This window comes from Neodiprion virginianus, chromosome 2 (assembly GCF_021901495.1).
Source record: "Neodiprion virginianus isolate iyNeoVirg1 chromosome 2, iyNeoVirg1.1, whole genome shotgun sequence".
Taxonomy (NCBI): Eukaryota; Metazoa; Arthropoda; class Insecta; order Hymenoptera; family Diprionidae; genus Neodiprion; species Neodiprion virginianus.
This window is the reverse complement of record NC_060878.1, coordinates 37,991,922-38,397,217: the sequence shown is the minus strand read 5'-3', so window position 1 is coordinate 38,397,217 and position 405,296 is coordinate 37,991,922. Positions and strand designations below refer to the sequence as shown.

At 40.0% G+C, this 405,296-nt stretch overlaps 19 protein-coding genes and 1 long non-coding RNA gene across 53 annotated transcripts; 8 read left to right on the top strand and 12 right to left on the bottom strand.

The window, feature by feature from the left end:
* The first annotated feature begins 3,754 nt into the window (after positions 1–3,754).
* Positions 3,755–15,096, top strand: LOC124298137 (LIM/homeobox protein Awh-like). 6 transcript variants are annotated; one of them, XM_046749782.1, is made up of 5 exons: positions 3,755–4,224; positions 9,316–9,641; positions 13,342–13,796; positions 14,084–14,278; positions 14,440–15,096. In XM_046749782.1, the coding sequence occupies exons 1-5, from the start codon at positions 4,219–4,221 to the stop codon at positions 14,466–14,468; spliced, it is 1,011 nt and encodes a 336-aa protein (XP_046605738.1). In that variant the 5' UTR covers positions 3,755–4,218; the 3' UTR covers positions 14,469–15,096. The 6 variants fall into 6 exon arrangements, with proteins under 6 accessions (XP_046605738.1, XP_046605735.1, XP_046605736.1 ...); XM_046749779.1 differs by having other exon boundaries at positions 14,419–15,096; XM_046749780.1 differs by having other exon boundaries at positions 14,414–15,096.
* A 483-nt stretch (positions 15,097–15,579) lies between these two features.
* Positions 15,580–43,871, bottom strand: LOC124297922 (LIM/homeobox protein Awh-like). 5 transcript variants are annotated; one of them, XM_046749334.1, is made up of 7 exons: positions 43,248–43,871; positions 42,782–42,913; positions 22,293–22,567; positions 17,719–17,936; positions 17,363–17,611; positions 17,130–17,300; positions 15,580–16,847 (listed from the first exon to the last, which is right to left on the bottom strand). In XM_046749334.1, exons 3-7 carry the CDS (start codon positions 22,463–22,465, stop codon positions 16,780–16,782), a joined length of 879 nt encoding a protein of 292 aa, XP_046605290.1. In that variant the 5' UTR covers positions 22,466–22,567; positions 42,782–42,913; positions 43,248–43,871; the 3' UTR covers positions 15,580–16,779. The 5 variants fall into 5 exon arrangements, with proteins under 5 accessions (XP_046605290.1, XP_046605289.1, XP_046605287.1 ...); XM_046749333.1 differs by lacking the exons at positions 42,782–42,913; positions 43,248–43,871 and adding an exon at positions 34,408–34,741; XM_046749331.1 differs by lacking the exons at positions 42,782–42,913; positions 43,248–43,871 and adding an exon at positions 26,962–27,234.
* Positions 43,872–54,283: 10,412 nt separating this feature from the next.
* Positions 54,284–171,295, bottom strand: LOC124298105 (serine/threonine-protein kinase tricornered). Of its 7 annotated transcripts, XM_046749713.1 has the most exons (11): positions 171,151–171,295; positions 166,205–166,347; positions 61,126–61,202; positions 60,606–60,839; positions 60,179–60,386; positions 59,945–60,062; positions 59,565–59,704; positions 59,185–59,385; positions 58,934–59,086; positions 58,656–58,814; positions 54,284–58,539 (listed from the first exon to the last, which is right to left on the bottom strand). In XM_046749713.1, coding segments are annotated over exons 1-11 (1,551 nt in total). In that variant the 5' UTR covers positions 171,153–171,295; the 3' UTR covers positions 54,284–58,423. The 7 variants fall into 7 exon arrangements, with proteins under 7 accessions (XP_046605669.1, XP_046605666.1, XP_046605668.1 ...); XM_046749710.1 differs by lacking the exons at positions 166,205–166,347; positions 171,151–171,295 and adding an exon at positions 146,333–149,975; XM_046749712.1 differs by lacking the exons at positions 166,205–166,347; positions 171,151–171,295 and adding an exon at positions 146,342–149,975.
* Positions 171,296–171,616: 321 nt separating this feature from the next.
* Positions 171,617–175,774, top strand: LOC124298109 (transcription initiation factor TFIID subunit 11). Of its 3 annotated transcripts, none has more exons than XM_046749726.1 (6): positions 171,617–172,005; positions 172,193–172,330; positions 172,551–172,804; positions 172,895–172,982; positions 173,269–173,365; positions 173,561–175,774. In XM_046749726.1, the coding sequence occupies exons 2-6, from the start codon at positions 172,196–172,198 to the stop codon at positions 173,692–173,694; spliced, it is 708 nt and encodes a 235-aa protein (XP_046605682.1). In that variant the 5' UTR covers positions 171,617–172,005; positions 172,193–172,195; the 3' UTR covers positions 173,695–175,774. The 3 variants fall into 3 exon arrangements, with proteins under 3 accessions (XP_046605682.1, XP_046605679.1, XP_046605680.1); XM_046749723.1 differs by having other exon boundaries at positions 172,193–172,339; XM_046749724.1 differs by having other exon boundaries at positions 171,617–172,009; positions 172,195–172,339.
* LOC124298102 (ER degradation-enhancing alpha-mannosidase-like protein 3) lies at positions 174,346–186,166 on the bottom strand. 2 transcript variants are annotated; one of them, XM_046749703.1, is made up of 18 exons: positions 185,150–186,166; positions 184,767–184,994; positions 184,140–184,185; positions 183,962–184,062; positions 183,804–183,843; positions 183,248–183,360; positions 183,011–183,164; positions 182,762–182,890; positions 182,508–182,679; positions 182,172–182,329; positions 181,854–181,958; positions 181,081–181,425; positions 180,803–180,964; positions 180,601–180,699; positions 179,947–180,264; positions 179,560–179,773; positions 179,320–179,432; positions 174,346–177,747 (listed from the first exon to the last, which is right to left on the bottom strand). In XM_046749703.1, exons 2-18 carry the CDS (start codon positions 184,886–184,888, stop codon positions 176,113–176,115), a joined length of 4,026 nt encoding a protein of 1,341 aa, XP_046605659.1. In that variant the 5' UTR covers positions 184,889–184,994; positions 185,150–186,166; the 3' UTR covers positions 174,346–176,112. The 2 variants fall into 2 exon arrangements, with proteins under 2 accessions (XP_046605659.1, XP_046605660.1); XM_046749704.1 differs by having other exon boundaries at positions 185,476–186,166.
* A 25-nt stretch (positions 186,167–186,191) lies between these two features.
* LOC124298110 (multifunctional methyltransferase subunit TRM112-like protein) lies at positions 186,192–187,602 on the top strand. Its single transcript, XM_046749727.1, has 3 exons — positions 186,192–186,425; positions 186,544–186,645; positions 186,934–187,602. The coding sequence occupies exons 1-3, from the start codon at positions 186,348–186,350 to the stop codon at positions 187,126–187,128; spliced, it is 375 nt and encodes a 124-aa protein (XP_046605683.1). The 5' UTR covers positions 186,192–186,347; the 3' UTR covers positions 187,129–187,602.
* Positions 187,603–188,265: 663 nt separating this feature from the next.
* Positions 188,266–199,479, bottom strand: LOC124298106 (uncharacterized). 4 transcript variants are annotated; one of them, XM_046749718.1, is made up of 11 exons: positions 199,017–199,479; positions 198,294–198,441; positions 197,157–197,282; positions 196,283–196,482; positions 194,823–195,032; positions 192,836–193,007; positions 192,667–192,733; positions 192,294–192,453; positions 191,704–191,838; positions 191,499–191,633; positions 188,266–191,366 (listed from the first exon to the last, which is right to left on the bottom strand). In XM_046749718.1, the coding sequence occupies exons 1-11, from the start codon at positions 199,088–199,090 to the stop codon at positions 191,147–191,149; spliced, it is 1,647 nt and encodes a 548-aa protein (XP_046605674.1). In that variant the 5' UTR covers positions 199,091–199,479; the 3' UTR covers positions 188,266–191,146. The 4 variants fall into 4 exon arrangements, with proteins under 4 accessions (XP_046605674.1, XP_046605675.1, XP_046605677.1 ...); XM_046749719.1 differs by having other exon boundaries at positions 191,499–191,612; XM_046749721.1 differs by lacking the exon at positions 194,823–195,032.
* A 169-nt stretch (positions 199,480–199,648) lies between these two features.
* Positions 199,649–202,924, bottom strand: LOC124298111 (HIG1 domain family member 1A, mitochondrial-like). Its single transcript, XM_046749728.1, has 3 exons — positions 202,491–202,924; positions 201,390–201,513; positions 199,649–200,859 (listed from the first exon to the last, which is right to left on the bottom strand). The coding sequence occupies exons 1-3, from the start codon at positions 202,491–202,493 to the stop codon at positions 200,672–200,674; spliced, it is 315 nt and encodes a 104-aa protein (XP_046605684.1). The 5' UTR covers positions 202,494–202,924; the 3' UTR covers positions 199,649–200,671.
* Positions 202,925–203,425: 501 nt separating this feature from the next.
* Positions 203,426–205,361, top strand: LOC124298108 (ubiquitin carboxyl-terminal hydrolase isozyme L5). Its single transcript, XM_046749722.1, has 6 exons — positions 203,426–203,584; positions 203,767–203,830; positions 203,927–204,032; positions 204,187–204,374; positions 204,463–204,660; positions 204,865–205,361. Exons 1-6 carry the CDS (start codon positions 203,509–203,511, stop codon positions 205,193–205,195), a joined length of 963 nt encoding a protein of 320 aa, XP_046605678.1. The 5' UTR covers positions 203,426–203,508; the 3' UTR covers positions 205,196–205,361.
* Positions 205,362–205,443: 82 nt separating this feature from the next.
* On the bottom strand, positions 205,444–210,156 carry LOC124298104 (uncharacterized). 2 transcript variants are annotated; one of them, XM_046749708.1, is made up of 9 exons: positions 209,912–210,156; positions 208,320–209,450; positions 207,992–208,183; positions 207,590–207,777; positions 207,224–207,390; positions 206,370–206,613; positions 206,062–206,207; positions 205,744–205,935; positions 205,444–205,655 (listed from the first exon to the last, which is right to left on the bottom strand). In XM_046749708.1, exons 2-9 carry the CDS (start codon positions 209,334–209,336, stop codon positions 205,600–205,602), a joined length of 2,202 nt encoding a protein of 733 aa, XP_046605664.1. In that variant the 5' UTR covers positions 209,337–209,450; positions 209,912–210,156; the 3' UTR covers positions 205,444–205,599. The 2 variants fall into 2 exon arrangements, with proteins under 2 accessions (XP_046605664.1, XP_046605665.1); XM_046749709.1 differs by lacking the exon at positions 209,912–210,156 and adding an exon at positions 209,667–209,863.
* Positions 210,157–210,457: 301 nt separating this feature from the next.
* Positions 210,458–216,071, bottom strand: LOC124298103 (protein zer-1 homolog). Of its 3 annotated transcripts, none has more exons than XM_046749705.1 (9): positions 215,231–216,070; positions 214,868–215,153; positions 214,159–214,447; positions 213,848–214,053; positions 213,606–213,777; positions 213,102–213,425; positions 212,797–212,946; positions 211,708–211,960; positions 210,458–211,563 (listed from the first exon to the last, which is right to left on the bottom strand). In XM_046749705.1, the coding sequence occupies exons 1-9, from the start codon at positions 215,691–215,693 to the stop codon at positions 211,364–211,366; spliced, it is 2,343 nt and encodes a 780-aa protein (XP_046605661.1). In that variant the 5' UTR covers positions 215,694–216,070; the 3' UTR covers positions 210,458–211,363. The 3 variants fall into 3 exon arrangements, with proteins under 3 accessions (XP_046605661.1, XP_046605662.1, XP_046605663.1); XM_046749706.1 differs by having other exon boundaries at positions 211,394–211,588; positions 215,231–216,071; XM_046749707.1 differs by lacking the exon at positions 210,458–211,563 and having other exon boundaries at positions 211,716–211,960; positions 212,786–212,946; positions 215,231–216,071.
* Positions 216,072–229,197: 13,126 nt separating this feature from the next.
* On the bottom strand, positions 229,198–233,729 carry LOC124297646 (ceramide glucosyltransferase). Its single transcript, XM_046748889.1, has one exon. It carries the CDS (start codon positions 232,982–232,984, stop codon positions 231,788–231,790), a length of 1,197 nt encoding a protein of 398 aa, XP_046604845.1. The 5' UTR covers positions 232,985–233,729; the 3' UTR covers positions 229,198–231,787.
* A 1,290-nt stretch (positions 233,730–235,019) lies between these two features.
* On the bottom strand, positions 235,020–240,599 carry LOC124297884 (general transcription and DNA repair factor IIH helicase subunit XPB). The gene is made up of 15 exons (XM_046749237.1): positions 240,341–240,599; positions 240,028–240,239; positions 239,843–239,953; positions 239,594–239,743; positions 239,291–239,464; positions 239,011–239,205; positions 238,825–238,922; positions 238,633–238,739; positions 238,198–238,494; positions 237,849–238,117; positions 237,544–237,708; positions 237,196–237,382; positions 236,949–237,097; positions 236,246–236,362; positions 235,020–235,820 (listed from the first exon to the last, which is right to left on the bottom strand). Exons 1-15 carry the CDS (start codon positions 240,372–240,374, stop codon positions 235,692–235,694), a joined length of 2,394 nt encoding a protein of 797 aa, XP_046605193.1. The 5' UTR covers positions 240,375–240,599; the 3' UTR covers positions 235,020–235,691.
* Positions 240,600–241,495: 896 nt separating this feature from the next.
* LOC124297134 (RISC-loading complex subunit tarbp2-like) lies at positions 241,496–254,181 on the top strand. Of its 4 annotated transcripts, none has more exons than XM_046747802.1 (7): positions 241,499–241,729; positions 242,956–243,280; positions 244,074–244,209; positions 244,322–244,625; positions 245,169–245,318; positions 245,827–245,938; positions 248,387–254,181. In XM_046747802.1, the coding sequence occupies exons 2-7, from the start codon at positions 242,965–242,967 to the stop codon at positions 248,521–248,523; spliced, it is 1,155 nt and encodes a 384-aa protein (XP_046603758.1). In that variant the 5' UTR covers positions 241,499–241,729; positions 242,956–242,964; the 3' UTR covers positions 248,524–254,181. The 4 variants fall into 4 exon arrangements, with proteins under 4 accessions (XP_046603760.1, XP_046603758.1, XP_046603761.1 ...); XM_046747803.1 differs by having other exon boundaries at positions 241,509–241,729; positions 244,089–244,209; XM_046747804.1 differs by lacking the exon at positions 245,169–245,318 and having other exon boundaries at positions 241,496–241,729.
* LOC124297136 (5-formyltetrahydrofolate cyclo-ligase) lies at positions 246,007–248,375 on the bottom strand. 3 transcript variants are annotated; one of them, XM_046747807.1, is made up of 6 exons: positions 248,246–248,375; positions 247,698–247,746; positions 247,473–247,597; positions 247,007–247,262; positions 246,807–246,854; positions 246,007–246,443 (listed from the first exon to the last, which is right to left on the bottom strand). In XM_046747807.1, the coding sequence occupies exons 3-6, from the start codon at positions 247,578–247,580 to the stop codon at positions 246,265–246,267; spliced, it is 591 nt and encodes a 196-aa protein (XP_046603763.1). In that variant the 5' UTR covers positions 247,581–247,597; positions 247,698–247,746; positions 248,246–248,375; the 3' UTR covers positions 246,007–246,264. The 3 variants fall into 3 exon arrangements, with proteins under 3 accessions (XP_046603763.1, XP_046603765.1, XP_046603762.1); XM_046747809.1 differs by lacking the exon at positions 247,698–247,746 and having other exon boundaries at positions 248,246–248,357; XM_046747806.1 differs by lacking the exons at positions 247,698–247,746; positions 248,246–248,375 and having other exon boundaries at positions 247,473–247,688.
* Positions 254,182–256,314: 2,133 nt separating the features above from the next.
* Positions 256,315–264,267, top strand: LOC124297656 (neprilysin-4-like). Of its 2 annotated transcripts, XM_046748910.1 has the most exons (18): positions 256,315–256,591; positions 257,794–258,035; positions 259,250–259,411; positions 259,501–259,584; positions 259,692–259,903; positions 260,082–260,279; positions 260,365–260,478; positions 260,565–260,706; positions 260,838–260,955; positions 261,120–261,210; positions 261,336–261,512; positions 261,627–261,727; positions 261,819–261,877; positions 261,966–262,017; positions 262,101–262,168; positions 262,290–262,435; positions 262,510–262,677; positions 263,929–264,267. In XM_046748910.1, exons 1-18 carry the CDS (start codon positions 256,572–256,574, stop codon positions 264,106–264,108), a joined length of 2,334 nt encoding a protein of 777 aa, XP_046604866.1. In that variant the 5' UTR covers positions 256,315–256,571; the 3' UTR covers positions 264,109–264,267. The 2 variants fall into 2 exon arrangements, with proteins under 2 accessions (XP_046604866.1, XP_046604867.1); XM_046748911.1 differs by lacking the exon at positions 257,794–258,035 and having other exon boundaries at positions 256,317–256,591.
* A 1,613-nt stretch (positions 264,268–265,880) lies between these two features.
* LOC124297657 (partner of Y14 and mago) lies at positions 265,881–267,851 on the bottom strand. Its single transcript, XM_046748912.1, has 3 exons — positions 267,689–267,851; positions 267,192–267,288; positions 265,881–267,099 (listed from the first exon to the last, which is right to left on the bottom strand). The coding sequence occupies exons 1-3, from the start codon at positions 267,717–267,719 to the stop codon at positions 266,589–266,591; spliced, it is 639 nt and encodes a 212-aa protein (XP_046604868.1). The 5' UTR covers positions 267,720–267,851; the 3' UTR covers positions 265,881–266,588.
* A 4,526-nt stretch (positions 267,852–272,377) lies between these two features.
* On the top strand, positions 272,378–294,700 carry LOC124298146 (uncharacterized). Its single transcript, XM_046749795.1, has 15 exons — positions 272,378–272,691; positions 274,842–275,016; positions 275,172–275,299; positions 275,451–275,688; positions 275,959–276,075; positions 278,154–278,383; positions 278,457–278,666; positions 280,078–280,291; positions 281,900–282,174; positions 282,626–282,944; positions 283,232–283,708; positions 285,284–285,414; positions 289,541–289,698; positions 293,250–293,509; positions 293,593–294,700. Exons 2-15 carry the CDS (start codon positions 274,878–274,880, stop codon positions 294,093–294,095), a joined length of 3,399 nt encoding a protein of 1,132 aa, XP_046605751.1. The 5' UTR covers positions 272,378–272,691; positions 274,842–274,877; the 3' UTR covers positions 294,096–294,700.
* A 2,839-nt stretch (positions 294,701–297,539) lies between these two features.
* LOC124296907 (uncharacterized) lies at positions 297,540–404,607 on the top strand. Of its 3 annotated transcripts, none has more exons than XM_046747333.1 (8): positions 297,540–297,902; positions 322,536–323,601; positions 334,303–334,402; positions 336,338–336,500; positions 397,841–398,023; positions 400,538–400,730; positions 400,831–401,141; positions 401,299–404,607. In XM_046747333.1, the coding sequence occupies exons 2-8, from the start codon at positions 323,349–323,351 to the stop codon at positions 401,851–401,853; spliced, it is 1,758 nt and encodes a 585-aa protein (XP_046603289.1). In that variant the 5' UTR covers positions 297,540–297,902; positions 322,536–323,348; the 3' UTR covers positions 401,854–404,607. The 3 variants fall into 3 exon arrangements, with proteins under 3 accessions (XP_046603289.1, XP_046603288.1, XP_046603290.1); XM_046747332.1 differs by having other exon boundaries at positions 401,293–404,607; XM_046747334.1 differs by lacking the exons at positions 297,540–297,902; positions 322,536–323,601 and adding an exon at positions 332,246–332,752 and having other exon boundaries at positions 401,293–404,607.
* Positions 383,609–385,975, bottom strand: LOC124296909 (uncharacterized). Of its 2 annotated transcripts, none has more exons than XR_006906476.1 (4): positions 385,894–385,975; positions 385,092–385,197; positions 384,730–384,928; positions 383,609–383,837 (listed from the first exon to the last, which is right to left on the bottom strand). It is a non-coding gene; the product is annotated as an uncharacterized LOC124296909 (long non-coding RNA). The 2 variants fall into 2 exon arrangements; XR_006906475.1 differs by lacking the exon at positions 385,894–385,975 and adding an exon at positions 385,292–385,460.
* Positions 404,608–405,296: the final 689 nt, after the last annotated feature.

The following is a 405,296-nucleotide window of genomic DNA, read 5'->3' as shown; positions in this document are numbered from 1 at the left end:
GTCAAATCCGTTGCCATTTCTTTGTCTCCTCTACACTTTGGAAGAAAAATAAGAATGCATTTGATAAGGGTTGCACGATCCGAGGGATTTCAATTATTTACAATGTCTTTTAAATTTTCTGCCATTCAAACGGGAATCGTTGCTGATCTCCCGGGTTCGAACAACGGGAGATAGTTTCCGGTGAAAATTGACAAGCGGTAAAATACTATACCTCGGTATAGATACAATTGACGGGTTATTGTTTTTTTTTTTTTTTTTTTTTTTTGGTTTTGCTTTTGTATTGTTGGTGTTTTTTTCCCTTTCACTCCTCTCACGCGAGGTCGAGGAACTCGAATCTGAGGAACGATATTCCTGAGAGTTAGGGGGCTGATCCTGCGCCAAGAATCAACCCTAGTCTCCGAACAAGAGTGTAATCTATCCGATGCACACAGGGGAAGGAAGGTGTGAAGCTCACGAACTTTCGTACCTCGGTCGCAAACTTCTCTCTGCAGCAAAGTCGGCCGTACCTCCTGCGGCGAACCGCGGCAGATGCTGTCTCGTAAGAAGTGCCTAACCATAAGTTTCGACGCCTCTCCCTTAGACCCGAAGTCCGGTACAACTTTCGGCTAAACGGCCTCTGGCCTCAGCTATTCGACTTACCCTGGTTGCGACTTGTTCGCACCCTTCCCATTTTTTGATCTCATCACTGGGATGAGATCGCCTTGGAATGGAAACTCTACAAAGATTTGTTTTTGGACAATTAGGAAAATGCGGATTTACGAGTCTCGCTGTAATTACTTATTTTCTGAAACACAGGATTATTCAAGAAAGAGAACATGAACTAAATCTCCAGGATTGGAATTTAGACCTTACGAATCTCACTTCAGTTCACCCTTCATTGGCTGTTGATCAAACCTGCGTAATTGATGCCATTAATTCGTCCGATCGTTTCTCCTCTTGTCAGACGTGAGAGAGAAATATTCCAGTCAACAAAACGTTTCAAAAACAGCTGAATTCCTTCGCGTGGAAAAATTTCTCTTATACGAATCCACGGACCTTTTATCTGCGAATCTTGAAAAGTCTCACTTCAACGAAATTTCGCATCTCGCGTGTGAGTAGACATTGGTTACCGTATCTTACGGCTTGGCGTTTGGATAAAAAAAATTTTTTTTTTAATGGAAAAATGCGGCCAACACCTCAAGGTGAAAAATCCATATTTATTGGAGCTGTGGATTACATTAGCGCAGGGTGGATCCCGGGTCTCTTTCTCATGGCTAAAAGTGGAAGGCTGCACGGTTCATTGAGCAGGGAGGCTGCGGTGGTGAAGTCGAGGGTGTTGCCGGTCTGAAATGGTATTCCCGAGCGGAGAACGCGGAGGGCCTAAGTCCGTTTTGGGGATGATTTATGAGTCGGCACAGTCGAAATACAAACAGGTGCCCGCCGACGCCCTCGCAACTGCGAGCCCAAACTCATCCAAACAGAAATAAAACACTATGGTATACTCGTGTGTCTGTAGGTATTGTGTGAGAAGATGAGCGTGGAGGCCGTGTGGATAGAGGGGCCTTTATTTCCTCCTCTTTGCTATTTTATCATAAAAATTCTCCACCCTTTGTCCGTCGCTGCCCTTTCTCTTATACCCGATCTAGACTTCAGCTACTCCGGTGCGGGGGATGCGGGATAAGAGTGGTAAAATGGATAAAATTGACACGCCTCCAAACAGCCGTTATGTGCAGAGCCGGTAACACCGGAGAAACTCCAGAGAGAGAAAGAGACAGAGAGAGGGAGAGAGGAAGCGAGTGGCGTTTTGTGGACTCGGGCCGGGGTTAATATATGCGTAGAAGACACGGACGTAAACTAAGTCTAACCTTTGTGACGGTCGGACAGAAAGTGGCCTTATGTCAGGGGATTTTCTCGCGGGGTACGAAGAAGTCGTTCATGGGATGCGCGTCCTCATCCTCCGCCGACGCCGATGCCGATGCCGCATCGAATCTTTTATTACCAAATGATATTCGGGACTCCGGGACACGTGGTGCGGGATATTACCTACAACCTCCGCTTCTGGGCCCCGGCTATTTCCTTAATTTATTTTATTTACTATCGCCTATAAAGTTCGAAATATTTATATCAGACTTCGGGTTATTGTCACGTGTTCGGGCAGGCTTTTGCCCCCTCCCGCGTATTGTACCTTGGGTATATTGGTAATCGCATATAAGAGCTCGTTCGTTATCGTTCAACGTTTCATTTTTCGTTTCATGCATGCATAGGGTCAAATTTTTATAGCGTTTCATTCACAGACTAAAGATTTTTTTAGGTATTATTCAAAATTCTTTGTACAATTATTTTATAACTTACTCACTCTTGTACCAAGATCCTTGTTGTATGTCATTGAAACTCCAAACGATAACGTGAAATAAGTATTTATACCTTACATTAATTTATTTTAAGAATAATTCTTAGACATTACGAAGCCTCGCGATATATACAATACACACTATCTGGATCACATCGATTTTTAATTAGCTCCGAAAGTTATGCTAAGTATCTACTAATTATGCGAAAAACCGGGCGACGCGGATCAATTAAAGGTACATGTGATGTGATAATATTGTGAAAATCGTGGAAGTAATGTTTTGGAAGAATCGAAAAACTTGTTCAATGTATGCATCATAGGTATCGGACTGCCAGCTGTATCTTTTACGTATAATCAAATACATACGCACATGTCTCTATAAATTGTACAAACATAACTGTGCAAAGTGTGACAGTACCGTATAATACACAAATATGCGTAAGGCTGATGAATCATTATATATATGCGTTATATGTAATCATTATACCTTCGCTAAATAGATTATAGTTTGAATAAATATAATAAAGTGACAATATTACGCGCGCATTATCATCAATACAAATTATGCATTGTACCAATTCATATCGGTAAATTAGTTACATTTCTATGTCTTTATAGATTCGACTTACACGCAAATTCCCAGGTGTTCTGAAATTTCACCTACTTTGTAAGAAACGTATAGGTATAATTTAGACAGTACCTCTGCTCTGAAAATTTTTAACTACATAACTACTCTCCTCCAAGTCCGGTTAATCAATGCGCTTTTCGTATCTATTACTATTGTTTTGAAATCATTGATAACACTAGATTCTTTGATTTCAAGTTCATAAAACTTAAAAAATTTCGATTCAAATTGAGCCCTATTATCACAAATAATTCCTGCTAACAAACCTTGGTCCAACCTTTTTTTCTGCTCACGCACTATCAAGACCTGCAGTCTGTGAAGCCCGTACGTAGTTAAATTGGCATCAGGTACGTAACGGAATTCCCAAAATATTTCCGTGTCAATCTCTCCGCGGCCCGCGCTAAGTGAGGGGGGTGAAAACGGGCCGTTGAACGTCGGTGTAAAAAACCGGGACTCCTTCCGGTGGCGAAAAGAAATTCTTGGGGTGACGGCTGCGGGCCGGAAAGACAAAACTTAAGCGCCGGGACGAGGGGCGTCGTTGTAACGAACGGCGTGTGTGAACAGGAGCTTACAGCTCGGAAGAGGACTGCCTCCGGGTGCCCGGAGAACGGAGGCGGTCAAGGAGGCGGGGCGTCAAAGAGCCCGATTTTCCCTTTTCAATCCCGTCCCCCGCCTTCCCCCGGGGGCGAGAGCGCCGCAGCGTTCCCTATGGTGGACCTGCATCTCGCCCGGGTTGGGTCCAGGAGTCGATGCTCGTGGTGGGGGACGAGGATACGGCCGGGGAATAATCCGGAATAGCAGTCTTAGCCGAGCCTCGCTCAGAGCAGCGTCGGAAAGCCGAGCGAAACGGCCGTCTTCCGGTACCGAGGGCCATCTTCTTCGCGTCCGCGCATCTTCGAGGATGAACGGACGGCTTCGCGGCATCCAGAATCGCGCAGCCTTGAGAGAATCGCGCTGATTCACGCGGAAAGTACGTGCGACTTTTACGGAAGCGAAACGCGCGCGGGCGAAACGAGATGATGACGTTACGTGATGCGAAGGAGGACTGAACACGTGTTCGATTATTGTCAATATGTATCGCGCATGAACGCAGCGTGATATATACGAGTGTTGTATGAAATTTGGTTTGTGACGAAGCGTTGATTCGGCTACGTGAGCCTGGTTTTAGGAGAAACTTATCTGGCCGAGACTGCACGCGCCATTTCGACCTTTCTATTCGTCACCTTGCTCCGAACCAGTCGGACGGAAATTGTTGGATTTCACGATGAAGGTAAGTTCGGTTAATTGATTTGTTAATTCGACAGCACGATGGTGGAGTGCTGATATTTTTCATCGAGAATTACCTCGAGCGCAACGCGAAGGTTCCGAATCATTGACTGTCCTTCGACTTGACGAATTTCTCTTTGGTTGAAAGTTTTTATTCTGTGAGGTCATTCGGATGCGGTTTACAGACACGTCGATTGTCCTGGAAGGTTGATCAGCTCACGATCGAAATTGGCGCAAGATTATCGAATTTCTCGGTGAACTGATCTGTGCTAAAATGCAATCGGACAATTCACGTTGAAAGTGGATTTCTGACCATTGATAGAATGAAAAATTCAGTCAAAAGCGGATCCAAAATTACGCGGTGATTTGTAAGCGATTTTTCATTAGTTTCACTAAATGCGCAGCTTCGTTCATCGGTCCCGGAAATCTTCAAAGTATTGAGAAATAATTTGTCGAATTTGAATAATTGAGAAATGAGAAATTCAGCAATCGCGCATCTCCATAATTATGGTAAAGGTATATTTAATTCGTTTCTATCGACGGAAATTCAATGAAACCGTCGCTACGTATCCAAGACGTAAAATTACAATCGAGTCTTGCTAAATACGGCAGCAAATCCCATTCAGTATTATAATTAACGCGTGCTGCCTTGATTTCTTGTTTTTATTGACCAAGACTCGATGAATCGCAGTCGGAATCAGTATATTATTAAAAATATTTACAATTACGAAAGTACCGAATTAATGGAACCACATTTATAAGCAACTCGCCGTTGCTTGAATCAATTCGAATACATAATACATGGATGTAACATTTCTGAAATCGCAGAAGCTCGTTTTCCATATTCATTGAAGACGAAAAATGAAATTGAAAAAGAAAAAAAAAGAAAAAAAAAAACATCGGTTATACTTGCGGTACGTACGCGGTCGTATTCGCTGTAGATTCGCATCAAGTTTCACATGTGTCTTCAACTGAAATAATAATCGGTATCGATTAATGAGACATGCAATAAAAGGCACCCTTCCAGAAATGGCGGTAGCTGCAACTCAGCCGAGACAGAGGTCACACACATATATTGCGAATTTAATTTATCGCATGCGATAATAGTTGCATGTGCAACGCTGCAGTGCAGCGTCGTATAATCGAGCGTCATTCCGGCACAGCTATTAGCATCAAACCTTGCGGGCATAAATATATCACGGCAGCTCCAATATGACTCGTAAATTCTAAACGGAATTCAGCGGCTAAACGTGTAACAGAGTTTTTTGAGCCCTGCAGGGCCCAAGTACGAGGAAGATACGCGGCTTTTCTCGGACGACAGAAACTCATCAACGGCTCGTTGCCGGCGAGATTAATCGGCCACTTTATCAAGGAAAGCGAACCTTATTCGAAGGCATATTTCGTCTTTTAAACACTGTAGAGGCGGTGGCTTGACAAGAAGCTCGTTGATCGGTGTGCGTGGTACGATTGGGACTTGTGTACGGACGGCGAGGTAACGGAACGTTGTTCCAGTAACCAGCGTTCGCCAGGAAGTCAATCACCACACCGCAGCCGGAATATGGATGGATCCTCGGGGCGGCTTCGCCCGTCTTCGAAAAGAGAGAGAGAAAAAAAAAAAATAAGAATAAAAACTAAAAATGGGAGGCATCCACGCCTTTCATTCATTATTTTTCACCCACTCCCGCGGCGGGTATCGTCTCTTTGGTTTTCACTGCGTTTCGATCGACGGTAGTCCCGAGATAGCTCTGCACTGATCGCTCTGCGCCTCGCTTGACCCCGACATTTCTCACTTTGTCAGTTCATCGCGTATGAGCAAAATAAATTATCGCATCTATTACTCTTATTTATTACCTGCTGATTGCTTTTTTCACACCACGGAACCGCTCCTCCGCAGCCGCGCCATGCGGATGACCTTCTTCGTCAGGCTATCGCCGCCGTGCCCTCTGGGAAAAACTGAGTTAACAAACCAACTTTCAATTCTAATGAGTGTACACCGAATTCTCGTTGTCCTCAGACTCGTCTGCGAGGAATCTTACATCGTCGAATATCTTGCCTCCGAATTGTTTGAATACTCGTCGTTTCACGGATAATTCGATACAGCGAAAATGGACAACAGTTGTCATCTAGAGTGGAATTTTTGTCTGGGAAATTGGCTAGTCATGCAAATAACATTGACGTGAAATCAGCGTCTGTTCGAAAAATCAACAATACGACAGTACGACGTTGACGCCGTTCAATTAACGTCGGAAAGAAAATTTAATCAGTTGAAGATTTTTGAAAAAAGTAAATCCTGACCAGGATTTATTGATGGTGAAGTAACGGTGCCGAATGCGCCTCTTCTGATATTGTGGTATGTACAATTCGGAGTACAATACACGCGATGAGACCCATACATCTTTCGAGCAATAATATATGAGCCCGATCTGCGTTGCCCAGCCGCATTGATCATCGTCGGCAGTTGTCAACGGAGTTTGGTAGAGATGAATGATAATTCTTGATTGCAAAACGTCGCGTCTCGTCACATCTACAGATCTCGCCGTAATAATTCTCACATCCAAGAGTCTGCGCCGTTGCTAATACCAGATGCGGGCAAATTTAAAACTTTTTCTGTTAAAATTATTAACCGGTTCGTGAAGTTTTTCTCCACTTTCTGGAAGGTGCTAAACGATGAAATTCATGTTTCAACTTGATTAAATATAGTGTTGACAGATATGTTTGTACGGATTGAAAACCGTCGGTATGGTTTATTTTCATTCCGAACAACACGTGCGTACCTGTCGAATTAGCATAAATTTTGTTTTTCGCTCGTACCAACTTATGAACCAGGACGTTGAAAAGGCGTGAAAAATTAGCATACTTTTTGCCAACTTCTCTGCGCGAAAGCCACCGTCGCGTAATCGAATGGCCGTTTGCATTCCAAACACGAATATAAACCGCGTAGAGACGCGTGCCGCGGGGATGGTCGAAAAAACACGAGGAGGGGGTGAAATCATGGAAGGCACAAATATGAGGTCGCATTCCAGGGTGCAGTAAATTACCCTTTCGGTTGGGACTCCCCGGCTGTCCGCGGTCGTAAAGTTGAAAAAGGGCATAAAAACGCTGCGGGTATTGGGCCCCAGAATCTATGGCATTCTATGCATGGGCGCGTAATAGTTTGTTGCCGAGACTAGCGTCGCGGCGCTGAACGGAATACGTATAAGCCGCAAAAGCCTGAATCATTCGTTGAATGCGCCCAGGATGGATTCAACTTTCGTCCCAGGATCGACGAATATCGAGAAAGAAGGTGCACAGCGAGATCGTTCACGAAAGGAAGACTACAAGGCTGCACGATATGCCGGGCGCATAAATCAACCCGAGTTCAACGCCTCCTTCGGATCATAAATCAATTGGTTGTCCTATTAGGGATATTATTATTGCCTTATGAGGCGAGTGAGTAATTATAACGTCAAAAATTACACACAGCGGACGTAAAGCCTGTTTCCTAAACGCTGCTAGAGGTGCATATCGAAAAAGCCTCGGTAATGGAAATTATTTCGGATCGAAGAACGATCCAAAGAATCTAAAGAAATTCCAATCCATGCATCACACGGCGATGTACTCGGAATACTTTCCAAACCGGTACTCTTTTGATCTGCACACAAGATAAAATCTCAATTCATCATCTTATCCTGCATGCAAGTTCTGCAAAGCTTTTATTCGGCAGTGTGAATTTCGCGACTTCCGGTATCGTTCACAACCATAAATACGAAATGGGAGATTCAATCCGCTACTGGAAAATGAAGAATGGTAATCGTGCTGGATGAAAATATGTCTGCCTACAACGCAACATCAACGAGACGTCATAAACTGGTAATAATTTACTTTTCACGATGCTGAACGATGTTGCAAATCTTGCGGACCTCAAACCGCGGCTGAATAACTTACCGCATATATAAGTATAATATGAGAAGTTTGTACGGAGGTATGGGTATCCGGTGTTATAGGACCGTAAAAGTTGATTATAAATCACCGTGGCTTCGAGGTAGGAGATTTAATTGGGTAATTAACTCATTGATTCCCCGCAGAGACGAACAATGCGGTCTATGCTCACGATGCGATATAGCAATTAATTAATCAAAGAACACGATCTACATTACAACGCTCGGGAGTCCAACTTTATGAAGAATATTATGATGAGAATTTTCCATCGGTCAATAAGATTATTTCAAACAATTTCCACGGTCAAATATCGAATTATCATAGTTATCGCAATCATTGCCACAAACTCTAATCCATTTCTTTGACACGAATTGGCACCAGATCGACGACCATTTGGTATCCACAATTTTTTCCACTTCGCGTTACTGGATGAAAAATTTCGTCCATTAGTTCTGAAGTGCGATAGAATTAATACCTGAACGAAATGTTGGACCTTGTAACATGCATTGTGTCTAACTATCACCTATGAATCTATTGTTCAATACGAGCATCACATCTTGGGCTTCGGATGGTGAAACGCGCGAGTCTCGGTGTTGAGAGTCGCGTGAAACTCGCAAGCATATGTATAAGATGCGTGTAACTCAGACGCTAACGATCATTTATCACCTTTTTAGTCATTGATTTTTTTCATGCTTGTGTTTTTTGTTTTCTTCTTCGTATATTCGTTTTCTCCATTTTATTTCCTATTATTAATTGAGATTTGAGCCTCTTGATAGCACCGGTGCCGCCGCTTAAACTGGTTTTCTATACTCCATGCTGACCGAGAGCGGAGCTAATTGTGAAAGATTTTTCATTATTATTAATACTACTTTTAGCCCGTTTTTTCACACGTTTTTAATTCAATTACATTAATTGGATCAACGTAATCGCAGGCGAGGTACCCCATTGTTTTCTTTGGACAGGCTATCGGCCGCTCCTGCATAATACACTGTATCGATACATGTACTACAATTAAGTCAAGGATCTAATCTCTTCCAGCCACGAAAACGATACACATCAGAGTTTCTTCATAATAATCCTCCCATTTCCAACGTCTTGTCCATGTTCGAGAAAGACTTTTCGCGGTCCGTGAAACAAGCCGTAACCACCGATTCCTCAATGTGTCTTATCGTTTCAGACGGAGATAGAAACGGACCCGGAATCAACGGACGCGACGTCCTGTCTGAGCGTGAAGAATACCACCAACAACAACAACAACAACAACAATACGACAACCACGAACAACAACAATAGCGACAATGACGCGATGGACATGGACATGGACAGGCTAATGGAGTGCGGAGGCTGCGGCGACCGGGTCCGGGAGCGAACGGTCCTCTGCGTGGGAGGGCGAACTTGGCACTCGCGTTGTCTCAGGTGCTGCGCCTGTGCCAGGCCTCTCCACGATCAGCACTCCTGTTTTTTGCGAGGCATGCGTCTCTACTGCAGGCACGACTACGCCATGTGAGTTCAGGAACTGTTTTCCCCCCTTAAATCTCCATGCCTAAGAGGCTGGTGGTGTTCAACCCCCGAACTTGAGAAGCTACTCCCCGCAGTCTTGGCCATCGGAATTGACTTAAGATCGACTTAAGAAGACAGTTGCCCGCTACCATGCGGGAGCCTCTTGCATCCGAACGGTGAACCGCCGCATGATCATTTGTCGAGCTTAGGCACCGCGACACGTGACACTTCCATAACCGATATCTGGCTCCCTGTTGCGGGCATCCTCTCCGCATATATTTATACATCGAGATATTCTCGCGCGGCAAGATTTTACTACGTGACTTGCCCTGTCTGTGGGATTAAGTCGCGCACGTGACGCGGCAGAAACAAAATACAGATGGTATGGGTACAACTTATACGTGCTCACCACCCTCTCGCACACGGCATTCCAGATCCACTCAACTCACCTCATCTCTCGACCCCATCTCTGCTGCAGGTCCCCTTTGGTCTTCTTTTACTGAATGAGAAGGTCCGCGTAACCAGTCAAAATTCAGAGTTTACACGGTGCTGTGCACGTACACTTCACTGTTGCCACCTTTAACCAGTACCTATACCATACACATCATTCACCGAATACAATGTTCAGAGTGGAATAAAAACGGGAATTTACTCCGTGCGCTCGGGCTCGGCCGTACCGATCAAATCATCCCTTCCGTATTCTGAAAATCAGGCTCGTAACTTCTGTCGAAAAGCCGGACCCTCCGCAACGATTTCTTCTCACGACCACGGCGAGCTGACCGTTCTGTGGCACGCAATGGACCCTGCAGGTCTATAACGGCAAGGTGTAAACTGGTATGCGTGATGCATCAAGTATAGGAGAGGAGCTGCGTTGTACGGACCGCGCGATCTTAGGAAGATCCAAAGTGGTCATCGCCAAGGGCCTCGGATTGATTAATGTATGTAGTACACTCCCGGCTGGCCATAAAGACTTCTTCTAGGTTGTGCCGTTGCGCGGTAATTACACTCGATATTGGCGAGCCTCCCAATATACTTCACATCTTCCCCTGATTCCCCCCCACGCGTGAAACCGGACAGCACGGAGTGATGTACACGCGACGAGACCTCGGGCATGACTGCAGAATCGCATGTAGCGCAAATTCATACACGACGTCCGATTCGAATCTCTCGAGCTCCGAGTCAAGGCGAATGGCACTTCTGCATACCGTTGGAAACGAGGGTAAGTCTTGAGGGAGGGAGAAAATCGCGATTCAGAAGTAATCGGGCAGCCGGATTTCTTTCTCTAATACCCGGATCGAATGTCACGCATTCCTGACATATCCATTCGTGGTCGAAGCAAGAGTTACTTCTGTTTCTTCGTCGTGGATTCTTGTGTTATAAAATTCCAGATGCAGCCATGATAGGAATCCGTACGAGTCCATTCAGAATTCTCACGGGTCAAGCCGATTCCAAGGTACATACATATTTGTGAACGGCGTAACTGCAGGGTATTGCCCAAGCCGTGTCGTCCACCATCGTTGATCAACCGCAGTTATTCTTATGGCCAACTTTTGTGGCGCGATCCAAACAAAGTTGCAGCAGTGTCGAACCGAAGAACTCAGAAATCATTTACTGACATATCTGATTGATCAAGGCGACTCTTCAACGAGTTCTCGTGACGTGTGTAGTCGTGTTTGCGAAGAAAACGTTTCTTTCGTTCACTTTCTTCCGGTCCGTGAGGAAAAAATGCACGAAGAAGTGATCAGTCTCATTTCCACGTAAGCTTGCTCTCTCACGGTACGCCAGGCTTTTATTGGAAGGGGTATATAACCAAAGCTAGGTGGTGCTGGATGAATTCTGTCTTTGTACTGCGTCAGCTGACTTTGGTATAATACGAACGACCGAGGAATCTGCCTCGTAACTGCGGTCGACAGTGACTTGCCCGTGTTCGCACTGCGCTCGTGTGCTCAGGGGGCGGGTTTCGAACCTTGAGACTTCTGGCACTGCCGTATACATACAATGCACAGCGTCTACAGCTATTCATGCATAATACGCATACCCATGCCTACGTTATGTGCAGACATCGCTGTGACCATGATCCTTCCACTCAATGTACGTATGTATGTATGTCCGTATGTATAGTGTGTGCATCCACTTTGCGGTTAACAAGGTATCTTTTTTCCAAATTTTTCATTCTCATCTGCTGAACTGGAAGTTTGCTTTTCTGGGGCACAGCATCAAGAGATAGTAAAAGTCAAGACAAAGTCAACTTTCGAGCTGATTTTTGAGCATAGTTGACCGAAAGCGTTTTGTTTCTTTTGTATTCAATATCGATACGAAATATCGTCGAAAGAAGAGAGACGCGTACGTGATCCACGGATACCTGTACTTTGCTCGATTGAGGTTGCCGGAACGAGATGTCGTTATGCAAAACAAATTGTCCTGAAGATCGTGTAAACAAGATAACGCTAAGAGTTATGGACATCGATAAAGGTAATCTCGAAGCATAGAAGAATCATGCACAGAACATGCACGTCCGCATGAGTTACCGAATGCGTCAAGTAAAGCGTTTTGTCGTACACCGGGCTTCTAATCCTGATCAATCTGACGTGTAAATTAGCTTCCTACCTTGGTACCCACAATAATTCACCAACTGACGTAATGAGTCATCACTCGCTGGTTCTCGTATAGTCCGTCGAGTGAGAAAAGGCAAGTTTTTACGCTACAAGCAGTCGGCGGTGCGCGAGTGGTTCGAAAATGAAAACCAACGAAAATCAAGGCTCTCGATGAGTTGTACGGAAAGGTACCGTACCGAGACGCGTATGACTGAATGATAAACTATGACTCGGTGATAATTAGACCGATGATACCGACGCCCAGTCACGAAAGGTGGCCCGGCCGAAGGCTTGGCATCAGCCCCAATGCTCGAGGTATTGGTTATGCTAATTTCGGGAGCAAGGCACGCCTAGGAGCCTTCGAGCATGCTGCCCTACCGAACGTTCTTAATCTGGCTTGTATCTTGGGAGTATTTGTGAATTTACATAAATAGTGGCGCCTGCAGCAGCCGTGTGCTTACCTATGCGGCGAGCAAAGGTGTTCACTTCGGGCTGTTTGGATACGGCACACGTACACCCGGGCACTGGGTACACAGGTACGGAACGCCGATGCAGAGCTGGCGCGTATCCATAAATCTCCGGGGGCCTCGGGTCCGGCTACCAAACAACCCCGCCCTAATTTATTCATTTGTTTTTTGGTAATGGGCATTATAACTCACGGGGGAATTAAATCCTGCTGCATGAGCCTTTACCCAGCCGAGGGAATTCTATTTCCTACCAAGACAGGCCAGCCCTATTATAGATGCCGCTCTTTCACTATTACACAGGTATAGTCCTTCCAACCCATGCCTATACCGACCCTCCGATATTGCTATTGAAATAGAAATTGAAACGGGGTGAAACGGGGTGGAGTCTCGGACGTTCAACTCGTCTGCAGAGAAATAATTGTCAATTTTTATAACGATGTACCTACCAAATGGCAATCACCGGAGAGCCAAGGATCCCTCGGAGCGACGATGTTCCAATTTTCATTTGTAAGATACGACAATTCGTGAATAATTTCCTCAAAACTATAGGATAAAATAGAGTACCGATTAGATCTTTGCAAACAATTTTCATTCATCCTTACCTAATTCTCACACATAAACACGTTGCAATTCATGTTTCAGGGCATTTGGAGCAAAGTGTGCAAAGTGCGGACGAAGCGTGGGGGCCGGTGATTGGGTGCGTAGAGCAAGAGAGCGAGTTTATCATTTGGCCTGTTTCGCATGTGATGCTTGTTCGCGGCAGCTTTCAACCGGGGAACAATTTGCGCTGTTGGATGCGCGGCTGCTCTGCAAGGCGCACTACCTGGACGTGGTCGAGGGCAACAACACCTCCTCGTCCGAAGACGGGGACTCGGAGGGCGGCAAAGCGAACAAGGCCAAGAGAGTGCGGACCACCTTCACCGAGGAACAGCTCTCCGTACTTCAGGCTAACTTTCAGCTGGACAGTAATCCTGACGGTCAGGACCTAGAGAGGATAGCTCACGTCACGGGACTCAGCAAAAGAGTCACGCAAGTCTGGTTCCAAAACTCGAGGGCACGGCAAAAGAAACACTGCAGTGGAAAGGTCAAAACACAAAGTTAGTGAATCAACTTCTTCCGCTTACTGTTTCTTCCATGACTTTTGGATTTTAACGTAGTCCGAGGTTCAGATGTCGTTCGGATTCATTTCGAGTCACTTGGTCACTGTAATTGCAGTTCAGATAAAATCACCAAGTCTTGAATAACTCGGTAGTACTGTTCATACTATAACCCTGAAACGAAGTCGCGTTTTATAAGCTTAGGATGACTTGTGGAACTTTTTGCCGGATGCGAATTCCCAGGCTATTTGTACTTCTGACATCTTCTTTACTTTTTTCAATCACAGTGCACCATTCACCGCCGCTTCAGCATCACCCCGGTGATCTCTACGGAGGCGTGAACGTAGTCCAGGGAGTACAAGGCGCTTACCTCCAAGGAACCTACCAGAGCAGCAGCGTCGGAAGCGAGAGTCCAGGTAGCCCGATGACGCCGATGACTCCGTCGACGCCGACCCTTATGCAGCCCCAGTTTTGCCATCAGAGTGGGTAATTTGACGTTTCCTATTCTATCCCCGATAAATCGTGCGAGTGTGACTGCTTTGGGTAGATCTAAATTCCTCTGACGACCAAAACCTGATCGTGAGTTCGTTTTTTTTTTTTTTGTTTATTTATATCAGAACAGGGCGGTTTATTTCTGTTTCAGGTAATTCCCATGGCGTGACGGGCGCCTAACGATCAAACTCAAAGTACGAGGATGGGATTCTTATGGTTGTGTAAATTGAAGAGTGTCCAGTGTCGGTAAACGTTATGCGAAGAGAAACCTGTAAATATATTATATACACCAGACGCGCTATGTTTAGGTAGATTTATATATATTCTATGATTATTGCTAACTATTTATTTGAATTTCGATGTAATCGATTCGACTTTATATACAATATCAATATATAGTGTAAAGAGAATTGTTCAAATTAATTTCTTCCCGATTGTTTTCTGTTTTTATATCATTTTTATATTTTTCCCCGAACTTGACAACGATCACAAAAACTCGACTCAACGTACTAGTTTTGTCGCATTAATTATCAGATATCCATGTAATTGTAAACATGAATATTAATTAACGTTTAATATCAAATTCACTGATCGATTGATGTTAATAGTCCTTACATGAAATGCAGTTATATACATATAATAATATATATAATGATGATTCGTGTATGATGTTGTATAACAATATTATAAGTATGTGTCTGTAGAAATTCTAGATGTTACGATGTATATATACACATATATGCACGGTGATTACATGCAGTGTAAATTTATTATTATATGAAAAATGAAGCAAAACAAAAAAAAACAAAAAAAAAAAACAAACGTCAACTAATCGTACTGTTAATAAAAAGACATTTATAACTGTTTACGAGCTTGTTAAACTGGTCATTTACCCTGTCAACCAACCCCTCTGATTACTGCGGACGACTTGATTTTCCGTGTCTGAATTTTCCTCGAAACTTTCACAGAGCTCCCCTCTACGGCCTCTTCACGTAGTACCCGAGCAAATTATAGTAATTAACTTCAAAGAACGTGCGGAGTTGTTCTTTGCTCAGAAAGTTATTTGCGCGCTGCGGTCCTTTCGAATTTATTTTCCGAGTAACGCGATTTCCCTATTCACTGTGCATAAAGTAATTGAACAAATGTATAAAATTGCTCACCTTTTGCAGATCGATATCGTTGCACGAATTCGTGCGTCGTTTTTGAACCACATAAAAGAAGTATAAAGTCCCACAAATCATTTATAAGTTACAGTCTGTTTAACATTTCAATGTATCATTTATTATATACCTATTATACATGATTATTAATAGTTTATATTTTCCTCAGTTGATTTATTTTACAATATTTACATAAAATTTTCAATCTTCTTATAATTGGGCTAGTCCGTATAATATGTATATATGTACTCGTATACGGCCTGCTATTTATGTATATACACCGAAAATTTACATATATAGATGAATTTCTACACAGGTATATACAATAACGGCAGGCGGAATAATTGGTACTTCAAATCTAATTCGCCGATTAATTTATTGTAATTTCCTATTTTTTTCTTAGTATATATGTACAGACCTTTTTCAGGCAAGGTGAGAGCCCGAGATTTTTAATGCAATTGCATCAGTGCCGCGTACCTAACTACGCCAGTTACGTACTCTAGAACGTATCGTAATAATGACGCAATTGTACATTTGAATACGTACAGCGGCGACCATAAATAAATACTTTATCGTGAGCAGTGCGACTGTGGCGCGAACACGGATTCAAAGTGTATTGTGATTATAATATTATTATTATTATTCTTATTATTATTCTTATTGTTGTTTTTGTTACTATTATCATTATTACTATTACTTTTATTAATACTACTTCTACATGTCGATCTTGGATCTTGTTCTCTCCTCGTATTACTTTCGAATTTGAATAATATACATATTATTATAGGTAGTAGTACGTACTTGTGTACCAGCGCGATATTTTCACGCGTATATTTCTATATCGTAATATACCGTATACAGGAGTGAATTGTTAGAGGCGTTAAAGCTACCCACCAACAGGAATAAAATTCCCCCAGGCTTGAGATTCGATCGAGTGAACCGTATTATACGATAGAGCAAGCTGCAGAACTTGCAACAATCCCTACGAAAGCTATGCTATTATAAATATTCGCAGTATTCGCGTATACAAAACTATTCTACTGTAACAGAATCAATATCTTCTCAATAAATAACGATTAAAAATCTTTCCAGATTTTTTTAATAATAATAATCGTCGTTATTATTATTACTATAATATATCGGCAGGATTCGATGTATGGGTAAAATTTATCGATATACCCATCGCGCGTATACGCACGTTATTATACACATTCACGCAACACATTTTACATACACGCGAGATTTCTTCTGAAACTGTTCTCAGTCATATTTACAGAAACTTTCTTACCAGTTGTCAAGATTTGCCATTATCAGCCTCTCGTGCCACCAGCTCAGACCTCGTTTGGCATCGAAAGCATCATCGAGTCTTGAGATAGCTCGTCCATTGACTGCTCCGAACCTGCGAAGTGAAATTAAAAACATTCACCAGGTAGAGATGGTCCCTTCCAACTGGCTAGCAAAGTCACTGGATTATTTCTCGATCATTTGGATTATCCAGCTCATCAAGATCTCTGATGAATTTTCAAAACTCCCAGAAACGGTGAAACCCTGATTAATTTCTCATTATCCTTTCCCGAAACTTGGCGATTTGCGATAAGAATGAATTTCGTTTGAAGAGAATGTGTCTAAGTAATTACGGAGTTGATAAGCTTCGTGAAACTGCTTTCCTAGAAACTCGTACCGTGATTGTGGTAAAGGGAAGGCGTCGGGCTTTTACAGGTAGCCGGGCTGAGCTGCGGCTGTTGACTGAGCTGATGCTGCTGATGCTGAAAGGAGTAGGTCAAGTGGAGGTTGATGTGTCTTCCGAAATCGCCAGTGGCTGGTGACACGGAATTCGGAGGTGACTGATGAACTGCAAGAAAGTAAAGGAACGAAGCAATCTAAAATATTTGAGTCAGGCGCGGGCCAACTCACCGTGCTGACCCTTCAGCTTCCCCGTGTGCAAATGCTTCTTCTGCCGTGCTCTGGAGTTCTGGAACCATACTTGGGTCACTCTCTTGCTGAGTCCAGTGACGTGGGCTATCCTCTCGAGGTCCTGACCGTCAGGGTTGCTGTCCAGCTGGAAATTGGCTTGAAGGACCGATAGCTGCTCCTCGGTGAAGGTTGTCCGCACCCTCTTGGCCTTGTTGCCACCCTTGTGTCCGCTCTCCGAGTCGCCACCCTCTGCAATAGCATCCACTGGATTCTAGGCCTCGAAATCGATTATGATAATGACTGCAGTCAGTCAATTGACACTGGAACACCTGCGATTCGAAGTCCTCATTGCTCACCGTCGGACGAGGTGTTGTTGCCTTCGACGACGTCCAGGTAGTGCGCCTTGCAGAGAAGCCTCGCGTCTAGGAGCGCAAATTGTTCACCAGTTGAAAGTTGTCTCGAACACGCGTCGCAGGCGAAACAAGCCAGGTGATAAACTCGTTCTCTAGCTCTCCGAACCCAGTCACCAGCACCGACACTACGCCCACACTTGGCACACTTGGCTCCAAAAGCCCTGGCAGAAAAATAAAGAGAGAAAGAAAATGTCACGATGCTAGAACCTGAGGTGAATAAATTTTCAGTTCCAAATCGCTACTCCCCGAATCGAGTCCGACCTGAAGCGGTTTCCAAATTCCCAAAATACCAAAACTATACATTCGGTATTTAAGGGAAATTATTTTCAAAGAGAAGAAACTATTATTGTTATGATTCATTTCTGTACAGGCTTTTTAAATTATTAGCGGAATCAACCATAGAAAAAAATAAATGTCTACGTAGTTGTATAACTGATCGATACTGACTGCGTGAATTCACAGTTCTTAACTTGAAGTTTTGTCGCAGGTTTTGAGTTGCGACCGGATACGTATTTATAATAACGACACTTTCCGCCTATGCAAAGTTCGATAGTCATTGTAACACGCACGTCGCGGAATATTTCTCCGATCGACTAAAATCCACCCTCGGCTCGGCAGCGAAGCTGCATCCGAGTCTAATGAATGTATCAATGCACTTCGAGTTGCGTTCCAACCTGCACTCACACCCGGTCGTTATATCGGGCAGCCTCGTCCCCGTGTACGGACACGGCTAAGGTGGAGTGTAGGGGAGTCTGGTACGGCGTGCGGCTATATCTCTCGGATAAGACTGTATAAAGAAAGCAGCGAAACGGACAGACAGACATACGAACGGATAAATAACGCTAAAGCGTAAGAGACGGTGTTTATTGCAGCAGCACCGTTTCCCAGTGGCGTCCTCCTCGGGATAATACATATTTACTCAGCTCCGGATGAGTCCGCGAAGTTAGCCAGCACCGAACTGACACCTTTGTTCTTCAAGACTCACGACCGTGCGTTAGTCATTGGTGATATTTTTTCAGTCGCCTCAAAGTCGGCGATGATTCAACAGCGTTTCAAAAGCGCGCTACGACGAGCAGACACGATCGTTATTTTTCTGCAAGACTGTTGATTCGCTTGACGCGTGAATCGCACCCGGTCCAATTTTCGTGCGATCCACATACCGCGGGTTCTTTCCGCGCTCGAGATTTCTCCGTTTCTGTATTCAATGGTCAGGTCACCACCGGTTACGCTTTTGTAAACGGTAGTCGTGTCCGGCGCTCGGGAACAAGACACACGCACGCAGCCCAGACTCTCCCGGGTCCAGATGAATGGGGTGCAGCCTGTCGCCAGCAGGGCCGAAGCTCGCCGGGGGCACCGCTGCCCGGAGGGTAATTAAACAACTAGCGACCATTAGCCGATTATCATATTCATGAACATGGAAAGTGCATCCCAGAGATCGGCGTTCATCCATCCTGAACCGCGGGTCTGCGGCTCCTGCGACGCGGAGCGCGGATCCGGCGACGGAAGGGCATATCCATAGGAAGCTCGACGGGACCGAGAAACCGAGAAGCCACGCGACTACTTTGGTGGCCAAGCCTAGCCCGCCCTGATCCAACTCAGCGATACGCGCCTCGCCGGTCCCAGTCCAAACCGAATTAAAAGACCGCTGCGACATCAGCTCCAAACGACGGAGTGACCTCTGCGTATTCATTCAGCATCCCGGCCGTGAGGATGGTGCGGTTACCTGCTCGAGCCTGGAATGCCGCTTTCCTGTTTCTCGCACGTGGTGAAAAGCCCCGAACGCGAATTCCGTCTGGTGAAGATTCAATCCAGACTCGCGGTCGGAGTGTGAGGGATAAACGGTTCCAAAATTGAGAGGTAAAAGTGAGTCACTTTCGGCGTATCGGGTCAGAAGAGTTTTTTCGATTGCTTAAAGGGAGGCTCGATTCAAGAACCGTACGCGCAAAGGGCTTAGCTAACTTTAGCCAGGATATTTACCCCGTCTGAGGAGTGTCCGAATGGCATTCTGCCTGATACATGACGCGAGCAAACCTGACCGCCGTCCACGGACTAATCCTCGAGGGTACCCTATTGTTTCTGTTATTTTACCGGAGCTTAGCCACGCCTATAATATCTCTAACTAGATAAAGCCGAACGGTTGACTGGCTTCGGAAGGGATTTGAATGTTGAATAAGATGTCTTGCCAAGGCGATTGTTCCCCAGCACAGTGAGCAGCACAAATCTCCCGAGCAGTATTACGGTCTCACTGACATGCAGCCGCGCTTCGTTGTGAATCCACTTACTCGTATACGCGGACAAGTCCCGGATTTGTGAAGTCACGAAAAATTCCATAATATGCGGAACTGCATCGATCGTATTTACTTGTTCGTTCCCATTTACATGTATCGAAATCGCGTATCCTGGTAAAACGGTCCTTTGCAGTCTATTCACAGAGCGTTAATCTCCCTGGGTATTTATTTTGATTCACGCACCAACTGGTGTAAGTAAGTTGTGGGTGAAAACCTGCAGCATCATCGTGATCATCATCATCGTCAAAACTACTGAAAGTACGAGATGGGTTTTAAAATTACGTAGCAGATGCCGTCGTCCTGTTTCTACGTACAGTTGTATGGACCTCCCGGGCGCATTTCCTGCTTCTAATCCTCCATAGTCTGTGCAGCTATGCAGTGGAGTCTACCTCCCTGCTTAACACCAGCACTATAAACGCACGTCCTGTAAACTCTTTGCTCTGGCACCGTTTGCAGGTTCAAAAGGTGCAAGAAACACTCATCCTCGACGTCGCGACGGGCCATGAATCACAATCCTCGTGACACTTTGGCATCGCTGAATGGCGAAGCTGGTGCTACGAATGCGCGAGGAAGGATTTCATCGTTAAAATTTACCGAGCGTTGAAAAGTTATTGACACGTCAGTCAAATCACACGCGTTCTTATGCTCAAAATGTTCGGTCGCGCGTAACACGAGTTTAGTCAGTACGGTTGCGGATTATAGTTAAAACGACAATGCTTCATAACAGTATATGAGCGTATCCCGCACAGTCGGTTTTATTCTCCTGGCAAGTTTTCCGTAAACCTCGGAGGTAATATGCAAAGCTGATTACATTTAATATTTACACACTTTAGCGCAAACGGCTAAGCAAAGTATGTAGGTATGCGATCTGCGCCTTTGTAATTTACAGCGTATTAATCCAGCGTAACCAGCTCTTGGTGGCCGAATGATTGATGGACCAGAGGCCTGCAGCGACTCACGCCTTGTGTATATTCCTGCGGCATATAAAGGTGTGCGTATACACATCTGACGTACGGATATTCACACCTGTTATACCGAACCATCACCTTTTATTTTTTTGTCCGAACGCACGCTGTCGAAGAGCTAGGCGCGTTTATATTCCTGGCCTTGTCTCTGCGCTATTATAATGAGAAGCTGGAACGATTATCCTTTATTTTTATTCCGTTTCAGTGGAGTCGGCGAATGAGACGCCTCACAGAGTTTACACAGGCTTCGAAGAATTCGTGACTAGAAAAATTCTATACCCTTCGTTACGTGTCGGTCGGTGGGGGTCGAACAACAGTGGAGACACTGTCGTAGATGAAGAATTACAAAACGATCGCGTACAAGTTCTTCGTCGAAAACGCTTTCCATGTTTTCTACACTCGCAAGGATCGTAGAAAGGACCCGAGGAAAGTTCGGCGCACCGTACGCGTATATCTATCTTCACGAACATTAATGACTTGCAGTTACACCGAGACCATCTTGACCCTTCAATCCCGCACGAGCCTTCCGACGTTTCACTCCGAAACATGTATCCTGCAACCTTGGTCGCTGATTCCGTGCTCAGCAATACGAGCTGCGCGATTAGATACAATAGAACGCAGTAACGTACCATCCGATATCTACCGATGTACCGTCCAAACTGATTGACAGTTGGATAAACACGCGTTAGGAGTCCGCATGCCAAGCCAAGTGACCGGCGTCCATGCGGCGCTGCGTCAAATTCATGCGTGGAAAGACGGCGTGCAGGGCAAACGTTACAACAATATCGTACATTATCTACTCCGCGCTCTCTCTTTCCTGTGAACGTGTCAGAGCGCAGGATATCTCTGTATACTTTTCTCCGCGTGCAACGTGAAACCCGTAAGTGCACGGTCACGGTAACAGATGCACCACGGCACTGGTTACGACCGAAAGTCACCCGAAGTTGCATTGTTGTGTTGTGATAGCCTGGCTCTGGCCCCAGCCGCTCTCTGGTACCAAAGTCGTGGCCTCGGAACGAACAACCACCCATTGTCCACCTCGAGCGACTCCGACACGCACTGCACTGGTGGACGCACTCTACTCGTGCATCCATCCCGCCCTCCGTACGCGCAGTGTTCAAAAGGATATTCCTAGACAAAATTCTTCCAAGCCAAATCCTGAGATTCCATTTAGCTGGTCTCAAAAATCTGTAATAGTTCTAGGACATCCCCAACACACCGAGACTCCCAATCGTATTATATATCAGCGCTCTTCGAAACTCACATGGCGTAGTCGTGCCTGCAGTAGAGCCGCATGCCTCGCAAAAAACAGGAGTGCTGATCGTGGAGAGGCCTGGCACAGGCGCAGCACCTGAGACAACGCGAGTGCCAGGTTCGCCCTCCCACGCAGAGGACCGTTCGCTCCCGGACCCGGTCGCCGCAGCCTCCGCACTCCATCGTCGCAGTCCCCGTAGGTATCTCGGTGCCAACCCCCGTCGGTGGTGCCGCATTCTGTCCAGCCCCCGTGCAGACTTCCGCGGCGACATCCTCCACCTCCGTCTGAAAGCAAAGAACATCCGTGTCATATCAGGGGAACTTTGTTGTTGCGGTCATTTCAGCAATTCTTACAATTTTTCGTTCCATGGTTTAGCTACAGAATACAATACACGAACGGAGTTGAAGCGACTTCATCAGACCGTGCACCGCTTTCCACTTCCCGGGGGAATTTCATTTTGATATTTGCAAAATAACGAGGAGCAAAACTGCAGCCACTCGAGGCTGTGGATGTAAATGTGGTTGGTCTCGCCTGTCGACAGGGTGCTGTGTCCTCGCAACTGAAACAACGTTTACGGGAACTTGGAACACGTGCCCGATATGCGTACACGAACGTACACCGTCCGCAAATACTGCTGGAATTGACCGCCACCTACGATTATACCTATATAACGTAGTCTCTTCACCATGTAGGGACTCCGCACTCTGAGGTGCTAATGAGGAGCCGATCACGCGTTACTGTGGGCGTTTCGACAACACTTATAGGTTCGCAAAGTATACCTTGCCTGCGGATTAGGGGGAGCTCTGCGCTACGCGGCGAGAATGGGAAAAAACGTGCTAAAAGTACCTACGTGTTAGGGTTTTCAAAGCAGAAACTTACCGGTGTTTCAGAAAGCGATAGATTCCGTATTCAGGATTATCTCGTATCAAATTTTCATGGACATGTATTAAAAACAAATATACACATGAATTTGACGATAAATCGAGTTTGGCGGAATTTTGCGAACAAGATCCGTCCAAATCGCGACACGCAATACTCAAAGTATTCGCCCGTATATTCTTAGAGCGATCCTGTCTCCCGGTGTGCAGAGTTAGGTGCAAAATTTGTTCTATCTTTAGCGTGTGCGCGCGCGCGCGCGAGTTCAAAAATAAAAGGAGTACGAAGAAAAAGTTGAGAAAAAAGGAACTCTTTTTCGCGTTGGAATGATTTAGGAAAGCGACCGTGGCCGCGTGTTCATAATGCCAGATCGGCTATTGCCATTAATTATCGCCGCAGCAGCGTTTCGTATAGACGGGAATTCTTACCGTAGGAGGATCCACCTCGCGCTACATATGCCACATACCTCGAGATAAAGAAAGAAATAACCGCCGCCAACAAAAGCAAAGCCTTCGCTAGTCGACCATCGTACCGCGTTGGAAAACGGCCACTAACGGTGACGTACGATCACCCCGCAAACGGAACAACCGCGGTCGGGTAATGGCGCGGAAACGACCCGCACACACGCCCCGCAGGAAGCATTGTGAACCGGGAGAAAACCTTTCGAATAACACTCGCCGGTTGATCGATTCCCGTTCCGGTCAATCTGTTCCAACAAATTCATCCCCTCATCAGCGGTCTTCACTACGATGGTGGTGAAAGGGTGCTGTTATAGGTAACACCGGTTCTCGAAGTGTCCATCGGCATGCCAAAAAATGGTAGCGGTCTCGGCTTCGGAATCCCGCAGTAGCCTCTTGGACCTGGGACCGATCTTCATCGGGGAAAACCCCGTAACTGATGGAAATGCGATTTGGCGTCTAACCCTGGCGCACCATTATTTTCGAGGCATCGCGTTGCGACGAGCAGCTGGTCGCTCGGTCGATCCATGGACCGGGAGGTTGTCGTTGTAAGTATACACGCGCGCCCATGTACCACCATACATAATGTACGTAGTTGGCACCCCGTGGCGAGCGACACTGTCGCTAACACAACCGCAGCCCGTCCACGGCAGCTCTCTTTTTCATCCCCCGGTTGCAGTTATAAGCTACCCCCTCCCTTACTTCCCTCACATCGTCCCCCACACCAAGGATTGGCGGTATGGAAGTGTTCGCCGCTTGTCGCGCACCCTGACATACTCGACTTATACGCGTCGGACCCGCACATCGCTTGACCATCCAGGCACTGCAGATTTTAGGATAACGCAGCCGTTGCTCTGTATTATTCGAGATTGACTCCCGTCTGCCGATCGCCGATCGGTTCTTAATGACTTTGGACTCGGACCGTACGTCGTGGATCCGCGAAATGCGGTTCATCGGGATCGACGCGTCAGATGTACTTCTGGTAGTGGATAAAAAATAATGGTACTGCCAGTGTTCCTTCGTGCGGCACTCCGACTCGGTAAGCGGTTCCACGCCCAAGTCAGACCCTGAGATGCGTGCACACAGCGCAGAGCCGTGAAGGTGTGAGTAATTGTGAGCGTGTCTGCTGCTCCAACACAGCGTTTCTTGTTCGAGTTGTTTGATCGTCCATGAGAGGGGCGTGTCGAATGTCACGCGCAAAAGCTCGGTAAGGCTGCAGGGCCCGAGGCCACCTCGAGACTGGAGTAATTGATCGTCCCAAGGGATTGACACGGTGTGTACAACGAAAACAAAATCGTCTGGAGGATCATTTCACGAGCGGGGAGTCAAGGGGAGAGGATGGGATGGGATGGGATTTTTCGTTTTTCATTTTCCCCAGGGTCAAGGGTCGCCGAGACCGCGTGGTAGAATGTTGCAACATTCAATATGGCGGACGTCCGGTTCGGTTAATGGATACTTACTATACAGTGGCAGCGGGGTCGATCAACGAGAGTTACGCAACGTTTTAATCGTTTTTTACAACCTTTAAAACGGTTCTCGGGTAAAACTCATTTCGTGGGAAATTAAAGAAGACTCGCTTAAATACATGAAAAATCCGAGTTCAAAGCCGCAAAGCGGAATTCTCAACCTATCTCTCCACTAGGTCCTTTCAATCGGTGGTATAAAAAATGATCCGACCGAAGAGGCATGATCGGTCCAGGATTAATCGTCCTTTGAAGGAGGACCAAACCCTGGAGGATGCATGCCTGATGCTCGCCACGGCAAACGGCGATAAACATTAAAAAAGAAAAAGAACAAATCACGGCCGACGAATGACTGAACATTTTTCCGAATCAATTTTTCAAGTTTTTCATTGGATGATCAGGCGGATTTCGACGTATGCGACGAGGCACGGGGTGATTCGACGACTTATCTGCAACCAGGCGACGCGCGAAACAAGCCACGATTAGAATGTCGGACAGTCACACCGAGCGGTGCAAAAAAAGAAAGTATACATAGATAAACAACTGAGTTCGAGTTTGCAGAACAAACCGCCTGCTCTACGGGGACTCGGGGCGCGAGGCCAATAAAAAATTTGAAAAATGACTCCGAGGTGCGAACCCGCAGCCTTCCATTGTGCTTGGCAGGTACGTTGAGCGCGTATTGCGTTCGTGTAAGCCGATGCGCACGGAAGCGCAGTCGAGAACACATGCGTGCGTGTGCTCCGACATGGAGAGGATATGCGGAATGGCGGATCTGACGTTCCGCGGTGTAACTTCACGCCCTTACCGTGTCACGACCACGAATGGTACGTGCAGGGGATGGATTCTGAACAAGGGGGGCTGGCACCGCCACTCGGATATATAATATTATAATGGTATTATGTTCCTAACTCTCGTGTAAGGCTATTGTGCCGATGGTTCCGCTGCAGGGTGACGTATGGTTAACCACCAAACCATAAGCGATCCGTGTACCAGCCAAATGTTCACACGTTCACCCGGTTCATTTACACTTCCTTCGCGCGTCATCGCGCAGAGAGCAACTTTCGGTATCGTGCCCCGCGTTATTGGCTGACGAGTAGGTGCGTTCACGCTAGACTCGGTCAACTTTTAGTTACAATTTTACAGCGATTATGCGATACGGAGTAATATGCGTTGCTCGCGGTTGCCGATGCGGTGAACACTGATCATTTATCTGTAATCGGCTTAAGCTCGCAAGCAGGAACCGGGATTTGCATTCGGTAATACAAAATTAGTTGAACCGGTTCAACCGATTTAAAATACCGGTTTTCTGTTTTCATTTTCAAAACCTGCGATTTATTTTCAAGCAAAACAAAAATTCGTATAATGATATTCGTAACTCGATTTTATTTAATTACTGTAATTATTATGTCATGAGATCAACGCACGCTATGATTTGACAACATTTCTTTTTAATAGTTTCGAATGAAAATCCAGTTTTGATACGACAGATCGAATTTCAACCACGTGCGTTTGTCGGTTAAATGTTTCTGGTAAATGTGCGTAATAAATATGTATTTTTTTGCGACGTAGAAAAAGCACTGAAACGCTATTCAGCTTCTGAAATTTGATTTAGATGACTACTTTGAAATATCGTAATTTATTCTACACGCTTGAAGATTTTGTTTACTTATTCATTTTAGATCGAATTCAAGATAAAAAGATACTGCCATACTAACAGCATCTATTGTCGTTAAATATCCCGCAACTATTTATCGACGACGGTGTAATCGATATAAAATGGTAAAATTACGGATCTGCAGCGGCAGCGAAATGAATGAATAAAACATTGAGAGACTGTGAAAACGTCGATTAAAAAATGATGTAAAAATATTTTCAACCCACCTGTGCGACATGTTGACGATACACGGAAAGTTGCATAACACGTTACGCGCTGCACACCGATACCGCTTAGAATCCATAATCCTGGTAATTGATCCTGGCGGACGCTGCAGTACGCTTACAAGGCTGCGGTGATTACACAGAATCGGATGGAAGTGGACAGAGGGAGAAGACGTAACCGTGTGTACGCGGGTAAAATTTTTCATAATAGTACACGGCTGCACAGAGCGTATAAAGAGAGCTAGACGGGGTTGAGCGCGAGGACGACGTCGGGGTCGTAAAGTGGAGGATTAGGCCCGTTTCGGCTATTAGTGTAAAATATGCTTTTTCATATCAGAGATCCATGATAAAATGTCCCATAGATCGGTATAACAGGTTTGTGCTCACACCTACCTAGGCAGAGCTCTCCGCCTCACCGGGTCGCCCGTAATGTATTACACCGTTCGCTATCGACTCGAATAAAAAGTAGAAAAAATAAGATAGGAAAAGAAGGAAAAAAATATTGTATTAAAATACGACTCCGGCTCCGTACGGACCGCTTGACCGCACCGAAGACCGACGACTTCCAAGCCCACTGACCACTGCTCGATGGCCACTGACCGGCAGCGCGCGGGCCGACAGACAGATGGGCCGAAAGATCCGTTCGTGGCTGCTGATGTTGGTGCCGGTGCCGGTGCCGCTAACTCGTCGTCAGCTCGCGACGAGGATTAAAATTTCGTCGATTACTCGAGCAGCTGTATACCCACTGTGTACAAGTGAAGACACTGCGTCGACTGTTTTACAATTCATATGTTATTATGTTGTCAACGTATTGAAATTTATATTTGGAAACGCCGTATATGGCCACTTAAACCCGTATTACCTTCGTGCTTATCCACTATTCGAAACGGGCGCCGCGTACGTAGCTCGATTCTCGTTTACCTTTACTGCTGCAATCAAGGAAAATCGACGACCTCTTCAAACTGTACGCACCTACACCAGACGTCACGTTACGAGCTTTCGGCACGGTGAATCCGACCGGCTGGATATTGTGCGCTCGAAGCGGTGTTTTCGGAAAATTTTCCAATTCGCCAATCTTGAAATCGCGAGCGATATTCACGAGGCGTAACCCAATTCAACGTTCGACATTGATCCGACTCGATAATGTCTTGTAGAAGAGAGAGCATTGCGCCATCGTTGCACTCGACGAGTCGTTCCAAGTTCAAGACACATCTCCGATTTCACTAAGTCGTCGTCGATCGTCGATGTGTACACAGTCTTGCAGAGCTGACGGAGTATTAGATCGTGCAGTAAGTTGTTGAACCTGAAATCGGATCATTACATTATTAGAAACCAATGGTTGTACAGTCGAAATCCCATTCTTCGTTTCAAGTGGTTACGGCTTCGGTTTTCAAAAGTCGGTATGAGTTTCAAGGCTGAAAGCCGCGCGCCGGGGGGTCCTTCAGGGGTCCTCGGAGGCCCGACCGGGGCCTCACGGCCCTGCCTCCTGGCTGCCGTACTCCCGTAGTGTCTGTGACACCGAGGCCCATCCATTGAAACCGATACCTATACTTTACAAGTTTCCCAGCGTAAGACCCCAGCCCCATTCCGACTCCGTCTGCCTATTGACGAAAGCAGACCGGGTACAAAATATCCATAAAGGTATCCTCCGGGTTCGCAGCGGTGAGTGACGGGGCCCCGAGTCAGGCCCTGCGGGGCCCGCCGTCCATTTCTTTCGCATCTTAGGCCCAGGTGACAACCTGACAAAGTGGGCCCCCTCCGGATCCTCGAAAGTCAATGCCCATCGGTCCATTCTCTCCGTAGGGCATGGAAAAATGCCCACAAAACAGTGGGCCAGTTTGTTGTCTCTGTGTGCAGAGAGAACGAGCGAATGATAGGTTGTGCACCGTGCGCGTTAAAACTTGGCCTCTTCGACGCCGTTTGCCCGGGTTTTTCACCATTGTCACGGGTGTCTATAAACTTGAAAAGCGAATAGACGGCACGAGCCTCTATCCGCCTCTTCACGCCTTCGCAGAAATCTTCAGCTGCGTGGTGAATTTCTCGCGTGGAACTTCGGGACTGGATATACATGCCGGAGAAGTAACGCCGCAGAACCCGAGGAGGACAATGCGAATGATGCAGTGGTTCGGCCGTTTCAAGAGCCGAGACTCCGGCCGACTGTTGCCACTTGAAATCCATTTAAATCGCTATCCGATTTTCGTTCTCTCCTTTGTCAGACGCGCGGGTTAACGCCATTGTCACGATTAATAGATACCTACGATGTAGGTACACGAGCATCGACCACAACCACCTCGCGACTTACGCCCGCCGACACTTTTCCAAGCCCCGGCATCATCGCCCCCCCACTGCACAATGGAACCCCGGGGGTACCGGGTTCTGCGGCTCTGCGGCTTTGCGGCTTTGCGGATTACTGCCACTTCACGGTTCACTCCGAATCTTGCGCGGAGTATCCCTCTACGGTACCCTCATAGCGCGAGTGCGCGTTGTCGTGCCCCGCACATGGAAGGACCCCTTTTTTTGGGGGTAGCTCAGGGGCCGCGATACTGCGGGATAATCCGCGAAGAAAGGAGACTCGTTATATAGTACCCGTGTGTCGTGTCAAACTTCCAATTCTCGCAAGTGGGTCACGCCTAAGAGCCCGAATTAGCCCGAGCTCGTTACAACGTCATCTCTCCGATCAAGCTGATCAAGCATCGATGCTATACTGTATTTGCTCGATCAGAGACAATTAAGAAACCAGGCGCGCCGATTATTATACGCCAAGAGTTTCAGCTGCATGGTTTATGGATATTGTCATTTCCATTTAAGTCGTTATATAGGTACCGCCATCTTTGTCGCCAAAACATGAGAGTCTTCGCGTATCGAAACTAAGGTTGATACTTGCAATTTCAAATGCTCGGCCATCTACGTCGATTAACAATTTCGTAGAACAATCGTCCGAATAGCGAAAAGAACGATTATTAATAGAAAGCGATTGCGGTATAAGGAGGGTCAGTTGGACCCCTCCTAGGTATTCTAGACAATTCTACAAATATCCGAGCAGCCGAGGCTCGACCAAGACTCCATCGTTGGTCTGACATATTTGCGGAGAACTTTCGTCGTGATATGTGTGAAGCGGAATCGAGTTGGGGGTAGAGATCACGGCGTACGCGCAAAATCGTGTTACATTGTTGGAGAAATTAGGAACATGCAGTTATACGATTCCGAGGATTTGCAGCGAGTAGTTTCGCGTTTAGCTAACGTCTCGGCGAAGGCGTTGGTACGATGTCGTAGAAGCTGTTAGTATATTAACCGCATGGAGATACCCGTATCCGTACATCGTAACTCAGGATGATCCCCGCTAACTCGAGCGCGAGTTATCTTACTAACTCAAATCCCTTGCCGCATACGTTGTATACTTCATAGGTATAGTACACGAGTATTATACGAATCTTAACGCGGTATAGTCTAAATTGAGATTCGGCTGATTCGTTTACGCAGAGATTTTCCCCTTCGGAAGTGAGGAGAGTTGTTATTCTTTTGTTTCTTCTGGTATTGCTTACCAAACCCGCGGAAAGACTTGGAAAGATGTATTTTCAATTTGAAAATATACACCGCAGGCGAGTTCTAGCGTGTGTCGAGGAATGGAAAAAGAATGAAGGAAAGAGAGAATACAAGAAAGGAAAGAAGGAGACGAGTCAACCTCTGCTTATTTATGATCGTTCTCCGGGGTTCCTAGATTCTCGTCTAGCCGCTTTGCAGCTATGGCCCACATTGGAAAGTTCTTACCGCAGTACGCGGCATCTGAAAGAGAACTGACGAGAGTTGGCGGCAGGCCTTGCGGCCGGAGCCTCAAGTGTGTGTAGTTTAAAAGATAAGCAAACCATCGGATGGCTCACTAAAAGATCCCGAGAACAGGGAAGCCCTTGGTGAACCGGCCGCACGGCAGTAACTTCGGTGGAAATATCGGAACGAAAGGTTACTCCTATACGATGTAGATTTATGCGTATAGGTGTACACGGGTGCGTACATGTCTATGTGTATATACATACACGTATGAGAAATGAAATGAAGTGAATTGAAGTGAAGTGAAGTGAAGTGAAAGGGTTCTCGAACAGACAAAGCTCGGTAGATAAATAAACACGTACTTTCAACCAAGGCGCTGAAGAGCTCCACCTGCTCAGAGCGATCTCTGATCCAGGAATGCTTATCATGCCTTCATCTCCGCCTCGCACCTCATCTCCAACTTTGGCTGGGTATAAAAACGTGCCGCCGTTACACACGGTCTACACTTCGCATTATTAATGCGCGTATCGGTCTCGCGCCAAAGAGCTGAGAAAAATGCTACGCGAGACGAGACGAACAGTGTTCGCCTCCTTCCAATGAAGTCCATTTAAAAATTATCTTTGCTCGGCTTGGACTTCAACTACCGCACGCATTCGGTACATGCAATTCCAATGTTTCCGATTAACGACGCAGGTTTTATAAGGATGCTTGGTTTGTGCAACGCAACGTGTGCACACGCGGCACATTATATACCCTTTATGCAGATATGTATAAAGAATTATCGAGAAGCTGGCATCGCCATAAATAAAGAAGTTGCAGCAAGTGAACGGGTCGTGTTAGATGTTACATGTATACCTACATACGTACAAACATGCATACATACGTATAACGTGCAGATGTATGTATGAAAGAGCTGGCTGCCTGCAGATATAATGCGTAGTCAACAATTTGTCCGAGTGTTACACGCCGCTGTTGTTTACAAATCACCGACTGTTAATCAGCGAGTTTACAGTTGATAGCTTCCGTGGCTGTCACACTTACCAGCTGCAGCAACAGCGTACGAAAGATTTTCGTTCCCATGTAAAAAGAATCGGATGGAAGATCAGGCGCCACCAATTACGAAGTATAAACTTTATAACCGAGTGTTTGGAACCGTTTTTTTCCACTCTTATATTCATTTTCTTTTTTCCTTTTTTATTTATTTTTTTTACAAGCAGCAGGTAGGAACATCAAAACACCAGCGAGATGTTTTTTACTTTCGTCCAAGATGTCGTCAGAGCTATTTGCAATCACCCTCCAACACCGTCTATTATAAACTCCAATTCGTATCACACGCGCATACGAATTCATCCAACAGGATATAGGAGTAGGCGTTAAATTCCGGTCAAGGTTTTGAAATTCTAATTGTAAGCTAACTTGCACGAGGTTCACAAATATCGCAGCCCGCGTGTAGGTATACCTAATTGATTTCGAAACACATAGATAAGCATAGACCATGATGTTACATATTTGCGTAACAACGGAAGCCCGGCATCGATCACAACAACGGCTTCGGTCCGGATGACGTCTTTGCTTCGATCAGATCGGCCCGCGTCGACCCGACCGTCACTTACCAAGGGATTTAAATCGCTCTTCGGGTACGAACTCCTCTTGATCCGGACCGAGGTACGATCGCATCTCGCCCACACCGTAAGTTCCTCCAGTCCTACCCGATTTAAGAACCCCGCGACAGCTGCGACGCGGTTCTGCAGTCCTGAACGACCCACGCGAAATCTGTTCTTTAGGGCGCCGGGCGGCCCTTCGGGTCGCGGCCACGGCGTTCCGCGGAATTAAGAATGATGTACAACGTGTGTGGTCCAGTAAATTCCTCGTACGAAGCGCAAAATGGCGCTCCCTGATCCAAAGTTATGGTTTTTCTCTCGCGAGTTGGCGCGTTGCGCCGCTGAAACGCAGCGACGGTTCTTGAAAATCTGAAACCGTGCCTCGTATTCCGCGATCGTGAACCGCAGACCAAGAAACCTTCAGCCCTTCGTACGACTCATTTGCGAGTGGGTAGAGAAGGTGACGTTGTGAATGGATTGTTCACAGGTTTAAATTCCTGGATATCCTGTCTCCCTGATTTTCTCTTTTTCTTCCCTCTCTCTTATTCACGCGGCAGGAAAGCTACTCTTCCAAATCCAATGCGGCCAGTTGTTATCTGTCACCTATAACGTGAACCTATAGCGATGAAACAGTTGCGCCGTGTCAGGATATCACGGGATTCAAACAAGAAAAATAATTCGTTATTCCTTGCACCGGAAATACTGACACCCCGGCTGTTCAAGTGTGCGTGGTAGGAAACGGGAGACTTTGTTGCGTGATGAGAGAATGACAGATACACTATACGTATAGTCGAGCACTTACAATAGCTACGATTACACTCAAGAAAATCTAGGGTACAAATCTCACTCTGCAACATAGGAGTCTCCAAAAGTGCGAATGATTTTTGAGCATTCTTTTGATCAGGTAAATTGATTCCAAAGATAATGCTTGCAAAAAGAAATGGGGTTGTATGGAGTTTTTGACTGGGCAGGTAGACCTTGATAAGTTACGGTCTGAATTCTTGGCATGCAAATAATGACAGAGTGAGAAATTATCGTGTTTTTTTATGAACATTATGAGGACGGGGCAACAACGAAATGTAAATAAAAATGATTCACTCGTCTGTATGAGCTCTAGTCTACTGTAAGTATTCCCTGTCCCATTCCTTTGAAGTAAAACGAAATGACATTTGTTTATTCTTCAACTCGCGAATCAAACAATCTGAACACTGTCTATAGCCGAATAAACATTTGAATCGAATGAGTATGCTGACGGTTAGAAAACCTCGCTTAGCACCGTTCTACGTAACTTATGCGCAACGCTGATATTCGCCTAACTTGCCCTACGGTGAGAGAAACATATTAGATGCGTCTATACTCATACTCATGTGCCGCATGTACATTGCATTATGTAAAGCTTGGATGATTCGCCGCGACGTTTGATTGACAGTTCGACGAGACAATCAAATGATCCGACGTGCCTATAATCCCCGGCATTATTGCCCCATAACAACACGCCTTGTAAACCTTCGGCTCTTTTATTTTCAATCAGTGTCTTGTGCTTCTGCAATTTTAATACATGTATATTGCACAGTCACTGTCGCAATATCATTATAATCGCATCGCAGAAGCTCCACTCGTTGTATAAACATTCCCGCGAAATATTTATGACTGATTTTACAGTCAGATCATAAGAATTCTCCACACCTTGCAACTTTCTGCAATTTCTCCACCAGCGCGCAAAGGTCTTTACAGGCGTTAGTTGTAATAATTAACAATTAAAATGGGTACCTGCGGCTACGCTCTAATAGCGTTGCCGTGTAAACAAACGATAACACTCGTCGTTATCATGACTCGGTGCATTAATTAGAGTCACAATATTTTTCCTCATCCCACGTATCCAGACCTTGGCATGCAAGTGGGTGAGACGATAATATTTGGCACGTGTATAGGTGTGAAGACATTTTCTTTCGCAATAAAAATGATGTTAAAATTCAGGCGCCAATTGGTCAGTTCGAACGATCTCGTCGCGATCGAGACGATCGTCAACGAGCTGGCCAATCGCGGAGGGAGGAGGATGATCCGGTGACTTTCGACAAATTACCTTCATGTCGGTCAATCCTGTTGCAGGCAGGAAGCCGGAAGCACGTCCCTTGTAAACTGGCCCAACTTGTGGTCCCAACCGGGACTTCGGATCGGCACTAACTATCACCGAACTCGTTGAGTTCGAATGGCGCTCCGCGATCGCGTAAACGTTGGCAAAAGATCCTCTCCGAGGCGAGGCGAGGTCCCGAGTATCCGGCGCGCACTAGGAGTCGGCTAGACCGAAGGAGATGTTATAAGCTTCACGAGGTCGGCGAAGCCCCCGGAGCCCCGAAGAGACGAGTTTTCACTGTTAAGCCCCGGCGCGGCGCTCCGACGATCTTGTTGCTCGGTTTTCAGAGTCCTGAATCGGGGATGCCGAATCTCTGATTCCGTCGGAAGGCCCCCTCGAGCATCGCGGCCAGGAGCGTATCGATTGCCTCCCGGTCACAACGAGGCCCCGCCCATCGGCACCGGATTGGCCGGCTGTGGCCCCGCCCAGTTTTCCGATTCCTGATCGCGATTGGCGCCGGCTTCGCCGCACGCAGCCTCCGCAACGAGCCAATACTTTTCCGTCCGAAGGTAAACCCGGCTGCAGTCGGGTTGGTCGACTTCGAACAGCGGCTACGACGAGCCGAGAATACGGACGATAAAAGAGGCAGTGAATCGTCGACGCCGATCTCCGTGGAGCTACGTCTCGATTTTACTCGGCGCTACTTATTTTTCGAACGGAGTAAACTTTTTACTCCGCGAAGGGGGGCGTGGCCGTTGGTGTCGGGGCGGGGCCGATGGGCGGAGCGTTTTCTTCGCACGATTTCCCTTTTTCGCTCGTTTTTAGATGCGCTCTGTATTTACGTATGTATACGTGCAGCGTTGTTTTTAGCCGGCTATAGCCGTGTAGGTATGTATACCCTCGGGCGCTGCCACACTTTCTATTGTTTATTCGCTGCTGATTTTACCAGCCCCTTCGGGGAGACTCGAATAAGGAGTTAGTTTCGTAGGTGATTCGAATACTTATCGAATGTTCTCTCGTGCTCTGCAAACAATCGAACCCCTCGAGGATAACTCCCGGTTTTCTCCGCTTCTCGATCTTTGATACACGGGTATGGGTATCATTTTACAGACGTAGATATACGTCGTCGCGAATCACCCGCGTCGCGATATCAACCGGACATGGAAAATGCGAGTTCAACAAAATTTCAGCAAATATGTGACGAGGGTAAATACACCCAGGAGTATGGACGGTAGGAAAGAAAATCGTTTTTAATGTAGGTACGGAAGCGACGGCGATAAGCCGGGAACCGAGTTGACGACCAATCGCAGAAGAAGAAGAAGGACCAGCGGCACGAGGTCGACCGAATCCACGGGTTATACCTGAGTCGCCAATGCGGCCCGTCATTAAAATTATTTATGGTGAAATAAGAATCTCTCCGGTCCTTAAGTTTCTTTCAGACGTCGCTGAGACTCGAGCCGTATAGCCGACAAGGTGATCGAGACAGTTGCGTTTCGCAGTTCTATGACGCGCTCCCTGCGTCTTCTGCAAGCGGTCATCGTGACATAAATTACTACATCGTGATAGATGACCTTGATTTGCGACATTGGGACATTCGCGAATATTTGATCCACGAGTAGCGCATCGTTGCAAATAGTAAGCTAACACGCAATATTTCTCAGCGATAGAAGATGCAACTCGCATATACATATATGTAACTGCAGGGAGTGATTAGCAAGCCTGAAAGTAAGAAATTAAAATTCGGTAAGTCGTTATTACCAGCCGCCATGCGCAACGAGATCGAGAGGATGTTGACACCGTGCTGATAAGTATAAAATCTTCGCGGCAGCGGATGAGCGGCGTCCGTTTAAAAGACGGTTCTACCCGGCACGAAGAAGAGATAGATGTCCTTGTTGTTGTTCCCGCTGACGTTGTTTGGGAGAAAGAACTCCGCCCTCTCTATCAAGCCTCAGAAGAGACAAGAATGCGGGCCTCCCACTTCATAGGAGTGATAAATGTTGCGTCGAGCTGTTGGTCGATGGTGCTATTATCTCCCCTGAGAGAAGAACCCTCGTACCTTGTGCAGGGTGCAACCCTTGCCGCCCGAGCACCGAACTCGGTCTTTCACTCCCTGCCCTCCAGATGCCGGAAAATCTGTAAACAGTCGATCCGAGCGCGGTCTGAAGAGTCGCGTTGCACAAACCTGACCAGATTTCTCACCTAGTGCGTTTCTTCATTGACTCGTTACGCGTGTGGTCTCTGCGCATTATCGCACGGGCTGTTGTCGATGGGAGATCACAACGTCGGACCATCGACTGGAGGTTTCGGAACGATGCGCGGAGATGGATGTGAAAATTTATGGCTGTCCGGTAGTCGGGCGGTGCGGTTAATAAACGCAATAGCGATACGTTTACGCGTATCCATCACGTAATTATCGTGGCCGAGGCGCAACCTGCTAGCGGTATCCGAAGTGGTCGTGAGGCCATGCGCGAGGCCAGCACGGGGCAAGATGAAGAGGTAACGCTCTAGGGGGTGTGTGTGAAAAAATAAGTAACCAAGAGGAAACGCAGCTGGGGGTCATGACGCCCGGGCCTTTCGTAATTCGTTGCCCAAACACCCGGCCGCGATCGTCGATGGGCCACCTAGCCCGGGCATCCTAGCTCCGGGGCCTCTTATTCCGATCCACGAAGCCTGCCTGCAGGATATCCATGTAGCTGATGTAGCATAACGCGTGTATGTCTGCGTATACATCCGAGAACCTTTAATAAGCGCACGTCGCATTACAACGGCTAAGATTAATCGATTCGAATTTGTCAAACGTCTTTTCGACTATCGGTCGGATATAGGTAACGTTTTCAACATTCAACTCCGAGGTGTCCAAACTTTTATTTTCAAAGAAACCGCATTTTTACATTGATGGGTTATAGACCGCAAAGTTCCTGGTATCGATTCCTTACGGGTTGTGAACACCATTCTCGTCTGCTGGAATCTCTGTCATTATTATTGTCCTTTGAACGTTAATATTTCATACCGTCGAATTTGATGAATAATTCGATTTGTTCTTTTTCTCATACGTATAACGTTCACTTTGCAAAAATTCTGCACGCTTTATGTTTTTCCGCCAATCGATTTCCGTACTATCTCTCCTCTTGCAAACAAAAAAAAAAAAAGAAACGCTTCAAGAAAGACTTTAACCGCCACGTGAAAAGGTTCCAATCAATTCCCTGCCGAGTTTCGAGCCCTCCTCAAGGTCTGACAATCACGCAGGGGTAGGTGCGGTGTAAAGTGGAGGATATTGTTCGCCCTCGATTGTCCCGCGTTTAAACTGAACCACCAAATTGGCAGTGACAAGTGCAGCCGCACGTCTAGTTCACCCCCCCCCCCCCCCCCCCCCCCAGCAGTAATATCGAGTACGATGCGTGCACGTCCGTCGGGGGTTGCTGCGGCTGAGACCTCCCATAGATTTAACGTTGTAATTTGTTTGATACGTCTATTCACCGTTCCCCGATCTCATCTGCGTTGTATCATCACGAGCCGAGATAAGATCTGTCCGTTCATCCAACGACGACACGTGATCCTCCGGCTGCAGCCTCAGGTCTGCGGTGACCGCGTGTCCGGTCAACCAGAACCAATTATAAAACGAACGGAAGACGTGTCACTCAAAATATTTTTAACGTCTCGGGTTGAGGTATCGTCAACCCGAAGTCCGAAGATTGTGTCAAAATCACTTCTCGACGATAAGAAATGCTCCTCCGCGGGTTCATTCTCCGGTCATCAAAATATGTCCGATTGAACAAAGAGAAAGACGATCTGCCGAATTCTTACCCTCCAAGAACCAGTGATGTCCTGAGAAAATATAATCGATTGCTCATTGTACTCTACATTACCTATACATTACTGGAGTACGCTCCACGTTGTGATCTTTGGGTGAAGAAGAATTAGCCAAAGATCGCGCTTGCCTTGCGTACAAACTGAAAATGTGAGAAGCAACCGAAAGACAAACAAAATACGAAAGGGCTACAGTGACTCTTTCGCCCGACAACGACGATACACATACGGCGATCGATGATCCACCGTGAGACTTTCGGTGATCAGTAACAAATCTCCAATACTTAATGCTCGTGCCTTGTTGAAACCTGGTACATACAAGGGTACACATTCACGCGTTACACGAAGTGTAAAAGATACATCCACCTGTATACACACAGACGGGTCGATATCACCCACACGTTTCATCACGACTCTACGCGCTATGCGTGTGCGCGTGCGGGAGAGAAGAGTAAAGAAATAAAAGATCAAAAATATAAAAAGAAAAAAAAGCGCAAGCGCTGAAGGATGTTTCGAACGTTCATTATTCACAGTCGCCGGCGAATAAATAATTGACCTAACCCAACCCAACCCAACCGGCGCGAGACGAGCGGCGAACACAATGCCTCGGGTAGATCTCATCCGCGGCTCTACTGACCAACCTTTTGCCTTTTTTGTGTCTTCGTACCTACTGCAGGACGACCCGTGCAGGACTCGCGAGAAGCCTCGGTCAACCGAGGCTATCCGACGACCTCCGCAGGTCCTCCTGCTCGCATGCGTAGAGTTCCAGGTTCGTAGCTGGCTCATTGGGTGTGTTGAGGTGTACCGGGATGAAGCGAGCGAGAGGACGCAACAATGTAACACGGAGATGCAAGGTGCTGCGAGCACGGGAAGGATCATTATTTCCAAGGATGATCGGTAGATTTGATTCACTGCCGTATGTCCAACTTTCGATACATCACCCGGCCGCGGTTAAAGGGAGCTCGTTTTCCTCCACCGCGAGACTTCGTTCCTCGGATCTTCTTCTTTCGCCGTTGCGTCCGTACGCATACCGGCACGGCCCACTGATAATAATTAGAGGCATTTGTGATGATGGCACGGCTCTGTGTACCCTCGATGCTGGCCCTACGTCTATAATATTGAGCCGGTAGTTCCATTGTGCGTCGTCCTCCTCCAGGACAAGATGAAATATTACGTGCTCATAGTTTCTTCGCCGTTGACGATCGCCGAGGTGCGGGCGAGATTTCAACTCCGTTTCACCGACGCCGAATTATTGTACTTTCATACGCGTGCGTTACTGTATTTATCCTAGTTACACTCGATTGTTTGTCAAACTTATACGACTGCGAACAAATTTGTGGTCTGTGGCCTGTTTTATCGAAAGTATAAATGTTTTCTGGAAGTAACCTTCGCGAGACTGAAAATTCTCGGCAACAAGTTCAAACATTGAAAACAGCACTGAATTACGTATACCAACAGTCCAACAGATCGACTATTTCCTAAAGTAATGATAACCATGCACCGCCTGGTATCTGTTGCGTACACATAAAATTTGTCAAAGATACCTGATGTCAGAAGCTAATATTTTTCAACGTTCCGTCGTCCGGCACGGGTATTCATTATAATTGAACTGTTTTTATTCTATTTTCTCATCGCGCAGCTCACCGACTACCGAGGTTGAACATCTTTTCGGATCTCTGATAGGTTGAGTTAAGCTCTTCGTAAATCTTGTCCGTACACGCATCGTACACCAATAAGACTGCATATATATATGACTATAGCTGGCACCGAAAATCTATAAAAGAGCCTCCATAAAACAGGCTCCGAGGTGGCCTTGTCCGATCCTAGATTTACGCGTATTAAAGGAAAATTAAAATATTAATAAGGCTCTTAATGGGGGCCTATCCTCACCTCTCCTTATCCATGCACGCCATACATACCCACCCGCGCTGGCTGCGGCACAAACGGTGTATGATGTACGTACCAATACACCTGCGGAGAGCTCCCAAAAAAGTGCTCCTCCTCCGATGCCGAAGAGACCTCGTTACCCCGTGGCCCACTGAAAAAGCCGCCACAGTCCGAAGCCGTAAATATCAAGCAAAATATATTCTCATTATTATTGCTGTTGTTATTATTATTATTCCGATATTATAGCTGATAATATATGATATTCTCTTCCCGTCAGTCCCAGACTTCGAAACGACCCGGTGCACATGCATGTTATACCGCAGTCACCCCCTTCCATACATGCTACCGATCTCTTGCCCCTACTTTCGCACGTAATTATTGAATGACGTTCATTTATCGCTTACGAAATTATTATTCTTTTTTAGTTTTATCATCCGACAGCGTTTTTCAGGTACCTACTCTGAATCTGACTATTGAAAAAAAAAACAAAAAATCTACTGGTGCAGAAAATGATGAGACAACCATTTCTAAACTTGAGAGTAATGGATGCTGAACAGTTCTCGGAGTGTTTCCCCCGTTTTCCTGTACAGACTTTTATGAAAGCTGTATACCTTGTGTCACTGCTTAACATAAATAGTTACTCTATAAGAACGTTACGTAAACTATGAATTCGTTTAAAAACTGTAGATAAGCCATTCGTTTTACAGTGTTCATCGATATTTCGCTGAGTCGTGAATCTGTGCAAGTATTATAATTGCCGAACAGCGAAGCCATGCACATTTCATACCCGAGTATATGGTAGTATATATAATGAATCAGGGAAGATTTATGCCCCATTTGTCACTTACGCAATCATATTTTATACGACCCTCACAGCGGTCGGTTGTGAATTTTGCCACGAAGTTTTTAAGCACCGCGTCAGCTCACGCACAAGTGGCAGCGTTTCGTTTGATCCATGCTGAGGTAAAAATCGAATTTAAATATAATAATTACCTACAAGCTGTCGCAACGCGAACCTGCGATCCATCCATCCGCGTACTCGATCTTCTCGAAGGTTCGTTTTAAAATCGATTCGATTAACCTAACATCACTAAGCCCATCAGGCGTTAATTATTTTAATTATTGAATATATAATACCGCGTCTATCGCCCCGCCCCACCCCAGAAATAAACGATAGGTGGGTACCTACTGGCTAAGCTAGATCGTGAAAGGGTGGCCTAGGCGTCGTTAATCTCGCGCATCGATAAACGGCCTCATCGGTGTCATGTTCCATCTAATACCTTATATTCCCAATTTCGTTCGTGTACGAGAGGATGGTTTCGCCACGCCATCGAGGATGAGACGATGAGATGCTCGGCCTCGCGGATCATTTGAATTTTAATGCGGCAATTAAAATATGTTAAACAGCTTCTTAATACCGACGTGACGCGGGCCCCGCAGTATTTTATATTTAACGTGAAACCGTAACTCGGTCCGTCGGCGGTGCTGCCGGTGGTGCAGTTATTATATCTCTTCGATTCGTAATTTATCGTCGACGTCCGCAGGTTACTGGCTGCGGGAATCCGGACAGCGTTCCTCTTCGACGGTTCGATACCGCTGCAGCATCTCTCTCGGACCTCATCGCCCGCTGCTTCGGCCGCGGTAGCCCCCGTTTCGAATAACACGCGAACGATATTCTCCAACTCCTCGGAGTTTCGGACCCCCGGGATCCTTCCCAGGGATGCGGGATTGGAGCAAAGACGCGACTCTTGGTGGGCAACGACGGAGTCTTCGCCCTGAGAAAAGCTACAGAGGTAACGCAGCCTGATCAAACCTCCCGATGTCACGCATGACTCAAAAGTTTTCTCCTTTCTAAGAGAGAAACTGCACCGCGTCCTCCGCCGCGTTGCGTGACAAAAAGATCCTTACGGACAAAGGATTAGTCACCACGCTTGCAGCCTCCGCGTCAGGGTTTGTTTGCGCGTCGTCTGGGTCCTCTTCCCTCGGGATTAGCATCCTCCGCGTCTTAGAGCCGTGAGAAGATTTATTCTCTTCTTTTTTTTTTGTATTTTATTAATTATAACATAACTTTGCCTCCGCCTCTGGAATAATAAACGTATATCCAGTATAGGAAACGATTTTTAATGAGAGCTCTGCTTTCGTATCTCGAATAGATCGTTCTCGCACGCGTGTCAATCTTTGCGGTGAGTTAGTCATCCGCGTTGAGAGATGTGAAGTACAAGAATTTCTTTGCGTCAGACGCTGTACTGAGAAAAATTTCATTTGTTACCGTAACTAGAAAAACTCAGTAAAACACGTATCGTTAAAAAAACTGTTTGAATATTGTTGGAATAACGAAATACGAGTTACGCGTAACCATTTCGCGCTACTGCCGATTCTTTTTTGGTTATTGCAACGCAAAATCAGTTTCTAAGATTTACTCTACTTTTTTAGTTAAACAAGACTTTGACGTCAATTTATCGTTGCACAAGCGTTAAACTTGCGCAACGGTTACAAGAAAAATATAGCAACAGTGATCGTAATGAGAAAGAATAGTAATGGGTACTAGACTTTCCGGTAACAGCTAGAAAACTAATTTTCATTTTCTACCTAGAACTATATTATTCGATTATGGTAAAAAATGAAAATAGTTAAGGACTGACCGGTAACAGGAACTAAAAATTTCTCTACGGTGTATTTTCATACTTACGATATTACGGGAAACGTTTTGATGGGATGCTATACAGTTTTAGTTGCGGCGAAACTCGTAATGTTCCTTCCGTATTCCTGATTTGTTTATTTACCGTAATCAATGACAGGTTGGAGTTGCGAGATGATGAGTCTGTAAAAGTGCAACGCAAGTAGTTAGTGTGGTTCTATGTGAAATTGACTCCTATAAAAGCCATAAGCCAATCAAGCTCAGGCCCTACAATTATCGTTAGTAGAAACAGCGATTGCCTGAAGGGTGTATATATAAAGGTAGGTTTAGAGGTTGAAAATTGCAGAAGCAATGGCCCCGAAGCACGGTATGCCACGTGCAAAAACACGACGTACGCGATCCGTAATATTCCTCCGAGATATCAAGTTTAATAGTGTTTAATAGTAGGTGGAGGCCTCTCTTCGGAGCACGCGGAACATTCTGAGGTGTTATTAGTGTATTTCACGTGAACATTTACGAGCAAAAAATTCTGCCGCTTTTTATAGATATTCTTGGTACAATTTTCTCTTTCGTTCTTTCTTTCGTTCCATCCTTCCTTCCTTCCTTCCTTCTTCTCCTTTTCTTCATTCTCTTCTGCACAGCTTGCAGTCGTTTGCATAGTTGATTGCAAATCACACACCGTGCAAAAACGCCCGAACCGTTCTACACGAAGGAGATTATTATACACCGCGTCGAGGTATGTACAACAAGTATTATATAACGTCACGAGTATGGGTGAAATTAAAATTACCCCAAAGTGAACGAAACATTTGTAACATATAATCGTTGGGCTTATTGATCTGGTTGCGTGATTGGACATTTTTCGCATCGTCTTGCCAGCCGATCCATTGGCATTCGACAGTTTCGTTAAAACTTGGAGAAATTCACGATCGCGGTTTTTTCAGCTTATATATGACAGCGGACTACGGGCGAAGAAATATTTGAGCATTCGAGAATGAAGATGCAGCGAGGGGCGAGGGATGAATCGAGGGTAGCTTGGGAGGGAAAGATATCGGGAGAACCAAGGCGTCGTCACAAGCGGCAATCACTGGGCTTAAGTGAGAAGCGGTAACCCAATCAACCCTTAACAACCAGATCCGCCTTGGGACATGCTCCGCGGAGCAACTAAACTCGTAAACTTGAAGAGTCGAGCTCAAAGGAAACTCAGTCGCTTACGCGCTTCTGATTTTTTAATTCTATTTTCTGGTATATATCGTTGATTGCGCATCCAACTGCGGGGATAGTCGACAATTTTTTCGAGGGTTCCCATTGCCACGGTAATTCCGATTTTAGGGTGTGCGGAGTCAGCGCGAACGGGGGAGAAAAATATATTTACAAAATCCGGGCTCGACGCAAAATTTTATACAATTCGATACCGTCTTCGGAAACTTTCTTTCGATGCGAAACCTCGGCGACGCGTTTCTTTTTTCTTGCGTGTAGTTTTTTTCCTCCGATAATATATCGTTTTTTGAACGAATCTTTAAAAACGAATGGACAAAACAGGGTTTTCGAGAGAAAAAAAGGAACGAAACGTGTCTCCGGTTGTATACCGTGACTTCGAGCGATATACTGCGCACCCTTTTAAATTCTCGCGAGACGCGATACAGGATTTAAAGTTGGAAATTTCGAAAGAGCATGGGTACCTCTATATGGTTGGACGCACGTAGGTGCGCGTACACAATCCCGTTGTACTTTTTCGATTCATAGTTCATATATCAACCGCTTAGGAGAGGCGGCGACACACAAATACCAGCGGTATATCAAAGCCACGCAGTGCGCAGTCCATAGATAAAATATATTAACCCCCTGCGCCCGGGCAGCCGCGCGTAGGTTTCAAGATTTTGGGGACACTTCGTGAAATGACTTATGGTCGGCGGCGTGCTTTAAGATGCCTCGCCTCGCCTCGGCTCGCTTCGCCGTAACTTTCCTCTCCTTTCCTTTCCATATACCTACCTTGCTTTTCCTTTACTTCCATATCGTTACCTTACACATCGAACCCTTCGGGATTAAACCCCTCAATGCCCCGTGCGAAGCTGATATCTTTCACCTGGATCGGAGGAAAGTTTGTTGTTTGTAGCTCGCACGCAAGCATATATACGTATATTATATAATAATACAAGTTCTGTTGTACATGTTTGAAAACTGTAAGTCAGGATCCGAGGTCGTATAGAATTTGTTCATTGTGCGAGAGCATCGCTGACATCCGTATGTTCGTCCAAATGCTTGAAGGATTCACGATTCCTTCACATTCAAATTAGGATGATATACCATTCAGGGATATCTATACCTACTCCGTTTCGGAACGTAACGACCGGATAATAACAGTAACAATTCGGAAAATTGGTATTACTAAGCTGTCATCTAATTCTCAAATGGCCGGAACGTTTTCATTTCCGTCCAAATATACCTGCGAAGGTCCGGAATACCTTTTCTACGAAAGTTTGAGGTTGACCGCATATATAAATGTCTCGGCTTTTCTTTCAATTTTACAGTACCTTCTACGGCACGAGCAGTTAAAACCGTAACAACTAACAATCCGATTCCGGCAATCCAGGTTCAGTCGAATGTATTCTTTTCAGAAATTCGTGTAGTAGAAAAATGAAAATTAATATGTATCAGATCTAGGGAAATTTGAAGTTTGTAAAATCTTTTGCGATTTATAAATGACTGTCATTTACGGGGAGTACAAACAGGATTAGCAGAGCCTGCCACTAACGATCAAGACTGCCTGAAACTGGAAAGAACGGCGAAGCACTCAATAAGGATCTAACAAGTGCAAACAATAGGATCGGTTCAGCCCGCACAAACATCTGTGCGAGTGTTGGTCGCCATTGCAGCTCATTTACGCGCTGCATTTCCGTCTCTACACTTATTATTAGACCCTGCAGTTTTTGGTTGAAGCTACAGATATATAAAAGTTGGGGTCATTGGTGGACAAGGTCCAGAGGGATGTTGGCAATTCGCAGGGTTTTCGTTGAGATTCGATCTGCGGAGCAGGGTGAAAGGACGCCTGCGAGATAATCCAATAACTGAGCTGACTACCGCCCTTGCTCCGTCTTGCCCTTTTCCCTTTTGGGCTTTGCTTTTCGCGGTGCGGCGTTCCCTTGAACCCCTCGTTACAATTCATTACATTATATTAGACTACATTATACTTCAGCCCTCCAAACAACGCCATGAACAACCTTCTTTTACACAGCCCGAAACGCCAGTTACGCCCAGTTTTCCGTTCTATTTTGCCATCCAATATTGTTTTGAGCGTGCGTCAAACTTTGTTCGCCTCTGTTATTGGGGACAAAAATAATTTTACATTACAGCTGCAGGGGTGCATATATCTCCGGTCTTCGGTTCCAACTATTTGAAACCTTATTAGAGATTCCGATCCCAATACTGAATTCGTAAAATTTCAATTTTTCGCAAAATCCAAAAAGAAAAGCTTTCGACCCTTAAGCATCCGTCAAGTATTCTTTCCCCGGCGCGGCCCCCACTGAAAATTCTTTTCTTCTCATCTGATCCCGAATGTCAGTCTGATATGTATTAACTGCGCACACGTTACACATGCCTCTACGACGCATTATACGCGCAGAGCATCGTGGATGATTTACACTCGCGTAGGAGCTAGCCTATAAATAATAGGACAGAGTATAAGTTTAATATTCAGTAGCTTCTAATTTACAAGAAGTTATTAAATAAGGGCCTCGGGCTATTGACGGATCGTAATACCGATTTTCTTGGTGAACATTTGTCTTTTTTCAAAGAACATTTGTCCGGGGGCCGTAGTATGTAGTTAATATTCATTCGAATGGTAATCCACTTGTCGTTTAATTAATCCTTTAATTTTCTACAATTATAATCAAATATTTCTATCGTCGTCAAATAACACTCGATCACCACCAACTATAAAATTACAACACCGATCTTATTGTTAATAAATTCTCAACCCGATTTCTAGACTCTCGCCACCCCGACGATTATCATTGCAGTTAAACCGCGCAGTGACGCGTAACGTGAGAAAGTGACGACGTATCGTTGACTCAGCTCACAATCAGTGAACATTGCTCTGCGAGCGGTGCGCCCGATCATGCCTGCGGCCATTCCGAACGATCTCCTCACTACGATAACTATACCTATGTATGCAAAGCACCGCGGAGAGGCACGTGGTTGCATTATTTCCTATTTTTTCATGTGTGCACAGATTGGTTCGCTCGAGAGAACAAATCGGAACGCGTGCCGCAGATTTGGGGTAAGCTTAACCGTCCATATATATGTATAGATGTTCAATACCGTACGTAAAGTCCGGCATGTATGGGGGTATTGGGTGCTGTACATGGTACAGAAAGTACATTGTGCCTATGCTGTGGTGAAGAAAATTGAGGAGAAAAAGATTTTAAGGAAACTTTTACGCCAATTGTTACATGCATGTCAAATTCAGTACACCCGTGGTGAAATCAAAAACAAAGAAGGAAAAAATCAAAGAACATCTTTAGTACTTAATCTATCAAAAATGTGTTAGCTGTAGGTATCATTTAGAATTTATGCACGATAGAAATGAACATAGCATACAGTGCTGACTGTACGGAGAAATTTCTTGATATAATTTTCAGTGAGTAATACTCAGAAATGGCCACTTCACACATTGCTGTAGCGTGCTTCGATTCATCACAGTATTACTCGAAGAAGTGTTAATCATTTTTACACATTCTTTAACAAGCACAAGTAATCAAAGATAAAAAAATAACATCAGAGTATAATTTCATTGGTACGTCTAGAATTTTTCCCTCTTATATTTCCCGAAGGGTTGAAAAATACTGCATACAAATATATATGTACCAAAATACATGAAAATATTCCAGACTTTTGAGCTAGTATGTAAATTTGACTTACCTACCCTTGTACAACATCGAAGGTATCGTATGCTCAGGATCCTTGGTGCACGTAGTGATCATTAATCAACGTTCCAAACACACCGAAACGTTGATCAGTTATCCTTAGAGACGTGTACGTATGTACAAACATAACGAGATTGCGTGTCAGTGGAAAGCCTAGCCTTTCGCGCCTTCCTACACCGTGCATCTATAATCTAGGAACCCGGCGTCCGAAACTGCGAGAAGTGGAAACGTGCGAGTAGACGAGCCAGGTACACTATACGTAACGTTAACTGATTGTGAGCTCCGCCTGTAAGGTGTGTCTATAGGCATATGATGGGTGTGTGTAAATAGAGATGTACACACGCACGCCTGTAACGTGTGTTCAGCCGAGTCCCTTCACCCCTAGTTGTTCCCGATGCTCTGAGGTGTTGAAGGAGGGCTCGCGACTAGCGTGAAAATCGCGCCCCTGATCACGCGTGACGAGCATCCCACACGCTAGTTTCCATTCCTCCATCCACCGAGACCATCCATCCCCACTCACTCATCTAGCCGGAGTAGTAAGATATCCCGTATACATACAAATTCAGGATAGAGATCGTACAATGTATCTACGATATTGTTGTGGTTTCACGATTTGAATAAATCAGCATCCGTATGCGGGGATGGGATAAAAGGGTCGTTCTACGCTCCGGTGGAAAAGAAAATATGCAGGGTATGAAGAAAAAAAAGGAAAAAATAAAAAAAAACACGAGAAAAATTACCGGCAATCGACAGTAAAGTGATCGAAAAACTGGGACCCTCTATCAACAGGATTATGCTCCGGTATGTAAAGATCGAATAGAAATAACGAGTGACTGTAGCCGGGCTTATACGTATAAGCAGATATCGCAAGTTGCATCGCACAGTGTTTCGCCACGTGTCGCACACGTCGTGAATAAAACGCTCGAGTATAGTCAATTTCTCGGGGACACGTGTCCGTCTCTATGGATCCTGTACAGACACAATATGGTGCGAGGCGACGTGTCGCTGTGGCGATGCCGCGGTTGGAGGGTGCAGGGTGTTGCACAGGGTGAAATAGGAACGTAACGCCCACGCGAAAATAACTGTTGCAGTTCCCCGCCCCAGCCTCGCACCGATATTGTAACAAGCAACCCTTACTGACTCGGTCCAGACTCACCCGGCTCCGGTTGGGGTTGCACAATCGCGGCCTGATTGATAATTTATACGGTGCGTACAGGTTATTTGATTATCTGTCCCCTACTCGCACCTCCATCCCCCCCGCGCTCTACACCCACGCTTCTCTTTTCTGCAGGTCTTTTGTTGACGGGGAGGATGAGAGAGAGAGCGAGAGAGAGAGAAAAAGGGAGGATAAAGTTGGCGGAACCGGACGACTCGCTAAAAACAATCGGGAACATCGCAACTCCCCTGGACACGTGTAACTGCGCGAATATCTTTCATCTACGAAGCTTCATTTGTGAATTGTAAATTGTTGAATTGGTTCAGTAAATGTCAACGCCTCGTTCAGTGGTCAAAGTTTGACCTAGGAAAAATTTGATCGCTTCTAAAAATGTCATAAGGCCTTATTCCAACAGAAGTTGATGTAAGCTTAAATAGAAAAATTGATCGAGAAAGCACAAGCAATCGATCGAATCAAAACATTGAACACAATATTGACCAAACGAGGAGACAAAATCATTTTTAACAATGTGAATGTCATTGAGAGAAATCTGTTCGTCGAATCCATCTACAACGTCTTGACAAGTAGGTACAATTTTTATCGAAACAATGATAAAACTAAGCAAAGGTGCCCACTGAAGCGTAACCAGGGATCATGGGGCGCCGGCGGGGATGAGGAAGAGAATGAGGAAATCGGGGTTGAATAGAGATGCGGGTTGGATCTATGCGGTGCAACGAGCAGCGATAAAATAGGGGCTGAACGCGTGATGACATAATTGGTATCATTCGAGATCTTCTTTTGAGGTCACCCTCCGGGCACGTATCCCTGGAACGCCCCGTTCTTTCCCCGTGCCTTTCACCCTTGCGGGACGCCTTTGCAACGCGGTGGTACATGCCCATAACGCATGTGCAACACGCGTGGTACAACCCACGCAATTCGCGACAGCTCGGACGCAGCTTGTCACAATGAAGACGAATCATTCGAATGAGCACAGGCGGGTTCGCTGCCGTAATGAATAATCGCACTAGCCACGGTAAATTCTGTTTGGGAGATACGAAAACAGAGCCGATTCAATCTAACGAGATGCTAGCCGTAACTAAAAAAGTAGCTTAAAGGATACAATTTGGATTGTAAGGCATCTCGAGTAAGTCGATACCATTTTTCACTGGACCACTCGTTAATTATGAAACGTAGTATCGAGCACTTGGGATCCGAGATCTCAATATTAAGGTTTAAATTGCAATATTGTGTTTTCGTTTTAATTATACCCGGCATTCTTCTTCTCTTTTATCCGGATATATTACAACTCCTTTGAACGTCATGTATTTTCAATTGAATAAACACAAAAGTGGTAGGAAGGAAGACCTACAGAATCCATTGCCTACTATTCCACTTGGGTTTCTTGTCAAAGTCGCGGTAACTTGTGGTTTGATCACCGAGTACCGAGGGCGAATGATTTCTGTTCTCCTTTTCTTCAAGAACTTTCTCGATGACCGACAATCCGATGTCGACGATCTCCTGCGACTTCTCCAACTCCGACATCGGCGGCTTCGCTTTGACGCCAGTCTTGATGAATTCGCACTTTGAACCCTCCTTGGCTGCTCGCGCCATGCTGGCAACTCTCAAGCCGATTGCTCGGCCCTTCATGTAAGCCTGCTCATGTCCGTCTATCCAGGATTCCGTCTTACCTTCGTTTTGCACCCTTTCCCGAGACAACGTGTTGTTCCGCTTGCGGCAACGAGTTGCGAATGCGTGGACGTTATACACGGCAGGGTCCATTATCGGTATCACATCATCTTTGTTGTACTTTTCATCGGAGACCAAAGACTCGGGAATTCCTTCACTGCTTTTGATAGCAGTAGGCTCCATTTGTTCCAACGTCGACGGTGTCGAGGAACTCCCTGCCGTCATGCCGACGTCCTTTTCCAATCTCTGCGACGTTCCTCCTTGACGAACAGATGATGGTACTTGTTTTTTGGCCCACGAACGATGCCCATATTTCGTCTCCCCAGAACGTGGGACTTGCGGTCCAACTGACGGAGAGATCGATGTATATCGAGTTAGCGGCCCTCTAACGAAACTTGCTGGTTTTGCTCTTTGCTCCTTGGTCTTGAGCACTCCCAAAGTACTCGACGATGATTCCGGTCTTGGTTTTGGGCTCAAGGTAACCGGCGAATCCCCGAATATCGTATTTAACTCTATTTCTTCATCCTCTTCCGCCACAACCTCGGATACGGGAAGAGTAGCCGATTCTTTTCCGGTCTTCGGTGCAGTAGGTTCGGGAATCTTGGAATTTAAAACCACTTGTACTCGGTTTGAAAACCTGCTCAGCCTTTCCGTGAGCTCGCTGCTCAACATTTCAGAGGAATTATCCGAGCGTCTGGTATCTTCATTATGCTTTTCCTCGTGCAGTTGGGATTCGTTCGTAAGCTTGGGCATGATCATGGGGGAACTGGGCTTGGGAAGTTTCGTTCTAAAACTGAAGGTTCTGTTCTTGGGGTCGCTTTCATGTGCTGTACTAGTATGAAATTTTGGTGAGGGTCGAGCCGATGGTTTTTCAGAACATTTATCAGACCGTTTACTCAGTGACTTGTCATCTGAAGCAGTGGCCGATATTTTCGAAACCGTTCTTTCCTTGGTTTTAGTAACCTGATCGTCAGGTTGCTTTTCCGGCTTAGTTTCAGCAGATCTTACTAACTGCGCTGCTTTTCCGGCGATAAATGAATTTCTGTTTATCCGAGGTAGCGGCGCTTTGCTTAGAGCACTGGACTTCGACTTCTCTGAAGACGCTGCAATTGTAACCGTTGTCTTTACAACTCCCGTGGTGTTGAACTTTGACCCACGATTACTACAAGATACTTTTGACCTCGCTTGACCTTTAGGGTTACAGTCTCTTTGGTTCCCAGACTGAGAGTCTTTCGATGTCTCTGGATCGTTATTTCGAAATTCCTGATCACTACCCGTCATGATTTCCGTCTTGGGTACTTCTTCGCCGGGATTAATCCTTTCCTTTGCATTCTGACCGTTGAGGAGAACTTTCACACCTCTGGAACACGTTGGAAGCCTCGACTTGTTAACACCTCGAGAATAAGACGAAAATTCTGAGATCTTGGAGATTTCTAGCTGCCTCGAGCAATTCGACAGACTGTCTTTATCGACAGCTCGATTAACGCACTTCTTCGTTCCATTGTGGAGCGATACCTCGGATGGCACTTTCAATTGCTTCGTCGGCGGGATGGTTTGAGATCTTGTTCCAGATTTCGTTAAGCTCGTTTTGGGTTTTCTTTCAATTGTGCTGGAAATCGTTGATCTAGTTTTTGGCTCCAGTGTAGAAGAAGTAATGTCCGAAGGTGATTTTATTGATGTCCTGTTACTTTCACTGTAGTTCACAGACATCCATGTTCGTGTAGAGCCTGATTTTGCCTTCTGTTGGTCTTTACAAACTTCCAGGGTTTTTCTTTCATAACTCGGGTTGCGTGAGTCCTTAGTGTCGCCATTTTTTAAAACACTTTCGTTCTTCTTCACCTTTGTTGAACTCCATGGAACCGGTTTACTTCGCTTTTGCGACTTGCATGCCGGGGTGATCTACAAGAAAATGTTTCGCATTATATGACTCAACTATGTCACGGTAGTACGAGTTATCGTTGAGATGATATTCGAGACATATGAACATTGTACTACTGACGTTTTCTCTTTGATTTTCCTGTCCGCCAGAAGGATTTGTAGTTTTTTCGACCTTAGTTTGACATCGAGGTAGCTGCGAAACGTTAGAAGGCTTTCGAGCATGCGGAATGATCTTTTGTGTCGAGTCACTACGTCCGGAGATCACATCTTGTTCTTTGGCAACTTTTAATCCAATTCCAGATGTGCGGGCGTCACAGCCGGTATCAAATAATTCAACGATTTTTCCACCGGTAGAATATTTCTCTGAACCATCACCCAGATCGTCAACGAAGAAGAACAAAGGATTCTGGCTGAACGCATTCATTTTGTAAGTCAATCACGATCAAACGCTTTTCTGTGAATTATTTCTTGACGTTAATACTGAGGAGGACTGATCAATATTTGCCGTTTAATCGTTCCAGGATTTTTCGAGACTTCTTTCACAGGCTGAGAAGGGTTAGGTGCGATGAAACAAGGGACTGCGATCTTGTTACACGCCTCGTATATTGCACGTTTTAATTTTCGCGTCATTGCAAATATTTCTGTGATTGTAATGGATGTATGATTTTGCATTAACAGGAATTTTGGGATAGAAAAATCTGTGCCAAAAGTTATCACATCGCTACGGCATCTTGCATGGGGTGCATTTGAATATATACGTACCTATATGTATGACATATGGTAATGTACTAGACTTTTGTTTTTGAAACTGCACCCCCTATAGTTCATCGTCGTAGTGCAACCTAAAACAGAATCATAATAATTTCGGTTATCGGAGATTACACAGATTGTAAAGTTGTTTTTTTTTTTGTTTTTTTTTTCAATAAAATCTGATCACGAAGTATAGGAAGCGCAGTTACCGTAGCCAGTATCAGCGCACACGTAATTATCAACTGTAGTCATTCCTACGCGATGAGTCGAGTTGCCAATGATACTCTTCAAGGGAAGTCGGTAGAGTAGAATATCAGAATGGTAAGGATCCATATGCCGTCTGTGCGTGGCTTGTTACCTGATGTTGTTACCAAACGGACTGAAAATTAGACAAGTATTAGAAGATGATGTCCTTTTGATAAATATAAATAATTGTGCACGACAGGTGTCTGGCAATTTTGATATTTAATTGGAAATAGATAAACTATTGACAGATGGTGACGTTTAAAGGCTTTCCATCAATGTATAACGCTGAACGCGTTTTGAGCGTTGTAACATTTATGGGACAGAAGAGATATTAAATGTATCGGATTCTATCTCAATGCAATTGAGGCTGGAAATGGGTAATCATTTGCGTAAACCCAGAATCAGTTCTTCGATCGAGATCTACTGTTGAAGATGATAGACAATGTCGTACAGTAAATTTTCGGTTAACAAATTTCATTATTTATTTACAATGCAGTATACACGGCTTCCGTGATACCAGAGTATTAGTCGCATACCTTCGAAACTTAGTTCTGAAAGCTGCTTGTTTAGCGTTGTAATTTTGTAGAGAGCGCTACAAAATTAGACATGAAAAACCTTACGTTGCTTATGGTCAAACGTTAAACCCTACGCAATAATTACCAATATTCTTTTGATTCGATACCAAAGTCTTGATGTATTCATACATGCACACTAATGGGTAATTGAATCGTTAAGAGATGCACAAACAGGATAGAAGGGTGAAATCCGTAATGGTTAATGAAATGAACAGTATCTGCAAGAGTGGTAAAACCCAACCAAAAGGGATGCACGATTAAAATAAAAAACAATTTATTAACGACATAATTACAATAGTATATTTTTGCATATGGAAAGCAATTTTTTTTTCTTCTCTTTATACATTGGTTTCTCATAATGTTTTTTTTTTATTTTTTTTACTTCTTTCCTTCTTCAATAATAATATTAACTCTTTAATTTAATCACAAGCCTACTATGAAATTGTTGCATTCACTTGTCATTTTGCGTGTATGTGTGTGTTTTTATTCTTTGTGTGTTAATAAACAACTATTAAGAGATATTGGTTTACGAATAATTAATTTAAACCGCCGTTAATTAGAGACATGGCAACACCCGATTATCAAGTTCTCTTTATGAAATCGTTTTTCAAAACATACCTACGCGAAAAATTCAGTTTGTAATTGAATTGATATTCAAGATACGCCACAACGCCGGTCACCATGTATAATAACAAATCATTACATTTTTAATACAATCGTTACAATTTCTACTTAAAACTATTCAAATCCAGCTAACAAAAATCAACTAAATTACTGTACAAAATAAGGACAAGAAAAAAATTGGGTTCCACTCGTGTATTTGGGTTTACATAGTATTGTTGTCGGGACTGTCGGATTCAAAATTCAGCAATATTTTTGTACCAGTTTCCATTTTCTTTAGTTTTGTTTTATATAAATAACGGGAATAAAATTTGATTCACTTCATTTTGCCCGTGCACAGATCATTATTCAAACTGCAAATAAATATTGAAAGGTTGATTAAAAATTGCTTAACTAGTTGAATAACTTTGTATCACATGTTAAGAAGTTCGTTTTACACTGCTTAAAAGCTTCACGTGCAAAATTAGTAACGAGAGCAACTTCAAATCTGTGTTCGATAATTTTTAAATCTGGAAACTTTTACAAAATAAAGTCAATAGAAAATCTATTGCAGTTAGAATTTAAAATTGCCATTTTCACGTTCTCGTACGTTAATTTAATATTGAATAGTGTTTCTCAAAATTGGACCGAAGCGATCTGAATTTTGAATCTCAACTTGACGAACGTCACAAAAGTTTCGAACTCAAACAAGATATTCTATTAGAGATATTGAAACTGGGGATCCTGTATTTATAAACATCGTATTAATCGTGTCCTCCGATTAAAGAGACGCCGAACGCCGTTAGGAATAATAATTAAAATGAAAACTGAATCTAACTATAACAATAATAGCCAGAGTCAGCAAAGAGAGATCTATCATGGTGTTAAATTTAATAGTAGTAAATTAGTAAACTAATTATTATTAATATAATAATAAAAGAATGCGGCGAGGAGCGCGATTTTAATTGTCACATTGATATTTGTATGCTTATATAAATATGTGGTTGTACATAAATATGTGTATATATACATACATATATACATGCACATATATATGCGTGTAATGTATATACACATGTGTGCATAATCATACCGTACGTTTATGAACACACCTGTAAGATGATTTACGTGAAGCATTGTTTAGGTATGTTACGATGAATAATAATTGAACGATTGGATTATTAAACTGCTTAATATTGTTAATACGTAACATTTAGTCGATTCGTTATTATGTACAGTGTACACCAAGAAGAGTCATTGTATGTAATCTAGTTCCTTTTTATCTTGATATTACGTGTTTACGTAAACGTCTGATATAAATACATAGATTGCCAGTAGTACCTATATATTCAATAAATAAATAATGTTCACTGATTATAACCTACATGTATGTATGTTCAAAATTTCATTCCGCCATCATTTACGCTGTAATTCTCTTTTCACCTTAATCTCGAAAGTATTCGTATTCGTAATCATAATATTTATTCGTTACACTGCTTCCAGGGCACCAAAATTTGCTGTATTAAAGGCATCTTGTGGCTATTGTATTTAATTAAGAGAAAATTTTTACTTTTTTTTTTTAAATTACGTTGCAGCTATCATTTTTATTTGTATTTATGTCAAGTAATCGTTTCGATTTTTGTTTAGTTTTAAATTAATGGCATGGACGTTAGCATCTGTAATCAACAGCGAAATATCATTATTATAAATATGTATATGTATATGTATTAAATAGTTTATCAGCCGTTCATTTAACACATTGGCATATTCACATGTTCTTTTTCCACCCGTTAATATGTTCGCAGTAACTAACATCAAGCTTGCTACAAGGAGATTCTCAGAAGCAGGTAAGCACATTGCAATTTTTGAAGGTGAATGTGTTGAACAACAACCGATGTTTTGCACTACATAGATTTGGATTATAATTTATTTTGTTCAATGCAGAAAATATGTAGCTCTCTCTCATTTTATTTAATGTCAGATATCCTTTTTTATACATTTAAAATATTTACTTTATTCTAAGTATCCATTTTTTTTTTTTTTTTCCCCAACCACGCATACGCCGGAACTCGATAGTTTATGATTTATTGGACACACTATGCAATTCGTAACAAACTGATTTCTCATCCTAGTATTCATACGATGGTTAGCTATACGCAAACACCTCGTAAACTTATGCAGTATTGTCGATCAAACACCATTATTGATTATTACTGCCTGCTGTAATATAATAAACTTATTATTATTTATTATAAATATCATCTACTACTATTATGAGGTGCCCTGGATAGCAACAGCATCTTTGTTACGGTTGTACCGACTCATAAATGATAACATTCCGTGTTCGTTTTAAAAATACGTTCGGTAAAGCATATGTAAATATGCTATGCCGATGTGCTTGTTAAATTTTTGCAACTGCTTTTCTCACATTTTTATCTTCACCGTTCTTTTATTATCCAAAAACGTCTGTTTTCATCATAACCATGAATATTAATATTATTATCTCTTACTGTTATTGTTAATATTTATTGTTTCTCATTTATTTGGCTCGTCTAAACGTACTGATGTTGCGCCCCGTGTCACGTGTGTTAGGAACCTTATTAAGGCAGCGAAGGAGCCCTGAATTTATCATTTCTTTTCATCTTAACTGCTCACTTGTAAAGTTACTCATCTCGTTCTAAACTTCCGTCTTTTTTGTTAATTGAGAGATTAATTTTGTTTTTTATTTTCAAAACGAACATTGCCAAGTTCAAAGAGTTTCTATTCAATGAACAGGAATAAGAACCAAAATCATAGTTGCCTGAGAAACAATACTACAAGTCATTTTTAGCTCTATCTTTTATTGTGACCAAATTGTTATTTCGAAAATTGCTCATCTTGCTGCTGCTTGATGTTCATTCGCAGGTGTCTTAATTCTTCAGACCATCAACTATCAGCGTCGTAAAAATTATTTGTCAATAGAATAGCAACGATATATCGCATAATATCGTCAACTGATTCAAAACGCATCATATATTAGCAACGTACTAACGCGAGTTATATACATTTCTCGTACTAATGCGCACGCGTAACTTGCACACGAAGATTATACCAAGCTTAGTAAAAGTTGCAAAATCGAACTTTTCATAATTCAAATTTAAACATTTATCCGTGCATGTCTTTCAAGATTTTTTATTCAATAGGGAAAAGAAATAAAAGAGCGAGAAAAGCCGTGTTTGATAACTAGCAAGAAATCCAACAATTTTTTTTTTTTTTTTTTTTCCATTTAGACAAAACTTTTTGCCGCGATTGATAAACTTCTATCAAAAGTCAGCCGCTTTCGCCCGCGCATACCAATTGGAATTTTTCTCAATATCTCGTTAGTACGGTTGCGATTTGTAAATACCTTCCTTACTTTTGACGATATCCTACCCTAAATCATTGGGTTTTTAAATTCTTAGTATCCAATCCAGAAGTAACCCCAACGCATGCTCATAATCAGATCTTTTGTACTTAACGTCGTTCCTCGATATCCGAACAACTGTTTCATGTCTTCATTCCGATTAAATGAATAGCCTCATATTTCACGCCGACATATTAACCAGAAATCATCATCGTCATCATCATCGTTCATCTCTGTATTCTGCAGAGTCTCTGAAAATTTTCATTGCAGACCTCAGTTACAACCAAAGTCTATTATCCAAAGTGACGACTTTCACTCCCCTGTGAGGTGATGATAACGGTTATGACGGTGGTGGTGATGGTGGTGGTGGTGGTGGTGGTGATGGTGGTGATGGTGCTGAGGTGAATTGTGATTATGGTGCACCAGTACCGGATCAATCGATCCACCGCTTTGTGTTTGGTGGTTGACAGTCGAGCACGGGTTAATCGAGGCTTGCTATTTCTTGGTCGGGGTACCTCTCTGAGTCAGACCCTCGAATCGTTTGAAAGTGTAATTGATAAATACCCAGTCCTTGTATATCACCTCCCCATCTTGCGGCAGCGGTGCTGACGCTAAACACATTAGAAAGGTAATCAGTGAAAAATTTCTTTTCTTTCAAAGAAAAGTATATTTTAAGGAAAAGAAATGCCGAGATTTCATATTGCCAATCATTTTATTTTCTACTCACGTATTTCAAGCTTGACGTCAGGGAACTCGTCAAAGTTGGATGTATCATCGATCGACCTCACTTCTACTGGGATTGCTGCTGGTCTTTCTCGTATGTGTTCCCAGTCAACGCCTCGGAAAAATGGCGCAAGCTTTAATTCTTCTATGCCTCTTTGAGAGCCTGGAAGTAATATGGGATTGCATTTTTTTTAATTTGTTCAGTGCAGTTACAACATTTATTATTTAACTACTCCAATTTCCGAAATGTTGTTATAAAAGGAAACAAGGATAAAGACGCACCCAATCTTCTATCTGCTTCACAGCAGAATCTAACAATAGTGTCCTTGGCCTCCTCGCTAATTGGTACTTCAGGAGGGAATATCAACGTTTCGCGCCAATTCATTACCTTCCTGTAAGTTTCTTGAGGATTTTCACTACAGAACGGAGGATAACCTATGTAAAATACAAAAACAGTAAAATAACAGATTTGTTAATAAGAATAAATAGTCGTTCAAAACAAATAATGGGTAATAAACATCAAGTGTACAAACCTATTAACATTTCATACATAATAACGCCTAGTGACCAGCAATCGCATGCCGGACCGTAACCGTTTTGCAGAAAAACTTCAGGGGCTATGTAATCTGGTGTACCGACTGTACTGTAGGCTAGAGCTCTTCGATTTCTTTTCCAACTCTCGGCTCTTCTCTTACTGTCCATTGCTCCTCCACTTCCGCATCCACACGACGTCACTGCAAAGAAGTTGAAAAACTTTGTGTAAACTAACAGTATCCGTTTTTAGGTGGAAAAGTCTGTGAGATGCTTCTCATTTTGTTTTAAAAATTCTAACTTTTATATAACATCAAAGGAAGCTGCATTAAACCGAGTTTCAATTGTGTCATGGCAATACTTTTTACAAACAACGACTTACTGAAGTCTGAGGGTTTCGCCTGACTGAGATCCCGGTAAAAGTCAGTTCGGTGCGACTTCTTAAGTCCGGTACACAAACCAAAGTCTGACAGTTTGATGTGACCCCGCGCATCAAGCAGAAGGTTGTCCGGTTTGATATCTCTGCAAACAAAAGTTGGATTCATGCAATTATTAACATACATATATTGATTACTACACTTGACAAGGGATTATTTGTGTAGAGTTATCCACCGCACACTTAGTTGAAGAGATGAAGAATGAAAATTATTTGAGTGATTGAGACTTGAATGAAAATTTTATCCATCTACTGTGATTGATATAATTTCGAAATCATACAAATTAAAATAAAATCAAATTGAACAATTCTTGTAAATTACTCACCGATGAATAAAACCCAGTTTGTGTATAGAATCTATAGCTAATGCGGTTTCGGATATATAAAATTGCGTGCATTCCTCAGAAAGTGTGTCTTTCTTCATCAGTAGGGTCATCATGTCACCTGAGAATTAAAAATAACATTATTACATAGATAAATAATTGTGAAATAATGTCATCAGAAAATTCTACTCATGTATTGCAAGAAGAAGCAAAACACCGCCAAATAATTGAACTCACCACCAGGTAAAAACTCCATAATCAAATAGAGATTAATAGGGTCTTGAAAACTGTAGTACATCTTAACAACCCATTGATGATCAGCCTCGACAAGGATGTCTCGCTCTGCTCTGACGTGTGCAACTTGTTCTTTTTCAAGCATGTCTGCTTTCCTCAGTATCTTCATAGCATAAACATGACCAGTGTCCTTCTTCTGGACCAATCTTACCTGAAAAACAATTCGATCACACCTTGGTAACACATTTTTTTTCTCAACATTTTCCTTTATCTATATTCAACTTTCTTTGAACTTTTCGGCAACGAAAAGATTCTTCCGAAGTGTATTATACGCACAAGATTGAGGAGGGAAAAAAATATCAATCGAATCCCCTGCATAAGACATACTTAGTCGAAAACCGAATGAAGATGAAGTTTGTCAATTCCTTACCTCTCCGAAAGCTCCTCTCCCGATTACTTTGAGCGGTTCAAAATCCTCGACGCCCAACCGCGAGCGTTTCAGACGTAGAAATTCAGTTTCTTTCTGGGCATGTTGCAGCCTCTTTTCCTGCTTTTGCTGCTCGGATAGACCTTCGTCTTTCAACGACTCCTCCAACTTCGCGAGCCTTTGCTTACGCTCGATGTGTTGAGCGATTAAATTACTGTAGTAATTCTCTAACGTCACCTGCAATCAACGCAAATTTCATCATTGCAGATCATCCAGGCGCTGCTGTTCGAAACGCTTGCAGCATTATTCAAAAGTATGGACTCTAAAAATCGACATGCAATTTAAGAAGTTTAAACTCACAAAAAAAGATTGATTCTTATTTTCATACTTGAGCCATTCTTCATTTTACACAATCAAGGGTACCGGAATATGTTAAATAAGTAAACCTAAATTTACTGCACTTTACACAGAAATCTGACTTTAATTATTTCACAGCTATAAGGAGAATCAAATAATTATTTACCTTGGCTTTCGTGGCTTTGTCCAGGGTATGACCGCTGAATCTGATCGTGCTTTCAGTGGCCGCCATCTCCAGCACACCTGTAACAAAAATTGACAAATTTTTTATTAGTATTTCCGCTGCATCATAATGCGTCTGTTAGATAGATGCTATAATTATATTACTAGTGACATGACTTTTCAATTCGGTAAGAACAACGAATCAAAAAAAACTGTGTCAACAATCAGTTTCAACTAATTTAATTCACACCCGAAAGTTGATCTATTTCGCAAATTCAGCATCACTCTCTAGGGGATTAATTCTGTATTTTAATAATTATATCCACAAGCAATTTAAAGTATTTTATTCTTATCTAACGAGATAAATCTTCATTAAACACGCACTTGATACGAATAAACAGATTATATGAGGAAAAATAATGCCCAACTCGGTAAATACACGAAATTCGCCGTTGCAATTTATACATCAACGAGAATGACGTTTGTAACCAACGTACACGTGCTAATTTAAAAATATTCCAAAAACTGTATGTGCGCATACAACTCATCCGACAATAATCAATCCGATGATAGTATGATGAAATCGTATGAATTCAAATGTTTCCAGTTTTTCCCCCCTCTCTGTTCCTTTTTTTGTTTTTGGAGTCTCGTTCTTATTACATATATATAATATAATATATACATGCACGAATAAGATTGGTTGATGTTTTTGCTTATTAATACGGTGCAGAAATCGTCGTTCATGTTATATTATACCATCTCCAACGCGATCGTTCCCACACATTTTGAAGTAACTCAGTATCTGTGCCATAATAATAGATTCACTTGACGTTTATAGTATTACATACAACGTGTATTATGACTACGATGATTATTATTATTTTTAATCGCGTTATTCGAACAGCTGACTACACGATAAAAAAAAAAAATAAGTTTAGAGCAAGGATGATGATTAAAACATCAAAACTGTCTCATTGTCAGTCGAGCTACGAGACACCCGATCGACTGACGTGGTGAGTTGTGACTCTGTGACACACAAGAATCATTGTCAAACACAGATTCTCACGAGTCAACGTGCACGTATGCGTATACATATAATATGTAAATACGTACAATAAGAAGGCGTCGAGAAACGGTACATGAGGTACAATTAGCCAGACTTGAACCTACATAGTAAATGATATTTAACTACGGCCAGCCAAAGTACGAAAAGTTTTACGGCAAGGGAGTAAAGTATGGGGTAAGAGGATTGGACTCATTCCCGTATCCTAATACCTTCGAGTGAAAGGACAAAGTGCATCGAGTTTCAAGAAAGTAACTGTCGAAATCTCGGCCGAAGTACACATTATACTGCACTTAGCAATACGATTTCACAACAATTGCTTTCAACTTGGTACCCATGTACCGCGGTAATATACATGTCACGGTTTGTATCGCTATTTTAGGAAGATAAAAAGAGTTGTTCTATAACATGCCGAATTTGTCCTTAGTCTGATTTATATTATTCCAGACTATCTCATTGTTCACAGAAAACTCTCCGATCTTAAGATGACAACAATGAATTGAATATACGTGGGTAAAGATAAAAATTTTCAGCAAAAGTATATATTTGTCACAGATTTGTCCTATTAAAAGACATTAAAATTTGGAAAAAAAAAAAAAAAAACAGAAATCTCGTTTCTTTAAAAACGACTTTGATGTTCGAATGACATCAGTCGTACGAATTTACATACAACTTCGCCGTCACGATGATCGTCGACCTTACTACATAGGTATAGTACATACCTATCTGCGGCATTTCGCGTATAAGTATAAACATATTGACGTGACATTAAAGAGCGTGAAAAACTCTGGACCTTGAAATTGTACACAGTGAGCAAAGTGTTTTATGGTAATGATTTTGAGGTCATCGTATAGTTTCATCCGATGAATCACTGTTGCGTAACATTACATATATAGAATGACGAATTTACCCGCCGTAATGGATTTGCTTCGTTCCCCTAACGTCTACCGCACGATTAAATACGAGGATATCAATTATTACACCTTGACCAAAACAATCGCTGGTGAAATATAAAATTTTGCCAAGCAAAAGGTTTAAGAACACGTTAAGTATTCTCACATTAAAATCCAAGTAAAAGAAAAATATCTCAACAGTTACAACTATATTATTATACTGAAACTAATGTCAATTCTTTTCATATTAATTGTATTATACTTTTAATTTCACCGTTCAGTTACAGCATCGACGAAACCTTTGAACACGACATGAAACTCGTGACAAATTTTATTCGAAAACGTTGGTAAAAAATTAAATTAATAAGTAATTTAAATTATGAAAAAAAAAAACAATCCGAAACTCGTTGCTCGTACTTGGAGATGCAAAAAAAAAAAAAATAAATAAAAATGGAAAGAACCAAAACCCGCGAATATAGAGCAACAAGTAAAAATCGCCTATAGCAGCTCGTTACTCGCATGTACACGTGTAGGTACGTTGCGTGTGATACGTCGTGTTGTAAAATGAATCAGAGCGTGGGCGTTTCGTTCGTACGACGACGTACAGGGTAGACTGTGAATTCAAATTACAACGAGACAGCCGTCGTATATACAAAATACACACGCTAATACCGCGCACGTGTGAGCGAGCGGGAAACGTGCGTAACAATTATGCCGTACATATATATATATGTGTGTGTGTGTGTGTGTGTGCGTACCTACAAGTTTTGTAAAAACGTATAATGCATACCGTATCATCATCATCATCACCGCGTGACGTTATCGATATAATGGTAACTGAAGTATCTACCAAGACACAGAGATATAAATATGTACAAGTTGTTACATCTATCCTTTTGTTCGTCTGCATTTTGTATTATTAACATAAAACAGCGATGAAAATCGATAAATCGCTTCCGGGCAAAATTTTCTATACCTACAACTACGTAACGCATACCTATCTATAGTGGGAATATATGTATAATCCGCGAATTCAAACGAGGTAGGTTATATGTCTGTTACGAGTACGAAACGGATGTGCTTGATATTTCTAAAGATATTTTGTACAATACGGTTCATGAGAAATTATTGTTCTGCACGCGGTAAGAAAAAAAAAAAAATTTCCAGCATGAATCACATTCAGGGATAATGGGGAATGGTCCCGTTATGACGTGAGTGCAAAACTACGTACGAATGTATATAAATATAACAAAGGGCTGGTATAAACGGTCATCTAGATTACGGAAAGACGTCATATGCGTCACAAATGTTGTACGTATGATATAATAATAACCTATAAACTCTTGGAATAAGACGAACAATCAATCATTTCTCCAGATTTCACTGGTAATTTGTTCGTATTGTTTTTAAATTTTTATCAAATAAATGAATCAAAATAAAAATGATTTAAAAAAATTTCGAAACATAAATCCACTCTCAGATTCGCAAGCTTTGCGGTATCGTTGGTTGAAACGCGAAACGGGACGCTCTGAATTGTGGAAAAAGAAGAAAAAAAACGACACGGAGCATGAACGGATGCGAGTAGATTTGTACGATACTGTATGTACAACGTACACGTGTGTATGATTCATGTGTCGGATGTTTTACGTAGGTATCGTTCCACTAAAACGTGATGGGAGAGCGAAAGGAGAGTGTCTTAGCTGCGGCTTACCTGCACGGCGTTATTAACTAACGGGTAAAATAACAGCAGCAGAACCAGCTAATTAGATTTCCCATTTATACCACACGTACAGTTATGTAAGTAATCTGAATTCTCCAGCTGCAGGGGTCAAAGTATGCATTCAGTAGTCCGTTTCCCCCCGAACATTATACATATATTATGTACTACAACGATAACGATACAGTACATACAATGACGCGATAACGAAGTGTCATGCTTTTGTCCTCTTCTCAAGAGCCTCAAATTGAAAATAATTGCAAACGACGTTATTACTCATTATTACAGATACGTGTGTATCCATAATTTTGAATTCATCGTCAGGCAAATCGTTCGACGTTTATAGCACAACAAACGTACCATGCTTGCTAAAATAATCAGTTACTTCGATACGCTGTGATAATAGAGTGAAAAGAAAGAAAAAAAAAAAAAAAAACAATGATATTCCAGAGTTGGCATGCCAATAGTAGTTGTAATGGTGGTGGTAGTAGTACAAATACTGTTAAGCAATGTTCAATATGGAATTTACGTAACGCAGACGGTACAGAATACATACATAATGAATTGTCTGCATGCAAGTCCGTCTCTTGAATTGTATTATACAGTTACGTGTCCATTGTTTTCCAATATTTTTTTGTACAATCAAATCGTTCGCTTCTCGAATTTGGAGCTGCGTCACGAGCAGAACGAAGTTGAGAGAAAAGTTCTGGCATCAAAGATCTTCAGATTTGATTATTTGAACTTTTCAAACATCATTCGCACGACAGTTCGAGTTTTTGAAAAATTTGCAAGGAAAAAAAATAAATACATTCCATTTCGTAAGATGAAAAAAGATAATTGAAAACAGAGACGTGCATCGCATCGCAACTTCAAACGGTACGAGTAAAGATGTAAATAAATAAACTTATCAAATCCCGTTCGTATATTTCAAATAGCATAAATCAATCTAACCTGATAGATTTACAAATGAAATTCACCGTTGAACCGCATCCATCGTCTACATATAAAATACGTTCATTATCATAATAATGATTCAAGCACTCCACGCACGTTGCGCTCTCCATTCCAACAGCAGCAGCAAGAACACAAACAGCTTTGCCTCCGAAAGTCTTGACTTATCGACACCACCCGACACACGCGTGTGTTGAAATGCACTTTGAAAATAAATAAGCTTATATCTAGCGTCCGAGAAAAAGCGAATTGTAATCAGTAATCGGGGCTCGAGTGATCCGAATACGTAAGAAAGACGACTCTTCGATATTGGATACCAACGTGTCTCGTCTCACAAATTTCACACATGGTATTATTCGAAGGTGTGGTAAAAATTCCTCAATAACAGTTTTCGAATCCACGATCAGAGAAATAACTATTTTCGACATTGAAAACATTCTTACCGGTCGGTCAACTTGTATACCAGATATACATTGGATTAAGAGCCCAATTGACTAACAATCTCTAGGTTATGTTATGCTGTGTTATTCTTAAGAATCAAATTTCCCACGATACACGTTCAAACATGTACAATATGTACGTAAACGAAAATTAATCAGAAACAAACCCCAGCGATATTTCTCAGGATGAACGACGCACGGTCAAGAGCATGGCAACGTTTGAACGACCCATGGATCATGCTCTCTCTCACTCTCCGACTCGGTCTCCAAAAAGGAGTCGCATTCCATCGCGCGATTCAAAACTGCTACGTGAAAAGGTCAAGAAGCGAAAGAGAGAGAGAAAGAGAAAGATAGATAAAAAAAAACCAGAGCCAGACAGTGAGCGAGAGAAGAAGAAAAAAGGTCCACAGGGTCGATTCGGGAGTTGAAACCCCTGCAAGACACAAGCCTCGATCTAACGTTGACAAGAGTACACAATATGTAACATGTAAGACGAACATTGATCAAATTGACTTACGTTCCCGCATTTGGCAGCAAGTTCACTCGGAACTCTTGGGGTACAAAGTAGAAGAAGCCTTCTGGGCATCTGATGATGGGGCCCGGGGTCCGGGCATCTCAGAGGCTAAGAAACCGGAATTCGAGCGCCACGGGAATCTCCTCAGTCTACCTCTTATTCCTTACGGTACCTTCTTCTCTCTACCTCTTCTCATCGACTACCAGTCTTAGGTATATACCGCACAAACCAAAGTCTCTCGGACCTTGTCCTACGCGAGGAACGAAAGCAACCAACCAACCAACCGACCGACCAACCAACCAAGAGGCCACCGGCTTGGGACGAGCGGGGCAAACGCTTACGGTAAACACTCAGACACGACACGACGACGACGACGACGAAGAATTGACTGTACATATTTCCGAGATGCGCGCGCATCTCGTTGACGCCACCAAACAGCTGATCCGTCGCCGACTGGCTAGCTGACGACGCTTTCCAACTCGACATGTACAAGCCGCGCGCACACACACACACACACACACACACACACATACACGAAACCTTTCCAACCGTTTCGATTCATAGCTCCGGGCACCGAGTGTTCTTCTTTTCATCCATCCGTTCCATCCGCCGATTTTTTATACGTCATTTTTAATCCAAAGATTGTTTTCCAAACATCTTACAAAGTCCCGAAGATTATGCCATATTCATGTTGGACTGTGTAACATTGACGAAAAAGTTTTCAACATTCTTAGATCACGTATAGGTTGTTCAAATTTTCTTCGAAGAACGATATAAACATTTCAGATGATATATTATTTAACAAGATTTCGCGATAAGCCGTGAGAGATATCTTCAGTTAGGTTATAACGAAAACTCGAGTTCCGCAAAGAAAGAAAAATAAAACCCAATAAAAGATACGAACAAAAGTTGACCGCAAATTTCTTAACGGTTTGAAAATATAAAAGCGAAGAACCGTACACGAAAGTTGGCGAAGTTGATGGCATCGATTTCATCACACGTGTATGTACGTGCTGCGTATACCTGTAGATATATCGCATCTCTGTAACGAAGAGATGCAAATGAATCGTGATTCAATAAATTTCATTCATCCTCTTACCGTACACCCTGCACAACATGCACACACACACGCGCACATATGTTGCTGCAATGAATTAGCTAAGCAGTGTAGATTTAGGGTTTGGTTTGGTTAAGTAACGTAGGGTTAGACAAGTCTGGTATACCATTATAAGCATTTGCCCCAGTTTAGAAGAGTAAAACGGTCCAGCATCAGCATCAGTAGTTGCTCCATGTTTTTCTACCCGACAAACACGCGTTAATGAAAAACTAACCTTGGAGCTTACGGCCCTTGCACGTTTCTCACTCACTCACTCACTCACTAAGCAACTAACTAACTAACCGACTACTCGCTCCCTCACTCACCGATCCGCGACTATAGCCGGTAGTAAGTTAAAACGAGCCCACAACCCAGTTTCGTTTAATACAGCAGCACAGACTGCAGTCTGGGCAAAGTTGTTGTGCTGCTCGCGTAACGCGTAATACGATGATGATGATCTTATATCGTCTCGCTTCTAGATATGAAAACTGCATTATTTCAAAACCAAATTCAGACGCCGCCGACGTCTCGCGAATAAATTACATTTCAAGGCAAGAAAAAAAAAATATATATATATATATGTAATGTATAAAATCAAAATCTACAGCCATACGATCAATAATATATATATGTAATAGCTGTATAAAACAGCGCACGTATTTTATTCTTATACCCGTACTTTTCCTCAAGACGTAATTTCAGCCATCGTTGCTGCTGCTGCTGAACGAAAGAGACGTAAAAAAACAGCGACATAAATCTGTGCGGTTATTTTAGATCTAAAATATTTAGATAGATACGTTATACGTATATATACCGAGCGGAATTTCACGCGATGATTATTCACGTGTAGGTATCTACGTGAACGTTTAATGTATGTATAGACGTTATGTAATCAGAGAAAATACTTATGCTTTTTAACTCGATTAACGTGGCGATGTGTTATACAATAATTATTTAACTTGCATAAATTGTAGGCTTATGACGCAAGATTATTATTTAATTCAATAAAATATCAAACAGTCGATACAATATCGATAGTATTCATCAAATTGATTCAGTTAAAAAGTAAAAATAAATCAAAATAGAAAATATTACATAAGTGGATATAACGTTTCTGCAAAAATACTTTCTAATTGTGTAACATATACACAATGTAATATCTTTGCCGACTGATATTATATTTCTACTGTAATTGTACCTACAACGATTTCAATTGTCTATAACAAAATTTCAACGCTTATAGAAAGAATAAAATGTTCTCATTGCGTAATATTTCAAATATGAAGTCATACCGTCGGATGTGACAAAATCCATATTTACTTATATCCCATACATAGAACGCGGTTAGGTGTGTACATAGAAATAATTAAAAGTAAAGAAAAACCCACGCCGTAAACACGTGTTACCATACCAATTTTTCATAAGTGTATAACATATGTCGAAAGAGAAGACGGCACAAAAAAAAAAAATAAATAAAAGAAAAAACATTAGTTTATTTGAAATATAAATCATCCACCTATACGTATAAACGACGTTATAGAGACGTAAAAATCTGACTAACCGGATAATAAATCATATTTACCGTTTAGTATATTATGGTATAACCCGTGATACACTATAATTATATACATATACTATGACATACACATGCATGTATATAAATATAATCGTGTGTGCTAATATTATGTATAATATCAGACAGGTCCTTTGTTGACCTTTGACCTTAAATAACTTTTTAAAGACTAAATTTATCATAAAATGATATCAGACCTTTATTGTAGAGGGTTCAATTCCCTACAAAAATACGTTCCAGTCCTAACATTACACTAATGCGTTGCCGAGTTATAAAATTCCAAAGCCTAAATCCAATTTTTTCCATGCTATTTAAACGGGAAATAGAAAATCGCGACGAGGCTCCTCTAAATATTAATATTAAAAACTAAAGCTTGGACAGCATCTTTCTTTCGCCATTTCGAACAATATTTTCGACTTGAAGTCTGAAGAAACAAATAGACAATTTTTTTGACACAATCCAATACGTACAATACATACACGCGATATGCCGCGTATAATTAATCAACCAACTCGTCTCCAGCGTCAAACTAGTCGCGTATAACGTAAATTAGCGTAAATACGAACACACTTTCATAGAGATGTGTGTGTGTGTGTGTGTGTGTGCGCGTGTATATGTATATAGATAATATGTAAATAGGTGTAAGGTAAGAGGTGAAATCTTTGAGGAGAATCACGAGATCGACGAGAACTCGTTTCTACGTGGACTTCGTACAAACAGATTCGGGTCTGTTTTATTGATAAAGATTTAGAGAGTTCAGATATCCGAATTTTTGAAAATCTAGGTACTATTTTGAAAAATTTGATTTTGAGTACCGAAGGACCGAAAATGTCGAGAGCCTTTTTAGCCGTACGGATAATACGAGCCAACCGGTACAAGTGTTTTAAACAATATACACATGTACATCATACATGCATATATATATATATATATATATATATATGTAATTACAACTGCATTACACATGTTATACACGTGTAGCGAGTAAATGCTGCACGTGATAATTTACATACATATGTAGAGGTACGTTATACGTTTTTACCGTATAACGCGACGAGATCGAAGGCTTCTGTAATCCCGGTGTCGACTTTACCTCAGAATGCCGTGTACTTACATGTATATTACATACATACCTATACACACTGTACGTATATCGAAACGTGTCGATAACTTCACCACCCAGAGTTTATTCAGTCTGATCGTCACCCTTTTCACTTTCCAGTTATACATGTATAAATAATATGCAACGTACAAGATAATCCGTAAGCATATTCTCTAAGATGAAAAGCTTCGCAGACAACGTTGTTCAGCGTTTTGCAATTATTACATGGACACGTGTGAAAGTAGGATGTAATACAATAATCAACGTAACTTCTCGCAGACGAACACCTTTCGTGCATATCGTTAAATCGACCGAATGACCGTTAAGAATTCACCACCGCCAACGTTGGCAGGAAACGTTCAAGCTTTTATGATCCGCTGCACCGATCAGCTGCAACCTCAAAATAACGGATTCGACTACAAGTACCTCGTACACTTCGTACACCTGACCAAGGGCATTTAGCTACATACAATACTCAAATATATGCCGTATCACAGGTACGTGTACGTTTTTAGAGAGCGTATAATGGAGAGAAGAAGAAGAAGAAGAAGAAGAGCTCTGCATCGTAGGTATGCATGGGTATACAAATCTATGCGACACGTAGGGCTTCCTTGCAGCGTTGCACGTTCTGCATATTATTCGTTGCGTAACGTTCTCGGACTCTTTAAGAGGGGTAAAACCCACCTACCTGCTGCTTCTGCTGCTGCATTCATCCAAGTTATTCTCGAGAGAATTACATGAGCAGAAAGACTTATAGCACGCCGGTTAAATTTAAACCAAAATTGAAACAGACGGCAAGAATTCAACTTCCGAAAGGCCGCATTAACGTGATTGTTGTTATTTTATGTTTTATTTTTATTTTCATCCTACGCGGATGGTATATTAAGAATAAAGCAGCAAGAGGGAACATGAAAATCGTGAGTTGATTTTGGGCAAGCTTGTTACATAGGATATTTAATGTAAGTATATTTACGATGGCGATTTTTTTTTTTTTGTTTTTTAATTCTCTTACTTAACTCACGTGCCCCGTATTGAAATTAATATGCATAATATTTGTACAATAGCAAAAACGCGACGATTTATTGTTATCATCTTCACTTTGTGGTGTGAAATTTTATCATAATAATTATGTATATATTATAATTACAAATGATAGGTAGTTAAGAAAAGAAATTCAATGGGGCAAAAATTGACACCAAAATTGCATATTTCGTAATTAATCACAATTTATAGAGTGGTTACGAGACATTACTTGACAAATAATTTTACTTTCTGTGATTTCTCATGATTTCCAAGATTTCATAAGATTTCTCAAGATTATAAAGAGATTCCTGTAATCCTAAATGATTTCTCACGACTACCGATGATTACCGATCAACAATTTTATTTTAATATTGATAATTTCAGTATGATTTCGTATACTACTCAAGTAAATCTTGTTGTCCGAATATATCTTTTGACGAGAATTGTTACTAATTTTAAAAAGTATGGAATAAGAGCGGATCTAGGAAAAAGGTATTGCAACAATACAAATTTTCAAGCCTTCTACGATAACAACGAGCAAATTTCAACTATATACACCGATAGCTGGTATAGTTTGATATTGCACAAATTATCGTACAAATCAATCATTAGTCAGTCTTACTATATTACAAAATTTTTATCGTTACGTAAGAAACTTGAAGAAGGCTTGCCTGTGCCATAAAAAGTCATCGGATTAAAGGAATATTCGTCAACGAGTGTATTACATACATATTACGCAGGCACGGAAAACTAGTCAAGGAAGTTAATGATTCCCATGCTTAATGAACACTAAACAATTAACCAAAATCGTGGGTCCCTTTACGCGCATATATCTGAACAGGATGTACCTTGTGTAACGGTTTAGAATTCGGACAACATATTACACGCTATAGGTATGTACTGCATGTTCTCGATTAAGGATAACTCCTGTAAATATATACATGTATAACGTATATACGTGTAGGTACAGTTTTACGTGCATGCGTATGCTATACTAAACACGTATAACAAATACAGCAAGAAGGGACGGACGCGGTCAACGAGAATTTAGAAATTTAACCAACAAGTGAGAGGTTGTAATACATAGACATTTACATTCGACTTTTAAATAATAACGTGTTCATAGATTTGGATATTACGTCATGTGATCGTTTGCACTGGCACGTGAGTAAAGATTCATCGAACTGTAAACTTCGGTGATAAAACACAACGTATTTATAAACGTTCATACGTGTACATATGTGTATATACATATATAGCGCGTAAGTGCAGCGGTGCATAAATTTTAATTAGGTGCTTGAAACGTCGAACGTTTGATATAAATGACAGCTGAAGAGATTATCCAGACATCGTTTGTGCTTATACGTGTATATACATCGTCGAGAGTAAATAACTCGTTCGTAGCTGCAGAATAACGATTGTAAAAGTTGACAAAACGCATGCTGCACGATGCATGACGATATGAAATGTCTGTACCGCGACACGTTTCCATATATATAAATCAACAATCATCAATCACAACTGTTTTTAACCTGTCGATGAAGTTTCAACTTTTCAAATTCTTAATTTGATAAACCTACAAGTCGCGCCTGCGATGATGCGTCGGAAAAATTTAAGAATAAGAAGAAAAAAAAAACAAACAACAACAAAAATAAAGTTACAACGAATATCAAAAAATACGACCCGAAATCGTGAGAATCAAGTTACCTCCGCGAGTTATCTTCGTCTGTCAATATAATAGTCGTGATAATTTTAAGGTTCGTGCGACTATCGCCCACCCATCGACCGAGAGAGATAATCACAAAGCAGCTACCGCGTGATTTGTAAAAGATACGGTATAATACGTACATTTACTGCAAATCGTCGAAATTTTATAGACCCTTCCAAGTTCAATATTTATATACGTAGGTAAACCTGGAATGAAGAAAGTGAAAAAACGGGAGTCTCGACGATCCCGTGCAAATATGCGCGTTGGTTAGAAACCGTGTGAAAGTGAAACCTAAACACCGATCCGATATTTGCATAAGTCAATTGTAAGCTGTCGAAGGCTGAACTAACGATAAGCTGCTTTGTGTCCGTACGTACATAACAAAGTCTGCAGCATCCGCGGGTTTTAATAAGACCATTTCATCGTAAATCGCAAACCATCGAACGATATATAATCAAACTCCGATCAGAAGTAGGTACTTTCGTTGGTATAATTAGGTTGGCACTGATTAAAAGGTGAAATGTGAATTAAAATCAGAAGACAAAGAACACGTCACAGCATTCGATCATCGTAATTGTTTTTCAAAACTGATCTATCTCCTCATCGCTAACGGCGATGATTCATTTCTCGTACATACATATATATATATACGTGCATATTTACACTCGATCAATCTAATTTTATCAATTTGAACCAAGGACAAATATAGCGAGCTATAATTACAATCATGGAGCTATATTTAGCGTTTCATGTACATTTCATCTGAGAAACTGTTTTACTCTGTAATATTTAACAATGAAAACGATATTACGTGTATTAGAATTCTTAAACCCTTTCATTTTCTTCACAATTTTCTATTGACTACACATTTATTAGCTCTATAAAAAATCGTAAGCTACAGTCGTCATTTCTGACGATTTCTGGGGCCCGGAATTTTTTTTTTTTTTTTTTTTATCTCAAAGTCAATTAGTAACCACATTTTCCGACTAACTGCAGGCACCTCAGAGACTCAAAAGAGAAAAAAAAGAAAAAAACTGAGAAAAACATCGTAGGATCAACAGCTGAGAGAATACGAATAAATTTACGTTAAAAAGAACGTCATCATGCTTATAAAGCATAGTTTATTGACACGGCTCTGCCAATATTATCAACATATGATGATTACGGTACATTCCGAGACTCATTAATCAGCACAGATGTTGAATTACATTACATTGTATGTGTGCCAACGCCAAGTATGTCAAGTAGGTATACCGGTAGAGTGATACAAAGATTGAGTAAATTGGTTGAAAATTAAATGAAAGAAAATTAAATGAAAGATTCGACATATGCGCGACATATTACGACTGCCTAAACGTGTGATAGATTATATTTATATATTATATTATATATATTATATATATTTATGGAGATTTTTAGATTTTTAGATTTATTTTGATTTTATGCCGTGGCCCGTAGGAGCCAATGGGCAAGTTGAACAGAGACAGAGAAAATAGAATATAAAATAAAATATAAAATAAAATAAAATAAAATAGAATATCTTAATAGTATAAACATAAACAGGAAGAGTAACAGCAAACTTATAATACTAAATAGATGTAATACTATACAGTTATAAATAGGAAAAGAAAATAGAGAAGTACATTTCTGAGAATTTTTAAGGGCATTGTAGCAAGATAACAAAATAACACTTACAATTACGATAATGAGGTAGGGAATAGACTTAACCTAAAAGGGGGTGAACGAAAACTAAGTAATCAAAGCCTCGGCGACGGTGCTAGGTTGACGGCTGCTAACTCCAATGCGAAAAGCCGATCGAAGAGTTTAGCCTTGAAGACCGCCAGAGAGGAGGATTGCCGGAGTGATAGAGGTAGGCTGTGCCAGAAATATATAGCCGACAGGAGAAATGAATTTCGGTAGCAAGTCGTGCGATGAGCAGGGATATGAAATGATGCTGGGTAGTCTGTAGTTGCAAGCCTCAAAGAGCGACGTACGTCGGGATCTGTTTCGACAAAAGAACTTCGTAAATAAGTCGGTATAGACGTCAATAGAAGCTGGTACAGAAAAGAGCCTAAAAAGTACAGGCGACGACTTGCTAACGACAGCCATTTCAACTGAAGACGGTAAGGTGTAATATGAGCGTCCCTACGACAGTTGTAGATAAATCGGATGCCACAGTTTACGAGCCTCATCAGTTTAAGATTTAAATAATCGGTAAGGTCGCAATAGACGAGGCTACAGTAGTCAAGATGCGGGAGAACTAGCGCATGAACGAGCAGCGTTTTGACTTCCGGTGATAGAATGTTTCTATGTTGTTTTAGCTTATGAAGAGTCCCATGGACTCTGCGAGAGATCTGAGCTACGTGGGCATTCCAAGATAAGTCGGCAGAAATAATGACGCCAAGATTTCGAACCGAGTTAACGTATGGGATACATTGTTCATTTATAGTGACTCGCGGAAGATTGTCGTGACATATTTGAGTGAGATAGGAGGAGCTACCAAGGATAATGGCCTTGGTTTTCGCAACATTGAGCTTCAAGCCGTTTTCAGTCGCCCAATCCGACACCGCCCCTGCATCGATACTGATCCGGCCGAGAGCCGAAGCAATGTCGGTCAAGGAGGTATGCAGATATATCTGCAGATCGTCGGCAAATACAATATGCTTCGTGTGGGTTAGTACGTGGCCAATGTCGTTAATGAAAATTAGAAAGAGAATCGGACCCAGTACCGAGCCCTGAGGAACTCCTGAATGGTTTGTTAGGAAACTAGAATGTGTGCCGAGGAGAGTTTGGACGGCCTGGGATCGGTTTGAAAGGTAAGAATGGAACCATCTAACTGCATCGGCAGTCAGCCCGTAACGAATGAGCTTAGCCAGTAGTAAACGATGATTTATACTATCAAACGCCTTTGAGAAATCGAAAAGAACTAAAATAGTAATGCATCTGTTATCAATCGCTTCTCTCGCATCGTCCAGTAACTTGAGCAGGGCCGACTGGGTACTATAGAATTTACGAAAACCCGATTGATACGGATCTAGTATGGCATTCTGCTCGAGGTAGGTCATAAGTTGAGTTGCTACTAGCTTCTCAAAAACTTTCGAAAGATGTGCTAGATTTGCCACAGGTCGAGTATCTGATTCGGAGGCAGGTGATTCGCATTTGTTTAACGGGACGACATAGGCCCGTTTCCAGATCTCGGGAAATGAAGTATGACGAAGGGAGCAATTGAAGAGGTTTGTAAGAAGAGGTGCGATCACGTTTAGGTGATCCCGGAGGTGCAATAGTTGGATATCGTCAGGGCTCTGACCGCGCGATTTAGTAAGACAGGATGAGAGTAGGCGCAGGACTTCGGATTCAGGAACAGGTGAAAACGAAAACTGAGATTTAACCGTAGGTAGAACGTCTTCTAGTAGCTGATCTAACTCCTGAGTTGAGCAAGGAGGATGGGCATTTGTAATGGAAGTATAAAAAGTGTTTAGTTGGTCAGCCCCGAAATGATGTAAGGGGGAGGCCCGCGGACCCTTTGATACAATAAGCCCAAGGCGGCCAAGTTCGCGCCAGACGCTCGATACATTGGGGAGATTCGATAAGCGATCATTAAAATATACGTTTTTTGCTCTTTTAATCTCGACTTTGATAGCGCGGCGTAGAGCGCGATATTGAGACATCAAATCAGCTGATTTCAGACGTTTCGCCGAGGTATATAAATAATTTCTAGCGCTTATACGCCGCTTAATTTCTGGCGTAAACCAGCCCGCTGGAGGTCCCCTAAATTCGCGCATGACCAGCGGTGCATGGGTATCTAGCACGTGAACAATAGATGAACATAAGAACTCTGCCTGTCTATTTATATCCGATGAGGAGTCAGAGGGTGGTATAGTGACGATAGAGCAAAGATCGTTTTTCAAGGCTATGGGGTCGCAGTTTCGAAAATTACGGCATTTTCTTAACCGAGTGGGCCGGTTCGGAGCTAAAAGTTTATACTGAAACTCAAGTAAGTCGTGCCCTGCAATAAAGGGTGCAGATGATTTCACAAATGAATGAATCTTTTGAGATGAGTTGACTATAACAACATCTAGCCAGGAGTCAGAGGAACCTGTATGATGGGTGTTCCCGTAAGGGATAAGATATAAGGAGTGACTAAAAATGAAATCTTGAAGGTACTTGGCCTCAAAATTGGAGGAACTTAAATTGCAATTTAAGTCTCCGGTAATGATTATTTCACTATAGGCATGAAGGAGATTTTCAAACTTGTCAATAAACACGTCTAGTAGTTGACCCTTCGGCCTCCTGTAAATGATAGAGAACAGAAGTTTTTTACCGTGCAGGCTGATTTCCAGGATAAGGAACTCAGGTGAATTTGAAAACTGGGGAGGGGAGGAAGCTAGAATCTTAGACTTAAGAGAGTTGTGAACAAAAACACCCACTCCGCCCCCCACTTTTCCAATTCTGTCATTTCTTATCAGATAATAACCATTTAATGAAACGCAATGGGAAGAAATATTTTCATGCAGCCATGTTTCGGAGACAGAAATCACATGAAATCGGCCATCGGCGAAGAATTCCCTAACAATATCGATATGCCCTAGGAGAGAATTTGCATTAAAATTGGCTACATTAAAGAAACTGCAGTCGAGAGTGGCATCAGGAATAGAAGAGGTGGAGCCGCAATCCAGTCCAACGAGGGTAGATTCAGATGGCTTCGACATTAGTCAAGTACGATGCGAGAGTAGTTGAAGATCGGCCTCAGATTTTATCAGGATGTGATCAGAGGACGCATCCCGCTTGACGTATACTAATCCATTTCGGGTCCAGATGAAGCGATAGCCTCTCTCCTTGGCATAGGCTCTCACCTTTCCTAGAAATTTGGAAAGAGTAGGGGGCAGATGCTCGTTGATGAAAATAGGAGTCCGGGGCTGATCGTGCGGCAAGCCAAGCTGATTTGCATAAATGGGGCCTTTAGCTCTTTTGGCGGCAAGTAGGCGATTCCGACATTGGACGGATCTGAGTTTGCATAGAATCAATCGAGGCTTGTTGGAATCCAATGTGCTTTTGATGCGCCCAATCTCCAGAACATCGGTAGGCGGCACGTCAACAGAGAGTTGGGTTGTAAGGGCGCCAAATGTAGCCAAGAGATCCTCGCCTTCTAGCTCGGGAACTGCAGAGATAATTAAGTCGCTGTTTAAAGAGTTTCGCTCCAGAGACGCCAGCCTGTCCGTCAGATTTGTGTTGCACAATTTTAACTCGGTATTTGATGTCACAAGACGGGTGATCTCAGCCGCCTGTGATTTACTGGTATCCTCGAGGTTGTCGATACGAGTACTGAGAAGTGCATTTTTGTTGGTGAGATCCTCTACTTTTGCCGTGAGGCTGCTGAACATCTCCGTTGTGGATATTGAGAGCTGATCAAACTTGGATGTCAACGATTCTAATTTAGCTGGCAGCAAGGTCAGACCATCGATTTTAGCCAAGAGCTCTGCGGACTCTCGAGCACGGGAGTGCGAATTTTCCTCTAAACCTTTCACTTTAGTAGAAAGTTCACCAACCTTATCAGGCAAGGTTACCAATTTGTCAAGTTTTGCATTGATAGCTAACGACTGCTTCGAAGAGGCTTCAATAGCTGCAAGGAGCGTTTCGAGCGAAGGCGAACCTGTGGGAGGAACTAGAAGCGATGCAGGTGTGCCAACCTCAGGCAGAGGAGTAACAGTTCCAGCGGTATCGACGGAGAAGGGAGCAGCCGGTGTTGAGTATGTGGCAGCAGCTTGGGCCGTGCAAAACTTGCATCTTGCAGCCGGTCTACCATTGGCCTTTGTAACTTTCGTCGCTTGGGCGCAACTGGGATGGAAATAACCAAGGCATTTGTAGCAACAGATAGGTGATTTGACATCCTTTTTGCATCCTTTGCATAATCTTGTTGCTGCCTGTGCAGAAGTCTCGGTATTGTCGTCGGACATGATAAGGCTGATGTGTATAGAGTGGAGAGAGTCAGGCGGATTTACACGTGACGACGTGAAGAACGGGTTAGAAAGAAAGTAAACAAATACGCTATGGCGATAATAGAGTGTGTTAATCCTCAGAGATCAAAGATCACAATAGCACAGACACAACCACGCACTGACACACTACGTTTGCACATGTACACCAGCTAGAATTTGAAAATTGTAAAAGTCGGCAATAAATGCAATGTATGCACACTAGAACTGGACACTGACAGTATTGAAGGGAACGGAGGCGATTTCACTACAACTTGTCCATTGGTGAATAATTGAAAATTTGATTTAAAGGTGACAAAGAGAGTTTGACTCAGGAGGCGAAATTTACGTGACAGTTGACGTTGACAGTTCCCAGAGAGAGGAAGAGAGAGAGAGAGAGAGAGAGAGAGAGAGAGAGAGAGAGAGAGAGAGAGAGAGAGATATTATATATAAGTTGTTTTTTTTTCTTCTCGGCCATTAGTGGCTAAAAGTACAGACGTTGCGATACCTCTATACATATTTCTGCATTACGAGGATATAAAGAAAAAGAAAAAGAGAGAGGGAAAAAAATGTATAAATAGATTAATAAATAAACCAGTTAGAATCGCTTCAAATCCGGCTAAAATAGAGGCTAATTAAAGCCGTGCAAAAGAGCGCTAGACCATTAAATACGTTACCATACAGACGAACTCAGAGGCGAGAGAATTAATTGTCTGGAAAGAATCTCCGTAAGACGTTAAGTATTAAGTATACGAATGCTCAATAGCGTGTCTGTAGAAATCTGGTGAAATGAAATGAAATGAAGTGAAGTGAAGTGAAGATAAGGCAAAGCAAGGTAGGTTTATGGCTTCGGAGAATCGAGGTTGAAGTAACAGTAATCTCGGCAACCTATACATAGAGTGTCCCTCTTGATTTTTAGTGTTATAAAGTTTTCTTTCACGCTTTGATAAATAAATCAATTGAACCCTGAATATGGAATCGCGTCGTCATTTTTCCCAGTCGTGTATGTAATATAAATTTGGGAAATAAAAAACTTAAGAAGCACAAGGCTTATGGTTGATCTACCTAAGCATATTGTGACTCTTGTTATCGGATTTGCAAATTTTACCACAATTGCCGTAAATTTAACTCCAAACAAATGCTGTCCGTACATTCACTACTCGAGATGTAAAATCTACGATATTTTTCTTTCCTCGGGTGCTATGCATATTTAATTTTGGTAGTGGTAAACGGTTCGTCAAGATTATAGGTAAAGACAAATAAAAAATAACGGTAGAAATACATGATCCACGTTCTCGATCATTAAAACCGCACCGCGCGACTCGTACCCGAAGCTGTAATATTTCGAGAGATATCGTTATAAGAGACGAAGAAGACGAAGAAGACGGCGAAGAAGAGGAAGACGAAGAAGTGGGAGGATGAGGATGAGGACAAGAAGATACGAAGAAGAGGCATGGATAGCAGGCCCGTCAAAGAGACACGATACTCTAGCCGTTGTGCTGCTGGTGATGCAAGAGCTGCAATTTGAGAGAGGCACTCGACTTTGTCTGCGGCATTAACATAAGTGGATCTCGGAGTCGCGGAATGTTTGCTAAACCGTTAGAAATGCAGTAAGCATATGCGGATAGCGATGAGTTTTATAAAGGTAGGTGGTGGTGTGTAAGTTGCGGCCGCGGTTAAATCGTCTGCGAGGTATGATATTTTATTCTCGTATTATAACGTCTCGAAACCGTTTGAAACAGAGACAGCGCCCGAGTGGCAAAAAAAACACACGCACACACACACGGAATTAAAGATTGGAATATTTCCACACGATGGTAAATAAAGAAAACGACTAAACAAAACCCCGTTGAAGGACGGAAAAATCGACAAAATAAAAATGCAGATACCTGCATTGCTTAGTGGATAAAAATTTTAACGATAACATATTCGTTTAAATACTTGTGCGCTCTGTTTAATCAACTTTTGGCATTGCTGGCCAAAGAATTGATTATATTACAGTACTTCTAACAAGCCTCAAGATTTCTGCACAATGTTCAAACCGATTCAGCGTCCGATCTTCTACAATCTTTTTCACTCTGTATAAGCATTTTTCGACCTGCGGTCTTTGAAACAGACACAGTATCGACGCAATTGCAAGATAGGTTCACCTTGCGACTGAAATGTCATAGAATATAATATATCTATAACCGGGATCGTTACACTTCCACTCGATTTGCTGTCTGAGAAGGGGGATAGTCGATACGTCAGCGTTGCATAGCATAGGAAAAAGCGTTGGTGGGGTTAAGCTGCGAGACACGTAACCCAGTAACCAGGGCATATTCAAATTCGAGATGGATGGATAAATTGGTAGATATGGTAGTCACATTGTACCGAAGCGTAGCCTCGGGTGAGCAGCGATTCGTTTTAGCTCGTTCAACTTTTAAACGTAGGTTATTAAGAATAACGTTTTACAATTAGGTAAGTATAAACGCTACTCGACAATGAGATGAAAGAAACGCGAATAAAAGTAACGAAAAAGATGTAATTGATGTTTTACCTGTGTTACAGTAAGCTCCCAATTGCGACGAATGTTATATGTATGCACATGTAAAATACGTATCGTAGTAATAGCCGTATTTCTTTTCAACGGCACGAGAAAAATGAGGAGGATAGTAAAGTTGGCGCTTAAAAATCGATCGATCTGTACCCTCTTTGCAAGCATTTTCGATCTAGTCTTGTAGATAAGAGAGAGAGAGAGGGAGTTTGCATTGATGCAGTTTCAGATTAGATATGTTTTATTCTTTGTTCGCTGCTGGTCTTTACGATATAAATTACAACAATACGACTGTACTGTTCTACTAAATCTGTTCCCGAATAAATGACTTTAAGCTTTCTTTTCTACTCGTGCACCACCGACAAATATTGAAAAATATACAGCGAAGAATAAAAAAAAAAACAAACAAACAAACAAAGGAGCTAACGCAGTTCATAAAATAATTTCCAAATGCCGTCTGACACTGTGATTAAATAGAAGCTGACAAATTCGGTTTATCTGCAAGTAATGTCTTGAAAAAAAAAAAAAAAATAATAACAACAACAACAATAATCGAATAGCAGAGATTATACAAGCTCGATGATGGATCGCTTGGGTCCGATCGTCGTTGTTCTCGAAGCGAATCGAAACAAAGGAAATCAAAGCAAAACGAGCGCCGCATCGAGACAGGCGGTAAGAAAAGGAAGATGGACGTCGTAAGCGCGATGGTCAATGAACTTGTAGTAGTAATTACGTTACACCGATCATCCTCCTTGTCTCCCAGCAGCCAGCTTTGGTCAGAGGCGTACCTTCCTACACGTACGATATAGAAATCGGGCATGTGTGTGTGTGTGTGTGTGTGTGTGAAAACTCGTATTAGAAGTACACAGCGTTACAGAGAAAACACGCGGCGGGCATGGAAGCAGTTCGAAAGAAGATTATCTGAACAGGTAGATATAGGATATATGTAATGACGACAGCCTTCTTTTTCGCATCCGTGCCACACACGTTATTTACTCCTTACATGTACAACGAATCTGCTTGCGTTATTTCTGATCTCATTGCATACGAAAGATTCAATTTCCGAAGGAACGACTTGCCGTGTCTCGGTCTTTGCAACAATTCACGCTAAAAGAAGATAATATCTATCCATCACACGCGTTTTCGCACACTTCAATCGTTCGCGGCACGTCAAGAGACTTTCATGGAAAGGATTGCGAATTTCGGAGGAGATTCTCGAATTCCAGCCTAGTCTCTTCGATGGTTTCAGCCGCGTGACTATCGAATGTTTGCGCAAAGCTGCGTGGTATAAGGTTGTACGAAGGTGAAAAAAAGGAGAGAAGAGAAGTGAATTTCGAGGAACGAAATCTGCCGATATTGGATTACAGATGAATGACAGCGAGTGGTGTTGATGCCAAAGAGGCATAGAGAGGGAGGTAAGAAAGCAAATATCTCGTTTCGAACTGAAAGATACGAGATTGAAGTTCCTAGCGTTGATGTGAATAAAAATTCCCTTATTTCACAACTACTTTATATTTAACTCTTACGCTACAAAATGATGATGATGCGAAATTATCCCACGGCAGGTTCACCGTAAATTGCATATAAAAAAACATCCAAAAAAAATCCGATTCGATCCAAGATCAAAATATTGAAATACCGTAGAAATCGTTAGTTCATTCTTTTTCCGAAAATTCAATTCACTCACTCAAATAAATACCTTCTGTTCATCGTGCTGTATCTCCAATTCAGTAAATTATGATTTTTTCGATTAGAACGATTCATTCACCGGTGTTTCGTTGTTTTACAAATTTATTTTTCACATTCGTAATTCCATTTTGTCAAATGTAACTAATTCACCTTGAACTATGAATAAAGTTAAAAAGTCATTTGAATCGATATCTCCGTTTCTATGAAATAACATTTTACATGGGGTCTCCAGCATTGCACCAATGCTATATTGAAAATTTAACTCCATCAAAATCATTAGTTGTATAACTCTAAAATTGCAGAGTAATAATTTTATTTTCAACGTTTCGTGACGTTAACGTTATTTATTATACGTCCTAAGTTCGAACCTCGTTGAAGATAAATACCATAGTTACGGGCTTTCCAAAAATGGCCAGCACGCATATCTCGGAACAAGCCATGATCACATCAGTGCGAACCGCATTATTGCGGTCAGTTACCGAAGAGTTGCGTTACAATTGACAACGATGCGTTGGGTTTTTCACAATCTTGACGTGGTCGGAAGTCGGAATCTTTTGCTGTCAATGCAATGAACGCAAGACACGAGACAGCGTAACGAAGTCAAGCACAAGTTTCCGCCCCTTTTTCCCAACTCTTTGCAACGTTAAAGTTAAAAACGTCAATGTAACTAAACATTAAGAGTAAAAAAAAAAAAAAAAAAAAAAAAACATCACTCTGCAACGTTAAGAAATAATTTTGAAGGATTTGATTTTCCGAAATATGAATACGTTTTCACTTAAATTACGATCTAGGTATGAAACTTTGGAAAATTCTCAATTTTCAAAATAACGATTTCCCCTAAAAATTTTACGTATCGTCACATCAATGTTACGCGAACTTCAGCCGAATTAGTCTTTTGGAGATGTTGAAAATTCGTCGTAAAAAAATCTTTAACCGAACACACAATTACTGAATTCCTCTCGTCGCGGGCAATTCTCTGTACGTATAAGTTATCGCAAGATTCGTTATATCCTCAAGAAAGTAGCGTCACGTATATTACATATAACGTAACGATAAATCCGCAGGTTCCGAGAACGCGTATCGCATATACCGTGCGATAACCGGTACAGACAAAACGAAAAGGTGACGTTAACCTTTCGATAAATCAAAAACCCCCCAACGTCCTATTTCTTGGCACAGTTCCACCACCACCCCAGCCCTAAAATGTCAGAACCTACCCCAAACGAGGGAGGTGACGTAACATCTCCACCTCTATCTCTACGCTACGATTAAACGCCGTGTTATATTCTTACGCCTATATGTAAATCACAGTGATTACCCCAAATTCAAATCCACATTACGTTATACTCGAAGGTGAAATGTTACACACTTATTGCATTTACATTACCGCCAATATATCCGCTTAATAATATATATAACCCTGCAGTAATGAAGTCGCACGTTCGTTTATTGACCCGTTATACACATATACATGCATACACACAGCCACGAGAAGCAGTGGGTCAAATGTATATACGTATAACATGACTGCATAATCTACGAAGGATAGGTAGCGGTGGTTATACCTGTACACATGCGGTATATGTGCGAGTTATACGCGCATCACAATTCCGCTTATAGCGAAATTCGATACAAGCCCTAGACACGTTCGAGTGGTAAATTTTCATTAACGTTCGTTCACCCTGGAATTTCAAGTTCTCCCACGTACGCGATTCATTTATTATTAGTTTGAAAATTGTACGTATAATACCGAGTTACCGTTAATAATAACAGAAATAACCGCAATCGCCGAGAATAATATCAATGACGATTAATGGAAAAAAGAAAAAAAAAAAAAACAATAAATCATACGATTCGTCTATCCAGCGTAGCGATGAGTAGGTACGATCGCAGTTATAGATTAAGATTTATAAAATAGTTTTGCAGAGAAATCCAGGGGAGGCAACGTCCAGAGAAAACCGGTGATCAATCATCACGAGCGGCGAATACCTGTAAGCACGTAGAGCTCTGACAGTTCCGAACGCATCAACGATTCAAAACTCGATTATACACGTTATCACAATCTATAAATGTATACATATACGTACGATTTATACGTATGTATATGTATACATAATAGATACAGGCAAAGGTGGTCGCGTCTACGGGTCGTAAAGACTGCGGAGAGCGCCGACGCGGCGTTTTCGACGCTCGATTGATGATCGGGAAAATCAATAACCAAAGCTCCTCCGGAAGCTAGTTTCAATCGCTCGTACATACGGATATTATATTTTTACAGCTCGCGCCTTCTGTCGAATGCAGGTGAATTTTTCGAACCGTATAATAATAATTAAAAAAAACGCGAACAAAAGTAAAAAATCTATCTATCCAGAGGTCGTAAAATAGAACGAGTGTGCGATATCGAATTTTAAAAACGCGCAAATCCAATTCATATGACACACGCACATCCGTAATGGAATTTTGAAACATGCGGAAAGTCTGATCAAAGAAACGTCTGAATAAAAAATTATAGGTATTATAGTCAAATCATATAGAATCGTCAGGATGAATGAGACAATTTTGCGACTATTGAAATATACTGCGTATAACTTTGGAAAATTCGATATTACGACCATTCTACTTTTTTACCCCCTGACCAAATAACTCAGGTCCAAGCTCGGCGCTTCTTTTCCACCAATCGACCCTCCTTTCGATTAGGATTGAGGCCAATCGATGATATTCTTTCCATATATGTACACGTACGGTATTTCATACGTACCTAAGTATAAACGTATAATAATAATTAACGAAATTAATGGTCGAAATCATCGTCGCAGCAACTTGCGATTCCGTCCAACTTTACTAAAAGAGATTTTATACCGATACGTGACCGACGAAGAATTTTAGGAAAGGAAATGCGTTCGCGGCCTGATTTCCATTAGCTATTTTGAGATCGTGGAAGCCGCAAATTGCTCCTAGATACAAGGAGCCGCAAGCTTGCAACGCTAGCAGCAGCAGAAACAAGCTGCCTGTTAATAGTTGTGTACCTGGGCAGGTACGTACATAATGCACTGTGTATACACGCGTGCGTTTACCGACGATGCCGATGGCGATGGTGGTGATGGTGGTGCGGTAGAAGCTGGTACCGTAATACGCGTTTCAACACAATTTCAAAATTGACCTTTAACACGAAACCGAACGCAATGTAGATACATGAAACACGCGGGATGAAAAGTTGCGCGGCTAGGGAATTTTCAGAAGCTGTTTCTTGAGCAAAGGTAAAGAAAGAAAAGAAAAGAAAAGAAAGAAGTGGCCAAAGATATTCCGCAGGGTTTTTTTATTCGTATTTCCTGACTTCTACCGTGCAATTATTGCTGCAGGAAGGAAAAAGAAATCAAAGACGTTACGACGAAACAAGAAGAGGAATGAAAAAAAAAGAAAAAAGAAAGAAAGAAAACGCCAACTGATTTCGTTTAAATTATACAAAAAGCGTCGAGGCATTAATCGAGACGGATTCCAGCTATGTCGTAAAGCTATAATGACATATAATAATACAACACGTGCCGGGAGGAATGGTAATTTATTAAATTTTTTTTTTTTTTCTCCCCTCTTTCGCGACAAGTGGAACGGAAAATAAATACGAAAGGATTACCGGGTAGCCATAATACCGGTAGACGACGAATGACGAACGAGGGTAGTTAAAGATTTTGGCTCTCGCCCAAAAGAGGAAGGATGGTGAAAATAAAGAATTTTACAAACTTGAAAATAAAAAATAAAACGTCAAACTGTTTCGATACACTCCTCGAGCGAAAGCGCCATTTTGCAATCGTCCATTGCTCGAAGCTATAGTCAAACATGCTTTTTTCCCCCGTGTCAATTATTTCAATTTTTTTTTTTTCCGCCTTAATTAAATCACATGCCGCGAACAAAACTGCCCTGTAAAATTGTTTCGAATAGCAAATTAAATTTATACTTCGAATGAAAATACCAATAAATAGACAGACTACAACGTACTGTACGTGTTCACTTTCCTTTGACAAATTCCATCCACACCGTTAAACGGCATACTTCAATTTAAACCGATTTTCCGCGTCATATCACTGATCTCCGTATCAAAAATCGTCTGCAGTAGACGAAAAAAAAAAAAAAAAAAAGAAAGAGAAAGAAAGAAAGAAAGAAATGAATACCTTGTAATACGGCCGGGCCAAGTATGAGGTAGGTAAGGGAAAAAGCACGTGCTTGTGCGTGACTTGCGAAGAGTTGCAACGAGGCGCAATCGCGATTGAGTCTAACGAAAGTTGAAAACAAGAATTCCTCCCCCCCCCCCCACCCTCTCCACCTCCCACCCAATATTCCATATCGAAGCTAATAACATGGAATTACAGGTTCGTGCGTCTTGAGGAAGAAAAGAGGTTCTCCTCCACTCGCTGTAGAGCGGGTTATTGACCCAAACGAAATATCTAGACGCGTTCTACTAAATCACACCGGGCGCTGCTGGTTGCCGGTTGCTCTCCGAGTATGATTATTTCGATGCTGATTTCAATGCAGCAATAAACGAAAGAGATAAATCGCGCAAGTGAATAAAGACTAAATATGTTAGTAAGGATTTGAACGGAGTTTCACAAAAATCTTGTACAAAACGCGTCGCATGTTACCTGTAATGTATGTACATACACGCGAGTCCTTGAAACGTCTAAACTTGTTGTTTGTTTCGTGAAAAGAAGAAATTTATGTTCGTCGATGATTTATCAATCTGTTCCGTTAGGTTAGGTTCAATTTACGTTATGTTAAAAGAAGAGCGAGCGAACAACGGTTGAGTTTAAACTTTAAAGCGAGCTTAGGATACACCAAGGTCGTTAATACAAAAGCGAACATTCGTCGTTTTGAGAATTTGTACCTGAGATGACTGTTAAGATCAAGCGTGACGAGCTGCTTGAATAAAAGGATACGTGAATGGAATTGCAATACTTGCTACATACCTTTCCTGATTCCCAGTAAAAAGAGAGAAAAAAACAAAATTAAATAATAAAGAAAAAATCATTTAATGCAACTTGAATATCGAGAAAAAAGCATGTACACGTGTATCGTGATGGACCACATTTCGTATTGTGCACCGATGATATGTGCGTGATAAATTATTCAAACCGTAGGCCGGGAAATTAAACCTAAAAAAATAAAGGAGAGTTAAATTAAGGAAAAGTCCTTCGAGCAGGAAAACGAACAGCCTGACTATACAAAAATCGTTGCCATTTATACTCTATTCGACTCACGAAATTCTCCTCGACAGATGTATTATTGCTCAAAATTTTCCAATTTTCTGATCACGATAAAAGAATAAATTATAAATATCATACAGAGAGTAAAAACTGATCGTCCATTACTGGAAGTACGATTGGGATTTCAGATATTTCACCAATTTGATTCATTTTTCAACTCAGCTCACCAGGTCAATTTTTAATAATCGTTAAACTATAATAACGATCTACGAAAAGCTCGAGCTTTCGTTCGTGACGCTAGTTACCTTATTCGTTACAAATTGTAAAGGTCCAAAAAAAAAAAAGACATTCTGCATTATTTCGGTACACATAGCGTGCTTCCGCTATTCGTCAAATTCGACATTTACAATGACAACGCGGCTTTATAGAAAAACGACAACCGTAGTACGTCAATTAGTAATTAGCGTAAATTGTCTTCCATTCTGACCGTACGACAAGACGAGACTAAACGAATCTCTGACGTAATTGTCACGAGTTTTCGAAGGTGCGCGTATTATACGTATAATAAGTAAAGTATGCGTGAAATGAATAAAAAGCGAGAGACACGAGCGCGTGCGTGTTTGTACAACGATAAAAATTTATCGCCAATACGTATGCACGTCTTACGTATGTACATAATTCTATACACAACGGATAATATACGACAAGGTGATATTATGTACCTAAAGCTACATCGCAGGAAGTTGATTACGACATTTTCCGTGCCCCGGAAATAAGACAAATCCATCCTCTGTCTGTACCATACTACGAGTATAAGGTTAGAGATAAGAAAAGGCGTGCAGCTTTTCAAAGGCACATAAGGTAAGCATGTAATCTATGTATACACACAGCGCAGCTTAACCTTGGACCGAATTGATCTTTTCACGCCGAACGGCAATGGACTTGACCCTGATAAGACTGAAAAAAGGAGTTTTTCTCGAGCAGTCAAACTCTGTGCACGGATGCATGTGTTTGAGTATCCATATATAACCACACACGTGTGTCGTATGCACACGTTGTATACGTGTATACACGCACACAAGCGCGTAGATAATTGTACGTCAAGTTTCGAAAGAAGTTTATTTATTTGTGCACCAAGCAACAGCAGCGGTAGCAGCAGCTTATATAGCCTCGTGCCCCCCGGTGAAGATTAAACCAAAGTAGTGGGATGCTCTAAAAAGATGCCAAGAAGAGATACCTCCTAGCTTGCACAGTCTCGATATAATATGCACGGCCTGCAGCTCGGAAACAGTTTTAGCCTTCGAAAGTTGCTACCGCATCGCTTGCCAGCGCTCAAGTTCATCGTGCATGCAACGACTTCTTTTTGTTTCTACGTTCTTCTTAGCTTAGTTTTTTTTATTTTTTATTTTTTTTTTCTCACGCACGGAAGGAATTGAACGAATCCAACGGCGACACGACGAACTATCGTCGATTAAAAAAAGAGCAACTCCGCGACTCAATCTGCGACAATCGCCGGCGGTTAATAAAGTTTATCGACTATACGACCGAATCTTGTTATCTGAACGAAGAAGAAGGTATATCGTATATTATTAGATATGACAGCAACAACGTACGAAACGACATAGCATCATCGAATGTTAATAGAATTAGAAGGAATCGACGTTGTTGTTGACGCTGCAGTTATTTTCAACGTATTTTGTTTTATTCTTTGCTTCTATCATTTTTATAATTATATTATCGCGGCTATGCGCTAATGCCATTATACCATAGCGAAGAGAACGAATGAAACAAAGAAACCAAAAAAAAAAGAAAAGAAAAGAAAGCCCATGTCGCGAAATTCGATTAATCGCGAACGAACGAAAACCCACAGACGTAGGTAATCCTTGTGTAGCGTAATCACGAAACAAATGCAACGAATTGTGAATAAGTTCTCTGAACTATAATTTTGTTTAAAAGATAAAAACCATCAAAGAATGAATGTCATCAAGTAACAAGGTAGATAGTTTTTTCAGATATGCTTAAAAACTGATTTCCTCGTATAAGAAGTTTGATACAAAATTGAAAATATTACATAGCAAAAGAGGAAAATTACCGAAAAAGTTAGTGCTAGAAGATGGCAAAATAGCGAACAACCGTTCATACACTTATTCAGAATACCAAACCATAATTACACCATAATATCTGATAATTTTTTCCATATTATTATACGTATACGTATTTGTTATAATACAGAGTAAAAAATATGTACGAGAACAACACATGGGTATCATAATTATGAATTAATGTATATGCTAAAGGAGATATTTAGCCAGAGATAATCACGACCGTCGTCACCGGCCGAGGTCAAAGGTGTCTCGAAAGCTTCCGTGACGACGACAAACAGCATCGCTGTTTTCCTCACAACATATGTACACCGCTGATCTAGCAATATGTGTAGTATTTGCGTCTTATTAGAAACGCAATAACAACAAGAACGGCGTTTAGTCGTTATTTAAGTCTTACCTGTCGCGGGATGATAAAACAACCAATGCGTGCGTTACAACAAATACCGCACGTACGTAAATAACATGTCTGGTCTGCTGCTTTGATTCAAAGAAAATTGGCTTGTCTAGTCTAGTTTATCATAATGCCGAGATATCGATTGCGGCTTTTCTTATTGATCATTTTTATTTTTCTCACGCGTCGTCTTAAATATTTTCATCGTTAAAGAAAAGCCGAGTCGCGTGAATGAAAGTTGAAACTTACCGAGATTAGATTAGAAGTGGTTTGGCCGCCACATACGAAGCTTTGCGCCAATTTGCATGCCCACATGTATATTATACACAATAAACATGGCAGTGACTTGATTACGTTAACGAAATATAAAACAAGCTTACAGAAATGGCTGACAAATGACTGAAATCACGGAACATAATTACCATACGAGGTGCGAATAAGAAGAAAACTCTCGATTTTCTCCAACTCAACGTATAATAATAGAAGCAGGTAAATGAAAATAAAAACGAGTTTTACACTGACTAGAGACATCGATGACGATACATAAAATTCTGCTATCAGCGGTAGAAAAGCGGCTCAAGTTTCTTTTTTCCTTCTCAGTTAATGCGGTCAATAGCAGCTCGTGGATTAAAATGGAAATACTTAAAGACAGGCATCGAAAAGCTTCGGTAAAAGGCTGCTATCCTGACAGAGTGTCCAGACGTTGGGTGTGGTTTTGGATGATTAAGAAGTCGTGGTGAACGGATTTTTGCGATGAACTTTATATACGTAGCAGAAAGAAAGAAAGAAAAAAAAAAACCCCGAGCCGCGTATTTTCCACAGCTGATAACAGCGCCGCAAGCTTTGGTCTATCCGTAGCCGTGCTGTTTTTCCGCACAATATCGTATTGTCGTATACTTGAACGATTCCGATATACTCCTCGAAGAAGCTGAATCAAGAACGAACGACACGCTATCCGCCAGACTTTCTGGATTCGATACGTGTGTCGGATGATCCCTCTTTGCGTGTACCAGTTGACTCACCGATGTTATAATAATCATCGACGATATTTGTTTAGCTGCATTCGAGTCTCTTATCAGGCATCATACCGTGCCATTAAACTCGTTTCCAGCCAACCTGCACCACCTGCTTCTATTCACCGATCATCCATCCCGCTACTCAATCGAGTACCTAAATCGCAAATTTGCTCCATTCAATTCGTCGCAACAATCTCAATCGCTCGTTTGATCAATGTAATTTGTTAATCGACAAAGTTTCCATTCGGTTTCACACTTCTTTCCCAAACGTCGTATCATTCAATTAAAAAATTGAATTTCTATACAATCTCAACAATAAATTTCAATCTCAAACCGGTAATGGATCGTAGAAAAATGGCGCAGCAATGAGGAAAAATTGAACAATAATTTACTGTTGGTTTTTGTCCATAAAAAAAACTCACGTGTTAATCAAGATTTCTCGACTGATAGATAAGATGACAAAGTCGGTACAAGGAAAAGGTGTAAATTAAAAGTGAATAAAACAAAGATTTTGAAATTCCGTGAGTAATCTTTTTTTTCTTCTTCCTTCTACACGTCCACCTGTTTGTGTTTGTGCAACTCTGCTAAACACACACACACACACGATACAGATGTTTATATATTTTCATAGGAATTTGTAAGGCATGATTGGCGAAACCGCAATATTGTATGGAGAGGGGAAAAAAGCGATCAATAACAATTAAAGAAACCGATGAGCAGTCGAGGTCGAGCCTGTGGTAGAAGTTTATTCTGGCTAAGGGTAGGTGTGCATATTGGCTAAAAGAAACCCTGACAAAGGCAATCCAGTCAGTTAGTCACACATATGCTGAACGCGGTGTTTCGTAGTGCCTCTCTGTCTCTCTCTCTCTCTTTCTTTCTTTCTTTCTTTCCCTCTCTCTTTCTTTCTCTAAAATACTCGAGCTCTGACTCACTCGTCGCAGTGATCCACGCTGTTGCTGCTGCTGCTGCTGCTGCTACGAGAAAGAGAAAAAGAGCCGGAACCGCAGATAGAGAAGGATAGAATGAGAAAAAAAGAAGGAAACAATGGGGAAAAGGTAACGACCAAAGAGAGAGAGAGAGAGACGGACAAATGTACCTAAAAAAAGCACGACTATATATTACGTATGGGGAATTCCGTACTGATTTGACCCCGCGTTTCGTCACCTGTACCTACGTTCGATTCTTGATGCTGCAGGTATAAAATTCGACTATCATTATTGCCGGCAAAGCAGATTATTGTTTGCAAGTTTTGCGTTTCGATTAAAGTTTGATGAATTCGCAGGTGCTTAAGATCTAATTGTACCTAATTCGCGATCTCTGAATATACCAGAAATATGGTATTCTTTTCGCGGGTATAAATTTCAGAGTCAAATGTATCTTTACGGTGAACGACAGGCGAAAAAAAAGCTTTTGGAGGAAAATGAATATCCCATTTCCAAAGCCACCTAAATCAAAGCAAGAAATTACTCATACATTATACATATCCGTAGATACCGAGGGCTCGAGAAGTTCAAGGTAGGATTTTCTCATTCTCGATTGGACGATGGCGTTCTTCACACGACGCCATATTGATATCTGGGTAAATACGTGTATACACAGTGAAGTGTCGATCATTTTATAAACCGCGCATTGTTCTGTGACACGAATTACAATTAATTCCTAGACATTACAATACATGATATAACGTAAGTCAAAGCTCGTTAAATGAATTGCGTCGATACATATATATATACATTCGACTGGAATTTAGAGGAGGTTACAGACCGTATAAGTTCGAAAAGATCCAATGTAAAATTTTTCCTATAAACCAAACGGCGAAGAAACACCGAGTCGCATAATATATAAAGAGCAGAAGAATCCTTAAGACTAAAAAACGTACCTTGTTTATCAGAGATGGAAAAGCTTGAGGAGCAGGAAGCAAGGATGCATAGCGAACTCGAAGAGACGGAAGAAGAACAAGAAGCAGAACGGTACAGAACTGATCGCGTGACGAAGTCGCAGGCAATTAAGAGCAAGCTGGACGTTAAGTTTGTCGGTCCATGAAGCTGAACGTCAACGGAATCAGCGGTTCCCGATGCAGCAGCAGCGACTATTCATCGAGTCACTCTACTTGCGAGATACTTTCGAATCCCAGGGACTAGACGGAGACCGAGTATCGCTTCAGGCGTCCTCTGATCCACGTAGCTATATATATATATATATATATATATATAATGTATATATATTCACGTGGTAAAACAGGCACGGTGTTGCCTGTGAGTGTACCGTACACCAACTCCTCCGAGAGTACAGAATCACCGAGCCAACAAACCCACAAACTAACTCACTCACTCACTCACTCACTCACTCACTCGCTTACTCGGAATAGTAGGTACTAAATAATCATTGTACATAGCGGCGCACTGATTCGCCGAAGAGACACTGTGCAGAAGAAGAATTCGAAGTGAAGCGAAACGAGAGACGAAGCGAACACCGCGACGAATGCCGGCCTGCCTGGGTCGGAGACACCGCTTTTAACCAGTTTGTCAATACGGTTTGATATTATTATACACAATCGCTGGTCGCGATTAAGTCGTCGTTGCGCGAGCGAAACTCAAGGAAGGGGGGGGGGGAGGGGATGTTTCGGAGGAAAATAAGCGGTTTGAGAAAATTGAAAATTGAAAGATAACGGTCCTCGTCGTCGTCGATAGGCAACCAAACAATACGTACGTACATTCGCTATCTCGGTCAAGTTTGATAAATACCTTATATATATATATATATATGCATATACTCCAATAAAATTCGTTCCTCAAACCGTCCCTGAATGAATTGTTATCATATAATCAGCACCAGGTACGTATTAATTCACCCACCGCAGTATTCGATTTCAAAGATTAGCAAAATTATTCGCGCTTACTGCAACATATATCGTCGGTAGGTGATTGATGATGATTTCATCGAAAAGATGTCTATTTATTGTATAAACATAGGTGAATACTTATCAATCGATCGATAATTGACGACGATTAAAAACTGACTGTTAAATCAATGTCACAAATCGATGCAAGCGAAACAAGGGTTAAGGAAAAAAAAAAAACAAAAAGAACATGAACAAAACCAAGAAAAACAATCCCGATATCTTCGATAAACCTCAAGATAAAAGAAGGGAGCTGAGGGACGAGAATAAGCACGCGTCGACCGTGTTTAAACGACCCTTACAATTATTAGCCGCGTCCGAGAGACGGACGCGCGGTAGTGATAAAAGCAGCGAGACAACCGGACGACGCGACTCTGAACGCTGGCCGAAACCGTCTGAGTCGAACGCGTCGCTACTACTGAAGCTACGCCGTCCCCACTCCTCGTCCTCTCGAGGTAACTTCGGTGTGTTTCGTTGGTCGTTTCGTTACGTTGCCGACCGGGCGACCGTCCCGCCGTTTCCCGCCGACCGCCGACCGCCGACCGCCGACCGTCAAAGCAGCATCGGACCTCGAGTAAAATGGCATTTACAACAACGAGAGAGCTCGCTCGCTCGGTTCAAACGCTGCTCTGTGCGTGCGCTATGAGCCGAGACTTTTGTTTCAGTCAGTCAGTCAGCCTCGTGACAACGACGACTTTCTTTTCCCGACTGGCCGCGTGTACGGAGGTCGTCTTGTCGTGAATCATCATTTTTTTTTTTTTTTTTTCATTTTCTTTTTCTTTCTTCTTTTCGATTTTCTAATCACTGTGTATTTAACATTTTTTTAGTTCTACTCATCTTGAGCGAGGTGTGATACCTAACATCGAGAAAAATTTTCTCGGGCAATTTTAGAAGTATTAATATTATATACCGTCGCGGTTGTCAAATATGATGCTTTTTATACTTCTTCGGGTTATTTCCACCTTTTTACTTCAGGTTCAGACGGCGTCGCGCAAAGCCTACTCACAATCAGCTTAATTGAACAACTCTACTCTCTGACCGGACACCGACTGGCGTAAAAACAACATTTACCTAATCTTTGCTAATTAAAACATAAATTATACAAAACAATGAATTATAATTTCGTGATTTTTTTTTTCGTTGTTTTCCTGAGAAGAAATAAAATACAAATATTTGCGTGTTTTACCTGCTAATTATACATACAATTATAAACTCATCTTTCTACAGCTCGTATGTATTTCTTTTTACTGTTTGTATGCGGTGTAATAATTTAACGATTGCGATGCGCGCTCCACGTTTTTGATTGTTTTCAAACATTAGATTCTAATCTTCAGACTCTGTAGCGATAAAAATATGTAGCAAGGATTAGAAAATAGCAGAATCACCGCATCGAATTTCAAATAATATTATCAATCTGAAGATTCTATATTTTAATTTTCCTTTCCACACTTTTACATTCTATCAAACAGATTATAGCTATTTTAAAAATTCAATACCGTGACCCGTTAGTTAACTAATCTTTCTACATTTTTTTCCTTCAATCCCTCCGATTTAAATTTCCCAACATCATTGGAAACGTATAATCCTAAACTGATTAATACGTGATCGAAGCGAAGAATTTTTGTCAGTTGAAGAGCGCGTGCAGACGAAGAAGAATAGCAAGGCGAGGTCGCAGCTGAATCTAGACGTTCCCGAACCCGTTCGCGCGTTCTAATTTTAGCGAGGTACCGAAGTGTGTTCAAATCTGTAACCTGCACTAGCGAAATTTTCTATTACGTCAAAATCCGGTCGCGCATGATTGTACTGGGTGTGAAATATTTAACGATCAATCCTCTGCCGTCGGAGCTTGCGTCGATCATCCCGCCTATCCGTAATATGTATCCGTGGTAAAATGATAATTCCGGTGCTACGGCAGAGCGGATTCACTCGATCACGTTCCCAAGAATTTGCTTCCGCGGTATGCAGACAGGTATGTATATATATGTATAAGGTAATAAAGGTATATTTATATCAAAGGCTCCACGCAGATCCGGATGACGTAACTTATCGGCGGGTAATTCTACGAGAGATATTTTTACCAGAGATTTGAAAAGATTCATACCTACGTATTAGTGAGGGTGGTCCTTAAAAAGTAATTTTTAAATTACGACTATCTCACCCCCCAAATCGGTTCCAGATCATTCAAAAATAATTCCCTAATTTTTTGCCACACCTTCATCTCAACTCTAATCCGTGTGGTCAAAGGGTTGATTTCTCCATTTAAACAGTTTCAAGTGAACAGTAAATCTACCCAACGGATTTAAATGGAATTTGATGCAGGGGGGTTTTTCGGAACGCTGATTACGAATCTGGGCTAGAAATTTTGAAATTCAAAATGGCGGATCCAATACGGCGGACAAACATCCCGAAAGTCACTTGCTATTGGATCCGCTATTTTGAATTTCAAAATTTCTCGTCCAGACTCGTATTCGGCGACTCAAGAAACCCTCTTGTATCAAATTTCATCTAAATCCGTTAGGTAGATTTACTGTTCCCTTGAAAAGGGTTAAATGGGAAAATCAACCCTCTGACGGCTTGGGGTTTTATTTTTGATTTATCTGGTACTAGTTTGAGGTACGCGACGGTCGAAATTCAAAAATAACCTTTTTGAAGACTGCCCTAATACGTATGCAATGAAGAAAGAAAATTTTTTCAAAGAAATATCTCACCTCGACTGATATAGTATAATATATTAATCTGCTTCTAAATTCTTTTTTTTTTTTTTTAGTACTGAAACCGCTTCCAAGTTAAACTCTCAATGATTTAAAATCGTTTTACATATGTACACTTACATACGTATAACACGATCGAAATATATACCGCCACGCAGTCGCGAGCAACTTTTAATAAGGATTTGTTGCCCTGACGTAATTATCCCCCACCTTCCGTCCGTCTTACTCGGTACTGATCGCATTATTGTGTTTCGATAATTTAATTTGCTACATCGTCTGTCTGTGTCTGTCTGTCTGTCTGTCTGCCGTCTGGCTGCTGCTGCTGCTGCTGCTGACGATAAGAGGTATGTGTATAACTGTATATGTACAGCTGATAGGCATAGTACACAATGTAATATAACATGACACGGTCTAACGGAACTTAACGTTCCACGAGATCAGACATGAGTGCAAATAAAAGTGGCCCAAGGAAGAGAAAGAAGGTACGGATCACCCGTCGAGATGATGATGATTATTACATTTACCAAAATTGATAAACAAGTTTTACTCGCATTTTTTACTACCGTCCCCGCGTCGTATACGTGATGAACGATTCTGCTCATAGCGGCTCATCAATTTCATTTATGATTAATGAATGTAGGATCGATCGTTAACAATAACACGGTATTTTCGAATTTTCGTGAAATAATCTGGAACAATATTCTGTCTCTTTTCAACAGCCGTGCCTAAATAAAAATTTGGCAAATTTACCGAAAATTACGAAGACAAAAAATGTTTCACAAATTCGAACAAATTTACTTATAACGTAGTTTCAATGATTATGACAATTTGTTGTTCCACAGGTCACTACTTTTATTTTTAAAGAGAAAACATTTTTCTCAAGAGAGAGAAAATGCAAACATTTCACTTAGTTGTGTTTCACCGACATACTCGGTAAAATCTGTTGCGTCGTATTCTCAAGTAAACCGCGTTATATCGTAAGAATAAAAATCCCCGCGTATACGCTATTATTCGCTTAAAGTACATAACGTAGATACTTAGGTATGTACCTACAATCTCTCGGTTTCCCCTTATATCGTCGTTGCCTGTATATGCTGATTCTTGCAAATGCGTAGATGCACCTTGTAACAATATCACTGCGTATACACACACACACACACACACATATATATATATATATATATATATATGGTATATATTCTTGCGGTGATGCCGCCGCCTTATCTTTTTCACCGTTCTTTTTGATCGCGTGCTGTGCTAACAATGAGATACATACACATACCTCTGTGTACCTACCCTGTACCTTGTGTACACAATTTTGTTCTAGAGATCAGATAGATCACGATTCTACCGTATGTAATAAAAAAAAAAAAAAAAAATGTGTCCAAATTAGATTATCAGTATAACGAAGACTCGTTTGAATAATAACATTGAATTACCGAGAAGAAACTCTTTTCCGGTACAATCACGAAGATTTCTCAGTATTGTAAATGCAATTATTCGGATTCTTAACGATTGCAAATTTTCAACCTGATTCTCCTTATTCTTTACTATTTCAACTAATTTGAAATAGAACTAAGGAAACGCGTTAAAAGTGGCAATAAAAGTGCGCATTACAAGAAAAGTGCGCATTACAAGGTGATAAAAATTTCAACTAATTAGAGGCTTATTGCATATCGCACGCAGCACCGTGCGTGGTATTAGCTTATAATTAAGCGGCATCTCTAATGCATAAACATGCCAACTTTCCCGACAGCATCAACAGCCAGACGTTATTCCTAATCGTCGTCCGACGACCACATCCTGAAAACTTGAACCACGATAGAATTGCGACAAGTAGGCCAGATTAGCTGATCAGTCTCTGCGGTGCAACGTTGTAATACGCGTTGCTTATGGGTAGCTAAGTGTCAGAATATTGCGTTTCAAAATTAGAAATTTCTCTAATAATCACGCAAAACCATTCTCTCTGTATCTATTATACCGTAATATTACATAATCGATAAATAGAACACGAAATTATATCAGTCATGTATCGTTCTCAATTCATTTTGTCTCCAATAATAATATATCGATATTTTTATTTTTATTTTTTATATTGTTTTTGTTAATCATACCACACCTTCTCTTCTAATATTAAACAATTGACCAGAAAATCGATTGTTACAGGGAACGAAAAAATTTACACATGCAATATGTATATATTTGTTTGTTGACCAACTTGTAGTTATATACGTACTACAACGTTTGTTTGCTTACTAGAAGTAAAACGTGTACGTCAACAAAGATACATCGCACGATGTTTTCTAAAACGTGACACGATTTATCGATCAGCGCTTCGAGTACTTACATACGCACGAACATACGTGATTCTAGATCACCGACCGGCGACTAAACGGACAAAATGCGCATCACGATTTTATAAGTAATTTAACGGGTGGTTCCCTTTTCACCGTATATCACGTTCGATTCGTGCGTTGTTAGTTTGATAAAGTGTAAGAGAGAATATTGATTGCGCGGCGTCAGCTGGTGGTAAACGTGCAAGCAGCCTGCTGCTGGCATCAACCCTACCGCATTCTAACCTACATTACATAGACGCACAAACACAAACCCACCTTCGAACACCTTCAAACACCCCCGCCTCCGTTTTCTCCTCATTCTCCCTCCTCCTCCTTTGTACGTACAAGTCCCACGACAAGCCTCTGTATGTATCAATATGTATCACGAACACACCTTTGCGCAACGTTATAGGTATTATACTGTAAGGATACGAAAATAATAGTATCACTTATAGTTAACCCGCGCATACTGCCGCCGAGCAACGAATAAACGAACGAACGATCAATTCCTTTCAAATCCTTTCCCTTTGCAAATAAATTACATATCCGTATATAATGCATAGTCCATAAATACGAGACTTGCGTACCTATAATTTTACTTACAGCGGAAGATCAATTTTCACGGATAATTGTTCAACAGCAGGATCAATTGTAAATCTGTGCGTTCGGATTTTTCTTTCTTGTTTCCATAATTTTTAATCGACTTTCCGAATTCAAACCCCGTGATTTTTCAGTACAAATGAAACGATGAAGAGAAAAAAAAAAATGTACGATTCGTGACATTTTTTTTTTTTTTCTTCATCCCTTTTCTCAAACGATTTCAGCACTTTTTAGAATTAAAGCAGAGGTTTAATTAGGTCAGTGGGCTGTTCAAATGAGAAGGATAGGGAGGAGGAGGAGCCCGACAACAAGGTTATATGTATACATATGATACATAGATCCTATACGTATAGACACATATATGTGTATCAAAGAAAGTCTACGCGAGAAGCATCTCATTAATTCCATCGCATGCGTGCCGGAGGGACCTTATATTAATATATGAAGAGCGGTATGGCATGCCCAACTTGGCAAGCCAAAAAGAGAAGATCCAAAAATAAAAAATAATCCACACCTATTCGTCAGCGAATAACAAGGAAATTAAAGCAGAACATCCTCGTTCCCTGTAATCTCAGCAGGTATGTCTATAAAAATAATTCGACTAATTAATTAGTCTGCAAAAATTGTACACCGACACGTGTAAGTTAACGGCGTCTGTTCTATTCGAGTAATTGTGAAATTTCAAGGAACGTGGAAAACGTGCAGTCGTAATATTTCGGACGTTGTCGGTGCTTGAAAAGTGATTGAGAAAAAAAAATAAAAAATAAAGAAAGATATAATACGCATATAAAGAAAAACGACCCAGTGAACCGATGACGAATCACCCGAGAGAGAAGAGAAGAGGATCGCTAGATGTTATTATTATTATTATCGTTATGATCGGGATAACGTACGGAGTGAAAAATACGGAGGAGTAAGAGAGAGAGAGAACAAAAAATGAAAGAGGTATTCGTTAAATAATATTTACCTTGTCAACTTTCTACCCGTTCGGGTCAAGTACGTTGTTTCTCTTTTCCTTTTATTAATTGTGTTTTTTTTTTCAACTCTTTTTCTCTCCTTATCGTAGATGGAACAGATATTATATACCTGTACAACTATTTTGTACCAACACTTGTAACGCAGCCCCACTTACAATTAGTCAAAATTATACCGAGGCTATGAATAACGAAGGCGCGCCATGACGAATTAGCAGTTAATTACCAAAATTAAGATATCGCGTCGTATGTTACATATAAAATCGTGATTTACGTCTCAACGATAATTCTCAGGATCCTCGATTAATCCGGTAAATTGTAAGTACGAAAACGCAAAATCAATCGACTCGAACAATTTCATCTTCAAAGATTCTTCGTTCAAGAATTTCGGTAATAATTTTGATTTTCAACAAATAAACGAAACAAACCCGTACCCGCGGATTTATGGCGTCAAAGAAATTCACGCAAGTTCGGAAAATTGACGTCGACTGGAGTAAAGTAATAACGAAGCAAAGTAGAGAAATAAAGTTGACGAAATTAAGGGATCTCGACACGTAATATAGGTACAGTACGGCAAATAAGGCGGCGTTCAATGAGCCAACGCGAAAGCGACGCAACCGCGTTGAATTCAAACACCTTGGTTTCGAACAGCTCTCACCGTCGAAGTTAGGTAAGAGAATAAGGAAGGCAAGTTTTCTTGCTTGAACAGCTGTACTTATTCTAAACTACGGGATAAATTACTGTACCCGCAGCACGTATACATAACGCGAAAGAGTGTATATATATATAATATATATATACATGAAGAAAGTGGTTTTTTTATTTCGTTGCAAAAACAATTACGTCGATAACACGGAAATTGAATACATCAAAAATGATTTATTATAGAAAGTTTGCAGACGTTCGGAAGTAGCGTTTTTGTAACAATTGTAATAATAATTATTATTATTTTTTTAGGATATAATTACCTCAGAATTTTCACAGCACGCAACAAAGTGTAAACCGTATCATCGAACTTCCATTGTTGATTTAAAAAATGACCGATATACTGACCTGTAACAGAGAGGTAGAAAAAAATACGGATTAGACTAGATGCGATTCGATATTCAAAAATTGCGTGTACCACAAACGGAATTAAAATATTACGTACTATAATGAAGAAATAGAGGAAAAAAAACATAAATTATGTGTAAAAAAAAATTGTAATCGTAAACCTGTAGAAAGAAAGGTCGGAGGGGGGCGTGAAGTAATTAAAAGTTGACAAAAATTCGTTTAAACAGCTGACTAGGACGATATATCTAGACGAGCGTGAGTGTTCGTCTTCTCGGTAAGAACAAGGGAAAAACATGACGGACAAGTGTGTAGCGTATCAGGAAGAGAGCACGGAGGTGTATCACGGTTCGCGTACCACGCGGTACTTTGGCTTATAAACGGGGTGAGAAAAGAAAGAGTTTAGAGAACCGAGGGTCAATTACAGTTATCCTCGATATAAGGAGATCCTCCTGGTGCATGTAGTCAACGGACCAAGAAGAGGAAGAAGAAGAAGAAGAAGAGGAAGAAGAAAGAAAGAGAGAGAGAGAGAGAGAGAGAGAGAGAGAGTGAGAGATAAAAAAAAGAGGCACAGGTGTAACACTTACACACGTAGAGTTGTACCTCGCGTCACTGACCCGCTTACATCACGTGCGTGTGTATGTAAGTCACCTACAACCAATCGGGTTTTAGAATCAAAGCATGGAATTCCGTCGCGAACGAATTACCTTACAGTAGGTAGACATACCTACGTTATACACGCATCGTAAACTCATTGTTTTGCCTTATTTCCCACCGTTAATGATGAGGAATACCTGGTAGCATGGCAACGGTTTACACCATGCCTTAATGTTCAACGTATCGCTAACGGCATTATTTGACGCCTTCAAACCACGTGCACACCTGCAACTTTGACGGGAAGTTTAAATATCTCATCGTTAATTGTCTAGTGTAGCAAGGAACGAGCGCTAGGCATGAGAATTGGTTGTTTTTTTTTTTTTTTGTTGGGTAATATATTACACCAGCACAGCTATTGGTCGAAAGATCCAAAGGGGAAATAACACGCTAAATTGATCTGTCGACAGGGTTTGCGAATTAATTATAATTCAGCTGAATTATTGGGAATTGACGGAATTAATGCAAGATAAGTGTATTAACGAGAGAACTAAGTGAATTATTGAAAATTAATTGAAATAATGAGAATTAACTGAAAAATAACTAAATTGTGGTAAATTAAATCAAGTTGATTTGAGTTTACTTTAGATTCGTGCGAGAATTATTTGTTTACAGATAAAAGAGAATTAAATTGAACTAATGAAAATTAATTTGAACTAACAGGAAATGCAAAAGAATGAATTGAAATTTTTTTAAACTCACTTCAATTTGGGAGTGAATTATTGAAAATTAGAGAAAAAAACTGAAATTCACGAATTGTAGTGAATTACGTTGAATTAAATAAATTTGTCTGATTTAATATAAAATCAATTTCTAATAAAAAAAATTACGTTGAATGACATAAATTATTTATGAAATAAAATTATTATTGTGTCTCTCAAATATCGAATTATTCCTCCCTCGGAAAAATCGAACCATGATAGTTATTTAACATAATTAAGTGCTCTTTGAACACTATTCAAGTGACCCATTGGAAATAATTGAGCTCAAAGTTTTACGAAGAGGAAAAAAAAAAATTCAATTTATGTTACGCCTAGCTCCAGCTTTTGCGCGTCAGAAAAAACTGTCGTCAGATGATGTATAAAAGTCAACACGATTCTTTTTAGGGCAAGACAAAAAGTGTTTGTTGCAAAAATTGAAAATTTAAAAAAAAAAAAAAAAAAAACAACAACAACAGAAACTGAGACTGATTGTGTGAAGAATAAACGAGTATCTGGATCATTACACAGCGAGGTCAGCGAGTATAAAAAAGGGAGAAAAAAAAACAGTGCAAAAAAAAATCACACTTATACAATAACTTTGTGCACGTGTAATAAACGATTATCGTAAATTATACGCGTAGGTATTCTACAGTAGAATAATTGTGCGATATTCTCATCATACTGATGCATAATACATATGCAATAACTTTTGCTCGTATTATATAGTTCATTTGTTTTTCCCACTCGATTTAATAATGTATTCCATGATACTTGTCAGTTACATGTATATGTATACATAATACCTCCAGTATAATGCATCAATGGATCTTTTTGCCTTACGCAAATCGTTTCGAAGACAATTATTAACTGACAGCGCTATTGTCGCAAGTTTGCTTTCAAACGATCATAAACAAAAACATGGAAGATCTAACCAATTGAGAGCAGTGCTCAGACAAAGCCGATTTATCGAAACCGGATGCAACACGTAATCCTATAAATTAGTCCAAATTTTAGGCCTCGAGATCACGTTTGAGCACCTAGCACGTGATGTATACCAATAACAATAATAATAATAATAATAGAAACTGTCACAGGTAGAACAAATTGTTATAAAGAATGTAAAAATATTGAAAGCAGAATATAAACTTTAATGGGCCGGTGGTATTGAAAAAGCTTTTATATTTTTGGCACTGAAATTTCTGTATAACAAGACTTATTTTTAAACCGGTAGCCGGTGGGTAATTTTTTCAAGCATAATGAGGCAGGATAAGTGAATAGAGATGTGTAACCTAACGCATATTTACCCATACTTTCAAAGCTCGATTATTATTTCTTTTTCCAGATGAGTTTTAAAAATTGTGGTTCACGCGATTAATCGATGAGACTGAAGTCAGTAACGTTAACGTAACGAAACATTAGGGGAAAAAATACTGTTTTGCAATTTTATAGTGACTGAAATAGTTGAGTTTGCAAAATGTGCGTAAGTTTTGCTTCTTTTATAATTTACCGCATCGTCAGACATTCTTAAAATTGCGATACAACAATTTTTTCCGAGACGCGAATCATTACGATAACGTTACTAACTTCGGTCTCGTATTAATTGTCTACGAGTCTTCACTGCTGAAAAGACCCTGTCGAATTTTCGTAATTTTTTATCAACCTCGAATTCACGACCCAACAACGTACACCTTTATTACCAAAGGGTTACGTTATGACGCATCTAACAAGGGTGACTCTGGTACCTTTTACCACGTGTGCACAGGCACATTACACACAAGCCTACGTGTGTATGACAAACTGCCGTCCCGTCGAAGCGACTTAAGCATCGGCAAAGCTGTCCGAGCAAAACTATTCCCGAGGTGAGGAAACCAGCGGACGCGCCAAAAATCGTAATTCTAAGAAAAGAGAGAGAGAGAGAAAACTGTTCGCAGTACGAAATATAGAAGCTTGCCTTGCCCCCCTTGGTCAGATTTAGAATCTTACGAGTGGAATTATTTAAACAACGGATACCGTATTTTTCCCGCATCTAAAATCACGCCTCTCGATTCAGGATTTGGGATAATTTATTACGTTTACATCATTGGATGGTGTGATAATTAAAGACATACGTATGGAATATAACAGGAGACACTCCGAGTTAGGGTAGGATAACATTTGTTTTAAAATCTTAAACTTTGTATTTGTAACTTGAGTATTTATTATCATCGCACATTACGATAGAAGAATTAGTGGAACAGAATTTTATCGTACTTGTCGGTATACGTATATCGAAAAAGATATATAACCGTTAAATTTTGCAAATATACTTGAAACCATCACCTCTCGTGCAACTATGTGAAACTGTACCGAAGTCCGTAGGCTTCAAAACTCGAAAATAGAAACAGGAATACCTTGTATCTGCGCGCTAAACTCACTCGAGGAAGATCATTTTCCCACCTTCCAAGAAATAATGTCAGTAAAAGAGACGAAACACTGATTTCTTTCATTTTTCCTTCTTTCTCTTATTTTTGAGTCGGAAAAAATAAATCACGATTTATGCCATACCAGGCTTCGACTATTCTCATTCTTTACACCGTAACTGAAAAACCTGCTTCTTCATACAAAATGAAAATGATCTGTGCGCAACAAAATTGTAAGTCTTATTTAATTGTAAAAATGTAGCAAACTAAATGAGTAAATTAAACGCGTCAATTACCAGAAAATACATCAACGATAACTGAACTATATTATCCAAATATACTAAATGGTGAGTATGATAATACATTTTTGTATAATTGCAATAATATTAAAACCTTGCTTGTATCATATATTACGATACCAACTAATTTTTCTACACCTAAAATTTCGTATTAACTCTTTAATAAAATGAAGTTCTTGTCCATGAAGCCCATTCACCAACAGGACCATGTGGTGATATAATAATCGATTCGATGATATGAAATTTGGCACTTGGACCGAGTAAAAATACCCAACCACATAACATATATGCAGCTGCCGCATTTTGTCTGAGAAGTATCGTGCCGAAAAGATGATTCAAGGACTGTTCAACGGATGCTGAAAATATGACCGAGAATATCTGAAACAAAGGAAACGAGGCCTGCTGCTTCTTCTTCTCTCGACTCTCGGCTCTATCGCTTCTCCTGGTCACGACGAAATCTAGGCTGTCTCCGTGGTAACAGGGACGAACGAATTTTGGACGAAGAGGATGAAAATGCTTTCCCTCTTCCTTCTATCCTCTTCTCTGCCATTCAGCCCTTCAGCCAGCAGCTGGTACGGGAGAAATCAAGGAGAGAGAGAGAGAGAGGGAGAGAAAGAGAGAAAAAGAGGCTGTGTCTGCTACTGGTTCCTCGCTCATCGCACCCTCTCTCATACAAAATCAGATGTTCACCGAAAAATCAATAACCCTCTCTTACTTCGTTTGCCCGATGAAAGAGGGAGACATAGAGAATAAGCGATAAAGAGTGAGAGGAGAGAGAAGGAGAGAAGGAGAGAAGGAGAGAACCTCTCGGCTGACGTCGAGAACTCGCGATCCAATTGTCGGCATTGGATCACTGATTGTTTGCATAATATTTATTATACCTAGGTATTAATGTATCTAAAAATAAAAAAATCTAAAAACAATATTTAAGAAATTTTTATATTTGCCACCAGTGTTTGTTATTTATTTTGTCCATATACAATTCAAAGGCTGTAACGACGTTAAAATCTACAGAAAAAAAAATATATTTTTCAACCGTATGTCACCTTGACGTTATATGTACATAACGCATATACGTATGTAAATATAGCGTATTTGCCGTAATGAAGTACACCGTCGAAATAAGAAAAAAAAGAAGATTTCGGAACGTATTTAATGCACGAAAGTTCAAAGGGAGTCGCAGGCGGGGAGACAAGATAAGCATTACGAAACAAACTGCAAAATATAACGCGAATCAGGTGTAAGTAAATTGAAAATTTCGCACAAAATATGTATTATTTATATGTACTATGTATAAAGTTTGGTAATCTGCGCCGAAGCTTGGAGACTCGTTTTTCTCTCGTTAAGACGAAGCAAAAAAAAAGAAAAGAAAAAAGTAAGTCGAGTAAGAACGTAAAAAAGACAAATTTTGTCGCTACGCATGAAAAAAAAAATCGTTATAAAACATCAAATTAAATGGGTTTAAAATATTGTTTTGTATATACATCAGGCATTAATAATAACAAGTGAAAACAAAAAGGTAAAATAAATCGGCGAATTTTGTACAAAGGAAAAAGAATCTTTCGGTTAAGTTAATGTGAGAAAAAAAATTAACTTAAATCAAGCGTGTGAATCGGAAAGAAAAATTTAATCGAGCATAAAAATTCCTCTTCATCTTGCACAAAATTTACGAACCAACGATAAGAACGTAATATAATCTCGGGAAAAAATTTTTAATTCTATTTTCGTCCCTCCTTAGCTGTCCCGAATTCGCATATTTGAAAGGGGTTGCCGACGATCGCGAAATATCCATTTCGGCGAGCCTCTACGACTGCATATTTAATATCTACCTTGGTATACGTTTTTGTCCCATTTCCGAGATTCAGCGCAATTCGTTTTCGCCTCTTAATTGACAAAGAATTCAACTCCGTGCGAAAGAATACTTGAATCGCTTAGAATCTTCGACGAATTGATCGATAGTTTAATTTCATTGTTCATAATAGAGTTGAAGAAAAGACAAAGTAGTTAAGAATCCCATCGATTAAAGGTGAAAATAATTGCTAGTGTTTTAAATACTATGATCCTCAATTTATTGCTTTCGTTCTTTCTTTCTTTGATTCTCTCTTTATAAAACTTTCTGCAACTTGTTTAAACAGCGAGAAATCACCAGCAAAAAACAAATTCTTATTTCTTTTCGACAAGTGTCTCCTCCGGTACGTAAATGAAATTAATTCCAGGTGCAGCCAAGATATTGATTAGACTTTTATTTTTAAACTAAAGTTAGTATTCGTTGTAAATTGGTATAAATTATATATTGTATACTGATTCGAGAAACAAAATAATATCTGCGTCCGAACAGAAACGAATTCAACCGAACGCTTTAATTATTTGTGACTAATGGAAATAATAGGCGTAGTATTAATAACCCACTTAGATACAACGAAGAAATGTGATATTATTTTCAACATGTATAATCTATAAATCAATCGATTACATACGAAAAATTACGAACAAAAGTATCTACACAAAATCGCAATTGTGTTAAATTTTGTTAAAACCAAAGTGTAAAAAAAAAAAAACAAATTTCAAATTTCCCTGCTTATTACCGATGAAAAAGTATTTCCATTCAATTCGGTAAAAATATACCGACTTGCTGAACAACGTGGGCGAAAATTTACCAACAGCTGATAAGAACGCCATAGCGTAGAGGGGAAAAAAAAAATTCAAAGAACCTTTTTCACTTAGATTGAGACAATTTATCCCCGGGGGTTCAATTTTCCGCAATTTAATACCAACGATCCGTCAATCTCTTTTACGATTATCATTACATACGCATATACCTGTGTAAGTGTAGCCGAAACTGGCGTGGTAAAAATATAATAAAACATCTCCGCACGTGGATTATGATGTAATTTGAAAATCAAAAAGTTCTATAATCATCAGCGAAGACAAACAAAGAAACGGAGAGATTATTGCGATACTAGATAAAACAAAGCAAAAAAAGAAAATGAAAATAAAATAAAAAAACCTTGGCAAAATTTTTTGTGTCCTGGCGAATGAATGAATTTAAGCTTTTGATCTGATATAAATATTAATATTAAGAGCTGAAACTTGGACAGCATCTTGTTTTCGTTATTTCGAACCATACTTTCGACTTGAAGTTTGAAAAAAAAAATTGTCTTTTTTAAGTCACCAACGAACTTTGGGCTCGTGGCATTCACGAGCGAGTTGAATTACAAGAGCGGGTGGTAATTAAGAATGAATATACATAATGGTAATGAATGGACGGAGTTCAGAGGTTCGGTTGGTTTGACCTAGGTAAATGCGGTGGAGAATTTCCACCTTGACCCTGTTTCCCGTAAGCTTTACTCACAAGCCCAACCCCCCCGATGCTGACATTGCTGCACCCCTAACCGCGAAATGCGGCAGGATGGCAGGCAGAGTGCCAACAAACTACCCCAGATAGGAAGCTCGATAAAAATTCACATCAGAAAAACCAGCTGGATGCTTGCTGCGACGGTGTTATAAAACTGGAGAAATCCAACCGTACTATATGCATAATAAATCGGAGCAACAAGGCGACATAAATGTATAATCGTTGAAAATTTATCAGGAAAATTACAATCATACAAATCGTTATACATAATATAATATAACTAAGCGACGGTGACCGTTTCGCGAGATTTTCAAAACTTGTATAATGGTATTGAAATAAACAATATTTACTACATGTATATTAAAACGGTATAACTCGTTGAAAGTATATCGGTACGTAACATAACATCGTAACATACGATACATGCATTATTAACAATTGTTTAAATTCGTTACTCGCGATGTGATTGGATTTTCATCCCACGCGCGTGCGCGAATCTAATCTTATAACGCGGATTATGCCACTCGGTGTATCCATTTATATGCATAAATAACCGCTTATAAAACGATGTGTAAATCTAACCAACGTTAAAAGGCTCAAGCGCTGTACTATACGTGTGTTTAAACATATGTGGGTAATATGTGTGTCAAGCGATCGCTCGCAACGCCTTTCCGCATTCAACACTTGCGAACCCCAGCCGCCCACAAAGAGATTCCCGTGTTATAAAATCGATGAATGTTATTACGTAACCGTGATGTTTTTACCCCGCATTTCGAAAATTAGTCGCAAGTCACTCGACTTCCTGTACAATTATTTAAACCGTATTAACGCATATTGTGCATAAATATTACCAAACGCGTAGAGAGCAACTCAATCGTAATGATTAAAATTATTTCATCACTCATTTATCTCGTGTACCTTTAAGGCGTGATAATAAAAAAAACGCTCGCGAAACGCCTTCAATCTTTCAGAGACCCTTGAATAATCTCGTTATGCATAATTACTTCAAGGGAGTAATAATTTTACCGCAGTGAGACAACGCGGACGACGATTTTGATAAATCGAAGAAATATTTCCCTCTTTTTTTTATATAATAATTAATGATGATATTGTTCAAGTTTCTCTGTTTTGAAACACCGTTTTAGTTTATTCGTCGTCGTCGATAACCGTGATCGAAAACTCAACTTCCTTCCTTAGAATAGGTGAAAAAAATAAATATTTATTCGCTTCTACTACACAAAATCCACTACATAATTTATGTTATACTGAAAAAAAAAACAACAATTGTAAATCAATCCACAGTGAAAAAATCAGTTAACACAATTTGAATAATTCTTAAACGAGTTCCTCGACGTCTTGGAGATGGCGATAAATTATCGCCTAAAAATATGAGCAATAATAATATTGAAGGATAATCGTTTGCATATCGTGAATCGGAATAATAATGATAATAACAATAACAATAATAATGATAATAGCAACAACGACAACAACAATAATAATAATAATAATGAAAAAGAAAAAATGAAGCTACGATAAAGTGAAAAAATGTCGAACACCGCGTTGCGGGAGACCGTGAAAAATGCGGGTGGGTTGTGGAACGGAGTTGATGGAATGATTAGTCACTCACGTACACGCTAACTGCTCCTACAGTGACTGAGATTCCTGACACGTAGGTGTGCCCATTCCGGCCGAAACTCGATTTCAGAAGCCGGAACTAGAAACGGTAAGAGTGGCAAAAAAATCAAAAAAAAATCAGGCCATTCCGATCAATTTCAACGTTTTATCACACCAAGGACAAGCCGTTTTCCCACTTTTTAAAAAAAAAAAAGGTACTCGCCTGAAACCAACAAGTCAAGGCATGTGTAATGAAATTTGATGAGTAAAAAAATGTCCTCACAGATTCTTAAAGAATATGACGAAACGGTTTGACGTGAGAAAAAAAAAGCAGTGATACGTTATTTCTCAAGAATTTTCAGTGTGTTACATAACTTGTCCCATTAACTTTATTATTTCATATGTAGGTGTACAATCACGCGCAATACCTTGTTTATTAATGAAATAAATAAATTACGACCTTAATCCACATTTCGTGTATTTGTATATTTGTATAATTATACAACATAAAATGAAGAAAAAAAAAAGAAATACGCTTATCTCGGTTACATCGTAATAAGGGTATATACCTGTATATAACCGGTATCAACGAACACAATTTCCGCCAGCGGTTTAAAAAATACTGTAATGTGTACAGGATAATGTGAGAAACTGCACGCAGACGTTGGCGCAAATTAAAATAGTTTAATCCACATGGCTGTCCGATGCAAATTAAGCCCAATTCACACGAACGGCAGCCGGTGGCTTTATCCATACAGGAATGGAAAAAGTAACGGTAGCAATTGAAACGTGCGAATTCGGCGTTTGAATTTTAATTATTCCTACAGCGAAACGGGAGGATACGAATTGCCAGTTAGCTATCACCTCGCGTGCCCGAATTCAATCCTGACTCGAATCGCTATTTGAGTCTCCTCGCAATCAAGACGAAATCAAATAAAATTAACGAGTAAACTGAGAAGAAAAAACGAATGATAGCCATGAATTTGCGCATTCGCAATTATAGATGAAAAGACAAAAAAAAAAAAAAAAAAACTAGTTATTTCACGTATCTATAAATAGCAGTCTATCAAATTTCTACAATCAAGATACAGAAGAATTTTTCAAATCATGAAGCGCGTGCACAAAATGCTCACGATTTTTTTAACCCAAAAACTGAAACATTTTATGAGAGGATTATACAAATAATATATCGATCTCAGAGATGACCGGTAAAAAAATGTTTTGCATAAGATGGCATAAAAATTGGCGAAAGAAATTTTTTATAAAACAGCTCGTACTATTACTGTATCTTGACTTTTTCTCTCGATCGATTGTTTTTAAATGGAAAACAATCTCGATTTCTTGTAACGGTGATATCTGAAGAGCTTTCGGTAACTCGATCGGCTTTCAAATTTTTTTCAAGCATTCGCGAACGTTTCGATATGAGTGTAAGTTACATCTTGAAATTTTGTCGTAAAAATCGTTAACGTCGCGTAGCGAATATCAAAAAAGAAAAAAGGACCAACAAAGAATAAAAAAAAAAAAGAAACGAACTTTAAAAGTTTTATGCAAAAGACCTCAATCACAATTATAATTAAACTCTCCTCGCTGTTTTAACAGCTGTCACTCGTCAGCGGTCTATACGTGTATATAATATATATGTGTACACTGTAAGGCGGGGACTCTCAAATGAGAAATGATTGAGAGGGCTTTCTACGTCACTTGATTCGTTTTTCAAGAGAGTTTCAAAGTCACGCACAATATTCAAAGATTAAAAGCAAGAAACGCCGGTACAAGGAAACTAAAAAAATAATCAACCATTTGCAATGAAGATTAGTTGAAAATAAATTGCTGGCATAGAGAGTGAAGAATTTTGTAAAATTCCTCGAAAGAATTTCGTCAATTTCAAGTATCTTGCATACACGCAGCTCTTTACCGATGTCAGAAGACCTTGAAAAAAAAATTTCAACAAAATTGTTAACAAGATTAGCGTTCCTTTGGCATCGTCGTGAAACGTTTGCAGCAATAATGTGGAAGCTATAAGTCAGGCATAAAAGTGCCAAATCCATCTGTGAAGCTATGACAATAGATATAGTCGCGTTGACAGTTTTAGCTGCAAGTTTCTCTCTCTCTCTCTCTCTCTCTCTCTCTCTTGCGGTACGGCAGCGTGGAAATTTTCCACAAAATAAAATAAAACAAGACGCGAAGAAAAAGGAAGGATAAAAGTAAAAAAAAAAAAAAAAAGAAACAAGAACATTTAGGCCCTTGCGTAAGCTTAGTAAAAATAATATACCGCCGAACTACGCGGCCGCAAAAGCGTTATGCTACGGTAGCTCAACGACGAAGACGAAGACGACTGTACACAAAATCAGGAGAAACCTCAGCGTCCCCCAAAGTCGCATGTTATTTTATACCGTGATCCATAAAAAATATAACACTGGGTTATTTTGACAAAAATAAATATGCGATACAGATACATAATATACACATATGTTAATAAAATATTATTCCCGTACGCACAGAGAACCGGAAGTTGCAATAGAATCGAACAAACGCGTCAAAAATCTGCAACCGTAACGTCAGTTGAGAATTCAAGTGTTAATTGAATGGAAAAAGAATAAGAAGAGACGTACGTGTAACGAGTACATTAGCAATCTCAAGAAAAGAACGTCTTTTACGTTAATAATTAAACTGACCATGTTTTTCTTGCGAATAATTTCTCTGAATACCTACGTATTTTTTTCCCATTCTTTACCGTTAATTTTTTCAGTCGACAATTTCGCGTCACGATCCGCAAATAGATCGCATATTCGATTTGAATCAGGCTGTACAAATACAGTCACGGGTGAAAGTAGTAAATGTATAATAATGTCCTGCAAGGTGTGCGTCAGGAAATATATCGGTGAGACGATTACGGCGCTATTTCCGGTAAAATTTCCAAACGTTCAGTCGTCACGGTGACGAAAATCCGAATCGCTTGCTCAGCCGTTGATGGATTTTTATTGACTATTTCAAACGATCCCAGAAAAAAAATCGCTCCTTCTTTTAATCGTCATCTTGAATGAATATTATTACTATTTTTGTTATTATTATAACAATGTTCAGCGACGCGAAGAAAAGCGTAAAAATCACAAACCTTGTAAAAATTATTTCAGACTTGCAAATCGTCGTAACGAGTAAGAAACATGTATTCCGGAGGCCTCGCAAAATTCACGGTAAAACCTGTTAAACTAAAAGAGGCCTTCTGAAATACAATATTTAGGTATTCGCTGTTTCAACTCTCGAGGCGATTAAACGTGTCCAAGAGGAGGTAGGTGTACATCGGCACCGTGTATCAATGGCTGGTTGATTTATTTAAACTTGTAATAACGTAGAAAAACAGGTCCTTGTCATTTAGATAAACGTGAAGAGGCGGAGATATATATCGAATGAATATAAACACCCAAGGATAAACGTGTACAGGCATAGAAAAACCGAAGTAGAAGCCAAGTTATGCGGGGTATTTTGTATACGCGTATATCATGTGTATACACATATAAATATGTACGCATAATAATATAATACGTAAAAAACAACTCGCCTGAGAGATAGGACTTTGCGCACATCATGTATCCACACATTTGTCCGATCTTCGTCCAGACGGTCTTCAGTAATTCCGGATTATACATTTGCTCGGTTCCCTTTTTTGCACGCGCACTACTATCAAATAAACAGCGTCAAACCCACCGACACTGTGGGATGAAACACCACCAGCACTACCACCAACACTACAACCTGCACATCTGGTTATCCACTCGCCAGTTGGCACAATTCGTTGTCGAAGAAATCGAAAAGTATGCAGAAAGTTGGCACACAGGGAGCAGCTGTCATCTATCTCTACAATTACTTTGATATTCCTTCTCAATGACCAATCGGCTTTGACCCGTTCTTCAATTGCCTCGGTATTTAAAAAATAAAGAGCGAACGTCCGCAAGGCAAACTATGTTGCGTAAAAGATTCAGCAACGCCCAAGCCGATAGCCAGAGTTCAGAATTTAGACGTTCCTTGCTCTCCTTCTTCTCTTAAATTCCAATGAACGCAGACTTCCGAGCTAACGAAGTAAACCAATCGCGTAGAAATGGTATCAAGAATAAGGAAGATCCGATCGACGTGATTATCCGATGCCGACGACGAGTAGGTCAATCCCACCGAGCACGATTCACTTCCGATTCCTTTTTCACCACAAGACACTATCTCACCCTGACATTATTGTCGAATACCATTATGGCCGGTGTGTGTGTGTGCACGTGAATACCGATTTTGTCCAAAGCACGTTCATCAGTCAAAGTAGAAAGAAAGAAAGAAAGAAAGAAGGAAATAAAAGAACGACTAGCAGGTATACATAGTAAAAGACTCCCGAGTATCACCTGAGCAAAACGAATTCCCGTATCGTTCAACGACCGTTTAAACATTAACTAGAAACCCCGAGTACAAGTCTCGAAGTCTAGTGAAGTAAGTGAGGAGGTGGCCAGTCATTATTGTACGGTCGACTACGGCCGGTTCGCGGATGAATGTAACCGACTTACTGACTGCTGTCAAACACACAGAGAGACAGTCGGTCGTTCGTTCGTTCGTTCGTTCGTTCGTTCGTTCCCGGTTACCGTAGTGGTACACGGATGGGGGCTTCGTGCCCGTGCCCCATGCCCACGCTTCTATCTCCGACGGGCGAACAACGAGACGTTTTTCACGCGTGTGTGTGCGTGAGGCGTCGAAAGTGTGAGAGGATGGAATGGAATGGAATGGAATGGAATGGAATGGAAAGGAATGGAAGCGACGGAGTGGGTACGACACGAGTGCGCGAAGGTGTCCGAGGATGGTTGGGTGTACGGGTAGTTTCACCATGCCGGACCCTGGCGTTCTCCTTTACACCTATGCAACCGGAGGAAGCGTTGCGATGGTCTTGAGGAACGTGACCAGAGAGCCAAGACGGTCCTTTCCAAGGGGCTACTGCACTCTTGACACGCGGTGAAAATCATTAATATTTGACACCTCGGTCGGCCGAGACGTCGCCGCCCACTTCCTCCGTCACAATTCCGACACGAACCGGTCTTTTTTGTTTCCTCATTTTTTAACCCCTAATTGTACGCTTATCCTCGTTGTTTGTCCGAAGGTCTCCGACGTTGGTGGAATATTTTTCGATTCGATATGTCGAAAGGGGTCGGTTTTTCTTTTATCGTTACCTTTGAAATTTCAGCGTAACGTTAAACAATCGACGAAAGGGATCGCGAGTATTGTGGCGAAATATACGATGCACGTGAACGTGATTACGAATTCAATCGATTATTTCCACTCTTTGAGCAACGTTCCACGCTCCGACGTATAACTTGTGCTTGCGTAAGAATACTCGCTGGCTTACGGAGCTAATCGTCCCGACCCACACCGTCGGAAAGTAGCAATTAGTTCGTTAACTAGTTAAAGTTATACTCCGATCCGAGTTGCGAGTAATTCCTAGAATATCTCCGTATACGTGTTTGCGAATACCGCATCACTCGCTAGGTCAGGGTCGAAATTCGAAGACTAGTTAGAAAACACTATGACCGATAATCATCTCGAAAATAAACGTACCTTCGACCGAACGTCATTTTCTACCCTCGAGGTGTTTCCGCGAGAAACAAAACGTCAGAAATTAATAGTATAAAGTAATAAGAGTAAAACTAATTCGCGATCGGTTATTTTTATTCTACGGAAAGCACGTATCGTCGTTCCAAAGCGTGGATGCTTTTGGTTGTTCCGAGAGATCCGAACCGGCATATTCTCCTTGAGCATCAACGTGTGCAACAACGTATCCACTGATTAATGCTGATGAATCACGAGCACCGATAATGAAACATAGAGGCGCGAATGGATGGGCCGACCGAAGAACAGGGCACGAGACCAGCGAGTGATTCGTAAAACGGTCGGGGTTCAAGCCGTTTGGCCCCAATCGCCGGTCCTGCGATGACGTCACCGATATAATCTTGAACGCGTGTGTTAACTAACTGTACTCTCTGTACGAGGAAGACGGGGCACGAATACCGTACGGCAGGGTGTGGAGCGAAAATGGAAAATTCATCAAAATCGATACGACCGAGTGAAATTTGTTTTGCATCCGCATCCCAAAAGTCGAGTTGATCCTCGGTTACGGAAAATACGGTATTTTATATAAATTTGGATATTTTGGAAATAAACTGAAATTCATGTAATTCTCGTTCATCGTATGTTGTTGAAAAACTTGCAGAAAAACGCAAAGTTATAATTGATGATAACTTAGAAATGAAATCTTCATTTTTCGCATCCAGGCTATAAATCGTCACAGTCAAAGTTGCTGTTACATTCCTTTTCTTTTAATTTTTATTCATCTTTGGTTGGTTCAACATACAATATAGAGCTCAAAAATGTACAGGGTGTCACCCAAAAAACGCTTCGTCCAAGAAGCAAAGGAGAATAAACGTTGAACATTTGATCCGAACATCCGATCCAGCGATTATTACTGATCTATTACCCAATCGATCATTCATTTCGAGGTGAAGATGAAGCCTGCGAGCTTCTTTTTAGTTTTTCACTTTGCACGATACCGCGTTATATTAAGATCCTTTATCCGCATGTTTGTGAGCAGCAAAAACGACGTTGAGAGGAAAAAGAAAATAGAAAAACAACACTTTCTGCTCTTCTGGCTCTTTGACTGAACAATTTCAATTTCATTTCAAGCTTTCTATACGTCGCTTTCTATTCACATCATCGTGTGGTACGTAATTGCAGGTGGAGCTTACATTTCTCACTCGTTTTGTAGACTCGATACATTCGTTCGCCGCGTTTTTTCCCTTTTCCAATTGATACATATATGTATATATGTTATACGAGCTGCAATTTGAAGCTTCAGTTCCTTTCTTTCACGATATCTATTTTTCGTCCCCGACTCTATTTCGTCTAACCAGGGCAAAGTGTCGAAAGCTTCCTCTATTTCAATTTCTGTAACTTCTTTTCATTGAGCCTATTCCAACGTAAGTTCCAAGAGAGAGAGAGGTAGAAAACTGCATCAAATTTTGCAGATACGCTACACGATACGGCTAATCAATAAGCCTATAAATTTTATAAAAATAAAAATCAAGTCAGGCGCGATACCGCGTTGAATTTAATTATGATCGCAATTAACCAATCGAAAGTTGAAACTCGTTGAGGCGTTATATCTTATTATTATAGGTAAGTATATGCACACCTCGTGCACACACGTAATCACACATATACGTGCAACAGAAAACGATACAAGTAAGCATATAATCACACGAGAGTAAAAGTAAGAGCGAGAAGGAAATCAGATTGGCATTCGGTTGAGAAATACGGTTGAAACTATATACATATATACATGTGCATGTAGCGATTATTTTCAAAGGATCAAGTTCCCGCAACGCGTTACGCATTTAATCCCCACCAACGTTTATAAACTGTATTAAGAATTTGCCGTACATTAAAGTTACACAATATTGTTCAGCAAAACTCAGTGCCTCGAGTCAACAAAAATACGTAACTAAATTAATCATATTACAAAAAAAAAATCATCATTTGCTTAATTCTATAACTTTCTTATACACACAACGACCATTTTTTACGATAAATCGTACACAGAACAGACGAGGACTGGACGGATTCACGGGACATGCGTGATACCCATAAATAGGCAGGTGTGGATAGATTAAAACGCGGATTGTAGAAAGAAAATACGCGATCGCAACGTGAGCGTTGCTACATCGTTTCCCCCTCGTCGAGACACACCTGTGCAAACAAAACTACCTGGCATATGTAGCTAAACGCGTGATTATAGGTGTGTATATTACACACGCACACCTTTACACAATTCTGCAAACAATTATTTAATTATAACAGCAAAGAAAGGGTGTGTATTCGTACATATATACATATATATATATGTGTGTGTGTGTGTGTGTGTGTGTGTGTTTTTATATACATATATATATATTGTACCCTGTACTTCCAAGCGCGGATACAATAATAGCCGTTCAACAATAGACGGAAGCAGAAACTACATTTTCCAATTACAATGCAAAGCAGAACTAAACAAACCGACTGCTGTTTTAAACTTCTATCTTTACTTTACATTATACGTTATACGTTGTTTATATATAAATTACAACCATGACGCAGTTTCGACAAATCATTTTCCCCGTTCAAACCGCAAAAGTAATTAACTCTTCAAAGAGTAGGTGAAAAGAAAAAAAAAAAAAAAGCACAATTTCTCCACCTGTTTTTCTCTAATGAAGAAGACGCGTATAACGTACGAATAAACTTGGAAATGTTCCACCACGCGTCGAATTCGTCAACCGTGTAGACGACGGTGATTCAATTTTCAATTCCTCTCGCAAGCATGCGGGAATTCTTTTTTCTTTCATATTTTTAATTTTTTTCATCGACGCTCAAGTTATACCTATATGTACATCTTCCGACACGCACCCTGCAGAGAAATATATATAATATTGCATAGATAACGAGCCACGAGCCTAAATGGCGTTACAACGGGACTTTGCCTCGTTATGAAACAGCTCCGAATGTGTACGAGGTGGAAAACTATTTTGAAATTCTTGTCTCAATGCTGCGGAAGGAGCGCTGAAATAATGCTGTTTTCAATACCGTTTTTGTAGTAACGTCAAGATAATTGAAAAACTCGCGCGACAACAATCTTGAAACTATAACGAGAAAATATTGCATCGAAAGTGTCCATGTTTGATCTCTCGTCTCATTGCCAGAGATTTTCTTCCCAAGAATACACGTAATTTTGAGGGTGGAAAAAAAAAGAATATACATACATATAAATATACACATATTCAAGTTGACTAAAAAGGTGGAAAAGTAAATTCAGAATATCGAACAGAACGTGACCTCGGAAGGAATGTTATACGGATAAGCATGTACATATACATGTATACATCTTCCCCGGAAAAACTCACGTGACCGACGGAAGCGTTCGTATCGAAACGTCCGTCAAGCGGATATCAAGGGAATGATCGATGGACCGCATAGCATTATCGGATGCTAGATGGGGACACATTTCGCTGGCGCCAGCTCAAAAGAAGAATCGCCTGTTTCTCCTCTCCTCTCCTCTTCTCCGAGGTCGGATTATTATAACAGATGAGGTAATATTTTGATTTTTGCTTTTGAAAAGCCAGTAATAAATATTAGAAATGCAAGATTCCAAAAATTAAAGCGCACACACACAGCGAAGTAGGTGTAAAAAGTCAGAAAAACCGAATATCCGAATGAACAAGATTCCAAGCGTAAAAATATCGAAAATCCAAAACAAAGAAAGATTGAAGCTGTGAAATTTCACCAAGCCGTAAATTCACAGAACTCAAAATTTTCGATCATTCGTAATTTCGATGCTTCAGTTTTTAGTAATTTTCTCACTTTCGGAACATCGCACTTTCGGACCATTCGAAACTTTGACGATTCGTCAAAGTTCGATATCTTTACATCAACTTTCGCCACGAAAGAAATTCAAAATTCGCCGTTCTCGGAACTTTTCAAATTCGGAATATCAACCCCGGGCCAGCTCGTTGCCTGGGTATAAGAATAAGATACAAGAAAAGTACAAGATGAATCATCGTCTGTCGTTTACTCCTTCCATTTGTCGTCTTTACGAGTCGAGTGCATAGATGGCCAAGTTCGCCGCCGCTGCAGGTTGCTCCACATGCACCGATTTACAGAGAGGGAATTATACGATATTCGAATTCGCATCCTAGGCGATAAAAGCTAACAATAAAAACCAGACGAAGGTTAACGGCGATTCCCTCTCACGAATAGGAAGTTTTGCGAGAGTTGCCGCTATCGCTGCTTCTGCTGCTGGGCGATTAAGTCTGGGGTTCAAGTACCTCGGTGCGAGTGCCGTTCCTTCTTGGTTCTTTTACATACGCGTACCAACATACGTGACAATGAGTACATACCCCTCGATCACGGGGTACTCGTCTTTCTGCACTTCGCGGTGACAATCTCTCTCTGTCTCTCTCTCACAGACAAACCGGAAGTAAGCAAGCACAGAGAGGAACGACGAACGGACAACCGGTAATTATTCTCATTTTCAACGCTACCTCTTCACACCGCGCTGCGGAACATGTCGCGAATCAAATCTCATTGTCGCTTATAATATATATGTTGGTTGAAAGAACCCGTTGAAGAATTACAAAATAATAATAATAAAAATGAAACGTAGTGTTATTTTGCTGTTTTACGATGCAAGAATGTGAAAAAAAGAAGGAGGATGCCTAGATTATTTAGGTAAGTGAGTGTACCTGCAACGTGTAAAGAGAAAGTGCAACAAAATAAATATTAAAGGTGTGTTAATAGTCATCCGACGGTCAAATTATTCTTGTTTTCTTTTCTTTTTCATCTTGTTATTACTTCCGTACGAGGTAGGAGAGAATTCACAAGTCTCAAGATCACGGCCGTGATGCGATTTCGACGCCAACGTATTTCGTTGAAGGAGACAACGAAACTGGACGGTCTCTGCCAAAATTGTTTTCGATCCAACCAATTGGCATGACGAATTGCGCCACGCCATTACAAGAACCGTATTAATTTTAGTCAACGACGAGTTTGTATATTTACTACAATCGAGGTCAGGCTAAAATCAAACGCTTTTCGCTATCTGCTAAATCGTGCTGCTGCTGCCGTAAGAATAAAGTTTATGCTAGAATGATGAATAATTGTGTAGCGCGATGATTTGATATTTCAGGATATTACTAATTGTCAAAACTCAATTACGGTACTCTTCGTTCTTTAAATTTAAAAAATATATAGCACATAAATATTGACATTATGAAAACTGTAGTTGAGGGTGGAAATGTTTTTATTTTTTCGTCCAATTGCGAACCGCGACACACGCAATAAAACTTCGCTTACCCGTGTAAACATAAAATGTTCAGTTATAAAAAATTGTTCATATTGTCCTGTCAGCGTGTGTATATATATACATACATATATACATTATTTACCCACAGAGATAGAAAATGTCCTACGACAACAATAACGCGTCCGTCCAGGAAGTCCGCAAGTTACGCTCCGGTGACTAGATATATCTAGGTATGTTATACACATATACCAACCAACAACAGTAACAAAACAATACCAAGATGTAAAAACTAATTACTCTGCAGGCATTGTTAATTTCCCCCACCTCTAGCCGCATCAGTTGTCACCGGGGAAACTCGTTGGCCTCGGTATTAAATAGTTTATACATAGTAAGAAAAAGGAGAGGAGGATTTAGAATGAGATTAACAACATGGTATGGAATCCAATTAAACTTTAAAGCCATTTGATCATCCCACCCCCCCCCTTCCCTTTTCAACATTATTTTACCCGAGTATTTCATACACAGCGAGCGATTGTAAAAACCGTAAGGAAAATCACGGACAATGAACAAACGAACAATGAAATATAATTTCGTGGTAACGAAGTAAATAAATGACGAAATCGGATTTCTGCTTTCACCTGCAGGTTGAAAAAGGATAAGAATAGAAAAAAATCAAGTACCTGAATCGAAAAATGTAGGGCAGAATAAAAAAAAAAAAAAAAAATTACATTTCGCCTGAAGTAGTTAACTATTTTACACAACGTGAAAACTTATCACCAGCGTGCCTTTTTCCAATATTATACACCAGAGATAGGTATACCTACAAGATATCGCAAATATTTCTTACAACGAGGCTGAAAAACATCATTTGAATAACCGGAACAATATTTGAAGTATTCTAACCAGCGCGGATATACGTAACCGGATTATCCGCATCCAGCAGCAGAGTACATAATAAAACCGCGGGTGAAATTTGTCGAACAAACAAAACGGATGACGAAAAAACATCGCCACGGTATACCGCCGGAGAGACAGATGATTAGGCCTTCGTGAGAGCGTGACAAAAATTGCGAGTAAGACGGAGAGAGGAGAGGAGACGAGATCCGGATAAACAATAAACCCGGTCTACGCGAACGAACGCAAACAATCAATTCGTACACATGCAGCCACTCGAAAAACGAGCGCTGTGCTTACGGTGCGTATTTCCATGTGAGTTGTCGGATGATTTGGATCCCGGAATCGATACGTTTTCCAATAATTTCACTGGTAAGTGAGTCAGGTCAGTTTCCAGATGCAGGATATAATAATAATAATAATAATAATAATAATAATAATAATAATAATAATAATAATAATAGTGTAATAATAATAAATAGTATAATTGCGATAGTGATGGTGATAATGATAATAATGATAGTAATGACAATAACAACAGTAATAAATATCTTTAGATCTCGAAAGATCAGCTTCTCGACTCCTTGAAGCGACCCGAGTAGAGTCTTCTCTTCGCTTATAAATTTACATGTATAATAGTAACAATATTTATTCGAGAAAGAAAAGAGATGCATCTGAAATAGGTATGAGAGGAGGGACGACCTTGTCGATCCAATCATTCGTTCCGTACGTAAGATCTAAACAACGACAATCCCGCACCGCTAATGGTATTAAACGGCGTTCGCACATATCATTGAAAGAAATAAAGGACAAATTATTTATCGTCGTCTGATTAAATACAGCTGCGACAATTAATCAAGGGGAATCGTGAGGCCTTTGTCGATAATTCCAACTTCCCTCCGTCGATCCGTAAGTCTACTTCCCCCCCCCCCCCCCCCCCCCCCCTCCCCCGTGTCAATTAGTTTCAACCGATTCTTTCCGTTCACAGTTTTTCCTATTACAATAAATACCTTGGATCCAGTCGGAAGAATCAGTCGTTTCGCAAACACGTTGGCCTTGGAAAAACCGAACGACTGCAAAGACTAATATATTTATATTATATTATACAGACGGAAATTGGTGTGGTAAAACCGGATTTTTGCAATAAATTTTGCACAAGTCTGACAGTTAGAATTCCGGCGAAACTGACAACTGTGAGAAAATATTTGACGTTATTCTTCTATTTCAATGTTAATATATAGGTACGTATCGGATATCGGACGCGGATTTCCGCGAGTTTATCGGAGGACAATCGATTAATGAATAATACGGCGGGGAACCTTCAACGCAAGCCAATTACCGATGGATGACGTCAATTTTCATCCAGCTGCAGTCCGCGATAGAATTTCTTCAATTTTCGTAGCGCTCCAGCGTTCCTTCGTTTTATCGTATTTCCATTCGCGGTAAGAATCGTTTAAATATTCAAATTATACACAAGACATGAAAAACGAGAGAAAGGTAAATTTAATTTTCTACGGAACAGTTCAACTGCAAAGATCCCGGATAGACGACATCGGCTCGGCGGTGACACACGAAAATACTTACAAAACAGCACGAACGGTAGTTTTTGGGTCAAGGTGTAAAGAGGAGCTCATAACGACATGATACGAGCAACGTGCGTACATACATGTAAATATATACATATATATATATGCACATACACATGTATGCATGCAAGCAAAAATCCGCTTCACTAATCATCGAACGTACAAAAAAATGGCGAAAAGAAATCTTCACACCCGCCAACACTCAAACACGACTAACTACGCGTCGTCACCTTGTGAGTTTCATCCGCACACCACTTACAATCAATCCTTCACGACCCCGACGATCCTTCGAAACGATGAAGTTTCGACACAACACGAGTCTCTGGAATTCATTATGCTTTGACTGAATAGATTTCACAGATAGACGGCAATACGACAAGGTCAGACTTGGCGTTGCAGTGAATGAATTTCGTTACACATCGAATATATCGCAACGATGAATAGGAGAAGAGGGTGAAACGAAGAAAAAAGAAAAATAAAAATTTGAGAAACAACGTAGAACGTTTCGGTTGAACGAACGGAATTCATTCGGCATAAGTTTGTATACATTGAATAGGAAGAGGAGAGACGCATGTTGTCTCATCAGAGCCTGAAGCGTGATGATTTGCGCGATTTGCAAATCGTCAAGTTGTAAATTGCACGTTCGGTGACGTCGATTAAATCCGCAATCATTGTAACTGCATGCGGTGATGAAAACTGGCCGTTGAACCGAAGAGCGTATAATGCATTCCCGCAAGACCGGCGGCAGTTGGTTCACAGATATGTGGATATTGGTTATAATAGTAGTTATAATGCAAAAACAACAAAAGCAGAGATCGGATGCAGCGTGGAATTATTGCCTCTGCTGGAAAAATTCGTCGCAGTTCGGTGATATCGTGAAACGATATTGAAACAACGTTCGTCACAAATGCACTCGATGAATTTCAAAGCATCGTCGTTTTCCATTAACGTCGATCGATGGTTTTCCTCGTCTCATTTTTTTAATTTTTTTTTTTTTCTTATTACACACAATTACGTACTCATAGGTAAGTTAATCAAGTACGAAACTCTCGAGTAGCATTACCTAAACGCCGAAGGCCAAAAGTGAACCGAAAGGAACGAAGCAGCGATCGGTCGACCGGTGTTTTTCCCTTCGTTCTTCAATATTATTCCACAAAGATAAGTTGAGTCGTTAAAAGAAGTGTCGAGTCAAAGTTTGAGGTGTAAGGAAAATTTTCACAAATTTTTCATTCCCTTATACAATTGTCCGCATTATATCTAATTATAATTTTCTTTCGTCACAAGTCGTTTGTTCGAGTATAAAAACACATGTAATGTATAAACTATAACGTGTATATATAATATACTTATTTGTCGAAATTTGAAACTTTCTTTTAATTATTTACCACGCAACCGTTTCAATTCGTCTTCATTACCCTAATTTCATTTCTTTCCTTCCCTTTTTTTTTTTCATTTTCAAACAACTCTCGCGTCTTTTTAGCACACGTCAAACGTAATAACGGATGTTTCCGGTGCTGAATGATAAACAAACTTTACTCAATGATAGATCCCCTCCCAACTTTCTCTGTATACACCTGTATCGTACTAGAATATTCAGGTATGAGTTACTACGGGCACGTACATTACGAAGCGAAAGAAACGAACAAATCGCAGGGTTTGGCATATGGCGAATAATTGAGGACACGTGTGTCTTGAAGAGGAGAAAAGAAAAAAAAAAAGAACTCCTCATACGTCAAGAGACGTTATACTTACAAGGAAATACTTGTTTTTAACTACGATTATCCTCAATTTCGGGACGAACAAACGAAGCAAGAAATAAAAACAGAGCATAAAAAATAAAAAAAAAACGTAAAACGCATGTCATGAGGAGATAGAGAGAGGAAAAAAAAGTGCGCGGTTATTTGATTCGTTTTTTTTTTCTTTCTTCGTTTCTTTCTTTTGTTTGGTGAACACCCAAAACGCCTCTAGCCTAGGTAACTTGACTCGAAAGTTTTCTCCGGTGAAAGGAATCAGTCTTTGATTGACGCGTGAATTTTTTCATCACCTTTTCTTCTTTCTTCTTCCTTCTTTTTTCATTCATTCCTTTACGCCCCCTCATCAACGTCACAGTTATTATACATGTATATAATTTTCAGGCGTCGGAACGTCTTCAGAAAATCGGAAAACAAAATTATTCTAGCTCGTTAAATATGTATATAATTGTTTTCGATTTTCTGAAGACGTTCCGACGCCTGAAAATCGTAACCCGCCTAAACTTCAAATAACACGAAGAAAAACGTTTTTTCTCGGTATACATTTTACTGTAAAAATAACAATGTTCTACAAAATCTCTGACTGCGAGATTTTAGTAGTCATTAGTGCTAGCGTGTGAAAAAAATCACCAGTCAATCTGGACGAATTGCACTTCCTCTAAATAATAAAAAAGAAAAAAAATGTCAGATTTCGAGGGTGTGCGATTCGTTTATATTGACTGGTGACGAGGATGTGATTTTTTTCAGATGATAGCACCAATGCTCACTGAAATCTCGCACCTGAAAATTTTTTCGATCATTATTACCTTTACAATAAAATACATATACTGGGAAAAAAAATTCCTCACATTTTATTTCAATAAGAAACTTGTATCACACTGCGGACTATCTTAGAGTTGGGGTAAAAATCTGAAAAAATTAGGCAATTGTTTCTAAATTATTTCAAGTTAATTTGAGGGGTGGGGCGGCAAAAATTCGTCAACAACCTAAAAACAAGGACGATACATTTCCACGATTTCAGCGGTGTCAAAGCTTCTGCAAACCTGCATAGCGACGGTTGGTCGAAGCGAAGAGCAAAGGATATTACGCCAACTTCCGGTTTGCCATGCTTTCTTACCACGCATGCGCGTCAGCCAACACTAGCAGCCGGAGACTCAATCCGAAACACGCGATTCCAGTTTAACTACGGTTAGTTAGGTGTGCATAGATGCATAGATACATACATACATATATATACATATATATATACACGGAGGATTTTCTATTATGGAAATTAGAACCTTGACTGGTAATTAGTGAGGTAACCAACTTGAGAGGTTTTACGAATATAAACGCTCACCGCCTAACTTTCAACAATAATCTCACGCAAGGCGAAGAGTTACGCGATGACAAAAACAAAAACAACAGCAATAATGTACACAGATATATCGTAAAATTCAAAAAAAAAAAAAAAAAAATATGTTTCGTCACATTTTTCACGACGTGCGTGTAAAGTTGGCGATATTTACATCATTTCTATTCGCGATTCGCAACATTTCTTTTGCCGTATAATTGTTCGCAACATATTTTTTTGTTTACCGTTCCTCTGGCAATAACAGGTATAATATGATTTCATTATTTGAACTTTCAGTCTTGTTCACGTCGGTGTAGTGTATTACTGAAAAAATTCAATTTTCTTTCTCCGCATTAACATCTTTACGTGAGAAATGAGAGAGATTGTGTACGAGTAGCTGATACGATGTCGTCCTCGCATACGCTCAACGTGGGTCACATGAACTTTGACCGAAACTTGTGAAATTAGGTCAATTTAAAAAGTTGACCTCTAACGATACGAACGGACTTCTGCCTTGTTGATCCATCTGCAAGATACCTATCATATTTCACGTATATCGTGAAACTCGTCGTGCGTTACACGACGACACTACATATACGTAAATGTATGTGTGGAAGGAAAGGAGATTTGTCAGCTCCGTACGGAAATTCTAGATTCATTCAAGACAAGTAATTTATATAACCGACGATAAGCCCAAATTATTTTCAAACTCATTTAAAGAAGCTAACTTTTTCTTATAGGATAATATTGTATACATGTATATGTATATATATCAGACTATCAAAAAATTCGACTATTTGTTTTTTTTTTTTTTCAAAATTTAAGACGAAAATATTTTTCGAAATGACGAAAAAAAGATGCTGTCCAAGTTTCAGCTGTTAATATTAATATTTAGAGGTGCCTCGTCGCTATTTTCTATTTCCCATTGAAGTAAAATGGGGGAAAAAATTTGTTTTCAACTTTGGAATTTTATAACTCGTCGACGTATTAGTGTACCGAGTAGACGATAACGTATTTTAGTAGGGAATTCAACGTTCTACAAAAAAGGTCTCTTATCACTTTATGATAAGTCTAGTCTTTCAAAAATTCTTTAAGGTCAAAAGGTACTTAAGGATCTCAAATAACTTTTGAAAGATTAGATTTATTATAAAATAACAAGAGACTATTTTTAGCGAGCCTTCGGTAGCCTAAAAAACTAACTTCTGGTCTTATAAATTTTTTTCTTTTTTACAATCCGATACATAGTATAATAACTAATTAATCCCAACCTCGGTTATTTTCTGTTTTGTTAAAAATATGCATAGCAGTTTTGATAGAGCACGCGTGCCGCATATGCGCAGATAAATCGCTCGAAACCCGATAGAGTTACAGGTATGCGTATACATTTTGAAGATGTTTCTTCCGGCCAAAGTGAAGCGAAAGTGAAATTTATCCCGGTTCATTGTCTTCCAAGCCTACAGTCTAGAATTCGACCCTAACGCGTCCCAGCGATAAAGAATAAAAGCGCACTTCCTCGCTTCCCCGGATACATCGACAGCGATCTCTTCGCACTTCCGGTTCATCGATTCGGTATCACGTTCGACGTACACGAATCCACGATACACGAAATTATTCTACGAAACTACAGATATAACCAGAAAATTTCGGTGATGATTGTGGAATCGCTTACGTACCTGTCGAAAGTGTGTCGGAATTTGTAAAGAATATTTTTCAACGCAGAAAACGAATATTGTCCAAGCTCACCTGAAACATAAAAGATAAAGGGTGGAATTAATGCTTTGCATCTTCGCTCCGCGAGCCTATATATGTAAAATTGTTACTATATTAATATAATAATAATAATAGTATTACGGAAGTGTATCATTCTTGCAATTAAAAGATTCAGACTTCGAGAATGGGCGACAAAATTCGCCAATGGGATTAAGATTAAGGTGTTTTAATTTAAATAATAAAACGCGAAAGGTACGAATATCCAAAATTTCCCAGGCAAACGAAGAGACGACCCTTCATTTTGCAACTTGAATCTTGTTATCGCTGTTGCAGAGTTAAACCTCTGATCGTAAAACGTATGTAACGTACGTTATAACGAAAGCGAAAAAAGATGATCCGCACCTGGGGTGGTTTCTACAAGAAGATAGTAAACGCGATCGTATCTTCTTTTCGATTCGTTGGCATAATTTTCGGACACAGCCTCGGAAATTATATTCCAATTATCAGGCGATAAATGATAATTGAAAATTCCACAATGCGTAAGGAAGAGAAGAGAAACGAAAAGAAGAAATTACTCTAAGTATAACGATTTGCGAGTTAAACGACGCGTGGAGATATCTGACAATGAGTTTGAAATAAAATTGAAAGTATCGCGGTGTATAAGATAACTTTTAAGATATTACACACTTATATATATATGTATGTGTGTAATTAGGCTAATTGTTAATTATCTCGAGACCGTCGGTACGTACGATTGCGTCGTAGTGTTTCGTGCTTGAATTTTTCAAAACTTTTCCTCATTTCTCCGCCGTCTGCTGAATAATATGGAAAGAAAGAAAGAGGGTGACGTGACAGGAGCTGGATTAACTCAGTGTCTATACATATATACGTATATAACACCTAAACCTACGCGAATTGCAATAAAAAAATTAAAGACAAAGGTTTCGTGGGCATATATATATATTATAATGCAACACGAGCCACAATTTACTTTAGAAACAAATTCAGCCGACCGAAACGTGCGGCAATAATTATTCTGTTATATTCATACGTCGCAATGTATCACATCGACGACAATACGAAAAATAAAATTGAAGAAAAAAAAAAATACTTCCATCCCAAGATTCGAACAGCAAAATTGTTTTTTTTTCCCCCCCCCTTTCTACCATCATGACCAATTAGTAAAAATTAATTAGAGTGAGTTCGGTATATGTGTAAGTTCACGAGCGATGTGAAATATTGTCAACTTTTCATCTATTTCATGGAACTTTCAAGAATGAAATTCATTCCCAAATGTAACTTGCATCGGTTTAGGATGCGTGAATTATTTTCCAACGATTTATCTTTACCGTAAATAAAGGATTGAGAACGTATTTTTACCACATTTTTATCTCAGTGTACAAAACCGAGACAACGTTCAATTAATCGTAATCCGTTTAATAGAGAATAATGGCGGTAAACTTTAGAGAATGAATATCAACCTCCCATAGGCGAATATATCATTTACAAAGAAAACTGCACGAAGGCAGACGTAGGCAAGCTTAAAGCCTCCGAGCAAACATTCGATGCAATTAACGCTTGCCTCTGTAAGCTTTTTCGGCACACCAGCTTACGTACCCATGTAATATACGTGTGTATAACTAAACACACACAAGTATGTAAAACGTGTGAATGAATTTGTTTGAAACGTGCAGCGTATACGTTCAAGGATAGGATCTATTTTTGGAGAGGAGACATTAGTTACGTTAATCCCTCTTCTAGCAGCTGACCTAATAGCTAATTTCCACCAAAAATTAATAATTTATTTATTCCTATACGTTAATTACACATCCTCGAGACTTGACCCTCACGTTTCATCGCCGTAGACGTTACGGACCTGCAAAGCACAACTTTACGTCGCGTTAAGTCACTATATATACGTATGTGTATGAAAATATCTGGGAGAGATCACGAACAAACATTGTTATAATTATCGCAGCGTGTTATTTACATAAATTATACACGCAGACACTCGACTAGACAAAAATTTATTGCCTACAATTACGAGATGATACACTTTCCTTCGCGAAAATTTCTACTCGCATTACTTGTGATGAAAAAGATTTTTACGAATCAAATTAAAAACACAACAAAGTGTAATTATACAGCATAAACAAAAAAAAAAATATTTACATATTCAAGAATCAAATTTTTAAAACGTTTTTCTTCAGAACAAGAATACTCTATATTTTGCTTAAAAAAAAACTGCAAAAATTACACGTGCTGTTCCAATTTATTTGTTAATTTCATTTATTTATTTTTGTCATTTTTCGATGGTGTCCCAATAATCAGCGACATGATTCGTATTTCACGAATGTTATAGATCTTTGTTCCTTAAGCGGATACGTGTTGATAATCGCACACGCCTCCACCTCGTGAGTCACAAAAGATCTTTATCGATAAAATTTATCTACCGCTGCACGTGATTTCAGATTGTATACTTCAACGGTGGAATAGTTAGATGCGAAGATACGAATTCCGCATCCGGTCTTGATTGATTAAGAATAAATTTCATGGAAGGTGAATAATATCGTCTCAATCCACGATGAATTGTGTTCGCGAATTAATGGCTGCACGTAAGGCGGATTACTGTTGCAATAAATGCTGACATTTGCCTCTGGAGGTCAATGATTCTTTGCGCTTTCGCACCATTTACATTGTTATAATATTATACGAGAACATGCAGAGTGTGAAACGAGCGTCACCCGATTGGATTTCAATATCGCATTTCGCAGACGCGATTTATCGAACATAAAAATTGCCAAGAGCAGCCGCCCCGCCTATACCTGTGTATATATATATATATATATATATATATATATATATGGGGCATTCCACGTAAAATTAACAGCCCATGAACCTCATTCTCTACGATTTTAATCATTTTTTAGCGTCACGTTCGTATCGACCCATAAAGTTGTAGGAATTTGTTTCAGATTTTTTTACAGCCACCGGTGAAATCTGAAAAAAATCACACAGAGTCTATGATTTAAAATATGATTTTTGAGCAACGCGCGATAATGAGATTTCCATATTTACCATATTTTATTCCCAAGCTTTCAGTTTTTCCACGTCGGAATTGGAGATTTATTTTCATGTGTTATCGTTCTTTTCTATTCCCCGATATAAATAGATGATGGAATCATGAAAATAATGCGATTCTGCAACCTATTTAGATCCAGGTGTATAATAAATAGAAAAAAAAAAGAAAAGCAATAAAAATTCCGACATGGAAGAACTAAAAACTTGCGCATAAAAATAGTAAATATTGAGATCCCATTATCGTGTGTTGTTCAAAAATCACATTTTGAATCATAGAATCAGTTTGTAGTTTTTAAGATTACTAATCTGAAAAAAATCTGATTAAATTCCCGTGACCCTCTCGGGTTGGTAAGAACGTCACAATAAAAAGCTGATCAGAATCGAAAGGTGCGAGGTACATGGACTGTTAATCTGACGTGGAATGCCCCATATATATAATTAATTGCGAGTATTAGAAATGAATATTCATCGATGCGTGAAAAGTGAATGCAAACTTCACTAAATGTGCCTACACGTATATCAGGGATTGTACGGATCGACACACGCGCTTTGATTAAACGAATCCGGGATAAGCAAACAACGCGTTAAGGTGCTCGTGAAGAAAATTAACGATACGAAGCTGTAGCATCAACGCAACTACGCACAAAACAGGGAATACGTGAAAGAAAAGAAAACGTCTAAAATTCAAACACGGATCCAACTGAAAATAGCAATGATTGTTACGAGGTACGAAAATAACATTTTTTTGAAATATCTAAACCAATCATAAATTAAACCGGCTCTGACATCAATTTGCAGGTAAACAGGAAACATTATAGTTTCGAGAGGAAAGCGGAACGATGACAAATAAATTACGGCAGCTCAGCTGCAGGTTTGTATTTTTAACGTGGTTAATTGCAAAATGCATAAATATATATATATATTTTTTTTTTTGTTATTTCGTTCTTTGTTCAGTTTTTTTCTTTCTTCTTCTCTTTCATAAGCAAGGAATTTCCGTGCGTAGGGCGGACGAATGTTTTAAAGATACGACGATGATAAAAAAAAAAGCATGTTTTCGTACGAAACGTCAAAGTTTCAAACCGATCGTTCCTTCGTACGGTATAATGACTGTATAAATATATAATCATTTTCAATTAAATTTTTACAGTAAAATATTCACAGGTAGCCTTGATAATTATCAGTATACATTATATACCCACGTGTTCGTGATGTAAGTAACGATTAGTACGCGCCAAAAAAAAAAAAAAAATACCGCGATAAAACAATATAGGCCTAATTGAGCTGCAACCGCATTTACGTTGCGATAAGGGTGAAAATAAAAAAAAAGAACAAAGTTGAAAGAAAAAAAAAATGTATCCAATGAAAGAAAATCAAGTTTAGATCGTGTAATACAGGAATCTTTAACAGTCTCATAGCTGTTGTCTTCCCGATTATAACGTCTGAGCAGAAAAACGCGATAGTGAAATTCGAAAGTAGCAAAAATTGGAGATATGGGATAACGAAATAGTTTTTGGCGAGAATCCGTGACATTGCCTTTTACATATATACATATGCACAGGGTAAAAATAATACCGTAACGCAAAGCGTTCCGTTTATTCAGAGTACGTGAATTGTTTTGGAACTTCACAACGACTTTAAACAAGTTTAATTACCAAAATCTGAATACATTGTCCATTTTATAAATAGATTTTTCAATTCGAGACGATCCCAAATTTTCGAAATACTGATTTTTTCCGAAATGAATCGTTATACATTAAAGTTTCCAAAGTTCACTCTTTTGAAATCGACCAGGGCACTCCCTTACAACCGAAATGGGCGATGGGTAATCCTGACAACATTATCGAAGCGAGGATCGGAAGAAAGGAACGGGTCTGAAAATTAGTTTCTTCAATTGAAAAGCGAAATTCACGTTATTAACGAATTATGTCGACAGTTGTGAGGTACAACTTGGGCTTCAAGTCATGCCCGTAATATCTTGCGAAACGGTGTTTATTACGCAACAACTTTCGATCCTCGCGGTCAGTAGGCGAGTCGCTTAAAACCGAACGGTCATCGGTGGATTTTCGGTTCCCGTTTATTCCGCTATTGCGGTGTCTTTGGTAAACATTACGCACAAAATACCGAGTAAATACTACGCGTCTTTCGTCACGGTGAAACGGCAGTTTCTTATCGCAAAGATTTTTTCATTTCTCCCAATTATTCCATCATTCACCGCTGTATGTATTTCATACGTCCGAAGAAATTTAATAATTTCCTCGACGTTTTTCCATCTTCGAATCGATTCCGATAAAGAGAAAAAAAAAAAAAAATGTCTTCCTTCAAATACGAATGAGAAAAATTAGGTGTATAACAAGGAGTTTTTTTATTCTTCTTTTCTTCTTTCTATCTTTGTTTCTTTTTCTTGTTTTTTTGCCTCTTGTTACACCAACTCTTGACGCGCATGGCGTACGATCAGCCAACGTTCTTTTCCCTGCAATGTGTTGCAAATCCGGCTACCTTGTATAAACTGCAACAACTATGCCGTCAGGTGTGCAACGTGCGTAATTCAGACGCTGCGAACAGCAGATGCCGATGACGCTTCTCCTGGCACACTGGATACTTATACCGCAGCAGCAGCGGAGAAAGACCAGATGCGGTTGGTTTACATTTGTTTGTTACAATAATTCTCGACGATGTTAAGCATAAAGAGATGGAAGACACGCGGTAAATACGAACCCGAGGGGTAGAAAAGAAAAAGAAGAATCTACACCGTTGTTCATCGTCGCCGTGCTGTTATTCGTGAATTAACGGATATTACGCGAAGAATAAAAGAATTTCTTCGCTTTGACGGATAAAAAGAATCAATAATTTAGAATCCACGGAGATGGGTAATTTTTTACTCATTTATTTGCAACGTTTCGATCACCGTCTTTAAGAAAATATACTAACGACCTTTTAGCGTTACATTTTATTAATCCGGAATTTTTGAAGAAAGTGACGAGTAAAGTAAATTTAAAAAAGAATCGCTGAGATAAGAAAAGAACGGGAAACTGTAGCGTCGAATCAAATCAGTTTCGTTGATGTAATAAATACACAAGTAAGTTAAAATCATTTAAAATAGGAAAAAGTGAATCCACGATTGGTTCTTCGTACATAAATCTATCCGTAGAGCCGGTTTATAACATCTCCACTTTCCACGACGTTCCAAAGCGCGGCAATTAAGAACATCGAGAGATTCGCATCGATATCGAAGTAATTGTTTTTATTCCATCCTCGCCGCGAGAATATCGCGAATAAATCGATCTGTTTTTCCAAAAAAACTATCGTTACACCTGCGAACAGCGAAACAGTTTCTTCAGGCAAATTTAAACATCAAGCAGTGTCGAATATGAGAATCACGTGTTACACGATGACGTAACACACTTCGCAGGTTACTTATAGTTTGTATCAGTTATTAGATCGTTTTGCAAAATAATTAATATGTGAGAAAATGAGAAAAACAGATTGAAACATGTGATGTGCATACCGACAAGAAGTGCATATAGATCCTAGATGCGATTAGCTTAAGATAAAAAACGATTAAGGAGAGTTAAGCGTAGGTATTGCAGGGTTAATTTTCGGCCCGATCGGTATTTCACATTGTGAAATTTATTCGGACAATGCAAGGCTAGCACGGTTATCACTTGGAGATACCGCGGAATTAAGAAGGGAAAACACGTGACCAATGAGTGAGATACATGTATTTATGACCCAAGTCATAACGGGTCGCTCGATCCGTTACAACAAATACGTAATACATACGATAGTAATTTCGGTATGTTAGTATCGTGCATCATCTCATATGTAAAGTACCTTACCCTATACTCGCTCATCTCCGCAAGCAGGTATTATATGCATATTATATATTATATATATATATATATATTTATAATATACATGTACACAGATGCAGCATCTTCATTTACGAACTTCAACTATATCGGTATCATGGAACCGTACTTAAAATTTTCACCCCATTCATGTTATACTGTTGCTAAATTTTTTTTTTTTTTTTTTGTAATATTCGTTAAAAAGATGAAAAACACAAACAATCACTGGAACAAAACAACTTATCCATATCTAAATCTCAATCACGAAATTCCCCGACTTTTCCCTAACTAATTTGGATAAATTGGTTATAACAAATTCATAAAAATATACGTATTTTTCATGATTTATTAATTTTTTTTTTTTTTTTTTTTTCACGAAAGTCGTTTGTAAGGTAATATTTAGAAATATTCAAAGTTTGAAGAGAACTTTACGGCGATGGTAAACAAACTTGCATTTCATCTGTCTCGTCTGAAGCTTAATAAAACATTGTGGGACGTATTTAGGTAAAAAAAAATAAATAAAACAAAACAGTGGACAATTCCTGACATTTCTCTGACTATTCCAGAATTGCGGAATTCCCTGACCAGTGGCCACCCTGAATTTTATCTACATACATATATTTTTAATCTATGCGTATAAATGAATTTAGTTTTCATCGTACATACGCGTGCGTGTATTTTAAAACCTATCATAGGTGGCTGCAAATGTATTTCGGATTCCGTATAATAAATCAAAATGATACGTACGTCGATATTTCAGTGCGTATTTGTATCGCGAAGACAGTTTCGTGACCCGATTCTTGCTGCACGGAATCCGATGTTTATTCAGCAGCTAATCGTGAGAGTGTGTGTATGTGTAAAAATAAGAGGTATGATAGTGGCGGTGAGGTGAGGTGTCTTCATTTCCGGACAGAATATTACCTACGGCTTGAGTAAGTGCAAACACAACTTACATTTCTCCGCGTTATTAAAATCGTAAAACTACACAAATGCGTTAAATACATACACGTTTAACTATTTGCCTGTCGGAGTTACTAATTTCTTTTCAAAACAACAATTTTGTGTTTATATATATATATATAAATATATATCTGTATACTAGAAATATTAAAATTCAAGTCAAGGTTGGCCTGATTTGAATTCATCGCGACCGAATCACTCGTGGAAAAAAGATAAGGAACCAGCTGGCGATAACGGCGATTGCTTTTTAAACATTTTTCGAATGACCCGTAGATACGACCCGTGACGAAATTTCCCCCCCCCCCCCCCCCCACTCCCCCCCATCCTCCTCCTCGCCCAAGCAACATTTTTTCCCCAATCTTTACACACGTCACGCCGGGGTAACAGAAAAACACAATTACGTTATTAACATCGTGGCCTAGAAATCGTTCGCTATGATAAAAACTTTTATTTTCAATTCGACTATAATGAATTTATAATAGACGGAGTGATTGCACCGGGTAAATGTCGAGGAGCGCCTCTGCCACCGAACTGCAGGGACGCGGTTATCGGTAATTAAACGGTCAAAATTAAACCGTAAACACTAAATACAGTATAGGTGAAAATTTTCGATTACCCTGTGTAAAGCGAGAAATTTACACCGAGAGAAGAAAAAGTCATTGAATCGATTGAATGTACAATCACGGGCTGCGAAACGAATATTTATTCGTATCAATTCGAGATCTGTTGTTGCAACAAAATGTTAAATTCGGACTATTTGAATCAACTAAATATTTTCTCACACCAAAAGATCTTTAATTGACACGAATAAATATTCATGTCGTCGCCCGCAACCGCATATTTAATTGATTCATAAATTACACGCATTAAATGCCAATGAAATTGTCTTTTTGCGGTCGGGCAAAAAAAAAATAAAATAAATAAATAAAAAATAAAAAACAAATAAACAAAAATATTGCTTTTACTAGTACCGGGTGCCCAAAAGTTAAATATACACCACTGAGTTCGCGCCATGTCCGCAGAGCAAAGCGATAGTTTTACATACATATATATTTATATACGGGGGGTCAACGGAGGTCTGCACAAAAGGTGTTGTGTGTTACATACACATGTGTACACCCACGCATGCATACATACGTATGTTAATATGTACGTACGTGCAACACGTGTATCTAAAGGTACATTGTCCCAGATTCCAGGTAAGCGAGTTCACATAATACATCGGGTTATGTACTGTTATACATAAATAACGATACGACAGGGAGAGACACGGACAGGCGTATGTGATTCCACGTGGTGCGGGTGTGTTGCGTGTAATATATGCGTTGTATATTTTGCATGCAGGATATCGCAAAGAAATAAAACATGGCGCCGACAATTTTTCCTCAAATAAAATTCCCCGACTCTTTTCCCGATAGACGAAATTCCTCGACTATTCTCGGTTTTCTCGGTCTGTCGTCGCCCTGCTAAAAATCGATGCAACAAAACTTCATCACACTTTCTATCATAAAAATCTTTCCTAATACGTACGAGACTCGATTTTTTCACTCAAGTTCTTACATATATATATATATATATATTATATTCGTCAAATTATTTTCTCCGCCGGATGAGAGGATGTAGGAAAAAAAAAAAAACATCTCGTTCATTAAAAAACGTGAATCTTTTAACGTCCTCGTTATTTATTAATTTTTTTGATAAAAAATTTACGCGAATAATCTGCACTCGGAGGAAAAATTTCAATCTCGTCAGAATATTTTTCTTTTTCTCAGAATGAAAAAATAAAAATGAAAATTGGAATGAAACGAGCAAAAGTTTTCAGAAATTTCAGAACATCGTCCACTATGATCATACATTCTGTCCACATATCCTATTACATTATACGTATCATACATAGATACGAGTGAAACGCTGTGAATAAAAAAAAAGTGCAGCTCACTGTCTGCACGCGTAACTATACTGTATAACAAGGAAGGTTGAAACGATCCTCATTATTCATTTTCAACGGTATTTACCTATTGAGAAAATTGTTGCATGCACGTGTAGGTTCGTGCGTATTTTAAATGCGTTGGTATATAACGTGTGCGTGTGTGTGTACATTGTAAACAGTTTCGACACAAGCGGAGTTGTCGCTAAGGAAAACAGCGAACCAAACCAACGAATCAACGAACGAACGAAATCAAATGCCTAATTCACGTTTCGTCACTAGACTGACCTACTTGTGCACTGTGCGCCAAGTCAAACACACACAAACACACACGGGCGCAAATACGCGCGAACTGTTCGCCGCGATCTTGCATTTTGTTTTTACTTTTCTCTCTTCTTTCTTGTACCATGTATACCAAATATATGTATAATGTTAAAACAGGCGCCATGCGCCGTCGGCTCGAAGTTTAGTGCGTGGCGATGGGATGATGTTTGAAACAAAGAGAGGCCGTAAAAATGTCAAAACCGCTATTTCGCGGTTACGATTGCCCCGCATGATTTACCGTATACGTATGATTTTTCTTTTTAATGAAAATATATTATACTGTTACACGTATGTTTCGTTGATAATTGGTTTTAACCACAAGACTCTTTTCTCATACTTTCATATGAACTCGTTACTGTAATAATTATCGACTGATATCAATATTTATCAATTACGTATTACGATCGAATGATCAACTCATATATCGTACAGAGGGAAGAGAGAAAAAATAAAAACAGTCGCAATACAGAAAAAAAAAAAAAAAAAAAGAAATGCAAGACTGATTATACCTGCAAGGAATTAAAAAAATTCGATCATCAATTATTGCGATATTATTATTGTTATTGTTATTATTATTGTAGACGAATATCGCACGTTTATTTGTAAATTTTCTTTGTGACCTGCCCGGACACAGGAAGGAAAATGTGCAATAAGGAAAAGCAGAAATTTGTGGTGATATTAATACCTGTTTAGGTATAACGAGAAAAAGAAACATGAAAACGTTTATTATATGTATAATAACAAATCGAGATGCGATTACGATTGTAAAAGCGAGCGCGGTAGCGTTTCTGCATTGCGCAGAGAGCCGTTCGTAAAAACCGGAGGACCATCAAGCCTGCATGGCGGGTATGAATGTAAGTAAGTACGTACGCCCATGCCGAGGAAAGATTAAGAGCGGTCTAAAAGTAGTTTAAAAGCCAAAAATGGCGTCGACCCGACCCCTCGACCTATATAAATCCGCCTGCTTGTCTGCCAACCTACTTGCTCGTATTTACGAGACGCGTGTGGTGGTGCTGTTATCCCGAATGCAGCCGAGATTACACCGGCTTGAATCGAAACTAGACGACGCCGATCGGCGATTACCTAAGCGGGTGATTCGATGAAATAATATCGAGAGTACTTTCGATTTATTGATGAAAAATATATCGACATATGTGTGTTAGGGTGGTTCGGAAGAAAATGATAACGATTTTCCGCCGTGGCATCCACTAAAAAGTTTCTACAGGTCAAAAGAAAGATTCTGTTGAAAGACGAGCGTTCTATGTTACGTGGAAAACCACGCTCGTTGAATTTTTCACGTTTTCTTGTCAACATTTTTTTTTTAATTTCTGAAGCAACACGTTGTAGCAGTTCAATAATTATTTCATTCCTGAGATTTATACCGAACCCGAAGATCACGATTCATAACCTAACGATACATCAACCGGGAATCTTTTTCTCCTAAATTGAAAGTTCACATTAAATTATAACTATTTCATGAGATTGAATCAATAATGAAAAGATCGTCAGATACAATTCTCAAACATTAACTGGAGACTTGATACAACAAGTTTGGGTCTTCTTAGCGATGAAAATTGATAATATGATTGATGTAAGCAGTAAAACAGAAACTTTGATTCACGATTCTGTACAAATTAAAAAAAAAAAATGTACAAAAGTGAAAAATCAACTGAGCGTGATCTTTCACGTAACCTATAATGCTCGTCTTTCGCCGGAACCTTTCTTTCAACCAAAAACAAACTTTTTAGGGGATGCCATCGTGGAAAATCGCGAAATCCTTTTTAATTCTTTTAAATAAAAAGCGAATAGTCCGGACTTAAGAACTAAGAGGAAAGGATAAAGAGAGAATAGAATAGTTTGTTATAGTACATAACAGAACAGAACTAAAAGAAAGAGAGAGAGAAGAAGAGCGAGAATTGTAAAACGTAAAAAGAGTCGAGAAATGGAAGAGAGCTTCCTGCGGTAATCTCTGCAGCTTCTAGATAACTTCTACACCTATACCAGGCATTATTGTGGGTCGAGCGGAGGATGCTAAGAGATAAGAAACTGGTCGTGGTAGTGTAACGATATATGGCAGATACTACAATCCTGGCTGGTGCACCACGTGCAACAAGATAACGGAGTCTTGGTGCGAGCACACAAATGTTAAATACGCCCATGTAACGTGCCAGATTACAAGCAATTTTCCTTACTTCTCAAACGCGGTTCGAAAGTATTTCGCAGTCCTCGGATCGTCGACGTCTCACGTTCGGATACTTTCAAAGTTTGCACCGTTATTCTAACGATGCATTTTTTGAGAAAAAAAGTCGTTATTTACCGAACTTTAGGTAAGATTATCTGAAATTTAGCAAAAACCGTTGATACAGTGTAAACAAAAAAAACTCAGATTTTGTAAATTCAACTTCTTCAGGTATTCTAAAAGTGGAAATTAGTAATTTTTTTTTTACAACGTTTCGATGCGTTAACTTCAACCTCGTGAATTCATCCATCATCACCATTCACTCGCATACCGGAGTATCTGTATATTTACAATTCTTTATCGATAATTCTATTCAAAGTAACCGCCACGAAAAATCACCGATGATCACGAAACCGTTCACGAGAATGAAGTCAACAGCAAACAACCGTAACGATTCATGTTTAGGAATAATCGTTGCTTCGCTCCTCTACGAATATAAAAAATTTAGTAAATCAAGATAACAAGACATCCTCTTATTTAAAAAAATCCAACTCCTTGAAATTCATTCTAAAACAGCGTAATAATAATTTTTTACTTTTTTCCCCGAAATTTCCTCAAGCTAACCTTACAAACATCAGCCTCGTAAATCACGAGCGTTCCAGCTTCTTCTCGACAAAATTTTCCGTAGATACGGAAAAAGTTTCCCGGTTTTCGGAAACGTCGCAATAACGTCGGGGCATGCGAGAAAAAGAGAGACGGGGTAAGGGAGAGGGGGGAGGGGAAAGTTTAAAGGACCGGGACCGGGAGGCGAAGTGTAAAGAAGAGGGAAGCCGAGGGTCTGCGATAAAAGAAGGCGCCAGGTAAGCGTTTCCGAGAACCCTGGAACAACGAACAGCTGATCCCGCAGGAGCGACGGATTCGGATTTCCGCGATACGACGAGAAGAGCCCTTTTCCCGAATAGGTTCGTTCCCGGTTTCGTATCGTGGCCGAGAGTGAGGGAGAAGAAATGGCGAAACGTTGGAAAACACTTGGCCGAGACTCTCTCGTTGTCAGGCGAGTGGGTGGTCCACTCTTACGGTTTCTCAGTCTTCTCTTCCCTCCTTGTTTCTCCGCCGTTTGTTCTTTTCTTCCTCGTCAGCCGTTTGAACGTCTCTTAAGCGGCCGACGGAAAGTATATTATAATATTGGAAGTTGACGACGTTATTATCGTAATAAACGATTCGTGCTGAGGAAAAATCGTTATTTCGCGACGTTGCAATTGCATGAAATTCGGTAGTAACCGGTACAACGATACAGAACGTATTCATATTTTTTGCAATCTTGGTTCTTTAAATATCGTTGTAAAATTAAGAATATAGTCATGCCCCCCCCCCCACGATATTTCGTTACGATAAACGTTACTAACTTCAACCTCGCAAAAAATATCGCGTTTATCGCTAATAATGCACGATTAAACGGTCGACGAAGGAACCAAACGATGCGGTAAAGAGTTTTTTCTCTTGCGTTATACATTACCGCGAAGAAAAAAAAAAAAAAAGAAGAAATTTCCTGAAAATAATTTTTCTTATTGTGCGTAATTGGATACACAAACTATTGAGATAGAAATTTATTAAAAATTTGTAGACAACACATTAAGGAACAAGACAAAAAAGAAAACGTTACCCGGAAACGTGTCTCCGTGTGAGAATTACGTTAAACGGTTCGATCGAACGAAGGAGAAAAAATTTAGAAAAAAAAAAAAAAACGATTCACTGAAAGAATAAAATTACCATCCGGCATTTGTAAAGAACCGGGCTATCTGAGTTGCTACTTCAACATCACCGGGATAAGCTATCTCATGTAATACATGTATAGTAAGTTTGATTGACAGAGAGTCAGATATATGTGTAGAAGAATTTGATATCGTCTCCAGATTTGACCAAACCGATTCTCAAACATTGTCCCTTACGATAGTGAATTAATTTTCTCACAACGATATTATTACACGGAAAGTAAATTCACGTCCTACTTTTTCTCTTTCTTTATTATTCGTTCTTTTCAAATATCAACAACGTGCACACTTACGATGATAAATTTCGCGTAAGAAAATTAAATAAATAAATAAATAAAAAATAAACAATAACTATACAGCTTTAATCGTAGATTAAATCAATGAATATATTTATAACGCACAGTTGTAATAGAATAAATCGGGTATAAAATACCAAATACGTACCCAGAAGTTATTGCGAGATATAAAATATAAACAAGAGCACAAAAAAAAAATAAATAAAAAAAATAAAAACAAAAAATGTTGCATGTACTTGTAATAATAATATTAACAACAATATCGCTGTCGCGAGGGACGTTGTAACACCTGACCACACGTCAAGACTCACGTGATTCCCGCAGAAGCAGCAACGTAGGTACGTACGAATCGCGAAGCGTATTTTCGCGATGAATAATCTTCGGCCCCACCGAAGAACAAACTAACGAATGATACGTCGCTTCGTTCGGTCGGTCGATCGACCTTGGTTATATTAATACACCGGCTATCGTTCACTCGTTGTATACTTTCTTCGGTAATTACTGCGCACACCCGTTAATTTTTTAATTTTTTAATTTTAATTTTTTTTTTTTATGTGTGTGTGTATATTTACGAGAGAGCTCCGCGCCTATTTATACTGTACCTGCATAGATATACGATGTAAAGTTGTGTAGAGTTTAGATATTGAGTATGTATGAATTGTTGGCGACGCGCAGTAATAATTGCTGTGCAAGGAAAATAAAAAATAGTACTTTGAACGAAACGGAAAAGAAGACAGAAACGAAAGCCGACAACGAGTCGTATGCGGGTGTGTAATAAACTTCACTGCAGATTCTTCAAAGTCTCATCGATCAAAGAATTAATCAGATTTGCAAATATTGAGAACGTAACGATGATTATTTAAAGTTGCGATGTCCGTACGCGGCGCAAGAAGATATCACGCAACTTGGTCAAGTAAAATTGTCAAAAGAACGATTGCCAACGAAAAATCTAAATCAGGGTGAAAAGTGGAAAAATTCGTCATTTTGTTAGCTTTAGGATTACTTGAATTTTAGTAAACTGTAAATACGGCAGCAACAAACTCAGATAGTCTAAATTCAACTTGTTCGGGTAATCTAAAAGTGCGAAATGGTGATTTTTTTTTCTCTTCAACGTTTCGATACATTAACGTGACTTACTTCAGCTTTGTAAATCTAAGGTATGTAAAAGTTTGTTTCTACAAGATCTGGGGGAGAAGGAGAGGAAAAATGCAGAGCGAAATGAAAAATAAAGTTAACCAGATATTGTATAAACAAAACGGATCAACTCTTACGCAACTTATAAGACAAGGTGAGGAGGAGGACGGGGAAGGAAGTAAGGAATTACATTGAAAATGTATACCGTCAAATATTCTCGCTTCGCGATAAAACATCCCTTGTGCATTTTTAGGTTCACGTCGTTGTTTTGAACTTTTTCAAAATTTCTCCGAGTCTTGACAATAAATAAACAAAAATCTCCTCAAAAGCAGAGTTTCCCGTTTAGAATATACACATTTTTGCTCAACTTTCGGTAACATAATTCTCACCGATTTCTCCGAGCAAGAGACTTTTTCGCAAAAAATTAGTCCTGCGACGAAATATATACACTAAAAACTGTAGTTAAGACGTGTGTATTTTAAAACGGTAAACTTCACAGGCACTTCGAGAGAGTTTAGCCGTTTTTTGCTATTTCTCACAGTACACCAATAGATTTTCAATACTCGAGAGTAATTATTCCGATAAAATGTAAATTATTATTGTTAGAAACAAACTGATTGAAAAAAATCGTAAGAATCGAAGGAATAATTAATTTCCGAGAGAGCCACCTCACTACGCATACACATGCTTTAGATAAATGATAAATTAGCATTTCGACCGCATTCGATCAAATTTCAAAATATTGCCCACCGTATTGTATCCGTCACCTTTAATTTTTGAAACTTGACTTCGGATTCTCAATCGCAGAATGCTGTGTTGCTGTAAAAGTTGTCTCGGCACAATAACGCGCGACTTTCCAAGCAGATATTTACCTATTTATTAATTTATTTGGAACGAATCGGTCGAGTCGATACTTTGTAAATTTCCAAAGTAAAAAGAGATTAGATATATCGCAGGCAGGCGGGCGTAAGGCGATTTGTACCTGATTTACCGTTGGGCGGTTGTCCGAGGCGACTGAACCACTTGAGAAATCGTCTCGCGGTTGTTGCTGCCGGCGGTCTGCATCCCTCAAGAATCATAACGCCGTTGTTGTTGTTGCCCGTAGGTTTGTCGTTGTCGTTGTGCGAATCGTTGTTCCTGCAGGCGGCGTAAGGCGACATCCAGGCGGTGGTTGTGCTCTGTATGGTTCCACCCTTGACCGTTGTGATGGAGCTGCTGATCTTAGGAGGGTGCAAAACCCAGTCGTCTTCCGACGCGACTGGCATTTGATTTTTTTCCCTATCTTTCCTCGCCCGCAAAGACGACGAAGAAGACGAAGAAGATGAGGAGTTGAAGACGAAACCGCAGAGTAGAAAGGTCATTCAAAATTACCTTTTCCCGAGCCTTGAGATCAACGGTTACCGTACGTAAGAAACACTTGCCGACGTCGATCGTACGATAAATATTTATCTACGTTTTAGTTTATCTTTTCACTCCTTTACGAAACGTACGACACTTTTATTACAATTTAAGTTGTTTATCACTGGTTTTGTCCGTTCTTTACGTTTCTTTTTTCTCCACCAACGACTCTTCTACACACACGTTTATTGCTTACTTTACCTATACGATGAATAGAATCGAAGAGTTCGACTTCGGTTGTATAATGTATTACGTAATGCAATTGAACAAACTATTATTTACACTACCGAACGCGTCCAGCGCGTCTTCTCAATCAATTATTATTATTATACAGCGCGTATCATAGACACCATAAATGTGCGTGTTTATATATTTACCTTTGTTTCTCACTCTTGAAAAACTCACGTTCGCAGCAGCACTCTGCACGATTGTAATGTGTAATAATTATTAATAAAACTCGCAAGTTTTATACGACAAGTCAGTGTATCTCAAACAGTGATCGCGGGAGAAGCGACGTTTCGTGAGTAAAGGCTTGTAAAACTCTGCGACGCGCGTTCAACTACCAACTATAAAAACATCATCTAGGCAACGTATACTAGAGCTGGCTTGTAGTCGTTTAAGAATTTCAATTAACAGCTTCTCTCTCTCTCACTCTCCCCTCGGTCTCGATGTAATATCACACATATAACGTATCAATTATACGTATCGTACGACTTTCGAGCCGCTTATCTATCTATCCATCCATCTCGCAACTCCGAATCAACAACAACAACAAAATGTATCATCGTCATCATAGATTCGCACAATTGTATACAATAATAACACGAAACCACAATCTGACGCAATTTCTTCCTTTCTTTCTTTCTTTCTTTCTTTCTTGCTTTTTTTTTCCTTTCCTTCGTGTTAATATATTCAATTATTTACACATATATATCCGGATTGAAAAATAGGCCGTGCCACGATCACTAAGGCTGTACCTACAGCGGAACTGTGACAAGTCACGTGCGGTGTTTTGCGCCTTCGATATACGCACAATCCACAATGTCGCTAATTATCTCTTATACGTATATTTATACACACGCAAGCCACGGCAAAGAGTCGATGAATGTGCGTATGAATAACTTGTTGCTGTTGGACGACGCAACTTATTCAGTCGGCGCCGGGCTTCGAATCACAAACGTGGATTTTCGTTATTCTTGTTTGCTTGTTGTTTTTTTTTTCTTCAGTTTCTTCGCACCGCTCGATCTATAAGTCTGTAAATTTTTAACTCTCGTTTAAATTAAGTTTACACACTTGATTAATTTTCAAAGTCGACACAGAGTCTTGCATACGCATGTATGTTATTATTATACACACATAGGTGTGTATACATGTGTAAACAAATGTCGCAGATATTATATTTTCGTATTATATCCTTCTATTCGTTTACATATACAATAAAATATATATATATTTATATATATTTAATTTTGGTAGTTTTAAGGTACTTGTTTCGCAGTTTCGTTTTTCTTTCTTGTTCACTCGTCTTCGTGCGTATATTTATAAACGTATAGTATGGTTTAAATTTTTCTCCTCAATCTATATATATATATATATATATCACATTTTCGTATTTCGATACAGGTATAATCATCTTCGTTCGCACGGCTTTTACTCGCTATTCAAGCATCGTAATTATTAAAGAAAATGAAATCGATGAGATCTTCATATTAATCGAACCGAGTTATAAACGACAGATTTCTTTCAACGATCGATTCGCTACGTTTAAGTACAATTATATTATTACCGCTGGAGGTATAATTTTTCCAGTATTTGCTCGTTCCTCGTTCTCCGCCCTTCCTTCGTTTATATCCCGTTTGCTCCAGGGTATAAGATTTATACAATTTCGAAATTGTATAATTATACGCCGATTCTTGCCGCAATGTTGGCAATTATTATTTTTTTTTTTTTTTGTTTTCACATTATAAAATCCTCCGTTGAATCAAGAAAAGGTCGACTGCTGCTGGCAGATTTTCATTTCCTGGACGATATCCCGATCCTCGATTTTCATTGTGCGATAAAACAAACAGCTGGTTTTCTCCCTTTTTAATGTCCTCCCTATCTCACGGAACACGATATGATTTTCCCTCTCCCCTTTTCATTCCTCGGAATCGAATTTTGATCTAGTTCTTGTCGATTTTTTACGATTTTTTTTGTTCTATACTTCTTACGCATTCCGAGACAAAAATTCAACACAACACTTTGACAACAGGATTAAAAACTTGTCTTTCAGTCTCTCCTCAAAGTCTCGAACGCGTGTCGGAGCGAAACTGACTCAACCTATTCGTCCGCAATGTTACTCCGTTTGCGAAATCCTTCACGATCCTTGAATCACAATCGCCGGGTTTCTTCGTTCACAACGTGCAGCACATAACTGTACTTTGGTTCCTCGATATAAATTACCGGAAGCTTCCCGATACCAAATCCTGTATATTTCCGTCGACGCGAAAACTCCCGCACAATATTAAAGGTATCGAAGGTTACCCTCACTCGACAATATCGCAATTCACGTCGCTCAAAGATTGGAACTTGAATACGCGGCAAAAAAGAAGAACGATATAGGAAAAAGTGTGTGGTACACGTATACGTACGCAACTACGTACAAACGGAATAGTAAAACTTCACAATATATATCCGCACAATATTACGATTACAACTAAAACAAAACTGCTATAAACAACCGCACAACTTTGCAGCGATGAAAATTGTATTATAAAAAGAAGACTAATATTTAGTACAACCGGGTACGACGAGTGTTCTCTGATACATCTAAAGCAGTAATAATTCTCACGATATATCAATCACACACCGTAAACAATAATCGTAATAAATTTGACTAATCGCGTGCACATTTCGCTACGACGAGCGCGGAAAGTTTGCGTCGGGGGTGGATTTGAGTGATGGTTGGAAAGGGTGGGGGAAGGGAGGAGGATGAGGAGGAGGAGGAGGAGAGGGAGGGAGAAAAACTTCACGTACGACAGTAAGAAAAACGTGATGAAAAAAGGTAAGCAAAGTTCTTCGCGTCCACGTCGTAGCGTGGCCTGGTGTCAAAGGTGGGGCTTCGACGTTTAAAATCACAACGCGCGATTTAACCCATCGCGATTGTTAAAAATTGTAATTTCTTGCGCAACCGTACGTAAGAGAGCTGCCCGCGAGACGATAATGCCGACCGCTCGCTACCTCGGCCTGCGACAGACTCTCGCTAGGCACTCGAAAGCCGAGCTTCTGCCGCTGCCGCTGCCGCAGCCGCAGCCGCTGCTACAGGTATCCGTGCATGTATTCAGGGATGTGTGTGCGGCGCGACGACGCGACGGTAAAATGTCTTTCCTCGGGCACCGCGCGCGGGAGCGAGAGAGAGAGGGAGAGAGAGAGGGGGGGGGGGAGAGAAACCGCTCCGTCGATGTGCCAGCCTCTCTCACTTCTCCCACCACGCGATGGACGCACGGCGTTCTAACTCTTGCGAACACATTTTTCCATGTAGACCTCGTTGTATTTACCTTTAAGGGTTAGAGCTATCGATGCCCCTCCTCTCTTCGCATACGCGCGTGTGACGATGTGCGTGTGTGTGTATGAGGCATTCCGCCCCGAACCGACCCACGTCCGAACCTAACCATCGGCGATTTTTTATGTACGGGGTACGAAAAAGAAAATCATCTTTTACCGAGTTTTAGATTTTTTGGATCGCGGGATTGATTTTTACCGCTAGCAAAAATACGAAAATCCAATATTCGAGTGGTTAACCCCGGTCGATTGGCTATGAATCCTTTTTTAAGATGCGAAAACTTTTAGAACGGCGGATGGGAGTGGGCGGGCTTTTGGTTCGGAAGCTACAGGCGAAGCGACTAAAAATTTAGAAAAATTGTATTAATAAAATGAATTTAAAAAATACAAATATATATTTTAATCGTTTTGTTCTCACTTTTCGATCACTTTTTACGCCTTCAAATTCTAAACCAAAAGCTTACCCACTTCCATCTTGGTCTCGAAATTATTGTTTTCCGACAAAGGATACATTGAAAAATTGTTACAATCCAATCGATCAGGGTTATTTAATCTAAAATTGAATTTTTGGATTTTCGGGAGCAGTAAAAATCCAACCCCCAGTCAAAAAATTCTAATACTCCGTGAAAGATGATTTTTTTGTACACTCTACACGATACTTAAAAATAAATAAAATCGCCGGTGGTGAGTAAATAAACAAATGAGAACAAAAAACAAAAATGAAATTGAAGAAAAGGGATTAAAATTTTTAATAACCGCGGGACATTTCGTGCGATAGTTTTCAAAAACTCGCAATAACGTGGCAATTTTCTTTTTTTGTTCCTTACGCATGCAATAGATGTATGTACGTGTAGGTTATATTACCGAAATGTTTTCACCTGCGGTTGAGTTGTTTTTTACATGTATATTCAATGCAACCCGTGATAAAATTCTTCGACAACCTTCTAATCGCAAAACAAAAATGGCTGAAACGAAACTAATCACTCTCTACCTACGTTGAATAAAAATTTTTACCCACGCATCAGGATTATCGTTGATCAAGAAATTATTGAACTTATTTCCTGAGATTAATTTGCGTCCGTTCCTTATAAAAATACCAAAAAAAAAAAAACAAAATAAAAAATTCTTGTAGCGTCTAAGCCCTCTAGCAATTGGATTTAGTAATCGTGAAATTCTCAACTCCTGCCGTCAATTTATAATTTTGCAAAATAAAAGGTTAAATAATTGGGTCTAAGCGTGTCAATAACTGGTAGACTTGCCTTTTATCAGGGATGTTTGATAGCGGACCGCCACCTTCTGTATAATACCTGCATACGTATGTATAGGTATACGTACATCCGTACATGCTTTTCTCCATACCACACGTGTACGGTACATACATAGTTATATCTATACCATACTATATATATATATATACACACACTAGACACGGTATAAACACTCGTCGAGCCGTGGAACTCGCCTGCCCGAAACAACTCTACACGATGAAGTAGGTATGCCGACACCCAACTTGTTTACGGTTTTTACAACCAATTTAGTACATGGTGCCTAAGTAACTCCAAGGTTTTTTCAATCCCGTCCAGCCACGTTATAAGCGTAAATACCTGTGTAGATAGATACATTTGACACCGTCTTCACTGCTTCAATTATGCGCATAAGAAAAAGCATACGCATATGTTAGGGTGGTTCTTTTTTAATTATCTTCTTTTTTTTCCCCTCCTTACGTACCCTTAGAAAAGTTTGTTTTTAGCCGCAAACGCAGCCACGTGAAACCGGAACTCGGTGGCAAAATTCTAGAGAGTAACTCGTACGGTTTTGAATTCTTCAAGTAATCTAACCCAAATATCTTGGAAAACTATACAAGTTGAAAAGCTATATTTGGAATAATATAATAATTTCCGAGATATTTCGGTTAGAGTGTTTGAAAAATACAAACCGGATGGGTTACGTTTTAAAATTTTGCTACAGAGTTTCGCTTTCGCGAAGCTTCGTATCAGGCTAAAAACTAATTTTTCGAAGGATACGTAAGAAGAGGAAAAAAAAAAAAGAAGTTACAAACAAACAAAAAACACCCTAATATATGTGTATAAATATATATTGACATTGCCAAAAAACATGCAACAGCATTTCGATTCGCGGAATTAAAATAAAAGCGCGAAATAAATTCGCGTACGTTGTGTGTATATATATATATATGTGTGTGTATATTCAGTTTCACGTGTAACATAAATCGTACGAAATTCATGCAAAAAAAATCTCGGAACGCTCCTCAATTTCAAACTTGCCAAAGTAACACACACCTTTGATATTTGTCATACCGCACAATAATGAGCGTCGGGAAACTGGAGATCCTTCCCAGCTTCGCACAATAGTATAACACACATCGCACCTTTCGGATATATTCTTATTTTGAATTTTGTTTATCTCCCGTTGTTCGCGACAATCAAGGTTGCCGGCAACAAAACCGGACTCCGTCTGGTTAATTGAATCGCATTAAGCTATAAAGGTATTTCAATCTGTAACGCGGACTCGTTCCAACAACTTTCGCACAGATCTATCGGTGGTCTAATTTTATGTACCTATATTCTGTGTCACGGGAATTACAGCAGTAGCCGTTCGATTTATCCTTTTCTATATCGTACAAAAGCGTTTTCAACTATTTAATTTCGTACCGTGTCAAACCGTCCCGATAACTTTTCTTTACTATGATTTAATTATTATTTACGAACATGGTCCGTCAAAGCTATCATCGTTATTTTAAACTGACAAATTGTATAGAAACTATTTGCTGTGTAATTTTCCTCGTACAATTCCACGTTTATATTATCAAACAATCAAATATACAAACTTTGAATGGTGAATAAATTGTTAACAAAGCAGAGTTTTGTAAATCCTATTTATGTATAAGTCGATATGCAGATTATCGATGCACAGTGCGTAAGAAATCCTGTACGTAATAGCGTGGAAAAAAAAACGGATTTTTGCCGCAGACTCGAACGAATACGCAGATAATTTGCGCAACTGGTTTCGCAAAGAAATAACGAACATCTCGATACGCGCATGTACATTATATATATCGAATACGTACGAAGCAAAAAATCGATAGCGTGAAAATCGCCTTTGAAAAGATATTCCGCGATGCACCGCTGCAGCAAATTTTTTCTACTGTCGCAGAAGCATCGGTGAACATAACGTGTATAATTGCACACAAAGATCTCGTACCGACCGCAGAAGCGGCACAAGCTGATAACCGTATAATATTATACGAATCACGGACAATAAGTTAATCATTGATATGTACGACGACATGCCAACAGCGACGAGAAGCGGAGGGCATCAAACTGCAGGCACGTTGCATTCCTCTCCTGGAAACTCTCTCGACACGTGTGAAACGCAGTCGCCAATTATTACACGCGTGCATGCAACGACACGCGTGTGCGAAATTCGCGATTCGGGATAAGTTATAATACGTCAGGCGTATCATGTATGCGATACATTGTGCGAAAACGTCTCAGAGGACATTATAGAATTAGTTACGCATATTCAACGATGAAAAATTTAATGTAGACAAATTCGTCCAGTATTATCGGCACGTATGTACGTAGATACGTAATATTCATGATAACGACTTGACCTTTCAGCCAACTTGTTTACGGTCCGAAACAAAATTCGAGTTCGATTCTACGCGAGTTATGTGAAAATTACTCCCAACCTCGATCACGTATCGAACTCGAATTTTACTTTTTATCGAAAACAAGTTAGCCGAAAGTTCAAGTCATTATCATGATTATCACTTCGCGATGTTTATTAATGGTTCTCAGTGGCTCGCTATTTTTATTGGAATCAAAACAGGAACGAGTTTCCTTTCTGAGCAAATTTTATGTGCCAATGACTATAGTTATTAGTAGCGAAGCAAGTGACTCGCGGAGAAACAAACGACACGTTGATCATAGACGCGTGAAAATTTTCATAGAAAGAAACCTTATTTCAAGTTTTGATTCCAAAAGAACAGCGAGCCACTGGGAACCAATTAATGATCGTCACCGTCGTCACTCTACATACATAATATATTATCGATGGGGTTCGTGTCTGTAACAACGATGCAAATTTTGTAAAAATGTTGTACAGTCCGCCAGCATTTAGGCAATTTGAGATTACATCGATACCGATCGACGTACGTTACTTTTCGTCGACAATTTACCACAGAATTGCATAAACGCGGGCGTATTTATCGCGCTTGTACCTAAAATAAGTTGAATTACCCCCGAGGATAAACAATTTCCGGGAGTAGCCCGCATTATCGTTCAGCATACAAAAAACGGATGTTTTGTATACTTACGTTTCACCAACGAAGCTACGGACGTACATCTTTATCATCTCGTACGTACCTTACCGTGGTGTAAAATTATCGCGTTTGCGATGTACATACATATTATAACGCGTATGTCGTGATATACATATAATATATAACACAGGGAGAGACGTTGATAACGTAAGGAAAAATATCAGATATTTACAATTCTCCGTAACTTGTGTGCGTGCATATAACTCACAATGTACAGCATACCGTGTATCGCACGGAGCCCATGACAACACCTGTTGTCTTAGTAACAACTGTCCGATGGTGTGTGTAAAGTTGACGTCCGGTTTTTGAGCCGATTGCGAGCTACTTAAGATAGATACGGCGGTGAATATGATACCGACACTGTATGTACCTAAACCGCATCCGCTACCAGCCAAAGCCGCTGTCTTGATCGCAACTATCGTGCAGCGTAAATAATATGCGCTGTTACATACATCATGAGGATTATACAATAGCAAATCCCGAGATCGTTCCAGTCTAAATCCCTCTCGAAGTACAAGTACCGAGACTGATAATTGTAAGTTGTAAACGGAAGAGAAAAATGGAAGAAGAAACGTTAAACTTGACGACTGGATTGAAGTGGAGGACAAAGCTGTGATCTATTTGTCCGGAGTCTTGGGGGTTGAATATTTTCATGCAACATGTGCAGAGTACAAGATAATACGATTATAAGTGTGCGAAGTGTACAAAAGTTTCGAGCATCACAGACGCGTTGAATGCGAAGTTTCCGAAAACGGGGTAAAGAAGCGTTGCGACCACCAAAGTGAAGATGCAGACTTCTCGTGCGGAAAGAGAAGCCGGGTGAATCGCGCACTTGGGAACTCAAAAGCCGATGCAGGTGACAGGATGTCGCCTCGGTAAACATGATACATGCACACATGTACGCATTGCTATGCGCATGCGTGCAGCGGCAAAGCCATGTGCTCATATTCACTTCCCCAAACCTGATTTTCTTCATTTCATATTCATTTTTTGTATATTTAGAGAACTTTTTAACATATTTCTTTGTTGTTTTTTGCTATTTCTGATAGTATATTAATGGGTTTTCAATACTCCGGAGCAACTATTGCGATATAATGTAAATTATCATTGTCAGAAACAAATTGATTGACAATAATTCTGAAAATTGAAGGAATAATGCATTTCCGAGAAAGTTACCTACTCTACACGTTTTACATAAATCATAAGTTTTTGGGGTCGTTGATTACGAGCCTGAAATCGGATTTAAAAAATTCAAGACGACGGATCCAGTATGGCGGACGAAAAGTTCAAATTCGATAGAATCCGGAGAAAAAACTGTGTCCACGAGTTTTTGGGGTCACCAATTACGATTTTGAAATCGGATTGTGAAAATTCAGTGTGGCGAATCCAATCAGCGACCCCAAAAACCCCTGAATAGTGTTTTTTTTTTTAAACAAATTTGATTAAATTCAACTTTTCGTCCGCCATACTGGATCCGTTATCTCGAATTTTTTTAAATCTAATTTCGGATTCGTAATTAGCGAGCCCAAAAAGCACAAAATACTATCTCGTTATAAAAGTTGACTCGGCACAATAATGTGTGACTCAAAGGGTTAAATACCACCTGCACCTGAATTAGCACCGTGACATATACGTATATAAATAATTGGCGGTTCGCGTGATTCTGCACGAATATACATACTATACTTACATACCATATATATATATTCAATACCACGACCGGCCAAAGCTTTAATATAAATGTGTGACCGCTTCTTTTCATCGCTCATATTACAGCGGTTGACTTCTTGACCTAAAAACTAAGCCGCACTGCTATATTTATAGGTATATTTATATAAATATAGGTGTATATATATATATATATACACATATATACACACGCACACACACACACACACAAAAAACTATTATATTCATGCATTCGCGTCACTAAATTACGGCCATTGTTATGCCACAAATTATATCGATGTACGTCCACAGAAATAATTAATATTTGAATTGAACCCAGCGTCGACGGTGTAAAATAATAACGTACGATGATAACACACGAATTGTTGTTATGTGCGCGAAACAAAGTAAGGAAAGAAATTAAAAAAAAAAAAAAAAAAATCTACCAATAACAAAACAATTCTAGGACTAACGAATGTATGTGTACGGACATGTTCAAAGGATCGATAATGACGCACGGGATACGTGCTTTATAGGTCGTACATCCTGCACCGATTCTGGAATTGATTGAAACTACGCCGAGGGTTGGGTTCAAACTTGACCTAGAAATAACCCCTGCAGTGTACATATAGGCATACAAGGTTTGATATATTACGGCCTAATTCTAGGACGAGGTGTTCGCAGTACCGACGTATTATGTCCCCGTTGTTAGAAAAAGGGGGGCGAACCTGGCACGGCGTCAAGTCGCAATCCGTCTCACACGTAGCTGAAATACTGCAGTACTTTTCTGTATTTCATACTTATAACAAGACACCCTCCGTACTGCAGACTTACTTGTAACAATGCCTCGAGGTTTGATTGAAACGAGTAAAAAGAGAAAAAGAGAAAAAGAGAAAAAGAGCACAAGGCTGAAGTTGGTAACGTTAACGCAACGAAACAGCCTGGAATAAATCGTTGTAAGATTTTAGAACTACTTTCACTGAGTTGGATTTTAAAAATATGTATCAATAATAATAAAAAAATATAATAAAGAAACATTCCTCTGTTATGATTTACTAGCTGAATTTTAGTCGCAAACTGATCGAAAGTTTTTTCTCGTCAATAAATATTTTCCATTTTACAAACAAATTGAGGCGAAAATTTTTATTGTTTTCGAGAAGCCGTCGTTTTGTTGAAAATTAATATTTTGCTTATTCCTTCGATTAAACACCGGATAATACCTTGTATTAACTAAATCTTTTCTGTCTTTTTTTCATTTCAGACGATCCGGTCCAGAGATATCTCGCTCACCGCAAAACGCCTTTAAAAATCATTATTTTTACAGATAACAAACATCGGAACGATGTTCAATGTTACCCTAATCTGTATGTAAGTTTTTATATTAACAAACTGATTCATCTCTTGATGAAAAATCCTTGTAAAATTGCTTTTTTCGGCCTCCTGCGACTTGGTATAACCCCTTAAAGTAACGTTACCATTAACTTCGACCTCGTAAATGAACGATGCACTGCATCGTGCCCGAACTTGCGCAGTTTCTTTCCACACCCTTATCACTCAACGACGTCGTATTACAGGTACGGTAAGATTCGGTCCTTAGGAAGACTAACCAACGACAGGTTATTTACAGTTTTTACAGGTACCAGAAATTATTTCAAGCGTTCATTAAAGCAGCGTAAAATTATCTTACACGTGGTATAACTTCTTTATACGCGATGAAAATTGACTTCTTTAATCTCGAACGCATTATCCGAATGGCCAATTAATCCTTACGTTCGTTCGAAGCGAGTTGCGTACGTACAATGTACATTGAAATTCGAGTTCTTAGCAATTTTTACATAATCGAAAAAGTCTCACGGTCATAATTGTAACGTGGAGACGGTGCGAGAAATAGACCGTTGTAATCATGGCGAAATTATCGCAAAGACCCGTTGCACTGTTCCGCTTGTCAGAATGGAGAAGCAACGAACGTGATACCAACGCACAAGTCGTAGAAAAACAAAACGTGACGCGTGCAAGTAAAAATCGCGCTGGTATATTCCGAGGGATTGAAACTGGTTACAGAGAAAGTCACGGTTCCGTACAGAATGCATACGATCAACAAAAGATCCCGTGGTTGTGAACGGTGACCTCAAACCGCGAGTCTATAAGGCTCAACTTAACCCAGCCTAGCAGAGGTCAGTGTGATCAAAGTGAAGGCTGGTCCGTTCGCCTTTCAGGACAGAATAACTCAGAGAGTGGTAGAGATAATGAGAGGAAAAAAAAATAGAAAGTCGAGTTTTTATCTTCGTTTAACGAAAGTTGTCTTCGGGCTGGTTTTCGCACACGTGCGTTACTCGAGGCCTAAGTCGAGTCCTCGAGTTGATCACGAGAGGCGTGGGTGGATGGATAGTCGGTAAGAACGTGAGACGTTAGACTTATGTTTTTTAACCCCCTCCCCCCGTACGATTGGCGAGAGATGAGAAGAGTGAGGAAAAATTTAGTTTCATAATTGTAACAGGGTTGACAAGTGCTCTCTCCGCGCGTCGTTAAACGATGAAGATAATTCTGAAGCTACTTACGTAGTACGGCAATGGTTCAAAAAATTTTGTATACGTATGTGTATGTACGCAAGCATTCGACCCGACGTAATATCCGTTGGTAGAATTCCACGCGATAAAAATGTCTTCGCTAATTTTATGTTCCCCAGGTAGGCGAGTTTCGCGTTCGTCTCGTCTTAACCTACCGCCGCATGTGCAGTAATCGATCAACACGGTTTTACTTTGTGTTATAGGAACGACTGGCACGGTTGGACTAGTTCCTAACTCCAATAAGAAGGATAAAGTCACGCGATGGATAGATTAGAGAAACGGAAGAGATTAAAACTGCAGTGCAAAAAAAATTCAAGACAAATTCGAGCGAATGAGTAGCTGTACAGTTAACGAAGAAACGCAAAGTGGTTTGATGGACGGACGGATGGATGGATGGATGGATTTCTATCGGATGAACACAAAGTAAATGCAACGTCGGGACGAGCTGGACGGTCGGCAATTAACATTGCCGAGACATCGTGTCATCTACTCCTTCAGATGCCGCTTATAGACTCAATTAGCATTAGCCACGCAATGGATGCACAGACCATAATGGTGCGGTACGAATTTCACGTACTCGGCATCGCGGGAGGATCATCGAACCGCCGCAACACCATCGTTCATGGCGCCAATGTCGCGTAACGTGGTGCATGAGCTTTGAGCTTACGAGCTTTGGTTCACTAATTGACGTCGTCTTGCTAGAGAGATTTCAATTTTGTCAAACGACATTCCGCGTTATAGATCTTGATATAATTCATGGGTTTGTACAAGAAAAGAAAAGATCATCGTTTTGTATCGAGTGTGATTATGAAAATGCAGCAAAAGACATTGTGCTTGAATAAATTTGATAAACAATATCAATCCGGTGATGTAAAATCCCACGGAATTTTCCGCAGTCGCGTGAAACAGACTCGATTTTGGAGCTGTTTAAATCCCGTAGGAGTGCAGGAATTGCTCTACTGCAATAACATGATAAGTAAATTTTTTGGTAGGTATCGCGTAAATGATAAAGGGGATGTCTGAGATGTTTTGGAAGCCGTTATCCTGCTCTACCGCATATATTTATATACTCGATACTTATCCTCTAGTACACTTATGTGTGTAGGACAAACATAGGTGTATAATATGTATAAACTATCTAAACCACACGAGTAAACACAAATATATGTATATATATATGCACTGTATGCAACCCGAGTTACGCGATTTCTCTGTTATAAAGTATAGAAAGAGTATCGTTTTTTAATATACGTTCGTCTTTTACCGTAAAAGTTATTATATCTCTCATAGATGTGCCATTAACACGTGTCTAACATGTATAATAGCATACTAATTTCAAAAGAAGATACTTCAAACACCCTTTACTTTATAAATAATTGGTGGTTACGATTGCAAAATCGAATTTGACGTACATTTTGGGAACGACGTTTTTGATATTACACACACACGCACGCATAATATTGCTTTGGGTGAATCATCGATTCAGCGATGAAATTCATTGGAGTATAATTTTGATGTCTTCAAGCTGTGTAAACTCGTTCCCAAGAATTTTACTGACAATTTTACTCTTTGGGATCATCATCATTATTATTATTATTATTATTATTATTATTATTATTATTATTATTATTATTATTATTATTATATTTATACAGATAACGAATTCCGTACAGATAGCTCAACTGCGAAAGTATTTGTAACTAGAATATATGTATCTTACATACTTTGCCTTAAAAAGAAAATTCCTCGACATTGTAAGGCTATACGTTACAAAAATTTCCCCAACATTACTCGAAGAGTTTCACTGAGCGAGTATAAGATATATAAATTTCTCTGCGAAACTTTGACGAGAGACCTGAGCACGTACATATTTCAAAATTCTCTACAACGCTACGGTATAAAGTAAAACTTGCGAAGCTTGAAATATTTGCTTATGCTCTCACCGTTCAAATATTAACAATAGTAATTATTTGCTGCAAAATTGATTACAATGGTCATCTAACAAAGGAAAATTTTGAAAAGGTTTATAAATAGACGAAAATAACGATGGAAAGTGTTTACACTGAGTTTCTAAGCGCGCTGTTACACAGAAAATGAATAATCGCCGATGAGAAACCGGCGGTGTTTAAAAATCTAAACTCTGAAACGTTACACGGTTACGTTAGGCGTATCTTAAAAACGATAGCCTAATTTCGTTTAAAATTTACGCATGCCGACAACGCACGATTCATTCATATTATAATTAAACAGTATATTTTCAAAGCGATAAATCACGTTCGTTATCCGCACGACGATATTCCAAGGCTATCAACACCGTTTACATCCGGGTCACGCTTCATTTTCGAGGGCCTGCACGAGCACCTATACCTATTACTATAATGTATAAAAATTCGTCAAACATTTGATTGGCGTTCGTCGATTGCATCAAATACGCACGGCTCGCCAGCCCGACAGTTTCAAGCTGCGCGTATTATACACACATCATAGTGTTTTGAATTTGACGGCGAGTACGTAGCTTCTACATTACATATGTATGTATAATGTGTGTGTGTGTAAAATAACGACGTATGCTTCGCGTGTAACAAGGACGGCTACAGTGGATGTATACGTGTATAGCTGTATTTTACGTCTTATGTACACTCGACGAAATAAAAGAGTAAAAATAAAAAATATATCGTAAAAAATGAATAGAAAGAGAATATACGATACGGGTAGGTACCGAAAAAAAATAACCAACGACGTCGTTAAAAATAATTATTTGCGCATAGGACACGCGCGACAGGGAAAAAAATCTGCTGCTGCCAGCCTTTTAAAATCGCCCAAAAGCGTCGTCTACTTCCATTCCTAACTTATGTGGTACGTGTAGGTATAATATGTATGGACGTGCGTAATGTACACTAAAAACGGCGGGACACTGTGCGAATCAGCTATAAATGTATAGTACGGAATATAGATAGATGTTGATAATTGTTTATGCTGGGTAATCGATTCTTTCCCGTTTTTAATATTCCGCGGTATCTCTTCTCTATGTTTCTGATTTATAAACCGTATAATGCACCGTCCGTGCAAGTAATGTAAAATTTTTAAAAAATCACTGAAAGTCTCAGCGGTGCCCGTATAATACGTTATATGTGTACGTGTATATAGCCAGCTGCGCTAGCTGTGTGATAACACTTTGAAGAAAATATTGGCAAGATGCGGTCTGATTGATTAATGATTTTATCTAATAAACCGCTATCGCGGCTCCGGCTGAACGGTGAAATTTATTTACCCTATAAACCGATGACTGAACTCTCGGGATTCTCAGGGTGGTTGAAAACTCGGTTATCGGCAGCACAGAACCAATATTCGATATCGTTCGCTCGCTACTTTTACTGCGGAGCGAGCTTGATTTATCGGGAAATAAAAATATAAAAGTTTTACCTTATTATTATACCTATAATACAAGTATAATAAAATGAATTTCATTTGAAACTACTGAGTACCGGTATTTTTATTATTTTTTTTTTTTTGTGTTTACGGAAATAACGGTAGTTCAACCTCATTTCAAAATCTACCACCTCCCACTTGATATAACTCAAAATGCATGTCACAAACATGAGTCATGCAACAATCATCACACGAATTTTTTACTCTCCACATTTATGAAATATCGTCGATGGGAAAATAATAAGTTTATTTATAATTTAGCGAGATATAATTAATCAGCCGTGAAGAACACGTTATTATTCTATAACTCGTAGTTTGATGTTCGCACATCAATGGCTCTGCCAATGTTACATCTACGTGTTAAACCCACCTTACTTATACGTCATGCAAGATATTTTTTTTTTCTCATCAACGGTCATCAATTTTTTTTAAATCAAAAAGGAAAAGAAGAAAGAAATAATTGAAAAAAATGACTCAAATACGAGAATCAATGTAAGATCAGCAAAAATTAGAAGTAAAATAACTCCGATACGGTTAAGACAATTGTTTTCAAATTTCACACTGACGTTAAAAATGAAATTGAGAACAATTTGTACAATTTTCATTGACCCACTAGGATTTTTACCCACACGTATATAATATATAAACGCACTGCGTCTCCTTTATTTTAGCGCTATTTGGCAATCAACGCCGTATTCCGGCAGCCCTGACTTGGCGTAAGTATAGAACTTTTTTCCTCATTCTTATTTTTTTCCTCTGATCTCCATCGCACGACCGGCAATCATTTATTCAAGCAAAAGGAAACATTCGATTCGTTACAAAAGTATAACGAAAGAAACTATCAAAATTGCAGAGCAGGTTATTATCGTCGTTTTTTATTATTTTTAATACACACACACACAAACAATATGTAACCGCGATTTCGTCTTTCCTCGTCTTTCTTCTCTTCTATTTTTTTCGTTTCTATACACCTTTCTCTCAATTTTACAGGCATCTCCTGCACCGGGCACACATGCAAAAAAATCCAGAGAGTGCAAACGTTAACGCGGAGTCACACGAATGACGGGCCAACGTGTGTGATATCATACAGAGTTGAGAATATCGAAGGTGTAACCCTCGTATATAATACCAGGATGTACAAATGAGCGGTCATATTATAATAAGCGAACGTTTTGACCCAGATCTAAATCGATATGCAAATCGTGGATACAGTTGGAAGACCTTTCCGCGAGATGAGTTTTCTTTTTTAATTTCTCGTGTCTTTCTTTCTTTATTTCTTTTTTAATATCCGTCGAGCACGACGATCTGCCGCGTAAAGGCGGAAGATAGTGCCGGGTCAGGAAGTCGAAAATGCTGCGTGACGATGAGAAAGAGATACGGATTTAACCCGGCTTCTGAAAGTTATAATACCCGACCAGCCGCCGATCTCGACGTTATATATCCTGTCTTTCAAAGTTTCAACGAACCTTATTGCGGTAGGTATAAGGTACATATATACCTTACTACTTACTTTACAAGTTCAATTTTCTCCCTCTCTTTACGCTCTATTTAAAAGTCGAACGGTTTCGTGTCTCAAATACGCGACACGGACTCTGTCATTGAACCTATCTAGAATATTACCCGTAAGAACTTTTATCGCCGTTTTTCGTTTAGAAAACATTTCTGAAACACCGGTTGCCAGATCACTCGTCTCGTGCGTGTATGTACGATTTTTCAATTTATTTTCAACTTTCGAGATTTTTTACAGGTATTTAATTAACACTGATTGTAAAACATGTCTTCGTCAATAGAGACTTACCCAATTAATGAAGAAAGAAAGTAGAGTGAGTGTATACATATATAAAGATAAATAAATAAATAAATAGACACATAAATCAATTTATCTGATACGGAACAGCGCTTTCTTGTGTAATTGGAAAAAAGGATCAAGACATGCGCGAGCGACTTCAGGTACAATGGAAATAAAAAGAACGACAATTTATATATGTAACTAATTTCAAACCCGAACGCATATGTAGTTCAGTCAGTTGAAAAAGTGCAAAGTACATACCTATACTGATGTATTATACACCCATATGTACGTAGGAACAATTCTCGTATGTATGGATGTAAAAATCGATGAAGATTATTATACCAGAGGAAGAAGAAAGTCGCGCGATGCGGACAAAAACAAAAAAAAAAACAAAAAGAACGTAATGTAATTTCGAAGTTTTTTTTTTTTTTTTATATAATTATAATACGGTTGTCCTCGCACGATATTGTTGCACGCTGTATACTGTGCGTAAAGAAAGTGAGCGAAGAAGAGAATTTATCTGAAAAATATCGTCAAACGTAACGCATTCATATTATACCTTTCGAGGTTATCTAAAATCACATTTCTTCGTAGCATATCTACCCATTATACTTGAGAGCATTAGCGGCCCGTCAGAAAACTAGCTTAAGCATATATACGTATACCTAATATATAATACAAGATATTCGATCTGTGTACAAGAAGCACGCAATCAACCCCTCGCACACTAAAAATTCCCGGGGCATGACTCTCTTGACAAACTTGTGATTAACATAATAATAATAATAATAAATATAACAACAACAACAACAACACAGAGAATACAGAGAACACTCGAGAGAAAAATGCAGCCACTGATTTCGTGACTAATCGTACCTCTGCTTATTTATAAAAATATCGGTCCCTTTTTGAATCGGAAAATAGAATGCTTGACACTTTTTTGCGATAAAAGAAGCATTCGCATTGTGCAAAAGTGCATCACGCATTAAATGAGTTGGCAAAAAAATTAAGCAAAAACAGAAGGAAAAGAAAAAAAAAAAACTAAAAGTATAGGAACCCCCTTTCTTTCCTGTTTTATAGGTATTAGAATAAAGTTTCGAGATTCGATAAAAAAAATCCGAATAACGGTGCAGTTTTTCGGATCAAAACGAATGGAAGAAAAAATAGATGGAGATACACGAGAAGATGGCGAAAAATTCGTCGAATTTCAGGCTGTCTGGTTAAATCTTCTTCTTATTTTTCGTCTAGCTATGTATCTACGAAAGTTCATCTTCGTTGAACCTGGGCAGTCAGAGTCTGATCTTCGGCTTTAGGAGGAACGAAACGAAACCAGTTTCCCACGATAAAAATCAGTGGTAATCCCGTACAACAACACGGAACGAGGTGTACAAAGCGACGATAGTAAATCGGTATAGTAATTGCAATGGTATGATTGTCTAAGCCACAAACAAGAAGAAAGAATTTTTGGTTTGACAAAAGATTTTTTTGGAGGTGGTGAGAAAAGTAATCATTTGTCAAGATATTTAAAGATTTTACGAAATATACATTACAATTACAATATGAATTTAGAATTTTATTTAGAAGTCAAGGAAAAGTCAAAATTCAATTTCATCTTTCGTATTATTATCTTGAAAAATAAAAAATGTTACATGCGACATTCACGCATCGGCAACAGCTGGTATTTCTCGACTTTCAAACAAAACATAATGTATAGTTTCATCTTTGCGCAATGATCATCGTTTCGAAAAACTTTAAAAAGAAAAGTTAGCTAGGTGTTGAATCAACAAAATTTATATCGCAGTTTACATACAGAGTGAATTTCTAACGACTGCATGGTCCGTGGTCTGCTAAAATTCAGCGGAATCAAGTCAACGTATTACAAATAAAATGTCGCAGTTTTTAACAAAAATTGTATTACGTCAACTTTTCCAGTTGATGTATAAAAATATTCCAAAAATTTTCCAGGACTTGATCAGCAATTTTTCTTCCCCAGGATAATTACAGGATTTAAGAACGTTTAAGGAACAATAGACGCCGCGTACATTGTACACGATGCACACGTATCGTAGCATCATAATTTACGCGAATCGCAGGCGAGTATTATGATATCCTTACCTTCTTGATTGGAGTTCGGATTGGGATGCGAGGTCGCACTAGGAGGCGTCGGAGCATCGTCTTCGGCGACGCCCATCGTCGTTGTCAATCCCGCGGTCTGCTTTGGCTGATGAAACGACTCCACGTCCGTCGCCTCTTCGCACCTTGTTGCGGCGAAAAGCAGAAAGAAAACCAAACAATGAATACAAATATACGGTATAAAATTAGCGAAGAACGGTATAATTGGGACGGTAAACAAATCACCGCTATATGGATACAGTACGTATAAAGCACGTATAAACCGGAAGAGTTCATCATAAAATGTGTATAATCGGGGAAATCGAAATACCTATAATACACGAATTTCATTTATATTTTGAATTTTCTTATTGTCTATTACGCCGTTACACAAGTGTGGCAGATTTTTCGAAATATCACAAGCTGCATGGAACGGGCTACGATTATAATCTTAAAAACTTCTTATCTTAATGAGACTGAAACTAGCAGCCAAAATTAGCAGCGAAACGTTTTAATGTCCGAAAGTCAAAATTTTGTGAAACACCTCGAACTCCTAATACGTTTACAGAATTACTAGGATCAAACTGAACTGCATTTTTCTATTTCCAAAAAGTTAACGCTGGCTGCCAGTTTCAGCTTCATCTTATCTTATATGTAACGTCTTATACGGCTATGTAGTTTTTCAGTTTTTGTTTTCTTCATTCTTTATACAGAGGCCCCTCTTATGCCGCAGAACGCGCCAGCGGTGTGTGTGCGTTGTATGTAAGGTGTTCATTTTAGCAGATATGTATGCATACAGTCACCGCACACGTAAAAAGAAGGAAGGAAGGACGGAAAGCGGGGTTCCTGCACACACACACACACACACTGAAATTGCAGGCGTCACGTTATAGCGTAGGTCGGTCGCCGTCGCTGTGCGAGAGCAAAAGATTATTTCTTTTGATCATTTTCATGCTTCCTTGAACAGAATGAGCTCGCCACCAAAGCCCCTATACGTAGGTATACCTATCCTCTTTCTCTCTCTCTCTCTCTCTCTCTCTTTCTCTTTTGTACTTCCTTGTGTGGGTGTTGGTCTGAACGCATGAAAATGCGTGTACATTAGGGTGTTTGAGGAAAAAATAATTCGCGACTTTCCACCATGGCACCCCCTAAAAGTTTGTTCAAGTTAAAAGAAAGGTTCCAGAAAAATATGAGCATTCTACGTTATGTGGAACATCACGTTCAGTTCGTTTTACACTTTTACAAATCTTTTTAACTTCGTGAAGAATCATCAATTTACGTCCCTAAGAAGACCCAAACTTGTAATATTAAATCTCCAGTTAATGTATGAAAATTGCAGCTGACGATATTTTCATTACTAAGTCAATCTCATAAAATATTTATAATTTAATATGAACTTTTAATATAGGAGAAGAAGATTCCCGGTTGATATATTGTTGTGTTATGGATCGTGATTTTCGGGTTGAATATAAATGTCAGGAAAAAAATAATAATTGAGGTGCTACAACGTGTTTCAAAAACATAAAAAATTACAAGGAGCGCGATCTTCCACATAACGTAAAACGCTCATCTTTTTACAGAATCTTTCTTTTGACCTGAAATAACATTGGAGGGGGTGCCACGGTGGAAAATTATTTTTTTCTGAAACACCCTGGTGTACATTATACACGCGTTTCCACATCATGGACATAATTTAGGCACAGTTAGGCGGCAAGAATCTCTTTCTCCCCTGCATCAGCTCAGCGACCGTAATGATCGGGCCTAAATGTACTCTCTCTCACTCTCTCTCTTGGAACCCGCATATTCGCACGTTGTATCATGTTTTTACGTGACAAAGCGCACCCCTAGTTTTGACGATTTGCAGAAAAAAATAAATACCAAAAAGTCAAGTTATGCCGACGTGGATAAACCACTCCGTTCATTATTCGACGAGACATCATATCTGATACGTGCAAATAATGTAGAAGCAGAATATTATATGACTGTAATCGTGCGTTTTATTACTCTCAAATTAATCTCGCGAATAACATTAAAAACCTGCCGCAATAACAATCAATTATGTGTAGAAAATAATAACTCTCTATCGATCCGTGTAATATTCATAACAAAGAGGTAATATTCATTAGTTATTCACTGACCATGATGAACAGACTAATTAGTAAACCGGTCACCGAAGCCCGCAAAACGTACGTTACGCCGTGTGGAATGTTTTGCGGAATTTTCCAAAGGCTATAGGAGTGGGTCAATCCATAACGAAGGCGGCCGGAAACCGATCTGATCGATTTTTATGCAATTAGTGACGTTACATATATAGCTACAGCTGCGTATAGAATGTTCGAATCAAATTTCAAACGATACGAAGAAAATGTATATTTTTCCGTCAAAAATATGTTCGACAGTTTTAGTATGTTAATTAATAATCGCATGTGCCTGTATACATGTAACTAAATTAACTGCAACTTGTGAATTAAATTAAATTTTGCCGCATCTTGTAAGGAGTGGTATAAAACATAGATCGAATTTTTGTGGAAATTAGTAGAAATTATTAGTTATTAATGAAGCTGGGTCTGGAATTTCCCTAATTGCAACTGCAATTACATATCGAGTTAGCTTTAGCCAATATTCGCCAAACCACTGAGAATTAATTCAATAGATGGTACCTTAATGACTCAATGAGCGTTAGACAGGCGGAATAGAATATTGAACATCGAATATCCTCCCGCTGCCTCTACTGTGAGAGTTTTATTTGAACATATTTGAAAGCTGAAGTAGACGGGAAAAATATCACAATCGCGGATTATTATAAGAGTGGAAGAGAAAAGCTGCAACAACGATTCTATAATCACGTCACGAGGCGCGTAAAATACAATCACGTGATTTACCAGCAGTAGCAAACAATCTTGACAATACGTTTGATAAACGGCAAATTTTACTTACGAGAGCTTGAAGTTTACGCTACGAATTCTGGATAATACCGGCCGACGATGAACCAGAATTACGAGTATCCGGCACTTTGTGTTTATATACGCCGGTACAGAAGCAGCCGCAAAATAAGCTGAACGAGCTGCTCCTCTGAGAGTCAGAAGATTCCGATGGATACTTTTTTTTACCTTCTGCGAGATCGATAATTTTTTATTAAGAAATATTGAAATTAATGTTGCTGCAAATATTGATATTACGGGACTGCAATTACTACGCAAAATAAATGTTATTTGATCGTTTAATTAGAAAATCACTTTCAATTTGAGAACTAGAAATAAAAAAAAAAAAAACAACTAGACAATAAATACACCATGCTTTGCTTCGTATCTTCGCAAATAATGTTTTACAGGAAAACTATCCCACAAGTTCTGTCCGTCGGACAATGCGAGGAGTGCAGGGACGAGTTTTTGCACGAGCTTCAAGGGCATTGACCCGTATACATATACTGCGGCGCCTACGACTCTAATGCACTGGTCTAAACGTACGTACACAAATAAAATTACCTTAAATGGAAGAGGAGTCGAAGAGTTTTTGGTCGTAAATTATATGAACCGTATTGTAGCAGTAACGATACACCGATGATGATAGTAATGATGATGACTATGATGACGATGCGTGGAGTTGTTATGAAACTGGTAAACCGAGGTTTCGTTTTTAATTTCGATGCAGCTAGCTTTTTATTATCGGCGCTGAAACGCGTCGCTGAAAATCGCAATTTTTTTTCAATTGGGAATTTCGGTACAACGACTGTGTGATGATTAGATTAACAAAACGAATTAGTGTAAACCGAGCGTATATTTTCTCCGAGCGGGAAGATTCTTCAATCGGAAAATTTAACGAACTTGAGTCTCTATTCACTCTCGGAAAGTTAGAGAAGCTTTGAAACGGGAGGCATCGATATTCGTTTAGCAGATGTTAGGGAAAGAATTAAGGAAAGTGTATCGGATGTGGTAAGATAAAACTTACGTGTCTGATATTTCGACCGCATAGGCGGAAAGGAAAAAGGTCGAAAACTCGATCTCGTATACAATAATAACTTCACCTTCTCTCTTTTATTTCCAAGATATCAAAAACAGGGATATTGTATACTGAAAATTGACAGGCCAAGACAGAATTTTCGACGTCGTTTGAAAAAATTGTGAATGTAATTACATTCACAGGATACAGACTTGTGTACGTATCTACGTACGTACGTCAAACCCGCATTTACATTCGACTCCTCATTCGTGCAGGCGTCTAGTTTGACTTACCTACGTATGCATAGGTACTTTAAATTCTAGTCTTCGTGTACCTGAGCGTCTACGATCAGAATAAAGACCCGAGTTTCGAAAATGGTATAGGTGGGTATTACATGTGTGCATTGTATACAGTAACAGGCGAAAAATGACAGCGTACATACGTGTTTACCTAAAAACACGCCTATAAATTGCCTCATTATTTTTTGCGACAATGGTATCTATCTGGCCATGTGCGAAAAAACGACAATCAAGTTTTGTACGCGCGTCTGTCTGTATAAAAAATGACGTATACGTAACGCTATTATTGCAGAGATTGCGGAGTCGCGATTGAGAATAACGAGATGAATCGCAACGCGGTAAATGGCAAACAATTAACCGTGCTGAGTAATAAAACGCGAAACAACCAAGCTGCTAATCAAAATGCGTTGTCGAATTCTCGGTACGCGATCTGTTACATTTTCGATGGCAGAAAAGGAATGAGAATAAGAATAAAAAGAAAAGATTGGTAAACCGGTTTTTACGCACAAACATCAAAGAACAAAACCCGCTGCAGGCTCTCTCCGACTTTTCAGCAATATAACATGACCAGTTTGACGGTTCCAATATGGAACTGTGCCATTTTTAAAGCGCGTTGGTTATTATACAGAAGATGTTTTTTTTTCCAACTAGTGTAAACGTGAGTCCATAAATATTATATTACGTATCGATGAGGAGGAAAGAGATACTCACATTTTAACACATCAACACGAAGAGTTGGCCGACATTAACGAGGGTTGAATGCTTGGTTGGCGAAGAACGAAGATTTCCGTTCGATTTCCTCGTTAATACGAAATCCAAATAAATATGCAAGAGGGAGAGGTAACTGAAACACTGTACTGTGTTTGTATTGTGTATATCCACCTGCACCTTTTCCTCCTCCTTCCTCCTCCTTCTCAAAGCCGCAACACTTGGCAAATGTCCGAGAGCCGTCTAAAATTCAACTTTGCCGATGTGTGCACGAGCGGTAGGTGGGTATATTTACCCCGTTTACGCGGCGATGTACTCGACCCCTTTCGCCGTTAAATCACTCGGCTGTTAATAACCCCGATTGGGTAACTACGGCGTAGAAATTTTTACGCGAAACGCGACCGAAAGTACGAGAAAATTGTTAAAACAATCGAGTATTGACAAATGCGGCGTCGCGACACCGCCGCAACATTTCTCTCGCGATTGTTTCGACGGTTTGTGCTGCCGCCGCGCGGGCAACTTCGGAACTAACGAGGCGAACCTTACCCAGCGTATTTACGTTTCATCATTGTCGCCAATTTACGGTCCCAACGATTACGATCGTGACGACGATTTATTGATGGGGATTCTCCGTCGTCGGTTGCCGATATTTGCCGCTACTTTTGATAACCTCGGTGTAGTAATTTTGAAAAAGATAAATCGTCGCAAAGGCAGGTCACGCAGGTCGTGACGTCATTCGTGCAGTAAACACTCGTTCTGTCAAATCAGTCAATATCGCGCTACAAAAGCGGTTCAAATCAAATTATCTTCAGGGTTTAGGACGCGTCAGCTGACCGGACTGTTGCTGTTAAAAACATCGTGAGTTTCGTTACTTCTTCAGCCCTCCTTCGGACAAATTTTATTTCATAATTACACCGATTATGGTGTTCGGCTGTTTCTAACCTATATGCATGTGTACAAAATTTCACCGATTTTCAAAATTTATGCAATTTTGTATTTCATAGAACATTTTGGCTTTTTATTTTTATGAACTTTATTGCTTCAGAGAATGGATAATATTTTTGGTAAAGATGATTCTGGGAACGAAAGCGAGCTTGTCGATATTGAAGATAAGGACAGTCCGTCTAGACCCTCCGGAACCAGAGACAGCGATGGCATGGATATTGACGACGTTCCTTTGAAGGTGAAAGGAGTAAATATATTGAAATTTTCAGCATCGTACTTTTGCAGTCGATATCGCTAATACGCGGAGAATTTAGAACATTTTTATACTTATATTGCAATTATGAAAATCGAGAACTCGAATTTGCACAAAAATATGAGCAAAGCTGATGATCTCCTCATCTCTTCTCATGCGGTTCTCGTCAAATTGTTTTGAATAATTTGGTGTTTTAATTTTAAAGAATGAACCTGACACTTCAAGTCAGAATTCTCAATCAGACACAGAAGAGTCAAGTCCCCAACAAACTAGTAGCGGAATGCTATCAAGTGACCATATGGACTTGAAGAATGATCCAGAGAGTCAAGACGAGCATGAAGACATTTTTGGAAATGATATAATGCTCCCACATTCGGTACCGACAAAAATAGATGGAAGAAGAGAAAGTAGAGAAAAGAGTAAAAAGGAACTGGAGGAAGAAGAGCGGGAGAAAATGCAGTACGTTAAATATTCACCTTTTTGGTTTCTATTTGTGAGGCGACGCATTTGACAATACGTACAAAATAACTTTCACCATTTTTATTCTAGAGTTTTGGTATCTAATTTCACGGAAGATCAATTGGACAGATACGAGATGTACAGAAGAGCTGCCTTTCCCAAAGCAGCAATCAAAAGAGTAATCAGATTTTATCAAAGCTTTTAGTTAGTTCTGCATTCTCAAAATTATTTCTAGGTGTAAATTCCTTGAACAAACTCCTTGTTAAATAAAAATGCATGTAAGCTTCTTGAAAGATTACCTTAATGAACTAATATTTTACTCGCGTTTTTCTTTCAAATATCTACTCAATGTTGATTGCATAAATTTATTCCGACCAACAATCACAAGGTCAATACCTAATATCTTATTGCCAAAGAAAATGATCAGACGGCTCTTCCATTTTGTTGTTTTCGATTCTTTGCAGATTATGCAGACAATTACGGGCTGCTCGGTATCTCAAAATGTCGTGATAGCCATGTCAGGTATAGCTAAGGTGTTTGTCGGCGAAATTGTTGAGGAAGGTACGATATGAAAAACTATATCTCTTGCACAAAATAATTACAAACTCCGATGTATGCAAATTTCGATGGCTCAAAAAATTGACGAATATTTTTATTGGAGAAAAAGATATTGTAAAATCCATAGTAACTCTTTCACTGTAAAGAATATAGAGAGCAGAAGCTGAAATAATGTAACAAATATGCACCTGTTTAAAGCTTTGGATGTCATGGAAACTCACGAAGAAACGGGCCCATTGCAACCAAAACATTTGAGGGAAGCGGTACGCAGGTTACGACTTCAGGGACAAATACCAAACGGTAGAGCACATAAGGCATTTTTCAGACTTTGAGGAAAGCATGAGCTTTTTTGCAAATGGTCAAGAAAAATGTTATTAAAGTGCAGCACGTAGTACAAACGCTTTTGTTATAACAAAAAAGGCTAATAGCTGGAAAAACGTCCAGAAGACTTCCAAAAGCTACAGCCAATGTTAGAAAATGCGAAATGCCAATCAATATCTTATTGTAATAACATTATGTTTATGCATTAGCGTCTAATTTTGAACCTGTAAAAGGTCATTAGAGTTAATTTATTAAATCATAACAGAAGCAATAAATGAAATTCTGTTATGATTTTAGATCTACCTATACAATATAATTTTAACGTTACTTGTAAAATACATTTGAAATCTCTTCTCTTCTCTGGCAATATAAATTTTTTCATCCGAGAGTTATACTCTAATCTGAAACTTTTCAATGTATGTTTCCCAAAGAGAATTCTATTCTTGTAACATTGTTCTCTTGACCGACAAATGTAGAAAGAATTATATTTTCTCTTATTGTTACATATAATGAATAAAAAGATATATCACTAAAATCCTGATACCTGTTGTATTTCAACTATGAGAAATACCAAAAAACCATGACTAAATGAATTCGTACTAGGGTATTTTTCGAAAGATAAAATTTTTTCAAAAGTATATCTCGACACGTGCACAAAAAAGCATGATTTATAACGATTTTATTTCCAATAGTCAATAATAGTCATGCGTCACCCCCGTTACCAAAAACCTCATTCCGTAAATATCTTTACTGAAATTGATTTATAGTATACTATGATACAATGTTCTGTATTTTGTTATTCTAATATGTACAAAGAGTTAATCATACTATAAAAATTTGTAGTAACTTTACTTCTCTTAAAATCTTAAATATCCTTATGTTATTTTTGGCAGATAATTACTAGTTATACGGTACTATAATTATCTTATTTTCACTTAACAGTATTTAAGAAAGAGTCATTTAGAATTACAATATATTTATAAATAAAAAGCTGATATTCATCATAGGATCTTATTTACACTTATAAGTTATATGCATTCTCTGATAGCAGTAAGCACGTAAGTATATAACAACTAAAAATTACAACTTAATATTCTTAATTGTTCATCGTACGCTTGCAGATGTTCACTACATTTCAGAAACCATTGCTCATTGAAATGATGAAATATATTTTTATACCACGATATAATATTAAAGAGTAGTTGATAGATCTACTCGCTCGATTACAAATATTATACATTATCATTGTAAAATAGCTAACATAAAGCATTATGTTAGTATTCCTCTGGTAATTAGAAAATTTACTTTACAAATACATACAACAGATATTATACATCTTGCATCGTCTATATCACGAATTAAGAAATATTTTACACAGTTCTATTATTATACTTCATTTCTTTACAACTGGTTAACACACATATTTCAATATCTGTACACTAATCCGCCATATATTATCTATTTAAATTATATCTCAGTTTTCTGTACACGAAATCTGATTAGTTTGTTAAAATTGAAATAAAAAAATCAAACATTCAAGTAGAAATTATAGTTCTCCGATAATTGGTATCATTAAAGTTGCATTACAGATATGTGATTTTTGCAAATAAAAAATGAAATTTCAAGTTTCTTTCTCATCTTTTACCTTTAATGGTTCGTTTTTTTCTGGTTTTTCTTAAGCTAAATAATTATACGATACAAAGCGTAATTATAAAATACTATCCAAATTGTGAATAATAAACACCTTCCGATGCGATAGGAAACTTAGGATAAAATTAAAAGCTTCCAATTATGGATAGTAATAAGTGAATGATATTCACCAGATTTTTTTTCGCTGCCGAAAGTTTCATATTTTCATCAACTGTTGAACTTAGTAAAGCAAAGTATGCATATCTTTAGGTTAAATTCACTGTTTCCTGCAGTTTTATACCTTTGACAGTCTACGTACGTATATTCACAACCACATCAATGTGTATTGAACTATCGAAAATATATATACATTATGTAGTTAACAAAACCTCATGCATTGTCTCCAAATTATACACGGCATTATTCGTGATTTCATTATTATTGCAAGTTTTCAACATAGAGTCCATTTTCGAAAAAAGCACCATTAGTTGATGATTTACAAAAAAGATATAGTTTCGCGCTACTCTTCATGAGTGATTTCAAGTAATAAGTAATCATTGTCATATTTCCCATCTCATGACATACATTGTTAGATTAACTTAATTCTTATTTCTATATGCATAGAAATTTTAGGTATAAAAATGTTAAAGCTCGCATCACTTGAGTCTTGAGCTAATCTTAATTTGTCAATGATTTTTTTTTTCACGGTTTATATTTTACTACCAAGTATCAACTAGTGTAATTGGACTTTTCTTTATTTCAATACATTTATTATCAAACCTATAATCAAAATACCATCATTATAATTCGTCGTCGATATGTTTTTTACCTTCTCTGGTATCGGCATTAATTTTTATTTGCGAGCCAGCATGTTCTTCACTTACGGCTTTCCCGTTTTTCCGTTCTTGATTTCTTCCTTTCTCTTCTTCTTGTTCTTCTTCTCCTTTGCCTCGATACTCATAATTACTCCTTTCTGGGTTAGCATATCCCGTCGATTGTATTTCTTTTTTTTGTTGAAATTCAGAAAATCCTTTCAATATTTTACCTTCATCAGATGCCCACAAAGGTTTTTTAAAATCTTCCAAAGGGTCATTCGAGCGAAGTTGCTCATCGGGTATGTGCTGGGTTTCTAAATTTATTTTTGTATTCAATTTAATTTCATTATTATTACGCATATTACTGTTATCTTTATTATTATTATCATCATTATTATTATTTTGAGAATCACTAATCTCTCTTCGGATGTCTTGTAAAAGCCTCTTTCTCTCGTCATATCTTGCTTCCTTTTTATCGAATTGTTCATCTCGATGTTTGTCGACAATTTCTTTGTCATTTTCAGTGTCCCAATCAGCGCCACGATTAATTATGTCAGATTTTACTTCAGACTTGTCATAGTCCAGATTTTTTAGCGATGAAGAACTAGATTCAGTTGGATTCTCTGCCGCTTTTTCAATCTCGATTAAAATGAAATTCTCAAAATCATCCAAATTCCGTGAGTCTATTACGTTAATCTTGCTATATTCCTGAAGACTTTTGGTTTTCTTGGATTCTTTACTTTCAGTATCATCTGTTCGAGACTCTCCAACGAGAAAATCACCTTCTGATTCTGAAAAGTTAGTCAATTCCAACGAATCACCAAATTCCTTTCTTAGTTGATCGATCAAAATCTCGGACGGATTGTTGATTTGTATAGCTTTGTGAAGATGATCCAAAAGCACTATGTGTTGACTCATATCCTCGTCTTCTCCTTCGAATATTTCTCTGAGTAATTTACCAAAGAGAGCGTAATTTTCTACTTCAACTTTTCCCGATTCTAACTGCTCGAATAACTGTTCCATTTCTGGGTTTGTTGATTTTAGACTCTTGAGCTTCATTGCAACATTCTTCAGGAACGCCATATCATCCATTTTTGATAATAAATGCTGCTTCAGTAACTCTAATCGCCGTTTATTTATGTTAGTTACTTCATTCGTTTTATCTGCAACTGATAACTCGGGCCCCAATTCACCGAGCTCTTTCAGAAACCAAAGGACTTTGCGTGACAAGTTCATGTTGTTTATGACATCATTGGAGAGTCCTCGTTCGGTCTGAACCCACTTGTAATAGCCCTTCATTACAGAGCCTTTAATATACAAACTGGAATCTTTTTTAGTGTTTGCAAATATTTGATTAACAAACATTTTACGCAGGAATCTCCATTTCTTTTCAAAATCTGAGAAATCGGCATGCTCCTGAGGTGTTGACAATGTTTTATCAAGGTTCACTGTTATTCTTATTTCTTCTTCAGTTAGCGTATGTGTTATCTCTGCTTTTAAATGCTGAAATTCTACGATTATCTTCTGGTCCTCCTCTCGTATGATCTCAGTGTGTTTCCCTATCGGAGTAGCAGTGTTGCCCGTTGCAGAATTTTGTTTCAACAAAAACTGTCCCGATTCCTGCCATTATCATACGACAAATTTGAATATATTCAATCCAGGGTTTAAAAACAATAAAAACTGCTGAATATTAGTATAGAGAAGAGTTGTTCAGAATTTACTTAAAAAGCTATTATGTGCTCTTAATAATTATAACTAAAATCTTGAATTTCACGATGCATATCAACTAAATGTTTTGAATAATGAATGTGCTGTATATCCTTTGCATGTACTTAAAATGTATTTTCTATAACTTTCTAGCGTAATATGTTTGTTTCATTGCCAAATTGAAATTCGTATCCATTTCTTACAGGAGTAAAATATGTGTGAAAGTCAAGTATACGGTAAAGAATTAAAATAAAAACACGATACCGTAGAATTTATTATCATCTCATGCTCAACTTAAAAAAATGAGCGATGGTATGATGAAGAATGTTTTTAAAAAAAAGTATTAGGTACCAATAACATGTGGTGTGGCAACAGTAATGACAGAATGTAGCTAATTATTACTTTTACTCTATTTATTAATCATAACTTTGAGCTTAAAATGCAACACAATTTTTTCCTTTGCCACACTTTACTCATCGATATAATGTCAGTATGATGAAATAATCGTGTGGTACATAACTTGTATGTCCTAGGTATGTGTACGTAAGTAATTTACAAAAATATATAAAACATATTTATATTCCAATGATACGCATAATCTCTAGCAAAGTCTTGCGTATTGGTAAATCCATCAATATTTAGGAACTTGTACAGGAAAAACATTTCAATTTGCCTACAATTTCAATCTTTTATGAAAACCTGCACGGACTCAACAATTACGTGACTAGAATTTGATTGCGCAAAGTTGAAACACACAATCAGCAAATTTAATTGGGCGAATAAGTAGAAAAAAAAAAATCTAAGGAATGATATAAAGCTGATTACAGCATATAATTTTTTACAGCACAAATTCTCATACAAATCTCAACCTGTCCGAGTTAATATGATCAACTGAAGTATATCAGAGAAACGACACACCCTACAGTTTCAAAACTTTCCAGATTACCGGGTTTTAATGCAGAATACAAATTATCGAAATTGAAGGCAAAGTTAAATTTTATTGTCCTATTTCATTTGCAGGAAATCCAGAATGATTCAGCCTGTATACGTAGTATCGAAGTACGTAATATACCAACAGTATACAGGGCATGCCATGAAATTGTTACCCGAATTGATATCTGGTAACTTTCGTAGGTGGAAGAATGTAGGTATCATAAGAAACGGGAACAACATGCGAATAACATTGTATAATAACACAGTTCCTCAATTGCATTCTTCAACATTCTCAGCCACCCTCAGTTTTTGGAAACAAAAATTGGTTGAAGCACCCTGTATTTTTGTGACTTACTTCTGAAAGAGCCAAAGTCAATTTCCGTTAATATTGAGAGAATCAACTCTGACTTTGACTCCATAGAAGTACTGGATCCCATAGAAGAATGTAGTGTAAGTTATAAAGAAGAGTGTATAGTGCTACTTGAATCGCGCTATGAGCCAAATTGCAAAGTATTCGACAAATATAAAGGCTAAAAACCCAGGAATACAAACCTGTGGAGCCATTTGTCGGACAATAAATTCTTTGAACGAGCCTTTAAGTCGCTCAAACATAGACAAGTCGTTGGGAGCTTTGAGCTGGACTTCATCTTTGATTATATATTCTCCTGTAGTGATAAAAATTAATTTTTATTATCTCATATTTTTACGTTCACCACGTATTTCATTATCGAACAATACGATTAAAGTGAAATACTTGAACGTGTAAGGTACAGTTTGAAATTGTTTAATTACCAATAGTGACCACAAGTTGCCCACGACTAGCAACTATAGCCTCTAACAATCGTGTAGCTTCTGCATTGAAAAGGAAGACAATAGGTATAACCACATAATCAACCTCATTTCCATCGCCAGACATAGCAAACATTGGAAATGTTGCCGCACTCGAACCAACCACATTGTCCAAAACTACACCTGCCAGTGCACCCGCTTTCTGGATCCGACGGGCCTGTAACAAGAGCACAGATATACACATACTTTAGACGCCTTTAATGAAAAAAGTTTGCAATATCGTACAGCACATTTAATAATAGTTACTGATCTCTTTGAAGGTTGCTGTGTATTAGACACATATGTTCAACAGAACTTACAAAACGCCATCAGGATTCCGAAGTACATTACCTTTTCCACAAACATGCAGTCACCGCGATCCACTATAACAATTTTTCCAACCAGCTTATCTGCGTTTTGAAGTTCTGTACAAGCTGTCGGTGGCTCTGCGTATATGACTTTGCCAGTAACTTTACTGTTTGGGCCTCGCAGCTTGCGTCCAAAGTGAGCAGGACCAGCCAACAATGTCGTTTCTTGTTTAGGATGTGTTGGGAGTGTGAACGTAACAGCTTGAGGCTTTGTTTCCGCTTGCTGGGTCTGCATCTTACTTAGCTCGATCATTTCTTGCATAAATAGAAGCCCTTCCTCTGCATCTTGTGCAGTATTTGCCTGAAATATATTAGCAAACTATATTTAATATATATTGGAGAATTAGATAGGAGAGCATGTTCGCCTCAAAAGATTAGAATCGTATATCCATTCTCAAGGTGAATTCGATTTACAAAAGAAGCGAGCACTAAGTGCGATTCTTCTTATTTTCCTATCTTGCTGTTGGTAAAAAACTGGGAAATCTGTACTTAATGCACATTTTTGGATGATTTTTTTGTTAAAGATCTCAGCATTGAAAACACCAATACTATACATTTTCTATACATCTATGTGCAGTGCACTGTTATTCAACAATTGGATTGCTAGAATAGAGTTAGCTGATTATAATTTACGAACGTTTGCAAATGTGTGTAAAAGCTGAACACGCCCATCAGCCCGCGTTATAATAGTGATACCCATGTCACTAAGTAGTGATAAGTGTTCCAAATTGTTTGCCTGAACAGAAAATGTTAAGTAATTATAGATCAACTTGTGAATATTAAACCTTTAGCACAATATCGAGGAATTGGTTATCATTGCAACTATGAAAATCGCTTACTTGAAATTGCGAAGCACTTATTTTTCGCTTTAATGTTCGCCTTGGACATACATCTTCCACCATATTTCGTAACGGTTGGCGTACAGAGGCTGGGAACAAATGTAGACTGTTTGGACACGTCCTGTCAAACTCATCTACATCTATTATATCCTTTTCAAAACCCTGTGTTACATACAAAGAAATGCGAGTAAGAAAATTTTGTGATAAATAATATCATAAAAATAAGCACGGCAATTATTTTAACAGTAAAACAAACATCGTGATGGTGAATAACTCACCGAAGACGTATTTGAACCAATGGAAGCTAAGGTCAATGGTAACAAGTGACCTTCTGTAGTGAAAACAAATTCGTCTGGATCAATCACTAATTCGCTAGGCTCAGCAAATAATAAAAATAAATATTTGAATGTTTCAGATAGTACAAAGCTGTCCATGGTATCATCATTTTTATTAGTACGGACGTCAGAAACGGCTGCGTAACCGCAAGAAACTCTAGCATAGGTTTGCAGACTTCTGAGCACTTTACGACCCACGCCCAAGTAGTAATGATCACCAGTTGCTCGGTACAAAAAATACGTAGACTCTAAAAACTCTGGTCTCAATGGGTGATGACCCCAATGTACCTGTAAAGTGAATTTTCATGTAATAACAGTCGCGTAATTAAATCTAACACACACACAAAAAAAAAAGGTGTGCTGATATGTCAGGGATGTAAAAGTAAGAAAAGTTTAAATGAACAAATTAATATGCTACATTACATAGGTTTCTTAAAAGTTTTGTAACTTATTCTATATAATGTGAAGGAGCCTTGTAGCTTGGCCATCGTCATCAGTCAATGTGAGCTCTACTAAAATGACCCAAGTCTTAATTATACTCGTTTGAATTTATGTTTCTAGACTGAACAAGATTCGATTTTTTCAAGAATTTCGTAGGAATATTCCCAACAGAACAAAATTGGCGATAATATTTGATTTGTGGAATCTAGGGCTTTTAAAACTTTGAATCATGTAACTGTTTACGACTAAGAGACGGTAATAAATAAAATTTTTACTTGGAAATCTGTTGTAAATGCTTCTGGAATGAAATTGTGCCTCTGCATAACTTGATACAGCATTTCGTGAGTTTCAACAGCTGGTTTTATGTCTCCTTTCAATACCTGTAATAATAAACGGATATACTAATCGTTAGGTTACAGAAAACGATTTTATAGTAAACGTGATATTATTCTATCACAATGATAAGTTTTTATTCTTAACTATGGAGCTTTGTGTTCAGAGAATGACATTTAAAAAAAGTGGTAAGTAATCGGTAGCTGATATTATATTATTCAGATTGTACATAAATTCAAATTTTCAAAAGAATTGCACACCTGCAAACCTGGCCAGAAAGCTAACAATGCGTCCATAAAATTTTTCGAGTTCGTATTAGGCCTATGCATGTGGACATCCAACAACATCGGCCCTTGACTTATATATTTCATCACAGCTTGGTAATGCTTGTTGAATCTCCCCAAGTACTTTTCGTCACCTAAGAAAAATGTGAAAATTAATTATTGGTAATTGAATACTCAGAATGACGAAAAGCTATGTTTGAGACTGCTAAATAAATGATTCTACTAGACATTTATTAGTAGTTCACCAATTCTACGCATCAATGGTAGGTGAATTAACATTTCATAGAATATTGTTCAGCCAGTGATACGTGCCTAGTAGAATATATGCTTTGAGACAATATTCGTAGTATGAGTCTATCCCAGCACCAACACCAGAGTCTCGACGCACCCAATCTCCAGAGTTAACGTTCAATACAGAACCCATCAAGTCTGTACCTCGATGGCGCATTCGCCAAAGACTGTCCATTGCCCGCTGCGCCTTTTCCTTTATGAAACAAATAAGCATGGAAGATCATATTTGATATCTAAGAAAACTCAGATGTTATAGCCGAGTGGGAGAAACATACCTCAAAAATCGGCTCTCCAGTTAGTCTGGATAATGCAGCCATCTCTAAAATCATGCTTCCAGCACAAGCAGTACAGGTTTCTCTGGTTGCTTCAAGAGGTATACCCTTCATCCCATTCTTCAGATTTATCTATCAACAATAAGGATTGAATGAGAAAAAATACGTTAAGATCAAAATGGATAAGAAAAAATGTATTCAAAACAATGAGATCTTGATACTTGCAAAGAATTGGTTCGTAATTATATTTACCCTGCCATATGGAATACCAGTTGTTGTGTTAAATGCAGGCAAAAATCTGTATCCCAAATCCTTAGCAAGGTCCAAAAGCTCGCCTCTGTACCAAGGCATGATGTCCGCTCGTTGCTGCATGTATTCAGCTAGTATATGACTGCTCAGCAGTCCTCTGTTATCAAAAATATAAAATATAAGTTAAGCACGTTGTTATTATAAATACAGTATATTTGGAAGTTCATTGATTCTATTTACCCAAGTACTCTTATGTTGGTTTCAAAAAGGGAGACAATCACGTCTGTCTCAAAAGATACGTCTCTGATTACCAACTTGACGGCATTTTGAAATTCTTCCAAGTCACCCAATAGCTAAAAAGTTTTTAAATTTATTTAATAGAGTCGATGTGAAAATGTGCAGACTACCAAATAAATACTCAGATTTACAGAAATATAGTGATGAGCAAAAATAAATTAATAATATTCCAAGACGTTGTTTATTCCAATCAGATTACTTGATGTAAATCGCAATCATAAGCTAAGCGAATTATTTATGCGTGCGATAATCAATCCAAACGCTAAAAACGTGAGAAACATTTTATAACAAATACAAAACTCTCAATATTCACGTTGAATTGTGAGGTTTGACTGCATTTGGCGCATAATGCAATGTCTTTAACTGCAATTTAAAATCAAATTTCATGGTATGTAGAATTGTTAGAATACTGTAATTGAAACATTAGAATTTTCCAATTGCAAATAATTGAAGAACATAAACTTCAATTGTCAGTTCTACATAATATTCAATCACTCACCACAAGAGTGTCCATTGCATCCACCAGTGTTAATGAGAAGCTGAAATTCAATAAACAATTACTTTAGACTTTATCGATTCTTAGAATTTTATACAACTGACGAATGATTTGAATTTTGGAATCATTGCTTGTGATAAATATCTCCAAATATTGCTTACTTGCCAAGCGTAGTATCAATATCACCTCTATCTGGCTCTGATCCTCGATATCTCCCTTTACAGCTCAATGGCATCAGCTCATCAGCCGGATATGCATTGTCCTTTAAAAAATTGCAATTCAAGAAACGCTTATTCAGCACTTTACAAATCTAAGAACCTTAGAATTTCAAATACTTACCATGTAAGCATTGTATCCATGATAAAACATGTCCCGTGCTTCCTCCCTAAAAAGAAATCACCAGTTTTGTCAAACCTATCTACATTTTAAACGAAACATTTGGCCATACGTAAATAATTTGATTCTAGATATCGTTGGAAAACCTTGCAAGATACGGGCAAAGTGTTTGCTAACCGTGAGTATAATAAGTATTGACCGTTTACAGTTAAGAAAGTTGCTTGACCTTTATATCAATAAAAAATCAACCACCAAAAAAGTGACAGTAAGGCTGGAATAACCTTGAAAAATCCAACGCTTTCAATTATTGTAATATCCTTCCAAATACAGCAAAAATATTTATTTTTTTCTGTCCAGAAATTTAATAGGCCTAGTTAATAAATAGAAAATATTTCACTGTTACCCAAAGTTTGGAATATAAATTTTCCCAGTAGTTAAAAGAAACTTCAAGTACAGTTTCCTATGTGAATAGATAACTGCTATCAATATTTTACTACTCCTCCAAAATCATGCCTTCCTCTCAGTAACGGTGAAAGAAATTTTTCGTTAAAACGCCCATAGATAAAATATTACATAAATCTGTTTGGATAGTGACACGAGTAATAATTCATGCCAAATATAAATACTCACTTTAACGCTTCTCGTTCTTCCTTGCTCATGTACTCAATGGGGTCATCCTCAGAAGCTCTTACTATCGATATGAAAGCGCATCCAAAGAGTAGGATCCCACATATCGATGCAGCATAAGCCATTTTAATTGATCACTTTCTATTTTCTGTTGTCAAGATATCAACACTTTCAGAAAATGATAGGGCATAGTTTTGCGATGATTTGGATCCGAACGTAGTCAAGTTCAAACTGTAATTAATCGATATATATTACTTTCTACATTAAAAGTTTTTAACTTCATATGCAAATTTCAATTTCTTAGTACGTGTCTGTTTATCGTCATCTGAAGCCTGTTGATCTTATTATTATGATTACTATTATTATTATATACAGTAAGTATTTACCTAATTTGATGGTTTATCCAATTCTTATTATTGTTAGTTTTATTGTTTTTGTATTTCAATTTTTACTTATCACACTTCTATTTGTTACAGATAGTTCCAAACTGGTGAAAAACTATTTTTACGTATCTCACTGATGTCTATTATTGTTTTTGGGCGGTAATATTTACTAGTACTTGTGTGTAGGAGAATGTTTTCCCTCAGTGAAGGAACTAATAATTTCTCGGAGAACAATAATAATGGTATAATGAGACAGCATAAGGTTTCAAAATAATGTTAAATATATAATTCTTGTGACGAATTACCGAGGTATTTACGTAAAAATTTACCAGTTCGTAACTTGCCAGATGGTGCAGAAGCACGATAAGAAATAAACTCAACACACCTCACAACTGATTACACATTTTTATCAAGGCCAGATGATGTGGCTGTCAGTCGAACATCAAACACTTCACAAACCCAGTTGAGAAAGTCCGTCGATTTGTAGAACGAGTATTAGGTATACGTATGTTTACTTATATTACCTTACATAGCCGAAATACATTTATACACCTTTTCGAGGTGTTTGATTTTTAACGTTCCAATTTTATTCACACTGTTCATAGAATTTAACAATAACGTTGAACCAATTTAACAGTTTGTGATCCGCAACCTAACCTCAGTGATAAAAACTAGAGTAAAGTAAAGCCGCTCAAAGAATAAGAGCAATCCATTATTCACTCCCACTGTTGCGCGGATGTGGAACTCGGATTCTACAGTCTGAGTCACAAACAATCAAACTTGCATCGAAACTTGTAAGTCTTGTACAGCCTTGACGAAAATGTGATGAAATATTTTATTTGAAAGACTAGTGATATAACTTCAGATTTTAAGAACCGAGACTCTGGCAATTCATGGTTTCGCAAACGTGGTACTTTTAGGGATTTTTAAACATACATCATACTTGTTTCAAAAACCAGAGTCTCGCGGTCTTGGAAAAGCCAACTTTTACCGTTATTCATGAATAAACGCTGTCTGGTTTTGATCCACATGCAGAATGAGAATGGGACACTTTGGTTACTTAAATGACCGTCAGAGGATCTCAAAGTAAAACCTTTCGATTTTATCGACAGACGACACATGTCAAAATAGCGGTGCGACCGTTTGCAGTGCATATAAATAATTTTTTCAGCGTGTTAGTTATAAGTAAGCCTGAACAAAAATGAAGCTTTTAACCCATAACATGTTGACGTCAAAATGTTTGAAAGGCGTTACAGTAGGATACCCTTTAGCGATTGTGGTAAGAAAACCGCTTCGATAATCTTGAAACGAGTGCGGTACATTTTTGAGGTTATGAAGTTCATAAGCACCACATTAACCCTCATTTCAAAACCTTCACACGATTTATTTATTTCCAGGCCAAGGATATCAAGGTTTCAGAAGTTGATTTCAATTCCGAATTCATCGCCAGAATTATTCCCAAATTAGATTGGGCCACCCTGTGGAAAGCAGCTGAGAGCGTAGGTCACCAATTCTTTAATAAATTAAAGCAAGATTAGCTCAAAACTTGCTATTGAATAACTTCTTACATGCATAGACAACGCAACGATCTATACATTTAGACGCAGGCGATAATCACTTCCTTATCTTTAATCGTGTTGAATTGTTTATGGTGAAACAACAATACTATACATGTAACGACTAACTCTCCAGATGCAAATTTGACTTGGGAGCTTTTTTCACTGAATTATCATAGTTAAAAAATTAATAGCTTCTGGAATTAAATTAACAACTACCTAAATTTACAGATTGGTCATGTTGGTGAGCTACCACAGACACTTGTGGAAGATTTTGAAGAAAATGAAGATTTCCTTAAAAAAGTCCATCACATTTTGTTAGAAGTTGAAGTGATAAATGGCGACTTGCTGTGCCCTGAGTCAGGAAGAAAGTTTCCAATAAATGACGGGATCCCAAATATGTTACTCAATGAAGATGAAGTGTAGAAATAAGCTGTAGTCATATATATTCCTACCAAAAATCTTGACAAGATCGTACATTGATGGAATATCGATAACTTTTTCATTAAAAAATCCTTGTACATTGCCACTTTATTCAATATTACTATTAGTTTAGAAAAACAAGTCGATATTACATTTCAACCGTTTAATGATGAATAGTCTTCTCTGTCTATAGAAAATTCTATATAGAATATAGAATATGCGATTTAAAGAGATACCTATTACTATAACTAATGCCTCAGTCATTTATAGATGCATCTAAAGGAATTCGCATTTAAAAGTGTTCAAAAGATCAGCATTTATTTATATTTCAGTAGAATATATGTATATTCTTGCAAGAATTTTTGTTCAAACTATTTTGGCGCTATTGTCAATTTACACGTGTCTCTTATAATAATTCTACGTACTTCACGTAATTATCTTTAATTGCAGTCATTGTAAATTTTGTAGTAAATAGATGCATCATTAACTTTAGGAAAAAAGTTCGTGACCAGGAGGTAGATTGAAGATGAAGGATTCGTCGAAATTCCGGTCAGGAAGAAGAAGAATTTAATATTCAAGTGATTATATTTAATATAATCACTTCCGTCCGAAATGCTGTACTACTAACAACACCTAAGCATGTACTGGTCGTCATTTTTTATTTTATTCCTGAGGATGGTCGGCAGGGCCCGGCCGAAACGTCGACTTTTTATATTCAAGTCTTTCAAATATTAAATTCTTCTTCTTCCTGACCGGAATTTCGACGAATCCTTCATCTGCATCATTAACGTTATTTATTTATAATCTTTTGTCTTGAATAATGATGACTGTCTTTTAGAGTTAAAACTAGTAACTTAACTACATGTTATTAGATTTCATATCTTCGCATTAAGTCTTCAAAAGTAAATGGCAAAATTAATTGTTTGTAATGAAGAATCAGTAAGCATTGCAACAATATGCCAAATCAATAAAAAAGTTACAAATCACCTTCAGATAAATTAATTGTTCGATCCTATCCATCATCTTATTTTCTATAGTAAAGAGTGGTTTTTATAATTGTAAACAATATCAGGCAATTTCTAAAAGATAAAAAATAAAAATGTATCATAATTTTGTAGTAGAAGATGAGAGGATTGTGCATGTGTGATTAAATAGTTTTTTTATTGCACAGATATGTATAGGTATACAACGAAATACAATTTTCTTTGACCATTGATAACTGTGGTACAAATGCAGATGTTTAAATGTCTGCGTTTTATTGCTACAGAATTAGTGACTTGTTCAATTATGCTTATCAATAAAATTGTAAATTATACTAGAATACAACATTTTGGTACTAGTACTTTCTTGCTTCTTATACTTGATAAACGTTTACGGTTTGTAGTTTGTCTCTTTTGGCTTTTATATTTTTTAAGGAGTATTAAATCATCTAGCTGACTGCTAAAATGTTTAAAAGATCCACCGTGGATCGTCACAATGGCAACTGAGAGTAATCTTCTCACGCATTTCTTGTCTATATAAGTAAATATTTAAAAGATTATTCAGAAAAATTAAATATACGAATTAAGTAAAATGAGTAATGTTGACAAAATTCCAACTTTACAAGTCAACAAACATTTATACTTATGATACAAGACGAATTATTACAAGTTTCACACAATTTTGACATTAAGCATGCTACTGTATTTCAAATGATGTTATTATTGCACCAGTTTATAGTTGTGTATTTCAACTAACAAGATTTAAAACACAAGAGTCAATAATATTTAAAATCATATTTTTTTCCATACGATCACAATGTTCTTCATATTGAATTTTACGGAAATACAACTACATGAGACTATAAGGTATTTATATTCTAATTATTAATTCTTTAAGGAGCTTGGCGTAGGTACATAAGATGTGGGGCATTTGCAAATTAATGTGATCATCACGACCTATTCGTTTGCTGTAAATAAAATGTTTTGAAGTTTTTCAAAGCAAACTGATCCCGGTAATATGTGAATCGCTTTAACAAAATGGAACTACGTATTACAACATTCACCCGTTGAATTATCTGAATATGTAGTGACATAATAATTTTGAATAGAGAAGGACAGTTACATCCTTGCAGACACTTATCAAGAATTATGTTAAAGTCAAGAATCATCCCACACCTTTATATACTTAGCCATATGCGATAGTACGTAAATACATAGTCAAAATATATTATTTCACCCATCTTAGTTTCGTCAAAAAAGAATAAGCTATAAAAATAGCTCTGACCTACTAACATTTCAGCCACAGCCCTCCCTTATTTATCATATTTAGTATTCACATACAAATATTGTATATTAAGTTTTCTGAAGGCAGGATTATATTTGGATCAAGATAAGAAAAATACCTCTTCATCATTTCAACTATGGCACAATTTGTTTCACACGTAGTATTACACATGTCTTTCCTCCTCATAAATAACAAGACATTTTTTTATCTATATAACAATCAGATTTATGCATGTATTGGCAAAATAGAGAATTTTCAATTCATAATTAATATTCAACATTGGATGGGAATGTATCATCTAGAATGTAAACTGCTATGCATTACACATAACTGGACGTCTTATTCTACCTATATTTTAATTCTGTAGGCAAAATTTTGTGTAACAATCAGATAAAAGTTACTAGAAGTCATACAAATGCGACCATAGCAAGTTTACAAGATTCATCCAATATTATTGGAATTAAGTGCCATTCCAATGACTTCGACTAATTTTTTTATTTCAGTTAACTATTTGCAACTTAGGGAAGTATTACTGATGCAGCAAAAATGACATTGTAAAGAACACACTGTTTCTTAACGAAATTTTCATACAATTTAAAGGAGGGATTTTATTCTCACTTGATTACGAATTATAACTAATGTCTTCCAACAGTCTCATTCAATAGTCTCTGCAAACCTCATTGATCTATAATTGGCAATATCGTCAAAATTATGCACACGAAAAATGTTCCGAGTGCAGATTTACAATGCCGACGATTATCTTTACAATTTTTTTACCGAATATTGTAGATATGTATGCATGTACGTATATGTCTAAAAGCTGTGTTTTATATTTGTAACAAGTAGCAAGACTTGGTAAGAGGCTTGGAATATTAGAAAATATTATTTTCTGACACTGGTTGGAAGATTCTATTTCTCCTACACCCATAAATTATTTCAACTTACGCTTTGGCTCGAAACTGAGATTCTCAAGTTGGGTTTCAGGCTTTAGAAATGTGCAGACGTGACAAATTCTATGCTCAAATTACTTAAATCCATTGAATAAGTAAGTCTTCAAAAGTGATACATTTCTTACTGACTAGTCCTTTTTTAACATTAGTACACTAAGCATGTACATTCGAACTACATAATGCTATGTAAGATGTTTATACATTTTTATAATTAGAATAACGTAAGATTTATTGGTTGTTATTCTCTACGATCACAAATACATTTAAAACGATACTATACAGAATAATAACGCATATAACAACCTGTAAATAAATCATTTAATAAGTTTCAACATAAGTAATAACAATGACGTAACAAAGTGGAAATCTGAAAAATATGAAACTATGGTATACAAAATTTGAACATCTGTATTATAACGGAAAGACCTATGCAAAGTTTCATATGCTGGCATGAGATTACTGTTATCATTATTAATATCAGAAAATAATTAATAAGCTAAAATAAAAATATTATATAATTATAAAGAAAAATAAAATTTCTTCTCTAAAAAATTAATCGACATCAAAATATAATTCTTATGGCAAACATGGAGCAACAGATCTTGTTCAAAATAATACACGATTTCATTCTTTGGTGTGAAGATATTGATGGAATTTCAGTTAGAAGTAAGTAATACCAGTAACTGAATTTATCTGTTAATGTTACCAGTATGGCTTATACCCATTGAGTATTTACTACAACGCATTATAAGAGCGTTTTCATGTTTCGGTACTGTACTAATTCAAAAAAAGCAATTAAACATGTTTCATTTGCCTCGACTCTCGATATTAGCAGCATTTCGTTGAGAATATATAGAACCTTGAGCTAGTCCTCGTATTGGACCTTTGCTAAAAGCAGAATTTGGCCCAACTACTTTCGCGCAACTTCCTGTTACCAATGCACGGTTAGGACCAACTGCCAATGACCTACTAGTCTCAGATATTAAGAGCGCTGCATCCGGACCTGCCCATGGCATATAATCAGCTCTGGAGTAAGTAAATTTATAATAATTAATACTTGGTGTAACCTGAAGAATTTATCATAAGGCATGATGAACCACTGAAGATGCGTATTTAAGATGTATTACTTAAAAAAAAAAAAAAACGTAGTGTACTCACAATAAGAAATTGTCATTGGGCCCCTTTCTGAAATCTGGATTGGGTCCAGTAGGTCTAGTCAAGTAAGGAGACTTGTACTCTTTATCCTCTGTTGTGCTAGTTCCACGAGATATCCTGCAAGAATTTTTTAGCATCCTACATAATGTTCTTTCACATAATAGTTCAGAGACTACTCAAAGATTTAAACTGCATAAATATTACTCACTTTGGTGTATCAATTCTATTCTTAGAACGTTTAGTCTTCTCTACGTTTGGATACTTCATTTGTTTAATTGGCGATGCCGTCAATTTTATAGCCTCAGTTATTGGCGCACTGCTTTTTTGTTCGTCACTGCGATTGCTGTCAAGTATTCATACGTATAGTGAACAATTTATATTCAGCACCAAATGTGCTTTATTAACCCTTTAACGGTTAAGCCTTTTTCCCCATTGAAAATACTCGTTTTTCTCGACCGTTTGAAATTTTTCTCAAACAAAGTGTTTGAAAAATTACACTTTTTAAGAATAGAGTTTTCTAATTTTTATGCCTAAATAAAACGTTTTTCAAATGAAATTATTCAGTGAAAACTTTCTTTAGAGAGCGTTATTATTTGTTAAATTATTTCAGAACTTTCAGATCGAAATTGAAGTGGATATTTTGAAAAATAGCTGTTTTGCCCATGTAAATAATATGCTACAATGCCAGTAAAAGGGTTAATACAAGACACAGAACTTAAAGTAGTGCTTTTCTTGTGACTACTGGAAAAAACTGCTATGTATTTTTATAACACGTAGATCAGATGATATTTCAAATACCTGTGTCCACTTGATGTTCTAGGTGTTTGTGTAGCTTCTTCGGCCACCATTATGTCCAGGATATGGATTGCCCTCTCTTCGTCGTAATCAACGCTGTCCATTGCCAACATTATGACTTTGTCCGGAACAGCTTTATATTTATCCATCAAACGCGTTTTCACTACATTGACAAAAGTATATATTTTTATATGTAGACAAGCATTAGCAATTGCTCTGTTACTTTATATCATCTATCCTAAACGCAGGTGACATATTTAGAAAAAAAAAAAACATTTTGTTACACAAAAATCGTTTAATAACGATAGTTGAATCTCAATTAAGTAGAAATAATTTTCCAGAGAAGTGATTGAGGTCATTACAGAAAGCTACCTACTCTTATTCTTTTCCTCAAGGCTCCTCATTCGTGGAGGCGGAGTCGGCACTGGTTGTTCAGTACGATTCTGAAAACGAAATTTTGTCATACATTTGATGGCACCTTAGTGAAAATTTTTCCATTAATAAGCTCCAACTTTATTCTTATAATAAATTGAATTCAAAATTACTTGTTCATCTGTTTGCTTCTTCAATGATGGTTTGGAGGGGCCAGTGGGGCTGCGCTTCTCGTATCCGAGCTCGATCAGTTTTTCTGATGCCTTTTGTACATTGTTATCACTTTGTTCCAAAATATCGAGCAGAATCGTTTCATCAGCTTTTGGAAATACATTTTTCAGGTACCTGTTTTCAATTGCGAAATGAAAAAAAAATGCATTAATTGAGATGTGATCCATATCCTTTTCTAATGCAACAGTACCATACAATACAATATGTCGTGTCAGCTAGATCACATACAATAAACTATTTTTAGGACATTAATATTAGTCTACTCTACGTCGTAATCAAGGTCCGATGTAGTAATTGTTTTGTTCGATTGATTTTAATGCACAGACTATGATATTAAATTGAAAAGTATTAATGATTTTATGTCAATTGAATTATCATTCATATAAAATAGATGTCACTTGGCATGTGAAAAATTCCAACAGCATGAAGGGAAACGTTATTTTGATGTTTCCATTTTAGGACTTTGATCAGAAAGATTTTGGACTTCATCTAACATGGTATGCACATGTGATTGCACACAGCAATAATACAACCAACATTCACAAGACACTATTACAGCAGGCATTTCAAATATTAATTGCATTCCATTAGAATTGTTAAATGGTTAGTTTGTATACAATATTATGAGTAGAATAATTAACTGTGATTTTATAGAAATACAATGCACATGCTCATACAGTCATGCTGTGTCAATGATTAATTATTTTATCGTTATTTATACAATTAAATGAATTTCACAGATTCATAATTTGACTGTGCGACTTATTTCTTTACATAACTTGTCACACAATTTATGTCTCACACGCATTATTCGAGTTTTAAACGTTAAGCTGTAAAATTCATTGATTCGTATCATTCTCCAGCTAATATCGAGACATAAAAATCAGGTCATCAAACTCCAATTACCACCACCAATATAAAACAAAAATGATCTTTCAAAATTAGGTGAACTCATTACGAAAATTGAACCAACCTATGACCAGGCTCTGATCTTCAATTAAATACTAATGACTCAATGCCTAAGATACCATTAATGACGCAGAAACTGGAATTGAGAAAAACAAAAGAATATGAATTCAAAATAAGAACTAAAAACGAATAAGAAGGTCAATCGTCCGTGCAATATAAATATAAAAAATTGTATTTTACATATTCAATGAAGTAGACTAAATAATAATTGACATTTGGCGGCCAATCATACAAGTAACGCAATATATCTTGGTATGTGTTTTTGAAACAGTAAGTGTTGCATTGGTCGAAATAAATTATAATGAACCCAAAGTACTTAAAAAGTATTTACTATGCAATATATTGCATCACTCAATGTATACCAACTACCTGCTTTACGTAAAATAAAAATTAAAAATGATCTTATATTATTATTTCAAATTATGGGAAATTATATGTATCTCAATCTACCAAGAAAATTATTTAAATAAATAATAACCTAGTGCGGGTGGTGTGAACTAATATCTTATTAGCTCTTTCAAATAAATGGTAAGAAATGTTTTCTCGGCAAGTATTTATATATTTTCAGATTCATTGGAATTATTTTATAATAAACCACTTAATTGCAAGTTTATCAAGCTCGTAAGATATTTCACAACATCCTGCGTAACAAAATGTAGAGCAGGGACTCTGGACTCATGCTACATGGCTACACTGCGCTGAAACAGATTGTACATCCACGGGATTTATATTTGTTACAGATTTTTTGTATTGAACTGATATTGGCATTTTCACAGTTTTATGGGCCTAGCTTGAGAAATTATGGATAATGAATAATGATGAATTCTCGCAACTATAATGGCGGAATTATTTTTGAAAGAAAAGCAAAAAATCCACGAATATAGATCCCACTTTAACAGCAAAATACGATATTAACATCGAGCATCCAGATTTGGTGAGACTGAAAATATGTATAGGAACCTAAGTTTCATTTTTGGGGAATGAGGGGGTTGCCTGCCCCCTCGAGGCGGACTTAAAGTCAGCGCAGCATGTATGGCGTGAGCTGGAAGGCGCCATCGTGGTATAGCATTGGGCGCATGTACCGCCACAGGTGTACAAGGTCCCGGTGCGCATAGAGGATGCTTTTCAACTTGAAGAGCACTCACCACTACCGCTGCTCTGTTGTGGTATCTGAAATACATTTGCTGCCAACTTAGAACTAGAAACATTCGAAATACAAAGTAAGACAGAGTTTATATCTCATTAACGACTCGTATAGAGAATAATAAATGAATAAACTGTGTGACAGATGTGAAACAAATTTACAAAGTACATTACAGACGCATTATTTTAGGAACATTTTGACGTTGTTTTGTATATCATAAAATCTAGAATGTTTGAAAAATGTTTACAAAAGATATTCCTTTTTTCAAGATATGAGAACATGCCAAACGAAGCTGTGGTGCAAACATTGCAAGGAAGGGTACAAAAAAAACCCATCATTTCTGGAAACTTTATTTTAACTCTGAAAGAGTGATATTTAGCAGAAATGAAGTTTAATATGGTCCACTGAAATTTTAAGTGTCTTATAAAATCTCGAATCATGTATAAGTTGACATTTTTTTATTTTTTTTGTATGTACTCATTTTGGCAAAATTCTAAACTCACATTTTGTGGATTCGGAGTTGGACAAAAACGATATATTGTTAGCTGTAGGTCTCTGTGAACCTTGGTGCACCATTCATGAATGACCAGGGAAGATTTCCGTTTTAGGATTAACAGAATAATAAATATATGCCATAAACTTCAGATAGAGATTTCGCTTCTGCCTGTATTCTGTATGATTACCTATTACACATGATATCGCATATTCAGCTGTAGTCTGATGACATTGTACGTTGGATTCATATCATTGAAATACCTATCAGTTCGAATTTATATTCAGATAAGAAATCAGTAAATTAACGAGGAAAAAATATGAACAAGTGCGTTTACGTGTTTGTACCTGCTTCAACATATACTGGGGTTATAATCTGTAACTAAAAATTTTCAATCATACGAGAGCCGTAGAAATTTACCCAGTTGTCAAGTAATCAACCTTGTATAGCTGAAAATTATTTTCTCATTAATTTGATACACGGTAAAACCATTGCATGAAAATATATTGAAGCCCACCTACGTTAAAAGTTTATTGTTATTAAGAATGTTAATTAATTAGTAAAGTTGTTACTAAGTATACACAACATTGCCAAACTAAAATCAGTGTAAAAATAATATCGCCAGTGATGGAACAGTATAGACATGTTGTTGGCAAAAGCTCAACGATTAACTTTGCACAAGAGACGAGTAACAAAAATTTTGTCAAATCGCAAAGTATAAATGGTGTTCCTAGAAATATTTATAAGAGAAAATCAGTAGGTACACATAAATGAAATACTTACTTTTTTAATAACAGTCGAATGTGAGTATCTGAGACAGTAGGGAACATAGCGTTGATCCTAGCTACTTGAACCTCTGTGTCCACATTTTGGTTCAAGTTAGTCTCCATATTTCTAACAGGTGTTGTCGAGTTAATTGTCAATTCACCTAATCTGTTCGTCATCGCGCTGATTGGTCTTGATGACATTGGAGTCTTGAATTCCTGTTCAAATTACATAAATATGTTTAGTCATCTGCATAAGTGGCTTGTATACCTATATGTATTCTATATACGTACACGCAACTCATATATTAAACAATTACAATACGCCTAATATTTGATTGGGGTTGTTCACATGTAAATAAGTTGTTCAACTTTTGCTTCTTACGAGCAAACATCTATTCTGGCATTGAAAATAAAAATCACGACAATTTTTCAAGAACTTCAAAAAATAAAATACAAGTATTAAGGTTAACTAAAGAAATTCGTTTCAAGTCAAATCAAAGATTTAATTCACAAACTCAGTTTCGCGGCAAAAGTTTTGGATTGTAGCTTTACTAGATACCAATGCCTTTATTTAAATTCTAGTACAAAATCACACGGATTGCAAATTGGAAAGAAGAAAAATATGAATATTGATTGAATATGGAACATATTAAATTCCGATTGTAAGATCTGAATATAAGTAGGATTCAGGAATAAAACTTCTGCCTCAAATCTAAGTACTCTTGGCAGGATAGAATTTTTTCTTTTCTTTACACACACCGTCAGCAGTAAAATAGATATTTGTGTACAAAGATAAAAATGTGGTACTTTGTATGGGAAATAATTCACAGAAAATTTTCTGCAAAGCATTAGCACGTCTATACAGCGATTCTCTCCAATACTTAACCCACCTGCACACCTGGTGATAAAAACGCAGGTTGTGGATTACGATAAGGTGACGGTGTTGGATACACCTGTGGCACCCTATGAGTTCCTGCATATCCCAGATAACTACCAGCTCCACCACTTCCACCACTCTGTTGTCGCATCAATTTTATTTGCCAAATCCCAAAGCAGCATGCGTATAGTATTGTAAATAACAATAGTCAATTTTTGATCTACAACATTATATTTTTATCCGAAGATTTTCATATTTTTTATGCACACCAATACATAGAAAGCTTGCAATATGAAGAGTGCAACAAAGAGCTTTAGTGTAGTCTAATTTACTGCTGCCAGGAGGGCGCAAAGATTTTGATATCCTGTAATGATAATTTTGTTACGAATTGAGAGTTCAAACTGATGGCAAAGTTGGCAAACTGATGGCGACAAAAATACTGTCGGAGGACGTACGTATTGAGACTGATGTTTTTGAAAAAAGTTTTCCAGTAAAGCAGTTTCATCGCAGCAGTATAATTGTTTTTAAGAATTTTACCATCGGTGTTTAATTACATCAATTTTTATTATTGCTACTAGCTTTGGTCCCCTGAAACGCTGTCTTTCTACAGCTAAGTTAAATATGTTTTAGGCAGGTTTAGTGTTAGTGTAAATATTGCATCACATGGATCAATAAAAAAACGCCACAATGTAAGAAACTGTATTGTATGATCATTTTTGGCCACATATGCATTCGAATTTTTGAAATTTCAACGAATGTAAAAAACTAGGTAATTACCAAATCCAAATAAACAATACCATAGTGGTTGCTTCAAATTCTGAATATTATTTATTACATTGTTAGAGAACATGTTCACTTGATGTCATATTACATGTCGCTATACATATGTAAATGGATGCTGTATTGTATCAACTTGTGTACAATAGAGTTTCCACATTATATCCGTATTCCATATTAGCGATATTTGATGCGTTGTTAGTGGGATAATAAATTGAAATATGCATTAGTTTACAGATCTGTACAAGATGAAGGCTGGCCATAAAAGCTGGGACTGAATCCTCACATTCTTACAGCTTTTCCAAGCTCTCAGATATTATAGCTTCCTTATAAATGCCAAACAAATCAGCATCCGACAAATAATGATACTGACCTGCATGGGTATAGACTCTGGCAATGTTGTCGAAGTTGCTGGACTGGGTGACGCGGAATTCTGCGCCTGCGAGTATTGAGCATATTGCCAATACCGCACGCGAGGATCTTCCCATGATGTTGTTTTGTTGAAATGATTTATGTAATACCTATATGCCAATAACAGAAATAGATTCAGATACAGTACTCACTTGTCGGAGCAAAACAAATCATCAAAATTAAAGTGTACTAAAAAGAATACAGTATTTTGATCGATTTGTTCAGTCAGAATTCAAAGTTGGTAATAAGATTTTAGACAAATAAACCATAACGGATAAATTTTCGCAAACAAAGAGTCAAGTATAATTACGGATCACAAATAATAATGGTACTAGTAATAACAACAATAAATTTATTATACCTAAAGAATTGATTGATAACAATTCAAAAGGTTGGGAATTTGTAATTCGTATACCGAAGATTGTGTTTTAGATTTTAACACAACATATGTAGAGATATTTTTCTGCCTTACTTTCTACCCTTAATTTTAGCAACGACATTTCAATTTGATATTTGGCAATTGGTCGTGATGATGTAATACACTTCCATGAAAATACACAGCAAGGTCAATGTTGCGTAAGAGACAAACGCGCAAACCGTTCGACTAGACGCTTTTCTAAAAGAAATTTATGTCGAAGGGTGAAGATAGTACGAATAGGAAATAGTTGTCGATGATAATACGTACGCTTTGCCACTTCGAACATCGTATCTGCACTCCCAGCCAGGTGGCAATTGACTTCTGTCGTTCCGTTCCGCCATGTTTGGTGTTGGCGTATATCGCGTATTTTGACATTTACGTTTATGGTTTCTTGACGACTCGAACAGAAGCGTGAGATCCTGCGCACTTCCCTAATTTACGCGGTTTATAATCTCGGATGAAAGTCGAAGTACGTATCAAATAGAGATGCGGTAATTAATATTACCGATTCTGATCTCACTTCTTTTGTCTGAACCGTAAAGATGTCTAGTGCCAATTTAGGCAATTAAGATGATAAAATTTGAAATGTTATAAAATCCAGAGTCGAAAGCAGCACGGTAATGAAAAACCAAACGCGATTCACATATTTGTAGACTTTTTCACTTAGTACGAACTTTGTACCTTACCACAAGAATTCCATTTTCTATGAATTTCGTGATAATCCTAACTTATAAATTTCGAGTAATAGGATAAGAAGTATAACTAATTACATATGAATTTTTCCTTGATTTTTGATACCTTATACGTCTCATTTTATACTTAATCACAATTGAGCTTTGAACCTTCAAAGTACAAGACAGTGCATTGAAAAAGGTAATAATGCTGTTATTTTTTGCATGTAAATAAACAGTTAGGTATGTATTATTGTACACGAAATATATATACAACAATAAATATAATGAGATGCTATAATAATATACAATTCATACCCTGCGTCAAGAAATTTGTACAATACGTAATTAACGTACAAATTGCGAGGCGTACATTTGAAAATATCACGCTACTACATTATGTATGTATGTACAAATTTTTTCACAGTCGACACGTTGACAATAAATGATCACAGCTTATGGTACTAATGAAAAATATTTTCTTTCTTTTTTCATTTGCCATACATTAGAACTAACATATTTAATCTGCCGAAAAAAAGGTCCAGTCTTTACAATTTTTCATTTTCATACATCAACTGAGATACACATTATTATTCGAACATAATACAAATCCAAAGTATTTGATAAAACGTTATTGGTATGACGATTAACGTACGAGGTGTCCAGATGCAGTATTAGGTAAAATGGAGTATTGAAAATTCTTTCCAATCACAAATTACTGTGCAAATCGTAAATTGTTAAGGGAAATTTGTTATTTTTACTGATAAAAATCAGTATTCAATTGCCACAAATAGAAAGAGAATCAACTCAAAGTACTTATTTTGAAATGTATAATCTCATTCAGTATTACAAAATTGGGTGCATTGTATGTGCTTATGCAAAAAAATAAAAATAAACAAAGAACCTCATCTGTCATGTACCTGCACTAGGTAAGGATTATGAATTCGAAAAGTTCTCTGATGTAATGTTGTGAACATTCCCTACATTTTCATCTGAACGACTCGTACGTATGTATATATGCAAATCTAGCGATGAAAATAAATAGTGTTACTATAGAATATATCTAAATAGAATATCGAAATGATAGAATTTGAAATGTGCCAAATATCTGGCTAACAAAGAAAATTAAAATTTATTGACATTATTTTTTTCATTATTCCAGGAGTAATTGTCATAAGTTCTATTGCTGGAGTATATTAATTTTTATTAATTTCTCTAATTATTTCTTTATCATTGAGGACCTATGCATTATCATTCCTTCTTCCTGTGTAAAACGTAGTCATTGATCATTGAGTATGTCATTCCAATCGTGAGACTTCCTATAGCTACTCCTTGTGCAGCGACTCTGAGTTGCATCAGAAAGACAGAGGTCGACATTGCCCCTCTGTGTTTGTACTTGTAAGCTCCAATCGCACAAGTGGCTACCAAACCCACTAGACCTGAATATGGAAGAAGTAAATTCATTAGCAATTCACTTTGTACCCAGTAGTAGTGATTAACTGAACGTTTTTGTTACAAGCTTGAAACTCAGAGTTACTATCTGAATTTTATGTTACAGTACATGAATTTATGAATATCACAGAGAAGTGATACAGCGTAACCAATTATTGCATTTAAATTTTGATTTTATGTGTCGATAGGTGTCGTCGAAGAGTACAAATAGGAAATTTCCCACATAACTGAAGTTTTGACTATTTCTTGAATTGTATTTTAGTCAATTGATTATTAGATGATCATTACATAAAACAATATACAAGTATGATAATTTTGTGAGAAGGCGACTTTCATCGCAGGGATTATTTTCCGTTCTGTAAAGAACCAGCATCACTTTTAAAAGCAAAACTTGTGGCCATGGTATTCAGATTTCATTAACGAAGTTACAATATTAAGTGTTAAATCTAAAGCAGAGAGTGTCAGAGATAACTATGATCAAATAACAAAGTATGTGTTATACACCACAGATTCTTACCGATGATCAAAGCTGGTGATTGTTGTGCCTTTTTAGCGAGATTGGATCCCAATGATTCTTCGTACATATCGATGCGAGAGTCTGCCATTTTAACTGCAGAAAATCTTATGTCCTTTTCACTACTCTGTAACAAAATATTAATGACAATGCTTGTGAAATCTTGCAATATGAATATTATGTATTGGTTTGACAGTGCACTCTAATCACAGTCTAGTAGAACATCATTCGCTACATGTGTTAATCCGAAGTGACTGATTGATCGTTTTAAATGCTAGCAAGTGGCACTTAGATATGTAATTACCCAAATCTGTAAGATATCGATAGATAGCTGTTTGTTACTAAACTCAAACCAGACTATGATGTAATACATTTTCAATAACTGATAAGTGGTCAAATTTTGTGAATTTCAAAGTGTATCCAAGCTTATTTTGATAACAAATTAATAGTCGCCAACATGTCACGTGCCAAGCATTGAAAATTAAAGTTTTTCGAAGAGCATGCGGATACAAATTCTTTTGTAAATATGCTTCCGAAGCTTGGCTGTATCGAGCAATGGTAACATATTCGAATTATCATACGTGTTTCAACTATGACAGCCTTGAGCACGAACAGTTGTTGTATATACCTCTAAATTTATATTTTGGCACTTAGAGTGTAAGATATCTTGCAGAGATTATTCAATTGCTCAATACATTCATTGTTCATCTCTACAAGTCAGCAACAAAAATGTTGTGACAATGGTACATAATTCAAGTGAGACGTTCGAATAAAAGTTTCACGATAATCCGTCGTGTTACATCACTCCCCAGCCGACTCTGATTCATGGAAAGTTTAATTCATGTTTTTTCGGCGGCTAAAAATGTTCAATGTATAAAAATTAACGTTACTAACACTGGCACAGTTTAAAGTTTAAAGTTACATCCTTGATCTGAAATTTACAACCGTTTTGACGGAAATTTTCCCGATAAGATGTAGTCATCACTTGACGGAAAATTGTGAGGTTTTCCTTCTCAGCAATGTGGAAAAATCGGAGGAAGTATTGGACATAAATTATTAATTGAACAGAGCTAATGTCGCTGGACTATTATGTTAATATCTTACCATTTTGTCTGTAGCAAATAAAAGATGCAAACTGTTGCCCTGGATCGTATTCCCTCGGGTTTGAATATGGATCTGTCAACGCACAGAACTTGACCTTGCAACTATTCGCATGCCCAACGATTGGCTATCCAACTGACGGTGACGATTCGCGCACAATTAAAATGGACGACGTATGTTTGACACAAGTTACATAAAATTATGAGAACTACCGTAGTACGCGATCACCGACTGAAGGCGTGCGCGAATTTAGCAATACAACTGAAAGACGTATGCCCGCGACACGCACGGAACAACGAATCTGAATGAATCACGTAATGAGAAGTCAGATACCTGATCACCGCTTATATACCGACCTGCTGGTCCAGGAGCGTACCGATCGGTTTCAGCATTCCACGATCCGACAATTCCACTTTCACCCCAAACCGCGTGACCACGCGCACGGAGATGCACGGAGAGCAACGGAGGGATGCGTACGTGATGCGTTCGCTGTAAGCAAAGAATCTTCTTTGGCTTTAGAAACTACGGACATGGGCGACATGGGTAAACCAGGAATTTACATACGTGCGAGTCGTCACTAACGTATGATGCGTTTATGATATGAAAAATCAAAGTCGAATTTGAAAAGGAAAAAATAACAGAATAGAATAAAATAATAGAGGCGAAACGGTATTATTTGTACATCGAAACTAATTCATAATCCGGATACGAAATTTTTTACTTCGGCAATTATCGAATCGTCCCTGCAGATTATATACCTAGAATAAGCTCGATCAATGCCAGAGTGTAGATCACTCAAATCATATATTATTATTTTGCAACTACAGTGTAAATTTCCGTGAACACGGCGGGTACAAATGTAATTGCCACATTTATAAATGTATCTGCAAAAATTGAGTTGTCTGTAGAAGCTGTGGGATAAACGAAAGCCCCAGTGGCCCCAGGAGCATGCCTACTAGACTCTCGTGGCGGTCGAGTTGTCTATTCCCACTTCTTAATTCTTATCCGATCGATAAAAAACATGGCGGAATCTGCTGGAAACTGGTGTCTCATTGAGAGTGATCCTGGTGTATTTACCGAATTAATCAAAGAATTTGGTAAATAATATGTAAAAATTATCGACAATCATTACTTTTTGGTGTTTCCTCTTCGATCCGTTGTTTCTAGTTTTTAATATCGAAATACCACAACGGCGCGATGAGTGTTCAGAATTGTGTTTGACATTTTGGAAAATTTCTTCATTTCCTAGTAACAAAAGTATTGTTTTTTGATTTTACAGGCGTTAAAGGCGCACAAGTTGAAGAGTTATGGAGTCTTGATGACGAGCAATTTGAAAACCTGAAGTAAGCCTGATATTTCATTGTCACTTTACTCTGTACGAAAGTTAACCTCAAAATTATATTAACTTTGCTATTTCTTCACACGTTATTACTTTGCAGGCCGATACATGGACTGATTTTCCTATTCAAATGGGTTCAAGACGACGAACCATCTGGCAATATTGTGCAGGACAGCCGTCTTGAGAAAATATTCTTTGCCAAACAGGTAACATAATACTGAATAATTAATGAATAAATGTCAACTGTACCAAAATAACAATTTCCTTCTGTACAAAGTGAAGACTTTTGAATCGGAAGTAATAGAACTTGCAGTCATGCTGCCACAGTACTTTTTTCCTTATATATCATTAATTTTACAGGTAATAAACAATGCTTGTGCAACACAAGCCATTCTAAGCATTTTACTGAACTGTAAGCATCCAGATGTATCACTGGGCACAACGCTCGAAGATTTAAAAAATTTTTGCCAAAGTTTTGACGCCAATATGCGAGGTTTAGCTCTGAGTAATTGTGATGTTATCAGAGAAGTGCACAACTCATTTTCCAGGTATATAAATACATTCGTTAGTTGCATCTCAACACATTGTGCGGCTAAGGAAATCATGAAAGAATTATACAACCTTCATATATTTTAGGCAAACCCTGTTCGAATACGATTCCAGGCAGTCATCTAAAGACGAAGACGTTTTCCATTTTGTTGGCTATTTACCAATTGAAGGTCGTTTGTATGAGCTAGACGGGCTTAAGGAGGGCCCTGTTGATCTCGGACCTTGCCCCATTGGTGACCAATGGGTTCAGGCTGCTAAGCCAATCATTCAGAAGCGAATTAACAAGTACTGACAACGTTCACTTCGTTTTTACTGATACTGATATTTATTCTAAATCAAGGCAATTAAGACAAATCACAGCGAAATTTTTTTTACATAAATCCATGATTCGAATTGTGAAGCTTTCTTTTTAACATACTTAATACTTTTATGAGGTACTTCATAATCCAATCATGAAATGTACTGAAATTTTTTATATTATTGCATCAGGTACAATGAAGGGGAAATCCATTTTAATTTGATGGCATTGGTATCGGATCGAAAACTGTTGTACGAGCGACAGAAGATGGCTGTGGGACCAGGAAATCCTGCTGAAATAGCTCGCTTGCAGTCACTCATAGAGGAGGAACTTGGAAAATCTAAAAGATATCAAATAGAAAACATCAGGCGAAAGCATAACTATTTGCCACTCATAATGGAGTTGCTTAAACTATTGGCTAAAGAGGGAAAACTGGTGCCTTTGTATCAAAAAGCGAAAGAGAGAGCGATTGAAAAGGAGACTAAACGCACTCGAGACCTTGACAATCAAAAAAGACTCTAAGGTTGGCTAAAACTGTGTACCAATATGTGGAGTGATTGGCCAATACCTTCAGTTAAATTAATATTCTAAGCAAAATTTGGAAAAACTCTTTTTATTACAAACTTAATTGAATTCGTGTTGTAGATTTATTTAAAAAGAAAGTAATAAAATTCATTTGAATAACAAATACATAGTAACGTGTGATTTCTCAACTCTTATCTCAATTACACACCTTGTATAATAAAGGTGGGCTATTAAAAACCAAGTAATTATCCTGCGAAAGAAGATATTTATTTTTAGTAAAAAAGTTCTTGAGTTGGAACGGAATATACAGCTACATGTTGAATGCGAGAAAACAGTTTTGTATCTATTAAACGAAGTCCCGATTTATCCTTGTTCCGCATACATCTCATCAGGAAGAATCGTCATTCAGAGTTTAAGTCATCGCTCTCATTTGTTTTGTCAGATACGTTTGTTATTTCTGTAAATAAATAATATACTATGCGGTAGTGTTGATTAGATATTTTATTTCTAATAGATTCCATTCAGACACAGTCAACTGAAATTACCAGTATTGTCAAAGTCCGCCGAGTTTTCAACAGAATTTTCCATGAGTAATTTCTTTAATTTGAGTTGATCATCCAATTCTGTGTCTAACAGTTTGACGGTATCTTTTGTAAAAACAATTCTAGGCAGACATCTGTCCATGGTAGCTTCTTGTAATTGTGGTTTTTTAACGTGATACAAATATTCCACAATTTCTGAAAAAGATTCCACGGAATTGATTCATAGATCGTGTAGGCTATAATTTGGATACAGTAATAAATTTTTCGTTATCCTTAATTATGGATACATATTATAATGTGATAATTGGAGTGTACACTCACCACTCAATTGCTTGCCTTGAAAAATTTCTTCATGAACCATACTGTTAAATATTGTCGACAGAAATGTCGAAGTCATGCCATCAAATTTTTTCGATATACCTGACCATTCAAGCTCCCACCATTCGGATATTCCCATTGCATAGATGCTAGTTACAAAAAGAAGTTAATAGAGTTCATGAAAAATTGACATCGGTTCTTAGATTATTTTATATAAAAATACCATAATGAATAATATGTATAAATTTAATTGACAATATCGTAACTAGAATAAAAGCTAATGAAAAAATTCATCATACTTGGTAACTTACTATTCAATTATTTTTATCTTAACATCATTTAGGTAAACTCGCTCTTTGCAAAATAATTGCATATGCAACTTCACAAGCCAGAAATACTTCAAATCTTTCTCATTTATTTTCAACTTCTTTGATAGCTTTTTCCACACAACAAGTGGTATGGATAGATCTTTTAACTGACGGATATCGTCACTCAATGTAATCAGCATTAAATTTCGTATAAACTTTTTCAATAAATAAGAATCCCACTCTATACCTGAAAAAACATAAATTGTCTAATTTTTGGTATTCAAAATATTTGTTATGTATCTACTTAAATTGCCCTGTATGTTCTGGGAATATTGAACAGCAGACACTGATGATATTTCCCAGTTATCTTCTTTACTCGATATATGATATCAATCGAGTATATTTCTATACAATATGCCAAATCTGAACCTAATAAAATCTAATTTAATTTAAATAAAACAGCATTTAGGCAACATATTTCATCTTTCACAACTATTTTATTCACTGAAATGCAATATTTAAGTACTATATTTGGAAAGATATGATTATATTTACAGTGGTTGCTCATTATGAAACGAACGTGTATGCACGTGTACACATGTAGTAACCAGCTGTTATTTTTATTACTAAAATTAATGAAAATTATCCAACATTATTGACTAAGTTGAATTAAAACTTAATATAAAAGAATATTTTGAAAAGGAAAAATACACCTCTATTAGAATGTGAAAAATGTATATTATGTATTATATTCTGTGAAAATATTTGAATGACGACATATTTTATAATTCTAATTACATGGGACATGCGTAAACGATGGGTAATACATTTTTTTAGAACAATTTTGCATTACTGACTTTTAGGTTTCTTCTTTTTTTTCAGCAATCTATAACGCCGCCAAACAGAAGCTCTCGTTCTATTTAAAATTTTACCCAGTTCAGAAAATTTTCGAATATTTTTTGAATGAATAGCCGAATCGTTTTCCATATGAGCTATTATTAGCTTGTCTTCCTTGTCAGTGTACCTGAAATTGATCATTTTTGTCTCAATGTATCTAATATAATTATATGGATTAGTTTAAATTTATAAATTATAATCTGCCACCAACTATAAAGGTCTAAATTACCACTGATATGAAGACGAATTAGATACACACTATTCCAAATATCTGATAAGGTAATGCGCCAAGAAAAACACGATTAATTGAAGAAATAAAAACATACCTAGATTGAACATGTGGCTGATACAAATTTCGGAATCTCCAGTAAACACTATACAATGTTCTCCATGGTAATCCGGCTGCTAAATACTGGACAAATTTCTGTCTTTCTTCGAATTTTGCTACCGTACCAATTTGATGATGCCTCATGTACATAAAAGGCTTCACATTTCTTGAATCCCAATTGTGTGTCTATACGTATGTGAAAATCATGTGATATTCAATTTCATTGTAAATATTGATTCTTAAGATAATCGGTAACTGATTGTTTTCAATATATATTGCATGGACTGTATAATGGCAACAATAGATTAGTTAATTTAAATCCACAAGGAACAAAGAACTTTAACAATTAATTTTAAACACAATTTGATGTCTCCAAGGAATGCATTTCTAGGAGAATTACTTTGCAAAACGATTTCCAGTTCGCAACAATGATGTCATCTTCTTCAGGAGTGAATTTCCCATATTTGATAGGACCTAGTTTTTCAATAGCTTCCCTTTGGATTTTGGTAGGACCTCGAGATCCAGCACATGATTCAATCATGTGCTGTGGCGGTACGGTGTGTTTTAACTTTACGCATAAGTTTCGCAATTTCTGTAATAATAATAAAGAACCATTAGCAATGCAACATATGTATTAATTCTACATTTTTCGTATTACTCTCAGTTGATCATACATCTTTAAATTTAAATACATTACATAGAAGATCAAATTGTTCCTGTTTACTTACTTTTACAGTTTCTCTAGGAAGTTGCTCTTCCTCTTCCAAGGCACTAATCATTTCCTCGACATCTTTAGCTTCTTCTGCTAATTCAAAATTGCGATGTCTAGAGATTTTTATGGATTCCTGGTCCGAAGATTCTATTTCTTTTTCGTCATCACTAGTCGTAAATATCTCGCTAACTGTCGATTTACTGGTTTTTCTCAAACTTTCTTCACGCGGTGGCTTCTCTCGGCCATCATTGGTGGTTTTAATTTCATCATCTGAATCTGAACTACTTGCGTCGCCATGTATCATTGCTAAAAGGGTATTATGACACTTTTCTTCAGCATCATAGTTTATTTCAGATGCAACTTCTTCTTTCGATACGAGAATCTTTGGTTTCAAATCTCCTGTGTCTAGTTTAGACTTTTTTACTGAAATGTTAGAAGAATCACAGCTCATCACTGGATTAATCGTTGAATTGTTAGATAGTATTGCATGCTCACTTTTACGACGTTTTCGATTGCTCTTCGATTCATATTTCATATCATCTGAGTTTTCAACGTCTTTCACACATTTCCTTACCTTGGGGGTAAAGAAGTCTGTCAAAGTTATGTTGGGACTAATTTTATGCTTCGTTTTGGAATTGGATTTTTTAATGGTAGGCTTCTCCAAGCCTATTTGACTTGATTCAGCACTACTTTGGTGATTAGGATTTTTGTTTTCAATAATTTCCGCTGACTGTTTAAAACCAGATCTATCATCAGTCTCAACTTTCTGTTTACTTTTTTTTGACTTCTTATGCTTTTTAGTGGTTTTGTCTTCTGAATCTTTTTTATGTAGACTGAACAAAAAGTTTTTTGTACTAGGTTCGCTTTCACTAACTTCCGTTGAAGACTGTTGCGCTTCAGCAAGTACCTGAGCCTTTCTACGTTTACGTCTACTTGGCCTCTTATTCTTTTTGAACGCTCCAGGCGATTTCGACAATTGTACACAATCTCCTTCAGAGTTTTCGGCGGATGATTTATTTCCGTATTTCTGCATGTCGTTTGCTGCTTAACAATCTGCCTCGGATATTTCACGATGAGAGTTACCTAACTATTGACTTAGCAAGATCTTACTCTTTACCGCAAGTTTGTCATCGGTGTTCATCAAATTCTATGGAATTACAAAAATAAAGCATTATTAATACTCCTCCTATAACATTTTTTTGTTCATTAATAGAGTATCATTTTCCGCCTTGTAGGTTTTGTTACTACAATCAAATCATAAGCATCAATAATCGGCAAATCTGGGAAAAATATGAGTAAAAACGGCTGTCATTGAAAAACTTGGTCAAATGGGAAAACGAATGAAAGGATAAATAAATATAACCAGATTTCCGTTATCGATCCAAATCAACGACAATTACTGTCGTTGAAGCGTCCTCGTACGTATGTACGTACTTGTAGGTTATGTTGACTTAAGATTGAAGTTCTATGTAAAAAAAACTGTTTATCACTATTTTTATAAGCCATCGTTGCAGATATGATATCGTACGAATTATTAGACATTGATTTTAGTTGCATGCTATCAGAGATGAATATACAACTGTATCACATAAAATAATCTTTGCTAACCTTTAAAAGGGAAAAATCCATTCCACTTCTTTTTTTCACTTTTCTGAAAATCTTCTGCAACTAGTTTATCAACTTACATACCGGAATGAATAAATCCCGCGATAAGCATTATGAATAATATGACTGAACACGAAAGATGGTAAATAAAGGTTAAACGAAAGAGAACTTAAACAACACATCCTTCATTGGTTGGATGTTTATACGGGGTTAAAGATCCTGCCAAGTCTTGACCAATGCACACCATCGATTTCCCCACTATGGATCTACACAAGCATTACCAACACAAGTACACGTGCGGTTGCACGAATTGACGAATTTAATTAATGGTATTAGTGTCTTGCGTTAATTGCCATATGACAAACTGATAATGCGCCATAAGTAATCAACACTCTTTGTTCTTAGATTAGGTTTATAGATTTCTAATTTACAACTAATAAGTTGAGCCTGGATAAAATAGCGATCCATATCAAATGAATGTTGAGTTCATGTTTGATATTTAAATTTAAAGATATTGTTAAAATTAGATATGGTAAGAGAACATTCTCCTTTCATAATTTCATTTATTTTAAGGAACTTGCTATTTACATCGAAGGAAGTTCGTTATTTAAGGGCTGTATACATACACCTATATCATAGTATTAACTGGATAAATTATATATCACTGTTTTAATAAACCTATGCATAATAATCCATACTCAAGTCTTATACAATGTTACACCTTGCGCAAAAATTTAGAGTTGCTTCATCTTCTTGGCAATTAAATTTTTGCAAAGTATGTGAGGGTAAAAATAATATAAGGACAAACCAATGTATCGATAGTTATGATTTATATCATAAGGGTACTGTGTTCCGCTGTAAATAACATGATCGAATAACATTTTGTACTCAAATGGGTTACTATAGAGATTATGTGTAAAAATAGATCAACTTTGGTAGGTATTGAGGTAAATCATGGAGTCAAATGAGAGAAAACTTTATAATAATTCCTATAACACCACAGTTTCGGTCAAGAAAAATGACAAGGTGTACAAAGTCGAAAGGTTCGAGAATGATAAGAAAGTAATATATAATCTATTAAAATACTTAATATCAACAATCGAAAATATCGCTTCTATAAATTCCTTTTAGCCTTAGCTGATTTTACATTTGCAAGTGTATGTATACACGTAACATGGATAAATCTATAACATCTGTTACAAAGTTCAAGAATTCCGAAAGAAAGGAATAAAAAACAACTCATCAGCAATGGAGAGGAATAATCATGTCCAATTTTTTATGCTTAAATTATCGGTCAATGCGTTACTGTTGCTGGATTTTCTCCATAGAATAGAAGGCATTGGATACAAACTGAGAATACAAAATACAAGAATTTTAACGTCTTTCAGTATTTTACACATCGTCCATCAGTTTTCATTGGTTAACCAGGCAGTTGTATAAAACTTTAACCGAGTACTAAAGAGCCTCAGCATTACAAGCGTCATCAGAAGATAATTTTGAAGGTTGTAATTGTTCTGGGTGGCATGCTAACTGGCAATGCATCAACACTGAGTGAGCAAGTTCCTTCATACGAAGATTGGGCCGGGAATCTTTTAGCAATTTCTCGAGCTTTGTCAGACCACCCTCCTTTTCAACCAGAATGCAATACTTGTCCGCTGTGATGTGAAATAAAATGTAAAGCTGTCAGTATATAAAAAAAAAATATATATATATATTTTCAAACTCATTTTGATCTGAGTTTTGTTGAAATTTCATACTTTACTAATTTCATTAAGCCATAAAAATTGGTATATACTTACGGTAGACCTTGGTAAGATTTGCTAATGCCCAAATGGCCCAATACTGGCATTGCGGTGTATGAAATATGTCGAGTAGCCGCAACAGCGGAAGAAATGATCTATAGTTGATGTTACGGGCCGCAGACAGGTCCCAGCGATCAATGGCTGTAGACATCCGACTTAGTACATAGTCTCTATCAGGATTTTTGACGACCCAGGCTTCTCGTCCGTCAGCTGCCATATGCGCCAAAATACCCGCAGCATTGTAAGACACCTGACATGATTTAGATTAAAAAATATAAAGAAAACCGGTGCAATAACAATCGTAAGAACATACCATCAACTTTAGTATCCACGTATCTGCAAAAATTATATTGAAATATCTAAGGAGTCTTATTAAGGAGGAGGCCAAACTCGTCTCTCTATCGACGATCAAATATGATATTTAATTTTCGTAAGTTAATGTCAAAAGCACCACTGACGTACCGTTCAGAGTTTATGAATTATCAATAAGCAATTCGTTTATAATAATGTATGCAAAGCTTATAGTTTATTCATCCTCTACAAAATTATAGTGCCATTGTTTTCAAATCTTCACAATGAACTACACTATAAATTGTTTCGTATAATGAAGATGGGTCTCCTCTCTAATATTACCTCTTGGAAATATCAACAAAGCGCAATTCGTACATCATGAAGGGTGCTGGATACCTAGAAACTATGGGACAGGTGAAGTCTGCCATCAATACGCTGCCATTTTTTTAGCACACACTAACCAGCTCTTTTTCATCACAGGGAATTATTTTCCATGTACGAATATTTATGATCATGGGCTTGAAATTCCATAAGCAACATTTATAATGCTTTGATTCATGATCCAATACTTTTTGAGAGAGACTGAACGGCTTAATTATATATACGTAAATTTTATAAACCAATAAATGATTGACCTGAGCGTATGGGTATGTCGACGTCACTGGCGTTCTATGGAAGACAACTCAATCCCACCGCTTACACTGGTATCCAGCACTCTTTCTCTATGCTTTTAGAGTGAGATCAGGAACGTTGTTAATTCAAAAAAGGAATACGAAATTCATACTGCATGGATACCTCGATGCCGTCGCTATCGGAATTCAATAATCTTGCAAAAACAGCTACGAATCTTTCTTCCATGAGCTGAGGCCGGAGATTTTCCACTTCTGCGACATTACCCAGTAGGCCCATCATATTTCTTAGTAGCTCCTCTTTATTTGGATATGCCTAACAGATTTCAAAACAATACATTAATCTCAGAGGAACTTCCAAGAATATTTCAAGTATAGAACATTACTTCTTTGTGTGATAAAGTTGTTAGAATACTTTTCTTTTTAATAGAGTTTGAATGCAAAATTTTTACTACGTAACGGGAAACGTACATCGACGCATCCAAGAAAGAGACGCATGCCTTGTGCTACCAAAAATCGTTGACAATTGATTGGAGTTTCGTCTGTCATGTTCCACATTGTAGACCAAGCAACTTCTAGAACGTCATCAAATAATCCACCTTCAAGTCTGTATTCGATCAATCGCAACATTGTTGGCACGCAACCCAATTCTCCTAATAAACGTTTGTGCCTTCCATCAACTTGACAGGCTAACGAGTTAAGTAAATAAAGTCCAATGCGCTGTACAAAGCCTTCCTGTTCAGCATTCTCAGCAGAGTGTAACAATACTCTTACCAGTTCTTCGTAATTCCACATCTATAGACATGTTTTAACTTAATAAGGTACTTAATCTGGAGCTAATGATCGAAGCAATATGATTTGCAAAATCAGATGAGAATAATCATTAAAATGCACAATTTTGATCGCCAAGTCTTTTCATATTAAGGCTGTACACTGAATACATGTAATAAGTGCTGCGATTAAAGAGATACATACTACATCGTGTGGAATACGAAACTGGCACAAAGCTAAACAGCCATTTCGCATCATAGTCTCTTCGTCTCGGTGGGCACTCATTCCTGCGAGTAAGGTTCCAATTATTCTACGTTTCGTTTCAACTGGCAATCCATTTTCTTCTTGTATTTTCACTATGTAAAATAACGTAGCACTGAAAAATATATTTCGTTTGTCATTCAGTCCCAGTTACACGAGTTTGTTATAAAAATAAATATACCCACCTTCCAGATATTTGTATATGTTTTTCAGTAGGATGTTTTTCCATAGCTTCAAGAACTGTGTGCAAGGCCTGATCCATTCGCTCACAATTTTCATACCTAAAAATATGGTAGAGGTCATTCAAAACTTTCCGCAAGAGATCCCGTTTGTTGTCCATGCAAACTCTAGCGGCAACTAATATTTGCTCTTCATTGCCTTCTCCTGCTATCTGCAAAATCAATTATTTAGTTATTAATTTTCATTACAGGAGAAATTTTCTTAGTTGTGGCCACTTGAATAAATATTGGCTTTTATGCTTGAGGTATGATTGTACCACTTGGGCAGGAATATCATGCCTTCTGCAGGCGCCATGAGCAGTTCCATAGAGACCTAAGAATTGAAGAGGCGTATGGACTCGGAAGGAGAGGCCAGGAATGTCACATAGCTCGCTGCAATATTGTATCGACCTATCCGGCCGCTCCGCGACTCCTCTTCCTGCTAGATTAGTTCCACCAATATCCAATGAAACAAGCTTTGGCAAGCCACAGACGAGATCTCCCAGGATTTTATTAGGGTTTTCAAATTCCCCATGTTTACTGTGCGATTGTGAAATGTCCAAATCCCTTTAAAATACATCAATATTTTTATTACATTTGTGACCGCGATCAACATGAGAAGATTTATTTAAATCAAAGCAGAGTGGCTCAAAGTCTGTTCACCTACTTTTTGCTGATTAAATGTTTCGTGAACAGAATTAAAGTTTGGAATAGTATTTACTAGAAGCGGATTCTAAAATAGATTTCATTATCAGTTTGGATTTGTTACAAGTTGTGTTAAAAAAATCATTTTCTCGTGCATTCTAATAAACAAAAATGAATTGTTCAATGAGTTTATGACAGATTTCGGATTTAACTGCATTAATGATAATTCATTCCAATGGTAAGTGAGTCTTTTTATTATATGATTCAGTTAAAATATTAGAAGAGTGGGATCGATCAATTCATTTTGTTCTACTGGAATTTTGTGACTTTGCGATAAACTACCTTAAATTTTTCAAATAGCTAATATTTGTGACGAATGCTTCAGGATGCGAGTTGATTTTGACATTGTAGAGCGAAAGGGAAACCAAGTTTGGTACCAAATTATGATAGTAAACATGTCCTATGTGGGAAGCATTCGATAAATCCAAATGCGTCAAGTTGGTTAATCCTGCCAATAGAAGTTCGTATTTGTAGGCAGCTATGTCGACATTCCAAAGTGCCAATTTCTTCAAGTTCGGAGTGCGCAAGACATACCCTCGCTTGTTATAATTGAGCGCAGAATCATCTTCTGAAATAATAAAAAACGTATGTTACATTGCAATCATCAGAGATCGTGATCAATGCTTTTGTCTGCTGAATTATTACCAGATTTGAGCTGAGAAGGAACGATCATAGAACCTCCTCGGAAAGCCAAGCTTATTAGATTGTCCGAATTGGCATTAATGTGCTCTATAGTAAGTTCGGTGAGGTTTTTACATTCGCTTAATTCCAGTTCTGTTAGCTTATGCTTAGTTATCGTCAGGACGGATTCGTCCGACAGGCTGCTGTTCGCAATCTTGACTCGCTTAAGCCTGGTCGGTGAGTCTTTAAACATTGATAAAAAGTAATCATCGATATCTCTCGTGCCATTTCTGTGGGCGAATTCAATGATCTTGTCACAAATCTCGCTGGGAAGTGCGACACCCTTTCTAAGGATTCGGTAGCCACGTTCATCCTTGGAGGAAATAATGTCCAAGTTGGAGCAAATCAACCTGAAACATATATCCGCGAGGGACTCTGGGCCGATATATTGTTTTCGATTGAATAAGGCATCGGGATGCGCCATCATAAACGCAGTTGCGTGATAATGTCCGAAGATCACGTGAAGACGGTCATATGAAGTCTGGTGAATCCGTTATATCCGTACGAAATTACGCAATTTTCAACTGTCAGATGTGTCAGGATCGTCAGCTGGTAGCTGTTTAAACATTTTTTCACTGTACTATCTCCAATCCCTCACCACTAAACACGATTTAAATCAAACCTCTGTCACTCTCGATATTTAATTTAAACCAATCCATCGCAAGTCCATGCAAGGGCATTTCCCTTCACCGAACTTGTTATCACTTTAATGCTAGAATATTCTGTATACCTGGATATTTTCGATAAATCTTAATACACAGCTCATGATGACTGATGACAACGATGTGAAGTGTCACACTCTCGACTAACGTAGTCATTCCCGTGTTATCCGCACGGTCACAACACGTAGTCGCTGGGTAACTTACCGGCTCATTCATTGGACTTGTCGAATAATGCCTGGAAATTCTTTATCGATGACAAGCTTCGATATTACGGGCAGAAGTGTGCGTTGAGTTGCCTAATTCAAGGCGCGCAGCTTCGTAATTGATCGGATGCAGATGACCCGAAGAACTTCCGTCGCAATTGCACATGAATTTAATTCACAAAAAATGAATAGGTTATCTGTAAAAATAGGTGAAATTTGACCGATCGATGTCGATCTGTTGATATTATCAACTTAAGACTGAGATTGAATTTGCACGAGAACTGAAACGCGGAAGTCTAGTCGTATTCATACTGGGACCGATTTATACACGTCAGTTGAAAACGCATTTTCGAATTCTTTTATCGGTAGAATTTATAGAACGATAGGCAATCGCAATATTTGAATGCAGCTATCCACTAATATTGTAATGAATAGGAAAAAAAAACACCTGTAAATTTATCCAACCAAATCTTATTTTCCTAATTTCACAATTACAAAAAATATTAGAAAATCCAGAATCATCTATAAATGGCCTTTTGCCATTTGCTGTCATTCGAAACCAGGAAACTGATATCAAGTTTGTATTAAATTCGATGATTCGACATTTTTATTTGTTTATACAACCAACTTTTTTCTCGCAGAATCATTTTGACGAACTATTTGTTGAATAATAACTACCATTGTCAATGAGGAAAGAATTTTACAATTAACATTTAACAAATGAAAGTAAATGTTTTTAGCCTAATCCCTGCAGACAATAATTTCCCAGGTCTTCCAAGCTCGCGAAAAACATTTGTGTAGTCAAATTACAAACATCTAATTTTATCTGAGCGAGAATCACTATGATGGTGCTTCATATTGCCTGTAAAGGTATTAAATCATAACTTATCATGCGAGTATAATTATTTACGTATAAATAACGTTATGAAACTAGACTCGATAAATCGTGGATGAGTTTAAAGGTCAAAGCGTACATGTAGCGCTGCAAATAGGGGACTTCTGCTTGACAAAGGCCGCCATCTTTCAGTAAAATTCAAAAACCAGATTTAGCGCTCTGCCAGCTATGGAATAATACAAAAGGAATGTTCAAGTGAACGTATAATTTGAAAGATAACCTTAGAAAACTATATCTATTGGAGCAAAAAAATTTCAGTACATCATCGGTTTCAGAAATTCGCAAGGATGACAGTTTCGCCAAATTTTTCCAGCACGGTATTGAATCCGATAAAACGTTGCGGATGGAATTTTTTGAGGAAAAGGCAATTTCGAGAAACATGATAAGAGAAAACTACTGAAAGATTTTTCAAAAAAATCAACCATTAAGAGGAAAAAAGCGAAAAATCCTTTTGTCCAATTATCCGATATTCATATTGCAGTAGTGTGATAAATTTTTTCACGCGAAAGAGTTGCTACAACTTTATAACGTTGCTCTCATCTTGCAGGCTGAGATGATCTAGATGATAATTACTCGATAACCATGAGCGAACGATGGAGGAATCTAAAAAACATTAACTGATATCGGCCGTTGCGAGCTAAAAATGGATGATTTAAAATTCGGCATTACATAAGTTAGGATCAATTTGCCTACTCATTTTATATATCGATACACGAAGGTCTAGACTAGGATGCTCCCTTCGAGTACAGAATTTTTTAAATTCCTTTTCATCTGAGATGGAACGGACTTGATGAGATATCGTATTTCAAATATAACAAGTATAATAGTAACGCGACACGCTGCAATTTGAACCGGCAGATTATTCATGCTCGACTAAAGCACTGCTCTATAACGCTTTACTTGTATAAATAGCGATTTCGTGCGGTTTTTTAACGATGTAGCTGTTGTAAAAGAAAATGATAAAACTTGAGAATCCCTGCGATAAAAAGTCAAGCAAGTTTTAATTTTTCGAAAATTACCGCAGTGATAAGGGGAATCCGGTGAATCCATTCGCTTAAAGTATTCACAAAGCCATGGAAATTTTATCCAGCAATGAAACGTTGCGGGGATTACTGAGTCGGCAATCAACAATTTCTCGTTAATTTGATGACGAGATTATTATACATTCGTGAGTTATGATGATTTTCCGAATAATTTAAGGCAAAGAAATGACGAAGTTACATATATTTTTTAATTCAAATCATTAAAAAAAATTTTTTTAATTTAGAATATTCCTTCGATTTCATCCTACGATGGCTTATTTTGCTAGGAAAATCATTTTTTCTCACCCAATTGACTGGACGGATTTTTTTTCAACATTAAACTTGATATTGCTGTGTTTTTTTTTTTTAAATCAACATTAGTGCGACGCTAATAAATTGCATATCGAATGAAACTTTTATATTTTTAACAATCTTAAAGCGATCTTAAATGAGAAATTGACGATTACAAATTTTCATATTTTTCTTTGTTGAAGTGATTTTCAGTAAAATCATCACAGCTTGCAACACACAAACCGCAGTACTTGAATTTTAATTCCATACTCGACGTACTTAATATCGAATTTCTTGCTGAAACGTATCTTGAACAACTTGTACATAGATTATTCAAGCACACGGTCCTTGCTCTAGTTTCGATGGTACAACTGAAACGTCGAGTGAATATGTAAGCCTCGTAAATATCATCTCGGAAAACCTTAACCAAACGTTCCTAATCACACCTGATAAGAGCTAAGCCAAGCAGCATCTAATTTACCGCAGAAAAGTAGAAAACAACCGTAACGTAAGCGAATGTCAGACCAAGGCAATGCGAAATTCTAATTCTAACGTGGTTAACGAGAGTCTATCGACCGGAAACACGTGCAGTATTCATCGCGAGTCGGCCGAGCTTACTTCCAGCTCTCTTGGCTCTTTTCGAATAGACTCACATAATACAACGCGTGGTAAAGCTCTTAGAAATCCGTAATCACTCGATTGAATTCCAGGCGATGCCTTTACCCAGATCAACGGATATTCATTTACCTCTCCCGTGTACGTTACGTTGACTTAGACCTATTCGTGCCAACGAATTCGAAATCTACCGACCGAGTGAAGCGATACGAGTGGAGCAAAGTTTATACGCAACCGTGAAATTGGAGATATTTTTACGATTTTGTTTTTACCCTTTTTAGAGGATCCTTACCGAATCCCCTGTTTGTCGCAACTCTACGGTGATATCATTCCCCCTATCTCTCGCATATAAGGATGCAGGTCGATACTCTCCGAGGTGAAATCCGAATAACAGGTTCGGCTTACGGAAGTTTGCCGAACGGAACATACACGCAGATATAGGTATAATCCGTCTAAACGATAAAGAGGTCGATAAATATGACCTAAAATTGATGAGTATATTATTACGAATGTCCGTAGGCATACACATGTCGAAAGTAGAACCAATCGAACCGATGACCTATTATCGTCTGTGCCCCGGTGATGAAAAATATTGGCCCAACAATATACAGCGGAGTTCTTTGTGATATTGGATGTCAATTTATCGCGTTGAATTACGCAAACGTGCCGATAAAACACGACGATAGGAAACGGAAATGAAAGGGATTCAAAATTTAGCTGCTGCAATCATCACTTTGTCCATACAGTTACGTATACACACATATGTCGTGCATGTGTGTATATACGAACAGATATATCCGTATTTTCTTATTTCATTTTGATATCAATGTATAGGTATAGCATAATAACGCGTATACTTATAACTTACGTATCCTAACAACGTTCACGTGAACTTGTATACACGAACCTTGGTTTACATCGATTATCGGCATTGCGGGAATCGCCTGATCGCCTGGCAATTACTGCACCGCCAATGTTACAGGCATTACACGCAGAGGGTTGTTTTTACACACGAAGAGGTACGATAGGTATGCACCAATCGGCGATGAATTTTAGGCGGTGTATAATTGTTTAATTAGTTACATTGAATTAGCGTAAATTCGATTGGCGCTTCGTAGCTGGAATGAAATATTCTTTCATCGCACTAAGGCGATGAGTTTATCGAACGCGTGTGATATGATCGTCGTTATGTTACGCAACGGTGTGAATAATTCGTCACGTATACGGTTAGCATAAATTCATTATTTAATTAACGATTTTTCTGTACATTCGTCCTTCGACCAAATGATTATTAATACCTGTATTCAATCGTTGTTCATACGCTGTGCGTATGTATCAATAGTCAGTCTGACTTTACGAATATACGATACATTCGTTCATCTTTCAAAATCTGTACCAAAGTATGTATGCCAACTTGTGAATATACCTACGCTCAAATATATTACAACATCGAACAGACACGCAGTACATTGGTAATACCGTTTTTTAGAAATTTTTCATTCGCTATTACGCAGGCTCGAGGCTATACAATGTTCGAAATTTTGACTTTGGTAATTTGCTTTGAAGTCGGATCGGGTATAACCTTGTGGAAAGATATTCTTTCGTCTAATATAACGATGGATCGCACTTGCCCGTTGCCTGCAGATTAACTTTTATAGGAGAATCAATTTTATCGTTGAACAACCGGTATGGATAATAGCGTTACAATACACAAATGCATCTGTATGATAAATAGTATGTGTCTTTACGTACGAATCGAAAGACGTGATTAGCGTTCGTGATACCGACAAAATATGTAAGCGTATGTATAGCATCGTAATAAAACGTTAAATCTATGTACTCGCGATTGTATTTATAAAAAAGAAATTATTCTCAATTTTTGTAGATGTAATGAATTTTATTGTATTTTGATGAATTTTAAACGTAGAATACATTATATGCATACATGTATTAGCGTTTTGCAAAGACTCCGGTTACTGGAATTTGTTTGTTTGTTATGACTCACTGATTCTCGGCATCTTGAATTACCATTAGCAGATATAACGTGTACGCTTGTACGAGTATATAAGATAAGGAATATACATAGAAAACAATTTACTGAATCAGAAATATTCTGCTTTTACGTACGAGACGAGAAGAATTCTTCAATGAAAGGGAGAACGTTAACCGCAGTGATAAAGCTTTTCCAAGTGTATAATTACGTAAGTTTAACAAGTAAAATATAATAAGCGCCGTCCAAGTAAAACCGCAACAATTTCGAATCAAACGAGCTTCCTGATTTATTGGATTTGCAAAATTCTATAAACTGTTCGAAAATTTGTTTTTTTTTTTATTTCGCCCTATCTATACATTGCAGCTACATAAAACTAGATGGTACAGCAAATTATTTTTAGCGAATCATTAGGTATTAATATCCTATTGCAGATTGTGAATGTCGGGGAACAGCATGACGGTCCGTAGGCGGGAAAAAATTTGACCATACAAATTTGATCCCCACGAATGAACAAAAATTAAAACTCATATTACCACAGATAATGTGAGTGAAGTTTAATATTGGTTCAATTATTCCGAGGAATAACGGTGAATGAAAGTTCGTTCGGATTTCTCTCCGATTTCCAATATACCGTATTCTAACATATATTACAGGTATGATAGTACGGGTATTGCGATTGGTACAGTAACATTGCTGTTATTATTTATACTATAATTATTATTGAGAAAATGTAAATTTGAACAACTGGTGAATTTGAAAAATTAACGACGGAGCCAGGAATCGAACCTGGAATCTAGCGATGCTTAACCGGAGACTTACTCCACTAGACCACCTAGCCGCCCTGACTCTGTTGTCTTTAATTTCTCTCATAACCAGTGAGTTCAAATTTGTTTTCATGTGCCCGATTTGTATGAGTAAGAATTTCTTCTCTGCATGCACGATGTAAGGAGAAATTTTCTCCTTACATCGTGCATGCAGAGAAGAAATTCTTACTCATACAAATCGGGCACATGAAAACAAATTTGAACTCACTGGTTATGAGAGAAATTAAAGACAACAGAGTCAGGGCGGCTAGGTGGTCTAGTGGAGTAAGTCTCCGGTTAAGCATCGCTAGATTCCAGGTTCGATTCCTGGCTCCGTCGTTAATTTTTCAAATTCACCAGTTGTTCAAATTTACATTTTCTCAACAAATATTCTCTCGTAGATTAATGATTTGCACACCCGCATCTCATTTATTAGACAGCATTCTGTCTTACGGGCTTCTCATCGGAAGCGAAGGATTGAAAGGGGTAAACATAAACATCTACACACTACAGTCTCCTTACATCGTGCATGCAGAGAAGAAATTCTTACTCATATAATTATTATTACACGATATGATACATGTCATTCGCGTTTACATATGTATATCACCGTGACTATAATATTGTTAACAAAGTGTGCAGACCGCAGCCACTTTCAGTCGAACTCTGCAATTATTGTGTATTAATATTGTATGTATAATTTATGTAACGTTGAGAAAATTGACCAATCAAAATTGTTGCCGTGGAAACACGCGATGGTGTTACCTTAAACCTGAGATGTATACATTGCGCTTATCTGTACTTACTGATACCCACGCAGAGCTCAGGGCATAATCAGAGCTTTCTATACGTATTACGTGTAAATAGGCAACTGCGGTGTTTTTATCCTTGGAAAGTTGTAATCCGATGGTCGAAATAATTCTAGTTGCAGCTAGGTAAACTAGCTCGTGTTCGCACTGCTGCACAATTAATCGCTTTACTTGTGTCAGCTGCGCCAGTTATCTAGATTTTATTAAATTGCAGAGGTTTTTTTTTTATTTAAACGAACAATTTTTTAATCTGTACATCGAACAATAACCAAAACCTTCGTTTTTCACGTGTAGAGTTTGTTTTTTTCTTTTTTACGTTGATAAACAAGTCTTGAAGTTTTCGCTAGATAATATAATCGGCAATTAGCACCATGTTGAAATAAAAAGCAAACCTTATCTATGATAAAATTATTTTTTTCTCTCATTAGTTACGGAGAAGAAACAAAAATTTTACAATTAGCATACAATTCTGTTAAGATCTTGCATGTGGAAAAACTAACTTTACGTGAATATATAGCTTTCCCGATTTGTCCAATTTCTTTTTTCAACTGCCAGCTTTAAAAAGTGTTTTGTGCTACGAGAGTAATCGAACGTAACGTACCGCGTAAATTTCGTGACGTGACACAAGTTTGGTACAATTTTCAAATGGTTCGACTGTGTAAGCGTACAGATGACGTGTACAGTCGTCTTAAGTAATTGTTACGTAGGTATACGTACAATACTTTTTATGCAAACCGCGTGCGCGAATTATCCGAGAAATATTGGACGGAAATTTTATCCGATTAGAAAAACGGTCTGTGTATAATTGAGATAAGATGAGAAAAAAAAAGAAAGGAAAAAAATTATCAAGTCTAGCGTCCGAGATGTTCATCGCATTTCGTGAAATAATTGTAATTGTCATAAAAACGCGATAATTAAACAACACACGCCTCTTATCGTTACACCCCTTTCCTAATCGTTATCAAACGGCACGTTTCGTTCTCCGCTCCATCCTTATCCACACTCTGCACCTACATACCATTCCTACGAACCGACTAACCACACTCTCGCCTCTAAGTATATAACTCGGTATATGACCATGTGTAATACCGTAATGTGCGTGTAACACCGGCCTCAATACGTACAATGTTTACTCGGTGTGTAACCGGCGTTAACACTTGTCATTAGGGATTCGTACCTACGGAAATTAGCGGAAATAACAAAATTTAATTATTTAAAAGCCGCACCCAATTCCATGCTCTATTTTGTAAACGTATTTTCACAGCCGCGATGACTGTTTGTTATTTGATTCTATCGTATCGCGGACTGCAGGGTGAATTTATACACGATGCTGCACATGTGTGTGCGTGTGGTTATAACGCAAGTTTTGATAAGTATACATTGTGCGTTATCACGTGTGCGTTACGTGTAATTTCCGATACATTGACCTTCGTCACTTGAGGAATTAAGCTGCAAACCTTGCTGTAATGTATATTCTACACCATAACGGGTCTCATTATCGCGTTTGACTCCGCGACGCCGAAACTCTTGGGCATTGATCAATTTACCGCATGAACGAAAGTGGCTAGGTTTAATTACTTTCGAATCGAACCACACATGTCAGACAGCTGCCATGCAATGTGTATCATGCGTTTTCACGCTGTTCCAAGATTAAGCGCGTCCTGCGTATAATGTGGAACAATGAGTTTGACCGCGTTATCAAATGGAGAAGCTTCTCCGAGAACTCGATTTATTGGTATTTGCAGTCTGCGAACGAAAATTGCAGAAAGGAAAGAGAGAAGATTTTGTATCCAGGCATATAGCGAAGTTCAGTGAGAAAAGAGCTTTTGTAGAAATTAAATATCGAAACACAATATGCAACTAATTGGGCAAACTGATTATTTTTACAAGAATCAGTGAACATTTTCGTTCCGTGTAAATTTCTGCAAACGAAAGAGAAAATTAAATTGGTCCTTAGGAAATCGTTCAACGTGAATAATAGCGTATTGTTATGCGCAATAGAGCCTTGCTAAAGCTGTGTGTATATATATATATACACATAATGTAAAACTAAAGCGTCACCTTGTGCAAATTATGTCGTTAGCGGGTTGTATGGATATAATTATTATACTCTACGTGCAAAATTCCTCTTTGAATTTCATTGGGAATGTAAAAAAGAGGGTAATCACTCGTGCCGAATGCAGAAACTGTACAACAACAGACTCGTACCTAGATAAAATGTAATTATCTACTTCTGGAAACCTCGATCATATCCAGAAATACGTACGTATGTATGTGCAGTAAAACTGTTAACTCGTCGGAATTGACGTTTGTTTTTGAAGTCGTCGGACGCATTACGTGTTAATTTATAGCAACGTCGTGGCATACGGAGGTTGTATAAAAAGCGACTGAATTTTCGTTATCATTATCAATTTAAGCTCGGCAAAAGCCGTGTATCTGTGTAATACATACGTAAGTTTTAGAGGGCGAGGCGCGAACGCGGGAATTCTGCGTCGGCATAATTTCAATGGAAACCCAAAGTAATGATCGCGCCTAAACGTCGGGCGACGTGCTTTATCTTACTTTAGGCTTACAGACAGCGATGAGTGATTATAGCGGTCTCCTCATCATCGACTAGTTTTACAATTTTACAATTAGTAACGTAGATCGGCCCGGTTTCGAGTGTCTGGCTTACGCTGGAATTAACAAGAGGCAATATAATTGAAAGGAAGGGTGATCAATTATTAATACGATAATTGATGATCGACGTTTGTATGCGAACTAATCCGCTTTTCCATTTTCCTATCTCGGCCAAAGATGCGAAACGAAATCTTTTTTTTTTTTTTTTTCTAAATACCGAAACGCTGCGCTTGTTTTCTAATATATAGTGTGACTGACGTTAAAAGAGCGTGTATCGACATGATTACATAGAAAGTCGTGTAAAATTACGCGTTTCTCATTTTGGACAAATAGATAAGAAATGGTTCGTAAGCTCTCTTGGTTTTCAATTACCAAAACAACGAAAAACGATTGATACACGCTTCTGTTATTGAAATGCAATAAAAGTATAATTATAATCTTTTTATTTTAGTCACGGTATATATGACCGGCTTTTTCGATCGTCGGAGATAAAAGCTTTCCGCTATCTAATCTACAAGCTCGTTCAACTCGAAGATCCAAGCCGACGATATCGCGCGATTTTTTCTTTGCTTTATTTTTGCATCGAGATAAGTTTCAGCGGGACAACGGAAAGCGTTTCGACCAGATAAATTCGACATCACACATCAGGGCGTTCAAATTTAAGCGAAATATCGAATTTCGCTGAATCCCGATAACGGCTTACGCTGCTGCTGCTGATGATGATGATGATAACGACGATGACTTGTCAGCGGTTACCAACTTTCACGAGTAGGCGTAACGCAGTCATTTAACGTATAAAAACGATAAAGTTCGTCACTTCCAAAATGTCAAAGGTCTGATAAAATTCCAAGCGTCATTTGAGGCGTGTCAGGATTTCAACGCAGGCGTTATCGCCAGTAAATTATAGACATCACGGGCACGTATAATCGTTCGATGACCCTTTCATCGAATAATTTCACTCTCCAGCTCATCGCGGTTACATTTTATTTTATATTATACGTATCGAATAGCTGATTTTACATCGTAATCCAAGAGAGCGCGCTAATGTGAGACTATTTTTAAAAAGCACTCGACGCATGCATCACGGATAGCCATGTTTTCATTCAGTCATACCTATCGCGTATCGCCGTGCAAAACACTTCGTTTCATTCGGAATATAACGAGACGTTTACGGCGCTTATTTTGCGGTTTAAATCATTACACGTCTCGACGAACGATAAATCGTAGGTGCAAGTTGAAACTTTGTTGAAAAAGTTGAAAACAAGCGGTAACGCACTTTGTATATACCTGTAAGTTCGAAGTGAAGGAAACACAACGAAATTCCGATCGACGTATATATTTTCATGTTCTATGTTATTATTCGATATTTTGGGTATACGATTTGCATACTGTTCGAACCGGTTCTCCGCTCAGAATCCCGGAAAAAATACACGTTTAAGTTTTGCGATTACGTTCGTGCAATCCGCAGACCGAACTGTGGTAAATTCTTTCGACCTGCCTTCCGCTCATTATTTACTTCCTCTAATTCGGTTTCTGAGACTAAAAAGTTATCCTTCTATTCGTTGATCATTTTGTTTTTCACACTGTTCTTTTTTTTTCATTGGACATTACTTTTCGTTCAAAAAATCCGGATCAATTCGATTTCCGTCTTCTATGATATATTTCCGACGTTTTGGTATACTTGTCAGAATGACACAGACGTATCGACATACTGGCATCGTTTAACAATTTCAATTATGACTAATTGGCTATGTGAAATTTGGAACCTACACATATATCATGCTTATAATCCCTAACAACAAGTGATTGACAAGTTGATGATAATTATGGATCGATCAATTAATATTCGCGCAACACTTCGATGATTTATATCGCAATGAGTGTGTACAGACTAATGAAATTCTATTTGAAAATGGCAGTCTATTTGTGAGCAAAAATCAGAGCCAACCGTTTATCAGTGATAAGGAAATTAGAATTAAATGCATTCGGCAAACAGACGGTACGTTTAAATACGCTCTAGAAGAAAAAATAATGCCGACAATAAATTAATTTAATGAACTTTGAAACGTTGTAGCTCTGCTTGTATTGTGATCAGGAAATCGAACTTGTTGCTCGAGAAATGAAGTATGTATAGTGCATATAACGTTACATGGGAGTCATCAATTAGTCATTTTCTGCGTGGTCACTTTATATCTACGTGGCTTTTGACGCATCACAGATTATATGAGAGAAGTTATATGTTTAGATATTCACGCGTAAATCTTCACGTCTTTTTGGGATGAAAAAGTACATAATACTTTTGCGTACGCATCACTTCTCGGAAAAGCTTGTCTTCGACCAATGGGGGATAATAGAAGAAGAATGTAAACATTTGCAATACATATATATATATATATATATATATATATATATATATATATATAGATACGAGTAAAGAAGTTGTGACGGAAGTTTTTGCTCGAATAGTAGGTATACGTATAATAATAGAAAAACAACTCTTTTATTACATCTAAATATACGATATTATTGACGTTATTAGAGATTCTATCATAAATTTTATTATTACGTTATGTTATATTATATTATAGGTATATACGCGCGGAGCATCTCACATCGTTTATTAGGATATTATAATAATAATAATAGTAACAATAATATTACCTCATTACAGGATCGGCCTTTGAATATTAGATTTAGAAACTTTCGTTTATCGAAAGTTCGTTGTAGTCGTCGGGAAGTGCAGCTCTTCGTATATTCCCACAATCCAAGGACTGTTTTTTAAACTTTTTTGGAGACAACTTTTCTCGAACGTTGCATTCTTATAATCTTGTACTTAGATCCGGATGCTTAGTCAGTTTCGCGAATTGCTTCGGTGAAATTTTTTCCAGCGAAATAGTAGAGATCTGGGTTTCCCCCAGATATGAGAATTATTTTATTTCAAGAACATCGTTGACTCGCTACGGAACTTCCTTGATCACTATCTCGCGAAGAAAATATGAAGTAATTTCTCAATTTATTTTCATACTGATAATTCGACACGTATACATGTCTCTTGTCAGTAAAAACATTCGTGTAAACGCCCTGAATTTAGTTTAAATTCGCAAGCATGAGCAAATCAAAATGGTAAAGAAATCCTTACACTACAATATAACATTTACGTATAATGCAATTAAGCGGATCACAGGTGCCGTAGATTGGCCACGGTGTTTAAAACAATTTAGAAAAAAAATGTGTAATACTTTTACTGCACGTCGCAGCGAACCACTTCACAGAGTGTAAAATTAAATTAAAGTTAATGTTAATGAGAGCAAGTTGTCGAGACGAAAGAATATAATTACAATGAAGAAAAAGGAATTAAAGTATTAAATTAGGAAAAAAAAACAGAGCAATAATAATCGGGCAATATTTATCATAATTATTTTAGAATATTGTATAGTTTAATAATTTCCATACGTGCACGACGTGTGATAATAATGTTGTATTATGCGTACCTGATATCATACTAATCGTAAAATGAATCCGTAGGAAATTATATACATTCTTTGATAATGTATACAATAGACTTGAGATAATGTAATATTTATATTCTTTAATTTCGTTTGATTTTTTTAAATATATATATATATATATATATATATATATATGGGTGAAGTGTAAGATACATGTATAAATAAAACTATAATTATTACTGAATTATTCGAATCACCTATGAAACTAGGTGATATTTCTTTATTTGTTCAGCTTTTTTTTTTCTTAATTAAATTATTTGAGTTTGCTAGACGAAAAGATACAGTATACATGATTATGTACAGTGAGATGAGAGAAAATATATACTTCTTATAACAGTTTGAAAGTTATATATGTATACATATATAGGTACATGTTTTTAGTCCCTTATTATTGATGATCTTATACGTATAATAAGAAACTGATCGATCTCGAGCAAGTCGCGGTATATATAATAATATAACATAATAATATATCTGCAAGCTTATAAAAGGCATTAAATATTACAGATGTAACGTAAAAATTGATTCAATTTAGTCGGCATAGAAACTTGATTAGTTGTTGGTTTTCTTCTTCTTCTTTTTTTTCGTGTTAGCTTTTTTATATTTCTCTACGAGTATACACGCAATAATACCTCCATGCGTCGTAATATACCGAACGATAACTATCAGTTAGTTGGCTCATCTTGAATACGTAGGATAAATTTTTTTCTTATTGTTACATTTCAAGTCTATGTGTATATGTTGCGGCACATATTTCAAGGTATTTCAACAATTTTTTAACGCTTGCAATACTGATAATACCCGAATACACGGTGCCTGTTGTAATAAAGCCTATTTAAACAAGTGCATACGATAATAGTATAAATACATTGACGATAAGTTTGAAAAGTGTGAATTGTTTGTCGTAGAAAATTATACCGCGTCAAAAGGGCAAGACTTCTTTACATGCATTTTTCCGATTAATTTCATAATAATTAATGTATGAAGCCGTTTATGAATTAAAACAAAATTACTAATAATAATGAAACACAATATGTATAATGAAACGTGTTACTATATATATTAATTGTAAGTGATGACTATTCACTGTTACACAGAGCAATCTCCTGTATAATGATTTGCTACTGATAAAATGTAAATTACGTATTACATGCGTATAGTTGACGATTGTAATTTAATTTGATAAGCGTTGTAAAGTATCTATACAATATTGGGCGTGTGTGACCGCATTCGCATTGTCTTTATCTGTGTGTGTGTGTGTGTGTGTGAGTGTGCGCGCGCGCGCGTCATGTACAGTATGGATGGAGGTAGGAATTGAATTATGTGAAACTATTGATAACGCTCTATTTTCTACTTCAAATTACACATTTTTATTTCCCTGATCGGTCCGTGCTTATCTTTTTTTATGCGCTTCCTTGGATAAATTTTTCTTCATATTGTTTGGCATTTGCATATAATGCGATTGAAAATAATTAATCTGAACTTAGGAGTGTATGCAGGAAATCTGCTTGAGTGAAGATTATCCAACATTTTAAACTGAAGGGGAAAAAAAAATTTCATCATGTAAGCTCATAATGCCTAGATAGAGTATAAGACAAATTGCTCTTACTCACCACACTGCCTTCCTTAGGCAAGTACAGTATATGATATAAAATATGATTAAAAAAAACAGACTAAAAAAAAAAGGCAACAAAAATAAAAGTAACAACAAAAAACATGATCGACACCATCAACAATTGTACAAATGAATACCAAAAAAAAAAACATTATTGAACCTCAATCATCGCGAAAAAATACACAAATATCTTATCACAACATAACGATTATAAATACAAGATTGAGCATGTGAGAAAGGACAGAGACTTCGCTTGAAAAGTAAAAGACGAAAAAAAGATACGAGTAAGAAACGGAAGTCAGTGAAAACTGGTAAGAAACGTGTTACGTATTATGGATTGAGCGTTATGAAGCCAAGACATGATTGTAAGCTTATAATATTACAGGAGAATAAAATTTTCCGTTACCATCGAATTAACCATGATTATCAAGAATTATTTCAAATAGACGACTTGTTCTAGTGTTACACAAATCAATCAATTTTCGTGGCTTCCTTCTATTCTCCTGTTTCCATAGTAGTTATCAAGGTACTAATGGATTCTCTAACACTTAACACCCATTCATGGGAGTAATGTAGCACAGTTTAAAAGGTCTTCTTTTTTCAACAACTAGTGTATCTCATTTGAATTCGTTGTTAAGGATTTTACGATCGCAAATTTGTTGCCTTACTTTGATGACGATGAGTTTCACCATTCCATCCAAATTCAAAATTTTAAACTGGATGCAATAATTTAGTCAAGGAAAGGAACTTTCCCAATTACTATTAATACATTACTGTAAGACTGATTCGAAATGGCTTCTTCACAGAATATTCTGTGTAGTCATAATAAGATTATAAGTTATAACACGAAAAGACAATTAGACGATGACTACGATAATACGGCGCGGCGTAATAAAAAAATTGTATCGAGATAAACTAGTCGTCTTAATTATTCCCTCTAAAATGTAAAGGGTTAGTAGTCTCGGCGAGCAACCGGTATAACAATAAATTTGTGCATTAAATCAATTACTCGTACGAATATTACAACACAACCAGTAGTTAAATGGGATTTTGTAGCGTGATTTTGTCGTAAAGCAGTACTTCCTGATGTTAGTGCGATCGTATATCTTTTCAAGTTTAGGAATATGCCGACGACTGCAAACCGCAGTTGTTGCATAAAACAAATTAAGTCACTAACCACATTCGAGAAAACCTTCAGTCTAGACAACCATAGTGATAAAACGATAGCGCAAACATGAGACAAGTACTGTCAAACGTACAGACTTAATTAAAACTACAATACCGATGTACTTATTACATACTAATATACCTATTATAGGTAAATACAGTTTTAGATTATTGCACCGTATTGAGCATATACCACATGAGCATGGAAATAATGTACATTATATGCAATATTGGCAATATGTGATAAAAGCTATCCATTCAATTCAATTCATACATAAATGTAAAATACTCCTCTACATCGTCTCGCCTTAACCAGTACTAATATTTTACTTTCGCCTTAACTTCCTCAGCTATGCCGCCCCACTTCAGTTTATACACCCTGGACCTCCACTGTATCAGAGGGTCGAGTACAGCCTGAGCAAATAAGTATGGTCTGGTGATTTCGCTGAGTAGCCAGCCGCACACAAATTCGAGTTTGTCGAAAGGAAGAGGTCCGTTTTGCACGACACGAAGTAACGTCCAGTCGAGCATAAACCACAAAAGTATATGAACCAAATAGAACACAAAGGAGTCCCATTCGAACAACAAACTGGCTGCCCACGAAGCACAAGCGCCTAGTAGCAGGCACTCGCTAAGCGGTTCGAACACAATAACCAGCGGTATCATGGCCACCCTCAACTTGGCCCACCGCTGTAGCCTAGCCTGAAAAGACCTGAGCTCGCAGTGTCCGCTGTTCTGCATGGCGGGTTGGGACGAAACGGTTATTCTCCAGCCTCTGTCCGTCAGTGATTTGGCGTAGAAGAAATCCTCGGCCAAGTATATGCCGAACGCTTTGAGCCCGCCGACCTCGTCCAGCGGTGCCTTTCTCAGGAGCGCGGACATGCCGGTGTGGCAATTGATTCGTAATAGATCCGCAGCGAGGTATATCCTGGACTGAACAGTGCCGAAGAATATCTTCTCGTACGCAGCGGCGAATCCCTCCCTGTCGGCGGTGAAGGGCATCTGATGAACAAGGGCGACCCTGTCACTCATGTAGTTTGTCATGTCGAGGAGGGTGTCCTCCTTCATTTTTATCCCGCTGTCGCTGATCATGATCAGCTCGTGCTTGGCAGACTCGTAAGCCAGGTGCATGTTGTTTATCTTGGGGTTGACGCCGACCGCGCAGCCCCCAACAAACAGCCTCGCATCCACATGGGGATACTTCTCCATGAGCTTGTGAACGAGCATCAAAACCGGGTCCGAGTCGTCCTCGACGCAGAAGAGCAGCTCGTAAACGGGATAGTTCATGGTGAAGAAGGTCTCCAGGTTCCCGAAGAGGTTCGGGTCGACCCCCATCAGCGGCTTGAGTATCGATACTCCTGGCAGAGGCGCCTCGTAGATCGGTACCTGCACGATTTTCCTGTGCAACTTCCAGCGGCCGGCGACCAAGGCCAGAACGTGAACGACCCACATCGCGCACCAAAACACCATGAAAAATATCGCAAACCCGTACAGGGTGTAAACCACCGAGCTCATCTTGTTCGCCCTGACGATCGGGCGGCAGGCTCGGTGTCCTCGGGTTTCAAGTCTGATTTTCCTACCTAGGTATCCGTCAGCAAGTATAGCTTTAACCGCCCCGGCGGGGTGTGTAGCCTTGGCATCCCTGACGCCTTTGCGACCGCTGTTTCTTCTCCCTCGTATCAACGCTCGCACAACGAAGGCACCTCGCCCACCGATTCACGTTCCAACTTTTAACTACCTAAACACGCTGTGACATCGCGCATCTGCATGTATACCTGTTTGAATTCCTCGCTATTCGACAGGCACGACGCAATCATTGAGTTCGACTACGCCGTCTCACCCTCGTGTCCCCCCCTGCAGATCCCCTAAGTCGCAACTGCACGACGCCGGCACTCGTCCGCACTCCCCAAACAACATTTATACTCTGTTTCAACACCCTCCGACGCGACACTCGCACCGCTGTCTTATTGTTGGATTCGTTCTGCTTCCTGTTCTTTTTATCCTTCGCCCCCCCCCCCCCCCCCCCAGCCGGCCAGTCGCTCGGCGTTTCGCGGTTCTTTGACGAAGCTCTCGGTCGGCCTAGCTTAAACGAATGCCTACGCAATGACTGGGTCGACTTGTACGCGATAACTGATCATCCGCCAACCACGAGTGGTGTCGACTCCAAGTATTCGGCGATAGGAATTACTGTCATATAGACGAAGAACTAACGGCTGTTAGCGACGCATAAACCTGCGGCTTCGCCGTCGTACTAACTCGTCGAAATACGTAGATCGTCCTCCATCCCCCCTCTCGGTCCGACTACCGCGAACCCGACGACAAAAGTGACGTATAACGGTTTAAGTTATGCGCGCTGCCTCACCGCGCAGCCCGCGAATTAAGAAAGTGAAAGTGCAGGGCAGGTACTTGGCCAGATGAAAATCTTTTCAGCATTGTCGTTAATAATACTACGCTAGCCACTAAAACTTTTCTCCTGTATTACTCTATGGACGTCACTTCGTTTTCAGCTCATTATCATCGAAGACGCAACGTTTCGTCGCAACTTTGTCGCTTGATTAAACCACAAGCACGCAGCGTTGCGGTTCGAACTTTCGATCCTTTCTAGGTTTATTATTATGACAACTGATAAGAACCTCATCGTCACGCTCACTTCAACGAATGATGCATTGAACGGGTTATCAAAACGGAAACCTGCGGTTTCATTTTAAAATAATAACACTATCGTCAATTGCCTAGTGAATCTGTATACTTGCCTGTATGTTAAGGGGGTGCCCTAGACGATTTAGACGCTTTACGTATATACATATATCTCAAAATACCGAAGTACACGTGTCTCAAACGAGAAAAAGGGCTTAACAGCCCCATTCTACACACAATTTTGAACAAAAACACTCCAATACATTTTCATTTTACGCAGAAAAAAAGAAATAGCACAAATTCTACAAAATCGTAATAGTAAATTCGTAGAATTCATGGAATTCTTTATTTTTGTATCAAATGAAAATGTATTGGAGTGTTTTTGTTCAGAATTGCATTTAAAATGCGGCTGTTAAGCTGTTTTTCGCGTTTCGAACATGTGGACTTCGATATTTGGATATATCTACTTCAACGTCGAAATCGACCACGGCACCCCCTTAATTAGCGATTGTACTACTTCATTTCATACGCATTTACAGACTTTTGTTTCGAGAGTTTTTGAAAATGCAGAACAAAGCACGTCCGATATTCGAAACATTGTATTCGTGTTCGTGCATTGACAATAACAACCAATTGCTTAACATATTCCTGACAATGGTGTGTCAGTAATATTTTTTTTATCAATGAATTGATTTTGACTTCAGGATAATCTGGAACTGCGTTGTATTTTCGTAGAAATTAGTTCGTTTGGTTCGGAGTTCGTAATATTTCTGGATAAGACTTATGAGTAATCAACCGAGCGTTTTTTATTCATGCTGAATAAGAATTTTATCTCCGACCGTAAAATTAGCGTCGTCTTATCTTATCAATGCGATATATTACTTAGGTGAATCAGCTTAGGTTACGAATCATGGCTAATTCTACTTTATTACTGGCTCGTTATATTACACAGGCACGACACGTATCTAAGATAAAATTGCTTACAAAAAAACTCGTCACGTTTAATCTCGTGACAAGGCGCAGTTAAATCAGATTGTATTGAAGGATACAATTACGAAAGATAATAATGAATCAATGTTAATTTGTGTAAGCTGCATCGACATAACCTAAGACATGAATGCATGTATAAAAAATTAGATAACAAAGTATTTATCACAGATAATATAGTTCCGAATGTTCGCCTTTGAATGTTTCAAGTAATATTTATTTCGACATAGCTGCTTGTCAAAAGATTCGTATTGAATCAATAATTTGATCAGATTAAAAATAATGTAAAAACGATCACTTGAACTGGATTAGGAGTTGATGTGCTATTAAAAGTCCATATTCTTTCTTTAAAATCGGTACAGCAGTTTGCTCTAAGATTTTATCCATGCAGGCAAAGGAGAAATCTATCGATGTCGAATCTGCGATATTCAACCGATATTATATGCGCGACGAATTTTTGCATTTACATTCACCTTTGAAGAGATTTAACTTATAACAACGGGGTGTGTGACCGAGAAAAGCTCAACGAGTACGAAATAATTGGTGGAAGACCCCACTGTATAATTTGCGTAAACATATCTGAAATATAAATACAAATTTAGGTTCGGAATTTTTTAAATAACGGATGCTTGTTGGCTGTCGATGATGCGGCGGACTTTTTGTATTCGTAATATACTGTGTCGTCAGCACCTGACATGGATGCCATATTTCCAGGCCTCCTCATTGCCTGTAATGAAAAATAGCGTCGATTGAAAGTGTTGCGATATATATTTATTGATTAAAAACGCAAGCAAGAAACAACTTCGAACTATACGATAATACGTATTTTTTATAGCTGAGATTCATTATTGACGTGCAGTAAATAGTAGACCACCATATCAATAAACAACTGCATAATTATCGAGTGTTTTGGAAATATGCTCAACAGTGTATTGAGCGCTTTAGCACCTGATCTACATTGTGATTGATTACATTTTACAATTTAATGTACAAGGCGTAATTAAAATTTCTTTAAAAAATGTCGATGTTAAATCGTAATAATCATGCGGAATGTCATTCGACAATTTTCCATTTTTTACTAGTGAATAAAATTGTCGGCTCTGCTTACCAATCACTGAAGTAATAATTATAACTATACTATTTTATACTCACAGGTCTTGGCCCTTCTCCCGGAATTCTTTCCTCATCCGCATCCATGTCACTTGCTGACAATACCTGTTGTAATAGTTGACCTTGTTCCTCGCGTGTTTTATACATTAAGTCTGGTTCCTACAAGAAGACCGCATAGAATTATTTCCATCGATTGCGTAAGAAAATTACACGCATTTCATACAATACCAGCGTGCACTCTAGTATCAGTTGTGATTTAAAGTGTTTATAGAACTCGCGGAATTATAGATTATAGAAATACGGTACAGCAAAAAAATATTATACTGCTTACATGTTTCAATCTTTGCAACAATACAAGAATTCAATGAATGATTCATTCTTTATCATACTATTAGTGGCACGGGCACTGACAAGTTACTTTAAGAAGTTAAATAGTATTACGTAAGATGTTAATTTCATTTAAAATGATTTCCTCCGTTTAAAGAAGAGGACGTACAATCCTAATTATAGTATGACGGCCCACACAAGAATATATCTAGTACAGCGGCTATTTTGCATGCCACCTATTTTATGTACGGTATTAATGTAACTATGAATGCTTACAGAACAAAAGCGAAAGCTGTGCATAATAACTTTGGTGTACAGGGAAGTAAATTATTCTATTTTTTGTAACAGCAAACGAATGTACATTGGTTGCCGATGCTACACTTTAAGGATAAAGAAATCATAAAGGAACGTAATCTACCTCATCCATTCCAGCGAGTTTGGTGATGACTTTATAGGCATATCCTTGGTTGACAAGAAACCTTTGCCTCTTTCTTGAATAGTTCATTTCCATTGTATCCTGTGATACCAAGGTGTAAAAGAAAGCATTGTACTCTTCAGCAATTGCGCCTGAAATAGAAAATTATGAAGTTTAAGGTAGATTACGTAATTGTTAATTTAATGCTGACGAAATTTGTATCCAGAAGCAACTGGTGCAGTGTGTCTACCTTTTTTAGCTCGTAAAATTCTACCCAGTCTTTGAGCTTCTTGTCTCCTAGAACCTCCGTGAGAAGATATTTGTATCAAAACATTTGCTTCTGGCAAGTCGAATGATGTGTCTGCTACTTTGCTCACAAATATTGTATTCACTTTTGTATTGAATTTGAAGTTTTGGAGGATTTGTATACGCTCACTCTGTAAAACACACAACACATTACCGATTACAAATGAAATTGACGACAAATATTTTGGGAAATCAGGTTCTTTCTTTTCTGTTCTCAAGATAAAATATAACATTCTCTGTTATTGCATAAGTCCCACGTAAATATTGCGGCAGCATTATAAAGCAACTCTACCTGACTGGTAGGACCATAAATATAGGGTTTATTCATCTTGATTGCATAATGTTTCAGTGCGAAAACATTGTCGGAGAAAACAATTGTCTTATCACCCCTCCTTTCATGATATCGAATCAAATACTGACAGCAACGAAATTTGCTCGGATTCATAACGTAAAGCAACTGAAAGAAACAACGAGTATTACAGTTAAATACGATAATCAATCATTTGAAAAGATAGCAAAAAAATAAACGACAAAAAGGCGAGTAAAAAAATGTTTACATCCTGGTTAAATGGACCTTTTTTGGAGTTATTCACATACCAGTTTCTTGCTTGTTTTACAACTCAGGTATTCTCTATAAAACTCCGGAGTCATGGGACACCAGACCTCAGCACACTGTACTCTGGCAATAAATCCTCTTTTCTGAAGCTCAAGCCAATTAGCTTCATAGAGTTTTGGACCAATTAAAAAATTCAGATCTGCAATTTTATCATCCTCTCTCAACAAGGTTGCGGTTAGTCCGAGTTTGCAGTGGGATTGAACAATGGTCAAAACTCGACGAAACATTTTCGCAGGTATTGTATGTACTTCTGCATGGTTGAAATATGTATGTAAATCAGTTGTATCAGTCATTTAAGTCAAATTTATGGGCAAAAGATATAAAAGTTACCATCTAAAACCATAATACCCCATTCTTGTTCTTGCAACCATTTCATGGTCTGTTCAGCTTCCCACGACCGTTTTTGCGTATGTGTTATCATCGAGTAAGTTGTTACCAGAATACCACAACCCATTGGCTTATCCTTAGCTTCGCTTGTAAATCGACAAATCATGGAATCGTCGGCCGTCGACCACATTTTAAACTGCTGTTTCCATTGCTCAACCGATACTCCTGAATTACAAAGCACCAATGCGCGTTTCCGAACTGTACAGCAAGCCGTTACGCCAACTAAACTCTTACCAGCACCTGAATTTTAAAGTCGATTAAGACGAATATTAAAGTCGAATTGTTAGCGAGATCAGGGAATACTTTATTTTATAAAGTGCATGTTGTAGATCGTAAAAACACAATGTAAATATGATGTTTAAAGAAATTTTTATGTACCACAAGGTAGTACGATAACACCCGACCTGGCTCGTCCGTTACCAAACATCTTTCTTAAGCTCTTTTCTTGATATGGTCGCAGCACGGCTGATGGTTTCAGGTCAAAACTGAAAAACAGCAAAATCATTTGGATAAAGGGATAAATGATACCATGTCACAAGACCAAATTCTGACAATATTGAAAGTACATACTTTATGTCAGGATTAACTGTATCGTTTCTGAAATCATATTCTGCAAGTAAAGGATGCTCCAATTCGATACATCTTTTTTGAATGACTTCAATTTTTTCCTGCAGATAACAATCATTGATCATTGATAGAAACAAATGTGAAATTAAATAACCAGCTGTTTGTTCAATGCAAAGGTAGAATTTTCACCTGGTTGACTTCAAAGCTAACAGTTTTCAGCTGTGCTTCTTCCTCCTCATCTTCATCCTCTTTATCAATTTTATCATAAAATGTTGAGATATCTTCAGGCACTGCAACTGGTTCTGCTGACGGTTGCTCTCCATTTCCTTCAGCCGGGGCTGGTGCTGTTGTTGGGGTAGCAGTAGCTGATGTTTTTGTACCAAACTGTGGATTAAAAATAATAATATTCGCAATTGGGTGCACATTATAACAGACTAGATAAGCATTATGTAACAGGAGTGAATTCTACCTGAGGAGCTTTTGTTTTATCTTGAACATTGGTAATGAAACCATCTTTGTCAGTCTCATCCAAGTTCCTTCTCAACCTGCATTCTTGAATGACTGGATCTTTAAGCAGTTTCTGCAACACTTCTGGAAATGGAGATTCCACAAAGTATTTGTTGTGTTTCAAGACCAATTTCACCTGTAAAGTTTCACGAAAATAGTCTGTAACAGTATGATGTACAAACAAAGGAAAACAAAATTATAAAAGATAAGAAAAAAAATGTTGTAGTTGATCAAAGTTCTTATTATTTTCTACATTTATGCTTACCTTTCCATAAGATAACGTGCACAGTTGTATGAATTCAATGATTCCATCTGGGATGCTAGTTTTGCTCAACCGTTTTAGATATTCGATAATATCGTGGGTTTGGAGACCCACACTCACGGCTGCATATAAGGAATAAGCAGTCAGTTTGTACTGTAAGGAAGGGTACGTAATTATTCAATTGCAGCGAGCTTGGTTTGACGAAATGTTTGGTAGTCATGAATAAAATAAAGAATCAAATTTGATATTCACCTCGTGAATATGCTCTGGTCGACAAACGGGCTCGGAAATGGCAATTAAAAAATCGTGAGCATGTTTGTATACCGGTGAAAATGATTCCAAGAATATGTGTCCATTTGGAGCCTGTAAAATTGGGATATTATTATTATTCTTCTATTATTTGCAGAGAACAGTTTAATTGACTAATAATAACGTACCACCCATAGTGGCCTCGACGAGTTGTCTGGCTTCAAGATCATTTGCGAGCGATAGTCTTTAGCTCCAAATTCGTCTTCAACAGCCCCTTCGTCTTGTTTTTCAATATCATTTTTAGCCGCATCAGGAATGCCTTCAGTATCACCACCATCACCGTGGTCGTCGTCGAAATATTCATCGTGATCTTCCTTACGTTTTTTCCATTTGCCCTTGTCTATATGATAAATAAATTGAGAACCGTATGAGTATGAGAAATTAAAAAATTCGAAGTGTATCTCTAAACGAACAGTGAAAAAGTGTTCAAGGGTTATGTACCATTATCTTTTTTGAATCGCTTTGGCGGGCCCATGATAGCCCCGCTTAAAAATTAGTCACAGGCAAAATGATTTGTACACTGATTCAACGCCGTCACACCTTGACACTGAAAAATCAGTCGATGTAAATCCCGGTAAATAATCTTATAACCACTACACAACTCTCACATTGCGCACTGGCAACGGTCAGCACTGTATCTGGTTTGACATAACCTCACAACCCTCACAGGCAACCTGAAGCTTGGCTGAAGTATGACTTGAAGTGCGTTTCATGTTAAGTTAGGTCAGCTATCTCGATCAGAGCTGTCAGTTTTCTGCGCAAAACCGAGAAAAAAGACGATCTGCGCAGCATGTTGTAACCGTGGTTGTAACTTGAAAAAGCGAATTGCAATAGTCGTTATATGCATTATTATAAGGGACGAGCGATTGAATGATCACTAAACACGTTACAATTGACAACTAATGAAACTTGATCTTACTAAGAAAGTAAAATTAAAAGCCAGATAATTATAATTACATATTTATACTTCGGTTTAAAATTCTCTCCGACACGCGATCAATGAATGATGAGAACCAGGTGTTACAGCACGATTATCGAAAGTGTAAGTCAAAATTCGGTGTTATATTCGCCAAGAGAACAGGATTGTTGTTCAAGTCGGTTTTAAAGTATACCTTGAATATCAAAATATTTACTAATTCAAAGGAAAAAATCGCGCGTTATTTGTTGATCGTACATGGCCTGCCGTAATCCTGTTGCGTCCGTGTGGACATCCATTAAAGTCGGCCTGTTTACACCACGGACAATCCACGTGGTCGAGTTTTTGCTGAAACGATCTAGATACACTGTTTATTCGGCTCTCCTGTAATCAATCAACGGTTTTGGTAACCAAAACTTGGCACCCGGGCAAGTTTAAGGCTTGCGCATCGAGTCGGCGCATAGATTGCGCTCATCGCTAAGAACGTACGAATTACGTTATTCGCGCGAATAATTTTACGCATGATTATTGGCAACCGGCAATGACAGAAAAAAATAAAATACCGTGGTTCACCTGTTTTGGAATTGAATGACATCCGCAGCTTGCTTCAGTGCGAATATCGTGACAGTTACAATCTTATAATCGTATAACATAATCATACGGTGCCTGGGCGAAGCGCGCATGCCGGCGGCGCAAAAGTTCACAGCGCAGGTCTGATGTAGCAGAGAGCATATTGCTGCAGAGCCGCAAACAAGGAAGGATTCTCCGGTAGTCCATAAACCATTTTTCTGTCGTCAAACGGATCAAGCTTTTTGTGAGACTTGGATCGGTCACAAAAAGCGGGATTCGCTTTTCGCATAGGAATTGGCGAGCCGCAGAAGTCAGGATATCTGTACTTTGCTGGGTGGTTAATTGTGAGTATAAGCCTCATAACACCGTCGAACCTCTTCGCGATCCACGCATATCTACGAGTGGCAGCCTCGAGCTAGCTTCGCTCGATGTCACGATGCGTGTCTGTGGGCGTTAGATCTTTATTTCATTCCTTCTACAACTTTTACTACCCTCAAGATCTAACCTTTCTTCATCCATCCATCCTCCAATCGTCCCTCATTGTCGCACCGGTCTGTCCTTACTTACCAATTTAAGATTCAATCGATGAAAATTTTATAACAAACATGGCCGTCCGCCGGTGTCTTATTACCTGCTTACACCTCTGAATAACAAAGGTCTACGGACGTATTTTTGTCCCGCGTTTCATTCGGATCAAGGACCGGCAAGTGCCTGATGGACTCAACGCGTCATCGTAGAACCCAGCGTACTTTCTGTCCTTCACCTCACCGCGTGTTTGTTTCGGACGAACCAGTCTAGTTATGTGACGACGATCTCCTATTTTCGCAATACAATAAGCGTGCTCTTCGACGACTTGTCACTTCACAAAAATACAGCATGATATCTACGGCTATTCGCCGCAGGATTTTTCATCCACAATTTGTGTCAAATTTACAAAAGTATTTGTGGAACTCCTTTCGGGACGTGTAAATTTTTTACAACGAAAGTGTCAAAGGATTGATCTTAAGGTTGATAAGTATTCAGATACGGCAGGTTTTAGAGTTCGGTAAACCGCAATATTTGAACCGGTATGTGGAGCGATTATTTCTAAACTCTAATCTTATCGGTAAGTCGGATGCTAAAGGATATCATTGAAGCATGTGACTTACCCCTGAAATTACTTTCAGGATTAGCTGTATGGTTAGGCATTAGATAACCATGTCGATTCTGATATTTTAATATGACAAATCTGGGTCAGAATGCAAAAGTAGATGTAGAGTTGTGCATTTGAGAGTCTGTTTGTAGCTCATTTTCAAAAATAGAAAATCCACTTCCGTCAGTATCTAAAAAATATGCATCGAATAAGTGAACGGTAACAATTCAATCTCACAGAAATATTGATTACTCTCTAAAAATTTTTGTATAAGCTTCAAATTTTTAAGGTGATATTTAATTTTCCTCAGTCGAGCAATAAGCTGCTCACTTGATTTCACAGAAATAGATATGCACATATGTCTAAATATTGGCTCAGTTGTTGCGCAAAATATTTTCCTTCTCAACAAAACGATAATTATTAATTCTTGTTTTACAGAATAATAACATGGACGAGATGCGTCATTCTCAACAAGTCGTGCCCAATATTATGAGTGGAATTGGGGTTCAAACTATTCATCCTAACAGCGTACATCGTCATGGCAGGAATCGTGTGACGATGCACACTCTTATGTCCGAGGCATTACCGTTGGACGAGGCAGCACGTTTAGAAATGAAGGCAATGCCTGCTAAAACTCCTGTTTCCGTTTTGCAAGAGCTTCTGTCTCGCAGAGGCACTACCCCAAAATATGAACTTGTACAAATAGAGGGTGCCATACATGAACCTACCTTCCGTTATCGTGTCACTGTCTCTGATGTTGTTGGTAAGTATGTCCTATAAATTTTTTCACCTAAGAGTTTGTGTAAATGTTGAAGTAAATAGTTGGCCGTATTAAATGTTAAGTAATTAATTGAGAGTTCAATTCTTTTGTGTAAAACAAGGGTCTGACAAATGGTTTTCTTTTACTCAGTTTGTTTGTTGATGGAATCCAGTAAATAAGGATAATTGATGAAAATTAATTTTGCAAGCATGATAGCGTAGGTTCTACACTTTTATGCAAAATATTTTTAACTGTCACTACAAATAATTGTCTAAGTTCTTCACTAATTGTTCGCATTCTTGTAATACAACAAAGCTGAAATATGATTTTCAATTACCTCATACTAGTGTCAACCAATATGAATGAGTGAGAGTGTTATTTTGATGTAATAAATGATTGAACATCAATTTCCTAAGCATGGTAGCTTATATTGAAATATCTGTTCACCCTTTCAATTTCAATGGAAATTATAAGTAGCACTGATTTTTTTCAATCATATAATATTCTATTCCAATCCAGTCCATTACTAAATCATTCAACATTGAAATTGATACTTATTTGATGTTTGTCATACTCCTAAATATTTTCTCGTATAAAAGACAAAATTATTTGGCATTCAGCCTTCATTTTTGAGTATTATTGTGCGCTGATTTATTCTGAAGCTTTGTCATAATTTTTTAGAATTTTCAAATGCTTCTGTAGAATCAGCTGTGTAGTCTAGCATTAGTCTTTGCACCGTGTCACTTTTGGAATGAATCCATAAGATCACTCGAAAAGAATTGCACGAATGAAGCAGATTTAACTATTTCAGCTATGGGGACTGGGAGATCTAAGAAGGAGGCAAAACACGCCGCAGCTAAAGCAGTCCTCGACAAACTGATTGGAGTAAATACTGAAACATCAGAGGGTCCACTGCCTAACAGCATATCTGAGTAAGTACACTGTATTTTTTCATTTCTCCGATGTTTGTTCATTTTGTAAGATGTTGTTTTCGTGAGTTAAGAAAAGATTGAGAAAATAAGACAATTGCTGACGTTATAACAGGGGTCAGAATCTTCAGGAACTGCAAAATTATGGGGAGGACAAGGTCGTTGGAAATCCAATTGGTTCGTTGCAAGAAATGTGCATGTCTAATCACTGGCCTCCACCAAAATACACCATGGAAGGCGAGGAAGGGCTACCTCACGAGCGACAATTCACCATTGTCTGCTCTATACTGAAGTACAGGCAAGTTGGAATTGGGAAAAGCAAGAAACTTGCTAAACGACAAGCTGCTGACAAGATGTGGCGCACTTTGCGTGATACGCCGATTGAGAACAATCAGAGTCCAGGAATTGACGATGACGAGGTAGGCAAAATACATTCTGTTAACAAATTTTCTAGAAATAGTGAGAGTATTAAAATTTTTGCATCAGCTATTGCAGAAGGCAAATGTGTACACAGCATAGTTCCTGAGGTAATAATGACATGTGAGTTGAGTTGTGTCTGTTTTATAATGAAATCATTTGGATACCAATCGGAAATAAATGAGCTGGTTTTTTAATCATTGCATAGTGTGAGATGAAAAATGAATTTCAAGTGTGTGTGTGGGGCTAGCGAAGTGGAAGTGACATAGCCAGTTGGTATATTTCTATCTTTCTTGTTGTAAGAATCTATAACGGACAAATTATCTTCGCCTTCTGTGATAATATTGGAGGTAATTTTTTGATGTGCACTAACTAACTATGCTTGGATCATTTCCACTTCATTTTATATTACGTTACTAATATTATTGCTACGTAAATTTAGGACAGAGAGAAGAACACAAAAAAAAGAAACAACCGAGTCTGATCAAACCTTTACCTGTGTGAATATATTATTCATCTCTGTATAATTTTGTTGTCCGTTATAGATTGTGCAAAGAAACGCGAATATGAGTGCTCGTTATGCTGATTTGAAAGATAGCAAAATATCAACACTGACACCTCCCCACAGCCTCAAGGTTTCCCAATTCCACAAGAACCTCAAGTCTTCCACAGGCGTTAAACTTTGTCAACTACAGGTTCGTATTTTTACCGTTTAGATACAATTCGTCTAGCAAATTTCGGTTTTTCTGCCTAAATAATTCCCACGTGCATAACACAGTTCAAAATCCTGTATGTTAATACCGTATTAGCCAGAGTATAAGACTATCCTAAGTACAAGTCGACCCCCATTTTTTTGAGTTCTTTCCACGAAATTTTCTTAGAAACCGAATATAAGTTACTATGACAGAAGTAAGTATAGGTATTTATTTTTTGTAATAGTTGAGTTGAGAATGAAGTTTTTTCTATCGGTAAACAAAATTTCCAAACATGTTCCAACAATATATCGGCGTCAAAAAACCTCAACTCATATTCGGGCTAGTACGGTATGTAGGACAAATAGGTATATATTACGTCCAACCTTTTACCTAGTCCCAAAATCTATTCCGACATATAATTGTGTATATCCGCAAGTCATTGGATTCTCAGTACATTGCAAGCCTCGATAGTTCTTGTATTACTATTATAGAGTTTTATTTGCTTTAGAATACATGTTTGAATGATGGAGACATCAATCTGGTGCAGTTCCTGCAAGAGATTGCCTCTGAGCAGATATTCGAAGTTACATACGTTGATATCGAAGAAAAGTCCATTAGCGGTAAGTTGATTCAAAATGAATTTTTCCAGTTTCTATCACGCATTACCCATTGAATCATCAACCCTTAGTAGACTTATTTGACATCAATTTTATTGTTCTGATCAAGATTCGTTACAGATATACTGTGTGATTATTTTAACCTATGTGAATTCGGTATTGTGTGTAAAATTAATCTCTAATCACATTGCATGAAATTTTATTAAACTGGTATTTGCTTCGCAAAATGGACGGATTCGATAAAAAATTCCTTATCTCAAAAACATCAATATTTATTTTTTAAACTGATGTGCATGGAAATTGTGTAAAACTTGTACATTATTTTTCTTTCAATTGTAATGTTCTGTAAGTACTAAGTTTAGATTAACGTCCTCTTCTGTCGTTGGTATATCTTCCTTAATTTGCTCGTTGAATGCGAGTCCTATCAAGTATGGCATCCGATGTGATTTCTCCATACAGGAGTGGAGAAATTTATCATAGTATCCCATACCATGACCGAGGCGTTTCCCTTAACATTCCAAAGTTTGAAATGAGATCATGATGCTTCGTATGTATCAAAGTATTGAAAATTCAACATTATTATTGTCAATAGTCTTCCACTTTACAAATTTCTAGCATTAGTTCTAAGATCAAAGATATCCGAATCCTGTAATCGGCAAAGAGATTTGAAAAAAGTAAAAATGTTTTTGTTCGATGATTTACAAACATACAACAAAGTTTTTCAATTTAAAATCCTGTGACCTTAAAAAAGAGTAATTAAATTTCATACCAGAAAGCACAAATTTGGGAAGTACGAAGACAGACAAATAATACCATTTTGATCTTTAAGAAAAAGTATCGATGTGTATGGTTACGCATAATGGGAACTTACCATCTAGGGAGAAAGCTACACCTGGTAGTATCACCAAATCGAGCCCCCCTGAAAATGAAATTACCTGATTAAATATCTGCACAAATGATGTTAATGTTGCTTGTTTTTTGAATATCACAAATTTGATGATTTAAACAGCAAGAATTTATATGAATCGTAATTGTTCTCCTTTTCTTCTCTAATATTATATCGATATTTACCAGTTTCAAGAGCATTTTCTCTCACATCGTTATCAGTGGGCTGTTTGATATTCCACTTTGTTAATGGTAAGCTCTCGTAATCCTCCATCGACGAGACTCTGACCATTTCCATTGTTTTTCCATTATATCTTGGTACAAATGCTAATTTTTTCAATTCAAAAATATTCTTCAATATTTTCGTAGTGTCTATTTCATCTGATGTACTTAGATATAGCGAGATTCTCGTGCTTTTTTTATATTCTGCCAAATTGAATAACTGAAATCGAACAATTTGAAGTGTAAAAACTTCTTCCTCAAATGTCTCATCAACTGACAACAATGTTAATAATCAAACTCATCTTTCAAGCACAATTTGAAGTGAACATAAATAAAAATATCTTTGGACTCTGTGATCCTAAAATTCTAACCTCTAAATGGAAACTACAGTTATAAGCGAGTACAGTATTTTACTAATGATATTGCTTACCCGTTCGTGAACTTTCTTAGATTGTTTTAATTTCTCTTCTGTGGTTATCTTCTTTAACGCATTGCTGATATCTTGACGGAGCTTTTTTTTAGCTGCAGTAACGGCCATCTCAGTAAATTTTTTAGCTGGAACACGTGCTGCTTTTGTTAGGAATGTGAACTTGAGACTGACACTTGAGAATGCACGGAAGACAGACATGCTCTTTGCAAACTCACACATACTCACTATTAGTAAGCAGTATGGATCTGCCAGTTATCGATGTGTTTATTTCACTCTACAAACAATTCAAAAAATAAACAATAAAATAAAAAACAAGACGCCACTGCGTAGAAAGTTAACTCCTGCACCAGCAGTCACAATCACATTTTCCTACATCGTATAGGAGAAATTACTTTAATTGTAGGGTCAATGGTTAAATTGTCTGGGCTGCTGCATTGCATAATAATCTTGATAATTATGCTTATAGTTATAAACTCTTATACATTTTATCTTTGTCTTCAGATACTATTACGTTACACATATGATTCAGAAAGCTGAAAAATTTTTCAAACTCGTACTTTCAAACATTCTAAATTCGTGTCTACATTTCTTTATTTTGCATGGACTTTATTCAATTCAATAAAAACTTCCATATTTCGTACCCAGACAATAGAAATTGGTAAAAATAAGGTAATATCTGTTCTCTAGTTCTGATATAATGCATGCAGAATGTAAAATATGCTATTTCGATAAGTATGACTGTGACAATTCAAAATCCTGAGCTCTTCTTCTACCTTGTTTAAATGGAAATGGCCGTTTTGAAATTCTAAAAGCCTCAGCCTGGAAGATTCTGCTTACTTATGGAGTTGACCCAGCGAATCAAAAGGTAGTATGTGGAAACGTTTGATATGGCTTCAATATTGATTTTGTTACAGGAAAGTGTCAATGCTTGGTCCAGCTTTCGACATTACCGGTTGCGGTATGTTACGGATGCGGTGTTACCAGCAAAGATGCTCAGGCTAGTGCGGCTCAGAATGCTCTTGAATATTTGAAAATCATGACTAAGAAGTGAGCCAGCGCTCTGCTCCTGCCAGCCGTCACTATCGACCGTATTGTCGATAGCAAACTACCACAACGTTCGTCACTAAACGCAATCGAAAATAGTAATGCAGACTTTAAACAGAAATTGACAGTCGGTCAAGTTTTAGACAAGAACAAAATTGGACACAAGTCATCGTTGTCATCCGATCATGGAGGTACTAAAAACAAAGTTGTCAGAACGCAATCCACGAACGAATACACACCGTTCAATTCTGTGGCATCAAAGAACCAGCAAGTGCTAAAACGAAATGTCAGAACTTCTGATAATTTAAACTCAAGTGATCAATCAATGGGAAAAAATATTAGAACGAATCAACCAGCATTGAACTCAAATCATGCAAATGTTCGGTCATTGAAAAATCAAATTGACAATTGTTCGAAAGATTATCACGGTGTTAATAAATTATACGGAGAGTTTCAGGCAAAGAATAAGAATTATTCTACCCATACAGACGGGTACAGTAAAGGAAGCACTGCTAATCATCAAGAGTACAAGCAAAGGAATAATAACAACACTGGCAACGCAAACCTCCCTCAATCGAGATATACACATCGATCAATGACAAATGTACAACAACAACAAGTATTGCAAAGAGATTGCAAAAATTTAACATCTAGTGGTAACGTATCGTCACGCAATGATACCACGGGTACAGCAACAACAACAACGGCAGTTACGACGGTCCACAACAAGGCATTGGAGCAGCACAACGTGGTCCCTAAAATGGGTCAGATTAATTTTCCACCATTGCGAGCCCCGCAGAGCATCGTTAACGTCAGGCATCCCTTTTTGACGGAAGCCAGAATGAAGCAGCAAAACGCAGATATCGGAGCGGTTAATATTAACAAGCAAAAATCGAGCGTCGCAAGTTCGTTGCAGAACAGTGTTAAGGAATTAGAACATAGTAGGCAGACTTACCACGGCTACAGTGGCTCGCCGATCGCTAATATACCAAATGTTCAAAGTTTGGCCAACATTACTAGCATCGCTCAGTACCCAAGGCCAGATTCTTTCCCTCAGCAGACACTGGCCAGTGTACTTTTTCCAGAATCATCACAGTTTCCTCAATCTCCTCCCTACGCCACGCCGCAACTCGGTCAAATCAATCAATTCCAAGCTTACGACCCGGCCAGCTTTACACCCACGCCTGTAAACGTGAATTCAGTCATACCACAATTTTCTGCGGAAAGCCCGCTTCCATATCCCCAATTCGACAGCACTCACCAATTTGTACAACCCAATCATTACCCTACTGCTGATATGGCCAATGGTCAATACCAGTATCAGGCCGCTAGCGTTGGCCAAATAACGGACTCGCCTTTATTCATACAAAGTCTTCAGAGCCCGCTTACTCTCGCTGATCAGTATGCGGCTCCGAATTATGCGCAAGCTCTTAGAACTGAATTAATACCGAGATTAAGGAGGCCACCACGGTTTAACAAGTAGTTGAAAAGAAAATTTACCAGAACAATTGTCATCCTATCTATTCTTCTATCACAACGCTGTTTAAGTATTCGCGATTGATTGGAAGGCGGCATGTACGAATTTCTCACATACGTAAAAATACTGTTTTTCAAAAGCTGCGACGCCGACACAAAGCAAGTTGTTACAAAGATTAAAAAAACACAAATTTGCACGGTTTACGATTTCTTACTGACTTTAGTGACAAAAAATTGAAATTGTCCAACAATATTACTTGACTGAGATTCTTAACGCGTTCTTATTATAATCTGAACAATACTGCATAGTAACATGTATTGTAAAACAAGGTAATAATAGTTTCACGTTGAATCACATAAGGAATAGTAAAGATTGAATGAATTCAAACTTTCGTCAATAAACATTATGTAAAAAATCTCAATCCGCTCACAGAACTGTAACCTGTCCACTTACTGTTCTCGGTATTAGTGTTGGTTTATAGCTATGTGTCCAAATCCTAGTTCTTGATAAATATGCAAATTTTTTACAACTATCAGAGATGCCCGTGAAACAAATCAGCATTTGCGTAATATTCTTGACGACGCTGTGAAAACACCGTAAAGAGATTTTTTGCAACGGAATTTCAGGATGTATTGGAGTAACGCACCTGTATTCTAACAAACGCTACCTGATTTCACGTTTATTTTTCATTTGTACTTGCATTTCAAGTTATACACGATGTGTATCGCTATTTTTTATTGGACGGTCAACAGTTTTTGTTTTCTTTTATTTTTCTTCTTGTTTTTACCCCTGTATACAAATCTACACTGTATTATAAGGTGCGGTGAAAATTATTTCAATTTCAGATCCATTTTGAAATAAATTTTAACCAATCCTTTGTACACCGAAAATCGTAGAGAAGAAGAGGAGACTACTGTGAAATATAATTTTTTACATACTACCAAAGCACAGTACCCCCCTCCACCTCCAATTCAATGATTAAAGAAAAAGAAAGAAAAAGAAAAAAAACGAAAGAAAATGAACAAAAACACGTGTTTTGTATTAGGTTTTTTGTCCAAATTACGTGACGCGGCAGGGCTTGAATTAAGCTCTGGTGTATATGACCTGTGACTCAACCTGAAAACAAATAATCTTTAATGTGAATATATGTCACCACATTTAGATGTGCTAAATTGTACATACGTTATGCGACTTTCTTTTTAGTCATCGTTTTGTTATATATATATATATATTTTTTTTTTCAATTTCTTCTTCTGTTAGCCAATATAACCGCTTAAAATTTGCTGATTGATAATACAAGGCACGAAAAGAAGTCTATATTATCACATTAGCAAGTTAGGCTTTGCGTTACTGAAGAAGCAAAATTCTAAATTTTGTGTCTTCTTGAAGGTTTAATATATAAACAGACCAATTATCCGTTTTGGTAACAATTATAATTGACGAAAGGTCATCTTGGAAGCAAACTCGTGAGGTATATAATGCTTCGACGGACAACGGATATACATATATATATATACGGATAAAGCATACCTTATGGATATATAAAAGTAAAAAAAAAAAATGAAGAAAAGAAAGAAATTCATTGTGAGATAATAAATATGATACAACGCTTAAATAATTTGTTATAATTATGTACTGAAACAATTATTGATCGACAACGCTGTATACTTTGCATAATATTGGTGGAGATTTTTTCAAAATTCTCATAGCTGTATTACCTATAGTAAAATTCAATTGATGATTATCTACTGCTATACGTAAATGTATAAAGATGATATGCTTCTAAATCAACATGTATGAATACATCATATGTACTCGGGTATTATTTTATGAAATACCTATTCGTAATGTATACTTGAATAATGCATGTTATATCTGTCTGCAAGAACCCTGCGGCCAAATTTATACACGCGAAGAGATACAGAGCTGCCCGGCAGTAAAAGGCATAGTTATAACCTTGGGGTTTATATTTATATAATAATAATATAATATTCTATAATTTATCCAACTTAATACGACTTGTCTCATTTTCGGACTTGAAGTCACTGCGCCAAAATGAAAACAAAAATTTGATATCGTTCAACGATGATTTTCTTGTTCTAGTTGAATCCCCCCCCCAACATTTATTCTTTTCCGTGCATCTGATGACATGCCTGGCATCTCTACTTTGTCTAACAAATAAGTGCACAATGTAAATGTTGCGTTTCGCGATTCTTATATAGGTATATAAGTATAATTGCTGCGTAGTAACATAGAGGTAGAATAATTACTTGTAAACTCATAAGCATCGCGTATTACTATATTCGTATTATTAATAGTTAAGGATTCTTCATTAAGTACACAACGGTTATCCACAGGAAATTTTGTGTGTATTAAATTTTGAATAACTTGTATGCATGATGCACAATACAGATATTGTGTACACCTACAGTATCAATGTTGATGCGTGAGTATTTATGCCGAAATAAGATGAAGATTAGAACAAAAATCTGCAGAAAATTGTAACAGCAACATGCATTGTCCATATTTGTGCGAAGCTTTGGAAATCTATCCCAATCCAAGATGCGCTTTAACTATACATACTTGGCCAAATTGTGCCTGTCTCTTTGTAAACAAATGTCTAGTCCGAAAAATTTAAAGTCTGTTCGGGGCATGTTACACGATTGACCCCGTTAGCTCAAAAATTATTTACATTTATATTTATTTATTTTTTTCTTTTTTTTTTTGCATCGGACTTATCAATGGCGTTGTTATTGAATTGGCGAAAAAATTCCTCTTGCGATTCTCATGTATTGTTTATGTAATGGTTATAAAATACAAACTTCGAAGTTGATGTACAAAAAACAAATTATACATGCATTATAAAAGTGTCGAAAATTATCTCCAAGCGATATAGTTCTGTGCTCGATATTTATAACAATCAAATTTGCCGTAACAGCAAATGACGCGTTAATGGCCGCCATGACTAAATTTCGTGGTCCACTTCGCGACTTGAGAGTTGAGACCACGCGTTCTATGAATTAATATATCAAGTTGTAGGATATTAAAGTTCGAATCACTTTTTTATCGAATGCAGAGAAATATTTTTTTATACTAACGTCACGACGCCATGTTTTCAAAAAGTATAGACGATCAGGTTTGAACGATTTCAATTTTCGGAAGTAACTTCTATTTGAACTGAGATATTAGTAATTATTAACTTCATGTTGCAATTTCTTCATCGGCTGCAAATAACTGCAATTCAATAAATTTATATTTTCCAACTGAATTTAACTTATACGGTATTGCATATATAGTAATAAATTATAATACTTTTCCGTTGGTGAATACGAGTTATTTAGATGCAAAGTATAGAGTGTGACGATTACATTATCGAAGTTGTGCTCAAAGCAGCTTCCACGTTGAAATTTAAAGTTGAGAGTTAATTCACAAGAATCAATCATTGTTATACGTATTTGGCTAGTACATATAATTTCGGTTAGTGATCTTAACGATAAATGCTTATCGCTAGATGTGAAATTTTCTTACATCGGCGTGTAGTTCATTCAGTTTTCATTTTGTTACTTTTCAAAAAACAAAAAAGAAGTTTTTTTTTTTCCTTTACTTTCTTCTAATTGCTATTGCCATTATTTTTCTCGTAATTTATAATTACGCGTACGATGTGGGCATCGCGACTGTACTTGTCTCATCATGCCTTTATGTGTAAACAAATTATATTAATTTGGCAGGCGTTTTTGTCGGCAATCGCGATAGCGTGTAAGAATTGTAGGCGACTGAAAATGTCGTGATTATATAATGAGTACTTTACCGAATCATTGGAAGAATTACTGGCCATGCCCCCCCCCCCCCCCCACCCTCCCCCATTCCCAGTTATAAATAGTTTACCCTTATTTATGTAAAATTAGTTGCCCTAATGAAAATTTAAAGTATATAGAATTCAATCAACTATAATGATCATTTTGCTTTCTTAATTTAATGTTTGAAACACTAAAAATATTAATAACGATAATGATAATAAATAATAATGATAATGTATCGAACATTTCGATTTTCAAACCAGTTTTGTATAAGATTTGAAATCTGATTCTAAATAAAAAAAAAAAAAAAACATAATTATAACGATGAAATGGAACACTGGATCCGGTTTTCCTATGATATGGCTTTAATATTGAACCGCTAATATTAAATCACATGTTTCACGAAAAAATTGAAATGGCGTCACATTGATATAATAGGTAAATATTAGAATAAATTAAATTATATGAAAAGAAAATACACACAACAAAAAGAGAAGGAGAGAATAGTGCAGGTGATAATGGATATTCAAACATAACGAAACTGCGATTCATTGGAAATCACAAACATAGATCTCAAGTATTTATACAGTTGTAAAAAGTACATGAAAAAAAAAAAAAATATTTATGGATTCTGATTGCAATAGTGAAAGCAAGCGCTGTAGAATATATTGCAAAAACTTTCTACCTAAATGATTGTCAAATGTTGTCAACTACTTGCCGAGTTGTGTAAATCGATATGAAATTTTTTACACTAGACGAGACATGTAGTGAACAATTAACGATTTATTATTCATCGTGTATAATAGGACGTATTATTTCTTGTGTATTATGGCACTGGATTCATTATTAGTTATTTCTTTGTGTAACGACTGATTTTTTTTTTTTTTCACTCTTGTGTTTCATTATAGTTTACTTCCGCAAAACAAAGTGGCGTAAAAATTTTGACATTCAAGTCAAGCAGCATTTGAGCACACAACACGGACATAACATACAGATAACGACGGGCTTGTTTACCGTTATATACTCTAAATTGTACGTCTATATCTGACCGTTTCCATTTTAGAGTCGAAACACACGAAAAGTCAAAGAGAATAGGAAACCTGTAACCGATCGACGTTGTTCTATGTATGATTGTGCGTGTAACACTGTTAATAAACTATAACTGATGATGCTTATGAAGTACACGAGGATTACGTGTTATAGATATATTATGCATAAAAATGCGTACGATTGATGTTAACCTGTTATAATTATCCTTACGTAAAAATCCTCGAACTTAAACGGTCCTTCGCTACTGGTTAAGCTTGCAGCCTTATTTTTTATTTGAAAAAATGTCTATTTGTTTCCGAATTTTTCTTCCCTCTCTTTATCCTGATGTATATATTAGACATTCACTTCCGTACCGTATATTAATTATTTCAATTCAAATTCTCTTGCAAATAAATTCGTTCGATATACCAAACGAGTCAAGCTTTTATGTTTAACTTATCTTCTTATATTTCATTCAAAGAAATTGCGACGCGATTCTAGGTAGTAGTTCGTTACAATTCCCACAATCTCCGCCTGGTTTTCGTAACACGGCACATTGTTAAGGGGGAGAGGAGACGAAACTGCGTGGGATAAACCGGAAGTCCGTATCGTCGATGATAAGGATAGCCGTCCGTTTCACACGCTGCGCCATCACCGGTTCCCAGTCCTGGTCTTCAAAACTAGCCTTGATAATATTTATCGTTTCCTGGAGTAAAATCTACGTTTTACTGCTCCTGCAAATTGTTCGTAAACCTATTCGCGTTTAATTATGTCATAATTATGGTCCGCGCAAATTCGGCCGGATGCGGTAATTACGTTTCAACTTTAAATACCTTAACTGTAGAATTATTCGCACAATCTTATTTCAAATTCGGTTGATAACTGCAATATATATATATATAGCGTTGTCGATTAAATCGTATTCAGTTAAAAACAAAAATTCTTTCATTCAGTTTGTATTTTCGTACTTCTTTTGCATTATACATCTCTCACCGAACCGCAATTATTGTGACGATTAAAAGTAGTTTCGTCAAAGAATCATATTCGTTTTGCAAAAAATGCAAATAACAATTTTTCAGTACAATACCGAAACTTTATTTTCTTGCATTGTTCGATCACAGAATCGAGACGATACTTCATAGTACAATTTGGTAACGTTGACGTTACTTGTATTTGGTATCGTCGCCAAAAAATTAATAAAAAAAAGTGGAATTACAGGTTGTAGATTTTGATATAAAAATATCGTATATAAATTACGATAAGCCGGTTTAGTATATGAAAGGTTATAAAATTAAAAACTTGGCAAAAACTGAGTGCGAAACGAATTCGGGTAGTTTTGTTTTTCGAAAAACGTCCAGCAGCCGGACATCGGGGGCATTGCCGCGTTGAAATATCTTCTCATCATCCTTGGTTACGCGGCGTTAAGTTTGAATACTGCATGTAGACTGCTTGCGAGCGACAGTGTATCATGTGAATGTACCGATACACGTTGCTCTCGACTTTTGCACGAAATCTTGCCGTCATTGTGCGAGCCGAGTGTGAATCGTAGGAGGAGGGCAGCCGCAGATTGCCGAGTTGGCGAACCATAAAATTACTGTATATAATAAGGTATCAAACGCTGATTAGTTCCACTGCAATCCGGAGAGTGGAGACGTCCGTTGCCGGTGATAAATTTATTTCTTGCTCCCGGTTGAATCCCGCTTACCTGTAATAATCAGAATTTGAAATCGTCACGTTAGCGCGAGGATCGTCATGCTGCTCGATAACTTTACGTAAGTCTGTATAAAAAAAAAATATCTTCGAAATATTTTCATTGACGTATGCTTTCACGGGAATTCTACAGTTTAATTTATGGATGTTTTCATAATTTTGTACCGAAGCTTCACGCGATGTCTCACTTGTATCGTATAAGTTTAATCGGATAATTGGCTTGACAATTTTTTCCAGGCATTCAGAGGCATTGTAACTGCAAGTTTGTGTTACTATATTATTTTAGTTTTAACGTGATTTAGCGTAAATCGAAGATTTTATTTTTTTTTATTTTGACGAACGATTTGCTAATTGCTATCCGAAAATTTCATTTAACTTAGTTGCTGTTCGTTGCTAAATACAATTACGCTATTGTAGAGTCAATTTTTTTATTCGCATCTAACGATCAGCGATCAAGCAATTTCACACTTGTCAAATAAGTAGTGCATCGAAAGTTTATTATTTAGAGCTTGCTACTGTGCACTCCGGATTAAACTTGAAATTCTCAAGTAATCTTCCTGGTGAAAATATTCCTTCGAAAAACTCTGGCAACAAAGTATTCATATTCGCTAACATTCTCGGACCGATTCTACATTCGCTTTATAGTTTCTGATCTGTCTCACAATATTAAAATGTTCAATTTCGATCATATATGATATCATTCTTGCAGTAGAATTAACTTGTTTCGAGAGAGATGTCCAGTTTAGCCTAGCTTCCCCAATTCTAACGCGCCCTGGTTTGAATCAGGCACTGTAAGCGTCGTACGATTTTAAACTTGATGATAAAAATCTTAGGTACGACTTGAAGGGCACCTTATTTGGGCAATTTATTTACACAATTCAAATCATTTTCCGAAATTGCATTCACCGATTGAAACTGAACCGAATTTTTTTCAATACCGTGCCAATACAAATAACAGGTGAATTTGTACACGTACATTATGGTCCAAATAAAAAAATTTTCAACACGTATCATCTAAACGACAAAAACCAAGTTTTCGTTTGAAATTCGGTTCTCAAGTCATTCCACGCATGCCTCTCAAGAAAAAGGTTCGACGAGGCAAAATGTTCACGTGGCCGAAATCGAAGATTGCGATGATATTCTCGGAACGTAATTTATTTATAAATATTTAAAATCAAATATTACGAGCCTTTATGTTTATTTTCGATCAGAATTAAATGTCCTGCACGTGTTTATTTCCCAATCTTTTCTCTCCACTGTACAGCATCGGTATCTGCATCTGTCTTGCGCTGCCTTCGACGATCTTGTCAACACGAATACATCCGCGTGAGGCATTTCTGGAGTCGGTGCCGTGGTTTATAGTCGAAAAATACAAGGATGAAATTTCGAATTTGACGGGCAAAAATTGGCCCGCGGAATCCAATGCTAACGGGGTCACAAAGTCTGCGTCAGAAAGTGATCGGCAATCGATTAAGATCTGCCAAACTGAAGATTGCAGAGCCGCGGGTATGTAAATCTGGGATTATTATTAAATGCGAATGGACTTTTCGTCCGGTTCTATTTACGCTCAGAGTTTGCACTACGTAACGTATATTCCGAGGTACATTCGTATACCGCCTTTTGAAATGAGTTTTCTCCGTCTTATATTTACTCCGTTGGTTTAACGATGCGATAATTAAGCTAATTCCTCAAAATTTATTTTCCCCCAAGCGGTCTAAGTGCTGGTGTAAACCGCCAATTCATAAATGGGTATAATACATTATAGTGTTATTTATTTCGACGCTTTCATGTTCCCGCCTTTTTGAGATGGGATGTTTATACTATAATCACACAATCACCTTGACAGTGAAAAGTTAAAGTTTCTCCAGTCACGCACGGTTTGAGGGCACGATAATCATCTTTGATTAATTTCAGACAGACAGGTTAATTTTTCCTCTGGCTGTATATCGAGAATCCATCAACGGATTTTCACGACCTTTGTTTCAATCGCTGGGATTCTTTCCGACTTGGAACTGATTAGGTTTCGAATAAACTCGGTCGTGCCATTCCTGATTTCCTTGTCTCACGGTATTTTGAAAACCGGAGGACCATTTCAAGTGAAATTGGATCAATTGCTTTGCTCTCTTTCAACCGACGATAGGTCAAGTTTTAACCAAAATCAGCTTATTTTTAGCCGTACCTGAGTTAGTTGGGAAAACGAATATTTGATCTGCAAGATATTTTACTCGCGCAAGTAACGCGAATGGCGGGAAGTTTTCGGATCAATCGTTGATTCAGGCTGGTCGACTTACCCTGATGCTCGTTGTTGTCTTTCAGTATATATTAGGGTGATTTTCTTCAGGTATCTGATTTTTTTGACCCACCCTAGTATATATACTATGAGAATAATTGAAATATCAATGAAAAGTCACTGAATCTGTCAGTGTATATGTCCTGATTTTTTCTAGCAGTATACTTATAACTGGGAATCAGTGTATTTTCACTGATTTAAATTTAGAGAGTAACTACGATTAAAACATGCACCCGTGAAATCGCGAGAATAATCAGCTAAACAATTATCAGCAATCGCAGCTAGTAATTTGTTTACCGAGAATCAGTGGCATTATCATAAATCGGTAATTAAAAATTTCATTGTCGCTATTATACATCATACCTGTATAACTGCTTCACCGCAATGTTATTCAAATCTTGATGTTATTATACAATGTGATATTTCCCAGCCGAGAACTTCATAACGAACATGGATTCGACGGTTGATCCTTGCGAAGATTTCTTTGGTTTCGTTTGCGGTGGATGGCCATCCGCCCACCCTTTGCCACCCACCGAATCGAGTTGGGACCAATTCGCCGTCAGAACTGATATTTTAAATCAGCGTATTCGAGGTGGGTATTGAAATCAATGATTTCGAACATCGTATCGCAGTTTATCGTTTTTCCGTCGCCTCTGATCGAATCTCACTTCGTCCCTACAGAAATCCTTGAGGAAGATATTGACGTATCTGATTTAGAGCCTGTCAAGAGCGCCAAATCGGCCTACAGAGCTTGCATGAACACAGGTGGGTTGAATTCAAATACGCACATTAGAACGTCGGCAATGTTTCGAGGAAAAAAAGGCATCCGAATTAATTGAAATTGTCAATGACGCGTAAAATTGGACCCGCAGATGCGATCGAGCGAAAGGGGATCGATCGGATTTTGGCTATTCTTGACGAAAACGGTGGATGGCCAATAATGCTGGACGCTTCGAGGCGGCGGAGCAGCAGATTGAGTTGGCAGCAGATAGAAGAAAATTACAGCCGTGAATACGACACGGACTCGATATACGGGATAGTTGTTGACGTGGACTTGAAGAATGCCAGTGTTTATTCAATTTACGTGAGTTGCCTTGCCTCGCCTAGAGTAAGTCGATCCTCGTGCATCGGCATCGGGTATCGAACGCACGACGAGTGACGCGTCGCACGATCGAATTAGCGTAAGCAAATGAAAATATAGACGTGATAAGTTGCACCGCATGCGATACAATAGTTTACGAGAAGATTTACCGCTGTTCCAGATGGACCAAGCCTCGACCATTCTGCCCCGATCGATGATCACCGACAACGAAAGGTTTTCCACGATAATTGACGACTACGTTAAGTACGTCGAGAACGTGGCGTTCGCCTTCGCCAAATCCAGAAACTCTCGCGTGCCTCGCGAACGTGTTTCGAGGGACGCCATGGCCATTGTCAAGTTCGAAACGGAACTGGCCAAGGCACGGAACAGCCGAATTAATTAGAACGAAAATCGATCATTCGTCGCTCCCCGATTTATTTTCAACGTTTAAATATTGCCGACAGATTTCCTCGCCGGATGAAATGAGGAGGGACTTGGATCGCCTCTACAATCCCATGTCCATTCAGCATTTGCAGAATTGGTACAACAACGCCCAGCCGAAGACCTTCGCTTCTAAGGTGAGGACGGAGCAACCGACTCGATTAGATCTTTACTCGACCTTTGTTATCGGTTCTTTTTTCTTCATCCTGATCGATCTGCGTAGGTGAATTGGTTGAAGACCGTACAGAACCAGTTTAACGATGTGAAAATCAACGTCGAATCTACCGAGAGAATTATCGTCATGGAGGTGGACTATTACTTCAAGCTTGCCACGCTGCTGGACAAGACACCCTCGCGTACAATTGGTAAAGTTAATACGGTCAACAATTACTTCATGCGTGTAAAATTGAGGGGAAAGGAAGAGGATCGGTCTTTTTTATTCTCTACTGCGGTAAATAGTTATGGCTTGTTATCATCGTGGCTTGAATTCTTTCAGTCAATTATCTTCACTGGCGAATGGTAAACTCACTTCTGCCAACCACCACTGAGCAGATGAGGAACATCACTTTCGAGATTGAGAAAAAAGTCTTTGGTATCAAAGAGCAGCGGAAAAGGTTTGCGGCTTTGCTATTTGCGCTTCCTCGTTACATGTTCGTTTGTTTTTTACCTCTGAATCGAAGTTACGAATGAAATAACGCAACTTTCGAATTTTATTAGTTTCAAGTAGTCGCGTAATCGATTAATTTTTAATGATTCAATAATTATGGAAATTACATAGGTGGATGACGTGCGTTACCGACAACAATATGAAGCATGCAATTTCGTATCAGTACGTGAAAAAATTCGTCACCGGCGATGCTAAGAAAACCGTAAGAGCTCCTTATTTATGTATACATGTAAAAACTCTTGAACTATCATATATGATCGGTGTAATCGATACGTTTTACATGCGATTACTTATACTTGTTTTCTTTCTCTCGACATCCGTTGAAAGGCATCAGACATTGTGTCAGAGATGCAAGAAGAGTTTAAAGAGCAAATTTCGCGCTCAACTTGGATGGATGAGAAGACGAAACTCGCTGCCAAAGGAAAACTTCGCACAATGAAGCAATTCATCAGTCACCCTGATTGGTATCATAATGAAACTGCCATGATACATTATTACAAAGGGGTAGGAATATGCAGAAAGTTTTCTCGATAGTTGCGATTGTTCCTTTTTTTTTTTTTTTGCTCTACGCGAGCTTCTCAAAAATGCTTCTTTTCAATATTCTCCATTATTCTACAGCTGGTAGTCACTCAGGATCATTTTGAGAATACGGTGACGTTTAAACAATACGAACGGAAGAAAAAGTTCCGCAAGTACGGAACACCCGTTGATGAGAAAGCGTGAGTATGGTGAACTGCTTATTGTCGCTGAACTACAAGCTGTTAAATTTCATGTGCGTCACAACTTTTTCATCACAATTTTCGTGTCTAGGTGGTTGACTGAAGCCATAACGATAAATGCTTACTACGATCCCAACATGAATTCGTTGAGTAAGTGCAGAATCACTGTTTTAATACCTCGAATGATATTTACCTTGTGCTTTTTACGGTTTTTACACGTATATATTTTATATTTCAGCTTTTCCAGCTGGGATATTACAGGTACCATTCTTCAGCGCAGAAGTACCAGAGTAAGCTTTTTATTTCAAAATAAACCGATCGTGTCTTCTCGTTGTATGATTTGTTTTTTTCAAATCGTTGTATTATTTCCTAGTTCTCTGAATTACGGGTCCATCGGAACTGTTATTGGCCATGAGATATCCCACGGATTTGACGATGTCGGTGAGTTTTCTTTCCAAAATCCTTTCGCCGATCAATATTCTACTATAAATTAGCGTATCATCAAATGATTCGGTCGCAATGACGCTTTATTCATTTTCCTTTCCATTTTCTTTAAATCCAGGCCGGCAATTTGACAAGGCAGGAAATGCCAATCAGTGGTGGTCGGACGGTACGATTAAGGCTTTCAAAGAAAAAGCTAAATGTTTCGTCGATCAGTACAACAATTATACAATCGATGAAATATCAACGGCGTCTGAAGTGTTTCGGGTGAGTTAGAAAATCGCAAGCGATAATTATGATCGGTGGATATTTGTTTGCTTGAATGATTTGTTTGTACACAGGCAAACGGTGAGCTTACTCAGGGAGAAAATATCGCCGATTCCACTGGTCTCGAGGCATCTTACGAAATTTTTAAGAAAAAATTGGAACAGAAAAATGGAGACATACCCCGACTCTTGGGACTTGAATCTTTCACACACGATCAGCTTTTTTTCATATCCTTTGGAAACGTGAGTATAAATATATGCGTGAAAGTTGATGAGCTTTTCTTATTTTCAAAAGTTTATTCAACTTTTTTTTCTATATTTGTTCGCGATTATTGCACGATACAGTTTAACAACTTTTAACATCAACATAAAGTTCAATTGTACAACGTCCAACGCTCGACGAACTTCGATGTGTCTATTTAATGTTCATGAACAATTTATAAGTCTGCTTTGAACAACTAATTCATAATACACACAATAATGGTCGTAATAATTCCGGTGTACTTGCACATCGGTAAAGTAAATATTACACTTCGATATGGGCTTATGTAACGATACGAGTGTTAACGAGCATATGGTTATTATGATAATAGTTTAAAGTTCGTGATTAACTGTGAATTAATCGTATAAGTTGAAACATTTAATTGTGATTTAAATTACTCAGTAAGTGAGTAAGTCAACGTGAAGTTGAACGAAAAGTATTGCGATGATGACGAGTCAATGCTTATCTGAATTAGGATATATAAATTACATGACCACACGCAACCTGCGTTTTCGAGATAACGCTAAAAGTCCGGTTCGCAATAATCAACGTACGCTTCGTAGGAAAAAATGACCAAGCCCATAATCAAGGTTACTATTAGAATACGCATGACGCACTCGTAAAGTCCTGTGTTCCAGTAAGTGATTACAGTGTACAAAGTGTTCAGAAACACAAAAAGGGCAAAAAGTTTCCCTGCCATTTCCTATTACGTAAACCCGCAAACCCTTTGATTGAAACCGTTAAACATGCGCCCGAGAAATCGCATTAGCGATTATAAATCGAACGTAGAATCGAATTGAAACTGAGGGAACATTGGAGCCATTTTTCGTTATCCCAATTCACCGGATATCGCCTCATTTTCGTCAACTGCTCGCCGGCTCTTTTCCCTCCTTACTTGACGTTGAAAAGTGGATTATGAGATACAAGACCAAAGGCACGACGATTACTAAACACACTATCGTCACGATGGTCATAACAATATGTTGTAAACACAGGAAACACATGATTGCGGCCTAGTACGGAACTTGCGTTTATGGGACTTTTAACTTCTTGGCAATAATATAATCCGAATGCGATTTTTCACCCTGTAGTTCTGCGAACAAAAAGATGAGGAAATATTGATTGGATTAGGGAGAGCGTGGATTTTGGCTAGATCTTCGCCGTTTCACGAGGCTTTTGTGAATAACGTAAGAAAGTAAGAGGGCTGCAAAGTTAATTTATCGATTTTGCAGACATGGTGCGAAACGGTGACTAAGGAATATTTGGCATTCGTTGTGGCTTCGGATGCGCATCCTACTAACCGTCTGCGAGTCATCGGCACGTTGGGAAATTCGGAGGGATTTAACAAGGCTTTTAATTGCTCAGCAGATAGCAGAATGAACCGACTGGAAAAGTGTAATCTTTGGAAGTAAACAGTGCTTTGTGAATTATTGTGTACTTAAGTGGACGGGGCTGGTGGACGAGTAGCGGAAAAGGCCGCGAGTCTCTTTGAAGGGTTGAAATGGTTGTTCGGCCCCTCGGCAAAGAGGATTCGATCAATTTGGTGAAAATAATACATCCGGAAATTGAAGGAAAACGTAAAATAATGCAGCATCTAGTCTCAAATATTCATAATAAAAACTATGGGAAGAGTCGTGCAATCATTGAATTATTCATGTCTGGGAATTTTATCCAAAATAGAACGGAGATTTCTCAATATGATCAACGTTGCGAAAAATTTGCTCAAATCTTTGTGGAAATTCTATGTATTATTTCACTTTTAATTACCGATTTAGTTGACCGCGATAGGTATTCAAGTATTGCTTCCGTAGCCTTTTTTACACGTTATTTCAAGTTTCGCAAAGTATATAATAACATATACTCTATACCCTGAACATTATGATTGAGCAGTGAATTGACGATAATTTTCATGATTCATTACTTACTTTAAAGAGATTTATAGATTCAGGCTTCTAATCTTCTTTCCCAGCTTTGCAGAGAAATTGCGATACCTGCGTACCAGTTTAAATTTTCTCTGCGACAGGCCAGTTTCCGAGGTCGATCATCAATCAAGAACCCTACGGTTCATTTTTATCTTGAGGTTGAGTTCGCTTCCGTAAACGAACGATACGTGCCTGTAGACAAAATATCAATGAGCGATCATCTCATGACGAATAACTTAGGTGATACGAATATTTGAGATATGGATCGTTAAGAAGAATTCAAACGTTTTACAATTTTTGGGGAAACGGTTTTGAATCTTTTTACGTCGTATCTGGTAGACATTTCTTTACATCACAAAATGACAGTCTGCAATTAAGGGCGAAAAAAACACAAACATTGTTTTGCTCGTAATGGAGATCCGGCTTATAGCTTTAGCAATACTCGTTATTAGAGTGTATCAAAAAAACCGACTATTTTTTTTTTTTGGAGAACATTGAAAAATCTTCCGAGTGTCCCTCAAAAATGACCTCGGTAAAATATGAGCTCTTAATATTGATATTTAGAGGTGGCGATTCTCAATTTTCTATTTCCCGTTTAAATAACATGGGAAATTTTTTTTTTAAAATTTAGAATTTTATTGCTCGAAAACGAATCAGTGTAAAGATATAAACAAAACATATTCTTGTAGGAAATTTTACGCTCTACAAAAAAGATCTGAATAAAGATTTGCGTAAGGTAAGTCGTTTCGGAGTTATCAGGCCTCAAACATCGAACCGTTTGAAATAATGATGTTATTAATTTATAAATGCTACAAAACTGACTCATATCGTTGATTAATGAAATTTGCTAATTAACATTTCATTGGAAGTCTATAGTTTTAATTTTAAAATCAATAATATTGTGTATTTAAGTGATATGAGTCAGTTTTGTAGCATTTATAAATTAATAACATCATTATTTCAAACGGTTCGATGTTTGAGGCCTGATGACTCCGAAACGACTTACCTTATGCAAATCTTTATTCAGATCTTTTTTGTAGAGTGTCAAATTTCCTACAAGAATATGTTTTGTTTATATCTTCACACTGATTCGTTTTCGAGCAATAAAATTCTAAATATCAATATTAAGAGCTCATATTTTACCGAGGTCATTTTTGAGGGAAACTCGGAAGATTTTTCAATGTTCTCCAAAAAAAAAAATAGTCGGTTTTTTTGATACACTCTACTCGTTATGTTCGAATGGGAAAAGTTGTATTATAAGGTGCTCATCTTCGAGGAAGTTACAGAGTGTAGCAGAGGTGATAAGGATAAAAGAACATACTTGGTTATGTTTAAATCATCTCTGTTTTATTAAACATTTGGTCAATGATGATGAATTTATTTTATTCGCTAATAAAATTTTGGAGTATTCTAATCTAATCTATTGTTACACTAGCTTGAACATTACGGGGAATTTTTTAAATGATAATTTTTATTCTATATTTCCTTCAACATTTCGTATCATCGATATTTCATAATAAATTTATGAATTTCAGGTCTTCGGTTAATACAGTTAAAGTTATGCGCATCAAGTACTTGTACTTGTTGATTGTTACAATAATTCGTTAAAATGCTCATGTAAGCATTTAGCAAAAAATGTATACATATACATTAAATAAAAATCATATAACATACTAATTTAGATTATACATCGTTATTTTTCAAATAATTATCACGTGCATTTGAAGGATAGAGAATTTACTGTACAGTACGAATAATTTTGAAAACTATGTTACAACAATAATTATTATTCCTACTATTATCATAATTATTTCTAAATTCCACTCAATATTAATATAATAAAACAGCAAACATCAATAATTATCCTAAATGGCACAATTACATTTTGTACCGATAAAGGGTGACAAGTGTAAAAAGCGGAAAAACTCAAAATAACAATAATAATAATAAAATAGTAGTTTGGTAGCCGTTTAGTGGTTTGCTTCCAGCTGTTCAATATCTTTTAGAACCTCTGTTTTCCTCATGACTTTGTCGTACAATTCTCTCTCAAGAATTTTCAATTCTCCTGATTTTATCTTCTGCTCTATGGTTTCAATCTCTCTTAACTTTTTTTTCAAGTTTTTGAGCCTTTTCGCTGGATCTGTGTTTTGAGTGGGCAAGCTATTGCTTGGGGTCGGAATAACATTTGTGTTGTTGGTCACCGGCTTTTTCTGGCATTTCGGGTTCGCCGATTTGCCATTCTCTACAACGGGTGGTGATATTGTTGTTTTAGCGAGACCTTCCGTCACTGCGTCGACTGCTTTACTCTTACTCTTCTTTTTCTTCTTTTTGCCGTCGTTCGCTTTTATCAGACCTGGTATCTGCGCCGACTTTGCTGCTTCAGCTTCTCTCCTTGCTTTGTGGGCTGCCACAAACTCAGCGGTCATTCCAACAGGATAACTAGGCCGATTTCTACTGAATTGCCTGCCCTTACTCTCGTAGCTGAAGTACAACAAACATGAATTATTGACATTGAATGAAAAATTTTCCGTCATTTTTTCTTTGACTATCTATTCAAATGTATTTATACTTACAGTGGAACCTCTTCTTGAGGTATGTAGCCGTCCCTTACTCTTCGCTGTTTGCGCCAAGTGCCATCCGGACGCTGACTTGCCGGAATAAACGATCCACCTGTGTCAAAGAAACCTTTCTCTATAGTTGGCATGTAAATAAAAATATAAGGTCAACGGCTATTTATTTAACAAAGTAAGCAATCGATTCATTAGATTCAAAATTCAAACTGCTAAGCTTAGTTGCCAAATTTAACGTGAACAATAATAAACAATGAATGATGCCAACAATAACAGTAACGAAAAGAATCAAATTTAATATGTAACAAGAAATATGGTGCTATCATTTCGATGGTTGAGGTGAAACAGGTGAAAACCGAGCTTAGCACGTCGATTAATGTTGTAAACATTGTTGTTCGGAATGATTCTATATATAATTGTTTATAATGTTTGAGGTTAGAAAAAGAAAGATATGATTCAAGGTGATTTATCATGGATAAACAGGATAGAATTCAGTATACCTTGATCGTTTTTCGTGTCCGTTGACGCCATTATCACTTATAAATACTAATTAAGTCACAAATTTACGTATATTCGAGAAAATGTTCTATAATTCTCGATTCGCTATGTTTCCACTTTTCTTCCCTACGATCACAAACGCTTTGATTTCACAAGCGTTGCTGCGTCTGGTTTTCAACCACAGATGGCGTTCGCGTATTACCAGCCGGAAAACAAGCGCGAACAAATTTCAAACAATCACAAGCGAGGTAACATTCGTTTACGCATATGCAACTTAAATGCAACGAAATTGTCCGTAAACAAGCTAGTTGTTCGTTCACCTTTCGCCAGTTATCAAATAATCCAACTTTTATCAGTTATCAGTTGGGGCTTTGCGATCACTTTGCCAACTTGAATCCAACACCGCACACGTCGCGATTCACAGGACACTCGCAAGTTATCGAATCGATGAAATTATCAATGACTAACTCACTGTTAGAGTTTGCAGAGGAAATTCAACCGAGGAACCAGCAAGATGCGAACTCCGTGGTGGTTCTCTGCTATTTGATTTTTGCATACGACGAACTGCACTTTTATACCACAGGCTGCACACATCGCGAGTGTAAGGGAGGGGCAGGTACGTCCGAAGTGGGAAATAGAACAATAAAGGACCCTTGCGATTTCCTTCGACCCCGCCCTCTCCCGAAGGGTTGCTGCACGTAGCACATGTGGCGCCTACCTGCGTGTCGTAAATGCGGATACACCTGCGCCAGCGTTGATTGGGGGTAAGCTTCGACGATTGGACAATTGCTAGAAGGTGTCATTATGGTCTTCAGGTACGTCGTCTCGAAACGCGGTTATTGACTCGCCAAATGCGATTTCCTTTCCAGGAATGCAGCGTCAGAGTGACGTGGCCTGGGTCGTTACTCCCTTCCAGAATAGTCATTATTTTGGATACAATTTTGAGGGGAGGATTCGGTGCGCTTCATAGCTGTGAGAAATACCGGTCCTAGAGGGTTAACGATTTTTTGTCCAACTTGATTTGCAAAAAATAAAAAAATAAATCTATGATCATTTCACAAATTCTATCTTTTGACTCAATGAAGATATCATAAAATCGACGCGTAACATTTCATATTACAAGTTCTCGTATGCATGGTATAACTAAATCGGTAGCGCTGCGCAATAATCGTGCAAAATTTCGTTTTTGACGGTGAAAAAATCTTTTTCGTCGTCGCATCGGTTTGTGAATCTTTTTTCATACGCAATTTTGTATAAAAAAAAGTACTCCAGGGATGGAAAAAAATACGCGAAGGCCCGGATCGGCACGGAGTCAGGGTCAATGTCGCGTGGAAGGCAATGATATTTTCTGAGAATATGAGACCTCGCAGGACTCTTCTAAAATACTTATCGCAATATCTTGTGTGAATTAAAAAAAAAATCTTTGTTCCATTCACGAGAAACGCGATAATTTTTGCTGTCCCTTGAACAGTGATTTTCGATGAAACATATGTATAAAGTAAATGAATTATAAATAATTGACAAAAAATGTCGCATTTTTTTTCATTCTTGAAGTACTTTCTTTACGCGAAATTGTGCAGGAAAAAAGATTCACAACTCGGTACGAAGACGAAAAAGATTTTTTTACCGTCAAAAACGAAATTTTGCACCGTAAATTCGAAACGTCGTAGCCGGTGATTATTCCTTAGAGCTCCCTTTTTTTATGCATATGAGAACTTATAATCTAAAAAATGATGCATGAATTTGATGATATGTTCATTGAGTCAAAAGATAGAATTTGTAAAATGGTAATAGGTTTTTTTTTTCGGCCATCCTAGAGGGTCCTTCGCGAATGCAAATCAAGCTGCACAAAAAATCATGAACCCTCTAGGACATGTATTTCTCATAGCTAGCAATTGTACCGAACCTTCACCTTAAACTTACGATAAAACTATAAAACAGATCGATCGGGTATGCAGGACCGAACAATTGTAATGTTAGATTGCTAGGCAGTTTTCAATGCACAGAAGATTAGTGTGCAATTCGCTGTATCTGTAAGAAAAAAAAAACACACACACATCTATGATAATTGATACGCTGAAACATGTATATTAGATGATTTCAAGGCTCGATCTATTTTGAGAAATTTCGCTCTCTCAATTAAAATTACTTTTCCGATGGTGCCATTTGTCGTACACTGAGTAAAAATTTCATTTGTTACAGTAACTAGAGAAATTCAGTAAAACTGGTATCGTTAAAAAAAACTGTTTGAATGACGTTGGGATGACGAAAAACGAGGTACGCGTAACCATTTTGCGCTATTGTCGATCCTTTTTTGGTAATTGCAACACAAAATCAATTTGTTAGGCTTACTCCAATTTTTTAGTTAAACAAGGCATTAACAGCAATTTATTGTTGCACAAGCATTAAATTTTCGCAACAGCTGCAAGAAAATATAGCAACGGTGATCGTAATGAGAATGAATAGTAACGAATACTAGACTTTCCGGTAACAGCTGTAAAACTAATTTTCATTTTCTACCTAGAACTATATTTTTCGATTGTGGTAAAAAATGAAAATAGTTAAGGACTGAGCGGTAACCGGAACTAAAAATTTCTCTCAGTGTATTGATGTTAGGAATATCTCTCAGTCGTTCGGCTGCCTTATATAATTATCTCGTAATTACATGTACAGGACATTACACACGGCGACAATATATTTTCTTCTCGAAGAATGATTACGTGCAAGATTGTGAAAAATAGCCGAGTTTGAAAATCCGTTATAACGTCTACGGTTATCACCTGGGCATTAATACAGGTTTCATACCTCAAGTTGCAATTATAAAATGCATGATCAATTACATTTACCCCGAATTGGAGACTCATCCCTTTGCTCTATGGTTATTAAAATCATTCCTGTGAATTTCAATTGCTCACGGTCTTGTAATGCTTATTTTTTTTCATTGCGACGGGTTATATTCTATAATGATAGTTAGATACTTAATTGAGAAAAATAATATAGAATGCGTTATAGATTAGAGCTCTCCGGGATGCAGTAATCAACAAAAACTTATTTTCATGGGATCAAGATATTCATATATGCGCGAGCAGTACATTAATATTCCATTAATACGGACCAGGTGGACAATTATTTTGCGAAACAGTTCGGTATATAACTTGGTCAAAAGAAAAGAGTGTATATTTGAAATTGTATACAGACGAAAGAATAAGGATAAGTGACAATTAACCCGCACCGAAAAGAATTTCAATAGGTTGCAATAAACGAAGGGTACAGTGACTCACTTCATAGACTGTCTATACAATATTGTGCGACAATACCGTTAAAGCATGCGGAAATATGCTGGCTGCAATAAACGTTCTGCCCCGTGGTCAGAGTGCGGTATGTAAATCCTCATCCCCAAAGTTCCCGATGAAAAGAAGGCGAAGTGAGTTAAACGAGCCGAACGCCCTTTCGGGCTAGATAATTGGCGTCAAGCAATAAATATGAAGTGCGGATTAGAACGACGCAGGTACAAAGTGTAGGCCTATAAAAATGACCAATTCTGACTCATTGTGCGTCTCGCCTAAATTTCTCGGCTAATGACGAGCACGCCAACCGCCTACGTGCACGTCGACGAAGAGGTCATGGCGTTCAACCGGATATCGATAGATCGAAACTTTTGATTTAAGGGATCGGTTGATCAGCTACGGTCTTATAACGCGCGTATCGATGAACGAGATAATTTTCGGAAGGCGCAAATTCCGCAGCAGGATTGTAGCGACGCGATGCATCTTTATTAGCCGTTCCAGAGCTGCAGCACGGCGCGAAAGCTCCCTGATTAATTCGCGTCAATCACTCAACGCGGCAATAGCCCTTCGTCGTTTCCACTACCTACCGAGGTAGCTGGATTTAACATCAAATTACAGAACAGTTAGGTAGGTACTCCGCGTGACATAAAGCCGACTCTGCAAAGCTGCCGTGCACGTATATGTATATATATAAGCGTAATATACGTCTGGTGCAGAAATGTAAGTAGACACGTCTATATCGCGTCCAATTTACACTACGATTAATCGTTGTTTGCATATCCGAGAGCTCTCGGATTTTACGCAGGATCATTAAAATAGTCTATTTTATATCCGTTTGACGTAGCAGCCGTCGTTAAGCTCTCGTGCGCAGAGGTGCATATAATTGATGCTGGCGAAATTCCGGCTCGTCGGCGCGTATGAAATATATGAGATGAATATGTTTTTTTTTTTTTCTTTTTATTACTCAAATAAATTAGTTCCGTCAACAGCGGAGTTTTTCTGAAATCTATCCGAAGACGATGTTTTCTTCGCGTATACCGAAGAAGTAAAGCATTGGATATGGAACATGGTACTAATTTTGAAGAAAATCGGAGTATATTTACGACCGTAATAACGTGACGTCACGTAGAAGCTGAAATCCAGGTACAACTAACGAAGTGTGAATGTGTGCGTGAGTGTTTACGGCTTATATCTCTCGGTGCGAAGTATGCGGCTGCAGGCGCACCCGTGCAACCGGAAGTAGACGTAGGAACAATCGGAATCGGAAGTGATTCCGGCGCGGTGACCGAGAACCGTGGACGCCGCATTGTCACGGAACCAGTGAACGAAGCTGGGAATATATTGTCCGTTTTTGTGGCAGCATCAGGCCCAATTCCTCGGGGTCAGTAGAACCGCGACGGTGAAGCGATGCCGGCATAGATTCAACCCCCACATAATACCGTTCCTCCTGTAATAATCCAACTACTGTTTTCCTACGCAACGTCGGCACACGTATCGCGGAATTCGGTGGACAACGAGCCCGCGTCCACGCGTGTTTTCCAAAACTTTAGCAAAGCAAGAGAATCGCGTTTTCGTCTACGTCGCGTCAGCCTCGCGTTTATTTCAATCGTCAAAATGGTCCGACGCGACTGACGTAACGAAGTTTCGTTGTACACACGCACACGAAATGAAAGAGCAACACCGGTAATTCAGTTTTGCGTCGAGAGGTTCGACAGCTGGTGAGTTTTTTTTCTCGCAATATACCCTGAAATTATTCTACGTCAAGGTTTGATTCTAATTTTTAATCCAGCATTCTCGGGACTGAGATTTAACACGTTCGGTACACCCGCGTTGTGACAAAATTTATCTTGCCGAAATAGAAAATTTAACCATTACTTTCTGAAATTCATTCAATTGCGCAGTTAAGTCTGCGTCTTGGCGAAAGCCGGTAACACGTAACTTGTATATTCTGGGATGAAATTGGAGAGATTTATTCCAGCGATCGGCTGAAGCTGTTGAGGCGACGGGACGGCTTTCGAATTGATCAACTTTATTGGCTCAGTCACTCGGTTACTTCCGATCAATTAGTCATTTCGAATTTGATAGCTGTAGACGCCGATGGCATACGGCCAACTTCCACTTGCGAGACGCAAATCCGAACGGCGTTTAATTGTAAGTCGAGAATATGTATTTGCCACGGCCGTTTTCAAACACGAGGCTAGAGTCGCGATGCTTGAAAAGAGATGAATTCGGAACAGCTTGTCCTACAAACGTAGGTATTTTTTTAACCTGCATGTGGTGGATTTATAGATTCACAGTTTGCAAGTTTTGCAACATATCATCCTTCCTTGATTCTTCATCGTCTTTCATATCAAAGTGTTGCACGTTGTAGGTGAATGCGTGGAACATTCGTAAAAGTAGCAATAATTTTACGTCGCGAAAATGACTTCGTATCTTTGTACGTGTTTTGATTTACGGGTCAGTGCAGACAAACCGAATGTGGGTAGTGCGGGAAGTTCAATGAAGGTTGTAACTCATATGCGCGAGCGCGGAGACGATAAATCTATTGGTAACGCAATATATATGTAACTCGGATTTATTTTTCCACGAATGTCCAACATAGGAAAGAAATAGGTCGAGTAATTTTTCAAGTTGGCACGCCCTGGAAGAATTTGAAAAGTTTTTTCTTCGTCATAAACTAAAATATTACAGCAAGTAGCCGAATGTCGTAATATATGAATTTCGATTTCGATAAATGCAGCTATAATATCGTGACGCGTATATAGGTACGTACAAAAAGTGTCGGGAGGATAAATAATGTAAAAAATACGGTGTACTTCGGCAGCATTTATCACTATTATGAAGTTTATCATAGCAAAATCATCAATAATAATACTTCCGCGAAGAAGTTGAACAACCGAGCTGCAGAACCCGATCGATAAATCGTACGGCCCGAGGTCTATCTACGCCAAAGTCTAAATCGCGCGGGAGGTGAAAAACGACGCTTGAAAAATATAGCTGACTGTGAAAAACGCTTAGCCAAAATCCCGAATTCCCGCAAGAATTTCACGGCTTCGCCGTTGCGCGGAGCCTTCGATGTTCGCGGATCGCGGGACATGAAAGCTTCGGTTCTATCCAAGTCGCCTTTCTCCGAGCTTATCGGTTATCAGCGCAGTCTGGGGCCCGAAAAACGCTGCTCGCAATGCACGAGCGATAACGAAGAGAATATCTGGAGTGAGATATTGCCGAAGTGGTGACGTCGAGAATGAAGAGGAGGAGGAGGAGGAGAACCGCGATTTGAGTCGTCGCGTCGGTCTATCTCGGCATCCCCCGAGGAGCATGTCTGAAACGATTTCTTATCTCCTTCTCGGCGTAATATGTCTTAGCCCACTCAGACGTTTCTACCAAATTGACATATTTTCCAACCCCCGAGTTATACATATATACGTGTAATATAAGTGTATAAAAAGGCTTAGGACTCGGGCGCAAACGGCTCAACCGGAGGATCACGTACCTCGAATATACAACGCTGAGAGCTTTCAACCCTGTTTGTCACACGACACCGCCTGACCTTCAAACGGAGGAAAATACAGCTTGCGTCATATTTGCGACATTTTTTTCATCGCATTTTCCGCTGCTTTTTATTCTTCCTTCATGCAGAAGCTCCTCGGTGTACCCGCGTATTATCGCAGCGGAATTAAATTCGCGTCAGTTCTTCAAAATTTTCCCCTTTTTCGTTTCCCTCGCATTTATCTTTTCCGGTAAAAATTTTCTCGCGTTTTACCGCGTGTCGAGAAGCCATCGCATCGAGGCCACCTTTCGACGCGTTTAATGTCAAATCGCACGAGGTCCTTGACCAATTCACTTCCCTCGTTTATATGCTTCGCAGGAGATAAGCAAGTAACTACGGCCGCTGAGGCAGAGGATGGGGTGTGCACCGAGTGGAATTTCCGGCAAAGGCGGCCTTCGACTAATGGCAACGAAAATCACATTTTCCAAGGACGAGTTGGACAATCTCAATGATTACTTCACCAAGTCTGTTGCTGATTCGATGGGGGAAAACGGTGAGCCTTTTCACCTTATAATTGCGTCGCGCTCCGAACCGTATTTCGTTAGCACATTTTTCCCATCAATTTATAGTCACGAGCAGTTTGTTTTTTAAATGAGGAAAAAAATTGAAAAAAAAAAACAACAAAAAATAATGGTATCGTATCCACAGCTGATACCTCAACGATTGAGGCTACGGTTGAAAGATTGTTGCAGCGTCTGTTAGTCGGGGTTGGAAATATCGACGGTAGATTTTCATCGATGTTTCTTATCTCTCTGAATGATCGCAGCCGGATCAAGGTAATGTGAAACTACCACAGTTATACATCTGGACCACGAGTTGTTTGAATATTTCAGAAGTCTCTTCTCAAAATACTTCTCGTCAAATAATGTTGAACCTTTGTTCTCGATATTGCCTGTTAATTTCTTTGATTTTCACCTCGATTTTCAGCAACTGAAGTTCGAGTACCTCGTCAGACTCGACGCTCTCTCGTCGCCAGGACTCACCTCGGACCAGGAGGCGCCTGTCAGCGTCGAAGAAGATGCGGCCATGCCAGGATTCGCGCGCGTCAGGATTCGGGGAACGGGTGCTGAGTCCTGGGGAGAGTTTCTCGGACCTGGAGGTCGTCTCAGGAGAGACTTAATCAAAGCAAAGCTGGCGAATCTTCTCGCCGCAGCGACGAAGCCGGGTAGGTGAAGTCTTTTTTAACTTATTATCTCTTAAAAGAGCCGGAAGGGTGAGTATCGAATAGTAAATTCCTCATACATAAAATACATTTAAAAAAAAACCTCGTGGTTTACTATTCATTTATTCATTTTCTAACACTTGTTTTGAATTTCTGCGAGAAGAAATACGGACGAGAACGAAATGAGAGAGAATTCCACGCTCTGCGCACCCTCGCGCGAGTAAAGAATACGGCCAAGAAGAAAATTTCTGAGAGAAAAAAATGTTTTTTCAGGATCAACAAACGGTGCTGATGAGAGGCTGTGCTGGACCCCGGGACAAGTGGTCGACGCAGAGGTCCTTGAAAAAATCTTAAAGCAGCCGGATCACTGCAGGATATTCTACGGGCCAGGTACGAACACCGCCTCTCAATTTTCATTCCGTATTTCCGTCCACTGATACGATACATAGGCTGTATTTCGGCGAGGAAGATACGATACGTAAGATTATCGATTCGGCTTCATCGTCCGACCTCAACTTTGTCCACGAGTCCAATAGCGTGATAATAATCTTTAACAAGATGCTATAAATAAGACGTAACGAGTACAAACGCCCACTTTGTATCTCGTTAATGCAACTCCTTATCCTTAACATCGCGTAAATGTCTGCACACGGGGTGGCGCGTTTGTTTCGATCAATTCGTACTTGTGGGTCACATACGAGAGTTAAAAGGTTTTTTTTTTTTTAATAAAAAAAAGCACAGGCAGCGTTAAAAGCTGTACAAGAGCTGGCGTCAGACTTTGATTGACCTGACGCTAGGAAGGCTCAATAATAATGACAACGTGTTGCACCGGAAAGAGTTAAGAACATCGAGTAAGAAAAGTTGTAAACGGAATTTCACAGGTGATTTCGTTCGCTTGAAATTGAACCGTCTTCACTGCTCTCTTGGGTTGGTTCCCGATGTCAGCTGATTTTCAACATCTCATTCTGTGCGTATAATCATAAGGCAAGGACGGCAAATGCCTGCATCAATTTTATAAACAGATGGGGTGTATTACATTGCTTGTTATAAGGAAAAGCGAGACAATATCCTGGCTGCCGCGTGCAGACAGTGTCGATTATTTATCCTTTTTTTAATAATTATTTTCTGTTTTCCTTCACCGGTTTGCCCCGACACTGCTCGGCTATGCGTCGTCGAGTTAGCTAACCGGCCCCGGTGAATTTTTCAGATCGTATATTACGTTGAAGAAGGGACAGCCAAGAAGCGAGGAAACGATGAAGAGCTAGTAATTCGATATAGCCAACACCCGTTAGACGCATACGGTAAATCATGCCGACGTTACGGCTACGGAGTTGGTTAATTGTAGCTGACGGAGATTTAGAATTATGATCCTGGCGTAATAATTCGCCTCAACGCTATATACCTAAGAGGGGAAAATTTTTTATAAACCTCCTTTACGAGCTGCGAAAGAATAATCTTCGCCTGTGTTTTTATAAGTAAATTCTACGCTCTCAGAAAAGTTACTCGCAGAGTCGGCACGGATGTCTACCTACCTCGCATTTTCATTCTTCTCGTCAATTAACTTAACAATGTGCCTAGATTCGTTCGTTTAAAAGCTCAGAATTGTCCCGCTACGACCGATTGGCGATTAGTCGAAAATTTATATTAGAGAAATTGTACGATGTACCGATAAAGTCAAACTATTTGTTTATTCATTCATCCAGAATAGATTCAGGTATAAAGGGTGGCAGGTTGCACACAGATGCGGCATCGAAATAGATGTAATTTTACGAATTTCCAAATTCCGCAAATTTCCCACTCTCAAAGTGAAGAATTCCGCGCGATAGAATAGAGAAGAGTGGTTTAAATTCATTTTGTATACAGAGCCTTGTTCCGCGGGGAAACTTTCCTTAATTTATGGTCACCCGACCAGCGCACCCTTTTCCAGTGGCCCTTTTCTCTGGGTTTGCTTCTCTCCTAGGGTGCTACCGCAGAAACAGTCGAGATAAAAGTATCAGACGAGATCGTATATCACCGTTGACCGTAGGAATTGTTATTTATCTACCCACGTGGCAAAGTTATTATGACACTTCGGGTGACGCCGGAGGTAATTGAACGGATCAACGCGCAGACTTGGATCGACTTCGACGAAGACGAAAGAAAAGCTGAACTTTCAATTCTTGAACAGTTTTACAGGTTTTTTGATAGATTGGGTTTGATTTTCGGTTAATTGTACAACTCAACTCCGACTATATCCTTACTTTTTCATTGAAAAAGCCGGATTGCGAGAAAGAGGAAACGATATTTTTTTTATCGTTACCTGTCTACATATAGTACGAGTTACACGTTTCTTTTGAGAATATATAGGTGATCCTCCGGACGCATATTATACGGTTCGCGGAAAGTTTGCGGAAAAGTTTCGTCGGCACCGAAAATGAAATTCATGAATTTAAAGACCCTCGCAAACCTCGTTTTCCCTCTTCTTTCAGCCCACGAAGAAGCCGTTTTACCGGAGCCGAGGGATCATCGAGTTGCTCTCGTTGAAGACGCGGCGGGAATCCTGCTGAGGATCGGTATCGGCGGTTCGAAAAATCGCGAGGCGGAAGTCCGGCTTTCGATAGGAGTCGGTGTATCCTCGTGGTCCTCTTTGGCCGATTACCCTCGTCGGGTTCCCCTTCATCACTGCGACGCTCTCCTGCATCTGACCGCCGCTCAAACCGTCAGTTACTCAAAAATGACGGAAAAAACGATCCGCCAAACGAGTTTACCAACAGTTTTAACCACTTTTCCAGGGTATGTACGTCGTGGCCGTCGGTCCGTACCCCGGTGCTCGTTGCGAGGATCGGGCGACCCTGTGGAGGGTGCGATTTCCAGGGGCGGAAACGGCAATGAAGCATCACTATCACGAGGACAGCGTTCCGGGCCTTACCGAAACGGTACTTGGCGGTATTCTAGATCAGTTGCGAGGAAGAGGCGAGTTGAATCTCCCGATGAAAAACAAGGTCAGTTTATTCGGAAGCGAAAATACAACCGCGGTTCGTGCTAATTAAATCGTGTTTATTTTTTTCCTTCCACTCTCTTCCGCTGTTTTCTTTTTTTTCTTTCCCTTTTCACCCGTTTTCTCTCCACGCCGGAGCTTTTAGAGTGAAAATTTCTCCGCCTTCGCTGGGCAGTTCGAACTTGCAGGCGCGGAGGAATTTTGACGCGAGAAACGCAGGGTCGTTTTGATATCCAGGTGGCCCAGGGTGCTGCCGCTCTGCGCAGTCGCTTTGTTTTCGCGATCTTTTTAATAATTTATCACTCACCCCTGCAGGGCGAGGCTCGAGGGACTGCCGGGGTAAATCTCTGACCCCTGTGCGATGAATCGACGCACTTAATGAGAAAAGTTATATCCACCTGGTGGTTTTAAAACTTGCAATTTTTATGGATCTCGCGATTTTTGCTGCAGCGCGACGTGTAATTGGCGCAGAATTGCTTAATCCAAGTGAACGCGGAACCCTCGTTGATGCGGGAACGAGGTGTTGCCCAATCATTAAACTTGTATCCCAATTGCGGAGTTGAGCTGGACGAGTAGGCTCGCATTTCTCTCGACGAGCACGGACTCGCCGCGTGCATTTTCGCCAAGAATATTAAAGGGCCGGCACGAATGATGGCTTATTCATTTAATCCTTCCACTTATTCATCGCGCGGTGTGTAGCAACCCCCTTCGAACAGCAAACCGGGTCATTTTGCGAGGTTGGCCGAGAAACACCCCCGCAGACAATATGCAAGCACTTTCGTCTCCTCGAAACTTGCATAGTGTTCGGAGTTGCATCGGCGCTGGAGTTCAGAACACAGGGGGAACAATTGGGTCGATATATTCCGATGATATTACAGGATTAAATTGAATGTCAAAATACTGAAACAGTTATTCTAACTTGGATTTCCATTTCTAACCGTCGAACGACAAGTGTAACCGTGCGATAAATGATGGTGTCGTGTATTTTCAGAACTTTCTGCCGAGTGGCGAAAAGTTTTCAGTACCTACTTGCTGTTTTTTTCATCCCTGTATCAGTAATAGACTCATGAATTTTGTTTGTTCACAAGAGAGATAGAAAGAGAAAGAAACGGCAGTCGTCGAGTTGGATGTCAGCGTGCTGTTGAAAATTTACGAAACTTTTATTCTTTACAAGCTTTCCTTCTTCCTATGTAGGTTAAACATGTTTTGTTATATTTGAAACTGTTTCTCCCTTACGATTATTCGTTCACTCACATTTGTTCTAGCAATGCCTTGGTCTTATAAAAGTTAAGATTCTCTCATCAACCTGCGATTTTTTTAGGTGTAAAATTCATTCGCCAAGTTTGAACGTTGCGATACGAACGATGCAAAGTGAGTGAAATTTTCATATTCAACCGTGTACAAAATCGCTTCAGGACACACTGAGAGTCGTCTCGCGCCACGTTCTGAAAACAATCCATTGGTGGTCTCTGGAACGAGCAGGACCTGATCCTTTGCGAAGCTGGGCCCCTGGAACACTGTCGCGACACGTGTTGACGGCCCTGGACGAGATGGTCACAGCCTTGAAGTGTCAGAGTTTAAGATGCTATTTCTACCCGAGATGCAACGTGATGCTGCAGTGTGCAAAAGGTATGTAATAACTTTCATCTCTCGGGAATGATCTTCGCTGTTATAATTAAACCAGCGCGGTGCGTTGTAGGTATTCCATGGCTGTAGAGGTTGACAGGGTGACCTTGTTAAACGGAAGTGAAATAATTTCGCACGCTTATGTAGGTAAGCACTTCTGTGCAAATGAAATTTCAGGAAATTGTCAGAACGAATCCGAGCTTAAACTGCAAGTTGAATAATTTTTGAGTTGTCTGCAAGGGCTGGTGAATAGTTGAGACGAAGCGTCTATGTATTCCTGTAGTTACTGCTAACTTAACTCTAAGCAAGTTTTCCCTCGACGTGATAAGCCTCGAAAACTTTGCCATAGAAATAAATTTCGTTCTTACGCTTTTCCGTTCAGAAACTGTAACAGTAGATCAATACACACAAAACATGGTTTTTTATTCGTGAAATGCGTAACGCGGAGCAAATTGAGGTTAAAAAAAAATAACGAAATTATATACATCAGAGAATTGTTTTTTCGTCTGCGATGTTCTCGCGATTGTTTAAATCAATTTGCATGACCTAATCACTTTACAACTCTTGAAGAAAGAAGCTTGGAAGATGTTGTACTGAAACCTATTTAATTTTCATGAGATTTCATTGACTAAATCTTGCGATGGATATTAAATCCAGGATTCGAGTGGGATGAAAACACGTTATCGCGATGCGAGATGTTCCGGGGGAGGAAACGCATCTCGTCGTAGAGCGGAAGACAAATTGACTCCGCCTCTTCCGCGACGCGAGGCTCGTGCACTTCTTAACATACTTTTAATATCATAAATTATAATTGGAGAATTTTCTATTCAATTTCACCGAGGATGAAGTGACGAATCTGTAATACGATTTAACGAGAGTTGATGTTCGAACGAGACGTCATTATCTGCCTGTTACTTTTGCTCCCTCTTCACATTATCCGTATTATTACCGTAAGGATAAATTGTCCTTCAATAAATTGTCCGCGGAGAAACGCGATGGAATAATTCGATCGCCGAAGGTTAGGCAATGATGTAATGTGACATCCTTTGAACAGTATGTAATTGACCGTTTCATTTGCCAACGTTAAATTCCTTTGATCTTTTCAGGTTGAAAGAAGAAAAAAAATAAATGCGAACCAGCACCGACGCTAGTTTCCGTTCATGTATAACGTACTTGATGCACTGCAAACACCGCAGCAGGGTAAAATAAATTTCGAAATTGTTGACAGCCGCCGGTTTATTCGGTCATTAAACATTTCACTGAAGCGTCATTCGATCAACTTTGCTATTCCATCAAACGTAGTTATAGGAACTCACCGAATTTAGGCGAGTGCTGCTGACGCGATATCAGACATCAAACGTGCGGGTTGTGAGCGTTAATCCGAAACGCAGCTTCGCCGCGGAAACTTAGATTGGTTCGGGGTATCGATCAAACGCGATATATGCCAGAATATGCTCATCGCCACCGTGAACACGCGAAACCGAAGTCACGGACACTTGTTCCTCGTTTAATTCAAATCTCTCGCGAAATTGGAACAAATGTAGGTACACGCCATTTTTGTTCATTGTTGATCATTTTCACCGTCGTGATCGGATCGATTACCATTTCCAGGAGGAATTCTTCACCACGAGGACTCGTATCTGTCCGACTCCCGGCTCCTGGAATCATACCTGACGGCCCTGCATCAGCATTCGACGAGCAGTATTCCAGCGGATCTCGAGCCGTCCGACATCCTGGAGAACGAGCTGATAACCCGATGGCGTCGCGTGATCGCTTCGCTTCCTAGAGGAACGATGGGCAGGCACTGTGGGTACAGCGGGAAGCAGCTGGAATACCTGGCTCTGGTGATCAGGGAAGTTCTGAAGGTCAAGAAGGCCGTCCTGCAAGTAAGACTCCCCGCTGTAGAAGCGCGAAATACGATTCTAATCGTAAGCTCGGAGCATTGAATTGCGGCGCTGCGTCCGAGGGACCTGCATCTGTTTCTACAACTGTAAAACTGCAGGGGAAAGCAAGTTTAACTTGTACTAAGAGTTGAGCGGATGCGCATAAATCAGGAGTTTCCAGTTGAAGCGATTCGCTTCTCTGCCTCCGTCCGCAGACATCCACGTTGTTATTGTTCTTCTTCTTCCACCTCTGGTTTCGTTATTGTTGTGTTTGGATTTACCGTTGTCCGTTCCGCGATCTCGTGTTTCGATGGTCGATTCAAAATCGGACGCACATACCTTACTGAATGTAAATTGATTTCCTTCGTAACATCGGTTATTTCCCGTTACCCTTGCTTTCAGTTCCGTAGAAGAATTTCACTCTTTTTTCTCTTACCCGATATTTTTTTTACAGAGCGGAGACAACGTCTCGTTCCTCAATTTTCCCACTCCTGGTCTGCACAGCTCGGAACCAACAGAGAATCTAGTTTACCTCTTGACTTTGGTCCTGAGACAAGCCAGGGATCAAATCTACGCCGTGACAGACCGTCGGAACCGGAAGCAAGCTCGTCGCAAGAGGCTGAGACGCAGAACCAACAACAGCGCCACGGCTTACTTCGAGAGGTCCGTCGACGTCCTCGTCGATATCGTCAGGAGGGATCGAGAGACGGCCTACGTCGACCTTGAGAACAACGTTGTGCTCGCCAAGACTCTGGTCAAGTGGCTGTATTTTGGTGAGAAGCATGATTTTACCCGATACGTTTAAAGGACGATATCTGCTCACGGGGGATTTCGCGTCGAGTTTTCTGAGGTTAATTTAGCTGGCGTTCAGTTAATTTCAATGTGGCAAAGAAGAAGGAGAGAAAGTGGGGGGTAATTAAAGTTGGCTGAATAACTTTTGATGTCAGAAAAAAAAAAGAAAAAACATACAGAAACACGCCCAAAGAGTTAATAGCACGGTTACGTACCACTGGGTAAAGTTTCAATGTCGAGTTAGAACTGAGCGAACGTTTACCTGCAGGCATGGAACACGACAGGAAAACCCTCGGGCCAATCCTGCACCCCTACCTCGGGAATCTGTTCAACTCATCCCACGAGAATGCCTGGCACGTAGAGTCGTGGAGGAAACGGGAGGAGATATTTAATACGGAGATGCGTTCGTTGTCCCTCTTTTGCAAGTTGGTTACGACCCAGGAAGTGTCGCCGGCTAACGGGGTGGTCGATTCACTCTCGAAGGGTTGGACCTGGGCTGAGAATGTAACCAAAATGATCGAGCGATCGGAGAACGGTTTGAAACTTGTTTTCCTCGCTGACAAAGTCGCCAGGTATAATCTCACTTTTGCCAACAACAAGGGCCTCAACATGTACTCGACGTGGAGCAAGGCCAGGAATGTCAGCAACGCGGTCAAGCGCACCACCATCGCCAGGACCAACATGATTACCATCTCAAATCTCTTGCCTGGCACGAATACCGCAGACAGTTACGGTACGAGCAAAGGTCAGTACCAATTTGGGAGTCAGATTAGCTCAGGACGAAATTTGACCACCTCGCTTTGATAGAATAGCAAGAAATTTAATCATTCCGCGGCGGACGGGGAGGGAGCTTTCGTTCTGCCTTAAAAGTCTGCTCAGATCTTTTTTGTTTACTTATTCTTTAACATTAGCTTCTGGCAAGATGTTGGTATGTGGAAAAATAGTATTTTATCTGATTTTTTTTCTAACCTTGTAAATACAGGATGAAAAAAGAAAATCAGCTGTCGGAAGAAAACAGTAATTTACACTTTTTCACGAGCGAGTCTTCCGACCCCATCACACGCTCCTATGCCCGCTAATTACCCGCTATTCAGCTATACGTCGAATATAATATTGATAGTAAAAAAGAAATAAAACTTCAGAAATTTCGCAGGCATCTGAGGTTTAATAATTTGTTAGGGCGTTACGGGATGAATCAGCGACGTATTGCATAATTTTCGAGAAAATACTGGAAAGACTTTGCAGATGCTGCTACTCGTTAACTGGATTAAAGTAAAATCGAGGTCCCTGAAACGTTGAATTTTGTGGTTACATGAACAGAATCAAATCGATAAATATCTAAACTTGTGCTACGCGTAAAGTTTAATTGAAATGCGAAAATACCGGGCTGACTGTTCTTTCTGTTGTGAGATACTCGGGAGATAAGCACGTCGAATTTGAAGTGGGAAATTTCGAGGCTACGAGGATGTCGTGTGATACCTGAGCCTCAATCGCGACGTAATACCCCCACGTACGTTGGTGGTAATAAAATGACCCTTGACCATTATCCTTGGTGCGCTGACTCGTTATTCGCTTCGTGCCTCTCTCTCTCTCTCTTTCTCTTCACAGCGTGGGCCACGTATTTCCACCCTCTATCAACCCCCTCCTTTTTGGCCATCGCACGCTGTTTTCCCTCGCTAAGGTCTCCAATCCATGCGATGAAGATTTATGTTCCACTATTACGGTACGGTCGTAGCAGCCATTCGAACTGAATTCAATTCAGTAACGAACGTGACGTGTTTCGGACGAAAGATTTATAATGAAATTAACGAGAGGTTGACACGTATTTTTCTCCTCCTTCTCGTCTGAAACAAATTATCACTCACCCGCTAAAATTCTTACGCACGAATAAGCAAACAACGGAGATACCTTCTTGGATATCTTACTGCCGATCTCAAACATCCTTCTTTGCGCGAATCTTTACGGTAAAAATATGAAGCCCTGATTGGCACTGAAAATACGGTATAACAATTAGTGAGTCACACGACGAAGAGCATTTTGAAGGATCATTCCGTGAACATTGCAAGAGAGTTCAAGGAGATTGATGCCACTTTACTCCAACGAGAGTAAAAGCATCTTGAACGACGAAAGAATCCATACCTTGACCGCATTATTCTGTTCGATCGAACGCGAATCCGCGCACGCGAAGCTAAATTGCAGCAGCAGCAGCCCCATTCTTCCGTGTCGATTAACAATAACCGACTCCCGAAGTAACAGGAGAAATTCCCTGGCTCGTTTCGCCGCCTCCTCTAATCCAGTTATGTCATTTATTGGATGGTAGAATCGGCGAGGCACGTCGTTCTGCGGGAGGCAAGTCCTTTGACGAGTGTGGTATCCATGGGGCGAAGACGCGGTCGTCAGAGGGGCCCGGGGGGCCTGGTTCCAGCGCTGGTGGCGCTCAACAAGTTCAGGGTAAGTCCTCTCGAACAGTTATTGGATATTCGATCGATGCGCGCCGCCCACGTCCCTCTGTTCTCGACCTCCCTGATATCTGCCTTCTATTTCCTTCGACAACATATTACGGCGCGCCTCGAACTGCTTCGTACACTTCAGGGTCTGGAATTATAAACACTTGTATCCGCGGTCTCGATTTCGACTTATTGTTTTATCGCTTAACGTCTCTCACAACGGCGTATGTTCTTCTTATTTTTCACAGTATTGATGGCAATTTATTTTCCAACTCAAAGCTGACGTGAAAATGGGAGTATATACCTCTGGCTTTCAATTATCGGAGTGGAGTCGCGTTCTTGAGACACTCGAAAAATGCTCCGCGGCTTCTCGGTCCCCGCGTATATACGGATAATTGGATACTCGTGAGCCAGATTTTGTTAGAAACACAAATCCGTGTCAGCAGTTAGGTGACAGTAATTTGCGGCCGGGTGTAATCGCGCGATCTCCGAGCTTCGCTAACTATCGCATCGCGGTTTTGAACAGCAAACAACGCAGGGAACAACAGCTGGTCGCAACTGTTGCGGTAAAACTCGCGTTATCAATCCTTTTCCGAGGACAGCGATGGCTGACTGATGCGAGGAGTTCGTTCGTCACTCCGCCAAACAGTGAAATTAATCAAAGAACCTCGATTTAGGTCAAATCGAAAAGCCTCTCAAGAGTGCTCGACGAATGTTTTTCGAACTTGTATCATCTACAGCGACGTTTGGTCGCGTAGCTGGATGGGTTTTCATTGCCTGCTCGGGTAATTAATTATCGTTATAGCGTTGGGACGCGGTCAGATATCAAGGATCATCAAGCCCAGAAGTTCAAGGCTTAGCCAAACCGTGGTGGTTAATTGCTACAAACTATCAAACTACCTCGAGAGCCTCAGCGGTTAGGTACACTGACCCAAATACTGTCGGATGTTGATTCCCGCACACAGCAGTATTATCGTCGCATCTTATTGTCCCTTATGGTAGCTACGTGTACCTGTGTTTATTCGTCATCGCGTTGTAGCCGTAACTGCAAAATGAACTCATTATACTCCTCCGAATCAATGCTTGGTCGACGAAATCAAATTTGTATCATTAATTGAGGAGTTGTAACTGTTTGCTCGGATGGTACGCGCGTTTTCGGTGAATATCGAAAGCTTCAGAGAACGGAAATGAAATAATAGTATCAATCTTTGATCTTCACTTCGTCACTTGAAGATTCCTCGAAAGCTCGTCGAGTTTCAAACTTGCCAGCTATACACTTTACGACTGTCTATAAATAAAAGTGCACTCGAAATTCCAGCGTTTTCATTAACAACAATGCCAATTTGTATCGTTTCACAATTAACTCCGTGCGGGGGCAACGCCTTAAGGCCGTAGCTAACGAGGGTTTAGTAAAAGCCACTGACGATGTGGCACCTAGCAATGGTGTTGAGCTCAGGGTAAAAAGAGACGTGTAACGTACGTAGTCGGCGTTTCCTTGCTTCCTTTTACAGCCCTCGTTAAAAGTCGCTTCACGGTAAGTGGCGGGTAATTGTTCCCAGAGAAATCGAGAAATGTAACTCGGCGCTTATTCATGACTGTTGCAACAAAGTGCTGAGCACTCAGAGAATCGCACCGTTAAACACCGACTGGACAATCGGTGTCCTTTGTGCCGATACGCTTTGAGGAAGAATTTTAATACGGGCTTGCCGCAGGCCAGCAGCCGACTTCCAGAGTTGTTGAACTTTCGTAATCCAACATTAAGGGCTGAGTCCTGTACGATAGTTCACAGAGACTCCGGAGAGATCGAAGTTGTTCTTTCGGGTTAACGGGCATTCGGGATACGGAACCAAAGTCGCGTTGTCTTCGATTCGACAAGTCTGCGAATTCAGCTCCGGGCTGAATAATCCGCCACGAAGACGAGGCACGAGAAGCTGCCGAAGGGCATGGCGAGGTGGTAACAACCCTAAGTTTGGGCTTCGGTCCCGCGTGGAGCGTGACAAAGGAACCTGAACATCTCCGGGGATTAGCGGGTTTCGCGGGTGTCTTTCTTATCTCTAACACCGTTCCATCAGTTCCGTAAAAGTAAACAAGACGCCATTAGCGCCTCGACGATTTTCGCCTCTTCGTCCGTCTCCCAGGGGCTGCCGGCTCCGCTATAATTAAGGTAGATACCGATATCCGTATTCGCCGAGAAGATTATTTGCATCCCTCCATGGTAACCGCACTCAGAAATATCGCCCGTCTCTTCGGCTCTCTCTCGTTTTGTTTGGCCTCAAATTTGGTTAGTAAACTAACTGCTCGACTTGTTTGGTTAAGTCCTCAAGAAGCTTCTCTTAATTAAGAATTTGTTGATAATTGTTCCATTTTCAGAGTGACACGCGATCCGAGTAGTCTCAGCTAGAAACAGCATTTAAAATTACCTTCTTATTTTGCAAAATTGTTTCACTCTGTTTCCTAATAAAATATCTTACCGGTCGTAACTCGCGGTCGCTTTCCGGACGGCAGATTTTACTCTGCTGGGAGCCGGTCAAATAATGGCGTAAATTTAGCAGCTAGCACCGTCTCGAAGGTATAATCAAGTCTGATTTTCTAGACAAATCCAGCGTGCTCCACCTTATTTAGCTCAAGCCTCGAAATCGCGCTCCCAAGCGGCTTCACCACTTCTATTTGCTCAATTTCCGGCTTTGCCATTCTCCTGGCGAGAAGAGAGTCGGAGCCCTCGGAGAGATACCCGGGTCTCTGTGGGACCTGGCCTCAATTATTCGTCCTACGAGTCGGGGAAACCACAGAGGTTTAAATTGTCCGAAGACGATGACATGACGCGGGTGTAAGAGATTCGATGAATTCTGCCTTGTCGGGAAACCCTGTTCGATGTTAAGTCGGCCGGTATCTTGCATTATTCAATATTGCCTCGCCAAATACTCCCGGGAAATTGATGTTAGGCAAAAAAATATTTTCCCATACTTTCAGCCTGATATATATCATTCGAAAACTTTTGGTAACAATAACTTAGCTGCCGGTTGAATTTCCTCGCGTCACTTCTTTTCAATCTTGTATAAAGTTACCGCTGAAAACCCCGAATGGTCGTTATTAACAATTTATCTGTAGGGTATAATTCCGCCAACCCGAATGGCCGTTTGCATTTTTCGCACTTCCAGCGAATGCGAAATTTTTTGTACTTTTTACAGACTCGTTTTATTGGTCGTTTTATCAGTTTCAATCGTTTTCTGATTGAAAGCTTAAAGTTTAATATTGTGTTTATAGTTGAACGCTTTACCGCACGGTTTAATAATCGGAGAATATTTTCCTGGGACAATTCAATATCTAAGGTTAATATGTACGCAAATTTTACCACCGACACATTGTTTTTCAAGGTATGGGTGTGACTCATCATAAATACGGCGGTTGTTTGCTGGATCAGGAAAAAACTTAGAACCATCTCGTCTCGAGGAATCTGAAATACCAATATTTTCAATTTCAGACTCTGCTTTCATATTATACCGTTCGTATTTATTTGTGCACGAATCCATGATGAAAAATATGCCCGATAATTCTGGTTGCAATGCGATGTTTCTATCACGGTATCACGTTCAATTATTGTTTATTCTGAACTGGTTTCAACCAGACGAGACACGGACGTTTGCAAAAATGTCCGCTGCTGTATATAAATATAACAATAAAGCTTCGGGAGTTAATTGCCTTAGGGGGTTGAAACCTGGCTGACAATTTCTCTGGGAAACCTCGAAATTAAGCATTTCCGGCTAAAATTCTTTGATTGACTATAAAAATTACGCTGACTGAAGAAAAAAAATAAATAAAATATAGCAAAATCAAAAAAATTTGACAGATTTTCAGAGAAATGATCAGTTCTTCTGCAGCTTCCGATCTACTTTATTATCTGTACCTACTTGTTTTAAAATATCTGCAAAGTTATGTGGAACGATACAGAGTTTTGGCGAAACTTGAATTTCTCTGAATAACTAAGAAACGCCCAAATTCTCGCAATTCTCCGTATATCCACTTCAATCCATTCATCGTAATCCTGGTAACTCAGGGATGGGTGAAACAAAAAATCCAGTATCGAGGCGAACGCGAAAAAACTTGCAATGATCCCGGTTTAAAATTTTCAGATACTCCAAGAGGTGGCAGCAGTTTTGCCCCACGAAGAACGAATAGCGATGCTGGACGCGGTTCAACGGGTCGCCCGGGAGGCGTCCCGACGTTCGCGTCGTTCGAGTTGCCCGGACCCAAGAACCTCTGGGTCTCCCCGCCAAACTTATACCCCCAGGTGAATAAGCGTGGTAGATTTCCCGTGGAGTTACAGCATCGGCATCCTGAGAGAGTGAAAATAGAGAGAGAGAGAGTGAGAGAGAGAGAAGGAGAGAATTTTCTTTGTTTAGAATAGATAGTTATTTATTATGCCGTGGCCTAGAAATAGGCTAAAGGACAAACTAGCGGTATTACAATCGCAGATATGTAAAAACTAACAAAAAGAACGAGCATTAAAATAGTGCAATACAATAAATAAGTTATAATGAGTTTTACAAAAAAATACTTAATAGAGAGATAGACAGATAGATAGATAGATACATAGATAAACGTTTATTATATGTCCATAGGGATATTGGTCAAGTACATAATTCACATAATGACAGAAAGTTAATACAAGATGTAGCAAAAATAGAAACAGGAAAAGCAACTAAGCAGAGAGAGAGAGAGAGAGAGAGAGAGAGAGAGAGAGAAAACGATCATCCCTCGCGGTAAAAACCCTCAACTTGGGTGTAAATTCCTACCCTCAACTTTTTTCTTATGGGAATTTAGCATTATCTATGAGTTGGGGGGTAAGAATTTACACCCAAGCTGGGAGTTTTTTTCCATGAGGAAATTGGAACCGGGAAGGCGGGTGCATTCGGGGGTTTAAAACTCGGAGGATATATTCCGCGGTTCGAGCATTCGCCTAACGGTTCGCCGAGCGTCGGAACGGCGACAAAATAATTAATCGACTACTTCAACGGGGGGGTGGAAAATTGAAATCGGGTAAAATTCTGGCGCAGCAATTAAAACGGTGGCAGCCAGCGATGCTGCCGCCCGAATCTGACTCCTCGCAGCTCTAATAGTGCGGCCTGGCCGCTACTGCTGCACTCGACGTGTCTAGTTTGACTAGGAATCGGCCCTGGGTGCAGGGTACTCAACGTGATTGCGTCGCGTCGCGTCGCTTCGTGTGTGCAGTCGAGTGAAGCCCATCAATACTCGGTCCTCGAAACTTTTCCCCTTTTGTTAACGTTGGATTATCAAAGTTACGATGCGGAGCTGCTCTACTCCGGTTTTGATTTTCACTAATCTTTCACTTCGAGCTCGCAGAATCGATCGCCTCGAACTCACGAGGATCCAACTCTTCGTTCAGATCCGATCGATTCTCTCCAGGCTATCGATTCTTCACCCTTTCTTTGACATCCGGTCCACTGCAGCTCGAATGGAGTGGATTCGTACTGTATCGGGGATTACAGGCTAACCAAAAACACGTCGAAACAAGGAGCGGAAATGTGACAAAGGTCAACAAAGTTTCAAGAGCTTTTTTCGCGACGTTGATTAACGGTAGCTTATCGATTGTAGCAAAGTTTAGCTCGGTTAACTTCTATTATCACTCGATGAAACCTTGATCATGTTTATTTTTCTCCGTTTTGTCAAAGCTTTTACGCCGACTGCAAGCAGCTGATACATCCTTAATTCGTGTTCATCGCCGATTCTTGACCGTGAAAATGAAACCGGATCAACAATATGATCACAGTGGTTAATTTCTCGATGGGCTTTGGGCTCGTTTCGGATAAAAGGGTCGGAGGGCGATCGAGCTGGTAAAGGGAGGACCTGGACTCTTGTCACATGTGTTATCGGGAGAGAAGTATCCGGTATTTTCGCAGTTTCGTGAGTGGTCCGAGGATTATTCGGGCTTGGGGATTCCGGCCGGATGGTAGGGCTCTTCATCCATCACCTTTAACCTCGCCGCGCAACGAGTCTTCAAATTTCACGTTCTACCAGCCACCGGCATTCCCATGATTCAACTTCCAGCTTCCAGCTTCCGCTTTTCGCCCTTCTCTACACCTCGCTCTTCGACACCTTGCCTAACAGATGAAGGGGGCCTGAATTACTGGCCATTTGTAAAGTTCTCGGGAAAGCTCCGAGGAACTTTAACGGCTTCTAACAAACGCACGAGCTGGTTCACTTCTTGCGCTGCGTAACAATGCTCGGCGAATATTTCACGGACGAGATCTGGGCCGCCTCGAGTACAGTTCCTCGATTCCTAATTTCGCGAGGCACGTAATTCCCTTTCGAACTGTTCGGCTACGTCCCATCGAGCATCGCGAGCATAAATTCTGTGAAAAACGGAACCCCAAAAGTCCGGACTTCCGTATGTTTCGTCGACAATTTTTGTAACCGGAATAATGAAGTCAGTTTGCAAAAAGTACGTCTGTACTTTTAGCTTATGAAATCAAGCACTTTGCACCTTTGCTTTTTCGATTGTAAAAAAGGTTTAAATTACGCAAGGTACGGTATGTATGATGGGGAAAATGTGAACAATGGAAGTGTGGGATTCAACACGGAAGGTTCGTGCACGAATTCATGCGATACAAAAGGATAATGGAATGGCTCGAGAGAAAAAGTGTAAGGAAACATTGTGCGTTGGTTTAATTTATGTGGCGTCTCAAATTGCGTAGCTTTTTTTGGGTAAATGTCAAGATTCAAGAACGAGCTAGAAATTGTTTGATGAAAATTCTCCCTTCGTATTTTTTTTTTTATGTATTAATTGTTTATTCCGGAAACACTAGTTGGAATGAAAGAGTTTTCTCATTCTCTGCACGAAAAATAAACTGATTTTCAAACAAAACTTGTATTCAGTCAAAACAAAAGTCTCTTTAAATATATTTGAAGAAAATATCCAAGCAAGCGTGAGAATGGAAGCGCCATTGACTTTTGGGAGCTTAACTCACCCTCTCGAGTCGAGGCGATCTATCACTTGATGGTATAAATCCCAATCCAATCAAGCCAGTCCTGAAAAGATAGCTCAACTTGTCAAATTATATAGCGTCAACGTGCCGCAACGTTGCTCGGCATAATTAAGTATAAATTTCCAGTAAAAAACAGAAATAAAACAAACGAAAAAGAAAAAAAAAAAAAAAAACCAGCAGGCCTCGGTAATCACAGCGTAAGGAGTAAAAAATCGATGGACGCTTCCGGCACGGGAAAGTGATAATTATTCTACTTCGGTAAAATCATCCCCCCCTATTCATTACGGCACACTCTATCGCTCCGTATTACCGTGAAATAACCCGGAGAATGGTAACCCATATGTCTTTGTCCGCGAGGCCATACATTGGGAGAGGTTAATCCAAAACTGTATCGAAGCAGCGTAGCACGGGGTTGGAAGCCAAATTGGTTTGTCTAGATCCAATTACAACGGTTCGATAGTTTCGCGGAGAATTCTGCAGTCAGATTTGTTGGACAGAGTTGTCCTTGTTACCGGTCAACTTCAACCGTGACAGCCGATCCGCCCTTTACGTCCTGTCAAGTTCCTGGAAAAATACCAGAATATATCCAAGCTCATTTGCCCGTCTGGCAAGGACAGCTGAAGGCGAACAAGAACGCCTGCAGCGAAGTAGACAGAGTTCGTTTGAATTAGCGTCATAGTCAGGACTTGGGGGTATAGTTTATCCTCGGAAACATACCGCTGCAGGAACCCCGTGACCTAGTCTGCTAATCGATAGCAGAAATTCTATCTAATCGTTCCAAATCCGCCCCACGGAGAGGCGAAACAATGATTTCAATCGATCTACGTTCCCACAGATCAGAGTCCAACCTGGAGCTTCCACCCAGTCCACCTTTGTCTCCGACAACGCGGCAGCACTGCATCATCGCCGAACATCAGAGGCAGCTGCATCGCGAAATGATCGAGATGCACGACACCATGACCCGCGGTCTTCGACCCAGAGGTCAACTGCCTGCCTGGGACTCGGCGTCCCTCGCATCCTGGACATCTTCCGTTGGATCCTTGGGAAGAACCAGGCTGAGAAAGCACCGAGAGTCCACGTGGGATGGTGTCAGAGGTGGGAGTGTCATCGGATCCGCGTCCGAACTTGATCATTTTAAAACTGACTCGCGGATAATGGTCGGGATTGTGTTGTTGCAGGACCATCGCCGATGTGGGACAGCGTGAGCACCGACGGTGGCATGGGAAAATCCCGATCGGAGGAGATGATAAGTAGAGAAGATTCGCCGAAATGGAACACCTTGGAGCGTCGGCATCGCGGTAGCGACGTTCCAGATTTCGGTGAACTTGGCGGTCGCTTGCCGAGTTGGGATTGCTTGGAGGCGACCCTTGATCAAAAGTTGTCAAAGTTCGACGTCCCGACGGAGCCTGACTCTCTGGAGGTGAACAGAGACGTTGGCATAGATTATCTTCTCGCTGCTAATGCGAGCAGAGAATATACCAGGAAGGATGACGATGCCAACAAATGCCGGAAGGCTGGAACGCAGTGGAAAGCTCCCCTCCTGAGACAGACCGACGATATGGGACCGAAGCTCACTTTGCCCAAGGACAATTCCCTGCCGCCGGCGAGGAACAGGGGGGAGAAAACGGGCGGCAAAAAACAAATCGAGGAAAAAATAAAGCGGATGAATTCGGGACGGTAGCGGAGTGGTCGAAGTCCACATTTGCAGGTTTATAAAGTTTGAGGGACACATGTGTTTCGGAACGAGCGTCGAGTGCACGATGTAATAAACGTGGGAAAAAATTGTTGAAACACAAGCGAAGCGTCTCCAGCTATCGATGTCAGGCACTTAAGAGAACTCGAGGGTTTTCAATTCCAGGGATTACTTCTCTCCGCCTTTCTATATCCCGGAAGCGAAGGAGCTTGAACGAATTGCCGATAACCTGGTCTCGGAGACAGCAAAACTCGTCGGGCGGAGAAACGCTTCGACGTTTTGTAAACGACGTTCGAACGAGCTTGACGTAACGTTTACTTAGACGAATATCGTTTTCAGGAAGGAATGCAGCCATCGAAACTTGAGGAATCGATGCGCCAAGCCGCGTCAGCCTCTGGAGAACCACTCGAATAATAATTAGACACCAATCCGGCCGATCCCGATTACCAATGCTAATCCATCACAGCTCAAGTTCCTCTCATTCCTGTTTTACGCTTCATATCAGAATTTCCACTGCTCTCAACGATGCGATACTCTGCACATAAAAAGTGGAAGTATCGCGGGAATTTCATTCACCGGAAATAGTCGATATAAATAGCTCAGATGTATCGAGGATCGAACGAACTACCCCCTGATGCGGAGTGAAGTTTCATTTCAGATGTCGTCGGTCCGCCTGTGCGCGACGTCGGATTGACTCAGCAATCGTTAACGACGCGAATGTCAAGCTGATCAAAGTCGGGCAGGTAATCTTCATGCGTGATTACCGCAAGCCTCGTCAGTTCTCGACACCCGATCTTGAGCAACTACCGTAATATTCTACAGCTCAGGTACAGTAGTTATACATACCTGGTAAACATAGGTACGACCATATACAAAGCCGGAGTCGCGCGTGTAACGTACAATACGAACAAACATAAACACAGCTCGTGTGTGCGTTGTTCCTTGCCTGTACGACACTGTAATCTCCAAGTTCCGACAGCAATCAAAACCCGAATTAGGCAACTCGACTCTGTCTTCTTGATGGGGCGGCGTTATCGACGAGTGAAACGCAGTCTCGGATACATGTGAGGTACGTGACAATATATAATTATTAATTAGAAGCCTATAATCAATTAACTCAGTTTTCGGGTATCAGTATATGTATATCTATTCGAGACAGCGAAAATATTTCTATATAATGAATCGATAGCTCAATTTTATGCTGATTCATGTACGATCAAGCGTAAATTTTTTTGTTAAAATCCAAAAAGAACGGAGTCTCATTCAGCGCCAAAAGTAGTCAACCGCTTGTGTTTCGTCAACCCTTTCAACGAAAGCTCTTTTCTCTATTCAGCGATGCCACGATTCGAAACGAAGCGTGATTTTAAACTCAGCTGTACCGTAAACGGCATGACGATTACGGTGAAAGTTTTTATACCGAGTAACCACTAATGGATACTAACAATTTCCCAAACGATCCGGTCTTTTCTCGGAATAGATTGTTAATCACCCCAACAGTCGTTGCACCGTTTCGCGAACCGATGCATTAAAAAAAAAGAAAAATTCGAAAAAAGGTAAAAGAAAATTTGAAGAGCCATCGACTACACAGTTTTCCAAAAACCGCCACCGAGTATCCAGCGCTGGGTACCTAAAGTCCTCTTTTCACGCATGCTTCGTATCCGTGCGTTATCTCTAACCGAGATCCGAGTTTTGGTCCAGAGGACGAGTCTGAGCGCTCGATGACAGCGGTCTGATCCGGGGTGAAATGAACTGTTTCAAGGTGTCGGGGAATTAAGGCAAATGAGCCAAAAGCAGTGGCTGAGCTAACCGGCGGGTATGAAAGAGGAAGCGTCGCCGCGTCTCCTCTCGGCGAGATTAAAGTTGTTCCGCCTTTTCAAAGCTCTCTCGTTACTTCGCGCGCAACTGCTGATATTACCACCACTAGCGGTTCTTCTTTCGAATATACTCGTAACCTCTGCGGTTATTACGTCCTCGGTTATATCAGAAATATAATACTACGGTAATCGGGGGTCGGGGGTGCGCCACGTGCCCCTGTGTAAGGGCGGGATTAAGAAGGGCGGACAGAGCCGGCGAACTGCCCTCGGTAACTGTAATGAAAGACATTTGTTAGAACCTGGTAAAACGCGCTGCACAAATCCTGCAAGATTGCGAGCTAAGATAGTCCGGCTTCCAGTCGCGGTACAGCTTTACTGCATCACCGGAGCTTTAACGGCCATACGTGTTCTTTTTTCCTTTTAATCAACGCGCATTTACGAGGCCTGAATATTTTTCGTCGCTGGAACTGTGCGCCGGGTTTAAAGTTACGTGGTCTGCAGAATTATTCCGTGTAGGTTGGATACCAGACGCGAAACAAGCCTGTATACGTGTCCCAATTCCGCTCCGCCGATTTCAAATCGTCCCGAGTCGTGACCGCAGCTTTGTTTTTTCAACACAGTATGAATTTACGGAATTTGGAGTATAAAATTTTGTACAGAATTCGGCGAACAATCGCTATAGGCATTAAAATTATGCGGTTCAATTCCTAAATTGAGCAATTTATATTCCTTCCGGTTCATAAGCGCGCTTCTCGGGGTTGCAAGCTGCTGTATGCAGCATTCGACGATCGGTGCAAAATTTACAAAGGCTCTCTACTCGTCACGATATCAAATTTTCTTTATTCACCCAAAATTTCCTGTTTCCTCTTTCACTGTTTTTTTGTTGTTGTTGTTGTTTTTTTTTCTGTTCGATTCACACGTTTTCACGGTACAGTTTCACGAACGCTTTTCTGTAACATTCGTTTTACATTTCGAGATTGAATTTACAGCGCATAAACGAAAAACAGAAGTTGAATTCAAATCACGAGAGACTCACAAATAATCAGTGAGTAGATATACTCTGGGTGTCCGGCTTCTGATATTTTCAAATTGAAATTCACAACCCACGTCAGTGATAATGGGATGAATTAGTCAGCAGGACCGGAAGTCGGCAAAAAAAGCAGCCTCCGCTCCTCTCGACACCTGAACACCACGGTAACCCGGGTACAAGAATTCAAATTCGAACGCGCTTTGTTCAAAAGACACATCGAGTCGGATTAAACGAACAGCAAGCGGTTAAAAATCGGTTGAAAATTAGATGCGCGGTGATGGGGGGTGAAATGCAAGCGAGGGTTTACGATCGTCGAGGGCGCGAGTTGCACCGCAGGAAATAAATGCAGACGCGTCTATAAAGCCGGAGGAAAATAGTGAAAACAAAAGGAGCGTGGTGGTTTGGCGGATTGGGGAGGGGGGGGGGGGGGTGGAAGAGGAGGGGTATAAAGGATCGGAAACGTAAAAAATACAACGGTTTTTCGTTTTTCCCGGAGCGCCGTTGCCTAGCACCGAGGGAAAACTGCGCGCGCAGTGGCGCCGACGTCGAGACTCAGTCGCTCAGCCTCCCTTTCGTGGACCATATCCTCGCCTCGCGAGAGAGGCGTGTCATCCGGGTTTTCCTACGCTGCGTTACACATTTAACCCTGCCGTTCGGTTGCGGTGCGTTTTTGTGCGGGCTGTCGGGCGATAAGGGTGCGTTCTCGTTCAAAAGCCACCCCCGGTCGCGCGGAACTCGGAACTCGGTATTACGACTTCCGGTCACTCGGCCGTCTCCTCGCGTCGCATCCTCGTCCCTTATTCACTCACCGGCAGACGATCATGCGGAGAACAATTTGGTGGTCCAAATTTCATCCGGATCCACTGCAGGCCGCCGGAGAATTCCTGCGCTAAAGATGGATAATTAATCGTTTCTTCTTGTAAACTTGTCACTGAGATCACGTCCGCTTTGGTAAGATCATTTTTGGCATTGTACTAGAGCAAGATCGCTTTTCATGCGAGCAATAGCAAGCGCACTTTCGGCTTTGTTGTGACTTTTTAGAAGTAAACATTTGAATTTAAGATGTCAACAGGGACACGGTGATTCCGGAACAACTATTGCTTTCGTGACAGAAAATTCTTACCATGGAAATTTGATTGGGTTGAAAGTAAAACAGTCGATGTTACAACAGTCTGAACATTTGTGGAGGAAATTACAAGAAATTTAAACGTAACACCCTCAAAGAGCGTGTCGATATGAATGCTAATTGGCCAAGCTTGTGGCGTGAAATTAAACTCCGAGTGTTTCAGCCCCCCGATGGTGTATTACAACTTTTTCAAAGTTTGTCAGTTTGCTTGTTTTTTTTTTTATTTTCGCCACCCGGTACTTTCCCTATCAGTCAGTACATGCTCGACGAGCAATTAAATTAAGAATCTTTTCGATAATTGACGTAACTTATTAACGAGGCTTTGGCCCTTTGACGAAAAATTCCAAAGCATTTCATGAGGCTGGAAATTCGATCATACAAATTCGTCACTTTCAGCTTAGTTTCGAGGAAAAGCAGGCGAGCATATTAGGATAGAAAAAGGAAAAAAAAAAAAATAAGCCCGAAGCGAAAAAGGGAGCGTTATATTTTTCGTGAAATTCACTTGTCAGTATGGAATTGGAAAGCGCTACTCGGAGACAGAGAAAATTATGCCGGGGAGTCGGATCGTCGGCTTGTCCCCGATACGAGCAAAGTATCCCAGCAGATGTACGTGTATGTACACACGCTTTTGTCTTCTCGGTCCATTGTTGGGTTTGTTAAACGCCCAAATGTCACGGCATTAATTATTCATTCAGGAATGCGGACACTAATTGTAAGGTCGACGGAATTTTTCGACCTTTCCGACTCAACCGGCGGCGACCGCTTGCTGTGCGACAAACTGACTCAGGCTAAAAGCATTGATTTTCTCTGATATTAAACCGTCACCCGATGACACGGATCTCTTTCTCTTTCTCTCCGTGAAAAAACATCCGGCGCTAAGAAGTCCCGGATCCTTCTACAAACCGGGTAAGCCGTTGTAATCTAATCGTTTTCTTACGGAAGCTCGGCCTAACTTGACTCGCTCCCTTCGCGTTTACCCTCAGCTCGCAGGTCTCTGGGAAATTGGAAATTTTCATTCCGAGTACAAGATTCCTGCCTCCCGGCGTCACGGATGCTGTTTTTCCGCTGTCTCCAATTTCTGTTTTCCTGCCTGTATTTTCACGATTTTTTTCTTTCTCTTCGCAACTTCTCTCCATTACCACCTATAGGGAACATTTTCAACCGGTGTTTTCAGTTGCACGACTCGAGCCAACTCTAGCCATTTAATCAACCTGGCAATCAGTCAAGCGAAACCAAAGTTTCAGTCTCGCAGCTGCATGCAGACAAACCGGCGCGAGGTGGTTACTGTTAACGGAATAGTCAAACGGCGTAGAGTTGGATAATTATCTTGGATTTCGAGAATTGCCACGACTTTGCTCGTTCGCTTGTTAGAGGACGACGGATAGCCAACTTTTGCTTTTTACTGTGTAATTTTTATGCATAAATATACTTCCTCAGTTAGTTTCTACCATCAGTGTATGATACTTTTACTTTCACAGATTTTTCCCAATTCCATCGAGCAATATACCGGCGCTAAGATCACCCAGGCGGGTGTAATAGATCCGAAGAAAACAATGTGAGATAGTTCGGGATTAATTGAATCGAGAATTAAATGGGTGGAATCGACCGGAAAATCGATGGGGCCTGAAACCCGTCTTGTGGAATAGGATTGTCAGGTCTGAGAGACTAACTTTGTTCCCGAAGCCCAGATTACGTTACGGAATTAAAGCGATTCGTCCACACCTGCTGCAAGCTGTGTAGACCAAAAAAAAGCTCTCGATTTGCTCGAAATTTCAGCATTCATTTTTACTGTCGGATGTGCTAGTATTTTTTCTACTGATCGGTAAATCGCAATTCGTTAACGCGAAGAACAATTGCAACTCTTCAATCGACTGTGTATGTAAACGTTTTTTGAACCTGAAAGAAAACTTGTCATTGAATTTCAGAATCTCCGGCCAAAGACTCTGTTATTATTATTAACTTCCGTTTGGTCCATCGAGTAACGAGAGTTATGATACAGAGAGAATATTTTTGCTCCATTTTCCGCTACAGTCTCGTCGGTAATGTCGCCCTTAATACCGAGTATTATCGCCTTGCCGGTGTTTTAAGGATCTTGTGGTATTGCGTTTACTTCCACAGCCATTTGTCGTGGCTTTGTAAAATTATCACCCCGAGCGAAACCGATAAATAAAACTGCAATTGCAAAGCCGCGCTGACAGGGGCGGGTATTACATGTTCGTCGAGATGAATAATAGTCGTTTTGGTTCGGGAGAAAAAGTTCGTAACGCGCCGTCACACTGTCAAGCAATATTCATAAAAATCCGTGGGATCCGCGATGCCTGTGCGAGTTATATTGTCTTTGTTAGCCTATACTCTTGAAAAAATAAAAATGAAATTTCTATCGATATAGTAATTTCGAATTAGAGAGATACATCCGGCGTTTATTGACAAGCTGAAAGTTTTTATGCAACTTGACGTACGACTCTTATGGACGTGCTTCGATAGCTCGCCAACGGCTTGACGACGAGTGGAAACAGTCTCCGACCTGAAAAGCTGAAGACAAGTCGAATTGGCCAAGTTCTCTCAACGCCTGTCTCGAATTGTTTGCAGCTTTTTGTTCGGCAGCTTTACCACCGTTCGTGCTTATAGACCTGTTCCGTCGCCTTTATGAAGTCTCTCTTCATCAACGCGATGGGATAGACAGAAAGAGACTGGATATTTTTCTTTCCACCCAATTCTGCATCACAGAGAATAAAGCGTTTCTTTGTTGCGACACAGTTTCGGTACGTTCTGAGAGCTTTTTGTTTGCCGGAAAAAACAAGAGCCGACATTTTGTGCTTGCGAGAAAAAAACTTTTTTCCCCCGATAACCACGTTCTTCGTTATTTTTTTTTTTTATTCAAATCCCGTATGAAATTTTCCGACAGAGAAGAAAACTATAGCTCCTGATTGAGGCTGCGGGATTATATATATTAGATTGGCGGTGGAAATGAGTCGATCGGCTTAAATTTTATAACGCTTCTTTTTTATCGTCGTGTGAGCTTAACAGACACTTCCGTGTCGACTATTTTCTGAGGCGATAATTCGCGCGCTGTTCTACCACGAGGGGATATTTATTGCTTCCGAAGTATTTGAAAGGTGTTTGAAATTCCGGGTGGGTATAAATGCTTCGCGAACCGTGAAATCCGCGAATTTGAGAGTGTGAAAATTCTCGGTTACTGAGAATCCGTTCGTTCCGAGTCACGCCGAAACGTGGCAGAAATTATCTGTATTATTTGAACCCCCTTCGGGTTTCATCGTACAAATTGAAGCAGTCGATTCCCGTATTTATACCCCTTAGAAGCGAGTTTCAATCCGTAGATTTCGCGCTGCACTAATTCACAATAATATTTCCGCCTAATTGGATAATCCGAGGTAACAAGCGACTCAACTAGCGGAGCTTTCATCCTCAGCTATGCTTTTATGCGACTCTACACCGGGAGAATAATTGCATTACGTAAAAGCACTTTGGGCGGCAACAGCCTGCGACAATCGTCGACAATTGTCACACACTCGCTTTGGGTAGACGGCGACAGTGTGGCGGAAATTCACTCGTTAACAGCCTCTTAAATTTCCAAACTGTTCGGAATTTCGTTCCCCGTTTTGTCACGCTAATCCGAGCCGCGGAGCTTTCGTCCTTGTCGCCAAATTTACCACATCAATGATTCAAAACGCGGACCGCAGATCCGCGTGTCCATCCTCGAGGGCGTTGGCGTAACCACTCTCTTTCGCTTTTGGTAAAATCGTTCGTTAACTCCGGCATTGGGCCTTTTACATCGAGTTAATTTTGTCTACCGAAGCCGCACCCTCCAATCGCAACCCTTTTCACCCCCTAAAGTAGTTCTAATTGAAAGCCAACCACTGCGAGCTTAAATTCAAGCTTCGAGTCTAGTCCAGAGTCTCTATTAAATTCTCTATTACAACGGTTACTAGGGTGCGGATACAGGCAGAGTCTCAGTTTGATCTCTGCTCCAGAACACCGGCCGATATTTCACCGTATTACCACGCATGCCTCTAGATGCATTCCTCGTACCCACACATCTGGCCCAGCTGGCTGAGTTACGGCCAATTTATCGCACACGAGTTACAAGTCCGTCATTTTTCCTTTTTCTCAAATTCTATAGATCGACTTTTTTATTCGCGTTGTTTAAACCAGTCGTGTTTCCAAGATATTCGTTACGAATTCTTGATATTGTCGACCGCGGGTTGTCTCATCGATTGCGATTCGAAATCGCGTCGCTATTTGCACGGCTGCAGTCTCGTCTTTGATACATTCTTCGGATGCAAGTTCACGTTCATCGCTTTGCGTCGAAGCGACTTCACAGCGCGATGCGAGATGGATATCATCGCGTCGCATTGTCGCTCCCGAGGTGTCTGTAACGTATTCAGATTTTAAAACGAGTCAGTAACCACTCGTTCGCTATTCACGAGTCTCAACCTCGAGAGTCTCGATCCTCCGAGAAATAGAAGCTTCTCCCGCTATGCAGTTACGGGCTGTGCTCTGTAAGGTCGACGCAGCGTTTTGATTCCCTCGGGTTTTCACGTCCCGTTATACCCGCGTTATAGGTATGTTACACAGGTACTTCCCATCCTTCGCCGACAGCTTCGCACCATTTTTGCTTCAGGGATTTAGCGAGTCGAATACTCTCGGGCACGAAGCATGTACACCAAAGATTCCCGTGTTTCCTTTCAGCGATACATGCACCTTTGGACCTTTTTCCTTACTCGTATCCCGATCCCACCGACCCTCGAGCCAATCCGCTCATGGACTTCTCCCAGGGTTGCAAAGTCACGGATTGTTTCTCGCGAAACGAGCGGATAAGAATCTACGGAATCCTCGAATTCGTTTGTCTCGAGACTGGAGAAAAAAAATCTCGTTTCGTTTATGACTTTTTCAATTCGGCCGGAGAATTCGGTTGATTTGTTGCGCTATATTCGGCGGCATATCTCCGCTGACAAGATTTTCCTTCGAATCACTTCTCGAAATGTAAAACATTTCACTATTTCAACAGAAAAGCGTGTTACGCCAGCGTTAGTCATCCGCAGGAATGTTCGCGGCTCGAAAGTGAAGGACATAAAGTACAGAAATCAGAAACGGCGTCGAAACGCATCGGTATGGGTGTCGAATTCGCCTGCATTATAAATGCTTCAGCCTCGCAGCGCTCTACCCGAGGGAATCCGCGGCTTGTCGCAGGTTTCAGGTATAGCCAGCCATCACTACTCCCGCGGGATTACCCAGAGGCTACGTTAGAATAGATCAGTACGGTATAATTTACCGGCTCCGTCTACGCGAAGACCAAACAAATTGGCCCGCTTTACTCTCCGGAAGCGTTGAAAATCGAAAAAGCGTTTTTTTTCCCCCGTCAAATAACATACCGCGTGAGCAGCGCAGTTTCGACGATACTTCGACACTCCATACGCTGAAAAAGTTACGTTATCTTTTTTTCTTCTTATTCCAGCTTCGGAATAGTCCGGGGTCGCAGGTATCGCGGAATGGGGTGAAATTCTATCCACGGGTTGAACCCGCGTCCGCGTCCGTGTTGTGGATTACAATAAAATTTGATATATTGCGACACTTACCGACCATCCTCCTAGGGCAAGGTTTACAAGGTTTGACTTTAAAAGCCTTATATGAGAGAAATAAATTGGAAAAGTTTGTTTTCAGCAAAGAAGAAAAAAAAAAAAATGCAAAAAAAAGGTAAGAAAAAAAAAACTACGCGTATATAAAGCAGAGTCTAGTGGCTGCCTTGGCGCAAGGCGGCGGGGTCACGTAACTTTAGGTACCTAAGTACTTGTGCAGGATACACAGAGCGTGCAAGATATTATATACCTGTCTACAATGTACGTATATGTGAGGTGTGGGTCGTACACCGTGATATCCTGTATCGCGCCACGCCAGAACGCCCTGGAGGGAAACGTTTACTTGCGCTTGAGTGAAAAAGTTGACTAAGTAGGTATACGTGAATTCACAATGTTTTTTACACCCCTGGCTTTGAACGAACAGTTTCAACGTTCTTACCCGACGAGCGTACGAAAACAAGTGATATTCAGTTCTGCTCGAAGGTTTCTTAGCAGGAAATAATCGGGTAGAAGAAAAAAAATTCATTTCCGTTTTTGTAGCATTTGTATCTCGAGAAATAGTTTAAAGGTGTTATTATTTATTAATTTAATAGTTTAAATCGACCCTCGCATTTTCGTTACAAAATCTGTAAACGCATGTACCTGAAAATAGCATTACTACTGCTACTTGCAATACCATCGGTTAAATTATGGTCATTGTAATATTTAGAATGAAAATCTCGGAATTTGATAGAGCGAACTGAAAGTTGAGTAGTCGAGACACTACCTCGTTCTTTACATTGAATTTCACAGAAAATTGAATTAGGTTTTTTTCATAGCTTCGCCGAGTGAGCAATTACGCTGGGAGATTGCGATGTTGTGCAAAATACTAGACGCCTATCTTCAATAAAGCTTATTATACATTATAAAGTATAAAGAAGCGGCTTGGTAAATTTCCGAGTAGATGCTTATCAAGCTAGCCATCAACTCTTTTATTTTTCAAATCCCTCCAGCCGGGCTGTATAAATCTTTCCCTAATTATCTCGCCGAGTTAATTAACGTCCTTTGCCCGAGGCAGCCGGGTGTCGTCTGAAAGCTCCGCTACGTCTCTAGACCAAAGCCTTTGCATGCTGTTTTTTGCTCACCTATTATGCGTCGCGGTACCGTTTCTGTGACACAAAGCAGGTTGCGTCTTTTGGGGGGGCCGAAACCTTTCCCTTATAGACTTGAACCCACGCGGAAGATCCGTGAAAGCTCCGTACCTTGAAATTGGTGCGCTATTACCAATCGTGCCTGGTAAACCGACTGCAGTTTTTTCTCTACCTTTCTCTTTTGTATTTGTCCTTTTTACCTATCTCCTTTCCGAATTAGCGCTGCAGAAAATTTTGCAGGCAGTTCTAGGCGCGAGTAAAAGAACAAAATTCTTTGCTATCCGGGGCGTTAACAAAGAAAGCTCGTATCGCCGGGACGTTGAACGAACGAACGAGCGAGTCTATCGTATGAATTCAAATCAGATGTGGACAATGGAAATCGGGCAGACGGGATGTTGAACGATCGGACCGCCGCATTTGCGAGGGTTCCTTTTACCGGGGACATAATTGAAATGGAACGGGAGCGATTGCATTTTTATCGCAATATCATAGACAGCGCGCGAAGACAGTGGAATTCGAGACATTCCGTCGATCAGCCGTCAGACGGTGAGCACGAATTTAAGCGTCGTGGCCAAGGGTCGAAAATAATTAGCGGAACGATCGGCCGATATCGAAGATCAATTCGCAGCTCGGTCAGCACGCCGTTCCCGTGTTGCTGACACATTTCCATAATTCACTGGCCCTCCGAACGGCCCGGGCAGTGTTCGGGAATCCACTATGGAAGAGGGATCGGAGTCACGGTCGTTGGAGAGAGACGGAGTATCGCTCACCCCCGAGGGAAGCTTTCCGAACGTAGTCCGGGGTCAAACAACAATGCAAGATAGGGTGAGCGCTGTAATCCCGACATTGTCCATCCCGGTATTGTGCCTACGTTCAAGTTGTAACCACTAGAACCAACCACTCCGAACCCTTCAGCCTCTCCAGCGTCTCGAACATGTTCAACGTTTCGTACCTTTGACTCGAATTGCGGGTTCTCATCTTCGCGCCGCGTTCTTGGTCCTGCCAACCCAAATATCAGCTTCAATTTCTTTCAGGGTTATCGCATACAGGCGAAGAAGTGTCGGATTATCGGTTGCACAGTCTCTCGAAGATTCGAAACAAAAGAGTGTCGGATTACGAACGAGAAGTAACGATTCGTAAGCTGCTGGAACTAAAGGGAACCGAACGAAATTTCATTGAAACAATATCTCTTTAAGATGCGAGGAATAATTTTGTAATCCGTGAAAAAAATTTGACCGTTATCAGCAATATTTGAGCAATCACATTTTTCCGTTATTTTCATCAGCGCCAAATACGTAACTTTGTTAATCGATTCTCTAAAAATCGCGTAGTTGTAGGTATGCAAAATTATGGTTACGTCCAAATCATTGAAATCATGCTTCACCGGAAAACGTAAATTAACGTTGTTAAAATGTTAATAAACGCAACAATCGAACGCACCAGTATCCAAAGTTGACACGATAGCCGAACCGTCTTCAATGAAATTGTCAATATTTTATTTTTGGGCTCTCTGCGAGGAAAAGGTTCCTTGAACGTAATTACAAAAAGCACGCCAGTTTTGTTCGGTTGGCGGTTTTACCTGTCGAGCATTTTCACCTACTTTACGTGAAAATCAGGGCTGAAATCCGACGCGGGATATTCAACTGGGCCCACCCTGCAGGGTTGAGTGTCGTTTCAAGTCGGTACCTCGAGCCTATGGCGTAGCGGATGTCGAGTATGTCTCGGTACACGCATACCTTCACATCCAGTGATCCAGGGGAACCCCCTAAGTGTCCTAATTTAAAGCAAAGTACACCGTATTCCTTTATGAAGGCACTTCGTCTTTGCTTCTCTCGCACGGAAGCCGCCCTTTCAGCAAGATGACGTTGTAAAACGTTCCATACCGATGTAATTAAGCGAGGGCTCACAAGTTTGTCAAGTTTAACGCGTTTCTCCAACCTCTCCGGATGTCATCTTCAAAGGCTTTCCTTCCTTCCCGCCTATACCTTTTATATCTTCCGATATCTCCGATCGTTTCTTTCCCCCCGGCGGCACGCGAACTTCAACCAAGTATTTCGTTCTTCTGCCGATTGTTCTTTGAACTCGGTTTCTCTGTTATTTCGTCGTAAATAATGGTATGAAAAACGGCGGTTCGGCGAAATCGCTAAGTTTCTTAGTTGACGAACTATTCTTCCGTAGATTTTTCGGTAATTCGAGATGCCGAAGACATATTTGCGCACAGATAAAAAATTAAAAATCTAAAGCACGAAGTATCATGAAATTATTCAGAATTGGCATATCTGTATTGAATTCGAAAATTCGAATCGACGGATATCATTCCACTCTCACAACCGTACAACGTGCGGGCAATCGACGTGTGTAATCAACGTTGCAAAATAATAACTCGCGTTCGACTCGGATAAAAACTCTGGCGAACACCCAACACAGGGTGAAAATTCAACGAGTCGGTGTTCGAGTCCGAGGCACGTTATCCTGCCGAATTACGAGCTCCCGGGTTTTCCGCTGTAAAATGGGGATGGGATATTGAAGGGGTTTCAACGGCGTGGATGCCGCGATGGGATCGAAAGAAAGATCCTATTTGGGGAATATTATACGAGAAATCAGGAGCCCTCATCTCCGCCTCCGCGCCTCGCCAGCGAGTCCTTGGAGGAGCTTAGCGGGAGCAAAGGAAGGATCCTCCTCGTAGTGATTCAGGGGCGGTTTCCCCCGGATTCGTAACCCCTGCCTGATCGCCTCTCATCCCTTGATCGCCGTTTGCCTACCCGGGAATTCGCCAGCAGGGAAATTCCCGGCGCACGTTTTAATCTATGTGCAAAAAGTTTACGTACGCCAGGGCTCGATGCGTACGAAAATTATTAAATTTCCCTACTTTCTCGTCTGTTCACGTGCCAGAAGCGGCGTTGAATTTAAGCAGGCTCTACTTTTTCCGCTCGCGTTTCAGCCGTTACATTGAATTACAAGCAAAATATCGCGAACCTTCGCTGCGAACGCGAGATTGACTATTAAAAATTTTTCGATATCCCGCGAGTCGCGAAAAACCTGGAAAATTTTGATTTTATCGGTTACGGAATGTTTTTTACTCGTGAAAATAGAAACGAGCTCTCAACCCCATGACGGCCGAAACGCTACCGCACTGTTTTTCGCATCCGGATAAGACCGGTGCGAGGGGGAAAAAACGCATTTTTCCCGACTAAAAATGCCATCAGCGAGTATCATTTTCCCCGGTTTGCCCTTTTACCCTTTTAACCTTTTTCACGAATCGTTACTCACCCGTGTTTCACGTGTATCGACATCCGCAGCTGGGTAAGAGGGATTTTGTACCGGTACCTGTGGGATTTGAACTACCGTTTCAACCGCGCAATGAGGAATACCGAAGGGCCGTTACAGATATATTGTCGTTGATCAGGCATCGTTAGCCGTCGATTTGTGTTTGCGGAAGCGACGAGCTGTGACACGCGTCATCGTGTCGCGAATCCAAATCCCGCGATGGCGATTCAAGCGAAAATACACGCGAGGATTGACGAATCGCGCGACGAGTTTGGGTAATTTAATTCTGGAAAACAACGCGACAAGGCAGCATTTTGATATATGTATATTACTCTTTTTCCGTGGATTAAGGGATTACGTCCTCAGCGCCACGCAGAGACAGACAAACGGCTTGATGCAATTCTGCAACAGTAATTCGGGCCAAAGCTTTGTGCGATTTTGCTGGCGGGCTGAATTGCTCAAGTGCAGTGAGAACGGGGTTGGTTATAATTTAAACTCCGTTAAATCCGTTCGCTTTTATTTTCAATTTTTGTCTCGTTTCCGTTCGTAACGCGGGGCTAAGTCTCGTATTATTCCAAGTTTTATCCGACGGTGATTTGAGTCGATATTCGTTAAACTCTGCAGGGATTTTAATACACCCACGAACGGTCGAATTAAGGGATGAAAGAGAAAATGCCGTCATATACGTAGGCACGTAAAATCGTACGAATCACGAGCTTTCGTTACAAATGATAATTTTGCTTAATTATATTACTTCCTTTGTTCCACGAACCCTCGGATATCATTAGCCTTTACACCGGGCATTTAATCATTCCTCGATTCACGGTCTCGACTAATTTCATTTCGAGCTTACACTTCGCTCCGCCATTGCGATAAAAGCTTAAACACATTTATACCGGATTACGAGTTCCGATATCAAACAAACGTCATATTTGGCGTGAAATTATTGCCGGAAAAGGGAAGATGAGATTCAACGGTGAAAACGAAATACATTTTGCGATCCTATCTTCTCATTTATACCAACGGAATATTCGTGGGCTTCGCATAAATTCGTAATATAATAATTATGCATATTGCAATCCTCTTTGCGTTGTGGCACAGAAACTGCAGGTGCGTAACATCTCTGACGTCAAGTCAAGTGCGGCAAGATAGATGGCAAAGTGAACGCGGAATGGTGGTGGCCGTTGTAGCCAACATTAGCCGAGAGCGTAGCAGTCCGACATATTGCTCAGCGAAACGTAGTTAATTATGACAAACAGAAACCGCCGAAGGGATTCGGGAGGCGTTTGGTACGGTGCACAGGAGCCGTAGATGCACAGACGACTGGTTCCAATTATACTTGCACTTCGTACGAAATTCGTCTGTGCTTCGGTGCTCCGCTGTTGCTGTAAAAGGAAAAAAAGAAAAATATTCGTTGGCGGATGGCGTGAAAAAAGTTTTTTAAAAATTTACTCACGGCGATAAAATGTATGCATTGTTTTTCCGCCGCCCATCAAAGTGATACATCCGTTTGGCTGAACGAATGTACAATTATTTGTCGGTGAGTCGTGCGTACCGCCTAAACCGGAAGCCATAATGTTGTAATAATATGTTGGAAAGTTACGGAATCGTTTTAAACTTTAAAGTTACTGCAATACATTAAAACGTGACTTGCTGCCTGTTTCGTATTAAAACTTTCATAAGCTGTTGCAGTCTCGCCCCCTTTTGTGTACCCTAAATAAAAGGTGAAATAAAACAGGTTGAGGGGTGGGGAAAAAAAAAATTGTCACCGTCTTTGCAAATAATGTCTACCAATCGCGTTTCACCCTGTAACTCTCCGTGGAAATGCGAGGAGTTTAATCAAACCATATTTTTATCTCCTTTCACTTTCACTTTCGTTTTGTCTTACTCTTCTTTTCTTTCTACGTATATAAATCCTTTTTCTCCAGCTGACAATAAAGGGCCACAAAAATAACTTCTCTATTCTATCTTGGTCTAATCTTTAACCCATAAAAAAGACCCTATTATCACATACGTTTTTCGGCAATAGGGTTTGCGAATTTACGTGATATGCGAAATTATTTTCAGGCCCTGCAGTGTCGGATTCTCAAAGGAAACGTCGATTTTGTTCTTTTTTTTTTTTGTTTTCTAGAATTTAATTAACGTTTCACTTTCTACGCGCTTCCTAACAGTCGCTAGATAAAACGCGGGAACAAAAAATAGCACGAGTGCTGAGGGGGTGATAAAATACAGCTCTGGCCTTCAGTAGGCAGAGTTTTTAATATCGTATCACTGAGCTACTGTTGACTTTTAGCCTGCCGAAAATTTTTAATTCACTCGTTCTTTGAAGTAGGATTTTTAACTTCAGGTAACAGTTGTTACCCGGTAGAACAAAAAAAGCAGTCGGTATTATATTTTCGTGGGTGATAAAAAAACATCTGATCCCGAATGAATTTTGATGCAGAATTTTTTAATTTCACCTCAGAATGTCCTCAGACAATATTGGGCCACCCGTCTCTGCGACTTCATTATACGTACCTACCTACCTACCTACGGCTGAAATAAAAGCTCTTCGCGTTGAAAGCCCGCAGGATCTCGAGGACCCTCAATTACGCACTGTTCTGAAAAATTTTCATACCATTTCAAACGTTCTGCATGGGAATGCTTGATGGTCAGATTGACTTTTCAATCGCATTTCTTGTCTCATTGATTCGTCATTCCCTTTCATTTCGGCAAGGTGTTCTCAAATAAAACATTAACCCCTGTCAAGCTGCTGGTTAATAAGCTAGCAGAATCGCCTGAACGTACAAATTCCGTGGTTCGGAGAATTGGAATGGTCAGTCTGCGTCGTATTTACGGACCAATTACGGCTGTACGCGAGGAGGAAATTAATTAACTACACGTATTAATGGAAATTAGGTCCTCGTTTGCAAGCCGCGATCCCAAACACTTGGAGCAAACGTAATTCGTGCGTATCGAAATCACGCGAATACCGCGTTAAGGATACGGCTAAAACGCGTCTATTTTTCGTTTTCTTCTTTTTTTACTCCTCCAAGCGCATAGACGCCGGATCTTCCAGCAACGTCTTCTTCGCTCCCGTCTCTGATCCCGGCCCCTCGTCATTCCGGAGTGGAATTAATATCTCAAGGGTGCAGCGTACGCGGAAGCGCCCCTCAGGGGACGTGATTAAAACTTAACCCCAGCACCGAGGCCGGATGTCTTTTGGCTGGTGCCTCGGCCGTTACATTAGGGGGCGTATTTTCCGCATTGAACTAACTCGAGGATCATAATTAAGCACGTTTTAAAATATGCATTCGGTAGCCGCGATTCGGCAGAATTCGTAGTCCAGAAATCTCTATCGTTTTACCCGTACATTATTAAGTTATGTTTGTATAAACGAGAATAATCATTCGTGGCCTGAAATTTCATGCGTTGGCTAAAATTAACAGCTGTCTGATTGATGTACGCTGGAAAGCGGTAATTAACACTGAATTATAATAAGCGTGAAACATCGGGGAGAGGAGAGATTTCGTACACGGTATGTGTAAGTGTAAATTTAGATACGTAATAACTAAAACAGGACGATTTGATATTCAGGTTGACTAGAGCTGGAAAATTGAGCTGCCGAGTAAAATTATCGTTTAACCTAAAAATATCGCCGTATATATCCAGATTATATCTCAACCCTTTCCATAATCGAGTAAAAATTTCCTTTATCTCACCCTTCGTTAATCCGCCGCGCGACGTTGTCAATTAAAAACAAATTGCGACGATAAAGAAAACATTTCAATAAAATTTTAATATACTTATTCTCCGTTATTGGAAGCTCGATAATTTTCTTCCTCGAAGCGGAATTAAAATGATTAAATTGTGTAATTTAATGTCCGTGCTATTCAACAGCCTTGGGATAAAATTCTCTCATGGATATTTGTAGGATTCTATTTCTGTCTCCAGTAACGTTTTTTTGCACATTTTAATGGGATGCTGGGTAATAAAGAACTCGTGAATCCGGTGATCGAAACGGCAGTCGCGAATCGTATCGATTTTATGCATTATCCTGCAATCTTTGGCCTCAACGGAACGAAATACGCTCTTGTTCGCGATGGTATCTCGGCCGTTTTATAAGCTCGTGCCTCGCTTTCGAATAGAATCTAAACTAAAGCGAAACTCTTTGATCTCGCGGGTGGGAGAGAAGTTGCTACTGCCTTTTTTTTCCCCTTGGAATACATAATATACTTAGAAGACATACAAGGGGTGGTAGGACGTTGAAGAGAAATACGCGAAAATGAGACGAGGTAAAATTCCACGCGCATTAACAGCCTGCGAGAATTCTGCGAAATAAGAAGGACGAATATCGGCGGAAGCCGCACGGCAACGCTCGATGAAAATTATTCCTGCGAAACAATAGTGAAAATTTCATTGCAAGCTCACGTTTTCCGCCGGTTCGCGCCGGGCGAAGAAGCTCTACAATTAGGGCCGGTCTATTCAGAAACTGTTACTCTTCCGGCATTATTTTATCCAATGGATATCGCTTATGGCCGATCAATGCGCCCGGGCAGGCGGTTTTACTACTTGCCCAGGACTACTTCCGCTCGGTCGTGATGCAATTAGGCGTGACCTGGAATACCTACCAGCTCCTCTCGCGAACCTCAATATCCGGCTTATCGACGCCACGCTACCCCGCCGGCTATGAGAACTTGTTTTTCCAGACTTATTGCAAACATTTTCACCGGATATTGTTCATCCGACGTCGGCTGGTACCCGGTGTCTCTCCGTATTTGTCGAAAACTGGCTAAACTGCCCGAAGACTTCCGCCGGGAGCGTCCGTCGATTATTTTGCCCCGCCTTTCTGATGTTCGTGCGTCAAGGTGAGGTTAGGAAGCGCTCGAGACTGAAACATCTTCGCTAGTGAATTTGTTTGAACCAGCTTCGATGCGCGTACTTCTCACGTCAAAATCAACGTCCTGTCCAAATTTCAAGCGATTCGAAGCATTGCCCGCAGAGATACAGCCCGGAATGTCTCTAAATATGGAATAATGATAACAATTCAACATCGACGATCGAATTACAGAAACACTTTCTTGATATGCAATCGGCTGCGAAGAACACATTCAGTCTTTAAAATCACCTTCCACACTTTTTCCAATTTCTTAGACTAATATTTTGCTACCCCTTGCCTTTCCCTGAGTCATATCGGCGTCCGCTGCTCCTTTTCATTTTCATTCTTACATACGCGGTTCGTAAAATGAATTTTATTCGAGGCTATTGGTGAAGGTGGATATACGTCCGAAGCGTAGGTGGGTCTAGAGCGAAACGATCATATGGTTGAATTGAAAGTAAACGATATACCGCTGCCCGTAATCGACCCACGTTCCGTACACACACTTATTGTTATATCTCGTTCTCCTTCTTGCCTAGTGATACGCAGCAGCTTCGGTGTACGAAACCTTTTTACGTCTCGTCGCACGGGACTTTTTTCGCAATAACTTTAACGGACATTCGGAAAAATAGGAGAGTTTGAAACGGAAGTGAATAGAATGTGGTTATAGCCCTCGTATATCGATGCGAAGTACCGCAGTTTAACTTGATGGACAAGTTTTCTGTTTAAGGTATTTTTCAGCTCGTTGAAACGTTTGTTTTTCTCTTTGAAAATTTAGAATTTCTAGTCATCGAGTGCGTGACTCCACTTTTAACGTTCGTTTTTAGGAAATGTCCGTTCATTCGGTATTTATAGTGAATGTTAAATTCGTCGACGTTCGTAATTTCAATCTCGAATTTCAGCAACTTGTTTGGTCAACTTTAAAAGTCTGATCAAGAATCAGTGAATTAACTTGTTCGAACCATTCCACGCAGAATGAATCTTCAATATTTCTGTTTATAAACTGCACGAGCACGTCGACATTAATCAACTGGAAAGCGATTACAGATGATTGATCAAATTTGATACGATATAAAATTCAGTAAAGCGTATCTAATCAAAAGCTGAAAAGTAATAATATGGTTTCAATAAATTCGTGGAAGATTCTTTCGTCCGTTACAACTCAATTTCAGCCTATACACCCAATTCCTAAATTTTTTCTCGGTAAGTTTTCAAGCCTTAAACAAGGAGACACGATAAAACTCGAAGTACTCATTTCGCCCCACGGCTTCAAGTTATTGGAGTGTTAAAAAATCACTTTGCAATTGTCGTTGACACCGAGTATGGCGGCCGTTTGAACCGCGCCGTTTAAAACCGATTTCACCGATAAGAGGCCATTCGCAGGTCGCAAGACGCGTCATTTCCCTGCTCGATAATCGACAGCCGTAGAAATGAACGGTCAAAACAGTCATCTTTCCAGGATAAGTACGAGGCACGTTTGTAACCGTCCGTTCTGCTGCGGGTTCTTCACCGATATCCTTAACTCTCGAAGAATATGTGGCGTTGAAATATATTACGAACGCATCATATCGAGCACCGGTGTCACCCTTCGGCTCGTCTTACGGCGAGCCGCATAAAGTACGCCTCTTAGCGCAAATACATTCTCACGTTACGCTTTTCGCACGTGTCACATTCCTAACCGCGGTTGACGCGCGGAAAGAACTTGCAGATGCCGAAGATTCTTCTCAGCTTCGCTGTCACAGCTCGTCCCTTTCCTTCGTCTCTATATCTTCCTCCGTCAGGATATTACATACTGTTACGCCAACGAGTAAGGGTCCGTGCCATGGCGCACCTTGAGGAGATAATCTGACTTGGACGGCCTCTTCCTCTTCGGGAAATTGGGATGGACCAAGTGGACATGAGGTCCTGCACTAAGCTCGATCCGGTGAAACGAGCCCGTCGATGGTAAAAACGCGCTTTGGGATTCAGCTGAATATCGTCCCTCCCTATAATTAGGAAAGCCCCGAGGCGCCAGGATCGCGTTTTTCGAGAAGCACGGCCGCGCGGTCTTTTTTTCATTTTGTTTACCAGTTTTTGAGGGTAAAATCCGGCGGAACAACTTCGGGATTTTAGTGTGCTAATTTTCGGTTAAAAATACATGCAATGGATTTTCACGGAAGTAGACACGGGCGGATGAAAACCGCTTGAAAATTGAAGTCAGGAAAAATTTATCACACAGCCGAGGCGGTAGGTGGGAAATGATCGTTACTACGTTATTCGGTTGAAACGATTCCTGTTATATCCTCGTGAGTTTACGGGGTGAATTAACCCCAAGTAAATTTCAAAGTTCAATATGAGCCGAAACTCAAACTAACAAGTTGAACGAGCCACTTGGCTTTCAACGGGGAACTGTAACTGGATTACAGATATCGTGAGATACACTCACGATTCTTCCTTGCGAAAAGCTTCAAAGGCTCAGTGAGTCTGAGGAAAAGATCGCCGGCTAAAAACAATAGATAAACGAGTAATTCTTTCGCGAATATTTCCTCCACGTGCGGATTGTACTTCACTCGAAAACGTTTTCTGCGAGCGTGAGAAATCGGTTATAAAGTTCTTCCGTGAGAGGAGTTTTGCTATTTGATTATTGCACAGGTGCAGGAGGTACAGGTGTAGGTATGGGTGTAAACAGAGGGAGCTTGCTCGAGGCCTGAAACTGAAATAGATATTGGCACAGAGGGCTTGGATATATATGGATGAGCTTTATATAGCTGTTCGACCAAATCAGAGCTTATCGCAGAACGATTGTCGCGAAAATATTGATCCTTGTCTCGGCCCGGTGGCTCTTGCGGTAACAGGGACTCATAGAGCCGAGAAGTCGCGGCTCTTTTTCACCTTCACAGACATACATTCACATTCTCCGACGAATCCTTGTGTAGTCTCAGGCGCGTATCCAGCAGCCTGCCCGGAAAATTACTTCGGACAAAAATACGTTCGGTGAATAATTTTTCCCTAACTTCGACTTTCTTTATTTTCAATTTATAAAATATACTTGAAACGAGGGCGTCGCAATTCGATTTTCAGTTGCACACCGAGCTGCGTTCGCAGAGTTGGGACGGGTGAATTACACGTGGTTTGGTAGACGAGCACAGAGGGTGTTCAAATCATAGTCCAAATAATTGACGGGTATAATATGTATACTCGGCAGGAACGGTGCCCGATAATAATGCCGGGAATGAAGGAAGGTAGGAGCGAGCAGAATTGGCATAATTAGTAATTAGTTCCCTCGCACGTTCGACGGGATTAATTTGATAAATTAGCCGCATTGTCAGACGCTTTCTTCGTCTTAACGCTGTTTATCGTTAGTCCGCGCTGAAGTGGCTCATCAATTGAATGGCTGCTCCCATGGGCTCGAAAATTATATCCCTTTTGACAATGGAGAATTAAGCGCGTACTCCGGAAATTATTCGTTCAAGAAGAAATTTCAATTCTAGTTTCATTTTTCACTTTACGCTAAATCCGATCAGCTCGTCGCAGTTTTCCGCGTTTTCCGAACACTGCTACAAAAGACAAAAACAAACAAAAAAACAATTCAAGATCACTGTAGGTAAAAAATTCAGCTCAATTCCTCGATTCAACGTTAAACACCAGAGCGCGTCGCGTTGTTCCTATTAACTCTGCCTGATGTATAATTCACGGATAGGCTGTGTCACCGTCAAGGTACGTGAGTGACGTAACATAAAGGCCCGTCAGGTACCGAAAGGAATGGCGGAAGAAAAGGCGAGAAAAAACGAGCGGAGAGGTTTTTGCCCAGTGAGCAAGAAGCAAAAAGAAAAAAGAAAGCAATCACATGGAAAGAAGTAAAGAAAAAAGAAAATGCTGTATGATAATCCCACGGCACGTTTTATCACGCGGCAGCGCGAATGAATTTCTGTGTCGCACGTGTCAGTTCACCTTCTGAAATTTCAACGACTATCATACCTGTGTACGTATGTCGGCATGTACCGGTATGAGGCAATGCAGGAGGAACGACGATTGCCTGTACATGATGCATTCTGCAGACTGCAGATGAATGGACGAAATGCAAACGAAATGCTCGGGGCCTTATCGCTACTCGACGCGGGTTAAACCCTGCCGGGATAAAATTGGGCGTGCACCCCGAAACTCCCGATTTGCATAATCTAGGCTTTTAATTATTCCCCAAAATCCGGAGGTAAGCACGTACCTACGCAAAAAGCATTCGGCCGGGTCGCACCTGCTGCATTAATCAAGAGGTTTTTACAGTCATTGGAGGAATTAACGAATCCAGCCCTTAATGAAACTGAGATGTCATCTTCACGGAGCTTCTGCAGGCCGACGCCTTGTCGGTTGTTCAAAGTTTTGCGCGAAGGTTGACGAGCAAAGTAGAGGAGAAATAATACGTTCAACCTTCTTGTGTAAGGTTATAAAAATAACCCTGTCATATTTTTTCATTTGCAACTGCGAACGCTGAGCTCTGTCATCGTTTCGTTTGCATTTTTCTACTCGTTTCTTTCTCTTCTTTCACAACTTACTTTTCCGTTCCTCTCGTCAATTTGGTCCCGCACCCAAATTAAGTCGGTCGAAAATGAGGCCTCATTTTTCGGATACAATATTGAGCTTTTCCACTGCCTTTTTCTCTACGAGCCTTTTTCGCCTCGCTTCCCCCTCTTCCCGGTCCTACAAAAAAACAGAAAAGAAAAGAAACTAAAACCTCAGCCTTAACCTCCGACGTAATTTATCTCAAGACCCGAGTCGACCAACCGAAAGGTAGTTATTCACCATCCATATTCCGCCTCCGCATTCTCAAGCTTTTACTCATTCCTGCTCCTCTGATACACCTACTGCATATTTCACCAACTCCCTGTACTTTGACAAGAAGATTATTTTCTCCCGATAGCTGTTGTACGCACCGTGTGTTTCAGACGTGTGGCATTAGGAAAAAAATCAGTCATCAAACTCGAAAAGTAACGAACTCTACGCAGTAATCAGACCCGATTATTGTACACGGGGCGAAATTTTTCGGCGTGAATAAATCAGGAATTGAAAAAAGAAGCTCACCATTTTCTAAGAGTCACTGCACCTCGCTCGATTCTTGAAAAATGAACTAAAACGGAAAAACAAAATATCACGTGAAAAGTGGGGGGGATGAAAAATTGCTAAAGACAAAAAGCCCCGTATATGGATAGATCTGGGAAGTCACCTTGGGCGAAGGAGAGTAGAAGGAAGGTAGCTACAGGATGTCGAATGGAGTGATCGATAGCTCTAGAGTCTTGAGGAGCAAACCTCGAGTTTACCGAGTTGAAAAGTTACCCCGATGGCGGCAGGGGTTCAAAGGGGGAGAAAACAATGCTCTTCCACGGTCTGAAAGGCAAGCTTGCGGATACAAGAGGGTACGGACGTAGGGCCGGCCGTAAAGCGACATCTTTTGTTCCGACTTCCCGCGACGTTTTGGTTGTGGTCACAGACGGCTAGTTGAGAATAACAATAAGCCGCCTAGTTTCTTCCACGCTTACTTCCGACGAGATCTCGGTATTCCTATGCCTAATTTCCAGCCACGCTGGGCGGACATGAATAAAAGCTTTTGCAAATGCCGGCAATTCTCAGTCGTGCTCTCCACCGCGCCGGAGAGAGGATATTTTTCGCGAATCGTTGAGGCAACGTCCTTGGACCTGTTTCCAGGGTGGTTATATGCTGAAAATTCGACTTAGTCCAACAGAGACACCTGGAATTCCACTCGCCGATAAGATCTCGTTCATTGGAATCTGCGTATCTGTATCGGGGTAACGACTTGTCAAAGGGTGAAAGGTCGACGCGCCCTGCATGACGATACGAGGTAAGAGTGGACTGGTACTTACGCAATGCCTGTCTAATTCCAGAAAATTAGGGACAGTTCCAACAGCTCGCGTGTATGTTGCGCTGTGGAGAGAATTAGGGTTTGGGTGAATTAACCTCGCTCCCCCAGCTGTTGACTAATTTTCGCAATCTCTGCCTGTGGCATGTGACTCTAATGGAAGGTGAGAAATAATTATTCTAATTGCAAAACGACTCGTCAAAGAGGAATCTCAGGAAAACGGAGGTGCCGCTTCTCTGGAAATGACACATTCTGCAATCTGAATAATAATATGGTCGCTTGAAACGAGAGGGTGGAAAATTTCTAGGTTTTCACGGAGGAATTCGGTGGGTCTACAGCGAATGTGCGATTTTCAAATAATCGGAAACGAGCGAAAATGATTTCTTACGTGGTAAAGAAATATCTATGCAATTCTATCAGAGCCACGAAAAAAAAAAACACTCAACACATGAACGAGCTTGGGGTATTTTTCAATATAATAAATTCTTCAAAGGATAGCACAGCCGCTCTTTTTTAATCTCATAAACGTTTGTTCTTACAAAAAAGTTTACAACGCAGTAAACAATGTCTCGAAAAATGCAACTTATACGGACAACAGTTTAATTAAAATAAACAGCGTATTTAGGTGGCCGCATTATTCAAAATCCAGTAACGATCAGCCCAACCAAGTCGATATTGAAAAATATATAAACAAACGCCGTCTGGCTGCTACAATATCGCCGTGAGTTTTTCTTCTCAATTTCACAGAGCTGGCCGAGTGGCTTTGACGATACCGCGATAATCAATTCGATTATATTCAACGCTCTCCGAACCGGAAGCGAAATCTAATTTCCCTGAATCCCTCCCTCCCCCCCATATTGCTCCCCCTAAATAATCGTCGAGATTTTACTACACGCTCCTGAGAAACGGATACCTATTACCTAGCCAACTTTCCGCAACAATTCCGTTGCGTATAATTCGGTGTGACAGGTGCGCGGGACGCGTGGAACGTTTATACGATTGTTTATTCGACTGAGTAACGTGAACGCCAGAGACAATAAGTCGAGTTACCGACGGCAGATTTTTCTCCACGTTATCGGAACAAACGCGCACTTGATGGAAAGAGGGGACGCCATGGATACAGGAGAGATAATTACACTAGCGCTATAACGGATGTGTTTTTTACACAGCGATCATGCGTCCCCGGAGTTGCCGGCCGGAGGGTCGATGATCAATCAAAAGTTTAAGGCGGGAAGAAGGTAAATTTTACACGGGGTTAAATTGAAAATAAAAAATTCCAACAGGACGCGCTTGCAGGAGACGCGTTGAGGGATGGTGCAGGCATCTCGGCGATAAGATGCACCGTAAGTCGTTAAAGTAAAATTGCTTCACGCTCAAGCGCTCTTCACCACTTACCCTCTCTCACTCTCTCTCTCTCTCACTCTCACTCTCTCACTCTGTCTGTCCTAAGAGTTGAATAGATAAGTTCTTTTAGAAGGAGATGCAAACGCTAGCGATACAGGCTTGTCTGCTCGCGAATCTCGGGACTCGTCGCAATCGTTTTCTCTCGTAAAATTATACGCACCGGTACCTGCAGCGTGTGAAATAATTAAGTATGGCATTTTTCAAAATTGATGGAAAAATTTTTCCAAAATCAAAGAGGTCATTCAAAAAACTTTTTTTTAACAAATCGGTTTGTGTAATAATCAAGGCGCTGCCGACTGATCGACACTGTCGAAGGAACTGAAAATATACGATTACAGCACTTGTTGTATGAAATAATAATTTTCTCATCGACCTCGAGAATGATTCGACATTTTTCGAAGGGTATGCTCGACAGTTTCTGGAGATTTTATAATTTTCAACGAACGTCAATTCCACTCCCATCCACAAAACTTTCAGTAGCGTCGAATTATTTACGTACTCATTGTCGGATATTACGACTAAGAATCACCTTCAAGCCCTCCTGACCGAACACTTACCGAATCCTGGTAATTTCCCTTCCATGAAAAGTCTATTAGATTGCACCGTCGTATTTGTATTCCGCTACATGAATAAACCAATCCAGGAGCTAACCCGGGACACTTACAAGTATACATATACTCCGACGTAGCGGAGGTATTCATTTAGCTTGTAATGGAAATGCGTGGGGCTTTTTGCGGATGCCGAATCCACGGATTCTACCGAAATTGCGGCTGCCGAGAGACAGTGACGAATCACGTCTCACGAGTGACACGTGCAGCCCGGAAAAGCCGCGTAGTTTATACGCATTTGTTTGGCAAATATATGTCCGGAGAAGCTTTCAGGTCCGTTCTGCGCCACGGCGAAAGGGCGTAGCTCGACATTTTTCCCGCTTCTATGGAGAAGCCCCATCCATGTAAATATGATATTGTAAAGATGAAAATTGGCCATTTTGACAAATTCGCACAGCTGGAGGATTATCGCTGCAGCACTGATCGATGCAGCCGACGATATAACAGCGATTGACGTAAGTTTTCGTCGTATCAGTAAATTTTCTAACCACACATTTACGAATGCACGGTATCAGTGAATATCGCAGTCTCGTTTCGTTGGCACAACTGTTTCGATGAATTTTGCTGGCGCAGAATTCTAAGGCTACAGCATTATTATACACGCCGGGGGATTTCACTCGGAATTACAACCGCTAACTACAGTGGCAAAGTTTAATTATCGAATATGTCCTATCTGATGGTTTCGGGGACAGTTAAACTCAGTCCATTAGCGGGAGCGCAGTGACAGATATTGTCGAGATTTGGTAGAGTGGATTATATCAGTAATCAACCTGCAGAACTACCTACCGACAAGTTTCCGGTTTTCGCAGTTGCGAATTCTTGTTTTTTTAGTTTCTTTCTTCCGTTCTGGTAATTGAATTCGTTATGGATTTTGGCATTATTCAAAACATTCTTTTTTTATTTGCCTGTTTTTTATTTTCTGTTCTTTTTTCTTCTCATTTTGTATTCTAATGAGGGGTGACAAGAATTAAAAAATTTGCAATCAATGTTTGCTGATGTATCTGATTACTTCATATTACAGCTTCGGTTTGATTTTTCGCAGCATCAATTACCAACGTATATTTCGATATGATTGCAACATTTATTCTTAAGCCCGGAGCTAAGGTTTTTTTTTCACCTAGACTGTAATACGGCGAAGTGTTTCCTCTGGAACTGAAAATTTTCTTCCGTTCATACATTAACTACGATCGTTTTTCTCCATTTCATTGACCGGGCTTTCTGAAAACGTGCTGGAGCGAAATACATATAACCAGCTAGGCATATTAGACATATTATCTGCGAACTTCAAGAAAGCACGTATCGACCGTTAATGCAACATAAATAAAATCACGAGGCCATATATTAGCGGAAAGCGTAAGCGAATAACGAGACAAACGAAAGATTAACACTCGCGTAAAGAGAGTGCGAAAACTTACGAGACCTGCTCTTGCACCGAATCTCGCAAGTGAATGGGTGGTTAGATTACACACACACACACACCTAGTCGGTGCGAAATGATTAACCGGATTTTGCACGTAACTGATTTAAATCAAAACTCCATTTACCGCCGCCTTATCACACAACCGAGATCGGAGCGTTTCCCTTACGGGAAAATTTTACCCCATTGCATTCGAGATGCTACGAGCCTGATTTTCAAACTCTTGTTACAAGTTTCGATGGGATCTACGCTTGAATATATATTTATTAATCAAGATAATCTCTCATTTACGTTATATCTAAATATCTTTTTCTTTTTCTCTGTTTCAGAACAACGGCAGTTGATCAAGAGGAAGAGATACAGAGTAGTGAAAATATGAAACTTTATTATCATTAAATAAACGATCATTCGCCGTTAGCGTTGATTCGCTGTGATCAAATTATTCTACTGTTTAAGAATAGTGATTGATTGGCTGTGTTTTCGCGTAACCAAAGTTATGTGTATATGAGACAGGCAGTCGTGTAGCGATCGTATTTATTTACCGTAGGCGTCCTTCAATCGGATGAAGTAAACACTGGTATCGATTACTCAAAATTTGGGATTCGAAGGTCACGTGACATGAGCGAATTATTGTTGACGATTCCCGAGCTCGAGCCGATCGTCAGTTCGACGCGTCGCGTCGCGATCGACGGACCGGATCGTTGCTGATAAGCATAAATCGGCGTCTATTCTTCAAATAAATAATGACTGGTGTGAATTGATCAACCGATCTCCGACGGAAAGAATAAAAATAGGCACGGCATGATCGGTCCGCGCTCATTTCGCCTCGGAAGTTTTGTGCAAGGTGTTAAACAAATCAGTGAACGTGCGTTATGAAAGCGTGATGTGAAAGTGGATAGTCGTGACTTGGAACAAAATCGAGGATACGAAAAGCATCGGATTTTTGTGAATGTGTGATTAAAGTAAAAAAAAGAAGAATAAAAAGAAAATTTACCGCGGTAGTTCGCGAGAGGAGAAACTGCGTAATTTGATGCTCATGTCTCTCACCCGAGCTTCTGTTCGACGCTAACTGACTAACTACAACCACCAACAACACCAGTAACAACAACAAGAACCACAAGCTGATATCCGTCCTCTGAAACATGATGCTGCGACATCTTCTGAGCAATCTAACGTCGACGGAGGTCGTCATGCCGACGGAAAGCATGGCCTTTTCGTCCTCGGTGTCCCCCTTGTCCTCCTCCCTCTCGCCTCCGGCCAGTGACTCGAGTATGACCGGGGACCTGGAAACAGTGTCGAGCACGACGCCGGCTTCACCGACTACCAGACCCGACTTACACGTCGACAATGCAACTGGGTACGGATACGTTGCTGAACACGATGAGCTCGACTACAGTAAGTGAGACAAGCGCAATATAAGATAAGAAATAGTAAGTTGATCGAAAGCGAATTTGATGAAAAGAGTGGTTCGTTTTTCGCTTCTGTCTGTTGTACAAAAATCATTTTTAATGAAACGTTTTGCTTCGCGTAAATCGAGTCTCTGGATCAAGTGGAGACGATTCGAAGACTGATTCTATGTTCGGAAAAGCGTAATCATCGTGCTTAGTCAAGACGAAATACGATAAATAATTTTAATTGGAACTGCCTACTTTTGCGTAAATTGTGTCGATAAATTAAGTTGAAATAGTCTCAGGACTCAAAAACTATCCAGAACAGCGTAATCGATCGTTCTTGGGTCGAAAAAATTTCGTTGAATTGCCATTGAAATTTTGTGTACTTCTTTGATTGTCGTATCCTCGAAAAGTTTAGTAACCTTGAGAAGGGAAAGTACCTATATATTGTATTTAAGTAGAAAGATTGGAGACGTTGCTTTTTCAGCAAAATCGTACAAAAGCAGCCTGAACATCGTCGATGATTGAATAGAGGTAAAAAAAAGTTTATACCCCATGGTTATTAGCCACTTTTCTGTCGGTAGGTATACGTAAGATAGAAAACCCGTTAAAGCTAATAGAAGAGCAATGTCGGTTAGGTACATAAAGAGCTCGTAGCTAATACGGGAACCGGTGAACAGAAAGTGCCGACTGGGTTTATTTTTCTATAATATTCTCTGTAGAGATCAATTTTCTCACAGAGCTCGTATAATCGGCCGAAGAGAATAAAGAACCTCGCTGCAAAGCTGCAGTCGTCTCGATTGAACTCGCAACGAGTTGCACGTACGATGTGACTGATTAAAAAATCGGCCCGTATCGATCTTGGTTCGACTTGTTTTTCTCTCTCTTTCTCCTCGTCAGACGAGAGAGAAAAAAAAATATCCCACACACACGCCTGTAATTTCTTTTCCAGCCAGCAATTTGGGAGAAAAGAGAAAAGCAAACAATTTGACTGTATTGTTGCCGAGGCGGGTTCGTACTTTCAATCAGCCACTCATTGCCTTCGTTAGTCGATATTTGCGACGAGCTTTATAAAAGGCAGACTCGACCGGCGCCCACGAAATGTCTGAAGCTTTCGAACCACTCTCTTTCTCTCTCCCGAGTGAATCCTGCGAATATCATGATTAAATCTTAGCCGTCGATCCCTCCCGAATTCGGTTTTATTTTTGACTCTAGCAATTCGAAAGGTCTGGATCGACGTCGGCTAAGAACGAAAACAAAATCAAAAGTCAAACCGTGCCTACGTTGGTCGGATAAATTGAAGCGTATTCCTTCTTTTTCGAACCTAAAGCACACCGCTTCGTATCGATGCGTGACGCACCGCGAAGCGTTTGATGTGAAATTTTCAGAGTGGACTAAAATGCGATTGGCGGCGGAACGCCAACTTCTATATACCTGCGGTTTGATTCATAACGCAGGGGTATATTTTCAGAGCTCAAGTTCACAATTTGAGCCTGGGTGAAACGCTAACACGCTATTAGTCCCGCGTCTCCGATTCAAACCCCCGAAACCAGCAAGGGGAGTCTTTTAACATCTCTCCCTCCCGGATTTTCGCTCGACCAATCTTTGCCCGCGTGTTCTATTCTGCACGTTTGTCCATCGCTATCTCTCATTTTCTACTCCTCGATCACGGCCAGAGAACTTCAAAGAGAAAAGCTTAACCGATTTATCCACGCGCAGCCAGTGACCGAAACTTCCACTTGTGTCCCCGGTCGATCTGAAAGCAAACAGCTTGCTCTCTCTCTTCAAATTCTATTTATAGCTATTCGTTTATTTTTATCTTCCTTCGAGACTGGGACGCGATACAAGGGTCACGTTTTACGCTACTCAAAAGTTATCCTCCGAACATATAAAGCTACATTCGTTCCAATCGAAGGAATCAAGAATAAATCAACGATTCAAAAAGTAATCAGATTTCCTTACCTGCAACATTCCTATTCCGTTTGATATTCCAAAGTCAACTGTCAAAATAGAAAAAAAGTGCCACATTTTACGGCGCGGAAATAACAAAGATCTAGAAGAAAGTATACATCTAACGGTTCGTACATTTGTTTTTCACACGTGATTGCCAGTGCGGATCTTTTTTCCTCGAAGCTCGATTTTTCTTCTTTTTTTTTGTCGTAAGCGTTGAAAAAAACTCGCGCGACATAGTATTTCACGTACCTAAATACTAAGTAAAGGAAAGAAAATCTCCTCGCTGATATCGGTGTAGGTACACGTTACGTATCTCTGGGGGAGGAATTAAGTGGTCCCTCCTGGGCGCGTTTCTTTCTCTTTTCCTCTTCTTACATTCCGTCCGGCTTTATCGGCCTCTGAATATATAACGGATTTCTTTGTTTCCGATGGGATTCATTGCTCCTCGAGACCATTGACCGTGTCAAATTTATGCCGTTTTTACTCCCTCGCACTCTCGCGTCGGCCTAACTCTTCTCCAGACCGTCCTTGTCTGACCACTCGCAGTCCTACTCCACTGGCATACTAACGCCGCCGGTCCCCCAGGCCGGTCGATAGCACTGGCTCTACTACTGCGGCCAGGGTCGAGTCGAATGTCTCTCGCTGCTAGACCCGGTCGGCCGAAACTCTGGCTCTACGAAGTTATTGACGGCTGAGAAAGGACTGATCGTAGATTTTTGGGACAAATTTTCGCATCAAAGCTCAAAGCAATCTTCAGAACAGTCAGTCACCCGTCTCTACTCTTCGGTCGCCGTGATAATTTTCACGTCAATGTCGTTAAAAGAGTTGAACTCGTTTTAAAATCACTTCCGAATTCACACTTTACTGGCGCGGTTAAGCGGAATTATTAGAAATAAATTCTGGAGAATGTTTCTGAATTGGGGCTTGATTTCATTGAGTAACCTAGTTTGTTAGAGATGAAGAAGAACGGGAAGCAACAAAAAGCTCTCCGAGAGATTTTTCACGTGCGTATTGAGATGTTCCTAGCCATATTCTTTTTCTTTATCTCTTATTAATTCTTGCAGACGAAAAAAATGAAAGTAACCCTGTAAATGGAGAAATGTTATTCAATGGTAATTCCGATACTTTGACAGAGCTGAATTTCGCAGAATAATCGAATGTTAATTTTGGTGAGGTCGGTTTACAACCCTCTCGAATATTCGCATCTAGGCCGCAGTCGGGAATGTTGTCCGACAGTATCCTATACGACGTCCGTTGAACGTAGATCGGGACGGAGGTTCTGCGTGTCTTCTGTGCTTGTATTCTAAGGGCGAGAGAATATAACCGTAAAGAAAGAGAGAGAGAGAGAGAGAGCGCCATGCCTAGGGAAGATCCTGCGGACTGAAATAAAAGGAGGATTGAACGTTATCCAATATTTATGACCGCGAACCTGAATAGACAGCGCGCAGAACGACGTTGCGATAAAGATTGTTCCGAGAGAGTCGCGGATCCATACCTATGTATGTTGAACTTTCTTTCGTCTTTTTTTTCCTATCCAACACGAATAGGAAGCGAGTATCTATGCATGCGGTATTTGCTCCACCTGAACTCCGGACTGACCGTGCTAAGGGTTCTGAAATCTCCCCATAACCATGGAAAAATCCAACCTTTTATTTCGGTCAGCCTCTGCGATCCTCGGTGGTCGACGTGGTTACGCGCATGAATATATCAGTAATATTCGTACCGCAGTCGAAAAAGAGAGAGAAAAAAAAATACCGCGAGGATTTTCCCCTGACAAATAACTTCTCTTTACCCCACATAGCCGAGGACTTTGACTCTAACGAAGAGCTCTCTATATCCATAAAGCGAATTCCATTATTATCTTTTATATGATATTTACAATCAGATCGATTCGTGTTCGATCATGCACTCAACTAGCAAGTTTCGAACTATAAAACATGGTTATAAATTTTAAAAACTGGTCGCAATTCGTCCCGAATTTTTCAAGTTTTTGGCCGCTTCGTACGATGAATGAGCAAATTCTATCGAAATATCAGACCTCGCGAGTAATTTGTCGCAGATACGCCTGAAACTACTCGAGCGTCGGATATATCGGGTGACAATTAACAGGGTACTTACTTTTGCGAGTTGTGCAAATTTGCCGAGTGTTGTGAATTCGCGTAGAGTTACACCGGCACTTTTACATCGGTAGATCGTTTGTACGGCAATCTAACGCATTCTCGAAATAGCAGCTGGGAGGGCGCGCTAGGCAACAGTGGATATATTGCTGTGCTTTGTCGCTTCACTCTAAATTCCGCAACAATCCCTTTAGCAAGGGCAGCAGCGGTTCGACCCCTCAGAGCTAAAGGCTGACTTGAGAGTCCTCAGAATCTCAGGAACGGGCTTTACTAATATTCTCTCCCCGAAGTTTGAGGCTGTGTTGTTCAAGCTCTCGTTGTAATAATAGTAAGGGATACAGAGGCGAGCTTTCGCTTAAGGGACGAGCAAATTCCTTCGGGACCATGACCAATCTTTAACATCCCGACGATTAAACCTTCACGGATTAAGCGATTTGTAGATTGGTTGATCGTTATCAATTATTTCTCCGACCACATTTGACTTTCACAATATAGTATATACGTAGATCCTCAGGTATGAATTCCCGTCGAACCGTACCGAATAAGGATCATTCTTATATTTACACGAATCTGTTCCGTTTCTCGGGTTCAAATGTATATTTTAGAAACAATTTATTTATCATGAGATCGATCGTCTTCTTCTTTCTATACATGTCAAGATAAAAGTGGAGTGGCTGTTTTTATTCAAATTCGTGACGAAGCTGTGAAGACAGTCTGAAAGGTTTTTTTTTTTTCAAATTGGCGTATATAATTGGATTCGGAAAATGTTAATGTAAAAATGTAATTCCTCGTTGAACTGCAGTATGCTCTGTTTCAATTCCTTTGATAAATCACCTGACAAATTCACAGCGTCAATTCGAAAGAGCAACAAAGCAATTGTAGAGTGAAACTCAACAAACTCCCCAGGATGACGATGCTTATTTCAAATGTTGTCGTAATTTTTGTCGCAGTTACTTGTCAACTGGAAGAAAATGGTGTTACTTGAAGAGGAAAGTTACTGTAGCGGACTCAGTTAACTCTTTAGAAATATGTCCAGAGTTCAGACTTTGAAGTTTGTTTCATCTTCTCACTCAGAGATATTTCTGTTGTAACAAGAGAAACGAAACGAATAATACTGACTGGTATTTATCGGAAGTATCAGCGAGATCGGTGTTATGTATTTTGATTTATTGCGAATTGTTCATACGGCGATACAAATGTTTGAGAAAATTTTTCAACTTTTATCGCACAAGACTACAGATTCAATTATACATTTTTTGTTTTACGCTGCAACGCAGAATTTGGCAGAAGCGCTTGTTTCCCGATTATGCTTGACCCACGCATCCGCGGTTTTCCGATGATGAGGATTTCGGTTTTCCGGACATTCTAAACACGTGGAAGATCACCGTTTGGAATACATTGATTCTCCGTAAGGTGTTTCCGTTTTTAACCATTAGAATTCACTTAACGATCAGTTGTTATTGAATCGCCCAAGGTTTTTTTTTTTTTATTATTTAACTTACTGGTTTCGACGAGCCCAGACGGCGTTTGGACGACAATCCTGCCGGTCTGAATAACTTAGATTTCACTGGAGTAACAGACTGCTGGAATGTGGATAATTTTTTGTTTGACGTAAGATCCTCCATTTCCGATTCGTCCGGTTTGATGGATTGCTGTTGAATGACAAAAAATTCGGAGTATTCCGTGTGTCAGTAAGCGCTCTTGATTATTCAATTCTGAGATAAGATGTCGCAAAAAACAGAAGAAAAAAGTAAACTTAAAAGAAAAAAAAGAAGCCATAGATAGTTTTCGCACTGTGTCATCCGTTATCGTTACGCGAGATCGAGGGAAAAAAATTGCGTGCTGAAGTGAAGGGCGATGGCGTGAAAAGATCCCCTTCGAGAAAACTTGAGATAAATGCATTGTATGTAAAAGAAATTTTACGAATGAATAACGAACGAAATTGACTGCCTATAACGTACAGCTCTGTGAAGCCGCTGGTCAGTGAGAACGTTTTGAATTTGATTTTGGGCGATAACCGCCGACTCTATGTCCATTTTTCTCAGCTGACAGGCAACGCTCTTCGCAAACACGTCAAATTCATCCTGCGTCTTGTCCATCCACGCGTTTAACGATACGCTGCTTTCGATTCCGTTAACGATTTTGGGATCTGATTTTACACTTGGTTCCTTAAAAAAAAAAAAAAAAAACATACCAAAGCTGGAACTAAATTTTTCCGAGATTATTTTCGTTCGGTTACAAGAAATAAACAAAAAACCTTATCGACGGACGGAGATCGCTTGCATCGTTCGTCGAGGTCCGTTTCAGCCCTTGATTGTTGACGATCGGCGTTTTTGTTGCAAATAACTGTTATCGATGGTGATTTTCTGGACGTCTGCGCCTTTTGCCGACAAGTATTACAGCCGGAATTGGGAACAGCCGGTTCTTGGTGATTCTGACAGTGGGCAGATCTGTCTAAACAATACCTTGACTTCGGTTTGCACGAGTTCAAATTCGACGATCGAAAATGCTTCGGACTCGAGTGCGGGTGCCGGTGATTTGTCATCGATGAACCGGCCTGCGATGACAAATCGCTGGGAATAATTTGACCTCTTCCTCCGCAGCCCTCGTACCGCGAAGATTCACGACTCGAGTCGGCGGTGTAATCACTTTGCGGTGGCGTATCGGAGTCCGCGTAATCCGAATCGTCGTCTTCGTCGTGTTCGCGATAGCAGGAATCATCCGACTCCTCGGGACCCTGGAAATGAAATGAATACCGATATGAAATTTTTAGGAAGAACGAATGTACCGTGTAAAATACACTTACAGCGATCGTCTTCAACTCGGCAGTTTCGTCAAAGTCCAGATGATCGTAGAGAAATCTGTGCATGGTGAGAAACCACTTTTGGGGAGGTTCGTATTTTCGGCCCAATTTGTGCGCCTTCAGAATATTGACAAGCTCGTTCACGTAGAGACGTCTGATTTCCCGTATCTTTATCATAACCTCCGTAAAGGTCACATGGGCCGTATCCATACCTTGATGAATGCTGCTGTATGCCGAGTGACGCATGGAATTATCCATGTACGACGGATTGTCCTTTTTCCAAAGACAGGGAAATCTTTTGTACAGGCAAACTAGCCGGCAGATTTTACTCTCCGACCATTCATCTCTCTCGCAGACATGCACCGGCTGGTTCAACAATTTTCTACCATTACACCAGCTCATCTCATCCTACGATAAGGAGATTTTAAACGTCCCGAGCAACCGCCTATCGGTAAACTTGTTCATCGTTCGAAATTTACATTTTAGCCTTTTCATTTGTAACCTATAACCAAGCCAGTATTGAATACGATATTTCTGTCTAACCACTGTCGGAACTCGGCGCTCTTCGTTCACCTCGGAATCGCGATCATCGACTTGCGACAAGTTCAGACAGTACGTATGAATATCTCGTTACCCGAACAGGCTATACATCAGAAAAACTTTCTTCGCTTTTCATCCATGCGCATCGTCTCGGCGATGGCTTGTTTCAACTTCAACGCCCGATGTTTTCCCATGTTCTTAAGCGAGGATGCAACTTCCGCCCCAAACTTGTCGAACTCCGCAGACTCTTCGTCCTTCGAATCACTGTCGATAATTCCACGCGTTACGAACTTTCCACTGTTGTACAGTTTCTCAGCTTCCCACAGCTCCTTCTTGGCCTCGTGGATGAACGACTCTCGGCCGGACGAGGATCTGCCGTTAGCTGGTCAAAAGAGACACCGACGAAGATGAAAATCATCCAAATGCACATTTACACTCAACCAACCCGACTTGCCTAGCTCCACCTTGAGGTTGTAGTTCATCACTAAATTTTTCGGAACAGGATTCATCTCCTCTTCCACGTTTTCCTCAAGAGCAGATTCCGATTTACCAAAACTTTCTTGTTCATCGTCGCCGTTCTCTTTCTCTCTTGCAGGTTCTTCTTTCTTCGACGGTGCCTCTGCGTCGTCAGGATCACACTTTTTTATCGGCCTGGTGATCGTCGAGCAGGTGCCGCAGGGTGCCGAGTCTTGAGAATGGTCATCGTGCTTCGGTGCCGTCGAACAGGTTCCATCGCGACAGCCGACGTCGATGGGACAGATCTTGACGGACAAGTCCTCGAGGAGTTCGAGCACATTCTCGTCGAAGACTGTTCCGTCCCCGAGGCAGACGACCTTGGGGGTTTTTCGACAGGGTGTCGAAAGGTCTTCGTCATTTCTCTCTCGCAGGTCTTTGCCGGCGTCCAAGTCTTTGCAGCAATGTGAACGCCCTGATTTCAGTGACTCGGAGCTGCTGCTGCCGGTGGTGGTGCTGCTGCTGCTTTTCGGAGATGAGCTGGTCAGCAACTTGACCGATGGGCCTGGCAGCTCCAAATCGAGCATCGACATCATGTCCCAGAGCTCCGTATCCTTGTCTTTGATGTCGCAGCAACCGCTCGTTGACCCTACCCCGGAGTATCCAGACCGCGATATTACCATTTTGATGTTTTTAAAGCACGGTGATTTTCCGCTCGACCTCCTCGGTCCCTTGAATTTTTTTTTGTACAATTTCTCGTCCCCGTTCACGTTCTGTGAGCACGATATTAATTCGTCAATCATTCCGTCATCTAGAATAATCCGTTTGAGAATATCGTCGCCACTGTTTTTTTTTTTATACTCACCTCTGTTCTTCGGTATTTTATCAACACGTCCGATGACGTCATGTTGACGTCCAGCTCGGTGCACTGCTGCGTGTCTTCGGCATTGTCGCGGCAGCTCATGCCTTTGCTGACCGAGGAAGAATTCTTCGCCGACGAGGAAGAAGCGCCGCCAGTTTTTCTCGGAATTTCATACTTCGTGTTCATCCTTGTCGATCTGAGCATCGTCGGCGAACGGAGAAAGTACGCCTTGCTTTTTCTGCCCGGTTTAACAGAGGAGCTACTTTTTCTCTTTCCACCCGACTTGTGCTTCCCCGGGCAAATCGAACCGTCCGAATTCGACTCCGTGACGGAATCCGATTTCTCGCAGCAGTCTCGCTTCTCGCAAACATTCAGCGTTTCTTCCGAAGACGTCGCGTCATCTTCCGATGACTGATCAACGAAAAAGGTTTTTATTGTTTATGGTTTGTTTCCTTCTTTTAATATCCGTTCCCAGATCGAAGGGGAAAATAAAACCGAGTCACAAATACTCACCGAAAATTCAGCGAGCTTTTCATCGGCGTCCAAGTGGCAGTAAAGAAATTCGTTCATGGGTTCAAACCACGTATACCTCGGTCTGTAGATGGATCCGGCTTTGGAGGCGGCCTCGATTTTATGAAGTTCACATACGTAGACGGCGCGAAGATCTTTGAGCTTGCAGAGAACATCGCTGACGGATACGTGAGCAGGCATGGAGAGGGACTATGGGGAGAGAACGAGGGAAGGAAAATATACATATTTTCCGCAGGATTTGCATAATGAATTCATAGCGTGAAAATGTAAAGGTGTGTGGTGAGAAAGTTGTTGTTATTATTATTATTATTATTATTATTGTTGTTGTTGTTGTTGTTGTTTTTCTTTCTCTGCTGGTCTGTATTTTTTTTTTTTTCATTTCCTTCTTACCGCGAGAATTTTTTTGTAAGAATTATATCTGCCTCGCAGATTGTCGTGGCACGGATGGCTCCTGTCCCATAGGTTACTGTACTTCGAATAGAGCTGAACGAGCTTGCACAATTTTTCGTCTGTCCAACAGCAGCTCATCGTTTATAAACCTGCCGCAGACACTCGTCCTTCGGTATTTGTAATTTGGTAACATTTTCAGTGCGAATTAATTTCTCCTCTGTCTCTCTCCACATCGGCAATTTTGATAATAACAAGTTGGTTCGACATGACGTTTCTTTCACCTTTGCGTCAAACCATCTTCGGTCAAATCATCGGACAGTTGACGAACGGTATTCCTTCCATCAATCGGTATCGCGGAACAGAGCGACGAAACTGTTCCTATTCGCCTACTTTTTTTTTCCACCCCATTTCTTGCCCCGTTACGGGACCGCGTTTCCGGTCTCCAAAAAATTCAGCTATACTCGACTCACGTAAGGGCCTCAGTTTTTTTCTTTCGACTAGCGACGATTTCTCCCTCGAATGCCGAATCTCACGCCTCGCTCATTTCTCGAGATATTCACCACTCGACGACGCCATCGGCTAAGCACGCAAAATCTTTCGCTTGCCTTCGAGGTTCACGAGCCTCCTCTGGGGATTTGCTTCGTATCTACAGTGGCTGACTTTGCAACGTAGGTCAACTCCTTTGGGGACGTTTGACCGGAGGGTCGGTCGTAAAGTGCGTCGCTGTGACCGCCCCTTAGAGACACTTATTCTCTGCCTTAGAGCCACCCTCGCACACACTGCAGGGAATTAATTGAGGAAAAAACCGAAGAGTTTCCGTCTCAAAATGTCGAATGGCAATGTTTTTTTCTTTTTTTTTTTTATCCTTGTATACGTATTTTTTTACATGACTTAACTGCAGGACTCTTACAGAGATTTGAAAATTGGTTGGATTTCCAGACGCATGACGTCATATGTTCCCGTGAATTGTTTCTAACAAATTTCAAAATTAAATTCTACCCCCTCGACCTGCGCTGGGAACAATCTTACGTAACTTTTCTTCACTTCTTGTTACAGGTATATTAGCAGCCTTCTCCGACATGCAGACGGTGTTTCTAGCCTGCATATGCACGTTACTCCCGCTGATAGTGGCACTAGGAATTGCATTTGGAGTCAGGTAAGATCTTACAAGACTTTGCACTTTAATATGAAATCTTAAACACTGTACCAACGGTTCGGCACGCACCTCGTGTTAAATTTTCACCTTTCGGTAACAGGGTAGAAGGCAGAATTTTCTGTTATAAACATCAGACGCCAAGATTCTCCCCACGAAAAATTCATCACGCTTTAAAGTCGCTTAGAAATTACCATTATAGGAAAAATCTTTTCATCGTATCCAGCGCGTTCGTAATCATGAATTTCGTATCTGTTCCATTGCTTGAAATGATCCTTTGTGATTCTTTAATTTAAAACTACGTACTCAGGGTTCAATCGGCAAAAATTCAGGATTTAATAGATACCGATAAAAAAGCGGGTATTTGCTTCGGGAAAGAAATAAAGGAGATAAACTTTGATGGATGCTCGTTACGCTTTTGTCATAAAGATTTTAGAGAGGTGTAAAACTAGTGTGAAGAATGCTCGGGAGATAGGTTGAATATCCAGCTGATCGCGGTTTCGCGGAAGCGTGATATTTCCTCATCTCTGGTTCATCGATTTTTATTCCGAGCCTCACAGCTGGGGGTGTAATTAATTCATCATCCTGTACATTCTACGATATATTTTCGTTATAACGCGCGAAATCGCCCAAGGGAAAAAAGGCGGGAGTGAAAATGGAAAGATGTATGGAGTATTGTCAGCTGCTGACTTATCCCTCGCCTTTCTTCTCAGCCGTATATTACGTAATACGTATAAGCTGCAGGTACCGAAATCGAAATATTAATGCCACTCGAAGATGGAGACGGAGCGATACCCGCCGGCTACGATTGACATTGATAAATGTTGCAATTCAATGGGCAAAGCGCTCTCGAGGCTCGTCGCGAGTTCGTCCACAGCAGCCTTTAGTCTTCGGCGTCTCGAGTTTCTCGAGATACCGGAAACTCCTTCATCTTGAAGCACCTACTTCTCTCCTCCTCGGTAACACCTCGATCGCTCATCCAAAGATACCCCCCGTGATCGATTACATTCCTCCCCTCACCGCCTATCGTGTCATTCTATATCCATACACGTTTAATAGTTTCGACGATAGCGAAACGCGTCAGGAAACGAAGGATCATTTGATCCTGCAGTTAGCGAAAACAGTTAGGCGGAAATTTTCGTGATGTTAACGATTTGAAGGAAAATTCAAGTCAATTTATACGAGACGTAGTTTTTGGGTTTAATCTTAAGACAAATTATTAATAAAACATTGCGATTACAAAACGCGAAGAAATTCGAATTAGAACTTGACGTATAATCCATGTAACTGAACCACACTTTCAACCCTCTTTTTACTCCCCGTTTTCTGTGTTGTGTAATACAAGCGTTGAGAAAGTTTTCCCGGTTGTTCAAACGCTAATCGCAGTTATATTCAGGGTAGCTTTTTTCCTTCCAACCCTATCCTTGGGTGTGACAAAACAAGAGTATACTCGCGGTTATCTTAGAGAATGAATTTGCGTTGCGCGAGCTGTACGAAGACTCCTCCGTGAGCTTTTCCCACTCTGAATTTTACATGATTTTCACGGTAATTAAAGCAGCCTTGTTGCCGTTAAGTAACTGCTCCGGCGCTCCGGCACTTTGTTATCGTTAGCCAACCCCAAAACCTGGTTAACTTTTATACGAATTAACTACTTTCCCTACTTGCTCGGGCGCAACGTCATTAACGGCATTAAAAGAGCCAGCGGCAATATAGCCGGGCTACTTTATTCCCGTTGATGGCCAAATATTCTACCAGGCAGAAAAACGAGCACAACGGTGGCAACAATAACAACGACAACAACGGCGACGCAAACCTCTAATTCTGCAAATTTTCTTCAATCAGCTGATTAACCCTGCGTCTCTCTTTTTCTCTCTCTCTCTCTCTCAGCATACAAGTCCCTTTCAACGATTATCCTCCACGTGTTTCAAATACTTTCAGGCACGTTTGGAGGAAGTATCGCAACAGACGCCACTGTGCAGGCGGCCTACCCTGGTATAGCGGAGTTTGCTCGAGGGAAGACACCGTCGAGTCCTTGCATCACCGACCCCACTCAGGAAGCACCATTATCCAGCCTGCCACCAGAGTTCTGTCGGCCCAAGACGTGAGTTTCTGCCCAACTACGTTGTTATTAATTATAAGGAAACTGAGCTGCGACGTCGTAGATTCACCTCGAAATCGGAGTCGAGCATCTGGATCTCTCATATTGGAACGTCGGTCCAGCGTTCTTTCGAGTAAGCTCTGCTGTGATAAGGAAAGCTCGAAGTCATCCGATCATATCAGACAATTTCGAAGCTCCGCAGATTCTCGAACTCTTCGAAATTCCACAGGCAACATCCCGCGTTTCTGTATTCTGGTCAGACAAGGCTGAATAAATCGATGCAAACGAGTGTTGAATATGATTCCGGAGTTTGAAAATCCCGTTGACGGTGGTCGAAGTTACAGATAAAGAAGGTGCAAAAGTTGCAGGACGCCTCGCCCTGGCGAACGACGGGGGGGGAGGGGGTATATAAAGGAGTCTTGAAAATCCGTGGAATATTTTACTACGGCGAAATACACAGCGCGGTAGGGGGTAAAGTGGCAAGTTCGTTGGGTAGTTTTATAAATCCGTTGCAGGTAGTTTGACGCCCACGATAAAAGTTACCATTTCGATCGATTTCTACTTTTACTCCCCCGATATCCGAGTTCCGATAACCAGCGGAGCTTCTCCCAATCCTCGCGTCGCCTGCCAGGCGCTACATCGTTTCTCCATTACGACGGTGCTCGGGACTTGAGGCTGCTCTGCTTAATCCGATGAAAAACAATGGCAAAAAGAAGGACAACGGTGGTGGGGAATGAAGAAAATAAAAAGAAACGCGAACGAGAATAAAATACAAAAGGTTGCGAGCGAATCGGAACGAGGATTAGAACCGTGAGGTGAAAAAGCGAGACAGGGAGCAAAAAAAAGATTGGAATAATGAAAATAAATAAAGGAAAATAAACATTAAAAAATTAGGGGAAACCTGTCCAACGTGAAACTCTGGCGCGCGATAAACGCCGATGTTGTACATTTAGGTATAGGGTATTACGCTTTACGTTTTTACCCCGAGGCAAGGTCGTGCTATAACCGAATTCGCCCCGAACTCGCCCAGGAATAACCTTCGACGTAGAGGGGAAAGGAAAACGAAACAGCTAACGAAGCAGACTTAATTTGCTTTCCAATTCCACGAATCTCGCAAGTCAACTTAATCTACGTACCTTGACCTGCTTTTAAGAAAACTGCTTGACTACGTCCTGCTCTTGGAGTCGTATAAGTAATCGTTAAATTAAACATGTACCTACATTTGCGGTTTAATATAAACTAATACCTCGACATTTGGATGGGGTCGCTTCAGCACCTTGCGGTGTTCGTGGTGAGTTCAATATAGCCTGATCTTACCTTGTGGAAAGCTCTTGATTTGCGGAAGCGCTGTTAAGCTCGGAAATCCGCTTTCGGTACGTAACTCTCGATGGAAATTCAAATGAGCGCCATTTGCTTCCGGATCTCTGCGAGTCCGGTGCCGTACGCTAGGCATTTACTCTTGCATTGGTGGATTAACGGTTGCCGACGCACAGGCGGGAGTTAAAATTTTTTTGCTTTAGGAGGGAATGAAATCCTGGATAAAGAGCTAATTTGAAAAAAAAAATAACGGTATTAATTGAAATTATCTCTTTTTTTCTTTGTGGATAATAATTGTTGTTTCGTTATTACGTATTTTTTTATCGTACCATCGACGGTTAAAATTTTGCGGTAATTCTCGTGTAACTATAATAGAATGTGCGCATGCTTGAATCAGAATTAAAAATCCCCGTTAATAACCCAACTAAACTAAATTGATGGATCCTTTTGCTCCTTGGTTGATGGAACTACAGTAGAATCAACCTCCGGTGCAACCGACATACCTGTACTTACGAGTAAACAAAAAGTGGAAAATGTTGTCGCAGGGTGGAGGAGAGTAATTAGAAGCAAACTACGTACACGCGGGTAATTAGAAGTTAAAGCTGTTCAGTGGGGGGGAATAGAATTGAAATAGCGTAGAAGGGAATAGTAGTAAAAAGAGTGTAAAAAATAAACGCTTAAACGTAATTCAATGTTGCATTACGAGGAAAATCTGCTAATTAGTATTTGGTTAAAGCGGATGAATTCGCCGTAATTTTTCGTTACGTCAAGAACTTCCTCCGATCGGATACGGATCTATATTTCACAACTAGACGCGTATCTTTTTCGATAAAGAGAATCCAAATTCAAAAGCTGCAGATCGTTACCCGCATAAACGTCTGTCCGTAATCAATCACCCCGATCGGTTGTACGAAGCGGGAAGTTTTTTAAAGAGAGACGATCCGCTCCAAGGTATACTACAAGTACATATTCTCGTGGGTTTTACTGCTTTTGCGAGGCTTCGGTCGAGCGAATCATGTCGATTTCACAGCAGACAGCCACCCGTCTTTGGCGGTAAAAAATGACGAATAGGTATCGGCGTGACGGAAAATAGTAGGTATCGGTTCATATTTTCCTCTCGATCAATTTTCGGAGTATAAAATTATCTTCGGCTGTGATCCTTTATAGGTATAAAGTAAGGCGGGAAGTTCGTTTCAACATGCAGAATTCCGGGGTAGTAATAAATGTGACATAAGCTTAAAGGTATGGCGGAGGACTCAACAGGGAATTTTACACTTCTCTGGATATCGACGCGACTCATTTTTTTTCCCGCCCTATCTGCGTCTTTCCATTTTTCGCGACGGAGCTTACAAACGAATATGTACGATGTACACTTTACCCTATTTTCTTTCCCCTTCTCGCACACCGACCTTTTCGAATTCACTCGCTCCTCTATGTCATCCGGTAAATTCCAGTGTAGTAGGCGGACGGACTGCTTCTCGGGAAGCGAAGAAATTTTATTTCGCTTTTGAGTATGGACTCCTATATTCCGCCTACCAATACGCTGTGCGATTGGCTTTTCAAATAGTAATATCAACCTTCGGTGTATAAAATATATATTCCGCCAGGCGAACCTTTATGCTCTCCTCTAAAACCTTTCACCCTGGCCGATATAACGCCACTCGGCTCAAAAGAGTCGCTCACTGAAACTCGCAGCAGCGTTCCAGGCTGCAGACTTTGATCATCGAGGGAAAAATGTAAAAATAATTACCAAACACACATCTCGTTCAATTTTTGTAATAACCGAAAAATCTGTAAGAATGAAAGTAAAATAGTATCTCGGCGAACGAATCGATCTCGACAACCGTTCTGTTTCCAAAAATTCTAACAACCTAATGGAGCAAAGTGCATCTGCGTGCGTGCCATGCGTGCGTGCGTGCGTGCCACGATAGCATCGGACTGCAACTCATTACTTTTGGCCACACGCTACACTACACAACGTGAACTGCAGTACCGCGGTGAAAGACAATTGCATCGTTTCCCTTCGTTCGCGGTGGCAGAAAACCACGTGTCCACGAAACGAGCATGACAAATATGTTTTTGGCTCATGTGCGGGTACTGCTGTTGTCTCTACTGATTAAATAATTACTCCTCGCACACAGGCATGCTCGAATATCCGCACAGCGCAGCAGTGTGTTAACGTTCTAAAATCACGTTGCTTTTGCTGTTTTTTCTTCAACTGTAGACGTATTTTAATTTTATCTTACTGAATTTAAAAATTATCCTTCGCAGACGCCGAAATTCATTTATCGTTATTTTCATTCGGAACGTCGAACTTCGCTGCTGCAGAAAAATAATTTGCATTCGACGTAAATGGATGGCGAACACAAGGCTCCATATATTTTAAATAATTCTCAACTTTCGCTACTATTTATGTACCTCGCAATGGTTATACTTTCTGAATCGTTTGCGTTTTCTTCATAATTATATGCGCCAAATGTGGATACTACATATGATTGCTTCGGGCGTCGAATTTAAGGTTTCCTACAGCTGGACAATCGAGATCTTGCCTCGACTTCCTCCCTTGTTTTAGTTCGTCACACAAATTGGATACTTGAGGACAATATTCAACGATAAACGACATCGTGTAACTTCTACAGATCAAGGGAGTTGTCAGTAACGGGTTAGAGATAATTAGAAGAATATATTATATGTATAAAGTGTCCAAAAACTGGATGTATCGAATTAGAATAACGTAGAAATTATTTTTTTATGTGAGCCCGAATCATGAGTAAGATTTGAACTCTGCGATAAAAAAATAGTTACATACGTTTGGTAATTCCTTGAAATCGAATCGTCGAACCTGAGCCTTATAATTATATTTGCACGTCACATTAACAATAACAGCGGAGAAATATTCTAATAATAATATATAGATCTGAGAAATATTTTGCAATTTGAAATCTAAAATTTCCTACCGGTTCAGATTTTGACTAACGTGTTCGTTTTAGGCGAGCTTTCTTACCGTTACAATCTTGCTATAAAACAAAAATTCCTGGTACTTGTTCATTTCTGAAGTTTAATCAATCATTACCAAAACTTAGTGTCACTAGGACAGTTTAAAAATTGGCCTATTCATTTGATTTTTGTGTTCAGATGTTAATATAGGAATAAAAATGCATGACGTTAGAAGAATAAATGCTGCTTAATTCAAGCGGCAACTACGATGAATTTGCCCGCATGTTACCGCGTACCAGAGGAAGTCAGTAACCGAGCGTGAAAATACCATACGGTTGTTTTGTCGTCGGTAGCTGCCTAATTTTAATTTAACGTATATCTTAATAGTCGTTGGTTAGTTCACGTGCGTAGTTTGTGTCATGTCTATAATATTTACAACGGACTTAAAATTTCCAAGAAAACACTTTTACGGCCGGTTACTTTTTTATTATTAGAATACCGAAGTGACGAGTGCAATGCGACGCACGATGCAAGTTTCGCGGTTTTGCATATCGCAACCTCCGTCACTCGACCGCGCCAGCGATTATTCAAAATATCAATTCATTACTTATTCGCACTGCACGCTCGAATTACACGTTCCTGCTTTTTTCTTGTGGATAAATTTCAATAAATTGGTCAATTTTGCACGGCCAGATTTATTCTTGAAATGAAAATTCCAGCAAGATTTTGCAAATTTAAACCTTGGCGCAGCTCACGTATAAGTATAGTTTGTAAATACAACAAGTACATATATTTTGACATTGGCAAGGAGTCTGCAAATTTAATATTAACCATTGATCACTTTTCCCGATTTGTACACTCGCCGGCACTTGATTGGCCCATTGCTTCTGAGCGATGCGTTTTGTTTGCTTTGGTTTTCTCGTCTTTTTTTTTCACGGGATCAATTCTGTACAAGCTGTTAATTTGAGGTCACGCGCTGGCTTATCGTAGGTAATTGGGTCAGGCTGCCGGGTTCTAAGGACAGGATTAACTGTATAAACCTGCCGGTTTCGATCTTGTCTCCCGTGCTTTGAGGGTGCTATTTAATGTCGAAGAAGGAAAAATCGCGAAAAAGAATCAGTGCTGCTGACGCAAAATGAAGTTCGAGATTTGCTCCTTGATCGCCGTTCAAATGAAAAAAGAAACAGCTAAATATTCGATTGATGGGAACAGAAAAAGTAAATTGAGCTGATTCAATCAACAAGAAATGATGAAGACACATTTTTTACTTTTTTTCTTCACGGTAAGCTTTCGCCCACTATTGATTTCATTTCGTACGTACCAAAGTCTTCGAAGAAAAGAAGTCGCGGGGTCTCAAAATACGAGCAGCCTGAAAATGGTTGACAGCTTTTATATATTTCAGAATTTTAATGCAGCTGAGTACGCGAGGCTAAGAGAGTAAAAAATGAGACCTCTGGATAAATTTTTAAAGTACATTTCTAGGTGTGAATTTTTTGAAGTATTATATGTCTCTGAAGCACAAGAGTGGCAAAGAATCCATATACGTCAATCTAATTTCTGGAAATTATACAAACAGCATACTTGGAGGCAGTTTGATGGAAAATATAATCTTGAATGGTATGTAAAATGGTCTCATTCAACGGTTACAATTAGCCCATCGCTATAAAATCGGCGAGCTTAATACCAAGGGTAATTGGTAATTAAAACGCGTCGAGTAATCCCGCCGGAATATATCCGCGATCCTCGATATCCGCGTACGAGACTCACGATCAGCGTGTGCGGATCCCCCGGGAATATACGCCGGTACAAATCTAATTTCATGGAAATTCCACCCTTGGAGTGGTACAAAGAGCGTGTTTATCGATCTTCGGAATCGAAACCCCGTCCCGGCAGTCGTATCTCTTTCTCTTGGAATTCAGTGGCAATCTTATCCGAATCATGAAGCGAACCCCCCCCCCCCCCCCCCCCCCCCCCCCCTTCAACCCGCCCCTCGCCGTTCTGCTCATCTCCGTTACCCGTGACGGAGATTTAGGGTCAGGAACAAAGTAGCGAAAAAATGGGGGGAGGGGCGGACAGCCGTGGAGAACGCGGCGAAAGCGGAACAGCATCGAGCTGTGTTAAGCTCGCGATTATGGTAACCGGAAACCAGAGCAAAAGGATGGGGAGGGGGGAGGGTTGAGGGCCTGCGGGATGTATGATGTACGTTTGCAGGTGGATTCGCGAGTGCGTGAGGGACTCTTTCGCATGGAGGAAAGTACCTGACCCTTACCGAGGCGAGGCGAAGGGCGGAAAAAACAACCCGGGGAAAACCGTCAAAGAGATAAATTACTATCTGAGACCTAGATGCGGCGTCCTCTCTTTCCCCCGTCCCTTGTTTGATCACATACTGAATTTGTTGCAAGGGCACGATAACCAAGATCCGAGAAATGGCTTCGCTTTTGTTATTGTTTGTTCGCTGCTGGTGGGTTGTGGTTTTTTTTAACCCCGACAGCTGTTTGATACCGACGACGAGAGATCGTTCTCACCCCTCGCTTTCACATCCTGACACACTCACGCGAAGGAATAATTGGTCATCTTGTTTTTTCGATTTGAAATTGCTCTTTTCTGAACCTGGGTCGCGGTTGTTTTTAATCAATAACTGACCTCAGTCCCAAAATTTGCACAACGCTTTTTTTATTCTCGACATTGACAAGTATTTTCGGAGCTGGAAGAATAAACGCGGATTGGGAGTATTTAGCGCGAATTGCGATGCAACAACCGCAACCGCACACTGCTCGTGAAAGGAGGAAATTCGTCAAAGTCGGCTGATTTCTGTCCTCTCCAGACTAACCGACGATAAACATTCCGCAAGCCCTGTTGTTGCGACAAACTTTTCAATCGATAGTATAATATGGTGAAAAATTTACTGTGTATAATATAATGCCATTTGGCAGTGACGTAAGCCTGTCGCAGACATTTTCTTCCGGTAACTTCCGCCCCCCCCCCCCCCCCCCCTCGTGTTATATAATAAGCCGATGAAAAATTACCCTTCAAGTTGTACTTTTTTCTTTCGAATGATTCGAGTTTTCACCACCGGGATTAGGCGCATAATTACTTTGGACTTCGATGCAGGGCTTCGATAGCGGAGAGACCTCTTTGTTACATTCTGAGGAAAGTTCGCTATCCCAGCTAGACGGGATTAAGGTCAGGCATATAGTGGAAAACCCGGGATTATCAAAGCGGAATATATATTATATTATATTCTATACCATATACGTATATAAATGTTGCGCACGTAGAATCGTTATATCTATTCTCAGCTGATTACGACAATTGGATGTAACAATGTGAGTAACACGTATTATTATTATTATTATTATTGTTGTTGTTGTTGTTGTTGTTGTTCTTATTATTATAATGATTATTATTAACTCTATCAGTTCTGTACAGTCACTTCGGGTTTTCCGCGGGTTAACAATCCGAGAGAATTTTATTCACATCCTAATTGAAGAGCGAAAAATAAATTGTTCACAGTTCTGTTTATCCTTATTCCTTGCACGCAGGAAACTGCGGGTTGCCGTCAGAGACCGTTGGTTATTTTAAACATCTGTTTGCTATGTATACTCTTCTAGCGTGAACGTTATCCTATTCCGTATGTAACTGTCTCGGTCGGCGGGGAAAATCCATGCGATAAGAAAATAATAGAAGCTGAATATAATGGTTATAAAATAACTGTTGAATTATGTGAAGAGGGAAACAAGAAGATAGGATATTGCATGTATAATTCTGAGGACCGAGTACTTTCGTTACTAGTGTTTTAGTTTCTCCGTTAATAACGGACGAATGTCGTTGTCTTCTTCTTCGAATTCTTTCTTAAGCTCGTCCGTACCAAAATGTATAAAAACAAATTTGTTTGCAAAACAATCGTAGCTACGTAATCGCAATCGAAAGCCCGCAACAAAGTTTCGGTGAGATTATCGCTCGGTTTATGAAACTTTGAACGGGGATTGTACAAGAGCTTTTTCATAATCTTGCAGGTACCTTTTTAACATCACGGTTCACGTCAGTGAATCCCGAAAACTACACGAAAGAAGAGTCAAATATATAAAGATGATTTCCCAAAAAGTGGAAATTTCTTCTTGCCGACTTAATGTCGGCGATTTTTCACTTTCGCAGATCAATTCTTTACAAACTATCCACGAAGCGGAGCAGGGTGTATTTAAAGTTAACGGCGAAATATTCAAAAATGGTAAACCTTATCGGATCGTTTAATGTTTCCGTCCTTGAAGGAATCCTCGATAACTGACGGCATATGCGTGCAGTGAACTGATATTACGTGGAAACCCTAAACACATTTTGGTACAACGTTCATAAACGACTAATGGAGAACATGAACTTCGCGAGTAATCATTAGCACAACCCTCTTGGGGGTGCTGATCAACAACTAATGGCAGTCGTCGAAATTTAGGAGAGCCGTAACGACGACCTTCGGAATCCTTACAGAGCTTGTAGTCGATGATGAACGATAATCACCGATAACCAAGCGCGGCTACACGTATACAAGTAATCGCGTCGGTGGTCGGCAGGCCGCGTTACAGCTTCGAAAAACTTTTATTCTATTTTCGGGAGTTCATCCGAACTTCTAGATAAGGCTTTTCTGCGATCGGAGAGAAACCACCTTCTCAAAGCTGCTGTACCGATAGCCGAGGACGATTGTTTTACCACGATTCGGTGAAAGAAATCGTCGCACTTACTCGATGTGACAAGAGTCCGGAAAGGGAAAGAGGAAAGAAAGAAAGAAAGAAAGAAAGAAAGGAAAGAAGGGGGGGATGCCTGGCTGAGTTGGCTCGTTTGTGGCGAAACGGCCGACGGACATCCGGCTGAGTTGGCGAATTCGTTAGCAGGCGAGGAGCTGCTTTAGACTCATCATCGGTGACTTAACTACCCGGGGATTACGTGCCTTCGAGCTTTCGAACCTTGAGGCTGAGACCCGCCACCTTCAGCCTAATCGTAAGCCGCGGTTCTACCACCTGACACTTCGTTCCCAACGGGACTTAACCCTCCATGGAACCCCTTTCTTTTACTGCTTCCGCGAAAACCCTGTGTGCTTTATGTCCTGTTTTTCTTCATGTCGTAGGTGTTTTAAAAAGCTGAAAAAATTCATGGGTACTCCCCAGGGTCTCTACCGCATGCTCCGATCGTTTTTAGAATAAAATGTATCAAGACTTTTCCAATAGTAATCGGAATTCACACAACAATTTGAAAAATAACTGAAATTTGTTTCCGAAGTAAATAAGTATCGAGAAGTAATACTGTTGAAAAGATATATTTATTTAAACATTCTCCATCTTCTAACAGTGTCAAAAATTTTTCTTTCTTTCATATTTCACAAGGTTGGTTTTTTTGTTTTTCCACTTTTTGAATAACAGTTCAGATACGCTCGTTCAAAAAATTCTGAAAAAAATGCGACTGCATTTTTCGTCCTGCACTTTCGTGCAAAAACTTATAAAGCCAATCTGGGACATCGACTTATAAAAATTTATATAAGTAACCCAATGAGCCTTTATATTATCGATAAAGTAAATAAAATTTACCTACTGTTGCAAAACACTAACGCCGTCGAACTTCTGGGTCTTTCAGGCCACACAATCAATTTGCAAATTTTTTTTAACGTGTGGAGTCAGCTCCAGTCCTCATTGCATTTCGGAGATATTTAAAGAGAAAATTCTGGCTTTTGCCTCAAATGATCCCGAAGGTACCGTGAACGGTTAATCACGTAACTTATTGCTGCTTAAGCATCGCCTTCGCGTAGACCGCAGCTGGTTCGGGGGTGTTTATCATCCCTCGCCTACGCATCTTACCCACGTCCATCGCTGTATGCGTATTAATTGATCTCGAGGGATAATTTTGGAATTACATTAGAGTTGGAGCGACAGGTTTGTTCCCAGGCAGCGGTTCTAACCTCTCGTCATATCGTACACGAGACGAATCTCGAGTGGTTTCCATTGCATGTTTCGTGAGCCTTCCTTCCCGCGTCAATGTCACCTCAATTATTCAGGATAGTTACAACGTTTGAAATTTAGATTTGACCGAGTGGTCGAAACTCGGAACAGTAGAGGAATCAATGAATCGCGAAAAGAAGCCATACGTCGCTAGGAAGAAACCTCTTCCAACATTACAATCATTGCGAAATTTTACATTCATTCTTTTCTCACCGTTAGAAATTTTTCTCACTTTTAGAATCGAATCATTCGAGGCCTCGACTACTGTTCCATCGTTTCGACCCTTACCCTGCAAGGGCAGGAACTTGGTGGGACTCGTTTCACTTCCCGTGTCAGAAAGCGGTGTGTAACGTTTGCGAGGGAGGGTTCGATTGAGATGATTGGAATTTTTCACAGACCATTGCCTGCAGGGTTATGGGGAAAACGTCTCGATACACATCGCGGCAGTCGGTGCTTTACCAAAGTCAAACCACACCTACAACACGTTCGGTTATGAACCCTTGTAGGCTGGACCACCACCCTTTATCGCCGTGCTCTTTGTCCACAAGCCACCCTGAGCCGTTAGGTGGACAATACCAGGCAAGGACAATATTTCCTACATGCAGTGGAGCTTTTAGACTTTCAATTTTTCACTTTTTTCCTTCCGTCTCTCTCTTTGGCTCTTTTTCCTTCCTTTTCAAACTCGACCTTTTTATCCTCTCTTCTTCTCTTTATCGTCCGTGTGATTGATATGCTCGATGTACTGATCGCTTTCCCAGTAGGTTTTTCGGTGCTGATATTATGTACCTGACACGCTTACTATATCATCGAGATCTTTACTTTGGATAGCTGGGAAAAATCCTATAATCCCATTGTCACGTAACGTTGCTTTAGAATCGATTGAGATGGCTTTATAAGCCTCGGAAAATAATTGGGGTACCTAACCGATCTGTGATGTAATTTTTCCTGGCAAATTTAACGGACGACATACAGTCACGTTGAAATTAGAAATTATTATTCTTCAGATTGATCTCCAACAACATTGGAAGACAATTCGTTCGTCACCACTGGAAATAGAAAACAAATGTCAATTCAAACACTCATCGTAAATGAATGAACGAGTGTATACGATTCAATCGAATGATTTGCCATGTAATTATTACAGATTTAATCTAAAGTTTTATTCCCCTTTGAAATGATAATTTCCGAAGATTTTTAAGGACGCGCAGCAACGAATTAAACGAATGAAAATTGCAACCGATGCGAGATATCTTCTCCCCCTTGTAAATTGTTAGGAAGGTAGAAGGGTTGCAGCAGTGGTTTATTCAGGATCGTGCGGTTGGCTCGTAGATAACGGCCGAGTGTTTTTTGATGCGTGTTAAAGCACAGGTGCGTAAAATGGCGGGAGTGTTGGAGCGTGGGATGTATCACTCTTTGTTCCGTTGGCCCCATCGTAGCTTCCGCGGATCATGCGGCTATTTGTACGGCTCAACGACCCTTATTACTGCAGGCCATACACACCCCCGGGGCTCTATCCCCGTCATACAGAGAAAGCCGGAAGTGGGGCGGTTAGCGAAAAAGTTTGGCTGTTAAAGATGAGTGCCGACATGGCCGATGTGCAGCTCCCTCTCCGCCACTCGAGGCTAACCGGCAATTTCCTAAAATTTATAGTTCACTTGCCGCTCTTGCAACCTCCTGCATTCACCTCTCGATTCAGGTCGAGGGCGGAACTTCACCACCGGCTCATTTTTATGCATTTTTATCCGCGTCATTTTTTAACTGAAAAAAATGTATGGAAACGAAGCCTCGTCGTAACACCACCCGTGACTAAACTGGAGCAGCTTCGCCGTTAAAAATATGTGCAAATCTCCTTCGGGGATTTTAAAAGATATCGGATTTTTGGCCAGTCAGATTCAAACTCTTTTGTTATAATTTCTGATCATTTTTAATTATTTCCAACCGTTTGTGTTTTTTTTTTCGCAATGAGGCTGGATGGGCAATCGTTGTAGAAAACTTCACGAGATTCTTGTTTTCGACAAACTCTACAGAGAGACTTGCTTTGATCGCAATTTCAACGAACGATTGTAATCGTGCGAATTTCTTCGAGAAGAATCATGTCTAAAATTTCTGATGCAAATATTGGTCGGTAAAAATTTACTGAAAAAAAAAACAGTAAATCACGTGATCAGGAAATTCATAAAAGTAGCATATAATGGTCATAAAACACCTGATTCACTATTCCCTCTTGAAGTCTTGTACAGATGGAAGATCAGTGACGAAGAAGCGTGAGAAGTAATTTGACGCTGAATAAAGACGGTTGAAAAAAACTTGAAAACAAAAACCTATTCATCCAACGAAATGAGCAAATCTCTGAGTATATAATCCAATAGTAATTACACCGAGATGAGATAGCGATTATTAAAATTGAAACCGTTGCGTTGTAGCGGTAAATCTTTACGATTTAAACGGGCATTAAAATGTGATGTACAAGCTTATCTGAATTCTGGAATTTGTCAAGTTAATCGGGATCGGTTCGCGATGGGTGAAAATTTCGTTTTAATATCTTTTTTCTCCCCGACAAATTCGGTTTTCTCCATTCACACACAGACGTCGCCGCACGTTGTTGTTTCGTAAGCGTATGTAGATTCGTCGGGAACTCATTAGCCTACTTGAAACGGTGAACATTACTCGGTGAACCGTGCTGCAAGCACGTTCGCGAATCGGGCGCAACGAGGATCCGAAATTTGAGCGGCCTGCGTGCAGCCTCGCTGCCTTGTGTCGTCTAACCTTGCGGACCTCGGACGTTAATACTTACCCCGTATGCATTATCATACTTGTTTGGACGACGCTATTGTTGCACTTCTGCATGGCGCTGCTTTCGGTAGTCGAACAGGGTCGACGCCCTCAGCTGCCGTTCGGTATCCCGTATCTGCACCGACTCGGTGTTAATTACTGCTGCAACGAAGCGGTGCGTTGGCAAAATCCCGAAACAACGGTGGAAATACATACCTATATTCCTATATACATATTACAGGTATATAATACGTGACGTCCTACGGAGGAAATTAACCCGCGTGACGTTCATTTATTTATGCAATCATTCATCGTTACTCGCGTTTATTGTAATCGTATTCGCGAGCGCCGGTCAAATTTTGTGATATTTTACAGTATATTTATCCGGTATTGACAATTGCTTTGACGCATCAATTAGGACTGTGCGGAATAATGGATTATACACACTTGGCTTAATTTACTTTCGAACAATATTTAGCAGTCCAATTTCAAATCATTTATCCACGTATCGTTTGATGTTTAGTACGAGTTTCGGACGTTGCAGTCTCGGAATTCTAGTAATTTCGTTTCATTGCGGAGATATAATTGCTGTTTGTAACTCTTGTTATATCATTAAAACGTTTCGTCAAAGTTTTATCTTTCCGACCAAGTTTGGTGAGTAATTATTTTGTCATAATTCTATCGTTAAACTTTCGTGACGTTTCGTCGATTGGACGTTTCATCGAATCTTACGTTCAACTGCTTGATAATTAATCGTGGATACGCGCGTCGATTGCAAAGTTGTTGCTACAATTATCTAACACATGTGGTACGAAAATTGAAGAATTGATGAGGTACAATAATCACGTCGCTATTGCAAATACTTGTAATATAAAGAAAAATGAGATGGAGATAAGAAAAAAATACAAACTTCAATTCATAGATATAGTTTAACACGAAAATGACGCGTCGTTGTTATGCGCTTTCGGCGAGTGAATTAATTTCTTTTCTCTGTTTGCCAAACGGGAATTATAAATGACGGCGGAGTCATGCCCTCAAATGCAAGATGCAAATTGAGGCTGCCGCGTCCTTCAGATATCCGCCAAGAACTCGGCGACGTGTTTAACTTTCTCTAAGCAGATGAATATACTAAAACGAGTTGGCGCATACTGCATACATGAACGAACGGGGACAAAGACGCATTAGGATTTCTGCGCATAACCTCACCCTCTCTCAACAGATGTGCACACATGTACGTACGTGTGTACATACATGTATATAAGTATATTATAATTTTCGTCCATCGTTGAACTGCCGCCGGTGCAACGGAGGAGAATGAAAATGTATGACTCGCGAAATGTCAACAGAGTCAATGACGAGTCGTATGGATATAAGATGTACCCAAGTGTTAAGTGGCTGCGTCAACTGCAAGAATGACGAACAACATCTACAGGGAACTCCAGAAATGCTGGGCAAACACAAAAAACGCTTATAAACTTCACCGGACTAAATACAACCTGTCCTCCATCCGCTCTCTGGCAGGGCAGCCTATGTGTAGATTATACACAATGTCTTCCATTGTCGGGTCGACATCTCTGCAACCCACGCCTTTCCCACCGTCTCGCTACTCATCGCTTCTCCGTCTGTAACGTCGGCCTGACGTCGATTGAAAGACGGTTTTTTTTTTTTTTTAACCATTATTTAACCGAACAAGGCTTATTCATTTGTTGACGCATGCCGAGAGTTGTTGTTTGCTGTTTCATACTTACAATTAGATTTGAAATATCCACGGAATAGGGACGGAACAAGAAGCAGCTTCGTGCGAATGAAAGTTTTTGTGTTAATTGCGGGAAACAATTTATTAAACATTTTATTTAAGTTAACAGCACCGCAGCGTATTGTTAACTGTCAAAAATTAGGGACGTGTAGAATTTCACATTAAAATGAGTTGTGTTTGATTTTTTTTTTTACGAATATGAACAGGGGTTAAAAAATTACGGTCGTTTGTTTTTTATTTCAAGAACAATTCGAGGGTACCTGTAATAATTATATCGAGATCAACTTCTCGACTTGAAACGTTGTGGAAATTTCGTAATTTTCCTGAAAAATTATATAATTTTGTTAAGGGACTAGAATCTCGGGGTTTCTAGTCGTAACAAATAAAAACTGCGAGAAAAACGTGTAATGATCCTATCAATTTCGTTCAACTTCAAAGACGTTGACTTGTTCGAATAAATTTGGTACACCCGGTGCGTAAGGTTGTTCTATCGTACTTTTTTATCTGAATCGATTCAAGAACGTAACTCGACGTCGATCTCGGTCGTAATTTCTAGCGGTAATGGCCGTTGTCGCGTCGCGAAAGAGAGATTTGAATTCGAAACTGGCGATGTCGCAGCAGTTTTATAGTTATACGCATATTATTGAAAACAAAAAATAACAAATTCCACTATTTCTCGAGAATGATACCATTCGGTGCGAAGGTCGAGTTTGACATTGAAAGTCCGATGTTGTTGCCCCGTCCAAATTCCTAGGATCTTACGAATTCGTTACAAACTGAAAAATAAGAGAAAAAAGATTCTCCCTCCTTAGTTTCTTCTCTTTCTTATCGAAGCGTTGTATTTTTCTGTCATTGACGTCGCGGAGCTCGTTCAACTTAATACTTATTTTCGAGATCGCCGCTAGGTATTCCGTTTAGCGAAGCTTGTTATCCTGAAAAATGTGCGAAGAATAAGGTTTCTTCAACTTTGGTTGCGGGGTCAGGGTCAATGCAGGCGCATTATAGGATACAAACAGAACCGCGAAGATAATGGCAAACTCGATGCATGCTAATTTCATGCCGATAGGTGCAGCGCGTGCATACTAAAGCAGTAAACTGCAGCAGCAACGGTTAATGAACCAGCGAAAATTTTACTACAATTGAGCTATTTGCAATCGTTGTAATGCGGGCCGAACAACAACGCTGCGTCAAATTCCTTTGCCGCGTTCGCTTTTGACGAGGTTCGATGCTTCGGCAAAATTACCTACACAGCAGCCCATGGATTGGTATTTTGTCATTTTTTTTTTTTTTTCTTTCATTTTCGTGTTTTTCATTTGCATTTCTTTTTCTTTCAGTTCACTCCGATTGAATTGCAAAAAACTTGCCACTCGCGCCTAGCTGCAGAGTAATGCGCAATCGGCTCGTTTTATGTACCTTCTGAGTTCAGAGGAATGTAAGCCGGCTTCGTTGCAATTGTAATTTAACGTTCGTCCCCTGTTATTCAATCCCAAACTGTAACACAACGCGCTCGTTCATCTGGCATAGAATTTCAATTTTAACATTTCACGCTTGACGTTCTACTCCTGGCTGAAAACGCGTTTCAGCATCAACCGAAACGAATTATACGTGGAACCCTGCACGGAATAAACTAACCTCTTGCCACCGTTCAATTATTCTGTTATTTAACCAACAAACGTGTCCAAATATCTTATTTACGTCCAGGCTTATAGTGCCGCTTCCGTTTCAACTTTATGTAATGCAACAGTCGATAACCTCACTCGTATCCTGGAATGATTTTGGGCCCAATTAATTGTCGAACCACGAAAGCATTCGGATTTGTACACATCGTTACCCGTAAAAATGTTCACGTTTCTACGCATGGAATAAATTAATAACAGTGCAACGGGTAGCCGTAACAGTTCGTAACGAGGTAATATGCAGGCCACTTAACTTTAAAGCTACGACCCTTCGGAAGCTCCGAAATCTAATTAAACGATGTGTGCTCTAGCTATTTAAACGCAGTGTGAAAATTTCATTGCATACAATTTATATGCGGTTTACATCAACACGGGAACGCACTTATTTTTCCACGTTTTTCGTTTTTACGTTGGACAAAATTAACGCAGACTACTCACCCTTTATCCTTGGCTTTACCACCAATCCTGCATCGACTCCTCAAACATTTTTCAGTGGTTCCAGAGTTTGTCTTTAGAATTCCCCACCTTGGCCGTAAGTGTAATTGGTGTGAAATTATTCACATGGTATTATGCGACGCATTCTGGTATTCAGGCAATTGACATTTATGCGAGAATCTATCGCCGCGTTGCCGCCGTTTGATTAATTGGTGCCGATATTGTGCTGGATAAAACGGAAATGACAGACCGATAAAAAAAAGGAAAAAATCACGAACCAATCCGTGCCGCGGAATAAAAACCCGTATACGTACCCTTTTGTTCGGAGTACGTGAAGTACCTGCATTTTGCCGACCTAAATAATTTCACCGATTTTAAGCGAAAAATGATACGCGACCAGATTTGTAAGCGGAAATTGATCACCCTGAAGGTATCGAAAATCGAAAAATTTTTCACAAATTTCGATCGCCTTGCGCATTGCAGTTGTGCGAGTCAAAGTGAAAGTTAGAAATTATTTGCCCAAAAGCTTTGTGTCAATATTTATCCAAAAACGTACAAAATTCGTCCGCCCGCGCCTGCAGGATAAAAAATAGTCTGTTTTGCTTTGGTTGTATAGAAAAAAGCTCGGGCGAGTTTATTTTTACGCTCACGTGAACCTCGTTTTACGATTCTCGTGAAAGTCCATTCCTGCAAGATTTCTCCGTACGAATACTAACGAGGTGTGTGATGCAGGCGCCGATTTTATGCCATCCAATTTTCGCACGCGCGTATATTATACATACGGCGCCGCGGCGTTACGTTTACACACAGCATACAGACTTACATACCTATTATACATGCGCACACTGCAGTCATTGATGAATCACTTTTCAAAAATAATTATTCTCATCTCGGTTAATTTCGCGTGAGACGCTCCGAATTCTCGCATAGAAGGTGCGTTAACAATTCTCATCAAACTCTCGTGCAACTTTCACCGTCAAAAAACTCACCCCGATCCAATTTCGACACCTATTGTGCAGTTCGTTTCAAAATAGCCAAGTGCATCATAATATAATTTTCACCCCACACGGCAATGTGAAATTGAATATTTTACGATATGATCACTCCGATCTTTCTCTTTATCTCTCTCTCTCTCTTGACGTTGGGGAGGCGGGTAAATTTGGTTTGTGTATAATATTAGACGCAGATTCCGGAGATGAGAAGCTAGCTTGCGATATTCTTCATCCCCGCAGGCAGATCCGTCAGACGCAGCCACCGAACCCCTCAAAAATCGGTTGGGATTTAATTTTCTCCAGGCGGACGGTGCGAGATTATGCCTCGCACGTTTTTTCGGGGGCGGATATCGCGCCTCTTTTTGTCGGTTTAATCAGCGCCGGATCGAGGAGGAAGTGCCGGCACGCGTGTAAGGCAGTCACTTAAATTGCATTGCTCTTGAGATCAGAAAGGTACGGCCAGGTATTCGCCGGCACAAAAAGGGAGATAGTTTTCACGACTCGACCGACTCCAGATTACACGGTTATCTAATTCGCATCTCTCTCGCTACAGGGGCTGCCTCCCTTTTCACTCCCGTCTCTCTCCAGGGGATCACAGGCGGGATCGGCTGGGGATGAAAATGTGGAAGGATTGAAAAACGGAAGGGTAGCGGAGTAGAATTTTCATAAGACAGAGCTAAAATCTATTCTTTAAAATTACTGAACGTAGAAAGTCCGAGGATAGAAAGCTGGAGTATGTAATAAAAAAACGTCAGAATTCTGACCATTCTATGTTTTTGCTTTCTAAATACTTTCACATTTCTACGTTACAATTTATTTTGTATTTTGACTTTCTACGTTTTGAAATACTGCAATGAAATTGATTTTAACTTTAGTGAAAATTTTACACGTTTCGTTAATCTTGTTTCTTCTCATCTTCCTACATTTTTATTCTCACTGAAAAAAAAAAAAACACTTTTCGCGCCTGTCACTCGTTGCATTGTTTTCACCATTTTCTCATCTTCTTTCCTTGACAATACTCAGCGTAAACGACAAGGAATTGCATTCTTTGACGATAAACACTTGCAGCGGCACCTCGCACTCACTCTCTTCGTTTTACAATATACGTATTTTCCAACTTCACAAAAAAAACAATTTTACTTCCCTTGAATTTTAGTAAGTTTGTATAATTAGCTAACTTCGCTATTGCTCACAGATTTCGTTGACTAACTCATGCACTGACTAAGCGTAGGTTATTCACCCACCCTGGGATAGCGGATTTTGATTTTCTGCAGTCGGAAGAGTTTTTCTTAGTCTTCTTCCTCTTCTTTCTTCATACTTTCCCGTTTCGTCGGTTTCGGTTTACAAAAATCCATCCACCCTTAGCGTTTTTTAACTATCAATTCAATCGCGCTCCGTTTTTACGGCAATTACGAATCAGCCTTTTGATTTTCGATATTATCGCTACTCTGATTGCATCTGAAACACTCTTTTTGAACTACCGACATTTTTCTGACAATACAGTTAGGCTAATGTTCTCGACAAAATTTATAAGCTGACTGAAACGGTTTCATCTTTCAGAATTTTCAAGATCCTGATCGGAAATACGATTAACACCGTTAAATTTAACAATTATACATCGACGGATCGACGATAAAATCGTTCTTCGGGATAATTGCGAAATATTTTGGGAAAAGAAATCTCTGACATTGACAATAATTTATGCCACAATCGCCATGCGATTGAAATAAGAATTTAAATCCTGCTCGGTGAATCATTGTCAAAGATGCATTTGAGTAGCCTGCAGGCTGCACGAAGCGAGGTATCCGCGTATATAATCCTGCTCCGCGCTCTCTCTCTCTCTCTCTCTCTCTATCTCTCTCGATCTTCGTTTCGCCTCCTCATTTCTTTTCCACGGTATAAAATAAGTCTTCGGCAATTCGGCCGCGTGTGCAGGAGGCTACCCGTCATGCCCACGGGTCCAGGGTATATGTATAGATTTCGTAAGTAGGACAGATACGTCGCGACGACGACGTCCGCCCGGCCTTCTATTCGCCGTTCGCCGAGCCCGAACCGCCGACGAATCGAGCTTGCGAATTTCGCGAATCTTAAGGGGTCCCTCGACTTTTTCAAGGACCTGCGGTCGGGACGTTAAGTCGCGCGGCGAAAGCCCCGAAATATGCGAATCCGGGTCCGACACTCGCCCCCCACGTTCGCCGAAAGCAGGGGTTGAAAATTTGCGAGTACAAGAGTAGACAAAGAGCATAGTAGACAAACTCGCACTTCTCTATGCAGTTCACAGTGGCGGCGGAAGGGGCTCGCAGCCTCGTCTTATAGCTGCGCGGTTTTTTTCAAAACCAGCACGTGGCCCCCACTCTGGATACTCGGCGCGCGTCGCTCCTTCTCGCACAGTGCAATCTGCACTCGACCCTCCCTCTCTCCTCCCACCCCCTCTCTCTCTCTCTCTCTCGATGCAGTTCGCCTCTCCGCATACGCTCACCGATGCAGAATTGCACGCTATTCGCCTCCTCGTCCGACTCGTTCGCAAACAGCGCTCCCGGTCTAGCTCTCCGACACCACCACGGCCACGACCACCACCATCATCGCCGCCGTCACCATCGTCGCCGAGTTCTCTTCTCTACCACCGGGCAAAGCTGCAGCTAACCTGACTTTCGCATTGCTAGACTCGATCCATGCCAAGGCTGACCGGGTGCGTTGCCCTCGACGTCCCGACAACGGCCCCGCTGCAATTGCTGCCTTAGACCATAGCCATAGCCTCTCTGTGTGTTCTCAATTCTCGATTCTCTCAATTCGCTGCATCGCCAGGCCAGGCTTTCTCGTCGTTGCATTTTACGCTGCCTTTGCGCCTTCGCCGACTATACCGCGATATCAAAATATTCGTCAATGCTATACGAAGTTTTTGGTTTTTTTTTTTTTTTCTTTTTTTTTTTACTTTTTATTTCTACGATATTTCCGAACGAAAAGCTTCGAATAGCTACGAGAAAAATACGTCGTTCGCTTTTTGCAACGTAGATCTTTTGGACCATTTCGTATAGTTTTTTTTCTACCCCTGTATCTTACCGTCGATAAAAAATAAAACTATATATGTGTATGTCGTGATCAGAGAAAAGTTTGCAAACAAATTTAATCGGCGATTGGATCTTTGCGTGTACGAGAAGATGAAAAATTCAATTTATATGTGCACCAAGGAGACAAGCATAAAATAATCAGGTCATATTTATTGTTTTAGTGAAAAAAGATGTTACAAACTGTTGAGTTTTATCGATTTTGTAATGTTATGTAGATGTAAAATATATTTCCGACTCGATATATTTGCTCCAATTTTTGTCCAACTGAAAAACGAAAATAACACGACCTCATCGTTTCTGATTTTTCTGTTTTATGCGCTATCTCGTTTCCAAATAACAGTACGCAACGATATTGAAATATTTGTATCTTTTGACCATGCATAATTGATGCATGATCCTTGAAAAAAACTGGTTTTGTCGAAGCTTTCTGTGATCGTATAAAGATAGAAACTTCTTCATCCCAAGATTCGAATATATTTCTGTACTGCGTATATATATACAGAGTGAGTCACTTGACGTGTCGAGAATGGGAGGAGCTTATCGCTAGTCGACGCGAAGACGCACGAACAATTCATAGAGCCGTATACGTATCGACGGTAAAGGTAATCGTGTCAGGGTGGCATCGATTTGGAGAGATCCCGCAGCTTTTCGGACTGACCGAAGAGGCGACTTTTGCGTTAACCAAGCTCCTCCCCTTCTCGACACTTCGACCGAATCACCCTGTACAGAAAAAGAAGCTTGCAGCCGCGGAGTTTCGATTTATGCGTATCTTGCCTCATATTATTACTGTTGATTTTATTTTCTTCTCATTTTATCATGCATTTTTCATATTCCACTTCGGTCTTTTTCGTGTATTAAATATTCGAATCGTCGTAGGTAGGTATAGGTATTTTTTTACGACAAATATTTCCAAATATAAGACGACACTGTGCTGCCTGTAAATCGTATTTTTTTAAATACCCATGCCACAAGTCATAACTGTAACTATAACCGTTAGTTAGCCCCGGCATTTAGACATTTTTTATGCACTCAATTAATCCAACATCTGCATCTTTCAGTCGGACGAGAAATGTTTTTTTTTTTATTTTAGAAACGCTCATTAATTAGGTTACAAGAATTGTGTGCAGTAAAATCTAGAGTGCGAAGTGTGATACGAATGAATACTTATGAGTTTGAAATTTCTGTTGAATATTTATCAAACACGGTATTTTGGCGCTGCGATTGTTATCTTCCTCAACATCTCAAAGATCGTAAATTGACGAGAGTGGGCAAACTTTTCAGTTAAATTCTACACCGTGTATCGACTCGCAAATTACGAGCATATCGGCGAGTGACAAGAAAATTGTACCCGCGTTAAAAAACTTACTGATTAAATACTTACGTGTACGCGACTTTCTTGTAATCAGTCTTGTTAATGGGTCCGTGAAGTTGAGGTGAAACGTGACGTCAAATTTTTTCGATTAATCGCGCCTGCGGCACGAGGACATTAAACAAGCATATACGTATTGCGACGGTTCAAAGTCGATAATTCTCGTAGGAATTCTCGGTACATCAATCCCGAGACTTTCAATTTTTAAAGCAAACTACGAGCGAGCGCCTTGAACTCGTTTGATGAAAATTTCATCTTGCTAATTGAAGTCTTTGATCAAGGTGCCAGGCGGTTTTTAATATTACAAAATTTAAAAGGAAACGGCTGGCTCTTCTGCGCTTGCATGAATGAAATCTACGGTCCACATCTTAGCCGCTTCGCTTCGGGTGATGGTAATACCGAGTTTAATATAAGCTTGTTTGACGATTTTATGAAATTTATATTTCACTATGTACCCGCTAGTTTAGCGCAAATAAAATCAACGAATTTCGTGGGGGCTTTGTTTTTTATTTTTTTGTTTTTTCTTGCATTTCCGCCTGCACGCGTCCTCTGAAACTGCAGCGATCGAACTTCCCCCATATCGATCTTGAAGTTTTTCAGAAAGTTATTCGTACAGTCTAGCTCAATGTCCGAAACGAGCTTCGAGACTGTGTGGCTAGACGAAAAAGGAGGAAAAATTTTTCTGGCAACTAACAGCGGATATAATTCTCATCTATGTGCAACGGAGTTGCGATAAATATCGAAAGGATTTCGGAAACTAGGCAGTTGAGCGAATCGAGACGGACAAAATGGTGCCCTGGATAAAAGTCATTGCGGGAATAAAATTCAACTTACCGACTGATTTTTACCGGGGAATTTGCATTTTATCAGCGTACACAATTCGCGGTTACATGATTTAACGTTTCGATTCGTGAAAAAATGACTGAACAAGTGTTTGACCACTCGATTGCTGGTTTATTTGACGTGAGTTAGATAAGCGTTTTGCGTGTGTACCTTGTATTTGGTAGTTCTGTAAAATGAATATTTAAGTAATAGCGTTACGGATATATTCTGTTTATCGTTTAATCGTGACTGATGTAGTCGGTTGTTCACACGCAGTGATAAAACTGTTATTTTGCATGCGTGTAGCGTGGCGCTAAGGCGAGAATCGTTGCGTAGCAAGGCATGCGCCATTTTTATTAATAACTTTTATTTGATCCTGTTCTATCTACACCGAACCACCCACGCGGCCCATATATTGGCATATCGCCATGCCTGCGAAATTCCGTCCGCCTTGTTTTACGTTACTTTAAATAGTTAGACTCTCGCTGTGAACCGGAACGGTAGAAAAGGAATGAAAGAGAGCTGCGGGAGAAAGAGGGAAAAAGCGTTTCGCACAAAGCGACTCATTGATCTTAACAATATTTTAAAATACCACGCTGCAACGAGGGAGCAAATAACCGACTGCAGTTATACGTATAATGCTATTCCGCAGAGGTAAAATAAGAATGTTAGACGAAAATTGGCAAAGTTCCTCCGGCGTCTTATTTATACTACCAATAACAATTGTGTGTAGTCCTACTGCAAGAGGAAATTCCGAATCTCCGACAAGTACGCAGCTGCAGCCTAATGTCATAAATTTTGTAAACTCGTTAATGTTGTTGTTGGTTTCTTTTTTATCACGCACTCTCGGTAGAAAATAATTGTCATTACGGGACCCTTGCATAAATTTCTGTAGAATATATACAGATTTTTCTTCTTCTTACCAACCGCCGTCGCCGTCAAAAGTATTTCATTCGTTTCTTGTCCGCAGTTGAAAAAGCAACGCCGTGTTTTATTTCATTGTCAATTTATTCACGGAGAGAGTTATGCTATTTTTAATAATAATGTCGCGCATACTGATATAATGTTGAAAACCAGTGACCTCAATCAGAGGCGGAAAAGTGATTACATTAGCTGCAGCTGGGACTGTTGAACTTCCGTTTGCGGCTGCAGTTTGTAACGCTATCCGACGAAATTGAATACCATTTCCCTGTTTCCATCGCGTGGATGTCTATGTGCTCGAAGTAAACGTCACCCTCGGCGAAAGATATCAATCACAAAGATATTCGTCTGGCCAATAAAAGAATAAATATTCTTTTCCTAGAGTTTGTTTTCCTAAAAGGACAACTTTTTTTCTACTCCCAAGCTATCAAAACTCTGTAACGATTGCTTAATAGCACATAATAGCATTAATTCTCCTTTATCAGAAGTTGGAGATTTTCTTTGGGTCAATTTTTTTTTCTCACCTAACGATAAGAAACTTATTACTGAACATGCCTATATATAGATAATACGAAACGTTTCAGAGTTCCAGTGATGAATTATTGCACGAACATGTATATAATAATAGGTCTGCAGCGATATGGCGATGAATAAACGGTTCAGCAAATGCAAACGCGGTTTGGCGATAATGTACGTGTGTGTATGCATATAGATATACATGCATCTGCGCGGTTTTTTTTTTTGTTTTTTTTTTTCTTTTCTTGCACTTTGATCAGCCTACATGCGTGTCTGGGCAAACGTGTCGACGTTGGAGAAATATTTCACCCACATAAAATAACAAGTTTTAAAAACAGCTGCGTGAAAGAATTCTATTTTTTTAATTCATTTATTTTATTTTTTTTTTTTTTTTTATTTTTTTTTTATTATTTTATGAAAATTTAACCTTACTTTTTAGGGTCCATCATCGTTATTTTTCCTCACTGTCAGCACAAATCCATCGCTGTTTCCAGTGGCAAAACTCTCTGTCAATGTACAACACGGCGCTTATAACAATTCGCATGCAACGAGGCGTGCGAGTATAATTATTACAACTCGAACATTAATGTTACCGTGCAGGTAAGACGTACCGCACTGAATATCGAATGCCGGTTAAACGGCCGCTCCAGGCATACACTCCGAGCTGTAATTCCAATGCAACTTTGCCACCTATCGAGTGTAACGCGATTGGCTAAATTGAATATTTTGCAGTTACCTATCTCGATCCCTTGAGAAACGAAAAAAGGAGAAGAAAAAAGAAAAAAGAAAAAACGTAGAGAAGAATAAATTTTTCATTCTGATACATATTTTCTTTCGTTGAATCTTATTTTCGCAGAAACTGCGGGTAGGCTTGAAAAATTATGTGCAAATCTTTTGACCGAACTGTACCTACCCAGAGGTGGCAATGATGCAAGGCAGATGATGCTGCCAGCTGTCCAGCTCCTCGGTAGCAGTGGTTCTCAATTGTGCAAAATTCGGGTTTGAAATTGGCGTTATTCAAACATGGAAGTTAATTTTCGTCAGGGGAACGAATTGTTCGTACATCGTGCTTGCGTTGCACGTATCATACGTATTTTACGTATCATACGTATTACACACGATATAATTGCAATACGTTTACGTTTTCTCTATGTTACATATTTGCGCTCAGGGTTGTCTAGACCGCGACATCGCCAGCTGGAAACATCTGTGTCTATAAGATTGCAAAGCGAGCAAAGACTGTCTATACGTATACATATGACATACCGTGGCACGTTGCAAATCCGTCCAGCGAACAAACCGTTCGTGCCTCGCACTTGTGACTTTACTCGTCCTCGACGAACGGCGTTTAAACCAGTTAGAATAATACAACCAAGTATATTTGATCAGCTAAGAATTTATAAAGTTAGCAAATTCGTGAACGCCTTTGTCTGGTTTTCTGTTTTCTTATTATTTCTCTTTTACCCGTTTTTACACATATATACGTACGTTTAATTTCACACTTTGCTGCAGTTTGCGAATCAGCAAAACTTCACTGGGAGGATAAATGATAAATGAAAATTTTTTTTTCAAATTTATAATAATAAAATGTCACACCAGATGGTAGAATAGAATGAAATGAGTTTTTATTCATGTTTTTTCAATGGCCTTCTCGTGTTTTCATTCAAATATTGGCAATATCTTCTACGATATTTAGTTCTGTCATCCTGACGTATATATATGTAGATAATAACGTTTCACATCGACCATAGAATATGTTGAACCTGTCAATATTTAGCCGTACCTCGTGTCTTCGTATATGTTTATTTCCAGGTTTCATCGCCATTTTATTATTTTTATTTATATTTCTTAGCCCCGCCGGATCGCCAGCAGTTGTATCATGTTGATATTTCACGTCATCGTGATGCGATCTTCGGGTTATATCACGTTCTTATTCACGTACTGCACGCGTTCCTTTCCGTTGCATCACAGCGACATTGACTCAGTTGCAACTCCAGGCTAAGTGTCGACTGTTATATTTTCGAATCCGTACATTACGCATGCCGATACCTTACAAAGATAGAAATTTCGCAACGAAAGTGTGTAGAATTTTTCGGCATTACAAACTTTGACCAATGTTGAGCAAATTTCATAAATTCCCTAGTTAAATATTGCATCGAAATCGGACTCGCTTTTGACTAGCATGGACGACTTTTCAGTCTCCGAATACATACAACGACTATCGAGAGAGAGAGAGAAAGAGTGGCATTAAACATTATAGCAGTATACTACGTTCGGATTTAGCTCGGAGGTATTTCCATTATATCTGTACACCTACACGATGCGTAATAACGAATGGTAGTGTGTAACGACAGATTTTGCTCGCAGTCCTAACGACGCGAAGTGCGTGCAAAATTGAAGCAAAAATTTTCGTCGCATAACGACGAACGGCTCTCTCTTGCCGCAGAGTATATTCGGTACTGCTGCTGCAAGGTTTCGGTAGACATGCGATATTAGAAAGTCAACCGTGCCGCTGCAGCTCTGCTCGTTTAAGCTACGCATACCTGCGCATTACAAGCCGCATACCTCGAAGCCGCCGTGCAGGCGTGTATTTACTAAATGTAAATATACTCGACGAGCGTGTACTTTTGGTAGGTGTGCATATACAACATATATTTGGAATGACTGACTGACTGACTGAGAGAGAGAGAGATATCGTGTGTTTTATGCCCTAGAGCGCTTTGGAGTGAAATAGATACACAGCGGAGAGAGATGTGCTCGTTGCCACGACGACGGATATTATAGTAGCAGCATTCGCCGATATGCAAGTGGACCACGTGACAGGCGTAAAACATTTTTCGCCTTCGAAAATGGGAGTTTTTTTTTCTTGTAGATGAAAATGAAGTTTTCTAGAATTATATATATCGAAACGTGTACAAGAATCTATATTAGAATTTGGTTACGTGATAAGACGATTCTTTTACAAACCTTTCCCGCGATTATAAAACTTTATACTTCGTACATGTAATGCAAACGAGTTTGTACTCGGAAAACGTACCTACTTCGGGTTTTCAGCTGCTTTTGTATTTTAATTTTATTAACAAACGACGAGAGTCAACATTATGGTTCAGTCGATGAAATTTCTAGGAAATGTTTCGTTATCAAAAATTTCCATCGAATCACCACCATCACTTTTCATTTATGATTGGTTTTTTCTGTATTCAGTTGGATTTTCCACCATTCAACGTTCTTTGGGTTATTGTTATCTTGATTTTCTTCGTTTATCTCGTTCATCTCGTTCCGCCCGAACTCCTCGGTTTCTGTCTCTTCGCATTTCCGTTCCTCTCAGTTTGTGTCCCCTAAAATCGTACTTGCCAAATCTAAAATCTCGGCGCCCCAAGAGCCTGACAGCTGAACTGTCGAATTCCATTGGAGTGATCCTGGTCCTGATCCTCGTTCATATTCTTATTCCCGCATCCTGTACTCTACCGTTTCTTCCGGCTCTCGTGCTCCCGTCCTCTTTCTCGTCTTGGTCCGATCCTCGCCATTGTCCTCCAGAAGGAGTTGTCAAGTACGACAAGACGAGTTCCTTCCACTCTTCGGAGAAAATAAATGACTATTGGTATTGAAAAAACGAGATGCAAAAACAATGCAGAAATGCAACTGCAGCGGTCTCGTCGTTTCGGGTTAGGTTGCTGTGTATTCGCGTGTTGCATAAATGTATTCACGCATTTGTCATGCAGAAATTTTTATCTCTCGCACCAACGCTGACTCAACATTTTCGTGGTTCGGTTGACTCACCGTATTTGACCTTTTCGAAAAATATTTCTAATCTCACACAGTTCCAACATTTACAAATCGATAATAAATTTGGGGATCGCGATTCGCAGGCGAAGAAATTCCTTCTCGATGCGAGAAATATCGTCGAAGATAATTCTCTCGCGATAAAGGTGAAACAATTTCAGCCGGTTTTTTCGCAGAGGCGAAACGTATCCCAGTTACAAACTACCCTATTTTATACGAGAGACGAAAATGTGTTGAAATAAATAAAACGACGAACGTGCGCGGGTTTAGTCGCTATGTTAAGGCATTATTCCAGATCCCCGAAATACGAGTAGTACAGCCATAGTAGAGCTACGCGGGCGAAAATTCCTGACGCTTTATTCAATTTGACAGAAAAATATATATTATCAGAGATATTTCCTCGTGAGTGATCGCTCGGATTTCACAGATTTCCTCTGCTCGGCTGCAGCGGAGAATGAGATATGGCATCATCTGTCCTTCAAAAAGATTTTGCAAAAGAAAAAATGAAAAAGAAAAAAATAAACGGATCGCGTAACGTTCCCGATGCTGGAAACTGAAGCTAGACGAAGTGCATTCTTTACTAGCATTGGGTGCAATTTCGAAAAAAAAGGCTTAACCTATTTCAATTTGAGAAGGTTAAAGAGAAAATCATTTTCTATCGTGCAAGGACGATAAGAGACTCGAATTTCTGAATCACTTTTCTCACGGTTCATTGCTGATTCGATTTGGCGAAAAGAGAAATAAAGAAAAACTTTTCTTGTACAGTCGATTGAACCGCTATCGATGATAAAATTCATATGGAATATGATTTAATTTTTTTTTTTTTTTTGGTTATTGCGTTAATATATTTTCACAGCACGAGGCGTGCAGCTTTCGGAATGTAACGATAAATTCTTGATCTTGGTTTACGGGATGTACGCGTACATATATGTGTGTGCACGGTTATCAGAACGTGCCCCTCTGAAATCGTGGCGGTATATCCTACGCAGACTGCAATTCGGATAAGCCAACGATAAGCTAACCCTTGGATTCCCGAGAGATTTTCATCGGTACTCTCTTCTAAACGGGGTCATCCGAGATGCTCCGGAACGTTTACTCCTCTTTTAACGCCGCCGAAGGTATCGAACGTTTCGTTCATACGGGATTTGCATTGACTTTGCCGAGGCGTAAGAGACGCATTCAAATGTATAGTCGCGTAGTTTCACGGGTTTGAAACAATCTGTTAAAGCAAGAGAAAGAAAAACGTTCGTAAACTGCTGAAATATATAGAGAACGTAAAACGTAAAAAATCCCAAGTTTTATCAAATCGAACATGTTTCAACATTTCATTTTCTTGATCAATTCAGTAAAAAGTTTGATACACGTCTGTAGTCGTTTTTCATGCAAAGAAGCCGCAATTTATATTCGCACAGCTCATGTAGCGACTGAAAATTAGCGAGCAAGAGAAGAAGCGGTAACATTCCGACTATATATGCCGTTTACCGAAGAGAAGACGTTATCAGTACAAATCCTGTATTCATTCGAAGATCGATCAGATCAAACGAGGCGTAGTTATACGTATACATAATACATATATTGCATTTACGCGCGATAGAAACGTGATATGATTTCGTCAGGATTTCAGCACCTTGGCAACAGTGACGTGCGAAGAAAGATTCCTCTCGAAAAAAAGCTCTATACTATTTCTACACGCAGAGAGTCGAAGCGATACGAGAGACGAAACAAAGTGGTCCACTTATCTCTCGGCGAATTCCACGATAGTCAAGGAATCGGGCAGAGGAGAGGAGAGAGAGAGAGAGATGCGAGAGGAGCGGGGAGCGGGGAGGAGAGGCAACGTCTCTGATCGCGCATTCTCGATCCTCACTCGTATACGACGTCATTATCGTCATCTTGGTATCGCGCACCTACATCGTATCGATACCGCAAACTCACGTCAGTCCCTCATTTTCTCTCAATTTCTTCTCCCTCCCCGCACTTCTTTCCTTCTCTCTCTCTCTCTCTCTCTCTCTCTCCGCGGCTCTCATGCGTGCCCTGAATTCGAGCCGGACTCCCTCAGGCCTCGGGCCTTGGTCCAGACACAAATACCACTCCCTGACAACGCTACACTCTGGCCACTATACGAGTCCTTCTAGTACCTACGTTACTTTTCTGCCGGGTAAAACCCACGCTGGCAACGTTATCGTTATGAGTTGAACCGAACCGAGGTGAGGTGAGCTTCTGAGAATTATTCGAAACTGCAAAACGCGAAAGTGTAACACTGAATAGGAAAATCCTGAATTACTAATTCTCTTGACGCAACTATTATTACCGATATTTTGTTAAAGTTGTTTGTACACAAATCGGACAGATGGTTGAGAATCAACGCGTTTTTAATTTGATTAGATTAACGCATCGAGTAAATAAGTGACTATTCGAAGAATTCGAATAGTTTTACCAATGTCATAAATACTAAATTGTCAATTGTGTGAAATAGATATTGAATTGAACTGCACAACCAGAAAAATGCATATTCTCAGTCGGAATTCTCACGTTTCTTTACTTTTATCTTGCACTATATATTCTTATTCATTATCTGACAGTTCTATATTTTGGCTTTCTATACTCTGACCCTTCCGTAATATTTTGGCTATCTTATACTTCGCCTTTCGGCATTTTGAAATACCGCGAAAGAAGATTCGTCACGTACACTTAAAAAATCTGACATTACGTCCATTCCATTTTATTGTCATTCCTCACTTTAACCCCCGTCTAACTTTTCGAAAACCATAACGTAGACTTGGAACATCGTGCGCATTGCTACATAAGTTGTACAGATACGGGAGTCCAGCCTTCCGTGATCATCCAACGTATACGTGCACGCGAGTACGATGCGGAGTAGAGGTAACAGCCTCTTGGCCAATTCCCCTTTTCTCCCCTTCCCATTCTTTCCCTCGTCCACCGATAGGTATAAGATACCCTGATGTACAACAACCACAAGACGAGAAGTACAGGCCGTAGTAACGAGGCTCACGTTGATAGGCAGTCACGGCTTCGTCGTCGTGAGCTTCCTCAGCCTCTTCCTCTTCTTCTTCTTCGTCTTCTTCTTCTTCTTCTTCTTCTTCTTCTTCTTCTTCTTCTTCTTCTTCCTCTTCTTCTTCTTCTTCCTCGAGCTGCTGTAGCTCAACGAGCGATTGGCGGGGTGGTTGACCTGTTCGGGGGTCGTTGCACCCGGGGTCCTCTTTCATCCCCCCTCCCCCCACCCGTGCACGAAACACCAAACTTTGCGCCACTCTCAGGCGTGCACGGTACGTGCAGCCGTCCGGATCCTGGCATGGTGGAGTGCAGCAGGTACGGATGGCACAGCACCCACATTACCTGCCTGAACGTGACCGCAAGGTGCCCTGCACCCAGGATCTCGTCGAACCTCCGACGTGAAGTCCCTCGGCTCGCTATAAGGCCCGATGAAAATTGCGGAAGAAATTATAGACATTTTTAGAGAAGAGACGGGACTCCGACTTCGCGGTGGGTCGGATTGTTCTCGGTCATCCAGCTTCCTTCCACCTTCGGGATGATGACTTGCGGTAAGGTGTAAGAGCTCTGATATCCATCGACGTGCGGACACCGCGATGCCACAGCTGATCACTCGGGGTAGCGACTGGGGGGCGGTGGAGGGGGAGGAGTCCTGATATCTTCCCGCCTCGGGGACTCTCCGCGGTTCGAAGGGAGCATCGTTGCAACCGCATTCCAAACCATCCAACTAATTTCGTATGGTAATTCTCTATCTCTCTCTGTCTCTCTCTTGTCGCAATTACGTAGGTACGGAGTGATTTATACGAGGGAATCCAACCAGCACGTGCTCGACAACGTGTGCCTGGCGAAAGAACATTTTTTTGTTGTATTTATTTTTTCGAAAATCAACGGAGTGGTAGATTTTTTTTGGGAGGAAATTGGTTTCACAGTAATCTTTTGCAAGGCTGGAATCAAGAGAATTGATTGGCTTTTATGAAACGAAGGCGAACTAAAACCGACTCGCCAAAGATTATTTTGAAAAATTGTTGCCCAATTTTCGCCACGTTTTTTTTTTTTTTTTTTTAGTTCTTATCGTTGTGTTACATTTTTCCAATGATCTAAGTCAATTAGACATAGTTTACGATCAATAAAAATTTTGCTCTAGATCAAAGGATCGGTAACACTTACATTTGTGGAACAGTTCCGTTTTTTGCGAGAAAAACTTTTACATTCATCGAAGAATTACACGTTTCACATCGAATCTTCGATGGATAACATTTACTTACCAACGCAGTGTCGAATTCTCTGGTTTGTTGAAAATTTCGGAAAATACGATATAGATCCACTTGGTATCAGAAACGATACGTAGTTCGCAATCTCGAAGGAAATCCTGGAGTTTGACTGTGCAGTCTGCATGGAAGCGATAAATCATGTGAGACTATTTTAGCTCGGGAATTTTTATAAGTAGATTTGAAGCTGCTGTAAAAGCGAATGAAGAAACTCTCACGCTCCTTTTTAACGGCACTGAAAATTTAGCGCTTGTGTAGGTATAATTTCTTTATTTCTTAATTTTCTCTGTGGGCGATATAATGTTTTAGGATATCGAATTTTGCACCGACCGCGTCCTCTGAAACGCCGATCAACGACTCTGCGGATTGAAGAGAGTACGGTGAGCTGCTTATGTTCCCAGGAATAATTGCAGCGATAACGTTATCATAGGAAGTCTGGTGAAGTTTGGCGCGCAAATAAACCTAACGGACGACGGTTTATCGCAACTCCCAGTACCGTGTTTTGCACGCACGCGATAGTAACTTCTGCACCACGCCACCAGCTCTCGTATCTCATCGCGTCGTTTCTCCTATTATAATTCTCCATCCAGAATCAGAAGCCTGCGGGGCGCGGCGGTTAGTTTACGTTTTTAGAATTCGGCTTCATCCCCGATCCCTTGGCTAGAAAATTAAGGTAATTAAGTAAAGGCGAGGTTGAAGTTCCGAATTTGAAAAGTTCCGGAGGCAGCTAATTTCGAATTATTTCGTGGCGGAACTTGAAGTAAAGAAATCAAACTTTGAAGACACAACAAAGTTTCGAACGGTCGGAAAGCCGACGGCTCAAAGTTACGAAATGCAAGATTCCGAAAATTCAAGTTACGATAAAGCAAAATTCTGAAAATTAAAATGTACTCACATAGCGTGGTTTACTCAACCGACTGGGTGGAAAAAATCACAAAAACTGAAAATCAGAATAATCAGAATTCCGAACGTAGAATTTTGGAAAACCAAAACAAAGAAAGATCAAAGTGGTGGAATTTCTTCAAATCAGATATTCACAGTACTAAAAAACTTCGATCATTTGGAATTTCGATGTATCAGTTTTTAAAAATTTTCTCATTTTCGCACTTTCGGAACTTTGACTTCGGCATTTTGTTCTTTATTTACGATTCGCCACTAAATAAAACGGAATTTGGCGCTTTTGCAACTTTTCAAATTCAAAATTTCAATCCCACCCCATTGAGTAGGGTGTATCACCGTGGTTCTGGCCCGGAAACGAGAAAAATTTATGCGTCGAGTCCTGCATTATATACATTATACAAACATACATTTTCATTCATACTTCCTTTTCCAATATTATCCGCGTGTACACTCTTTTATATTACGTAAAATAAAAGAAAGAAACTTTTCGATCTCACTGCGCGTTACAAGATAAGGTTTGACGGGGTTTTTTTGCCTTATGCCACGACTAGCTGCCAAAGCTGCAGAAGGCGGAAATATTTGTCTCCTCGAGTCCCTCTTCACACGGTATTCGTATCAACGGGTACATTTCCGCGGTTACGTTTTACTTACGATAATTGTATTTCCACTCCCCTGCCGATCCTCTGTCTATTGGATTTAAATCAAGTATATGTATAAACTTCGTTACCTTCCCTTTCCTTTTATTATTGTTATCATTATTTTCTCTTCGCTACTTGTTACGTACCATCGCGGACAAGATTGAACGGAGAAATCGTTACTGGTTTGGAAAGTTTGCCGTTGATTCCGCGGTAATTATTTTCAATCACACAAAATGCGATACAATCTTGCCGTCCGTCCAATTGCAACGTAGTGCAATCCTCCTGATCGAAGACTGCACAGGGTATAAATCCACCACAGTTTGGGCACGAGTACCTACCTATCCACCGGAACAATAAAACTGGATGCATGCGACATCCGCGCTGCAACGAATGGGATCGAATTATACCGCCGAAACGTTGCTCAGCGTATAATGCACCGTGGTGTTGTAATTACGATCTTGAAAGTAGATAGGCGATCCCGAAATTAATCGCTGCCGGTATTGCAAGCTTGTATAATATCTAATGTACAAGGTTATACTTGATATTCAAAGACCGGGGAGAGATTGCAAGGATTTTTGCTGACGCATCCTCGGCCGATACTTCAGACCTTGAGTTCTCCAACTTGTTCAATATCGGAGAGTCGATATACGCGAATTCCAAGGCTTTTATATTACGATTTTTATTTCATTATTTTTGTTTCCTTCTTTCAAACTTTTTGAATAGTGCAATTCTGTTCGGTGGAACGAAACTCCACGCCCTTGTTTCGCCTGTATTCAATGCTTTTACGGTTTGAAGTTCAGTTTCTTTTTACTTGTTCCGCGTTCAATATCACTTTTGAAATCTTTATCGCATCGTTGAATAATATTACTTGGAATCATCAGCTTGGCAGTAAACCTTATTTTTTTTATTTTTTGTTCGTAAAAAAATAAAGTAAATAATAATAATAACTACATTATTCAGTCGTAAATTTTTCAATACCACGAGACTCGCATCATCCATGTCTAACGTTTCCGATTCAAGCTAGTATTTTTGTTCGTTGAAAGGTGTGTGTCTCGTTTGATCGCGATCGTGATCGTCTCGTCTTTCTTGCCTTATTGGGTGAAATGACGTTTCGACATCTAGACGTTCGTCTAAAGGACGTGCAGAAAATCGAGGATGAAACGATGAATTTATGGAGTTAAATCGGGAACGAAGTGGGAAAACCTCAGGACGCAACACGTACGTTTGGTTCTGTTTCCTCAGCGCGCACCTTCTCGCAGTGCACAAAAGTTCCGCCGTTGCACCTGTGTGCGTATTATTAACACGAGTGCACGCGGCTACCTACCTGTTGGTGAACGCGTCGTTTGAAGGGAGGGTAGAGAACTGGTATATCAAGCCTGGACTGCAAAAAGGTGGTAAAAAGGTGAGCAAAAAGTGAAGGGAAACGGTAAACGTTACGTACTACGAGCTTGTGTATTATATATATACATACCTGCCCGCCTACCTTTTGTGCACCTTCCTACCTTCCTACCTTCCTACAGCTGCATAACGAACTCGCGGAAATGTACGCGTGTGTGTGTATATTATATATGCATATGCATATATTCGTGTATAATTCGTGTGTGCAGTAGCGTATTATATGCATGTGTGGGAGAAATATATCATCTGTAATTTTCGTAATAGGGGCGCCCATCGCTCTCTTCTTCCTAATTTGCTTTCCTCTGCATGTACAACGTACGCATGCATATGGTTACGTACGTGCGAGGTAATATTTAGCGAATTTTTTGTTTAATCCTTCCTCAATTCATTTATTTTTCCACCGTTGTTTTTTTCTCTATCTCACTTTCGAGAAGCCTCTCCGCGCGCACGAGGTTCCGGCCGTTGAAAAGGGACGTGAATTTTTTCATTCCGGCAGAAGTTGTAAAATTTTTTTCACTTCATACAAATGTTCATATTTTGCGGGAGGCTGAAATTCCTAAAGAACGGCAATTTCCTACGGTGCTGCCTTACTTACTGTCTGCTCGTTCTGCCGCGGCGGGCTCTCTTGCTGCTTGGATATTATACGCCAGTTCCTTTGAAGTATAGCTGCAAGTATATGGTATTCGGTAGATAGGTGTACATTTGCAGGCGCCTACTCGAGCCGCTCTCTCCTTCTTGTCGTCTTCCGGCTTCTTTATCTCTTTCCTCCTCCTCCTCCTCCTTCTCTTCTTCTTCGTCTTCTTCTACATGCCAATTACTATACTTATTGTGTGTGAGAGGTTACGTACTCCCAGAACCTTTTACCCCCCCCCCTCGTCCTCCTTCACTCTCTTGAGGAGCTGCCAAGGGCTACAAGGTACCGACAATCAAGGGAAACGTTCGTTTTAACGGGACTCGCGACGAGTTACTTGATCTCACGTTTGGAGCAAAAGGTCAACAACAAATTCTGACATGATGATTCTTCAGTACACGAAACTAGAGACGAATTTTTTCACTGTTTTAAATTATTAGCCGAAGAATAACACCGAGTCGAAATCACGTTACAGTCTTATCGAGGACTAATTTAACGAAGTAAAAATCGTCAAGTTTCCTCTGAGTATCAATAAATTGAACGTAGGATTAAAATTGGTCAGAGTTCGTAGGCTTTGTTGAAAATTCGCTAAACTCTGATTCTCGGTAAAGGTAGAATAAATATAGGATACATGATACGTGTAGCTGTTGGTTGTTTTTCAGTCATAGGCCGGGGAGCGATAAATATTAAAGACTCTGCTGTGGCAGGCATGATTTGCCCTCGTCGACTATTTTTAGATAAATAATGTCTTGTTCTGCAGAGGAGGGATGCACGCATTCGTAATACACATCGACTTCCGTCAACCGTCCAATATTTATCGCCGCAAGTTTATCCTCGACGTTTTGCGGCTGTAATACGACGGTGAATAAAACTGTGTCTATGTACGAACGTGTGTGCGACTGCGGAAGACGCGTATATTCGAGGCGGAGAATACGTTTGACCTCATATCTCGCGGAGAAATAAATCTATCCTGAAAATTCGGACTTGTCTAACCGAGCCGCGAATTCGGGCGAGAACCAGAAGCAGGCTGCCCCAACCTAACCCAACCTAATCTGCGGTGACCGAACGCCGGCTAGTCTCAATTTTGTAACGGAACTTTGCTAAGAAAATATACACACGCACGTATCTTGTGCCTACGACGTCATACGCCGAAGACCAAAAACGATCCTTCTACCTGCCTCTTTATACGTATGCATACATACCTATGCATATTTTAGAAAGGTTAAAGCGTCTTTGAAGCTTCACTTTGGAGCCAAACGTTAACTGAATTTCAATGCAGGACACGCACAATCATCGGTCAAATATTTCTCGTTATAATTATCGACGCATTTTGCCGCTTGCGGTGTTTTCATTCGGACAATATTATTTGCACGGACGAAGGAATTTGTTCGCTAAAGGATGAAATAAACAGACGAATAAAATCTCCTTGAGAATTCGATTTAGATCGAGCAATCGCGATTCGGATTGTCCAATTGTTCGGTATCTTAATCAGCGACACGAGCGATAATGTATGTAACATCAATCTGTGAGCGTGCTAAAGTGACGAATGTAAATTACATCAACTGTTCAAATTGGTTTCATTTCACTCCGCGATGTCTTCAACAACTTGCTATCAGCCGCACGAGCTACCGACCGCGAGAATATAATCCATCACGAATTAAGACCGAGAGAAGTGACAAGCGGCAACAGTCAAGATTGGAAATGCTTGGTACGGTTTCGATGACTGTCGCGAATTTCATCCGAGACCTCTGAATTAAATTCAACGACCTTGTAATAATTCTACGCATCGAATTCTCGCAGGAATATCGATGAAATCGCGGGGTGTTTGATAGATCGGAGCGCGGCTTGACTGACGATTCACGCAGCAATTCCTTCCTTATCTGGTATTCTTCGGGATAGAAGGTTCGGTGCTGAAATCTTGAGCCTGTTTACCGACGATGATCGATCGAATCGGAATTATCTTACGACTATGCCAAAGCCGCGTGTAATCACACCGCATCTCACGCAACTCGGGCTGCGTAAGGAGGGGAAAAAAGAGGAGAGAAATTCCTGCGTTAATGAACGTTAGCAGAGGAGCCGGTGTCGAGTGCAAGAATTACAACATCGGACGAGTCCCGAGAGATGGTTGGAACGGTAATTTGAGTATGTCGTACATGCATGCACGGCGTGCAGTTAGGTACAAATGTGCGAACGGCGGTTGTACCGTTGGCGAGAAAACTCGATGATAGGCAATGGTCATGCAGGGTATGTATGTACATCGTGCACAGCTATACGCTGAGAAACATTTCATTTGGTGCGGTAACTAGAAATATTCGATAAAACGTTACATCGTTGAAAATACTGTTTGAATATTGTTGGAATTACGAAAAACGAGGTACGCCTAACCATTTTGCGCCGTTATCGATCCTTTTTAGGTAATTGCAACGCAAAATCAACTTGTGAGGTTTACTCTACTTTTTGAGTGAAACAAGACTTTAACGCCAATTTATTGCTGCACGAGCATTAAATTTTCGCAACAGTTACAAGAAAATATAGCAACAGTGGTCTTAATGAGAAAGAATAGTAACGGATACTAGACTTTCCGGTAACAGCTAGAAAACTAATTTTCATCTCCTACCTAGAACTATACTTTTCGATCGTGGTAAAAAATGAAAATAGTTGAGGACTGAGCGGTAACCGGAACTAAAAATTTCTCTCAGTGTACATCTCGCCCAAGTCGCGTCTCCGTCTCATCGATAAGATTAAACCCTGTCTCTGATTCCCTGTCGATTGTCCATCGTGTTTTATCCGCGAGAATCGAGGACCGAAGAAACCGGCCAATCGGCCAAGAGCTCACCTTCCCGATGTCCTAGCATCGAGCCAGCTCACACAAAGAGCTCTTAATCAATCGCGCACAGTAGGTAGATATTATGGTAATTGGAATCAAGGATCGATCGTCTCGTTCCCGTTTCCCATTTCGCGTTTTACTCTCGTTTCCATCGGGCGTTTTATCCGCGGCTCTCGGCAAAGCCGCAGACGTGAACCGAGCTTGTCGTTTCAAGCGATAACTAATCTGACCTGAAAATTATCCAACAGAGATCGCGGCGTGTCTATTTCTCTGATCTTGACGCGGAATGCCGGACGTCTGCTTAGTTAGTCGCGCGGGAGAAAGTTGAGACGGATGTAATTCGCGGCCTTAATCTCTGCTAGTGACTACGATAATCCGGAATAATTGAAGGGTGACACGTACGGGCAACATGCATACTTGGTCGTTCCGTTTCGGGACGATTTTCACATACTTTTTTAACGTCAGTTTGTGACAAAGTGGCGCTGAGCCAGATGGCGGTTGAATTAACGGGGATGCATCACGGTAATTAATGAAAGCGAAACGCGCAATGAACGCGTCACCGGCATAGCTGCTAATCAAGTCAAGGGAAGTCAGAGAGCTCTTCGTCCCAGCCTGAACGAGCGCACTCTGTAAATTGAATCGAAAAACCTGCTCCGGGGACTCGGTGAACTGCATCCGGGAGCTTGTAAAAGCCAACTGCAAGCTCTGCGCCGACTGCGGGATACCGAGTGATTAGTTGAACCCTAGTGTTTTCCTTTATTTTTATCACCGACTCCTGCGCATATTATTCTCGTTCATCAGCACTCGTATTGTCAGCTAATTTTCACGACAATTTCCACTTACGCTGATCGAGACGTTACGCATCGTCTCTTCACCGTTGTGTCCCTCGATTTCATTCGGTTCCTTTTTCCTTTTTTTTTTTTATCCTCTTACAATTGGTTCAGAATTTATATCAATCGTTTATTCAGTCACTTCGATAATCATGGGAACGATACGTATCAAAGGATAGAACATTGTATATATATATATATACATATACCGAGAAAAGAGAAGGAAGATAAAGAAATTCAAAAAGTAAAACTGTGAAGTAGAGTGAAAAGGAATGAGAAAGAAATTGCGCAATCATCTGTATAATAAAAATAGGTTATCGGAAATATGAAATTGACTTCAGATTCCTATGTAGGTGGGTTTATTAAATTTACATTTGACTTCTGGAACGCGACGATCGGGTAAAAAAGTATCGTATGCATTAATTAATGCCCGAACATACGAAGATGATTTGCTAACAATAAGTGCAAACTGGCGACCGCGTATCCTGAGACTTGCTCACCTCCGACAAGTCTTATAATCTTTTTTCGTTGTTTCTGTTTTTTTTTTCTTCTCTTCGTCGTCCCGGTAACCTTTAACACCAATCTATCCCGCAGACGCGCCGTTCGTCCGCAGTCTACTCGCCAGAATCGGCCATCATACACCCATCAAGACGCCTTTTTGCGCGTTTGAAGCTCGGCCATACTTGTGAAGTGGACGAAAAAAAAAAAAAAAAGAAATAGTTGGCTGTAACGAGAATTCGCAATATTTCACCGTCGCACGATAGATTGCACGGACGCAGGTACAATATGTTGTAACGTGGGTGTCTGTCTATCCGTTTCTCCGCCGTCTGCATAAGTCACGGTCTGACTGGCAGGAGGCAGCGCTAATTAATTACAACCACGGTGAATGATATATTCGCAGGAAATTATTACCGCACATTATTTTGCCTGTTATTCGCTTCTCGCGCACGTATTTATGCATGATCGAAAATACACAGACGTTGTTTGTGCGTGGATACCGTTAAATCGGGAGAAAGGGGGAGAGTTTCTTTGTCCGTCATGTTACGCGGTATTAAAATCTGCACTTTGAAGATGGTAATTTTTTTAAAAATTTTCTTACTCATTCCGTCGTGTACAGTGTCGCCCGAAGAATATCTTTCATCCGGTTTGCTTTGAGCGTTAAATTTCCCGCCTCTACCAGCCTTGATTCGTTTGTTTAAAAAAAAAGTCATCCCTGTTGAATCGTGGCGAGATCGCTATTCTCTTTCTTCCGCGATCGTTTACCGAGTCGTGAATTATCTTTATTTAAATACTCGCGGTGCCGGACCTTTTTTCCCCCGGGAGTAGAATCGATGAAAGTTTATAACGCAGGTTCTCGGGTAAGAGACGAGGGGAGAAAAACGTGACATTTACCGAGACACTCATTGCTGTCCGCGTTCCTCTCCTTGTAGTTAATGGAAAAGTAATCTGGGTGTCATGTCTCACTATTTCCTTGTATGTTCAGCTAAAATGTTCGGTCAAAACTTAAAAAAAAATAAAAAATACCTATTCGAATAATTTTGCATTCAGGATCTTAGCATTTAATCTTAAAAGGACCTGGATCAACAATATTTCTTTTAAATACCTTTGCAGTGTTCGTCGATCCAGTCTTTCTTCGAGAAAATGCGCGAAGTAGTACGTGATTTGAAATTCCTCGTTAAATTCTCGACGGTTCCTTCCGTCTGTAAAAGTATCGTCTTTTTCCGAACAAGTTTGTGGATTGCAATCGGTGTAGATGGAACGGCGTCTCGACGTGCAGAGAAAGGACTGCAGGAATTCTCCGGTGTATTGTAAAGACGTTAATTAATTAGATTCCTAACATTCCAGCGACAAGAGACGTTCATTTTCCTCTTCAGATATAATTCAGCTTCTGGTTTCATCGTCAGCTGAGAAGAAGAATTCTGTCTTCTTGGCAATGTTAAAACGAGAACAATTTTCCTCGTTGTTGAAAAAGAAAATGAAAAAAAGAAAAAATAACTCCGATATCGAGCGTAACTTACTTATAAGGGAATAATTAACAATTTTGTTAATCAGGAAATAATCTCGCGTATATGACAAAGGTTCGCATCCCCCCCCCCATGAAATCAAATTACGCCAGTTTCATCCGTCGTTCTGTACCCGTTACTGTAAAGGTTGGTCAATTTTGTAAATTAAATTGCGTTCCCCCTTATCTCGTGATATAATTAATCCGAACGCGATACAATTTCGCGTATTTCATCACGATGAAGAACCCTTTGACGCCCGGTGCGAGGTATCGACACCCCCTGCAAGAAATGTAATTACAGTCTTGTTAAACACGTAACGGCGCGGGTGTCGAGCCGAGGAACAAGCTACGTCTGATTTTCTGACAAATGACGATGATTAAGGTCTTTGAAAATTGCTAGCAACGCCTGATAGACTTGTGGAATTTTTAATAATTTTTTTCTTCCATACGTCGAAACAAGCAAAAACGGAACTGAGAAATAACCTGCAATCATACGCCTGTCGAAAACTAACATCATAAATCTTGGATATCGCAATTCCGAGCCCTCGAACCTCTCGTTATTCAAACTAATCGATTCAGCGTGTGAATTTCATTCTCTTCTTGCATCGTCACGTTGTTGTACGTCCGTAGGTACTTATTACGCAATGTTCGGTACACCGAGAGGAAGCTTCGTACGCGTTGAACAAGTGCGGCCGACATACCGGAGGCCCAGAAACTCGGTCAAGTTCGAGATGAATCGTTAGAACCTCGTTCTCCGAGCTCACCGCTCCCCGTCTAGCCGCCTAGGTTAATGTCATTGAAAGCGAGCGTTAGAAATCCTTCACGGTTCACCGACCTCTGGACATACGTAACATTACTCGCCACAGTCGGCGTGTTTGAGATTTCTTTCTTTCTTTTTTGTTTCTCCGACTCGTTTGTCGTAGGTCCGGGTCGAAAGTCAGCGGTTTTTCATTGCTGATCCTTTCTCTGGGGACTTTTTTTTTTTATTTTATTTTTTAATTTTTTTTACTCACCTCTCTATCACAGCTGTAACGAGTAGGTATATTTGCCACGGGTTAACCACCGTTCGCAACGAAAGAAATTTGTGAATAAGTAGAATAAAACGACCGTTGCATATGTGGCCTAAAATTTATTTCGGCGTATAAAATTGACAACTGTTCACGAAAACCTGAAGTTCGATTTGCCGGATTCAACGACGGTCCGAATGCGGCCAGAAAATTAGCATATTTATGCTCTAAGCTCCGGCCGTGGGAGTTTAGACCTCTGAACGTAACGCTTTGGTGTATAGCGTTGAACACTACTTTGGAACACATCGGATCGCAAATACCGTGTAAGTCGGTAAATTTATGCTAATTTAGAAGACGGCTTTATGCGCCGCGGAAATATTCCGTTCGATATCCAATCAAGTTTGGCCGGGCAGCCGGCAAACGTCGAACCTCACCTTTTCCCTCGAAAAGTGGGCCGATTTCACGGTGTGAGTGTAGACGGTGTGTGCTAATTGAAATTTGGCACGTATACGACCGAATAGACTTCGCACCTAAGACGCATTTTGCCACATCGAAGCTCAGCGCGCGGACAAATCGAAACTGGTCGATTCGGCGCGAGTAATTACCCGCGCGCAAAATTGCACAAATCATATTTTATCGTAAAGAAAGATCGTATCGAGATTTTCTAAATCTCTTAGCAAGAACTCGTTTCGCCAACTTGTGTAATTAATGGTGCGAGGCTAATTCGAATATTCATGAACAACCGCGGAGATCAAACCAAACCTCGAATTGAAGCTGAAGTAAAAAAAGAAAGGAAAAAAAAAAAAAAACAGAAAAAGAGTTGCTTGGCACGTGAATTAAGTACCTACTGGAGATATGTATTTTAATTGACGGATAATGCGAAGGATTGGAGGACAGCGATGATCGCTTTGAAAATAAATCATTGCACGATCGATCTGCGGAGAACTTGTTTATTTTATACATCTCCGCACGGTGGTCATAAGTGTATAATAAGCATAAGCTGCAGCTCGCCGATCAAACCGTCAATGAAGTGAATAGGTCATGGTTGGAATATTTGATATACCGGTGTACTTGTAGCTGCTGTTAAATAGCATCTCTACCGTTATTTCGAATGTTCGCGGATCTAGTCACGCAACTTCCAACACTCGCCTTAGTGTAAACTTTCTACACGCTGCTTAGCCGCAAGGTTACAATGATACGTACATTAATTTCCGACCTACGCCAACTTGTTTATCGTTAGACCGTATACGCGACGCAAACCACGCGTTCGCTGCGGCCGCGATCGTAATTCGGGTCACTCTCGATTCTAACGTTCTAACCGAAGACACGTAACGCTCACATCTTTTTTTTCTCCCAATTCTTTTTCACTCCTTTCTCTCTCTCTCTCTCTCTCTCTCTCTCGCTCGGCTCTGTAAAACCGGAACGACGCAGAGAAATCTTTTCGGCGTAGATAGCTAAAGAGTTTTTATACACGCGTCGTTACTAGAAACATATTATACGGCGAACTGGCACGGCGCTGGATCATTAGTCATTTGGTTTTGGTTTGAGAAATGGCGCTGTGGGTTCCTCGTCAAAGGCGCACGGGATCTTTTGGACTATTCTTGTAGTATCTATCGCTATCCGCGAGGATTATCGAGGATTGTCGAGGATTCGATTCTCAAAATCCTGCCTATCGGTTAACGGTCAGTCCTCAAACAGCGATCGTGAAACATGAATTGCTAAAAATTCAAAGCATTCGCTGAATTTGGAAAAATGTAATTCGCCATACGTACGATAGGACATGGATGAAAACATAGGTACTGGTCTCTGCACGGCTGCCGAGAGGCGATCTCGCTTAGCTTTTTCATCACGTTCAAAGCGACGTTAAATACCCGGCACGTATAGGTATACCGGTTCCTTTTTTTTTTTTTTTTTTTTCTTTGCAGGGTGCACAGAAGTCGAAAACTGGGTACATTATAATCTTTGAAAGAGTATTTCTCATCCAAGAAGAATTTCCGTCACGCCGTCGCGTACGTGACGTGGTTCGAGGACGACGTTTCGATCCCGGGACTCGCCGTTCGGATGCCCGTGTTTCGTACCCCGATCCAGCCTCCGATCCCTTCGGGTCTGGTAATTCCCCTAATCAGTAAGGTGTTTCGGTTCCTCTTCCGCCCCGCAAGCTCGATGCCGAAAACGAGGCATCGTGTGCAATTTTCTGTAAGAAACTCGATCGGCGACCTTTTCTTCCGCGTCTTCTACTCCTCACGAAGAAGAGATCGTTCCTCGGGGGTCAACGACCTCGGACACGGTTTGGTTATACCGCAATTATTTACTGTCTTTGAGAATTGCGGCTTTCGCGCTTCCCACGTATTCCTCGTCTTGCTCGTCTTACTCGATGCGTCGTCGTCGCTCGATGTCGCCGAGAACGAGGGGTCATTAAGGCTCCTTCGCCCGATTCTTCCGCCTCTCTTCCATCCTCCACCCTCCCCCCCCCCCCCCTCCACCCTCCATTTCTATCGCTAATCTATTTCGCCGCGCACCCGCGTAATACTCAACGACGCCTATGACTCGTCGCGGCGATGCGTAATGTCGTTGTTGCGTCATTCCACCGCGTTCACCTTGTCTAGCTTGACCTTGGCCGTTTCTCCTCCGCCGGCCTTAGGCAACATCTAGCATTCTCTAACGCGGCGCGTCTTGTCCGTGGCTCGGACCTTGGTTTTTAGTGGCTAACTGTACCCACCTGTCCAGTTCTCGCCTACCTCACCGATCTTCGCCGTGAGTTACGTAAGGCCCGTGATTTAACGACGGAAAAATTTGCCGTATCTATCGATCGACGCCGCTTCGTCCTCCGGATGTAATCGCGCGTTTTAAGGTATACGCTATTCTACTTTGTGGGGGGGAAGGGGGAGAAAGGACCGGATCGAGAATCGTACGGATGGATCGTGGCTCGTTACCACGGGCGCACAATAATTCATTAAAAATTACGTTCTCGTATTTTTGGACACGGACACGCGCGCGCTCGTTGAATCCTTCTTATGCCCACCTGCCATATGTATTCTTCTCGTCGTCCGCTTGTTGAAAGTATAAATGTAAATACGATAATGCCCGTGTACGTACCGCGGAGCGTGTATGCAGAGCTAGACGTGTCCAGCTTGTAGTACCGGGGAATAATAAATCTTTTCAGAAATTTTCAACGGGTCCGGGCGCATCGGTTTTTGACGACAAAAAATCAACGGATGTAATAGGTAAATGAATAAGTGAACCTAAGGGCGGGGGGGAGTGAATGAAGAAATAGAAGAAAAAAAAAAAATTAAAGAAGAAAGAAAAAAGAGGACAAGCATTGTTATTATACCTCCTGCGATCGGCTGTTAGATCAGCACCGAAAGGAGAAATAGAGACTTGTTATACCTGTTGTCAAGGTTAAGTATTGCGCAACTACCGGCTTGCTGCGAAGAACGACGATCCTTAGATATTAGAAGGCGAGAATCGTATGACCGTCTGCGAACTCTGCGTTAGGAGCTGAACGCGTCAAGGATAATCAACACTTTATTCTCATGCAACACTCATCCGGCTCTCTGCAACCACTGTCTTTAATGGATATTGCGCGGTGTATTATATACAGCGAATAAATCTGAGCAAATTTGCCAATTCAGTAGAAATCGTTTCGGCCGGACACGACCGTCTTGAGAATTTTGTTTGAGGAGTCAATTTTTAAAGGGACATAAAAGGAGGTTCGCAAAAATCGCTGACAGTGAGAATTATCTCTTCTTGATAATCGATTTTCAAGATTGTCATGTCATTATTTTTTAGACAAAATTCCGTACGCGTCTTTGACAATTTTTAGACCACATCCTTGTCGAATGTTCAATTATATATTTCAATTTTTGTTTTTCGAAACAGGGATTCATTTTCTATACGGAGTTGGTGTTACGAAATTTGAAAACATCTGTAAGGCAACGAACTTGCTAAATTGAAGAAGCGAACGATCTTTGCACTTTGCGATACACAAAAACTGGAAATAACGGGATGGAATTTGAGAAAAAAATTTCAAGCCCGAGGTCTCGTATCTTGTAGAGATGTAAGAACAGAGAAATAGATAAAGTTTGAGCAGGTACTACTTGCACAAGGTATAAATTTCGATAAATTGGTAAAACAGGTATCTAGACAATCAATTTTTTCGCTATCTGCCGTTTCCTCGTAACGACGAAGTGCCGCGTGGGGAAATAAAAACAAAGCAAAAATGAATGAATGAAAAAAAAATCTCCATTCTTTCAAAGTCATCTTACGACGGTGAAGTACAAGATATCGCACCACATTTATTTTCCAAGTATACACAATAAAGTTACGCATGACGTACGTATTTCGTAGCAGTAGTATACATATATACATTTATATATATATATATGGAGCAACTGGTTCTTCATCCGCGGGCTGCAATCCGTGTCTATTTCTCATATTCCAGAAACTGGCGACGCTCAATCCCCGTCTGAGCAATTCTTCTTCGTTCTGCAACACATTTTTGTATGTGTGTGTGTGTGTGGAATACAAGAGTGGCAGCATCATCAGAGTCTTACGTGCTTCGTACAAAAGATGCAGTGCGGTATAGGTATAGACGAAGCTCGAGCTTTCAGCAATAGTACGCGGTAGGGTGTTTTAAATAAAAATAATTTACCACTTCCCGCAGTTGCATCCCCTAAAATGTTCGTTTGGGTTGAAACAAAGATTTTGTCAAAAGATGAGTGTTCTACGTTACGTAGAAGATCGCGCTCATTCGATTTTTCGAATTTACGAAGAAACACGTTGTAGCACATCAATTATTATACATTTCCTGACATTCGTATTCAACCCATAGATCACGATCCATAATACAAGAATATGTCAACCGAAAATCTTATTCTCCTAAATTAAAGTCCATATTAAATTGTAACTATTTCATGAGATTGAATTGATAATGAAAAATTCGTTAGATACACTTCTCAAACATCAACCGGAGACTTGTCATTACAAGTCTGGATCTTCTTTGTAACGTGAATTGATGTTACGATTGACGTAAGTAGTAGAAAAACAATTTCATTCGGGATGCTTTATAAATTTAAAAAAAAAATGTATAAAAGTGAAAAATCAACCGACCGCGATCCTTCGGATAACGTATAACGCTCGTCATTTGACAGAATCTTTTTTTCAACCGTAAACAAAATTTTTATGAAGTGCCCTGGTGTAAAATGACGTATTATTTTTTTCCGAAACACCCTAGGATATGCAGATTGGTAGACACACAGTGTTTTGCGATTACAGTGTCGCAAAGCTAGCCAGTCACCACCGTTTCTCGGTAGCACGAGAGTAGATAACAATGTAGGCATGTGTATTCAAGGCGAGAGTCGCGTGTGTGGATACATACCGCGGTGTTTGCGGTTCCGTATCTCTACGTGCGAAACGCGCAGAGGTCAGTTGCGAAATCCGGGAAGATGGTGCAGTCATCGTCATTAGATTCTAGCTAGCATTTAAATCCGCGGGCCTCGGTCGTTCTTGGTAGGCACGGTTATGGCTGCGGACTGTTCGTATGTGCTCTTGTGGTATCGTTATTTCCGCACCAGTTTCTCCATAAAATACATGTAACATGTAAGGAAATAACGAACGTGCGCCAAATACAAATCCGAACGTCGCATTCGAGCGGTGTTCGTTGATGTGATTTTATATCGAGGAGAATGAGCGATTATTATCGGGAGTTAAAACCCGACTAATGTACATACTACACCTTACCTTCGGTTTGCAATCCGGCGACCGATCTCGACGCCTCTTTTCCCCCCGTCGTAACGCCGCAGCAGCCGTGAAACGCGGACCGCTTTTTCTTCCCACCTGCTATGACCTAGAATACAAAAAGGAAAAGAGAGGAATATAATGAGGATAAAAAAAATTTAAAGAAAAAAAAAAAAAAGAAAAAAGTAAAAGGGGGAACCGACCGTCTCAGCGTCGCTCGATAAATTCTAATAAAGCGTCCGCGGATTTGACTGGCACGAAGCAACGTTACTAACCTACGATTACGTGATCGTCACGTGAAACCAAATTTAGACACCGCTCTGTCGAGATACGTCTCTCCTCTCGCTCTCTCCCTCTTTTTGTCTCTTCTGACTCGCGGTATAAATGGAAATGTTGTAATTTCATGCGGAAATCACTTCCAGGGAGACTGTGTGTCCGTGTGCGTGTGTGGTTGTATAGAAAAATTGATATCTCCCTGGAGGCGAGGCGGCCGGATTCGTCCCGATATCTCCTACTCGGAATTTCAAATGTCGTTGCGCGTCGCGTTAGTTGAATGATTTCTTTTTTCCTTCTTTCAGCATAAATATACACATACATACATGCATGGACGTATACCTGCCTACTTCTCTGCAGTTAATATTCGAAATTCTAGCGTATTCGAATTGAGATGAGAAACGAATTATCACGCCAATTACAGGAAGGACCGTTCACAATTACGTGCTCTTAAATCTCTCGCTCTCCATTTCTAATCACCCAACAATAATTATATTTCTGCACACGCATCGACCTTACAAGTGTCGTTTACCCAGGCTGCTGTGCAGCTAAGTATAGTTGAACACGGGGTCTAACAGCCGGTCAAATCTAACCAAACCACTTCCTCCTTACTGTGTGAAACACGCCTGCGGAACCGCGGACTCTAATATCTCTATATACGCTGCGCAAGTGCGCGAAACGAGGAATTTAATTGCCTGCCTCGGCCAGCTCAGCGCGTGAAAAATACGCCCTCGACGAGAACAGCGAGCGTGACGCGGTCGAGCGATGAAAATTTGCAAAAAAATTGGCGGTACTTTTTTGGTTCGCAAAATATCTATCTGTGCGGAGTTGTTTTTTGTTTTTATTTGTACGTTTTTTCGCCGTCGTAGCAATGATTAATGAAAAGACGCCGCTGTGCCGTCGATCGGCACTGCTGTACCTCTGGCGAATTACCAATCCTATCCTATTGCCTCTAGTTCGGTGGCCTTCGGTGTGTCACTGACCTATGTTACTGTGCAGACGAGTCTATCAGCAGCCGGTCAAATCTAACCAAACCTCTTTCTCCTCCGCTTCTCTCCCTCCACCCCGTTTGCGGCTCGCCTCCGGCGATGTTATTCTAAACACACCGAGCCAGACTTCCGTTTCGGATAACCTTGAACTAACACGGCATAGACACGCTCATGTACGCGCTATTCACGGTCGTGTCTTGGGCTAGTTCAACTCTCCTGACTACGTATAAATTTGCACGTACATCCATTCGCCTCGTCGTCACCTGGTCCTTTTTACACTTCACCCGTACAACCTTGGCCTATCCCATTAGTACCTCGGTTCTTAACCAGTTTAACGTTCGCGTAGAAATTTAGTGGGGAAGGCCTGGTCTTAGGACGGAAATCCGTTCTCGTTCCGTTTCACGATTTTGGCCAACGAATGATTTCAATTTCCATTTTAATTACCTAACATACCCAGACACTTGAGTTGAACCAGAATTCGTCAAGGTATCGATTCGCATTCGCGAGTGAACTGCCCTGGATTTTTCACATTGCGAAAACGTACCGTTCGTTTTATTATAAACCGTTCAACTCATCGAACTTTTAATTTCAGGCAAAAAGTCAACGTGGCTTTGTCCTCGTGACCGATTCCTCTGTTTGTCAGATTCGATGCCGTTCGTAATAATTGTCAGCCGCTGAAAAACGATGCCAAGGTTGAATTGAAAAAATGATTTTAACTCACGCTTGCGACGTTGGACGAACAATCTATACCACGCATCTTGAGTCGAAAACTTGCAATCTGATTTCGCAGAAAGCACACCTGTATACTTGCACGTTGTGGCTGATTGATAAAGTGGCGAACGGTTGGTATCCGTACTGCCAACAAAATGGTTCCGTACATTGTATACGCGAATCTTTAAATTCACGGTGTGAAATTTCAATCATCCCGTCCGAGAAATAAATTTAAAAAAATGTCACTAAAAGTAATTTCGCGCAAAAGATTTGAATCTACTCCGATTCGAACCTGCAGGTATGCGTTTTGTTCCTGAAATAAATTCTGCCTAGGTTTTGGCGTCTCGGAAGTTTCTCGAGACAAGCTTGATCCTTTTTTTTTTTTTGTTTCCTTGTTCTCATTTTATTTCTATTCCTTTATTTTCATCGAACAAAGTCAAGTAGCTTTCGCAAAGATCGTATAGTCCTTGGAGAGGAAATTACGACAAATCGTTCAACGAAGCGTGCGCTGTCGTTGTAAACGGAAAGGAAAAATCTCATAACTATCAAGACGGTCTTCAATGATCTTTGGCACTCTGACCAATTCGACACCTGGTATAAAGACTGAGAGCGATAGACTTCGTTGCAATTTTATCCTTGAATATTTTACTTGGAATAATATGATACGCATTTTTATTTTTCACATTCACAGTCATTGCGTCGAGTGCGTTACTTCTTTTTTCCATTTCGCAAACCTCGTCGGAGTACGTCATAATGTAGGCACATAAACGAGCGATGAAGTAAATATTATACATATATTGGGAAAAACTATTTCGGCATTGAAAACAATTTTTTTTTCGACACGGTTCTCTATTTCACTCTAAGATGACCGTGAATCGATGTACATACCGCGAACGAATAATAAATAATAAACGACGATTATTGATGAAAAATATTTAAGGCTCCCAATTTATTCGTATTTTTTTTTTTTTTTTTGTGCATTTAAAACACAACCAAGTCAAATTAAAAAAAAAAAACTAACAGTATAGTACGTTAACTGCTTCCAAAAATTTACATACGTGTTGTTTTTTTATAGCTACGTTATTTACATATACGAAAATCTTCATGCTATTTTACGCCTGCAGAAATTTCGTAGAAACGAAAAAAAAAAAAAAGATAAAAAAAAATCGAACTTTCGCCAAAGATTCGTAGCCCAAAATACGTGCGGAAATTTGGAGGCAAGCCCGATGCACTCGTGACAGATAAATAAGGCAATTCTGAGCAGTGAGTCGTTGCATTTCGCATTTCGCTGCGTTATCGGGTGTGTCTGACGCGCAAGTACCAACCACGGCGTTTAACGTGACGGGAGAAGATAAGACTCGGTTGCAGGCTGCGTCTAGTCGTGGCAGGAAGTATTGCAGACGTGTTTAGATTACCCTCGATAGTTTTATTCTGATACGACGAGTGTTTGCCGCCCGGCCTGCATACCTATGTGTAACAAAGTGCGGCAAATATTATTATCTATGTACCGCGAGGCGAGGCTTTTGCTAAGATACTTCTCATATTCTCCACCGATCGCTCAGCTTATTTGCAAGTGCGTGAAGCACGCTTCGGCCAGTCGGCAATTATTCCAGCAATAAGTTCCCTGGTCGTTAATGCCGTGCTGCAGAAACGCAAATCTTCTAAGGCGTGTCAGCGAACCGGTTTCACTGGTTCGGCTCGTTATTTTACCGCGCTACCGAACTTTAAAGCTCCCTGATTCATCGCGATACTTTTGCCTAGGATCGCCTCGCCGAGCTTTGGCGTAGGTTTTGGAATACCTACGACTAGTTGGAGTTTTTTTTTTTTTTTTATTCTCTCTTTTCCCAACGATGCAGCACTCACTCGTACTTCTATTCCACTTATTGTTAGAGATTATACGGACCCGTGGGAATCTGCATTGAGATTCCGGTTACATTCCTTCGAACAATGCTAATCCGGTACGTTGGATGAAACGCTAATATCGTAGGCTCAAATTTGACTTGAATAATGATCAGCGTAAACTCGTAAACTTATTCCGCAACCGCAACCACGCGGACGGATGTACCAGTCTTTGGGATGTCTCTCGATTTCTCCGCTTCCATAACCGATCCTTTTTGTTTTGAAAATTTTTTATTATTTTTTTTTTTTTTATTTCGTTTCTTCTTTTCATTATCTCGCGGTGATTCGATGCAGGGCCTCGAGCTTTCCTCTTTCTCGCTTCGTCATCCCTGAGGAGGAGCTTTCGAAAAATCTCAACCGTTTGAGGGGCCTTGTGTTTACGTCCAGCTCGTACCTTCATACAGGTTCTCCTAGTCAGGCACGCTCATTGTGGACATTGTTGGCTGAAAAGGGTCTCCTCGTTTAGAGAGTTCGCAAAAGACACGTGTTTGCTCTAAGCTGCGGACGCGGTTTGACCGTCTGGAACCTTTGAATGGAAATTTCTAAGTAAATAATACCCACCCGCCTGTATGTGACCGAAAACCGGCCGTAAATAAACCCTCAGATTCGCGCGTCAGCCACTCGTGAACGTTAACGTAGAAACGCATGACGGTATTCCGTCCGCAGATTTGTAAACGACGCAGCGATTTCGACGCTCCGTTACAAAATTTTTAAAAACCAGCTGTACGACTTGAGCGAAAAATATTGCGCCCAAAGAAGAAGGAAATATAATTATAAACATTTAAATAATATTAAAGAGATATACTTGGATCACGGAGGAGAATCCTGTCAGGAAGGAAAGCGCATCGTATGAAAATATTTCTTATCGTAAGACAGAGAGATTTTGTAGATAATCGAGAAATGGGTTGTGTGAAATAAAAGAACGGAAATTCGAGAATTGTTTAGACGTTGAAAATATGTTACTACTCTTTTTCTACCTATGCGTTTCGAAAGTCGATTCAACTCCTGTAATATTCGTAGTATAATATTTTAGCGCTCGGATATCTCGTCGATTTCCGTGCAAGTAACTAATATTTAAAGGCGGTGTTGAATTTCTATCCAAGAATTGAATCGGTGATTTTCGTACTCGTCAATTGTGGAACTGTTCGAGAACATTCGTAACGCAGGGATAGACGCGTTAAATTATTTATTTTTACCAAGCGTATTAATTAGTTTTTTTAATTACCGTTACACAACGTTAATGCAAAAAGGGCGCGGCTGCAGGTATAATATAATTAACCTAATCGAAATTCTCGCTTATAATCTTATCGAGCCTCGCCTTACAGCGAAGCTGGGTATATCCGGCCCTCCATCTTTGCCGACTTTAGTTAAGGTGAAAGGCCTGCTGAATATAGGACACTCGCGAGCAATTCTTGTTGCGAGATTTCTTTGTGCAGGGCAGCATTAAGGACCGAACCGTGGCTCCAGCCCACAGCCACTATCGCCTTTTGCGCGCTTCTTCCATTCCAACGAGTTTCCAATGACCGATATACCCCTTCGCATGTGCAGCTGTAACACGTCGGCAATCAGGTGGAGCTCAGACTTTCAGCGCTAGCGAAAACCGGATGAACGTCGAGAACTTCAATTCTCACAAGTAACATGTACTCAAAAAGTCGCAAATTTCTTAGCTTAGACCTTAAACCCATCGTGATTAACGTTGCTTCCGTAGAGATGAAAAAATTCCTATCTTTACGCAAAGGAGAAAGTTTTTTTTCACAATGTTAAGCCAATCGTTGTTCTTCCCCGTCGCACTCGACTGACTCGCTTCTCCTCCATTTCGGCAAAAAATTTTATTCATAAAAAAAAAATCGCTTCTTTTCGATCATTTTACTATTTGTTGGACTCATGTTCATTTAATTCAATTAAGAATGAGATATTCTTTAGAATTTTTTGTCTCGTCAGCTAAATGACCTCTAATGTGCTTTAATTTTGACTGGTAATTGTGGGATTTGTTTCTCTCGGTAGGTTTTACGACCGTCTGGTACAAAAAGTAGCGTTAAATTATTTCTGCCCGGGGATAAATAAGTACGGATAAATTCCGAATAGCAAAGCCGTCTCGCTTGTGAGAGAGCGTTTGCAGTGCCGACAGCCTGCGGCGTCTAGCGGTGCATTCGTTGTACTACATTGGACACCGATACTGTCTGCATGGATAGTATATTTTTTAACGAAGGAGAAAAAATTAAAAAAAAAAACACGCGAATTTTTTCCCTCTATTTCTGCCGCGTAAACTTGGCGAATCTAGAAATGAGACGAGTAGAATTCAAGGATCACTTTATACGTGATCCTCCGAGCATATTTATATCTGTTTGGAATCGATCTTTGAGATCTCCGTTTTGAATTGAGGCTAATTCCGAGTGCCGATGAAGTGTAACGGTGTTAAAAATCAATTCGTGACGAGGGGGGCAGATTTCGGTTAAACGGCAAACAGAGTCAAGGATATAAATCATTATCTCGGGATAAATCTTGCCGTGCAGGTTTTCGGGCGAGTTTATAATGCCCTCGCGATATAACGATCGAATGATCTCTCGGAGATTCGAAACGGGGACAATAAACCGGAAGATCAATAATCCGTGCCTTTCTTGCACTTCTATCGCCTTCTCAGATTCGGGGATGCGTGTCCGGCTGATCAAAGGTGGTCAGATAATCGATTCTCTGCGGTTGAAGAAAATGAAGTAGGAAACGTGGTATAATAATATAGCATTAGCAGAGGCAGGCCGAGCGGTTCATGCCCGATCTCTTCAGATCGCATGTTTATATCCGAAAATAGATAGAAACACAGTAGGTAGAGAAATAGTCAAAACTGTACGAAATTCTCGCAGCTCAAATTTAAAACCCAATTGCAAGAATTTGTCAAATTTATCTCTCTCTCGTCACCTCGATCATTAATTTTCTTTTAATCGAAGAACTTTTGTTTTTTCTTCTCCCACAATCTTCGACTCTGCACGTATCAACGGATTTCGTCGAATGAAATAAACCGTTTTATAAACTCTAGCATTTGGTTTCGCACGGATTATCCACACAAAGTCCTTGTATCATCGATGAAGAACATCATGTTATCTTGAGTGATTTCATCCTTAATATTGGTGTCTCTCTCTCTCTCTCTGTCTCTCTCTCTCTCTGAACTTCTCTCCCGCGTACATCGTCGAACACACGGCTCTTTTCGGCCGAGGATCTAACAGCTATGGAAGTCGAGGAGCAACGTCCCTCGAACGGTCAGGGTCATCAGCCTCTGGCGCAAAGTTTCGTAGCCGCGTAGCCGTGTGTGTAGTGTGCAGGTCAAAAAAAGATATTCCGGTTGCGTGTCATACAGGTAAAAGGATGTGGCGGTGTTGCGGACCGTCGCGTTGAGCGTAGGTTATACAGGTAGAGGTGTAGGTAGGTGGGTATATTACATTTTCGCGAACGGTGTGTAAGTATAATACGAGCGCACATTTAACGCGCCAAAGAGTTCTTTGGCTTTCTTTAGCTATTGTATAAGCACTGCCGCACAAAGGACCCGGAGGAGCCGAAAAAAAAGAAGAGGCGAAACGAATCGTGACGAAATGAAAAAAACCTTACGCTGCATCTCGGCAATGATCGTATTGCCTTTTCAATACACCTAGCAGTTGCGATCGCTCAATGATTCGCGACTCTCTGATGCAGGATCAAATTTATCGGTGGCAAAACGACGATGGGAATAGGCAAAAAACTAATTGCCCCTCACCGCAAGCCGTCGACTATTTTCAACGGATACTCTGTCAGTCGTATTTGCACACGTTGATAATAAATGTGAGTAGTAAAGTAAAGAGAGGGAAGCACGTAGCGTCGAATCGCACCTGTAATACCTACGTGTTTCTCGATATCGCTACCAACTTGGTTGTGTGCTTTACGTTATGGTAGGCAATAAAAGTTGAGTTAACATAATTGACACCTTCATTACAACGCCAATAAACCTGTTGTTCGCTTAATATCACTCTGCATAACACTAGTTCGTCGCACTTGCTTGATAATTGAGTCAGGAGAAGAATTGAAAATTCAGCGAATATCGTCGGCACCGTTTCACGAGGGCTCGTAACGGCGTGATAAGTAATTTATTAATCAATTAGCCCGTCGCCTTTCTCGTGGGTGGGGAAAAATAAGTCATCCTTAATCAAACGAGGCTGGGGTGATTCATGATTCGATTGTCAGCTGGTACCATTATACATAAATATATACCCATGTTTAATGAGGACAAGAAACGCGTATCTCTAGCATTTATCTAAACCTGTTTCAACAAAAAACCATCAAAATAAAAACCTTTAATGCGGTATGAATTTTTTACCCCGAATCATTACACAGCTGATCGAATCCGCGGAACGTATTGATGAAATATTAATAAGCGGGATAAGTTTTTGCAATTCCTCTTCATTTTTCGTTTTTTTTTTTTTTTCTTCCCTCACTCATCGTGACGCGTAAGTACCCACCAAATAAAATTGACATCGAGAGCGGTGTGAAACACTTTCGTTACGAAGAGGATTTTGTGATTCGAGAAGCTGATGCAGATACGCCGTTTACGCGAGGCCTGTAAATTCTGCAACTCGGAATAAACTCCGTTCTACGTCTCGTATTGAATGAGGTAATATATCGGCGTAACGCAAACGGTCGGCCGACTTTTCTACATCCCTCTCTCTCTTTCTCTCTCCCTCTCTCGTTCATCGGACCTTGTCTGCACGCTAGCCTTGGCCGTCTAGCAGGCATCTATAGCGCCTAGCGTATCTGTCCGTACCGTCTAACGAGTGTCTAGCTTATGTCTGGCGCTAGTCTTCCGTAGAGAATGTATATACCGGTTTTCCTCTGACCAGTGAAAGGAACGCGCAAACGTTATTCAAACAGGCTTCAAACCGGTCAAGGTCTCGCAAAGTAGAATATCACGGCTTCCCTCCGTTGTCTGTAAACGCGTATGAAATTTGCACTGAGTGCTTTTTTCGCGAATTGCGAGTAAGAATGACGAATAAAAATTAGTACATTTCGTCAAAGTTGGAAACATTTCTTATCCAGTAAGTTATCGGCAGATTCAACAAAGTTTTATGGACGATTTAAAAAAAAAATCACTCATGCGAAAATATAATAACTCTGAAAGAAAAAAAATTGTACGACGAAATGAGAAAATTAAAAGTGAGGTAGGTACTGTTTTTGTTCTACGATTCAGTCGGCACTATTTGATATTCATTCCGGTGCTCTGTGCCAAACGCGAATGTGTAACGTCCATATCAAGTGGGCTTGTATAAGTTTTTTTTTTTTTTTTTTATCATTATTCTAAATTTTTTACCATCCACTCTTTTGTTATTTTTTCACCTCTTTGTTTTTTTAATACTAAGAAGATTGTTTCTTGCCGGCAAAGAAAGGCGTTCGGCTCGTTGATATTCAAGCGTCCAGACAACTCTCGGCCAGATGAATTAGTCAGCCTAAATTAACGTTGAATAATATTTATATACTTCGCATGCATATCTGTACGTAATGCAAATATGAAGAAATACTTAAGGTTACGGGTACGTGTGCGAGATTAATGTGAAATTCATAAATGACAAAAGTTGATAGCCGTAACTATTAACTCGTTAGCAGTTAATGATACCTATGCTGAATTACCCTCCGTAATGTGCTGACTGTATTTAACGCCAGATATATAATATAACGTGCGAAACAAATTGAACGGTGTACGAAGCGTTTTGTGTGCAGCCGCTAATCGTTATGTTATATTAAACTTTCGCGAAATTTATCACACGACCTTCTCTCAAGATGAAAAGAAAATATTCATAACAATATTCCTCCATCAACGACCACGGTATTTACGGAAAGAAAAAAATATAAAAAAAAATTGCAAATTTCGCAAAGAGTTCGTTATATGTTCTACAAGAAAGAATCACCTTTACGCTGGGATTCTGATTTAAAGTTTGAACTCTGTTTTGTTGAAACGACAGGGGCTGCGGGTTTGAGGATGCGGCTCAAGTGAAGAAATTTATTCAAAGTTCACAGCTGCTTTTTACGCAAAGAAATATCGCCGTTACGGCGATTCTCATTATGCCGTATACCGGATTCCCTTGACGACGGTTTCCTCGGTCATAACTGCGGGGTATCTACTTTAGCCTGTTTCCGGGGGGCGGGAGGGAGGAGGAATGCTTCTCGCGAATAGAACAGCTCGCGCGTTACGGAGGAAAATGTATAAGGTGTAATATAAGGTTGTCGGCGAAGCGAGTGCCGAAACAATCCGACGCGACGTATAGATATCGGTGTTTGCCAACAACAATTTCACTTCCCCCGGCGGATCCGCAAGACGTAATTTGGAGGATAGAACCGCCCTCTGAATCTCCGTAAACCATCCGGGATAGGTCCGCAGGTATAGATAGATTCGATTGCGCCGTGTTATATACCGGCGACAGGAAAGAAAATGGAAACCTGGAACGAAGTATCGAGAACTAGTCTACGACGACATTAGCCGCACCCCCCGCAGACATTTCCAAGTATCGAGTAAACTTTTTCTCGAATTGCCAATTCCCTATTTCGCTATCAATCCCGATCGGTCGTATCAAGATCAAACTTTGAATGTGGGCAAGTCGACTAACCCGAGCTTTTCGTATTTAGTTTTTTTCATTTTTATTTTTATTTTTATCTTTTATTTCATACTTACCCATTTTATTCCAGTCGACACTGCTAGCGGAATGAAAAATTGCTTCATTTATACTACGAATCGTGCGCTTGACACGCCTAATGCGAGTAACGAGGGGCGTGCAATTTTCTAACACGTTGTTTCGTTGAACCGCGTTTGTTCGATTCGAAAAGATTTGTCTTTCTTTCTGCTTCTGCGAATCTTCGTATAAATTTTTACGGTGACGGTAGAAACTGAATATCGTGCCGATGAAAATAATCAGTGAATATATTTCATCTCTGAAAAGAAAAAATCGGTTCCATCAACCAGCTGAAATACATTTTTCGCAACTTGTCAACGCTTCGGAGTTTTCCCTGTCCTTCTATATTATGTACCTACACCTTTCCGGGGATAAGAAAAATTCGAGATATTTTATACCCGCTGACAAATTACTAAATTCGTCCCTAACAATGTATTGTTGAAAACTCGCAGCCTGATGGGCATGCGGTTTCGAGTCGACGAAATAAGTGCGCTTCGCAAGTAGATAAAGTTTTTAATGAAGTTTCACTCGGAGTCCGGGCAGTTTGCTGATTTTATGTACCGCGCGGCTAACAATATTCATACCCCACGCTATGAAAGTCGTTGAAGTTTATATTTGCAAATTGTTATCACAACGATGATCGAATTTAGGTTTAATATACGCGATTGACGAAATAGGGAATAAATTATAATATTTTCGGTGTAGAAGTTAGGCTACATCATAATCTGCATTAAATAATTAAGGTAAAAAAAAAAAAAACAAAAAAAAATTAGCGTACCGCGAACATGTCAAGTAAAATTCAAATTTCTTACGCGAGCTTTTTATTGTGTCTTTCAAACTCCGTGAGGACAAAAACGAGGAAGCTGCTTTTGTTCTTGAGATCTTCCAGCTGTGCACCCCAGCGGTGTCGTCTTTGGTGGAATAGCACGCAGTTCCGCCAGACTGCATTTTGCCACCGACTGAAAATATGTCCGTACACAGCTGCACCATACAAGAGAACTGAGATTGGAAAACACGGAAGTAACACTTGGCAGGAAAAAAAAAAAAACTTTAAACTTGGTTCTTACGTATTTCCAGGTATTTTCGATGTTTCCCCGTTTTCGTAGCACGTCGCACATTCTTACTAGAGAGAAGAGGGAAAAAGTAGCACTTTTTTTGTAATAACATAAAATCTCTTCTAGATCCTGACCATATTTTGACGCGATGTGTTTTCGTTAGGGAACTACAGAGAAAAAAAAAATAATGAGTTGGAAGGTAAAGAAAATAAAAAAATCCGCCAGCCGGTCTCATGGCCATCAAAATAGGGTGTAAAATTTAATTTAGTTGGGTCATTAAGGGAGCGGAGAACTTTTAGCTGTCCCTCACCGGCAGGTTTTTTCTTACACTTAACTCTCCCTCGAACACTCGAGCAAGCCTACCGTGATGAAAACTTTGTTCTTTTATCTCAGAAACTTCGCGTTTCTTCGATAAATCACATAATGGACACGGGACTCGCATACGTCGCTGTATATCTATATACGTATGTATGCGTATTTACTTATTTCTGCAAATATATACGACGCATTATTCTCTCCCCGAGGCGAGTGACTGTATCTCGACGTGCCTTTTACACCCTCTTCTCGACTAACCCCTGGACTCGAGCTTCTCGGCTGCAGGTCTCGAGTCTTGCCAGAAACCGGCTACGGTAAAGAAGCCAATAATTTTCTGAACAAATAGCCAAGTTTGTTAACTTAGGCTGTGTGTGTAGAGGCGGGTATTTCGGCAAGATGCCACCAGCTCCCCTGGCTGTGGAGCCTTGTTTTTTTTTTTTTTTTTTTTTTATTATTTCTTCATCCTTTTATAACTTCAGTTCCATTCTGCAGCGATGTTCGGAGATCGATGAAGATCCGCTCTTGGATTCGAAGTGTTTACTCGCTGTTTGACCCGCTGTATATCGTACGAAGGAAAAGCGCCGAACCTTTTTACCTTTTTACGAAAGAAAAACGGCGAGAGAAAAAGAAATAAGCACCTCTCCGTTTTCTCTTTTCTTGTTCAACGAGCCGTGCTTGTGCGAAAATCTTTCAAATTCAATAATCCTGGAACGATATTATCCCTGCAGTGGGCCTGCTCTGATTGTACAGTATATAATGCAGTCCGTAACGATTTTTCACCGAATTTATCTGACTCTCGCTAATCTTTTCTCTTTTTCCACTTTTTGCAGCTGGTCAACGGGATTGACGGAAATAGATACATCTGCGAGACGGAAGTGATGGAGGAAGTCGCGCTGACCGGAAGCACGGAATATACGTCACCAGGGAATCACACGAGCAAAAACGCTAACGGAAACATTATTACCCTGACTCTGAAGAACAACCATTTGATCGTCGAAACGGAGGAAAGAGGGGTAAGAAATCATTTGGGAGACGGGAGAAGGCGGATGCTTTTTGCCTCGAACGCCGCAAGCGTCTCTCGATGGTCCTGAATTGCATTTTCTTCCGGGTGTAGCGTACTGGTTTCAAAAACGAAGGCTAGGCCTTCGGTGTAAAACGGCACGTAGCTGCTCGACCGGGCGCTGCCTAAGCTGACCTAATCCAATATCACACGTGTCAATTCACCTTTGACACCGGTCGGACAAGCTCACACTTATTGGACTCCATTCAGGCGAGAAAAAGCAATGGGCAACCAGCAACCAATTTCCCGAGGCAACGTTCGATGCGTTAGAGAACTACACCGGCCCCCGGGGTTGTCTGTATCAAACCTTGGAGGAAAATCATTCGTTCCCTGGTAGAAAACGTCGGGACAATCAAACGTCGGAACGGTTTAGTCGAAAATAGAGGCACTCGCGCAGTGAAGGTTTCTCATTTGCCCGCAACCGCTTCTCTGATCAGGTATTCACGGCGAAAAGTCAAGTCTCCAGAGACAAACGTACGTGTGTTTGCTCAATTTTCTACTCTCGCCGGCTTCCGCTGCATCGGATAACTGGGGAAATTTCACCTTTTTCATTCTTCAATCTTGAACCCCTCTTCGGATAAATGCAGAGACGTCGTTCCTCGTCTCAAATGCCTTTCGAACCACGTAAAAATCGTTGAAAACACCGAAGAAGAGCGTTCGAGCACTGCACGAAATTTTCTCTCTCAATGTACTTCCGACCCGGATTGTCGAAAGCTGTCACCATTCCCAGGGATTACATGGGGCTTGTCACCGCTTGTCAAGAATCATTAACCCCATCGTAACCCCAAATTTCTTACCCTAATCTCATTCCCCCGTTACCGCCAACGGGGCCGGATCCTCGGGACAAAACTGTGGCGAGGCTGATAGCCCAATGTTGCGTGGGATGTTGCACTAATGAAACTCCTTATAGAGCCTAATGGGAAGTAGGCACCGCTAAGCGAGTATTTTCCTCGAATTTCCGACGAGTTTTCTTCACTTTCAGGCCGTTCAGCTCAGAGATTTACATAATAATATACTGGCCTGCGTATACCTAGTAATAAGGCAATGCCTCCTGAGGAACAGGGTGCTCGGAACGAGGGTGGATCAAGTCCCATCAGGTATTTATTTCTCCGTAATAAACCGCCACGGATTTCCGGGTTCCTTGGACGGTGCCAGCGAACCCAGTTCATCGCTGAATCCACCGTCCCCATCAAGATGTTTTCACGGAGAGGCCGGTAACGCGGTTAACCGTCGCAAGCTAATTAGCTGGCGATTATCTGGCCGGCTGACGAGGCGCAGCGCCTGCAGGCCACTAGAGTGAAGAGGCCGAATCGATCAGCGACCAGGCATTGTCAGCGGGGTACAAAGCTCAGAGGTATCTTTCGACGTCCACTTGACGGGACTACGTAACGACACTCTACGATATGTCTGGCGGTGCCTCTTACCTCGGTTCGAGTTACATACCTACCGCTGTCACGACGCGATGCACGACGAAGATGCAGGATCTATACGACACTTGACGCTCCGACCAACTCATCATGCCCGGCACCTTTCCATTCCGTGCACACACTCCTTGACGGGATTTCACTATACTTTGAACTCCGTCATTCACTGCTGTTTTCAAAATGCTCGTCTGTCACGAAATCGAAGGATTGTTGAAGAGATGTTGTATTCCCAGTTGTCAATTTTTACCCATGTTGAAGTCGTTGACGGTCAATCGCACATTTGATGCATTTTCGGTTAAGTCACAATTTGGCCTTTCGTCGTCGCCCGTTTGAAACAATGGAACAGTTTAATTAGGTTTCACAGGGTTCATCTTTTGTGCAAACCTGATTAATCATTAAAATCTGTTCAAACTTTCGTAGTTACATGTGCCTACACACACCGTCCCTGGAGCCACACCTGCACAAATATACAGGCGCCCGAGTTTACAGTTCGTAATTGCGCTAACTGAATGACACTCGGCCGTGAGTTCAAAGGAAACTCAATTAGCTCGACGGATCTTGGAAGAAATTGCTTCCACTCCCCGAGAAAACGGCTTTAGCTATGTTCCGCACCCTATTCCACGAGGATAATCACGTAAGACGCATTGTCACCGCGCGAATCGTTTGACTTTTGAGTATGGACGAGCATTGGTAACTTTCATACAGCTGTCAACTCTCGGCTGAAATTCCTACAGCTACCGTAGTGCAAAATCTTATGCGACGTTCGTACTGAGCACGAATATCTCCAACGCAACGATGTCCTCCCGAAGATACGTTATGCTGTCTTCCTGTGACGAGGTGAACTTTTATTCGCTCGACTCCGGGCGATAAGCGTGACGTCATTACCGCTTACGGCCTTCTAACGACTTCGAGATACCCTACATTTGGCTCCAAGGCTCGAAGATGCGCGCTAGGACACGTGGAAAAATGACACAGCCGACGAGTAGTTTTCCCATTTATGCGCATCTCTCCATCTCTAGTATTTGACTCCAACGCATTTTCAGCTCACGATGGAGGACGCGAACAATCACAAGTACAACGACGGTGGATGCTCGTTTATCGTCGAGGTCCAACCCGAATACCAGAGTGACGAAGCCGATGCGAACAAGGGATCGGCGGACGACGTCAGACCCACCGTCACCGATCAGCAGGCTCTTGTCCACCGCGAAGAAGCCGCCGACGATCGTCATAATGCTGGTAAGTTGATAAAAATCGACGCGACTCCCGTAGTTTGCAGTCCCTTAATCGGGAACGACGACTCTTGCGACGTTCGCGAAATGCATTCGGTGATTTTCAGAATTGGAGAACACGAAGATCTTCGGGAGCACGAACACCGGCCTATCCCAATCCGACTTGTCGGTATCGAGTCCCGGATCAGCGAACCCGAGCTACTGTTACGGGAACCAGCTGGAGTACCAATCGGGTCACTTTGGGTACCCGGTCTACGCGGGTTACGAGACTGACGATCCGGCAAACAGGCATGCCGGGGAATTGGAGGGCGGCTCGAAGTGGGTGGAGTTCGAGAAATCCCCGGACGTGGACCAGACTTTGGTAGACGAACCGAAGTCAATGAGCTTCGAAAAGAACGGGGAGTTTGAGGAGCACAGCGTGAGTGCACTGGTCGGATTAATTTGAATGAAATATTCAGAAGCTCCTGACCCCGTTTAACACGGATCGGCTACCGCGGCTACCGCGGTGGTAAACTGGCGAAACGATCAATACCCGGGGCAGTTCCCTAAATTTACACCTCTCCTTTCAGGTACAGATGACACTGGAGAAACAGAGCCACGTCGAGTACTCGACGGACTCGACGAGCTCGTCGATGGAGCACCAGGACTCGACGGACGCGAGCAATTCTACGGACACGGTCAAGTCGAACCCGAATTTGCAGGTTAACGGCTCGACTCCGAACAAGCTCGAGTTAATGGAGCAGAAGGCGTTGTCGATAGAGTTTTGCAGACCAGAAACAACGAAGCCGATTATAACCGGGGCTCTCCTTAAGGAGGATACCCAGGAGGACACCTTCCAAGAGCAGCAGCGGAAGCTGGGAAACGGCACCCTGACACCCGACCACAAGAAGGAGGAATCACCGAGAGAACAGAGGGCCGAAAGCGCCGCGACCTTCGTCCCGTCCCACAGACGATCGGGGAGCATACCGCCCCGACTGATCGAGGAGAACCTGGAGCTGGAGAGGAAGAAGTCCCTCGACATATACAGCCAGATAAAAACTACGACGAAGAACATGCTGCCCGGTCTCAGTCCGAAGTTCGAAATATTGAAGAACGAGGTAAGTCCGATAGAGGAGAAAAGGGAGAGTTAATATCAAGATGGGGGTCGGTAAGGGCTGAGCGTCCCTGGTGGCGGTGATACGCGTAGTTCGTAAGGGAGGCGTTTTAGAGGTGTAGGTAAATAGAATAGCGGGTACGCGGTGAAACGCTCCGTCGCTCGGACAGACCAGATGATCAAGGGCGGGGAGCGGAGTAACCCAAAAGGGAGCAATAAAGGGAATTCGGGACGAGTGGACCAGGTGAAACGGGAGCTTTTCGAAAGGCCGCAGGTACCTCGCGTCTAGGGATTAACGACGCCGGGCGTTAACTCTGCGGTTCATAATTCTCCGGCGATCACGCGAAACGTCGCGGTGCCCGTGCGCGGGGCTAGATTAGTCAAATCTTGCGAAAATGCATTCAGCGACTAGCGGCGAAAGCACGGAGCTTTAAACCGGCCTCGACAATGCAGCCTAATGACCGCCCTCTTCCTCCCTCCCTCCCTCCCTCCCTTCCGCCCTTCATTTCTCCCTCTCTCATTCTCTCATTCACTCGTCGAGGCACCTACCCAACCTTTTGCGGCATATAAGCCTTGGGAGTCGGAAGACTCCGTGGACAACGGCGAGAACAATTGGCTGCTAACGAACGCGCCGCGCTCCGACGACACCCAGGCTCTGTCCGTGTCGTCGTCTCGTGCTTGCGGCGCGTTCTATTACGCTGCGTAATTGTGTGTGCATAAGTGAGGAGCTTTGCTATTTTGCCAGTACCTGCGATTTCGTTTTTATTCTTTTTTTTTTATGTTCTATTTTTTATTTTTTATTTTCTACCTTCTACTTAATTTTTCAACGCCTCAATTCCTGCGGGAGAACAATCGGTCGGGACATAATGGATGGGGGACAATTGAAGCGTGCAGGTCTATGACCAATATTACGACTGACTAATTTATTTGAAAGGTTGTACGGTACCTACTGGGATCCGACATATAATTCCAACGTCGATAACCAATATGGCGCTGATAACTATGATCAGCTAATCGTTGTAGAGGAATGTAATTACACGAAAAAGCTCGCGCAGGATCCTCGGCTTTTATCTTGTCGTGTTGAATTATTGGTGTCGATTAGGAAAACCCTGAAGACTTACCCGGATGATTGAATTATACGACTCTTATTAACAATCGTAGAATCGTATTCTTTGATACCGGTTGGCGACTTACGATGTATCGGATCCCGCGTCGGCATTCTCGCGAATGAAGATCAAAAATACATTTTCATTGTCTCTTATTTTTTTTGTTTTTGAGTATACAATTGGCAAGGGAAAAAAAAATGTCACTGTTTCACGAAACGGAAGAATAAGCTCAGTGAATGAAAAGTAGAACAAAGAACGATATTGATATATGGAACAAAAAATAATAAGAATAATAATAATAATAATAAGAGGGAAGTGAAGGAAAGATGTGAATTAATATTAACAAAAACTTTTAATACACACAATATATAAGAATAGTTTTTTGCTTTTCCTTCGAGCAATTTTAAATACCTATAATAATTATAGGAATGTTGCACCAATGTTAGAAGAGAATTTTATAGCACGATCAAAACCGGCGGATAGTATGTAACAGAAGCGTCTGTATAATAGCAGGTTATACGACGGAATATTTATATTGCTATGTGTAAACCAGTGACTTTAGATTACAGTATCTAACAATAATAGGTATACATGTTATATCTGTAGCGAGTAAGAATTATGACTAAAAATATAACCAATCAGTATTAATTAAACTCGGTATTATACTCTTAACTGCTAAGATCGATATTACACTAAAATTCTTAAGCAGGCTTAAGGTCACACGACGTGGATTCTAGTGCCAAAATAGTTCCTTAAGATTTTTAAACATAAAACAGTACACGTAATATACATTTATTATTATTATTATTATTATTATTATTGTTGTTATTATTATTATTATTATTATTATTATTATTATTATATGTATAGTATTATTGTTATTATTATTATTGCTGTTGTTACCTATGATTACAACATTAAATAGCGACATGATTATATAATAATCTACATCGTATAACCGCATAAGTTGCCGGCTGACTACATATGTTATGGAAGTTTCAGATTTTATACACTTGCGTTGAAAGATTAGTAACGTTATTATCGCTGTTATCCGTGTATAATTATTATTGTTGTGAAATATTGTCATAAGTGCGTCTATACGTATATTATAGTCGAGGGGCTCGGTGACGACGATTACAACCGAAAAATTATAAACAAGAGCTGCTCGCAGTATTGAATCTTCATTTCCTTGGGATCGACCATAAATCTTGAATATAGTAATTTACTTTTGCTCATCGCACAATGGAAGATTGCTCAGCATTGCAAGAATCGCTCAAAATGTATCCAAGACTCCTACGGGTATTGTGATATCCTTGATTCACAATCAGAGATGGATAAATTTCACTATCCGAAGGTTAGAGTAGAGTTTGCTTTTCACTTTGTTCACATTGCACATACCGTTGGCAGAATTCGTTTATAAAGTACATATACAAATATATCTCTGTTTATACGCATAATATTCATATACACTATAATTATTATCTCGTAGTACGTAAAGCTAAGAGATATGTCTACTGTGTGTTTAAATGTAAACTGTAAAATACAATTTTAGGTGTAGAACTGAGTGTAGATGTTGCTGCATCCGCGAAGGCATTTGGGTTATACCGACGTTAGATAGTGAGATACGAGTATGACAGGCGGCTGTAGATTTTATATTGCATAGCTTGTCCTAAACGAGTGATTTTATTGTTCCGTTTAACAATAAAAGTGTATTTATTTCCAGCCGGCAATATCTAGCTCGAGTAGCTTTAACTAATTAGTATGATATTGAATTTTTCAGAATTTCTTTTCTTGCTAGTTTTTTTTTCGGAAGTGAAAGAGATTTTGCACGGAAATATCCATAATTTTTCATTCCCATAGCTATGGTTAATTTTCATTCCGTTTTCTGTCAATTTTCATTATCGACTAAGGACATCGTCGAAAAGTCGAAAATAAAATTGTGTCAGCTATGATCGTAGTCCGTGTAGTTAGACGTAAATTGCACCAGCGGAAGGGCGACTCGAAGGCGCGTATTTGAGAATGAGGCGTCGCAATAATCGCGGTCTAATTTTAACACCGTGATATTCTGGGTACGCCGAGCTGCGAATACATCGTGAAAAAACGCTGGCTCGCGGTATATCTGTAATGGGAGTGTTGTAATATTTCAAAAGTGAAGTACAGACGAAGAAAGGAAGGAAAATACGAACAAAAATTCACCTGTACAACCCTAGCGTGGAAAATATCCACATACACAGGTATACTGTATACTGTATGCATTAATATACAGGCATAGACGTAGGGTAATGATAAAGTTCATCATTTAACCGGGTAAACTTAGTATGTAAACTAAATCTTACGAAACGGAGTCCAACCGCTCCATCACTCAGCCGTTCCA

Excerpts from the sequence above, each read along its gene's own strand:
- LOC124298137 (XM_046749778.1), top strand. Across the intron at positions 9,642-13,341 it reads TGCAGGCACGACTACGCCAT|GGCATTTGGAGCAAAGTGTG; the intron begins GTGAGTTCAGGA and ends TTCATGTTTCAG. Across the intron at positions 13,797-14,083 it reads TGGAAAGGTCAAAACACAAA|TGCACCATTCACCGCCGCTT; the intron begins GTTAGTGAATCA and ends TTTCAATCACAG.
- LOC124297922 (XM_046749331.1), bottom strand. The coding sequence starts at position 26,997 with ATGCAACTTTCCGTGTATCGTCAACATGTCGCACAG. Across the intron at positions 17,612-17,718 it reads CAACAACACCTCGTCCGACG|AGGGTGGCGACTCGGAGAGC; the intron begins GTGAGCAATGAG and ends ATGCTATTGCAG. Across the intron at positions 16,848-17,129 it reads TTCCCTTTACCACAATCACG|GTTCGGAGCAGTCAATGGAC; the intron begins GTACGAGTTTCT and ends TTCACTTCGCAG.
- LOC124298105 (XM_046749710.1), bottom strand. The coding sequence starts at position 146,711 with ATGACCTTTCTACTCTGCGGTTTCGTCTTCAACTCCTCATCTTCTTCG. Across the intron at positions 60,840-61,125 it reads ACAAAGCCACGAAAGCCAAG|GTGACGTTAGAGAATTACTA; the intron begins GTAAATAATTAT and ends CGTTGATTGCAG. Across the intron at positions 59,705-59,944 it reads AAACTGGGTTTTATTCATCG|AGATATCAAACCGGACAACC; the intron begins GTGAGTAATTTA and ends TTTTGTTTGCAG.
- LOC124298109 (XM_046749723.1), top strand. The coding sequence starts at position 172,196 with ATGGATAATATTTTTGGTAAAGATGATTCTGGGAACGAAAGCGAGCTT. Across the intron at positions 172,983-173,268 it reads CCAAAGCAGCAATCAAAAGA|ATTATGCAGACAATTACGGG; the intron begins GTAATCAGATTT and ends GATTCTTTGCAG. Across the intron at positions 173,366-173,560 it reads CGGCGAAATTGTTGAGGAAG|CTTTGGATGTCATGGAAACT; the intron begins GTACGATATGAA and ends ACCTGTTTAAAG.
- LOC124298102 (XM_046749703.1), bottom strand. The coding sequence starts at position 184,888 with ATGGCTTATGCTGCATCGATATGTGGGATCCTACTCTTTGGATGCGCT. Across the intron at positions 183,361-183,803 it reads ATGCAATGGACACTCTTGTG|CTATTGGGTGACTTGGAAGA; the intron begins GTGAGTGATTGA and ends AAAACTTTTTAG. Across the intron at positions 177,748-179,319 it reads TCCGACAAATGGCTCCACAG|GAATCGGGACAGTTTTTGTT; the intron begins GTTTGTATTCCT and ends TGATAATGGCAG.
- LOC124298110 (XM_046749727.1), top strand. The coding sequence starts at position 186,348 with ATGAAGCTTTTAACCCATAACATGTTGACGTCAAAATGTTTGAAAGGC. Across the intron at positions 186,426-186,543 it reads GATACCCTTTAGCGATTGTG|GCCAAGGATATCAAGGTTTC; the intron begins GTAAGAAAACCG and ends ATTTATTTCCAG. Across the intron at positions 186,646-186,933 it reads TGTGGAAAGCAGCTGAGAGC|ATTGGTCATGTTGGTGAGCT; the intron begins GTAGGTCACCAA and ends CTAAATTTACAG.
- LOC124298106 (XM_046749718.1), bottom strand. The coding sequence starts at position 199,090 with ATGGCGGAACGGAACGACAGAAGTCAATTGCCACCTGGCTGGGAGTGC. Across the intron at positions 192,734-192,835 it reads AGAAGCAAACAGATGAACAA|AATCGTACTGAACAACCAGT; the intron begins GTAATTTTGAAT and ends TTTCGTTTTCAG. Across the intron at positions 192,454-192,666 it reads CCTTGAGGAAAAGAATAAGA|TGAAAACGCGTTTGATGGAT; the intron begins GTAGGTAGCTTT and ends TTGTCAATGTAG.
- LOC124298111 (XM_046749728.1), bottom strand. Across the intron at positions 200,860-201,389 it reads ATCACCAGCTTTGATCATCG|GTCTAGTGGGTTTGGTAGCC; the intron begins GTAAGAATCTGT and ends TTCCATATTCAG.
- LOC124298108 (XM_046749722.1), top strand. The coding sequence starts at position 203,509 with ATGGCGGAATCTGCTGGAAACTGGTGTCTCATTGAGAGTGATCCTGGT. Across the intron at positions 203,831-203,926 it reads GAGCAATTTGAAAACCTGAA|GCCGATACATGGACTGATTT; the intron begins GTAAGCCTGATA and ends ATTACTTTGCAG. Across the intron at positions 204,033-204,186 it reads AAATATTCTTTGCCAAACAG|GTAATAAACAATGCTTGTGC; the intron begins GTAACATAATAC and ends TTAATTTTACAG.
- LOC124298104 (XM_046749708.1), bottom strand. The coding sequence starts at position 209,336 with ATGCAGAAATACGGAAATAAATCATCCGCCGAAAACTCTGAAGGAGAT. Across the intron at positions 207,778-207,991 it reads ACTGGAAATCGTTTTGCAAA|ACACACAATTGGGATTCAAG; the intron begins GTAATTCTCCTA and ends ACATACGTATAG. Across the intron at positions 205,656-205,743 it reads GGCGGACTTTGACAATACTG|AAATAACAAACGTATCTGAC; the intron begins GTAATTTCAGTT and ends ATTTATTTACAG.
- LOC124298103 (XM_046749705.1), bottom strand. The coding sequence starts at position 215,693 with ATGATGGCGCATCCCGATGCCTTATTCAATCGAAAACAATATATCGGC. Across the intron at positions 213,778-213,847 it reads CATATACAAATATCTGGAAG|TGCTACGTTATTTTACATAG; the intron begins GTGGGTATATTT and ends TATATTTTTCAG. Across the intron at positions 212,947-213,101 it reads TCTTTCTTGGATGCGTCGAT|GCATATCCAAATAAAGAGGA; the intron begins GTACGTTTCCCG and ends GAAATCTGTTAG.
- LOC124297646 (XM_046748889.1), bottom strand. The coding sequence starts at position 232,984 with ATGAGCTCGGTGGTTTACACCCTGTACGGGTTTGCGATATTTTTCATG.
- LOC124297884 (XM_046749237.1), bottom strand. The coding sequence starts at position 240,374 with ATGGGCCCGCCAAAGCGATTCAAAAAAGATAATG. Across the intron at positions 240,240-240,340 it reads GCGATTCAAAAAAGATAATG|ACAAGGGCAAATGGAAAAAA; the intron begins GTACATAACCCT and ends TTTATCATATAG. Across the intron at positions 238,740-238,824 it reads ACAGTTAATCCTGACATAAA|TTTTGACCTGAAACCATCAG; the intron begins GTATGTACTTTC and ends GCTGTTTTTCAG.
- LOC124297134 (XM_046747802.1), top strand. The coding sequence starts at position 242,965 with ATGGACGAGATGCGTCATTCTCAACAAGTCGTGCCCAATATTATGAGT. Across the intron at positions 244,210-244,321 it reads CTGCCTAACAGCATATCTGA|GGGTCAGAATCTTCAGGAAC; the intron begins GTAAGTACACTG and ends ACGTTATAACAG. Across the intron at positions 245,939-248,386 it reads CGAAGAAAAGTCCATTAGCG|GAAAGTGTCAATGCTTGGTC; the intron begins GTAAGTTGATTC and ends ATTTTGTTACAG.
- LOC124297136 (XM_046747806.1), bottom strand. The coding sequence starts at position 247,670 with ATGTCTGTCTTCCGTGCATTCTCAAGTGTCAGTCTCAAGTTCACATTC. Across the intron at positions 247,263-247,472 it reads CTAAGAAAGTTCACGAACGG|TTATTCAATTTGGCAGAATA; the intron begins GTAAGCAATATC and ends GTTCGATTTCAG. Across the intron at positions 246,855-247,006 it reads AGAAAATGCTCTTGAAACTG|GGGGGCTCGATTTGGTGATA; the intron begins GTAAATATCGAT and ends TTTCATTTTCAG.
- LOC124297656 (XM_046748910.1), top strand. The coding sequence starts at position 256,572 with ATGCTGCTCGATAACTTTAC. Across the intron at positions 260,280-260,364 it reads TCGAAACGGAACTGGCCAAG|ATTTCCTCGCCGGATGAAAT; the intron begins GCACGGAACAGC and ends TATTGCCGACAG. Across the intron at positions 261,728-261,818 it reads ACACCCGTTGATGAGAAAGC|GTGGTTGACTGAAGCCATAA; the intron begins GTGAGTATGGTG and ends TTTCGTGTCTAG.
- LOC124297657 (XM_046748912.1), bottom strand. The coding sequence starts at position 267,719 with ATGGCGTCAACGGACACGAAAAACGATCAAG. Across the intron at positions 267,289-267,688 it reads GGACACGAAAAACGATCAAG|GTGGATCGTTTATTCCGGCA; the intron begins GTATACTGAATT and ends TCTTTGACACAG. Across the intron at positions 267,100-267,191 it reads CCTCAAGAAGAGGTTCCACT|CTACGAGAGTAAGGGCAGGC; the intron begins GTAAGTATAAAT and ends GTTGTACTTCAG.
- LOC124298146 (XM_046749795.1), top strand. The coding sequence starts at position 274,878 with ATGGGGTGTGCACCGAGTGGAATTTCCGGCAAAGGCGGCCTTCGACTA. Across the intron at positions 278,667-280,077 it reads ATCTCCCGATGAAAAACAAG|GACACACTGAGAGTCGTCTC; the intron begins GTCAGTTTATTC and ends AAATCGCTTCAG. Across the intron at positions 283,709-285,283 it reads CAGTTACGGTACGAGCAAAG|AATCGGCGAGGCACGTCGTT; the intron begins GTCAGTACCAAT and ends ATTGGATGGTAG.
- LOC124296907 (XM_046747332.1), top strand. The coding sequence starts at position 323,349 with ATGATGCTGCGACATCTTCTGAGCAATCTAACGTCGACGGAGGTCGTC. Across the intron at positions 336,501-397,840 it reads GAGTTCTGTCGGCCCAAGAC|CTGGTCAACGGGATTGACGG; the intron begins GTGAGTTTCTGC and ends CACTTTTTGCAG. Across the intron at positions 400,731-400,830 it reads CGACGATCGTCATAATGCTG|AATTGGAGAACACGAAGATC; the intron begins GTAAGTTGATAA and ends GGTGATTTTCAG.